The sequence below is a fragment of the Excalfactoria chinensis genome, chromosome 2 (genome assembly GCF_039878825.1).
Source record: "Excalfactoria chinensis isolate bCotChi1 chromosome 2, bCotChi1.hap2, whole genome shotgun sequence".
NCBI lineage: Eukaryota > Metazoa > Chordata > Aves > Galliformes > Phasianidae > Excalfactoria > Excalfactoria chinensis.
The window spans coordinates 57,466,153-57,918,914 of record NC_092826.1 but is presented as its reverse complement, the minus strand read 5'-3'; the positions used below and the strand labels follow the sequence as shown (position 1 = coordinate 57,918,914).

The following is a 452,762-nucleotide window of genomic DNA, read 5'->3' as shown; positions in this document are numbered from 1 at the left end:
ACCTGCCTTATAGCCTTACGTGGGTTATACAGTTTGATTCTGCATATCAATACTCTTATTCCAGATCTCTAGCAAATGCAACCTCCCTCACCAGTCTGGCAGCTTCTCCCTGCTCTTTCATACTCCCCGCTTCCATTTGGTTGTGCATCTTCCTTCTTAAAATTACTGGAGAAAAAAAAGGGAGAGCAGAAATGCTACATGTACCATCAGCAGATTGAAAAACTGCTGTTTGTGTTTGAGAGCTTGCAGAGGATGACAATTTTAGACAATCTGTGGAGCTTTCTCCCTCCGCAAGAGAGCAGTTGGAGGTGAGCAGAAGTTGAATTATTGTATAATTGCAATAAAGTCGTATTCACTTGCCAAAGATGGATGGTACCAAATGCGGCAGAGTTTAGTATGATCGCAAAGAAATACCAGATCTGTCATTTCTATGGTGTGGCATTTCCTCAGCCTGAAATTCGTATTGCAAAAGCAGCTTGTTCAAACTCTTCTAGAGTTCTATAACTTCGGTTGGCAGGAAAGGGTTTCTATTTTTTTAGTGTTTTTTGGGTCTGGGATTTTTTTCTTTTTAAATTTATATATATATATATATATATATATCAGTGAACAGAATAAGAATGAATACCCAGCTGGCACAGTGTGAATTTGCCAATCAAGCGTGACTGTATCACTCACTTAAAGCTGAGCTAAAGAGGCCTCCAGACAGACAGCACAACTCAGGCATGGCTTTTCTAGCTTTTATCCCAGGAGTCCAGGAAAAGAACCACCCAAACCACCAAAAAACCACAAACCTCATGAGATTTACTTACAATCTATGTGGACTTGCTAAAAGCTTTCATGTGATGCCACACAGGGATTGCCTAGTTAAGGTGAAAGAGATGGGGAACTGAAACAAAGCTGCAAATTCAGCTGGGATTTCACTGCAAATGACAACGTGCAGCCCTGGAAGGGGAATGTGTAAACCAGGAAAAGTCTCTATTACTGTTTCGTGAAGTTTGTTCTGCGACCAAGAGTTTTAATTTGCATGGATTTTCATAAGCATGAAAGCCAGCATGCTCTGGGCAGGACTGTCAGGACAAAGGAGATTCAGAACATCTCCTAGATACCAAAGAACCACAGAATCATTAGGGCTGGAAAAACCTCAATGGTCATTAAGCCCAACCACTGACCTGTCCCCACCGTTCCCACTGACCGTGTCCCTCAGTGCCACAGCCACACAATTCTTCAGCATCTCCAGGGACAGTGACTCCATCACCTCCCTAGGCAGCCTTTCTGAGAAGAAATATTTCCTAATATCCAAACTGAACATCTGGTGCAATTTGAGGCATTCTCTCTTGTCCTATCACTACCACCTGGAAGAAGAGGCCAACCCCATCTTGCTACCACCTCCTTTCAGGTCACTGTAGAGAGTGATATGGTCTATCCCGAGCCTCCTCTTCTCCAGACTGAACAATGCCGGTTCTCCCAGCTGCCCCCCATAAGATTTATGTTCCAGACCCCTCACAGCTTCATTGCCCATCTCAGAACATGCTTCCAGGGCCTCCCTGTCTTTCTTGTATTGAGGGGCCTAAAACTGAACACAGTGGTGAGGCGTGGCCTCACCAGAGCTGAAAACAGAGGGATATCGTCTCCCTGCTCCTGCAGGCTGCACTGTTTCTGACACAAGCCAGGATACCATTGGCCCAGCAATCCTGCCTGTCCAGATCCTTCTGTACAGCCTTCCTACCCTCAGGCAGATCAACACTTCCTCCCAGCTTGGTGTCATCTCCAAACTAACTGAGGGTGCACCCAATCCCCTGGACCAGGTTATTAATAAAGATGTTAAACAGAACAGGCCCCATTAGCAACCCCTGGGGAACATCACTTGTGATTGGTCACCAGCTGGATCTAACAAAGTCCACTCATCGCCACTCTCTGGGCCTGGCCCTCCAGAGACTACATCATGTTGGAAACTGGAAGGACAAAAAATGAGATGAAATTCAATAATGGAAAAAATAAGGACGTGCACTTAGACATTTACAAAAAGCATGTTTATTACAGACTGTGAATGACAGGCCGGGAGAAGTGGTTGTCTGTATTAGTTGCTCACAGCATGAGCCCAGAACATTGCTGTCATTTGGGTATGTAGGAAGCATACTACCTGTATGAAGAAAAGGTTGTCTGGGAAGATGTTGGAGAGATTTCATCCATTGCAACAGTTTGTGGGAAAAAAAATGCTATATTTCATGTCAGCTGTGTGTAAGAAAGCTGAATTCAAACTGTATTCAAACTCTTGGTGCCAGAGCTATAGGAGATCAAAAATACTGATAGGACAAGGGGGGATGGTTTTAAACTGAGACAGGGGAAGTTTAGGTTAGATATTAGGAGGAAGTTTTTCACACAGAGGGTGAAACAGGTTGCCCAAGGAGGCTGTGGATGCCCCATCCCTGCAGGCATTCAAGGCCAGGCTGGTTGTGTCTTTGGGCAGCCTGATCTGGTGGTTGGTGACCCTGCACACAGCAGGGGGGTTGAAACTACATGATCATTGTGGTCCTTTTCAACCCAGGCCATTCTATGATTCTATGATAGTAGTGAAGTATCTTATTTAGCTGTGTTTATAGAATGGGACGCATCAAGCATTTGGTCCTGCCATAACAAAGTGCTAGACTCAAAACATGAGTTCTGTGCCTGCCCCACGTCCTAATGATCCAAAGGGTTTGCCCACTTAGCAGAGCAGACTGCAGCACGCAGACATCTGACCAAACCTTAACTAACCTTGCACGGCGCCTGGTGCCAGCAGAGCAGGTTAACGTGCTGCACCTCACTGAGGAGTGGGGCTCTGCTGACATCTGGCATCACAGCAAACAAAGGGAGCGAATAATTACAGAAAAACGTTTACATGGCAGAGGCAGTCGGCACTGAGCTCCGTGTGTGCTGGAAGGAAATCGCTCTTTCAAGTCTTAGTGGTCCAGGACTCAGCTCATTATCACATTTGAGAAGACAACAGCCTGACTTCCTTGCACCCACGGCTGGGTTTGTGGCCTTGATTGGGGCTGCTCTGATGGCAGACTGCTCTCAGGTCCCACCACACAGGACTTGGGGCAAGAAGGCGGCGTGCAGCAGCAGCAGCACCAGAGAGAAATGGGCAGCTCAGCTCTCACAAAGGGATGGTTCGCACAGCAGGCTAAAAAACTTGCACACAATGTAAGTGACAGAGGAAAAAGAAAAAGACAAAACCAAACCCACCTTGTTGAAGACAGAGATATTCTCTGCGCTTTCCCTATGTAAAAAATGGTGACGGTGCTGTCAGTTCACCCTCAACTTTCATCTAGGCGCTGAGCCGGCTCTTGGGATACCCGCCCTGAGCTGCTGACCGCCGAGCATCCCCCTGCAGGTGACCGGGGAAAAAAACAAAACAGGCTGTAAAAGCTCTGTGTTACGACTCCCTGCCCCGACCCCGAGCCATCGGCTCGGCAGGAACGCCCCCGCCAAGCGAGCGAGGCTCCTCAGCCCTGCGTTGCGCCCACGGCTCCCAGCGAAGCGCTCCGGCCGCTCCCCGCGGTGGGACCGCAGCCGTCCTCCCCCCGCCTCCCGCTCAGCCCCTCGCTCCCCTCGGCCGGGGGAGGGGGCTGCCGTCACGTGTGCCGCCCGCTCCTTCCTCCCCCTCCCTCTCCCTTCTCCTCCTCCTCCTCCTCCTCCTCCTCCCCCTGCGCGGCGGCGGCAGCGCACCGCCGGGCTCCGCTCCCTTTGTTGCAGGCGGAGCGGCGGGCGCCGCGCACAAAGGAGCGCGGCCGGGGCAGAGCTCCCGCACCGTGCAGCGCCTCGCCCGGCCCTGCCCGGCCCTGCCCGGCGGCGGCGGCTCCCCGCGGGGATGCTGAAGGTGCGCTCCGGAGCGGCGGAGAAAGGACGGTCCCGCCCGGGTGGCGCCGCGGGCTCCGCTTGAGGCTGCGGGCCCTGCCGCCGCCATCCCGCCGCTCCCCCGCCGCCCCTCGCCATGGTGGCGGAGAGCCCGGCCGCCGCCCGGCCGCCGCCGCGAGCGGGACCCCCGCGGGGGCTGTGCTGCGCCTCGGCCCTGCTGCTGCTCGCCCTCTCGGCGCTACCCGCCGTCCGCGCCTCCCACCCGCTGCCCGCCGGCGAGTGCCAGGGCGGCGGTAAAGGGAAAGGCGGCAACTGCTCAGGTAAAGCCCCGCGCCGCCCTGCCCACGCGTGCACGTGGGGGAGCGGAGCGGCGAGGAGGAAAACAAAGGGGCGCCGCTGCCCCGGGGGCTCCGCTGAGCGCTGCGCGGGGCGAGGGACGGGCGGAGGAGAGAGAGCCGCTGGGATGGGGCCGGTCCGTGGATGGATAGACAGACAGACAGACAGACAGATGGAGAGATGCTGGCGCGGTGCGGTTTCAGCGCGTTGGTTCGGCGTGACAGCAGCGCGTTGTCGTGCATCGTGAGGGATATGGCGTTTGTAAAGCGGGGCAAAGTAAATACCACATGAAGTTTTCATTTCGCAAGCAGGGCTCGTTTCTCCCCTCCGGCCCCGCTCGGTGAGGGCAGGTCGTTCTCTTTCCCCCCCCCTCCGAAGCGCCGCTCCCCACAATGGGCCGGGGCGCCGCGCGGTGCCTTCTCCGAGGTGATGAACGGCTCCGCGCCGCCCGCCCCATTGTGTGCAGCGGGTGCGGAACAGCTCCCAGGCACGGAACAGCTCCCAGGCACGGAGAGCTTCGTCCCCGCCGCACCGGACCGCAGCCGTGACAAAGTGCGGAACAAACCGCACCGCCGCCCGCTGTCGCTGTGCTTATTTAGCCCGAATTCAGCCGGGTTGGCCGTCCGCGTGTTGTACCGCATCGCCGACGCGATGAGGTTGCCCGACTTTTGTATTGTGTTTGCAGGAACGCTGTGGTTGTTCTTACGGAAGGGTTAATAGGTCAATGTGTCGCCGGCATTAGCGGCTCAGCCGGCAGAGACGTGTGGGTCTTTGGAGCGGAGCAGGGGCATAAATCAGTGAGGGCGAGTGTGAAATATCAGTAATAAGGGAGGAAGTTTGTAAGACAGTGTGAGATGCACTGAGACTGCTGCTCAGGGAACCCTGCTGGAAGAGGGCATCCAGAATAACGCCGTCAAGTACAAAAGGCAGAATCAGAGAGAGGTGCCATCTACAAGGTGTATGTCAGGCACCGCTTGTGGTGTCACTGTAAAAACATGGAAGAAATACAGGGCTTAAAAAGGCAGCAGGTTCTGCCATGCAGTGGCTGCTTCACGCGTGATTGAGATGTTTCGGTTTCCCACGTTGATTTTGAAGAGCCTGATATCAACACGTGATGTCTGGATCAGGTTTTCCCCTCGCTTATCCCAATACGGCTTCATTAAGTTTTACCAGGTAGGTCCCTCCCTGCCAGCGATGACTTCCCTGTGTGTACACATGGGGCATCAGCACCGTTCTCAGCGGACTGCCATGGCATGGCTCGCTCTTTGCACAGAGCAGCAAACTCAGAACTCCGTGAAAGCTCTTCCTTCTAAAGTTGGGACTCGCATAATTACTTTCCGTGCTCAGGGAAGGAGAATGCAGACCTTGCCTATTACTTTGTCATTTTGATGTTTGTATCAGGTTGACCAAATGCCCTGGAGCGGTTTCTTGAACTTTTTTGTGTTGGTCCCTGAGGCTGTAGCACTTCCTCATCGCTCCATTATGTAGCTATACCGATAAAGAGTTTGCTGTAGCAAAAGAGCACTGCAAGGTGGACAACGTGGGCAGATAACATAAAAAATTCAGATGTCTTTTCCAACCCTGATTCTGTCCCTTCTGCCGGGCATTACAGTTCCGTCTTTTGTTATATGATGATATAATGGCATCATCACTGGCCAAGGGAGGATCATATAATCAAGCGATTAGAGCGAGAGGCAGAGAATTAGGACATAGCTGCCTTTAATTGATTATGTGATTTGGACTTCTGTGCATTTGACTGTCGGTCCCTACTTTGCTAAGTGAGAAAACTGAAATAGCTTGATTTTAATTAGAATGCTGGATAGAACAGAAGTTGATGGGGTTTGGGTTTTGTTTTGTTTTGTTTTGTTTCTGGAGAAGAGAGAACAGGCACCAAATGTTAGGGTTGATGTGTTAGAGATGTTATCTTACTGCCAGCTTTACTTGTAGTCATCTTGTGCAGCGCTTCTGGTACTCGATGACTGTAAGCAGGATGGGGTGATAGCTGCTTATCTGCTCTGGTTGTGAGTCAGTCTTGTTCTTAATAAAGACTGAGAAAGGAAGTATAAAATAGATTTAGTTTATGAGTTACACTGGGGAATCCCCCTGCTGCATTCTTCAGTCTCAGTCGGGATGGATCCCACATGTGGATTGTTTTGCAGCCACAGGGGTTCATCTTATTGAAACTTCCCGAATGGAGCGCATTGCAGTAAGATTTGCTTCAAATTTGAGCACCCGGGATCTCAGTTAGCAGCAATATGCCTCTGTTGCTAAGTATTTCACCTTTTCCCACCTTTATGTGATCATATATGCTTGTTGGGACGATATTGCACACCTCCTATGAGTCTATGAGGCCATATGCTGCCCTTGGTTTCTTGAAGTCTCTTTGAGAGACTTGTATAAAGATGAAATTGTTTCAAGGTAGGTTACTGAGGACTGGATGAGGCCAAGGAAAAATTAAGGACTCGTGGTCTTCCACAGAATTCCCCTTCTGAGGAGCACTAAAGTCTTTCTTTTGCATAATCGTAACGGCTCTGAAATAGCTTGTAGATGGAAGTAGATGGAAAATGCTGATTAGAGAGAGGGAAGAGCTGGACAAAGGAAGGTATCCATCCTGTGTGCAGGGTGATAGCAGAGAGCATGATGTGCTGTTTATTGAGCATGGAACCATAAGCTGTCAAAAAGCTTATAAACTGTTAGACAGAAGGGCAGAGGAAGCTATAGGGGAGCAATCCTTTATCACATACATGTTACCTTAAGTTTCAGTATGCTTTAGAAATATGGCTTCTACCCTGAAATAATTCACAGAGTAAATTAGACTGAGAATGAGAAAATGGACAAAAGAGTGCGGTGAAGCAGGGAACATCAAGTGGTGAACCATCAGGAGCACAGCAAGCACAAGAAGAATTCGTGCGTATGATATTTTATGATATTTTATGATATTTTATGATATTTTATGATATTTTATGATATTTTAAAATATGGTAGGATGAGAAGGGAAGAATAGGCATCAGAACTGGACTGAAAGCATCGTGATGCTGGGCAACAAGAGGGTCCTGAGAAGGGCTGGGAGTGGAACGTGTTGACCTGTATGTGAGAAGAAGGAAGTGAGGAAGCTGCATGAGAAAAGATAGAAAGCTGAGAACAACTCACAAAGGATAACAAGAATTAGCCACGTTGTATGCACGTTTTCAAAGCGTGTTTGTGCTTGCGTGCTTGCTCCTTATGTGAGCAGAGTTTTAGAGATAGAAGATTTGGGAAGGGCACAGAAGGTGAGCAGGAAGAGCAACGGGAGATGGCAGTCTCAATGCAGATAAGGCAGGAACATCCAGGAACATGATAATAACTCCAAGTAGTATAACTACAAAGGAGAGAAATTACACTAATCGTTGATTTTTGCACACGCTCAAGGAGGGAGCAGTGCATTTAAGATATGTCTTCTGTCATTATTGCTAGAGATGCTTGTAGGAACATAGATAAAAAAGATCTCTTTTTGTTTGGTCCTCTCTGCTTGTCTGCTTTCTACCACTGATGAATCTGCTCTCATTCAGAATCTGAAAGTCTTTGTCCTTGTTGTCTCCTGCTGATATTGTTATTTCCCCATATCCTTGTCTTGCAGCAGAGGTTGTTCAATTAGGCACTCTTCATTTCCATTATTTTGTTAGATGATATCGAGTCTGTTCTCCAGACACCGTAGCAAGGATCGCCAAGATTATCACTGCCGTGCCAGCAGAAGTGGCACAGCACAAACATATTAAGAAAAAAAATACCTGCACAAGTCACCTCTTTGCTACTTTGATGTGGTGCATGTGACGTATTTGTGCATCTGCAGTAATCAAGGACCAGCAGTGAAGAATAACACATCATCTGTCGTGTGTGTGTGGACTGTTAGTGCTGCTGTCTTGTTCAGTGCTTAATAGCTTGTAGGGATCGTAGGAAGTGGTAAAAACAAAGGGCACTGAGGCCAAACCAAAGTAGCGATGCTTGAAATATGTTGCTTTGATAGAAACCGTCTCTCCTTGAGTGTGGCCCTTGCCTTTGCTATGTCTGCTTCCTTCTAAAACTGTTTGATAGTTAAGAGGATGAGACACTGAGAAGCTTAAAAAGTAAGTGCCAAAAACTTAGTAATGAAGAATCTGTTAGAGTTGGGAGCACAAAGTTTGAGCTGCAAACTCAGTGCCTGTGACTGCTCAGTCATCTTTGCAAGGTTTTCAATCTCAGAAGCATCTAGAATACGTCTAGGATAGGATCTCTTTCAAAAATACTGTCTACATATATCGGCTAATTGCAGTTTTAGAGTTCAAACCGGGATAAAATATCACTATTTTCTGATGTGTTATCTATTATGTATGAGCTGTTGCAGTTGAGTACTTCACCTTTTTCCTTAGGATAAGCAGGAGTCTAAAGCTACTCACATTGATAACATCTACTCTGTGAAGTGAAAAGCTGAGCTGAAGAGTGGGTTGGCCAAAATGAGTTGTGTGTGTACTCTTTATCGGTCTAGGCTTTTGCGCTATCTCAAGTTTGGATCCGTTCTGTCCCTACTGTGCAGGGGAAGAACATAAAGCTGTGCCCAGTCCACCTGGTGCACATGAAAGCAATGTGGGATGACATAAAGCTCAGACACTCGCTGTTGCCAGAGCTCACCCTTGTTTGTGCCTGAGCTCTGCATGACTCTGTCAGCCAGAATCTGATGTAGCCTCAAGCCTGGCTTTTATCTGTGCTTAACTGCTGGAACAGGCATACTCTTTTTGCCTTTTCTGTTGTTGCTGTTGTTGTAGTAAAGATTAACTAAGTGGGGTTTTTGGTTCTAGTGTGTCATCCGACGTTATACAAGACCAAATCAATTTGTGTTAATGGTGTGAAACCAGATTGGTAAGAATGGAAAAACGGGATGGTTTGGGGATACAGGTTCAGGTAAATTAGCCTAGCTGTTCTAACAAATACATGTCTTCTTTGTTTGTTTGTTTGTTTGTTTGCATAGACAGGCCTGATCTGAAATGGTATCTGGGACTTGAATAATTGGTTATTTTATCTGAGACTATGACTTATGTTCCCACAGATGAATTACAACAGTCAAGCCAAGTAAACTGTGATATGTGTTTGTGCCAATTGAACTCCTGAAGTAAATGATCTAGACTCAGTCAGGTTACAGATCACTTTGAGAAACTATCATAAGGCATGAATACAAATCAGCTATAAGGAAAAAGTCAGAGCGATTAAAAAGAGAAATTAAAACTCAGAGAATACCACGCACGTATTTGTTTCCCCATAGTGTAATTATTTAGCCATGGAATGTCCTTGCGATGCAGATTCTTATGCTGAATTAAGAGTGAAAAGGTAATTAAAGTGGAATTGAAAGTGTCAGAATAACAGAAAATCATCTCATAACAGGTGTCACTCCATCATTGTCACTAGTGGGAACTGATGCTGCTATGGAGTAAGTGAAGCTTGACTGAAGAGACTGGATGGGATCCAATTTCTTTACTGTTTCTTGAAGTGGGGAAAAGAGCAGCTTTGTTTGTCATGAAAAATGTTGCCAAGAGAACCTTTCTTCTGTACCGAGACCTTCCTGATAACTCCTGTTACAGGGAAAACAAGAACCATCTTTATTAAGAGCTGTCAGGCACTTTTATTGCTGTTTATGTAAGGATAAGCATTTGTACTTAGAGTCTGATGGTTTTGGTTTATTTTTTTAGAATCGACAGTGCACTGGATAAAGGGAAGAGTTAATATTTACTTGGATTTGGAAAAAGGAAAATCTCTGGTCAGAGTCTTTGAGTGAAGGAGGAAGGCAGAGAATAGAACAGACAGATACTGACAGGAGGCTGGATTTTCCTTTTTCCTGTAAGGAGATGATGATTGTGTGCCAGACTTTTTCATCCCAGGGCCAGATTTTGGCGTGTGTCCATATAGGAGGTAGGAGAAGTAGCTTTCAAATCAACTACAGATGTAATTTTGGGGAAGAAAAAAGGGTGAGCACCAGGGATGTTAAGTAAGGATCTGTCTTTCTGACTGTAGATGACAGCTTATCCTTTCTGGTAAGTCCCTATACTTGCTGTGAAACAAAAGTGGTGATAGAGGACATGTGTTTTTGAGGGATAAGCCCGTCCTTTTGTAAGCTGTCTGCAATATCCAATAGAGCTGAAGACCAAGGAAGTTCTATGTTTGTTATTCTTTAAAAAAATAATAATAAAATCATTCTATCACAAAAATAGCTTTAGATAATAACAATTAAAAAAAACAAACAAAACAAAAACAAACACACCAAATAGATAATCTGCTATAGACTAAATAACCCTCTCTACTAATGACTGTAGTTCATTCTTAGCTCATCTTGAACTTTTAACAATTTTGAAATACAGAAAAACAGGGGAAGGAAAAAAAGGAAAAGCATGAGTGTGGAGTTGTATTCTGCAGGTCCTGAGCGTATAGAGAAAAGCATACTGTACGAAAGAAAACCACAGTACATTTTACCATATGAAGCCATTTCTTGACAAAATGGTTCTCCTTTTTGTAATATTTTTCCTCCAGGAAGGATAAAAAGATACAGAAAAAAATTATTTAGGGGCAAGTTCAGCAATCAAAATGTGATCTGATGAAATTAAAATTACCTGAAGAACCTTCTTATCTGCTTCTTTGTCTTGTTGAGCAGCTACAATATGCCTTTAGTTCTAATTTACTTCACAGTTGGCTTCGAGAAGATCTGAGGGCAGAATTCTTTCATCTTTCATTATTAAGTAGATACCCAGTAGCACCATTAGTTATTTAAATGTTGGGGAGTCTTCAATGCATGTATGAAAAGAGGAAAAAAAAGAGTCAGATCTGTTTCTCCTCTTTAAGATTCCTTCCATGGAACATTTGTCTTATGTGAAGTGGGGGACATGACACCAGCAAAGATCTTTGACTACCTAGCAAGGTGACCAGAAGGATTCTTTCTGAGCCCATTATGTCCCCAGGCCCAACTGGGTAGTGCTGGGATGCTGAGCAGGGGTTTGCCTGGGTTTTGCAGAGGTGCGTTCCTCCGTTCCAAAGTCATTATTAAACCATATATTAACCATTATTTCAAGGCTCCAGTTTCTCTGTGACTGCCTTACTAGTCGCAGTGTGGTTTTGTGAGGAGGTGGTGTTTAACTAGCAAATCGGGATTTATTTTGGGATAATTTCAATTCTAATTATAGGCGACAATTTCTAAGGACTGAAAAGACGAGTCTCTTCTGGTAATAGATTATGTGTTACAGCAACAGTGTTTAAAGGATCGGGTTCAAAATAAAATTAAATCCCTGTAATGCCTCTCTTTTGACTTAGTATTATAAAAATAAATTTAGTTGCAATTACAGTCTTGAAACACTCACTTTATATAACAGTGTTCAAGCTGGCAGGATCCTCATCCACGCCTCAGAAATAGCGTTAATTAAGACCAGCAGGAAAACACGTGAAATGAAAGAGGAGAAAATCAAGAACAAGACAGAACTGTCAGTAAGTTTTTCGAAGGGAAATTATCCTTTCCATAGCGACCGCATCCTCCCTTAGCTGACTTCTGCCAGGCTGGGACCTTGCTGCTCATATCAACATGTAAAAAGGAGTGCTTGGCAAGCCAGAGCAAGGACATTCAGGCTGTGGGATGGCTTCTGCAGTCTGCTTTGGAAGCACAGCGTGAGGCTGTGGTGGGCTGCTCTTTCTCAGCACTCAACCTGCTGGCGGGTGGCAGCTGAGCTCCTCCAGGCAAGGCCCCGGGGCCTCCTCCGCCTCACCCGGCCACATGGGACCGGTGTCAGAGCAGATGGAGGCGGCTGGCTGAGCCAGAGAGCTGGCGAGCTCCGGTTAATCTGCCCTTGAGTGCTGTGGTGTGTTTGGGATGAAACGCTTAACCTTCAGAACTCTGCCTCACCCCAGGCCCAGCTCTGCTTATTTCCCAGACCGGCACATTTTGGCCCTATTTCAACAGCCTATTGCAGATGAACAAACCTGCCTCAGACTGCTTGAACTCCTATGACATGGCATCTGATGGTGTGAGGAGCACCCAGCCCACAGTGAGGTCGTGCTGTCACATCTACTCACACATGACTGTGGAAAACCTAAAAACCCCATTCAGCAGCAGGTGAGAAAGTGCCCTGCTGCTTAAATCTGAAGCTAAGGGAGGGGTGTTTGGTGAACCTCACAGGAGTTTGACTTGCTACCCATGGTTGCACGTACAGTTTCACACATAAATACCAAGAATGAGTGATTAGATAAGCATCATTTGCAGAAAGTTGCTGAATTTCCTCTAAAATGTTAGCACAAATACCTTCCCAACTGCAGCATAAAAGCTTGAGATCTAGGCTAACCAAAGGTGTCAGTGCATATGCATTAAAAAAACCTCAAAATGAACCTATACATAAACATACAAAGCTTCTGGAAATAAAAGTTCAAATCATTAAGGTGTCTGTAAGCCTCATGGCTGAGGTGTAAAGTCAGTAGCTGATTGATGAAGACATCTCAAACAGCATTTTCAACAGGCTTTTCCATAGATGGATTGATAAAAATTGGTATGTAGGTACCAGTTTGTTACTTTAAAACTCAGGGAAGCGCTGATCTAATTAAATCTTTACATTTTGCTAATTAGCATTGACTGCTTGTGCGCTGCCTCTCTTTCATCCCTCTGGGAGAGCCAGAGGTCAGTTCATTGTGCTAGGTGGCTTCTCCAGGGCAAAGGGGAGCAGCAAAACATCTTTAGAAGAGCCAACGGGGTCCCACTGAGCAATAATATCAGGTGCAGCGGTGGGCAGATGAGCTGTCACCTTCCTAAAACATGGTGTTTTAGGATAGATTTTCCTTCATCCTCCATTTCTCACATAGCTTTACCTAGATAATTCCACAAGGCAGAGGCCGTTTTTCCTGTCTTGACTGGAATTTCAGGGCTATAAAAGTGAAAATAAAATAGACAGGCTTGAGTTAAGATTATAGAATACCTTTTTTTTTTTTTTCTTGTACAAAAGGAAGGCAGTTTGTTTAATTGTATTTCTCCCGTGGCTATCTGCAAAGGATGTCCTTTTGTTTGCATGTCTACACAGACTACCTTTGTGAAAATATGCATATATGACTGAAATGGTGCAAAGTCAGTACCGAGCTGTAACAATTAGCCTTTCTCACATCAGAATCTCACAGTTGTCATAGGTATGAAGCAACAAATTTGGCTAGAAAATACAGAGAACAGCTGCCTCATTTTCGTTTGTTTTTGTTAAGTGAGAAGAGGTATATCATTATCTCGGTGCTCTTTGTTAAACCCTTGTCTGTAATGTAGAAGAGTTACCCAGGTGAGAGAACACAACCTCCACATTTGCAAGTGATATTCATGCTGCTGGCTGAGCAAATAAAGGAGAACTGTGGAACCAAGCTCAGAATTTGAGCGTTTTGGGTGATTTATCTACCAGATGGTAAATGCAGTCCAACGTAAAAAATTAGTCTGGGAGCAAGGAATCAATCATCCAGCACACTGATCAGGAAAGGGATTTGGGTGTTATAGCAGAAAAATTAATGAGCTGGCAATCCGCAGCAGAGCGGCATTAAAACAAAAAAGATACTATACCGTAATAAAAGGGTCCACATACAGAAGACAAAAGAGATGAATATGATGCTTTGTTAGACACTGGATAAACCTAATCAAAAACACTGTGTTGCCTCAATAAGTAAATAAATCCTGAATTATTCAAACATAATGGTGAAATTGTTTGGTATCAAAACATGGAAATTCAAGTTAATTTACAAATGTGAAGTTTTTTTTACTGCCTTTCACATTTCTTTTTTCCCCAAAAATATACAGTCTGTCGAGTCACAGTAATTACTTATCGGTAGTATATATTTATATGCTATTTACAGACACAGTATAGTGGATTTGGAATTATCTAAACAAGATTATATACAAGGTACCAGTAGTACTCTGTGGAAGAAATATTTCTTTCTATTAAAATCTTGAAAATGTTTCCTTAGCCCCTTTAAGTTACCCAGGGCGGAAACCATTCCTATGGTCAGAATCTCTCCATGACTTTTCTTAGACTTCTCATGGGAAGTCCAGAAAGAGAAGACTAAGAAAAGGTGGCTCCTGTGCTGTTTCCTCTTCTGTTTCTGTTTTTGAATTCTAAGGATCAGACACAGGTTAGTCTATGGTGATAATGTGCGTCGGCAGTAGGACCGAGCCTGGCAGCTGTGGGGCTTCTTGACACAGGTGGAAACCTGGCAATGGATCCCACCTGAAGCTTGAGGCAGCAAATGGACTTCTTTGAGAGCTGGTAGCTGGAATAAGTGGTCTGGAAAGCATCTTTCTTCTACTGCAGAAAACAGCATGAAAGAAGTAGGTTGCAAAGTGGTTATTCCGCTACAGAAAGCTGCCTCAAACTTCTGTGTCCTCTGTGAGTAATGTCTTTTATTGCTGAAAGCAGTCAGAGAGACAGCAAACTGTGATGCCAAACTGTCCTCCAATTTTGTGTCTTATTTGGTTTTTCTTTTCTTGATAGTTTGGGGAACAGCTAGTGAAGCCTTGAGTGTTCCTGTTCATCACGTCAGCCTGCTGACCAAATTCTTTCACTTACTATTTCTGCTTTCTGGTTTGTTTACTTTATTTGATTCTAGATGCTGCCTGGAGAAATATTGCTATAAAGACAAGGGGAAAGGACATGACTGTCTGACCATGTAACCAGAGGAGTAAAACCCACTACTTAAGGAGCTTTTTGAGTGCTAATCACTGCTTGATATCAAGGAGGGGCTACTAGATTATGATTTATCTATGTATAAAACAACAAACAAACAGATCTATCTGAGAGAGTAAGCAGGAGGAGCCCGCAAGTACCAGTTTCTTATGACTATTGGTTAAGACTGTAGAGACACTTGGTTTTCCATAGACTTTTACAGGAGCTGTAGCAAAATCTATAGCAAAGGGTTAGACCTGAATGCCTATGTTTCTCCTAGACAGAAAGACGGTTTTACTTAAAAATTTTGCAGAGCATGTCAGAATATCTTCTGATACTGTGCTGAGTTGTGTTTGCACAGCTCCAGTGCACCAGGCTCAACCTTGGTGTAAATAGCAGCTCTACCTCCATCACCAGTTGTTTACCTTGAGGTTGAAATTGGCCTTTTATTTCCTCTCAGTTGTATGGGTGTGAGATGAAGGGCAAAATTTAACTATGTGGCTGTTTACTTACAGGGGTTTCCCTTGGCTATATTTATAAGTATCGTTCTGTTGTTTTAGAGGGTCACAGCATTGTTAAAGAGGGCTGAAGATGCCCATGGCCCCCCATTCGAGCAGAAGAGATGGGCTGGATTCAGAATGGCGGCAGCATGGGGTCTGTCGGTGCCTTAGAAGTGAGATGATTCAGAACAGATACGGTTGTGTATCTGTGATCCTGGTCATGTGCCCCCTTTCCCTGTGGGCTGATTGGTGGATTTGCAGGAATAAGGGGCTCCCCTCCAAGCACTGCAGGATGCTGACAAAGCCTGTGTGTCCTTTGCTAACTCCAGATGAGGGCAAAATGAGAACCAACCACTTCTCTGCTGTAAAGCAAGTAATAGCAGCTAATTTATGGCAATTAGGAAGCCTCCCTCAAGAGCTGTGAGCTGACACCGGGCGCATTTTGGCACGGGCTGTGCTCGCTTTGCTCCTCAGCCCTGGGAACCTTGGGAAGACAACTTACGAGCTGGCTAATCCGGCATTACATTTGCAGAGGGAATCCCCAGTGGGGAAGAGCGAATAATTTCCACCTGCTTTGTGCTGCATGAGTGACACAACAGGAGCCAATGCGATCGATGAGCATATTTGGAGGAGAGGCTGGCATCTCGGCTATATTTTAGATAATGCATTTCTTTGTCCCGTATGCTGACCATCACAGCATTGGCCACATTGATTCATTCACCTGGACCCTCTTTGTACCTGCAACCCTGATGGCAATGAGGCACAATGTAAGGATCCCACACTGTAGCACAGTGATAAATTTCCAGCCCCTGAAAATCCCTCCGAGGCTGTCAGAGGGGGTTAGCAGAAGCTTCGGGAATCATATTTTCTCCTTGCGTTTCAGGAAGGATAAACGAGCAGGCAGAAAGGAATTATTAACTATAGATTGAGCTGACAAGTCTCTCTCTGGGAGGTAAATGCATTTTGGTAAGCCGAACAAGTCGTCAACAGTGATTTGTTTGTTAAAAGTGTAATGCAGTTGTTGAAGTTTCAGAGCAGCAGAGCTTATGACTCGGCTCTTTGCTGGTCCATAACTTACTGACGCTACCAGAATTCATTAAGTGGCCCAAACGAGCAGCTGGGGGCTTGTTTGTTTGTTTTCTCCCCATGACTTTTATGGTGCTGGTGGTTCTGCTAATTTTCCAGGGTTTTCCTGACTGTTTAATTATGGTTTTCAAAATCAGCCCTAAATACTATAGTGTATGGGTGTTCGGAGGAGAGAGTATATGCGAACCTAATTATCCTTCAGAACTATTCAGAGCGTTATGTTTCATGGATATTACACAAGCGTTAATTTATTTCCTTTCTCTGTGTACAGAATAGGATTCCGTTGCTATTTTTACATAGGCGTGTGTATCACAAGAATGCACGGCAGTAATATTTTAATTTATAGATCTATTAAGGGATTCTAATGAAACGGAACACAAGAGGAAACTGAGATTTATTTTTTTTTGTATTAATTTGAAAAGAGTTGCATTTTAATCTCCTGCATGGACAATACTCTTGTTGGAATTAACTTGAGTGTAATATTTGGGATATAAGAAAAGTACGCCATGTTTCATTTGAAATCAGAGACTTCTTAAGGTGTTTTTTATAAGTTCTTGATTTTTGATGTAGGCTAGAAGAAACCATAGAGATCCAGTGGTAAGATTCCCTCTATCTAGTTCAGTTCTGTAACTCACGCAGAAATAGGCATTTCTTCCCATGCTTATAGATAGCGAGGTAATTTTTCCAGAAAGGAGCTTACCATGCAGGCTGACTGCCTTTGCTGACAGTCTGTTGGCCACATGGCTGGAGAAGATCTCCCATGTCACTGTGGTTGCTGCTCCTGCACTGAAGCCTATTGCTCAGCGTGATCCTCTCAGAACCTGTGTTCAGAAAAGAATCAGTAAATTTTGATGTACTTTCCAAAATGTCTAAATATCACCCATGGACTAGACTAGGCTGAAAACTGCCTTTTGACCTATTGTATAAAATAAAGTTTGGGTATAAACATTAGATGTTAGGAAAAACAAAGTGCTCCTGAACAGCTTCCGCTAGTGTGAGTTATTGCATCCTATATGAGGGGTTGGGGGGGGGGGGTCAGATGATGAGAAATCTCCAGTTGCTGAGTATGTCTGGAAAGTCTGTTTTGAGTAACTTGTCCACGATTGCACAAGGGCATTAGAATTGCGGCAAATAAAATTAGTTTTGCAGTCTTCTTTCTGAGTGCTTGATTTACTCTTTTGTTATGGCTTATCATAACTTCCCTTTATTTAAAGAAAAAAGACTTTCCCTACCAACAGCTGGGGAAAATTCAGAAATCTCACATGGCAGGCTGATTTTTTTTAATAGCTGTGAGAAAGGTTAAAATCATTACGTACTGGCAGAGACTTCTCACTTGAATTAATGGCTTAATGGGTACCATTGAAAATAGTTCTATGTGAAGCAGGCACATGAAAACAGATCATTTTGCTATGTACTGACATAAAAGCAAAGACCCAGCAATCCCTGTCTCTCTGTCAAGGCCTGGGGTCAAGCATATTCCAGCCCCTTTTGGCAGCCTACATTTTGAGGTGAAATGGATGGATTTTGTCATAGGGAGAAACCAGTGGTCTGAGCTTTAGAAAATGTACCTTCAGAACTCCAGCTTGTGCCTCAGCTGTTGTGTAAGGACATGGAACGGCTCAAGTGCCTTTAGTGGTGCAAGTGATGGATAATTGCTCCAAAAAAAACAAACCCAAAACAAAATATGTGCTCTGATTTGATTCTTAAGAACAACATGGCTGGAAATCTTCTGTTTAAAACAACAAGCCTGAGTGCTATAAACAAAACAGGATATTAGGATGGAGGATGTTACACAATGTTAACTAAAGGCATGGTCCCAGCTCTGTGTATTAATTCAGTTCAGGAGTTTGCAAGTTGCGTTCAAGTTGAAGAGCTCTGTATTTGCCCAAGAAAGTATTTAGAAGTTGGGAAATGCCAGCATTCTGGACTGTCCTTGGGTTCTCAAATAGGTGAGAACTGCTTTCTCATCACTTTCTTATCTTTGTGAGAACGTTTATGAAATTCGCTCTCAAAGGAGCTTGCAAAAATATTGTGTGCAGCCTTTTCTTCCTGGCTAGGTAAGCATATGTATATTTAGTTATGGAAATGGAAAAGAAAATAATACGGATGTAACAAACATTAATGCTGTTTCTTTTGTAGAAAAATATCAGCTGAATAATAACACCAGAAAGCACTTCTACAGAGCAGGAAAAGAAAGTTATGGGTTATTTATTGTTGTTATTTTTTAAATGTGAAAGACTGCCCAGATTAGGGTATGGTCTTACCAAGAATTGTCTTTGCCCATGATTTCACCCTCCTGCTGCAGGATGTGCATCCCACCACAGACCTTGGCCCACTTCAGTCCTCAGCAAACCCCACTCTTATCCAAGTTCCCTCTCTAAGACAGAGTGAGCCAGCAATAATAGAAGTATGGAAAAGCCCTTTAAGATAATGAAGTCCAACCCCCAACCCACACAAACCATGTCCCACAGTGCTGCATCCACACGGGTTCTTGAACACTTCCAAGGAGACTCCACCCCCTCCTTGGGAAGCCTGTTCCAGCGTCTCACTATTCTTTCTGGGAGTAAGTTTTTCCTAATATCCAACCTGAACCTCCTCTGATGCAACTTGAGGCCATTCCCTCTCATCCTATTGCTATTACCTGGAGGAAGAGGCCAAGCCCCACCTCACTACAACCTCCTTTCAGGCAGCTGTAGAGGGCAATAAGGTCTTCCCTGAGCCTCCTCTTCTCCAGTTGAAACAATCTCAGTTCCCTCAGCTGCTCTGCATAAGTCTTCTGCTTTAGACTCTTCATCAGCTTCATTGCCCTTCTCTTGGTGTTATTAGCTGTTCCCTGACTGTTGTGATGGGTACCAGAAGTGAGAGTGCCATGAGGTGAAGAGCAGGAAGAGATAAGGACTGCACTGCAGACTAGTTCCCGTCAGCACGTGAGCTGCCTTCCAAACCACATCATCACCACACCTAGAAAAATAGCAATCACTATAGCTGCAAATATGTGCTAGGCCGTAGATTTCCACCACTGCCTTGAAATAGTGGATTTCAGGAGATTTTGGGGAAATTTTTCATCAAGAGAGTGGTGAGGTGCTGGCACAGCTGCCTAGAGAAGCTGTGGTGCCCCATCCCTGGAGGCTCTCAAGTCCAGGTTGGATGGGGCCCTGGGCAGCTGAGCTGCTGGGGGGCAGCCCTGTCCCTGCCTGAGACTTAATGATCCTTGAGGTCCCTTCCAACCCAAGCCATTCTGTAATTCTGAATAATGGTCAGAAATCTCGTGGACTCAAGATGTGATCTGTCTGAAGATGAGGATGCTGTGGGGCGTGCATGGGTTCAGGTTACTAGAGAAATTTCCTGCAGACTTTTGGTGTAACTGTAGATCTTCAGACACAAAAGGTTTATTCCTGTTCTCAGTCTTACATAGCCAGCGTAAAAGCACCGTGTATGATTCATTTTCTTCTTTAATTTGCCTTGTTCTTCATGCTACACTCCACTAAAGATATTTACTTTTATTTCTGCTACTCCACATGGCAGAATTTGTCTGCAAGAAAGGAATTTAAGTGCAAGAAAGCTTTTATAGACAGAGATTGAAGCAGCAAAACATTAGGCAGGAATCAAATGCAAGATGTTAAGCACCGTCTTTCCTGAAATCAAGGAGCAATTAAACTTCTTATTTCACTGACAAACTTGAAACCTGTAAAGTAATACGGTAACATAATGGGAAGCAGCACTTAATGAGCTTATGCAGTTATTGCAAGTTAAAAACAGTTGCATGTTTGGCAAACAAAATACCAAGAATACATTATCATTAAACGGTGGTGATAATGTAGTCAAAACAATAGCAAAGTACATAAGCCTCACAGAGCTATTAAATTTACTGTATCTTCTTTGAGGAGCGAAAACAAGTGAAGAAAGCACAACGCAGCTGTAGGGGGGTGGGGGGAAAGCAGGATTAAATCAGGAAAGCATGCAAGCTAATGAAAAAGAGCAACCAGGTTCACCTTGGATGGCAAAAAACAAAACAACTCTAAACAAAACATAATATAAACCTTTTATCTCAGAGGAATCCTCTTTTTCAGGGTTAGCCTCGCTGGAAACAGGCTCAGTGGGAGACTTTAATCACCTAAACAAACAAGTAATAGAAATGATTAATGATTCCTAACCTGTTCAAACCCAGCATCTCTTGGGGTCTGCTTCATCACCTGAACTTACAAGATCTACATCTGCCAGCTTGGCTTGTGAGTATGAAACCCAGGGCACAAAGCAGGCTATTTCTAAGAATGTTGTGAGCCCTCGCCACTTCAGCAAGGCATCTGATTGGCATCTCGGCTGGAAGCATGTAGCTTTTTCTATTGTTTTTATGGAATTAGCTTTCCCAGGCTACAGGGAAACTGAGGACACAGTGGCCATAGTGCCCTCTGCTATTGCCCTTTCCAGCCCAGCTCCAACAGCCTGTCTGTCCCATCTGTAATTCCTTAGCTTAAAAAAGAGACTGCTGTGAGAGATGATGTCAGAAGTTGGGATGAAGCACTTCACTGCCACCACTCTCCCTTCAGGCCCTTCCTTCATGGAAGAAAGTCAGCTGGGTTGAGCGTGGTCTGCCCTTCAACTGCTGACTGCTTCTACTAGCCTTGTACTTTGTGTCTTTGAAGAGGAACTCTGAGAGGATGTTTTCCAGGGACTGTGGTGAGAATGGCTGACTGCTTGTACTCCAGGTCCTCTTCCCTGACCTCCCTAAAGACGGAACAATGCTAGCCTTTCATGGGTAATTGACACCAGCCTCACAGTCACATCAGTCAGTCCTCTCAGATCCTCCAGTGAAACCCATCTGGCCTGATGGAGCTGAACATACCTGATTTTTCTAAGGAGTCTCAAACCTATTCCTCTGCTGTTGGCTGTCCTTTTTCTGAACGGTGTTGTTACCTGCTGTGATTTGGGAGCAGGCTATGAAGACCTGTAAGACAAAAGAGACACAGTGTGCTTCAGCCTCTTCTTTGATGCCTGCAACCTTTCTCTTCTCCGTCCATCAAGAGATACATTTTTCCTGAACAACTTATTGCATATGGCATTCCCAAAGAATTGTTTGTTTCTAACCTTAATGTCCCTTGCTAACTCTAGCTGGGCTTTTTCTTTCCTGTTTTTGTACCAGAGTGCCCAAGCAATGCTTTTGTTCTTCCTCTTTGTTGCCTGTCTGTGTTTACACTTGTGTGCTCCCTTTCTGTACCCTCAGTTCATTAAGAACCTTCTTCTCAGCCAAGAAGGCATGCTGCCAAAAAGGTGAATGCAAGGCAGGGAACAGTCAGAGCAACATAAAGGTGTGCGTGTGAAAAATACGGTGACTTTTCTGAAGGAGATAGCTAGGCGGATGAGGACAAGGACTGTAAAATAAGATGTAATGGTGTCCTCGTTTGCCCAGGAAGAGGATATTGATAGTAAGGAAATCAGAGTGGGTGAAATGCCAGGTTGTTCACCCTGTTTTTGATGAAGTTTTCACTTTATGCTGAACTTTATAGTACTGCAGACACCTTGGTACTGAGATAGGTGTACGCAGTTGGGTGTGTGAAATCAGGAGCAGAGAGGGCAGCAGTAAAGTAACAGAAGCAAGAGCTTTCTGAGGCAATGGTAATTTTCTGTCCCTCTGTAGGAAGAATCCAGTGAAGATTAGTATCTAAGAGGAGTTATAGAGGGTAATTGGCTGGATGTCAGAAAAGGTGGGGCAAGATGGCAAAGCCAGCTCTGAGGAATGAGAAACCTTATTCATCAGAGAAGAGGAACTCAAAGATTAAAAGATCAGAAAGAAGAGTTCATTACTAAGTCTAGGTCAAATGGATGAGGTAGGGTAAAGGGAGAAAGAAGGGAGAGGTCTTCAGTCAGAAGTCAATGAAGATTGAAATTGCTTGAGTTCAAACGTTAAAGGAAGAGGGAGAGGCAAATAACAGAAGGAATACCTAGAAGGGGATTTTGAGATATGGGCTTGGAAGGAAAGAGGTCTTGCCAGACTTTAGGGAAAAACATGAGATCATAGTGTGAGAGTTGTGGTTCTTCATTGCTGTTGGAGAGCAGAACTGAACTGGGTAGTCTGGGATCATGGCGGTGTTGGACAGCAAGAGGGGCATGGGCAGCACAGCACAGGGGGTGCTGTAGAAGGAACAGGAGAAATGGCCTTGACAGATGGAAAAGTCTTGGATCCAAATGAGGGACTGGTCAGTGAGGGGGAAAGCATCATCAGAGAAAGAGCAATGAGCTGAATGTTCAAGAGAAAAAACTCCGCCACTAAAAGGCAGGAGGGGGGAATTGGTTAATCAAAAGCCGATTTCTTTCTTCCATTTTCTGTCTTCCTTAGAACAAAAAACAACGAGAACAATCCTTCCTCCATTAGCATATCTTTATTTAATTAGTTTTATCAGTCATTGTGGTTTCCAATTAGAAATATATATATGTGTGTGTGTATTTTTTCTGTACTCCTCTGTTTAACAGACCATGAGGAAGATTGACAGATTAAACCCCTAATCCTGAATACATGCACGTGCTTAATTCTGAAGTCATATACTTATGTTATTAACTGTGTTGTTAGACCAGAGCTGTAGCGCTCAGCTGCTTTGATATGGTGAAAATAAAGATGCTTTCAAAAGGATTTAATACTGTTTCAGATTTAGCAGATTTGGATATTAGATCAATAATACTTAAAGGTAAAGAACAAAAACAAACCCCAAACCAACAAAACCTCAAAGACACGTGCTTTCTTATCTTGATCATATTTTCACACAACAGTAAATTCCACAGATTTATCATTCATGAGATCCTCAAAGGTGCACGCCTAAGTTATTTGCTTAATGTTTATTGGTACCTTTGAAATCCTCTCCTAATTTATTTCAGAAAAAGAAATGTCTTCAAATGCAAAATGAAATCAGTGTGATGCTGGACCTAATCTACAATGACTGGATCAGGTCTGAAGTGGTAAAAACAAGTGTTGTCCTGCTTTGGAATTAAAAACGTGGATCATGAATGAGCTGGGTTTAATCTTCACAAAAGAAGAACAGGTTGGCCAGAGAGGTTGTAGAGTCTCTTTCTATGGAGATATTCAAGACCCATCTGGATGCCTACCTGTGTGACCTATTGTAGGGGACCTGCTTTAGCTGGGTGTTGGAACTGATGAACTCCAGAGATCCTTTCCAACCCCTGTGATTCTGAGATTCATCATTCACAGCTAATTCATTCATGACATTTGATTAATAATTGTTAGTTGAGATTTTTCTCTGGAACACTCCATTGTGTTGTCTGGTTGAAAAGAATGAAGCTGTGTTGTCAGGGTTTTCTCAGCATGCTCTGACTTTATTCCTAGACATTGAGACAGAGTGAATAAGGGTGATATTACAAAGGTTTATAAGCTCATTCAGAGATTATTCTGCAGTTGCCCAGTCTTAAGTTTTTATCCTGTAGTTTTTATGGAAAAATGCACAAATGATGTTTTAATTTTGTGTCTGTAACTTTGACAAATAATTTATATTCTTCTATTTTTTTCTTTTTTTCTTTTACTAAGTTACTATCCATCATAAATGTTAGATTATTACATTATTACACCGTCTAAGCCAAGTGTAAACATGCTGGTCTTCATTAACTTTTATCTTGCCAACTACAAGAGATTCTGTGATGAAATGTCGTATCCCGATTTAGGTTTTCAAATCATTACATTTACCAACACTTGGGCTTAGTTGCGTATTTAGAAGTATAACATAGAGTTGAAATATGCAAGCTGTTTTTGAAAGACACAATTCAGGAAGGATGATGATTTTCACAGGATTTTTCAGAGATTTAGTGTTTCTATTAATTAAATGCCATTGGTGTCACTTTGGTTTGGTGACTTAATAAAAACAGTAGATGTTGTTGTGTTAGTGCAGATGTAACAGAGTACAGGTTTGGGGGAAAAAAAGTCTTTGGAGAAAAATGGATTACAGTAAATGTTTCTCAGACCCTTTTGTGAAAGGTGATATTTACAGTTGTATTTGAAAACTATGCATTAAATAGAAGGAGAGGCATGGCTTCTCCTTTGTCCCTCCAGGGAAATACAGCACACTAGTGTGCTGCCCAAGGCACAGCACACACCAGGAATGGATTAATCGGAAAGCCTTCTAGTTGAATATTCCTGCCTTGTGTGCACCTTCCTGCCTCAGTGCAGGGCCTGCTAGTTCTGGGGGACCTTTGCTGACCTGTTTGGGAAGTGGATAGGAAGGCAATGCTGTGATGAGTGTCTGTTTTTCTTGTTATAGCACTGGGTCATCTGGGTCACACTTTGCTTCCATAATTCTTGCTCTGTACTAGGAGGTAGACAAAGCAAATGCTGTGCTGCTGTGCTTATCTTGTACGTGCAGTGATTCTTATGCAAAGGCGTTCCATGACATGATTTCAGTGCTCTGACATTTGGGCAGTGTTTGGGTTTGAATGGATGGATGGATGTAGGAGTCACCGAGGGGTAGGGCTTGATTTGTTTGACAAAAACCCGCTCGGTGATTTCAAGATAATAAAACAGCTGCATTGTCTCCTGTGTGACACCTGAAAAAAATCCCCAGTGATAGCTTTCTGCTGGGATATATTTTGCTATTACTTCACATTATTACGTGCTATATTTACCAATGCAAAATGAGATTAGTTAGCTGGATATGACAGGAAAGGTGTAGGAGCACACTTTCTGTGCAGAACATCTTTCCTACAGGAAGGCAACCAGGTCTCACACAGCTCAGACAGTGAGAAAGGAATGATCTCTGTATGAGCAATGTCTCAAAATCCTTCCCCTAAAACTTGTAAAAAGATATAAATATATATGCATTCATATATGAAAATGCATGAAATCAGTATTAAAGAAGCTGCCAGGCTGGGATTAAGGACAGTGTGGTTCAGATTGTTATGAAAGTGGAAGCAAGTCTTCACCTGCCCCCCTGTTACCCTCTGCCAAGTGTCACTGCGGGGTTTTATGCTTTCGGCTCCTTACACTGAGCTGCTATGACTGCTGCAAGGATCTGATTGACCAAAAGTGACTGGATACAGTGGGTTCGTTCTGGACACAGTGCATATGTGTTATGTATATAGGTTTTGTAAAACTAGATCGCCTCGTGCCTATGAAGGCATTCCATAGAACATGCTGTCCTGTAGAAGCAGTACTAGAGCAACGCCAGTATTGCTATGCTAGCAGAGTTACTGTCCTGTAGAAACAGTGTGTTAACAGCTTCACTCCTTCAGGAACACTGTGTTTTCTTCTGCAAGAATATTTCTGGCAGAAATGGTCTTGCAGCCCTTGGGAAACAGCTCAGAGCTGAATCCAGCAGATATACTGTCCTCTGCAGCCCCCCTGTGCCTGAGAAACAAGCTGGGGTTTCCAGCTTTTCCACAGTGGACACAATCACACTTCAGAAACTTCCTAAACAGTCTGTTGGATTCTTCTCCTTGTCGATCTGTGCTCTTATTTTTTTCATCTCTCTTGCTTTTGATACCCTTTCCTTTTCCAAGATTCTTCCTATGCACAGCATTCTCCTTAGCCTAGTGATACTGTATTATTTCATATCAGGCTTATGGACTGAAAAGATAAAGAGAAACCTTTCATATAATTCTCTTCTGCCAATATGTTGTAACAAGCCCACAGCCACAGTACGTGAGCACCTACCTATAGTGCATTAAGCAGAGCAAGAGCATTTGTCATGTGGGATCCTTTCCTTCTCTCTCTCTGTCCCCTGGGGAAAATTGGATGCTGATTATATTGCTATACTAATGAGTTTATTAGTGGAACAGAATTTGAGAAGTGGGAGAATAGAGACGTTGGTAGAAATATAGGAGCAGCAGGTTTCTCTGTCTCTCAGGTGGTATGCAGCTATCTGGTAGCACCCAGCTCTCCCAGTTCCATGTGCTGGTTCCAGGACATCACAAACACTTGTGTAATCAATGAATATACTGATGTAATAATTAGGAAATATATAAAAGAGTTAAGCTAACAAGTTGTTATGTAAGAGAAGAATGGTTAGATCTTATCCTTATCCTGGGCTCACTGAAAACCTCCACAAAGAGCAATCTCTAAAAGAGATCCTTCCCCAATGGCAGTCAGCTCTTAAATGGCATTGAGGAGAGGTGGAGCCAGGTTCCACCCCTTCCTGTAGCACAGGAGAATTGCCTTCACCTGTGCTCCCAGGGCTGACTTAATGCTCATTTCAGGTCATTAATCAGAGGTTCAGGCTGTGATTCAGTAGTTCCAATACAACACTACGCCAGTGTTTCCCAATGTTTGTGTGCTCAGTAATGCCCTGCATTGGCCAAAAGTCCTGTTGTCATCTTTCTGTATCAAAACTCACATCTTCCAAGAACTCTTTGCATTTTATACTCCTGTATTTCTACATTCTGTTTCTCGTGGTGGCTAAAAGACCAGGAGTTTTCATAAACTACTTGACTAAAGGGCAACTGAGTTTTTTTTTGTGTGCATGTGCTAAATGTTTACTGCAAGTCCCAGCAATCAGGAGAGCACAGGAATTTCAAGCAACCTTTTATTTCCTACTGCTAGGAACAGCAAGGAGAAAGGACACTTGTGCCGTTCTCTGAGCAGAGTCCTTAGTCTAGGATGAACAAAAAAGCAAAGGTTTCCCTGGTTCCATCATTGTTAGCTTCAGCCATTCTGAGTGCCACTTTTAGTCCTGCTCAAGCCATAGTATGAGGTTACATGACCTATCTTTACTGCTGTCCCCTGCATGAAGCTCATGCACTTGCTTGGAGCAGTCAGCAGAAATTGATTGTGATTCTACAGGGGATAGTGTTTGGTCAGATGGGATTTTTTGGAGCCGTTTGTCCAGCACTGCCATACTCAGCTGCTCCCTCCTTAGGCTTGTATGTCCTTCCCTCTGCTACAGAGCTCAGAGAGGTTCAGACCCATTTGACTCACTGTGGTGATTCTATTTGGAAAACATTGGAGTTACCTTGGCTTGGAGATGTGGACTCTTCATTCTGAAGGTGCTCAGGATCCCTGCCACTCAGTTGCGCTTTAGTTCCTGTAAATAATAGGCTCTGCATGGAGTGTTAGGTGAACAGATTTCTTTACATTTCAAGGCTAGTTTCAGCAAAGATTTTAGCAATGAGTTTGGCAGGTTTTCCTACTATTTCTAGCTGAAACTAAAGAGCGCCTGTTCCTGTACTCTGAGCATTCTGTCACTTCTTTAAAAGTACAAAGTCAAAATTTACGTCAGTCTAAACCTTAACTTTGCCAGGTATAGAATAGCGCTGCTACATCCTCAAAGGTGTGAGCGAGCAGACGCACGTACCCTTGAAGGCTGTTTTCTAAGAGGGCTTTTAATGCTTTCACCCAAAACTGTCTGCCTGTCCACTGACCTTTTTCTCACAGACCAGAAACAAAAAATCACAGATCTTCAAATTTGAAATATCATTTATGGGAGGGGATGGGAGCACTGAGATTATTCAAACCAGGTTTGGATTAAAGTACGATGGCATACTTTAAAATAAACACATTTAATATTTTGTGGTGCGATGTGTTTGTTACTGTCTACTTTTATTGTATTTTATTTTTGTAAAGTACTAAAATGGCTTTCTTGTTCTCACATATTTGTATGTGTAGGTAAGGAAAAATGTAAGGCCTAGAGAACTGTGAATTGAGAACTGTGAATAACTGTGAGTGGCAAGTATTCGCAGAGAGCTTGTGTAAATAACAGTGTTGTTTGCTTAATAGGAAATGCAAATGATTTCTTTAGGAAAAAAAAAAAAGGTAATTAAAAAAAAAAAAAAAAAAGGATGTCAAAATGTTTACTAACAGTTTTCAAATATAGGTAGTAAAGCATCTGTTTTCTCTGACTCTTCCTTCTAATGTTATAATTTCATGATGCAATAAATAGCTGGTCTACTAACTACTTCAGGGGGAACATATTTTTGCAGAAACTACATGGCACAGCTGTCCAGTGAGCTTTTATTTATTAGATGATTAACATATAGTTCCAGTTCTTATAAATCCTTGTATCTGGTATATAAGTACTAGATTAATTCAGTTGTCAACAGAATATGTGGAAAGATACTTATTGAATGATATAGCGCAGTTTGTGTTAAATGGATGATTAAAAAATGGAAGTATTGCAAAAGCATCTGATGCTTTTTTATGGCGCACTTGGTTTTCAAATGACCTTGTAAAACTAATTGTTCGTGGGGAAGGACTGCTTTTCTGTCTTTTAAAACTTGCAAATCATTTTATTGCTAATTTATCTATTTAAAGACAAATTCAAAGGGAATAGAAAAGAATTTTGTGTGTTCTACCTTAGTTCTTCACAGAGGGTAATACTTTAAAGCTGGGGTTTTGCAGGTAGGCATTCAAAAATACAGGAAAACAGAAACAGAGCATTATTGCAGAGCAGCAAAACTGTCCTGAAAATAACAGCATTTAGCAGCTCTTATGTAGTGTAATTCAGACTAAGGTTGGATAACAAACATAAGCTATAGTAAAACTCATTTGAAACGTGTGCATATATTACTTTTTTTTGTAAGCCTGGAGGAGTTACATTTTTAAATCATCAAAAAAACGTAAAATGGAGAAAAAACAACCTGAAAATTAATTTTAAGGCCAGAGGGAGCTACTACAGTGATACTTTAAAAGAAAAACATGCACTACTTCAGTATTTACACATGATGAGCATGCTGCCTGATCACCTCATGCACAAGTCCCATAAAAGCCCATCATTTCTGGCTGAGCTACAGCATATTTTTTACAGAGACATTTCTATCTTGATTTTCAAAGACAAGGAAATCCATCAGGTCCTCAGGTTCATTTCCACACTGGTTAACTCTCCTCACTATCAAATCTGCTCTTCAGTGCTGCTTTAAAACTGCTCAAAGTTCCTGCTCCCAGCAGCTGAGCCTTGTTTTCCTTTTGCATCCTACATCAATGTGCTCTCTACTATCGGTAGCCATCTTTCTGTCCAGGTGTTTTATATGCTGTATTCAGCTCAGCTTCTCAGCTGGAATCTCAGAGAGGAAGTTAGCCAGGTCTAATTGGTCCTAAACGTCTGCAGATGTGTTCTAAGTGTTGTCCTGAGCTGCTCATTACAGACTGTCCTGAAGGATGTGGAAGAAGACTGAGAGTAGCTTTTTGCATGTGTGTGCAAAAGCTTTGTTCTAATGCGAGCAGCTGAGGCCCTCAAAAATCCTAAATAAGCTAGAACATTGTTTTCCTGCTCCCAGCACCAGGGCTGCTTGAGGTAAGCCTTCTCAAACTAGGAGGTCACCACTTGCTGTGTTGCTGAAGCTCTGAGGCTTGAGCCTCTGGTGAACAGGGCCTGTTGCTGGGGTGGCTGAGGGGTTCTGAAGGACATGGGCTGCATTGCCTGGGGATGGTGGGGACAAAGCTGGGAACAGGGTGCTTGGGTTCTCTTCTGCTTGAGTGACTCTCCGTCAGGCAATGATGACGCACATGGTCTGGGGAACTGCGTGGCTGAGCGTGCGTGTGGAAAATGTTATTGATGCCATCAAAGAGTCCATGCAAAATAGGTCTGAGATTGTCTCTCATTGAAAACTAAGGGCAATTTCTCAGCCTGAGTTGTCTACTGCAGAAAAGAGCTGCCCTTTGTGGAAGAAAAGCAGCTCCTCACGAAAGCAGTTGCTGGTGAGGCGTGAATAATCATTTTTGTTTCCATGTTATTAATATAAAGAAAGCATAGATCTGATAGTATGGAATATGTTTTCACTAGTGTAAGTGTATTTAAGGTTTTAAAAGGACCAGTTTCAGAAAGCAGGTAATTCTAGTTAAGCTCTGAGGAGAAACTGTTTTTAGTGAGCATTCACATATTCTTTATATTTAAATTCCAAGTATATTTTACCAGATGCTCAAGTATTCTTATCCACCCACGGTATAGTGCTGGGGCAAGAGAAGCAAAAGTTAACAGGTAAATTAAAGCTTCCAATGTATACTTTAAGAAGTCCATTTAAAATTTTTATTTACAAGCATCCATGTGTGGAGTCAAGGAAAATTTATGTTGCAATCCACTTCAAGAACACACCTTATCTATTTACAGTGTGTATATATGTACACATAAAAGGAGCATGATATAAATTCAGTGCTAGGAAGAACAGTGTGTAGATAAGGGAAACAAGAGGACAAATGAGTAGAAATCAATGCCCAGCAGAGGTAAGAACAACACAGACTGTTCCCAATGTACAAGAGGATGAAGAAAACCCCTAACAAAGATAACGTTTCATTACCACACGGAGATGGTAACGGAAATGGTCAGGAAAGTACTCAGAGAAGCATTCGGTAAATATTTCCTTCTAAATTCAAGAAAAGCCAAATGATAAATGCATGTAAAGAAACAATGAAGACATTTTTGGTAGTAACTGGGGAGAATTTTAAGCTGTACCTGATGGTAATTTTCAAATAGGCAGTTAAGGAGCTGTGTCCATCATTGCTGAACCTTAATAATTCTGAAAATGGGAAATTTACGAGACTTCTTTCATCAGTATTTAAAATTGGGGTTCTCTCGTAACAAACTCTACTTAATGAAGATGGGATTACTGTTGTAGCAGTGCACAAGCTGAGGCAGTAGTTCAGGTCACACTGGAAGATCCCATCCAGAAGTTCTTTGTGCCTTTTGATTTAGGAATCAATGCATTGCTAACCAGCTATACTGGGCTCGCTTCAGTAGGGTTTTTGCTTCTCAGATTTCCATCTTACTTCTTGTCCTTTAGTAGACTTCTAACAAGGTTTCACTTTTGGGGGAAGTGGGTAGAAGAGTGTCAATTCCTGTTAGCTACAGATTTCAGACTCGTTTCTGTGACCTCTAAATCCTTTTTTGAGGCAGCTTTACCATGACAAAGCTGCTTGTCTTATAGATGTGAACAACTTCTTTTTTCCTTTCACTTTTCCTTGCCATTGCTACAACTTGGCATTGTGGTATTAAACACAATTCAGGAGTTGAACAAGCCTGCGCTACCAGGCAAAATAGATCACACTGTAGGTCAGGCTGTCTCCTTCATCATTCATTCTTTCATGTGCTATATGACCTGTGAACTTAATTCAGATAAAGACTATATTTTTCTCTCAGATCACTGATAAAAGGATTGAATGGTGTCAGGCCAGAGATAGACATCCGAGCAGCTCATTAAAAATGCCCTTACAGAATTCCCAATTTACAATTACTGTTGAATTAGAAGTCAATAATTGTCATGGATTTCCGTGCGTGATTTTTTGTTAATAATTCTAATTGAAGTGCTTTGCGGAAGTCTATTTTACAATCATAGTTACCCTTCACAAAGGCACAGTAATATCACCAGAGAACAGCATTGAGTTTGCTGCCGGTCATGAAGCTGCTGATGGGCGTTTAAAAAACAATAATTAAGAAAAATAAAAATAAAAGATGAGAGCACGATTACTTTATTTCATTCCTTGTATGCTGTTGTGTGATTTTATTCAAAGTCAACATCATTGGCCTATGTAACCTGAACTGTTTGGAGTGATGATGCAGAATTGTCTGTGTAAGAAGTTGCATCAATTTTGCAGCCTCTCCTGATTAGCTTGCCCTGGCCTTAATTTTCATTCTGCTGGAGAAAAACAAGATTGCTCTCTTGAGCTTTCTCGGCTTCAACAAATTGAGCTGATCCCCCTACTTGCGGGAGGGACCTTATCAGAGGCCAGTGCTTGAATTTTCCCAGTATTAGAATAGTTTTTGTGAAATAACAGCAATAGCACTCGCTCAGCCAGATGCAAAGAGAACAGGCACATCATTTGGATACCTGTCTGTATCTCTGTTGAAGAAGCTAGCACGTGTGCAGTTCTCAAGGGGGCAGAGGCGGAACAAATCCTTGCCATCAAGTCAGTTTCAGCAGACAGAAATCAATATTTCCTGCAGAATTCTTCGAGCTCTATCAGGAAAGTGACAATACAGATATCATCAGTTTAAATGAGAAGAAAGGGGTGATAGTAGAATGTGGAAGAAGTGACTGTATTAAGACACAGTTCAAAGTAACATAACCAGCCAGACAGGCCTAGAGAAAGCCATGCTGTGTGGAAACCCATGTCCTAGGGTATTACTTAGGCTTCCCAGGCAGCAAAGAGAGACTCAAAGACGTCCAGCCTTTCTCTGTGATCAAAGTGAATTGATCTCCAAGCGTGCTAATATATCCCCTAAATTTTATTGGAAAGTTTTCCAGTACTTCCAACAAATGCAAACAACATGCAAGAGCTGGAGGCTTAGTAGCTAGGTGTGATATGGACATTGCATCTAAATTTTAAGGTTTGCACAAGCTTATAACTTCAAGCTATAACTTTAAATAAATAATATTAATAATAATAAAAAAGTAGCCCTGAGGAAAGCCTGGAAAATGAAGTATACGGACCTACAATCACAGAATAAATTAAGCAAAGATACTTTTACCAAGCCCATTTGCTGTAAGCACAGCAGCAGTAATTTCTCCTCAGATGCACTATTAGCCCTTCATGCTCTCAGCTGCTTTTCTGTCGATTAAAAAGGAAATGTTGGCCCAGAGATGCTGACAAGGTTTGAGATAATGAGGTTTTGAAAGGCTCAGGTCTAGAAGTACGTGATCAGAAAAGATGGTCAATAATTGCCAAGAAAGCTTAGGGAATATATGAATCCAAACACAAATGCATGGAACTTTAGTTTTTATCTCTAAACAACATGTCATTATTTTAAGTCCAATATGGAAAGCTTGCCTAAACATTTTTATAAGCTTGACGTTGGCAGTAATGGGTAATGCTACTATTTTTCTTTGCCTTCATCTTTCTTAAGGAAATGTACTTTGCTCTCTAGTGTAACAGTAGCTGGAAATGTGTACTCTTATTTCTGGAAACTGGAGAATATCCGGAATCAGGCAGCTGGAAAAGTGGGCTTCTCTGATCACTTTGTGGCCAGGAAGGTATTAAATACCTCCAGGGCTGGAACGTCAAGTGGATCTTCAGGTTTGAGATGGGGAGAAGAGTAGGGGAGAATCGTTTTACTAAAAGTGACTACAAAAGAAAACAGGACAATTTAATTATGAATTTGTTACTTTTTTCTTTTTTTTACAAAGCAGCTTCTCCACTGAATTCATTTATTTGAGATGAGTAAAGTCTAACAAGGGTCCCCATACTCACAGTTTAGATTTGTATGGAGCTTGGTTCCTTTAAGCTAAGGATGGCTTTTGCTTTTGTAGTTTTTTTTTTTTTTTTTTTTTTTTTCCTTTAGCTTTGATGGTAAATAAATGAACTCCTCAGGGTCTTTTTAGAGCAATTTGAAACTTGTGATGCCAGAAAGTGTTTCAGAAAGGAATAAGACTGTGAAATGAGTACTCTCCATTATACAACTGTCTTCCTCTAAGTAGTAATTATGACTCTCCTAAAAAAAATACTAATACAAAAGCTAGCTGAAATGATGAACCAGACAAGCTCTTCCTTTTTTGCAAATAACGAAAAGTGATTATTAGGCTCATTCCCCACCCTTCCCAGTGTTCTGTATCAATTTACTTTAGCATAACATAGAGTAGAGAGAAATTAGTCTTAAATGAATATTTAGATACTATACAAGAATAAACCTGTCAGGAAAATAAGTTAATTATAAATGTCTCCCCTGTATACAAGTTATAATTTAATTTTCTTTTGCATAATAGGAATAACAATAAAAAGAAAGGCAGCGTGTTCAAATTAGCACTTTAAATTCCACTTTAAAAATGTTTTTGTTCAAAATGTTTTGTTCATAACTGCTCATAACTGTTCACCCTGACTCCTACAAAAAAGCTTGAAGACAGAAGGTTCTTTTCTTTAAAGCCAACAGCTGCCTTTATGGGACTTCTAGTAAAGATGTTTTAAACTATCAATTTAATAAGGAGACTATTCTGGGGAATTTTGATGGTGTGAAAAACTACCTGAGAGCTGCCTGGGCATCTGAGAAGATGGGAGCAGCAATCTTTGTGTCAAATGGGGGAGAATTCACCAGATTTTGCTCTATTCTTTGCAATGCCACTGACTCACAGTGAGACCCTCTCTCATTTGACCAAAACTAGAATATTTCATCAAGATTTCTAATTGATGCTTCATAGCCAGCACTACTGCTGCAATTACTAATGTAGGAAATTCACAAGTGTGTGTTCCAGGTCATTGTTGGCTGATTCTAAGACAAGACATAATGTCTTGCAACGTGCCTGAAAATCCTGGTCTGCACGGGCCATCTGCTGTGCATTTTGCTTATCTATAAATAGGTTTAATAATGTGGCTGACATTCTGAGACTGAAATGTCTACTTTTAAGGGAATGAAATTTTCAAATAGGATGCGCAGTTCTTCCCATGTATGGATTTGATAAGAAGTGGCTGGTGATTGCAGGGGTTGGCTTCTGCAGATGCTGCTGCTCTACCAGTGTAGGCAAGCCGACCATCGGTTGGGCTCCTAGAGAAAACAAAGGAGTTGCTGCCCCTTTCTAGGTTGTATAAATGGGAAAGGTGAGTTTGATTTTGTTTTGGGGAATTTGCCGTATTTCGATAGTCATTTTTATGGAGAATTTTATGGATGTACTAGAAGGAAATTGAGTTGTTCTTGATTTTTTTTTTTTTTTTAATATTTTCCCTCCTTCCCACCTGCTACCATCACCTCACATTAATGACTTGTGTGGTGTTTGCCTCCCTTTAATTTTACCCGCAAATACTTTAATGTCTCTGTATTTCAGATCTTGGCACCTCTCACACCCAGACAAATGGCTTAGACCAGGGAGAGCTTTTCAATAAAACCCTGAAGCTAGGAAAGGTGAGTCCAGCCTATGGAAATGTGTGAAAGGGCAAAACAGAACCGTGAAGTCACTGATCATCATCTTCCCCTTTGTTCAGAGGAATGTGCATCATGGGTGTTATTCTTATTTGTGCTGTGTTATTACTTGCAGGATTGAATGTCTGCATGCTAGTGCTTGTGAATGTAATGGACGTGGCTCAAAAAACTGAGCAACTGTGAGAAAAAGGCCAGAAAGGATTGCCAGACAAATTCAGCATTCAGATCAGAAAAGAGCATTTGTAAAACCATGCTATGAATTTGCAGTCCAAGGTTCTTGCTTTTTACCAGCCAGTATTTAAAGATAAGTTTGAGATTTAACCTTCAAAGCCTCAAAGCAGTTCTAAAATTCAAAAACTGTGAAGAAAACAGCAGATTTGAATGTGTTTCCCGTGTCTTCCTGAAGCTTCTTCTAACAGATGTCTTTCTATCCTCATAGACAGTTTAACCATGGCTTAATCAAGTTACACGTGTTTGAAATGTCACATACATGCCAGCTGAGCTTCCTAGAATCCTCCTGCTCACCCGCCTGCCCTGAGCACATCTCTGCTGAGAGATGGGGACAGATGCCATGCTGAGCTTGTCCTCTGATTGAAACGTGGCAGCGAGCCTCATGGATGCTCTTAGGGGGGGACCACTTGCTCACTTTCCTCATAAAGAAGTCAACCAGGAGGTTATTTGCAGTGTCCAGATTTTACTGTGGTGACAAGAGGTTTTATCGATCCGTCTTCTCTGTGAAAGAAAGGTGCTAGGTGCATAGATACCAAATTTCAAGACAAGCTTTTTATAGAATGCAATGGAAATCTAGCGAGAGCATAAAGCAAACAGCAGTGGAAATCTAGCAAAAGTATAAAGGACACAGCAGTAAATGCTGAGAACACTGAACATGATGAAAGTCCTAAAAAAAATAATTCACTCATTCACACCAAAACTTGAGGACATTCAAAGTGCTTTTAAGGTGGGCTGTTTCAATTTTTTCAACTGTAAGCTTTTTCTTTTCTTTTTTTGTTTTGTTTTTGTTTTTGAGGGATGTTTGTGTGTGTTTTAATACAGCTTCATATTAGGTTGCTGAAAAATTGGGAATGTAAAATGCCTATTTTATCCAGGGAGAATTAAAATAAATCACAGAATCGTAGGGGTTGGAAGGGACCTCCAGAGATCATCGAGTCCGACCCCCCTGCCAAAGCAGGTTCCCTACACCAGATTGCACAGGTAGGCGTCCAGGCGGGTCTTGAATATCTCCAGAGAAGGAGACTCCACAACACTTCTGGGCAGCCTGTTCCAGTGCTCCATCACCCTCACCATAAAGAAGTTCTTGAGTACATTTGTGCAGAACTTCCTATGCTCCAGTTTCTGGCCATAAATGAATATATAAAAATCACCTAAATTGTCAGTCTGCCACACATTTTAATGCTTGTGCTGTTAAGGGTCATGCCCTTTGACATGGGGTCGTGAAGCGCTGAACAAATGACACATTGACACCTTCCTCAGGCTGGGTGGCTGTCTCCCCCAACCCTCTAGCAGCAAAGGTCCCTCTTTCTGACCACTGCCTTCTTTCTCCCCAACCCACTCATCTTCTTCCCACCCGCCTGTCCCCACCTGGCCTTTCTGTGACCTCCCATCCATCAAAAGCCCTGACATCCATCCAGTCACTGTTCCCAGCTCCATCAATTCACATCTTGCCTCATTTCTGCCTGATCTGTCTTTAACTCTGGGCTACCATTTTCCTGTCACAGCACAATTTGCTCAAAGCATCCAAATCTGGATTGTGCCTGAAGGCATCTCAAAACTGCCCTGAGACTCACTGCTGAAAATACTGACCTGCTTTTTCTCCTTTCTTCCGCCACAGCTTGCCTTCTGCAGCCTCTTTCTGCTATCTATCACTTCAGCTTCTTTCAGGATCCAGTTACCCAGCCAGGCTATGTTGCTTTTCAAAGAGTAGGCAGATATTAACCACAGCTGTTTTCTCCCCATGCTTGGTCTCTTTCTGTCTCATTTCTCTTCCCATAAAACTCTTTCCCAGCCACATGACTGATGCTGTAACTAGTTAGGAGCACTTGCTGTTATTTCTGGGTCTCTCTCTCACCTTTGTTGCCCTTTTATTTATTATTTCTCCTCCCTTTTTTTCTTATTGTTTTATTTTCTTTCTCCTTATTCCTTTGTTGTTATACTTGTACGGAACAGGCACTGGTTTCTTCTGTCCTCCAAAAATCCTTCCCCTCCACTCAAGCATTTCCTATGACAGATCCCTTTGGTCTTTGATGCCTTAAAGACCACTTCGGTTTTCCCCTTATTTTGTTCAAATACACTACTTCTCTGTGAATTTCTCAGTAAGGTTTTGAATGATGTGGACAAATAGCCTCAACCGAGCTTTGGACCTGTTATTAATTACTTCATTGTAGTTGCTTGGAATCACTTTAACACACCCCTTTGCTTTAATTAAAAAAACAAAAAGGAGAACAGCTTCCTTCCCCCAACCAAACTTCTCTTTTCTCCTGGTTCTCTTTGTCTTTTAGTTAATTGTCCATCTGTCCATGTGCCCACAGCTGCCTGCATGTGAGTATCACGCTTCAATTTACTCAAGTCAAGCCCTCAGTCACGCAATGTGCTTTATGTTCACTGTGTTTCTTTTCTTTCCCACCAAGTATCCTTACTCTTACCTGAATTTTCCTTCTCATATGGTGTCTTTTCTCCGCTGATCTCCAGCACTTTCTCCTAACAATCTTCCTGAAAATTACATTAGCAGAAAACAGTGCATGGATATAGGGTGCATCAGTCATCTGTAGTGGTTTGTGACTAGGTTTTTCTCTTCCACACTGGAAGCCATCGTGAGCAGTCTGTCGTACCTCAGATATCTGTGTCTCTTCAAGCTTGATGTGGGCGTTGGTCTTAGTTTGCTATTACTGTTTATGTGCAAATGAAACTCACCAAAGCTAATTTCAGGAAGCACAATGGAGCTCTTTCTATCTTCTGCTGGTGTGCTGTATCTGCAGTTCCACATTGTTACAGCCACCTCCGTGACCTACACTTTTAGGGTCTGTTTAAATCCTGATAATTATTTCCTAAAAAAAGATTTACCCCAGCTGGCCTTTTCTTCTTACTTAAACAGAGGAAATAAGATTTATGTGCTGGCTGTTGTTTTTCTTTATGGTAGTCTCTGCTGACACCTGCACCTCCCACGTCAGGCCCTGCGAAAGGCAGCTGTCAGAATCCCTGTCCTTGCCCATCACTGGGACCTTGTTATCTTTCCCTCTCAATCCTTGTGCTGACACCTTTGACTGCCTCTGGTTTAAATTTCTTGTTCTTACGTCTTCAGACCTCCCTAACTCTTCCCCTAGCCAAATGAGCTCCTTTCAGTTTCATCCTACTCCCATCTCTGCTCTGACATCGCTGCTGCTCAGTCTCTCCTTTCCCCTCCTCATCCACTCATCTCACCTTCATCTGGGCTGCAAGGGCCTGGATGTTTGTTGTCATTGATTATATCCATCTGGAAGAAGACTCACTTCTTTTCAGACAGACAAAGGAAGAAAGACTTGTTTTCCTTCCGCACTTCCCCCATGCCATAACTGGAGGCGGCTCACAGGCCTGCCCCTGGTCACCCTGTGTCTTGCTCACCTGCTTCACAGCTCTTCATGGTTACAGCACATGTGGGCTCAGGGAGAGGAGTCTCTTTTCATCTGTGCTTTGAGGCCACTAATAGGCACTCAGGCAATGTGAAAGGAGCTTTAATAATTAATCATGGCAATTCAGATGCACAGATGCCAGGAATTTATTCTGGCTTCAGATATTTGGTTGTCTGTAGGATGAAGCTGATTCCCCTGCTGTCTACACTGAGTTTTGGCCCAGGACACAACTGTTGTGTCTGTATGATGTTTACTGACTTGAAGCCTTTTAGTTCAGTGGTAGATGGCTTTCTGTACGCTCTAAAACATCCAAATCACATTGTATGTTTTGTAATTCTGTCTACGTTAAGAAATCACAGTTCAGTTATTAAAACTCATTATAGTGAACTAAAATTAATGTTCTCATACTCTGTTTTGTTATGCTTTTTGGTCACCATATCTTCTTCTGCGTGGACAGAATTCAGGAGCTTAGGAGCTTCAAGTAATTCCCACTATTTTTGGTCTTCCTTCGATGAATGAATGAAATAAATCAGAGAGCAAGCTTCTGAATTCCTTGAAGTTTTGCTGTTATTCCTCTTCACTAAGAGTCTGTAGTCACCTGCAGTTAAAATGTTTTGCTCTTAGCTCCTTGGATTTTTCTTTTCTGGTCTGAGGCATCATGTAAGATCATACTGTGTTGTATTATCTGCAAATCTGACCAGGAGTCACTGTCAGATTGGCAGAGCTGCTGCAAGCTGGGTGCCCGTTCCTTGGCATGCCTGGCAGGGTTGCTGCCGGTTATCCCAGTCAGCAGCAGGCAGTGTAGGCAATGCATCTGGTCACTGGATGGAGAAATCCAGTATGTGTTTTAGTCTGCCACAGCATCTGGCTGCCAAGTGGCAAACACAAAACGTGCTCAAATCTTGGATTTCAGCTGTGGCATCATGCTGGTAGTCAGGGGGGAGCATTGTCTGAGCTCACTGGGGCAGCAGAATCTGCAACGCTTATTCTGCATGTCTAATATTACATTATCCTGTCTGTACTTTATCAAATGCAAATTTACTCCTCTGGTTTAGTTTTGATCTGTATTAGGAGACTGATTTAAAAGACTTGAATGATATGTTCCACAGGACTCTTGAAAACTAATTGTGTTTTACAACAGTAATGGGATTTGTTGAGACAAGATGACGTTCAGCATTTCCAATTGATGTGTTCCTGTTTTTCTTTATCTATATATATGTACTTTTTCAGTGGTTTCATGGCACTGATAACGGCATCTAAACATAAATTGATCTAAACAAAAACAACATTATTACTTCATGGATGTTGTCCAATTTTGTAGAGCTAAAAAACACCACTCATTGAAAAGGAGTTCCTTGATGAAAATTATCCTAAGTCACTGGCATAAGTGAGGTTTTTTTACATATTTTGTTCATCTGTTGGAAATAAATGTTTACAAGAGTCTACTGATTTCCTAATTGCCTGTACCTCTTAGAAAAACAAGTCTTTATCAATGACTTGGGGCTTTAAAAATAGGCATTGTGGTCAGCCACTTTATAGCAATCTTTTGTATTGTCTTTCCCCTTATTTATTAATAGTCATAATTTCTCACTGGTGTGTCTTTCCCTTCACAGCCACAGTATATTTATAAGAGCACTTTTGTTCTCAGTAATCACGTTAGCTAGCATTAAATCATTCTTCTTTTCTGCTGTCCGTATCTTTTCTTAGCAAGGCTTTAACTGATCAGCTTTTTTTTTCATTTTTCCATCCTTTTCTGCTTTTTTCACACAGAAATTTGTGAGGGATTCCTACACAATCCATATTAGCTACTTCCATCCCATCTTTCCTAAAACTTCTTTTCTGCTCAGGTTTGCCTTTAGAATTTTATAGTCTTCTTCCCTATACCTGGGTATAAACGCTCCTTGCCTCACAAGGGTAATAGCACTTACTATTTTAAAACTGATTTTTATCTTCAGAGTTCTTTGTTAAATAAATAACATATAAATAAATAAAGGGTTCTCTGAGCACATTCTCTTTCTTGAAATCAAATGCTGTGCATTCTGCTGCGAGGAGGTGAAGTAGCTTGCGAAAGCTCAGCATTTTTCTTTGTCAGGCAGATGTGTTCTTAATCCTCAAAGAACTACTATTGAGTTCTGTGTGAAGACTTGTACAAAAATTTACAGAAAGTCAGTTGCTGCTAGGAGAGGGTTTCCCTGGAAAGCTCGGTTTCAAGTTGCTTCTGGAGCCAGAAATTGTTACGAATAACAGAATGAAGTGGAGAGAAACAGTCACATAATTTACCTCCTTCTGTACTTCTTGATTGAGCTTTGAAATAAATGTCTTACGCGTTGATTATTTGGCTTTTTAATGATCTTGTCATGTATTCTGCTTAGAGATGGAAAAATGCTTCTGAATGAGGATATGAATGGACACAAATAGATCCTCTCCAGTCTGAATACCTGCCATTCAGACAGGATGGATTGCTTCTCGAACTTGTGCAGTTCCTCTGATCAGTTTCTATAGTCATGAGCATCTAAGAGTGCCAATAAAACGGTCAAGAGCAAGTCAGCAGCACTGTGTTGGTAATGTTGCAATCCCTTCTGCCTTTTGGAGAGAGCGAGCAGCAGAAGGACCTTCTCCTGCATTTCCTTCTGTGCTAGTTTTGTTTTGGATCTTCTGAAGGAAAGGTCTTAAAATATAACAAAAATTCTGACGATTGGAGAAACAGAGGTAAAATCCCTTGTTTTCACTGCAGCCTAGAGATACTTGTCTTTCTTGTTTTTTCTTCCTCACCATAGATTGCAGCTGGAAAATGTTTATTAACTGAATGAAAACTGTTTACAGGCAGGCCACCATTCAGAGGAGTGCATTTATCTCCTTGGGAAGAGGGAGGGCAGCTAGGGTGACCCAGTGAAGACAGTAACTGACCCTCAGAGAGAGAGGGCATTGGCCAAGGGCATGCCTTTGAAAGTTGGCCTTTGAGTTCAGAAATGTGCTCCTGATCCAGAGGGAACATCCTGGTTGTTCCCACTTTCTGTGTGGAGTGGTCTTGGCAAACAGGAGTGAGACTGATTTCAGAGGCAACTGGACTAACGTGGAGGTGGGGATTGTGGATGCCCTGTCCCTGAAGGTGTTCAAGGCCAGGTTGGATGGGGCCTGGGCTACCACCTGATTTGGTGGTTGGCAACTCTGTGTGTGGCAGGAGGCTTGGAACTAGATGGTCTTTGAGGTCCCTTCCAACCCAGGTCATTCTATGATTGATATCATATTCTATGATATGATTCTATGATGATCCACCATGCTGCAAATGCAAAGTGGCAGTCAGTATGTGGGGCCAGCCAACAGCTAGTCTGAAATGGTGCCTGCCCATGGGATGTATGGTGGGCAGCAAGTCCTAAAGACTAAATGTTTTGTATTGCAGACCCTGCTGTTGTATCCTAGATTGTTGAACCTGTGCGTTTTGCTTCCGGTGAGCTTCTTCATCTGTCTCTGTTGTGTCTCATGTTTGTGTTTTTGAAACAACAAGCTTAATATGAGGAAAGCTGCAGAAAGGTCTGACAGCCCAGACTTGGAAGTAGTGCTATATGTAGATATAACAACAGCTTTTATGCTACCAAGACAATCTGTAAGCTGCAGGTTTGGTGTAATGGCACATTTCGGTTGAGGACAGTAAGTATTTTCTCTGTGATTTCTGCCCTGGGATAGATGTTTTCACTTCTGGCAGGACAGGCAGGGCATTTTCTGTAGCAGGCACTCCAAGACGCAGTGTGGCAGTCACATATACTGTCTGAGATAAGAAGTTCATCCCTCAGCACAAAGCATTTCCAGCATTACTGGGAACAGTTGCCTCTTGCTGGGTCTCCCTGTCAACATAAGGGCTATAAAATTTCAGGACCTCTTGAGTGGTTGTCCGTGACTGGTGGCTGAAACTTGCCTCATGTTTGTTACATATAGAAAATTATGAGAAGTACCTCACGCCAAGGGGCTATTTCACTAGCGGTCATTGCAACATCCCTTCTTGCTACTTACCAGCAAGTATAAGTATCTTGGTATGACAGCAGATAATTTAAATATTTAAGCTTGCTATTTAATCACACACAGTGACATTTCAGGATGCTACCTGCACTTAAGTTGTATCTTTTAGCCCTGTGCAATCTCCTGAATACCCAAAGTGGGCATCAAGGTGACTGTGTTACAAGAGAAAAGGAAAGCGATTTACATAGTGTGTTTTCTTTCTAGCTCTGGTCGCTCATTGCAAGTGGGTCATGCATATCTTGGTAGCAGCAGGATATTCCTGGTATGTACCACTAGCATCAGGATTTTAGGTGAAGTTCATCCCATCTGACTCTGTCAAACAAGCTAAGAGTGTTTCTTGGCTGAAGTGGCAGACGGTGCTTCCTGAAAGGAAACAGAGCAGTAACTTCACCTGCTCGTGGAGACCTGCTGCCTTTGCTGCTCCATCTCATATCTCTGTGGAGGGGAGAGGTCAGTGCTTAGTCTGGGTATTAGAAGGTGTTTAGGACTATTATAGGGGGAAGAAATGCTAAAGACATCCACAGATAGTCATATATCTAAGCAAGCTCTTGGCACAACCTGGTTTAGTGAGCTGTTTCAGAACATCATAGAATCATAGCATATCTAAAGTTGAAAGGGACCCATAAGGACCACTGAGTGCAGCTCTTGGCTCCACACAGGACCACCCAAAATTTAAACCCTATGTCAGGGTGGTGTCCAAATGCTCTTTGAACTCCAACAGCTTGGGCCCTTGCCTTTAGCCCTGGGCAGCCTGTTTTGTGTCTACTGCCTTCTGGTGAAGAACCATTTCCTAATATCCAACAGCTTTGTAAGGTGTCTCTATGGGACATGTGTTGGTGACTGCAAAGTGTGCCTGTTCACACATTCCCGAATATGTCTCCACTGGTCCCAGCAGATGTAGTGAAGATGATAGATATGAAATTCAAGTTGTCTTTTCCACTAAGTAAAAATAAAAAACTTGTTTCAATCACAGTGAAAGATCTTAAAAAGAAAATCTTGTAGAAAGTACTGATTTGGATCTTCTATTTCATTTTGTAGGGGTCTAGGTTTGCACTGGAAAATTACAGTTTTTCTTGCAATTAAATGTACGTGTAACTTTGAATTGTTGCAGGCAAGTACCCAGGCACCCGTGCTCACAAAATAAATCACATTTCAGGGAAAGGAATTCCTCCCAGAACGTGTATAATTCACATTCAACATTAGAAGTTATGTTTCAAGTATCAGCCTACTGCCTCCAGATGTTTCTCCCTTTCCCTGTGTTTCTTTCCATGCATACCTGTGAGAGCCAGTTCTGCCCTTTACAAAGTCATTTCATTGTGGCTTCCAGTTAATCAGCCACTGGGAATATGCAGGCTAGCTAATATTCGTTTTGCCTTACAAGTGGGAGGCAGGGCAAGCTAACTAATAAGGGCACAGTATCAGAGCATGAGGAGGCAAATAAAAATGTAATAAGAGGTATAAAAAATCCTAAGCTGTGGAAAAAATATCATGCGGATGTGATAGAGGAAGAAAGGAAGAGGAAATAAACCAAAACAGACCTTAAAGAAAGGAATTGTGGAGATATATATCTTGATTTGGATTTTCACATTATTAATTTTTTAATTAAAGTGGATCTTGTAAAATATGCAGGATTTACAGTTCTCTTATTAGCAGCATGATCAAGTGACAGCAATTCTTTTCCACTCTTTATACTCTCAGTAGAGCTTAGCATTTCTTATTTTCTCAGTTTAAATGGGTGGGGTTTTTTGCATCTTATCTCAAAGATCAGCTGCAGTCAGTTAAAAATAATTCCTAAGAGAACTTAAAATAAGGATGAAGTGATGAGCATTTACTGAAATTTTCCTGAGAGTGCTCCTTTTAAATGCTGTTTCTCATAGTATTGCTAACATTTCTGAAAGAAAACATTTTACTGCTACGGTGATACCAGTAATATTGTTTGACAGCACATCAGGATTGCAAAAGACCACTGGTAATTTCACCAGGCATGTGAAATGTGCTATAGGACAGTGAAAAGGAAAAAAACAACAGATCAAGGCCAATCGAGATATTTCAAAGTTTAAAGCAACTCCTAACAAAGCTAGTTTTAACAGAAAGAAAGGGGAAATGTTGTGAAGCACGTTTACGTTATTATGGGTACTCTTCCTTGAATGAATGGTGAGGAGGGAGGAAATGAATTTATCAGGCTTATCCCAGTTCAGCAAATCTCTGCAGCTGGTATTTGCCTTCTGAACACATCAGTATTTTACACTCAAGCCCACGAACACATTTATCTGTATGTGCCGAGCCAGGAACATACTTCAGGGTTGAATCTTAAGTTTTGCTACAGAGTGGTGGGACTGTGAATTGTAAGCATGCCTGGAAACCCTGGGGAGCTTGAAAGTGAACCTGGGATGTGTTGTTGGCCATCACAAGGCCACAGAGTGCATCAAACCTGCAGACATAAAGGCAACCAGCAGACTTGTCCATCTCCTGTGTTGGGGCATGCATTGGCTTCAGTTGGGCCAAATGCACTATAAAATGCAAAATTTGAAAAGCATGGATGGTATTACCCTTATCTGATAATGCATTGTCTTTTTGCTTCCTGCCTCATCCTTCTTCCCTTTGGCTCATGGCAAATGAGGTCTGGAAAGGTAGATCCTAAACTAAAATTAGAGGAGAAATTTAGCTTAGATGCTAGGGAAAATATATTTACTCAGAGGGCAGTGAGGCGCTGGCACAGCTACCCAAAGAAGCTGCAGTGCCCCATCCCTGCAGGTGCTCAAGACTAGGTTGGATGGGGCCCAGGGCAGCTGAGCTGCTGGGGGAGAGCCCTGTCCATGGCACAGAGTGGGTCTGGGTGGGCTTTGGGGGCCCTTCCAGCCCAAACCATTCTGTGATTGTGCAAAGAAGGGACAGAATAGCTTGTTTGTTGTTGTGTTTGGGTTTTTTTTGTTTGTTTTTCCTGAATTTAATGTGAACACACAGAGGTTTGTTCCTTTGTTATTTTAAATTTAGGATGCCTACTGAGCCATCCTTATCCATAGACATGATGAGTTTTTCGGAGCCTGTGATTGTTTAATATAATCTGTTTACTAGGAAACATCTGATAGCTATTGTAGAAAATGTCAGATAATTTATGTTCTTGTTTTCCATCATGGGAGAAAAAAAATAAAATACCATTTTATATCAATAAATATTGCAGTGGCTTATACGCAAATGGACAAAATGCAATGTCTTATGCACAGCCCTGAGAAATAGGGACATGAGTGGAATAAAATTCCAGTTGCATTTGCAAATGCCTGATAATTGGCATGATAACACAGATATAGGTATTGTTTGTACTCTAACCCTATTTTGAGTCATTTTTGTGCTGCATAGACTGTTCCAAAAATACTATCCTTTACATTTTTAAGATGGCTTTAATAAAGAAATAGAGATTTGTGAATGGCACTCCAAATTAACACCGAGGAAATGGGCTGGGGGAGGTGGATAAAATGGAGAGTTGAAAACCTATTGCGTTTTCAATCAGATTATAGTAATCTACCCAAGATAAGAAAGAAGCATCTCTTTCACTTTACTATAATTATAATAGGGTAAATTCTACATCATAAAACACAAAGATTTGTTTTGCACTCATGATTATAGCAAAAAATGCTTCCTTTTTTTTTGAAATAAAATGGTAAGCTTTTCCCTTCTAATTAAGAGACACAATGTATAACAGTATAATACTGGAATGGTAGGTTTTTGTTTAAAAACATATTAATGTCTGCAAACCTTTTTATTTACAGACAGACACAAGCAATCCTGATGGATTTCACTTGGGATTTTATAGGCATGTGGTTGTTTTAGTTTAACCCTTCTTTTTGTATTTACAGAACAGTAAACTAAGACCAAACCAAAATATTAGAGCCCTAGATATTTGTGAAAGAAAATAAGTTGCTGTTCACAGACACTTCTTTCAGATGACTCAGTTAAATGTGATTGGAAATGAAAAGCTACAGTTTAAAAAGCATTTTGTGAATTGTACTTTTTGAAAAAGGAAAAAGCCCTCGCTTTTGACAAGGTAATTTGGATGGAGACAGATATTTCGTGGCTTCAGGTATTGTGCTTCAGAAGCAACAAAGAGGCAGTCGGTGTCCTCTTTGTCAGTTCAGCAGCTTCCTGTATCTCAGTGTGTGGCAAAACACTGTCAGTGCTACTCACTAATATTTCATAAGCTGAGAAATACAGACTGAGGTTCAGCTGAAAGGAATTGCTCCTTTTCAAAATCAACGACATTGCGCACAATCAATATGTGCACAAGGAGTGATTTATTATTTGCAAAAAGCTACATTTTTAAGTCATTTATTAAGGATTGCTCTACTCAGATTTGTGTGTTTCTAAGAAACCTTTAACTTTGCTTCGCCAAGTTTCTTGCCTTATACACATGGAAATGTGGAATTCTACAGTGTTTTCACAATGGCTCTTCATACATCATCGGGGAAAACCAAGAGAAGAGCCGCAGTGTTGTAGTCCTGTAGTTCTTTCTGGGCCTGCTCTGGTTGCACCAGGTTATGAACAGGTCCCTTTGTCAAGGTTCGACAACAACAAATCTCCTATTTTCTTTTTCTCTCACCCAACACAACTTATTTTGCACAATTAAGCAAAAAGCGAACAAACAAACAAACAAAACCCAACCAACCAAAACCAAAACCACATTCGTTTAAAAAAGCCTGATATCACAATCTCAGTGAAGTCTTGCCCTTCAAGTAGTGGGGTTTTTATCTTTCTTCATGTTTTATTTACAGATTTTTGGCTGCCCTACTTCTGTTCCCACTGGAAATTCCCTAGGACATGCTTTATAACTCTGCTGATGGAAGAACTGGCAGGCTTCCTCTCTATTAAATGGAACCAATGCAATATTCTCAATTTGAATTTAAGTTTCTTTTGCAAAGGACGATAAGAATAACATTTTGGAAAGCTTTTGCCGCAACAAAGCTAGGCAGTATCAATGCTGCCCATGCAGTCTGCTTTTAGAAGAAACAGGGTAGCAAACTGCAGGCCATCTACTCATTTAAACTCCTTTAGAGCTGTGTCTTTTATGCAGATGGTAATTCATGCCAGCTGCTTGGATTTTGTGTTCGAGTCCTGCACCACCACCTTGCTATTGGTGCTCTCTTCAGGGAGTCCTCTTCAATCCTTCCTTTTGTACCACTGTTTTACCTCAGGCTTCTGTCCTCACCCTCTCTCATTCGTGGCAAGGTAGAGATACCTTCACCCTCACAACTTCTTTGTCTAATCCTCCAAAGTGCATTGTCTTTTAGTCCTTAACCTGTGTATAGGTTAGTAAAATGACGCTCTGTATGTTGAAACAGAGCCTTAAGAGGAGTTTCCTGAGTAACCTGACTTCTATGTAAGCCCCTAACAGCAGTGTTGGATAATTCTTGTTGATAATGTTGGCAGCAGTAACTGTTTTTTCTGTAGTGAGGGTATGCGAAGGGCTAATAGTTTTTCATATTTAAAACTGGAAAAAAGCTGAATTAAATATGGTGTGCCAAAGTACCTCTCGGCTTTATTCCTAAGTGGCAGTGATCAAGTGAAGCTAAATACTGATAATGCTGTAGAAGCTTCTGGTTAACTCGGATGACTTTCATAGAACCATTAGGGTTGGAAAAGACCACTGAGATCATGCAGTCCAACTGTCAGCCCACCCCAACCATTCCCACTGCCCACATCGCTTACTGCCACATCCACACATTCCTTGAACACCTCCAGCGATGGTGACTCCACCACCTCCCTGGGCAGCCTGTTCCACTGCAGCACTGCTCTTTTGGAGATGAAATTGTTCCTAACTTTGTTCTGCTTTGCTAAGATTGAGCAGTACTAAAGCTCAGTAGTTAGATATTAATGGCTCTGGAACCTTAAATCTAAGTTTGACATCTGGACACTTCCTCATTACTTAAACACTCCCTTACTTGAGCATCCGCTTGGTAATTTCCTTACAAAGCATCCACTACTATCATGGTATCTGAGTCCAAAATTAGGAGTAAGCAGAAGCTCTGACTTAGGTGCTTTCAGGAGAATGTCATTCTTTCCTCTGAAGGACATCATCACTGCCTTTAAAGTCTTCAGAGATCTAGACAAGCATCTCATTCTTCAGACAGATATCACTGTTATTTCTAGTCCTGAGCAAATACTACCATTTATGTACTTGTGTATGAGATTTCTGATTTCAGGTGTATACACTGCTTACACAACAGCTTGTAACGAAGGGCTAAATTTCACTGGGGGAGACTAATACATAATCAGAACATAGCTGTACTTTCAGTGGGGAAAAATGCTAAATGCAAACGTATTAATATACTGAAGAACAAGTTTCAATGTTAATTAATTTGGATTTAATACATTTGCAATGGAAGACTGCTCTACATCAGATACAGTGAATATTGAATTATTTAGATGGGGTCAAGTTATAAAGCATTGTGATGATTTGTAATTATTATTTTTTTTAAGTGAGAAGACTTCTTAAGCTTTTGGAGAAGCTTGCAATCCACTTCAGCCTTTTAATAACAATGACCTTTGCTTCTTCAGACTCTTGGGCCTTTGATAAGGGCTAGTTATTTCTTTCTCTTGAATGTTCCCCATGTGGTAAGAGATGAAATTCTTGTTCTTTCTAATTCCTCCTCAGTTTTTGTCTGCCTCTGTTCTCAGTTGTGCAGTGCTAGGCCTGGAAATGAGTGCGGAACGTTCCCCAGAGAAGAATCCCAGTTTTCCAACTGAGGATGTGGAAGAGTGAAGCAGAAGGGAGGAAGTAGAGGTGTTTCCTTTCACTGCATCTGTGAAATCTTGTTCTTGTTTCCACATTTAAGACAGGAGAAAGTAAAAATAGAATTCAAAGCCATACATTTTGGAGCCTTTATAATGCTGCTATTTATTTGTTTGATTTGTATTTGCTTGATTTATATACAAATATATACATGTGGTGAAGGTGGGATGCTCATCCATCTTTAAATGGATTGCTGCACTTTTTGACACTTCTTTCTCAGAGCAGCATATCCAAGATACTCTTTGTATCATCATCATTCCAAATGGAATATTTCTCCAATAGTTTGCCCCAAAAATATAGGCAATGCATTATTTATTTCAGTGCTCTTTGTTGCATTCAGTTGTTTCTGTGCTGACTTTACAGTTCCTGGGAAGCTCCTGCCGTCAGCTTTGCAGTTTCTTCAGAATATCCAAGCAGTGCTTCTCCATTACTCCAAGAGTCTGTTCCCTTGGAGGGAGCTCTGCCTCTTGACTGAGTGCAGTAGGGGAGCACTGTGGGTCCCAGGGGTTGTGAACAGAGGGGAGCCTTCAGCATTTACTTTTGTGTGGCCCAGTGATCTACTGCCATGCTGCTCTTGCTGCTTATGCTGTGCCGCCTTCTAATGATAGCAAAGGGACTTAACCACTGCCAGGCTCACAGAGAGGGAAGGCTCCTCTCAAAACAGGAGGTGAAAAAATAAAGGGTCAATAGCATTGTACTTTTTATCCCCTAACAGAATGTCACATAATTTTAACATCTCTCCAACTCTTCTACCATTATGGTTGAGGAAGCATTATTTGTTTTATTATCCTTGTCATCAGGTGCTTACGAGCATTCAGAAGATTTTCCTCTGGGCTAAAAGTTGTTTATAGCAAAGATTTCAAATGGCTTCATTTAGGATGGGTTTTTATACAAGCAAATCTCATAGGCCCACCTGTTCTCTTGTCAGGTATTCTTTGTCCTACAACTCTCTGTCCTACAATTTTAAATCATATTCCACTCACAATAGTAACCTGCATTGAAAAGTGATGCTGAGAAAGTTTCTTCATCTTTTATGTGATGTAGTTTAGTTTTCAATTACTTGTAATATAATATTGATGACTTTTTTGATGAATCTTTCTCTGTGGAAGCTTTTCTGAGTAGTACCTCAAATAATGAAACTCAGTACAATCACTTGTAATCCTAAGGACTCCGAGCTTCAGACCTCTTTGTTTGTGAATTTCAGCAAAGTATGATCTGAGTGATACTTGCAACTTAGTTTTACCTTTCAGTTCTATGTACAGTAACTGTCTGCTTCTCCTTCAGTCCTTCCCATCATTGTTATTCCCTACCAAATCTTCGGACAGAGTATTCAGCTTTGAATGTAACATGTGGTCCGCATGTGTTATATGATACAGGCAGATGGAAAACACTGAGGGAACCTTGGAAATGTTGAAGAAAACCCAGCTGAATTCCTTCATCCCCACTTCAGAATGGGAGACAAGCCTTATTTTTACTCTTGCTCACATTGTTATGATGCTGGAAGAATATTTTGATCATACTGTGTTTATCTATGGGTAAACAGAATATTCTGCTTTATCATCCTTGCTGCTTGGACTCCATTTTAGAGATGAAATATAGGGAGAACTTTAGGTGTACAGATGCACAGGTGTTTCCTCAAATATATATTTGCCTACTTCTAAAGAGGGCTTCTTCTTCGAACAGGCTTGTGTTTTGAAAGCATTAGACACATACAACACAAGACTGATTATTTTGTCTTAGATTCATAGATCACTGAATGGTTTGGGTTGGGAGGGATTTTCACTCCCATCAGACCAGGTTGCTCAGGGCTTCATCCAGCAAAGCCTTGCATTGTATACTTCCTGGGCCAAGTCATCCACAGCTTCTTTGGGCAACCAGTTCCAGTGCCTCACTATGCTCACACTAAATAATTTCTTGATTATATCAAATCTTAATCTCCCCTCTTCTAGTTTTAAACCATTCTTCTTTGTCTGGTGACTTTTCACTCTGGTCAAAACTCTCTGTGCCAGCTTTGGGAGGTCACACTGACAAGTCGCAGTCAGTACAGCAAGGGAAAATGTGTATGGTTGCTTTTTGCAATGCCCTATCAAGTAGCAGCATATTGGAGGAAGACTGTCTGTCTTCTTGTTGTGAGGACCTGATGCTGAGTTAGAAGAAACCAGAGGAGGTGGAAAACTGGCAAGGGTTGTGTTAGGCTCCTGGTGGGGAAGCTGTTGGAAGATAAGGGTTGTGATGTCTGCTTATCAGCAGACTGGCTGACATAAGTATTTATAAGACATGACTGGCCAAAGCAGTCAATAGCATAAGTAAAAGGATTCAAGATCTGAGCTGCTGATCTGGAGGCTTTGCACCATTAAAGAAGCAGGGTGATGGTGCGCTAACCCTAGGCCTGAGTTTACTATTTTAGTTCCTCTTGGTAGGCAGCCAAAATTCTTCCAAAATTATATCAGGAAGAGACCACAAAGTGACATGGATTATTTCCTTAGAAAGGACTGTTTTTCTGTTTTAAATTCTGTGCCAAGAAAATGCTTTTCTCAGGGTTGTGCTGAGTGATGGCGATGGTCATAGTGGGGCTGTAGGAGTGTGTTTGGTAGAACAAGAATAGAAATAGTGGTTTGGGGTTTGGTCTTTATCTCAGAGGAAAGATGGACTTTTAGAAAATGTGAGACTCTCAGTGGACAAAAACACAAATTGCAAGGGCTAATTTGGAAGATCGTGCCTTCCAGTTTAGTTTGTGACATACAACTCAAATCTTTACAGAACTTTTCTGAAGAGTTTTCCAGTCTCCAATTCAAAGACATTGAATAATGTCATTACCTACGTAGTGATTTTCACCCAATTGTCTGTCACTGCTTTACGGCTGTAAACATCAGGGGTCTCACTGAACAGCAGCTGCAGAAAAAAAAAGTTGACATTTGCTATATATTCAGGAATATCTCAGAAAAGGAAAAAAATCTGTTGCAGAGGAACCGTGTTCCATACTTTTCATCTCTTCTTTGTCCTCTCAGAACTTGTTTCCATTCTACTACGTGCTATTTGTGATAACGGACCAGACAGCACACATTATTAGAAAGGCAGGGTACCTTCTAGATTATATAGTGGCATAGTAGCGTTCTTTGGTTTATTCTTTGTTCTCTTCCTAAAAATCCATAACATACAATTTGTTTTTTGTTTTTTTTTTTTAAATCATTGCTAAGTTTGGAGCTGACATTTTTAAAAATCTGTCTATTACAATGCCAGCATTATATTCTTAAATGGTAATAACAATCTCAGGATCTTTTGTTAATACGTATGTATATAAAAGGGCTGATTTTTCTATATATGTTATTTAACATTTATCTGCATTGAATAACATCAGCCCTTTTATATCCCAGTCACTCAACCTTATGTTTCTCTGCAACATTTCTTTTAGCTGTGCTGTTAATAACCTGATACTACCGTAAAGTCTTTTCACCCTATTGTTGGTATGTCTTTCTATTCATTTATTAATAGACAGAGGAACAGGTGGCTGCACTGGTGACATCTCCTTAGTGTCAAAATCAACTGTCTGTGCCCTGTTGTTTCCTTTGTGTTGGTCAATTATTTCTCTGTGTGATCAGTCCTTTGGTGCATTAAGCTATTTGGAATTTTTGATGAAGGCCTTTATCATACTAGCATTGAGGTATCCACAGCAGAAGGTAACCTGTCTGCAGTCCTGTAATGCTACTTTTGCTGCAGCGATATTAAATATTATTTAAAAATCTTAACACTTTTATCTGTAGTATTCCTCATTGCTTCTGTCATATCCACTGTCCTGGGTGATGTACAGTCTACAGGAGGGAACCTGGCATAAAGGAATTGGTTGGAAGGTCACAGACAGAAGATTGTGGTCAGTGGCTGTATGTCCAGGTGGAAGCTAATGATGAGTGATATCCACAATCCATGGGACTGTTTAACATCCTTTTCAGTGATATAGAAGGCCGACTTCACCCTCAGCAAGTTTGTTAATGACACCAAGCTGAGCAGTGCAGTTGATACATCAGGAGGAAGGGATGCATCCAGAGGGACCTTGATAAATTAGAAAAGTGGGTCCATATAAAACTAAGGAGGTTCAACAAAACAAAATGCAATGTTTTGCACTTGGGTTGGGGTAATCTCAGATATGTATACAGACTGGGAGAAGAAATTCTTGAGAGTAGCTGTGCTGAGAAGTACTTAGAAGTCCTGGTAGATAGTGAGACCATAGTAAGCCATAGTGTATGTGTACAGCCCAAAAGGCCAATGGTATCCTGGGCTGCATCAGAAAAGGGGTAGTTAGCAGGGCAAGGGCGATGATTGTCCCTCTCTACTCTGCCCTTGTGAGATCCCATCTGGAGTATTGCATCCAGGTCTGGGGCTCCCAACATGGGAAAGATGTTGAGCTTTTGGAGATGGACCAGAGTAGGGCCACAAAGATGATCAGAGGGCTGTTGTATTTCTCTAGTGAAGAAAGACTGAGGGAGTTGGGTTTGTTCAGTCTGGAGAAGGCTGTGTAGAAATCTCACTATGGTCTTCCAGTCTTTAAAGGAAGATAAATAGGAGGGAGATCAACTTTTTACATAGCTAGATAGTGACAGGACAAGGGAGAATGGTTTTAAACTGAAGGAGTGGAGATTTAGATTATGTGTCAGAGGGAAGCTTTTCAGTGAGAGGGTGGTTGAGGTGCTGCGACAAGCTGACCAGAGAGGTTGTAGATGCTCTGTCCTTGGAGGTGTTTAAGGCCAAGTTGGATAGGGTGCTGGGCAACCTGATCTAGTACTTGATTTAGTGATTGGCAGGGGCTTTGGAACTTAATAATCCTTGAGGTCCCTTCCGACTCAAGCCATTCTATGATTCTGTTTGGTCCAATGTCCCCTTGCCCCTCCATGCAGCAAGGTGAACCCAGGGCTGTTTTAGTTCATGTACTCAACAGATGAGCTATCTGCTGTCCTTAGAATATCTCGCTTGGACATGGAAAGCAAGACAACCTCAGAGAACTGCAGTAAGTTTTTACATGAGCATCCCAGTGAATGTTATATGATGGCATTCTGCATGAAGCATTTGGCTTTCATCTTAGTGTGCTGGATAATGTCTATTTCTAAAGTCTGTGCATCAACTTGGAGGAAGGTCATGCAAGAAAAAGTGTAAAATTACATGACACGGGTAAAAGATTTTATCAGTCTCATGCTGATCTAAACAGTGAGTGTTTTTAGCCAATTCTTTTACCCCAAACTATCTAATGCATCTATCTCTGAGTCCTTTTAATGAAGATCTAAAGTCTAAATTTAAAATAAAGATGTTACATTTATGTTTTGAAATCAATTTTGAAAACATTACATGGCCACTGATTGATACTGAAAACTCCTGGAATGTGAGGCATCTCAGTGTAATTACTAAAGCCTTCCAAGACTTTTTTTCCCTATTTTTCATAATCTCTGCCATCCTTTTGCTGACTCCTCTTCATTGTCTGTGGTTTTCTCTACTTTGATCTAACTGCATTACAATTTACCTTGGTTTTGAAATATATTTTCATCAGTTTTAAGGTCCCACAGATATCTTCAAAATTACAGAGTACCTATTAATAATGTTTCTGAAGTCCTGCGATGGCAAAATAGCAGATTTATGTGTTTAATATCTTATTGTATCAAGGCCTCAGATGGCCTTACTTAAACAAAAGGCTTTTTTGCCATCACCAAGCCACCAAGAGATTAACCCCCAATGAGCTTTTGTGGGAAATCTTCATGAGGTGAGAGAAATTTATGTAGAGTACAAGGCTGATAAAGTGACTGCATAATTACCCATCAGGATGCCGTATCAGGTTTGATCTGTTTATAAAAGGCATGCACTAAAAATAAAACCTGACCAAGTTTTCTTTCTATTTCTCAGTAGTAATCCTGAAAAGGTCACAGCTGTGGAGACGTGACTTCTCTGTCCCTATACAATCAACCTGGTCTGTTCATAACCATTTTAGCAATTCTTTAGGATGCTCAAAGTGCATCAGTTGCATCTTCATACTGCAAAGCTCATTCTGGAAAACACAGTGCTGCCTGGGGGGCATTACAAACATCTTTGCTGTGTGTGAAAGGGGCTGAGGTGCTTGGGATTTAGACAACCTTGTGGTGTCTTAGGAATCCTCCAGTACTGGAGAAGGGAGATATTTCAGCCTGTTCTTGGGGCTCTTAGAGGTGGTCTGCTTAAAATATGTGCATCTGATGGACCCAGAATCACAAAGCATTTTCTCTCAGAGCATCGTGCAGAGAGAAGCAGAGACTTAGGAAGAACAAGGTGGCCACAGGCTGGTCTCATTGCCTGCTGGAATCCTGTGCCTCAGAACCATCTGCAAGTGTTTTATCTGCTGTGAAAATGTGTTTTATTTTAGTTTAGTTTAGTTACTTTCCATATTGTCAAGTGGAACTTGACCTTTGAAGTAGCTACTTTGTCAGTAGACAGCTCTAGATGTGCTGAGAGACTTTGTTCTTCTTTCCATTTGGTATAGACGAGATAGAATCAAAGTGATGAGTAGCGCATAAGGGATTATAACAATCTATACAATTGAAATTTAATGTTAATATATGCCTCGTTATATATATTATATAATTATATTTTTAATTTTTTATAATTATATAATTAAAATAATTACCCGTAATACGTATGCCTTATTACATATATCCCTTTGTTCATCATCTTCATCAGTGGTTACTCAGCATCTTCATCAGTGATCTGGAGGATGGGATAGAGCCCACCCTCCCCATGTTTGCTGATAATACAAAGCTGGGAGGAGTGGTTGACACATCAGAAGGTTGTATTGCCATTCAGTGGGACCTGGACAGGATGGACACTTAGGGAGAAACCTGATGAGGTTCAACAAAACTAAGTGCAGAGTCCTACACCTAGACTCGATGATCTAGAATCATAGAACTGTTTGAGTTGGAAGAGAACTTTAAAGGTCATCTAGTCCAACTCCCCTGCAATGAACGGGAACATCTACAGCTACATCAGGTTGCCCACAGCCTGGTCCAGCCTGGCTTTGAAAGTCTCCAAGGACAGGGCATCCACCAATTCTCTGGGCAACCTACTGATACAGGCTGAGTATTAATATCATAGCATAAAGCAACTTCGAAAGAGATTCAGGAATTCATTCTTATTTAATACATTCCAGTGTATATCAGCTGCAAGTAAGGAGTAGTCAGGAAGCATATGGCATCTGTTGCGCACCACATCATGCATTTCAGTACCAGGAAAATTACAAAACTAAGGGAGGAGCACAAGTGTGAAGACCTTTGTTTTTCCACCTGTAGCAGATGGTCAGATTTCTAATTTAAAATTTTCTTGGAGTTTTGGCGCACTGCCATCTGCCTCCACAGCTACAACAGCGCAATAACTCTGTCACCTCTCTTAGAAAATGTTTCTTGAGAGTAAATTTAATGCTCAGTGAAGTGTTGAATTTACAGCTGCTGGGAGCAGAATATAGCATGTAAGAGATGGCCAGGAGGCCCTGCTGATTTCCCTCACCTGGTTACAAGTAAGGTTGTGTTTATATGAAACTGTTGTGAGCAGCATTTGGGAGTTGCAGGGAAGATGTTTCCAGTTATTTGTTTTCACAGACCCTTCAGCAATCCGGCATACAAGGAATCAGTCAGCAGCATCAATGAAGATCTTGCTAAAAGAGCTTGACTAGGATTATTTAAAAAGTCCCTAATCGTTATCAGTGCAAGAGGACTGTTTTCTGTAAGATTTTTCTTTGTCTCAGCTCTGTCAGTTTTTATCAATGCTGAAAATATCATTGTAGTCAGGCATTTTAAGTGTTAAATGCATCGCCACTGATGGCGTTACCTCTATCTGCAAATCTATCTGCTTAGATATTAGATTGGAGATGATGGTTGATCTCTTCAGAGCTACCTAAATTGTTTGCAGGAGTAGCACTGTGTGGGTGCTTGAGATGTGGGAAATGCTTTGTTGAATTTCTCTGATGAAGGCAACTCAGCTTCTTCCAGATGGGTTTCAGTCACTGCTAATTTGAATTAAATTTGAAATTTTGTTCTGGGGTGAAGACCTTCCTGTCCTGTGACCACAGCTTTAGTCATCAAATTGGATCTTTATTCTCCATGTTTTTGGTGGCTTATGGGTTTAGGCATTTGCTTAAGAATTTCACATGTATGTTTGTCAGGTTCTTCTTCAGAAATAAGATTTATTATCAGTTTGAAGTCTTGAGGTGTTCTCCAAAAATGTAGTCACATTCAACACCATCAGAAAACAGGCGATTTGTGAGTGTTTTTGGAAAGTGTCAGTTGGACTGTCCCAGTCCAGCAGCTTTCTCCACATGTTCAATCAGCCTTGCGCAATACCAAGAGTGGAGGCTTATGGACATGGCCTCTCTTATAGCTATGTGAAGCCTGGATCCCTTCCTGGAGAACCTCTTGTGGCTGGAAAGACAGAGAGAGAGGAGATGAGATGTTTCCATTAGAATACTGGTACCTGGGAATTATGACCTCTTTCACAGAAAACTGAATGGGCTAGAGCTGTTTCCTTTTGGAAGAAAGGTATTGTTCTTGGTTTGAGCCCAATCTACACTCCCCTTTCCAGTATTATTTTCTCCTCTGTCTTACCCTGGCTGGGGCAAAACACACCCCAAAAGAGTGTTTGGACTCCCCTACCTTCCTATGCACTTCTGCTCAAGAAGCAGTCCCACATGCTGTGTGTTTCCAAATAACCAATAACTTTCCTAGAAGGAATGAAAAACACATTGCTGGTGTGCTCTCTGCATTAAGCTCTGTCACAGCCATACAGCTGGAACACAGCTGGGGATTGGAACAAGATGATTTTTGATATCCCTTCCAACTCAAACCATGATTCTATGACTTTTGAGCAGTGATTACAAGCTACTCGAATAGAGCAGATGAGTCACATGAGCTACATTAATACAATGGTGTAGCTCTTTAGCTTGCATTAGTTGCCTTCACAAGTTAATGTTCATTTTACACCTTAAATCATTTGTATTTAATCCATTTTTGGTGACAACCATCATTTTCTAGTAGTAATACTGGAGGCGTTTTTGTTAAAGGGAGGGTGGTTAAACCCAGTAGCTAAGCAATTGGATGAACTTGATGTGGCATCCTGCCTTGCATTCTGTTGCACTTTTTGATAAATCATTTTATCTTCCTCTACTTTTCTTCCTCATCCAGTGAAATGTGCACGATAATGTCTAATTTGTATTATAGTTTCTATAGCTCTCTGCTTGTGCTGCAAGTCAAGGACTGGCTATTACCCACGCCTTTCAGAAGGGGGATCAGATCCGTGCTGTAGCCTCTAGGTATTGCAGTATTTCACGTTGTTGATGATGATAATGACTGGAAGTAATGAGTAATGTTTAAAATTTAAGCTATTTAGAGGCCATGTTTTAGACTTCTGCTATCGAGTCATCTTGCAGACAGCAGCATTTTCCCCTTAGAGAGTGAATAATTAAGGGCAGATTAATACACTATCTGAAAACTCCTTGTCAAATATTTTCTGCAACTTTTAAAGGAAGATTTCAAATATAAGAAATAAATGGCGACTTAAAATACTCCTCCAGACTATAATTAATTCTACTAATTTGTCTCTAATAGACCAAAGCCCTAATCAAGTTAATTATTATTTGCATAAAAATTAGGTCCTCAAAAGTTCCTTCATCCTACGAGCACTTAAAGACATTCTTAATCTTACACATGATAAGTTCCATTTCATTTATTTAGATCACAGAGATGCTCAAGGTTAACTCTCGGTCCAAGCACTCATAGGACTGAAGCCATAGATTATGTGTGATAAATGGCAAACGTCACTGCAAACAGTATTGTTCCTCACTGAAAGCCGCTCTGTACACTATAGAAAATCAGCCAAAACCACCTGTTTTTTCTTGGCTTTATATCTGATAAATGAAAGAGCTTGGCATTCCAGGTATTTTTCTTTTGTCTTTTTATGCGTAAAGGAAAAAATATTTAGAATAATGGGAAAAAAGAAGGAGAGGAGATCAGCATAGGAGCCAATAGTGAACGCTGAAAATGCAATTACTGAAAAGACCGAGTTTGGAATACATGTATACATTCATTTCGCATTTTTAAAGTATTTCCATTTTTCCCCATGAAGCATTTTTTGCAGTCATTGATAATCTGTGTAATATGCAGAGCCTGCATAATAATCTGATTGAAGCTGTACAATCTTTCTCAGTGTTGTGGCTTGCTTTATCTTCAAAGCTCCATGAAGAAGTGTTGGTTTTTGCTAGTGTTTTCATTATCCTTGGAAATAAGTTATTTAAAAAAAAAGAATTAAAAAATGGGCCCCCAAATGTATTTAAAAGAAAATAAAGAACAGACAGGACCCAAGCAACTTCTGTAATTTTCATTAGAGGAAAGTATAAATCCATATACAGAGCCTGAATTTTTAAGCACCCTTCGTTGTTCCAGAAAGGTTTATGCTTTCGTTTTATGGATGCTTTAGTATTCCAGCTTCGTGTTGGGACTTCCAGGATGCTGAATCAAGCCTGTGTCGATATGAGCTCAAGAGTGAGAAAAACATACAGGACTTGTGGTGAAGGGACACACTTTAGATGTGCTTGAGCTTGCACTGATTCCTGCTCATGTTTCAGCCACAAAGCAGAGGTTTTCAACCTGAGCTGCATATCACCTACAGATCAAAGAATAAATTCTCTGTAATGCATGGAGCATAATTATCTGGTTTGGTGTTGATTTTGACACCATTTTGCTTTGCTTAGGCTTTCAAGATTTCAGGATTTACACTGCTCTAGGTGTAAATGAGAGCTGTGTTGTTTGGGAGCATTTGAATAGGTTGTCCCTGGTCTATATGCTTAGGAAATAACTCTCCAACTTCCTTAATGACTGAAATATTATTCTTCATTTGTAATCAGGCATAGAAAGATTTCTTCAGGAAGAATGAGTAGACAAAGCTGTAACTTCCTAGGAGCAGTGTGCTTGCCTGCTTGGTTCCTGCACTGGGGATGATGCTAGAAAGCAGGCAAAGAGCCCTAGTTTGGGGATCTAGGGAGAAGAGATACAGCAAACCCATAGCTAGGCACTTGGAAATACTTTAGATATATGACCATCTGTAGTGCAGACTGACAGAGAGCAAGTAGGCATTAAGAGAATGAGGACAAATAATATTTTCCCCCTGACCATGTAATAGATGTGCTGCACAACAGTCAGAAGTGAACAGTTTCCTTTATGCAAACAAAAAAAATCATAGGAGTCCTGCTAGTCGAAGAGGGCTGATGAAGTGTAAAAGCACTATTTTTGAACTGACCAGTGTGCATCCATTCGTACAGGCAGTGGTGTTCAGCAACATATCCGTTATCCCATGCATTTCCTTGGTAATCCAAGTAAAACTCTTACCAGCTGTACAATATTGCTTTTCAGATCTTAAAAGTAAGCTGAGAAGTCATATTTGGCATAGGGCAGAGCCACAGCAGGGAACACACTCCCTAGAGATTGGCCACTCTACTAAATTTCAGGACATTTATTTTGTCAGGATATCTGGCAATTTTAGAAAACAAATACTGAAGAAGTCTTATTACAAGCATTCAGCCCCCATGAAAACTACTTTTACAGCTACCATTGGTTGAAATATTCCTGGTTTTACCACCACCTGTGCAGCCCTAGAAAATACATGTGTTTGAACAAGTTTGTATCATTCAGATTTCAATTTCCAAGTCACAAAGGACCATAGAGGCCCTAATGACATCGTTATTAGAGAACAGTGATTGCTTATTTTGTGTGTGTTCTTGGCTTGATCACATGAGCCTTGTTGTGGTATATGTTCTCTCAGCTCCTCCAATTAAGGTAAATTTGGAACCTTCTCCAAGGAGCCACTGAATTTTCATAAACCTGCAGGGAGGTCAGTGTCTCAGGTCTCAACCACTGTCAGATTTGGCCAGAATTGCTCAGTGAGTGCAGCAGTTGTTGGAGGAAACCAACTAAGGCACTCTGGGAAGTCACTGCTCTGCACAGTTATGGTTTCCCTAGAGACTACTATTGGTAATACCTGTTGTAATCTCCCTGTAAATATGCTATAAGGACGTGTTGTGGGTTTTTTTTTCCCCCCTGATATTTTAATTCTATGTAAAAATATGCAGTGACATGCTAATTTCTTTGTAAGAGCCTTGCATAATCACACTCAGTACTTTTTGTAGTAAGACAGATTCTGCTTTGCAGACAAGATTTGAAGGCAGTGTCCCAGGTGGCTGCTAAGAGAAACACACACAAAATCTGTGGCCTGTGCCAGATTGCTGCACCACCTGACCCTGATACCAACAAATACGTTTCCGAGAGAGAAAACCATTTCACCTTCTTTCTGCATCTTTGGCTGTCTCCAAGCAGTTGCACAGCTAGTCAATTTGTACCATTTGCTGAAATGCTCACCTACAGATTATACACAATTTCTGAAATATTGTCAAAGCTTTTAATGTAACAAAAAATGCCTCAACTTTCTCTACAAATCCGTTTTTTTTTTTTTTTCTTTGTATGATGGAAACAGAAATGCACTATGGGCTGGATCCAATATTTTGACAGAACTGTCATCCAAACACTCATCACTCTGACACTTTCCTCACTTTTTTCACACTGAATAGAGTTAGTCTGAGGCATATTGGTAATGCGAATAATTGCAGCGTGGGAGACTCTCAGGTTCAAAGCCAATCTTGTTACCTTGCTGTGTGAGTGCTAGTTAAAATTTGCTGTGGTTTCCTATTGTGTGCAAGAATACTAATTACTTTAGCAGCACCTATGCATTCGTTTTCTCAGTGTTTTAGAAGGAGATTATCGTGACTGGAAATGTAAAAGTATAATCATCCTAGGTAAATTGGACGGCACTTAAGCAATCAAATGTTAATGCAGCTTTGTAAAACTACTTTTAGGGAAATATTTCAAGCTTTATTCGCACAGTTAGCATTCTCAAGAGCCAAAGTACAGCATTTTTTTCTGCACAATTGACTCTTAAATATTGCATCAAGACAACAAAACAGGCTTTACAAGTTCTATAATACTGCTTAAGGTTGTTTCGAAAGCATGAGATTTGCTATCAGCCATCCAAAGCATCCATTCATTGACCAATTAAAAAGAAATGTCTGGGAGGATCTTAATTCCATTAGACTACAGCTGTCTGTGCTTTTTTTTTTAAGGTAAATTCATTCTACGCATTTCTTTTTTTCTTTCTTTCCCTCACATAACCTCTAGTCTATTCCAGTGAATTTTTTTCTCCTAGTGGAAGTGGGAAAGATAACGCGGAGTTTTCTGTTTGTTTGTTTTTTTTTTCCTCATGAATTTGAATAGCTTGTTCAAATGAACAAAATAGTACGCTCCATTGTGTCTTGCTTTGCCTTATCTGCCACAAGCAAGTATTATCTGTCTGGACAAGTAATACTAAGTTTGTCTGAGAGGTCTGACTGCTCCCTTACTCTTCCACTGTAGCCTCAGAACAGAATCTCAGAAGAGATTCAACAGTTACAAACTCTAGTATGCAAATTGCTCTGATTTTTGTATGCCACAGTTATCAAAACTGATGGGAGACAGAAAAAACAGCCTTCTCATTTTGATGCCCGATGCCTGCCTTCAGTAGGTATTTGGACAGTGCCCTCATGAATGTGCTTTAACTTTCACTTAGCCCTGAAGTTGTCAAGTAGTCAAATCTAATGATCTTTGCTGGTCCCTTCCAAATGAACTGCTTAAACTATTCTGGTCTAGTCTAGTTCTAGTCTAAAATGGTATGGATAATCTAATGCAGAGGCTGTTCATCAATTACTAAGTCAGAGACAGGCTGTAGTGGCTGCTCACTCACAGTCTTGTAGGATGAATTGCCTCTCAGTGAAGTGCTTGATGAACACAAGATGGAGGCAAAACAGGAGTAAATACTAGATGTTTTCCTAAAATTGCATCCGTGGCAGATGCCAAAGAACGTGATGCAAAACCTTGCGGCCTTCTTTCCTGTAGAACTGTTTGTATACACATACATATCTGAGTCCTGTGTGCTGACTTGTTTCAAAATAAACCGCCTTCAGCGCACAGGCATAAAGTAAGTGGAACAGCAGTTTACCTTCAGAAGTTTGCATTATTTGGTGAGTTTGGCTCCTGCTTTTGCTTTTTGCTACAGAAACAGAGCACAGGAGTTGAGAAAAGTGATGTCAGCAACGTGCTGGTGAGTGTTGCATACCAATGACTATCGTGTCCACCACAAAAAGAGCCTTTGCTTCCTTTGTCTTGCAAAGAGCCAAGGTGAGACACTGTGTGTCCCTGTTTCACATTTCCTGTACGAATTAGACCTTCAATGTACAGTTTCACTATCTTAAAAGGAGCTACAAAGCCTCCAGGAAAAAAGCTATTCTTAGCAAATCGCATTGTTCCAGTAACAAAATGCGAGTAAAGGCATTCCTACTTCTCAGACACTGCTAGGATGCTATTTTCTAGACACTGCAGTCATATCTGCTTTAGAGTTGTTTTTTTCCTTAAATTTCCTATTTCAATCTGCACAGCAGAAACATGCTTCTTTTTGTTTAGAAAGGTATGTAGAAAAATGCAGTGGATGAGCTGTAAGAACAGGCTGATGGGTGGAAGTGGTGTAGAAGGAGCAGTATCGTAGAATCATAGAATCATTAAGGTTGGAAAAGACCTCTAAGATCACCTAGTCCAATCACCAGCCCATCCCCACCATACCCACTGACCACATCCCTCTGAGCCACATCCACATGATTCTTGAACATCTCCAGGGATGGTGACCCCACCACCTCCCTGGGCAGCGCTGCATCACCACTCTTTATGAGAAGACTTTTTTCCTAATACCCAACCTGAACCTCTTACAGCACAGCTTAAGGCCATTGCCTCTCATTCCAAAGCAGGAACCAGAGAGGAGCTGAAGAGCAACAATGAAATAAATAGAAACAAGTTACTTCACACATGGCTGTAACTTGCATTTAGTGGTAAAATGGGGAATAATGTAATGCTACCTGCATGGGACTGGTGGGGTCTGCGGGTGAGCAGCGCTGCTTTGTTCTAAGCTGGCAGCTGCAGGCATGCAAAGATATCTGTAGGACATCCAAAATCCTGGGGGAATCTTTTTTTGCAGTAATTTTATTTGCTTGTGATGTCTCTCAAAGTCCCCTTTGTGGTTTAAGTGGACAGGCTGTGCACAACAACATCTGAGGCACAAGCTTGACTCTTGAGTGTCAACCTTGGTGTGGGACAAAGGATGTGACTGGCAGGTAAAGCTTTGTTCAAGAGTTAGATTTAAAACCCAGGTTGTTACTGTACTTGTCACATAAACAGCTCACCTTCATAATCCCTAAGAGAAAAGTGTCCTTTTTTGTTTCTTTGGTGGTTTTTTTTTTTTTTTTTTTTTTTTTTTTTTTTTTTTTTTTTTTTTTTCCCATTATGCCCTCTAATCATTCCTAACTATTTTGCCAAAATCACCACCCAGAGAAGCCATTCTAGAGTCATAAGGTGGACTTCAGTGTACCCTCACATAACGTAATTTCTCCTTTGGCCACTCTTTTTTAGGTAAACATTGACCTGCTCCAGCTGTTCTTAGAACTTTGTTTAATCGATGGGGTAACAAAGAGTTTTTTTCCTGCTTCAGCTGAAGTACTCAAAAGGCTGAAGCTGGAAGCACTGCCTGTACCCCCCCCCACCTACACTCACTTCCAAGTGAGAAAGGTGTTTTTTTGTTTCCTTGTATCCATTCACCATCGCCATGTACAGCTGCCAACCCCAGGAGAACCATGAGTTTTGAAAAAACAAATTGCTTATGAAGTTACTGGATTTGCCCATCCTAGATTTTATTTTATTCTCTGGGCATCCAGATGGAAGAAACACATGCGGTGTACTTAAACTACAAATTGGATTTCATCTTCAGGTTCAGAATTTTGACACGTGTAATTTAGCTCGGTGCTAGAGGTTTGTGCCTCAGAGCGATGCACTTTGAGGCCACAGAAAAAAAAGCCATTCTCCAGCTACTTGTATTGAGCTGTATTCTGAGTTCTCTGAAAGGAGACCAAATGGAAAAGGCTTTAGTTATTTTTACTGATGTGTCGCATTATCACACAGTAAATTTCTCTCAAAAGAGGAGGGAAAAAAAAAACAAACCAAAACAACAATAGAAGCAACTAAAACAACCACCAAAAAGACCTGGATGTGGTGCAGCCAGATTCCTGCAGGCTGCTCTGCTCAGGTCCCTCCTCACCCCACCTGGAAGTGTACTGGTTGAACAGATACTTGTAATACCTCATTTCAGGTCTGTGGAGATTAATTTTATCATAAATTTGGAAGCTTGATTTAATTGTGCTAATTTTCTCCTGGGAGCTGATAGATTTCTACTTACAACACTCCTCCTGTATGTAATGAATCATAGTGAGGCTTCCTCTTATTTATACCTGCTAAAAGTCTAGGAAATGAGTTGCAATAGGCATTAAAGAAACATGTCAGAACTAATCTTAGACCATTTGCTGCGTGATCTTTATCCATTTCTAGGTCTATTCTCACATATGATGATAATCATTCCATTCTTCTGGAAATAATCACAGAAACTCCATTTTAATTCTTTCTCTGCGGGGATTCCATTCAAGAGAGAGAGCTTATTTCAGACATGCAAGACATCCACTGCTCCTCTTAACATCCATTCTCATTTGTTCACTTTTGAGCAAAGCGCTATAGATGTGGAAGTCATTATGGCTACCACACTCCTCAGTGCTCGTGATTTTGTCGAATATAATCGTACACATGTCAGAGCTCTGATTTTACTGCTGCTTGAATTTGCTGCTGAATGGAAGCAGGGATTAGATGTCATTCTATGAGAATAAAGTTCATCTGTCACATTCAAGAGCCAATCACCAGAGTATCTTGTCTTTCATATGGTTTCGGAAAATCACTTTGCCTCCAAGTCTCTGAGTGACTTTTCCTGCTAGGCCTTTATTGCTTATGCAAAAAGCTTGTAATGAGTATTTATGATTTATACAGAAAGAAAGGCAGTCCACTCAGAAAATTAAGTGACAGAGTTATAACTGTGTTGTTTCTGTCATCTTAATTCCTCCGCCTGGGGACTTCTTAAAAATTGAAGTCTGTTTCTTGGGGAGGAGGGGAGCTTACAAGGAATGATTCTCCACCACCATCTTTCTATCTCCTAGTTTTATCCTGAAATCATTGCGTGTTCAGTCTTGAGAGGAGGCTCGGGGACATCTCATTCATGTCCATAAATACTTGCAGGGAAGGTGCAAAGAGCTGGGCTCTTTTCAGCAGTGCCCAGTGCCAGAGGTAATGGGCATGAACTGGAATACAGGAGGTTTTGTCTAAACACCTGGGGTAATTCTGTTCTTTGTGGGTGCTGGAGCACTGTCACAGGCTGCCCAGAGGCTGTGGAGTCCCCTTGGAGATCTATAGAAGTCTCCTGGCTGTGGGCCTGGGCACCCTGCTCTTGGTGGCTCTTCTGGAGCTGGGCTGGGACATTCCTGCCTCAGCTGTGCTGTGATTTTGTAACTTATGTTGAGAGAATACAGATACTGGGCCAAGTCTTCAGTAAGCTTCTTGGGCACATGGACAGTGTGTAGATCTTGGGATTTTAAGTACAAGTTGCAGCTGCCAAGTGGCTGCTTCCACTGATAAGGGGTGTTGGAGAGTGCATAGAACCAGAGTAACATGAGCTCATTTAGAAAGGGGAGGAGTTGAGAATTGGGAGCCCCCATCTGTTCAGTGCCCTGAGCTCTTGAGAAGAGGATTTTGAAAGCTGTTCACATTGTAATTTGTTGGCTTGGTTACTCCTTTTATTAATTATGTTCTCTGAAATATGGTATTGCCAAAAAAGTGGGTTCTTCTTTCAGATATGACAATCATTTCCTCTTAATTAATCTTGATAGTTTGTTCATCATCACAGAGCAAGTCTTCACAAGGAGAAAGAAATGCACGTTTCCTTCAGGAGCAAATTATGAACACACTAAATTGAAAAGCTGCAATGTTCTGTCACATTAACTCAGGTCCTACAACATTGCAATCACGCTTGATAAATGGTGACATTAAAGAGAGCACGTGCACAGGGTTGTGATGGCAACGACGATATCTGGCTACTCAGTGTTACACGCCTTGCCCTCATTTATGTCTTTGGGAGGGATGGACATATATGAAAAAAATAAAAAAATCAATAGCTTTTTCACTCTTTTGTTGCAGTTAACAAAACATGGGGATTGCAATTGGGACTTCTGTTGGGCTATAATGTCCCTTTATATATAAAAAAATTATATATACATATAAATATATATATAATGTAGCTTTAGTTCTGTGGAAAAATCTGCTGTTGCACTGTATTAAATATGGAAGGACATAATAAGTTGTAACATCATTTGAGATACATTTTTGTGTAATAGCTGTTTTTTAATATGAATTATGTGGGTGGTGTATAATGCTATACATTCCCTCGGGAACAGTTTTGGATGGTGTCTGTTGCTGCTATACCAAAGTGTTGGCAGCACTGTGAGCAGGAGGGTGACTTCCTATTTCAGACTGCAAGTGGCAGGGAGAATTATTGTCTAATGTTTTTGACCTACCTTTCCTCATTTCTGAATGGCAGGTATTAGTGTTTTATTTAAGCCAGCTCTGTGGATAGAGCTTCCTTATTAAAAGTTACAGGCACTATTTTAAAAACTACTGCTGTCATTGAATCTCTTAGTGGGCTGTGTTACAGTAGAGCATTCAGGTTTCTGACTCAAGCCCAAGCACAGAAGGTCCTTTTGAGGACTGTCATTCAGTGCATTCTTAAACATTTGCAGTGGATTTTCCCAGTGCCTGTGTTACTGTTTACCCCTCTTCGTTGCAATCAAGAGCAATAGCAGCACCACTGCACTGAGACCACGAGGTCATGTTTGCTCTAATGCTGATTGCTTCCATTGTCCCTCCAGTGCCTTCTACTCTTCTTTCTCCTATATATGGTTCAAATCAAATATATATTTCAAAATCATTTGCACTCTAAAAATGTGATGCAGTATAAGCAGCTGTTGTGTTAGGAACTATTACTTATTCAGATGATGTGTCAGCCTCTTTGTCCCCTGTGCACCACAAGCCAGTTTGCTGGTTGTACCTCAGTTACAAGCTTTCTGGGGCAGGAGTTGTATTTTGTGCCGTAGTTTTATGCAGCAGCTAAGACAGAAGGGCTCTGGTTCATTACTCTGCCTCCTACAGTGCAAGCAAATTATAATAGTTTAAACACACTGCGGTGTATTTTTAGGCATCCCTAGCAAAGAGGGTGTGATTCTGGCACTGCTGGGCAGCTCTTCAGGTGGTGAAGCAGAACTGAGCTGTGGCTGCTGACCAATACAATGAAGCTGCCACTGAGGAGGAGGCTACAGTCCTCAAAATTACTCGTGTCTCAATTTCTGTTTCCTTTCTCTACTTTTTTTTTTCCCCACAGAGTTAAATGTAAAAGAATCTGACGTAAAAGTGTGTGATGAATCGTCATGTAAATACGGGGGAGTGTGTAAGGAAGAGGGCGATGGCTTGAAATGTGCCTGTCAGTTCCAGGTAAGGAGTACTCACTTTTTCATTTGCCTTTTGTGTCAGACTCCAGAAAATCCAGAGGCAACTTGATTATTTTTCTTCCCATACTTCCTTCCTGGGGAGATGGTGAGCTTGGCACCATCTCTATAGTCCTCTAATCAACTCAGAGCTGGATTATAGGGGATGCCTCCAGTCACGCTCCCCAAATTTCATTTACTTCTTTTGGTAGTCACAGGCTTTTAATACTTGCGGGCTGAAAATAATAACATCTACATCAATAATAAGAATTAAATTAAATTGTATCCAAACAGGAAAAATGACAAAAGTGTGTAAATGTACTCTGGCACTGAGTGGGCAGTGAAAATTAGACCGTAATAGGATCACCAGCAGTGGTCATAAAGTTTATTGAATGAGAATGGGCTTATTGAGTGAATTATTCCCACTCAGGAAAACAAAAAAGTGTTGAGAATTGATTTTAAAAAACAAACAAACATATGAACTTTAAAAAGTAGTGAATAACAAGTTCAATATGCTTCATTGATTTTTGTGCCTGAAGTTTATACTTTTTGTGACTATCATGGCAATCCTACCCCAAACATTTTAGAGAAAATAACCATGGAATGAATTATAGAATCACAGAACAGCCTGGGCTGGAAAGACCGCTGCCCAGGGCCCTATCCAATCTGGCCTTGAGCACCTCCAGGGATGGGGCACCACAGCTTCTGTGGGTAGCTGTGCCAGCACCTCACCACCTTTTCAGTAAAGAATTTCCCCCTGATATCTAATCTGAATCTTCTCTATTTAGTTTAAAACCATTCTCACTTGTCCTGTTGCTATCAGGCCATGTGAAGAGTCAGATCTCGCTCCTCTTTATACGCTTCTATTAAGTACTGGAAGGCCACAATGAGGTCTGACTGGAATCTTCTCCAGACTGAATAAGCTCTTCGTAGAAGTGCTCTGATCATATTCATGAGATACTTTGAATTCATACTCTATATCCAGGACAAAAGTATCAAATATTGAGACTCCTGATAAAACTACAAGAGTTGTGTTAATATCCAACTCTGGAGTGGGCTATTGTTCAGTGCTTTGAAAATAATTTTGTGTTCGTTTTCCGATAAATAATAAATCAAGGGGAACCAAAATAGCAACAGTGTGTGTGTGTGATCTTACACTGGTTTTGGATTCTGGTCTTTAGGAGCTGGCTTTTGATGTGGTGTCATTCAGGTGGGTACCTACACTGAGGGCATCCTGCAGCTTACATCTCCTAGGAAAAATGAGATCTGATTGCCTTTTAAAGTGAGAAAAAAAATCTTAGGAGAAGAATTTTATTCATCAGCCTTCATTCTTGCTGTAACTGTTATTTATGAAAAACAATAAAATCAAAACTCAATAATGGTTTTAAAAATGGAAAGAAACTCAACCCTAGGCTAAGTAAAGGTTTCATTTATTTTCTGTAGGTGGTACATTTTATAGCTTCCCAATATCCAGGTCAGGAGGAGTAAAATAAGTAACTGTCTTATGTGATAAGCTGATAGTTTTTCTTTAGGAGCTCATTTTTAAAGCCAGTGCTATTTTAAAGCTAATTATAAGTTTACTTGTACTTGAAAAATTTATCCTATATTTAAGGAAAGAAGTCTAATCATGAGGAGAAGGTGTCATATTTTTCAGGCATAGCAGGTTGAATTCTTTGTGTAAATTTCAACCTTGGTTATTCAGCAGAAGCTGGGTCCACCAAAATACCCCAGGCAACCAGTACTCAGCCTAAACTGTTGGTTTCTCTATGTGGAAAGCTGTATAAGGACCAGCTAATTTTATTGCTGATAGCACAAGGCTGTGCAAAGGAATTTTGTACAAAGCTTCATCTAAACCAACATTGGAAGGAAGAAGCAGAGATCTAATCCTGCTCTCAGAATCACAGAATCACCAAGGTTGGAAAAAACCTCCAAGATCATCCAGTCCAAGCATCCACCTACCACCAATATTTGCTTGCTAAACCTTGTCCCTTTTTACCACATCTAAACATTTCCTGAGCATCTCAAGGGATGATGATTCCCCCACCTCTCTGGGCAGCCCTTTCCAGAGCTTGATCGCTCTTTTGGAGAAGAAAGCTTTCCTAATATACAACTTCCAGTGGTGCAACTTGAGGCCATTCCCTCTAGTCCTATTGCTGGTTACACTGGAGAAGAGGTGAACCCCCAAATCCTATGGAGATCATGCCTTGGCAGATGTGTACTTCTGAGGACTTCAGACTACACTTTCAGAGTAATTTGGTGATTGCTGTAGAACATGGGTTTATTTTTCCCCTTTGCCACATGATGAAATGAATCTTGCATCTTAGCATCTTAGAATTCACTAAAGAATTACCAACCTATTAGAAAAAGGTATCACTTTATCTCTCATTTTCTATCCTCAGGACAGAAAGCTGCACATTTAACACAGTAACTTTAAGATTAATAGTGTCTGTAAGCTGCTGTCCCTTTGGAGCAGTTTAGTTTAACTAACATTGTTACATAAAGTGTACTCTCAGTCACTGGCTGAACTTTATCAGTTTGATAATACACTTCACAATTTTTAAGGAATTTGGCAGCTAATCTCTGTCTTTGTTCATTGTTTCTTGGTGTTTTTGTATGTTTGCTGCCTGGAAGTTCTAAAGATGCAGAAGGTATCTAGAATTGTAGTTACCATTGAGGTTCCAATGGGGCAATGTGTTTTCTTCTGCACAGCGAGGTGGGGTTTGGATACCCAGTTCAGTAGGGAGTACGTAGCACTGGTAGGAACTGGCACACCAGCTGTTTTAGTCTGTTTCACAGCATTTCTGTACAAGCTATACATACTAGAGATATATAATCCATTTTTCTTAGAATGTAAGAAAATAGCAAAATACAGGCTGCTCCTGCCATAGCCTTTCCAAATGATCGGTTTTCCTTTCTTCTTTTCTTATAAATTGTACCTATGCTACTGACTTTGAACTCAAAATTTGGCAGTACAGCTATACAAAAGCATTATTATAGTCGTTGACCATGTATAACACTCATGATACTCATGAATTTAATGGTGATTGTCTTCCATTTCCCGTGAAAGATTGTTCTTTTGCTCAAAAAGATCAACAGAGTTCCCCTTGAGTCCCATGCCTTTATCTTTCAAATGATTCTAGATGCTTGTCATATTCCCTTTAGACATTACTGAGATCCATAGTTATTTAGTTATTTTAATCTTTCCTGCTGAATTTCTATGTTCAGCCCGTATGGAGATGGACTATTATTTCAGTGACCTGAAAGGAATATATACAGTGAAACAATTTTCCTTCAGTGATAAGAATTATAATTTGCTGCCTGCAACTCTGTATTTATACACCTCCCTTCCTATACATTAACATGCAATTGAGATGATTCATGTGCTTTTGTATGAGTTACTTTGTAATTTCTTTTTCAGTGTCACACAAACTATATCCCTGTTTGTGGATCAAATGGAGACACTTACCAAAATGAATGCTTCCTCAGGAGAGCTGCTTGCAAGCATCAGAAAGAGATAACAATGGTATCAAGGGGACCTTGTTACTCTGGTATGTAAAACATTCTTTGTCACTAATGAATGATGGTATATGGTCAGCTGTTTTGTTTTTCCCATAAATGTAGAGATTTTCATTTTTCATGCTTTTTGTTGAGTGAAATTACATGCAAACCACAAGTCCTCTTTAACAATGAAATATAGAGAAGAAAGCTGATATACTTTCTGATATCCTAACAGGTTAATAAATGAACACTGAAACTAGAAGTACTTTATCTAGAAAATACTGCTTGAATGCTTCTGATGTATGTACTACGGAACCTTGATATTCATTCAAAAGGCTTACAATGAAATTGAACAGATTCCAGATTAGTCATGTCTTTAGGATGTACATTTTTTTTTATGTACAGGATTAGTGTGACATCCAAAAGGGGTTTCTGATCATCCTGACTACCGCTATACTTGCAAACAAACCATCATCTTTAGTAATTGCACAGTGGTCATGACCTCAAAGATATGCATAACTCATAACAAAATCATTGTACCTCACATTTCTAGTGGGCTGGCATTTCCACTCATGTAAAACAGATTTTCCAACACTTAAAATACACAGGACAAGTTTTCACTGTCCCTGTCTTGAATGTTGCAAAATGCTCTTGGACACAGAAGCTTTAGGTACCAGAGGTCTTCTGAACCCCTGGTAAGATTTCAAAGCCAGTGAGGCCAAATAGATGGCTGGCTGTCCACAATTAAACTATATGCCTTAGCAATATCGACTGCTGCATATGTCCATACATATATAACACAGAAACAAGCTAACAAAAGCTTGTGGGACATCTCTCGTCTTACTAGTAGTGACTAGATTATATGGTAGCACAAAGCTTGGCTATGGATCAGGTGCACCCACCTGCCTAGCTTTGCATTGGCAATTATACTTAGCAGTGACAATTTAGAGGCAGCAGCCTTGAGCTTACTGGAATCTGCAACATCTGTCTGCAAACTAGGGGAGATCTTTGGGCAATTTTCTTAGTCCAAGTTCATTGCTACTGTTCTATTGCTGGTCTTAGAGATGGCTTGTTTAAATGCAGGGTGGCTATGTTTTCATCGGATGCTCTAATGCCTTCATCTGCAGCACAGCCCTATACTGAGATGTGGTTTTATTTACTAAGGTCCAAAATGATCCGCAGAGTCTTGTGCCTGGCTGAGCTGCAGATGAATCTTCCAGCAGACCACAGGAAACTAATGGAATCTTACCTTCTTTCTCAATCTGCCACCTGTAAAGTATCTCCAGAAGACATAGAAATAGCAAAAAAAAAAAAAAAAAAAAAAAAAAAAAAAAAAAAAAAAAAAAAAAAAAAAAAAGAAAAAGAAAAAAGAAAAAGAAAAAAGAAGATCCATTAACATTTTAGAGCATTCCTGTATTCCACTAACAACATCCAGGAACTACGTGGATTTCTTTCTTATTTTATTTCATATACACGCTGCTCTACTTACTGAGAAAGACATTTTGAGATGAAGAAATCTGTTCTTCTCAGCTTCAGGTTGCTGGCAGCTAGTTACAACATTACTCTGCTAATCTGAGATATTTTTTTTAGCCTTTCTCTCCCTTTTTTTTTTCTTATGTCCCACCTCAAGCCCAGGAAATGCAGTGCAATTTTTAGCACTTAGCGTAATACATCAAGATGTGCTGAGACACAATCGAGCGGAAAGTACTGAAAACATTTCTGAAACGAGGGATGCCATTGTACTGCACTTACAGTGGCCCAGTCAGTGCAGCTCTGCCGGCTCCTGGAGTGTCTGGTACACTCTGATTGATCTGAGAAAATGGGATCATAAAAGCCATCCTCTGGAACCAGCCTGGTCCCTGCCGGTGATAATAGGTCATTGTGGAGTCAATGTATTTGTACTCTTGATCTGTAGCACATCTCTCTCCCTCTCTCTTTCTCTCTCTCTCTCTCTCTATATATATATATATGTATATATATATTAGGATAAAATGCCTGAAAAATCCTTCATAGGTTCACATTAATTTTCATATAGTGCCTCAGAATTAGCTGTGAAAATCCTTCTGTTTGGGGATGTCTCTGGGAGCCAAGCAGAGACTGACTGTTTTTCTATCAGAATCTGCTTTTCAAAGCAAAGGCTTGCTTTATCCTGGAGGGATGCACACAAGACAACAGGCAGGAATTCCCCCAGTGGCTATGTAAGAGCTATTTCATTTTAAGTACGTGAGAGCTCTGAAGCTCGTACAAGAATGAAAATCTTCCCATTTGCTGGGGTCTGCTACCTTCTGAGGATACAGCACTGGAACACAGTACACAGAATGATTTAATCAGATGCGTTTCTTGACAGGTAACACTGTGAATAATTTTTCACAGTCACGGGTGATTTAACAGCTTACTTATATATTTATTTCCTTTGTCTAAGAGCCATCGGAGTGGCGAGATCCTAAAATAAGCACCATGAAAAAAAAAGAAAGGAAATGAGCTGTGTTAGGAGTGAATCAAATGCAGGTTTTGACATTAAAATGACATTTTAGAGAATTAGAGGAGAATGTATGACTGGAGCTTTGGGGACTGCATATGGAGGTCTCAACATCTGAAAAGCCCGTTTTTCTGTGTAGGGATGATAAAATATCTGGTTTTATGAAGGTGTTTATATGCCTAACCACCCCTGGCAGAAGCTATGGACGATGAGGGTCCATGGGTTTTAGCCAATACATGTAGACTCACGTTACAAAATACAGAGATTCTGGAAAAATGAGTGAAATGCAGCTTTAGTGCTCTTTTTACTTAATACCTAAATATATCCTAAAGCAGCCTTAAGCTAGCTATAAGTCAAGCAAATTAACCTGCATTCATAAAGAAGGCATTGTCCAGTTGGAGACTAGGTAGAGAGGAGTAGGGCTGTAATGCGAGGGACTTGACAAGGGTACTTCTTGGAGTCACATCCCATCTTCCTCCACTTTTCCTCCTGCTTTGTGGGCCTTCTCCTAGCAAAAGCTGGATGGCTGATTGTGGGATTGTGTTGTGAACTAGAACACAGCACAAGCCCAGCTTTTTCCCTTTTGTTTTTCAGAGAAGCTGTGGTGCCCCATCCCTGAAGGCACTCAAGGCCAGGTTGGATGGGGCCATGAGCAGCTGAGCTGGTGATTCTGTAATTATTTATTTCTATCTGATCAGTTTCCCATCTGCAGTTCAGCCTGCAGACAAATGCAGGGATGGGAGCACCGTGCATGCAGAAGTGGCAAGGCCTATGGACTGCTGCCATCTCAAAGCATGAGTCATCTAGCTGCTGTTGCAAGGTCTCCAGCAGTTCATAGGGGATGGTGTTCCACTGACATCACTTATACCAACTGAGGTTCCTCTACAAGAGGTTATCCCAAACTGGCCTGCAAGAATGGGGTTAAAAGCCAGGAAGAGAAGCAGTCAGGGTGCTCGCAGCACAGAGAAAGACCATCACCTAGACCCTTGATTTCTTCTGCTTCCTTCTGACGGTGAATTTATTGCTTGGTTTAAAATAAATTAATTTAGTGAACACTAAAGGGGGCAAGTCCTGTATAATTTATTCCCAACAATGTGTGTTCCTGTTAGCCCATGCACAAAGCCAGCGTTTTGACTGCTGTCAATTTTACACTGTGTGCACATGAAAATGAAACCACACAATGCAGTCCTTGACATACCACATATGCAGGGTACATATACAGCGTACTGTATGGTTTGGAAGGCACAGTCGATTGCTTTCTATGTTGAGATTTCTAAAGTTAAATATTAAGTTATTTGCAGATATTATGGCTCTGTTACATTTAAGGAGTGATTCTCTTACAAAGTTGCTTCAACTTCACATTCTTCAGTCTGAAGTAATGAAAGTCTTATCCTGAATTTTATTCATTTATTTATTGGTTGTAGGCTTAATATGAAGCATTATTAGACGTACATGTTGTCCTGAAAAGAAATATAATAAGCTCAGTTTAATCCTGAAGATGTGGAAGAAGTTCAGTGCAGCTCACTTCTAGATTCAAAAAATGGGGAAAAAAATGGTGATGCTTTTAAAACAAAGCTGTAACAAACCTGAAAACCTGCTATAAAAACACGAGTGCATTTTGCCAGCTGACTGAGACAGTCCTACCTTCAGTGCCATGCAGGAACTCTCCTCTCCAGCCTGCAAGGAGAGCTGGTGAGAGAACAGCATCACTGTCTGTCATCGGGAAGGAAAAGGTTTGGAAGCAAAGATCAAATGATAGCAAACACTTTTCCCCAGAAGACATCAATATAAACCAGCATTGCCTATGTGCAGGCTGGCAAGGCACAGGTTAACAGCCTCTCTCCAGCAGCTTGGGGTGGGGGGTGCGGGGAGCTTGCAGCTGCTGGCAATTAGACTTGTCAGCATTCCTTCCCAAAAGCTTCTGCTGATCTCAAAACCAGGGGTAATTGCTAGCAGAAGCTCTGCTCCTGGGGATAGAATCCCTGTGGGAGCAAGTCTGAGCTACTGGGTGTGTGGGGTGGCTGAATTGACACCCAGCTCAGCAAGTGTCCCTGTGTGCTTGGTCAGCAGCAGGACCTGGGGGTGGCACTGCGTTGGGATTCACTCCAGCTGGCAGCTTTAAGCAGGCTATGGTGACTTCAGAAGTCGTCTGAAATGCTGGCCCCTGGTTCGCAGCCTGGGCACTTAACTGATCTGCTGCTGCAAGAGCATCCCCTTTGCTTTGGATGGGGATGCTCTTATAATAAGTTCTTGATTTCATGTGCTCTTCACCCAGAGGCACTCCTGTGTAACCAGGGTTAAACTGCAGAAAGCTTGCCCTGTCCCTCCTGAGCTGCTCATCACTCAGATCTATATTGGCCTGCAAAGTGAGACTATACACTGCCAACTAACAGGAAACTGTGGTGGAAAGAGCAGTTGCCCTTTCTCCCTTCTAGTTAGGCTTAATAGGATCAGTAATTGACAGCAGCTGAATAAAATAGTTGATGTTATGTGGGATTTGTGCAATGAAGTTCTGGGAATGCTGGTGTCGAAAGATCAAGATCTGCTTAGTGCAAGGAAGTGGCACATGCTGTTTTTATGCTTAAAAAAAACCAACACATGCCACCACCCTAACACCCAGCTATATCCCAAGAGCTTTAGGGGAAAATCCAGGACTTGGGCATAAAGGGTATAATAACTCCTGAATGCCAAAGTTCAGATGCTGGAAATCCCTTCTCAACAGTCAGTTAATCCTTGCAGTACCCAAATTCCACAAATACATCAGATTTTTGCTTTTTTTTCTTGGAGAATGGCATACAGTTTTACCTCTAATATGTCAAGAGGTATTTAGTTCTGCCCGTGACACAATAGCCACTGACCTGTTTCTTACGCAGATCTTAGAAAAGTGCCACCTTTTGGCACTTTTTTGCATATTCCTATGCAAGCAGGATTTGGTAAGATTACTCTGGAGGCACTGCTAGGCCATGTGGATCAGTGGAACGGTCTGCTTGTTCTAAAGCTGTCAGCAGATCCTTGGTGCTCCTGTTTGGAGCTGTTTGGAGCATGTGCCCCCCAAAAAAAAGGAAGAAACTGGTTCAGTTTTCATGCTAGTTGGAGTTAAAAGCTGCTCCTACTGGGAATCTCTCTCTAACTAATGAGCTGAGGCTGGCGGGATGGTGCTTCTGTCCAGCTTCCTTGCTTGAGTGTCTTTCCTGCCAGGTCCTGCAGCACGGAGACTGTCTTTGGAAACCTGCATTGGTTGAGGGCCTGAATAAGAGCAGGGCTGCCTGTCTGTTTAAGCTTGCAGAAAATGCTACTTTTAAAACCAACAGCTGTGTGGGAAAACCTAGCCAAGGCCCAGGAATACACAGGAACACCAGCTTGCTATAGCACACAGGACACAGGCATGTTAACACAGCACCCAGCTCAGGGAGGAGCAATCAAAACTGATGTCAAATGTTATACAAGATAGCAGTTTTATTTTAATGATATCTTAAGATCTGTGAGGCTGGCAAATCAAGAACGTATCCATCCCTTTCTTAGGATGCTCTTCACAGAGTTACCTGCAGACATCCCGCAGGTCAGCCCAACAACTCTGAGCATCACCTCTGTCATTAATGTGGCTGTCACGGCTCGTTGCCTTTGGCTGGGTGTGTTCTGTGAAGTGAGAGCCAACAACATAAGCATGGAGGAACTCAGGTTCCTCTGAGGCATTTTAGTCTTTGGATTTTGTAAGAATTGCACACTGAGCTTTCTCATGTTTGTAGGTCAGCATCCCCTCCCCTAAAACAGCTCAGGACACAATTTCACCACTTCAAAGAAGCATATATACTGACATTACACAAGTAAATTACACTCCTTCAAGTTTCTTAATGAAGCAATAACACATCATAAAGTGTTTTTCTTTTTCAGCAATTCAATACTTGAATTTTTATATAGGATTGTCTGCTTTGTCAGTAAAGTGGGTCACTATGGGTGGAACAAGAGTCCTTCTGTTTTTGCATTTATTTCTGTAAGGTACTAAGCAAAGTCTGTTAGGCACAGAACAGTGGTAGAGGAGGAAAGAAAGGAGAATTTAGGCTAGGGGAAATAAAAGTCTCTGTTGCTGATACTCGGTGTGACAGGAGATTATTTTTAATGTGCAAAGTGAACCAGTAACGTGGAATTTCTCACTTTCCTCCACGCATTAGAGGGAATTATTCTTAGAAAGATAGCTGCTTAAAGAGGAGGTGAGGGGGGGAACTGAACAAATGGAGCTATGGCTCTTCCTCTGATGTGAGCAATGAGCTCGTAGGTGGGAGTACAGTCCCCCCCAACCTTCCCCTCCTCTTTCTGCTCTCCTTGTTCTTTTGGATTTGTGGAAGTACATTCAGCTACCTCCTCTGCCATCAGACTGGGCATGAAAGGAGAGGGGTGTGGGATGAGCTCTGCATGAGCTCTGCAGCTCTCATCTTCCAGAGAGGCTGAGCTAACCAGGGAGAAGAGCAATTTGCTGGCAGTGATTGCCATCCCAGCCTCTCCTCTCACTTCTCTTAAGCAAAGAAAGACTCCAAAGGGCTTGTCTTCATAGCAGCACCAGCTGAGGACAGTGAGATGCACATCCCTGCGCCCTCACCACAGTACTCCGAAAAGGAGTGAGTTGGCCTGGGCTGGTGAGAAGGTACTCAAACTGCTAATGTAGAGGCAATGCAGCTACGCAAAGTCACTCATCTGATGCTAATCCAGTCAGCCTAATGCCAATTAAATAATTATGCTGTTAGAGCATCCTTACACAGAGTGATTAGCTCACTTGAGAGGAGCTTTTTTATAGATAGATGACCTAAACCAACTTTACCTTGAGGATCAGTTGCTTCTGCAGCACGGTTGTTTACGCATTACTCCTTCGTGTGCCGGTAGGTAAACCTACTTTCCTTCATAAACAGATTCAAAAAATCAGGCTGTATTCTCTTCATCCATTTTAGATTTAACAACTCTGAAGCTATCACGGTTGAAAAAAAAGGCTGAGAAAGCCGTTCAGTACCAAGCATTGCTGTTCTTTGAACAAAAACTGTCCTGACACAATAGGCCATGACCAACCCTACGAGAGGATGCCAGCCTTTATGCAAGATGTTTGTTTTTACAGCTGGCTCATGAAATGTAACACCTGCACGATGTTTTACAGTGACAAGCTGCTAACAAACAGCTGCTCCTGGAGCAATATTTTCATTTGCTTTCTCTTATTCTTTTTCCTCTCCACTTCTGTTTCCTTTTCAGATAACGGCTCTGGGTCAGGAGAAGGAGGTGAGTACCAAACCCTGGTTACATGTGCTTTCGGGCTTTCTTGTTTAGTATACGTGTATCCGTGCCTGCTTTATGTGAGGTGCTGCTGTGCCTCAAGAATTAAGGAAAAGGTATAACAACTTATAAACAAGCCTGCATGCTGTGTTCTGAGCATCTCGGGGCGGTATTTCTGCAGAAATAGTTTGCAGTGTGCATTTGACTAATGTTGTTCTTTCAGTTATGACCTAAATCATTTTTCATTTGTTTCATGAATGCTGAAATGGTATTGCCAGCGATGTAGGGTGCTATTTAGATCTCTACTAAACCGCTGTATTTCACCTTTATTTCACTGTTGAAAATGTCTATTCACAATAAATTTGTTTTCTTGCATTCATTTCCTCAGTGCCTGCAATGTCAATTTCTCACTTTATCCTTGGCAAACACATTGCCAAAGACATATAAAGATTACAGTATGATATGCTTTTAACGAATATTTTAAACGTTCCTGTTCAAAGCTGTGTGTTCAAAGAAGGCAAGTAGCACAGCAGGTACTAATGGAAGCGTACCTGTCTTTGAGCACATATTAACTTTCTTCCAATGATAAAAAAAAAAACAACACCCATGATTTAATTCTATCTCTGATGCTAGTAGAAAGAATACATATAGAATGAAAAATGTGAGATACAGGTACAGACACAGGAAAGCCATTTTGCTTCTGAGTTTTGTTTGTGTGAAGCATTGCAGTGTATACTGATAGAGCATATACAAGTCACTGTGTTTGACACCTTGAATTAAGTGCACATTACCCAAACAAAATATTCCCTCAAACCTCTCAGGGACCTTAGGTTTTTGTATCTACTTCCTAAATGGCCTGTATGATCGCCAAGGGGCTGCACGATGCCTGCTTTCACCACACCGTTTCTGCACAGTCCAAGCACAGGCAGATAGGCAGAACGTGGGGCCAAATCCAAGCCTGGTTGCTTCCATGAGAAATGCATTAAGTGGTGCTCGCTAAGGCTGTCTGAAGAGTTATTTCACCAGCTCATGTGAGGTCCTATCTCCAAGGACGTGATGTTGAGTTGCCTTCACCTTTCTAACACAGCTTGGAGTATTGGGACCAGTTTCTTGCTCAAGTACTGCCTCTTGTTACCTACACTATTGACTCTTCTGATGCTTTTCTGAGCTTGCAACCACACTCCATCCCCAGCCCTGTCTGCTTCCCACTTTGCTACCCAGCTTGTTATTTCCTGCAGCTGCTCCTGCACGCTGAGAGTTGCTTGTCTCTGTACTGCAGTGTGCTTCTTAGAGGAGACAGATTTAGCCCATGTCTGACTTATTTTTGCTACAGTTTTTAGAGATGCTTGAATGCTGTTGGGAATTCTTGTAGTATTTCCCCAATCAGGTACAGAGATCTCAGTTAAAGTCTCTTGTAAATTTTTCTGTGCTGGTCTGGAATAGATGACTGACGGCTGCAGGGATTCTTTGGTAATTTTATGAACAGTCTAAAGAAAAGTAGGGCAGAACATGCTGTCTTTTGTTGGCTAAACTGCTCATGATCAGATGAAGGTTACATGTTCAAATACATTTGTTGCTTGGTTTGGGGCAGGAGACTGAACCCATAGTCTCTTGGTAAGAGAATCCCAAACTGCGTCTCCCTTGGCCCCTGCTGTTGTAGCTGCTCTCAGTTAAAATATTTATTGAGCCTGGGACAAAGGGAGCAGGAAGAAGGAGACAGCCTGGAGGTTGGAAGGATAAGTTCTTCAGAGAGGCTTTGTTAGTCAAGACTTGAATTTTAATTATTTATGCAAAATAGGATGGCATCAGCTGAAGAGATTCAGTGGGCTCTTCAGGCTGCTTTGCAGCAGCGGGCAGTGTCTTGTCTTAGAAGCGAAATATATGGGTTTGATTTCCATCAGGCAGAATGGAATAAATTCAGTCTGAACCCCTTCACCCCATGTGAGTAACTACACTGTCTGGGTGTTCTAAGAAAAAGGGGCAGCATACTCTCTGTAGCTGGAATTGGATCTGAGACCAATACTCTTTAATGCCTTCATCAGTGACATTGACAGTGGGGTTGAGTGAGCTCTCAACAAATTTGCTGATTACACCAAGCTGTGGGATGCAGTCAGCACACCAGAAGGATGGGATGCCATCCAGAGGGACCTAGACAGGCTTGAGCAGTGGGCCCAGGTGAACCTCATAAGGTTCAACAAATCCAAGTGCAAGACCTTGCACCTGGTTGAGGGCAACCCCCATTACCACCAATACAAGCTGGAGGATTAAAGGACTGAGTGCAGCCCTGCTGAAAAAGACCTGGGTGTACAGGTGGATGAAAATGACATGAGTGAGCAATGTGCCCTTGCAGCCCAGAAAGCCAACAGTATCCTGGGCTGCATCAAAAGAAGCGCAACCAGCAGATCAAGGGAGGTGATCCTGCACCTCTGCTCTGCTCTAGTGGGACATCACCTGCAGTACTGCATCCTAATGTGGAATCCTCAGTGCAAGAGAGACATGGATCTGTTGGAGTGTGTCCAGGGAAGGGCCTCAAAAATCATCCATGGAATGGAACACCTCTCCTATGAGGACAGGCAGAGAAAGACAGGGCTGTTCAGCCTGGAGAAGAGAAGGCTGTGAGATGACCTGATAGCAGCCTTTCAGTATCTAAAGGGGAGCTACAGGAAAGAAGGTGGCAGACTCTGTAGCAGGGTCCATTGTGACAGAACGAGGGAAAATGGTTTCAAGCTTAAAAAGGGTAGATTTAGGTTAGATATAAGGAAAAAAAATCTACAGTGAGAGTGGTAAGGCACTGAAACTTGCTGCTTAGTGATGTGGTTGATGCTCTGTCCTTGGAGACTTTCAAGGCGAGGCTGGATACGGCCCTGGGCAACCGGATCTAGCCATGGTGTTGATTGCAGGGGAGTTGGACTAGTTGGCCTTCAGAGGTCCCTTGCAAGTCTAAGGATTCTATGATTCTCTTTATGAACCATTGCTGCCCCAGTCTCCCCTTCTCACTGAATTGGGCATACTGCCTCTACAGAACACTTACTTACCTTGTCTTCAGTGCACTGAGGCATTTTCTGTGTCTGGGAGTAATCCTTCACAGAATGGAACCCACTGTTGTTTTGATTACCGAACTCTGTTCTGGCCAAAAAAAATCAAGATTGTTGTACTCAAAGTGTTTGCATATCTGGAAGTGTTTTTATACCATTATTCAAGTAACTGTAAAAATGTTACAAGGAGATATTAAAAACATCAAAGATGTATTACAAGCTAAGGAAATTTAGAATAGAGACAAACTTTTAAAAGGCTGCTGAACCATTTGAGGTTGAAAGAGTATTGTTTGGGATCCCAGAGAGAGAAAGTCTAGACTGACAGGAGCACAGCACAGCTCCTTCCTGGCACAGCCCTCTCCTTTTTCCTCCAAAGGAAACCAGGGCTTGCTGAGATACAATAATCACCCCATTCTTGCAGTTTCATAGCAGACTCTTGGCTAAGGGTGCCCAAGTAGGGAATAGGAATTTATGTGCCCTTTTGGGTGCAGTTGCTGCTTGTAAGAAGCACTGTAAAAGGAAAAATGCAAGGGTAAGAGCGCAGGATCTTGTGAGTGAGTGAAAATAATGGTTTAGAAGTTTCTGTTCTCTTCATAGAATTTACATTTCCAGATGCTAATCACAGAATCAGTATTAACTGTGTTTCTTAAACACGCAATTAGTGGGATTGCACGTGCACCAGTGATGCTGGCACACATCAAATGGATGAGTGCAGCTGCTTGTGCATGTTCAGGAAGCACTGCCATTAATGTGCAGGAGATGTACCATTTGCTGGTAGATTTTTAAATCTGAAAGAAAGTACTGGGAAAGGATCTATTGCTATAGATCTGCTGGTGACAGTTCTGCACTGCTTAAATTAGCTGTGCCTCCCGTGCAGTTGAGATTTGTGCCAGTGGTTCACGTTGTTCTGTTTCATTTTCCAGATGCACTGCAAGCTCATTAATGATTCTGAAACTTGACTTCATGCAGAATTTCCCTCGTACTCCAAAGCAGAGTAATGTTGAATGCATTCATTTTAATGTCAAAAAAGTGCATTGGAAACTGATTAATAAAAGAAAAAAAAAAGAAAAAGGAAAAAGCCTTCTTCCTCAAAGATTATTTCAGACAAAATCTTGCCTTAGAAGTTGTCATGTGACATAAAAATGCTAAAAATTGTGAAACCACTGATCCACATTCTGTTCCAAATCTTATTTACTGTTGCAAAGACAGGAGATTTCAGCAAAGGAATTAGGAGTGGGAGAATTTCTTAAGTACAATTGAATGAAAGTGAAAGGCTATCACTTCTAAGGGCGACACAATTGTCTAGTTGCCCTCTGACTTTTTCAATAAGTGATTTCCATTTCATATGCTCTGATGGCACGGTATTCATAAAGAATTGCAATTAAAGTCACTCATTTTGCTCAGTCCAGAGGTCTGAACCTTCAATTAGCAGAATAAAAATTATGGTTACAAAACCAAGCTGTTGATTACTTGTAGCAGTGAGTATCCTGATGCCACCTCTAAGAAGAATATGGGTTGTTAATTCAGAAATTAGAGAAATTTCAAAAATCGAATTGTTCTGCCATTATGTTTCACCCCTATAGGAAACAGTGTCAGAGAGGGGGGATTCAGCCTTAAAAATGTTGCTTAATTGATGATGACTGTGATGTGATGACATCCTATGACATGAACTATATCTTGTATTCTGCAGTGCACATTGCCTGAAGAATACACACTCATAACAGTGATTCCTGATCCACTTCCTTAAATGTGTGATTTGTTACTGTTTGAGGCAGAACTGGTGAAAGAGAAGTCACAGTCTCGGATTCATGCTCATCTCTGCCAGTAGTAAATTGTAACTCTATTTGGCCTGTTGGATGTAGTTCTGAAACTGATAGATCAGGGCACAAAAACTGATGAACACAAACTGTCATGCATGCATAAAGGAGATAGATTGCTTGCTCAAATGCCACATTTTCTTTTTACCAACGTGAATTTTCCTTTTAAAAATTTTATTGTTGTTGGAACCTGCCATATTCTCACAGTAAAAAGAACTGTCTTGACCCAGTAAAGCAGCCTACAGAAGATTAACTTGGACAGGTTTCATAGAATCACAGAATGGCTTTGGTTGGAAGAGAATTTAAGACCATTCAGCTCCAGCTTCCTGCCATGGGCCGGGCTGCCTCCACCAGCTCATGCTGTCCATGGCCCCATCCAACCTGGATGGGACATCCACAACCTCTCTGGTTTACCTGTTCCATAACTTCAGTGAAAAACTTCCCTGACATCTAATCTAAGCCTTCCTTTAGTTTGAAACCATTTCCCATTGTCCTATCTCTATCTACCCATGAAAAAAAAACTTCATTTCCCTTCTATTTATGATCTCCCTTTAAATATTAGAAGACCACAATGAAGTCCCCATGCGGCCTTCTCTTCTCCAGACTGAACAAGCCCAACTCGTTCAACCTTCCTTCATAGAAGAGCTGCTTTAATCATTTTTGTGGCCCTCCTCTGGACCCACTCCAGCAGCTCCACATCCTTCCTGTGCTGGGTGTCCCAGACCTGGATGCAGTACTCCAGATGGAGCCTCATGAAGGCAGAGTAGAAGGGGGCAGTCACCTCCCTTGCCCTTCTGGCCACTCTTCTTCTGATGCAGCCCAGAATACGTGAATGTCACTAAGGGTGGGCTTCTCCAGTGTTTCCTTCAAAGTAATATATATATATATATTAATTATATCAATATATATATATTTTTTCCTTAGTTGCACAACTTCATACTAGCCAAGAATATCCATAGAGGAACAGTCATCTTAGTGATTTTCATGCCTGCTCATTATGTGTATTGCTGGCAGCTGGAACTCTTAGCCAGGCAGAAACCCTGTCATTTAGCTGAAGTGACTTCAATGATCAGAAGTCATCAGACTTGTTTCAATTCATTATTCAGTCGATATTCTAAAATCTCACTGCTGCACTGCCCAAGTAGTAGTGAAACAACGGTAAGTTCTACCAGCAACTCTAAATTCTGCTCAGACTTACCTTCACACATTGTCTTTTTAGTAGAAGTGTTGTCCCACTGATTCTGAAAGGAATGCTTTCTGCTTTATGAAGTCAAAGCTGGTTCCTTCTTTTTTTTTCCCCAAGGATATTGGACAAAGATAATCTGCTTTCATCTCGCAGAAGTCCTTATTTGAAAGGCTTTCCTTTGGTAGTACTTTCCATCTGGCACACAGACGTAGTGCAATAACTTTTGAAGGAGACCTTTATTTCTTCTGAGTCCCCAGGTCCTGTCTTTTGCTAAAGGTGAACTTCTGAGCAGTTCCCTCTGTCTCCTCCAAGTAAAGGCTCTTCTTCCTCTTGCTCCATTCCTCCCTTAGTTTCTTGATTTAATAAAGCCAGCAAATGCTGATGGTGATATTCACTTTGTGGTCTAGTTAGGCCTTTACAAGGATGCGCTGAGAACTGTTAGCACATATTATGTATGGCACCATACATTTAACAAATGCCATTGGCTTTCAAGCAAGCCTCTTAGAGGCACATCAGTGTCCTTGAAGAGACAGGTCCTGTTGATTAGTAAGAAACCTTCAAGTGTAGCATGTCTAGCTGTCCTGCTAGGCCTATGACATTCATTTTTTATTCTTGTTGTTCAGAGAATATCTGTAACTAAGCAGAATGTACTTTTGATATATAAAAAAAAGAGAAGATGTAGTAGTGGTTAGACAGATGGCATCTGATAATTTCAGGCTTTTATGCTAAGGAAATAACATGCTTGCAATACATATAGCTAAGTTAATTATTATTAAAATAATTTGTTTTGAATTTCTAATCCCTCTGAAACCTAATAGGGAAAGTATCTTGTGATGAACGTCTAGCAGATTGCATTTAGTAATTAATAAATTGATATACAGTATGTGCTTTTTAGCAGGCTGCCATCTGTTCCTTCTCCTCACTGGGGACAACACTTATCCAATAATTGTCACACAGTCAGGGTGGTATAAACAGACACCATTTAGAACCTCAAATAATTTTTTTTTCTAATTTCTGATAATACTACTGATTTATTTTAATGTATTTTAATACGACTGCAGGAGCTTGATGGTGATTAACACCCTGGATAGGAAGTAGCATCATGTCTTTTAGGCATATTTCTATAATGGGGAGTGATTTAGAGAGATGTAAGTGCTGATTCCATCACATGGTTTGCCACTGAGTATCACTGTTACTTCCAACAGCACTATTTATTTCTGAGGTCCTATATTCAGTAGGTAAAATTAACGCCAAACTAAGACTTCCAAGAATTACCATAATTTCACCACAGGTTCTGCAACACAGAGACAAGGACCTTGCATATCCTGGTGTAGTGTCAGTGAGAACTCGCCCTTGGTAGGGATTTTAGAGGGGCCACTGCTTGTTCACAGTGATGGCTCAGAAGAACAGATTCTTCTTGGATCTTGTGCAGGATGACAGATAAGAAATGAGAGCAGGTTCTTCTTATACGACCTTTTAGGGCTCACAGAACTACATTTGGCATCTTTATGAAATTGCAGGACATCTTCTTTGACATCTAGTGACTTTCCTGTCCTTTCCATTTTCTATCATCTTCCACCTGTGCATAATTTCTCTAGTGTTTATGCCAAAGCTGTCGTGTCTTTGGAAAAACAAGGAGTTTGGCCATATTTGAAGGAAGACAGTGGAGTGAATTGGTGTTTATATTCTATAGCTGGAGGGTCTTGCAGTGGGAGCTGATCCAGCTCTTGCTAGTTTTCCCCACTGTTACCATAGCATCATTATGCACAGAAGTTATCAATGCCAAATGAGTAAAATACCTGAGACATAACAAGGGCAGTGGTGGTAGGGAGTCTTGCAATGCATCACCTTGAGTCATTTGCTTTTGCACATCCTGAAGTTCTGCATGCACTGTCATTATAATAACCACTCAACAAACATTGCCATCGCTGGGCTGTGATTAAGATACCAACTTCAAACTCAACCTCTTCAAGCACCTCACAGATAAATAGTCCAGACATCATTTTATTAAATCTGCATGCCAAAAATGGAATTTCAAAGGCTGGAGTCTTTCCTGGAGCACACTTACAGCTGTGCCATATTGTCTGTATTGCACAGTAAGGTGTAGCTTGGACTACCAAGCCAGGCTTTGCTCTCAATCCAGCTGGCAAATAATGCTTCTGCATAAGAGCCAGCAGCTTGGTCTAGATTGATCAAGAAACTGCTTGCCAGAAATTTGGGATGGCTAAAACTAGTTGTTGCACTTGCTTTAAATGTAAACTTACAGACAAAAGAGTAAGTTTGCAACCTTGTTTTAAATTATGAAAATAACCTCCATTTTAACTAGTCTGTATTATTGCTGCCCTAAGAATTAATGGAAGAGTGGTCAAGTTACTGAACAGTTGAGCGAACTGCCACCCATAGCATGTGATGCTGTGGACTGTAGTTAGAAGAGGAATTTTCAGTGCTAGCCATACCAAGGGGATTAGTATGACTTCAGGAGGTATCTTAAGGGTACAGAGTAGGATTTGCTGTGGCCCTTCCTATTTTTCCAGAATTATTTTGCTTTTAGTTGTCTTCCATGAGGTAACACGTCATTAAATTAAAAAAAAAACAAAAAACAAAAAAAAACCTCCGTATTCCAAATACAGGTAGGAATTGATTTTCAGAGGATCTTCCCCAGACCGGGGAATTGTTGTTGCATAGATAGATAGATACATGGCTATGGAATGGCCACAGCTCTCCATGGGCTCCCTCCATTTCACTGTGAGCAGTGATAAATACATGATAGCAAAGCTCTCTTTCCTGCCCATACCTGGAGGCAGTCCAAACTTCACCTTGACACAAATCAATACTTTTTTTTTTGAACCAGAGGTATTACAATTGTAGGAACACACAAATGAGTTGCCAAGGGAAGCAATTTACTGCTGGCCAGTTCCTCCAGAGCAATTGTCCGTTTGCAGGCTCCTGAGGTAGAGCTGGCCAACTTCTGCAGGGAAATAATGACTCAAGGAGAAGTGTTAGCGGGCAGTGCAGCTCAGACAGACAACTGGGAGTCACAGATCCCATCTTTGCGCCTCATTTCTTTGAAGGACAGAGTATTAATGAGGTGCTGACCTGAAACACTAAAGGAAGCTGAAAAGAGAGGGAAAATGAGCTTTCACTCAACATGAAATTAAGATGTCAAGAGCAGAATTAATCAAGATACCAAAGAAAGTGAGGAGAAGAAATTTTGTAATCATCTATACGTCAACATTAGAAGCCTGCATAATAAACAAGAAGAACTTGAATTGCTCATTTAGGAACATATTTTGACCTAATTGGTATTACTGAAACCTGCTGGGAAGATTTGATTGATTGGAATATTAAAATTAATGGCTTTAACCTATTTAGGTACAATCAAATATGGAGAAGAAAGGAGAAGGGAGAGGCAATCTGTCAAGAGGTTCATTGCCAATCTGGAGACACTCACAACAGAGGAACTATTGCCCTCAAATATTAATGGGTGAACTAACAAGTTGGGTACAGAACGTGTCCACTACCTACTCAGGCTGAAAAGACAGTTATTATTTATTCTGCATTGATGGGAAAAGTTGCATTTTTTTGAAGGACTTCAACTTAAATTATACTCACTGTTTCATGATACTGGAACGTCATGCAGCTAGTAATGAAAGAAGAATTATGGTTTACGATTGCCTAACATGGAAATGTTGCATCAAGATGCATTCATCTGTACTACACTTAATCCTGACAGGTGCAAATTAACAGTATCTGAGGCGCAGGTATTTGTGATTTGCACATATTTATTATGTGCAAACAGGATAAAGTACAGATAAATAACTCTGTATGCATTAGGACCTGCATGTTCTAATCAAGAAAAAAAAAGACCACACTTTTTATACAACAAGCAAAAAATATTAAAGAAGATAGAGAAAGCAGTTTTAGCAGAGGGAGAGAAGTTCACACTGAATAGCATATAGAAATAATTACCTAGTAGTTGTGGATTACTTTCATGATGTTCATTGATGAACAGTGAAATGCTAATAGTGCAGCAAAAGTGCTCTGTAAGGCATTCTATTCTCACTTGTATTTCAAGTGAGGTCAGATAGTTTATATAGAAAACGAAGAAATGATTTCCATCCTAGCAGTACAGCAGAAGGTTACTAAGCACCAAATGTCAAAGGCAGATGTTTTGTAATCTGCAGATCTGTCTGGTTCGCACCTGAAAGCTTCAAAAGTGACTGATAAAGAATTCTGTGGGATACTCATGTCTTTATCTTTTGTCATTAGAACAATGAGAAATAGTGTACAGATATTTTGAGAAAGGATAAATGTGATGATCTGGAGGGCTGTAGCCTCTCATATTGGCATCTGTCAGAAGCAAAGCAATAGAAAAGGAAGCGGAAGAATAAACTGAAAATAGAATTAAGGGGCAAGAGAGACACATATTTTTTTTTTTTAATGACAGTCATCGTGGGTTCCTGGTAAATAAAATCTATCTACCCACTTAATTTTTCAAAAAAGAAATCAGTGTAAAATAGTGGTTTTGAGGTGAACCACCACAATCAAAGGCAGTATCTCACACACAAGTCTTAAGTAAAAGAGGGCAGAAAATCCACACAGTGCACATCTAATGTAAGTCTGTAAATCATTACATGTTAAATAATCTTTATGAAATTATTGTTTTCCTGTGGGCTCTTGACCTTGAAATATACTGTGTGCAAATCAGAACTGATCAGGCTAATGATGTGCCCAAGCAGGCAGGGTTTTAGTGCCCAAGAGTAAGTCCAGGATCTTGACCATCTTTCCTGGATGCCAGCCTCTCTCTCTGCAACAGACTGTTGTCTCTGAAGAGAATTCATCAAGGAATAAAATAAATAATACAGTGAACATGAATAATAACAGTTAATGCAGAAGAACAGTCAAAAAGTAGTATGCTAGGCACACGGTACCTTGAAAGAATTAAAAATTAAATAAGCTGCAACTGTAAAAATAAAAGAAAACTACCTCTATTGCAATTTAGTAAGTCTGGTGATAGAATTCTTACAGTGGTAATTTTGTTTGAGTATGTAATCATCCTTAAAAAATTCACGCCATGCTTCAGACAGAAGTGAGTTTGAGAGAGACTAACTATGTGCTCTGCATATAAGCTCAGCCCACAGGTAGAGGGCAAGATTCCCTTCAAGTAAGATCGAGGAAAATTAGGAAGGACTGTTGTGGATTCCTTTTTTCTATTTAAATATAAAGAGTACAGGAATTTTTTAATTGTTGATGGTTGGCTGATATCCTCTTGCTATAGCACATGAAACTATGAGAAAGGAATCACTTTGTTTAGATCTCTTTTTGACAGCCTTGTGCAGTCAGTCTTATACAAACATACATTAAAGTTTTTTACTCTCTCTGCAGATTTCTGTTTCCTTTTATTCTTTTCAATCTCTCCATTACTGCATTGTTAAAATAACAAATATTAAGAAAATATTGTATTCAAACAATTATAGTATAGTTGTATTTCTTTACTCAACTGAGAGTTTTGATGTCTGTGTCAACAGTGAGATCAGTGCAGCTGTTTTTTGGAATATTTGAGGTATTAGTTTTACTGTTCAGTTGACATAGCATTTGTTACTTTGTCTTCTTAAGATGACTTTCTTCTTTTAGTCATGTACCAATCAAGAAAATATACCACAGCATGTATGAGAGATGAGTACAGTCTGAGGCTGTCATCAGTTATAAAAAGGGGAAAAATATAAGAAGTAACGTAAGAATATCTGTAATTAAATACTGTAAAAGAAAACAGATTTCAAATCCTTCCTACCTAATAGTCAAGAACATTAGAAGGTACAGAGTTTATCTGTTATCAGTGCCAGTTCAGACTGAACATGTCTGGGACACATCAGTGCGTGTCTGGTGAAGCGAGAATAAATACAATGAAATAACAATAAAGGAAGAGACAATCAATGAAGCAGTTGTTTTTTGGGATGCTTTCTTGTCATCGTTACTGTTCTACCAGCCTCCATTTGCTGGATTTTGAAAGATGAAGCACTATTAAGGTTTACAGCTTCAGTGTATGATAACTGTTGACAATATAGTTGAAGATGAATGAATTTAGGTAGGCGAAGTCAGAGCTTAATATAGAAGTCACGCTTTCTGCTAACTGCACCTTGTTTTGTTTAGAGTATGAAGGATCTGGGACAGAAGTTCAGAGGAAACACTCAAAATGTGGAGTTTGCAAATATAGGGCTGAGTGTGATGAAGATGCAGAAAATGTTGGGTAAGTAATAAGTTTTCCTTAACAATGTCAATGAACAAAAGAAAACGTATGGGATTATCCTGACTATGCTTGTTCCTACTAATTAAAGTTTTAATGCTGTCTAACAATAATGTGTTTGATATGTGTCGGTGAAGAGCGAATTATTTTCAGCTGCACGATATAGGGAGAAAACAATGCAAAGACATAATGGAGAATCTTCCTCAAATACTTTTTTTTTCAGTGAAAGAATGTTTATTTGTTTCATTCTGGCAAAAAAAGAAAAAAGAACACAGAACACAAGAATACAAAATAAATACTCATCATTCATCTCTGACTTTTTTTTCTGTATGTCCTGCTTTTCTGTACAGTATTACTGTGGGAAGCATACTTCTTTTATCTTCTAGCTGGGATCTATTTATTTCATGTACAATGTGTTATAAGTTGACAAGATTTTATGAGATATCAGAGTAAGGAAATCTCAGGATGTAAGGCAGTTTAGCACTAATATTTAAGATGTATGCTACAACTTAATCTTGAATATACAAGTGAAAACAAAATGGCAACAGCACACATGAATAGTGGCCCAATACTTCAGGTTTCCTAAAATGACATACCACCGAAGTAGGCTTGCTCTTTTATGGGGAGACAAATGTACTGTAGCCATATTTCATAATAATTATAATTTTCTGCAGTATTGCCTTGGTCTGTTTCATTTATGACCGTCAAGATGGGTATAGATTTGTTTGTTATATGCACTGAGATGCGCTCTTGGCTTTGGAAAATCAATTCTCAAGCATTCAATTTCAGTAAAAGATTGCCTACTCAGGTCTATACAGGTAGAGTTTGCATTTCTGTGTCTTTATAGTATCCATAAGAGAAGATAAAGTTGAAGAAAGTGGAAGATTTTTCCCCAGTGTTCTGCTTAACCTCCCCCTTCTTGATTAAAGTAGAGTGTTTTATTGTGGGTTTTTTTAGTCTTTAAGATTCATTAGTTCTCTTTAAAAATAAAATAAAATTAAATTAAAAAATAGGTAAAATGGAGATATTTAAATAGAAAATAATAAAAAGTTAGGAAATATTCTTATGAGGCTTGCTAACAACCTATCAAATCTGTATTTTTTTCAATTTTGTCATCTTTCCAACCTAAATGACTTCATTTTTTGCCCACTACCTTTGACCAGTATAGCCTTTAGTGATATTCACTGTCAGTTTGGATTCAGACTAAATAGGGCCCTGCTACCTTAGATTATCTACGCAAGGTTCATTTTGACATGTCGCACAGAATGTCACAGGCTTACTTCAGTCAAAGTTAGGAGTTTGGTGCCTTTTATTCCTAAAATCAAAGCAGTTATTCACCTGACAGAAGATGGGATTGAAATCTGTTTGGGAAACTCTAATACAACCTCCTTTCAGAATGCTTTACACATCCGTGTTTTTTAACCCCACGAAACTATATCATCAGATTTAAAATTATTGGCAACACAAACATCTTTAAACAGACTTATTTAAGCACCACTCAGTTCATATTTTTATTTAACTTTCTTAGTATCCTAAGATTTTTTGGGTTGGAAGGTACCTTTATACATAACACAGTTCCAACCCTCTACCAAGGGCAGGGATACCTCCCACTTGCCCAGAGCCCCATCCAGCCTGGCCTTGAGTACTTCCAGGGAGGGGAGAAACATAGAATCATAGAATAATTTTGTGCTGTATTACTATCAGTATTGCTCCAATTCTAGCAACCCATGCAGGCACTCTAATTGAATAAAAATATATTATCTTGATTTTTTTTCCTTTTTAAACCATGAGAGTTACCACTGCAATTTTTGGGCATAATGAAGTAATATCTATGGAATCATAGATAAAAATTCCATTTAGTTCTGTTCTGTAGACTTCTTAAGCCTGGGTAACCCTTGCTTGGACTTTGTGGCATTAAAACACTTAAAATGATTGGTGTGATTACAGAAGGCATGTTAGGAAAATTCTTTTTCATGACAATAACTGAATGAGTTAACTGAACTGTCTCCTACTGTTCAGTAGATAATCTCAAGCCATATTCATGAGATGCAGGCTAATACTTATAGTAAATATAAAATTATGCATTTTGGCATCCTTTTTCCAAACACTGCAATCTAAGATGTTGCAAACATCAGTTCCTTTCTATTCTGAGTGCTCCTGAGATGTGAAATGACATCTGCACCACAATTTCATGAATAAACTAAGTTATGGATAAAATGATTAGCCTGCGGACAGACAGTAAATTAGTGAAAGGGGAGACATCTACACCACAAAGTGTTGAGTGGTTTGAGATAAATGAGCTAGCACTAATGAGAAATCCCCATTCCTGCCAACAGGGCAGCCACAGCAGCCTGGAGTGCAGCATAGGCAGATTTTCTCCTGGTGACAGAACGATTCAGCTAGAGGCAGTTTTATTTCATATGGGCTGTGGTTTGTCTTTTGGACTTCAAAAGATGTGGCAGTCCTATGCAAAAAAATGATAACATCTTTAAGTGAAAACTACAGGATAATTTCTACAGTGGAACAGGAGCAATCCTGTGGTAGCAACTACTTGGCATTTTCTGATAGCTATAGCTAGACTTGCTGATGCCTAAGCAAGTTCTTTCTTCTTGGAGTTGCACAGTGATAGCATAAACATGAAAGATGTGTCAGAGCATGGGAAATTCTAATTTGATGCAGTGGAAAACATTTCTCCCTTAAGATTGTCAGGCTTCAGAAGAAGGTATCTGGTGAGGCTGTGGAGTTCAGACCAGTGGATGTGGTCAGAATCTGAAAGGACACAGCCATGGACACTTTAGTCCAGCTGTACTAGCTTTGAGCAGAATTTTGGAATAGCTGACCTCTGCACATCCCTTCAAGCCAAAATTATTCTGTGATTCATAGAATGGTTTGGGTTAGGAGGGACCTTTAAGATCACCTAGTTCCAACCTCCCTGCTATAGGCAGGGACACCTCCCTCTAGACCAGGTTGCTCAAAACCCCATCCAGCCTGGCCTTCAATGCTTCCAGGAAGGGGACATCCACAGCCTCTCTGGGCAACCTGTTCCAGTGTCTCACCACCCTCACAGTAAAGAATTTCTTCCTGATATCTAGTCTATATCTATTCTCTTCCAGTTTAAAGCTCTTTCTCCTTGTTCTGTCACTATCTGCTCTTACAAAAAGTCCCTCCCCAGCTTTCCTATACGGCCCCTTCAGGTGCTGGAAGGCCACGCTATAAGGTCTCCTTGGAGCTTTCTCTTCTCTAGGCTGAAGAGTCCCAGCTCGCTCAGCCTGTCCTCATAGAGGAGGTGCTCTAGCCCTCTGATTCTGTGTAGTTATCAAATGCCAATGCTTTCTAAAAACAAGTTTAAACAAGTGTAGTTGTATGCAGTTGAGGCGCGTTCCACATTACCAGTCGGTGATTTTATTTTTAGTTGCTCCTTAAACCATCCTTCCTCTTACAGTTACTTTCTGTTTTAGTTTTCAGGCTAAGCATTGAAGCATAGCTGTCTCTGATCAAAATTGCAATATATGCCTCTATTGCACAAGATCATACACAGTCTGAAAAAATTAAAGCTTTGCACAGCGTTTGTGATTTGTATCTTCATTTTGTTTGATTTCTCATAAACGCTGTCTGTACCAGAAGTGGTTACAATGCATGGTAAATTGAATGCAAAAATATGAACAACTTTATCATTTGCACTGTCTTTTCAAAAACTCTGGAAGTTAATTTTAAGTGGACTGAATAAGAAAAAGAAGTGAAGTCTGAGCAGATGGTTGTCATAAACAGCACTCCATACTTAGAAAATTAATGTTCAAGTGTATGCAAATTAGTACATTATATAAGATTTCCTTATATAAATGTGAAAAGGAATCAATTTGAGGAAACATCACAGAAAAATGCTTTCTTCTCATACAACTTAAAAGTATTTCAAAGAATTTTGACTTTATGGATAGACTTCTAAAGAGCATAAACAGTAACTAGTGGATGCACTGGTCTAAAGATGCATAAAGACTTACTACGCCTTATTTGTTCTGTACCTTTCTGTAGGTAGCAACAGCCTACGGACAACAGACTTCACATAGATTAGATATGATTTTTTTCCCCCTTTACCAGTAAAGCTGAATCATGCATTGCATACTTCATGGAGAAGCCATTGTCTGAGACTGATATGTCTGTATTTCACTTTCTGTCCTGTCCATCAAAATGTGTCTCTGGCTAGAACTTAGCTCTGCTGCTTAGAAGGAGCAGCATAATGGCACACAGCTTGCAGTAAGGGAGTGAAAAAGGACACATAAGGTTGATAAATTTAAACTTTTGTGAAAGAATCTGGCCAGCAGCCTAAAGATGTAAGCAGCATGAGGATGGTGTGTGTTTTCTGCCTGGATCTGGAACTGGAAATGACTTCCTGTTGAGAGGTGGAGCTGGAGATGGCAACACACAGCTTGGGGCCACCAAGAGTAGCGCTGATGTGTTGGATGCTAGCGAGCTAACCCTGTAGGGAAGCGACAGAAACATACAGTTTTCTATTGATAGTTTCATCTTGGCACGCACTGGACTTTTCAGCTCTACTGGTCACGTTACAGATCACCCTATCAAGTACATAGTCAGAATATGGTATATTAATAAATATTGAAGCACACATACTAATCCAGTATGAATGTAAAATAAATGCATAAATGTGGTTGTACAATTGTATTAATTAGTGAAGCAGTTAAAGCTTTTTTCAGTGAAAGCAGTATATACCAATATTTATAGCATTGTGGCTGTTAAGGACACTGAGATATATTTTTTCTGAGATAGATTTAATGTAAATATTGTACGAAGCTTCTAAGCCACATGATGCCTTAGTTTACTGTGTGTGATTGAAACAGAATTTTTTCTGGTCCTTTGAGACCTGAATATTATTTTTCCCAAGAGCCACTTGCAGCAATCGTAAAGAAATTGATAGCGTAAATATACTGGTGATTTTTGGGGGGAATGTGGGAGCCCACCTTTCTGTATTCCTTTGGAAGATTTCACTTTTTAAATGATCCCAATTTATGCATTTTTTAAAGGTTTATTGCTATTACCCGAGGCAGGATTTTTTAATATTGATGTTTTAAAATCACAGAATGATAAAACAGTAGAGGTTGGAATAGACCTCTAGAAACCACAGAGTCCAACCCCCTACTACAGCAGGTTTCCTGCAACAGGTCACACAAGAAAGTGTCCAGGTGGGTTTTGAATATCTCCAGAGAAGGAGACTCCACCAACCCTCTAGGCAGCCTGTGCCAGTGCTCTGTTCCAGTCACCCTCACAGTAAATAACCTTCTCCTCATGTTTGCATGGAACTCACTGTGTCCCAGTTTTTGCCCATTGCCCCTTGTTCTCTTGCTGGGCACCACTGAAAAGAGCCTGGTCCTTGTCTTCATTGCCAACCTGCCCTTTAAATGTAACTTCATCTCACATTTTTTCTTCATATGTGAAGCATTTTTTCAAACTAAAAAGTAGTTCTGCTTATCAGAAGTGATATTCCCTCCTATTGCACTCTTGTGTTACATCACACGTCTCTTTTTTTCTCTCATGTCAAAGCATTACTGAATACTTGAATAAAACATTCTGCCAACATCTAGTAAGTATCTCTAGGCATTTTAAAGTATGTTGTAACTTCAGAAAAATACAGAGGAAATATAGAAATGAGATTCTGAGCACATTCAGCCTTTATTTAATAATGAGTGCTATTCTGTCAAAGATCTGTTTTGACTCATAATATGGATTATTTTTTTTTTCCATAAAGATTGACAACTGATTCCCAAGTAAACCTTTTGAGATTAACAGTTTGCAGCATTTACTTTTGGGAGAATAGGCATCTCAGTGCCATACAGATTCAACAGTTATGTGATTTATATAATGTGTGTTTTCACAATGCCCAAAACAGGAATTCAGAAGTATAATTACTGACACTTAGCAATAGCAATACAGACATCTTGGGATCCTGTTTTTTGTCTTCTCTATATAATCTGCCTTCCAGGGAAAGGCTCGATCTGTTTGAAGTTATGGCACACTGGCTCATACTTGCCTCTTTGGACCTCTTTTTCACTCAGTTACCATAGTCAACATTTTATGACCTTTTTAGGGTATGATATCACAGGTATTCATAAGAAATGGTATTTTAATTCTGCGTGCATGAAGTTCTCAGCTTTCTGGGCCAGTGGAAAACAGAAATCGTAAGTCTCTGTGTGGCACAAAACACAGATAAAGGAAATCAAGCTAAACAGGGGATTCATTATTTTTATATGGGACATACACACAATTCACAGTTGTGTTGTGAATTATGTACAGTTGTCCTATGGTAAATTCTGATATGAAAGGAATAGTATAATGATGTCCTCTTTATACTAACTAATAAGAAATTGAATAGGTTCTAGTGGATAATAATTCAGGCTTGTTTTTTTTTTTTTTTAATGTATGTTTTAAAGATCTTTGCAGCAATGCGTGCCAAGTCTTTGAAGATTTATTTTATTTGAGAATGGAGGGAGAGTTAGGCCACTTTAGTGAGAACAAGCATCATTCTCTGTGTGCTGCTAGAAGCTCACTGTGATTAGGGACTTAATTTTTAAAGTGGTCAAAGAAAGACATAAAATTAAAATAGGAGGTGAAGGGATGGCTGTAAAGTAGCTGAGACACAGTATTTAAAGGGTGTGCTGCTTTGTTGGAAGAAGTAAAGACAGAGAGGGTGTTCAAGCAGGCCATCAAGAAGCCTGCAGAATTGAAATCTACTTCACTTGCACTTATCTCCTCAGTGCTAAAAAGGGATTTTAAAAAGAACGCCAAAAAAACCTAATGAATATTCAGCGTTAGTTGAATAGGTAGAGAAATCACTTTGAAACCCAGATTTTCTTAGTTCAAGTTTCATCTGGAGAGAATTGCACACAAGGGAATGAACATCAAACGAAAGGTAATCCTTCATTTGCCTTTATCACCCTTGGTTATCTTCTTAACTGCAATTGCAACACCCCAGCTATTTCTGTTCACCTAAATATATTCCATCAAGCTTACATTTATCCATCTGTGTGCATCTCACACGCTGTTTTATTCTGGTATTTCCATTCTATACTTGTAAACAGACATGTCTATAAATAGGTGAGTAGCTGGGAAAGCTTACTGTTGCATTCCCCTACTGGAAACGAGGGGCAAGCAGTACTTCCCATGATGCCCATCCAAAGGAACATTCTTGGAAAATCCCACATGGGCACAAAGGCCTGCCCTCTACTTGAAGTGGCTGGCCTCTCACAGCAGTCAAGCCTGCTCCACAAATCTGCTTCTCCTCTTTTCTTTGAATCTACTGCAGTTCTTAAGCAGGCAGAATTTCCAAGAAATCGCATGCCCCTTGAAGCCTGAAAAAGAAAAGGAGCCTTCAAATGTGTTGTGATCTCGGGGGATCTAATTAATTTACTGATAACAGCAAGTGCTCTTACAGCCTGAGCTCGTTTCAAATGTGTCGTGTCATTTTACTAGAGAAGTTTTCCTTGTTACACCTAATAACCTCTTCTAAATGAATGGTATGTTCTCATTTCTTATTTATTGAAAGCACCTTTTCTTTTATTGTTGTTTGGTTCAGTTTTATCACCGCCTGATATTCAAATGCTTTTCTGTTTAACTAATGGTGTTAATGAATGATATGTATGCAACTTCCAAAAGCACATTTTCACGAGAAAACTGAACTTTGATTTGATTCTGAAAAGCAAATCAACACCTTCTTTCTTAGGACATCAGCTTTCTGACAACAAGTGACAAAATTTAGTTTCTGTGTGTATACCCTATCACATCATGAAAACATCTGGATATGTCCTGTTGACTTTTCAGGCCTAAGTTGGGAGACACTAAGCAGTAACCATCTCCAGCAAGACATCCACTTGGAGAATTAAGTACCTATTTTAAGCCTCTTGATTGACAACCAATAGGAAGGGTCTTGAAGAAACTCTTGTTGTACTCTGACTCTTTTTATCCCAGTATGAGTTCTGTAGCAAGCTGTTACAGCAAAAACTGATGTACCCGTTCACTTCTTTCTGGTATGAAGCATTAAACACTTTTAAGTTATCCTTAGTGCAAATGTATGTTAAGTGGCTGCTCTTTAAGTGATTAACTTTCTTCTTCTGAAAGCTGCACTGAGCAGCCACACGTCAGGCAGAAGGTACCACTTGGTAGCTTTTCATTTTTCTGATGAGCAAAAAGAGGATCGTGTTTGGCAAACACATACAAAAGCCAACAGCAGAGCAGCAGTTGGGCTTGAACTGTGGAATGTCCAGGTGATGGTGGCAAAACAGCCAGAATTAAAAGTAGGTCAAAAAATTTGCCATTCTCTCAATCTGTGCTGAGATATGATGATCGATTTACTCAACAAGGCACGGTTTTGGCAAGTCTAAAGTAAGACTGATGTTTTGTAAAAAACAACTGGAGGAACAGGAAAGGTCTTTTTTTGCAGAGCATTTTTTTTAATTATTTTTGATGCACACTTTTCTGTGCACTCACTTTTATCAGTTCAGCATCGGTAGTTTATGCTTGGACCACTGCTGGACTTTAGAGAATGGTTCCTGGAAGTTACTTAGGAATAACTGACTAAGAGTTAGGAGAACGATACTCCGGTATTTAAAAGTGCTTTAACATTTTTGCAAGCTTTTGGTATAATAATTTATGAATAATTATTCTTAGTTAAAATTTAGTTAATTAATTAAGAGCCTTCCTGATTCCCTTGTAGGATCTGTTGTGAGGCATAAACATACCTGTCAGCATGGCACTTGCCTGAGAGACAGGACACAAACCTCTCTGCTGCCTGTCTTTGAGGCTTGTCATATGTGACCCCAAGTGTCACCGGCTCTGCTCTGGAGACTGGGAGTTCACTTCAGCCACAGTTGTCCTGTCATTGCATTTGCTGGTTACTTTCAGCATGAAAGCTGTTTTAACATCAGGTTTTCCACACTAGAAGCATATAAGCAAGATATTGTTCTGACGTTATTTATGACTGACCTCCTCGCAGGGCTACTAAGATTAAGCCTGTCATCCAGAATAGGGCCAACCTTTAACGTTCATGGAAATATACCAATGGGTCAAAACAGCAGTGTCAAAGCCGTTATATTTAATTTCACACACAAAGATTGAGTAATTTTCTATTATTACAAAAAGTATTGTGTGATAGGCACTGTTTGGTTGTTTTCTTTTTCTTATAACTTCTGTTTTGGTACGTTGTAATTGCAGTGTGCATCTACTTGCTTACCAGAAGGTACATGCACAAAGCACACCTCATAACTGAGGCTGAGAATGCATCTTGCTCCTATTCTTTTCCATAAAGAATAGAATGAAAATTTTATCTAAAAATCAGTTTAAAATATGAAAAGCTAGAATCAAAGCTGTGATGCTGTCTCAGTGGGTGCAGAGTAGTACTTTAATACATATTTTAGATGAGTAGAAATACAGTGGAAAATTCTGTTTGAAATACCTTTTTTGTTATGCGGGTTAATATCTTAACCTAAACCTCATCAATATAGGCTTTCCAATGCTTCCTGCTTTATAAAATAATGTTCCATTGCAAATCCCTGTAATTTAACTGTACTGTCTAGCATTTCATGGCCAGGATGAGCTCACATAGAATTGTATTCTGTTTTTTATTTTAATTTCAGATGTCCTGGGTAAGGAGGCAGGAGTTTAAGGCATGTATTTTCTCTTACAGCAGCACTGCACTTCTATTTTTCTGGAGAAGGAAGGGTCACATGGTGCACTGCCATTTGGGAGACTGAAAAGCAAAGAAAGCCTCTGCAGCACAAGGTGTTAAAATCAAAAGCAGGAAGCCGCTGCCTGAAGTAACAAAATAAGGGCTGAAATCAACAAGGTGTATAATTTACACCTCCTCATGTGCTGTGTTTAGTTGTCCTAGGCTTTGAGGTCTGCCTGACTTTAGGAGATGGGCCCGTGGTGGTGGTCAGTTCCCCTTAGGCGGTTGGATTTTCTGTCCTTGCTACAGCATCAAGCTACTGTACTGCCCTGTGTAGCTCTCTGGCTTTAGGAAGTAGCGTATTTTCTGTATTTCACAGAAGGCTCATATGGGAATCTTACAATACTTTCCTGAGCTGCTTTTAGGTTTCAGACAGTGGCAGTGAGCCTGTTCTCCCTCAGGAATTCAACTGCCAACTTTGTGGGGTTTTTTGATATACAGCATCAGAGCAGCAATTCATTCTCCCATGGTTTTACCTTCCTTAGCAAACACCGAGCATTTAAAAACATTTTTTGTTTCATGTTTTCTACCAAAAGCGTATTTCAGCTTCACTGGGAAGTTCAGTCCCGTAAGCCAAGTTCATAGAACGGGAGCAAGTGGAGATGTGGGCCTCAGCTTGCCTGCTCACATGTGGCATATTAGCAAAAGGAAGAAGGGCAGCAGATGAGGCAGTACCATGGAGACTAACAGGCTGTGTAAATGTGCCAAACAATTTTTCATTGTGCTCCTACCTCCTTTCTTTTTCTTTTGTTTCCCTTTACACTCAGCTCTCCTGGGCTGAAGCAGGAAGGCATGCAGTCAAATTACTCACCCCTTCCTGATGCCCAGCCCAGAGTCCCCCACATAAACTTTCCTAATGTATGCTCCTGGCTCTCTCCCTGCCATCCTGCTCCATCCACAGAGGTCCTCTTCTCTTCGTGCCATCATGCCCCAGCCAAAGCCTTAACTCATTCAGCCCTCTGAAAGGCTTCAGACTTCTGTTTTTGAGTAATGAAGCACAATAATTTTTGAAGTATGTCATCTCCCTTCGTTATCCGGCAGTATATGTAGTAGATTGCCTGCTTTTACATGCCAGACAGCTCGGTTGAAGCATCTATACAAGTAACTGAACTGCCAGGTGAAGGTCTGAGTTATCATTTGGCAAAGCAGCAGCTAACAGCCTCAGGCAGATAACTGTGTGCATGTGAGTGAATGTCTGAAACTTCTGAACTCTTGAGCAGAAGCTAGCTACTTGCTAACTGCAGCCACCATGGACTGCTTGTAAATTTGGGGTAATACAGGCTAAGTGGAAGTGTCATGTCCTCAGTTCTCCAATTAACAAAGAGACACAAGGCGAGGTCAGCAATTAGGAAGCTGATGAGGCATTTCATTCCTGCAGACAGCCTAGAATGGGAAACCAACAGCTTGGGCTCTGGAGAGAAAGGGGTCCTAAAGGAAGTGTTCTTGGAAAGAAGAAAGAGAGCTTGAAGGAGGATGGGATGATCATGGAAGCAAGGGGCAGATCCTAGACAAGGCATGTCCATGCTGGGAGATGCCCTGGGACCTCTGCTGGATTTGCAAGCAGCTTGACTAGCAATGGTTGGTAATAGCAAAAAGCACCAGGGAAAGAACTACCACCACCATCTGCCCAGCCTCCTCACAAAGGCAGTCAAGACCTACCCAGTGATACTCTGGCACAGCTATCTAGCCAAGGGAAGGGATTCTGCCACTCTGCTCTGTGCTGCGCAGCCTCACCACAAGCATCGTGTGCAAGTCTGGGTGGTACAATATAGGAAGGACATAGAGCTCTTAGCATACAAAGGAGGGCTACAAAGATGGGGAAGGGTCTTTTGAGTGCAAGAGGAACAAGAAGCAGCTGAGGTCCCTGTGTTGGCTCAGCACAGAGCAGAGGAGCTGAGGGGAGGCCTGATGGCGGCTGCAGCTCCTCACAGGGAGCGGAGGGGCAGCGCTGAGCTCTTGCTTTTTTGTTGTGTTTTTTTTTTTTTTCTCTTTTCCTAAATCTAGAATTTTAAATGCTGAAAAGAAATTTTTGTACATTAGCTACATGGTTGGAGTTAAATTCGGGAATGTTTATCAGTAATATGAGAATAAGAAGACAGGAATTCACAACTACCCCCCAGAACAAGCATTTAGCAGTCTGAAGTAAGTATGCATTTAACACTGGGTGTTTAGTCTGAACTAAACAAAGCTTGAAAATTTAAGCAGTTTCCAAGCTGTTTCGACACTAACTTGTAACACAAGAAAGGAAAAATGATTTTCCAAAGTCACCTTGCTTGTCACCGGGAATGATAAGAACTAACATTAATTGTGTTGCTGCAGACTTTGGATGATGACTATAGACAGAAGCGGAGCTGTTTGGGCATAGAAACAGAGATGGAATTTGCCTGGAGGTATAAACAAATGTGACAAGGATGGGCACGCAGGTGCAGAGGAGATTCCTGATGGCTGAGGGAAGATATCAGTAAGCACATAGCCAGTGCCACACAAATGAACACTAGCTCTCTGTTAGTTTGGTTCAATAAATGTACACAACTGCTGAGCTGTTAACCTTTTATTTGCATGTAGTAAATCCTAATAAACCTCTCATTAGGCTTATTGAGCTTTAAGTCATTTGGGAGCATGTAAACAAAATAGTACTTCCTTTCCCAGGTCTAAGGTTTATAACCATGCTGAGTTCCCATTTCTAGTAAGACAAAAAATAATGTAACGTTAATGCCATTGATATTTAGGGGCTTCAAGACAGCTTTGAGGTAGCTCCCTAAGATGTGTAGAGCCTCGTTACTGGGGCAGTTTTTAACTGCCTGTAGGTAGAGATGCTCATTTGTCTGGCAGTAATCTGAAGTTCACAGGTTTGAAATATTACTGGGAACTGCAGTAGCTTTAAAGCCAAAAATAACAAAAGTAACAAAATGTGCCCATGGAAAGAGAGAAGAGAAAAAGCATGGAATTAGGTTCTGCTGCAAGATTTGTTACTGACTTGAGGCACACACACACATTTATTTAATCATTTAATTGTATTTGGAACAGCTGGAAAGAACATAAAAATCCTGACAAGTAGATAGCTTGTGTATTTTTTTCCCACCTCATGTCTTACATGAATGAGTGCAGATTAAGCTAACAGCAGTCAGATAGACCACGTGTCCCTTGTGTGGAGGTTTCTGGTGAGAGGACAGTGCGTCCTCCTTAGAGGATGCAGAGCTCTCACCTCTATCTTGCTCTCACAGCACCACTGCCTCTTCCATCCTGCAGCCACACTCTTGGCTTCTGCGGACCTTGCAGAGTGACATGGAAGCTATTTTAAAAAATAGAAAGTAGTGTATTGACTGTAAGTAAGAGGTTGGAGGTTGGAAAGTTTGAAGCTTTCTAGTGCCATTTACACACCCCAAATTTCAGAACTTTTTTTGGGGGAGCTGCAGAACTGTCTAACTAAAAAAGAAGTAGTCCTAGCTGTAGACAAGTCTTTGTTTCCCCTATGTTTGGGTCAATAGCAGCCTGCTGCATTATAAGTCTTTTTCCTGACTTTTGCTTGTGATCTCTTCTTGCAAATGATATGGAAAATGCTGTGTTTAAAATGACTGAAGTGTTATTTGGATGTAACATGAAATAGTAAGATCACATAATCCTGATTTAAATACAATATAATAAATGCATTGTTAACTTTCAAAGGTATGAAGGAAATTTATTTTTGTTGAAATAACACAGCTGACCAAGTATAGTGATTGCATTCAGCCTCTGAAATACAAAAAGAAATCCTTTAAATGCTTAACTGAAATGAAAATCCTGTTCTTGGTCCTCCAAAAAGTGGAATATTCATCTGCTTTTGAAAAAGCAGAATTCTTGAAAAACAAAACATACTTTTGTTCGTATTGGGAATCTTCCTAGCAATGTGTTATCATTTTTTGGTTGTTAATCAGTGAGACCGTTATAGTAAAACAAGAAACATCAATACTGAGGTATCAGCAAGTTCTTCAACATCCTCATGCCACACACTCTTCTCCTGGGTGAAGGAGGCAGGTATTAACATGTTAACGATTGTTTGCTCAAGACTCAACATTACATTCTCTTTGGTTGCTGGATGTCAGTTGTGTTGTTTCAATTTCCAGGTGTGTATGCAATATAGACTGCAGTGGATACAGTTTTAATCCCGTCTGTGCTTCTGATGGAAGTTCTTATAACAACCCCTGCTTTGTTAGAGAAGCTTCCTGTCTGAGACAAGAGCAGATCGACATCAGGCATCTTGGACATTGCTCAGGTAGGTTTAATTTTACTTCTCCAACAAATATAAATTCTGATATAAATGGGCTTGGCAAAGCTTTTCCATTTTTAATGAGAACTGACTGATTCAGGTGTCAGTGAAATGTATTTCAGTTCTCCTCGCTATCAGTGAACTCACCACCTGTATTTTAGTTTTCCCCACTTAGATGTATGTTTACACTGCATATATATGATACCGGATGCTTCCATTAATTTGTCTTCCTTTGGCTGCTATTACCTGAAACAACAACGAGAGGTTATAGAAGAATGTAAGCAATAGCATTACATGAAGGTACTGTTAGAAGTAGGAAAGAAAAGGGAATAATGGCATGTAGGAAATTCTCGCTGTTGCTACTGGAGGCTGTAAAATGTAATTGCAAGGTGAGTAAAGTTGGGCCTCAATTGCACTGCTATTTATCCATTCCATTTTCCAGTGCTGGAAAGATGCACCAAAACCCTCAGACTACTGCCATGTATGCTGTTGATCATAGAATCATAGAATGGTTTGGGTTGGAAGGGACCTTTAAGATCACCTGGTTCCAACCCTTTGCTATTGGCAGGGATACCTCCCTGTAAACCAGTTTGCTCAGAGCCCCATCCAGCCTAGCCTTCAATGCCTCCAGGGAGGGGGCATCCACAGTTCTGGAGTCTTGGTTTCAGTTATGTCAGAGTGAATTTCATTTAGGACCTTCCCATTGTAATAACAGCTTTCCACCATCCCTTTGATGCTTATGTTTAAATCTGTAATTTGAATGGTTCCAAAAAGAACATATATCTCAACCAAAATAACCTAGGCTTAGACATTGGAAGAGATGTAGGTTCAAAACCTACAACTTGAGGTGTGCCCTGTGTTAGGCTAGAGTCTGGGATTATTGACTCTACATGCTCCTGCCATGGTTGGATGGAAGAAACATTGTGGGACTGTGTGCGCTTGTACTGCACTTTTTTCTTTGACTATTATTCTCTATGACATGTATACAGTGGCTTGGAATTAAGCATTTCCTAATAGCTATCCATGCATGTATTTATCATCTAGAAGCAGATGACACAAACGCGGTTGGAAAGAAAGATGACGGCATGCAGTATCGACCAGAGGCGAAAGGTATCGTGCTGGCTTTGTGTTGTTTGGTTATGGTTTCCCAAGATGAGAAAAGACAGTGTGCCGGTCCTTTCTCATCTGCTTGCAGCTTTGATTTCTGTAGCCAATACAGACCTGTGAACAGCTTCTTTCTTGCAGCTCTGTCATTGTAAGGCTGGCATGAAGTAGATACGCCGGATTTGTGAATTTCACCTTGCTGTATTCTTTTAAGATGCTCAGCTGCTCACTACCCATACTCAACAGTCACAGGATTAGACTCATGCCAAGTGCTGTGAAAATGCCTTTACTGCAAGATGCCAAGCTGCGAGATACCCGATGAAATGACACAACCCCCCTGCAGCCCCCTCTTTTCTGAAAACATCTGCAAAAAAATGCAAATTCTGTGTTTTTTGGTTTTTTTTTTTGGTCATTTTAATATCTTTTATGTAAACCAAAATGCTAAATCACATTGTTTGAAGATATTTCACCTGTGTGAATTAATTCCTTAGTATAAACAAAAGAAGATAGAGTTTCACTTTCTGCTCAGTTATTTTATGTGTCAGCGCCTCATTTTTTCTCAGAACAAATGCACTTCTGCATTTCATGGTTCTTGCTCCAAGTGTTATTGTCCAGGAAAAGCACCTGGCTTTCTCAGGTTATTGCCAGAGAGCAGATCTGCATAGGTGCTAACCTTGCCCCTTCTTCTCACACAAACAATAGCAGTTTTACCTTCTCTGTTAGTGCTGACCTTTAGGTTTTTTACTGTCATTATACTTGTTGTGCATTCCCATGGCCACCCACAATAAAAGCATTCAGCCATGCCTTTAGACATTCCCTTTGTTCTTCTTGAAAACCCATTAATTGCCAAAAAGCCCTGTATTTTTTTTTCCTTTTTCACAGATTCTTTTATTTTCACTCCTTTTAAGTACCAATTGGAAAGATGTAATGTCAATATTCACTTACACTGTGGAGGCATAAAAGGGATGAAGTGCAATATACATCTTATTATGTGATTGATAAAATACCACTTTTGGTTCCTATTTGGAAGAAGTTATAGTCTTTTATTCTTTGCATGTAAATTGTCCTTGAAATCAAGTAAATGGGAAGAGCACTGCATATAGTAATTATGATTAAATATATAGTTTGTGCAGTCTCAAGTTCAGCAAATGAGGTGCATGAAGTATATGTTGTGCTAAAAAAATAGTTCTACTATTTTTTTTTATGTGGTTATCAAGTTTTTTAGACAGCAAAAGACTGAAACGAAGTATTATGAATGATTTTTTTCTCCAGGAGAAGAGAACAGGCAGCACTTCTATCTGTTTGCTTTTACTTTTGAGTCCTGTGCATTACTCTTTTTAAACCCCCTCCTCCGAATGGATAGTATTTCTCAGTCCTTAGAATCACGGCCAGGATGGTCTCTTCTTCCTGCAGTACCCAGAGTATCTACCTAAAGTTAAATCAATCAGAAAGATTTTTACCTGATCACTTTTTCTATACCAGTTAAATCTCTTACTTGGAAGAAGTCTGGCCGGCCTCTCACATTAAGAATTGATTCCCATCAATGGATGGATTAATGTCCATTTTACTTTGCTCAGCCCACATTGTGTCTCTAGCTTGGGCAGTTGTGGCTACCTGGCTACATTCCAGGGGACGCATCTGTCACTGGGCCTCACTTTCTGCATTCATATATACATTAAGAACAGGCACAGCACAGCCATCTGGACAGACAAATGTATGTAACTTATTACTTAGCCCCTGACTGAGACAGATACAACAGTAATTAAGTGCTTGGAGGAGGAGGGAGGCAACAATTTGGGGACGACCGAAATTCCTCCTCTTGGACATACCACTGTGTAGTCAGTTCCAACAGAGTGGTATTGGATGTATTGTCAATATAAGGCAATGTCTTTCACTTGTTTCAAGTCTTCTGTACCGTTGAAGAACAGCCTGAACCAATAGGCTTCCTTACTAGGGAACACAGATGCTTCTGAAACCTCTGATGTTTAGATATTTTTTTCCTTAATATTCCAGAAAATGTTCAAGGGAAACCTGAAACAGCAGCATGCCTTTCTTTCTTTTTTTTTCTCCGTGTATGAATGCATTTTCTTTCTTTTTGGTGTTATTATAAATATCAGTGATTGTGTGAAAGAGTTCTTCACAGTCTGTTTTGCTTTGCACCTGCAGTTCATTGCAATCTTATATTTGTGAAGCTTTAGTCTACTGCCTGGAAATGAACATAATTCTACAATTACAACCACATCTTTTGATCCTGCACTTTAGAGAAGTTCATTACTAAAGACCAACTTTTGTATTTAAAACTTCTCTACAGAACAATTTTTTGGGGGAAATGGTATAAAATGTATGCAGCTTTTGTTAGTGACAGATGCAGAAGGTCTTGGGGCAGAAGAGGACTGCCTTCCTCTGCTGGGCTGCTTTAGCAAGCAGCTAAGCACCCACCAGGTGCTCATTCACCTACTCTTTTCCCTCAGGAGGATAGGAGAGAGAATTGGAAGAGCAAAAGTGTGGGAAAAAAAAAAAAAAACAAAACATTGCTCAAGGTAAATTCAGTTTAATAAAAGAAGGAGAAAAAAAGAATCAAGCAAGTGATACAAAGGCCATCATTCACAATCTCCCACAAGCTGACCAGTGCCACCAGTCTCTGAACAACTAACACCTTGGGAAGGAAGAGCAAAACCCATAGTAATACTGCTGAATATGAAATTGTATGGTACAGAATATCCTTTTGTACACTTTGGGACAGTTGTCCTGTCCCTTCCAAGGCTCTTGAACACCCCCAGGTTGATCAAGGGGAATGGACAAAGAGTAGGACAAAGAGAAAGCCTGTTGGCTCTGCAAGCTTCCTTCAGCAACAGCCAACACTGGCCTGTTATCAACACTATTTCAACAATAAATTCAAAACCCAGAACCAAAGGGGCTGTGGTGATGAAAGAGTTAACTCCATTTCAGCCAGAATCATTACACTTTCCAAAGGAATTGGTATTTTAAGCTCATTGTGGTATTTTGAGGTTCCTACTTTGAAAAGGAATTTCTGTAGGAAGACAGCTGTTGTAATGTGTTTGATTTCAGCTGTAATGATTGGTGATACCAGTCAGAACAGAATTTTCTACCCAGTAAGCATAAAATATGCTTCAGCTTCTTCCCAACCCATCAGGTCTCCTGTTTAGACATGGGAGTGGGCTTTACGTGCCTACATGTCAGCTCTGTGCTACAATGACACTGACAAAACTTCTGATCTTCCCTCACTTGGTTGTTTCTATCAAAAACACTTTTCTCCTTTCAAGAAACCCTGATGTAAGAAGAATGTTAGGATCTCTCTGAGGATCATTTTTCAGTGTGACGCATCCTACCAAATAACAGCAGGTGTTTCTGAAACTTCACCCTGAAGCCTTTGCTTCACTGTTCTGCATTTCTTTACTCACCATCAGTTTTTAAGGGCATTTCTCAGTTATTCTTGCTTGAGATTTTTTTATAAATGCAACACAGCATTTATAATTTTTTATGTATCTTATTTTCTTTTCTCTTTTTTATTTTTAAGATGCCAGTGATCAAAGAGAAGACATTTACATCGGAAACCACATACCTTGTTCAGAAAGCTTTAATGGCTACTGTATACATGGAAAATGTGAATTCATTTATTCCACTCAGAAGGCTTCCTGCCGGTAAGTCCTGAACGCCTCCAAAATATGCTTGAAATTGCCATAAGGCTTAATCAGAATGTTCCCTAGCCATAATTACAGTATGTACCCGTTTGCAGTTATTTAAGCAGTGGCACAGAAGCCACATGCCTGGGCTGTGGGCAGCACACAGCTGCAGTGGTCATGCAGAAGCCAATGTTCAGAGGAGGGGCTCAGGTGCAAGGTGGTTCAGAAGCTGAATCCCTCTGAAGACTCTGGCCTTTGTGTTGGCTCCTTATTTTCAGCTGCTAGATCTTGTCAAGAGAAAAGCAAAACCTAGAAACCACTGTTCCTTGCATGGTTTTTCTGTCTGACTGCAATTGCCCTATTGACCTCTAAATCTGTTCTTGTGCTATCTATACATCTTACTACTCTTGGCATAAATTCTCTGGAGTATCAATGTTATTTTTAATATTTATTGCCTACTTCACAATAATATGTTTTATTTAGAGAGCATAAATTGCAGAACATTCTTTATCTCACATGTTTTGTCCACAGCATTACTTAACAGCTCAGTATTAAGCTACTGTTACCCAAGAAATGTGAATTTTTAGCTATCAAGTGCTTTTTTCTTCTCTAAATGTCACCAAATCCTCAGTCTTGTTCTCTTTAAAAATTAAGAAATCACTTAAAAACATGTTTCAGAAAACAGCTACATCTTAATAAGATGCAGTGCTTTACTTATTTGGAGTTTCCACTCCTGAGTTTTATCTTGCAAATTTGTACTTCCAGAATACTGTGGCTGAAGATGCTGTTACTTTTTGCTGTTTATCCTTAGCTTTGGAAACTTCAGCTATAAATCCATTAGGTCCTATACTTTCTCCCTTGATCTTTATCAAGTGAGATGTTTCACCACTGCCAACATCTAAGGTTTTCCAGGCTCACCAGAGAGCAGGAAGCCCTAAAAGAAGAGCCAATACAGTCATTGGCTTAACCAACTGAAAGCTTGTATTCCTTTACCCACCTGACACACTTCCTTATTTTCAACTCTCTGATAGGTTTGTATTGGTTTTTCTCTTTTCTTTGGCCAGAACCAAGAGAGGATAAAATGCTTCGGTGTCTCTTGGGAATCTGGTTGCGTCCCCAACACTCTCTTGGTGGGCACAGTGCAGCAGTATTTGAGTACAGTGTCCTTTTGATCCAGAGCTGTGTTTATTACAGTTTATTATGGATTTATCTGCAAAATATTCAAGTTAACAGTGTTTCAAAGAAACCATTCTGAATGAACTGACTTCATTAATTTCTCAGAATTTTATTCTGGTTAGCACTATTATAAATAGTCATTTATTTATTTATAATTCAATTATGATTCAGTCGTTTAAATATTTATTGTTAATAGAAAGTACAGATAATTAATGTCTTAATGCTTTTAATTAATGTTCTGCCTCTCTAAATTCTACTTTATAATTACATTTAGTATTACTACCTTCAGTTATTTATTTAAATGGTTGAATATTTAAGCTGAAATAGTCTCAGCACTTGGCACAGCACAACAAACCTCGCAGGGTTCCAGTCAAGAATTTCTGACTGTCAGTTTTCGGCCTGAAGCACCAAATGTCCTTTGGACTTGCTTGGCTATTTAAATACTCCCGGTCCTCATTTCCAAAGAGTGGTGTGTGATATGTACCAGATGACCTACAAAATTGCCTAAAATACCTATTCAGAGCAAATTTGACTCATGCTTTCTCCAAGGACAATGAATCTCCATGCTCACTGTACAGCAGACCTCCAGAACTGCCATCAGGTAGACTGGAGGAAGGCTTTGTAGTAGTAAATTGCACAATATTCAGTTTAGTAGCCTTTGCACAACTGCACATCTGCCTCCTGCCACCTCCTTAATACAGTGCGGTTGTGCCCATGTGGCAGGCTGCATCAGGAAGGCTCAGTTCATCCCCTGCAGATAAATCTGATCTTCATTTCGCGAACTCCATTAATTGACTGATCAGCAGTCTGATGAATTCTTGCTGACCTATGTTTATTGTGCTTTATATTAGTGCAGCAGAATGCCTTAAAATTTGTTCTGCCCATTTACCAGGCAGCTTAAACTATTTCCTGCTACTTCACTCACACTACCAACAGAGTTCTTAACACAAACACTTCTGCTTTGCAGGAATTCAATAGTCCTAAATCTCCATTCAGTATTTCTCAGAAATAATTTCCTGCCACTTCAGTGTTTCAGAGGAAATGTTTATGAATTACTTGTGCTTTCTTTGCTTTGTTTTGCCTCATGCTGTAAAGCAGTTCTCACATTGATCATACTTCTGCTGTTGTTATCTTCTTTAACAAAAATAAAAGCAAAGTCACAAAGAAGAATTCAGTCCTCTTCACTTGCAAGGTGACCACTTTCTTCTTGTCTCTTTTTGCATGTTCAGCAGTATTCCGTCTCCTCTTCCTTCTTTTATGCTATCACATTTCTCCCAATTCTTTTTCAATCCTTAGCCATTACCAAGCTTACTCACAGTATGCTGAGGCTTTTCTTTATTAGCTCTGCTCTTACTGGAACTTATTTCATGTCTGAACATAAGTATCTTACACAGCTGCTCATGGTTGGAGAAACAAACATGAAAACCCCAGCAGTTATCTCTGCATGAAAAGGGAGTTTATGAGTCACCTAAGCAGTTGCAGGAATCACAGAATCATAGAATTCTCAGATTGGAAAAGACCTTAAAGATCATTGGGTCCAACCACAACCCAACCATACTACCCTAACACCCCTCTGCTAAATCATGTCCCTGAGCACCACATCCAAATGGTTTTTAAACACATCCAGGGATGGTGACTCAAACAACAGATATCCAACCTAAACCTCCTCTGACACAACTTGAGGCCATTTCCCATCGTCCTGTCACAAAAGAAAAGAGACCTGCCCTGCTCTCACTGTAAGCACCTTTCAGATACTGGAAGAGAGCAATAAGGTCTCCCCTCAGCCTCCTTCTCCCCAGACTAAACAGCCCCAGCTCCTTCAGTCTCTCCTCACAGGGCATATATTCCAAGCCCTTCAGAAGACTTGTTGCCCTTCTCTGGACCTGGTCCAGCACCTCAGTGTCCTTTCTATACTGAGGTGCCCAAAACTGAACACAGTACTCAAGGTGAGGCCTCACCAATGCCAAGTTCCGGGGCAGGATTATTTCCCTAGTCTTGCTCACCACATCATTCCTATTACAAGCCAGGATGCCATTGGCCTCCTTGGCTACCTGGGCACACTGCTGGCTCATATTCAGCCAACTGTCCATCAGCACACCAAGGTCCCTTTCCATCAGGCAGCTTTCCAGCCACTCCTCCCCAAGCCTGTAGGATTGCCTGGGGTTGTCATGACCAAAATACAGCACCTGACACCTGGCCCTACTGAAACTCATGTCATTAACCTTGGCTCAAAGATCCAGTCTATCAGGGTCCCTCTGTAGTGCCTTTCTACCCTCCAGCAGATCAACACTCCCTCCCAACTTGGTGTCATCTGCAAACTTACTGAGGGTGCACTCAATCTCCTCATCAAGATCATCAATGAAGATGTTAAATGGAAGCCCCAGTACTGAGCCCTGGGGTATCATGACCGGCTGCCAACTGGATTTAACTCCATTGACCACAACTCTTTGGGCTGGCCATCCAGCCAGTGTTTCACCCAGCAGGGCATATGCCCATCCAAACCATCGGCAGTCAGCTTCTCCATGAGAATACTGTGGGGGACAGTGTCAAAAACTTTACTGAAGTCCAGATAGACAACATCAACAGCCTTAAGGAGGGTCTAGGAAATAATAATTTTGTTCCTCCAAACAGAATTAACACCTAACCCTAGCACAGAGCTTTTGTATGCATGAGTCCAAGTCTGTGTTGTATTCAGTTTAGAAAAGGAGTGGTTTTGTGCATGTGGCAGAATTTCTCCAGCTTTCTACCGTAGAGATGGAGGCCAATTGTATCATTCAGTTATTCTAAATGAAGTGCTCACATCAGTTGGTTTTTAAGGATAGCTGTACAAGGAACCTGTTACTTCTGTGCTTGTTAGCTATCCTTTAAAACAAGCACTCATGGATTCGTACTTCAGCCTGAAGGCTGAGGGTTTTCAGGAGTTCTCCCACCAACACTGACAAGAGGAGCAGGAATTAAGATCCCTCACTTAGGGATGTGTGTGTGGTAGCCCTTGTTTCTGCAGGCTCCAGCACTTCCTGGGATAGCTGGGGTAGATTTTTCCTTTCTGTTTTGAGCTTCAGCCTCTCTCCTCTTGCAGCATGAGGTGCTCCTGGGCACACTGTCACTGCCACCTTCACTGTTGGCAGAACTCACTGTCACAGCACACATGCATCACTGATTGGGAGCAGCCTCTGCTGAGTTTCTCACTGAGCTAGCTGTTGGTTTGCTCAGGCAAGAAAGCATTTAGGGCAGCTGCTTCTCTTCTCTGCTGCTATTCATCCCCCCACCTCTGGTCAACTTTCATGGCTTCTTCCACAAAGTCTCACATAAATAGTCATGGGTTATCAGGTTTTCTTCCATTTGTGTCCTGCAAGGGAGCTTAGTTTCCCCCACGGGATTGTGCGAGTCATCTGGGTGAGCTGCCAGCCATGAGTCTCCTTGACTTCTCTGCATAGTCAGCAAGGCAGAGGACCTGACCTCTGTGAAGCACATTTACCCTGAAATTCCTGGTGGTTCAGGGTAGGACGTTGGTAGTGAAGATTGAAATTGGAAAAGTCTGTAGTATGGAGACATGGCAGGCAGGGTCTTGAAGCTGCCCTTGTCCAATAGTTTGTGCAGGATTCCACATCAGTAAGCTGCGGCTTGAAAAGGCATTTTCCTTTTTCCCTGTTTTTTCAAGTTTTTTCTTCCTTCTCTGTACTCCATGCTCTCATATCGGCATTGCTGCCGAGTTCCTTGAGCGTACTGATTTGTGTCTCATCTAGTCTGTTTAGTTGTTTCATCTAGTTGCTTTATTCTTCCTAAAAATTGCCCCAACTTAACAACCACCCCACATACTTCTTTTGCCAAACTAGGTCCTTCACCATCCAGGACAAAAGAGACTACCTTTTGTGCCTCTCCTCTTGTCCCAGAAATCCAAAGCTTTCTCCAACCCAGGCACTACCACACCTCCACCTTCTCCCCATCTCCTTCTCAGCAACTATCCAAACCTCTTCACTCACTTGCAGAACAGGCAGAATCTCAGCTCTTTTGTGTGCGTGTGCTCTCTACATTTCATTTTAGGCTTCAAAAGGTTATTTGTCCTGAGCTGCTGCAGCAGCAGTGATAGCACTGATGAGGGTGTTTCTCTCTTGTTGTCACTGCTGTGAGTACTGGGCTTTTTCATCCCACGTTTTGGACTCCGTCTTTCATCCACAAAATGACTGGACTGCTGTCAAAATACATATTCCATTTAATGTTCCTTTTCTTTTTCAGGTGTGAATCAGGATATACTGGGCAGCACTGTGAAAAGACAGACTTTAGTATTCTTTATGTTGTCCCAAGTAGACAAAAGCTTACGCATGTCCTTATTGCAGCAATAATTGGAGCCGTACAGATTGCCATTATAGTTGCAATTGTCATGTGCATAACAAGGTGGGTAAATGCCAAAGCAGTGAAAAATTACACATTGTACTTTTATACTTTTTCTGTATTTAAGTCTTTTCCTCTTTGGATTTTTATGTGCATTAACAATACTCTCAAATACTCATGTAAAAGATACCTGTTACTGTTTTTGTCACAAAATACACATTCATTTCAATTTGCAAAGCATCTGCATCCTCTCTGAGTCCCCAGAACAGCTACCCATGAGAGGAGATCAGCCTTGAAACATATTCAGAAGATCAGCTATTGTGTTAGACCTTCACGAAGTTATTCAAGCTTTGATGTTATCTTATAGAAGATATGGTTCCCCAATCCCCCCTTTCCCCAGACTGAAATCAGAGAGGTTGACACATTGCTGTTTTCCTGCAGTTCAACTCTAAATACTGTTATATCTTGCATTGCCCGCTCTCTACTGAGCTAAATCCCTTCTTGATCAGAACTGCTGGCTTTTTTATGAATGCTTTCTTAGATGTGTATCCATCCCCAGGAAAGGGATGAGAGGTGGCATCTACCTGGGGAGTTCCAGCAAGCAGCAGAGCACCTGGAGGTCTGGCACTGCTAGGGCCGACTGATCCAGTCTTAACACCCCCTGGATTTTAAGTATGAAGTTATAAAAATTAAAGCCAATACAGCTATTCACCATAATACATGCATTTGTTGATTAAGCTTGAAGGGCATAGCACCTTGCTGGTTTGGTTCTCAAGTTAAGCTGAACTCTCTTCTGAGTGACCAAGTGTCCCACGTAGATCCCCAACCATCAGCCAGGTACCAAACACTGGCAGGAGTGTCCACTCAGCCAGCACAGTTCCTTTGCTGTTGTTAAATCAATTCAGTTTTGCTAGGTTTAAATTTAGATGGTATATATTAAAGCATTTGTCCTTTTTTCTTTCTTTCTCTTTTTTTTTTTTTTTTAACAGAAAATGCCCCAAAAACAATAGAGGACGTCGGCAGAAGCAAAACCTAGGCCATTTTACTTCAGATACATCATCCAGAATGGTTTAACTTAGTGATTTTTATACCTACATTGACCATGTGATGTACATTTTTATTATATCTTTTTTTAAAGAATGGAAATATTTATTTCAGAGGCCTTATTTTTGAACATTTTTAGTGTAACGATGTTGGTCTGTATTCTGAAAGCATCAGCTCTAACAGCTATGGACTGTTTTAGTACCTTTGCTTTTCTGTTTTTGAATACAGTAGTTCATTTTCTGTATCTGTATCACATGGTTATATAATAGACTTGTGCTTTATTCATGGAATGTAATATTTTTGGGAACACAGATTTATTCCACCAATGGTTGTAGATTTAAAAGGGAACAAAAAACAAAAACAAACAACGAAAAGTCCACATTCCCTAGCAAACAAGGCATGAACTAAAGGTAAAAATGTTTACAGCTTACTTTTCTTATGAGAAACTAGAAAACACTGTGTTTAAATACCGTAGATATTTAAATGTTTTTGGAAGTTAGTAACTGATTTTTTAGACACTGCCTATCGCATGAACTGTGAAGCTGTGTGCTGTGTGTAGTTGTAACATATTTATGAAACGTGTGGGCTGGGTCAAAGCACTGCCATCTTCATTAATGATTCCGGCGATTTATTTTTAAAGGGCGAAATTAATGAATTTCTTAATATGGGGAGTTGCCTGGTAGAGCAGATGGCACAGGTCCAAAAGAAGTAGGTCTTGGTAGATTTAGGGGTTGTAAAGATTGGTGTTGAATAATTGGGACACGAATAATTGGAATAAAGCCTACTTTACCACTCTCGAAGCTGTTTTAATACTTCTGAAACTCTTTTTAAAGAAAATACATGTTTTAACACCTACGATGCAGATTGTATAGTGTTTGTGATTCAAATAAATAATGATTAAAAAAAACAAAAAAAAAAAAAACAAAAAAACAAATAAAAGCGAATGAATTACTAGCGCTCTTGTATAGAGTATTTTCAAGAGCTAAGAAAGTCCATCCAAATTAGTCTGCTGGTCATAGTTATATTAATAGACTGTTAGTTGTTGTTCGAGAGATCCAGAGATAACGTGTGAATAGGACGTGTTCAGCTGTTTTAACATGTAGTTTAGGCTTTCAGAATTTTGCATGTAGGATTTAATAATTTGTTCAATTAGAAAAACAACAACAACAACAACAATGCTTTCAACATTTTGAACTGGAAAAGCATGTCACAATACAGCGTTTTCACTATATTGCCTCTGGTTTAGTGTGTTTATTTGTTACCTCACGTGGCAATCGCAGCCAGCTGAAGAGCTGAAGTTTGTTTTGCTCCAAAAAAACAGCCAGTGCTCATTTTCCTGAGTGCTGTTTGAATTCCATCAGTGCAAGCGCTTCAGGAACACGAAAACAACAGTAGATTGTTTAAAATATGCGAGTTTGCTCGCCTGCTTAGTTGGTAAGTTACTTAACTTCCCTGGATTAACACTAATAACTTCATCAGCACAGAAGCGTGACCCTTTAAACGTGTGCTCCTTTCCAGACATTGCTTCCTAATTTTAGAGGTTTCATGTTGCTGAAAGCATCTGAGCCATCGTGTGTGGACATTTGGTGTGCAGAAGTATCTGACCCACCTCCGGGAGCGGCGTTCCACTCCCGCCCTTCAGCATGGCCGAGGCTGCCTGTCACACCGGCTGCTTGCAGTAGTGGTTGCAGGGCATTTGGACAAAAGGCTTCTGCCAAAGAGAGGCAAAATGGAGCGCCGGGAGATCACTCTGGAGGCCGACAGACTCCACCAAAACCGTCTGTCAAGTGTCACCGAGGATGAGGAAGAGCAGGACGCAGCATATACCATCGTGACAGTCCTGGACAAAGTGGCCAACATCGTGGACAGCGTGCAAGCAAGCCAAAAGAGAATAGAGGAGAAGCACAGGGAAATGGAAAATGCCATCAAGACCATACAGATCGATATCTTAAAGCTTGCCCAGGCTCACGGCAACACTGGCTACACGGTGAACAAGCTGCTGGAGAAAACCCACAAGGTCAGCTCCACCATGAAGGAAGTGCGTGCGCGGGTGGAAAGGCAGAGCGCCAATGTGCGGAAGGTGCAGACAAAGCAAGAGGAGATGCTGAGGAAAAACAAATTCCGGGTTGTGATTTATCAGGTAACCATAACCTGTCTGTCATAACCATTGCTGTGCTGTCTTTGTGCCACCTCCTTGGTAGCTGTGGGTAGGCATCACACGGTGAACCAGAAGGTGAGGCCTGTCTACCAGGAGGGTGGTTTTATGCTTTCTTCAACATTCAGCTCCTCTTCTCCATGCCTTTCAGCAGAGCCCATGGGAGGCAGTGCGTGCAGTCTATTATTAGTGTTGGTGGGTTTCAGAGCCAGTAGTGTAAGATTAACTGCAGATCAGCAAGGACTATTTGTTGCCTCTCTGAAAGGTAATATGAGGCAGGCCCTGTAAATCTTGTCATACAAACCATGCCTGACATTCATCTCTCATATTTTTTTCACCATATTAGGTAGAAGTCCAAATAGCAAATTGTTTGTAAGCTCTCTGGGACAGTGTCTTCCTTTTAACATTAACTTTAAAACATATGGTCTATTTAACTGTGCAGTGTAACCCAAGCTTTTGCTTGGAGACGTTCTTCATTGTCTCAGTCTGCAGCAGTGTGTGCATAAACTCAGAACCACAAAGTCTTCCTTGCAGCAAGTAGTCCCTTGCATGCTATCCTTGGCAATGCTTTCCCACAGCACGGCTCTTCCAATCATGTTTGGTGAGTGAATTATACCCTCTTTCATCATTCCTCATTTCAGGATGCTCTTTGTTCTTACAAATGACTGTATTTGAGGAGGAGTCTCATGAAATTGCAGGCTTTTGCTGACACCCATACAGAGAGCTCTTTAATGCAGGCAGTTTATGGGATCTGTCACTGGCCAGCAAGTGCTGTGAAACTCATTTGTTTAATGTCCTGATCCTTCATCTGCTGAAACTTCCCAATTCCTCAAGTCAGAAAGTGCAAATGTTCCGTCTTTTGCCAGAAGCACAGTTTCTCCTTCATACCCGTGAATCCCCAAAACTACTTCCAAAACAAGTTGTATTCATCATTAGGCAGTCTTGAGAATGTCAGCCCTTGTGAGTAACATGATGTGCTCCCCAATGCCTTGTCTTGGACCCCAATTTTCTAACTATTTGTTCATAAATAACATTATTTGCATGAGTGGGTCCTTTTGTTTCAGAGATTATATTCACCAGCATATATAGCTGACAAATTCTTACGCATAGTCCAGCTTTCTTAACTACTTTATTTTCCAGTCCTGGAAAAAAATAGCATTTTTTTTTAAAAAAAAAAAAAGTAAAGCTGAAGGTAGGAAATGTTACTTCTTTAATGTTATGTTAGTAACATATGCAGCCAAATTGTGCCTCCCAGCTTTTCTGACTGAATTACTTACTGTGGTTGCACAGGAGAATTCAGCCAATTATTACAATTATTGCAAGCTGCACCATCGTGATGGAATAGCAAACAGGCACTTTTACTTGCATATCACTTCTCATCTAAAGATAATAAATATCTCTGACTTCCCAGGTTAATGGCAGAGTGCCATTTCATCAATGGCCCTTTACCATAATTATTGCAGTAAAGTTGATGCTTTGAAAATGTTTGTCCTTAAAACAGAATTCATGACATAATGCAATTTTTACCCCTGAAAGACCCACGTTGTCACTAATTCTTTAAGTATAGTAAAATGTTATGGAAATAGACTTACACATAGCTGTAAAGAACAGCTGTTGCTATTCTTAGACCTTTCACATCAAAGGCAGCTCTCACCATGCACACTTTCTGTTATAATCACCTTCAATAGAGTCTCTGGACTCTTTGCTCATTTTGCTGGACAAGAACAACCTACACCGTGTTGCAAACATTTAACCCTCAATTGGAGCTTTTCAGGAATGCAAACAGTATTTAGGATTTCTCTCATTCTAGTTTTCTGCTGCTGTTGTAGTTAAGGACTGGTTGAGAGCACATGAATTACTTCCTCTGTAACTTTCGTCCCTTTCATAACGTGTATTGAAGAAAGCTTTTCCCTCGTGCACAGCAGTGGAGCACTGTATGCTGCTGCCCTCGCAGTCTGACATTTAACACCTTCCTGGAGGAGGAGGACTGTTTTGCTCCACAAAAGCAAGATATTCAAGAGTGTGATGGAGTTTTAATGCCTAGCACACTCCTGAAAGCCTCTTTGACACAAGCATAGTCATTTTCACACTGTTGATTTACACCAGTGTAAGCACACTGTTGGATTGCCAAGACCTGAATGACTGAAGCTTGGCTACCATGAGGGGAAGTCTGCTAATAGCTGGTGAGTCAGTGTGGGGCACCACTCCATTCTCTATATTTCACAAATAGATGGAACCAAGTTGTTTACTTGGTGGTTGTGAGTGACAGCTCTTCTGTAGTGACTTTTTTTTTTGATGAGCCATTTGGGACACTGTGGTGGAGCCAGTGACCCATGTGTAACCACAGTGGAATGCTCCTGTGGGTTTTAGTTTTAACTTCTGCCAGATCATCGGCCTATGAGGAAAAAGGAAGCACCAATTAAATCCTAAAGATTTTCTTTCAAGTGGATGGCTTTGATCACATCATTGATGGAAGGAGCAGGCAGGTTTGCAAAGGATCTTTGGCTGGAGGAGATTGTCCCAAGAGACCTCAGACACGATGAAAAGATTTGGCAACTATCTTCACATTAAAAAGAAATGAAATGATCATCTGTGAGGCTAATGACTGGGGGAAAGTGAGTATTTGTTTTTAAAAGGCCATGCAGTTGAGGAAAAGATTTTTCAGCCGGCAGCTTTCCTGTCCACATTGATGGCACCACTAAAACTGCCGGGTTACGTCAGACTTTCTAGAGATGTCTTTGACTCCAGCATGCCAGCTGCCTTCAGAGTAGAACAAGATACAGAGAGTACATTATAGGTCGTACAGGTCTCTGTTTACCTCTGCTCGGGTTATTCTGAATAACCAGCTGTGAGAGCTGCCATTTCTCTGCAGTCAAAGAGCACCTCATAATTTGATTCATTCTGACTAAACTATTCAGAAATACCTAATTTCTGAATAATTTTAATCCTGAATGAACTTGCTTCATTTGCTTTCTCTCATGTTCTACAAGTTCCTCTCCAAATGTGAATGTGCAGCCACCAGGAAACCCACATTACAGCAGCTGGCCTTCAAAGCAGCATCCCTGGAGGGGACTGCCCCACTGCAGGCATGGTGGGAGGCCAGCAGATGAAGCCTTCTGTAGAACACTCATGTTATACATAAAGAAATTAAAATAGAAGTGGTTTTCCTGGCCTCTGTCCTTTTGCTACATGATTATATGGACATTAAGAATGGTGAACTTGAAATGGGGACAATAATCTGAAAATCTGAAGTGGAAGCACTTCCATATGCAGTTGGGGTGTATCAAGTTCAAGGGGTGAGGCTGCAAACATTGGCTTTGATGGACCTGGTACATAAAAGCACCCTCTGTCAGCACGCGGTTTCAATTATGCCTATACTGAGAAAAACCTGAGGGTCAGCATGGCTTAAAAGGTAGTGAATATAATGCTTCTATTTTAAAAAGACAAAAGAAACAACTGCCATTCATCTGATGTCATTTGGGCATGAGAAGGAAAGGTTTAGGAGTGGCTCGAGGCAGCTGTGTGCAGAACAGAGCCATTAGTGCCATGAGTCTAAATAGCTCACCAAGAACAGATTGTTGTAGGTAACCCATTTGTGATTATTTTTATGTGTTACAGAAACATGGCAGAGCTTATCCTTCCTCCTGCTTTTGTATCTGACATCTTAGCTCTTAGCAGACCATCTAGAAAAAGAACAGCAGTGAAAAAGAATAGCAGTGGACTGTGCTGTGGGAAGTGTGGTTTGTGAAAGGATTCTAGGAGAGTTTGCTTTTCAGACATCGTTGTCAACTGCATGCTACTTTCATAAATGATTTTGGCACAGAATACAATGCAACTGCTAATAAAGTACACTCAAAATGATGAGCTGTCAGTCCAGAGAAAAAGTATAGCAAAGAAAGCGAACTATCTTTAGAGCTAGAGCAGTGGTAGTTCAAGTGCGCACAGTTAGTAACAGTACTTAGCAGAAGCCCTTAGTGATAGTTTGTGTTCGTAGGCCCCATGGTTTGGGAAGGACATAAAAGGATATATTCATTGCTCACAAGATGATTGAGGGTTGGTTGCCATTTATACGGCTGAGGAAACTGGGATTGATCAGTCTAGAGAAAAGGAGGCTTAGGGGAGACCTTAGTGCTCTCTACAGTGAACTGAAATGAGGTTGTGGTGAGGTGGGAGTCAGCCTTTTCTACAGGGTCACAGCACTAGGATGAGAGGGAATGGCCTCAAGTTGAATCAGGGGAGGTTCAGGTTGGATATTAGGAACAAATTTTTCTCCAGAAGAGCGGTGAGGCAGTGGAATGGGCTACACAGGGAGGTGGTGGGGCCACTGCACCTGGGAGTGCTTGGGATCCATGTGGTTGTGGCACTGAGGGTATGTGGTCAGTGGGCATGGCGGGGGTGGATTGGTGGTCAGACTAGATAATCTTAGCGGTCCTTTGCAATCATAATCATTCAGTGATTCTATGCATATGCTGGGACAGGGATGAGGAGTATAGTAAAGAACACTGGCGAAAAGATGTCAAGTGGCTGCAAACTGAATAAGTAGAAACCAGGGATGGACTCTTAGTTGTGGAGACATAAGACTCTGGTCTTCTGCTTGACTCCACAGGGCGAGGGGATGACCTCTGTCTATAACCTCTTGCTATCAAAATGGAGCATTAAAGCTTAATGAACAAGAGATAGCATGGGTTGACTAATTGCACTTGCCAAGCACAGGCCTTAAACATCAAGGCCTCAACACACAGGGCCTTTATTCTAGTCTTGTGTTATATATATAAATATTTTTACAGCTGGAACAGGTAATTGCCTTGGCTGAAATTACAGAGAATAAGAAAAACCCAGCAGTTGTGTCAAAGAGTGTAGCAAGGGTCCTTTGTTTCCAGTGTGGGGTTCAGCCTTTCAGGTCAGAGCTCTGGGCTGCACCATGCTGTGCAGCAAACAGCCAGGCCAGCAAAGCAGAGCTAGTGCTGAAACACTGGGGGCAGCCAGGAAGATCGTAAATTACCTGTGATTTTGAGGGGAAGAAATCAACCATGCTCAACCAGCTAAAGGAACACTGTAGTTCTAGGGATGTGTTCTCAAAGAAAGAGAACAGAGGAAAAAAAAATAAGAAAGACAAAGCAGCTGCTGGGCCATTTCCATGTTCATAAAATGGGAAAGGTTGCTTGTTTCACAGGACCATGTGCTCACAGCACACCTGTCTCCGTACCCCTTGACATGGTGTAAGCAGGGCCTTCAGGCCCATTCCTCTGTGAGGTGCCTAACAAGGAACAGGCAGTCATTCCCCTAAGGGCTGCCACTGATTTTTTTTTTCCACCTATTAAAGTTGAGTGGTGGAAACAGCAGATCTCAATTTACATTCACACTAGATGCTGTGGTTCAGGGCTTTGTGTGGGTTTGGCCAGCAAACCAGTAGGAGTGTGCAGCTACATCATGAGCCTGCTTGCTTCTTCCCCATGCTCCTAGAAGCTGCCTGGAAAGAGGTATAGACATAAAGTTGTATCTGACCACTGAGAACATATCTATTTCAGTGATCGGCCTCATGCCTGAAGAAGTCTAAGAATAAACGGACTTGACCCCGTTAACAACAGTTAGGACTGAAATTCTCAGCACTGCTGACAAGAGCTGGGTCTTGCAATTATTCCTTTAGTACAGGAATAACACTGACCAGAAGTGAGGAATATCTGAAACCATGAACAGGAATTTCAAATTTGGAAAGGGATTCTTTCTGCCAGGTGTTGGACATCAGGAAGGCAGATGTTTGCATGCTTGTCTTGTAGACTCCGTTTGAGAGAATTGAGAGAAATTCACGGAGTCTGATTTGTCTGACTTACTGCAGATATCAGCTTGTCCATGCAGTTTCTGCTTGATAAGTAACTCTTCCCTTCGCTGAGTTGAAAAGGGAGTTCAGAGGCTAATCTGTGGGGAGACATGGTTGCTTGGGCAGACGAGTTCAGCAACTTGTGATGAATTGGCTGGGTTTCTGTGTACTTGACAGCACTGCCCCTCTGCTGTAGCTTGCAAGACAGTCCTGTCGTCAGGGAAGAATGAATGAAAACATTACAAAACATATTTTGTCTCATCACCTTGTGAACACTCCTTCTCATCCACCCACAAAGATTTGGTATGTACAGATAAATTGCAAACCTGCTGACTGTTCTGCAGAACTATTCTCTAGGCCAAAGCCATAAAATAAGAGCAAAGCGTGTGTGAAGCTTTGATTTTCCTCAGGAGCTGCAAGTAGTCCATTTATGCAGCGTGAGGTGGCGTGGAGCCAAGAGCTTCTCCACATGCTGGAGTATAAGTGGGCAGCAACGCACACATAGCCTGGAGCTTTCTGCGCTCAGATGACGAGAGAATGAGCTGGGTCTCTTTACTGTCCTGACAAAATTAATGAATTTCTGTCAGAAATTAAAGAAAAGGGATGCATATCAGGCTTCACGGAAGAGGAAATGAGAGGGATTGTTTGTTCTGGTTAGGCTGCTTTCTCATTATGTAAAAGTAATTCTAAATACAAGCAACAGCACTTGGCTGTAAAGTCCTACGTGATGAAGTGTTTGTTCCCTTTACTTGATAAAATCCCTTCAATGCCTTTTTAAGATTTTTGCCTTGATGGCAGAGATTGTGAAATGACATATTTGCAGGAAAAATGAAGGGATCACTCGAGATGGTACGAAGCTTCGCTTCTTAACTGTTAGAATAGGAATAAAAGTACAGATTGATTTGTAATTGGTTATTCATCAGCAGGTTTCTTATTGATTTAGAGAGCGGTTACAAGGAGATGTTTTAGCAATTTACCTTGGCTACTGGTCTGAATAACAACTCATTCATTTAACATGCAAATTTCCAGGATTTTTTTAATACATTTTCTTGATACAGTTTCCTGCTAATAAACTGCCAGTCATTTGCATCTCAGGTTGTCATAGATACTGCAGCATCTCCAGGCCAGGCAGGGGCTGGCCTTTCACTATTTTGCTGCTCCGTTCACTGGCTCCTTATTGCCAAGTGACCATCAGACCCAGCTGTGCTGGAGCTATACCATAACCGTGCCTGTCACACATCCCAAGGCTGAGTTCTCTTTCCATCACCTTTCCATTGTGCAACAATGACAGCAATTTATGAGGTTTCTGCTGTCTCTTTTCTCTACTTTTGGTGTAAATGGGTTTATTAGGAGCTCTCTGGGAGTTCTATAGGTTCTCTAGGATTCTGAATGTTGATTTTTCTATACATGCATATGTACATGTTTGCACTTTTTAGGGTTATTTTGCGTGTGTGTGATCGTTTCTTTTGTTTGTTTAACTGAAGGTACTATCGTAATTCTTTACCTGGTCATTCTATTCTCTGCTATTATTTCTTTCTATTTTAAAAATATCTGATAAAGTTATAATTGAAACTGAGTAACAGTTGAGTGTTGATGACGGTTCTCTTTATAATTGTTAGAATTCTACTTTGAGGCTCTTTAAAAAGAGTACGTAAAACTATTTTATTTTATTTTTTGGAGTTATTTTTTATTATTATTATTTATTTTATGGAGTTTGTAGCCTATAAGACAATGTCCATTTTTTTCCTTCATACCCACTCTAGAAACTCAGTTTGGGTTTTGAAATATCTGTTTGAAACCCAGGATAAGTGTGATAGACTAGAAGGGAGAAGGGGAGTAAAGCGCCTGAACTGGTCACATCCATTTTAATGCCCTTATATCCCTTTATATTTTTTGGTGGATGGTGAAAAGCATACACAGCAAAAGCCCTGTCAGAAGGACTTGTACTAAGACCTTTCAAAAACCTTCTAGCTGTGAATTAAAGCTCAGGGCTTCCCCCTACCCCACTGATAAGGGGTACAGAGTATGCATAGTGCTTGAGGGATAGAGTGGGAGAGAGTCAAGGAGAAACCTCTCCCATAGCTACTTGGTCACTGTATTTTTATTACAAAACCTCATTAAGATACAGTACTGTTTCACTAACACTTTCCACTTTGTAAACATCTTCTATCCAGAAATCTGGAGAAGAGATGCACGTTCAATCTAATTTGCAGTCTTCCTACATTTGATTTTGCAAGATGTGTGCAGAAACCAAAGGAAAAGGGAACATCAGAGCCTTGGCAAAGCTCACTCTCAGTATCCGCAGCATATGAGAAATGCTACTCAGCTAATCCAGCTGCTGTGTCCAGTCTACAGGGCCTTAGCTCAGATGTTACTGTTTGGAAGTCTTAATTCCAGCACACACCTATGAAAGTTAAAGCACTCTTCCTCAGCTAGCAGATTGCAAGGCTGATTGCTGCAGAGCTCGGGGAAACAGCTGGCCAAAAGTACAGGCACATTCACTCTTCATCTGGAGGAAGACACAGCCCATCTACTGCAGACAAAATACCCTCTCTCCGTCCTCTCTTTTTAACAAGTGTCCTTCATAAGTACAGCGTTCCCCATTCACCGTATTGTATTTATATCTGTACATACTGAAATTTCCAAACAGTCATTATGGAAATATTTTTGTTACCATTTCAGCTGAAGGAGCGAGCTGTAATTTAGAAACTTTGAGGAACTGTTCTCCAGCTGTGTTGTAGTTCATTTTCAGAAAAGAAGGGATTATGTTTATATATAGAAGTCTTTATGTAATTAATGTTAATTTGCACATGCTAATGCAGATGATTATTAGCAAAGTATTGTAGTTTTGTTCCTGCTGATTTTGACAGATGAGTTGAATAACATTCCACTGTAATCAATGCAACACAATTTGTCCCTAATTTTTGTAAGCGTTAACAACTGTTATACTGGAGGGTTTTTAATGAAGCCAAAGCTATCTGCCAAAGAGCTTAATGCATTTTATTTTACGTAGTGCTATTAGCCTGTACAATAACATTAAACATGACTTTCTAATAAGTAGTAAGTCACCGTGAAAAATGACAACTACCGTTTTGGGCAGAAAGTGTTCAGTTCAGTTTCTACTTCCTGAATTAAGACAATAGCAGCAAGGATAGAGCTGACACTGGCAAGCCTCACGAAGCAGCTGAAATGGTTACTGCAAATGCGATACAGCTTGCAGAAGCTTTTGGTAGGTGTTGTACATCTGAATCTGGAGGGCTGCGCCTCCTGGGAGCTCAGGACATGCAAAAACATAGACAGAGCTGGTAGGGAAGGAGAGGCCATGTCTGCCACATGAACCTCCAGCAAGTTGTGGACTTTCCACTCTGTATCCCTCAGCAGCTATGGGAAGAAGTGACACTGACACTGAGCCACACATCTCTGAAGTCTTTACAGACAGCAGGCTTCGTATTGGGGGCCAAATGGGTCTGTTCTCTTGAGAGATTCTCCTGTTCAGATAAACTGGATTATTGGATCTTTTTCATTTCCACGAGATTTGTGGGGTTTTGTTTTTGTTTCTTTATTTGTTTTCCACATCTTTAATTCTTCAGCAATTTTCTGGTAAATTGTTTGGTTACAGATTTTGGAAATTTGTATGCATATCTTTAGCTTTAAGCTTCTACTGGTCTTCCTCTGGAGGGGCTACGTCAGTTCCCAGGGCTAAGTCATCACTTCCAAGCAGGCAGCATATCATATTACTTACCAAATCAACCATGGAAACCAGAGGTACTTGCTGAAAGTTACTCCTGTGTGTGTTCCCAGATGGAGCAGGACAAGTGCTGAGAGAATTGGGTGGAATTGGGTTTACTGAATAACATTCAGTTTTCTCACTGACTTTGACCTCTTGTGTAGCTAACACACATAAACTGTTAGGGTCCTTTCCTTTCTGGGCAGCATCAGAAATGTTCACTGAGCTCTGATTTGTCAAGAGTGTGCAATTGTCTTCATGGTGATAAAGGGCTGCAGCCCTCTCTTCAGGAGGGTACAGCTGGCACAAGAAGACACACCTATTTTGTCTATAGGATATTTACTTTTATTGGTGAGAACTAAGAGAGGCACAGCAGCTTCAAAAACCATGAGGAAGGACAATGAAGCTGTGAACCTTCTGGAGCACAAGTCTTATGAGGAGCAGCTGAGGGAGCTGGGATTGTTCAGTCTGGAGGAGGCTCAGGGATGACCTTATCGCTCTGTACAACTACCTGAAACGAGGTGCTAGCGAGGTGAAGTTAGCTTATTTTCCCAGGTAACAGCAATAGGATGAAAGGGAGTAGCCTCAAGTTGTGCCAGGGAAGGTTCAGGTTGGATATAAGGGATAATTACTTCTCATAGAGTTGTCAGGCAGTGGCAAAGGCTGCCCAGGGAGGTGGTGGTATCACTGTCCCTGGAGGTATTCAATAACTGTATGGATGTGGCACTGAGGGACGTGGGCAGTGGGCACGGTGGGGATGCACTGATGGTTGGACTACATGATCTTACTGGTCCTTTCCAAGCAGAATGATTCTATGAATGGGACACATCTGCTCTGAAAACCATTAGGGACTAGTAAATATGAGGCCATGCATTCGTTATTTTTAGATAGAGTCACTCTGAAAAGAAAATTTTGATCAGGTACAATGTTTTTACAGAATTTGCCAAAGGCTTCTTCCACTATTTGTATCCTGTAAGATTAAAGAGAGGTATGACCCTACCTTATTTTGCTACAAGGTTGTATTTTGGTTAGCAGTAATTTACTACAAGCCAACAAACAGAATGCTTCACTCACAACCCTTTTAAAACAGACTTACTGGAAGATGACTCTGTGCTTTCGTTCACAGGAGGAAACCGAGTGTCCTTCATCTCTCACTGTTATCAAAGAGCATACAGCTGGTGAAACTTTTGAGGATGATTTCCTCCCGCCTGATGATCTGTCTTCTGATGAAGAATATTATATTGAGGAGGGCAAAGCAGCTCAGTTCAAGAAATCAGGCATGAGGCGCATAGATGATATCAAAAAGGCATTTTCAAGGGAAAATATCCAAAAGACGAGGCAAAACTTTGGCAAGAAGGTAAATAGGCTTCGAACTAGAATCGTGACCCCTGAAAGGAGGGAGAGGATCAGGCAGTCAGGAGAGAGACTGAAACAGTCTGGGATAAGGATCAAGAAAACCATCTCACAGGCAGCCCCGACGAAGGAGACATTCAAGATCCACAAAAAAAACAAAGAGCGAACAGTAGCTGAGGGCCAGGAAGGGAGCCAGGAGGCTGGTGTGCACATAGCCACCGAGCTCACGGCCACTGAGCCTTTCACCGAGGAGATCTCCTACACAGAAGTGATCACGAAGGTAAAGAAGGACAAGAACAGCACACCAAGAGGTGCTGCCCAGACAGCCGAAAGAGGAGTGATGACGATCCCAGAAGTGGTGCTTAAGCAGGAAGGAAAAGAAGGAGGAGGTGGAGGTGATGATGTTCCCTTGCTAGACTTGAAGCAATCATTGTAAAGAATTGATGAACAAACACCCCATCCTGTCCTCAGGAACAAGAGAGAAAACAGGCTGTATGCCCTCAGTTTTAGAAAAAAAAAAAAGTGTGAATTTTTGTTGTATCACAAATTGTGTATTGATGTTGTTCTATCATCTACATGGGTATCTGTGGTGTTGTTGTCCTGACAGGAGCAAAGCCACACCAGCTGAACACAGGGGCTGCCCCCAGAGAGTGCCAGCAGACAGCATTAGCCCATACGGAACCTATGAGACATGGCAAAGGGAGACAGAAATCTGCTCTGTTTCCAAGATTGAATTAGCATTCATTTAACAGCCTAATTACTCTCTTCAGTTTTGTGTACAACAGTATAAAAATGACTTCCATAATCTCATACCAATTCTTTGACTCAGAAAATGATAACGAAGCTATTACATCAGATTAGCAGAAGGAGGAGCTATGAAAAATGTCCATTCAGCAGTACAACCCTTTTCATTTTAGGGCCCTCACTGCAGCAGCAGGAGGAAATTCCTGCCTTATCCAGGGTGTGACAAAACATAGGAGGAATAATAGGTTTTTTGAGTAAGCTACATTTCTTCTCCTTGGAAAAGAGAAGATTCTGAAATGTTTAAAGGTTATTTCTAGAGTTCTGGAAGAGGAAGGATTGATGGGATTAAGCAAGGCATTTCCTGCACTTACGGAGTAAGAGTAATAAAGCAGAGGACATTAAATATGACATAGCAGGAGGAAAAGAGAATGAGTTATATTCATACTATGGAAAGGCATGCCTGCAAGAAATGCAAGGGCATGAAAAAGTGAAAGAGGAATAAAGTCATTGTGTAGGTTCTGGATAAACAGAGATTAAAAACTAGAGTTTGTGTTTGTTCCCTCAAGATCTTTATAAGAATTGTTACTCTATCCAGAGGATAATAGGGTTCATGAATGTAGCTGACCAGACAAGAGAATTGTTTTGTTTTCCATGACTGTGTGGTTTTTCTGAGCTTCAATGCAATTCAAATCTATTCTACAAAGCTGCTGAAGTAGAGGGCCGATCCATAATCCAGTTCTTTGTTTCCCACCACCAGTATGGAAAGCCACAGCCTCAGGGATTATGAGATGGACACCCTTTGGAGTATGGAATGCTGTTTATTTGCAACCCTCAGTGCCCTGAAATCAGATATGTTTGTAAACATGGCTACTATGTGGACATGAGTTGCTGGACTGTATTGCTCTCTTCATTCTGAAATGGCATTGCCTTCAAAGCGCTTACCTACAGCAACGTCAGGCCTTATTGTCTGTGCGAAACCTGTATGATAGTGCCAAAAGCTGTATCAATGTGTTTAATATCTCAGATTCATTTTAACAGCAGAGCGTAACTTGATTATCTATATACATTGTTTGAGGACTCCCTGTTGTTAATCTAGAATTTAAATATAATTAGTTTGATTTCAACTCTTCTGCTTTCCATTTCTTTCATTTAGTGTGGCGGACATTTAAAGTGAAAGAGCTTTAGCAATAACTAAGAAACACTGATTGGGAAGGGTTAATGTTATGCCATGTTAATGGCATCACAAAGCAAGTTGAGCTGTCAGATTGAAATGAGTAATGCCACTGCATGGAGAGACAGGATGGGATGAGGGAGGGAAACAGGCAGAGGAAGATACCTCTTTCAACAGTCAGTGGAGCATCTTCACTGCATGGTAAGCACAAGCAGAAAGGAAAAGAGACGTTTTAATGATGGGATACGTTGAAAGTTTTGTTTGTTAACAAGTTTACAGAATTTTCTGGAAGCAACTGGCCGTGGTCTTCTTCCTGTTGGGTACAGAACTGCCCCTGCCTGTAGTGCAGCCCTGTGCCATTGGTCCTGCTGCCCCATGATGTCACCTGCCTTCTGCTCTGCGAGATTTGAGGTCCTCCTGAACTGACAAAGCAGGCATTAGTTGCTGAAGTGAAAGGATCAAAGAAGCTGTCACTATGGGGTTTTTTTCCCTCTGCTTGAGGACACCAGGTGCTAGAACCATGTGCCTGTAGGTTTTCTTCACACAGAGTTTAATTTTTTAGTCTACTTGACAAAGAAAGGAAGTGATACAGTTTCCATGGAACACAGCATATAAGCTCAACTAAGTACATATTTTTTAATGAGTACTTCTAATTTCAGTTATTTGAAGGATTAACTGTTTTCATAACAAGTAGTGAGTACTACAGGTATGCAAAGTAACTTAACGTAGGCTCTTCATTTTAAGCTTTATCAGTGTCACTGACATGAAATTTGCATGCACCAAGAGGTTAAAATTAAGACGATAACTCCTCAAAGAGATAGGAAGTGGGGAGAACCCTACAGATTAAATCCTCATTTTCTATACCATGGCACAGGCATTCCTTATTGGAAGTCTTTCTTACCTTCTTTGTGATTTGCAGGGCAAAGAACTTGAAGCCCAGTCCTTCACCTTTCCCATATGCAGAATTCTCAGTGGAGTAAGCTGACATGCTGACATACAGCCGTGCTGCAGGAGGAGCAGATATTTGGAAAAGGTGGTGTCACTGGATAAGATCATCCTACCTGCACCCCATGTGTTGCAAGTTCTAAAGGAATCCTGCTCCAACTGCTCAGTTTTCCAAGAAGAAACTTGGCCCTTTCTGCTTAGTAGTGGGTAGAATTGCAAATAGCAAACTTCCTCATGGAAAGAGCCCTGTGGCTGCAGAGTGAAGCTGGGGGTGGGGAAAGGTGAACTGCCTTCTCAGATGGTGGCTGAAAAGAACGAGGAGATTGCAAGTGCTTACAAGGAGAAAAAAGAAGTGAGTAATGAAGCACTCACTGCAAGTCTTTCTTTCAGAACATCCAACAGCAATTTATTTTGCTTCAAATTTGTGCTAGGGAAAAAAGCCAAACAAATTTTGGCCAATAGCTGCCTATTATTAAAAGCAGCAATCACCCTTCAATCATAGAGTAAACTGCAGACACGAAAACACACAAAATAACACCAACCTTTTCAGGTGAATCAATTCCCAGAAATGGCTACTGTATTGCCACATCACATCCCGAATCCTTACTAACACCTACAACACTGTATCTTCTACCTTTTAAATATATATATATAAGTATATATATATATTTAACCTATATTTAACCTATACTAATGCAAAATACAACACAAAATGCAGTTGAGAGGTTTGAGGCTGCAGGACTCAAGGCAATGACACCAATGGAGCAAATATTAGTTGGGCCAAAGTGGTGTTCAGGCATACTTACTCTGGGAAGGGTTTCAGAACTTCTCACTAAGAACTGGGTGTGTGCACATCTTCCTTCTAATGGGACATAGGTTTGGCAAAAGCAGTAACTTGTGCAAAGATAAACTCACTTCTATTATCATTTCCATCTACAAGGGACTATTCAAGGAAATAGCGGCATCCATCTGTAAAACCACTCAGCAAGTTTACAAATGCAAAAATCAATTGCACTCACGTATGTGCAGAAAAGGATGAAGTTTTATTATGAGTTTAACTCACTCGTCATTACTGCTTTAATAATGCTATGCATGATAAGTTTTTAACTACAAAGTTGATTTAAAAAAGAATCGTAATGTACTGTAAAGAACACTTACACTAGGAAGAAAAGACAGCAACTACAGAAGAACCACCATAAATGTTAGAGCAGTTATCACTATCATAAGCAGGTTTTCCCTAGCATTTCCTGTATGAGCAAACTAGCCCATGTATTCCTGCTTTACAATAGTGTCTGTACCTGCTTCTCTCTCACATTCCCAGGTTAAATACATTCACATGTATTCACTGTGAAGAGAGTAAACTGATCTATGTATGATTAACACAGTCTCTGTACTTCACTTGCTAATTCCCACACCACTCTGAAAATAACAGCAGGATTCCTACTAGCTGCAGACTTATTTCCTAGGTGGTTATTTCTTTTTTTGGAGCTATTTGTTGGTCTTCATTTTGAACTGCAGAGCAGTGCCACCCCCCGTAAAGTCCAGTGATCGGGATTCTGCGCTGTTTTCAGGTACAAAGAGAAAATGTACGTCAGATCTGTCCTCCGAGGCTTTTTGTAGACTGGACAGGAGTAGTACGCATTGCCTTGTTGCTTCTTTGGGTCTTGTAGTGCTGTCATGCTGACAGCATACACATGGACCACAGGAAGACTTGTGAACAGCACCTGAAAATGTTAAAAGAGACACTGAGCTCAGTATTAGCAGGACAGGGTGTCCAAACTCCAGCATGATGGAATCAGACTCATTGGTGGACTCCAGCAAAAACAGCAGCCCCTCAGCATTAGCACAAAGAAGAATCCAAGCCTTGTGCTCACTACCACACTGACCCCAGCTTGTCTTTAAGCCACTGGCAGCTCAGGGAGAGCAGACTTCAGGAACTTTGGAAGGAACAGAAAGCAAGAGAAACTGGCAAAGCTGCACACGTGGCAAGATGAAAAAATGGCAGCACGGTTCTAGGAGGGAGCAAGACCACTGTTTTTTCCCCATCCTTTTCATCTCCAGCAGGTGTTCCCCATTCTTTTCCCACCTCCTGTTCCTTGAATGGCAGGGCCAGAGCTGCAGAGGCCCCGCTGCATTCAGTAAGCCTCCCTGTTACAACCGTGCTGTTGGCAGTGGAGCTCCAAAGGTCCAGGGCGCCTCCTGGGTTTTATTCAAAGGAGATCCCTCCGGTCTTTGAGCAATAGACAGAACTCATTAGCAAAGGCAGAGAAAGGTCTTAAACCAAAAGCTCTTGCTGATAATACCAGAGAATCTAGGCAAACTGCATACATGTCTTTTCTCAAAGCAGGAAATGAGTACCAGAAGCTGCCCCTAGCAAGATCTGGTTTGGAAAACACTGCCCTCAGCCAGGTACAAAAGTGTTTTACCTACAGAGAGCAATGGCCTCAACTCCACTTCCAGGACAGAACTAAATTTTACCAGCACACACAGTGGCAGCTTTTCCTGTGCACTGCCCAGAGCATGCAATCACTGCTCCTCAACTAGGCTTTAAATGAGCTCAGTTGCCTCAGCAAAATGTAAGTCCATACACAGATAACTGAGCAGAAGCCCAGAACTAATACCAACAATTCAAAAGCACTGCCAGGGGCTTCTAGTCACCTAAACACTGCAATCAGAGCAGGCCTGGACTCTGTGAACAGTGACAGGGCCCACTCTCTCAGTCCAAAGGAGGTTGCTCATGGGTTGCACTCATTCAGATATAGTTCAGTGCCAGAAGCCAAGTAGCCCAGCAACTGGTCTACTCAAGTACAGTGCCTCCCAAACTCATCTTCTGACAGGCTTTTTGGTCTGTTGTGGTGGATAAAAACCCTGTCCTCTTCCCAGTCCTGCTATTACTTTACCCTTTTACAGCCCACTGTGAAACCTTTGCTGCAAGCACTCTGAATACTTTCTAGTTTTCCCTGTACACACCATGTTACACCCCAGTCAGTGGCGCTCCATTGATCTTTACCTTGGGTGTTGACTCGACCAGCTTGCTGTTCCTGCGGTCCCAACCGGCCCCTTCGAGGAGAAGGCCATATATATAGACCCCACCGATGTCAGCAGGAGGTGGGCCAGCCACGTCTTCTTTCATCATCTTGGTCACCTCGTTGTGCAAAACAACATTGTCGAGTGCCCATCCTTTTGCTAAATTTGAGCGTGTTGTCTCCTGCCTCATGGCAGTGAGGAAGCCCTGAGGAGACAATTTAATGCATAGGTCTAACTCATCTCACCTTACACACCTACTTTACAACAAGACCAATGTAGAAGGGTTTACACAGCTAGCAAATAAACGTGATTTGTAAGATTTTAAATGCAGGTAATTGCTAAGGCACCAATAATACCGTGTTTTTGTGTGCTATATTACCTTTCCTTGTAGGAACACTGTAAAAATGCTTTTCAGTCAACAATTCCCAGTGCCTTTACAGACCACAAAGGAAGTACAAACTGGGATCATGTAATTAACTGCTGAAATGCCTCTGTCTGCAGGGCAAAACATAGCTGCTGCTCAGTGCAAAGCTTCCATGCCCTAACACAGCATGCTGCTGCAGACACCAGCAAGATAAACACTCGGCATTTCAGTAACAGACACTGGAATAGGTTGCCCAACCTAGTGAACGCCCCCACCCTGGAAGCACTGAAGGCCAGGCTGGATGAGACTTTGAGCAACCTGGTCTAGTGGGAGGTGTCCCTACTTACAGCAGGGGGGTTGGAACTAGGGGATCTTAAAGGTCCTTCCCAACCCAAACCATTCTATGATTCTAAGAAACTCATTCTCTGTTATGAAGGCACAAGAGGGATTTACTGAGAGGACAACTAGTAAGGTGCTTACAGTGAGAGCGGGGTTGGTTTCTTCACACCGTGGAGGGTTGTTAGCATAGTACGGTTGGGTTATGGTTGGACTTGATGATCTTGAAGGTCTTTTCCAACCTAAGCAATTCTATGATTCTAAGGAATCAGTAGTAATGAGGGAATTTATTAAAATTTTTAATTTACTTTTATTCATCCAGTCATAGTGGAGGCTGAAGGAAAGAAAAAGGAGCTACATACAGTAACAGCAGCATCTTGGTCTTGGTGTAGGGCTAGCATCTGACAGCTGAGCCTGGTGCTTCTGCTGCAGGCCTCAGCAACTCCCAGCAACGAAGCACCCCTTTCATTATGAAGTGACATTCATGAGATCAGATGTTTCAGTTAAATGACATTGTTGGCTTCTCATTAATGCCATTCCAGGAACCCCAGGACAAGTATTGCAAAGAGCTTTCGTGATAGCAAAGATAATTGTAATTGCATTTGAAGTAGTTGAGAACTCTTGCGCACCGCTAAGGGAGACAGGATTAAAGGCCAAGTTCTTCTATCAGAATGGCCATTAAATGAAAGCAGAATTTTTGTAGTTAATTTGGGGAATTTTAATTTGGGGAAGCATGATAGCACCGTTAGTTTAAAATACACAGCATTCACTGCCTGAAGGCCCCACTGGGCCACCAGACCCAAATCTACTGAAATATGAAAGGGAGAAGAGCAGGAAGAGGACAGGACAGAATAGTGACTGCACTAAGGGAATCAGTTCAAAGGCTCTGTGGAAATACGGATATAAAAGTAAGCTCAGATCTGTACGTTGTCTTTAGGGATAAGATTCAGTCAGCAGACTTTTCTTGCAGAGATGACTGAACCTATATGCTCTTTACAGTGGGACTTGTAACATTTATATTCCCATTAGAATGAATCCTAGATGGTGATAAAGCCAGCAGCTGGGACAAGGAGCCCCGGTTTTGATTTCTAGAGTTGAAACTTGTTTTAATTTCTAGTATCTTTTCCCTGTTTGGTTAGTTGCTTTTTCTTTTTGTTGTTTTGTTTTTGGGTTTTGGAGGGTTGCTTTTTGTTTTGTTTTTGGTTGGGTGGGTTTTTTGTTTGTTGTTGTTTTGTTTTTGAGCCGGGAGATGGTTAAAATTTTGATCCGCAGAAAATGATTTCTTCTTTTCCTTGTCTGTCATTTCCTGAACAACTTCCTGGCCTGCTCACTGAAGGCTGCTTAACATTGGCTCCTCTGCCTTCTGACAGCCCATGCATACTAACTCTGAACCTTCCAGAATCAGGCATCTACGGAAGCTATGACATGAAGTAAAGAAACCAATGTTTATTGTGAATAAGATCACATAATCTCTTTTACCTTGCTTGTGGGGCTCCTTGTTTGTCACTTATTTTGTATGTCCTACAATGAGCAAAATATTGCAGGGTTACTATGGAATCAAGCAGGCTCTGAGCAATTGAGCCATTGCGCTTCATCTTCCTATTAGCATTCACATTACTTTGGCATCTCAGGCTCTCAGAAATAGGCTGGGGGTTCATTATGCTGAGCACTCTACAACCAGAAAGACAGTTCTGCCTCACGGGGCTTAAAATCCACATATAGGACAAGTGACAGCAGCTGGATACAGCGATGCAAACAAAGAAGCAATAAAGCAGTATCCAGCACAATAAGGCAATGGGAAGGTAGAAATGGAATGGAAGATGTGTAGTGCTGTGGTTTTGAGGACTAGATCCAGGAGGTACTCTTCGTTTGGCCATTGTCTTGGCCCAGTGCAGACATACAAAGGGAATCAGTTTTTCATCCACATGGAACCCTCAGCTTGCCCTCATTTGTATCACTATAAATAAAAATTAACTTCTGTGCAATCACTGAATTTATCCCAGTATATAACCAGACCAAGGGAAGGCAAAGTCAGGTCTTTTTCTTTCTTTCTTTCTTTCTTTTTTTTTCTTTTTTTTCTTTTTTTTTTCTAATTGCCAGAGTGTTTCATCCTCCCAGTGCTATAAATCTACTTTATCGTCTTCTGTTACCCATGGCATTTATCCATCGACTATAAAGTGCGCAGTGAGATCTATGCAAGTAGGCAAATTACAAATTATTTAGGAGCTGCATTTCCTCTCCCAAATGAAAGGATTTTTTCTGAGTTTCTCGGCTGTTACAAACAAGCCATTAAACCATTAGAAACAGCACTTCATCACCTCAGCTTGCTAGAGAAGATGGGAATCAATTTTCTTAACATGTGAAATAATGGTTTTAAGCACAGCAACGTTATTAACAAAAATAATATTTAGCTAAATAGAAAATGCATCTTTGTTCAGACAGATTTCTTGTAGAACCTTCCCACAGCCTGGGTTACAGAAAACAGATAATACAGAAATAACCATCTGATTATGAACTCTGTGACTGTCAGCACCGATGGTTGTTTAAGTCAGGTAAACACATCTACTTCTGGATTTGTTTTTCTCTGCACAGTCTGTATTTAGGGACTTCTGGAACTATGTGTCATGAAGTGTTTAATTTTAGAATTTCTAGAGGCTTTCTCACTTGCTATGCTCTATTAAATCGTGACTTGTCTGGGGACATTTTACTCTGATTACTTGGCAGCTTCATTGAGGAATCCAGACACATGGATCCGAAAGAAATGCAGAATGCCTCAACTGGGCTGGCCAAAATTCAGGACCGACACAACCCCAAACAACAAAAAGAAAGCCAGCTAAAACAGCCAGTACGAAATCTGTGTCAGCTCTTCCTCATCTGTAGCACAAAAGCAAATAGTAACAAAAGCCAAAGCCCATCAGGGTTGCATCCAACCTGATCACTGCAGCAGTAACTTAGGAATATTTTAGTGTTCTTAACAAATCAAGTACAGAAGCATAACTGTTTCATTAAAACCACTTCTACTCTCTTTCATGCTTCTGCTTGGGAACCCTTTACTCAGGAATTTTATAAGCACACTTCTGTGCTATAAAGTTGTATGGGCAGACAGTTGACAGACAGGCTAGATGATAGATGAGCATTTCCCAGCAGTAGCGCTAGAGAATATTTGCCACTGTTGCTTTCCCTCTTCGAGGCAGCTGTTCCAGCTAGCTTTTGCATTGCTAACAAGTACTGAGATTAAAATACATCTTTAAAATAGCTCTTTGCTAAGGCTCCACAGCAACCTGTTGGCTGGATGCTATCCCAATGACTCACTTCCACAATTCACAGTTCCCATAAACATCTGTGAATCACAAAAAGCTTTAATGAATGTGGTTATCTGTGCAGGGGATCTGCACATCGCTGAAGTATGTGTGCTTCACCTCTTTTAACTCTGCTCTCAGCTGTTCCCTTTTTTTGTTTGTTTTTCACTCTGTATCTGTGTTTTACTTCAGGGTACAGGGCAGGGGCTGTATGTTTTATTTGTCTCTCCAGATCAAGACTGGCACAAGCCTGGGGTGGTATAAATAACAAGCCTTCCATTTCAAGGAACTGATTTACAAGGATTAAGAGTGAAATCCAGATCCCTATGTCAAAGTTTTCAACCATAGCTTGTTTTATCCTGTAAAGAGTATTCACACAATGAATGAACAACATCAGAAGCACAGAATGGTTTGGGTTGGAAGGGATCTCAGAGCCCACCCATCCCCACCCCCTGCCACAGGCAGGGCTTCCCCCCACCAGCTCAGGCGCCCAGGGCCCCATCCAACCTGGCCTTGAGCGCCTCCAGGGACGGGACATTCCATTATTTTATGGTGTTGTTTTTTGCCAAGCAAAACATTTATTAGATTTTGAACTTGATTTGTGTTATATTCAAGATAAAAATGTTTTTAGATTATACCTAGGATAGTCATGATGGAGTTAGCTTGAAGTTCTCTCACTGTGTAATCTATTACATAGCAGTTGTATCTATCTGGCAGACCTACCTGTGGATTAAAGAACCCTGCCATCCAGAACTGATTCGGTCGGCCATCCAGGAGCCAAGTGCTGAACTGCTGGTTTCTTTCAAGAAGCTCAGTAAACCAAAATCCCAAAGTTGTAGACTCCCAAGAAATCCGAAACCATAATTTGGGAATTCTGGCATCATACATACTATCCAATGCATCTCGCAGTTCTTCTGACATAATTATGGTTCCTGGAAGATAAGTAAAACATTCAGAATGAACTTTCCCCAGGCTCACAAAGGCAATTAAAATTTTCAAATGACATCCTGAGTCTAATAAACCTTCTTTTGTTGTCCCTTAATTGCACACCTGTTGCGCCAAAGTCTTATCATTGTGTAGTTAATTTGCACAAACTTATAAGGCTCAATTCAAAGGAAATGTGACAAGATAAAAGATATTTTATCTGTTATTTTGATCAGAAACAAAGACTTTTTAAACAACTCCTTCTCCTTCACATACAATATTTATATTCATTATATTGACACTGCCTTTAGAATGTGATTAATCATTTAAAACTTTTTAATATATTTTAATGGCTCCCAAATACATGATCAGTGATAGAGATATACAGTATAACTCATCTATATCCTTGGCATGTACTGACAGTTATTATATTCATGAAATTCACTGCTATTAATGATAACTTTGTACACTTCCATTATCAAGATTGTCATTAGGAAAAGAGTATGTAGAATAAAGCTAGAGGCGAGATTTATTTGTTTTTATATTTATTTTGGCAGTGTATGCTCATATTATCCATGCATAGTACTTCTGTCTCCATTAAAATATTGGCAAATATGTGATTATTATATGACACTTGCCATTCCGTGTGCCAAAAGTTCTTACATCTTACCAGTCTGTACTCTCAGCAGTACTGACAGAAAGCACATGGCTCATATATGGGATAAGATAGGATAGGATAGGATAGGATAGGATAGGATAGGATAGGATAGGATAGGATAGGATAGGATAGGATAGGGTAGGGTAGGGTAGGGTAGGGTAGGGTAGGGTAGGGTAGGGTAGGGTAGGGTAGGGTAGGGTAGGGTAGGGTAGGGTTGGGTAGGGTAGGGTAGGGTAGGGTAGGGTAGGGTAGGGTACGGTAGGATAGGATAGGATAGGATAGGATAGGATAGGATAGGATAGGATAGGATAGGATAGGATAGGATAGGATAGGATAGGATAGGATAGGATAGGATAGGATAGGATAGGATAGTGTAGGATAGTGTAGGATAGTGTAGGATAGTGTAGGATAGTGTAGGACAGGATAGGACATCTTCTGTATTCCAGCTGAAATATTTTGAACTGAAGAAACTGATCTGATAGCCCCCATTCTGAATATATGTTCCTATAATAGCACTGTTCACTACATCATCATATACACAACTGCTGTTACTGCCAGAAGGGTTATTTCGTGATTGTACAGACAAACTGCACTTGCCTGTCCCAACATATCTGTATGGAAATGAGGCCTGTATTAAGCAGGCTTTCCAAATACCTTTCTTCCATGGGAGGTTCCCAATTGAGGAGAAAGAGGAGAATATCCAGAAACCAAACCCCAGCTTTTAATTTAGATGAATGCAGTAGCTACTCTGAACACCTGTATAATGGTGTGCAAATCTGCTGCTTCATAACTATATATCAGTGTCAAATAGGCTTCATTTTCTTCTAGCAGATAATCATAGAATCATTTAGGTTGGAAAAGGCCTTCAAGATCACTGTGTCCAACTATCTACAATCTATCTACTACCTAACTATTGAATCCCATCACTAAACTATGTGCCTTACTGCCACAAGTGACTTGCTCTCATTTACATGCATTTCTTTCTATGCAGAAAATGCTATGAGAAAAATCACCTCTTACAAAACCCCAGATATTAAAAAGTGCGACAGCAGTACAGACTATAGCAAACACATCAAGCTATTCTGCCTTCTCTGTAATGGCTTCACAAACAGGTTCACATTTGTGTTCTGGGATAAGTAAAAAGTCTTTTATAACACAATTCATAAACACCCTCTTTAGATATAAACCACCTCTAATAGAAAGCTAAGCACAAACACTTAAGGAAGAAGTCACTCTGTGTCATCTCTCCTTTGCATACAAAACTGTAGTATTAAGTTGTACACTTGATTAGCCCTCTGGAGGCAGAAAGAGTGAAAAACAAATCATGCAAAACATGTTGGCTGTAATTTCAGAGTAACCTTAGTGAGAGCAGAAAACAGAGTCCCCTTCTCAGGATCATTGCCATCTGAACTGAGGAATAGTGCTTTCATGTCTGGTTCTTTCTTCTTTAGAACCAGCTTTCTCCTGGGGTTATGAGGGAGCCACATTTTCTTCCCAGTTCTGGGGAAGCCATTCTATGATTCAAACCAAACGTGGTTCAAGAAGGCTAGGCACTTGTTGTTGCGCTTGGATCAGGGCAGTCCCAGACATGAGACTGCAAGAAAAACTGACTGAGAGCAGCCCTATGAAGGATTTTGGGTTCCTGGTGGATGAAAAGCTGGACATGAGCCAGCAGCGTGCACTTGCAGCCTGGAAGGCCAGCTGTGTTCCGGGCTGTGTCAAAAGAAGTGTGGCCAAAAGGAAGAGGGAAATGATCATCTCCCTCTACTCTGCTCCTGTAAGGTTCCATTTGGAGTACTGCATACAGGCCTGGGGCCCCCAGTACGAGAAAAATGCACTGTTGTTGGAGTAAGTCCAGAGGAGGGCCACAAAGATGGTCAGAAGGCTGGTGCACATCTACTACAAAGAAAGACTGAGGAAGCCAGAATTGCCTAGTCTGTAAAAAGAAGGCTCTGGGGATACTTCATAGTGGCCTTCCAGTTCTTGAAGGAAGTCTGTAATCAGCAAGGAGACTGACATTTTTCATGAGCCAATAGTTACAGAATAAGGAGGAATCGTTTCTAACTAAAAGAAGTGAGATGTAGATTAGGTACTGGGAGGAAAATTTTCATTCAGAGGTTTGTGAGGCACTGTAACAGGTTGCCCAGAGAAGCTGTGAATCCTCCATCACTGGAGGCATTCAAAGACAGGCTGGACGGGGCTCTGGGCAGCCTGGTCTACTGGGTGGCAACTGTGTACATGACAGGGTGGTTTGGAATAAGATGATCATTAAGGTCCCTTCTAACTCAAAGTAGTCTGTGATTCTATGAAGAGACTGACTTGATGAATGTTTATTCAACATAGGGGTAGATGACACATAGTTTAAGAGGCCATATGCTTCTCTGTTGGATCCCATCTGCAGATGAGCACAATCGTTTCTAACCCAGAAAGAGGAAGATTTCTAAGAATGCAGATCATCTGCAGTCTTGTTGCAGTGGTATTACCTCTAATTGTTGCTTGGTTCTTTAATTTCCTTGAAGATTACAGGCATATCGAATTTCTACAGGGGGAGTTCTACAGTTTTGAATACATTCTACATATTACTGAGAGCTTCTGAAAAGGATATAGTGTTTAGATATAATGTTGAATATATCTTCTGTTGAACTGATATTTAAAACAAAATAAAACAAAACAAAAACTGAAAAACAAAACAAAACAATAAATATATACACCTATATACACCTAATCTAGGTGTTCCTGCTCTGGCAGGGGGATCGGACTAGGTGATCTTTCGATGTTCCTTCCAATCCCTGACATTATGTGATTCTTGCAGGCAGGCTGGAGCTTTACAAGTATGTACATAAAACCACTCTGCCTCAAAGTGTGGTGCAACCTCTCAGGATGGCTGCCCATAATGACTCAGAGCAGCTGCTGAGAGCGTTAGGCCAAAGAGTTCTTGAGGATGAGGTATGTTCACAGCCCTGGCCTCGGTCATATAGTTGCATAAATATTCCTAGTGAGTGGGTGTTAGCCCTGGCAGTAGGCATACAGTGCTTGAATTTCAGCACTACAGCACACCAAATGACATCTGTGGGTGTCAGGATGCATTCCTGCAGCTATAATGCCCTGATAAAAATAAAAATGTAAGAAATAAAGTAATTGCCAGAAATGAAATTGATAGTAGATGAAAAAAAATAACAGTATCTTTCTGGAGAAGGGTGATAAATGCATTTGGAAAACTGTATTTGATAAACCGAATGAGTAGTGCAACACCATGCACTTCTCACATTTAACTTCTTAGAAGATCAAAGCCCTGGTTACCATATGAAGAGACTGAATGTCCTACGAACTTAATGTGACAGGCTGGAAAGTATTATGAATCACACAAGCCAGCTGTTAGTAACTGGGTTATTTTTGGTTTTACTTTACAGTATTCCCTCTCTTGAATGGAATAAAGCTCATCTGAAATGGCTGACGGAAGGTCAGGTCAGCTGAAGATGTTAGGGCATTTTGATACTCCCAAAACAATACTTACTGTAACCATACGGTCCAGAGTACATGCAGCTTTGGAATTAGAACTTCCTTTTTTCATTGCCATAAGTTTATTAAGTCTTACTTTGAAATCACATCTAAATTTACCTAATTGGTATATAGCAAATGAGTTCAATCAATCTACTCGGTTCTGAGTGTTACTAGTTTTATTGCTAATTAAGTAGTCTGTTCTTTTAAACTCATCTGTATTTAGAGCGACTCATCCAATAGGCATAGTGCTGTTAATGGACTATATCAGGAATTGTATTATTTCACATAGTTGGTCCTTTCCACTGTCACATCTATCTGAAAATGGTGGGATCTGTAAAGTTTGGATCTACATTTTCAGTTTTACATTCAAGAAAATATCTGGATTAGAAAGTGTGAATTTCCCATACAAATGAGTGGATGAAATTAGAAATGAAAGATCTTAAACTCCAGCATGAAGCAAAATAACCCTCAGTTCGCAGACTGATTCTCTTTCCACAGGCACAGATGTGAATCAAAAAAAACAGAATAATTATATATGATATAAATGAGATGAGAAGGAGTTCGCTTTTCCATCAAGTACAATTTGCCAGTGGCTGTCATAATTATAATAGGGTTGGAGACCATCCCTTGAGAACAATACTTCCTAGACAATGAGTCTGGGCAGAGAACTGTCCTGTACAGCCAGCCTTAACAGTACACAGAGGAGAAAACTCAGCAAGAACATCAATTCATTCTTCACTATCACTGTAGCAACTACAGCACATTGGTCTTTTCAGCCTTTAATCCCCACTGAAGCCTACATCCAAAGCATCTGGGTTTGTTAATGTCAGATCATTCTGGATGGACCAGACACTCACTCCTTGCCTCTGTCACCAAGCTGCAACTCCCTCTTTATTGAGTGTGTTGAAGAGAAAATCCCAATTTGTTTGTAATGCTATAAGCCTTCCTCCATTTATGCTTTATGGCATCAGCTGACTTGCTGGTGCTTTCCCCAAAGAATGCGTTATTTATTATTCTACCCAGAGGTACTGCATACACAGAGTAACAGATTAAAAATAATAATAATAATAATAATAATAAAAGCTCATATATATGTTTTCCCATACCACAAATCTGATCTTTTCTTTGCAAGCCATAGTATGTTCCTGTGAGCAGACTGATCACTACTGCTACGCGGAAAGAAATCAATTTCTTTGCTTCAGACAATCTTTCCTATTTCTCTGTTTCTTCACTTGCAGCACTTGGGAACTTCAGCATTCGGAGATGCTTCCCAGGAAGCTCTCAAAGCTCATTTAACTACACTGCGCTGCTTTCATCCTGAGCCACTCAACAATTCAGCACTTCCTTTTGCTTCTGGTCCCCAGAATAGGAAAAGTAAATCAGGCAGGCAATCCCTGCAATGTACAACACTCTCCCTGTTTTTTTTTTACTTTTAGACTATTGTTCTCTCCAGCCTCAGCCAAACCTTTACCTTGTTCTGCTTTCTGTTTGTTTCATACTCTCCTTTTCTGGTAGAGAATCCTCTGATTTAATTCTTCAAACCAGGAAAGATGAAATAAGAAACTTGAGTTGCATGCTTTAAATATATATATACATATATATATATATATAAAATATATATATAAAGATATATATATACAAATACAGAGTTTTCTGCAATAGCAAATTCCTTCAGTCAGTAGGAAGAAAATTTCAAAGCAGCCTCATACAGCCTAGTCTTACAAACTCTTCCGAAAACTTACTCCAGTATCAAATGCACTTGCCTACATCCACTAAAAGACTGAAAATAAATATTTTAAATCAATAAATTGAACACATGCACACCCTAAACAGCAATACAAATCATTACCCTAAGCTAGAGTAATAGAACAGGCAGAGAAACGGCTTTCTGCATTTTCTCTCGAATGTGTTTCTAAACAGTTTTCCTGGCCGGCAAGCATACATGACAGTTATTTAGAGGTCTAGAAATAATATGCCACATTTTGCAAAAGAACACAGGAGGCACTGTGGACGAGAACTAAATAGTGGATAAGAGATGCTGAGCCAAAAGTAACAACACCTTAGGACACATTAGGCTCATCCTTCCCATTCCTCAAATGAACTTCCCAGCATTTATTCCATGAATACCTTCACTGAGTGCTCTTAATGATCTTCAGATAAAATCCTCATTCAAAAGTGGAATACACAGATCCCAACAAGCCTTACACACAAGGACCAGTAAGGCAAGAGCCTGAGATCTTTTAGTCCAGAAGTCTATGACTAGGGTCAACAAGATGACCTAAAACTCTACGTCTAGCAGTTTAAAACCATTGTTAATCTAAATTCAATCTAACTATTTTAATCTCTTCTCATTTTTGCAGCCAGTGGGAAGAAGAAACTCTTTCACTGGAAACTCTTTCTTGTGTGCTCCAGCAAGACTTGTTTCCCAGGCTACTGTTTTTCACCATATAGAGCAGAACAGATTATTGCCTAGTTCTTTTGGAGTTCAGTTACATTCTTATTGTAAGGTACAATGAACAGAAATTTCTTGCAGCATCATGATAAAAACACTGCTGCTGAGATCACAGTATTCTGAGGCTTAAAAATAGTGAACCTACCTCATTATTCCAGGTGCTTAACAAGAGTTTGTGTATGGGATCTAGGAACACCAAGAGATTCCTATTATGTAAGCAGGGCTACGTGTTACCTCATGTCCACATGAAGCCTTTGGTGTTTCAACATATTCTCATTTGAATGACAATAAGGAAATACCTCAAGCAAACACACACTGGCTATCAACAAAGTACAAGGACAGTGAGGAGCTACAAGCAGGTAATTAAATAGTTTTTAATAAGGTAGCAAATTAATGACTGAGATCAAATCAAGCAAATCAAGCCTGGTTGTGCAGGCAACACACTGTGTGCATTATATGTATGAATTTAAGCTAGCTTTGTAACACGGTAAGTGATACAGTGTAGTTGCAGTGGAGAGTTTGCTTAAGGCTGATAGAACATCTACATGACAGATGTTATGGTGACTTTTGAAGTTACTGCTTCTACTGATTCCATCTCCCTTCCTTTCTATGTTGACCTTATAGCTTATGACTCCCATAGCTATTTGTACAATGGTTGCCTTGTGTACCAAGTAAAATGTATGGAATAAAAATCCCAGGCCAGCAAGTCGTGAAAACAGATCCTTACATATTAATAGTAAAAACTTTTAGAGGGTTTTCTGCATTCTCAGGTAAGTGGTTAACATGAAAAGGACTTATCTATCTCTGCAAGCACTGCAAAAATAATAGTGGGAGTTCTGTGATCACAACATATATATATACACATACATATGACACAGAAGTATAACAGTTCTGAAGTTTTGTACATGGCTTCGACTTCTTATGAGGTAGGCTTAGGTAAAGGTTTAGTTTGAATACACCACTGAAAACAAATGCCAAGTGGATGCAGATTTTTGATCAAAGCAGGATCTAGATATACTCATAAATAAATGAGCTAAGCATTTGTTTCTTCCACACTACAGGCTTCTACACAGACTACTAAGCAGGTAAAAACACAGTGAATAAAACATATTAAAAAGCTGGTGTTATTTCCATCGCAAAGGATTCAGTATCTACTTCCAATATTACTACTAGCATTCTCCACTGCCAAGATTCATGGAAGTCGCTCAAGAGGGATTAGGGATGACTGCCACCGAACCTCCCTTCCCACTTCCTGGGCAATCAGTAGTCAAAAACAGAGAACTGGATGGGACATAATTGAGAGTACAAAGTGCAGCTCCAATCTAATTATTACAATATGATCAAAAAGATGTACCTCTCCGGGCAGCAAAGTTCATTGGTGCTATTCAGGCTTGGGCATGGTTGCCAACAAAATGTTGGACACATGCTGAGCATCTTCACCCACTCAAGATGGAGTAGGGATAACTCCCACAGAATCCCTCTGCTTACTTTCTTCAGTGATAGAATACACATATAGCTGCCAGAGATACTTACCAGTGCTACTGCAGTGCATGGAGGTACATGTAGACCTCACTCCTCTCATCTCACTTGAAATCTGCCTGTACTCAAACTGAAATGGGGACTAGGAATAACTGACTAAGCTACTACTGTTCACTTTTATTATTTAAGGACGCTGTCTTCAGTGGCAGAGGTGGCTGAAAGTGCCCAGTCCCTAGTAAACAGTTACAGAGTTAGTATGCCATGCCAGAGGTACATACCCTTCCACAAAAAGAAGGCAAAGCACGTACACAGGAACACTATAGCTTCTATATTGCTCTGCAAAGAATACTGTCATTCTGCCAGGGGCTTAAGATCTGCTTTTCATATCCCATTAGGATCTGGAGTTTTGGTTCAATCCTCATGTCTCACTACTCCCCAGATGAAAAGATGAGAAAACAGCTCTCTTTCCTCATCTCTAAACAGTTGTCCCTGTTTGCAGCACAGTCTCGATTTAGGTCACTTGAGAGAACAATCATCACTGCTGTTTTCTGATTTATGTGAAGCTCTGTATTACACCAACTGTGAAATAAATTCTGGGCAATCAATAAGTAATTAAAACAGAACTATTGGTTGGGACATAACTGAGAGTACAAAGTGCAGCTCCAATCTAATTATTACAATCTGATCCAAAAAAAGTAGCCCTCCAGGCAGCAAAGTTCATTGGTGGTGATGCAGGCTTGGGCATGGTTGCCAACAAACATGTTGGACACATGCTGAGCATCCTCACCGCTCCCAAAAGCTGAACACTGTTAATCTGCCCTCCAGTCAGAGGAACAAAGCTGGCTCTACTAATTCCTTCAGCATCTCTCATGTTCAGCTGCACACAGACTCTCACTGAGGGGGTTTGTATTTCCCCAAATATAACACAGGGAGCAACAAGAAAATGACAAAGTCCATCTATTCACATCCAACCTGCAGAAATAAATAGTGAGACCTCCTTTCACAAAGCCACACGGTACACAAAGACTGAAACTATAATCTGAAACACAATATTTATTTGAAAATTTAGACCTGCTATAAGCAGCTGCTGGGATCTTAGCAGGTTCATGATGCCAGAGCCAGATGCATGACAAAGGCAGATGTCAAAATGCACACAGTCTATTTGAGCATGCTAATCAGTGTAGAGAAAGAGGAGCACAGGAGATGATTTGATGCTCCGGTTGACTAGTTTTGGGAGATCTATTATGAGAGAGCGTTTTTCCCCTTTGCTGAGGCAAGACAGAGAGCCTACATTTTCTTTCCATCCCCTAATTAACGCACCACGGCTTGCACCTGATGCATCATGAATCTGCCAGAAGCCATTAATCGGTATTGTTAACTATACATCCCATTTTGTTTTCAGAGCAATTTCTCACTATATTTAACTTGCCTTTCCCTGAGAAATTATAATGTTTTAGGGGATTGCACAAAAGTTACAGCATTAACTTGATTAAGCACCTGGTAGAGGACTGTGCCCACTGTGCAACTGAATACTAAGTGCAAAGAAATTATGTTACTCATCCACTTGTCTGCATAATATTGTACATTTTGAGACTGTCTCAATCAAAGAAAGATTAATTATTTCTTGGATAGAAATCATTATTTTAATTTACTTGAAGGGGGACTCTATGCACATATACAAAGGAACCTTGAGCTCAATTTTGAAATAGAAGATTTCTTGCTTGGTCTCTGCATAGGTTATTACAGGATATGGAAACTAATTAGCTGTACTGGAAAGTAAAGCAAGACAGATCAGTGCACTGCCATCTGTACCAGAAGGGACTCATTTGAGGCACTTTGACCTTCTCCCTGCAGGGACAGCTTGCTCTCTCAGGTATTTTCTACATCTTTGCCGGAGAACAGGAGAATTGGGTGAGATTTTAACCACAGGAACTGAACCCATCCAGTGTCATTTTGATTACTGCTAATTCTTGCAACATTTAAGCAACACTATAGGATATTTGCTGGATATTTCAGCTCTTACAGAGGAGCAAAATAGGAAGTGGAATCAAAAAGCAGGCAGTAATATCATCCTTCCTTCTTTTCCCTCACTCCTCTTCTGATCAAATTCTCCATCTGCTTCTAGTCACCAGCACACCTGAGTTTAATAAATGCATTCAAGACTGCTGACTTTCAGCCAAAGTCTCCTGTCTCTCAAAGACAGAGCACTGCTGCCTCCTCCTTTGATGGCCAAAAGCAGAACCCTGTCATTCTCTTTTGACTGGCACTCCTACTCACTTCAGATTCCACTTAGAGACATTCTATTTGGTTTGACCAGGTCTGTGAAAATTACAAATCCCATTTTAGATTAGAATCTTTGTCACTTCACCTGACCATTCTGTCTCTCAGTTATTTAGCAGCAATGCCCGTACCTTCTTCAGTATCATCATGCCTCAGCTTAATTTCATAAATGACTCTGGCACATGACCTGATCACACGATTCAACTCCTCTGAGGTCTGCAGAGATGCTAGAGAGAATTACAGAAGTGCAGTAATGCTGCAGAACACATTGAACTGCAATACTGGAGCATGTACAGACTGAATAAATTAAGGTGGAATGCCCTTAGAGATGCAAACAGGAATCTATAAATGCTATACTAGGACAAAGAGAGAGAAAAAGAGAAAGAGGTTGGTGGGGAGAGAAAGAAAACGTGAGAAGTGGGGGGAAAAAAGGGACAAAAAGAGAGAAAAAAGGGAAAAATATTTATTTATTAAAATAGTAAGAACAGCTTTTAGTAATTAGAAAAAATAAATTACAACTTACTTAGTATCATTCTTACCATTGCAACTTACCATCTATAGCCAATTTGAGGTCAGTCAGTGTGGTTCGAACACTTGATATAACTTGTTGCATGCGGTCAATTTCTTGACGGAGAAATATATTCATGGGTTGAATAGCTCCCATCTTTTGAAGCTGGGCTTTCACCTAAACAGGAATAGTGAAATTCTATAAAATTTAATCTCCTGATTTCTATGCAGTAACTTTTGAAAGCAAAAGACGGTTGTTCTTTTTTTCAACTGTTTCCCATAATTCAAGAAAAAATAATCTTTTATGTAACAGATGGCCAGGCAAGGCATGTGCCAGCATTAAGATTTAGCACAACCTGACTCATCAGCTTACCAAAAGGAGATGCTCCATCAGTCTAATGAGGGAAAGTTCCCTCTTTTGGAAGGAACACAGCGGTTCCTTCAGTCTTTGCTAGGCCACAGAGTCTTCAGTCTTAAATCTTTAAAAAAGAAAATCATGTGCAATATAAAGGGATGTTTACTGATAAATCCATATTTCCAGATCGTGCTATAGGTGAACTTTCTCAGCTGTACTTGCCCTGCTGGGTTGAAATAATGCTACAGACTGATAGATAAAAGCAGTGCAGTATGTGCACCATTTTGCAGGTAGAAGCTTCTGGCCTTCTTAGTTTTCAAGGATAATGGTATCACACAGTGTTCAGAGAACATTCTCAAAATTGAATTGTCTATGTCACTTAAAGACACGTCACAGAAAAAGTAGTAAAAGCCAGAAAATCTCAATTAGGACAGGCTGAAAGAACTGGGGCTGTTCAGTCTGGAGGAGAGAAGGCTCCAGAGAGACCTGATAACAGCTTTTCAGCATCTAAAGGGGAGCAACAGGAAAGAAGGGAACAGACTCTTTAGCAGGGTCTGTTGTGGTAGGATACGGGAAAATGGTTTCAAACTAAAAGGGGGGGAGATTTAGATTAGACATAAGGAAGAAGTTTTTTACAAGAAGGGTAGTGAAGTACTGGCACAGCCTGCCTAGAGAGGTAGCAGAAGCCTCATCTTTGGAGACATTCAAAGTCAGGTCCAGGCTCTGAGCACTCTAACCTAGCTGTAGGTGTCCCTCCTCACTGCAGACCCTTCCAACTCAAATGATTCTGTGATTCAATGATTCTAAACCACGTCTTCTACAGCTCACGTAATATAATGTTTTTTAGAGAATTCTTGACTGTAAGACTTTCAAGCATTTTCCTCCCTGTTGTAAGCCATCTTTCAGAAGGCACGGCCTGCTGTCTGGGCTTGCTGAGTTCAAATTGAGCTTACTAACAAAAGATGATGAAGAAAGGAAGTTTATTACTTTGAAAGAACGGAATATCATTGGAATTCTACTGCAGCCAAACAGAAACTACAAAATTTGGTCATAAGTCCTTTGGATTTTGCTTTGTATTTTCTCAGATACAGTCATGTATCTATGTCAAATACTCATAGGAAACACTATTGGAGCGTACCTTATTATTGCACCAAGTAGCAAATCTCTGCAGGATAAATATAATGCAGTAGTTGAGTAGTTATAACTGCTAGTATAAATCAGTAAATGCTTTGACAATTTCCATTCTGCAAGTTTCAACCTTAAGCTGAAGAAAATACATTTTTAACTTTGTAAGCTATTCTCCTTGGGAGACAGTTATCAGCAAGGTTATTCATTATATTTTAATCACAAAGTCCCATGAGTTTGTCAGACAAAATGTCCAAGAAGTAGGTGCCAGCCAATTATGCTAATGCTTTGCAGTCTGACAGTTCATTTTAGTGACTGAGTTAATGTATTTCTTCCTGTAAAAAATTCCTAAAATCAGCTATCGTGAGACTAGAGTAGGGACAATAAATTTTGGGGGGGAATAGTTTATATAACTAGCTTTACCATTTTTTTTTCAGACTAAATTCAGGGAAAGATGCTTCCTGACAACTCCACAGCCAAATGTATCACACACACACACACACACACACAGAAGATCATTTTTTTTCTTCTTTAATACTTAGAAGAACTCTACTGTATGACACTAATAAGAGTGGGATTATACATGGTACATCTTATGCATTCTGTGCTTTAAATAAGAAATAAACTTTTTTTTTTTTTCTAGTCTGCAAAGTATGTGTTCCTTTGGAGCATAATTTAGAATAGGAACTTGTCCTGTCTGAAGAAAAACTGTATGAAACATCTTGTTAAAGGTGTTATTTTCCAAAATGTTGTAATTTAATAAATTACAGAGAGAAGATAAAATAAACATTCTAATATATTACTGCAGTAATCACAGCACAGTTTAACCAATTCATTCTTGGGAGAAAAAAGAAAACAAACAAAAAAACAAACAAAACCCCAGCCATCTGATTCTTTTCATGTACCTATAAAAATACCCGCAACGCTTTGAATAATGGAATGAACCAATAATGCAAAAAAATTTTAATCCACCCTAGATAAATTCACAGCACTCAGCCCGGAGCACTAAGCATAACTAGATATACAAACTGAAATAATGACATACTTACGACCCTGTTGTGTATAGATCAGTCTTGATCTGAGCTGAGATTTACTAGGTGTAAGATAGTGCTTTTCTTGGAAACCTTGCTGGTAAGATTAGTTTTAAATACCAGCTCAGAGGTATGATTGACTGTTTTGTATTAGCATTCTTATCAAGCAATCAGATGAGTTACTGCCAGTGCTGTATTTATTATGACATAAAGAGATGGATCTTGACTGACAGGAAAAAAAAAACTCCAAGACAAAACTCACTAACCAAAATAGCCTTTCTGAGATTAATATACTAATTCCATAAAGCCCACTTACATCTCCTTCTCAACACGAAATCAGCTGTCAGCTAACATAAAACGAGGTGATTTAAAGAAGGAAATAAAATCATAATCTTAATAGCTCTCCCTGTATGATTTTGCAGTGCATATTTCTACTGTATGAGCCTCCTCTATGCACATTTTGTATCTGACCTCAGGTTACCAACTCCTCTGCCACTGCATACTGTCTCAAGTGACCACTGTATCTGATAGGGCTAATAACTAAATCAAAGAGGCCTTAGATCAGATGAGGAACGTTCTGCATTTGTTTTTTTTTGTTGTTGTTTTACCCAAAATACTGCACTTGATAAGTAGACCCCAGGCATACAAACTGGATTGAATTCAAATTAAACTAACCCAAAAGATATGCCTCAGTGAGTCTGATGTAGTTCAGCCACTGATAAGTGCTCAGCCTATAGACCCAGACAAGAGTTGGACCAAAGCAAACTCCAGTAAAACACCTAACGCAGGCCAGGGTCTGCAGATGAACTTCCACTGCCATATAGTAGTTCCTAATGCAGTCTTAGCCTTATTGGAGGATAAGGCAAAATGATGACTGTGAGAACATTTAAGAAGAAAACATTGCTATTGGGGTTAAATGCCAATAAAGTGCAGTATCTCTGGAACGTCTCCATGTCTATTCACTTGTAAGCTGCTTTTCAAGCTACAAGAAAATGCTTTCATTATAAATCTCTGTGTGTGACAGGCTGACATTTACTCTTGCATCCATCTTCACTCACATGGACTGATCAGACCTAATAATTTTACCACTGATCTTTCTAACAAGCAAAATCCAAATGCAAAAATGGTTAAGAAAACAGAAGTTTCATCCTGCCTCTGCTTTTGGAATGAGAAAACTGAAGACTGTTTTAGGTCAGGAGGGAGGTTTATTTTGCTTTAGCTTTACCTGGGTCGTACTGGAGTCTGATAAAGCATGCAAAAGTGACTTGTTTATAGGCTTTTGAGCTGACATTTGGTCAGTTGTATGACTGGGGAGATGAATCATTACAAGAACATAACAAAAGAAACTGCATATGTCATGCACAACAAAGGCTGATACTTGGGAAATGAAAGCCTTTGTGTGGCAGACTGTATTTCACACTGTATCAAGAGAAGGTACGTCCAAGAGCTCTCAGAGTCAGCAGACAATTGGTTTCAGTGCCAGCCACCACTAACCTACGATGTTGGGGCTTTCACTCCAAACAAATGAACTCTTTCTTACTGGAGTCACAAGAACTGGACAAAGATTGCAGAGGCACCTGCCACTTTCCTTGAAGAGAAATTGCTTTTACGTATTTTCATTTGCTTCCTAATTCTTTCATTTCCTCACTTCTTTTCTGTATTGACAGTATATCTATAATGAGATTTTTGAAGACTACCACGTAATGGCCTTTCTGGAACTCAATATTCTGCTAAAAACAAACCAAATGGCACTGTTAGGTCTACCAAATGTTTTTCTTTTGCTGCTCTTATCCAACGAGGCGTGCATAGGAACTCTTTTTGACACATTACCTCAGTCTCTTACCATTTGCTAGACCATTTTTATTTGTTTCAGGATTGTTAAACTGATTTAGTAGGTAGTAATGTCCTGAATGACCAAATGTTGACTTAAACAACAGAATTTGTGTCAATCTCTTTTTTTCAGATATCACAGAAAGAAACTGCATAATTCATTTCACTTTTTGTACTTGTGAGCAGAATTTCACTTTACTCCTTCACTTATCATATTCTAGACTCTGCTAAAATCTGTAGCTTCTTCCCTCAAAGAATATTTGAAATCTCTCCCTTCTCTTCTGCTCTGACTAACAAAATTATTGGCCATATGTTAGAGAACATTCTTTTTTGCTTTTGGTATCCTATTCTATTTGGCATTTTGATATTTTGTTTAGCTTAGAAAAGAGGAGGCACCAGGGAAACCTCACTGCGGCCTTCCAGTACTTGAAGAGAGCATACGTACAGGAGAGGCTGTTAACATGGGTGGATATTGATAGGACAAAGGGGGAATGGTTTTAAACTAAGACACAAGAGGTTTATGTTACATATCAGGAGGAAGTTTTTCACTCAGAGGGTGGTGACACACAGGTTGCCCAAGGAGGTTGTGGATGCCCCATCCCTGGAAGCATTCAAGGCCAGGCTGGATGTGGCTCTGGGCAGCCTACTCTGGTGGGTGGCTACCCTGCATGTGTGGGGGGTGAAACTACACGATCACTGTGGTCCTTTTCAACTCAGATCATTCTATGATTCTAGGATTGATTATCTGATTTTGTATATTCTCTTTTATCAGTTTGTGCAAGCTGACATTTAAAAACGTAGCTTTATTTACAGCTTACTCCCGTCCACTCCACCATTTCTATGAAGTTCCAGAATAACAGAATTTAAACTCAGATGAGAATACTCTGCCACACTGCACCATAAACTAATGCATAAAGGAATGGAACTGAGCACTACTGGGAGAAAAAGCAAATTCCCTTCTGACAAAGAAAGCATTATTGAAGACCCAAGCTAGTTCTGAGACAGAGAGTACGGCAGAAAAGGTAAATCTTTTAGTTAAGGGGAAAAAAAGGAAATTTTGAAGAACCAGCAGGATGTGCAGAGTCTGAGAAAACTAGAAATCACCAGGAAGAGGTAGTATCTATGTTTATTAATAAGATAATAAAACAAAATTGCCCCGTGAGCTCAGAATACCTCTACAAGAAAGACAGAAGGAAAAAATAGATCAAACAGGACATCCTCTAGTATGCTTGTTACAAGAAAGATGAGAAAGGCTTTGGGGACATGATGCTCAAGTATTAGTAACTAATATTGGCTCATCTGATACAATATGAATCTCATGACTTGAATCAAGAGAAAATCTCTCAAGCAAATTGAAGCAAGAGGTTTCCTTGAGGATTAGAGACATCAGAGTAGCAATACAGAAGCTAAGAACTATCTAATTGTGATAATCATTATAGAGATGATTGCTTATGAGAAAATAAAATCTTGTCTGTACGCCTGGCAGATCATGGAAAAAAAGATAATAGCTTGTCATATTATTGAACAAAATGAGACTGATAATAATTAGTGGTTATTTTTTAATACGTTCACATGGGAAAGTATGCTTTGTACCCAGATAGGGTACTAAAATAGAGACAAGTTAAGAGTGAAGGGTTGAACTTCAAAAAAAGACCTTCCACACTCTGTGTCTTTCACTACTGTCCATGACCCCATTGCTGGTTAACTGCAAAGCTAAGATTTGTGAGGAAGTGACAGAAAAGGGAAAGCCAATTCTAAGCACATTTTGTATGGATAACCTGGGTGAATGAAACCAGGTGTTTAATGAGTGTGAATGAGACCGTGATTAAACAGAAGAAACGTGAGACAAAAATAACCATTTGTTCAAACAACTTAGAAGTGAATTTTGGATGAAACAAGTATGGTTCATTTTACAATATTACAACACTCTGCACAAATTTCCCAAGCATAGAATATGAGGGTGAGAATATCCTCTGATCACAATTTAAAGCAAATTATGCATTCTTGACAACTTCTGAAGTATTACAAATTTTTCAAGAGGAACAAAGAAACAAAGAGATCATTATTTAGTGGATTCGGGAAATACCCTGTAAAAAATAGCTTAACATCCACACTAAAAATATTGCAAATCTATATAAGCAACATAAGTATTCAACATTTGATTGCTATTGCAAATTGAGACCAAAATTCTAAGGAACTGAATGAAACTTGACATTATTTCATTGAATCAGCTTAAATCTAATGCAAAGCAGAAGGGAAAAGGACAGAGAACAATCCAAGGTGTAGACTGTAGGTGTAGATCCAAGATGCTAATTATTAGAAGTATTAAATCGATAATCACTAATAACAATTATACACTTATTGGATTTGATTTACTGTTTATCATAGTTGTTTTCTTTTCTGCTGCTAAACAACAATGGGAAAACTAGAAAGCTGACTTCATCCCGAAATAAGTTCTATAAATAAATGATGAGTATACTCCCAATGGGAATCGCTCAATAGGCATGTGAGAGAAGAGGGATGTACAAGCATGAATGGCTTGAAAAATAACTGTATAGGGAAAGCTGCTAGATAAACCCACAAAAGAAAAGTTGTGAATTTAAATATTTTGCCAGGAGGGGGAGGAAAAGAGAAGTTCTGAGCTGAATTATGACAGTTATTTATAGCAGACATATTAAATGTAACATGAATTGTAGAACAGAATACTGGAAATACTGCCAAGGCCCCAAGACTATTGGATGTCCCCTAAGTAAAAGCATTGGTATCTTCCTCTAATCTACTGAGGGGGAAAAGAACTTTCTGATGGCTGTTTTGTGTCAAGGTGGCTCAGTCAGCAGTCTGTGCTATTTGCAATATACGTATCTGATGTAAGAATAATTTAGATGATCAACCCAAACAGTCTTCTAGAATGCTATGAATAAATTTAAGAGCTTTTTAAAACGCTTGACATTTAAATGTACGCAAGAAGCACAATAAAACACATACACAAAACATCTGCATCAAAAGAGCATATACCTCATGGGGGTTGTAATCTGGAGGTAACTTCTCCAGCATCTCATCAGCAAGGCGCTGCACCACTGCTTCTCGGGTTTCCCCTCCTCCAGTGCTGCTGTCTTTGGGCTGGATGCTCACTATTGTATTCAGTGTCTCATTTGCAAGGTTGGTTTGGTAAGTTATATCTGCGTTAGGGTGCAGTCCAAATACCTTAAAGTAAAAGGAGAAAATAAATAAATAAATAAATAAAATGCATTTTTCCTTCTAAGTTTTACCAGTGAAAGAACCCACTGCTACTGATAAACAAGGAAGAAAATCCACAGCCCTATAAAATAATAGAGAATCAGTGGAAGTACATCCATTTAACTAGCCAAGAAGCAAGCACAAATTATACAGAAATATAATATATTAACGTAGGTTACATCTACAACAACATTTTCATTCAGATGATGAGTGGTTTTGAACTATCTATCTGGTTATCACCACATACCAGTGTTTAGATCATGCTGTGCACACACTGATTCCTTTTCACTAGATCAGACTAGAGCTTGCTGGGGATGTGTCACGTGCAGACACTGACCCCTCTCCACTACCTTTTCCCCTCTGCAGATCTACTTTTTGTACCAGGTCAAGTAAATGCCCCTATCAATCAGACCAAGTGCCATTTCTAATGCATTTTGTTTTACACAGACTCTTAGGCTTATAAAGCACAGAGCTCAGAGAATAAAAAACAGCCCACGGTTTAAGGAGCTAGAGATTTTATGACTGGTGATAATATTTAGGATGTTTTATGTTTTGAGCTATTTTTGGTTTAAATCTTCTATTCCTTACTTCTACTTTTGAAATTGAATAATTTTATTTAAGATAGAGCTAGCACAGAATTACTGCAAAGCTGCCCTTTGTTTGAATGATAATGGCTTTCTCAGAAACCTCTGCTGAAATATCAGTAAGTCTGTAATTGTCGGGTTGATTGCAGCTTTTCTCCAGGAGGAATTGGATTGTGACTTATTTCACAAACCCTCATTGAATTATAGCTATTAATTATCTCTAACAAACTGAGCCACTGATCCAGCAATGAGGGAAGCTTGCCCCTAAACCAAGCACCAAAGCCAAGCAACATGGTTCTCATGTTTTGTGTTTTTGTACATAATATTAGAACTAGCATCTTCTAAGAAGACATTCCAGCTGATCAATGTTTACACGCTCTGAGTATGGAAGAAAAAGAGCCACATGCAGTATTTTTGTATTTGGAAATCTAGAAACTCAGAGAGGAGGAATAGAAGTGGCTGCAATAGTGTCAAAGCTAGCAAAGCTGCACTGATTTACACCAGCTGTGGAACTGACCCTTACAGCAGCACAAAGAACACAGTGCAGACTTAATTCTGCCCAAGAGAGAAACTGGGGTCATAACTAGCATGTAATTATTTTCCTGGCAGGATTAAACATGTTTTACAGACAGCAATACCTCAACCTGTATATTTAGAGACACAAAAAGCAAAAATGTCAATACACTTTATTTCACTCATTTTTTTATCAGCATGCGATGATACACACAGTTGAAGATATGCACTTTCCTGCTTCTGCTCTTGCAGAATAAGGCTTTGTTTGGTTGGTTTTGTTCCGGCAGATTTTGTGGCAATGCTGTAGCCCAAGTTAAAAACACAACAAATATCTGTTCTAGTGAATGTAAATTGCTGCAGTGCTAATCCAAAGGCTAATTTCATAATTGGCATAATATTGACAAAGACAGGGGTGTTACATACAAAAAGCCCTTTGGTCCTAGGTGTTCATGACAGTGATATATGAGGTATTAAGAAATCAAAGTAGAGAGTGTTTCTTATTTTCTGTGATCCAAAATCTTGGAATCTTGATTTTAAAAGGGATGCTAGATTGTGCATTTCAATTGGTTGTTTTTTATTTAGCCTGATAAAACCTCAAACCCAATTGCTAATGCTCTACACCCCTCTGAAATCAAAGTCATTTTCAAAGGGATTTCTGAGTTCAATAGACCCCTTCAGAAGTCAGTGTTTATTCTGATCAGAGGTTGAAATTTCATCAAAAGAGCGAAGATGCTGTAATCAGACTTATTCAGTCTTTCTTTCTCAACCAAAAAAGAAAGGGAGGTGAATAAATGACGCACTGCATTTTTTATTGTGCATTGACTAGCACAATATCCTTTGTGGGACAGGAGACCAGGAGCTTAAGAGGTTAAAAGTTTCCATGAGCAATTTTGACAGATTTTGGAATGACTGAAGATAGTCTCATGTTCTTCCTAACCTCTGACAACATGAAAATGTTTGCATTCTTGGACTTGATCCTATTTACATAAAAGTCAATGGTAAAAGGTGCCTCTCTGTCAGCACAGATGCCCTTGCATCTGCTATCACTACCTTCAGCGATTCAAACCTTTTCAAGTTTGTTTTATAAGCATGGATTGTTCTCAGCCTCCTTTCTAGCACATTATCAGTAATAGAAAATCAGTTTTTTCTATTCAATCCTGCCTATTTAATTTTAATAGAACTTACCCATAAAGGCATTTATCAACTTAATAGCAATGAGACAGGAACTCATAACATTCAGTTCCATTTCAATTTTAGCTAACTGCAACACATGTAGCTGTGTTAGAGAGAGCAGGATGTCCCATTTCTGCAATTAATGCGACCACTGCAGTATACACACACGTGGTCGTGTATGTAGGTTGCTCTGAAAGTAAAATCTATTTATTTTCCATGGAAACTACAGCAGATACAAAGAGCACAATAACACTATTTGAAAGAGACACCACTGAAAAGAGTCTGGCTCTGTCTTCTTTATACCCTTTCAATAGGTATTTAAATGTACTGGTAAGATCCCCCATGAGCCTTCTCTTGTCCAAGCTAAAGGGTCCCAGCTCTCTCAACCTTTCCTCATATGAAAGATGCTTCAGTCCATCATCTTTACAGTCCTGTGTTGAACTCACTATCTTGCCCATGAGGATCAGAGCACATGAATGTGAGCTTTTTTTTTCTGAGTGTTTGAAGAAGGCTTTACCTATTTTGGCTTCCTAATTAGCAGACCTATAGTAGACACTCACTACAATAGCACCCATACTGGTCTGCCTGTTAATACTGGCTATACATTCCCGGCTCCACAAAATAATTTCTCTAACAAAAACTCCCTTTAATACTTTAAAATGTTTTACCTCAGGTGTATCAACCACTGGCAATTGCTCTATGTACTGGAGATAGTCTTCAACTGTTTTCCCTTTTGGAATCACGTAATCTTTGTAGAAGCAAAATTTGTCACTGAACATATGCTCTCCGAACCACACTCTCGCAAATGTATTCAGAAGTGCTTTGTCGAGGTCATCGGTTACACGGCCACCGTACTGTACTTCTCCAAGCATATAGCGAACGCAGCTCCAGTTCACTCCGCGCTTAATGTCCATATCATCCAAATGATTCTGAACAAATTGCACACTGGCTGTGAAGTCCGCCTGATTAAATTCATAAGGAATGTTCCAACCCAGTGGACCAAACTTCCTTCTTTCCTGCAAGACAGATAGAGTTAAAGATAAAAGGCTGATTGTAATTTTGGAGAATACGTTGAGTGTAGAAGAATACATAAAATATGCTGGGGCTGTATTCCACTAACTTTAAAAAATGATTCTTCACATAACACACATGAGTTCAAATGCTTGATTAACTACCTAGTACTTAAATGTTTTTCTTCATTTATCATCGCCAGTAGAGACATAAACAAAGAAGAGAATATAAACATTTTCACAGAGAAAAAAGAATCCTCTTTTTAAAGTAGTCAATCTGTGAGTCTAGAACTGTCATTTTTGAATTTCGGAAATGAAGGTACTGTTTTAGGAAACAATGTGCAAATCACATTGGCCATGATAATTCCTTATGGTTCTTTTTCAGTGGGTACGTAAATAACACTGAAGTCCCTGCATGGTGGAGGGGCAGGAAGCAAAAGCTGCTTCTTGTATAATCATTTACAGATGCAGCTAGCAGTGTGTGGATCTCAGGGCAGTGTCTGATATTTACACATTCTAAATTTCCACCAAGAGGATGACTCAAAGTCAAGTACACTTCAGGCTGCCATTTGGACCACAATGTTTGTATTGATTTGCTAACACAGGCCTTACATCTAACTATGTTTTTCATTCTCTAACAGATGCTTTCACAAATGAGCATGGCTTCATGACAGAAGAATATGAAATATGATTTGAAACCTGAACAGTCGTGTGAAGAAATGCTACAGCATATAGTAATGGTTTCCACTGTGGCATGTTGCTCACTTCTAGGTGATCCTGAGTGATAGTAGAATAAGTTCGTTTTAAGCTAGCTTTCACACCTAGAAAATAAGTATAAAAATGCAAAAGATGAGCAAAAAAAAAAGAAGTATGGAACCAATAATTCCAATTTCTGTTAAACAGGATTCACGCCGGCAGTTTTCAGTTTCATTGCACATGTAGTTTTAAATGACCTTTCTGTAGCAATGATCTTTTCGGCTGGTCATGCCAAGCAAACTTCAACTATGTTTTGTTTCAGGTAGAAGACAACGGAGCAAATTATATTAAGTTCTGGCATACAGAAGGAATTACACTCAGCTTATTCTAAATGCTACCAGTAACAACTGAAATACAAACATAACTATTCAGCGACGAACAATAGAATCGTAGAATCACAAGGTTGGAAAGGACCTACAAGATCACCTAGTCCAACCGTCCTCCCATTTCCGTAGCTACAGCAAACCACAAAACCAGATCTCCTAGCTTCTTATCCAGGTACCTCTTGAACACTGCCAGGGATGGCGACTCCACCACCTCCCTGGGCAGCCATTCCAGTGCCTGAAAACTCTCTGAGAAAATGTTCCTTCTTATGTCTAGTCTAAACCTCATCTGGTACAAAGAGAAGAGACACCTAACATGTAAAATGAAATACAGCACTAAACATCCAAGTCTGTTTCAGTATTTACACATAAAACGAGTCTCTCATTAACCATACAACACCAAGTGTGAGTTACTCACTCCTTCTTATGATAATCTCCACCTAACCAGCTTAACAGAAATCTAAAAAGATGGATTTCTAGTGCAGAAAATAGAATACTGAGGTTATAGTACTCCCAATGAGAAAACAAAAGCCCTTATGCTTCTTTCCTACTTCAGAAAGATCTTGAATAACAATATTCAAGCAAACATATTTTCAACATATATCAGAATAAAGCTCCAAAATTAAGAGGAATTCATCAAACTAAGCTTCTTATCACAGCATGCTATGAACATAGTGGGACAGTATCAGAAAACTACAACTGTTTGTATTTCATCCTGACTTAAATTGTTACCCCAGGCATATTTCTGTTATTAAATGCAAGCTGTAAATTGGCAATAGCCTGGATTATAAAACTGCCTCTTGGAGTTATAGGCTGTTATCATTTGAAAGGATTTATGATTTGAATGATAAGGAGGGGTCACAGCACAATCAAAAATATGCTGAGCACTGAATATAAAAGGGTGGAGGAGAAGAGAAAAAGATGAGAAATTTTTATCAAGAGACTGACTAACTGCTCTTGAGAATAAAGTATGTACAGAGAAAGAGGATGCATTTCACTCCAATCAAACGCTTTGGTTAGAAGCCTTACTAATATGCAAAGGATGAATATCGAAATAAGAGTTTTAAATGACTGAGGGATTAAATTTGACCGTGGATACAAATTCTCAGCCCCCACTGACTTCATTAACTGAAATCAGTTCTAACATGCATATAAATGCAGGTCAAGTTAATGCATTACACAGTCAAATATGAGGGAGTTAACAAGACAGTAAGGGTTAGGATTGAGGATGTCATTCTTCTAGAGTTCAAAACATGAGGGCTGCTTCGAAAGTATTGCCTCCTATTTCATTATGTTGGCTCACTATGTCAGGGATGGATGTTGGTGGTATCGCAGTAGAGGCTGAACCTTCCCACAGTATTCCAATGTTGCCACGTGACAGAGGGCAACAGAGAGGCAGTCTGACACAATGGCAACTGACACTCATTGACATTCATCAGCACTTGCTGAATGTTTATGGAGATCAGACAGTGGACATGGTGTGAACACGGTGAAGTAGTGGGGAGTGCATTTCAGTGGTGGTGACAGAGACATGAAAGGCAAGCCACCTTCTGACAGCCATGCAGATTTTTACAACAGCAGCATGCAGACTCTTGTTCATCGCTGTCAAAAATGCATAGCTAATGGTGGTGAATATGTTGAAAAACACTGTTTTATAGGTGAGATTTTGCTCTATTTAATAGTGTTATTGTGCTTCTTTATCTGTTGTAGTTTCCAAAGGAAAAAAAAAAAAAATAGGAGGCAGTACTTTCAAAGTGACCTATGTACAAATACTGTCCTTCCTCATAATACACATTTAGCAGCATGGTAAGTTGCTCCTATAAATATAAAAATGACATCTGCAGATAGCAGTGTGGTTTGAGTAAGAGAGGGGCAGTCAGCAGCAGGACAGTGTCTCACTCCAGTTTATTGGAGGTTGAAGAAATTCTTTGGTATATGGATACCCAGCGTGAGATTAAGAAACAACAGTTTAAATGTTGGTCCAACCAGTTTATAACAAATCTTAATCATGGAGATGGGGAAGGTGAGGATGGATGATTTATGGTGATGGGGAAGGGAAGGCAGGCAATAGAGAAGATAGAAAGAGGCAAGAATTGCGTAAAGCGGGGATAGTCACCACCAGGATCCAGCAGCAGTCCTGTTGCAAGACGTTCTGATGGTCTGAGGCAAAAGTACAGGGGGAGGGAGCAGCAGCAGCATGGCCAGCATTGGGCAGCAAGCGGGTAGCAGTAAGAAGCCACAGGGTAAGTCCAGGAGCAGGCAGCAGGATTCAGGTAGCAGGTCCAGGAGAGTCCATCAGCGAGCAGGACTTTGTAGTGAAGGATCTGATGGCAGACACCTTCTTCTTCAGCATGCAGGTCTCAGGTCATGAGGAATCTGTTGTCAGAAACCTTGTCCTTCTTCAGCATGCAGGCATCACGTTGTGGGGAATCTGATGTCAGAAACCTCTCTTGTTCACATTGTGAGGAATCTGATGTCAGAAAACCTGACTTCATGGTCACTGATCCCCCTTCTATCCTCCTTTTTTTCCTGTCTACATGACATCCCTGGTGCATAGGTAAAAGCCATGCGCAGCACCCCCTGAGATGGCCACATTCTTCCTGGTCATTCATATGCAGCGTGTCTCTCTCTCATTGTCCCTGGCCTTGTCCATCTGTGTCTCTCAGACAAATGATTTCTCAGTCCTTGACCAGGACTTACTTGGACTTGTTCATGTGTCCTTCAGCAAACTTTGAGTCAACGGTATAAAAGAATAATCTCTTACAGGCAGCTATAGGTTAGAGACTAAGAAAAGGTGGATTATCTCCTATCAGACAGAATCACTCTATACAGGTGAGGCTGGAAGGGGTCTCTGGAGGTTACTTTGCCCAGCACTCCTCAAAGCTGGATCAGCTAAAGCTTGTCACTCAGAACCTTGTCCAGGTGGGTCATGAGGAGGAAGCCATTAAAAAATCCAAACAAGCTGTTCCAGTCACACAGAGACCATCTTCACACTTGGTCTTTTTTCTACTGCTATACAGAAATTGTCTGAATTTCCACTTATGTCCATCACTTTTGTTCTTTCATTTGGCACCAATACAAAGCCTTGCTGTTTTCTTTGCTCCCTCCCATCACATGTATGCATGCGTTGATAAGGTCCCTAACCCTTTCCTTCTCAGGATTAAACAATCACAGTTCTCTCAGCCTTTCTTCATACATCAGATGCCATTCAGTATCTTTGTGACCCCTCACTAGTCTTGTTCTAGTATGTCCATGTGTTTTCTGCACTGAGAAGCTCAGACCTGGACAGCGCTGCTTCAGTACAGAAGTATCACCTCACTCAGCCTTTCAGAAATGATCTTCCTAAATGAATACTAGCTGCTGCAGGCCATCTTTGCTCCAAGGCTGCATTGCTGGCTCATGTTCCATTTTATATACATCAGAAGCAAAATGTCCTTTTCTGCAAAGCTGCGTTAGCAGCTGCTCAGACCCGTCATGTATTTGTGTATGGAGTTCTTTCTCTCCAGAGGCAGTGTCTGGCATTTCCCTATGTTGAAGTTCAACAGATTTATGTTATCCCACTTCTCCAGCCTGTCAGCATCCCATTGAACAACAGGACCATCTGGTATATCAATGCTTTCTTACCACTTTGTATCATCTATATATATTTGCTGAGAATCACAGAATCACAGAATGACCTGGGTTGGAAGGGACCTCAAGGATCATGTAGTTCCAAACCCCTGCCTAGTGTCCAGGTCATTAATGAAAATGTAAAATGTTACTGGGTCTAGTATCATTCTCTAGGGTCTGGCTCTCCAGCTGGATTTTTGTGGCTGACCACAACACTTTGAACCTGGCACTTCATACAGTTCAGTCTATCTCACTGTACACTTGTGAAATCTCTACTTCATTAGTGTGTCTCTAAGGATGTTATGGGAGGTAGTGTCAAAAGCCTTTTCATTGCTCTTTGCTGTCCCTCATCAATGGCTTATGGTTTCCTAGCAGCCATGGAAAATCCAAGTACACCAAGAACAGATATTGTTCAATATCTTCTTCAGTTGCTTGAATAAGGATACAAAAGGCAACCTCAACAAATTTGCAGATAATGATAAATTATAAAGAGTGGTTAACATACTGAATGGTGGAGCAGCAATTCAGATGGATCTCCAGAGCCCTGAAGACTTCACAAACAGTACCTGCATGAAGTTCACAAGAAGTGAAAAGTCCTGCATCTCTGTCAGAACAATCCCATGCATTTATACAAGCTAAGATCTGACTGTCTGAGTCCTACTGATAATCATCTCAAGGTTATTGCAGATGCCTGGTCCACTATAGGACTCTCATAGCAAATAAATCAGATAGTGGACAACCTTTAAAGGAGCATAGCCAGCAGACTGAATTAAGTTATCATCAGTTTTTCCTTAGTAATGATCAGGCTTCCCCTCAGAAACAATGCCCACTTTTGACATGCAAAGGAGGTGTGGAGAAACAGAAGAAGCCTATAAATGTGGCACGGAGCAAAGAGTGCATGACCTACAAAAACGGAGATGTAAAAAACAACTTAAACTGTGAATACTGAAAGGCAGCAGTGTGTGCATATATGAGACAGTGCCTGTCCAAAACTGAAAAGTTGAATTCTGAAGCACAAACCTGTCATTTAGTAGCTATGAATGGTACGGGGTCCAAAAATTGAGTGAGTCAGAGTGATCCAAGTCAGAACAATGTAAGTTAGAACTGCCAGTCAGGGAGCTGATCACACACTGTGCTTGTGCATGTGGACTAAGGTTGGAGAAAGTGGCAGAGTAAGGGTGCAGAAAAAATGCAAGATAAATGCATGGATACAAATACCAGTGGATGCCCATAGACCTAGGCCAGTGTTCAAGACGAGTTGTTACATGCAGCTACGCAGCATGAAGCTGACTTGACCTTCTGCTGATTTTCCATCTGAGCATCCTGGACAGTAGTGTTCTCTCAAATGGGAAGGAAAACCAAGGCCAAACAAAAGCATCATGTGAGGGGAACACAAGAAAGTGAAAGTCTAAAACAATCGCATTGCATAAAAGCTCTAACCTCGCTGGCTCTTCAGTAAACCCCTGTATTCAGATCTACCAGAGGTTCATATTTACTCTCTTGTTGGTTACAGAAGATAAAGGGTGATTCAGTAGCAACAAATACTTGAAGGGCAATGACAAAGGTGCTAGGATCAGACTTTTCACAGTAGTGCCAGATGACATAACAAAAAGCAACAAGCCACAGCCACCTACTGCAGTGTGGGACACTGAGGTCAAGTGTTCAGAAGTGTCTTTCAATTTCATTACCCATAAGAGCACAGGATCAGTTTTCCTCTGCATGCTTGGGTGGAGTCATCAGGACGGCAAGAAAAGAGTGGCAGCAGGCACTAAGTTTAAGAAAGCTCCACTGACAAGATCCACAGGGTTTACCCAAACAACAAAACACAATCAATTTCTGTTACAGAACAATGTCAGTTTTTCTCCCCAAAAGATGTATGCTTTACATGTTGCAAGACTGATTTACTAAGAGCCGTATTTAGCACTTTGAGAGAATAAGGACTAAAGCATAGTGTAGATTTCAATGATTCAGAGAGGAAATAAAATCAAGCCTCTTTTTCTATGCTCCCCCAGGAAAAGCATGGTTTCCTACCTTGAGGTGGTTCGTTAGTAAATTTGATAGATGCCTGTAAAAGATTAATAGGAAACTCTGGGTGAGCCTCTGTAGTTATCCAGGTCCTGAAACCTTCACTCATTGATTCTGTCGTTGTGATGGTGTCCATTAATTCATTAAGAAACACTAAGCCAAGGTGGCAGTTCTGTAGAAGGAGCCATCCTCCATCTTGCATGCACTGATTTAACAGGCGCCTTGCATGGACTTCCTGGCCTTGACCCATTGAAATGGCGCGACAGGGAATGTTCTGGAAAGTAAATAAGTTTTTATTTGTAGTTTTTTAAAAATATAATTCTCTGCAATAATTGGCCACATGATTACTGCTTCTGTCAGCCAATATATAGTGACATTGTGCCACAAAGAAAAACACTAACATCAATGGGAGTCGATTATAGCAAAACAGAGAAAACAGAAAAGCATAAGATGAAAAAAGACCTCAGGAAGATATCTAGAAAAGAAAAACTGGCCATATACAACTATAAAGCTGTGTAAATAAAATGCAGGAAAACTCCCTCTTGCTTAAATTTCTTTCTGTCCTTACTTATTAATAAGCGATCCCTAGACTTAGGTTGGCTGCTGTCTCCTAACCAGGAAAATTAGAATCCCCAAATTCAGTTCCGTACATTATTCCACATATATTGTAAATACAAGTGGAGCTGGAGGCAAGAGAATTGATGAAAAGACTTTGTTTCCTGCCCAAGACCTACAGCTGACTATCCCTCATGCCATGAGCAATGAACTTCATAAAGACTTACCAGTCTGGGCCTGTCTTCATCTGGCTAAAAGCTTAATGTTAGATTTTCCTGCTAGGGACTGCCATCGTGAAACAAAAAAAAAGAAGAAAGAAAGTCATCCAGTCCTAAACAGTGTGGATGAGGCTGTAGGAGAGAAAGTTTGACCATATAGATACAGGGTGTGATGGGTCATTTCGCCTTAGGATCAAAGAACAGGTCCTGACCAGGCTTTACTGAATAGCATAAACAGAGCTACTGTATATGATCCTTCACATCCTGGAAAAAGATTTAAGAAGAAAACACCGAAGATTAGAAAGTAATTATATCCTGCTCTCAGATCAGTATAAAAATGGAACTCCAGCCAAAAGCAGGAAAACTAAATAACGTGAAAGAAGTAAAGCTGAATAAGCTGTGAAGCCATGTGTAGAAGGGACAAAAACTTTCTTTTCTACAGAGTATCTGAGTACAGCTAGCAATCCCATAAGTCAGACGCTATCACCATCCCTACAGACTGCATAGATATTCAGCAAGTTCAGTATTCCTTAACAAAGCATCTGCTCATAATTTGCTCCTCTTAGCAATGTTACCTCTCAAATGCACGCTCATTAAAGGTTATAGAAACATCAAGAGAAGGAAAAAATATTTTTTCACCATGGATTGTCCTTCTTTTCTTACTTCTAAAAGAGTTTTATCCCTTCTAAAAGACTTTTATCCAAATATTTGCCTACAGAATGTTTCTGTAAATAGTGAGTCACACCAGTATATCAGTGTCATCTTAATGCTGATGAAATTGCTATAATTTTAGTCATCCCGGTGTCCCTAACAGTTTTGCTAAAGGTTCTATGCATCAATCCCTAAATAAGAAACAAATAGTATAATAATTAAAATATCCAGTTTTAATGAAGTTAAAATGCTAGGCAGTGTGAATTTCATTTTCATTCAGAAGGTTGAATTTTCACTCCAAGTTCAAATGAAATCACTGGAGGCATAAATCCAACTAGTTTTAAAATAGACCTAGCTAGCTTTATAAGGGTGATTATATAGCTCAGGAGTCACAGCTAATGTTTCCATTTCTTTGAGAAGTGGTCATCTGAAGAATAAAATTTTAGAGTGAAAGATAAATTCTGGTTATTAATTTGAACACTTCCAACTGTAGAAAACTGATTTATGTTGCTAATATAATTTTTGGCCTGGCTTATTATTATTCTAGCTATGCTTCCTTAAAACACAAAAACATTTTAAAACTGCCCACTGCAATACACTTTAAAAATGACAAGAAAACCTGCTGTTTTCTTGACAGCCAAAATTAGAGAACACTTTCTATGAGCACTTGCCCCAGACTGACAAAGGCCTTGCTTTGGATTTGATGGAATGGGAGAATGCTTTGTTCCCCCCACTGCTGACTTTAGTGACTCCGACTTAAGTGACCGGCTGACTTCAAGTGACACTGTAGGGAGTTCAGCACACCTCACTCCTTACATGGCCAGTGGGATAGAAAAACTCAGCTCCTGGATGCAAGTCAAAGTTACATTTCAATCATGTGCTCTGAAATGCTTTCACAGGCACCACTCTTCACTGATTACAAAAAAAATAACTCCTATCCAAGAGAGCATAAGTACCTATCTAGGAATCTGATTTGCAGGATATGCACATTGAAGGGCAAATTGGGTGACAGAAAACACCATCACAAAACTGATACTCAAATTGGTATTCATACCATAGGCCATGAAAAAACAATTAACAAACAAACAAACAAAGAACAGACTCCAATTGAAAACAGCTAAAATATAAGGGACTCAAAAGTTGTTCATTTCCAGCCTGTTCTTCCAACACATTTCTTCCACTAAGTCTAAAAATCCTGCTCAACCAACTACCTTGCCTGTGTTGGTACATTGACTGGTTATTTGGTTTAGGGACAAAGGTCTTGTCCTAACATTAAGCACTGATGCAAGAGTTAGATCCTAACTTTAAACATTCAACATAATGATCAGATAAATAAAATAAAAGCAGCCTGGTTTTCAAGGATGAGCACACAAATTTTCTAATTAATAACAGAGATTGTGTACTGTCCTCACTTTTGCAAGTGAATTTTACTTAGTGTGTAAAAAATTCTGCACCTCTAAATGAAGATACATTCTATCAAGGAGGAAAAGTAATGGAGAACAACTGTGAATAACATATTCTCAGGAAAATTATATTTGCATCTATGCTGTGACTTATAAAACACAAAGCATGGAGTGCTGTAAGAAATGTTGAATTTATCCCTGAAGTGAATTGATGGACGGGGTCTCCAAAATCATTCTGTCTATCGCTACATTTTTATATTGTTAATTTATATTTCTGTTCTTCCTGCAACTGTCTTTACTGTGATCTCCTGCAGTGAATGGGGTGGAGCTTACACCGCAAGTAATGCTTTGTTCTTATAGCTAAGTCTTTTCACTAAATAATGGACCATACTAGTCTGCTACACAAAGACAGAGGGCTCATTGGAAAAAAAGACCTGGAAAAATCAGGAAAGTAACATTTTCATTTCCTCAGAATATTCATTTTGGTTACTGATCCAAAATTAACTTGCAGAAGACAATGGTATGAATAAAAAAATCACCACTAGAACAGACATAAAACATGGAAATAACATTTCTAGTTCAAGAGACAGACATTATAAATGTCTTTGTCAGCTCTAGCAAACTCAGTTTAGGATACCTTTGATTTCGCAAGACGTTCTATATTTTCAGTGGGGTCAGACCCCACTGATAAAAAGCATGTCAGAGGTGTTCGACAGTCACTTTCTGACCACATTGCTTCCATTTCAAGTATAAATCCTTCTGCGTATTTCACACCAAGGGATTCTGCAATGTAGTGTCGAGCCTAAAAAGCAAATCAAAACAAAACAAAGCTATCAAAACCATAAATATTTGATTTTTAATTTACCAGGTTGGTAGATAGCCAAGTGAAAGAGTTGCTTGATACCCACCACATTAGCTCCTCTAAGCACATACTGTTGACACTGGATATACAGCATAGCAGACTGGGTAAATCTTTCAACTGACTAAGTTACAGTCTTCCATATATTTGTTGGAAGTGGAAAAAGAAATTCTCCCATCCAGTGGTTACTCAGTTCATGTCTCTTATGCTTACTATCTAATTCTACAAAAAATAAACACAGCTCAGACTACAGTCTTAAAGGTCTCAGCCTTTTCTATGTCTCTATTTTCCTCTTTTCATGGACATTTTCTAAAAGGATTTTTAAGCTGTAAAGGATTTCTAAGGTGTATGAAAGACTTTTTTGAAAGCCATGATTTTCCAACTGTGCAAACAACCAGCTGAGGTGTGCATTATGAAAAGAAACACCCAAGATCAAAGGAGACTGAGCCAGATGCCAGATCCAGAAAAAAACACATCCATCAATAAACCTGCCACTACTGTGACTTTTGTCCTACTGAAAAGAGGTGAAATTTCATAGTGCTTGGAAAGCCAGTAGGGAAAGAAGAGATAAAGATATAATAACAGAAAAGCATCTCCTCTTTCCTCAACAATTAAAATAATTACAGTATTTGAAACAACAATCTTTCTCAAAGGTGGTTGTGCAAGACAAATGTTAGTATTGCTGGATGAGCAGTAGCTAAACAGCAGTCTGTTTAGATTGTAGAAGGTGAAGCTGCCATACTTCTCTCCTTTGTCCACTGAAGTGTAGGAAAGGAAGATAAATATATCATAGTATCATAGTATTGTGCGAGTTGAAAGGGACCTTAGAGATCATCGAGTCCAACTCCCAGGATTCAAGCCTTCTGTGTAGCAGAGCGGCACTTCTACCGCTTGCGCCACAGGGGGATTCGAACCCGGGCCTCTGGTGTTGCAAGCGGCAGTTCTACCACCGTGTGCCACCTAAATACAGAGTGCTATTACAACATACAACATGTAAAGCTGGGATATGGAAGAAAAATCACAGAATCATAGAATCTTAGAATCACAGAATCATAGAAAACCTGGGTTGAAAAGGCCCTCAAAGATCACTTAGTTTCAACCCCCCTGCTGTGTGCAGGACCACCAACCACTAGATTAGAAGTGGTTGCAAAATCAAAATCAGAAGCACTACTTTTCAGTGCAGCTGAAGATTAAAAAAAAAAAAAAAAAAAAAAAAAAAAGAGAGAGAGAGAGAAAAAAAAGAAAAAAAAGAAAAGAAGATATAATCATATTCTCAAACATCTCTTAGAAACTTGTATAGAGAAGAAAATACAAATATCACATACTGTTGAGAAACTGCAATCCCATTGCAATTTCTCTTACAATATGTGCCATGAGGCAGTCATAATTATTACCTCCTCACTGTGGAGGGACAGGTAAGTAAAAAGTTCTGCTATTTTATTGCACCCGTCATCAAAGTGAACTGTTTCCTTTCCACATCTTGTGTGAAGAAATACGGATGCATCTTTTAATTCACTGGATGAATGCAAATGCTTTACAAGTTTCAGGGCTCCACTTACTGAACACCATAAAAAAAAACGGCCAATATTTTTAAAAGTCAAATACAGTGTTATTCAATGCCCTCATGTGTTACATTTGAATCAAACTATTTTTTCCTATATATATTAGTAGGGCTTCAATATCTTTCTCATTTTTCAAAATACTTCACTCTGTGAGAAAACTATGATAAAAAACAAAGTCATGGAACATAAGTTTAGAATCAGTAGTTATAGAGGAGATGCCACATAGCATAAACACCATATGAAAGTATATCTTACTTGGGCAACTGTATGATCAGGGCACCAGCTACGGACAAGGAGAAGTTTACGGAACTGATCCAGTAAGCTGTCGTACCCATCAGGAACAACAGCTTTTTCAGGCGCCTCTGCATCAAACCAAGCTTTCCAGGCCTTTTCATTCCTAACAACTTGTACCAGAAGTTCATTAAAAGGGTGCAAGCTAGACAACTGCACAAGATTGAGCCATGTCATGTCAAGGATCCACTTTTTTGGTTTTGGTTCCACAGAATTTAGATCCAGACTAGCACCTCCTACAAAGCAAAATATTTATATGGAGAAACAAACAGACAAACAAACAAAGCATTGTTAATGCAGAAAATAATAATAATAATAATAACAAGTAATCCAAACTACTGAATTTTGTTATTTGAGGGATAAAAACCTTTGTAAAACAGGACACAGAGACCTAGAATTATGCATAGAAGAGTTATTTAATGAACAATGAATGGTCTCAGTGTCTCCCAGAGGTGATATCCCAGTATTATTTGAGCTTCTTTTCCTCTGTCTGGAGAGGTAAAGCAATACTTACTCTACAATACTTAAACTCAAGTGTTCTGTTCAGATGTAGAAAGGATCTATGGTTAGTCCAGCCCTCCTTCACCTATTCTACAGATTGACAAAGCACATGGTACATTCATTTCCACGACCGCAACTTCAACAGTTCACCCACCATTCCAGCATCATGCCCATTCGTACCTCGAATGCAGCTAAGCCACAGCTGAATATTAAACTGGTGTTCACCAATCAAGCTAAGATATCTGGATGCAAGAACCTGATTGAACTTATCTTCATTTGTGACCATGCTTAGCATATCTCAGAGACAGTGTTTGCCCCCACAAGAACTTCATAAACTATACCAAAGTTTTATTTTGTCATGGTGTCTTAGCAATGACACACTCTGGTAGCATAATGTAGTGAAGACGATACATTGTGATGTTTTACAATGTCCAACACATTTCTACTTTCTTTTTACAATCTTACTTAAATGTGGTACAAAGTACCCATGCCTTACTATGCCTGCTCACCAGCAATCAAGAGAGATTTTGTTGACCGTCATCCAATGCAAGACTGTTAAATAAACTCATTTTAGCATTATTTTGACAACAAATAGTCTACATTGTTTGTTTTGTAGATTTTATATTGTAAACTTCTCTTTTGCAATATGCACGTGTTCACTCACCGGTTAAAAAGCACTGCTCCTAATGGATAGAACAAACTGCTAGTGTAAGCACTGTGAAATCTGAATTTGGCAGTCCACAGACATATGCAAATAGAGAATATTTATGGAAAAATTACCTTTGATCAGTGTCTCAAACTCACTGTGTGAAATTTTCTTGGCCTGCAAGTCAATCTTCAACGCCAGCAGCAAAGTAAACAGGAATCTGTGATTTTCATACAGCCCTCGAACTGTATACTTGAAGACTTCATAGGTGAGATGCTCAATTATATACAGCACCCTTTTTCCTGTGATCTGAGACCTCTGAGATCTTTCCACTGACAGGTCAAAAATGCCAAGAAACTGCCGTAAGGAGGTTTGGTACATGACATTCACCAAGCTCATTTCCACAATTAAAAAATAAAGAATGCTGCCACGACCAGCAACTGGCCGATACTCTTCACGTGCAGTATTGATTTTCACCTCTGTCTCCGCTGCTATGCTTAATTTTTCACTGACCTTAAAATTAATTGAAAAGACAATGCAGATTTAGTCATGTCATTTGTGATTTAGACTGCACAAGCAAAAGGAAAAGGTTTTGATTAAGATCACACTGGTATTTTTAGTCAAGCTTTGTTGGTGTCTCAACAGAGGCAATTGTGTCTTCATGTGCTCAAACACAAAGCACAGCAGGACTTGATTCAAATTAACACTTGCAAGGTACATCTGGAATATAGGAAATTATCCAGGTAATAGTTTAATTTTGCAACATTTTTATAGCGGACAATAATACTATTTCTACTATTTATTAAGAAGGATAATGCTGCATAGAAACTGTAGATTGGAAACAAAAATAGAAAATATATCTTTCCACAGATAATCTTCAAATTACAATTACAAAATGCATCTGCAAGGCACTCAAAATTTACCTCTTCTGCTGTTGTTTTAGTGATTCTTAGGACTTCTATTAGAGACTCATCTTCAACCAAAGAGCCCTCTGTACTCATTAGGCGAAAGAGTAGATTATCTTCAAGCTCCTGCATTTTCCTCCTGTTAGATGTCACTTCCTCCATCAGTTGGACTCTTTCTGCCTCAAGTTCCTGGACTCAGAAAATCAGACATTTTCATTAACTGATTTTTTTTTAAAAAAAAGCTGTAAAACGGCACAGAAAATTTGATTTAATGCATGATAGATTGGAGGGTTTCCTGCTTTTCTATAAAATATGGAATCATTATATGCTAGAGTGATTTATATGTATACCACATTTGTTTGATTAATGTTGCGCACTGAGGAGTGAATATGCATCAGAATTACATGAACAAGCTTCCTCAGAGTAAGATGCACAAAGCACCGAAACTAGCTTCCAATGGGAAATGATAAAAGCTACATTGCATTAAGTACTTAAAATTAAATCAGATGAAGGACTGAAAAATGCATTGTACGGGCTTATTTTACATTGTAGGGAAATTGACTGGGTGGCCTATTCCATTTCTAATTTCTATCATCCTGTGACTTTGCAAGATACACTCCTCCACTGCTTAGAAAACAGAAAATACGACAATTATTATCTATGTGTGTGGAATTTTTGTGCAATTTCTACAAGACAGGCGATGGCAAGTGACAATAACAGAAAAATCAACACAATGCCAAGTGAAATGAGGCATCTGTATTGCACAGTCCTACACAGCTTAGAGACACCTTTGCTAGGTGCTTTATTTAATCAATCAAGTCAACATTCCTGTAAGAAAAAGGCAGTTAATAATACCAGTCTGCCTAAACCTACGGCTCTGGTTTATTTTCATTCTTGTCAAAGTGACAAGTTAGAGAACAAGGAGATGTATGAAGTTATAGAGTACATGGGAAGCTCTCTAGGATTTCAGAGAGGGAGTGACAAATTTCTTCACTCTCACTAACTTCTTATTTGGAAATCTGTTTATAATATATTCTCGGGCCATAAAATGTAGCTGTGTGGAGGCTACAAATAAATGAGCACTAAAAGAAGAGAATGACTTAAGCCTTGGTCATTCAGATTCATTTTCTGCATTATCTCCTCTTTCATTAACACACACAAAAAAGGTCAGAATTACACAATAAGACCAGTTCTGCAGAGTAATTAAATACGCATTTAAGTATGTGCTTATATTCTAAGTATGGCCATGCTTTTTTAAGAACAGGCAGTATATCCATTCTATTTGTAAGACTTTAAAGCGTATCTTTCAAAAAATGAGCAAATATATCAGATGCCAGGCTTTTGCTTGCGAGTGGATTTCACGAGCACAGTTGTAACATTAAGACTAGCTTCTCTGAACCCAAACATTGGCATCAACTTCTTTATCAAAGTAGAAAAAGATGCTGATGATATTTTTTTTTTTCCAAACAGATAGAGGAGCAATCTTTGAAGCAAAATAAATAAATAAATAAATACTTCTTTGATCATGTATTTCATTGATCACTGTAACAATCATTAAGAACGTCTCGGTCCCTTTAATCTATTACTTTAGTTCAGTGATAATAAATTTGTCTTCTTGTTTCTAATAGAAAACCTGCTTTTCAAATTCTCTCTTAATGCTCTGTTTTTTCTTTGAACTAAATTTATCAGAGCTCCCTTGGCTATCCATGGCAAGACATTCATCTCTTACTGAGACGGAATAACTATGATTTCTTCATATCTGCTGAATGGAATGGTTTAATAAATGTGGAGCACCTGCAGTAATGTCCCTGTGCAGTAATTAATGCTAATACTAAATAGTTACCCTTGCAGCTCCCTTCAGCTGCATTGGATTAATATTTTTCAGTAAATAATTTTTAGCTTGTATTACTGTATACATTCAATGTGAATTATGTAACAGCTTTGTCCAGGAAAAGAAAAACTACACCAGACTAGAGGCCACCTGCACCACTTTTTATCTGAGCATTTAAAAGTAGAAGCTTCACTACAAGCCATGAGAAATCACTTTTCTATCTTGAAAAGACATTGAAACCTCCTTCTCTCAACAGAGATCCATAATCACCAAATGCCTGATGAGGAGGAGGAAGTGGATGAGACCTTCTACAAACAGCTGAAAGTAGCTTCATGACCACAGGTACTGGTTCTCATAGGGGACTTCAATCACCCTGAATATTTGCTAGAAAAACAACATGGCCAGGCACACATAGCCCAGGAAGTCCCTTCAACGCACCGAAGATAGCTGTCTGAAGCAGGCAGTGGAGCAGCCAGTGATGAAATGTGTGGTACTGGACCTTGTTCTTATAAAGGACTGCCTGTGAATGTGAAGGCCAGGGTCAGCCCTGGTTGCAGCAACCATAAGATAGCAGAGTTCAGTATCTGACATGGAAATAAAAAGGCAATAAGTAGCAACCCTGGATTGCAACCCTGGATTTTAGGAGAACCAACAATGACTTCTTCAAGGACCTTCCTGAAGGTTTCCCATTCATTAAGCGCTGGAAGGTAAGGGGGCCCAAGAGAGTTGGTTGATATTCAGGCACCACTTTTACCAAGGTCAAGATTGGTGCAGCTTCAAGAGTAAGACATCAGGCAAAGGTGGCAAGAAACAGACATGGATGAGCAAGGAGCTCATGGAAAAAGTCAAATGGAAGAAGGAAGTCTACAGAATGGAGAAAGGGGGTCTGGACACTTGGGAGGAATTTAGAAACGTTGTCAGGGCACGCAAGGATGTGATAAGGAAGGATAAGGCCCACTTCAAATTAAAGTTGGTGAGGGAGGTCAAGAACAACAAAAGGGATTCAAGTTTGACAGTAGCAAAATGAAGACTAGGGAAAATCTGAGTCCTCTGCTGAATAAGGTAGGTGCCCTCTCAGACAATAAAGTACACTGAGAAGGAGGAGTTACTGAACACTTTTTTTTGTTTCAGTTTTTACTACTAAGACTGCCCCTCAGAAATCCCAGACCCTGGAGCTAAGAGAGAGTCTGGAGAAAGGAAAACTTCTCCTTGGTTGACAATAAACTCACCGCAAAGAAATCCATAGGTCCCATTGAGACATACCCATAAGTGCTGAGGGAGCTTTCAGAAGTGATTGCCAAACCACTCCCTACCACCTTTGAAAGGTCATGGAGAATGAGAGAGGTGCCTGAGGACTGCCAACACTGCACCAGTCTTCAACAAGGGTACTAAGGAGTATCCATGGAACTACAGGCCAGTCAGCCTCACCTCCATCCCTGAGAAGGTGACGGAGCAGCTTATTCTAGATGTTGTCTCCATCCAAGTGGAAGAAAAGGAGATTATAAGTAGTTGTCAACATGGGCTCACAAGGGGAAATCATATTCGACCTCTCCGACCATCCTGACTAAGCTGTGTGGTGCAGTCGAAATGCCTGAGAGTTACAATGCTATTCAGAGACTGAGACTCTAGCTGCATCAAAAGAAGTGTGGCCAGCAGGTCAAGGGAGGTAATCCTGCCCCTTTGCTCCGCACTGATGAGATCTCACCTGGTGTATTGCATCCAGATGTGGAGTTTGCAGTACAGGAGAGATTTGGACCTGCTGGAGCATGTCCAGAGGAGGGCCACAAATATGATCCAAGAGTTGGAACAGCTCCCCTATGAGGACAGGCTGAGAAAGCAGTGGCTGTTCAGCCTGGAGAAGAGAAAGCTCTGGGGTGACCTGAAAGTATCTTTCAGTATCTAAAGGGGGGCTATAAGAAAAAAGGGGACAGATTCTTTAGTGTCCTATCTCTATGGTGATAGGACAAGGGGAAATGGTTTCAAACAAAAATAGGGGAGATTTAGATTGGATATAAAAAATAACAGTTTTTTTTACAGTAAGTGAGATGCTGGAACAGGTTGCCCAGAGAAGCAGTGGAAGCTCCATCCTTGGAGACATTCAAAGTTGGGCTGGACAGGACTCTGAGCACCCAGATGTAGCTATAGGTGTCTCTGTTCATCACAGGGGAGTTGAACTAGATGACCCTGAAGTGTCCATTCCAACTCAAAAGATTCCATGATTCTATGGTAATCTTCTATGTCATGACCAGCTGGGTAGATGCAGGGAGAGCAGCAGATGTGTACCTTGACTTCAGCAAGGCTTTTGATGCTGTCTCCTGTAACATCCTCATAGATAAGCTTAGAAAGTGTGGGATCTATGGGTGGACAACAACGTGGATTGAGAACTGGCTGACTAGTAGAACTCAGAGGCTTGTGATCAGCAGCACAGAGATTAGTTGGATGCCTGTAACTAGCAGTGCTCCCCAGGGGTTAGTGCTGTGTCCAGTCTTGTTCATCAACTTCATCAGTGACCTGGATGAAAGGATAGAGTGCACTCTCAGTAAGTGTGCTGATGATGCAGAGCTGGGAGGAGTGGCTGACACACTAGAAAGCTGTGCTGTCATTCAGCGAGACCTGAACAGACTGTAGAGTTGGGAGGAGAGGAATCTGATGAGATTCAACAAGGACAAGTGCAAAGCCCTGCACCAGAGAAGGAATAGTCACAAGCACCAGTACAGATTAGGGGCTGACCTGCTGGAGAGGAGCTCTACAGAGAAGGAACCTGGGTATTCTGGTAGACAACAAGCTGACCACAAGCCAGCAGTATGCCCCTTGTGGCCAAGAAGACCAATGGTATCCAGAGGTGCATTAAAAAGAGCACAGCCAGCATGATGAAGGAAGTTTTCTGCCCTCTCTATTCTGCCCTGGTAAGGCTATAATGGGAGTACTGATTCCAGTACTGGGCTCCTCAGTTCAAGAAAGACAAAAAACTTGTAGAAAGAGTCCAGTGGAGAGATACGAAGATCATTAGAGGCCTGGAGCATCTACCTTATGACTATAGGCTTTTACTCCCAACAGGGCAGGAGTAAAGTTGATGGGGCCAGGTTCTTTTCAGCCTTGCACAGTGACAGAACAAGGGGTGATGGGAAGAAACTGGAATATAGGAAGTTCCACATGAACTTGAGGAAAATTTATTTACTTTGAGGGCTATGGAATGCTGGAACAAGCTGCCCAAAGACAATGTGGAGTCTCAGATATTCAAAACCTACCTGGACATTTTCATGTGTAACCAATCTTACTTTTTTTTTTTAATTTGAAAGCAGCAGCTCTGCTAACTCCAAATTTGTTACCTTTTCTTACAAAAAAATGCAATTATGAAATACTCATTTTGAAACATATAAGACATTCCATTTGCTATGAAATACAACTTCCATGCTTTCATTTTAATGGGAAAAGAAGCAAATATTTCATGTTAGAACAACTGAACAATATAATGTATTTATTGGCTGACTGACGCAGTACAATATAAAATAATAAAAATGAAAAAAACTAACCACAATTCACATTTGTCCCCAGTGTCTATGATGAATTGACTTCCAAGCTTTTGGGTAGTCAGTTCAATTAGATCATATGAAAAAAAAGAGGAATGACTGAAGAACAGGAATTGTTTTGGAGGACATCTCAGATCTTGTATTATGAAATTAAATTTCTGAGAAACACCCATGAGAAAATTCTCTTCCTTATTTTCGTTTCCATGTAATCAATAGAAATTTGATTCTAAGTGGGGTCAGGTCTGTTTTGAGGGCTCCTTAAAAATTTCATATCTTCTTGCACGCTCGAGCTGGCTGGCAAAAGCAGATTGAATTCATAAGCATTTATTCATGTAATTCATATTAAATTTTAAAAAGAATTTAGAAATAAAAGACTTTTTTTTGACCAAAAGAGGAGAATTCGCTATATATGAAGGAATAAAAATGCTTTATGTATGTCATGTATATGCCCATGATGTATTTTTAATGAATAATTTTCTTTTTTCTCTTTCCAAGGCCAGATCTTATAACAAATGTTTAGATTCTTCAATTCAATTAAGGACCAGCTTCATGCTGTCCTTCCAAAAAAGCAAGAAAAATAAACTTACACGTACATTTTTGTTCTTGCATTTTATTTCAGCCAAGACATTCATGGTGCAAATACTGAACAAGTCTTTCCTCTATACAAATATTGCAAATTACTAGATACCTGTTTTTCTGTGAGGATGACACGGCCAAGGAGCTGATCTTCCAACCCTCGCATAGTAACAGTAAAGTCAATCACTGTGGTTCTTGCACTGATTTCTGGAGTATAGGCAGGATTAGCCAACTTTGTTGTCATATAAAGGGTAAACCCTTTCATGAGATCTACCTCCTTGTCACCTACTTTCACCTAAAAATAATAATAAATAAAAACAACTTAGTTTTCAAAAGCTGAAATCAGAAAAACAGTCATTTTATCAATGAAAAACAGATCTTTTTTATTATTATTTCATAAACACTTTCTAAACAAATAAGAAAAGTCATGAGTTCATTGCTTGTCTTTTTAAGCATAGCAAAGGTATGAATCTTCATATCATCCAGATTATCAGATACCCAGCACAAGCCCGATGTGGTTTTTTTTCTTTCATGTTCACAATTCATCTTACTTTGTGTGCTGAACCAGATTTTATGAAATTTTTTTCCAGGATGTTATCTAGAGCAGGATCAAGTTCCTCTCCAATGTTTTCTATTAACAGGGGTCGGCCAAGGGACAGGCTGTCTTCTATATGACTTCTGAAGAACTTGTGGTTCATGGCTGTAACCTAGGAAGATTGGGTCACAACATAGCATGCATTTGTAAGCATACAGAAAACAGTACAAAATGTATTTCAGCTTTCAAAAATCATACTTATCCTGGGATATCGTAGAATCATAGAATGTCTCGAATTGGAAGATGGAAGGAACCATAAAGCTTACCAGAACAGGGGATCACTCTTGTTTGTTTTCTTTACTGTTAACTGTATATGTAGTTATCTCTCTATCTACTATTGATCTATCTATATTGTTACTGTATTTCATTAATACCTTTTAAACATTGGTGGATTATGCTCAAAACACTAGTGTAAAGCAGGTATTTATAGGTTATGGTCATGTACCAATTAGATATTGAATGGCCAATTCAGTTTCCATTTCACAATATCAAGTCTTAAACTTACTGAGAATCATAAATGTAATAAATTTAATGTAAGCCTTTGAGATTAGAACTGAACAGCCTTTCCAAGCATCTGTTATGACATGGTTTGGGGGTGCTTCTTATCAGAAAACAAACTGGGATAGATATGTTTTTCCAAAATTAAGACTTTGTCTTGCAGGCACTACTACTTTTAGAAAAATAATAGAGATTAAAATAATTAAATTAAAATTTTTCAAAAAATTAAAATATCTAGAGGCATATAACACAGGTTTTAAGCCGTTTATTATGTCATATCACACTGCATTGTTAGCTCTGCTATAAAATAGGTATATCCTTTTCAAAAAAATAGTATCTTTTTAGTCCAAGTGAAACTGAGGGGATGAAGCTAGAGTCCCAACAAGACCATATTAAATGAAGCATTTACCTGTAGTCCATTATTCTTTTCTTTATTTTTAATCCAGATCTTTCCTTGACCTTGTGGATCAATCAGCAAAGGATATCTAGATGCTTTAGTGACAATTATGCCATTCTGAATTGAAAGGTCATCATTTGGAAGACCCTGGAGGTTCCATTCACTGACTGTAGCACCGTCAACAAGCATACTGGTGAGGTTCAGGTCCTAATAGAAAACATGTATTGACAAAATTACTACCAGTTGAAGGAATTACATTAAAATATCCAGTGGAAGGGTTGCCTTCTTATTCTGATCACAACGAATGATGGGATGTATTTGGTAGTTATTATCTTTTCTTTCTTCAAGGCCTAAACATTTTAAAGTGGGGCAATAATAAAAGTGAATTCCATTCGAGCTTTAAAGGTCCATTAATTCTTAAATGACGTGAACGGCACCAAAGAAAGAGAGAAATAGTGTTGGAGAAACTCTGAAGACACTTCAGTATCTTATGGCAAACTGATTTTGACCTTGTCAAATTCTTTTCTTGCTACCTCATGTGGGTCATACTGGTCAGAAGAGCTTCCTCCTGACACAAAGTTATGAAGTGCCCTCCAATCATATATATGAGTAATGGATTGCTTATGGAGAAAGACAAAACATATTACAGACCAATAACCATGGGTTATCATTGAAAAATATTGCTGCTACAGTCAAAAATCTTCCCAGCTCATATACTCTCCTAAAGTTTGACTGTATGTAACAACCAACTTGCTTCATTTTATTCACTAGGAACACTGACTGACCTCTCAGAAATATGTATGTGAAGGAAACAGTACTTAAAATCACAAATCAAGCTCCCCAAAATATTTCTTGAGGTATCATGATAATGAGTTTAAAAATAATAAAATCGAATATTTTATATTTGTTTCTTTTATTTTTCACTCAAGAACTTCTATTTTTTAACTTTTCTCTACAAACTCTTCTAAAAAGAAAGAGAAAGCCTGTAAACCTTAAAAAACAAACAAACAAAACAAAACAAAACAAAAAAAAAAACAAAACACATAATTTAGCAGCTGATGTCTAAAACAAGATTTCAGGTGATAATTATAAATTAGTAATACCAGTGGTTGAAAGACTCAGAAAGTTTTTTTTTAACTCTCTGCTCTTTTTTCTACTCTCATTATTGAAGAATCTGAATGAAGCAACAGAAATTGTTCTCAGAAGGCAGAGAAACTTTACAAGTTTGGTTTCCTGTTGTGAAAAGAACATAAGAGAATTTAATGGCCAAAATTTTCAGCAACTGGAACCTAAAGCCATATTTAATATCCTGAGCAGCTGAGTAGCATCCAAACAGCTTTTAGTTTTTGGGTTGTTTAGTTAGTTTAAGCCACTCTGCAACTCTGAAACTTAGCTTATTTAAGTGCCTAGCTACACCAACAGACAGCTAATTTGAAACAGCTCTCTTTAAAATGCTATGCCTAAATGACTCATACACCCACAGCCAGTTAGTCTGTGACAAAGTAAAGCAGATGTCAAGCCTCTTCCTTGAACTACAAAGCGGCTTTTTTTTCCTGTGGTGTGAAGTATCAGGAGAGGCCCATCTGCTGCCTTTTGTGACTACTTAATTTGCTGAAAAAAAAATTATAACACTCTTCCATATACTGTCATTGAAATCATAATTCTGCCTTTAACTGCAGCTATCTAAACAGAATGGTAATTACGGTTTGAAACTCGTGTTAATTATGACATTCTGTGTCTAGCCCGTCCATAGGAAAAAAGCACAAACATGAGCAGCACAAAAATAATCAAAAAGCATTCCTCAAATTTTGAAGGCTGACACTTAATAGCAATGTGGTCAAAACATCTTTACAGAGGCAACATCTTGGTTCCTTCTTTCTTGTCCTCTATGGATATTATAAATCCAAGTTCTTACTGTGAAATGGCAGGAATCTTGACAGATATTCTCCAAGGTAAGCAGCTTTTAAGAACATTTTGTACACTGGGTTTGAGAAAGTCTCCCTGGTGTAAACGTATGTAGGATAAGTCCCATAACACACTGGTGAAGAATCTTGCCTGAGACTGCACTGTGACTGGTACTTTATTAATAAATCCATCCAGGCCTTACGTATTACTTTTCATCTAGAGCTCTCAGAAAGCTTTGCTGGGCAAGTCAGAATCATTAATCTTCATAAGTCATACCATATATTGGACTGGGCTGCGAGGCTTACTCTGCCAGCTCGAAGTCAATCACTGTTATGAGAAGCACTATCCACCATGTTAACCAACTAAATAGAAAAATAAAAATAAAATAAAAAGATTCACAAATAACTTGTATGAGATGAAGAGCCTTGACAAACCTCCTGTGGCTAAGCAGTCCCCCTAATATAGGTTTTAAGTGTCAAATCCCTCAAGAAGCTGACAATAAGATGCAGTAGGGATAGTAATCTACCTTCAGCACACTCACAGTGGTGCAGCCACAGGTGTACACAGGTTGCTCATCATTTCATGGAAAAGAGCCTGTACGGTTGCACCAGCACAGAGGTTGCTCACTTTATTAAAGTGAGTATATGATGTGTTCAGGGGACTGAAGCTGTGTGATGGGTCATTACCTCAGCTGCATTTTAGGCTACCTATATCTGCACAGACTTGGGCCACTTAAGGGGAAGCTGTAATAAACTCACAAAGAACAGCCTTACTGGTGACAAGCCTACATCAGTTTAGCAGTTTAAAGTGAAGCAATCTGAACTGGTGTAAATCCAAGTTTTTAGGAACACAGGGTTGTTTTTAACCTAATCATTTCAACGAGACACATGAAGCTAAACTATATTAAACAGTAAGAGGAAACAGCAGAGGGTGCAACAGGAGGGTATTAATTGCTAATACATGAGGGTGCAGAGGGGATATTTCTGATAAAAAATGTGTAAAAGTCCATCCTATTATTGGGTGTAAGAGTATTTTTATGTTGACCAAAAATTTAGCTACGCGAGGATTAAATGTGGAGTGTGAAGTCTGAAAAAGAAAAAACTGTTTCCATTTTACAGATATTTGGTAGCCAGTTAGATTATTAAAGCATCATACTTTAATAAATCCAAATGAAAATAATGGAACCTTCTCTTCCTTCACTATTTTCTTCTACTCCCAATTTTGCTTATTAAGAACAGTAAGTTAAAGCATGCATGAAGGAATTTGTTAGAAATAGGAAATAGATGAAAAAAAACCAAACCAAAACAAAACAAAAAAAAAAACCAAAAAACAGCCTTTCTTCCAAATTCCTTCTTTATATTTTAGATTCACAGTTCGGAGTGAAAAGTGGATATCTAGAGAAAGAAAAAAAAAATTAATGGCAACACATGAGACTGTAGGTGGTAAAAGTGGAAATAAGGCAAATGTTGGTATTTGATTGGGGCATAATTCCCAGCCAACCCAGAAGCCACAGACTAATCTCTCCATCTTCACTGTTCTGTGGGCCTAACTTGGGAAACTGCCTAAAAAACTCTAGGGGCATCGAAGTTAATCTTTACAACAAGATAACCTATAAAGTTGAGGGAGATGTTTACAATGGGTGTTCTCTTTGACACAGGTATTTCCTACTTTTGGTAAATGCTAGATGTAACTGATTTGCTCTGTGTCTGAAATCACAGATGCAACAAGGTAAATGCAAAAAACATTATTATGGGTGAAAAGTCTGACTACCTGACGGAACCCTTATGTTGCAGTAGATCTGTTCTAAACTTCTAATTTTGACTTCATTTCTATTTTATGGCATTTCCTTCCAGGACAGCAGATCACAGGTAGCCTCACTGACTTAGATTTGCCAGAGCCTTATCTTATGCACTAATATTGCAAAGCATGAAATTATTAAGAGAATTTTTTAGAAGCTTGGTTGTCAACTGTTCAGAATTTTTATTTATTAAAAATATGATGAAACATGACAGCCCATAAATAACTTTCCAATTAAGTATATTTCTGGAATTGATTGTTCTTAACATTACTTCTCTGCAAGGCAATAAATAAAGTTAAAAGAAAGTATGAACACTTACATTACTATATGGAATCTTGCTGTTGTTCATCTCTTTCTTCCACAAATGGAGCAGCAAATTCCTGTACTCCTGATTGAAAGGTCCAGAGTAGGAGAGAAATCCAGTGGCCAGAAGGACATTCCCCACTAAATGAGTAATTTGATTTTGAAAGTTTTTGCTGCTTTCTGTCCAACGAAGCTGTATGTAAAAATATTATAAAGAACTTAGGCTAAACTGACACAGACCTAACCATGAAGATCCAATTTCAGAATCTCTTTCAGTTAGATAACAGCTCTTGAACCACAAACATCTTTTTTCCTTTTTTTTTTTTTTTTTCCTTTAAATCATTCTTTTCCGAAGTAGTTTTACCAGAAGAGATGGCAGCCACCTAAGTGGAGATTACGTATCTCTGCCAACAGGCTGGCCAAACCAGTAGAGGAGGCTTTAAATAAGGAATGGAAAGGGAAGAAGAGGACAAGCAATAGAGCAGAACTGAAGAACCAGGCTGGCAAATAAAATGTGTAGAGTGATGTATACGGTAGAAACCTAACAATCAATAAAACAGGACCAGCTGAAACATATCTACATGAAAAAGGTGTTGCCTACCAGACAGAACCCCAGGATGGTTTTCGTACTGGTTCTGGGAAATCAGCACAGCTGGGCTCCTCTCTGAAATGCTCGTGCACAAATGTGCACAGCACAGAGAACAAACAGAAGGAATTAGAGGTCTGCAAGCAGCTACAGTCATGATCCCATGGGTATCACTGTGACACAGCGGCAAAGTTCCTACAATCGCAGTGCTACAACACGTATGTAGACTTGTTAGGAAGGACAGGCTGGAACGGTGAGGAGCAGTTTCCCTCTATGTGAGAAAGAAGCTGGAATGCATGGAGTTCTGCATCTGAGTCTCTGGGTGGTCAATAGTCTTTGGAAGGTCACTGAAGATTTCTGAGGACAAAGTGAATACAAATATCACTCCTATAAGGATAAAATGAATGACCCTTTGAAAACAGAAGGGAGTGCACTCAGCAAGTTGATACACTTGATAAATGGGCTGCTATCCAGAGCACACTGAACAGGCTGGAGAAATGGACCAACAGGAGTCTCCTCAAATTCAGCAAAGGAAAATGTTGGTACTGTCTCTGAGAAGGAAAAACTCAATGCATCAGGACAGCTAGAGAGCAGTTGGGAAGAAAAAGGCCTGGAAGCCAAGTGGAACATGAGACAGTAACACATCTCATAGCAAAGATGGCCAACAGCAACCTGGGTTACCTTCAGATGACTGCTGGAAACACATCCAGGGAGGTGACTATTCATGCCATCACTGGTGAGATCACTTCTGGAGTATTGTGCTCAGGTCTGAGCTCACCAGATATGGACACATTAGAGAGAGTTAAGCAGAGGATCCAAATGATTATTAAGGATCTGGGGCCTCTGTCATATGAGAACAGTCTTAGTGAGGCTGTTTAGGCTTGAGAGCAGACCCCTGGGGAGAGTTTGGCAATGTGTTAATATGTCATGGGTGACTTCAAAGAAGGTGGTGCCATACTCTTTAGAATGCTACCCAGTGAAAGGACAAGAGGCAGTGGGCAGGAATTCAAATACAGGTCATTTCATTCAAATATACAAAAAGACATTGAGAATGGTCACGGACTGGAATAGTTGCCAAGAGAGGCTGTGGAATCTCTATCTACTCAAACTTCTATTGGATAATGTCCTGAGAAATCAAAAATATGCCAAAGCATCTAATAGTTTTGACTAAACAGTTCGAAGCATATCAGTACAAACACTTGAGATCTGGCCTTAGAGGATTCAATGGTTGAAGGTCAAAGCTCTCATCAGTCTTGATTTTGTGTGATTATAAACAAGGATTTCTCAAAGCAAACAATCAGCCAATTAATGAATAAATAAATAAATAAGACCATCCTGCTTTTTCTGGAAACTGTCAGCTTCTATTATAAGCTGAAGCTATAAAAATCTGCACAGGAGAGTAAAACTTAAAGCTCGGTGCAGAGGATAATGATTAGCCCATAATTCTGTGAAAGGTTTCAGTAGCAATCTGAACTTAAAATATAATTCAGAATATTAGTCAAGCTTCAAATTTCTATTCTTGTATAGTTGGTGAGGAAAAAAAAAAAAAAAAAAAAAAAAAGTAATCCTTCTTATGAATATTTTAGGGCAATTATTTAGGTTAAGCCTAATTCCTCTTCTTACTAAAGTTAAAAGGAATTTGGCTCCTTGGCTTTCATTTTGAATGTTATCCCAATACAAGTCATATGATCACTATACATAAGAATCTGGATAACACAATAAATGGCGTTACTTTGTTAGCTACATTGATTTCAAGAATAAATAAATAAATAAATAAATAAATAATAAAGTCCACATGTGTAACTAAGTGTCACATAATATCAAGACATCACCTTGCCTTGAATTTCTTGAGCACTGCTAATGATTGTTATTGGTTATTCTCAAACCTGAGGACCAACTCTGTGCTAGTACTGTACTCATAATGTGCCAGCACCTTTTCTCCGCCTAAGCCTTCTATCAGAGCAGTGGCATTGTTCATCTTCTTCCTGCAAGCCTCAGCATCATCAAGTAAGGCCTGCTTCTCTTTCATAGCAGCATCATACATGGCTTGTACTTGATCCAGTTCCATCTGCTTCTCATCCAGCTGATTTTGTGCATTATTTAGTTCAGTTTGGGCAGCTGCAAGTCTTCCCTCTTGTAAGGCTAGATTTGCCTAGAAGCATTTCAAAGTAAACAGTCATTAATACTTGTTATTTGGCAAGTCAATGACATTCATTTAGTGCCATATACTGTACTGTATCGAGAACTTCTAAAAATAATACTTACACAAGATAAAAGCTTTTTTTTCCTTTTATTGTTATTCAATGCAATCTTAAAATGTTTTAATAACATTTTCAGAATGATCCATTAATCACACAACAATTAATGGTGTATAAGCACAATACCCCTGAAATAGCTGTATACTAGATATATGAGGCACTGCATACAATATTTCCTGTGTTATCTTCTCAGTGCAAAGGAAAACTGAGATTGTGCCTCATAGACTATAAAATAATAATAATAATAATGGAAGCTAATCTTCTTCTTTCTTTCCTCATCAATTAGTTCTACAATAAAAACGTAACAAACACATTTTTTGCTCCTCTGGAGACTAAAGCTCTAAAGACATTTCATGTGTGTCTATGGAAATTTGAAGAATAAGCTGACATTTTTTAAACTTGGCCTCTTCATTTCTGTAATACTAATAAGAAAGAATATTTCTGTTCTGTGAAACCAGAATTTGTTTCCGAATACTTCACAAATACTTGTTTGTGAAAGATTAGAAATCGACAAAATGCTTATGAAACACTTACAGATACACCTTGTTTCCATTTGCTCTGAATATTTAAAGTACTTCTGTTTTTCCTGCTCTAAGAGGTACAAAGACGGAAACTAAGAATCTGTAAAAATGTTTTATTACAAATATGAAACTTGACTCTCACATCACATCAGAGCAGAGCAAGGAATCTCTGGTATGACTTCTAGTAAACCATATAACCTTGGGCTGCTTTTTGACATTAAATCTTGACTAAAGATATATTTAATTCCTATCAAACGATATTAAAATCAGCAAATTCTTGCACTGGATAGGAATAAATAAATAAATAAATAAAAGAGAGGAACCAAATCCCATTTTGAGATTAGGCATGATAAAATAGTGCAGCATGGAGTCCAGTGGGTTTCAAGATAGGTCTCCCAGCAATTAGAGAAGCTTATCTGCAATAATCACTGAAGCACAAATTTAACACTTCAGTGTTACACTTCCAGAGAACAGCACTATCAGCAAAAACACCATTTACTGTAGTTACTGCATCTGTTGACAAATTCCAGAGATAAACAAATATTTTATAATGGAGATAAGCCAGCAAAATGGCCATTCATAAAATATCCATCGTGTAAAGATGCTGAAATATTTTTATTCTACTCTTATTTATCAAAGTGCACATTAAAGAGCATCTCCTATAGACAGACGCTGTTGAATCAGCAGACCAGGTAGTCTTGATAAGACCCAGCTAAGCAGATTTCAGAATCACAGACACTACTTTTAGTGAATCTTGGACCCTCCAGAAAAGCTTAAACACTACGGGAGTTTTGAGTAGGTGACACAGTGTTCCTCTGCTCAACACCAGGGAAGGCAAAGAAATGGCGCAGGGCCCTTTCTAGACCCCAGTACGAAAGGACTGACAACAGATGTCTTAAGAATAAAATGCCCCAATAAAATAAGCGTAAGAAATGTAGTTAGTGAGTAAATATTAATCCCTTCCAGATGCTGAGCACCCCATGTTCATGCAACATTGGACAGAGCCTAGATGAATTTTCACATGGTGTGCCGTGCAGAACAAATCCTGTTTGTGGAGAAAGACCGCTCTCTTTTGGTCATTAAAGCTATCATATATCCCTCTTTTTGTTCTGTCTTACTAAAGCAATTACCTTATTAAGTCATTTGTTGTTGGATCTTTTACTGAGATCCAGAGAGGACCCTACAGCATCTCTCTGCCACCTAGCCTCCTCCTCCTCTGGTGCAGAACATCATCTTTCATCACTGAATCCATGAGAGGCAAGAATGAGAGTAAAACAAAGTTCTGATGCGTTGCTTCATCACAGCTCACAAATGTTGAGGTGACACAGGGAAAAATGTCACTGGAAAGTTGGGAAGAACAGCCAAGACAAAAACAGGTGGAAGAACAGGGAAATTGCACCTGCTTGTGAGGATTCGTATTTTACTTTGTCATTTACCATTGCAGTACACAGTAAGCCATAGTGAAAAAGAATGCCCAATACATACAAGCAATGGTGCCTTGCAAATATGAAAAAGCTATATCTCCGCACAGCAATAAACTGCACAGAAAAGGTACAAAATATGAATAAAACAGACTTCCTACTTCTTAAAAGCTCCTAAAAGGCTACCAGCCTTGTAGATGTAGGCACAACCAAAATAAATAAATCTCATGAAGAAACACTTCAGATGAGTACAAAGAAAAAAATCTACTGCACTCTAACATGGAAAATCCCCAAATTAGTTAGGCATTACAGGGATCTCTAGCAGAAGACTAGAAGTAAGTAATTTCATTGACAATTTAATAAAGGTTTTCAGCAATGTTTAGGGTAATAAGAAAGTATTAGTCCATTTTGGTATTGGTTTGATGTATAGGATGCTTAATCACATGTGATGGATAATGCTTGTTTGCAAAAGAATGAATGCTAGCATACCTGTGTGACCAACATATGTGACTCCCCAAGGCAGAAACTACTTAGAATCATAGAATCATAGAATTACTCAGGTTGGAAAAGACCTGCAGCCTAACCACAGTACCCTAACTCTAACAACCCTCTGCTAAATCATCTCTCTGAGCACCACATCCAAACGGCTCTCAAACACATCAAGGGATGGTGTTTTAACCACCTCCCTGGGGAGCCTATTCCAGTGTTTAACTACACTTTCTGTAAAGAAGCATTTCCTAATGTCCAACCTAAACTCACCTTGGTGCAACTTGAGGCCATTTCTCCTCGTCCTGTCACCTGTCACCAATGAGAAGAGACCTGCCCTACTCTCACTGTAAGCACCTTTCAGATACTGGAAGAAAGCAACAAAGTCTCCCTTCAGCCTCCTTTTCCCCAGACTAAACAGTGCCAGCCTCTCCTTATAGGGCCGATCCTCCAAGCCCTTCACAAGCCTCGCTGCCCTTCTCTGGAACCACTCCAGTACCTCCATGTCCTTTTTGTACTGAGGTGCCCAAAACTGAACACAGTACTCCAGGTGAGGCCTCACCACTGCTGAGTACAGGGCTTGCTTCAGTTCTCCCTGGAAATCATCACTCTCTGCCTCTCTCTCCGATTCCACATTTCAAAATTACATGGGTACAAACACTGCTTTCATATAGACATCACTAGCAGGTTGGCTGGCAGCTTCCTGCGCAGTTTTGCCATGATAGCAGAAGGAAAGTTTTCCTGCCAAGAAGGCTATCAGAGTTGCAGGAAGCTTCTTATGAAGATTTCCAGCCAATTAACAGAGGGAAGGAAATGTGTCTCCCAACCACAAAGAACCATTGCGGCCTTTCTAATTTTAGTGACATTGCTATGCGAACAAGATTCACACTCTTCGTTTCATCTCTCTGAGTCACGCAGCAAAGCAACGATTCAAAATTTGTTCCAGTTGGATGCGGTGTGAAAGCCTGATAAATGGATTTTACGTGAATGAATCACGAGGATTGAGGACATGGGAACCAGACTGCAAGCTCCTGGATAGGGGGTTTACATGAGAATACTTAAAGGCTTGTGCAAGAGCCATGTCTTCAGCCTTTCCTTGCCAATGGCACTGTGGGGAACCACACAATACCCTCATGTCTGCTATAGCCAGTGCCTCATTTGCTCTTTCTGCATCCTCCATTCTGCATCTGTCAGCATAGGCCAAGCGTCATTAATCAGCACAGACTGAACTGCTACTTTGCCTCATTCCAAGAAGCCATATAAGAGGCCTTTGTAGCAGGTGGTGAGATGATTTTGCCCCTTAGCCTTTTTGCATTCCACATAAAAACAGGAAAAATAAACAATCCACGGCTATGCTATTAAATTAAACAGGCCCAGAAGCTTCCTCTGGCACTGAAATCTGTAAGAGTAAAGCAGCTCATGTAAAACTCTTCCAGCCTCTAAAACATCACACTGTATGCAAACAGACCTGCAGAAAGGGCTCTTTGGCCACGCTAGTTCCTAAGAGGTGCCCAGAGACCACTGAGAAACTGCTGCCTGGCCAAGATCAAGTACACTCTAGGGTCCGTTCTAACAATTTAACTGTGTAGATACTCATTTTCTAGTGTCTAAGGTTCAGTCACACTGTTTAATTTATCAGTATTGCCATAGCCTCAAGTTCCTCACTGATTCACTGTAAACTCAGTTTTGCTAACCACTGAATATAACTGCTCCTGCTCCAGGAAGGCATTTAGATGAAAATAAATAAAAATGTCTTATTTGATAAAAATCTTCACATTGCTAAATGCTATCTCTGCTCACGTATGGAATGCCTAGAACAACCCCAGATCACCACGAAGAGCAGCTGTTGCTCAGTAAATACAGGAAACATTACTAGAAGAGCTTTGTGGATGCGCTGAATGACCACATTGGTCTTCTTTTTTTTCCTTTTTTTTTTTTTTTAATCTTTTGCAGTCATTCCCTGGGACATGGTTCCTGGCTGACATTACTTCATGGAAATGTAATCTCTAGCTGCTCCTGTTGATTTTACGCAAAGACGGTCCATCGCTTTTAGGTCATCCTCATCACAGCCTCAATATCATAAGAAGGTTGGATTCAGAAATAATTTAGGGAGACATTATAAGAAAAACAAGCACATACATAGGTTTTGCAGACATTAAAAAACAAAAACAAAAATCCAAACAAGGCTTTTCTTCATCTCAAAAATCTAATACTCGCACACACACGCATATAGAAATACATTCATGCACGCATATCTAAACATGCAAACATGTCCGTGCAGAATGGCATTAATAAAATCTTGTCCTCTATTTCCTTGCTATCAGTGACCATTTGGGGGAATTAAAACAACCTGTGAAAGGCATGGAGATCCTGCCTCTTATCTGCTTTATGCAGCCTCAATAGCTACTGAAAGACTCTTCCTTTCCAAGTTATATGTCCTGACTAACTTGTTTCACTATAGGTAATATAATCCTCCTTTCCACACTCTCCAAATAAATGACTTCCTTGAATTCATACTTAAATGCTTGTGGTTGCCAACTTGACAAGCATACTCTTATTTAAATGGTTGCCCCCCAAATTTTCACACTGTTCCTCCTAAGATAAAATTCCAATTATTGCCTCCTGTGGGTTTTAGTTCAAGATAGAGACAAGCAAAAGCAGAAAAAGCAATAAAGTTCCATATTTAAAGCTGCATGTGATAGAGACAATTCCCCATATCAAATAGAATTTATAAATTACAAACTTTTCTTGATCATCGTAACAGCCTAAGGAGCGCTTAATTAAAATCACTGGAGACATCTCCAAGGGAAATTATTTCCTTATTTTAATTGGGGTCTAGCACAATCAGAACTAAAGCCAGGGCTTTCTCATTCTACTGCTATTTTCTTCAACTAATGGATAAATAAAAGATAGTGTTTCAGAATTATCGGGTTAATCCAGGAGGCTTGCTGACTGGTTAACAAACTAGAGAGGAACTGCTCATGCTCGTGTTGAGGGTCTACTGAAAAGCAATAAATACATGGTGGCTGCTTTATGATAAACAATCACATTGCACTACATTTGAAGGCCATGTTTGCTTGTACTGTCTGTGTTCAACTCTGAGTAGTGACACTTAGGCTGCAGGCCACATATGCGAATAGTGTAAGTATTCATTTCAAGGGAAAAATTCATTTTTGCACACTTATACACAATAATTACTAAAATATAAGATATTATTAGTCAGTTTTTATACAGTGTCACGTTTAAGATTAAGGAGTCACCGAGTCCCATTTAAGATGCAATTAAAAAATGCATTGGCTGGATTATATAAGTGTTAAAGAGGGGTTGTCTCCTAGAACTGCAGATGGGATAAAGCAATTTGATTCATTCATTCAGTAAGCCTGCTTTTAGCACTGGATGATTTACCCTGTGTTAGTCCTTTATGAAATCTAATTGCACATTTATTTTCAATGATTTTCTTAGTATCACTCTACTGCTTCCCACAATTCTTTAAACCTTTCTTTCCTTTATTATCTCCAATTTTAAAATAATGGAAACTATTGCCATATCTAACAATAGGTATCGGTTTGCCAAGAAATACATGCTTAGCTTTATATCAGTTCCAATGTGGCAAGATGTAAATACATGAAGATAAAGATAAATTTATATGTAACTTTAAGTCATGTATAAAAAAAACTGCACTTCCACAGCTTTTATGGAGTTGTATTTGAGCATTAGTCCAGTATTTCCTCTTTTTTTTGTTTGTTTGTTTGGTTTTTTTTTGTTTGTTTGGTTTTGTTTTTATAGATCTCAAAAAGTGCACATCAGATTCTGTTTTCATTAGTGAACGTCATATTATTTTTAAAAATATAAATCATAAAAATGCAGTCATTGATTACTTGGATCAAAAATATTATGTTTTAATCAATTTGAATTTGATCAATCCAGATAAACTTAAAGCACATGTGAAGGCTTTTGAACATGCAAATGGATCTGAATTACACAAAAGGAGACTGAGCATAAGTACAGTGGAAGCATAACTGATTGGTATGTATTTCTTTCCAAAAAACTACAATAGAATTGCCTATATAAGCAACTATAAATCACTATATAAATATTCAAAGTTATTTTTAATATGCTCATATTTTAAACATTTCCAAGATAATAAAAATATCTTTAGCAGCAAAAAACAATGGCAGCCAATCCCCTTCTACTATAATTTTATAATAATTTCACTGTTCCTAAAGAATTCTGTGCTAGGTGACTACATATTATACAATCACTTGTAGCATCTCAACACTCAGAAATTTTCTTAGGTAATTCAGTTCCAGCTAAATTCACTAAAGAATACTTCTTTATCAAGAAAGGTCTCTCCCAAATTCTACCAGTCCCATGACAAGGCACACTTCTTCCCAAGCCAGTTAAGACAGAGGGGAAATTTTCTTGAAACTACAGTGCCTGGCACCAAGGTCAAGGGCAGACATGGTAATTCTCACTTGCCAATAGCCAAGTTGTATAAAGAATCTGTGCACTGAACACTCCCACTGAAAACTGATTGCATTCACACAACTAACAACTGTACCACAGCGTAGCTGTGAAAGGGGAAAAAGTGGTAGGACTTCACTGACATTTTAGTGTTGGACTTCAAAACCGCGCATGAAGAAATAAGAATCTCTTGTAAATTGCTATCATTTTTAGCCAAAATCCTGCTACATTTTTTGCCTTCAACCATAGTTATCTCTCAGAGAAATGAAATGAATAATATGAAATACCTTAAGAGGAAGGACTTCTTTATTAATACCATAGAAGTAAGCCATTGCTTGTGTCCATGAGCACAGACCTGCTACGTTTCCACACACTTTTTTAGCCGTCTCCAGATTATAATCCTCCATGTCCAAATAAGGCTCTAAAAGCTCCACAGTTTCTCCTGTAATTGAGTCCTAGACAGCAGAAAGGTCAAATTGTGTTTGAGAATGGATGTTAAAATAAAATCTGCTTCACCAAAACACTTTTCTTTTTAAAAACATGACTCTACCACTTCTTACAAGAGAAACGAATTAAATATTTTTCATCAACACAGGCGCTGCTTTCTACTCTTGGAAAGGTCAGATTAGTTGTTGGGGTTGTTGGTTTGGGTGTGGGTTTTTTTGTTTTGTTTTTTTTTTATTTGCTTGTTTTGTGAACTCAGGTAAAAATAGCTTCTACTTCCACTGGAAAAAAAAAACAAAAAAAAAAAAAAACAAACAAACAAAAAAACAAACAAAAAAAACAGCTGACTAGAGTTTAGAGTTTATATTTCATAAATTTATTTGGTCTGTATTATTTAGAGATATTATTCACACGTGTAGCTCCTGACACCCTAAGCTGGTCTAACTACCTCTTATTACAGCTCTCTGCACCTTCTTTCCCTTTCAGCCTCAAGATCCGCTCTTGCCACATCTTTAATGACATCATCAATGCTCTCAGTGAGCTAGTATGGAAGTCAGTATGATAGAAATCCAAGCCAGCACACAGCAGTGTTCTGTTTTCTTCTAGGCAAGTTCCCTGAACCAGCTCACCATGACATCACACAAATCATAGTGTAAATGGAGGGAGTTCAGTGTGAAGCCTGGAAAAGGGAAAAGGTGAAACTTCTCATTTCTGTAGAGAAACCAACACTGACTTCATTGAAACCATCCCTTTTCCTTAACTGCAAATGTGATTTCTTTCAGCTTTTCACCTCATTATTCTAATCTTACATTTTTTTCTCCCTTCTGTTGAGAATATGAAAAGCCAGATCTTTGATGATGGTGGTTAATCTATAATTACACAAGTGTCAGAAGAAAATGGAATTCATCTCCTTAAGAAATGTAGAGAGTAGAACAGATTATACAGGGTAATAATAGTTGCTTAACAACAGAAGCACTAAGAATCTTCCTTTTATTGGCAATGTATTAACATGTTTCTTTCAATGAATCTAAAAATGATCCTCCATTAATAGCATCAAGCAACATACCCTTTTTTTTTGGAGGTACATATCAGAAAGGACAGTCTTATACCTGTCCAATCCCTAGCTACTATAGTAATGACAGAGACATTCATTACATTATTCCTAAAATCATATATTCTGATGTTCTAATTATAAGCATTTGCTAAAATGAAGAGTAATGCTGGACAAACATTTTGACTTTTTTATTCTCCCACTTGAAAATATAAATTAGCAAGCCAGCAAGAGTGCAGCAAAGACCAAACAACAGTGAACTGAAATCCTATTCAAATGTCATTCAGGAACAAATTTTAAATCCAAGGAGTTTTTTCTTCCACTGGTCTTCCTTGCATAACAAAATAAGAAAATATCACAAATCTCACAAAAAGATCAAGCAGTTTGGTATACTCAGAACTCCAGATACGATGGCCTTACTTCTCACATATGGTCCATACTGGAAACAAGAAATAAGGCAAAGGGATGACACAGAAAGTACTTCATCAGGAATACAATCTGGAATTCCTTGTCACATTTCACCAGCATGAGTTCCAGCAGGAACTTAGCCTCACAGAGGCTGTTCAAATTGTCCTGAATAAAGTTAAATGTGTTTAAGTAAGTGCTAAAACTGGAAACCTCACATGCTTGAGTAAGGAGTGTATAATTGGCCCCATTATCTTTAAACTCACTTCCTCTATCTGTTTATAGAAGGCAGCACTTGGAAAAGAGGCCAGATTGACAGCCCCAGATCGAGACTGCAAAGGCAGCGCAAGTTTCTACGTGCTGCCATGTCAATATGGCTCACAGGGAGAAGCAGCTCCTGGGGATAGTGAGAGTAGCAGTTTCAAGCTACGTCTGCACAACAGAAGAACTCTGGTAGCTTAAAGACATCAGCAAAATGCACAGCTGAATCTGTTTTAAGAATCCATGCACAAATGAACAGTTTTCTGCAACACTGCAGAAAACACAGGTTTTGCCAAAACCTGCTTGGCTTTATGGGTTTTATTTTGCCATTCCATAATCCATCCTGGGCCTTCTAGTCTAGCTACATGTCTAGCTATATCTTCTCTTCCCTGCCAAGAAATTCCCCTTGCACCACAGTTTAGAGAATCTTGCTGTAAATGAGGCAGGCCTTTGCCCCTAAAAGAAGTAAAAATCTATTTGTTTTTTTCATTTGGTTGATCATTCTGCACTTTACTACTTCTCTAACAAAATAGTCCCAAAAGTTCCCAGTAGCTCTAATGTGTTTCAGACTACCTATGACCTTCTGTTCTAGTGGATGATATAACACACAAATCTGAGGATGATTTTACCTGACCTCTAAGATAGCTGTGGGAGTAATAATGCCGCTAAAAACCTTCTTACCTTCTGAAAACTAAGCAACATGCCAAGAAATCCAGAGTTATTCATTAGTTTCAGAGCCTCAGCCCATGATGGCTTCACACATGGGCGTTCTTGATCAATTGTTACTGAGTCTATTTTTCTTTGGAATAAAAGTAGCACACAATCCATAATTCGCATTATCAAGTGAGGAGGTTTACCCAGTTTGCGAACAGTTGCGATGTCAGAGGGCTTTATTGTCTGTAAAGAGGAGAAAATAACCAATTTATTTAAGCCATCACTTGATGGTAGAGAAAGATGTTTTGCAGGGGACTGCATATTTAATGCCACTGCTTTATTTTTGCAGGTGACCCAAAAGTAGCACTACAGAAAGGCCAGACTGCTTGTACTTCTAAGTGACTCATTTTATTACCTGACAGTAGAGGAGATACTTCTTATCTTACCACTCCACTACCTCAATTTTCAGTTTTTTTCTACCAGGTCAGTGATAGCCCTTTCATATTATTGTATTTTTTCAACCACAATGTTCCACAAACAGCAATTGCAAAATACATGTATGTTCAGATTATGTTCAATTCTGACCTGCAGGGCTGCCTCTGCTTCTTCCAGAGCAGGTCTCGCAGCTTCAAGCTTCTCTTCTGCTGCTGCTTTATCAATGGCAATGTCATCCACAATGGCCTGAGCTTTGTCTTTTACCTTTTGCACCTGCATTTTCACTTTTTCAGCAGCTTGGGCTTTCATTGTTACTTCCAATAAAACTTCATCAGCTTTTTTTGAAGCTAAAGCCAAATCTTTCTCCTTCATCACCAGCTCTTCGGAAAGCTGATTTACTGAAACCTCAGCTTCCATCAGTTTCGCAAGACCTGTGTAGAATAAATTCCACACAGCAATATGAGTACATGAGAGAAAAACCTCAGTGGAGTGATCTGGATACTGAAAATTAGTCACTCACATCCACATCTAGAAATGCCAGTGAGTGATCCCCACCTAGATGAAGCACAGTTAATATTTAATATTTCATATATTTTTAATTATTATTTTATGGGTAAAAGTCCTCAGAATCTGTCATTGGTCACTTATTTATATTTTTATATGTGAGAGGGATGCTAATAATGCAAATGGTGCAAAATTCACAAGACTACATGAAGTACAAAACTGTTCCTAAGATCCAAAGATTCACAGAACAGAGATGAGGGACCTGATATTCTAAATAATGCAAGTGAAGAAGAGATTAGGCTGAGTTTCTACATTAAAGATATGAAGATCCAGATGAACAGGGATGCTAGATTCTTGAGCAATATTTCAAACATTTCATCAAAGGATGAAAAAATTACATGTATCTATATGTATAAAAATCCTTATTAGTAACTGCATGCATACAAACTCTAAAAAGCACAAATGTTCCTTCCAGCCAGCCAGACACAATCTATTCCTGCAGATGTGTAAACAGCACAGTTCTGAAGTTGGTGGCAGTAGGAAAAAAACTGATTTAAGTTCACGTCCAGCTCTAAACACCAATCAGTTTCAGAAACCATTTGTTAACTGTGTATGACATCATGCAGTGCACGGTTTTAGTATTTCAGCACTTGGTATATAATGTTTATTTCAAAGAATCTTCATAGTGACTGAAACTGAATATTACTTATTTTCCCTCGGATTTAATTTTAGTATGTTTAAATGTGAAAACTAGGAAGCAGTAGCTCCATGGCATACATGCATATAGAAGCTGGAGTTTTAGGTGTTTTAGCTGCTAACTGATGCTATTTTAAAAACTCACTTGCAATATGCAATATTCACAACGTTCCTCAAAACAAAGACTCCATATTTTTTGCAATCTTACACAACAAAGCTGAATATAGGACAGCCTGCTTCCACATGATAGTGAGCTCGTAACTCAAATCCATGTCAAACATGTCAAACTTTCTCGACATGTAAGAATTAAAACTTTAACATTCTTTCATTCTGATTCCTCTCAACTTAAAAAATAAATCTAGATCAAAAAGTACACAACCAGAATTTACAGTACCTGTTCTCATGCGTTCTGACAAACTTCCAACATTGGCAAACTTCTCTTTATAAACAGCTTTGTAGCCTCCAATGAAGGACAGGTAAGATTTTGGAGTCACAAACGTTCGGCGTCTGTATCGTTCAAAGTATTCAACACATTTTTCAGCTACAATATCTTGAAACGTTCCCATGGTGCTAATAACACTTTGTTTCACTTCATCTGTGCACTCTATAGAGTAGGAAACTAAAAAATGTTGTGCAACTGCTACAAGAGCATCTTTAGGCCAGCGCTGGAACCAATCCATGGTACAGCCTGAAATCAGACCTGGAAATTTGAGTGCACGAGTTCTGAACTTTTCCCCAACGGGAGAAAAACAAAGTACCACGTGCAAGTTATTGCGAACTCGAGTAAGAAAGTAATTATAGAGATTTTCACCAGTGGGAGTACGCTTTGGATACTCTTTCCTCATTGCTGGTATCAAATCTTGTGTGATTTCACCAATTTCATCTCGTGCAAAAAGATTTGAGACTTCACCTGAAGACAAAACGTTGTTCAGGTACTCAAGAAAAGATTCATCTCTGATTTCGTTGTCTGTGAATATAAAGACAATGCCCTTTCCTTTTTGCCCAGCAGTGCGATACAAGATTTTCAGATCATCCAAGAGGTTATTGGTGGCATATGTTCTGGGAAAGAAAAGGATTAAAGAAAGAGAGAACAAAAATGATGGATTGATCTGGGAAATACCTTTCATATGGCTCAGTTTACTTAGGTAGGATAAAACTCTACATATGAATTAAATACTGCATGTCTGTAGTTTATGGGCTGGTTTGGCCTGATTCTGTGACTAATAGGACAGGTAGACATAACATGATGGTATGATGCTGAATACTCATAACAAACAACAACAACAAACAAAAAACAGAAAACCACAACACCATATCTCCCTGCTTTCATTTTTCAGATATTTTTTTAATTAAATATTTTCCCAAAGTGAATGGTTGGTTACATAAATCATAGGGGAGGTGAAACCAACAGAATAAGGTGCTAGAAAATAAAATGTAAGAGTAATGCTATCTTTAACATATGCATGATACAGCTGCTCTGCATCCCTGCAGATTGTAGACTTAAGCTCTTTGTTCAAATTGAAGGTATAGCTGGATTAAGTTGTCAAGTAGGTTGCCCATTGCTATTAAACTTAAATATTGATGGATTATCTTTCGAAGATATTAAGAGAAAGTTAAATTAAATCACTAAGAGACAAGAATAAGCACAACTGGGTTTTCTAGTGTTATTTGTATTACTATATTGTCAGTATTTGTAATATTGAATATATTATCACTTGGGCTGATTCATTCATTACACCTCTTACAATTGGTGCATACAAGTATGATTCTGGTCAGTTCCATGCAAATTTCTGATTCAGATTGTGAAATATCAAGAAAAGTAAAGTAAGGTTAATAAAATGCTAGATTTTGTCCATTGTGTCCTTACATTATTAAATGGTGTGAATTAGGAACTTCTGTTCTTTGAAATCAGTTTATTTCCAAGGGCCTTAAGTAATACAAGTAGTACAGACAATGCACTGTTCAGTATTTGCAAACAACACTCTGTTTTGAAATTAAATATACCATACAGAAAGTCTCATAGTGCCCTTGCAGCTACATCTTAACAGTGCTCTACAAATACCTTGAATGAAAGCACTGTAGAACTTGTGCAACAATCTAGCTGCTCAATTTGCTAGTGTGAACTATAATTACTACAGTGATTTGTGGTATTCTTGATAAGAACATACAAATGAAAAATTCTCAACATGTCCTGTAGTTTTCAAAGAGAAATTCACACCGCCAATTGTTAGCATCTACAACAGGGTTCTTAACCCTGTAAATGCTATTTTAAAAGATAATCAGGTAAAGGACAGTCATCACACTCCCAGTTGCTTCAGGAAGATTTAAATGAATAGTCTTCCAGACTACTAAGTGGTAAAAATGACAACTAACTGGAATGATCTCTTCCAGTTCCCTAGTCAGGAATGACAGGGACTATTTCAAAACATCATCTACAGAATAAAGACAGAGGAAACCTTATTTCCTACTCTGTCTCTACTCACCCTCCCCCTGACTCCTCCTACCTCTGAAAAGAAACCAAATAAATGCAACTTAAAATACAGGGCTCTAACAAATAGATTAGATAGATAGATAAAGAGTTCCTTTCTCTTCCCCTCAGTTTTCACAAATTACTAAATTTCAGTACTACCCACGATTAAGTAATAGTAACAGTTATAATACGATCTGGGTCTGTAGCCATCTGTAACAAAAGTTATGATTTCCCCCAACCATCTCTATTTAGCCACTGCACATAATACACCAATAGATTATTCCGTGTTATCTTTGGTCTAAAATGACGTAGAGGGAATTTACAAGCGTGCATTGCAAACTCAAATCCTAAAGGAAAGGAAGACATTGTTAACAGTGTAAAGGCCCCAAAACAAGGATCCAGGGTCAGTCATCTACAGATTGTGTATTTGCACAGGTGCTTTTGGTTGAAAATGTAGCTTACAGTGAGGGATAAAATGTTTGACAGTTTCACATTTCTTTAAGACACATGTTGGCAGTTCATTTCTATAGCGAATGTCTATGTACACTGTGTTGTGTTACCTTGTTAAAGTAATCTGAAAGCTCTCATATCCAGCAATATATGATGCTAGTCTGGTCAGGCTCTGTTTTCCAGATCCACCCACACCGACCAACAATGCATTTCCTTGTGGAGTACGAATAATCCGTGATATTTTAATCAAATGTGTGATTGCATCCTATGCATTGGAAAAAAAAAAAAAAAAAAAAAAAGGGGGGGGGGGGGGGGGGGGGAGGGGGAGCAAGAGATTTTAAGGTATAGAAAATAATACAGTGTATATTTATCTAAAAGCATATAACTGAGCAACTGCCTCACAACAGCTAGAGGCCTTCTTTGAAGCCAGCTGCCGAATAGCCAAATACTCAGTCCTCTACTCAACAAGAGATTTCCCCTTTCTTCAGTGATCAGCAGACCTAGTTCATATGACACGCTGTCAAATGCAATATTTGTACTTTGCAGAATCCAACATATGCCTCCTTAGGGGTCTGGAGGAAAATTAGAAAGGGATTAACACCCTCCTCCAACTCTTTAGGTGAACTACTTACAGTGTCTCAGCTGCCAAAAGTACAAGTACACTATAGGAATCTCTTATTCAACTGTGGTTTTTATCTTAGAGTAACAAATAATCTGAAATGTTCTAAGCATCAACCAAAGCACCCAATCTAAAAATAAAAGAGCACCAAGCATCAAGAGGCCTTTCAGCCAGATGACTATTATGATGTGAACTGTAAAAACATGAGTTGTGCATTATGCAAAACAAGAGAAATTTAAAAAAATAAAAATGCGGAACAATAAAAAGATGGAATAATTTTTGAGAATTAAAGCATTTGGGAGACACAAACGTGGCTTTATGTATCTATAAGGATCAATGGATACGTGTTTTGCCATTTTGAGTTATCTCCAAGAATAATCTGATGGAAGCGTTTAAAACACATGCATCGGTGAAATGCAAAAGACCAGGTGGTTTTGTAGTAACATAACTAGAAGCATGAATACCTTGAAAAATACTAAATCCATCTTTGATCCTCTGATGCTTTCATTGTACTGTTGCATGAACATTTGTAATCTTTCAGCCAAATAATCCAAAGATGGGATAGGCTCATAAATTTTAGGAGCCTTCAATTCTACATCATCAGGTTCATCTCCTGTGGCTTCTGGAGCATCACGCAAAAAATCTGCAAAGTATAATTCTGTAGATCCATCTTCAAATAGATTTTGATCATGTTCTGCAGCAGCAATCTACAACAGTACATTAAGGATCATTTTAGTTGTGAAACGTTTTGCTGGTCCCTTTAGCATAGACTTAAATACTCTTTGCCTACCTTTTTCATCATATCTTCAAACCAGTCTTTATCACTTTGGCTGATGAACCTGTCTGCAATAACACGTCTGCATTCATGCTGGAACAAGGCTACCAAAACACTGATGCTCTGGCAGACTTCAGAAGTAACTGTTAGCATTCCTTGCCAAATACGACTAAGGTCTCGTAAATTAAAGATGTAATGAAATTTAGCAGGAGTTGGTAAGATCTGCAAAAGAACATCATAATCTACATTCAAATAACCACTAAATAGAAATGTTTCCTATCTAGACTTAAATTAATACTGTATATTTTCACAAACTTCAACATCAATATTGCATTATAGCAGAAATGCATGCTTGGCATTTAAAAAGCAAAGATGAAAATGAAGAAATGACAGTAGAAATAACCAGCTCTTTAATTTCACATAAATTTCACACAAGTTTCTTTGAATCTTTCAGGCTCCAGAAATACAGACTGGAGAGTAGCCAGGAAAAGTTAGTTAACAATGACATTAAAGGCCACAGTAAGAACATCAATATTGCTTAAAATGTGGTGTTTTTCCTAATTTCTCTTCCAAATCATTTCTGTCACTCTTTTGAGGAAGATGAGGAAAGAGGATTTGAAGAGGGAAAAAAAAAAAAGGAAAAAAAAAAAAAAAAAAAAAAAAAAAAAAAGAACAGTTTACCAAAACTCATCAGTACTAAGCAGTACTTCTGTTGAATATACTGGTTGATACTTCAAAACTTAAACTAGAACTCGTTATTTCTCTATGTAAGCCAACTTTACATCAATAGATCATGTATCAAACTCATATCTGTCCATACCTTTCCACTACCTTCCTCCATTTTTTCTTTCCACTAAAACAAACAAGCAAACAAACAAAAAGGCAAACATCTCTATTCTGTAATTTTAACTTTCCAGATTTCATTCCATGCATATATGTTACCCTGCTCTCCTATGGTTCAACCACCCAATCAACCATTTCACCTGAGGAAAAAAAGTCAAATGTTTTCCTTGCTGCAACCTCCTTTCAGGTAGCTGTTCAGTAGAGAGTGATGAAGTCTCCCCTCAGTCTTCTCCAAACTAAGCAACCCTAATTTCCTCAGTAACTCTTCGTGACTCTTGATTTCTAGTCCCTTCACCAGCTTTATTGCTCTTCCCTGGACAGGCTCGAGCAATTCAATATTCTTGTAGTAAGGGGTTCACTTGAAGTATAGCCTCACAGTGGACATGTACAAGGGAACAACCACTTCCCTACTCACACTATTTTTGTCCCAAATGACACTGGCCTTCTAGGACACCTGGGCATATTGCTGGCTAGCTGTTGACCAGCACCTTCAAGTCATTTTCTAGTCATGCAACTGGACTCATCCTATGGGTCCAGCCCATCCAGATCCCTCTGCAAAACCTTCCTACCCTCAAGCAGATCAACACTCTCAGCTAATTGGGAAGCTTAGTGAGGGTGTGCTCAATCCCCTCATCCAGGTCACTGATAAAAATGTTAAAAACAAATGGGCCTAATATTAATTCCTGCAAAACACTACTGGTGATCAGCCACCAAATGGATGGAACTCCATTCACTATGACTCTTTGAGCCCAGCCATTCTACCAGTTCTTTACCTAGAGAACAACATACCTACCCAAGCCATGAGCTTGGACATGAGAATACTACAAAAAAACATGTCAAATGCTTTGCTGTAATCCAGGTAAACAACATCCACAGCCTTTCCCTCATCTACTAGGAGGCATCTTGATATAGAAGGTTAGTCAGGCAAGTTAACTGGGAAGGACCTGCCTTTTGTAAACACATGCAGGCTGCTTCTGATCATTCATTTGTCCCATACATGCCATGTGATGACACTCAAGACAATCTGCTCCATGACATTCCCAAGTACCGTTGTCAGATTGACAGGCCTCTAATTCCCTGGATTTGCCTTCATGCTCTTCTTGTAGACTGGGCTACATCTGCCAACCTCTGGTCAACAAGAACCTCCCTGGATAGCTGGGACTGCTGGTAAATTATTGAAATTGGCTATGTCAGATCTTTACAATTCTAAGCATCCTTTTAGAAGATTCCTGTTTAATTTTTAACTTATGGTTCCTTATGGCCTCAAATAAAAGACATCTAAATGCTCAAATCAGCTACGCTCTCTGTATGACGCTCAAATTTTGTTAGTCAAATAGTGAGGTACTTACATTAAAAAATTCAGAATGGGAACTTCAGACAACAGTTATACCTACAGGTATCATGTCAAGTATAAACATACATGGCAGTACAAAAAGTCTGGGTCTCATTATTTTGTCATGGTCAGATGCTTCAAAGACTTCATAATGGACATAAATTTACCTTTGCTTTTGTCATTTGCCATACTTTTCGTGTTGTAGATACTAACGCAGAAGCCATTTTACATATTTCCTCAGAAAAACCTCGTTGCTCACAGAAATAGCCTTCAGCTACTGTTCGAAAAATTTTGTCAATAGATGAACTGGAAGGCAGTGTGCAGTTGTAGATGGTGAACTGGCGTTTCAGGCGTTGTGGGATGTCATTCCGACCTCCCCCAGGGTGAATCATTGCAGCTACAAACTGGATATCAACCACGTTTGTAAATTCACCTGGCTTCTCCAAGTTGTAGAAACCTTTCTGTTCCATCAGCTGTCTTACAATCTCATTGGTGATCTAGATATCCCCCACAAAAAAATTAAATGGAGCAGTTAAGTATTTCAGGATTTTCCACTTGAAGGAAGGAAGGAAGAAAGAAAGAAAGAAAGAAAAGAATAGAAAATCTATAGTATAACAAATCAGTAAACAAAAGGAAACATTTCCCATATTTCTGAATTTTGTGTATTTTGTTAGGCATTTCAGCAATTTATAAAGCTATATAAACTGGTAAGAAGAGCCCCAGTGTAGTAAATTAGCTGCATTAAGCTTTGTGAGCTACATAGTAGTGAACATGAGGTCTGGCATCCAACTCAGTTTCCATAACATCAGTCTAACATCCAATCAATTTCTTCAGATTGACGTAGGCACATAGATGAGTGACATAGAATGGTTAGTTCAGCACAAAATATAATCACATTTTCACCTTTATAGAGGTAGCGAGAGAACAGGATTATGGAGCTGCATAAAAGTGGAGGAATATGACTTTTTCAGCAAGTCTTTTAAAGTCAAAGTTACAGAGTACAGGTCAATAAAGAATTAATTTATTAGTACCTCCAAACAGCTCACTAGACTTGTATGTCAAATATAGCATTAGATTTCACTTAATAATAACCGTACTGTAAAGTCCAGAGTGAATGGAAGGAAAGAATTTCTGTTTGCTACCTGGATTTGTATATATTCTTTCTCAAGACAGTTTATAAATTCTGCAGCCTCAGTATGTAGACAAAAGAAAAGACTTAAAATCTATAATGTCTGTCTTACTTCTGAAACCAGCAGGTCACTATTTACATCAGTAGTAACGGTAAGCCCAGCAGTTCTCAAATGTTAACATTTTCCTTTTACCTGATCACCCCATTCATTAATCACAGGCATGTTGATGTCATCAATAAAGACAGTCATTTTCTTCCCTGCTGGAGGACCATAAGTGGTACCCATTCTTTTATCTACATAACTTTCTATGGTCCTTTGGAACATATTTGGTAGAGTTGCAGAAGAAAAGTTTAGGCGCTTGGACAAGTGAACATCGGGATCATACTTGCTCATGTAATCCTGTAAGATAAACCAATATTAAGCAAATTACACTGGTAACTCCAGGTTATTTCAATTGACAGGAGACACAGATGCCCAGCTGCCCTGCAGAAATGAAACATCTACAAAACCTCAGTCCTGATAGTAACTTTAAGATGTCTAACAGCAGCTTATTTAAAATAAACATACTGTCTCCCACCTAAAATTCAAGCTCCCCATTAATGTTTTCTGTAAAGTTTCTAAGCATTAAAGTTTTAATAACACTTACTAAGAGTCTCAAAAAATGACATATGACAACTCAGGATGCAAATAAATTTTGCATCAGTAATTGCTGAGAGGTTTCTAAACTCAAGCTGTTAATGATCATGTGTTACGGCAGTATTCCAGGAAAAAAGAACAGAAAAACCATTTTTACATTTATACCATACCACAATTCCTTACAACTAAAGCAGAGTAAAGGAAGAGTCATGTAAAATTAAATGCAGATAGATCAAATTTACTGATATTTATCTTCTCTTAATGAAGGACTCCTTGGGTTTTACGAACACATACAATTCCCAAAGCGGCTGCTAATGCCCTAAAACAACAAGAGTTTCATTCTTCTTATTTAGAGTGGTTCTGTAATGGAATTTAAAAAAGAAGGAAAAAAAAAAAAAAAAAAAAGAATCCTGGAACATAAATTGGTAATAAAAATTCCAGATTTCTAAAATTATTTATCTTAAAAGTTCTCCCACCATGATGACAAAGCTGAATGTACTTCACATTCTTATCTTTATAAAGGTGCTGATGAGAGGTGTTTGGTATGTCATAAATGTAAACCTCTATCACTGCTGATTAAGCAGCCAAAGCCAATTCACCACAACCATGAACATATAACCACTCATAACCAGTCTAAATACACACTTCTGCTTTATTCATTACAGCATTTCATATTCTTTACGCGGTAATGGTAACATTCCCCAGCACATAAATGAGAAATATGTTTGAAAAACAAGTTTATTCTATGAGGTTATTTTAGTTAGTTAACTATCAGATTCTGTATGTAATTTTCAATGCTATCACACAAGCTTCAAGTCAAATTCAGTTCTTTTGCAATTCATGGATTAAGAATACAGAGTGCTAAGTAAAGATCTTAAAGAAATATTCAGTTATAAGTTCTTTATTTAATATACTGATGTCTTACTCTAACCTTCAGATTAGTACCTTAAGAGCTCTATACTAAAACTTTTTACTTCTTTATGAAAATAGATGCTTATGTCTAGAAATTTCTTCTTCACAAGGTAGTGAAAAGTAAAATTCTACAGAAGTAGAAAGCAGAAGGGGAACATTTGTAAGGGTAGTTAATTTTCAGTCAACTTTAAATAAGATCAAATATCTGTTGGCACTTTTTGACACTAAACTCCCATGTGTAAGGAACATACTCTGCTCTGTAGAATAGACTTTGGGTAAGCAACACCCAAGAATCAGTTCCAATTATTTTTAGGGACAGGAATGGCAGCTGAAAGATCAAGGTTGCCAGTATCTGGCCAAAATCCAGTATGCAGAATATCGAGACCACCATCCAGACCCCGCCTGTGCACTCTGCTAAAATAGTTCTCCAGCTGGTGCCAAGAACAGAAGTTGACATTACACCGGCATGCATGTTGGCATCAACAGCTGAGCTGAAAAAGTAGTATTAATGGCAACTGGCACTGGTACAATTCACTTTATGTCAGGGCTCAGAAAGCACATCCCTGAAGGACATAAAATGGTTCCAGATTTTATGAAAGCCAAAGGTCAGTTTAGGCCAGTGTTTTTCAAATATTTTTAATTTCCAAGATTCTACAAATCCTCCTGTAGAGGCACAGATGCTTGTTTAATAAATTCAGTTGTCCTAACAGTAGGTTAGGCTTATGCCGCCGTCTTTCATTGACTAAAGAGTATACATATTTCCCTGAAAAACCATAACCTTTTTGTTTTTAGAAAGTGATTTCAAGTCTGATGTGAAATCTGTGTTTGCTCATTCTTTTTCTGTCTTCTGTAGTAAGTTACTAATTGTACATGTGTGTAATTGCTACACATCATTAATACATGCTTTAATTTAATAGTTGTTGTGTTCTTATTTTCTTGCACAGAAAGAGCAGTGCATCTTTTCCACTGAGGGAAATAAAAGAATAAATTTTGTGCACTAAATTTACCCTCTGAAACATTATCCCAAGTAAAGAAGTAAAGTTGCTTAATTCTTTTCAGCATGGCTTGTGATGAAAGTCCAAGCAACAAGGGTGTAAAAAAAAAAAACAAATCAGTTCACATATTTCGCCACTGAGAAAGGGAAATAATAAATAAATAAATAATCATTCACGAATTAATATCTCCTTAGCAAAATCACCAGTTTGACTTCTCCAAAGAAAAGAAAGATAAAAGAGCATTTACAAGTCATACAACCTTGCAATCATGGTTAGCAAAGTTTAAATAAACTCTTTGTACTAAAATACAGATATTTTTGGTTTTTTGATTGTAGACTATGTGAGCATTGGAAAAATGCCTCAGTGGGAGGCATTGATCTTTCACTTCAATTTAACATTTCTGCCAATGTCGATTATTTTTATTGCAATGTTATCATATGAAGATATAACACGTTCTTCCATTCAACCTACCTTAATCATAACTGTTTTTCCTGTTCCCTGTTCCCCAATTAGCAGAACTGCTTTTCCTTGCTTCATGATAGTGTACATTAGAAAGTCTGTTCGAACACTGTCTACATTTGGAACTAGAATGGAAGTATATTCTGGTACTGAATCTTTAGGGTAAATATATTCAGGGACCTGCATAAGAAAGTTGTGAAAAACGTTTGAGATTTTGTACACTGCCTCACAGGCACTCTACATTAGAACACAAAAACAAATGCACTGCATTAGCAAAATCTCTCTGCCTGAAAGCTAAGCACTGATTTATAACCAAGCAGTACCTTGCCAAGCTATTGTAAAAGGATGTTAGTATACTAATGGGATATTTTCATTTCACAATTCTCTATTACATGAAGATAGCTTTTTCTTGCTGGGTGATACTAGTGTGACAGACAGCAGACAAACCTAAGATAACTTTTCTGTTTCTCTTCCAAAGCTATTTCAAATGCATGTTTCTATTCTCCACTAAAGATACTTAGGGAGAAAAGAAAAAAGTCTTTCAAAAAAGAAACTCTTGAGCAGTTCATAGGGTTAATCTTCTTAACTGAATTATGGAGGGTTTAAGTGATAAAATAATATGGCTCTTACCAAATACATCTTTCTTTTATTAAGAAAGCTTAGCATGTCACAGCATACGAACCTTCTTTGACCAGTGCTCCCACTGGCCACTGGTACTAATACCAAATTCAAACATGGTTTCTTCTCCATTCACAGCTGGAAGTTCTTTCACTGCAGAATGCTTTCGTAGGAACAGCTCCATTTTCAGCCTGTCATCCGGTTCCAAAAGAGCTCCTATTGACCACATTACAGCAAAAATGAACAAGCGAGCAATATGTTCCTCACTGAGCTGCTTTTCATTTCGATCTGACAATAAACCCTGCAAAGCAGATGCAATATGTGACAACCACAGTCCTAGGACAACATCCCAGCACAAATAACAGAATGACAGATAGAAAAACCAATGTCTTATCTACCTGTAGAAGGTCAATAGCTTGTTTGATGTACATACATTCTAAAACTGCCATTTTTGGTGTCACAGCAGAGAAAACAAAATTGATCATATCCTGGAAAGGAAAAATATCATTTTAGGAATCTGCTTCCTTGTTTCAAGGGTATGCTTCGTTCTTAGACATGGCCAATTTCTTAAATTCAACAATATTCTCGGCTATGTTCCTAACAAACGTTTTCCCCATTTCTGGAATTACGAATATGTGAACAAACCAGGAAAATTGGTTAGCAATAATATACTCTAAAATACATTTTGATTTATGGCAGTCAGCAGAGTTATTCACATAAGCTGTACAGCAATGTTCTAAGAAGCAATTTGAAGACTGCTTTTCAGTTACATCAAAAATCTGCCATTTGTGCTCTCCACTGGAGATTTTAATCTACCATTGCCATTTGTGTAGTGGGAAGATAGAAGCACACAAACTGCTGCAATGATATGCATGTAATGCATGATCTCACCACTATAAATTTATATCTGATCTGTTCTCATTGAACCATATTGTACCTAACCCTCTTTAAGCTAATACACTATTTCCTGTAGAAGCATGACAGGATCCAAAGGGAATTTTGCAAATAATTTAAATTTAATCCAGACTTTTCCCAGATTATTCCATAGTGATGGCTACTGTGCCTGCCTCAAGTTTTCTCTAAGATTTTCAGCAAAGTTGCAAACTAATGTAAAGTCCACTCTGAGAAGAGCAGAATTGTCCTAAAAATATCAATTGCCGCCTACATGCAAGCAGCGTGGGAGATTCAGTTCTAAAGACCTTAAAAACTTGGACCTAAGCCCCTCTGAGATTCAGCTGCTTCATCTGAATAATAGGATAGCTGTCACACTGAGAACCTCAAATTGCTTAATAATTGGTTTGAGACACTCAGAATAAAGATATTTCATAAGTCAAAGTTCTCTGTACTTTAAGGAGCTCTGTTTTCATCAAAAGCAGTTTCATGCTACTTAAAATTCCAGTGAGGTTTGTGTTATTCTTGTTCCTTGAGTTAATGGAAAAAAAAAGAAAAGCATTAGGTCTATATGCACCAGTATTTCATTATTACTATTTTTAAAACAATATATGACAGATAGTAGAATGCAAGCTCTAGACAGCAATTAGCACAAGTTAGCTACGTATATTTTGTTTGGATGGAAGACTGGAAAAACTAAGTTGGGCCATGATCAATAAAGAAAAATTGCAAACAATTTGGATCAGGAATTTGTTATCTTACAAAAAAAGACTGCAAAATGAAATCACATGGTATAAACTTGTATGAGAAAATATCTCACTGTCACTTTCAGTATAAGTGTAGTAACGGTGGAACTCACTGGACTGTGCAATACAGTTTAGGACAAGATGTTGGTATCATCATAGTATCATAGTATCATAGTATCGTGCGAGTTGGAAGGGACCTTAGAGATCATCGAGTCCAACTCCCGGGTTTCGAGCCCTCTGTGTAGCGAAGTGGCACTTCTACCCCTGCGCCACAGGGGGGATTCGAACCCGGGCCCTCCAGTGCTGCAGGCAGCAGCTTAAACCACTGCGCCACTGGGGTAACATACTCACGGGGTTTTGACAAACACAACTAAATTATGCCAAGTTATTAATACTTGCAATAATAATTTAAGCATCAACATATAAATATTAAAAATAGGAAAGTCTGGATTATGCATTCACCTCTATGCTCCAGAGGTAAAGGCAGCCTTTACCCAGATGTGATTAGGGTGAGATCTAATGTGGAAGGAGAGAGATGGTGTATCTGTCTACTCTGCTATTTTTAGGACTTTAGGAATTCTCTAAAATAGGTCAAAAATGGATCCAGGATAACAGATTTTTAAAATAACTTTAAAAAATATATATATTTACATCATGTAAGATCTGTTGACTACAGATAGCAGCAACATTCACAGATTTAACAAACAATGCTAATAAAGCTTTAAGAGAGCAGAGACGTTGGAATGGGATGGAAGTTAACTTGAAATCACTCTATGATTCTATGGTTCAAATTACTCTCAAGCAGGGAATGTTACTGAGAAGAAAGAACAGAGACTGGGACAATGAATGTCCAACCACACAATCACCCTGTATAAAATATGTCATGGAAGCAGAAAGGGCTCAAGAATAATCTTAACTTACAAGAAGGCTGGAGCTTGGCTTTTTGTTTGTTTGTTTGTTTGTTTGTTTAGTTCTTCACTTTATCCCTGTCTTTTACATGAAAGCTAATATCTTGCAGAATATTCCACTATTCATGAAAAGAATTATACTCTCTCCATTAATTCATAACTATTACTCTCTGGGACTTCCTCCTACATAACTGCTACTTCCTGTACCTTATTAATGATGGTTTTGTCCAGTATATAGGCTTTCAGCAACAAATTCTGTTTTCATTACTAAGTATGATAACTAGAGATTTTTAAAGCAAACTGGAATTACTGAAGTAAGAATCTTACTTCAGTTTTAGTCAATTTTTCCAATTTAGATTGTCTTCACAAGACTCAAGCTGGATGTGGCTCTGGGTAGCCTGGTCTAGTGGTTGGTGACCCTACACATAGCTGGGGTTGAAACTATATGATCATTGTGGTCCTTTTCAACCCAGGCCATTCTATGATTGTATGACCTCCATAGGTATACTTAAAGTCTGACTCTCCTTAGTTACTGTATTTCCATGCACAGCCTAATCTTCATTTTCTTCAAAAAAAAAGGGAAAAAAAAAAAAAGATATTTGAAAGCTGCATACATCTGTGCTTTTCTTAATACTAGCATTAAATTGACTTAGCTCTGTATTTGGGCTTTGATACTACTGTTAAAGCATCTTATTTTACAAATTTTCTTTTAGTATTTAGTTATCCTTTTTTTTTTTTTTTTTTTTTTTTTTTTTTTACATATACATGTGGAGGGAAATATTAACTGTAAAAAGAGCTATCTGAATAGAAAAGTAGTGTCACCCTCATCTGTAAAATCACTGTCACCACTTCTATTATGTGAGCAGCAAAGATAGCTCATTAGGAGTGAAAAAAGCTTACAGCATGACAGCTTTCATTTACATTTCGATAGTTCCAACTACAGCCTTCAGCACAGAACTAACTTCATATTTCGTATTTTCATCTCTCAATCTAATAAAATACATATTTTTTCCGGACTTTATTGCTATTGCTTCAGGCTTGGGTATTTTAAATGTTGTTATTATATTTTTGGAGCAAGTTTCAGCAAAAAAATATAAACAGAATTGTAGCAAAGAAGCAGTAAATTGACCCACATATACATCACTTAGGAAGCATATTTTAAAATTCATTATCAGAATTGATTCTCTTGCTGCTGCAGTAAATACTATGTCATATCATTATGTTTTTGAGGTAGAACAAAATGAATAGCTTGTTAAACATCAGTTATGAAGTAAAAGGGCACTAAAATGAAACATATCTGAGAGAAGACATTTGTTAGCATTCTAGGCATTCCAAAACATAATGCAAAAATAATCTTTCTGAAAATGTCACTCAAAGTTCATTATAAACAGCATTTTTAAAATCCAACAAAGAAGAAAAATATTACAGGAGGAGACTTTGTGAAGACTGACTGAGCTCACAGAGGAAAACTGGAGAAGAGAGAAAATGGGAAGAGAAGGGATGTCAACAAGTTGCATTTGTTACACAGATTTTAAGTGAGGAAATCAAAAGATCACAAAGCTGAAAGATTAAAAAGTAATTATTTCTATAGACCTTTTCAAAGAAAAATAAGTAATTTTTTGTAACTGAAAAAATTATGCTGCTGAGATTGTTCATTAGGACCACTGTCCATCACACTAATGAAAACTTTTAAAATATTCATTATGCCAGGCTAAAACAGAGAGAAAGAATGTTCTGAATTCTCCCTGTGTACCTATTGATTGAGCAGAACTTAGTAAGGAAACGTATCAAAGAGATGCCATCTCAGAACTCTCTTCTGGAACAGATGCACAGATTATGAAATGAGAAGGGATACTGCAGTCACTTCTATTGAAGTTTAGAACATCATACAGCATCAAATCGCCCTCAATTAATTTGAGCTACCACACATCGTTTAAAGATACATAAAAATAAATAAGGGACCAAATGCATTTTTGTTACAACTGAAACTGAGAAAGATTATAATAGCAAGATCTGAAAGAAATTAAGCTTCATTCACGCTATTTCAAATTTAACAAAAACCACAGAAGTTTATCCACTTCCTTTATGTATCCTAACAAGAACTAAAATTGCAGTAACAATTAAAAAGAGAACATTTCTGTTTTGACATCACCATAAAATAATCATGGATTTAACAATTCACTGCCAAATATCCTACATAATCAAAACAAAACATCCAGACTATTCATCTGATATAGTCTCATTTGTACACTAACGTTAGAGATCATTTTCTTTCTTTCTTTTTTTTTTTTTAAAGCCTTCATTCTTATCATATTACATAAACAAACACAAGTAAATCACTGAAACAACATTAGGATTAAACAATGCTATATTAATAAAGAATAAGGAATGTCTAAAATGATTGAGTTAAGTACCTGAAACACAGCACTAAAGCAATTCCAAAGAACATCAGAGTATGTAGCAGGCAGTGTTTGCAGCCAAGCCATTAAAATAGGCTTCCAATCTAACACTGAGGAACTCATGAAGACCATCCCATTACGAGAAACTGTTGCTGGGGAAGCATTGTCAATGTTATGAGGTTCAAAAATAATTTTGCAACTGGGGGACATTGGAATACGATCTCCATTGGCCAAAGTCAGGGTCTTATTATCGTCCAGTACAGAGTTCAGGTTTTCAATCCATATCGCATCAACAGGCCCATCCAAAACTATCCAAATATGCTCACCCTAAAGAAAGAGATACACATGCAACTTCATGTAAACCGACAAAAAAAAAAAAACAAAACATCAAAAATAGACATTTAATCTCAGCGGATGTGCTTTTGGATATAAAATCATGATTTGCTGCTGACTGGCTCAGTATGTTCTGCAGTTTTCATAAACTGCTCAGTGATTGAACCCTTCTTTTATTTAAATTGTGCCACATCAAAAACAAATCTCAAAGAGTTGTGACAAACAAGAGTTTGGATTATTCGAAACATAAGACTCTCCCTCTCTCCTAAAAACAAAACAAAACAAAACAAAAACACATTAGCAAACCCATCGTTCATCAAGGTGAATGAAAACATTTCCAGTTAAATGAAGTCACAGGCAAAGGCACATGCTCCTCATGGGACGCTACTTAGTTTCCTCATACAAGGCTTCCTATTCTATAAACGAGAACTGAATAAAACTAAAACTTCTTAAGATTTGAGTGTAATATTACATAGTGAACCTTCATGTGCAGGTGCGATAAAAGAATTTGGAAATAGAGCAGTAATGACATAAAATCAGACAGGAGAATATTACCTTTCTTGTCATGTCAAAAAATGAGTAGCTCTTGCTTTTGAATTTGAACAGCAGGACTACCTGATTACAGAAGGAAGCAAAACTCTTAAAATATATTCCAATTTAATTCTGGAACCTCTGGAGCTTGGGAAGCACAGTTCTCGCTGGCATATACACATAATTCTGACTTTGGGGTACATTCAGCTGTTCAGATACAAAGCAAAACTAACACTAAATTTTCCCATTTGAATTTATAACAGAAGATTGTTCACATAAATGACAGATAATGAGATTGTATGGATACAACAATAAACACCCTTATTAACTATCACAATAGAATATCCATTACCTTCTTTGCTTTTAAAGTTTTTCTCCATAATGTAGAGAAAATGCCATCTGTCCAATCATTTGTGGCAACATCAAGGGTACCAAACATCTGGGAAGCTGTGATTGCCTTTGGGTTCATTCTCATCTCTTTATGAGGAACACCACAATCTGTCATTGCTTTCATCAAAATATTAATGCATTTGGTCTTTCCTGCACCAGTTGGACCTAGAGTCATCATACCTTAAGAACAATTCAAACAGTTAAAAATGAAATACCATGCTACCATTTAATGATCCTTTCCATTAGCGATCCCTGTTTTATCCAAAAGCCAGTACAAAAAAGATGTTTCTCTATAAATGCCTGGCCTATTATGACAGGCAAGTCTATGTGGGTCTGCATCCTCCCTCAGGCAGTTCTGTTCCTTTTTGTAATTGGTAAACACAACTGCCTTTTGATGTTCACATGCAATGACATTGATACAACTGGTGGTAAACAAAACCAGTAATTTCTAAATGTATTAAATGAGCAGTTCCCAATACATACAAAATCATTCATATCTTTCAGGAACACACAAAACTAAAGTATGCACCTGCATCTATCTATAATGACATTTGAATACATTTTTTCTTATGAAACTAATGACAGTAACTGCACTTTTAATTTCATCAGTGTCTATGCATATTGTCTAAGGAAAATAAAGCATGTCTTCAACAATAAATTGAGCCTACAGCTGATCTTTTTTAGTTTATTTTCTACATTAAGTATTCAAGAGTTCCAGAGTCTGTTCAAAAGCAAATGAACATTCAGAATGAAATTTCCAAAGCCTTCTATGGAAGATAGGTAACTCCTGTTAATCCTAGTGGCAACTGGACAGCACAGACCTTAGCTGGCTCTATAAACATCTTCAATAGAATGAGGGAACATCAAACCCAAGTTCCAGTCATAATCTGGTACAATAGAGTACCTGGCATGCACACATGGATTCTTTATTTGCACACATTGCCTCTACTCCAACCAAGGGGAATCATGTGTTTTATAGATTTTTCTCCATTGCATGAAATCCTATGAGGATCCATAAATCCAAAAGTCTTTTTCCCACCATGAGCAAGACTGTGCAGTAAAAAGCCCTGGCATTCAAGTATTAGGTTACTTGGAGCATGGCCAATGGAATAACAGGCATATATGGAAAAAGACATTTAGACAGAATTCCACAGTGGAGAAAGCCCAGAGATCCTATGGAGCTTCTTGCTCTGGAGCTGTTCTTCAAACAACTTCTTCCAGCAAGAGGTATATCTAATCACAATTTAAATCATAAAAGGTTTTACGATTCCAGTATCAGTGTTATAATTTGATATAGAACACTGAACCCAGCAGCTTGGATGCAAATTATATACACAACCAAGTATTAAAAACTAGTTCCTTCATCTAATCCATAATCTGAAATAACCTTCTGAAGCATTAGCTCTCAGACTATATGTGAATATGTGAGCAAGTATTTCCTTCTATTCATTCCATTTGCTTGAGTTTATTGTTCGCTTACTATCACACTAAAAGAATAAAAAGGATGGCTTCTTCAATATAGATTTACTACTTTATCTTTCCTCCCTCACAGGCTAAAATGCCTAGATTTATAAGAGTCTTGGCAAGCATTTCAAAGGGAGAACATATTTTTTTTCAACTATGAATGGCAAATTTGTTTGTACTAGCATCTTTGGTATTCTTCTTAGGACTGGCTAAGTTTTATTCATCAGCCTCTTGTGGACTATAAACATGGCAGGTATAGAAAGCCTGACATTGGAAGGGACCTGTGGAGGGCATCTCGTCCAAACTCTCTGCTCAAGCAGGTGGAAGTCTTATTTCTCTTCAGACTCACTGGCCAGATTTGAACAAAACTGCACTTGGAATTATAGTGCATGCCTAGTAAAATCTATAAAATAAAAGAGTTGACAGATTATTTTTGCAAGCTCCTCAGTATCACTACTTCACAGTAACATTAACAGGACTGATCACTGAGAGCAAATGTGGCTTTCAGAATACTGAACAAATTCAGATGACTCTGAATTGCAACAAATACTCTATATTTCAACTTATACTATAGAAATTTCAATCATTCTGAAGGCCACCTTCTTATTTCCCATAAAAATGTAATGCTACAAAGCTAAAAATTCACTATGTGTGCATTGCACAGTGATAAAGAATCCTAATACTTTCCTATCCACATAAGCTTTAAAAATGACATCTGTCCAATTTCAAAATACGTTTTTTGTGAAAATAATCTACACTCCGTACAGATAATATAAAAAAACTTGATTGCTTTTATGTAGCCTCACAGCCTCTTCTCTCATACTAACCATGTCGGACTCGTTGAGTTTCATACAGCTGAATGAGTTTAAGAATCCATGGTGGATGATGGATAAGCCCTGCTTCCTCTGCCTGCTTTTGAATGGCTGACTGTAGTTCAGGATACACAGCTTTATCCAGAGTAATTCCAGGGAATAGGTCATTAATGAGACTCATAAATAAAGGTTCATCTTCATCCACCTGTCAAGGATAAAGTAGGGAGGAAATATATTATTTATTCACTGAAATTGTTATTACAGCTGTAAACACTATTCAGGAACACACTGTTTAAAAGACAGTAGTAGAAAAGATAATATTTTCCAAAGTAAATATTACACATCTGATTTATTAAGTGAATTTCATACAATGCAATCACAAGTAGCAATTTCTAAATTAAATACTTGAAGCTTACAAAAATGTTAACTTTGTAATAAAATTTGTATCAATATAATCACAGACGTTTCTCAGTTTGTCATACAAGTCAGCAAGATTTATTAAAATTCTATTTTCCCTCAGATTTCTTATGATCTTTTTCATTCTGTAAATCACTGAAGCATGCCTATAGGTTCGACTGCATGTACCAGTGAGCTGAATAGATTAACATCAGAAACAGTGTAATTGCAAGACTGGTTGCCAATGTGAATACATGGACTCTAGATGCACCGTAACCTTTCGATTACAGCAATAGAAATAAAGGATTAATACTTTAAATAGTGATAATAAGACAGACTACACTATACAAGGAAGTGTTAGCTGCTTCCAGTTACTTCATTCATTGCAATTCTTATAATATTCTAAAAAGACAACTGGCTGCCCAAAAATGTTTAAACTGAAACTCTGGATTAAGTATCTTCAACGACACTATTAAAAAGTAACACAATGGATTTTTCCTTTCTCTCCATAGATGGGGTAGAAAGAAGAAAAAACAAAAGGCAGGAAGAGGTCAGGTCCCCTAGGATATTGGTATTTCTGATTATTTCTCCACCTAATGTTTCTGATGTGTTTTCTTCTCTTTAAGAAATACACTATAATTGTATTTGAATAAAAATAAATACTCAAGTAGAAAAAAAAAATAATGAAATGTATCCAACTGGTGAAGAAAAAGAGCTTTTCAAAGTGCATAATAAATACACTTCACAAAGGCTAATAAAGTACTCTGGGAAAAGACATCAGTTGTACAATACCAGTTTGGAGAGGTTCATGTCCCGCAGAACTCTCATCACTACAGTTTTCTCTGGCTCTTTGGGATTAGATCTTTTCACTGCTCCAAGTGTTCTTAAAACGGACAGGATATTTCTCAGACCAAAGTCATAGTGAACCTTGAAATGATAGATAAGCACAATTGCTACCACAAGTACTAAAGAATTCAAGAAGGGGTTGAAAAATATATTCTCTAAAGAAATCTCAGCTATTGAACTTTTAAATACTACGAATTTCACTGCTTTTCATCTTTTAAACTGAAGCTCCAGCTCTATTGCCATCACATCCTGAAAATATTTTCCAGTGTTTCATGTCAACGTCTGTCAAGTCACTCTTTTGGCTACCACATTCACACATCATTTGTAACAAAGCTGCTGCTTCTATCATTTTCTTAAATTCATAATATGTCGGATGCACAAATAGTAAACCACATGTCTTCAGACTACGCTTTGTTACCTGCCCACATAAGAACTGTTAATATCTTGATATGTGAGGTACTGGGATTGGTAACTAAAAGGGCCCATCTCTTGCTGATATAAAAAGAACGTACTGAAATTATATATGTACAATTTGTTTATATGTGAGCCTATCTTATCCTATACTTATCTCAATTCATGCTCTGATATTTTCATAGCAACTGAGGTATTTCCACAAATAAGATATCTTCTGATCTATATACAGTTATTTGTAACGTATGATTCACTATTGCTATCACTGACAAACTGGAACAACACACTAAGCACTACTCAAAAACTTCAGCAATGAATGGCTAACTGGTTATTACTTGCCAGTTTGTAGGGGATATCAAGATGGTAAACAGTACCATAGCTACAGTTCAAAGTGACTAAGGAAATTCAACAAATGTTCAACATAGGATGAATTTAAATAAAGAAAAGTGAAAAATACTGCAGGGAAGATGATCTCTGACTGCAAAAAAAAAAGTGAGGAACAACTCATCTTTATTGAGATGAAAATCAAGCAGATGCAGAAAGCTTTCTGAAAGAAAGTGCGTGTCATGGGACTCAAACCACAGATTCACCAGTTACATAAATCTACAGCTATACAAGGCAATAATGATGCAAGTGATCTTTTTGGGACAGTTAGAAAGATCCTTCCATTGTAGTTGGCACTTAAATACTGTGCCCAAAAGTTGGATTCCACACTTGAAGTTAAACCCATACTGAAGATATTCTAGAAAGTAAGTAAAGATATCAGCCAACTATAAAACACGGTATATCACAAAGAGTGTGCTATATAAGTAGGGAGCGAAAATATGTAGCACATAGGATGACTTACAGTTCAAGTCTTCAATGTGCAAAAAAAAATCTGCAAAGAGGAAGGCAGAAGGAATAGGCAGGAAAAGCAGCAACGTTACAGCATGGGAGATTCAAGTCAGCTTTACGGAAAACTTTGTGACCATAAGGAAAATCAAACTTTGGAACAGACTGCCTGGGAAAGTGCAGGCTGCCTGTGAATTGAAAATGATAAGAAGAGTCACAAATATTTACAGCAAATTATCTAGCAAAGAAAACAGCCTCGGTGGTGCGAAGTGATAGGATGACAAGCAATAGGCACAAATGGAAATCCAAGAAATTCCTCTTCAATATCAGAAGAGGTTGGTTTTTTTTTCCACTGTGATAGCAGTCAGACACCTCAACAGCTTGACCAGAGAGTTTGTGCTGTCTCTGTCCTTGGAGAAACTCAGAGCTCACCTGGATGAGGTGCTGAGCAACTTGGATTTATTTAAGCCTATTTCAGCATGGATACAGGACTCCTTCCAAACTCACTTCTTCTCTGATTTTATAATTGTACATAACAGATTTATACATGAGCAGGACTGTCCAAAGGGCTGCTGACAGGCACAGGCATGACAAAGTAGCACACTGCCATGGTTTTGTATAAAGCTATGCTTCTTGGCTTCTACTGAAGAGTATGGAATCATGATGCATGAAGTTAACTGCCAGGAGCAAAGATCAGTGTAGCAGGCTTCTCTGGTCATTACTGAAGAAATGTTAGAGGGTCCTGAAGAAACTATAAATTCACTCAGGAGATTGTCTTCCACAGATATACTAGCTGCTAAAATAAGAACTATGCAATTTAAGTTATTAAGTGCGACGAAAGGGTAACATTCAAATATATCATTGTGATGTGGCTGGGTCTCAGAGCTGTGCCTGTGTGCACAACCAGTACACTTGGTAATTATTTCCATTAATTAATAGCAAGGAACTCCCTTGCTAGCATCGAGGTAGATGAGACAAAGGACTGACCTAAGACAAAGCAATTGAACTACATGCCTTCACAGCAAACCATTTGACTAATTGTTAAGGAAGTTTTCCACATAAGCATTTCAATCAGACTCCTTCAGGCAGTTCCCTCTATACCTAGGCTAAATGTGAGGCAGCACTTATATGACTCAGTATGTTGATTAATATGCTGAGTGGAGAATCCAGGGCAGTTTCTACTACAGAAGTAACTGTACACAGAAACTTTCTGCAGATGCAGCAATGGTCACTTAGGAAAAAATATATATATAAACAGACAAGACAGCCAAAGTAAATTTTACATACAGTTAAGACAGTCAGTAGCAAAAGATCATGGATCCAAGCACGGGACCAAATGGGACCAGAAGTCATCTGTTCAGGAGAATTTCATTCATTTCAGCTAAAGTCTTCATTGCAAGGACCCTTACAAGAGAACTTCCTATTGCCATTCAGTGATTCGCTGTGTAAGTGTTATGAAAAGATCCCAATACGTATTTCTGGGTGGCTTGCTTGGTTGGCTGTTTTGGGTTTTTTGTTTATTTGTTTGTTTGGTTTGTTTTTTTGCAGGGGAAGGTTGGTGGTTTCGTTGTTGGTTTTGGAAGGTTTGCTTTTAAGTACTGTCCAGATGTGCCTGTGCAACAGTTCCAATGCATGTGACATCAAGAAACAAGGAATGCACTTTTGCTCAGGTAGATGGTAAAGTCTGTGATGCCTGCACAAATGCCTCATCCACTGAGGAGGAAACAGTCACGCCCAAGACAAAATGAACACAAAAACTGAGACGATGAGAAATTTTAATCCTACTACAACCAAGCTTGAGGGAAAAGAGAGATCCATATTCAACGTGCATGAGAAAACCTACGCTGCTAACTGCTGAAACTGAGTGCTTATACAATTTTTTCTCAACAATGTCCAAAAATTCCACTTGATAGAGGCCTCAGAAAATTATTCTCAGAAACGCACCCTATAAGCCTGATAGCTACTAAATGTATGAACATGGACAGGACTGAGGGAGCAGAATGGCCAGCAACAAATCAACTAACACAAATAGATGCTACAATCAATATGGGGTGATTCAGATTGCCTAAAAACTAATTTGAAGACTAAATGGAAACACCTTGGGCAATATTACAGAGGCAGTAGTGAATATATGATCCTTCAGAAGACAGTCTACAACATAAAGCTGATGAGCCAAACTCTCTCAGATAAAAAAGGAAACCAGAGAGAAATGAAAATGAGAATCTAGTTTGGTTGGCAATATATATTGACACAGTGAAATTACCAAGGGATGGAGAAAGAATGAGAAAATCCAAACCTATACTTCGTTATTTTAACTCTCAAACAATGTGGGCAACGTGATGCTTTGCCATCTTATTCTGGTGTAGCTGAAGATTTCTACACAGAAGACAACGAGGTCTTTAATAAATATGTGGTATAGAAATGGAGTAATATAATGGAGAATATAGTCAGTATGTCCAGGTACACTGGGATTCTGGTGGAGCAGGCTTCTCATCTGAGCTGCAGTTTACCTATTACTCATATTGCCTTTCTTTGAGACCCTCTAGTGGACAGTCAGCATTCAGCATTCAGAAGCAAAAAACTAGTTCTGCTCTTAAATGCAGCTTTGTTCTTTGTTTCTACCAGGCAGTTTTCAGTTATTTAAAATTCATACACTGTCTCTCCAATACATCAAGTCTTTGTAAGTGAAAAGACTGAAAAAACTGTCCTTTACAAAGCTCTTTACAGCTCTGCACACTCTTCCTCCTATCTTTACCATTATCTGCATTCTGTTTAAAAGTCACAAATCAGACTTCCTTTACTACACAAACTAGTTTGAAACCTAAAAATAACCTGATAATTACAAATTCTGTTGCCAGAACTTGAAACTGAAAACCTTAAAAAATGCCTACATTTCTGAGAGTCAAAACAATTATGTATTCCATGAAAGTATATTCTCCACATTCCCTTCCAGTGACAGCTTAGAGTTGGACAAATATTTATTTTACCTGTTTAGATAACTGCTCTTCACAGAGCTTGTAGAGTGTATAAAATTTTCGACTAAGGATTTGGTTGTCTCGGAAACCAGCACTTGCCAGCTTGACTCGCATAATAATGCCACGGTCAGGCACCATCATAGCAACTGTACGAAACTGAATCTTCAGATTTTCCGGAAGCTCCTGTCGTCCTGCATAGCCAGGGTTCTGAGAAATGAAAAAGATAAAATAAAACGTTACTTACTGACAGCAGGATAGGAAGATTCGTCTTTTTTCATCACTATTTTGCAAACACAGGTGCACATGCCAGATCACACCAGATAACTGAAGCATGTTACAATTACACATTACTACTAAGCTGTCCAAATATTGCAGTTCATGAAGTACATGGTATCACATATGGTATTTTGAGATGCCTAAGACACATGGATCAAAATAGGCAATCGCTTACACATTATACTAGAACTGTTTTGAACAGTTAGCTCCTCGGGGTCTTGGTAGCATTGCAGTGCTGAAGGTTATTGTCTTAACTTAAACTGACCCATCTGATCTTTCACTAAAAAAGGCTATGCCATATGAATGACTAGCACACAGGTCAGCTCTGAGAACAGCAGTCTCTGGCTATGAAGTAATAACTCCTTCAATTCTTCCAGCAGTTTTCAAACTTCATTTTCTCTGGACTTGGTATTTCACAAGTTATTCTTTCTTTTTTGTTCATTTGTTCGTTCATTTGTTTGCAAATTAAAAGGACAACATGAACTCCATTTCAGAGATATGAAACCTGAGAATAAGGGAAAATGCTTTAATTTCAAATTGTGCATATGTAGCCTAAGCTAGGAAGAGGGGAGTACAAAGAAACTTTTATGGTATTTTTACACTTTCTGTTTCTTTGCCTCCTGCACTGACAGAAACAATCCACTCCACAGGCACCAAAGATAAATCTCTAGGAGGTCAGTGAATCAGAGTGAAGGTGACTTCCTCCATGCTGTCATAGAGAAGGACTGGAGTTAAAAGTTCTTCATAGATGGTGAAATACTGACTGAAACATCTAGAGTAGTCCCTTCAATAGCCATTTACTTCTGTTCTATTTTGACAGACTTAAACTAAAAATACTAGATGATTGGATTTAATCTCAAACTGTCAAATACTGAACTAAAAAAGTCCTTAAAATATGTAGTTAAGACTGCATAAATCAAGTCCTAAGATCCAGGTAAAAAATATGGGCAAGCAAAAATGTCATTATTGGAGAAAAATATTATTTAAACTCACTATTTTCTAAGAGAGTTCCAATGATTTCATCAGGGATACTTCTATGGATAAAGTTAATAAGAAAGATTTTCCTCACTAACACCATTTACATGCATATACACATACCATAGTCAGAAATATGCCAAATTCTCTGTCCATGTCAACAACATCACCATCAGTGAAGATGAACTGAGGTTTCTTATTTTTCTTACACTGAAGTACAATATATATCTGCTGAGCAGCTACTGATAAAACTGGAAGTTCAATGCGGTTAAATTCATCAAAGCAACCCCATGCACCAGACTGGGCTAAACCTAAGTAAGAAAAAAACAAGGAAAATATTTGATTAAACACAGTATTATCAGATCAAGTGAGAAGAATTTACGTATAAAATGTATTCCATATAACATAATGTAACATGAGAAAAAACAAAGAATATTAACACAGAAGACAATGAGGAATAAAAACTCAAAATAAATTAGGCTTTAATGATACTCAGAAAAAAAGATTAGTCTTTGTAAGAAAGACATGTAAAGCTACTCTCAAATAATCTTCACTTATACAGTAACCATAAGGTGGTAATCATTCAGTAATATTGTACATACAAGGGGTGCTCCAAAAGCAATCCCTCTATTTTATTATGTTGTCCCATGATGTTAGAAACAGATGTTGGTGGTAGGACAGTAGGGGATGAACCTTCCCACCAATATCCCATTACATGTTATTGCCATATGACAGAAGGCAGCACAGGAGCAGTCTGACAGAACGGCATCTGACATGGAAGTGTGGATGAAGCAAAGGCGTGTCATTGAATTCTCCATGTAGAAAAAAATGGCACCCACAGACATTCATCAACATTTGCTGAATGTTTATGGAGACCAAACAGTGGATGTAAAAGATAAGCCACATTCTGGACAGCCATGCACAGCTGTCAAGGAACAAAACGAAGAGTGTCTCCATCAGTTCAGCTGTGCAAGTTGGTGGATTATGACCAGAGAACTATTGACAGAACTGGATTATGGCTTCACAGCATTGGAAATGATGGTGGCAATACTGGCATATCACAAAGGTTGTGCCTAGGTGGCTCCTGCAAATGGTCTCACAGGAACAAAAATAGCATTATATGCAAGTTTTTTAGGACCTATTGAGTCAGGTGTGACAGTTTCCTGCCTCATATCATCACCAGCTACAAGACACCATTACAAGCCAGAATCAAAATGGCAGTCTGTGGAGTGGCAACATATGAATTCCTCCCTGAAGAAAAAGTTCAGGATGCAGATCTCAGTGGCTATGTGATGTGCACTGTCTTTAGGGGTAGGAAAGGGGTGATCCTTCCGGATTTTCGGGAACTCAGACAAGTCATCATGTTGCTGACTACATTGAAGGCTTGAACTTGCAGTCAGGCCAGAGAAGCAGTCAACTTTTCTCTTGCAACACAATAACACTGACTCCCATATCAGTTAGAAGATCAGGAAGCACAGTGCCAATCTTGGCTTGGACTGTCCTACCACATTCACCTTCTGACTTTTATCCATTTGAGCCAATGAAAGATGGACTGCATAGGCAACGTTTTCCTAGCAACAATGCCATCGTGGCAGCTGTAAACAGTGAGTTATCTCCGCTGGTACAGTTTTTTACAAGCACAGCATGCAGGCATCAAAAACATGCACATAGAATGGAACTTCACTTAAGAAGAGGGTAAAATTGTCAAAGAGGAGCTCAGGAGACACCGTTATAAATGAAAAGCACAGGATCAAATTCAGAAAGCATTACTTTTTGACAGCATTACTGTATCTTATTATAACAATTCATAATTAATTATGAATTATCATAATTAACACTTAATTCATAATTAGAAATTAAGAATAACTTTCCACTGCTCAAGAGAAAGGAATGTGAAGTCACACTTTACACAATTACTTGTAAAAGCCTGTGGAGTTCTTCACAGATATTAGTATCCATTAACATGAAATGCATGTCTCCTAGAGGGTCAGATACCCCTTATTTATCATGTTAGCAGGATTGAAACAGGGAAGTCGACAGTAGCAGATCTCCAGAGAAGTAATGAAAAAGCTATCTAATCCCCCAAAATTAATTCCACAGCTACTCTGCAAGACAAAAGTTAGTGAGCCTATGCAGGAACTTTCACTGCAATTGTCTTCCTCAAAACCCACAACTGATCAGTGTTTCTTATCACCTGGATCCAGCAAGGTCCCAAATGAGCACTTTAACCAGTACTACAATTGCAGAGGGACTTTTGATTCACCCCACTGGCCTAGTGAAGCTTGTTTTGGCTTAAAACATTTGAAGATGGTTCTAAACGTTGAGTTAGGAACTATAAATTAATGAAATCTAGTACAGCACAAAACTTCCATCTGTCTTACTGGGTCTTCTGCTCAATTTCATTTTTAATTAAGTGAACCTTCCTACAGAATTTCTCCCATGGAGGCACCACGCTTGTGCAGCTCTCTGATGAAAAGTCCTTGCAGATGTTTTTCAAATGCATTTGGTCCCTTTTGTTAAATGTGTTGCATAACGAAAGAAAGAAAGACAGAAAGACAGAAAGACAGAAAGACAGAAAGACAGAAAGACAGAAAGACAGAAAGACAGAAAGACAGAAAGACAGAAAGACAGAAAGACAGAAAGACAGAAAGACAGAAAGACAGAAAGAAAGAAAGAAAGAAAGAAAGAAAGAAAGAAAGAAAGAAAGAAAGAAAGAAAGAAAGAAAGAAAGAAAGAAAGAAAGAAAGAAAGAACAGTTTTGCTACTTTGTTTATTAAACAGCAGTACCTACTTGGGATGTAACATGGAAAAGACCTAAATATGGACACTCTTTAACAGAGACTCTGTTCCATATCATAACATCTCCTATACTTGCTATCTGCCTATCAAATGCTTTCTGAAACTGCTTTCTCTATAGAATGTTAAGTTCAGTTTTAGACAAGCAATTTTCCTCGGGGAAGGGAAAAAACACTGTAATGCCATCTGCTGTATGGAGCTGGGAAATCTGACTCCCAGACAACATCAATATTAAATAGCTTTGAGTTAATTCATTTCTAGCAAAACTATTCTATTCTGGTGGTGTTTAAATATATATATATACATACATATATATATATGTGTGTGTGTGTGTGTGTATATATGTATATATAAATTAAAAATAAAAATAGAAAGAAAGAATGAATGAAAAAATACATACACACCACCATAAACACTCAAGCAAAAATGACAGCAAGCAAACTGTCAGCTGTAAAACAGCTTAGAGAATTCAGCTTTGTTGTGCACTGTCACATGGGCATTAATTTTCTGTGCACTCAGAGAATATAATGTGCTAATCAAATACGGAAAAGGGGTAAAAGTAGAATATAAAAACCAAGACCAGAAAGATTACTGCCTAAGTTTAAGAATAAAATCAGTACAGATATCCTGGTTCTCAAAGTGGCTCTATGGAACGGCACACCATACCTTCTGTACTCTCAGGATGACTTAAAAATGTGTCTCTGCCATACAGTGTTATGTTCCTTTCCATCTCAGTAGTGCTCTGGTCAGTCACAGCTGGAGAGGGCAATCTCTGAATGCTACAACATAGCTATGTTGCTTAGTACATGGACTATGAATCCACATTCGAGTGCTGCAGCCTGCCACAACCACCCCTGTTCTGACAGACGACCCAACAGGCCAGGTCCTACATGCTGCCTCGTATATCACTCCATCTGCCTAAAAATAGGGTGGTAGTGCAGTCATTAATCATGACAAAGGAACTATAAAATTCTACTCTTAGCTGAAATGGCATTCTTTTAAGAGTGCAGTGATAAAATTTTAAGAGTGCAGGAGTGATAAAATTCAAAGCAAATTCCACTAAAACAGAATCCTGGCTAGCCAAAGCACAGGCCACAGAGCTCTGTGTGAATATATTCGCCTTCTGAAATAAGATGAAGATCAAAACCTACAATAAATATTGCATTAAACATCAAATCACAAAAAGGCACCTCAGGTAAGACAGAAGTTATTTGACTCTATAGAAAACAGAACCTAAGCAAACATGATTTCTATATTCATTCACAGACAACTTCAGAAAGGTCTCCTAAAGTGTATTCACAGACACTTTTCTTCAGTGGTGATGAAGTATGTCTGATTTGCAGTTTCTGGGCAATATTAATATTGAACTTGATACAATATAAAACTTGAAAACTCCTCTTCACTTTTCCCTAGAACAATGTGTTACCTCTGCTCCAGCTCAAATGACAAGTTGTATTAGAACCTATTTATGGTTCAAATTTAAAAAACAATGCTATCAAAGGTAGAAGTCCAGGCCTCAGATAACTCAGCTAGACTATCGTGTTGTGAATAAAGAGAGACAAGAAGACAGAAAAACAGAACTTCATTTCTGAGTCAACGAGGTGATGGAATATAAAGGCTGTCATGGGCACATTTGAGAATTGGGAAGAATTTCTCAGTGTATACTCTTTAAAGTGCAATATATTTCAGAAGAACAGTTTTGTTAGTCTTCATGAAAGAACTTTTACAAACGTGCATTAAAGAATCTTTCTCAAAACTGACCTTTCTCCTCCTATTAACCAAAAAATAGTTCATTTCCTTCCTAGAGATAACATATCTATCCTTCAAGAAATACCAGATATGTTAAAGACATTTCAACACAAACACTGTGATTCCAAGTCAGGCCATTTGAAGCTGCAACCATAAGTCTAAACTAACTGTTGGCATTCAGAAATGATTTCATAAAATCATAAAAACATCTAGGTTGGAAAAGATCTTTAAGATCAGCAAGTCCAACCATCCCCCTCACCTATCAAGATCTATCATTAAACCATGTCTCTTATTGCCTTGTCCACACATCTCTTAAATAAGTATTGGATGATGACTCCACCACTTCCCTGGGCAATCTGCACCAATACTTGACCACACCCTCTGTGTCAAAATTCTTCCTGATATCCACTCTAAACATCTTCTGGCACAACCTGAGACCACTTCCTTACAGTCTATCACTGATCATCTGAGAAAAGTGGCTGATACCTTCCCTGCCGCACCTCCTTTCCAGTAGCTGTAGAGAGCTATAAGGTCTTCACCCAGTCTCCTCTTCTCTAGACTAAACAATCCCCTCAGTTACTCCTCATAAGCCTAGTCCCTTCCCCAGATTCTTTGTTCTTCCCTGCACTCAAGCAACTCAATATCCTTTTTGTAGTGAGGAAGCCCAAAACACACAGTATTCAAAGTGCAGTCTCACAATTGTTACATACAACAGGGCAACCATTTCCCTAGTTCTGCTGGCCATGCTGTTTCTGGTATAAGCCAGGATGCCACTGGCCTTCTTGGCCACCTGAGCACACTGATGGCTCATGTTCAGTTGGCTGTTGACCAGCTCCACCCAGATTCTTTTCTGCCACGCAGCTTTCCAGCCTCTCTTCTCCAAGCCTATTCCATTGGATCAGCTTGTTCTGACCCAAGTAGGAACAGTCTCATTTTTTTCCTCAGACACCCTACAGCCTGATGAATGCTGAGAAGCTCACTCTGTTCAGCTAGATCCTTCATCACATTTCTAGTCAATTTCCCTGAGAAGTATGCCGACATACCACTAACAAATTGACTGAGGCACTCTAGGCTGCATTAAAAAAGGGGTGGCCAGCAGGGAGGGAGAGGTGATTGTCCCCATCTACTCAGCTCTTGTGAGGCCCCATCTGGAGGCCTGGGACCCCCAGTATAGGAAAGATGTGGAGCTCTTGGAGCAGGTCCAGCGGAGGGCCACTAAGATGATCAAAGGCCTGGAGCACCTCTCCTGTGAGGAAAGGTTGAGGGAATCGGGCATGTTTCGTTTGGAAAAGAGAAGACTCTGGGGAGATCCTCATTGTGGCCTTCCAGTACTTGAAGGGAGCCTATAAACAGGAGGGGGAAGAGTTGTTTGCAAGGGTGGACAGTGATAGGACAAGGGGGAATGGTTTTAAATTGAGACAGGGAAAGTTTAGGTTAGATATTAGGAGGAAGTGTTTCTAAGCAGAAGACGGACATGCATTGGAACAGGTTGCCCAAGGAGGCTGTGGATGCCCCATCCCCGGAGGCATTCAAGGCCAGGCTGGATGTGGCTCTGGGCAGCCTAGTCCAGTGGTTGGCAAACCTGCACGCAGCAGGGGGTTGAAACTAGATGACGTTTGAGGTCCTTTTCAACCCAGGCCATTCTATGATATGATACGATTCTATGATACGATTCTGTGATACTCAAAGGCATCATGGTCATCTAACCACCTATTTGTTGATTTCTTGTAAATCATATTTAACATTGGCGTGCCATTCAATGAGACAGCCAAATTAACAAGGACACCTCACACAACATTACTTAGCTTAATAATATTACGTGGAAAATTAGCAGGTCAGAGAAAAACAGCAAATGAGGGAAGTTGAGCCCTAAACTCTGCTCATTTTCTTAAACATAAAAATTGTGTCTGGTTTTACCTAAGTGACAATGAAAAGCTATCATTGTCACTATTGCCTCACACAGAACTCAGAGAGGATAAACTACCAAACTGCTTAGGATAAGAAGGCAGAAACAACAAAGTGACACAGAGGTTACATTGCTGAGTGTAGAGAGATCAGTTATAGCTTAATCAACAAGGAACTGGGAAAAAAGATGGAAGCATAAGAAGATAAATTCCCAAAAAAACAGCAGAATGGAAAAAGACAACAGATATCAAAGCTAAACTCACTTCAAGAAGAAACAAAGGCTGACATTCCTTCTGACTGACAGCTGCAGGTACAGCATCGATCTCCAGGTTATACACTAACCTTCAGGAGACATCACAGAACTGAAAATTATTTTTACGATACCTTGTGTTTTTGGTTTAACTCTCACCTACAGAAAATGATGGTGTTCTGCGGTCCATATAAACCATTGCAACCACATACAGTAAAGCAGACATAATGGAGTTCACAAACATTGGATCATTCAATCACTGTTTGCAAACCTGACTTTGAAGATCTGTTTAACATGAAAACTTATCACACTGGCTGCTGTCTCATTTTCCCAGCTTCAAAAAATTTCTTGAGTTTGAAATAAAACAGTACACTACTATGTCTGCCTGCGTTGTACAATGTCACTGAACTGCAGATTCATTCTCTTGTTTGACATGAATAGGGCAATGGAGGGCTGAATACACTCCCTTAGGGTGGTTGGAATTTAAAAAAAAAAAAAAAAAAGTGTATATATGCATCTAGAAATAACAGGAAACAGAGAAGGAAATATTTGACTGATCACTTCTAAGTCACTAGTGAGGAGATGGAAACATATGAATACAAAATAAACAAGTCATAATATTTCTTACCTTTATAGATACGGCCCAATCCTCTGTAGTCCATTTGGTCTGAACAATTGAAAACAACAACATACTTTCCCAGGCATTTGCCCATATCTTTAGTTGTCTCTGTTTTCCCTGTCCCTGCAGGTCCTGCAGGTGCACCACCCATACTCATGCCTAGGGCCTGTGCCAGAGTGATGTAACATCTAGAAAAAGAGTAGAGACTTCTGTTAATCCATTTCTCCTCTTAATTACTTGAAGTCCTTTAATGTAACCACAAAACCTGTATTATGTAGGGCTGGGGAACAGTGGCATAAATGAGTGTGCCTCCCTGCAGTAAATCCTGGGTTGACATCTCCAGGCTTAGATCTCAGCCTCCCCAAACAGTATGGAGACTTCTAAAGTGGGAAATATGACCACTGTTCTAACCTATAGCTCTAAAATCCCAGTAAGCCTGTGTTCAATGATGTTAGCAGTGTGATACTCAATAGCTTTATGATAAATCTGGGAAGAGAAAATGGGCACTGTAAAACAAACAAATGGTACCAGTATAATTTCCTATAAAATAATACAGTACTCATTCTAACATAATAGCGGTAATAATGCTTTATCACCTCATTAGCCAGTAAACAGTTAACAGACGCTCAGTTAATACAGAAAAAAATATCATTCCTAACTGTTCTGCTACTGAGACTGTGGTAAGTCCATGAATAGTACAAGTCCTAAGAAAGTGCACTTGCATTTCTTTTTTGCAATTGCCACGGTATGGGCTGTATCTGACATGATGTTTAGGAGCACTCTATTTCAATCCACTGCAAGATAGCAAATGTATATTTATCATGTGATTCAGGAATGATTCTGAACACAAGATCATTAGCTACACAGCGCTTGATCCCAGGGTGACTAGTGCAAAGCTTAAATGTTACTACCTAAAAATTATCATAAACTCATATAAGTCCACATAGTGGTATTAAAGTGGAAAAGTTTATAAGGGGAATAAATTCTGTTCTCAAAGAACACGTAAATATGTTTCCCATAACAACACTAGAAAATACCCCTGCTTCAAACACTCTTTCAGTGTATGGCAGTAGATAGCTACCAATCTCAGCAGCTCTTGCTTGGATCTTGCAGGTAACCTCGGACAACTCTGGGATTTGGTTATTATAGCTTAAGCTCTCTTGAAAGACTCTTTTCTCTTCAGAAATAAAGTGAATTTTTAGTGTATAGGTAGCCTAAGCAAACGCTCAAATGAAAAGTCAGGTTGTCTCTATGGAGTGCCTGACTTCTCTAAATTTATACATATATATATGTACATATAAAAGCACTGGCCTCTGCTGTTCAGCATCAGTACTGCAGCACTGTATTGCAAATCAGACTAAGAATTCCAACTTGCATGAAAGTTAAAGGAAACAAGGCTCCAAGTACTACGCACTGTAATCTTTTTATAATAACCTGTCAGTTAAAGGAGTTATAACGAGCCTGTCTGTACATCCTAAGTACTCATTGCAGTAGGTGAACTCCACATCTGTGATTTGGATAACACATTTATCCAAGTCTTCAAGAAAATAAAACCGAGATTGCTTTTGCCATTCAAAATCAGATGGAGATTTAATGTTCATACGGACCTATGATGCAAGAGAAACAACATTAATACAGAAGTCAAACAACATAACAAATTCATCTGAAATTCTGTTCCCCATACAGAAGAAACTTCTGCTATGCATACATTTAAGAGGTGAAAGAATGAGTACAGAAATAGTCAGGATTCAAGATACACGCTGTTCTTTTCAAACCTCTTTATAACTTAGTTTGATCATTTCTGATCCCTTCAACCACTTTGATTTTCTTTTGAATTGTGTTTAGAAATTATTAACTGTGTCTTAAAAAGACCTCGAAGACCAATGACAGGTAGCCTGGTCTGGTGGTTGGCAACCATGCACTTAGCAGAGGGTTGAAACTACATGATCATTGTGGTTCTTTTCAACCCAGGCCATCCTATGATTATTTTTGACACATGATCCCAAACCACTAACCTCCAGAGGTATATGTGGTCCTGGTTATAGGGACTTAAGATAGACTTTAAGATAAAGAAAAGGTTCTAAATTCTCAACCACTTTGTTTGCTTTGCCTCAGTCACAAAGGGAAAACAAACAAAAAACAACATGTATCACAGTATCACAGTATCGTCCAACTCGTACTGTGGTACTGTGTGGTATTGTGATACTGGGATGCTTAGCAGGAAATAAAATGTTTTGATAAGAGGGGACAATATGAGATGAATTGGTCCTTTCCCCAGTTCTGGACTTGTCCCTAATTTTTTTTTATTTTATACACACAGATGCTTGAAAATTATCCCATTTTCTGTTATTTAATTTCATCGTAATGTGGCATTAAACTAATTAATAATGATATGTCCAATTAAGAAAATAATTATTAAAATGCAACAAAATTATGATCAGAAGATAAAACTCTACACTTAAATTAGAAGATGGCAGTTTACTTTCTAACTTATTCTTTTCAAAGTTATTTTCTTTTCAAAAGTTGTTTTACTCCCATTTTTATGACTGTAGTTTCATATTTTCAGAAAACTTATCTAAAGAGATTCTCATGCAATTCAGTTATAAAACAAAACAAAAACCATGAACATATCCATTCTGGGTATTGTTGCTGTCTTTTTCAAGCATGCAGAGCCTCACTGCTTTAATCTTTTAATAACTGTTACTTTAGATAAACACAGAGCTCAGGTTGGAAATCACACGATTGATAGCAATGCTAAGGGCATGCTTTTTCTTCTTACATTTCATTTTAATAATTTATTACATTTTCAATTTAAGAGAATGTCTTAATTTAAAAAGTATTGATCCCCACAATGAATCTGTGCACGAGTATCAACAACCACTTAAAAACCTGAAGAGCGCTAAGTCTTAATCCATGAACTTAGCTATTTACACTTCATCCTTATCTTTGTATAACCTACCTATGAAATGTAACTAAGTAGAATAGATATGCTATATCACAGCACTAATGTCAGAGCTACTCACAAATAACACATTGTAAGATTTGTGTATCAACCGTATGTGCAAAAGCTTGTATACAGGAAGTCTCTCAAGGGTTTCAGAAACTTACCAAATCATCAAAGATATCCTTCTGGTGTACATGAATTGTAATTAAAGTTTCATATTTTGTGCGTTCCATTCTTGTCAGATTGTGTGTAGTCATGTCAATCAAATCATTTAGAAGTTCCAAAAACTTCTGATTTGTTGCGTGCATTACCTTACACAGCAAGAACAGTCACATTAATGTAAACACAATTTGCTTTCCCAATGTTTAGGAAAAAAACAAACATCTGCAAACACCCTGGCCCTATGAAATCTCTGTTTTGCTTTGTACTTATTAGGTTTCAAATCCCAAATCTGGATATGTGGGCTGCCCTCCACGTATACAGTCATAGCCCAATGAAGTTCAATAAGGTTATGCCTCTGGGTGAACATGTCACATACAATCTGATTCCAAGATTGGACACATCTTCAGCTGATTGCACCCCTGTATATTTTCAGAACCATCAACCTTTTGTTGTGGATATTGCATATCCACTCAAACAGTTTCTTCAGAGGTGAACAGGAACCTAAAGATCTATCCCATTTTCTATCCAGAGAAGATAAAAAATGTACTGAAATCTTTGATGCTAATGCAGAAATAATAATTTCTTATGCAGCACCAGATTCTGTCACAAAATCCAAAAAAATACAAAATAACTATGTAACAGTGACTTAGGTAAAAAGCATCAGTTTCTCTCCGTGGCTTTCCTCATACACAAAAAAAATCACAGTGTTAAGGTCTCAGAAAGAGCAGCTCATACATATTCCTGTTACAAATATGTGGCAGAAGGATCACGCTAGCTTACTGTGAATATATTCAAACCCTAAAGTTCTCCCCATTTTCTGAGAATAAACTGTTAAAACCATGGAACTGAACAACCTCCTTGCCCTCCAAACACACACAGAGGTTGTCCCAGACAACAAATATTGTTTTCTAGGAAATGAAAAAGAATCTGAGTCTAGTTAGCATATGAACTGGAGTGGACTAAAAGCAGGTCTGTGTCCTTTCTAAATTTCATACAAGAAAAGGCAGCACTAAATGATCATCTCCACAATCTTGAGCCTTTGTTTTAATTATCTATGAAAGTACAGCATTACACATTTCTCCTCGGGTTTTTTTTAACTGTAGGATGTTGCTTCTAATTCTCAGGCCCACTTCATTGTGTATTCCTGATTAACAGTAATTTCCAACTGTTTTCATTCATATCCCTTTCTTTCCATACTTCATAGATTCAGTGTTATTAAATTAATAACCTCTTGGTGTTAATAGTAGCTTCTCTGAGCATTTGAGATTAAATCAGCACCTCTTAAACCAGCTTCCATTCTTTCCTTTCCCTGTAAAAAAAACACTCACAAACTGAAAATTCTAAGTCACTTTACAGTAGACAAAAGCTGATGAAGTACAATTATTTCTCCAAATACGGGAAGCTCTTATTTCTTTCCACATCTGTTCTGGGGAAAGTAATAGCATGGGATTGACCATATTCCCTAATAATCGCTACTCAACGTGACTGTGCTGACAGAACAATAGAGAAAACCACAAAATTAGAACCAATTTTAAGGCATATACTGGACAATTTGTGAGGAGGTATGACCTTGTAACACACTTTATCATTTGCTTTCCTGTTAATCTATTTGTTATTCTGGTTGCCTTATCAGACTTGTCACTTTTCACAATACGTACTGATCCAAATAACAATTTTTAATTAATCCCCAGAGATTCATTAAATGGTACCTTTTTGTCTGTTTTGCTACTGTTCAATGCATTCTCTGCATCTCTGGTCCAGATCATTTGAATTCCCAGAAGTCCTATTTGAGCAGGAAACACTGCCTGAAAGTCATACAGCTTAAATCCTGAGTCGTTAATGGCCACTGATGCCTCTCTAATGATAGTGTGAATTGTTTTCCGAATCCCATTCAGCAGCTGACCCAACCAGAATTCCACGTTGCCCTGAAATAATAAACAAGAAAGTATTTTTAAAGAATTGGCTTATGAATAATTCACAAGGAAGAAAAGACCTGTGTGGCTTTTCTTTCCCCTCCCCCCCCCCCTCCCCCCCCCCCTTCCCCCAGTCCTTCAAACTCTTATTTCCCTCTTTGCCATTCTCTTTGTTATTTTTTGGTATTCACTAATCTAAATGATTTCTCTTCTCCTGCTCCACTGCTTTTCTGCATGCTCTTATGTGTGATGGATTTGGTACTTCCTATCAGTGTTGCTGAAAAAACAGCTGAAGTAATTGTTACAGAATGACACAAATGTCCTGTCCTTTTTGCCCTTGATCATGCTGTTCACATTGGAAGGTTTTCATTCAGCTAGGCAAATAGTAACATGATGCATCACTGTTTGTCATTGCAACATAAATCTATTTTAAATCAAGTCATGAAAAAGTGCAATATACACTGTCATTACCTGAGCTATAACTGGTTCAATAATATTGACCCGTTCTCCTTCTTGAGATTCAAACAATAAAATCTGGTCATAGTTTTTTTCATGAAATCCAACCCGGTTAACGTTGTCAAACAAACTTAATAAATGTGCCTGCAATAGAACCAGAAAATAAAAAGCTCCACAAACTGATCTGATATGGCATCCTTATTCTGCCTTTAAATTACGTATTAGAAGGTTTTGCAGCTTTTCTATAGGTGAATTAAAAAAAAAAAAATCACTTGACTAAATAAGAAAATCACCACTAAAATAACAAAAGTCACCAGTTACTAATATTGACCATAAGAGCATTACTGCTTTATTACTTGTACCTGAATAGTGTGGGAATCAGATGCTTGACCAAGGATTTCCAGAAGAGCTGGATCAGACACAAAAAAAAATCTTGGAAATTTTAACCTCTTTTTCTCCAAGTAACCAGTCAGTGATTTCTGACAGATTTCCAATTGCTCCAGCAAATGTGGCAATAGCTGTGCCAAAGTCTCATCTCCAACACAGCACTGTATTATGTTTGATGTTTCATGAGCTTTCTGCATAATTTTCTGCCACGATTTATCGATGTTTTGGAATCTTCTGGCTTCCTGAAGTACAAAACAAAAAACACCCCAAAACCACCATGTATTATCTCTCCCTCATATCTGTCAAGTTCTAAAACTTAAAGAATTTCTCTCCTGGAAGAAGTCAGAGCACTTCCTAAATCTTTCTCATCTATCATCATGGGAAGACATAACAGTCCTTTGTAGAGACAGCAACAGTTCAGAGAGATCACCATACATACAGCTGCCCAAGACTCACAGGAGTGAGACTCTCTTTGTGGGACTTAGTTAGGAACCGAGTCCTAGATGCACAGAACTCATACAGAAAAGCAGCCATTGCTTTATCATGTAACTTAGAGCCTACAAACATCTGCAGACCCAAAGAAGTCAAACTTACATATATGAAAGACAGGATAAATTAGTTTTGCATTCAGTAGTACTGAACCCTTTACAATCACGTGATTCACCAATACTGGAAGTTGACAAGGAGAGCTGAACCTGAATTATAAACAACTGTGTTCCTGTAGGCACCACTGAATTCTATGCAGATCAACCAGACAGACCTCAGTCTGGCAAAATTTCTACTAAACTGCCTGTGCACAACACACAAACCTTTATTATCAGACACATTTGTAAGTAAACTGTAATGTGGATAATCCCTTATTACAACCTACTTCCTTTCATTTATAGTTATCATAAATCTTAGTTAACTTATCATACCTGAGGTAGTTGCTTTGCAATGTCTCCACCAACAAACACAGCTTCAAGGTAAATCCAGAGGTTTTGTACAGCAATCCAGTTTTCAATTATTTCTGCTGTATTGCCTAACTTCTGGACCCATTGTTGTATAGTGGACTTAAATGGTGTGTTGTACCTGCACAAACAAGAGTTTTAAAAAATAAAAAAAATTTAAAAAAAGTCAAATATTATCATTGTTTACTTTTGGTTTTGATTAGATTTAAACCATATGTGCATATATTAACTTTTGTACCTGTTGCTCATGAGTGAGCCCAATATCATGAGGCTGTCTTCTATCAAAGCTATTTTCTCTAATGTATCCGATCCTTTCAGAAGGAGTTCTCCTCGTGTTTTGAATTGGCCAAAACTGAAAACATGGGTACTCCATTCACTGATGACGTGCTTCAATTTTGCTTCGATATCCTTTTCTTTAACAGCACCAATGCAGATATCCTATGTAAGATTAAAATAGTAAATTGCATTCCTCTAAGAATAATACAATATACAACTGTAAAGGCAATTAAAATTTATTAGCTAGATCCTGACTTCAGTGTGAGCTTTAGCTAATGAAAATATACCCAGGAAAAACCCCAAATAATTAAGTTACATTGTATGGGATATACTCCATTATCACTGACACAAAGTCACCTTACACTTCTGAGGGTAGATACCCTCAGTAGAAACAGCCCAAGAGCAGAGTGTATTGGGTACAGCTGAAGTTTGATTTTATGTTTTTCTCTTACAATTGGAACAATCAGGTCACTACTACAGAGACCACAGGTTTAGAAAGCAGATTCACAATAAAAATGAAGTTTGAAACAGTTGGGGTTTTCCTTCTTTATTTTTAGCTGTAATTTATCCTTGCAAAAGATGACAATGCCATAAAATGAATGTGGCAGTATCTTTGTGTACATTACACAAACCTTCTTATCCCTCTGTTCTCTTGAGAAGAATGTTTGAAATACAAATGAACCTTGTCTCCCTTTAATTCTATCTATCCTACTTCTACCACGTTCCAAGGATTTCAAGCATTTAGCAGGATTGGGATTACAGCCACTTTCTCTCTCTGATGGGACATTTAAAAGGAATTGAAAAAAATATAAGAAAACAGATCTTAAAACAAAAGCATGAATGAATCACCTACTTTCAAAACAACAGAATTCCTTCTATGGTGAGGCTAGAGTAATACCATCCATTCATTTCATCCTTCTCCAGGATAAAAGGAAATAAATTAGTCATCACAGCTACCAAACACCATGCTACAAAAGATATCTCCAACTGAAGCCAAATTTGTTTAGGTTACGAAGCTGACTAGATAACAGGACAGAAAAGTAAACATACCTCAATATCTTCTTTATGTTTTAATAAGGAGGCATCCATTATGTTTTTCAAAGAGAAATTTTCAGAGTCAACTTCAAAGTGATGTCCAGTTACTTGTGCAATTTTTTCCCAGTGTCGAGACATCATTGCCTAGAAAAGTCCATAGGGATTAGGAAAGGTTTTTAAAAACAATTATTTCAGGACTAGAATGATCACATATTTTTTTCATTGTATCAGTTAAACAAACAGATCTTTATTTCCATTCCACTGCAAGCATTAATGGTTTTTCTCATCTCATTACAGAGCTTTTTGTTTTACTTTTCTGTGACCAATCCCAGCTAGATTTTTGTCATAAAGCTGCTTTAATCTATAACAAAGAATTACAGAAAGCATCTTACAGTCCGACAGTACAGTCATAAATAGAGTTTTTCAAATTAATGTTATCTCCAAATCATTATGCTGAACATGCCTTGTTTGCCATCATTTCAAGCAGGGGACAGCATTCGGTGAAGTCATCGATTTTCTTTTTTAGGTCTCGAAATGCTTGCCATTCCTTCAGAGCTTTTGGTAGCTTACGAATTCTTTAAAGAGAAGAAAAAAGAAAAAATATTTGATTCCCCATAACCACAATTATACAGTTAATAGTACAATATATTCTCATTTTCTGACCAGTTTAAAAAAACAAAAACAAAACAAGATCCAGCTACAAGCTTGAAGCATAAAATATAGCTGATTATTTCTGACTGCAGGCATGAAACACTGCTAGAGACAGGAAAAACTCACATTAGATTAGGCTGGTTTCCATTTCAGTTGAACTGAAGAATGATAAGTTTACCTGCAAACTCATGCCTGAACTTAAGCCTTTACAGTACTGCCATTTTATTTGAAAACTGAAAATACACTCTGTTTTATGAAGGGGAAAATGATTAAAAAACATACATTTTTTCAAGCAAAATAAAGTGCACCTTAAAACAAAACTGATCTTTCTGTAGGCAGAAATCAAATAAATCCTATTATATCACTAGTTTGTATGAAAGACGTTTAAACAACAGTCTTCCTCTATGAATGATTTCAATATGAAAAATAAATGAAAACGAAGAACGTCAAGCACTGTGAATTGTCACTGCTCCATTTACCTCTAACAGGTTACGATAATTTTCATCTGACAAAGATATGGAGCAAAGACTGACAGCAGTTCTTTTATAGTTCAGCAGCATAAAGGAGAAACAGCATGAACACAAGTCATAGCCAAAAAAGATCCTTCAAAGACGCTTTTCATTTTTCACAGCCCAAAATCAGACAGATGTGTCACACTACTGGAGCACATGTGAATCCTTCACTGCCTGCTACTACGAGGTAGATAAACATATGCGTACTGTCATAGCACTGCAATTTTCTCTGTACTCTTTCATCTTGAATCCAACAATAGACAATATCAAATGTACCAAAGAATAAGTATTGCAGATAGATAGAAAATTATATACAGATATGTGGATAAAGCTTTGTGAGACAGTGCATAGCTACTCCGATGTTGAGGCACAACAACAAACTTTCTTACAATGGTTTTCTTAGGCTAGCAATTGGACAAGGAATCCCTTCATTTCACAAAGAAAAGTGATGATAAAAACATTTTCCTTTGTTTTGATCTCAGTAATAACTTCCAACAAGAAGTTCCCGGTGGTGCACGGTGTTAGAACCGCCGCTTGCAACACCAGAGGGCCCAGGTTCGAATCCCCCTTGTGGCGCAAGGGGTAAAACTGCCGCTCTGCTACACTAGAGGGCTCGAATCCCGGGAGTTGGACTCGATGATCTCTAAGGTCCCTTCCAACTCGCACGATACTATGATACTATGATACTATGATATGATACTATGATATGTACTACATTAACAAACTACTGCATTAATCGGGTTTAAATTACATTCTTAGGTTTACTAGACATTCTCTTTAAGTTATACCAAGGTTAAAGATATAGGGAAATTTTCATATAGTTGTTAATTATAAATTTCAGTAGTGTTTCTTACCACATTCCTTTTCAAATTGTTTCCTTTTTATATTAAAGCATTTATTATTTATTATTATTTAAGATGGAATTATTTGTACCTACAGTCAACTTCAAGATTCTTCTTTTCATGGTAATTTTTTTTTCTACTGTACTATCTTTCTAAAAGGATTAGCAGTGGATAATCATGCCACTCCATGAAAAATAAGTAACTGTGGAAAAGAAGATGATGTAGATTGCAGAATTGTACTGAAACAAAATCAAGTCTTCTAGGTACTACTGAAACGCAGAAGTATATCTATTGTAAATACATACATCTTTACTATTATTAAAAAAAAAATAATAATAAATAAAAATGAGTTGGTTTTGCCCCAAAACTGAAAAGCAGTTCACTCCAAAAACAGAAAAAAATCTCCACCCCACCCCTTCAACATCTACACAAGTGGCCCTTGATAAAAGGGTGACATGCTCAAAATACTATGCAACTAAAAAGCCTGAGGACAAAAAAAAAGTTTCCATGCTTTTCAAAGACTTGGGATGAGATAAAAAGCACAGATTTGATCTCTTGAATAATACGCCTGAAGTTACTCAAGTGTCTCTCAGGTCAAATTTTGAACACAAAATCAAAAGCTGATCTGAACTGTGCATGTTCCAGAAGAAAGGATCTGCAGAAGAGAAGGGTCCTCATCTTGAGTATGAACTTGTCTTGACAGAATTCACTGAGAAAGTGATCAGAGACGCTTTGTAAAAAGATAAAGAAAAGGCTTCTACAAACCTAACAAAAGAACGAAAACAGTTAGTCTATTTTCCACTAGAAGAAAACCATAACATCTTTTTTTTCCCCACTAGATGAATGTGATAAAAATATTGCATAATTGTTTTCAACATATTTCTTTCTGATGTACAGTTTGTAATTCCCATTAAGAGCAAAAGAGAGACTGTTCTCAGGGAATGGATGCTGAAGGACTTCACGACTATTCTCTACTTTTGTATGTAACAAAAATCTTTTCTTTTTTTCTAGCAACTCTGTACATGCTCTAGGGACAGAAATCAGAATACAAAGGAAGCTGTCAGAGGGAAAATAAGCCAAATCCTGTTGGTTCACAAGTCTTTGCCTCTGTACGAACAGGGGAGCAATGAGTTGGATCAAGGACATCTTGCAGACCCAGCCAGGGCTGTTCAGAATCGAATGTATCTTCACCAGTGTAGTAGGAAAAAAAAACAAAAACTTTTGTGCTGAGCACTTAAGCAACTCTGAGTTTTATATAAATCAAAATAGTTCTTCTACCCAGAATAATTTTGACAAGATAGTTAACATGAAAAAACTGATAAATAAAAACGGTACATACGTCACCAAATAGCAACTTACTTGTTTTGAAAATCCAGAAGCTCATTGTTAATTTTTTCAATATTCAGATCACTCCAAAGTATTTCACTGTATCCATTGATACTAGCAATAACTGAATTATAAAGACTGTAAAGTTTCTGAAGCAATGAAAGCTCACGTTTAATTTTGTGCAGTTCAGGATACTCTGAAATTTTAAAAGATGAAAATTGTTAATGTTAAGTAAATACAACCAAATACATGAATGTAAAAACCCACATATTTCTAAAATGGATACTTAATTGTTCTATGAAATCAGATTTGCAGTTTTTAGTGCCTAATAAGGCAAACTTTTCGTGGTTGCATTACAGAAGGACACCAGATTTCAAAGCACAACAATTATTTATTTATTTATTTATTTTAATAAATATTCCTTACTACAGTATAATTCCATCTTACAAGGGTGAAGGAGACAATATTGAAAAAGGAGATGAAAAGGTAAAATAATATATTGTGGTTTTATACAAGAACTAAAATATTCCTTATCTCAGTTTATACAATGCAGAGATTGAAGATGGGTGGGGGAGAGGAATTAATTTCAATACAGAAACTTGATATACGTTAAGCAAACAATAAAAGACAATAAAAGCATTTTAAAAGATCCCCTCAGATGAAACATTTTGCTTAGTTTCTATCATACCTGTGGGGCTGTCTAGTTACATATATCATGCCTATGTCTTCAGACACAAAAATACTGAATTCAGTATTTACAAACTGAAGTACTTATCACACTTTAATTCATACGGTAGCATCCAAAACTAGAGGTGTGCCTGATTAAGAATCATAAGAATATTACAAATTGCACAATCCTAGTGAATCAATTATATATCTAGCTCAGGGACTATATATATATATATATGTATATATAGATATAATATAATAATTATATAATAATATAATTTTTATATATCTATATAAAAAAATAGCCCATTGGGCCAAGTATCTATATTCTCTGAGAACGTACCTGTAATGGGAAGACCAAATAATTCTTCTCCACCAGAAAGAGAGATATACTTTGTCCACAGTTCATCAAATTTAGCTTGAAAGAGCTGTAACCTCTCACTTGCTTCATGGGGAGGAACATTTTCTTCACTGGGGCCCCTGCAAAAATAAAAAAATAAGAATTTGCGATTCAGTACAAATATCAGCCATGCAGGTTTCATGAAGCACAACAGAACACACTTAATGGATAGTATTTAAGATTTTCTAATGTTTTGGGTTGTTTTTTTCTTAGGACTTTTTACAATAATTACCAGAAGAGAAATTCAGAACAGGAATCTCTGCTAACTTCCAAGGCACTACCTATTTATTTAAATATATGCCTTAGTGCTTTGTTGCATTTGGAACACCACAAAAATCTGGATCTGTACTGATTATCAAGTCTAGCACTGAAATTGTACAAGCTGATCTGTGGCTGTAAGAATACCTTATATTATTCTGAAATCTGGCTTTTTTTAATCAGTTCTCATATCAGCATTGATGCTGTGTTAACTCTTTAAATGCACCTCTTTGAACAATCACTAATTAAGCTTAATTTTACTGTACCACAGTTCACCTACTTTTCATTATAGTCTTTGCAAAATTCTGCAGTATCAGTCTGGAATCTCTGAACACCTCTCAGCAAATCTGTTTTCATGCCTGGCTGTACCTTCAGTAGCATATGCTCAACCTGCAGAGCCTAAATGCAGACAAAGAGAAATAACAGGCATAAAAGAAAGAAAGAAAGAAAGAAAAAAAAAAAAAACAAAAAACAGAATTTTTAGAAAAAAATTGTTTTGTTCCACTGTTTCAACATAAATTGTCTAGAAATAACTGCTGTAGCTGTCATTTGAGAAACAAACAATACACCAATGATACCTGTGTGTTTAGGTTCTTCCAGGCATAAGCCAACCCATCAACTCTTTCCATGTTTCCATCCTGAAAGAGCAGATTGTATCTCTGAAGCACAGAATAAGATTCTTCAATAGGTCCAACAGTCATGTCAATTTTAACTTCATTCTCTCGAATTTCCTTTAGAGCTTCCATTGCTCCCCGTACATCATCAAGGTCATAGATAGGCCTGCTTAATTTCTTGCTAAGATTTGCAATGAATGAGTAAATTTCATCCATGTCTGTGGCAGACCTTTCATTCAAAGCTAATCCAAACATTCTTTGTCTTGAGTGGCATTCCTGAATGAGGGCTATTTTCAATGACTCTGTTGCAATATGCACTGATGCCAGAACAAAGTGGTTTGGCAGTTCTCTGATTTGCAGTTCTAATTGCTACGGAAAACACAAGTGATCAACTTTTAATTTCACGACAATTTTTTGAACAGTTCCTTCTTATTAAAGACATAATACTTACAGAAAAGTATCCAATTTGAGTTTGGAACTCAGCTATTGTTGGTTTAGTCTCTATGAATTCCTTCACTTTTTCCTCTGGATCCTACAGAAAAGTTTATTTTAATTATTACTTAGCATTGGTATTGCAATAGTCTATCCAGGACTCAGCTGTCTGATGTACTGTGCAAACACAAATAATCCCTCTTAACAAAGTTCAAATTAAAAGCATTAAGCTCCAACTGTGTCACTTGATCTGCTTTTCCTGATTCTCATTCTTTTTACAGAACTTGTTATGAAAGCATTTGAAATCTACCTATAATTCAAATGCAGACACCAATGAGGATATCTATTAGTCTCTGCAGAGGTAAAGGCTTCACTGCCATCTGGGTCTCGATAAATGGGCTAAACAAAGGGTTCAATTACAGAAAAAATAATCTTCATCCAGCTCAGTGACATTCACCTACAGTAAGCACAAGTAATGCTTCCCAAAGAGCACAGTCTCCTTACAATACCCTCAAGAGTATTTAGAAGATTTCACAATACAGACACATATTTCATTAAATACACATCTAACCTTATTCCAGATGCCTGAAAATTCAGAAAAGCTGTTCAGAAGATCCAATGCTCTAGATTTTAGAGACAAAATAACTGTATTTAGTTGAATCACCACTTTGTTTACATCCTTATGCTCGATGATCTGCTTGTCTAAAGGCTTCAGTGCCAACATCCTGGTGAATTTGTTCTCATCACCTAGTTCTATGGCGGCAGATTGTTCAGCCTGGCATAAATTAAATGAAAATGAACATATATACATTAGTTTAATTTAACATTATTTAATGCACAATAAGACACATACAGTGGGTACTTCTATGAGTAAATAGAAAAGTGCAAAGGAAGAATCCACAAGGAGACTCCCTGCTTGCTCCTAGCATTCATTTTTACAAAGCTATAGTTCTAGTGCTAATGATAATTTTAAAAAATTAAATGCCATGTGGAGTTCTTTGTTAATCATCTTCAAATGACTTCAGTAAAATATCTGGTACATGGAAGTACAGGTGTGCCAATTCCACCTCCTATACAATTGCTCAGGTCTTCCTTTCTTTGGCAGAGAACTACAAAGAAAAGGAGGCTCTGGGGGAAACTTATAGCAGCCTTCCAGAACCTGAAGAGAGCCTACAGGAAAGCTGGGACATTTTATAAGTTCATGTAGGGACAAGATGAGAAGAAATGGTTTTAAACTGGAAGAGGGGAGATCTAGACTAGATATCAGGAAGAAATTCTTTGCTGTGACAGTGGTGAGACAGTGGAACAGGTTGCCCAGTGAGGCTGAGAATGCCCTCTCCCTGTATGCATTGAAGGCCAGGCTGGATGGAGCTTTGAGCAACCTGGTCTAGAGGGAGGTGCCCCTGCCTATAGCAGGGGGTTTGATCTAGATGGTCTTAAAGGTCCCTTCCAACCCAAACCACTCTATGATTCTGAGATCCCTATTCTTGGCCAAAAAAAAGCATGGAAGTTAATCTAGGGTTGGCTACCTAGAAATAAGCAAACAATTCTTGGAAGAACTTGTGTCAACTTGCTCTCTCCTATTTGCTTTTTATCATTTACAGAACTCAAATGGTTCTTCTTATGCTAATGAGCTGAACTGTATTTGTTTATAATGTCATTGATAAAACATATATACAGCATTTACATTAACACTGTAGCTGTTTTATGTAGCCTGAAAGTTTAACTCACAATATTTGGCTGGGAAGACTAGTAAGTTGTGTTAGTAGCACACATGGATAATGCTGGTTTTCATACATCATCCACAATGTCATCATACCTTAACAGTATTTTTAAAATATTTTTATTAAAGCTATTTTTTATTTTAACAATGAAAAACTTCAAAACATTATTTTTATGAATGTTAATCTTTGCTCTTCTGTTCAATTACTTGATCTGAAGACTAAGAACGGCTTAAAGTAGTAAAGAAGCCTTCCAGATTACAAATCGAAGTATTATTATAGAACACATTCATAAGAAATTGAGAAATGTTCACCAAAATATTGAAATTTTAAAACAATCAAAATAAAACACTCACCTGCTGCTGCTTATGATGTAAGTAAGCAAAATTCCAGAGAGGGATATCTTTAGCTATTGATAACATTATATTTACTGCTTTGTTTACAGCACTCTGAAAAGAGTAAAACATCTACTTTGAGCACACAGAGAGATCAGAACAAGTAAGAGGTGGGGAGGGGGGAAGGAAAAAAGGAATGAAGGAAAAAAATGGATCTCTGTCTTTATCAGAACTGTTCTAATACGCATGCAGTAGAATCATGCAGAACAGATTTTGTTAGGGGAAAGAGTAGCCCACAGAGCTTTGTCATTCAGACATTCTACTTTCATGTGTTCTTCAAACAAGAATGTAGGAGAGAAAGAGAGATCTATAAATATTAATAATGAGCCACTGAGGAATCATAAATTAAGTACTATTTCACTTTACATTGGTTATAAACATAGCTCTTTCTATATATATAAATATATAATATAAAATAATATGAATACTATATTTCACATTCACATCAGAATGTCTGAATAAACTTGTCTGAATTTGTGATGATGGATTTTGCAATTTATACAGGCAGCGATATAAATTATTATATAAATTTTCTACCTATGGTATTTAAAAATTACACTTTGTGGTCTGATTTACTGACAACATCAAAAGGCTGCAAATGAAATCCTCAGGAAGAATTCAAACACTGATTTTGATGGCAACAATTCCAGCTGAAAAATCTTCAAGTTAACCACATAAACAACTAATACTTTCCAAAGACCTTCAGAGATCATAGCAGACTGTAAATACAAACATAAGTATTTTGCTGAACTAGTGCAGGTAAGTTTAAATATTTCTTTAAACTCTTCCACAGTTCAGGGCTCCAGACTTGTAATATTTCTCTTTATATTTAACTACAGCATTATTCTGAATATTTCAAAATGATAATGTCTTTTTAAACTCTGAAAGTGTTTAAGGAGACAAGGAACTCAAACCAGTGTAAGAAGGGAATTAATTTATTTATTTTTTTCCTTGCACTTGCTTTGAAAACATTTTTAATGGGCTGTGAACAGGACTTGATCAGTTGGTTGATTCTACTGCATAACAAACCTAATTGGTGGTTTTGTTCTTAGCATCCAGTGATGTCATATGAACTCAAGTAACTTTTAATCTTTTCTTCCACTCCCTTTATTGCTAATACAAGATTAAACTGGCAAATCTTATTTTAAAATAATGCATTAATCCATCTTTTTAACAAAAACAACTGAGATGTGCTTTTTAACAAAAACAACTGAGATTCAGATACCTGAATATCTTCAAGACTTGGTCGAAAGACAACATTAGGAATAGCCAGCTGAAATTCAGTTTTGAACATAGGAACCCTATTGGTCTCCACAGACCTTGTCATCTGATATCTAGAGTCAACAACATGCAGTCGATGTCTCAAAGTCTCCAAGGAAATCTTCATGCCTAAATAAGTACAATATTTAAGTTATATTTTTTACCACATTAAGCCAGGGGAAAAAAATCTTCAAGTGATATTAAAAAACTAAACAGATGTGAAAACAAAAGACTCACATCTGACTAAAGAATCAGTATTCTTCTGACAAAGCTGTCCCATGAGATAATAGCAACAACAAGACATGCATTCTTGGCAGCGTGTTTTCTGTTTTGCGTCAAGATGTGTACAGGAATACAAATCCTGAAGAGTTAAAGGGAAACTCTTAGACAACAATATTATCCACTGTATAAATGAAATATCAAATATATAACTAGATGATAGAAGGTTATTTTTAATACTGTAGAGACCTTACCTCTGGGGTTCTTCCAGCATCTGCTTTCAGCCTGTGCTTAAGAGTGTCTACCAGTTCACATGCAGCACATTCTACCTGCTGACTCTGTCTGCAAAAACAACCTTACAGTCATCCACATCATGTCAAACGTAAGGAATAATCTTTAACCTCTTTATAGACGCACATCCTCAGCACCACTGCATTCTAAAGCACTGTATATGCAGGGAGAAACCCTTCAACTTTTCCCTTTATTTCTACTGCTTATTCAAACACAGAATGGAAGGCATTAAGATATGTAGATCATCAGGAAACCCATTCATCAGACTCCATTATATCTTATTCAACTTGTCTTCATAATAATTAAAGAAAAATAAGTTCTTTTCTGGCTGAAGTTTAAAAAAGAAAAGCAGACTTATCAAGACAATTCAGTAAGAGTTAACTCCAGTAAGAAGTAACTTTAGCTATCTTTTTGATGTATTTTCTGACTCTGAAATCAGAAATAGTAAAGAAATAAATACAAAATGACTATCCTGTTTTGCAAAATGTACATAGACATGTTCTTTGGAGAAGAACAGAACAATTACTCTTCCATGTCCTGGAAAACAAGCACAAACTAAAAGATTTGCAGCCTGGGTAAATGAGAAGTCTTACATGTCTGAGCTAGCATTAAAAATCAAGCAGTTAGCAATGAGATGACTGTTCAAGTTTTATCCAGTTCTATTTTCCTTGCCCTTCAGTAGAATGCCATAAGAAGAAAAACACAAAATACTAAATGCTATAAATGTAATTTTGTATACTGTATTCAAGTTACTTGGAAGTTCTGAGGCTATCATTTTGCTTTAAACTAGCAGTCAGTAAGAATAAAGTTTTTAAAAGTACATTCTCTATGCATAAATAGTAACACATAAATATTTACTCCCAAATCAAGCCTTCAAATCTACACAATAATACACCTACTGAGAAAGTTTGCGAGCCGTAGAGACAGCAAGATTTTCTGTCTGTTCCAAGAATGTAGATACATCTATAGGTTCGTCTTCTGGCAAAATGATCAGAGCAGTGTTTGACATATCATCTAGAACTCTTTCAATTCTGCACTCCAGGGTATCAGCAGCTTCTTTGACTATAAAGTCCACCTCCCTCATGGTACTATAAACATTCTCAATAACTAAGCAAAGAAAACAAAATTAAAACAAATAATGTGAAATACATACCTCTTAAATCTCCCCAACCTACCCCAAATTATTACAATGAAATGAGGATTTAACAACAATGGAATAAGGAATTAAGGCCTGAAACCAAAGCATGATGGACTCACTGTACTTTGGAGTCTTTAAGAGAAACCATTTTTCAATAAATAACACAAGAACCTTCAAAATATTTCTTCTGTATTAATACTGGAATGAAGAGGATTAACAAAAATCACTGGGGAAAAAAAAAGGAGGACGCAAACATACAAAAAATATTCTGGTTCTTCTAAAGACCTACAGAGGGAAAGTTGTCGTTGTAGATTCAGTGGCTGAAATTCCTCAAGGCTACATACAGGTTAAGCCAATAGATTTTTTCTTTAACGTGTATGAACTAATTTAACTTAGAAAGTGACAAAGTGAATTCCTTAGCAGACGTGTTTACTAAACTGAGTAAAAATGATTGTTTCTGAAAAGAGTGGATAAATTCTTTTGTTGTCTTTTATACTTAATGTAAAAGGAAAGAAATAACTCATTGGGCACATTTTGGTTATTAGCAGACAGTATAATCTGAATGATCAGTACTTCGTCTTACTGTAAGTAGAATTAAATCTAAAATGGTGCAGTGCTACAGTTGTCTCTAACAGCTGAATGTTTAAAATAGAAAATACCATTTATTGCTGTTAGAAAGTTAATGATTGAATCTTGTCTTTTTTATTGACTAGAATGAACAAATGATCCAGCTAATTCCTTAGACACTTTTCCTTTTTCAATGCATATAAATTAGGTATTTTTAAAACCATTTATTTCTCATTTTCCAAGTTTTAGTCTAGAAGGCTGCCACAGGCTCCCATGCTTTCAAACAGAGGGAAACCTTGTCTTTTTGATGTTGTTGTTGTTGTTGTTGTTGTTGTCTGGTCAGATGAAGATCAAGTAAATGGCTAAAAGGTAGCCAGCTCTGCCTTAAGCAATGGCCAGAGCCCTTTGCACTAGTGTCACATGGCGCAGTCACAAATGTTGCACAAACCCACACCTGCATCTGTTCTGGTTTTTCTTGCTGCTCTTCATTTTGAAGAGAAAAGTGAAAGCCCAGCATCAGTTTGCTTCAAGTGAGAACTGATTTACAAGCAAGAGCTATTGTTTTCTCACAGAATCAAACTACAAAAGTCTTGCTAAGAGCTTTATGTATGTCCATTTCAATGACAGTAGTATAGAGTTAATTTTATGCTGTACTTGATGAGGATGATATTCTTTTTTAATAGCTGTGTTGGAAAAATTCAGTGAGCAGTTGAGAATTTTAAAAGTTTTCTTAGAATGAATAGAATTTGGACAGAAATCTCTCCCTTACTATTTTCATCTTTAAATTTAGTCAAGTCTACTTCAGGATGTTCACCACCAGTTAAAAAGACCTCTCTATAGAAAAGATAAGAGTCATTATTACAGCACCAAATATTTGTTCTCTTGTCTCCCACTCTTGCATCAATCAGGCTACAGTTATCTACCTAAAGCAAAGAGGTCAGTCCAGAAACCATTTTTTCACAGAGAAATAAAAACAGAATGCAGGCATAAGAAGAAATCTAGATTTTTTTTCCTTGTGTGGACTTACTTACTTGGAAATAGATCAGAGAAATACTGATAGGGAAAAAAGAAAAATGCACAATAATTTGAGAGGTTTGATGTGACAGTTTAAATTAAGTGAATGAGAAGGTATGTGATTCAGAGACACAATGCAACACAAGCCCTAATCATATGATGTAATGTTACTCACTCAAGTTTGCAAGACAGCTAAAGAGCTGAGGCTTTACAGACCCCCACATCAATACATTTCCACCAAACAATATCATCTACAGCTTACCAATACTTCTCTTCCTACATACATTTATTGATATTTGAAGAAGTCCAGGACAGCTGTGTCATGCCTGGAGCAAGGGCATCCTCAACTTGCCCTATGAATGGCTTCATTAATGGTTTCAGCACAACAGGAATTCCATTCAGATGCTCTTTGTAATTGATCAATAGATTCTGGAGACTGTAAGACACGGTCGTGTGTAGAATGTGCTTATTTCAGATATACAAAACACACAAAAATCCAGTCACATTTTCTGTTAGTAAGAGTTGCACGTCCTGATCCCATGTTAAAATTAAAGTCCCTCCCAGTTCTAACTAGGTCTCTTTTTCCTTTCAAACACTGGAACCAGTCTGGAGAAATATTTGTTTCCAGGAAGCTACTTAGGGCAACTTTCTTCCAAAAGCTCCACAACAGAGCTCCATTAACAAGAATTAGAAGTCAGTGCAGCTCAGAAGTCAAAGATACACAACAGGTTATTAACAGGAGCTGCTGCAGAAAAATGGTAACTGTGTTCTATGCCAGATTAAAACCATAACACTAAATATTGTAACAAACAGTGTAGTGAGAGAGTCTATTCACAGAATGCAGAGTATTTTTGCAATGTTGGTTAAGGCAAAATTAGAGTCTGAATATTCACATCCAGAAAGTGTTCACTCACTCCATCTGATGTCTTTTAATCTGTTCTTCATCAGCACACAATCCAAGGACAACATCTGGAACTTTAAAATTCATTTTTTTCAGGTACTTAGTTTCATAAAGTACTTCCAGGACCACTGGATCCAAGTTTACGAGCAATTCCTTCATATAGTGGTAGTGTGGGGGGGAGGCAGGGAGAGAAAATAATAAAACAATATTTTAGTAGTTCAGTGATTGCATGCAGTTTGTTACATGTGGAAGATATGACAAGATACAGAGGACTGGACAGCATTTTTTAATTTGATCCCCATGTTGCAATTTCTACAAAGATCTCCAGGCTTCTGTGCAAGTGTATTTCCAGATTTTCCACAATAGTAATCATCCAATAGCTTCCACTGATTTCATTTTCCTGTGATTCCTTCACTGGGCCCTAAACACTTGGCTGCTGTGACTTCCCAAGTCTGACTCTAGTTCTCCGTGGAAGCTAATTTGCCTTCTCATCTCACTTTCTCCATCTGTAGACTGAGGAGATATGTTGTGTCTCTGTTTATTCTCTGTACATTTCTTAGGGCATAAAATGCTAATAACGTGATGAATGAAGTTGAAAATCAGGTTTTAGCTTTCCATTATGGAATCAGTCATTTAAAAAATGTCCATTTTAACTGTAATTTCTCTGCATTGCAGCAGAGTAAGTCGACTGTCTCAGCAAGCAATACTGAAAGCAAATTAGTGACTGCAATATAGGCAACACAGTGATGCTGCACATTATAGAAAAGCCTACAATCTATTTAAAAACTCCTTATTTGACTAATATTTTGGTTAACAAAGAAAAAAAATACATGAAACAATACATAAAAAGATGTAGATAAATCTATATTGGACATGCATTTGCTGGGCACTGCCTCTTATATGTCCTGAATGAGGCAAGGGGCTTATGAAGAAGGGAGAAGGTTATGATGTTATTATCATAACATAAAAAGGTAAAAATACGCAGTTTCATCAATTAAAGTAGTTCATTTTCTATCCTTATTAATTTAATGCTGTGTTTGTCTTTGCATGATATGAGTGAAGTATCATAGGTAATACTAAACAGTGCAGCAGTAATACAAAATAAATCCTACTTACCTTGGTTTCTGGGTGCCTGACAAGTAAGAAAGCATACAAAGCATTTCTAGCCTGGTCAGCAAACCTGCACCAGGCTCTATAATAAATAAGTTCAAACTCCAAAAGAACTGCAGCCATTTTATTGTAGCTCTTAGCAACCTTTTTCATTTCCAATGTCTGCAAATAAAATAAAATATAGAAAATAATAATAATAATTTAAAAAAAAAAAAAAGTAGAAAAGCAGACACCATTTAATCATTTTGATGAGCCTAACATAATAGAAATGTCCTCCAATAAGGTTTTCCTCACTACTGTTAGGAAAACAAAACAAAAGTTCCATGTTACGCTATTTAAGAGATAGGGTAAAACAAAGAACAAGAGAACACTCATCTAGAATACTGCATCCACATGTGGAGTCCACAGCATAGGAGAAATATGAACCTGTTGGAGCACATCCAGAGCAGGGCCACATAAATGATCCAAGGGATAGAATACCTCCCTAGAAGGAAGGGCTGAGAGAGCTGGGGCTGTTCAGTCTGGAGAAGATAAGGCGCTGGGGAGACCTGAGAGCAGCTTTACAGTATCTAAAGGGGGCTGTAAGAAGGAAGGGGACAGACTCTTTAGCACACTCTGTTGTGATAGGACAAGGGGAAATGGTTTCACACTAAATAAGGGAAGATTTAGAATGGGTATAAGGAAGACATTTTTTACAGTAAGGGTGGTGAGGTACTGGCACAGTTTGCCCAGCGAGGTGGTAGAAGTCTCATCCCTGCAGACAATCAAGGTCGGGCTGAACCAGGCTCTAAGCAGTCTGATTGAGCTGCAGGTGTCACTGCACCTAAAGCAGGACTAGATGACTTCTAGAGGTCTCAGAGTTCAAGCAGCATTTAGATAGTGCTCTCAGACATAAGATTTGAATTTGAGGTGGTCCTGTGGGGAGCCAGGAGTTGGGTTTAGTAATCCTTGAGGGTCTCATTCTGCTCAGGAATGGCTATGGCTACATGAAGCATTTGAAGTTTAATATCTCAGTCCTCTACATCATAAAGTATTGCAGTGAGAAGGCTCTAAACATAGGTCCATGGACAACAATGCAGTGATTAGGAATAACAGAAGTCCCAGAAGGGACAAAAGAATTTGCTGAAGTCATCAGCTTAAAATCTCTAGAGAAGTAACTGTTCGAAGCCACAGAATAATCATGTTGCAAAAAGAAACTGAGATCCTGGAGCAACTAATAATAATATCCCGTTAGATAAGCTTGAGTAGAATTGTTAGAAAAGTGAACTCAGGAAAATAATTTCTGCCTGCTAATAATTTGAATTCGAATTTAGCATAAGCCATTCCCTGCTCATTTCCAACCTTCAGAAGTGTAGTTTTCTTTTTAAAGAATCTCATTGGATGGTCAATTTTTCTGTACAACTGCTGAGCCCACATGATCTTCCCTGCTACCTAAAATACAAAAGATACGAAGTTATATTTCCATTAACTTAAAAAGCCAAGACAAAATGACCTTTCTCTCTCTCATTTATTTCATTCTTACTGGTGGTATATTACGTGGTATAGGTGGATTTTCTTTTTGCTCCTGGTAGAGTTTTTGCACAAAGTCTAAGTCTTGACTGTATTGCTGAAGGACAATGATATACTTCTCATTAAGATCAATTTGATTATCTCCTATTTGTTCGAGCTTCATCAGAAGTCTCAGCATCTGTTCAGTCTAAAAAGGAAGATGGAACGTTTACAGCAAAAAATGTTCATAGTTCAGATAGTCATTGTTCATAAAGCCTGGTTATTTCTATTTATAACATAAGTTATACAAATTTGTAAGTAGTTTTCTAAGAAGCACAGAAAATGCTTCCAGTGTTTTGTGCCATCTAAAATATACTTACCATAGCCTTAATGAAGAAGCTTCCACTACCACAGAATGCTGGAACATTTATTTTGTTCTGACCCTCTAATCCATACTCTTTTTTTCTGTAAACAGCTGTAGTAGAATACCTAGTTTTCCTCGGGGCCTCAATCAATGAACAGTACTGACTAATTCACTACTCCTGCCAGTCTATCAGGAATAACTTCGAAGTGAAACAGGAAGCATCTTAAATATGCTCTGGTACAATAAAATTTAAAATCTGAGTGTGGCATCTTTTACTTTCACAATAATTAAACTTAATTGCATTTGTTTAAAATTCTCATTCTCCATTTTCCCTTTAGATCATCCTATCCTTTGAATAACCGAATTTGAATTCAGTTTTTGTGATAGTTACAGATATCTTCCCATTATTAGTTTGTTTGTTTGTTTCTATCAGGAATCACATAATTGCTTTTTCATGTAGAAGACAAAAGCTAACTAGCTGATGAATCTGCACTATTTTCCAGTAAGTGAACACCTAGGAGTTTAAGAAACAGAATTCCGTGTTGAACTTCACTGTTCTGACTAGTTATATGTTTGCATATATAAATATGGGCAACCTACGAAACACCTTCCAGCTTGAAGTCTTGCATCTGATGAGGCAATGAACTGAAGTCTTCCCTCTGCACTTTCAACTTCTCCTTCATTTCTATACTGACATAGAACAAAAAAGGATCAGTAGCTTGGCTTTACCTCTTTGACTTTTACAACAGTAGGAGAATGGGCTGCAGTAGAGCTGTTGAACTCTACCCTCAGACTGCATGTACTGTTTAATTATCTACAACAGTCCTATAACAAAGCTTGGAACTTCTGTCAAACATGAGTTGTTTCCTTTCACTGGGCTCAAAAAAATTATGTTGTGTGTCCCTACAACAGCTTTAACTTGGTTTTGCTTTTTTTTTTCTTTGTTAAAGAAAAAAAGGAGGTACCTAATCTTTGAGAGAAAAGATAGGGAAATCACCACAGAAATTAACATTACTTATGGACTTCTGCAAGTGAGTATACAGAACACAGGACAGGGAACACTGCAAGAGAGCAGAGTAAGAAATAAACAGCAAATCAACCCAAAGGCATTGGAAGAAGACAGAGCCACATAAATATGACAGTCCAAAACACAGTGAGAGAAAAGAGGACTATCATACAGTGTCAATATCAACAGCAGGGTCGAAGACAGATAGAGAATATTAGGCTGAGAAAAGAAGATAAACCAGAAAAATAAAAATAGGGCTATATAAAGTTAGTAAGGAAAGATGGTACGTGCCACTAGCAGTAATCGTCAATGAATGATGATGACTTTCAGCACTTGTACACATATTCTGACAGTAGTTTCTTGTAGGCTTGATGTCCTCCTACCTTATCTCAGGCAGCCCTAGCATAGCATAAAACAACACCAGTAATGACGGATTACAAGAGGAGCTTGCATTTGTGAAATTACTTACAGTTAGAGCCTTCTCGAAACAGGAATCCACAAATTCTTGTATGGACTCATACAATGTTGCAATTTGGTTCTTAAATTCCAGGTAATCTTTATCAAACTAGAAAATTGTAAAAGGAAAAAAATAATAATTTGTACTGCTGCTTTCACTTCATGCAATTTTATTTTTTTTCCCATAAGGTTTCTGGTTAATTTGCTTTATCTGCTTAGTATGTACGTTAAAGAGAACAGAGACAAGACCAGTAACGAAGGCATGAATAGTCTAAGCAAAGCAAACAAAAAAACTAAGAATTATTAGGCTATATAATTATAGCCCCATTGTTATGAACACAATGGACTGCAGGGGAACAAGGACAGGCAAAGTAAGCTAATAACCTCATCAGAGAGAACATGGTACACTTAATCAGCTCCTCCCAGCACTGACACAGGAGAGCACTCAGCTCACTGCAAAGGTATGAAACTCACCAAGATTACCAAACCGGGTGGCCTCTCTAGGGCACTTTACAGACTATGGAGGGTTATTACTATAAGAAAGCCAAAGGTCCTCTGTACTTAAACGACTTAAGCACACTTGCAAGCAATAGTTCAGGAAGCCAGGAGAGCAAAACATTTCTAGCACTTCCATTGAGAGACTGTCAATCCAATAAGGCAAGCTAGCTACATTTCCTAAAAGTAGCCCAATTCTAGGACATGCAGTATGTATTTAAATCTGAATTTGAGTCTGAAGCTCTTCAAAAATCACATCCATGTGATGCAGTATTGGAGGTGACGTAATTCATTTCTCCCTCTGAAATGCTCATGAAATGGTATGATGGTATTGATACTGCCTTTATTATTCCTATAGAGTAACACTGAGTAACTCTTGCACTTACTAAACTGAATTTAATGCACTGACTTGTCTAAATCACTCTTCAGTCTGCAGTTCAAAATAAATGCATCTCAAAAACAAACAAGCTTAGGAAATGTAGTTTGTACTTACCAAGTTTATCAAAAAATAACAGAAGTACATGAAATAAAAAGCGAAATACACCCAAATTACTTCAAACTATTGAACTGTGGAAAAATATTGTTACTGCAACAAAATGCTATATTCATAGTTATAAAATTTGGTCTTCTCAGCATATCTTTAATGAATAACACAGGATTAAGGGATTGATTGTCAGACAAATGCTGAGTGCATGTACCTCTTTTTTCCTGTGATCCAGAACATCATACATTTTAGATTTGGTATTTGTAGCAATGACCTGGAAGTGAGTATTGATCTCTTCAATTCCTTCTATTTTTATGTGCTGGAGCTCTAGTAGGCTTTCCATAATATTGCTCATATCTGAGATTTTCTTCAAACGTTTACAGAATGTGTCAAATTTTCCAAAAATATAGTTTTCACTGATGATAAAAAGCAACAGGATTATTATGTATATCTATTTGTATCATTTTTTCCTGTTCCTATTTCCTATATTCTTCCAGAACTATTATCAACTTCACCATTAAAGCACTGATGTTGCAATAACTACAAATCAAGTAAAAACCATTTTAAAATAACAAATACAACACAGAAAATGCTTAATTTTTATATCTGTCAAACAAAATTTTTTCTATATTTCACAGGGGTTATTCTTGAAAGAAATACACATGAAGAGAGATCAGAATGTGAATGTAAAATACACTAAGACATGATTTATGCTTGAAATACCAATGCAGGTAAAGCTCCTCTTTGGCACTGTGACTGACAACCCAGACCAGTGCTGACTAAATATAACAGAAGTCCTTTCATTTGAATTCATCACTCAATTTTTTGAACTTTAGACTACATCAAACATATGCATTAATCCAACACATGCATAAATTCCCTAAATTCCCTTGGACATCTGTTAAATCAACAAGAAACTGGCAAAAACATGTCATTGTTTACTTCTTGAAGGAAAAAAAAGAAAAGAAAAAAAAAAAAAACAACCACCAAAACCTCTGCAAGTTTTGTTCTGATTATAACAAATATTACATTTTAATTGAGCATTTAACTTCTCAGGAAGCTGGGAGATATTATGACACTTCATTTATAAATCTTATAAGTGCAATTCAGTGTTAAAGCAAATTGTGTACCTGAAATCAAACTGCCTGTCACTTGGATTTTCCTTTAGCTTCTCCCTAATTCTCTGAAAGGATGTTTGGTACTGTTCTTTGAGGAAAATGCATTGCTGTATCCTCTTCAGCAATTCTTCCCTGGGCAAAAAAAGCACGGAAGACAAAATCATCATGAAGGAGCTGTACAGGAACATAAACTAAAACAGAATATTTAAGTACAGTGGCAAAATAAGGATAAAAAATTATTTATAATTGATTGTAGGCAATTTCTGAAAACAGCCATTTACCCACAATAAAACACAGAAGGAATCCAAATTTTTTTTCCGTCAGATTTACTTTTTTGTCTCCCAACCAATTAACTTAGTGTCATCTTTGACTTGGTTACACAGATACACATATCTTGACTACCTATGCATTGATGAAGTTTGTAATGTCTTTTTTTCTTCACTTCAGTAACCACAATCTTGATTGAGTTTTCAAGAGATAGCTTTAATCATTTCTTTTCTAGTGGCTAACTTGAGATGTCATGATCATTTTCACCCTTCTCTGCGGTTCAACATATGCTTAATATTTGCTCTAATACAGTGGCTCTTGCTATACTAATAGTTCTACCAATCACAACAGAAAGGAAGTACAAAATTAGTCTCAAAACATATCTAAGTAGCAAACTTATTGTACATCTATCTTTTTAACTTTAAGGTGCCCCTTTGGCAACATTAATCCTCTTCACGTCCTCCCCATATAGCACTATATGGTAAATATAGTAAATACAAGTCTGAATGACATTCTGTCATCCACATACCACACTCCAGAGTACAGCTGAATTGTAATTATGATCCTGGTATATATCATCCCCTTTCTCAAACTGACTTTACTGTTCTCTGAAGGCAAAACATAAATTCAAATGGAACTTTGCCAGTCTGTCCTTGGAGTTTATTTCTGAAGAATCTTAGCTCCAAGTTCTAACAGCTAAAGTATGTTTTGGTCCAAAAAGGCCACTGGGACAACATATTGAGTATTGTATACTGATATATGTTACGTGCATTTCAGCAACAGGTTTTTCACAATACACAGTATGTATGATTTGGCAGAATACTTAATTCTACATAAAATGAGTAGTCACAAGCTTAAAATTAACATGGGAATGGGGGCCTGGTAGGAGAACCAGTGGCAATTAAATTACCTTTTAGTAATTTTGATGCCTTTAGTTGTTAAAACTTCTAGTTTTAACAAAAGAAGATGAAATTATTAAAATTGTCACCTGTCCATATCCCAGATTTTAGAAACGCCTTCACGTAGATACGCCTTGCATATGTTAATCATTTGATTAGTGATTTTAAGAAGAAGAGATGTCATGCACTCTGACGTGTTGTAGTATGGTGATGTACAGTAGATCATACAGACTGCATTCATTAAACTGGGTATGTGTTCCACCACTGTAACCTACATTAGAAAAAAAAGGGAAAGTCAGTAATTCATATTTCCTAAAAACATAACGTAAAATGTCATTACTCTTGGAATATGTATATCAGTAGATAAAGATATTTTTGATTATAACATCTTGTTTTTGTAGACATCAAAACGAACTGAAACATCTAATTCACACATGGAAACCTAATGCACTCTATCTGACAGAAAAGAGCGAGGAATTGGCTAAGTTTAAATGAATAGGGTTTTTCCAGAGCTGGATTTTCCAGAGGAAGAACAGAGGCTTCTGCATTCTTTTTGACCATGATTTTCATTATGTATAAGGCACTGTAATCTGATTTGCAAAGAAATATGCTACCTGAGAAAAAAAAAGTGTATGCTGGTAGAAAAAACAGTTAGCTTGCTGAAGGAAGTACAAGAAAGCTGGTATTTGCTCATTTTGCCTACATCTGTACAGAAAAGAAATTTGGAAGGGGAAAAAAAGGCAATGGTAATTTGTGTTTTACTAAGGATACAGGACCACAGAGTTCTCTGTCCCATAGAAAATTGGAAGTCAGATATATTAAGAACCCATCACAAGAGACAGTGACTGCCCTAAAACAGGATAAAAGAGTACTGCATCTAAAAGTAAAGTCTAATATGGCAGAAGAGTGACTATTTGCAGAATAAAAGTGGTAGAAAACATGAACTATTGCTTATTTTCCCACACCTTTCAATTATTTTCTGGAATAACAACAATTTCCTCACAAAACAAACAAACAAACAAACCCAAACTAATATTATCTCTGGCTTATTCAAAATCTGTGAAGTTAATTCACAAATGCCATAGAAGTTAAGTCCTCTACTAGCCATTAACCATAGGAGTTAAATACTGAATGAAAAAAAAATATCTTTCTTTCATCAGCAAAAACCTTTTCTTGTCTAAATTTCACAATAACTGCTTTTATTTAGTGTACCACTTACAGGAGAATCTTTGGTCAGTAGAGCAAAAAATTTATCCAGTGTATACAGATATCTCACATTGTCTTTAGCTTCATTGGCAGCAATCGTTATACAGCCATCCTGAAGGGGAAAAAAAGAAGAAGAAAATGATTAATACAGTTAAAATTTACAGAAGAGGTTCTTGTGCTTTTACAATTCATGCTGCAATTCCAAAACTTGATGGAGGCACAATAGCACAGTTTTGATAATCCAATTTAATTTCCAGTATTGTTTAGAATGATTTTAATGTGGTACTACTGTTTTTCAAATTACTGGTTCTACAAAACTAAGAACTGACAAGTTCCCTAAAATACACCAGGGCACTTCCATCTCAAGCATCTCTTTTTAACAAGCACTGGTTAGGTGATGACTTGAGATATGACTACTTTCCTAAACTATTTCCAAAATAGGAAAATACCTTTATAATGGTAGAAGATTTACATTTTGGCATTTTCACGTGTCAAACTGCCTGTATACTGCTTACAGTTTGTTTTCTGACCTGTCTACAATTTTGACTGCTAATTTTAGGTAACAGATATCCACTCCTCTGAAGACACAATTATGCTACAAGAAGCAGCCAGTTTTCAATAATTCTAGCAACAGTTTGATAAACTTTCAGATATCACAACTGTTGGACTATATAGGGTACATCTGAAGAGACGAAATACTGCTGTATTTCTGTGTTGTGTTACTTTTGCACCATTCCACTCAATATCTTTAAGACTGACTTCCTTTCAAGTTATCTATTTAACTTCAGGATCACTGGTGTTAATGTGTTTCAACAAGATGAGTATAAACCACAGTATAAAAAGAGCATAAACACCAGAACTATTCTTAGCATTGCATGCTCACTTCTGTATGTATAACAAATGCAGTACTGCATTACTTAAAAAAAAACAAACAAACAAACAAACAAAGAACACATAGTAATTACCAACTCTTTCCACTGCTTTAATGTCTTCGACCTTGCAGCCTGAAGAATACTTATAATTTTCTTTACTCTTGAACTCTTGATGTCATCTAAAAGGCTTTGAAGAAAGAAACACATTTAACTTTCTCTTGGAATCAGAGTTCACATTTATTCATAATAAAAAAAAAAAATAAATAAAAAACAAAGCTTCTTTCTTAACCTGTTAAATAATGACATTCTTGACTTCCAATGTTCCAGCTCTGCAGATGGACCAATGTCATCAGCTTCTCTTCTCATTTGCTCACTCTCCACTAACACCTGTCTGATCTGCTTGATCCAAATCATTAATACCTCTTCAAGTTTTTCTGTGATCTCTGTGTTACTGCCTTCAAAAATCAAAAAAGAGAACAGTCTCATGAGTAACAAAAAATCTTAAACTTCTTTTTTAACTACAGAGATGAAACGTTCTTGGCAAATTTATACTAAGACTCCACGTAAACCAAGTATATTCAAATCACTGACCAGCAACAAGAACAGATAAAGATTATAACAAGATGCACATGTATATGTCTTATGTCTACCTCATCTTCAGAGTCATCAGTTCTTTTCAGGAAGTTGGAAGTTGGTCTACATAGGCTAATACAGGGCAGAGAGTGATGGCAGAAGTACTGAGTGGTTTGGTATGACTTCACTTTGAAATTCCTTGCAGTGATAAGAAATGGTGGAAAGCTACTGTTCAAAGAGATATAACCATCTATTTTCTTACATATTTATATATACGTGTGTGTGTGTGTGTGTGTCTTTTTTTGAGTCACAGTCTTTGCATTTAATATTGGATAAGATTTCTCCAGCATCAAAGAAAGCAAAGAATATACACAACAGTGCATGGCTTAACTTGACAATTACTTAGCCAGCAAACCGGGAGGAACAGAGGCCAGTGTCTACATGATCTGGGAAGGAACTTCCTAATTAAGACAGATGAACTACAGTACAGAATTGATGACTTTATGATTAGACAGTTTTAAATCTGACAAGAGTCAACAGAAAAAATGTATACGGGTCACAGAAGATGAATTAATTCTTCAAAATAAATTTTTACTAATGACATAACATTTATTTTCTTGTGAATAGCATCACTGTTGTGATTGCTTTGCTGTAGGAATTACTTACCTGCTGTTATGTAGTCAGATGGATTCTGCAAATTGCTGACGTAAGTATCAATATCCACTTTCGCAAGCTGAATTCTATCTTCCAGATTCTGTCTTGATGACGACAAGGTTTCCACAAATCTATCGACTGAATACAGAAAATCTTGTATCTGGCTGTTCTTCAGACCTTCTTTCACAGCTCCCCATTGCTAGTTATTTAACAATTAATGAAAGAAAAGAAAAAGAAAAATAAAGAGTAACATAAGGATCATGACATTCTTATGTTCTTACAGTTACTTATTTATTAGAAAGCTATTTCTTATTTATGGCAGTATATTAAGGCTTATCAGTAAACCTCTCTAAATATGCTCATCAGTACTATGGCATAAACACTTCAAAGTGTGCACTGATTTGATTATTCTGTTAGATAATGTCTTAACTAGGATGGAATCATTTACTTCAGAGTGCCTGATATGGTTCTGTTTTGGTTTTAGGAGAAAAGCAACGTTGATAACACACTGATGTTTATAGTTTCTGTTTAGTAGTGTCGCATAGAGGCAAGACCACCCACAGTGAAGCACCCATGGAGCTCAGAGGGAGCAGAATTGGGACAACTGACTCTAATTGGCCAAAGGGATAGTCCGTACCACATGACACCACGTGAAAGCAGTTTTGAACAGGGTGAGAGTACATTTTGGTCTCTTCAAAAATAAAAGACATCTCCATGTTCTCATAACTCAATTTTCTTTATTGTTTTTTCCCCACTCTGATTTGGCAACTTCCAAACAGAGAAAATAGATTCTAATCAACCTTATTACTCCAGGCTTTGAGAAAATGGGAGCATAAATTAAAAGGATTTGACACCACCATTCTCAAAAGACACTGAGTTTTATTACAGTTTTTACTTCTGAACATGTACTTCTAGAAGAAACAGAACCAACTGTGATGCTTTCAAGCTCCATAAAACAAGTACAACTAAACGATGCTGGATAACCTGGCTGCGACAGTGCCTCCTGTTTACACTCTAGAATAAAACTATGGACAGATCTTTTGCTCTACCAGAAGGACTTGGTACTTCTTTCAATCCAAGCTTTATGTAGTTAGAATTAAATGATCACAGTTTTGCCTTAGAAAGGAGTGGCTGTTATGCCACTGCCATGAGCATTGCGACTACTGCTATTACTTGAAAATAAGCAATAACTGTATGAATTTCAAACACTTAAATACCAACTGCATGACTCTCATAAAGGTCTATATTAGACCTGCATTTTTTTAGCTCCAGCTTTTTGTTCATCAGATGCACAACGTAGAGCAGTCACTAACCTTAATTCCAAAAGTTCTTGAGCAAAACAAGAAACCTACCTGCTGGGATTTAAGTGCTGGTATCATGATCTGGGACAAGAACAATTCCAGACCCTGAAGAATATTTCCATTAGAACAATCGAAGATGCCAAAATTCACTTCCTTTGGGATGAAACAAAAGCTAATAAAATGTATGTAAACTATTACATTATACAATTCCAGCAAAATTCAGCACAAATATCCTTCATAACTTCCTACATTCCATGAGAACACTGTCCCCTGATACAGAATTTGGTTTGGTGACCACAAGAAAATCAGAGGGAAGGCACCAAGGCAGTTAACTGAGTTCAAACAACCATCTGGACAGGTACCCAACTAAGCAGCACTGACAGGGCAGGAGAACAGGAACCTTATAAACTACTACAGTGCTTCTGGATCAAGTATTTGTAAGACCACTGCTGTAAAGCACACGACTGACAGGAACTGAGGTACTAATTTGCATGACTGTAAGTGAAGAACTTTTGTTACTACTTTTTCCTGCTCAAATAGAATGCATTAGCCTATTAGTGAAGAACCAAAAGAAAATACCTGTATTACTAAAAAGAGAGCATGAATATTTTTGAAAAGATAATTTCAGGCTTATTACATTTTCCTCTGTCATGTCTACTTTTTAGAATCATAGAGTGGCCTGGGTTGAAAAGGACCACAATGATCATGTAGTTTCAACCCCTCCTTGCTGTGTGCAGGGTCGCCAACCAGCAGACCAGGCTGCCCAGAGCCACATCCAGCCTGGCCTTGAATGCCTCCAGGGATGGGGCATCCACAACCTCCCTGGGCAACAAGGATGGACTTCCTTCATGAAAAACTACAGCAAGTATTTCCCATGCAAACATGGGTATCTCTGAAAACTAGAAAGGTTGTTCTGGTATTTTTCTTATGCCCTAATAAAGATTTTGGGGCAAAAAACCTTGCTTTAATTTCAAAGATGAAATTAAATATCTAAATATTTTAGAAGACAGAGGTTTTTAAATACAGCATGTCCAAAATTCGGTTTCATTCATTATCAGAAAATCTCTGCATCAAGGACTCTACTCCTTGCCTCTACTAAATTTATTTTTCATGGTACATTAGTAATGAATTTTTATTACTTATTTTTTTTTTGTTTTTAATAATATTGCACATAGTTACGTTTGTCATAATTAGAACATTATTAAACCACAAATACCTTTTTGATGCAAAGAAACTTTTGTTAAAGACACAACTAAACATTTTCATGAAAACACTCCCCACTTCCTTTTCTGATTCCATTAGACCTAGTTGAGTGAGTAAAGGTTTAACAATTTTAAGTGCACTGCAGACACTGCAAGATTTTTGACTGACCTGGGAAACATTTGATGTCGTTATAACTTTATCTGACGTCCTCAGGAAAAACGCACAGATTCCTGTGAAGTTCTGTGAAAAGCACATAAAGATAAAAAGAATACTGGACTGAGCAGTTCAGTATCACATCTCTGATGTGAAAATGCAGTTCAGGGAAAGCCTGTGAGCAAGGCTTCTTCCGATGCTCCATTCCCTCACATTCACACACCACCTGCAACACCTGAGAGTGCAACACCTAAATATACACTCAGCTTTCAAACATTTAGAATTCGTTTCATATATACTTAGCCCAGAAGGAATCATCTTAAAATGGTGTCTTTCTTTTTCTTTAATGAACTGAAAAATTAATCCAAACTTCTGATTCGAGTATTTTAAATGCAAATTTTCATCCTTTTTATGGACTGCAGTAATGTAAGTTTCAAATCAGTTCCACAAACCATGTTAATTTTTGATATATTAAATAAAATGACTAAAAAAAAAAAAATCAAAAAGCCCTTTCAATTGACTTGGCTCACAAACTGTTTAAAAGAACAAAGAATCCTGTTTACAGCAAATACAATTCAATTATACAACTTAATGTTATTCTCTGTTACACATTGAGCTGATTTTACACTATAGCACTGTGCTGGGCAATATGTGCATGTGCTAACAAAACATCAAATGCTTTCTACTGGAAAAAGAGAACTCATGAAAATATAATTTTGTGCAGAAAAATATCAACTTTGGTCAAATATTCTATTTTTCAGTAAGAAATCTCAAATAGAGATTCAGTGACACAGAAGTTTAAAATCTTGTTGTTTTCAATCTATTCAGGAATTGAAAAGAAACAAGCCATTTCTCATTATCTTTGTTTATTATTTTTATTCTCATTTTAAGGGTTAACCAATGAAAACGCTCCAGGTTCCCAGAGTGCAGTACTGACATAGTTCTCGTGATGATAGGTTGCTTCAAAAATAGAAAAATTCATCCACATCACATGATTATTCTTTTATTCTTCACTTCCTGTGAAAAATGGTGAAGAAGCCCTCACATGGCAATACCAGAGAGTTATGCTTTCACACTTTCCCATTCTTCAGACAGTTTCCTCACTAATCCTCTGAAAGCAGGAAAGAATTCTGCAGCTTTTATAACAAACACATTAACGATGTTAATGTAAGCACAATAGGAAAACAAAACCAAAAAATCACCTCACTGTCTTATCCAAAGAAAACTGTAGATGGTACACCTAATTGCTCCCAGAAGAAATCCATGGAAAGAAAACAAATTAGAAATCCTAATGACACTCTTGAATAATACTTCAACATTACATAAGGATGCAGGTATAAGAACTAGAATTAAATAGCTAATAAACATATTTTGGGGGTAATGTGCAGTATTATTATGTTCTATTAAGACAAAGGAATAGCACCATTGTCAGAGAGAACCACTACTGTAGCACAAATACAAGGAAATACAAAACCACTGAAAAAGTGGGATGCCACATTAGGCACACCAACAAAAATGTTGAGACTTGTAATTTTTAACACGGTTTTATTTGATTTTCTCTCTTACAAGACAGCAAAATCCGTCCATCCCACTTCTTTCCAGATCAGGTTCACTAAATTCCAATCTCAGTTCAAGAAATGTGGGGAGAACGTGGACTAAGTTCTTGAATACCAAATGTGAGTTATAAAAGGTTGCTTTAACACTGCAGAGCTATTACAGTACTCTTCCCCCTCCCACCCCCCATTTTCCTTTGCAAATGTCAACTAAGGAATTTTTCAACCATACCTCTGTAGAACCCATGGTAAGAAATAACTTCTTCTGAAGGAAACTGTTGGTTGACCCATCTGACCTCAATGAAGCATGTGATGCTTGCTAGCAATTGAATTATAAATACAAGGTTAATACAATAAAAACTACCCTTATAGACATATATTATCATATTTGAATGTGTGAATAATAACTAAGCTTATTGTGAATCAGTGTTACCCAGGTAGAAACTGTGAAGTTGGATTTATTTGGGGAATAAGCCTTGCATTAATTTGACTGCACACAGTAAACAGTTTCCCCATCTTGTTATTTCAGAAAAAAACTATATCAAATAATAGAGGAAAAAAAAAAAAATCAGAAAATATATAATGAAAGCAAATATGAAGTGCTTAATGGAGCAGAAAGAGTAATGTGACTAGTCTGCAAAGTCTAACTGTGAGCAAGATTTTAGAGGAACTCCATCAATTGGATCCTGCCAATCACATGGGTAAATTTTGTTTTATGCCTGTATCTCTAATCATGTATCACACTGAAACTTTCTTTCAGAGAAGTCTTGCCTCTCATGTTTTGTTGGCCATTTCTATGCCACAGGGCATTCTCCTACTTCCATACAAGTCAAGATGGCAGCATCTAAAGAATGAGGTTCAGGTTCTTTTCCATTTTCTTTGGCATAAAGAGAAAAAAAAAAAAAAAAAAAAAAAAAAAAAAAAAAAAAAAGCCTCTACTAAGATAATTATGCCACAGTTATATAATAAAAATAAATAAATAAATGCTATTTTTGCAGAAGTTATAATAGAAACATACCTGCAAAACTTCTTGGTAAAAGAACAGTAACTTTTTAAGTCCGTTAGGAGCAAAGAATTGTTCTATAAGTTGAAACTAAAAAGAAAATTACAACAGCATTTATTGTGGAGCAGTTTCAAAGAACTGGAAAATTTGGCAAGGTACTTAATACCAATAATTTAATGATAATAAATATTTACCTTGTCATCAGAAATAATGGCCTCCTCCACTTGCTGCTCACTTAAGTCTATTCCATCTGATAACCTTGATATCAAATACTTGTGTCTTTCATCTATCTGAGCTCTTCTCTCCTCTTTGGTGACTTTCGCTTGCTTAGCTAGCTCTTTCCTAGTTTCACTGGAAAGTACTATACTTTTCTTAGCAGTTGTCTAGAAAACAAAAGTTTGTTACAGAGTTTTCCCCACAGTTATTTTATATTGCATTCAAGGATAGTGTTTTTTATTGTTAATCTTTAAGCTGTATTCTTAATGACTTCAAGCAGGATCAGTAAAAGATTATGTCAAAGGAAGAGGAAGCAAAAATAAAAATCACTATTACTTATTAAAAATCACTAATAATTAACTTGTAAGTTCAAAAGTACTTCCCAGCGTACAGCTGTTACCACAGAAACTTCAGAACAGGCCCTCAGAATCAAATATGGATCCTGACACTGTAATGGCTCTACTTCAAATTGCAGCTTTATGAATCTAGCTTCCAAACTTCTAAACGTCCATACTCCAGGTCTGAGAACAGATCCACTTCTACCCTCTCAGCATTTTAACATACAGTATCAAGTTATTATCTCAGAAAGGAAAATAAAATCAATGCAATATAGAATCAGTCAACACCGGAACAAATAAACAATTGACATTTAATGTACAAGTTATATATAGCTAGTAGAAAAGTGGTAAAGAAGAAAATTTATGCAGACAAAAGGTTTTTTTAAAGTCTTCATAACAGCGTGAACAGACTAAATATGCTAACTAATATTTTTAAGACAACAGTTAATCTTCAGAAGCTGTACAGAGAAGAAAAGATTTGGGTCAAAGTGTCACTATGCTAAGCATTCCTCTTTGCACATAGCTCCCAGTAATGCGAGTGCCTGGAATGCCTAGTGTGTTCTTGTAACTCACAGTCTTTAATGGAGAAAAACAATGACAAATTACTTCAACTTTCCAGTACTCTCAATTGGGAACTGCAGTTGAACAATCCTCTTCATAGAACAGAACTGTTTATAATCAATCAAACAAACAAACCCAACAAAAAAATCCCAGCACCCAAACATCAATCACTGTTGGTCAGTACCATTCTGATGTTTCTATAAGCCCACCATTTCTGACTCAGTTCCTTCTCCTCTACAGATTCCTGTCATTTGTGTCAGTCCCTTATCATCTCTGGGCCCCATGCTAACAGCTGGATCTCTTGTGTTTGGCTTTCTTAAGGCAGTATCCAGTTTCTCTTTCCCCCAGGTCACATGTAATTCAGCAAAAGCCAAAAAATTCCCACATTACACAACATAAAACTACTAGAGATAACAAAGATATACATGCTTATTGTTGTTAAATCTCTAAAAGCATTACAGCAATACAGCTTTTACTCTCTCTGGGGGCAATTTCTTTCTTATTTATGTCTTAGTTAGGATACTAGAAGCCAAATACTAAATGTAATTTATTCTATGCTGTTTCACCAAGAATATTATATGACCAAACATAATTTAATGAATGCCACCTTGATGTCTGGGGTGGAGGAGCACAAGGGAAGGAAAATAAATACAGTGTTCAGACAGTGTTGCAGGGGGGGAAATATAGAAAAAAAAAAAAAGAAAAGAAAAACAAACAAACAAACAAAAAAACTACCACTTTTTAGAATATAGTTTACCTCTGATTCACAGCTTAGGGGAGTGTAAGGGAAACAGTTGATCACAGCCTGAACCTCTGATTAACCATCTGAGGCAAGCAATGAGTGAGTCAGCTGTGGGAGCACAGGTGAAGGTAATTCAGCTGTGCTCCCGGAAGGGGTGGAGCTTGACTCCTCCTCTCCCAGATCCCTTTTAAGGGCTGACCACCACTAAGGTAGCATCTCTTTCTGGAGATTGTGGATCTGTGGGGGTCCTTGTGGTGAGCACCTATCTTGAGGGCCTCAGAGTTGGTGAGTCCTTTTCTTTAGTTACCCTCTGGCCATATTTGTACTATTCCAACTGTACTTGTATTATTTCCATTGTATTATTTCCATTGGGGAGACACACATTCTGATGCAGCATAAAATAAACTAACATTTGTGCTAGACCTTGACTGGATCCAGAAAGAATTAATACAATCTGAATTATTTTAGTTAAGTAAGCCTGCTCAGAGCTATGGATGAAAAGGACTTGACTCCCTCCACAAATTAAGCCAGCTCATTTAAAATAACATGAGATAACTGAGATGCTACTGATATGACATTATTCAAGTATTCTTAACTAATATAAATCTTCATCTTGGCAAAGAAAAGAGATGATGAAAAATTATACACAACAAAAGCACAATAACACATACAGAGCATAGAAAATAAATGGCCTACCACTATATGCTTTTGAGTGTTTCTAATTCCTTAAAGTCAATAGGTAAAGTGAGCTCCAGTATTAGGCCAAACTTTGTTTGACTTTGTCAATGACAATTTCAGAAGCAACTTGTACAGGAGAAAATTTAACAAGCAAAAGGCAGCTGAGTCACCACCTCTATTAGAATGAATACACTTGCCAGAGGAACAGAAGTCCAAGATGATCCTGTGACAGTAGATTCTAGCTCAGTGTTCCTTGTCTTTAGGACCCCTCCAAGTCTACGGTATTTACTTTTTGTGCCTAGGGAAAAAGAAGTGATGTAGAATATATGAGCTTTAGTAGAAACCTTTAGAAACTGTTGGGGGAATATCTTTAAATGGCTTTTATCAATTGCAAAGTAAACCTAGAATACCTACTGATAGGGTACAGGGATATAACAAACAAGCCCAATAATTTAAGGTACTAGCTTGAAGAAATCTATTTCAGAAAAAATCCCAAATTTAAATATTATCACTTTTCACACCTGCTATTCTCATCCAGTTATTCCTCCTTTATCTAAATTCAGATCATCAGGCTCATGTGTGACAAACTTGCTAACTGCAGATACTCAATGGTTTGTGCCTTTCTTGCAGTGAGAGGCCCAAAACTGCATGCAGTACTCCAGGTGTGGCCTCACCAGAGCTGAGTACAGGGGGACAATCACTTCCCTGTTCCTGCTGGCAACACTGTTTCTGATGCAAGCCAGGATGCCATTGGCCTTCTTGGCCACCTGAGCACACTGGTTTGCTTAAGTATTCCCTGTCTGGAAGAAGAGGATAAAGCTGGAGAGTTCTTAAGCAAAATGGACCTAAGACCATGGGTTACAGCCAGGAATACTGAAGAGATGGTAATGTCCTTGAGAAGCCGTGATCAATAATCTTTGAGCTATTCAATCTATTATCGCTGTTAATATTTTTGTGAAAGGAGATCTCATGCTATATGCCATACTGTATACTATGCTACAGTGCACTACTAATTTTAATTCCAGAAAAATTGTTCTAATCACAATACTATGATTCAACATTAGGAACTGTGTTAAGGGATTGGAGTTAGCACTATATTTGGCCCTATGAATATAAAAATATGCATATGCATGCACTTAAATTTACTTATTCATAAAGCTGGATAGTGCATGCTGTGGTCTCTATACTGAGACATTCGTAAGTGCATGTATCCACTCAGCCTATGTAAATAACTGATATACATTTATGATATTCCATTAAATAATCAGTTGCTCACGTTGTTCCTTGATTTCTTTTTCCTATGATACAGGAAGTATCATAGAATCACAGAATGGCCTGGGTTGAAAAGGACCACAATGATCATGTAGTTTCAACCCCCTGCTGTGTGCAGGGTCGCCAACCACCAGCCCAGGCTGCCCAGAGCCACATCCAGCCTGGCCTTGAATGCCTGCAGGGATGGGGCATCCACAACCTCCTTGGGCAACCTGTTCCAGTGTATCACCACCCTCTGAGTGAAAAACTTCCTCCTACTGTCTAACCTAAACCTCCCTTGTCTCACTTTAAAACCATTCCCTCTGTTTCTATCACTGTCCACCCTCATAAACAGTTGTTCTCCCTCCTGTTTATACGCTCCTTTCAAATACTGGAAGGACATAATGAGGTCGTCCCTGTGCCATCTCCAAGGTACTTACCATTACTCTCTCTCTTACCTGTTTTTAGAGCAACGAGAGGTGGGCAGAGTTCAGTGTCAGTTTTGGATGAGAGCCGTAATCTCCCCTCTTGCTTTGACTCCTGCTGCACAGGGAGATCAGGAGAGGAGCGCGGCTCATCTCTCCCCCTGAACTCAGCCTCATCTCCCACAGCCTCCTCCATCTCCACCGCCACTCAAAAAACAACCTAAATCAGCAAAACAGAAAATGACCGCATAACGCTGCCGACAAGCAATCGCACTGGCAGTACGTGCATCCCTGTTGTGCCATCAATCACAGAACCGCCGAGTCATTAAGGCTTGGAAAAGCCCTCGAAGATCATGCAGCCCAACCGTGCCCGCTGCCCGCGTCCCTCAGCGCCACATCCACACGGTTCCGAGCACCTGGAGGGACAGTGACCCCCCCCACACACCTCCCTGTGCAGCCCGTACCGCTGCAGCACCGCTCTTCCACCCGCTCGGTCCCGGGGCTCGCGGACTGCCCGGCACAGCCCGCAGCTGCTATGGCAACCCCTACACAAACGCAGCTGCCAGCCTGGGACGCGATCGCACCTCGTTTGTTCCCCGTTTCCCACCCAACGAGCTGCTGATTTTCACTCCTCTCCTACGTGTTTTTTAACGGGTTTATGTGTCACAGAGTTGCAGACCCTAGCGCAGCACAAGCGAAAACAGCCGTGCACAAAAGGAAAGCGACTCGTCCTATCGGCTTTTGCATTTCATTTATTGAAGTGATGTGAAAGCCGAGGGCGCCGCAAGACGCCTTCATGACCGCTCCCCAAGAACCAGCGCACGGCGCCACCGCCGCTCCCAACTGCAACTGAGGACAGCGCGCATGCGCGGGTGAGGCGACGCAAGACGCACGCGTGCCTCCCGAAGAGCGAGGAAGCCGAGGGCTTCCCCTGCGCATGCGTAGTTGGTCGTGACGCCAGGGGTCTGCGTTGGGCGCATGCGCGCTGCCCGACTGTCACCGCCGTCCCGAGGGGCGGGCTGCCGCAGCCCGTCAGCGGTACCGCGGATCCCCGGCCCTGGTGAGCGCTCCGTCGGTAGCGGCGGTCGGGGGCCCGGCAACGGGAAGCAGGAGGGGACCGATCCGAGGAGCCGCTGGGATGGCGGGGCCGAAGGGGTGCCCAGGGCCCCTCCGGGCCGATGTGGCGCAGGCGGTCGGGGCTCTCGGCGGGAGGCGGCTGCGGGCTCGCCGGGGCGGGGCTCCGGCCTCCGGGCACCTGCCGGGCTGCGGCGGCTGAGGGGAGCCGGGGTTCGCTGCGCTTCCTGCCGCCTTGGTTTTGAGGAGCTGGGGCTGCGTCCTGCCCAGCCCGCGGCCTGGCCCTACCCGCTGTGTAGGTGCTGGGGCGGAGGGCTCGCGTCTGCTCGTTGGTCTGTGGAAGTTTTCCTAAAGAGCCTGGCTTGCTTTTGTTGGCTTGTGGTGATGGCTGACAGCCTCTGTGAAGTTGGCACGGGGTCCTGAAGTTTGCTCTTCCTGTGTGAGCGGTTGGTGGTTGTGATACGGCCCGGTCATTTCAGCCGTGTAATCAGAAGGTTGCGGCATGCTGTACTTCCCTCCGTGAGGTGTGTGCCGGCTGCCCGAGTGCTGGCTGGGTGTGTTAAAGCTGTCGTAACTCTGCTCATACTGTTTACTCAGAGGGCGGTGAGGCGCTGGCACAGCTGCCCAGAGAAGCTGTGGTGCCTCATCCCTGGAGGCGCTCAAGGCCAGGTTGGATGGGGCCCTGGGCAGCTGAGCTGGTGGGGGGCAGCCCTGCCCATGGCACGGGGTGGGGATGGGTGGGCTTTGGGGTCCCTTCTGACCCAAACCATGGTCTGATTCTGTCAGCCCATTCTGACAGGAGGTGTTGGATCAGGCCTTCCAGATGGTCGTTCCTTCCCATTTGGAAGGAATCAGGAATTCCAGGTGCATTTCTTATGATGCCGTGTTCTTCTGTCTTTGGTCATTGGGATCCTTTTCTGTCCACTGCTGATACCAGATTTGAGTTACTGTGTGGGGATTATAGACGTTTCACTTCCAACAGGTTTAAGTTCTGGGAGAGTTTGTGCTTTGAGCAGCTACAGGGTTCCTATATGCATCTCACATTCCCCTTTTAATAAGCAAACGTACCCTAGGTTACATAATGTTTTATAAATGAATATTTGCTGTTGTTCTTTTGTTATCTTTATCATTTTTTGACACCTGCTTCCACAGAGCAAGGTAAATGCAAAATGCTTATCAGAGAACATTTCAGGTAATGAAACAGAGCTAAGTGGCTTCAAACGTGATTCCTGTGTAATCCCAGTTCCTATTGCTTGTAGCGCTTTCTAATGATGCTTCTGTCAAGTTGCGTCTTTATTGCTAATGTTTCCTCTCTACTTAAGTTTGAAAAGATGGAGAGCCATCGAGTGAAAGTGTATGTTCTAAATCAGTTATGTTTCTTTTCAGCGCTGTTGAATTATGAAGGCATTTTGAGGTCCTAATCAGCCATGGAGGAAACGGATAGGGAAGCGGTTGCAACTGCTGTTCAGAGGGTGGCTGGAATGCTTCAGCGTCCTGATCAGCTGGATAAAGTGGAGCAGTATCGCAGGAGGGAAGCTCGTAAGAAGGCTTCAGTGGAAGCTCGACTCAAGGTACACAGAATGGAATGAGCTTTCCTTTTTTCTTTTCCTTCTATGTTTTCATTCAGATAGCTTTAGAACGTGGGCTTGAATTTTTGGTCTGACTGCGAAAACTAACGTGAGCAAATGTTTTATATCCTGTTGAAATGTTGCTCAAGCATTTCAGATGTTCTTATGACCTGTAGCTTGTACAGTTTATTCACAGACAAGTTCCCTCCTGCAGTGTAGCCTGTCAGCCTGCAAATGTTGTAACCATCAGTTAGAAGCAGTTATATTCAGGGTACCAGCAGGTTTCCTAGATGAAGAATAGCTGCAAAAGTAACTCTTCTGTATCCGTCTGAGGATTAAAAACTTAAAACCTCACTGAAAGGAGCATGAGAGGAACTGAAAACTTACAAACAAGAAAGGACAGTGGATCCTGAACTAGAGGGGGGGGGAGGCAGGTAGACCAAATGTTTTAAGAATCCAGTTTAAGTGAAGATTGTTGACTCACTGCATGTTAATGAATCACCGAAGTTATTAATCTTCTGGCTGTTTCACCAGACAATAAATGTCTGAACACAACTTTCTGAGTTTTGTAAATGCTGAAATCCTCCTTATAGTAGATTACAGCTCCGTGGAGCTCGAAGGAGACCAGTCTGCAAGGATCCCAGCTGTGTGGCTGAATGCTGAGGGCTTGTTCCAATTGTTCCAAATGGTTTTGTTTGGGTTTTATCCAAGTGATGGTCAGTCTAAGGTGAACATGTGTTGTAGGAGGAAAAGCTTGCATGCTGTACTCCCCCTTTTCCCAGCATCCCCCATTGACTGTTGAAAGGCAAACTGAACATCTGGGTGGGTGTCTGTTGCTTGAAATTTCTTCGGCTGTTTGAGTCAGTGACGACAATTAGTTGATGGTTGTTGTTTGACATAAGTTTCTATGGAAGTTAAACTTGGAAGATCTGCCTCAGGATAAACTGAAAAACTGCATCAGATGGGCTGAATGTTAAATCATCACATGATTTGTAAACTGCAGCCAGCTTTAGAAACGTGTGTCTTCCCTTGCTGTTGAAGTACCACTTTGCATTTCAGTACCCCAGATACCTCAGTTACTGTAGAGGTTAATTTGTTAATGTAACGGTGCTGTAGGCAGATGGTGTATAAAAATGCCATATCGATGCTTGACTGTGCTGAGTTTGACAGAAAGATACGTTTTTATCAGTAAAATCAGTGTATGGTAATTCAAAATACATAAACAAATGTGGCTTAAGATCAACCATATTTTCCTGGGATGTTCCCCTTACGTTTAAAACACAGTAAATGTTGCTCATAGCTACCAGGATTTCCTCTTTGGCTTCTCATAACAGGCAAAAACAAACCCGTGACACCTCAGGCATTTTGACCTTACATGTACAGCAAAAGTTATGGCCAGTGCCGAGCTAAACTGTGTGTGTCTCATTTCTTTACAGTTTGCTTCAAGTCCTTGAGTTCAGCAAAGCAATTTTCACTGATGCCTTTGGTTTTGGCTTGTCTTTTGAACTCTGTTATTTCAAGTTTCATTTTCTCTTGTCCGATTTCATCTTAGTTGCATATTCTTTTAGAAGACAGCTATCTAAAACATGGATGTGCTCTGATTTCTTTCATGAAGATATGCTTTATAACGCATGTTAGTAATGTGTCAAGACTTCAAAACGATATTCAGGAGTAATGGCCCATTTGAAGAGTCAAGTACTACCTGTCACAAGAGAGAGCCACATCAACAGTCTTGCTGTATGCCATAACAATCTAGTCGTTGCCTTGTCAATCTGCTTTACATGGACCAAACATTATTTAGGTTTGTTTTTTAATCTGGCAATACTAGATACTGCTATCTAGATGAAACTTTTGGAGAAATATTGAAAATGCAGAACTTACAATGCATTAATGTGAGAGTTCTTTCTTTTTGTTTGCATTTAAGGCAGCAATCCAGTCACAGCTGGATGGAGTACGGACGGGTTTAAGTCAACTGCACAATGCACTGAATGATGTAAAGGACATCCAGCAGTCTTTGATAGATGTCAATAAAGACTGGAGACAGAGCATCAACACCATTGAAAACCTCAAGGACGTTAAGGATGCTGTAGTGCAGCATAGCCAGCTGGCAGCTGCTGTGGAAAATCTCAAAAACATATTTTCAGGTAGTCTGCTATTCTTTATATAATCCATCGCAGTCTTAAAGCATTTCAAAGGGGTACAAACCAAAGGGTTATTGACTGACGTGGGAAACTTTAAACCTTGCTGGGAATGAAGAATGAAGGAGAAATCACCTAAGTGTTGTGTTCAGCAAAGTCATTTTTAACTGTTAAGTAAACATTTCATCTGAATTTCTCTGTAAGAGCTTCCAATTTGGATCATTTTCATCTTCATCAAACAGAAGTCACAAAGAAGCTTCTTGTTTGTAATCAGTAGCTGGCATCATATCTTTAACATAGAAATCTGTATTGTGCAAGCAGCACTTACAAGAAGTTCAGATGGATGCGGAGTGTGCTGGGTACCTTAAGCAGGACTTGGGTAACGTTATTCCCAGGTGATCTTCAGAGGCAAATAAGTTTGCAAGCAAAATCAGAATGTCCAGCAGCAATATCTCCAGTCAGAAGATTCCCTAGCAGTCTTTATCACACAGCAGTTAAGAACCTCGAGGATGATTTGAGTTTCTACTTGAAATAACATCCAGCAAAGGGCAATGAATGTTTGTATGTTCCAGTGCTAATTTGTTTCAAGCATGTTGTTATAGTTTACTGCCGCAAATGCAGTTGAAATGTGAATGCAGCCTTTGTTTTCTAGTATCCTGCCAGGCTTTGGGTGTGAAGCGCTTCCCTGAGATTGTTACAAAGTAGAGTTGATGGTAACTTCCCACTCAGGGAACCAAATGTTTTTTTTTACTACAAGTCAAATGATTTTCACCATAATTAATGATTGTAATTGTCTTAGTGAGCCTTTTTTTAAATTGGATTGCCAGTATTTAGCACTGTCTGTCATTCTTGTAGTGACATTCTTGCAAGTATTTTTTGTTCTTCTTGCCACTGAATCCTAATCCAATTCTGTATCGTTCCTTAAATACCGAATGTAGTTTTCCCATTTGTTTCTGAGTGTCTTGAGTTTATCTTTGGAATTTTGATCTATTTAACCCTTTTTTTTCCTTTTTGCCTTTGTTGCAGTTCCAGAGATAGTGAGGGAGACTCAAGATCTGATTGAGCGAGGGGAACTTCTGCAAGCTCATCGAAAGCTGATGGATTTGGAGTGTTCTCGTGATAACCTGATGTATGAGCAGTATCGCATGGACAGCAAAAACACACATGACATGAACCTCATCCATACGTACTTTGGGGATATGCAGAAACTTTCTGAGGAGCTGGCCAAGCAGTTGTGGATGGTGGTTCAGAGATCTCTCGTTACGGTCCGTCGAGATCCGACCTTGCTTGTTTCTGTTGTCAGGATAATCGAAAGGGAAGAAAAAATCGACAGGCGCATGTTAGACCGTAAAAAACAGACTGGGTTCATACCTCCTGGCAGGCCAAAGAAATGGAAGGAAAAAATGTTTGACATTTTGGAAAGAACTGTGAGCATACGAATCGAAGGCACTCAAGCAGATACTAGAGAATCTGACAAAATGTGGCTTGTGCGCCATCTAGAAATCATACGGAAATACGTCCTCGATGACCTTCTGGTGGCTAAAACCCTGCTGGATCAATGCTTTCCCCCACATTATGACATTTTCAAAAGATTGCTAAGCATGTACCATCAGGCTTTGTCCACCCGCATGCAGGAGCTTGCTGCAGAGGATCTGGAAGCAAATGAGATTGTTAGCCTTCTAACTTGGGTTTTAAATACTTACAAAAGGTAAAGTCCCACTTGTCTTTCTGTGAGAAAAGTTGAGGATAAGCGTATACCACACAGTCTGTGTACTAATAATTGCGTGTCTGTTAACAGCATAGAAGATAAAGGAGATACAGCTGTTTATATATAAAAAAAGAAGAGGAATAATAGTAAAGGACCGTTGAGATTTGTTAATGCCTTTTACTTTCTTGAGGCTTCTCAAGACTTATCCAGGTTTTCTAGTACGTGGTTTTAAGTTGTATTATAAGCTTGAGGCTTTAATGCAGTTCTAGACCACTGTGGAGCTGCTGTCAGCCTCAGACAATGTGTTTGTGCATCACTTGGTGAAGAACTGGGGAGAGCAGAGGAGATGGAAAGCTTGTGTGTGTGTGTGAAGCAAAATGTTTTTCATTGGGCATAGCCCCAGTAAATTAGTGTGATTGTTTACTTTCTATTGTTCTCCTTTGCGGAGCGTGGGACTGTTGAAGTATTGCTTCATGACTGTTAAATGGAAAGAATGTAGTTACTTCCTCCAGATTTTATCTTGGAACCACACAACGGTTTATTTCTTTAGAAGAATTTCTGCCCATAGGTTCTCTCCTGTGATACTGTCAAACTCTTAGTGTCTTTTGAGTGCTGTGACACATTGAAGTAATGTAAGGATTGGGTCGGTCCCGTTGTTCTCCTGATAGAACAGCTCAAAAGGCAGCGTTGTAATTTCAGCTGACACATAGTTACTAGGCAACTGATTTATTTGGGAAAAAGTGCTGCTAGCTTTTTGTGCTTTATGACTAACCTTCTTCTCAATAGCTGGCGGTGACCCAGAATCTGCACCGTGTGTGGTTTTTTGCCGTCTTCAGTTGTTTGATCTCACTGTTTCAACAGATGGAGCTCTTGGTAGGTTTAGAGTATAGCACCATTCAGCAGATAGGTTGGAGCTACTGGAACTACTGTTCCAGGGCATTTTGATAACCTGTTTTAAGATGTGTTTTGGCTTACTCTGCTTTGCTTCATGCTGTGACATTCTTCTGCTTTTCTTCCCTATAGAGAACACCCAGGAGCAGCCCCTAATGCATGTTTAATATATGGGCAGGAGGGTATACTTAAGACGCAGTTGATAAGATAAAGGAGCTGAGTTCACTGGCCTTCTCTTCATTATTACTAGAAGGCCAGAGGAATGAAGCAATGAACGCAAATCAGAAACGTGTGACTCCCTCTTCCTGCTCCCAGGTTTTTCATTTACAGCCTTGGGCTGATGTTCCATTGAGACAGTTCTTAGTCTAAAAACTGTCTACAAGGAAAAACGTCAGGAAAAGTTGAAAGCCTTAAAGATTATCAAGTCCAATCGCAGCCTCACCACAGTACCCCAAATCCAACAACCCTCTGCTAAATCATATCTCCAAGCACCAGTCTGATCTGTGCTTTAGGAGGAGCCTCGGTTGTGTAAGATTCTGATGATGCCTGTATTCATGATATCATTTTTATTAGATACCACAGTAAAGTGTTGATAAAACTGCTGAGAAGAGAGTTCAGCAGCATTGCTGCAGTTAGTGTCAGTGATCTTCATACTAATGGATGGGAAGCGTGGTGCTGTATATCTGGATCACATCCTCGGACTGACTACCTTTCTTACAAGATGCAGCAGAGTTGGCATCAAGCCTCCTGCGTAAGGCAGAATAGAAGTTCTCCTGTGTTAGTTTCCAGGGAATACAGTTCTGGCTGGAACTTCAACTTAATTATGAATGTTCTGTGATGGGAAGTAACCCTTTCCAGTGGTTAGAAGCCTCCTGGCGAGGGTTGTGTTATTGCTTCCTTTGCAACAATTGGGAAAGGAGTATTTTATCGAAAGTCTTTGAGGACTGGAGATAAGGGTCTGTGTTCTTTGTTCTATGGCTTCAGTTGGTGTGCCTCAAGAAAAGTTTGATGTTTCTGTGGCCTCCTGAAGTAGGGAAAATGGTGGTTAATGAGATTAGAAATACTTTCTAATACAGCATAATGCCATAACTAGCTTCTAGTTTACCCCTAATGACTCTAGAACAGGTCCTGCCATTACCTGTGTTCCTTATGTGAACAGTGACGGAGTGGGATTCAGCTTTCTGAGAACCTTGAGCCCCTTAATATCTACAGTCTCCTTTCCTGCTCCTCAGGATGACATTACAAATGGAAAGGGCTCAGTTGCACTGGATTCTATGCCTTCACAAACAAACGTTTGTATTGTTTTCTTAATGATTAGCGGTAGTACATTTGTAGGGCTGCAATGGTTTTAGTGATGTGGAAGCACTGCTGTGCTGACGCACTGCATATCCCCAAAGGACAACGATACACTTGGAGAGATTAACCTTTTTTTTCCCTTACCCTCACTGAATATATTTGCATCGATTGTTTTTGCCTTATTTATTCTTTTTTAAGCTCAAAACATGAAGGATTCTTGCTATTTTATGCTTTGACATAGGACTTGGGTAAGCAACTTATAGGAATCTTAGTTAGAGGAAGTATTGTGGAGTATTAATTTTCCATAATCCTTTTAAAAATGTTCTTGAGGGTTGCTCTAGTTTTTCTAATCCTACGCAATCAAGCAAGTACAGCCAGTAGTGCTGTTACGGTACTGGGCCCATGATGTACCCTTTGGATTTAGCTTGTAAGATGCCTTCTTCTCTTGTAGCAATTGTTTTCTCTAGCAGTGCAAGAAGCAGTGCTTGGTTTTGTTTGAGTGTATTTTAGTTCTAATGGGGAAGTAAAGTAGCGCAGCAGAAGGTCTTTGAGAAGCTCTGCTCAAAACTTGAAAGGGTTAACATTCAAATGTTTTAAATTAAATATTTTATAATTAAATATTAAATATTTAAAATAAAATAGCTCTTCTTAAGAACATTTGCTGGGCTAGGGCGCCTTAGATCCTATTCTCTCATCTAGTTTTATGTCCATTCCAGAAAGTTCTTAATAGTGGCAATAAGTACATTTACAAAGAATGTGAAAATTCTCCCCCTACTGTGATCATATCAAAAAAGTGACATAGTTTTTTTAACTTTCATCTCATGTTCCTTTGCTGATCTGAAATGTTGTGGCGTGTCTTGTTTTGTTTTTAAACTCAGTACAGAGATGATGGGGAATTCAGAGCTGTCTCCTGAAGTGGATGTAAATTCTCTGAATCTTCTGCTTTCACAAAACGTGGTAGATCAGCTTCTCAGCAAGTACATGTCGACGCTTACTGTAAGTAGTAGTAATTCCAAGATTCCTTCATACAAATGTATAGCCACACAGGTGCCTTAGTACTCAAAGTGCTGTACTTCCTTCGGAAGAAAATACAGTGACAAACGTGATCTCGGTGCCTTTACTTTTATAAGTCTTCATATATTACATTTGATACCGATATGGTTTTCTCAAGATAATCAGGGTGCTCATGGGACATATTTGCCGGTCTTCTTCACTTAGTGCTTGTCAGCTGCCTAAGCAGAGCATTTCCTTTTGCACGTGCCTTTTCAAGTGCATTTTAAATACAAAAGCGCTGCGTCTTGTTTGCAACAGGTGGCACTTCATCTTTTTAAAACTACAAGTCACCAAAAATTGGCCAGCTACACGGCAAAGGAATCAGTCTGTGGTTGCCAGGCTTTTAAATGAATTTTGCTTTGGAGATACAGTGTTGTTTGCTTCTTAGACTGGCTATTGCGGTATGTGAAACTTTGAACTGGCTGTTCTTGTATTGCTCAGTTGTATTCCTAAGTCTGGGAGCTTTGCCAAGCAGAGGAGGGAGGTCTTTAGCTGCTTTAATTTGTTAGATACTAAAACATGCCTAGCAACCGCTACCAGTTGGACCTGATGTCCATCATATCTTGTTATCTGTTACTGCACTTCTCTATGACTGTTATTCTGAATATTGCAGTATTTTATTTTCCTTTAATTGTAGTGCTGGATTAAATAATCTCTGCTTTCTTTTGGTTGCTTTTTTTTGATGTAGTCTAACATCATTGGCTGGCTAAGGAAAGCACTGGAGACAGATAAAAAAGACTGGGTAAAAGAAACTGAGCCAGAAGCAGATCAAGATGGGTACTATCAGACCACGCTCCCAGCTATTGTCTTTCAGGTATAAGAAAACTTGTTTATTCTAAGGAAAAAAACAAACCTGTAGGAGGAGTTTTTGTTTGGTTGGTTGTTTAAATAAAATTGGTGCCAGTGACCATTCTCTTTTACTTGCCACTGAGGCAGGCCTGCCTTTACAACTAAACTTTTTCTCTTAATGTAGATGTTTGAGCAGAATCTTCAGGTAGCTGCACAGATAAGTGAAGATTTGAAAACAAAGGTACTCCTCCTATGTCTTCAACAAATGAATTCTTTTCTAACCAGGTAAAACAATTTTAAAACTATAAATCCTTTATCTTACCTCCAGTTGTCTTCGTTGCTTGGTTTTCCTGTTGATGTTTCTTTATTTCATTGTCTGTTTGTGCCAACAAAGCTTTTCTTTTGTTTTCTTTTCTTCCTTCCTTCACCAGAGCAGCTTTGTGTTGGTGAGTGGCACTATGAGTTCCTCTTTGGCTCTAGTTTTTGGAGTCAGTTCCCTTTCAAGCTGGTAATTCTTTCTCGTTACGAAAAGAAAAACAGAAATGAAGTACCACATGAGCAACAAGCCCTTGAAAATACTTGCAGATAAATGTCAGGTCCTGATGTAGCATTTGATTCTATGGTGTGTAGTTATTACACATTCTGTGTCTGATTAACGTTATTCTTTTGTATATGTCGCAGATACAAAGAGGAAGCGCAGTTTTACAAAGAAGAACATCTTAAAAATCGCCAGTATCCTCAATGCTACGTTCAGTACATGATTGCAGTCATCAACAACTGTCAAACTTTTAAGTAAGTCTGTATTTTCTTGCTAGATTTAATTTGTGATACTACGCGTTCCCAAGACTTCGTTGGATTTTTGTATACAAAGAGGGTTTTAGGTGAGATAGTTTAGCTGACCACAGAAAGCCAATAGGTTTAAATGTATTTAACGTTTTAGGAAGCAAACCTTGTTACTCCTGTTGGCAAACCAAATCACATTCACCCGTGAAAAGCCACTCTGCTTTCAGAATTACAGATATCATTGGTCCCAGACAAAATGAAACAGATCTTTTCTTACATTTGTTCTCTCACAGTCCACCTTCAAGCGCTGTGATCAAGGTGGATGAAATGGAGGACATTAAGGGTATAGTTGTTACAGTTTAACAACAAAACCATGACAATATTGACTTTATTTAGAATATCAAAGCAGGAGAAAGAAATCCTCATTGCTCACGTTTCAAAACAAGTCCTTCATACATTTCAGAGTTCAGCAATCCAGTCTCGTTCATCTCTTTCTGCTGCCATACTCGAGTCTACAGATGAACAGTAGTTTTTATGTTTTTTAACCAGCATACAAGTAACTTAGTGTGGTCACTGGAAAATCATGCTGAGGAGTCACTTAAGGCTTCCAAAGCAAGCAGAAAACATTGTTTCACCTTGCAAAAATAAGACTGGTATGTCTGTTTCTGTTCGTGCACTTGGAACATTTAGTAGCAATGCATCTTCTTCAGTGGATGATGAAAGGCCTTGTTATTTGTCACAGAGAATCTATTATCAGTCTGAAAAGAAAATACTTGAAAGTTGAAATGGAAGAGACATTATCGAGCAGTCATGCAAGCATGGATGCGATTTTAGACATCATTGCCAAGGAAGGATGCTGTAGCCTGCTAGATGAAGTCTTCATGGATTTAGAGGTTGGAACTTTTTTCCTCAAAAAACCAAAACAAAACAGAAATGCAAAAAGCATTAATTCCTAGGAAAAATAATTCAGGAATGATGTCGGTATGAAACGTCCTGGTTGCTGAACGTGTGCTAGCAAAACTCAAGGAAACCTTGTTGGTACAGTTTGGGTGTCAGAGTCTGAAAGGATTTTTGATTGTATTTCACAGGATCCTTTCAGACAGGTGCTTTGTAATAGTGAATATATGTGTAGTTTAGGAGAGTGGAGTCGGTCAAGTAGTTGCACAGCTGCATTGTAACAATTGTTTGCTACTGATGATAAGCTGCTATCTTTGTACAGGTGCCGTAAGGAAGCCCTTACTGTTCTGATTGACAGTAAAGATTGTCAGTTGCTGACTGATAAATTCGGTTTAGGAATTCTGGCTTCTGATAGAATCCCCCTAAAAAAAGGGGGAATAAAGCCATAACAAAAAAAGAGGGCTGTGTATAGTTAAGAGAAATTGGAATGTGGGAAGGAAGAGGGAGAAATGAGAGAGATGTGGAAGGAAAACAGATGTTCTGAGTATTTTGGTTGTGAATAACGTGTTGAAATGATTCACAGTAAGCAAGATGTGGGAGCACTTTATATTCTAAACCCGGAACTCTTCAGCAAGACCTTTATGTTCTGTTAACTGTGTTAGTTGATTAAAAAGAGGCACTCAACCCAGCGCTCTTTGAATTATTTATCCTGAAGCTTTGTTGTCTCCATTGGCATTTGTACAACGCTTCAGAACACAGAGTGTTTTCACTGGGAGGAGGAAACAAGATAGCTGTGTAGGTGTGGAGAATACTGGAGTTGCATGTTACAGAGTTGTGGGAAAGGCATAGAGAACGTAGGCCACCAGGCTTGGTACAGACACAAGGATGTTGTAGCACCATGGACAGGAACACCTGAATACCCAGTAGCAGCTCAAGGGAACCAGCACCAAATCTCATTCTTGCAACAGTTGAAAGGTGCGTTGCGTTAAACTGGAATTGCCTTCCTGAGGCAATTTTGTTCTTGGACCTTATTTTTTTTTATTCAGCATAGATGTTTAAATAGAGAAAATCCAAAAGGATTTTGGAGAATTCCTGTGAAATAAATGCTTAGGTTAGTGCAGTTGGTTTACATGCATAACTGGTGTGTAGGTCAAGGTAGCACTCTATGGCAGCTGTAATTCTGACAGCCCCTTCACACTGTTTTCCTGTGTTAGCTGTTCTGTTGAAGGAATGTAATTCAGCAATGCGTAACGCTTGGAATTGTTTCCTTACCTTTCTTAATTGCACTGAGCTGATGAAAAGCGTCAAAACCTTCATCTCATCAATTCTAACTGTTATCTTCTCAGCCCCATCTGAATGAGCTGATGACGAAGAAGTGGTTGTTGGGGTCTAATGCTGTGGGAACTATTTGTGTCACTGTAGAGGATTACTTTAATGACTTTGCCAAAATAAAAAAGCCTTATAAAAAGGTAGGTGCAAAATATTCTACGGTGCCTTGCTAATATACTCTGAATGTCCTTTTGGTTTGGTTTTTAAGGCTACTACATGGAATGGAGAATTGGAACACAGGCATTGAAATTGTGAGTTGATGTTCTGGCACTCAGTAGGACGTACTTGTCTTTCCCTGAAGTTAAAACATTCTCGATTAACCCACTTCTGAAAGTTCAGGTTTTACAAGCCATGTGAACAGAACAGATTTTCACTTCTGTTAGCATCGTGAAAATCTGAAGCCATTCCAAGTATATTATATTAGTGAAAACCATATATATGGGTGATAAAGCACAAAAACATATTTCAAAGCTTAATCATTGCACAGAATGGGGACTTCGGCAGTTCTCACTGGCATAAGCCACCACTTCTTTCTTTCAGACAATGACTATGGAGGCTCATCGAAGGGTGGTTGTGGAGTACATCAGGGCCATCATGTTAAAACGCATCTCTTTCAAGAATGCAGAAGAGAGAAAAGAGGGTGCGGAAAAAATGATCAAAGAAGCAGAACAGTTCAGATTTCTGTTTAAGAAACTTACATCTGTAAGTATTTGTTTCAACAACGATGTTAATTTGGTAATCTATAATAGCTTAGAATAAAAGGCACACATTGCTTGGGAGAAACAGCTAGAGTTAGATCTCCTTATCTCCAACATGTGGGTGAATGGCAAGTAAGAAGAATGCCATCTGGCGGCACGGACAGAGTTTCTGAACAAACACAAGCCCAACTGCTAAAGCAGGATCTGAATGGCCTCACAGTGGGCCGTTTTTACATAAACTTTAAGGGGAGACCTGGCTTTCACATCAGTTATTCCTAATGTTTGTGTTGAGGATTAGTAACCGTTATAGACCAGAATGTGTGGATAAACAGGACAAGTTGTTTGTCAGACGTGGCTTCCTTTGCTGATACTCTGGAGATGATGTCTGTGGGTGGGAAGGAATAGCAAAATGCGGAAGAGAAGAGCCTTAATGGGATGGTTTGCGAAGGGTTTTGTCTTAATGGCTAAAGTTTCCACCGTTTATGGAATTGAACAGCATCGTCATTATTAGTTTTATTACTATTTTCCAGGGGTCTGGAGAGGACACCGAAGGACTTTGTGATATCATTGAAGCTATTGCAGAGGTTATCAAACTAACCGACCCCTCCCTGCTCTATCTGGAAGTTTCAACTTTAGTCAGTAAATACCCAGATATCAGGTAATTCTCTTTGCCTTCCAAGTCAAAAATAGATAATACAGTTTCTTGTTAACAGTGGGATAATTTGAAACCAATGTGTTTCATATTGATCATATTTGGAAGTGTAGCTGCTCTTTCCAAATAATGTTAATAGCAAACATACGTGTCTTGGACTAGGAGGTAAATGCGTTTAAGTACTCACTGGTATGGCAAAGGAATAATGGGAATATTCCCGTTGTGTTTCGGGAGGATGAAACGCATCTTAGATTCCTAAGTGTAGTCAAGAATAGCGCCTTGTAGGTAGTTGGAAACACCAGTTCTTTGTGACTTGAGATCTGATTATGAATTAGAGTCAGTGAAAGGATGATGTGTGATATTTCTGACGCACTGTTACTTCCGCAAGAACTAATGCCAGCCTTACCTTTGCATTTTGGCAGGGATGACCACATTGCAGCTTTGCTGACGGTGAGGGGAGATGCCAGCAGAGATATGAAGCAGACTATCATCGAGACTTTGGATCAAGGGCCAAGCCAACCCAATCCAAACTACGTGCCAATTTTTAAAGAAATTACAGTTCCTACTCTAACTGTGCCAAAACTCCTTAAGTAACGGACAGCTCTGGGCATGTGTTGTTACTGGCGTGGGATTGATGGGTGTGAAGCGTTAGAGGGCAAGTTTGGCAGTGCTATTTCAAGTAACGTTCAATGCACACTAGATCTGTTTCTTTCTGAAGGTGTGGAATATTACGAGATTTCTACAGGTGCTGACGCTGCTGTCAGCAAATATGTTTTGAGTCGTGAAATGTGGCATTGCAAATGTATAAAGATACTTACAGTGAAAATAACACAGCTGTGGCAATGCTGGGTGTATATTGCTCTCCCAGAGCCTTCGTCCCATGGCACAGCATTGGGTGTACATTAACGTCCCCATTCCACTCCCACATTAAACTTGGTGTATGTAATTACTTGGGTGTAAAATAGTTTATGGCAAAAACCTTAATTATGGAGCCAGCTTCCTGGCCACGGGACTGTAGAGGGAATAAATAAATAGCTAAAAAGAGCGTGAGGTACAATATGTCTTCTTTGTGGATTCCCTAAAGAGAGCACACGAATCATCACTTGTTCAATAAAATGCTGGACCATGGCCACGTTCTGCTGTGTGTGCTGTGTTGTGGCTGAGGGGGGAATGAACTGTAGATGGTGAGGGGTCTGGAGCACACGTCCTATAAGAGGAGCGGCTCAGGGAGGTGAGGTTGTTTAGCCTGGAGAAGAGGAGGCTCAGGGGAGACCTCATTGCACTCTACAACTTCCTGAAAGGAGGTTGTGATGAGGAGGGGCTTGGCCTTTCCTGCCAGGCAACAAACAGGACCCGAGGAAATGGCCGCAAGTTGTACCAGAGGAGGTTTAGATTAGACATAAGAAGGAACGTTTTCTCTCATAGAGTGGTCAGGCACTGGAATGGCTGCCCAGGGAGGGGGTGCAGTCGCCGTCCCTGGCAGTGTTCAAGAGGCGTCTGGACAGGGAGCTACACGATCTCGTTCAGTGTTTTGCTGTAGCAATGATAATGGGAGGACGGTTGGACTAGATGATCTTGTAGGTCCTTTCCAACCTTATGATTCTATGTAAAAGCTAATTGTACACAGAGAGGCCAGGGAAGCCGCGGGTTCCAGGCCGGGCCCGCACCGCCTTAGGAAACGCCGGCTTCTTGTCGCCATGGCGACGGGCGTCACGCGCCTTTCCTCGTGCTTCCCCGCGTGGGCGCGGCCTACTGACGTCACTCCGCGCCCCGTTCGTCCCGCCCCCGGAAGCGGAAGAAGGCTCGCGCTGTCGGGGTGGGGTGGCCGTTATGGCGGCGCCTCACGGGATGGGACTTCCCGATCCCTCCTTCTTGTGGAACGTCTTCCAGAGGTGAGGCCGCGCAGGGCTCGGGGCTGCCCGCCGAGCTGCTGCAGGGAGCGATCGGGAGTTGGGAGGAGAAGCTGTGGTGCCCCAGCCCTGGAGGCGCTCAAGGCCAGGTTGGGTGGAGCCCTGAGCAGCTGAGCTGGTGGGGGGCAGCCCTGCCCATGGCACGGGGTGGGGATGGGTGGGCTCTGAGGGCCCTTCCAACCTAAACCATGCGAGGTTTGGATCAGCAGTGAGTGCCCGGCATAACAGGGGTGACTCAGAGAGGTGACGTTTGTCCACCACCCTTGTGTCTAAGCACTGCAGCTGGGAACTTGAAGGAAATACGTGTGATGCCGTTTCCCAGTTTCAGCTGGTCCTGAAGGAAGCAGGTGGACGTTCTGCCTTCTCCACCAGGCAGGCCAGTAGAACTGCTCTAAATAACACAGGGTAGTTGAATGGGTCTTGCTAGAAGTATTCCTATCTACCACAATATAGGTGTTGGGCTATATTGACGGGGGATTGCTTATTGATATGGATAAGGTTGCTACAGTTGGTGTGGTCCAGGTAGTTTCCAAAGAGGCTTTCAAACATAAGCATCAAGGAGCTTCAGAGAAATCTGACAGGCACAGAATGAAAGTCCTCCAGCAGGTAAATAACTGGCTGAGAGGGAAATTCTGTCACACTGATAGATGCAGCAGTTCTGGGATCTTCATTCAATATGTTCAACAGCATCTATGGGAACAGAGGGTGAATGATCAGCTGAAGCACGAGCTTCAGCTTCTGGTTGCTTAACGTTTGGGCATTTATAAGGCATCTGTTTCTTTTTCTACTAACAAAGCACAAATGTGCACTCCAGGTGTCATGGCGGATTCTTGCAGCAAGAGCTCAGCCTGTGTAGGCTTGGCAGGAGCACCTTGCTGTACTGAGTGACCGGGCCATGTCACCTTCACGGTCTGATCCTGATTGCTGTATCACGGGTAGATGAATTCCAGAATAGATACCTGATGGCTGTGAGGAAGATTAGTGTCATTTTGTGTATCAAATGAATGTGCTCCGTGCTGACTGATGGTCAGAAGCAAGATAAGAAGCAGATTGTAACTATGCTAGGACTATGTGGCAAGGTTTGGTAGCAGAGGCTGGGGTGGCTCTGTGAGCAGAGCCCTGTGCTGCCCATGTCAGCTCAGAGCCAGCCCTGGCTGCCCCAAAGGCAGTGCCTCTGAGTGACTGACTAAACAGTGATTTACTGATTGATTTTTGTTTTAAAGATGAGCCCTATTTGCATTCTGTTTGGTAGGGACAGAAATGCTGAGGGTTGTAGCTAAATTCTGTTAACTTCAGCACCTTAAAGCATGCCATTTCTTCTCCCCTCCTCCAGGGTTGATAAAGACAGGAGTGGAGTGATCTCAGACACAGAGCTGCAGCAGGCACTATCCAATGGTAAGTGAGTCTGTGAAGGGGGAAGGAGGCCCCTTGTGAACTTCGTGCTTCATGCCAGTCAGGCTACTCGACTCTTCTGCTCTTGACTTTTTACTCCCTGCTCACCTTTGCTGCAACGTTCCTTTGGAAGCAGAGCAAAGGTCAGACGTTTACAGCCAGCCTTTTTCCTGCATGTAAGAGCCCTTCGTTCAGTACAGCGCAGGAAGTGCAGGTGGTAATTTCTTATTTTTAAATGAGGCATTTTGTTTTCCACTTTCTTTTCCTAACCAAATAGAAAGATGTACTTCAGACCTGGCTTGGGTCGTAACTGGGGCGTGGTCAAATAGCTCAGGGTTAGCCAAATGAAAGCACAAGACTTCTTTCCGGTAGTCACATTTTCCTTCCTGCTGGTGATTCGGGGTGGTGGAGTTGGTTTTTTCTTCCAGAATACGTCCTCTGTGGGTGGTTGTGTGTCACAGTCCAACGTGGGTCAAAAGAACGTAACGTGTTTATTTTGAGAACACTATGAAAGTATTCACTGTTCTCTCTGTATATTGAAGCCCAATGCGTTCTTGACGATCAGCTTTTCGACGTGTCAAATTTACGCCCGTAGTAGCACACGTATCTGGGAAGGATGGGAAAGCCACACAGTAGAGTTGTTTGCACAGTAAAATCCTTTGCTGCCTTCTTGCCTTTTATTTCTTTTTTCTCTCCTGTGCTGACATGCTGAGGTATTTGTCGTGTCAGGGAGGAGGAGGTAGGCGGCTGCTGGCTATCAGAACAAGCTGAAATCAGTACAGCTCTTCAGCACCGGAGTTGCTGTGGTTTCTCTGTATGGAATCTGTATTAGTCTGTTGTCATGTCTATCTTTGACATGAAATAATGTCACTAACTCTGCTCCTTAGAACTCTGGGGTGATTCTAACCCAGTGTAAACTGGTCCAAAGCAAGGAGCCTTTCCACGTTCAGTAGCAGCTATTGACAGAAGCCCAAAGCTCCTCTACACACGGCTGTGCTCAGGCCTGCCTAAGCAGTAACATTTCTTGGCCTGAAAACACACTGATCTAAACAATGCTTTTAATTCAGCACAGAGAGGGGATTTATACAAAACTCAACTTGAAATCGCATTGTGTGCCTCTTGTGATGTTAAGAACCTGTTCTTTTCACTCAGTGTCCTGGAGTAACCCATCTGTAGAACAGGGAATAGTCAGATTTTTAGTTTTATTAACGAGAAATGGGCAAAAGACTCCTGACAACCTGGGAAGAAAACACTTATTCTTGGTTCTTCTAAGGCTTTGGTTCTCGGCTGGATTTTAGTTTATGTTTTGGGGTGTTTTTTTATGCAGACTGAAAAATGTTGGGTTTCTATGCAATATTATTAAAGCATCGGTGAGAAGTCATCAAGACCACAGTTACTTCAAAGCAGCTTTGTTCAATGAGGAGGTAGCTTACTTAGCTCTGAATTCACTATTTTTGGTTCTTATGGCTTTTTCTTTGCTTGCTGTTCAGTTGCCTGTTTTCAGTGCTGCCTCGAGGAACTGAGTAATTCTTTCTGTTTCAGGCACGTGGACTCCATTCAATCCAGCGACAGTCAGGTCAATTCTCGGTGAGTACGGCTGTGTGCTGTGCAGTAGGCAAAGACCCTGTTGGTTTTTCAGCTCCAGTCTGAGAAAGCAGTCACTGCGGAATCGTGTCAGAGAAACAAACATGTACAGTTATCACAATACGTGTACAAGGTGTTTTTCTACTGTAAAGTTGAATGCATATTTAAAGGTCTGGTTGTGATGTTAGTGAGCTGGTCTGTGACTGTAAAGATGCCGTGGTTTTCTAAGTCTTGTTCTTTTTTTCAGTAGTTGGAAGTTATCAACTGAAGCATTGACCCTTTTGAACTATAAATGAATGCCCTGTGTTTAAAACTTGCTTAGCAGCAGTCAGCATCCCATCCCTGTGCAATGTGCTACCTCCATAAAGGGGATGGGATCTGTCAGCCAAAAGCTGATCGATGTTCCAGCGCTTCTGGCAGTTCGTAGACATCATAGGCTTTCTCACAAGTCCTTAGAGAAGGGCAAACCTCTCTTTCTCATTCTGTCACTGGATTATTTGTCAAACCCTTTGAAACTGGAAATGAAAACCCAGGAAAAATAAATATATTCTGTGACTCGCTCTCATTTTCTTGCTCGATTCTTTCCTCCTTTGGCAGATGACTTAAATATCACTTGTATTTTAGTAATTCCTCGCCTGTTGTCAGTACTCCCTAAGGCATCTCACTTCTGTCTTAAAACACAAGCACATCTTCCCGAGGACTTGGCAGAGCTGAGGTTTTTATATGGCCTTCTTGTTTTTATTTCAGGCATGTTCGACAGAGAAAACAAAGGTGGAGTGAATTTCAATGAATTCACGGGAGTCTGGAAGTACATCACAGATTGGCAGAACGTCTTCCGAACGTACGACAGGGACAATTCTGGGATGATTGACAAAAGTGAACTAAAGCAAGCACTAACAGGTTTTGGTAATTCATTCGTAATTACAGTTCTTATGACACTGCATTATGTGACCTCAGTATTGTCAGGGCTGCTGCTGGGACGCATGGCTAGAAATAGAAATGAGACGAGAGAAAGGCAGTAGGATGAGGAACCTCTTAGAGGCGCCCTGCCACGGTTGCAACCCTGTTGCAACTGTTGGCTTGCTTTTTAGAAGTGTTTCCGTATATGAAGGAAATGAAAGCATACATGCTGGTACATGTGTGTGAAGTGCTTTTTCCATTCTGCTTGTAAACCAATAGTCACTTCAGTCCATAACGATGTTTACTGTACTGTGTGTAACTTGTTGTTGACCGTGGTTTCTATTGCATGCCTTCTGTTTGTACACCTGTGTTGTTCAGTAGACGTACGTAGCAGGAAAAAACAAAGCTCTCGTAACTTGTGTTTTCTGCTTCTGTTGCCCATGCCTGCCAAACAACCTAGCAGAAAGACCGTAGTAATTGAATCATCCTAAAGGATTTCTCTTGTCCAAGGTTACCGGCTGTCTGATCAGTTCTACGATACCCTTATTCGGAAGTTTGACAGACAAGGAAAAGGCCAAGTTGCTTTTGATGACTTTATTCAGTGCTGTGTTGTTTTACAGGTAAGAAAGGAGATGTACTTTTAATGTCAATTGAAAAAAAAAAACACCTGTCTTTCCTCAAACTTTTATGGTTCTCGCTTTATAATATTGAAACTAGAACTTGCTTATGAAAAACCATACACTTGAATAAAGCATACAGGAGATGCCAGAAACATCTCCAAGGGTACATCTTCACTTGTTATCCATTTGCATCCCATACAAGTAAATCTTGAAGCCCTTTTTGACCTCTTAAGTATTTTTAATGGGATGCTCTTTTCATTAGCTCTGATATACAGTCTCTTTTGGATCTAGGATGCATTCAAGCTGGAGCGTGTTATGTCCTGCGTTGCCCTCTTGAGCGTACTCCAAAAAGGTGTTCTTGCAATCCAAGTTGTGAGGATTTCCTATCTCTGCCTAAGGCTCTGATTTACAACATTTCAGAGCTATCAGCTGAATTATTTGATCTTTTGTCTCTGCTGTTGCTTCAGGGGCAGTGGTAGTAAAAGACATTCTAAACAAAACGAAACAAAAGCCAAACCAAACGGCAACAGAAAACCAACACACCCTTTCAGTTATAGGAATGTTTATGGGGAGCAAGAGAGAAGGGAGAGAAAAAGACTCTCCCTCCGCACGTACACGCTTCTGTTAAGAAATAAATCACCCAATGGTTTCTCTAAGTGGCTGTAGGCTTCATGAAACATAGGCAAGACTTTGAGGGAAAGCTGGGAAACTTCAGCAATGGGCACGCTCAATTTTAGTATGCTGGATGAAGAATTTTTCCTTTTTTTTCCTTAGCACAGCTAGTGTTTCCATGGTACCTTAGCTAGCTTCCGCCATGTAATAATAAAGAAATAAGGCTCCAGGGTTGGACTTAGAGGCTATCTCCAGAGGTCCCCTCCAGCCCCTACAACTCTGCTTCTGTCTAACTGGTATCCTCATCATCTGCCTAAGCGCTTTGTTCTTTAGTTTTATGTTTGCAGCCTGAAGTCAAATGCTGCCGCTGAAGCACGTACTGCTTTTATATGCACTTGCAGTATGAGCCAATTTTGATTTGCTATGAGGTTAAATTCTAGTGAAGAGGGCTTTGCCATTGCCGATCATTCATGTGCTGTCAGTGAAACCACAGCGGTAGCTGTTCTGCTCCACTGCCAGCACTGCCCGTCCTCTGGGGGATTGCTGAGAGACAGCTGAGGTATTAGTGATGCACTGAACAGACTGGGCTAGAAGACAAATAGTACTCTTTGGATCCTGCCTACCGCTGACTCTGAAAGGTATCCAGAGTTTTGCTTTGTTCCCACCTCCTGAAGAGCCAGCTATAAAAAGCGCTCCGGCTTATAAACAAGTGCTTAGGATAGGCTTAGGTGTGTCCTGAGATAGATAGGTAACAAAATCAGATCCACTACACAGCTCAAGCATGAGACAGAGCAGAAAGCTCCCTCTGTGTGCCTGGCCCTGTGTCGTGTCTACAGAGGGCACAAAGAAGCAGCATTCATACATGGAAGTGTGGCAGCCCAATCTTTCCCTGTGTACAAAAATGTTTCTTCTTTCTGTATGTTTTTAGAGGCTGACTGATGTATTCCGACGGTACGATACTGATCAGGATGGCTGGATTCAGGTGTCCTACGAGCAGTACCTCTGTATGGTCTTCAGCATTGTATGACATCAGCACCTAGAAATCCCACACTGGCATTACACAGACTGGAGTTGCCAAATCATCATGTACTGACTAAGATTATCGATGTATTGTAACGGATATAATTTCGTAGTGGTAAATTTTGTACGTACGTCAGTCATTGCTTTCAGAATCGATGTTTGTTTTTGTGTTCTACAACTCTACGATCAGCCATATCATGCTTCCTGTAGCACAGAAAGCACAGAGTCTAGACGTAACTGGTGCCGTGTCAAACCTAACTTAACTTTCTTCCGCATATCCTGCATGGGGACAGAGGGCACTTTAGAAACGCCAAATTCAATTAACGCTTGTTAGTTTGCAAGAGGCAAAACCTCAAAAGTTGCACAACATGTTTTGCATGTGCCTTACTTTTATAAGAGTCTGATGTATTAATTTTTAATACAGAACTTAAAATTAAGTAAAAATGTGAGACCAACGCGTACGGTCTGTGTTTGTACAGTTTGTTGTAGGCTGGTGGCTGTGTTCCCATGTTGCTGGTTTTGGTCTTGTTTCTTTACAGTTCAGTGTCCTTCCTATTTAACAGGGCTGGCCTTTTCTTCTCTGCTTTGTCTTTACTTTCTAGCTGCCTCTCTTTCAGGGTATCCTTAGGCCATTTGCAAAGGTAACATCTTCCCATTAACTTCCACCACTGCATCTTCTTCAGTTGATTCCCTACAACCTTTTATATCCTCTGGGTATCATAGAATACGATTCCCTCTTAATGCAAATAATCCTTTTTGGGTTCAGAATAATCCATTCTGAAGCAGCCTTGATGGTCAAGCATTCTCAAAACCTTGCTTTCAATCTCAACATTTACAAATGGAAAACAAGCAAAGATCTATTGAAAGCAATTATTTAAGGTTCCTTTTTCTGCAGTCACTTTCAAGAAGCAACTTGGAGGAAGTGAAAGTTAACAAGCTCCCTGGGATTACCCTAAAAGAAAACCTCCTCTACCCAAAGCTGTTATTCTTCAAGATGTATTTACAAAGTTATCGTATCTGGCAGCTGTGGGGCAGAGAAACTAAACTACCACCAGTTGTCCAGTAATGACAGACCAGTATCGGAGACCACTTGAAGAGCTTCCCCATTGAGATGCTCCACTAGAAAGAGCTTCCCGCTCCCTTCCTGCAAAGGAATGGTGAACCAAATGAAAGCCAGTACACACCTAGGATCACTCATTGGTCCACAGCTGCAAAGCTAAAACCAAAAAAGATGGCATCAGAGGAATTTCCTGGGTTGTGGCCTGTCAAGGAAGTCAAGTCATTTTTTTTTCAGCCAGCATTATCAGATTGGACTGCTGTAGAACTTTAGGAGCTGTACTGGTGTGGAAAATTCATCAGTGACCAACTGGAACGCCTCATCTCAGGGGAAGAGCTGCTGCTGAAGGTGGGAAAGCAAGTAACTATACCAAGAACCTGGCTGGGAAATGCACAAGTTACCCCTCAAAGCATGCTTGATCCTGGATTTTTATCACTGGTGTTTTAAGGAAAAGTAAAATTGGTTCAGAAGGCTCTGGTACAGCCTCAGAAATGCTGCCTTGGTGCCAAAGGGCGTGGTGTAGCTGCACTGCTGCTGTTGGATGGCAAACATTTACAGTGCGGTCTGCAGCCTATCAATGCCTACCCTGTAAAGCTTGCTTCCTAAAGAAGGCCCAGTGCCCAGAGAAACAGGAACACACACAGCACTCATTCTGTTTCAGCGCTCTACTACATGGGAGCAAGACAGGGCACAGGGGTTTCTTGGGAGCAAGCAGCCAGAAGCTGACACAAGGAAACTGGCCAGCACAGGGAAACAGAAACAGGAGGAGGTCTTCTCTTATATAATACTATTGGAGGAGCAACTGAAGGGATGACACAACTTCCCTCCCCCTGGGACATCACTCATCCTGTGCAACACGCAGGAACCAAAACCTGTTCCCCAGAACAAAAAATAAGGGAATGTGGAGGAACAAAGAGCATCTTCTTGGGGAAGACATTCAGCCACTGTGTGCCGCTGGGATATACAGTGCGTGCAGTAACATCCCACAAGGGGGCCAAAGTAGAAAAAAATAAACCAACTATGGAGACCCCAGCTGAAAACACCTTAACTCTGATTCAGTTTTTCTGTGTTTCCAGAAACTTACTTACTTGCACTACACTTCCTGGAGGAAAGGAGGCAGTGAAGAAAAAGGAAAGCAGATGTATTCTGCTGCACGGGTCAAACAAGAATAGAAGAATTTTAGTGAATCAAGTGTATATGCCCTATCATCGACTGCTTTGTTGCTTCTGTGTTATAAGTTTATGTGACGAGGCCCAAAAAGTTATTTTTTGTGAATGCAAAAAGATATTAGCATAGCTTATGAAGACTAACCTGAGTTCAGCACAAGTATTTAATGTGCAGAGACAAAAATACTCCAGCTATGGTTAAAATGAAAGATGACGGCCCATAACAGAGCAGTGAAAAGCAGAACAGAGTACTGGGAGTAAACTGTCTCACACTAGTCCTTTTCTTTAGCCCCACGTTAGCTATATATGATCATATACAGCAGACATCTAAAGGTAAGCACTGGTGAGCTTTACAGCTCAGATGTGCAGAGAAGAAATGTAAGTACGGACCACTGGTAAACATGGTGAACTGGTGCTCATTTCTGTTTAGATTATTTAGTTTCCCCTATTTTATCTAATTGCTGTATGAGTTCTACTATTTCTCGATATGCTTTTGTCAGCACAAAGTATAGATCCATTTATCAATTGAATTTTTAAGTCGGTTCACAACAGTTCCATTCCCAACAGGATATAAAAGTGCAGATGTTGTACGTCTCTGTTCTGCAAAAATAAAACGAAATAACACCACGCTCTCCTCTCCTTCCATTCAACAGAGATGTAGTGTATCTACTTCTCCAAACATCCCACCTAGAAAGCCTTACATTAACTAAACTGGCCTGAACTCTGTGTGAAGAGCAGCAGCACATCTGGATTTTCAAACCCCAGATCTGTATTTTCAGTGAGCTGCTTCTTCCCCCCACAATTAACATAAAAGCAAACTTTTCTTTTTTTCTGAGTGGGGAAAGGATGTTAAAAGGGTGCCCAGCTTTTTGCCGACAGAATAACATTCACACCCTCCTCCAAAAAATAACACCAGGTTTTTCTGCAATACACTAAGATGTAACAAATACATTGAAAAAGCCTAAAGAAAAAAAAAATAGTATTCACCTCCATTATGTGCAAGTTTGTGTTCCAGCTACATTTAATATGTTAAAAAGGTGACACTCTACCTCCCTTTCCCCTTCCAAAAACACACTCTTAAACGCAGTCTCTTTCCTGAGATCCAAGATACGGAGATTCTTGGTTCTGTTCATCTGCTTCCAGTTCAGCTGTTGTCTCTCCTTCATCTTTTCCTCTAGTTCCTATAAGCACACTGGCTGGTGTCTGAATACTTAGTTCTAGAAAGGGGAGATGATTAAAAAAACCAGTTACTTCTCTTTCACGTTATTTCACATAATACATCAGATAGCAGTAAACCTTTCATTTAAACTAACTGACTTTCCAGGTTCTTGTGCATAAGCACGGCTTGCAATTGTCCAGACTCACATCCAAAGGCAGCTGTACGACAACACGTGCCCGATGGCCTGGAAATATTTTACAATCTATTTCCAAAGCAGAAACTTTTCTAACATAAAGGAGTATTCTTCCAAATGGAAAAAAAATCAGATAACAAACCAGCTTTGTTAACATTTTTGTTATTTCAATGCATTTGATCCATTTTGCATACTTTCAACAATTCCACCCAAGTTTGGTTCTGCACATATTCCTATATGTATATATTTTACATCTATTCCAATGTATCCCCTCCCCACAGCTGCCTCCCCAGTAGAACAAACTCTGGGTCGCGTGACGACCCAGAACAAAACTATCAATTCAGGAAACTTTACCTCACTATTCACAGTCTCACAAGTGCTGGGTAGGATGAAGCCAGCTGTCTGAGCACCCCAGTCATCACAGGTATATCCTTTCCTTCCAGTCTGTTCAAAACGTCGGGAGCAGGACCAGCAGCATCTTCACCAAACATCTTATCTGAGCTTCTGAATTGCTCACTATCTCTGTATGACCCGCTGCCAGAGAAAGAATAGTGACGTGAACCCCAATCGTTTTTGTAGCCTGACTTCTCATGCCTATATTCTTGACACCTTGATTCCCAGTTCCAGTTAGATTCCTTGTTCCAGCTAGAGCCCTGCTTCCAGTTAGAGTCCTGCTTCCAGCTAGAGCCCTGCTTCCAGTTAGAATCCTGGTTCCAGCTACAGCCCTGGTTCCAGTTAGAGTCCTGCTTCCAGTTAGAGTCCTGCTTCCAGCTACAGCCCTGGTTCCACCTGGAGTTCTGGTTCCACCTGGAGCCACCCCTTCTTGAAAAAGCAGAATTTGTAGAAAATGTACAAGAATTCACAGACCCATCACCCTTGTAAGAGAAACAGCTTTGCGAAGGATAGTTTGTTGAGTATCTTCCAGATGAAGAATATGAAGAATTGGAATAAGGTAATCTCTGATCACTTATACCCCTTGCTTTGCTACGCGTCTGTTGATTCCTCCAACTGGTACCTTCCCTGCCATACGACATTCTGTTGCCAGGGAGCTCGTCTCCTTGCACATCTTTGGACATACGCTCTGCTGAGTACTCATTCACTGAACCCGTTGCATAAGAAGAGGCTCCAAGGGCTGGACTATTGTTCGAAGCAGACTGGTTGAACTGCCTCAGCCATTCACTGATACCACCAGCAGAACTTCCAGTCTGGAGAGCAAGAGAGTCCCTGAGTGCTGACATCACTGCAGAGTCAGCAGGTCTTAGTCCATAGGAAGATGATCCATCATCAGCTTGGTAACTGTGCGAGTTGGCAGGAGCAAAAGAATTATCTGCAGCACACTGCTCATGCTGAGAGAAAAAACCTTGATTCCAGTTAAAATTTCCTAAATAAAGAAATAAATACGTAAGGTAAGGAAGGGCACCGGAGGTCAAGTAAAATATTAAAATGCCAACCAAAAAGACAACTTCTCTGAGGTTTCATAAAGTGCTTTTTGCCTGTTTCCACATTGCCCACCTTTGTACCTTACCTGAGCCCTTCCACCTTTCAACACAATGCTTAATGCTAAATAGGGTACAAAGTTTTCACTACCACTTCCTTTTGAGCAGTGTTCACGCTGAACCACATGGCATTGATTGAACATAACCAGAATAGTTTGGGTGGCTCTCTTGTTTTATTTTTCTTCTAATTCATTAAATACAGCTGGGACAATTGTTTGCAAAATATAAGTTGAATTCATTATAAGCCCCTTTTTGTCTGACTATTTACTGGGTTAGAAAACATCAGCTTTTGTGCTACAAAGCTCAACAAAGAATAAATGAAGGGAAATAACTGACTCAGTCCAACTGATTACGTAATAAGTAATCTTAATTCAACCATATTTTGCTTTACTGTCAAAGCATGATAAAAATCAACCAGTGGGTTTACCATACAAAGGCCTCTCAAGTAAGCTGTATCTAGGAGAGATCGAAGAGATTGGGAAACATTAACTTTGTGTAAGAATAATTATAAATAATGAGCCAACGTGTATCAATGCTTTTGACTTTAGCACACGTGCTCTTCAGCCACTGTGGGTATGAAATAAAATGGGTTAGCTTAAATCACATCATTTCCTCCCAACCTTTGTTTTCTTCTTAAATGTATCAGTTCCGCAGTTAAGAGAAAAACAAAGACTTACAAAAGTTAAAGTCTCTCTATCCTCTAAAAACACAGTCAAATAAGAATTTGCCAAAGCTCTACTTTTGCAGCTTACCCTTATATCGTTTCTTACTCAATTTCTGTGCACTCCAAGATTTGTGGGAAATAGACTGGGGCAACGCACCATCAAACAATTAGAAGGCCAGTAGCCAAAAGAAACAAGCTAGAAAACTCTTTCATTGCATCCCCTAGCAGTATCAGCAGAGGTATTCAATGGAGGAATGGGAAATACCTCCTTGAATATACCTTGACATGCCAGCCTTCACAGTGAGCTACGCAGATGCTACTGCTTGGATTTCCAGCAACGTCTAATTTCTGTAATATTATGCAGAGAGACAGAGTGTTCCCAGACAGACAGGGCTGAAGTCATGAAGGCATCAGAAAATGATAGCCTGAACTGACTAAGAGGCCAAAGACACATGGCACTCTAGTAAAAAAGCACTATGGCAGATGTACACACTAGTAGAACAAAGAGTCTGCATTACCTTTGTATTTTCCGTATGGCTTGTATGGTTTTGAGAAGTTTTTTCTTGCAGCAAACCCACCTCGAGACATTGGCATCAATGGCCTCAGTCTGTTCGTATAATTCACCTAGATTAAGCAAAAGTCCAGAATGACTGTTTTTAAACTGAAATCCTCAGTATTCAAAAAAACAAATCAAAACAATTTCCTCATAGAAAGTTGGCAGAGTACAGTTTTAGGTGGCAGTGAACTCCATATGAATGATGCTTTTCTCTGTTGGTCTCAATTACCACACTGAACTACAATTAGAAAACACTTCATATAAGAGGTGTGAATCTGGAGAGCAGAAAGAGGTGTCTGGGGACAACAATACCACCTGTTCCAAATTTCTTCACTGCCCCACAGCCCTCAACATCACCTGGCTAAAATATAAAACTGGTGTACATGCAAATCCTGTCTCTAGCTAGGGAATGCAGAACAGAAGGCTCAGCTACCGCCTGAGATTAAATGACAGTTTTTAGCCAGCTCATGAGAACGACTTTTTACTCACACGCCAAAATGTGGCATACATGGGAAGTAGGAAAATGAAATACTGCAAAGACCACATGTCAGACACTGTTAACTCACAGTATCACAGTACCATAGGAGTTGGAAGGGACCTTAGAGATCATCGAGTCCAACTCCCGGGTTTTGAGCCCTCTGTGTAGCGAAGCGGCACTTCTACTCCCTGCACCACAGGGGGGATTCGAACCCCGGGCCACCAGTGTTGCAAGCAGCAATTCTACCACTGCGCCACCGGGGCACACTACAAACTCAAGCTGGTTTCAGACCCATCCTCCAGCCCCTTCCTCTTTGAGAATGTTTTTGAAGGCCCTCACCTATTTTCAATGCCAACAGAATTCTCAGGCTTTATACAATTTCAAGAGAATCCAGATTGGACACTTTCGTGCTTCCTTTGCTGTTTTCAAAATAGATCAGCCTGTATTTTAAATAAGAAAGGTCTTTATCTTGTCCAGAAACATTTTGTACTTTTCAGTAAATGCTGTAACAGGAACAGCAAGAATATTTTTCCTATAAGAATCAACTTCTAACTGTCCATCCCCTAGCAGGAAACTGGAAATGGTAACCTTCAAGCTGATGTAACCCAGCATGTAAGCAGACTCCTGACTTGCTGTTTTTTTTACTGAGCAGCAAATGCACGACAGTTTCAAAGTGTAGCTCTCCGAAAGGTAGTGAAATATGTTGGAGAAGAAAGCATAAAGAGAGCTACCATCACTCAGCTGATATAGAGCATATTGTTAACACTGAAGAATCCATTCTGAAATCTCTTTCAGAAAGACACATGCTAAATTTCATGGATCAGTAGCTGCCAGAGGTGGTTAGTCATTTTTGTACAGATTCCGGTTCATCTTCACACTCTTATTCTTTTTAATGTGGGTATTCAGTTTTCATGCAAAGAAGCCGTGAAAGTTTTTAAGGGTGTCCAAAAAAGGCAGAACATCTCACTTGCCTTCATCTTAAGAGATTAAAGATCTCAACTGGGAGCAGAGTAAAACATTTACCCAAACGCTCATGAAAGAGTGACGCATCTGGGTAACCGATAAATGCTTAATTAATCACAGAAGAAAAACTATCAAGCAAGGGACCAAATGTAAAGTAAGGATGACAACCAGACATCGTCATGGAAAACGGAGCACAAATCAAGGCAGGAAACACACCAAAATGGAAAGAAAACAGATGGAACAGGATGAAGAACTAAAAGAAACGTGCTAAGCAATTAATGAATTTGATACCTTAAAAATTGTAAAATAGTTTAAATATATTTAAATGGGGAGGCCTATGTCTGAACTGTGACAGTTGGGCAGGGCATTAACATAATTAGTTCAACCACCTCTTGCCTCCCACTGGTAACATCACTACAACTCTGGTCAAGATGAAGTCACTTACTGCTGCTTTCTTTTCACAAAAGGACTTTAAAGCTTCCGTGAGTTCCTGTGTAACACGAACAACACGTGTTGCTTCTGAGTCTGAGGTGATGTGAAAAGTCTCCTGTTAAGAAACGCAGCAAGAATTACTAGCTCGTTGGGACACCTAAGAGTCACATACACAGATAGATCAATTATACTTTCATTTCGGTATAACCACTGTTAGCTCATTCACCTACACATAAGAAATATAGAATACACATGTAAATACATACACAGGCACATATTTGAAAATATATAAATGTAAATATAGTTATATCCTGCCAAGAGGCACAACATAACCCTTGATGTCTGCAGCAATCCCATACTGACAATAATGAACATTCTGTTGCAGACTTAAGGGTTAAATTTATGCTTTTTGTCAAAAACTCAATAAAAAGTAAACTTCGGCAACTTTATCAAATGCCTCGGATACTGTCACTTTGCTAACAGAAAGAGGAAAGCTTCTACCATCATTTTCCTATGTATACTTTTGGAATGCAGAGTTATAAGAGAGACGGATGTAACTATATAAAGTACAGAAAAGTTACGTGTGTCTGTCTTAATATTAAATCACAATAGTAAGAAAGTGTGCAAACATATAAATGACTGCAGAGAATTAAAAGAATAGAAATAGCCTGAAGCTACATGGAATATTAGATATGTCAACAACTACCAAGCTTTTCTGGTAGTTTACTGATTATCTCCAGATTTGGTTTTTTTTTTCCTATAACTCTTCCTGAAGTCATAAATAGCAGTAGACTAAAAGAGTCAAAAACACTTCAGATGGTAACAAAGCACACCTCTCAGATCAGCTGACTTGTGATTTCAGAGCAGAAACAAGCAATTCAGACTTAAATGAAATGATATAATGCTTAGTGTAGGGTATTTAACAATGCAAGACTTTCACTGAGAAAAATGGCAAAGGCAAACAGTTAGACGTCCTGGCTTATATTAGAAATAGTGCAGCCGGGAGGAACAGGGAAGTGATTGTCCCCCTGTACTCAGCTCTGGTGAGTCCACAGCTCAGTACTGTGTTCAGTTTTGGGCCCCTCACTGCAAGGAGTGTGGTTTAGTGGGGAAATGGTAGGTGACTGGTTGGAGTAGATGACCTTGGAGATCTTTTCCATCTTAGTGATTCTATGATTCTGTGATTCCAACGACAAAGCAAGGCTCACTATGCCACTGCTAACAGCAACTGAACAGACAGAACTTCTCCACTCCAACATCGTTATCAGCTGCTAAAGCTGCTTGTTAGGGTGGCTCCTCAGCAGAGAGAAGAATGGTCCAGTAAGTAGTGAGACCATGCACACTGAAGCCAACACGCTGTTCTGAGCTTCTCAAAGAGCAAAGTCCATAAAAATGTACCTTAGAAATTAATGTTGGGGTCAAATGAATTTGAACAGTAATCAAAGGCTCCTTTACAGCACTCAGTGATTCACACTGGTGAAGCTCCATGACTGCTAAGACTTACCAAATTCTTATCACAATTATTGACGTACGTACCAAGAACTCCAAAGCTTTCTGTTTCCAAAAAGGATCATTCTGTGGGATTGGGGAAAAAAAATTAAAAGAATGAATACACAGTATTTGTAACACCTTCCCGCACAAAACATGACTGTTTAATCTTTTATCCAACAACAAAAGTCAACACAAACAAAATATAGTGGTTTTATACCACAGCTGTAACATTAGACTCCAAATAGGCCTCCTCACAGGCCAGATGCAGAGATCATTTAGGATTTCACTTTTGAATTAGGAAAAAAAGGATGATAAATCTTTGTATTTATTTTAAGATTTAAACCAAGCCTCCGGAATAGAACATCTCTAATCTAAAGAGTGGCAAGACAGAGGAAACTGTAGTATAATTTGGGATGCTTGGCCTGCAGACACAGGCCAGAATCACAGTGATTCTAAACAGAAATCATGTGAACTGAATGGGTAAATATCCTGGCATACGGTATTAATTTCCCTTGTGGTGTGATGAACATAAAACTCGGGTCACTAAGTCAGTTACTTTGTTTCTGGAATAGTATCAATAAAATGGGAAATGAAGCTCAAAAGCAGAAGTTTTCAGGGGGGGGGAAAAAGAAGCAAAGCAAGCATAAGGAAACTGCTAGAACTTAAGGCATTTGCAGAATTATTACTTCTACGTACCTCATGCTTATGATCATCTTCCCACCTTAAAAAGAAAGAGAAATACTAAGACACATCTAAAAGATCACTAAAATGTCAGGTTGACTTTTGATGTCTAGGATCAAATATTTCAATTTCCAAACGTATGTAACTTAACAATACTTTCTATACCTAAACTACTGTATTTTCTTAAAAGTATTTACTCTGATGCTCAAAAAACAACAACGGTTCTACTGATGAACTCACCAAGGTGGTAAGTAAAGTAATGGAAGCTTTTTTCCTTCCTACATGAACATAGGTGCCTTTTCTACAGCTTAAGCAATGGCATCCCAAAGAAAGTGGTAATACCCTGTGTAAGGCAAACTCTTGATCACAGCCTGAACCTCTGATTAACCATGTGGGGCAAGTGACAGAGCAGCTGCAGGAGCACAGGTGAAGGTAATTCAGCTGTGCTACTGGAAGGGGTGGAGCTTGGCTGCTCCTCTCCTAGATCCCATTTAAGGGCTGACCACCACCAAGGTAGCATCTCTTTCTGGAGATCATTCCCGTGTGGTGACACTTGACATTGTTGAGCATTCATCTTGCATGAAGGCCTCAGATTTGGTGAGTCTTTTCCTTAGATACCGTCCAGCTATCTATTTCCAATTATACTTGCATTATTCCAACTGTACACCCTGACATTTGAATAGCAATCTTTGTGCAGGAGTACATAAGACTGCTATTGAATTGTGTAAACCACATAACATTTCAAAAATCATCACTATGTATGAACTGAATATCAAATTTTATTTCAGATTTTTTTCCTCTCAGGCAGAAAGCAACAATTTATACAAGATGAAGTATAAGGGAAAGACAATACGTTTTCCCTGTATGTGATATTTGTTACAGAAAAAATGTACTTAAGTAAAGTGATTTCATTAAAAATCTCTTTTGATTTCCTATCAAAGTTATGTTCTCACCTTGCTTTCTTCTTTGATGGGGCTAGAAAATTAAAAAGAATGATTAACACCATCATAGGGTTTCCATCATATAACTGCAACAGAAGCATTACACAAACCAATCTGAAACTGGCTCTGGACTGCTAATCTCTCCAGCCAGTACAATCTGTACGAATTAGAAAGGAGGAAAAGCTCAGTAAAACAACATTATCTATAAGACAGTAGCTGTGCTTCAGACAGTGAGCTACTACATCATACATAACTTAGCATTTCTTAATGTGTTTCAGGAAAGCAGCAGGACAAGTATTGATTCTCAAGACAAACGACATATTTGTTCCTACAAATATGATGCTAAAATACTCATTCCTACTTTTTTTTTTCTTTATCTATCTACCTGACGTTGAACAAATGCAGATAAGTTGCAACAAGAAGTTGCACTGTACATCCGAGTTTTCTGCATGTCAGAGAAGACATCCTATGAGGAATCACAGAAGCAGGATGGGAAGGATCTCTGCATACGAACATTCAGATCAGAAAGGATCCAAGGGGGATGTCTAGTCCAGATTCAGGGGCAAGAGAAAAGTACCATAGAGGCACTAATTAGAACACTCAATAAAAAGCGATTATTTGAAAGATGAGGACAAGGAACATTAGAATTGTTTTCCTTGATTTACTCAATTTGTGCTGTTTTAACAGTTAAGTCCTCCCTATCTGAAAAGAAGATGAAGACAAGAGGCTAGAAACTCTGCACTACTTAAACTAACAATTGAGATTCTTCTAACTTCAATAGACTGTCCTCAAAATTAGATCAGGCTGCTCAGGCCCAAGTCCAATTGAATTTTAGAAGTCAATAAGAAAGGCAATTTCCTACCTCTTCAGGCAGGCAGTTTCAGTGCTTGACCTCTCAACAGTGTAGAACTTTCTACTGTTCAATCAGTATCGCCTTCACTACAATTTGTGCTAACACACGTTCCTTCCCTTTGCACCTTCAAGAAGTCTGGCTCCTTCTCCATAGACCTATCTTAGGTAATTAGATCACACTCTTAGCTGCTGCCTTAATCAAACCCAGTTCCCTGAAGCTGTCCTCCACACTGTATAAGCCAGTTCCCTCATGATCTTTATAGCTGACAAGCGTTCTACTCACACTTTCACCAGAATTCCTTGTGTATGCAAGCCATTGTTCCAGAAGCAATTAAATGAGTACCAAGAATTAACTTCCCTCAACCTGCTGGCTACACTCTTACTAATGCAGACCAGGCAGTCAACCTTCATTACATCCGAAGTGTACTGATGATACATGCTTGTATTGTGGTACATCAAAATGTGTAGGCTCCTATCCAAACAGTATTCAGTTTGTAGCCAGCACAGTGGTGCTCCACCCCAGATGTAAGAATTCATATTTACTTCTGCGAGAATTGAGGAGGTTTCTGACACTGCATTTCTCTACCTTCCCAAGATCTCTCTCAATGGCAACTTTGTTTTACCACATACCAAGCATTCTTCCGAAGTTTGATGTCATCTGCAAACTTGACAATGCTGTATTATATTCCATTATCCAAATTGCTAATGAACGCGTTAAACAGTGCTGGCACCAAGATCAGCCACTGAGGAATGCCACTAGCAAACCAGGCAGTACACTTCAAATCACTGACAGCTGTTCTTTGAATCTAAATGTTTTCCTCGGCTACCTTCTACTCAACCTGTATACTTACAGTATCTCCTCAGTTTGGCTACAACCATACTGAGTGAGACTATGCTGAAAGCTTTCCTGAAGTTAAAACAACCAATATTCCAAGTCTACAATGCCAGCCCATGCCATTGCAAAAGGCAATCAGGTTAGTCAAGCCCAGTTTCTTCTTAGTAAATCTACAGTTCGTTCACAGTCATAATCTTGGTGTTTACACACCAATAAATAACCTCTATAAGGACTTGTCCTATAATTTTTATAAGGTCTGGTCTACCCTGTAGCCACATGCTTTACTTTTCAAAATAAGTAGATTTGGCTTTTTTCAGGTAATCATGGAACTGATCATGACCTTTCAAAGACCCCAGAGAGCAAGCAGTTCCCCCAACACCAGACGTTTCCCATTTTTCTCCTATGGACTTGCACATGCTCAGTTTGCCAGTTGCTAAACTAACTCTTCTCTACTGTGACTCCACAACTATGTACGACATCCTGAAAGCAGACCTTTTCAGTAAAGTCTAAAGTGAAGAAAGTAACAAGTATTTCAGCTCTTTCCATGTCCTTTATTGCTAAGTTACTTGCTCTGCTCATCAGTGCGTCATCTCTTTTGCTGCTGTCCAGCAGAAGCCTCTCTTTTGACCTTCTCCAACAAGTCTTTTTAACTCCACTCCAAATATACCTGAAATGCCTACATATTTCTTGCTGACAGCCTGCCACTGAGTCTGTATGTTTCCTTTTAAGCACTGAAGATTTGTTGGGTGTTCTCTCTTCAAACTCACTAGCCACCTGCTATGCCTGTCCATACTCTTGCATAGCAGAATGGATCATTTCTGCTCTTTGAGAGTTCTTGAAGACTGATCATCTCTTTTGGGTTTCTTATCCTTTGAAGGCAGTCTCTCAAGGGATATTGGCTGCCAGTTTTCTAAGGATGATGAAGGCAGTTCACCCAGGGACCAGGGTCTTGACATCCCCATTCCCCCTGAGGACTTTAAATTATATAATTATAGAATGGTTTTCATTGAAAGGCACCTTAAGGTCATCTAGTTCCAATTCCCCTGCAACTGGCAGAGACACCTCCCTCTAGATGAGGCTGCTCAGAGCCCCATCCAGCCTGGCCTTCAATGCTTCCAGGGAGGGAGCATCCACAGCCTCACTGGGCAGCCTGCTCCAGTGTCTCACCACCCTCACAGTAAAGAGCTTCTTCCTGATATCTAGTCTAAATCTGCCATCTCCAGTTTAAAACCATTTTCCCTTGTCCTGTCAGTATCTGCCCTTATAAAAAGTCCCTTCTCAGCTTTCCTGGAGGCTCCCTTCAGGCACTGGAAGGCCGCTATAAGGTCTCCTTGGAGCCTTCTCTTCTCAAGGCTGAAGAGCCCCAGCTCTCTCAGTCTGCCCTTGTGGGATAGGCGCCCCAGCCCTCTGATCATCTTTGTGGCCCTTCTCTGGACCTGCTCCAACAACTCCATGTCCTTCTTGTGTTGGAGGCTCCAGAACTGAACACAGTACTCTAGGTCAGGTCTCACAAGAGCAGAGCAGAGGGGCACAATCACTTCCCTCGACCTGTTGGTAACTCGTCTCTTAACGTAACCCAGGATGCAGTTGGCCTTCTGGGCTGCAACTGCACACTGCCAACTCATGCTGAATCTTTCATCAATCGACACTCCCAAATCCTTCTCCTCAGACCCACTCTCACGCCATCCTCTGCCCAACCTATGTCTGTGCCTGAGAGTGGCCCAACTCAGATGCAGGACCTCGCACTTAGCCTTACTGAACTTCATGAGGTTGGCTTGGGGCTTGTGGCTTGCACTCAATCCCACTGTGCATGTTGCCTACAGAGACGTTAAATAACACCAGTCCCTGGGGAATGCCAGTCATCACCAGTCTCCACATGGACACTGAGCTGCTGACTACAACTCTCCTGAGTGTGGCCATCCAGTCCATTCCTTCTCCAGTGAGTGGTCCACCCATCAAATCCATTTTTCTCCAGATTGGTGACCAGGAACGTCATGATCATTATCTCATGATCATCTCAACTAAGACTGCTACTGATCATCACATTCCTCAGTCTTCTCCTTTCCTTGCAGGTAAAGTGTATAAAACCCTTTCCCCCTTGACCTATTCAACACCTGCAAAAAAACCTGCCTGACTTCAATTTTGGATTGTTTGTAACTTTGATAAGAAGCTTCTATCTACCCATATCAGCACTCTAGTCATACAGGCTACTGTATTACACTTTTGCAGTTCTGATGATGTTATAGCTGTCTGATCATACAGAGATTTCCAGTTTCACCATCTAGCCCAACCTGCCACTTCAAGGAAGATTACTGCCAGATTATAGCCAGGTCTTGAAAAGCTCTGAAGACAAAGAATTCATTACCAATGGATAATCTGTTCCAGTGCTGTTCTGTCCTCTAGGAAATAAGTTTTTCCTGAGTTCAGCCTCTCAAGTCACACTGTATTTATATACACTCTCAGACTTCATAAAAATGTCACAGGGCCTTCAAGCTCATTAGCTCTCTAATTTTGAGCAAGTAATTACTGGAACTACCTTAATAAGGTAGTATCCTTCATTTGAAGCTCAAGACAAACAACAGATGCTCTTCCTTTATTCTCTAAAGAAATAATTTAATTTTTCCTTAGAGGAAAGCAACAAATCAATCCTTCAAAAGCTTCTCAGGTGTACGTAAAGATACATAATCATGTTGATTTTGCATGTGATCTCTGCAGTAGCCAAAACCTAAGTGTCAATGTCTTGTTTTCTCTCTTGCCCAGATGACGTTTCTTAATGACATCCTCAAATTCATTCTTGCTGTCAGAAGGGAGCTCTGAAGATGAAACCCACATAGCTGTTCAGCCACTAAGCATGAATTCCTTCTAAATAAGGAGAGTGTTTTTATTTTTGAATAAACCTTATGTTGTACTGCTGTGCTTACCACCTCATCAGAGCAGAACACCACAACACTCCTGTCTGTTCCTTCCAGTTCTTCGTAGCCCATGGAACTGCACGGGAAGTTTTTTATTTTTTTTTTTAATGTTCTGAGTCAATACCTGAGTACGTCTTTCAGTCCTATAGAAGTCAGTAAGCACTGAAGTCAAATACTATCATGTCCATACAACTTCCCTCATGTTAGCATCATACAACATTGCCTACCTGAAAGTTGATTATCAGCTATTTTGTCCCTCACTTACTAGCAATCTGGATCATCATTTCTCTGAAATACTTTAAATATTTTAGATTCTTCTAGAAGATGAGCTTTCAGTATTATATCCTCTACGTTACAAAGAATAGGCAGTGGTTTCCAAAAGATTCCCATAGGAAGAAGAAATGTTAACAACATCCATTCAGATTTATAAAGAGCAAGGTACAAGGTCTAACTTGCTAAAAACCTCTGTGGCAAGATTCTTATCAACAGTTCAGACTGTGGTGATTAGAACACACAAATAGTTCTGGAGTTTTTAGAACTCGTTCACGAAGTTCATTCTGAACTGAGGATTACAAGACCAGGCTAATGGGTCACATTCCATCTCCTTCACAAAAGAGACAAAGCTCCAAAAGGGTCTCTGCTACTTTGTTTGGCAGACCAACATAAGTAGGTACAAGACAAAAGCTATCAGTGATCAGTTCAAATAAATCACTGCTGTGGTAGGCACTACCAGCAGGATTCATACTGACATACGCTAAGCAACATGCACCCATTCCAATAAACCTACTGATACTAGTACTAAAGTCAAAAGGTAGCAAGTACACATTGCTTCAGGTTGGAATTATTAAGCCCCACAGCCAATCTGCAGCAACAAATGATATAACTCAAATATACTGTATGGAGGGAGGATGTTGTTTCTACGTTGGAAGGCTTTGTTTCCATTGCTCATACAAATAAATTTGCTTAAAAAGATAACTTCCACTTTTAGCAGCAATTCAGCACTGACTTGTGTGCCTTTTGATGACTGAAATGAGGTGGAAAATGTTTTATCAGCTTTTTCAGAGAAATCCATCAAAAGCTGTATCTTTGCACTTCTTCACTTTTCTCGATTAGAAAGTTACAGTGGTTATCTTAAATATCTCCAGAACTAAGCAGCTAAAGAAGTCTCTCTTTCTTCAGTTCTGTCATGGTTTTGCAATGTTGTAATTTTGCTATCAGTATTCCACATCATAACATCATGTTAAGCATAGATAATTTTGACGAATCTGCTGCTCACAGAAAGAAGACTACATGTCCCAGGGAGCACCACGGTCAGTCATATGACCAGGACTATATAATCTCACTTCAGTGCTGGACTCGCTCTCTTGGATCCTGCCAGCCATGGGGGAGAGCCGTGTGGGAGCGTTCCAGCCGTTTCGCCTAGAGTTACAGTAGGCCTCTCGGTTTCGGGACTCACTCTCTCTTATTTTACTCGATTCGTTAGCTTTAATTCCAATTATATTGTATTATATTGTGTTATTATTCCGATATAGTATTTAGTAAATAAGTGTGCCTCCTTAGATCGCTGCCGCTGTATTTATTTCCTTTTCCCTGTTTTCTTTTCCTTTTGGGATAGCGGCCCTGCAGGCCGTCTATACCCCTGTCATGGGTGCCGGTAGATTTTAGGGTAACCTGTGACATAATTGGTGGAGAATGCGGGCAGATTGCCAAGAAATTTGGGCAAAAAGGGGCAAAAGTGGGGAAGAACTGCAAAAGCTGCTGTTTTCCCTGCTGTTCCTTTAGCTTTTACAGAGCTACGAGTTTTTTTTTCGTTAAGGAGCTATCTAAAGTTTACGTTTCTGCACCTGGGAGCTTGACCTTGAAAGTCCAGGCGGACGGCCAATACCCCGGAATATTTTGTAAACTTTTAGCTCTGCTATCTCATTATTGTAGAGAGGAAAAAAAATGTGTGCTCTGTTAAAACTGCTAGTAAAACTGCTTTTCAGGGTGCTGTATGCTCCTCGTCCCTTCCCTGAATCCTTAATGCAGTTTTTGAATGCCCATTTGACCACACTGTTAATTTCCCTGAACATACTGTTGGTTATTTTATTAATCTCACTCAGTATCTGGATTTATAACATTCTGAGGAAATCTTCCCCAGAACCAGAGAATACTGAGTGGCAGGGAGTGTGGAGAGGCTTTGAGGAGACTTTAAAAAGGCAGACATCTTCAGCGTCATGGAGCTTTACTCCTGAACACTTGAAGAATCCTGAGAGCTTGATTGCATATTTGAGGCAGGAATGTTGCGGCACAGGCAGATCTCAGGAGGCACAAATGATTTGGGGCCTGGCTAATGCCTATTGGGCCTTATTCAATTTTGAAGCTGAGAGAGAGAGTCTCAGAGCTGAAAAGGCAGAGAGGGAAAAAGTTTCTGAAGCTGAGATAGAGAGTCTCAGAACTGAGATGGAGAGTCTCAGAGCTGAGAGAAATGACCTCCTATATCAGCGTGACACCCTCCGGTCCGAACTTGATGCCCTCTGGTCCAGGCAAGACACACCCCAGTCTGAGCGAGACGCCCTTCGGTCTGAGCGAGATGCCCTTCGGTCCGAGCGTGACACTCTCCAGTCCGAGCGTGACACTCTCCAGTCCGAGCGTGACACTCTCCAGTCCGAGCGCAACGCCCTCCAGTCTGAGCACGACGCCCTCCAGTCTGAGTGTAACAACCTCCGGTCTGAGTGTAACAACCTCCGATCAGAGCAAGGCTCCTTCCCGAGCCCAGGCGAGGCAGCCTGTAGCGGAGCAGCGCAACCCCAAGCGGACGTCACCGGTCTCAGCTCTCCCGGTGGGTCTGTTCCATATCTGGAAGGGGTTGGTGCGCTTCCAGGCTGAGCAGGCGCCCACCGCTATGGCCATGGGGCAGGAGAACTGCACTGCCCCCATCCAGCCCACTGGAGGCCCGGCTGTCCGGCATGAGGGGTGGCCTTAGATGTGGCTGAACGGGAGAGGTGGCCAATGCTTCATCTTTATACTGACTCATGGATGGTGGAAAATGCCTTATGGGGGTGGTTGCAGCAGTGGGAACAAAACAACTGGCAACGACAAAGAGGTAAACCTATTTGGGCTGCTGAACTGTGGAAAAACATTGCTGCCCAAATAAGAAACATTGTTGTAAAGGTGCGCCATGTAGATGCTCACGTGCCTAAGAGTAAGGCTACTGAAGAACATCAAAATAACCATCAGGTTGATCGAGCTGCCAAAATTGAGGTGGCTCAAATAGACTTGGACTGGCAGAACAAGACTGAATTATTCCTAGCTCGATGGGCCCATGAGACCTTGGGCCATCAAGCAAGAGATGCAACATATAAGTGGTCCAGTGACCGAGGGGTGGACTTAACTATGCATGCTATTGCTAGGTCATTCATGACTGTGAAATATGCACCATAATTAAACAAGCCAAGAGGATGAAAACTTTTTGGGGGGAAGGGCAATGGCAAAAATATAAATATGGGGAGGCATGGTAGGTTGATTATATCACCTTGCCATGATCTCGCAATGGTAAGCGTTATGTGCTCACCATGGTGGAGGCAACCACTGGGTGGCTTGAAACATACGCAGTACCCCATGCTATCACCCGAAATACCATATTAGGGCTGGAGAAGCAAGTTCTATGGAGGCATGGTACTCCAGACACTGCCCCAGCAGTTCCACTCCTATCCCTGTCACCTGGGCAAGAAGTAGGAGCCCATGGTGAGGATGGTGTGGATGTGCCAAGTGAGCCACCCTGCAGTGAGGGGGGTCATCCTGCAGCCACGAGGCCTGAGTTCGCTGTTCCCCTACGAGGGTTTGGAGCTGAACTCTCCAGGCCAGGATGTGAGGCTGCTGGCACAATCGTGTGCCCCGGTGGCGCGGTGATAGAAGTGCCGCTTGCAACACCGGAGGCCTGGGTTCGAATCCCCGCTGTGGCACAAGTGGTAGAAGTGCCGCTCTGCTACACAGAGGGCTCGAATCCCGGGAGTTGGACTCGATGACCTCTAAGGTCCCTTCCAACTCGCACAATACTGTGATACTGTGATCACCTGCTGGGGAGTTTCTTGCTGAGCCTCTCCTTGATGCTTCTGTTCCACTGAAGGGAATGGATGACTTGGAGGATGGCCATACCACCAGCAGTGATGCTGGTCTGCTTCTCCCCTCTGCTTATGCTCTGGGCTCCTGCCCTGACATCCAGTGATGGAGACAGAGGAGGACAGTCCCAAGAAGTCCTCTGTGCAGTGGCCCTGTAGCTTAGGGAAAGGATGAGTGCACCTTGACGTGGGGGACGCCCTGCTAGTGCTGCCTTTCTCCCTTTCTTCCCTCCACCGTTATCATGTTCCTCTTTCTGGCAGTTTTGCCATTTCCTCGACTTAGCAAATAATAGTGTGTTAAGTTACGGAGTTTTATTTTCAGCCTAAAGATTTGCATGAAAATAGATATAAATTGTTAAGAAAATAAGGTTGCTGATTGCTCACGACTATATATGTGTGTGTGTGTGTGTGTGTAATAAGCATAATGTAATGATGTAGAATAAGGGGTGGAATGTCATGGTTTTGCAATGTTGTAATTTTGCTATCAGTATTCCACATCATAACATCATGTTAAGCATAGATAATTTTGACGAATCTGCTGCTCACAGAAAGAAGACTACATGTCCCAGGGAGCACCACGGTCAGTCATATGACCAGGACTATATAATCTCACTTCAGTGCTGGACTCGCTCTCTTGGATCCTGCCAGCCATGGGGGAGAGCCGTGTGGGAGCGTTCCAGCCGTTTCGCCTAGAGTTACAGTAGGCCTCTCGGTTTCGGGACTCACTCTCTCTTATTTTACTCGATTCGTTAGCTTTAATTCCAATTATATTGTATTATATTGTGTTATTCTGTATTCCGATATAGTATTTAGTAAATAAGTGTGCCTCCTTAGATCGCTGCCGCTGTATTTATTTCCTTTTCCCTGTTTTCTTTTCCTTTTGGGATAGCGGCCCTGCAGGCCGTCTATACCCCTGTCATGGGTGCCGGTAGATTTTAGGGTAACCTGTGACAAGTTCAAATTCACAAAAACTGGAAAAATCTTTGAAAACATTCTGTAATATTACTTACAATTTTAACATTTTAAAACAGTCAAACCCTTCAAAGTTCAAGCAGTAATTCAAACTAAGCTGGTTCTGGCTGCCAAAAGTGTTATATTCAAATAATACACAAACTTACGTGAGGTACTTGGTCTTACGTAACCTTCAATCTAGGAAACAAACGTAGTTTTATATTAGATTTCTCAGATTAAAAGTTCATTACAATAATCCCTACTGCAACTGTCTGTAGAGGCAGAACAAGTACTTCTATTTCTCCTAACATACTCTAGCTGACAGTTTTACAGGCTATATATAACCAGTACAACTTAAATTTGAGAGGAAATTTGCATACGTTTGAGAAAAGTTAAATTGTCTAAGTTAAGAATCACTGAATTAAAGCACTAAAATCTCCAACTGGACATTTTCGAACTATAAAGAAATTAACTTCTTCAACAACATCATTTTTTTCCACAGGAACTTCAAGACTATTGTTCCTTTCCCCACGTTTTGGGGCGACTTAAGTCTTGGTTCTACTCAGCACTACACTTCCTAGTCACACAAAAGAATTTAACACAGTTTGTCAGTGGTTCTTTTATCACTTAGTAGGTCAAACATAAATGCACTGATTAAAGACACATTATTGTATATTTAGCAGTTACTTATAGTTACCTTATACATTTTTAACCCTTCAGTCTTCTCTAGCTCTCCTGCTATTCTTTTGAGAAATGAGACTTTGCATTCTTTTACATCTGTTGCCTTTCTCTTCATTTTGTCTGGAAATTCTTTAGACTGTTGACAAGAAGAGTTTTAGATGAGCATCATCAAAATTCATATATTAAAAAACAGGCACATTTCATTTCTTAGACTAGCTTCTAAGGACTAGTAAACATAGTTTTGAATATGAGTAGGTAGTTCTCCCCCGTAACACAACTAGTTAAATGTTAATGTTGAAAATTGATAGGCAGTCTTCACAACAGAATTTGGATACTACATGAAGTTTGCAATTGAAAGGTAACATGCTCTATACAGTATCCAACAATACTACATGCATGCTGAGGAATGAGAGAGAACTAAGGCCTGAGAACTTGACCTCAGATGAGATTAAAATACTTAATAACAGACACTGAGTAGATGCAGGCATGCACCTCTGGACCACATTTTCTCAATAGCTCACAGCTTTATAGCTATTCATGTTGATCTAACCAATCAATGCTCAATCAAGTAATTATTAGTGACATTATATGGGGGGTTTAAACTTCACACTTGATGTAGATATTCATGGGGAAAAAAAAGATAATATCCTGTAATCAAAATTACTCACTATGTATGCTCTTCTGTGTTTATATCCACTAAGATGTTCTATCATGGGTGCCATTTCTGTATTAAACCCACATAGCTTGCATTCATAATGCGGCTCTCTTCTTCCTTCAAATCTGATTTCAACCACATGCTCTAAGCCTGTAAAAGCACAAATTACAAACACCTATATTTAAAACAGGCTATTATAAACGGAAGTATTTTCTTCAAAGATGCTCACTAAAAGTTAAAACTAACAAAGAAAAGTATTCCATTTTCAGAATTTCAACACTTGTTCAGGATCACGAAGGTCAGGTTTACTACCCATATCAATTAAAATTCTTTTCTTTACAATGTTTTATTCAGGAGGAAAAAAGAATTGCTATGGAAGATTTGCAGACTCAGTAAAACAAATATATAGCTACTCTCTTGCTCAGGATTTAAGGAACTAAAGAAGAACATTCCCTTCAATACAGCCATGTAAGATAATTAATGGGGACATGTCATTCAATCAGGTCAAGCAGACCTCTCCATCTCCCACACAAAGACAATGAAGGAATATAAATACCTCTCACATGAGGAAAGGCTGACAGAGCTGAGACTGTTCAGCTTGGAATAGAGAAGGTGGGAGCCTCAGTGTGTACAGATACACATGAAAGGAAAGTGCAAAGAAGATAGGTACTGGCTCTTCTCAGTGGTGTGCAGTAACAGAACAAGAGGCAATGGGTTAAAACAGAAGCACAGGAGATGACTTCTGAACACAAAGAAACACTTTTTCACTGTGAAAACGACTGGTTATCTGCAGAAGTTATGGAGTCTCCATCTCCAGGCATATATTCTAAAGATACCTAGATACAATCAACCTGCTCGGTGATAAGTGCTTGATCAAGGGAGTTGAAGACGACGACCTCCAGATGGTCTTTGCAACCTCAATCTTTTTGTTTTCTATGAAAAGAATCCTTACTGAGATTTAAGGAGTTTTCCTCCTTAAATCATTGCTGTTGCTCTGTTCGTTTCCTTGGGTCTAGCTCCCATCTCCCTACCCCTTTCATGCTCATAGAAGAGTCACAGAATGGCCTGGGTTGAAAAGGACCACAATGATCATGTAATTTCAACCCCCCCGCCATATGTAGGGCCACCAACCACTAGACCAGGCTGCTCAGAGCCACATCCAGCCAGGCCTTGAATGCCTCCAGGGATGGGGCATCCACAACCTCCCTGGGCAACCTGTTCCTTTCCCTTTTTCTCTTCCCATTTTTGTGGGCCGGAGGGACTGCCCCCCTGTCACAGACAAAGAATTACCTAGATAACTCCATGACAAATACAAAGACACAGCACTTAGAAAACAAACAAAGAAAAAAAAAGCAACATACCAACGAGAGGTTCTTCTCTTTTGGGATCATTAATAAAATCCTTCAGACATGTTATATCCTTTGTGAGTCCTCTTTTCACTGAGGTAAAAAAAAAAAATACACAAATAAATATTACAGTAAAATGAACAAGTACATTAGACTGCTTGCATTCAATTTCTATGCTGTTACAGGAGTTTTTAATTGAGACTTAAGGGGAACAAAGCTAATTTTCATGATGACATGTGAAAGAGAAATGGATAGAATCTCAATCACAAGATGACTCCAGCGCTACGCTTTCAATAACGTTTTTACACACAAGGAATTAATCACAAGAGATCCAAAAAACAAACAAACAAACAAAAAGAACAAAAAAAAAGATCTAACAGAATCCAGTTTACTGACAAAACATTCAAGGTCACAATTATAGCCTGTCCCAGACCATTTCAGTTGTTATTAAAAAAAAGGATTTAAAGAAACTAACCAATTCACCTGCCTCTCATTTCTGCTAAGACTCTAACACTCATCTTGCACCCTTCATACTACTTGCTTGGAATCTGGAGTTTGAGAGTCGTATTGCCTTAAGTCTAACAAAGAGACATAACTTCAGTAACATGGCACTAACTGAAACTCCCTGTGTTGGGTTGCAGTTGGACTTGATGATCTTTAAGGTCTTTTCCAACCTGAGCAATTCTATGATTCTATGACTTTAAGTGTACTTCAACCTATTGCATTTCCTGAGAGGAGTCATAACCACTGACAGTTTCTTCAAATCCAAGCAAACAGAAATAGAACTTCAAGCACTGAACAATGTGTCACTGTTGTTTTTCGTCCTCCTAGGATACCAGGTTACATTTAAAGAACATTATCAGGACAGTGAATTCCATGTTTACTTTTACATATTCACTGTATTAAGAGTATGTTTTTGCTGCCATCAAGCCAAGCGTCAGGGCTGAATATATAAAAAAAGTACTTCACAAAATGCCAGCACTTAATGTATATGCACTATCTGTTGCAACTTAAGTGTGGTAGAAGATACCTGACAGGACAACTCCCACCATAGGACAGTGAGGCCAAATCCAGCAAAATTTTACAGGTCATTTTAGTTTTATTTATTTGGAAATGCATCTTTTTTTACATCCTTCTGTTAATCTTTCACTGCAATGTATTTGTACATACATGCATCCTACAAAATGCTCAGTTGAAAACCTCACGATCTAAAAATTATATTGGATAATCAGGAAGAAAAAATAACCAACTATGATGCCTCAGGTATTGAATTCTTTTACTGAAAATAGTCATCTAAGAACTTTCCTTAAATAAAACAACCAGTGCACAAAAGAAACGTTTGGGAACTTCCATTACTTCTTAATACATCAATGAACAAAAGCTTTGATAGTTTTATTTTAACGATGCCCAAAGTTGTATTTAAAAAGGAGGTTAGCTCGTTTATATTCAGATACCTGCTCTCTGCATTTCATAGCTCATCGTGGTTCGGAAGGGAGCTGGAGGACCTAGGATGACAGTTTGACAGTCAGACCAGTTCTTCTCACGTGATCTTAAGTACACAGTAGATCATCCAACATATTAAAGACCTGAACAGTTATCTACATTATGCTGGTTTAATACAGGCTCAGTTTACAACAGTATTTCATCTTGGTACACTTTTCTTCTATAACTTAACTTTTCCAAATATGAAAAAGTCTTCATTTCTGCTCACCTTCCTCACTTATACAATATACCAAACACATAGATAAGTACCATAAAAACACAGCGTATCCAATTACTTCGTTGTTTTATTTATTTATTAATTGTTTTCCATACTATCTAATTATTTATTTTAGCTGTTTGGTATTCTATATGAAAGCAGATCCAGCAGTATTGGTGCCTAATAGACAAACTCTTACCTAAATACTTAGAACCCAGATAGTCCCAAGTCATTAAATGGCATGAAGAACAGTACTTTTATGCAGGCACCTGTACATATCTTTAACCAATTTCAGATTGAATGTCTAAATGAGCTTTTTTAAACATGACCCCTTCATTGGGAACCTCTTTCCCTTGCTCCATTCACCCTTAAATCCATACACACAGATATACCCAGGTGAACTTTAATGATGCTCTCAGCATTTTGGAAATTGTTACAACCAAGAATAAATGAAAACTGATGTACAGATCACACAATTTGGATCATACAAATCTGAGTTATGTTTACTTATGTTTCACTTGCTCATGCAATTCTTATTTTTGAAGAGATTTTCCATGCTCATAGCGAATACTGTATGTTGCATATAGCACAAGTTTCCTCCTTCTTCTGCACAAGATCAGCAGTGAAGAGATGCGTATCAGAACCGTAGATCAAAGCTGCAAATATTCTGCAAGCAACTACACTATCAACATAAGAGAGGGGTGTAAGTAATTGTGAGAAATCAAGATGGACATATGTTACACAGCTTTTTCAGTAAAAAGCATCAAAGTTCACAGTAGCATAAACAAAAGAGGCTCTCCAGATACTTTGCAAGTGTGAAAACCACTTCATTCCAGAGCTGTTCTCTGAGGCTGCATGCAGCCTGAGTTGGATATCAGGTCCAGCAGGCCCTGACAGCACGGTGATAAACTAAATAACATCAATAGGCACCTGCAGAGTACTATTCTTCTATTCTAGTTTGCTGCAACACGGTTGAGGTTTACACATACAGTCAAGCCTAAAAAGAAAAAAACAAACAAAAAACACAACAACAACCCAATTGCATCTTGTCATAGTTTTGTGGTGCTGCTGTCAATATTCCACATCATAACATCATGTGCAGTATAGATCATCCATACTCCAGTTCCGTAGAATAGTAGCATCCCAGGTGCTCAGCTCTCGGAGAAGAACTACATATCGCAGAGGACGCCGCGGCCAGAGATAAGTCACGGGAGGAGGACATCTATAATCTCACTCTCAGGCTGGAACTCTCTCTCTCTCTCTCGGACTCTCAGGGAGTGAGAAGCATTCCTGCCGTGTCGCCTAGATTTCACAGTAGGCCTCTCGGTTTTTCGGGGACTCTCTCTCTCTGTTTTGTTCAATTTATTAGCCTCAATCATTGTATTCCGATATCATATTTAGTAAATTAAGTTTTCCTCCTTAGATTGCTGCTACTGTTTCATTTTCCCTTCCTTTCCGGGGCCCCGGGAGGGGAGGCCCTACGGGGCGGCTGCCCTGTCACAGATACAGGTAAATCTAGATAATCTGTGACAGATTATTGGTGGAGGATGCGGGCATAGGTGGGCAAAAGTGGGCAAAAGTGGGCAAAAGTGGGCAGAAGCTGCTGTTTTTCTGCTTTTCCTTTTGGCTTTTACAGAGCTACGAGTTTTTTTTTTCCTTTAAGGAGCTATCTAAAGTTTACGTTTCTGTGCCTGGGAGCTTGACCTTGAAATTCCAGGCGAACTGTCAACATTCAGGAGTAGCTGTACACTCTGAGCATTGCTATCTTGCTTTCGTGAAGAAAGCAAAGAGATTCTCTTGCTCTCTCAGAGCACAGCTAGCTGGCTCTGACTTTCACAGTGTCTGCTAATTACTACCAGCTATGAATCTACTCTCCATTCCAGCTGCTCTGTTTAAGGGATTGAAAGCAATTATGATCTTCTCAACGTATTGGCCATTTGTCCATCCCATGATTTTTTGTTGTGGTATTATGTATATATATAACCTAATAAGGGCACTGATGGAGACACCTGCCTGGTATTTATATGTGATATGGTATAATTTGAATGTTGGCACTTACATCCCAGATGGAATGGTCAATTTTTCAAGCACTTGCTTCCCAGATGGAATAGACAATTTTACAGACACCAAAATTCTCAATCCAGTGTACAGGCTGTACTCTCAGATTGCCGCACATTTTTCAATAGCCGAGTTAGTGCCCATACTTGTGGCCATGTTATCAATTTACTACCAAAGACACCCAGAGGTGATTTTTTCTTTCCTTGTTTTCAAACATTTGCAGATAGCTCTAACAGTCACTGCTAACAGCTTCACAGAAGTTATTATCCAATAAGACACTATCCCATGCACTGAAGCTAGTTTTGCATGCTAGCACTTAAGCTTGACATTTATGAGCCCCGTGGCTTTGTAGTTAGTCTACTAATAATGTTAAATAGCATTTCATAAGTATCTTAAAACCAGAGCAGTAGTATTTTCCCTTAAAGCCTATCAGACTGATAAATGAGATGGAAAAAAAAAAATAATCAGCTGCACTTCCACACCCCAAGAGGTATGAGTAGCAATCCAGACTCTTACTGGTGTTCAGCAAACAGGACCCATTGCAATTAACCTCTTCATCAGTAATCGGACTGAGGATTCACAGAACACCATCAGCAAACTCACAGCAGGAATACAACCGATGTCAAAGCTTTAGTTGAGCAGGACCATGGGAATGCTTAGCATTAAAGAAACGTTATGTAACATAAGAACTATAGAGTTCTACAGCTGAACTAATGTCATTTATGAGCACAAGCTGAGCAGCTGCACAGTTACTAAGAACCTGACAGTACTGACAGATGCTAAATTGAACACCAGCCAAAAGCAATTGTCTGCAAACAAGGTAAACCCCCTTCTGAGGGTCAGCACAGACAACTGAGATTGTTTACTGTGGTAAAGTAGAGGTTAAGAGGAGATTTAATCGCATCAATACTCAAGCAGCAGTCACAAAGACAAGTCAAACCCTTTCAAGAGGTGGCAAAAGCATAAGAAAGAAAAAACAGATTGCTACTTAGGAGGTGCAGATTTACTTTGTTAAAACGAACTTAAGGCAGGGCAGCAAGTCCGGATTGATTAAATGGAGGTAGGGGACTCTGTCCTTGGAGATGTACACCGCTCCAAAAACCAAGGCATGATCCAACTTTGGCAGCAGTCCTAATTCAAGCAGGAAATGAGATAGCCTCAGAAAATCCCTTCTGAATAGCAACTTTATTTAGTATGGAATATTTTCCAGACACTAGCAATCTATACTAACAAAACAACCAAAACTCCTCTCCTTTCAATATTCAGTGACACTGTCCTGAACATACTTTTTTCCTCCTTCCATATCTACACCTGTATTTGTAGTGCACACTGTCAGATATCACCGATTCAGCTGCTCCACAACAGCAGTGTACTGAACTCAACAGAGCAGACAGATACCCAGTTCCGCCTACCACAAAACTAACCTGCTGATAGTTTTGCCTGTGTGGAAACATTAACAGTATCCACAAGTCTTTCTTACAGAAAGCTGTATTCCTCCTAACACAGTCATCTGTAACCAGACCTATTTCCCGGCTTGACTTTAAAGACAACAGGACTGCATAGTTAAACAGTCAGGTTTGTCACGCTCACCACTGCTAGAAACACTCAGCATCCAAACCATGGTGGGAAATGGTCATTTTGGTTTATGAATGACAGCTGTATTGGTGGTGTTCTCCCCACTGACAAAGTAATGTATTATCACTCCTTTTAGTGATAAAAGGAAGACAACACTGATGGCAATTTAAAACATATTAAATGTACAACTTCATATTCTCAAGTACTCATTCTTCAGATAGCGCACATTTCCGATACCCATCAGGTTTTGTCCCAGGTGATTTCCAAGAAAACTAATCCTTCGCTTTGACAACATCCATACATGTTTGCTCCTGGTTCTTCAAACTCCACTGTGAACCTGCTGCCATGTTTCACTCTCACTGGAGTACTTGATGGTTATCACTAGAACAGCACACAGTAGCAGTAAGAGCATCCCAGGAAATTATATCCTCAAATGACAATGAACTCATACTTTACATAATGGATGTTAAGAATAACCACACTTATCACCAGGTAACCCACAAATACTCTGTCTACAATGTGTTCATTCCCGCTGCATGTCTGCAAACTGTACAATTCATCAGCTATTTAAAATAAAAAGCCAACCATATTCAGACTTCATCCTTATACCTCAGTGATGGAGCACATCAATGAACCTTCCTAGAGCTTCAGACTCTCAAGGTAAAATGTAACTCGTAACATGAAGAGTTGAAGAGTTTGAGAAATTCTGTATCTGCTTTAAATTAACAGCTCTATATTTCACTCCTCCCCACCCCTCAAAAAAAAAAGAAAGAAAGAAAAACACCAAAAGCAAACAGGAAACCATGTGCACCCCTAAGACAAACAGTAATCTCAGCAGGTTGATTTTTGGCCTTCTCTGGACAAGACAACTAAAACAATAGCTTACAAAGTTGGCTTTCCACATGCAGGTCTTCAGTGAAGTACAGGTCAAGACAGACAAAGAAGAATAAAGGAGACATCAGTAGTATGACCACTCATTCCACATTAGAATGTGGAAAACAGATGCTTATTGCTTCAACATGGATTACTGTGGTTCAGGATTTGCTGGACTAAACAAAGCACACCTTATAAAGCTTCTGCCTTGCGGTATCCTGTGATGCTGTTACTACTCCAAAAGTCGGCTCCGGTTTGTTTCCTAGAGTTGCATATGCAAGATTACTTCCCTTAACAAGCAGGGACTTATCCGTTTCCATAAGATATATCTCAGCTGAAAAACTTTAACATATGATACGTCAGATGCTGTGGCTGAAACAACCGTATGTTCTTACCTCAAACCTTCATGGAATGCTGAGCTCACAGTACATTAAGTAGTATCATTTTCCAGAAGCACAGGTCTTTGCAACAGACACACCTGCATCCCACCGCTCCTGCTGTCACACTTCCTTCTGTCCTCTTCACCAAGATCCAATTTTCGTGCTATGCAATTTTTTTGCATTACTTCTCCAAAACAAGACTTTACATTCTTAAAGCAGAATCCTCTTCAGTAATCAAGCTTACAAGATCACATTCATCAGCAGCACTATTCTTAATGATCTTTTCCAATATGAAATCAAAGAATGGTATAGAAACCCATTTTCCTCTAAAAATATTCCACCCATGGCCAAAGAAATCTGTTGTTACTGAGATATCAATAACATTCTATACAGCTGAAAACCCACGGGACACTGCAGAGACACATGTATCTTCAGAACTCTTGCAGAATTTCTGTCAAGAAGCAGCATTACCAGTATTTCTACAAACAGCGCCACATACAGATCTTACATCTACTGATGCAGAACATCTCAGAGTTGTTCACACACTTGAATGATGTGCCTTACACTGACGTTCTGTTTTCAGCCTGAAACCACCAATGCAGATAATGAAGGCCAGCCTCTTAAAAACAGACTCCGAACAGCGCTTTTGCTGGACTTTTCTCTTATGCTGATTCTTCAGAGTGCAGTAAGAGGTGAGCTCAGCCTGCAGCGCTTCCCTCAGTGTAGGGCTGACATCACATTTTTCTGTGCAGATACATACTGGGAATCCATTTTGACTAATCTGGTTCTAAAGATGCTGGAGAACAGACATCAAAGCCAAAATGTGTTTCCATAAGCCTAGCTTCTCAGGAGAACATGCTAAAAGGATGAACTAGAAATGAAAGGCTTATTTCTTCTGATGACCATGTGTCCATTCCACTTTATGATCTTCACACTGGTTTTAATCACTGCTTCCATATATGCCAGTGTTCTCTGCTTGTAGTACTTTAAAATCTTGTACATCCATGCTTTTACCGCGAACCATTTTGAAACAAGTCATATCCCAGATTCTGAGTCTTTTACCACTTACTGTCATTTTCTTGGCACATGTCAGTCTGGATCCATATTCTCACTTTATGGGGAAGACATTCCCCAACAACTCAGTATACATTGAGTGGGTCTTTGCTACTCCAAGTCCACACTACAACGAAGAAAGGCATAACATTCCAGTGATGCAGCTAGGCAAGTTCAGCAGCACAGGTAAAGCAGCATCTGCAGCAGTGCTGTTATCCTACTTGTATTGATACTTAGTATACTGCCTGAAGCTTAGCAATAAGAGCATGAAGCTGACAACACGCAGAAGATAGTTTAGCTTAGAAAGGTAAGAAACTAACATACAACCTACCTATTCCTCTATTAAACAGATATATAGGTACTTAGAAGTAGAAAGGCAAAATTAAGACTTCGCACTAGTAAGTATTTATTAGCTCAACAGTTTGTTAAATAATTACCTCAAAAAATGTTCAGCACATAAAGAGAACCATAGTTACAGGTGTACAGATCTGACAAATGCAAATACACAAACTACTAGAAAAGCAACAAATACCAACCCCCCCAAGCAGTATCTACACTAAGAAGCTGGAAAGATAAAAGCATTATACTTACTATAGACAGTCTTGAACCTCAGTGCTTCTTCTTTCTTTAGTAACGAAGATGCAAGTCATCCCAAAATAAAATAAGAAAAAGAAATTAATGTGCTGTGCCATTTGAAAGAAAAACCCCGTACTTCCTGAATGAAGCCTTTGCAGACAAATTACAATACAGGCCAAAGTTTCCATTATCAAATAGGAAAAAATGAGCCTTTATGATTATCTGCAAAAGCTCGAAGTATTGGCAAAGGCCTACTTCCAGTTAACATAAGGTATATTTCAAGAAAGCCCTGGTACGAATGACATTTTAAGATGCCAGACAAAACTTTGGTTTCCACATGACTGCAGCCCCCAAAGTTCCAAAAGCTGTAGCTCCATCAAGAAAAACAAAAACCTCACAAAGAAAAAGAATAACAAGCTAACAAAAAAATAGCTTCCCCAACATATTGGGTGGGTTTGTATAAAATTCCAGGGTAACCAAGTTTCCTGAAGGTTTATTCTGTTACGAAGAACAGGAAAAGTGGCTTTCATCAGCTGAATCCAGAACAGATCACTTTTTGGAAGCAGCTGAGAAAAAGAGTAACTTAAATTTCCATTTTAAAACATGGCTAAAACAAATATTGACTCATTTTGAGCCTTTTCTTAGCAAATATGCACAAACTTGCCACCAAAAAAAAAAAAAAAAAAAAAGAAAGAAAAGAAGCATCATCATTTGCAGCAAGACAGCTGTTCAGTCAAGAGCACTCCATGGAGTTCAGTGCTCTATTTTCAGTACTTAGTGCCATGGAAGAGATGTTGCACGTCAGTGCAACAGCTCAATAAGAATCAAGACTGACACAACAGTTTTGTTTCTTTTCAAGAAGACAAACAGTTCATTTTTCACAGTAGCTAAAAACAAAATAGGGGAAAAAAAAAAGGAAGTCACTTAACCCCGGTATCACCACAAATAGCGAGCGGGTGGTGCTGTATGAACTCAGCGGGATTTTGTAAGCTTGGAACACAGGGCCTTCCTTCCAGTTATCCTGCCACAAGTGCTTCTGTTACGCATAAAACCACTTGTCATTTCACACCAGTTTTACAATAAACAGCTGTTAATACCTAACATTTCAGAGAAGCATTGAAAAATATGAGCAATCATGAGCTGCTGTTGAAAGAGTTTCTTCCTGACCACTTTTGGACAATCAGTTTCAACTGCATTTGGATTACTGCCTTAACACTAAACATGTTGTTCCACAGCTGAGACTGGTGGGTCACAAGTAAAATGGAACTTCTCTAGTGTTTCAAGAAGAAAACAAAAAGAACAAAACAACTCTGAGAATGAATATTCTCACCTATTAAGAAACTTCTTCTCTGTCCTCGTCCTCATGTCACAAGCAAAGTGCAACAACTGTTTTTGAGCTAAGACTGTGAAAATTTAGAGTAACTTTTAACAAAGTGTCTAACTAGCAGAAGTCAGAACTCAAAAACTGCTGTCTTTTAGGGTTCCAATTTCCTAGAGGCACTTTGAAATTAACTTACACACATTTCAAGGTCAAGGGTTATCTAACAAGACACCGTTCACAAGTGGTTATATTATGTAAGCGTCATTTAATTCTTCCTAAATACATACACCCTTGAAATCACATAAGCTATGTTAGCAGTGAATTAACAGAAACTCAATTTATTCACAGAACAGCTTAGGTTGGAAAGGACCTCAAAGCCCACCCAGCCCCACCCCGTGCCATGGGCAGGACTGCCCCCTACCAGCTCAGCTGCCCAGGGCCCCATCCAACCTGGCCTTGAGCGCCTCCAGGGATGGGGCTTCTCTGGACAGCTGTGCTAGCGCCTCACGGCCCTCTAAGGAGAGAATTTCCTCCAAACATCTAACCTACATCTCCTCTCTTTTAGTCTAAAGCCATTTCCCCCCACCATTTCACTACACAACTGGACAGGTGCTCCAGCCCTCTGATCATCTCCACCGTCCTCCTATGGCCCCACTCCAACAGCTCCAATACCTTTCTTGTGGTGACGGTCCCAGGCCTGGATGCAGTACTTCAGATGCAGCCTCACAAGGGCAGAGTAGAAGAGGACAATCAATTCTCCCACCCTGCTGGTCACTCCTCTTGATGCAGCCCAGGAAACATTTGGCCTTCCCGGAAGCATGAGCATGCAGCTGGCTCACTGTTAAGCTTTTTGTCCATCAGGTTCCCCATGTCCCTCTCTGCAGGACTACATTCAGTGAGTTCTTCTCCCAGTTTGTACATGTATCTGTAATTGCTCTGACCCAAGTGCAACATCACGCACTTGGTCTCGCTGAACCTCAGAAAATACCCACTTTTCAAGCCTGTCCAGTTCCCTCTCATGGCATTCCTCCCTTCTATTGTGTCAAATGCAACACTCAGCTTGGTATCGTCTACAAACTTGCTGAGGATATGCTCAATTCCACTGCCTACACCACATATAAATACATTGAAGAGCACTGGTTCCAAGACTGATCCTTGGGGGACATCACTCATCACCAGTCTCCACTTGTATGTAGATCCATTGTCCACAACACTCTGGCTGCAACCAGCCAACCAAATCTATATCTACCACCTTTGTCCAGCCTTCAAATCCTTATCTCCCTAACTGATAGATAAGGAGGTATTACAGGATCACGTTATAGGCCTTGCACGAGTCCATACAAATGACATCAGTTGCCCTCTTTTGTCCATTGGTGCCATCATTCCATCATAGAGGTTGGTCAGGCATGATTTGCCTTTGCTGAAATTATGCTGGCTGTCTCATACCACCTCTTCATCTCACACATGCCTTCACATAGCTTCCAAGAGGATCTGCTCCTCGATCTTCCCAGGCACAGATGTGAGGCTCACCAGCCTGTAGATCCACAGTTCTTCCTTTCTCCCTTTCTTAAAGATGGGAGTGACATTTCCCTTTATTCAGTCACAGAGCTCTTTGACTGACAGCCGCAGCTTTTCAAGTACGATGGATAATAACTTGGCAATCACATCAGCCAGTTCCTTCAGGATCCTGGGATGCACGTCACCCGGACCCTTTCATGTGTACATACACAGCCTCATGAGCTGTTCTCAGACTTGCTCCGCTCTTACAGTGGGACAGATTCTGCATCCCCCAAAACTCACTCAGAGGACACAGTAACACAATAGGTTCAGGAAGACTGATCACCAGCCAAGACCAAGGCAGAGAACGTGCTGAATACTTCAGCCTTCTTACATCCATTGTAGCCAGTTCTCCCTTCTCATTTATCAGAGGGGGTATACTCTCTTCAGCCTGTCCCTTCTGATCAATATACCTGTACAATTCCTTCTTTTTCACACCCTCACCAAGTTCCATCTGCGCCCTAGCTGGACATCTGTGTCCAGATTCATCCCCGTATTCTACCCAGGCCACCCAACCCTGCTGCCTGTGCTGTTCCTTCTTTTCCCTTCAATAAGTCCTTACTCAGCCACACCAGTTTCCTTCCTCCTTCACAGGATTTCCTGTGCTGGGGGTTGAAGAATTCTCGTGTTCTCACAAAGGTGCCTTAAAGAGTTGTCAGCTCTGCTTCTTTGCCCCCAAGCTTTCCAGGAGATCACATCCTATAATTCCTTAAACATCCTGAAGTTCACCTTCACAAAGTTCAGGGTCTTGACTTTGCTTTTGACCAGGCCCATATACATAGAGATCAATAACTCGACCAAGGCATGACCGCTACAGCCCAGACTGCCTCCAATCTTAACCTCTTTAACAATCTCCTCCACACTGGCAAGTACCAGATTGAGTAACACTTCTCCTCTAGTTGGTCTGTTCAACACCTGGACAAGGAAGCTATCTTCAACAGACTCCGGGAGCCTCCTGGATTGCTTGCAATGTGAGGTTGACACAAACATATTTTTATGTAGGAAAAGCTCTACAGTTTAAAGCAGTTTGAACCACAAAGATGCTGCAGAGGGTTAACACTGTACTAAGCACTCCAAAGACAGAACAAACACTGTAATGTCAAGGCAAGTTTCCAGTATCTGAAACCTACGTTACAAACTGAAGTATTTAAATATATGTTTTTTCCAAGCACAGTTGATTTTATTACCAGGCCAAAGGACAAGTAAATTGCCTGTACTTTGGATATTCTCAATCATCAGTTCTGATGCACGACAACCAGTGGCAAAAGATAGAGCAGAATCAAGAATACATAAATGGTGAAGAAAAAAGCCTAACCATTTCTCATTTCTAATGAGGTTGCAAAGTTCTGAATCCAGATTCTTCTCTTGAATTTGAGCACTCCAGCAATACATCCTCCCAACATAGGATGGGAAGACAGGAAGTGGGAATCCTTGATATCATCAGGACAATCTTCATCTGTGCTCCAAAGACAGCTAATAGAAGAGGCAAAGCTTACCCTACTTGGATCACCCATACAAAGAGCTGCTCAAAATGCAGGGGGAAAAAGACACTCTGCTCCAGGATTTCCTCTCTAGCACAATATCCCTGCAGCTCTTGGTACAATAAAGAGTAGTACTGAACTCACATAAAACTATCTCTTCTAACCAGTTTACAATAAACATTTGACTGTTTTCAAAGTACATAATACAAGCCAATTCCAGTTTCCTAAGAGCTAAGAACTTTATGAAAGATACATGAATATTACTCTAATCCTTGCTCCCACCAATATTCAACGCAACTATACAAAGGTAGTAAGGCACTCAAAACGTAAGATATACATAGCCTTGCACTGCAACCATCCCTATTTCAATCTTTTTACACCAGTACTTTTGACAGATTTAGGCCTCGTGAATTATCAGCACTAGATACGCATTCTGCTTGTTACTCCTGCATAAGGACTGGAAGCATCATCTTCATCAATACAGAAATCAGTGAAAAAAGACCAAACTCTTGACACAACAACATAGATCAGCTCTCAGGAACAGAGACTGCAAGAACTCTGAAAATGTACACTACATGATTAACACAGTGCCTAATATTTTGTAAATTAAGCACTCGAAGACATGAGAACTTGCATGTTTAACTCTCAAATCACATAACGCAAATAGAAATCAATTGAGCTAACCAGAAAGATCAAGTATCTATTATTCAATTAGGCAATTAGTCAGACCTGGTAGGGAAAAGAAGCCAAATCTTCATATTAATATACAAATAGAAAAGGCTCCAAATAAGCAAACTCTAATCTAGTAGCAAACTAAGAAAAAACCTCAATAACCTCAATTTTGAAGAATCATCTTCATTGAGGAATATAAACAAAGCGCTACTCATTATCAATACGTGTCTTCAAAAGAATATAAGCTTAGCACTTCTGTGGCGACCTCATGCTTGGCAGTATTGAGACTTCTTGTGGTATCTCAATGAATTTTGATCTTCTGCCATCTCTTAATTAAAAGCAAGGCATTAAAAGTACTTGAAAACATTGACAGCATGCCCTTGTAAACTTATTCCTATAGAAATGTAGCCATGTGATGTACCAGGACTCCATAGTAACACTAACATTCAACCCCTAATAACCATCCAGTTTCCAAAACTTCTGATGCTTGCTCACTATCAGTTCGTAGCTCAATAAATTTCGAAGAATGCAGCCTAGGATAGAGTGATTTACTCAAATGGAAGAGGAGGAAAGCAATTTGTGGATCTGCTGGGAGAATCAGCACTGTTTTTTCCACTTTAGAAGGGAAAAACGGCAGTAATTCAACCACTATGAGGGTTAGTTACGAAATAAAAGGAAGCAACCACAAAACCAAAAGAACTTGAATCAGCAAGAACATTGGACAGGACATGAAAAATACTACAGTACTGCACATTTCTGTTGGTTCAACAAAGAACACTATGACCAAATCCCCGGAGAAAGCATTTGGAGAGCCACAGCCCCAATAAGGATCATAAGGATCACACTACTGAAATGACCAGCTAGCAGGTTATGAAATACTACTGAACAGCTTCGAAAGCCAAACTGTGAGAGACCCCCTTCCTATGCAAACACTTGAGAAAAAAGGCACTGCGGTTAGCCTTGTGTCCTGGGAACAATAAAAGATCATCAGGAAAACATCACAGCAGATACTTTTAAGTGCCACAACACACGATCTGATAACGGCCATCTTCTGTAACAGGGGAAAGAATGGACAGATGAGCACGACCCAGCTTTACTGATTTTAACATCTTTCTTCTCAGTCTAAGATAACTATCAGTCATATAGTTAAAAGTTCAGTCAAACAGCATTTGGAGAAGTCTTTTCTCAACAGGTCCTCGCAGAATACCAGCTTGGAATTTAAGTAAAACACAAGTAGTAAAATATGAAGCTGCCTTTTGAGATGCTCCAAACAAACGGAGCCAATTCCTGTAGGAAATCTGAACTGGCGTTACCACGTATAAACAAAGTTCATGCTCCAAGCAAGCTGGTTTTCTTCAAAGTACAAGCAAGTTATGCAGTCTTGGAAAACAGCAGTGCATTCGTTAACTACACCATCGGTGACTTCTGTGCAACTCAAAACACAATTCCACACTTAATACACATTTACCTTCAGAGAAGATACTGATGCTGCAAGTTACAAGCTAGACAGAGTTGAGTCTCCCAGCTCAAAGTCTTGTTCTTGGGATTTTATCAAGCAAACAGCTGTTACAAATCTACTAATGGGTTAGATAAGCACTGGAATACCTGTGAAATCAAATACTGACTATTACGGGAATCCCAGGTTTAAGACTAAATTAGCATAAACACGTTATATGGAAAAAAATTACCTTTCTATGCTTCATACCACGATAGTGTGACTGAAGACTTATAGAACTCATACACGGAACTTTACAGACCTAAAACGATAAATTGAAAGCACATCTTCAGTTATGCTGTGGATATTTTATAGTTGGCAAGGCGTAAGAACTGGAAATACAAACAATTTTACAATAAGATGCTGGAAGTCTTTTATGACTTAAACAGAGCAGTTTATATCACATCAGAAACATGCCACTAAAGTGACCAGAAACAGTGTGCAAACCTGTTCAGATAATACTTCAATATACATGTAAGTATACTGGGCGGCAGGAATCTTTGAGAAGCCTAAGCTTTCCCTCCTACCTCCAATTACCGGATTCTTAGTTCTACAAAATTCTCCAGCCAATAACTGATGATCATATGGTGATTAGGAAGGAATGGAGACAAAAAAGTATATCCCAGAATAACTGGAACTCCATTCATCTTTTTACCAAAGGGATCAGAAAGACAGTGTAGGAAGCCAGCTGTGTTAGGACCCACAGAACATCAGAACAATTGCAGGATATAGCTTTACAATTATTTCCTTCAATCGTAAACGATAAAAAGCAATGACTAATATATGATAGTACTGCCTATTATCGTGACATTCTGCTGTATACCTTCTATGTGCCAGAAAAAAAGCCACTGGAACAATATGTGATACACAGAAACTTAACACGCCCTGATCCAGAGCGGCATGCTTTAAGACAGAAGAGGCTTTCAGAGGGTCTATATGAATAACAAACAGAAATCTGAAAGACAGCATTTAAGGGCCACTATACTATATCTGTCAGTACCCAAGAACAAACCAAATTCACTAAACCAGGAGCTCTTCCAAAGGCCAGCCAAATTATCCTCCAACATTAACAGCTTCTCCCACCAGCTTGCCACACTGCAGCTCAATGAAACTTCCACGGTTTTAAGTACCTTAAGCCTGTTTTCTGGCACGTATTCCAAAAAGCCATTAAAAGAAAGGCACTCACTTCACAATAGTATATTTTTTTTTCCGATTCTGGTTTGGCATCTTCTGGCTTAGCATCTTCCGCAACGGCGCTCATCCTGCACAGCTGCTTCAGGGCACACGGTTAAGAAAAAGAAACCCACGATAAAAAATAATAATAATAATAATAATAATAGCGTTTCTGTTCACACACAACCCTTTAGCGAACAACCGTGGGGAGGGAGCGCAGCATCAATCGGGTAATTCCTTTTTACAGCGCGTTTCTAGAGCCAAACCGCGTCTTTCACCCCCAGGACATCGTTGCAGCCTCAAGCCGTCCGTTAGGGCACCTCCCCGTTTAGCTTCACAGAGAATAAAAACACACCGACCCTGGGCTGCCCACTCCTCTTCCTCCCCCCTCTTTCACCCCCGCCTTCCCGCCGCACACACACACACCCCCCCGGCCCGCGCCCGTCCCCTCACGGCGCTGAAGAGACGGCGGTACCTCAGAGCCGCTCCCGCCCCCGGCGCTGAGCTCAGCCCCAGCTCCGCACGCCGCCGGCACGTCCCCAGGCGGCTCGGTAACGACAGCAACCGCCGCCAGCCTTCTCGCGGCGCGCCCGGCGGCACCGTCACTTCCGCTTCCTGCTGGCGGGGAGAGCACCGCGACGCCGCGCGGCCGGCAGGCGGCCCTTGCCGTTAGACGGGCGCGGTCCGTGAGGCGCGAGGCCGCGCGGTTGAGGCCCCGTCAGAGGCGAGAGGGAAAAGGCAGCAGGCCGCGGCTTGTTTAAATGCAAATATTTTATTACTTCTTCTTTTAAAATGTCTTAACTTTACATTTCGGGGCTGGTAATAAATGTCAAATATAATTTAAGAAATACACTCGGAAGTTCCCTCTAAAAGCAGACTGAGAAAACAGTACAAAAAACAAAAAACAACAAAAAAAAAAAAAACAACCCCACAAAACAGAAAAGTGCACCTGTTACAATAAAAACCCAAAGTCCAAAATGCACGTGTTACCGCCTGCTTTCGTTAACCCGCTCCCCATACGCCTTGGGGTCTATTACAGTTGTATAGGAAGCAGCAGAGTTGATACTGGTTGTGTTACATGTTAGCAGAGGATCCCGGCTCACCGCTTTGCTGCTGCATGTCCCCGCCATACCATGAGGGCATCAGCCTTGCACCTGCTCCGTGCACACACTGTTGTGTGCTTACATGGTGCTCAGCGGGGCGCTTGGTCCTTCCAGAGCTGTGCCCATAACACTGGGCTCGAGTAATACCCATCTGATGGGGTGAAGCAGTCAGGCCAAGTGTTGCTCGGTCTCTGCTTTTTTGATTTAGTCTTGTCCTCCACCTTTTGGCCTTAGGAGGAACAAGAATGGCACTTTTAATCACTTTATATATATATATATATATAGTTAACAGCAGATTTTGATACCATACTATGTTATTTCTACGTCTCTGTAACAGTTACAGGCCTTAAGATGGGGTCACGTTAAAGCCCTCAATCGCAGTTCTGATCCCAAAACCTAAAATGGACTAATAGGAAACACTGCTCTGTACACTCTAAACAATACTTCCATACTCCTCTTTTAGAAGATTACATATTGAAAGTGCAACTGCACAGTGAAAGGATGAACACGTGTAGGGGAAAAAAATGAAGAATCCAAAGAGGAGAAAGTGGGCTCCTTCATTTCTTTAAAGAGAGGGTGGGTCTGGACACAAAAGGGTTTGGCAGTATATACTTGCAGAATCAAACTCCTGGTGGCAGCTCAAGTGTTTCTTGGCAATACAGCTGCCTTAATAGGGTAAGACTCCCCAGCAATGGGACTCTTTTCTGTTTTATGAGCTGTAATGACTCCAAGACTTCAGTACCTCTGTCATGTTCAAAGGGGACAGGGAAGGAAACGGGGCATTGCACTTCTGCATAACGTTGTTCTTTTGGCAAAGCTTTTCAAGTGTGCCTGAAGTAGTTAATAAAGTTACGGAGGCATGAAACAGAAAGGGTGGAGGCTGCAAAGTACCATCCTAAGAGATCACAAAGGTAGAAAAGTTGGAGGGAGAAAAAAAGGAGAAGTTTTTCAATAGATACAGATACCTTTAAGGAAGAAAGTGTTCTTTGGTCTTGTTAGGAACCTGGGAAGAGATGAAGGAGTGGAGAAGAGCCCTTTCAGAAGAGGGAACGCTGCTAGTCATATAGAGGAAGAATCCTCCAGAGTATCCAACCCTGCCTGCATCAGGGAGGTTGGAACTGGATGATCATTAAGGTCCCTTCCAACCCAAGTCTTTCTATGACTCTCTGACTTTGATGAGAGTAGAGCAAAAAAATATACACTACACGGTGTTGCTGCTCTCATTGCCTCAGGTTTTAAGTAAACACGGGAAGAACATGGTGCAAAAGTTAAAAAGAAGAAAGAAAAGAGGTTCAGAAGCGACAGTAACGGGATAAGGAAGGGAGAGACCAAGGTGTGACCTAAAAAGAGGCAGAACAGTGGTGACACACCTGTGACACTCTCCTGTGCAAAATGGAGAGTTCTAGACCAGAACCTCATCTGACTTTTTTAACATAACCTTTTAGGTAATTGACTGAAGTTACTGAGATTAGCGATGCAGCTGATGCTCTTCGCATTGCCTTCTGCCACGCTGTTTATATTTTCCTCACACTCAGGCACTAGAAAACCATAATTCTACCCCTACAGTTGCGAAAAGGAAGTTCTGAATGTTGTAGAGCTGTCGCTGCAACCCTGTCACAACATGTGAATTCTGAGATTCCAATTCAGGCTGCACAGCCAGAGCACCAGGCTCAGTGGCAATGACCAGCTGCAAGGGTGTTAATGCAGACCTTGAATTATCACAGTTTCCATGCAAGGAAGAGGAGCACTGCATGCCTCCTAGGACTGATGCTTTCAATCTGATGGAGAAACACAGCCTAGCACTGAATGACCTCAACCCGTGTTTTCAAGGAGCAAGGAATTGCTGGCAATGTGTAGAGAATTAATGCTGTAGTCACAAAACAACCCTGAAAGCAGCATGTTACTCAAGTTGATCATTCTTCACCCTTAGATTTGTCTCAGTAATAATGTTTTACTCTTGGTATGTTTCCGGGGCGGGGGGGAGAAGTAGTTATGATAGTATTATAGGGACATGTGTGAATATGTGCCACTTGTATTCACAGGTGTACTTGTCAGGATGAACATCTATGAACATAAGCTACTGGTAGCCTTCGTCTGTGAGTCTTGTTCGGCTAAATGAGAGCCTTGTGGCTAAACCCTGAGCGTGGCCACCTGCAGAACCTCTAATCTTGCTGCACGTGTTACAGAAGTCTGCTTCAGCTACAACACGAGATTTCATAGAGGATTTGACAAGACTTAATAGAGGGAGAAAATGAGGGGCAAGAAACTTATTTTCTAGTGAGTGAACAGAGGGAAAAGACAAGAAACAAAGGCCCAAAGCTCTAATACATCTATCACTGAGCTGCGGTCTTAGTTACATGACACTGCAATGAAAGGAAATGAGTAAGGGTCTATTTTGTGACTACCTGAGGCAATATATGTATTTATAGATAGAAGAAATTATATATTTTTATTATTTCAATTAAAATATCCTTTTTTTTTTCTTTTTTTCTTTTTTTCTTTTTGAGATAAATTAATGGCTTTTATGAAATAACTACCCTGGGTGAGGTTGTCCTACTTAAGTTCCAATATGGCTTCCACAGAAAGAGTTAAGCAGGGCTTCCAGGCAGCAGAAGCTGATTCTATCCCACAGCCTATTCCTTGCCTCAAGTTGGATGCTTCCCACCTAAGTACTTTAAGCACTGGGAATTTCCAGGGGAATTGCACATGCCCTGTCAATGTTAATACTATATCAAGGATCGTCACAATGAGTTTTTCTGAACTGGCTGACGCACAAATGGCAGACCTTCCTAAGCCATCCAGAGGAGACTGAGACTCAGTTCAAAGGACTTCAAGAATATATCAGTGTCTTCTAATCAAGGGCAATGAAACATTAACACATTATAATCAAGCACTAGGAAGTCAGTCTGTCCTACGAAGAATATTGGTATAGCTGTTTGCTCTTGTTTCACTGGTTAAATCTCAAGACTGTGGACCAGCTGAAGCCAGGTCATGCCAGTGCACACATTGCTCTATCTTCAGATTCTCAAAGTTCTATTTTGGTATCCAAAGAGTCTGGATTAAATATAAATTATTGATAGTGTTACCTACAGTGAAGGTCTGCCCAGTTTGAGCCACTGGTCTTTACTGCATCCTGGCAAACCTTAGAAGAACTGAAAAGTTTCACTCTATGGTACATGCTTACCCTTAGCTCAAATCACTCTGGTTTTTAGGTTAAAACAGGGGCTTCAATTGGACCAGCATTTGCAGGGTTCTGTGCAGCTGTCCACTAACAGCTAAATCAGGCCAAATTCACAGCGAAGGCAACAGCTTTAGCACTGATGATAATCTCTGGTGTCTGTGGGCTAAGTGACATCTCAGAGGCAGATACACTCTCAAACAACTACAAAACACACACACACACAAATCCAAGAAAACAAATCACCAAACCTCTGAATACCAGAATTAAGAAGTTTGTTCTGCCTCTGACTCTGAAGAATTTACAGCTGAGGAAGTTTGAATGCTATTATCAGTCAGGTCTTAGAAAGCATCATGTCCACACTGGAAAAAGAAATGTATTTCTTTCAGCCTGAATACTCCATGTTTGTAGCACACAAGCATTTCACCAGGCATTTCTTCTATGAGAGAAATTAAAACACATCTTAGGGCTGTGCTTAGAGGATATAAATACTAAGGATAAAAGCCAAACATCACTGACTGGAAGCATCTTAAACTCTTCTAAGCGGTAGTTTTAAAAATAGTACCAATAATACCAAAACAGCGACCACTACAAAGAGAAAGTAACAATTTAAAGCAACTGCCCTGTCTTCTTCCTCTGTCATGGGATCATTAATGCCTGGATACAAAAAGGTTTTACAGCATTAAATCACTGGTAATTTAACAGGATACAATGCAATGTCAGATTTTGGTCCAGAGGGGATGAAGGACAGATACCTGTTCTTTAAAAACAGATATGAAGAGATTGGTTTTCAGCATTTACTTTCCCAAATAGTGCAATATGCAAAGTTCTTACACAAAAATGACCTTTTTTTTTTCTATCAATGGTGGCCAGCAGTTATCTAAAAGTATAAGTTGCCCATCTCTTAATAAGTGCATTTCATATGAGACCGCTGCATATGTGATAACTTCTCCCAGCACAGAGCCCACTGACAACACTTTTTTTTTCATGTGAGACCTGCAGTAACACAAGCTAAGTGGCTAAAATCAAACGTGATACATGGCCTAAGTGTAAATTACCGGGTAGTTTTAATGGATTTAGACTTTATGTATCAATAAGGAAGGAAATCTGTTCCCATCTACACCAGGAGGAGTTGGGAGCTGACATCTCATTTGATGGAACACTTTAGTTCATCCTCTCAGAAGAAGGCCATTCTTGTAGCAGGTTAGATTTTCCTACATGCAGAAGTTTAAGCAATTCTTACAGTATCTATCAAGATGAGTAAAATATGACTGAATTTGTTGGGAGCCTGAGAAAAGTCATCTCTGCTCAAATAGACCAGAATAGCCTTAGAGTAAGATAAGTCAACAAAACAGACATTCTGTATCAGAAGAACTTTAGAGAACTTCTGTTGGGATGGTATAATTCTACCTCTGTAGTCATGCCATGAAATATTTGTAAGTACACACGAGGCACTTGGAGGCACAGTGCTTTACAACATTGCACCTGCTGTGACCATTTACATCTGTGCAAAATGGCATCAGCATCTCCAGACGTGGATAGTAGTGTTTTATGGTCAAACTGCACTAATCCAAATGACAAGAGAACGTGTAAAGTAGTGCTAAACCAGACAGGCCTGGGTAGTCTCATTTGGAGGAGTATCACAGTGAGTCCAAGAGTGGAGTTAAACAAACAGATTTCTGGCACTCATGCCAACACGTCCTCCACTTGCTCCACATCGCCCTATCTCTACAGTACCCCATTTCTGCTTTTGTTTTTGTAGACAGTGAATCAGTGGGGCAGGCTCTGTGCAGCTCTGCTGATTTCTCACAGTCTCACTCGAAAACCAAGATCAGTTTGCCCGATTGGGCTTAGCTTTTTGTAAGATGAACAACGATGTACTAGGTGGTGGTCAGTTCTACCATTACAATTTCATCTCTGAATGCGGTCTGATGTTGCATTGTACCCACTGGTGAAAGTGTTAAGGCAAGGATATCAAGACTGCCTCAAGTAAGAGACAGAATGTAGTCATCAGGGAACTGATATATCTCAGATACAAGAAAAACAATAATAAAAAGATGAGATGTTCTCTTGGCTTGAGTTAAGTCAGCTGAACTATGGCAGAATTAACTTGAGCTGCAGAAAGACATTATTGCCCTTCTTATCCGCTCTTGCCTTTCTACGGGGAACACGTCCTTATGCAGAACAATCATCAGAAGTTTCATTTCTGTGTAAAGTGCAGCATTTCAGATCAAACCATTGTTCATAAGCTGAACTGACATGCAGGGGATGCATGTATTTACTTCTGCCAACTCTAATGTGCAGGCAGTAACTTCTACCAGAGTTGGAGAAGAGCGGCCTCCCAGGTACCACTCCCTGTGCAAAACTATTCTCCTACCTGAAAACTGCACTTCAACCACTTATAGCATTAGGGAGGAGTTTATGCCACTTTGCTGGCATGTGTACAGCCATGCCCACAATGGCTAGAAGGAATGAAGACATCGGAATTATTTATAACATTTTGAAAAAGAAAACATTCGCTCTAGGGCTTCTTTACAAAAAGCACATAGATATCTAGTTGTTTGTGGGTTTGTTTTTTTTAATGGTATGGGTTTGCTATAGTTGAAGGTGATATAAAATTGAAATAGTGCAATTGTAAAACAAAATTAGTGCAGGAGTCAAACTACAACAACCAAAACTGAAGTTGTAGATTGTTCTTTAAAGTGGAAATACGTGACTATCCGGCTTCAAAAGAAAGCATGTGGATCTGCTTTCAAAAGCACAGAAATGCACCAAAGTGCTTTTGAAAGTCATAAATCCAGTTGTCTCTCAGTGAGATTAAGATTTTCTTTAGGAGATGAAATGAAGATGCTCTTTAAAAAACATGTTTCTAATCTCAGTGTGGGATCTGAGTTCCGCTGTCAGGTGACAGTGACTAACAGGCTGCTGTCAGTCAAAGAGATATCATCACATCTAAAAGTGCATTTCTTTTGTTCACGTTACAAGTAAGAGCAAGGAAGATAACTGGTGAAATATTTCCTTCTAGTGTACATTTAAAAGCCTTTTGTAACTCATTTAAAGAAGTGGATAACATCCTATGGTTCAGCCTTTCAAACAGCAACATGAAAGGTTAACGGCTTTAAAACGGAAAATACACATTATTATTCTCTAGAAAACATGGGGGAAAACTTAGTTTGAAGCGCAATGATTTCTAATGCATTTTGTGAATGTTATTTGTTTTAAATTAATGCTGTCCTTTTAAATCAAGAATACTCTGTGTGTTTGGGAAGGCCTTGCCTGTTGTCGGTAACTCAATGTTGAGATAAAGGAATAGCTGATACTTACTGGAGTGGTTAAAAGTAAAAATGAGTTAACTCCAAAGTTAAACTCCTGGCCACACTGAACACCATGAACATTTTGTCTTTTCACAGAGGCATCACATTAGCTTGAGGAAAAAAAGAGCAAAGGCAAAAACCAGAAATAGCTATAACTTGTTACAGAACTGCAGACATGAGAGGAAAAAGGATGAAGACACATTAGCAGGTACACCTGTGCAATAAATACTGATTATTTTTCTGTATCTGAGGTTTTGTCTTTCTTTTTTTCCAAAGATCACCAAGAGAATGGCTGTGTTTAAAGGGCAGGTATGGGGGTGAGTGTGCATCTGTGTCTGTTTTGTTCCACACACAGAAGTACACGCACACACACAATTAACATCTTTCCACTGTTTTTTAATTGTAGTAACTCATTTAACCCAACTGGAAGTGAAGCTACAATTTCTTCTTCCTTTCAACATTATAAATAATCCCAATGCTATAAAATCTACTGTAAGAATGTACATTCGGTGGCTTTATGAGGCACAGGACCCGCTATTGTATTTTCATGAAAGCTCATGTGTGCTCTGTTCTGTCCACTGTTGGACAACGGTGGGGAATCCAGGGGCTCACGCTTGATTGCTTGAACCAAGCAAGGGCTTTTAAATTCACACGGCATTTTAAACACCTCATTATTTTGCTCCTTCTCCCCTGGAGCAGGGCTGTAGAACTGGCCGTAGCCCTCGGTGTGTGGCAGGTCGGGCAGGCTTTCCAAGCAGGCGGAGGAGTTCTGGGAGCAAAACGGGGCCACCTCTCTGTTACGCAAACCCTTGCAAGGTCTGTTCAGATTGAGGTTGCTGGGATGATTTGCTACAATGCATTGCCAATTATGTGGCGTGTAAAGGCAGTGCCTTGGCTTCTGGCAAGGTGAAGCTTGCTGACAGAGGTCCGGTTCTGCTTTAAGGTGCACCCTATTGGGATAGCTGAACAACTGCTTCCTCATGGTGCCGTTCTCATCCAGCCAGGCTCGGTTTTGTGGCATCAGGTAATTATCAGCAATGTTTTCAGAATCAGAATCATATTCTGTCTTGATAGGCATATCCAAGGGAAACGCTGCATCATAGAGAGACTCCGAGGATATTAGCGATCTTTGCAGTTTTAGGTGGTCTGCAGTATAGTTCTCCACGGCGCGCTGTTGTAAGCCTGAGTAAGACTGACAATTTTCTGCACTACCCCAGTGAGAAGGACAAGTTGATGCTAAATTTAAGAAACTCTGGTCTCTGTTGTAGAATGATCCAGCTCTTCTGTTTGAACACGCATTCATTCGCTGATTTATAGAACAAGAGCCTGAGTTTCTGAAAGTCCAGCTACTGTTTGTGGTGCAGTTGTTTTGAATGCCTAAAACTGGTGTGTTAGAAGTGAGCGATTCCTCCTGCATGAAACACTCACCATTTGTATGAGGCTCAAACTTCACTTTCACGTTATCTTGCTCATTTTTAACTGCTGCCCAGTTGAGATGCTTCAGTTGGCCCAAGGTTTCAATGGCACTGTTGTAGGAAAGTCCCTCCAGGTTTCCCTTCAAACCAGCAAAACTGTTTGGTAGCTTCAGTTGTTCATCTTCTTCCCTTTCAGTAACAGTAGGAAAAAAGAAAACAGCATTCAAGAACAGGTTTCTAAATGGACCTTTTCTGTGATACAAATGGAGTACTTTGATATATATTGCAAGCTTTTTTTTTTTCCTTAGTTTAGTACCTCATACTCATACAAACTTTGTAGACAGAAGAAAGGAATCTAGACAACATTCTTGTGCAAATAAATAAATAAATAAATAAAGTCTAGAGATAGATAGGGTGCAAATAGCACATTAAATGAGATGCATTTTGTTAGCAAGGAGTTATTAAAATATCTAAGAACTTTCTCACCAAAGCAATTTGATTATGAAACATGCCTGAGCATTTTCATACTCAATGCAGCAGTTTTTTTAACTCTAAATCTCCAGGATCAGAATTTGCTGGAATTTGCAAATGTGCTGTTTTGTAATCATGCAGAGTCTGTGCTATGAACCTGCACCCTCCTTGTCAGAATGAGAGGTGGACATCGCAATAAGGAGCTGGGCATGAAAAACTGGAGAGACTTTCAGAAGACTTTTTTTCTTGACTCGCTATTAGAAACATTTTCCTTGGGTATGGACTTAATACACAAGTATAGGAATTTCCAGTAGGGGGAGTTCATGCCATTATAAAGAGAGAACTTCCCCACAGTAACGAACATACAGCCAAGAACACAGCATTTTCTTTCATTTTCTTTTTAAGTACTCTAGGATGCAAGTTCGCTGCAGAATTACCTCTTGGGAAACGGTCTAATTGGGAACATAGATTGAACAACATGCAAATAGTAATAAATGTTTACATCACCAAATCAAGAATTTTACAGTGAAAATGTGAATTTTCTCAAAAGAATATGTGCTTCCAGGATGGCATGCATTCTAACAACAAAAAAAACCAACAGGTGGAAGCTATTGCACAATAGCAGGAGGACAGAACTGAGTATCATCTGTGAGGCCAACTCTAGTAACGCTTCAGCTTGTAGAAATTATTAAACAAAAAAAGGTGGATTTAAATGGCTCAGAGTGTAAAAATGTAACTAAATAAGCATAAAAGAGCATGCTTCATTGCACAGAAAACAATATAAAATGGAGACGAGTACAAGGAACAGCCACACTTAATCTGTTTTTTAGAAGTTCATTACTTTGCATGGCAAGATAACGTTTGGGCCATCCCAATAAAAGTAAAGAGGTGAGAGGTTTTCTGCTATTCAAAAGATCCTGGAATGTGTGCTGCCTGCATGGAGTATCTATTCTAGAGGTTCAAAGACTTTTTTTTTCACTTATTTTTCCACCTGCAAGGCATCCAAAAGGAAAAGAGTAGAGATATTGGTCACGTTTTCCTCAGGACCAGGTGGTGGCTATGTGCATCTCCTGTCTCTGCTCTTCCCTCAGACAGGTGTCAATTGGGGCTGTCCCATGGAGGAAGGAGGAAAAGGAGGAGGAAAGGGGAAAACCCAATGGAGAATTCCTCTCTGAATGCACATCTGTTGGTTATAGTTTCCACTCCGAGGCTGAGCCTACAGCCAGCCAGCAATGTATATGATCTTCAAACATGCAATGAGTACGAGCATTCCTGTTTCGATTATGTTGAACATCCACAACTAAAAACATAAGCTCAACTGTCATCCACAAAGACAAAAAAAAAAACAACAAAACAAAACACCAGAAAAGAAAAAGGTAGCTTAACATTACCAAATACTAGGAAAAGCCAGGGCACCACATCAACAAAGAGTTTCAGCTGTAATGTAAAACCAAGCCCCAAAATACATTTTTGTGCAAGAAAGCCAAAACATATTAAAAATGAAGCAGTCTGAGATACTTTTTAATACGTATGTACACTCAACTTCAGAAGAAAGAAGACTGAAGAATGCAAACATATTGTTTAGAATTATAACAGCCTTTTCATGTGGTCTGGGACATAAATGGATTTTTTCTTGTTAAATAAACAAGGTCCTTCTTATACACATACTTTCTTAGGATGATGCTACATGCATTTTAAAGATCTCAGACATTAGGAATAAGGTCATTTTTCTAAAATATGGACTTTTTTTAGTATTGGAAAATATACTTACTTCAGCATTTGCTGTTGGGCAACAACATATTCTGAACAACCACTTCGATACAGAAGTTGAGCATTAGCTTGAACCCAGACCCAGTGATCTTCATTTGTTTGTACTTTGACTAGTGAAATGCCATTTTCTCCATTATTCTTCGCTATGCAATTTAAAAGAAAGTATATTTTAATCCAAGCAGTTCTTAGCATTTTTTTCTTAGCTTTTAACAGTTGTTATTATTTTTTACTGGTGAATGTTAACCGGTTTGTTTGCTGCCTTGGAATCATCAGCAGAGGAAAGTACATGCTAAAATATGTCACAGAACTAGGAAAACTACATGAAGAATGAAATTTGAGAAGTCTAAGGTGGTGACTAGGAACACTTAAGCTGTAATGAAAGATATTTCAGTATTATTATTTCATTACCGTTTTCCCCCTCTCAATAGCATTCCTATATCGATGATAAAATATTAATGAAAAATGGGGCTATACCAATGGTTTTAAAGAAGTTACAGGCTTCCGTAGGTACAGCTGAAGGCTGGGTACAATTCTACGGAAGAAGTTGCCCTTCGGAGAAGATTCACCACTAGAATTCTATCCATTGCAAAAATCTGAAATAGATTCTCATAGTATTGCCACACCCGAGCACTGGAAAAGCATGAGTCAAAGTCACAAGCAAATCATGAGTTTACAAGACAATATGTTTTAATTTTCCCTCTATTTTCTGATCTCTCGGGGAAGCTAGCATCAATAATATATTTTCTAGTTTTCTTCACGGAGGAGTAGATATGATTGTTATAAAGAAAAGGGAAAGGAAAAAAAAAGAAAGCAAGGGGACCAAAATCTGGAAAGCCTAACAGGTGAAAAGGCAAGATTCTTTCTCCACAGGCTGTATATAAACTAAAAGTACTTAGCATATATACCTTTGAACTGGTTTTCGGTAATCTGTAATACATTAGCGAAAGCTGCACCTTCATGATGACTAGTTCTTCCATATAATTCTGCTGCTTCACACAGACCTGAATTACCTTTGGAACTGGAGCTGTAAGGGTCAGAAAATGGGGAAAATTCCTTATCAGTGAACAACAACAAAGCAAAATTACAAACTCTGAAATATATGATTTTCAAGCTGTAGACCATTCTCAAAGATTGATGCTTTAAATATATAATAACCAACACTAAATAATTATCTATGTTTCATCGCGCGGTTGCTCAAACTGGAGTATGACTGGAATTCTGCATCCAATTAAAAGGAATATTTATGAGTATTTTGCTCATGGCTTACTGTATCTGGAATAGTAAGTTCCAGCTTGAATTGAGACAAATGTCACGTACATTCTGCTCTGCCTGTTGTTCAAGGTACTTACTCACCAGCAATACACTTAAAGATTACCATGACTTCAATCTGCAGCAATCGGGTGATTTTAATGGATTTCTTCCAATCTTCAGTTCAAAATATGAATCAGAGTTTATAAATTCTGTAACAATCCTTTCCAAACCTTTTCCTTCATTAAGACCATCAGACTAGAAATAGCTATCTACATTTTCCTACCACCCTTGGACAGCATGCTTTAAACCTGAACCAAATAAAACACTGCAGTGTTTTTTTGTTTGTTTTCTAAAATAAATTTCCAAAGATTAGGAAGGAGAATCCAGATAAATTATGCACAATTACTTTCTGAGGAAGAGTTAATGTAGAGAGAGTTATTTAGCATCACATGTACATTTAACAAACTGGAAGTTCACAGTATATTTTACTAAATGCTATACGATTAATTTTGAAGATACTTTGTATTCACTGCTGCATCATCAGCTTTGTGCTTTGCTTTCACAAGTAGGCTTTTCATCTTCATCTCTGTCACAGAAGGGAGAAGAAGTGGTACCACTATGCAGAATAAGGACAGCTGAGGTGGTAATACTGCTCCTGATGAGGACTTCTTCCTTTGTCCAAAAAGAAACTTGAGTTTGCCTTGAAACTGCATTGTCTGTTGTATAAAAACACAACAGAATTATCTTAAGCATTTCATATAGGGATATTTTTAAAATGCTAATGAGAGCTATGCCACTTTTGATGAAGTAACAACAAAACAAGTTTTGAAACAGGGAGAAATATATATATATATATATATAATTTTCATAAGGTTTAAACCATGCAATTTTAGAGGCATGGTGAGTCAATTTTACTCTATAGAGAGTAAAATGAGATATTTGAGCCTGTTGGTCTTTTCATCTCCAGTGTACTTAAAGCAGAAGTTCTGCATTATGTTCTGTTCTCCAAGAGTGGCAGCTTTTGATGGTGCAAACAGCTATTTCCTGCATGCCTGGATCTCTATTTTTTCCAGGCTCTGTTCAGACCCATAATCTTCCTGCAAATGAGCATCTGAGACAGAGGTTTTATTTTTCTATCTCTCACTATTCCTCACTTTCTTTGCACATCTCTCTTTGTTAGAAGACAAAAGAGGATTGGTCTTTACTAAGCAAAAGTGATTTATAGAATTTGCCACTCTTAGCAAGAATATTAAATGTGCAAAAGACTTTTTGTTGGTTTTATTATTAAAGCACCCTTTGGAAAAGTGAAAAGGGAGTCAGTTTTATTCCTGTTCCTTTAAGTAACACTTCATGAATAAATGCTAACAGCTGGAACTTAGTTTTGCCACCCTTGTGCTACGGTCAGTACAAACAGCGGACAGATATTGTCCAAGAGAGCTTAAAACATAAACATTTATCAGTTCTTTCAATTTGAAATATTACAGCCTTTTCTTCCACCATGTATTAATAAATGTCTTCAGTTGTTTCTTGTTTGAGTACAAGTGAGAAGCATATTCTATCCATGGCTGCAAGCTATCTATGCATGTTCCAGTATTTTTCATATGAAGTAATTTAAATCTAGTGCATCGTGACTACCGTTCTCTAAGTAAGATTATACTTACAAGGAAGCCAGAAGTGCTGTCCAACAAGCAGCGAACTCGACAGATGAAACAACGAGTTAAGAAGGAAGAATAATCTGTTGTTGTGCTGTCATTCTCTTGTGCTTTAAACAATTTACTGAGAATATATTCTTCTCCTGTCAACAACAATATATATCAGATCACACTAGGAAAGAATGAAGGTGTTCTGTACCTAGCTGAAAAGGAAATTGCTGAACACTGTTTTATACAGGGATGAATATTTAACTGCATCGTGTGTAGGCATATCAGGAGGTGCTCTACTAAAAGAAAAAAGAAGGACTTTACAAAGGGATTCAGGTGAGTCTCTTCAGAAACTTTGCTTTACTTCCTGAATTCTTGTGGGTTGTAATGGTGCAGAGTAGGGTAGCAGATGTTACAGATTTTAATACCACAGACTGGAGATTGTACATTAGAAAAAGGAACAAAATCAGGAAAAAAATGCTAATGCGGGAAAAAGAAAAACAAAAATAAAACAAATGAACAGTGGCTGATTAGCTAATGTTCAGCTGTTGCCTTCTTGATTTTTAATGAAGCACTTGCCATTTTTGGACTACAGGTGCGCAGCTTTTGAAACATTTATTTCCCAAAAGACACACACAAGTATTTGTACAGAAGAACAAACTCAGGAATTAAGATCCTCTACTGCGTATACTCAGCGCAAAAAAGAAAAAGAATTCAAATGTTTCTAACTTTTATAGTTTGAAATACTCATGCACATTGTTCCATTTGTTTTCTTCACACTGCATATAAAATACTGCAAAATTCTTGTGATCTTTAAGTTTCCTGCAAAATACATTCTATCCAACTTTGGAATTCTATGAAGGTTCATGACTCTGTTCCTAAAGAGAGACGTCATAAAAGTTCCTGAAGGATTTCTTCCACTCATCTGGAAAACTATTTCCTTATCTTCAGGTGAAATGCATTGGGACCCATTCATTGGGACCCATTCATAAAGTTAACAATTTCAACCCCATTTTCTGTAGTTGTGATTTATGGTTTACTCATCATGTAGGAGAAACCCTGAGCATACGTGTCCACTTCTCATTCTAGGCAAATACAGCCTCAGAGCAAAAAACATATTGCCAAACCTAACTGTTCTTCCAAAGACTCTGATTTATATAACTTTGCATGGGAAAACAAATGGGAGGAAGTCATGTAGCCACTGTGGTACTGCACAGAACGATTTTGCACGTTGTTTATCTTTTCTTGTTATTGAGAGAAATACTCATGTCCTGATTAGTAGGAAGAAAAGAGTGGTAGGATGAACACTGATGTTGTTTGTTCCGTCTGGATAAGAATATTCATAAGCACATTAGTCAGAGAAAAATAAAGGAAACATCAACATTCTAGCTTCAACAGTACACACTGGCATGAAAAATCCAGAATTGTGGAGAAATATCATTTTGGAGATATTAACACTATAAATGGTCACTAAGCAGCTTTGCAGTGAAGAATCGCACTTGACAAATAACAGGGGATAGGTGGAGGGCAGTTCTAATTGTACAGATACGTGAATATTTCCAATTAACACTATATAGTCCTACCTGTTTCTGTCTGTAGTTGCTGCCCAGACATCTGAGGTGGATTCATGGCCCAGTGCAGTTGTCTACAGAAATCCTGGCGATCGTCAACGTGAATGTAATCATATATGTTTTGGTGCATTACATCAGTCTGAAACAATTACAACAAACAACATTTAATCTGCAGGTTTAATGGGGCAGACTCTTGTATTTAGATTCATAGAATACTTGGGGTCAGGAGGGACCTTAAACACCACCTAATTCTAACTCCCCTACTATGGGAAGTGACAACTTCTACTGGACCAGGTTGCTTAATGTCCCATACAACCTAGACTCAAACACCTCCAGGTATGGGGCATCCACAGCTTCTCTGAACATCCTCATCATCTTCACAGTAAAGAATTTGGGTTTATAACATCCAAAAAATAATGACTGATGTAGGAAATTTTGAAAGCAAAGACTCACTGAGGAAAATTACTTCAGAGGCCCCTGTTTTTCACATCTGCTTTTTGACTTAATATCCTCATAAGATTATTTTTAATAGCGTATTGCAAATATGAATCATAAAAGTCCAACTGGCAGCCAACCAGTAGTGTCCCCCAGGGATTAATGCTGGGTCCAGCAATGTTTAATTTCTCGACAAATGGGTGATGGGATAGAGCACAGCCTCAGAAGGCCTGTTAAAGGTACCAATCAGGGAGAGCTGGACAGACCTTGACAGGCTGTAAAAATGGGCTGGCAGGAACCTCAGGAAGTTCAACAAAGGCAAAATCCTCTCTAATTTTGGGTTCTCCGGGAAAAGAAACTGAGGCTTGATAAAAGTGAAACAAAAAATTGCAGTAAGGGTGGTAAAGGGTAAAGTGAAAAAGAATTGCAGTAAGGGTAGAACAGAGGGGCTGTAGGATCTCAAAACTTGGCTAGATGAGTCCTGGAGCAACCCGATCCAACTGGACCAGCTCTGAGCAGGAGGTTGGGGCAGAAAAACTATGGAGGGCCTTTCCAACTGCATGATTATGTTTACTCTGTGCAAGCAACCAGTCTAGAATTAGCAGCACCTTATACAAAAGGATGGATTTGATTTTACTAGTAAATCCTGTTTCTGTCAACAAAAGCTTTACAAAAGGAAATTGTCTCCTATGACATTACAAAGAATTCACCTTCAACTCAATCAAACAAAAAAAGTCTAAAATGGCACAGTAAAATACTAATACCGTATATCTAATCAGAAGTAGAAGAATAGGGCAAAACAACAGTGTTCTACATTTTAGAAAGCCAGTTAGCAGGAATGACTGCAGGAAAGTCATTAGAAAGACTGTAATAATAAGCATCCTAAATATTTGCTAATGTAGTTACCTGATGAAACCCTAGGTAGTCCACAATGGTTGATGATGCATAAAATATCATTCCATCTGCACTCACCACCAATGCAAAACCGTTCAGTGACTAAAGAAAGGAAAATAAAGTAATGATCATCAGAAAATAAAGAGAAAAATGGGTGTAATAATTTAAATAACATTCTACTTTAGTCTCCCTTTGATTTCAAATATGAACAAACACGAACATACAGTCTTTGTGATTGTAAAACTACAGAATATTACAATTTAAGTGCAGAAGAAAAATAATAGCATAAATGTTTTTCATTATTTTTTGTTTGTTTCATTTGGTTTCAGGGTTTGGGGTTGTTTTTAGGGTGTTTTGTTTTTTTGCAGTTCAGAGTAAAATTTCTGGGATTTAGACGGTGGAAACACTTTCAGTTTCATAGGTTCATATACATTTTGCCCGAAAAGCATGGCCAGACTAGGCTGTGCCAAAATCTACCCAATCCCAGCATCCCGACTCCAGCAGCAATAGTGCAACTGCATCCTAGAGCAGTCTTTCAGCCACCCACAACTCAAGTGCTTCCCTTGTCTTCAATAACTTTTGAAATAACCTTTGAATATTCCCTTCACAGCCCTAACTATTTGAATAAATCTTGATGGCTTTGTTCAACTGCATTCTGAAACCATATGAACTTTTTTAATGCCCCTATGCTGTTGCAACAGAGGTCCACAGCTCAGTTTAAGGCAGAAAAACTTGAAAGTGAAGAATTATCTATCTCATTTTGTTTCACTGAGCCTGCTACTTTCTGCTGCTGTCTTACACCCTCTGGCTGTCTCACAGGAAGGGGCAGTGAAAAATTATTTCCCCTTTACCTTTTCAATATGGAATAGATATGAAAAAAATTAGTCTGTAAGGAAGTCGGACACCACATTTTCTGTAGGCAGATAGGGATTTTGTGTGAATTTAGTAAAGTAAGGTCCTTCAATCAAAAGTTTAACAGTTGTGTGCTATATATCGACTAACATTTTCAAGTTTTTATCATATGTGACATCCATTTTCAAGATTCTATCTGAATTGTTGCTCAGTTAAACAGAATCAGATGTTGGACTTCTGAGAATATAAACCTACTGAATATTACCTTTCAAATGACAAACCAAAAGAGCAAACAAATACAGTATATGCCAAATCTTTTTATAAGTCTGATAATATGACAAAGTTCTAATCCAATGTGTTGTACCAGAAGTATTATTGATTGCCTAATCAGATACTTATTGATTGCTATTCTTAATATAATGAATGCTAGGAAACCGTTTGGTTCCTTACAAACATTGCTTTAGTTTCCATGCGTCTGCTGAAAGATTTCCCTAAAACGAAATAATAAATAACAACTTGGAACATGCTTTTTACAAAAGTTAGCAGGGTTAATTGCAGTATATCTACAATATTACATCACAATACTATTAGCTATTTTGAATTTGAAACTGACATTAATTCACATGATTAAGAGTTCAATAACATCTGTCAAATACTTCTCTTTGGTTTTGATTTGTTTTATTTAAAACATTCCATTCCATGATGATTTGCATTTATATGCATTGGAATATACAGATAATGTAATAATTTCCAACGAGAAAATTAAACACATGTGTTCTTGTAGTTATGGCCTAAAGATTTGATGTGCATTTTGAAGTATGATTATTTTCTTGAGCTTTTCTAAAAACAAAAACACAGAAAAACTGCAAAAAATGCAATCATTATTAAAATCGGGCAACAAATATTTCATTAATAGAGAACAATATTTAGTCTGGAAGAATGCTAAATTAATTAATTTGGTGATGTAAGGAAAGCAAGAAGAAAAAAATCACAGTTAAATGTAAGAATGAAATGAAATACATGACATGAACATTAACAATCATCATGCTGCCTGAGGTCTGACTAATTTTGCCTCTTCTCCCTTGACGAAGATTCACTGACATATCTTCATTCAAGCAGGTTCACATTCCAAGGCAGATGAGATGATCCTATCCTGTGATGGTTTTCAGGTCTTTTGAGATTACAGTTCAAACAGCTGCTCATGAAATACTGCTCTGTTTTTATTATCCTTACTTCACTTTTCTCTCAATTTACTGTGATGTGTATCTTAATCCCGAGCTAATCCTGAAGCCTGAAGCACAATGGGAGCAAATTTTCAACTGCTCGGTTACTAGATACACTGACATGTTTTTTGAGAGTTTGGTTCTCTTTTGAGTTCCTAAATAAGGACCAGATTTCCAAGACTGCTTAAAGCCTGTTCCCACTATGACAATGGTGGGCAGGATTTCAAGAGTTCAGCATACAATAGGCTGACCTCCTCAGAAGATTTGACCCCAAACATAAATGTGGAGCACCTTTGGAAACTTGGCCCAGTGGAGCTACATGTGGCCAGGAGCTCTGGGCCTTGAAAAAGCTGTGAAATGGTGACTGGAAAAAGCTAATGGCGAGGCTGCAATGGCTTACCTACATTTGGAAAAAGCAGTAACAGCATCTCTTTTGATCAAATGGATGTCAAGTATGAGTCAGCTGTAAGAACAGCCAAGGGCAAATCGTGCTCATCTCCAGGGCTGCTCCATCAATCTAGATCCCTTTCAGAATAAGCAATATCTTTGGCTAGTAGAATCACAAGTTATCCGTGTCTACTCTTCAACCACAAGCTCTTGCTGAGTTGGTGCTATTTTCTGCTTTTAAAAAAGTGTCCAAATTCTTCCCAGGACCTCACCAAACAGAAGACAGTATGCCAAGATTTCTATATATTCACATCTGTGCCTTTCAGTGTACTGAGAGAAGACTCCAAAGACGGTATCTGTCATACCCATTTCCAATATCAAGTGGAAACAAGAAAGCATTTTTGGCATCTTGTCTCTTTGGACTCATCTTCACAGCAATGAAACCATCAGTGATGTGATGTTAGGAATTTTATTACATTTTGAACATCTGGCAGGCCTTTTAATTTGGGCAGACTAAAAATTTCCATAAAGATAACCATAGGACAATTAAGGGACCTCCTTTGTGCAGATGCCTGTAGCTGTTACCACGCGCTTTCCAGAAGACCTCCAGTTTAGCCTGCACAGCTAGAAATGAAGAACACATAGAATGTATGCATAACTTACGTACCCTAAGAGACTTGCTTTAAAATGTAAAGCTTGTTTCCCTCCAGTGGAATGTGGGCAGCTTATTCTTTTCACAAGTCTTTCTTTCATTAAGCCAGAATTAGGCTGGACCAGGTTTGTAAATATGGTAATGGGAAATGGGATCGTGTATTTCTAAGGGTTCAGAACAGTGGAGTGGGAACTGCATCTGGAGAGGTATTAAGGAAGGGTGGGAAGGAGTAAAAGGAAAGAAGTGGAAGAAAGGTTCAAGGAGCCATGTATCAAGGTTAAGTCAGAAATGAGTATGGATTTGAGGAGGGATGCAAATTAAGAAAGTCATAGATTTTCCCCTCGTTGTTTTCGTTTTTCTTCTCAAAATGCTTATGTCTTTTTCTGAGTTAAGATCTCTCAACTACGCATCTCCTGGTTTCTGGTTTAAATGGCCCAGACACAGACATCAGATGCTCTGCCTCGCAGGCAGGAAAAGCATAACCCATTCTGGTGCAACAACAACTTTTATGAAGCCACATGAAGCTATTGAGGATTAACACAAATTCCATGTGTCTAAACCTCATTTTAGCTGGGAAACCTGCTGCTTCAACCACACAAACACACACACACATACACACAAAGCTGGACATGGAGTAGAACTTCACATCCAGTGAGTTAACCACAACTCCAAATGTTTTCTTAGTATTACCTTGAAGTGCTGTTCAGTGTGAAATCTGGCATCTGTAGCACAGACAGACCAGAACAGAATGAGAATCAGGCTGAGATTTATACTTTTCTTACCTATTGGCTGTAGCTGTGAAAAAGGAGGAGGGCATTTGCTAATGCAGGTCTACCCAGACGTAGGTCATAATGATTGAAAATTAGTAGGAAAAGACCTGTTCCAATGTCTCAAAGAAATCTCTTAGGTATCGTACAAAAGTTCGTATTCAAGCCCTTTACAGGAACACCACATGGAGATTTTGCATTATTCTGGACAGAATGCTAATGGTTTGTTGAACTGACTACAAGACATAGACAGCTTCAACCCAGGATAACGAACAGAAATCATTCATAGCTTTTTGGGTGTGAATTATCCAGTCTTGTAAGTAACAAGACAATGAAATGTACAGCTCTGTTCATGACTTTAAACATTCTCAGTTTCTGAAGTTCTGGGCGCTGGCAATAGCTTTTCCTCATACCTACTGCATGGGAGACTGCACTGTGTTAAAAACACAGCAGATATGTACCTGAATTATCAGTAACCTGGAAGGAGAAAAGGGATGGAAAGAGGACTTGGACTAGCCTCACACTGCAGCTCGCTCTGCCTAACATGCGATGACCTGGCCAGGTAGCCAGAAGTCTGCCTACTGATGTGCTCCTTAATGCTCTGTGAAGAGTATCCACCTGCCCAAAACGCAGACAGGACAGTACAGAGAAGTCAAAAGCAGCTCTCCCCACCTTGGTTCATTCCTTTGAGCATAAATAATGTAAAATCTAGAGTACACCTCATGGATTTTAGGGGAGAAAATAACCTAACTCCCTAGCTCAATGTCGATGTTATTTTCATTGCGTGCAACTGGTGTGTTATAATTAATAAGGTTCACTTGCATCCAACAATAATTGGTAGCCATTTGCATATATTTGTGTGCACGAAGACAAGCATGCACGCACACACAAAGATATTAGTGCGGACAGTGGAACTCCTGCAACAGAAACCAACTAACTTCTAATCTGCAAAAAGGCATGGCTGTAAGCTGCCATTTGGTAAACCATATGGATCCAATGATAGATGGAATTTCTAATCCAGGATAATAGCTGAAACATGTGAGACAGACTTAAATATGCATTGTGAACATTTGTTTGTTTGTATTTGGCTTTTTAAATACACTTACACGAGTTTTCTACATTGTACTTAAAAATGAAATCACTCCTTTTTTTTTTTTTTCCAAGTGGGGGGAAAAAAAAGAGAGCTTGGCACCAGACAGAGGGCTGTGTTCCTTTGAAAAACATGTACATCCAATTATGTACTCACGAAAAGCCGCACCTGCTACTGAAACAAAAAAAACAATGAATCTGTCAGTTCAAAGAAAGTACAACATTATTCTGCTGCCCTCGGTAGCTGTGAGATGAAAGTTATCAGTTCCTTCCATTAAGAAGTTTTAGGAACATTGTAAGTAAAGAGGTTCTCTTTGGGAATGAAGGCAAATATTTTGAGGAAGATAGGACTTCCTTTGGCAACAGCCTTTATATATCCTGATTTTTTTTTTTTCTGGTCCCATAGCAGAAAATCAGCCAGTAAATACTTCAAAGATATTTTGGTCAAGGTCATGGCATAGTAAAAATAAGGAAAAAAAAAAAAAAAAAAAAAAAAAAAGAAGAAGAAGAAGAAGTTCCAAGCCACATTTCTCTTATTACTCTTCCTTGAAATAAAGGAAAACTCACTAGCATTCGGTCTCCAGAGACTGTGTTGCTATGGTTACTAAAGTACAACAGTCAAGGCCTGCAGCCATGCCTTGCTTTGAACAGATTTTCAAGTCACGCAACTTGGGTACTAAATTTCCAGGGTCAGTTGGCTTGCAGTTTATCTGGAACGGTTTCATTTAATAGTGTGTTGCTGGGTTTTGTGTCCTATGCAGGATGGGGCCATTTTGTGATGATCTAAATAAGGAGCTATTTGAAAACTCTGGAAATGATATACTCACCCTTGTCTTTCATGCTGAAGTCTTAATGAGTATTAGGAAGAAAATGCAGACAGTTAACGTGTCTTTAGCCATATTGTTTAATGAATCGGTATTTCTTTCCCCTGGTGTCTCTAAGATGCACTATTAGTCTTTTAAAAATCACAAAAGAATCCCTAAGCTTCTCTTGATAAACTGAAGAGAAAGGAACACTTACAGACTCCTGCAGTAAAACCCAGCATAAAAGACTATTCAGAAGTACTGTATCTGATGACATCAGAAGATGGCCTTTGCTCGGTATGTACAATATGTCCAAGCCCTTGGGATTCTTATGTATTTCCTTGTATCTACAAAGCAACTTCAAAAGGAGTATTTGGGTGACTAAGCACTAGTCAATGCAAAGGGGGAGTGGCAGAATTGTTTTTAGCATTCAGTTTTGATCAAAGACTTGCATGTACTGGTTAGTTTTCAGGCTAACGAAACAGAACAGAATATAAATTTCCATCATTGGAGCCAAGGGAGGAAACAGATCCCACAGGCTGAAACCTACAGCTCTGGGTTTAAATGGGAAACATTTCAGAGGGGCTGCTGGGTCTGACTGGTTTTCATGGACAGATGTGTGCATGACAGTGGAACCAAGTGAAAATATTCAAGAGCGAATCTGCAACATAAATGTTTCTTCTCAAATACGAAGAAATACACACATACAATCGATTATACTCCTTTCGTTCTTCTTGTCTTCCCACATAAAACCACATTCAAATTCCTTCCTACCTCCTTGAGCCCGGATATCACTTCAGGCTACTTAAAGACAGAATGGAAATTCAACATCTAGTGTTGCACTGCTCAAAGCAGAGCTCAGCCAAAGTTTCAGAGATCTTCCACATGAGCCCTTGAGCCCTGGACCTCATGTTTACTGTTGTGTGGACTACCCCAGCCATCCAAAATGCACAGGCAAATGATTCATTCAGTGTAAGTTCTCGTTATGCCATTTTACACTATCATATCACCTCCACCAAAGAATTAGGTCAACCTTGGAGATACTTGTTTACGTATGTGCCTTCAGTCTAAAGAGGGAGCTGGAATGCTGCAGCTTGTCAGGAGGCAGCAGACAGAACTGGACTGCTGGAAATCAGTTAGGAAAATGTAAGTCATTGGGCTGTGGCAATTGTGAGCTATAAACTTTCATTAAAAAAACACAGTAGTTCTCTGGAGAGTGAGACTGTAATGTGTGCACACATGTAAACGTGCTTTTAACCATGGTGATAATGTTTTTGATATGCTCGATGCGTAACAAGTATTGCACACAACCAAAAACAACTTTGCCTTTAAAGTTGTTTTGATTACATGACGTAGAAATTCAAACTTAGCTTTTCCTTCTTTATACTTTGTTTCCAAGCTAAGCTTTTGCAACAATGCTTGTAAAGCCTGTGTCAAGCCGTTGGGGTAGAGACTCCCTTTGTTCCTATAGGCATAAGCTGCTGGCCTCTGCTGAGCACAGGGCCTCAAAACGAGCCACTCTGCCAAAGACAGTATTGAGAAACAAGAGCTATATGCAGGCCGAACTGAAGCATCATTTGATTTTGTATTTGCAAAAAGTTAATACGGTGCTCTCTAGAAAAGAGATGCATGCCAGCTGAATCCAACTCTTTTCACAAGAATTAATGACTGCACGTTAGAATGGAAGTTGTGCTACAGGCTTCTAGAGTTGAACAGTGCTAATAAGAAATAGCTTGAATACAGATTAGGGAAAGTTTTCTCTGAAAAAGTGAATTGAAGGGTGACACCAAGTACTTCAGTACAGATTTGTTACACGGCATATTTGTTTAGAAGCACCAACAGTGCTTACTATTGATGTCAAAGTTTGATCAGTTTTTCATGCCTAATTGTAAACAACACCAATTCTTTTCTTTGCATTAACAATGAAGATTTCAAATGAGAAGCAAGTCTACAAAGTATGTGAATACCACCAGAGATTGTATAATTAATGGGGACTACAGGTAAGGATCTAAAGAAGAAGAATATTCATACGTATGAATTCTAGGACTGTCGGGAAAAACAATCATTTATTAATACATACAAGTTTTTACCTTGATTAGTAGATATGCTAACAAGTACCTGGGTGAGTAATATGACATTTACATGGGCAGTAATCATGAAAGGATACTGAAGTTTGACATAATCTTGCTATCGTTTTCTTTACCCTCCCCATGAATCATGGATGTTGAATTAAAAACTATTTCTTACCAGTAATGGAACCCTACTGTCAATGCTCTTTCATAAACAATGTGCCCTGGACTAAACTTGGAAATAGAAACAGTCTTTACAGTGATTTATGCAGTTTCTCATTCCATTTTCTCAAAACCAGATGTTCTATTCACAGATGGAAGTAAAGATGGGGCAACATCGTATCTTCAGTGCAAGTTCAGCCCATCATTCTTTCTAAGTCCTGCAGCTGCTCTGGGCTTTTCAGCCTTCTCTTCAACAATTTCAGTATAGAAAATGCCAGTCTGATTAATTCTATTTGAGAAGACTCAAAATGAAGCATTGATTGCTCACTACTCTGCACTTCTAATAACAAATTTAGTTAGGTAGCCTTTGCAATAACAAGTGTTGTAAGATTACCCATTATCTTCCACAGAAATAAGTTACTGAAAAGAGTCTTGAGTAATATTTATCCAACACATTGGACAATTAGACATATTTAAGTACTAAATGTCTGGATTTTTTGTTCAGTGTTATTTATATGTAACTGTATCAAGTCTTGAAGAGAAGAAGCCATCATAATATTCCATCCACAGCTGACTTTTATTCACACTTGCAAGTTGCTAACTGGCATGAAGAGCAGACATCTCTTACTGCAAGAAATCAAAACCTAAAAGAGACGATGCTGACGCCAATGCACTGAGCACTGAATGCAATGTCCTAATTTCAGAGTATAACTTTTCTGTGCATTTAGCACTATATATTACATTTTCTAATTCAGAAATACTTTTGAAAGGGGGAAGGAAAAAAAAGAAAAAAAAGAAAAAAGAAAATAACTGTACTTCACATTCTTTACAGAAATAGATGCTAAAACAGCATTTTAAAGCAGCATTTCAGGTCAGCAAAGTTTTTAAGGGAGCGTGATGCTTCAGAATTTGTCTTTGGGAAGAGTCTTGTTGCAGTACTTATCACCATACACATGTTTTGTAGCCTGTAAAAAACCCTGTATAAATGTAAGAGGTCCCCCACTGGCAGCAGACACCGATTCTGCTACAATCATCTGGAATATGGTGGAGACAGAAAATTACAAGAGACAGCTCCTCTAAGCAGCAGAAAAGAGTGCAAATCTTAAGTTGAAGTTTAGACCAGGTGAAGACCTTGCCCAGGACTTTCTGTGCATCTCTGGTTTAGTGTGAATAAACAGAATAAACATTGCTTTTCTCATGGTTTAAAAAAAAAAAGCACAGTCTCAGTTACTGGAGAATCCTGAGGACTCTGTAGTATTGGGAGGAGGGTTTGAAAAGCATTGGAGAAAATGTCTCTTTGTTGGGCATCGTCAGCTTTTGCATTTAGGAATTTTTGTAAGAACTTGAATTATAACAACATATAAAAAATATTGTTTTTTTTTCTTTTTTCTACTCATAACATGTGAAGGACAGCTAAAATCAAACTGATGGCCACGCCACTTCTCATGAAGTTCCTATAAAGGCAACAGGACTATTGGAAGTGTCATTCTCTGTTCTCCTTTATCCTTAAAAGTACCATATCCTCAATAACGGAAAACAACATATTTAATGGTCAACAGCATACTTTGCATCATCAAAAGTATCAAAAAGTATTAAACTTTTATTAAATAAGTTTTTTGGGGGAAAAAAAGGCACTATTTCTGGTAAAGCATCTGTTTTGTCTTTTGAAAACAACACAAACACAGACACAAAGAAATACATCCCATTTGCAAAAATTCTCAAGACAACACACATTCTTGCCTAGATCTGCTTTCTGGATTGTAATTTCACCTTCCTGGGAAGATACCTAGTCTGAAGCTCATTACCTTCTCTGACTTGAGAATGAGGAATAGACTGGAAGCAAGTGTCAGCTGCAAATACAGATTGGTTTATCATTTTTCTAGCTCAAGACCAGCTAAAGAATGTAAAATTGTGAAAGTTTAATCTATGAACACAAGAGCTATTTAAGGTGGTTACTATTTCTCATTTTCTTTCCTTAAACAATACATGACTTTGCCATCTTCAGAAAATGGACACTTCCCCAGAAGCAAACACTCATAAAGAAACATGTAAGGACACAACAGTGTGTTATGACTTCCTTAGATACCTGGATGTGAGTAGTCCAATTCCAGCAACAGACTAAATCCCAGCACATGGATACGACACAGTGCTTTCATACAGACACTGAACCTACTGATTGGTAAGAACAGTTGCCAATGATTAGTTCTGGAGTCGGGGAGAGAAAAAACCTAATTGAGTTGAAACAAGAGAATATGTTTTGTTGTGAAGGAAGTCACGTGGCCATGGGACTGCCTCCAGAGGCACCAAAATAGCCTGAGCAGAAACAGAGGAAGTGGTTGTGAAAAGTGAGCTTGGGTGGAGTTTGCTGTGATGAGCAGCTTGGAGACAGCAGTAAGGGATCTTAAATCCAGATTCACATCTGGTCTGTGTCCAAAGCTGATGGACAGCTTCTCTGCTCACCAGTACAGATACAATTTCTTTTACCACATCTGAAACACTGCAGCATGTTTGCTCTGCCCTGACACATGACTCTTCTGATGCCGATGCAAACTGACACGATGCTGCCTTCCCCATACCGGTGCTGGCTGTTGACTCCTCCTTCTCTATCACATTAAATATCAGCTGCTTGACCTGATTTTGAAATCAGCGCACAGCTTACTACCTCTAGGTCTGTAATCTTCCCTTCCATGTTGGAGAATTGAAATGAGAAATGTCACCATTCCAATACGCTCTCTCTCATGCATGGGCAAGAATTGAAAACCAGCACTTACTGGTGTCTCCTCTGCTGCTACAAGGTTCCACACAAGCATCTGCAAAGATGCTTTCTCCTTTAAATTAGTCAAAAGTCAGGACTTTCGCAGTCCAATCTGCTTGTACGCAATAATGCCTGGCTTTTATGGTTACAGTTTTGCTGCATTCTTGTCTTGTTGTCCGTTGGGAAGCACCTGTCATCTCTTCTCTCACATTTAGATCGTAAATCTGAAGGGAAGGGTTCACATCTTTTTCTTCAGTTCCAGCAGCCTGTCAAGTTGAACGATGCTGCAGCCTATATTTCAGCACCTGAAACACTATGGTAGTATAGCAACTGCTACAATAGTAACAGTAACACTAAGAACTGGAGTAGAGATCTAAGGGTATTCAGAAGTCACAGGCTTTTCAGTCCAGGCTTGCTTGGGGGGAGGGTGGGGAAAGAAAGAAAGAAGTGAGAACATTAGTTGTTTGTTTAAAGGGCAACAGAAAGGCTATTTTTTGCAGAATGTTGTTTTGGTGCCAAATTTCAAGCCTGGATTTTAGAAATATGCCTATTTGTAAAGAAAGAAAAAAAGAAAAAGAGAAAAAAAGAGGGACCAAGAACTCTGAAATGTTCCTTTGTGTTCCGCCTGTGCCTGCCAAGCAGAAAGTGAATGTACGCATGTGATAAAGATGGCAAGTTACTCCTGACCCCATTTATGGCTCTTTTTTTCACAGATATATTCTCTGCTAATCATCCCAAGAGACTAATGTCAGCTTAAATCATGTCATCTGAATTTCTGGGAGAAGGTTCATGTTTGAAAACAAAGAAAAGCAAAAGGGTTATTTGGGTAACTTGTAAAACTTATTAACAGAGAAGGAAAATGCACCAAGACCAAGAGTGCTTTGTGAGAACTTCCTATTTTGGTGGCTTCATTTTAAGCCTGCAAATTAAAAGGTGAAGCTGCGTATCGTAACCTAACAGCTTTGTTTTAGAAGGACTGTGGTAAGAAAGAGAGCGCCGTCAAAAGCTGGAAAGGAATTCAAGAGCAGAATAAATCAAAAAGTTTCTCTTTACCAGCTTCCGACTTCTGAAGTCTGTACCTTGGTCACAGCCCTGTGGAAGAGCCATGCACTTTTGTCTGACTCCCAATCTTCCTTTTCAAGTTTAAAGTAAAAAATAACAGGAAGAGTAAAATCTTTTGCTCTCAGACTGAAATTCAACCCAATGTACCTTTTTTAAGAGCATAGTTTTCTCAAGTGCTGATTACATAAATCAGTTTGGGAGGAGGAAGTGGAATTACACTAACAAGTTTAAAAAAAATTACAGGAAACCAAGTGGGAAAAGGTTTCCTATGTTATTTCCTCAAGCAGGGTGAAGAACAGCACCAATAGGATGTTTCCTAATGTATCATTTTCCAACTCCCTTGGAATGAAACTTGAACTCCAGTTCAAACTGTCAGTGGAGGCCACCTGGAAATACCTTTCCGTGCCAAATGTGTACATACACCTCTCTGCTGAAAGTAACTCCCAGAAATCTTACAATTTGCAGCCACTTCTGCTATAACTACAGATCATTAAATAATAGGCCTCCATTGCATAAAATCCCGAATCCTCTACTTAGATAAAATCTCCAACTGGCTTTCATAGGTTTTGGTCAAAACTGCAGCTCTACACCTGACTGTGCTTTTGGTTTTGCACCAACAGCCCATTGCAAGCACAAATGGTGCTGGTTACAAAACAAGACACTCCGTTTGCCCCACTAGCTGTGTTAACTGCAACTCAAGTCAGCAAAATTCATCTGCCAGATGCTGAAACAAAAGCATACCAACGGAACACGAAAACTCCATTTGCCATACAGTCTTTGCTATTTAATGTACAAAATGTTAACAATTTGTTTTTTCTGCCACTGGTGAAAACTGAGAGGTCTTTTTTGAGTTTGAGCAGAACAATGGAATCTCTCTTACAGGCATAATGACATCTAAGAAGTGACAGGGGTCTCCTGAGCTTACTGTCCCAACAAGCTAGAATGAATAAAGAACAAAGTTGTTACTCATCACCAGCTGCTCCAAAATGACAGAGGGGGCTGCAGGAAGGTGAAGATGGTTCAACTGAAAGAGCAGGTGATTTTTGGCATCAGTGGATGCCAGGCGGGCTTTTGTAAGGGAGCCTGTTATCACTCTGTGTAGAGAAAAATAGGCTATGGGCTCTTTCTCTTCAGCACACAGAAGAGAAAAAAAGAGTTAAAACTGCAGCCACCCTTCCAGGATGAAATTCAAATTATGACCAAAAGACCTTTGCATTTCTTGCTCCCACAGTAGGGTTTTATGGCAAAACAGCAATCACATTCACTCCTTTCTTAATCACCCTATGTCATAATTTGTTTTTAGCAGGGAAGTGGTAACTGAGGTATACATAGCTAACTATCTCTGTTCAACACGGGTAAATGTATGAAATCACTGAATAAGAAATACTGTGAGAGTATGATGACTGGCCTCTTTGGTACAGCTGTAAACCGGAACATGAGACAAAATGACTGAAAATTGATTTCTGTACTCAGAAGGCTTAAAAGTTGAGGATTCATGGTGGAAATCAAAATAGGCCTTCCCTAAAAGGGCAGAAGTTGCCGGTGAACACTGAAATGGCTAAACAGGACAGCTCTGGCCTTTATCAGTATTCATCAGTGAGATAAGGCATGACAGACCCAGGCAGTCTTATTCCATTAACATCTACTTAGGAGCTGGACAGATCATCCAGATTTCATTTTAATACTCGTGATGTTTTGGACATAAAGCACTATTTTCACACCTGTAAGGAATTATGTCCATATGTCTGGAGACAGAGACACCATAAATCCTAAGCTGCAGAAGGAAGCACCGCAAAGATTGCTCCCTCAGTAGCAAATACTTTTATAACGAGCATGAACACTGCAGAAGCAGCACTGAGGTGGTCCATAAAAGCAAAGTAACAACTTTCATTAGGGGCTGCTCAGTAGATAAGTGATGTTTAAGCAAGAAGCAGTACTGGTGGTGACGAGGGGGCCACTGCCTGACTGCATGATGGAGAAAGAAAGTCCAGAGAGGGCCATCCTCTCTACAGTGGGTGTTTAGTTCCTTAGATAGGATAGTACATAATACATGGAAATTACAGATATGCTTGGGATGAGATACTACCTACACGACAGCCTAAACTCTGAGCCTGGACTTGACAGCAGCATAGCTGGGGGGAAGAGTAGGAGGTGGCCAACAGCCACAGGCTGAGTACTGCAATCAAGGCTAGTGCCTGAATAACTACTGGTGATTCATTTTCATTTTTCCAAGCAAACATTTGACTGCGTTTCTCCACCCCATCACCGCACCCTGTAAATTCTATCCGCATTTACTGACTGGCAATACAATTTATTCTCTCACTTTTCTAGTTACAGGTTTGGCCCAGTGTTCTTTAAGCATTCAGTAATGGGCTTTGGAAATGGCATGCAGCCTTTTTCTCAAGAAGGCATGTGGAGCAAGGGCTGCAATACCACCTGTCTTGGAAAACATTACAAAAGTGCAAAATTAATAATCATTGCAGTAGTCAAAAAGATGGTGTCTAGAGTCTCCAAGAAGAGCAAAGATTGCAAGAATGGAATATACTGAGAAAGACCATTAATAAAAATGGATTTTGGTCATTACGGCTTTCTTTGTCTTCTTTCAAATGAAAACAAAAACATGGCAAAAAGGACTCTCTTACTCAGAAGAACTGAGCTTTAAACTTAAAACTCTGGAAGAAATTATTTATTTAGATACCTGCTGTGCTCCACTAAAATGTCTTTGATAAACTGGTATCATTGTTTATTCCATTATTGCTGATGAAAGCTATTTCATTTTAGCTGTAAAAGTATCTCTATAAAATCTTAAATAAAAACACATGTTGTGGCACAGGCCTTTAGAAATAAAAAGCATTTTAAACATACTTTGAAGACAGCCTAATTTCATTGTTTTCTTTTAAGCTGAAAGGGGAAGTACTGTGTTGTTCCAAGGCTGGAGAGGCACAGATAAATTATGTACCAGTAATTAGCGTTCTTGTTCTTCCATATTTCTACCTATACACAGAGCAGCGTGATCCTACACAACAGAAAAAAAGTGCAATTACTTCCATTTCTCCATTATTATTTCAGCTAGGAGCAGTATTATTCACATGTATTTTGGTGATTCGGATTATTCTGGTTTATTCAAATAAAGCATCGAGGAGAGGTTGCACAGTGTGAGGTGGTGTCATGAAAGGAAAGCGGCATTTGACAGCAGCAAAGCATCTTGTGAGAGCAAGTAAAGTGGCCAGATTCACAAGTCAGTGCATAAAACATAGCAACCACCAGCAAGGCTGTTTGCTTCTTTTCAGAAGGAATCACAAATGCAACCATTTAGTGAACAGTGTACAGACCCTAATAACTGACATAGGAAATCTGATGAAACAGCACAAACCCACTCATCGTCACATTCCATGGCATCTGACTGAGTGAAACTCAGGCCCCGGAGAACATTCTCAGCAAGTCCCAAGGAAAACTCACCCTTTTATTCTAGGTCAAACATGCCCATAAACAAAGCCTGGCAAATATATTCATATCAACATGCACTTAATCACCAAGATAGTGATCCATATTAAGTATGATCTAGGATGAAAATCTCCCATGTATTCAAATGGAGTGTGACTCATATACCCTATAGAAATCAGGCCATAAGCACAGTCAGTAATATTTGGCACTAAGTGAAATTACTGTCAGTGTTCTCTCCATGGGTTTGAAAATCCTTAATCATTATAAACTGTAGGTATGTAATATATACAAAACGAAGCGTAGTCTAAAGATAGGAGAGCATCATTAAAAATCATATACTCACCATATTTATCATTCATTGTTTGCCTTGTACTTCCTACTCTTAAAGAATGGAAATTGTTGCAAATACCTGACAGCCAAATACCTCATTTTGGCATTCACGCTAATTAATCAAATGCCTCTTTGCTACTTGCTTTGAAATGCAAAATAAATTCTTCTAAAGTATAAACAGGAAAAAAAGCAGTGTGCCAGTTTTGATTCCACAGACTTGTACAAGTTATCACGCTGGCTCCCATGCTGAAAAGGTTTTCTCTTTTTTTTCTCTAATAGTACGCAGCATCCATCTGCTGAAAGTTATTATATAATCTACATTTAAATGTATCTCAAGGCTGTCATCAAAACATGATTTTTATTCCATTAATATTATCCTATCCAATGCAACTATACATATGTAATCTTAATCAAAATGGAATTTCCAGGGACCCTAAGTGTGTAAAGGGCACAATTACATCATATGTTTAAAATGCAGAACTATCTGTGATGAACTACTGGTTCAGTAGTTCCGGGCAGTATTAATTCTTCATCCAGATTAATGGATCCAATTCTCAGTAGCAGTATGGCCCCTTCATACCACCCTGCCAATACAAAGTCATCTTAAATAAATATATACAAAAAATAACTTCTATACACACTGCTTCCTCCAGAGCACTGAGTTCTGGAATGAGAACAAATTAAAACATCCCATAATAATCATAGGTCAGATCAGAAACCTGGCAAGCTCTTGTTGGCACCCTCAAAATGTGTGTCAGCTACAATACATCTTGACTCTCACCCCAAGTGATCAACAACTGTGAACTGGCCCATAGGACTCCAGGGACAGCCCAGAAGATGGAGGGCTGCGAATGCCCAGCAGATTGAGCAAGACGACCACAAATGCCAGCATCACTCCCGCAAGAAGCTCTCACAAGTGTGATTGATTCCTCTGTGATTCACTCCAAGACAGATGTTTTGTTCACAGAATTGTAGAGATGATTTCACAGAATCACAGAATTGTAGGGGTTGGAAGGGACCTCTAGAGATCATCGAGTCCAAGCCCAACTTTTGTTCCAAAAAGCCACAAGAGATTAACTCGCAGAGTCTACAAAACAGCAAAAATTACTTAGAGTCCAAAGAGATGGCATTTGTCACTCACCTCTAGTAGAAGTCCGCCTTCTTGGACAGCAGTCTTGTTAGATACATTGTCTTCTTTTATTGACTGACCAACTTGCTTCTTAAAGTGCTTTTCTTGAATGGCTGTTGGAAAGAGTTACTATGAGTTCAGAGATCATACAGACTAGGGCCACTAGACTGAAAATCTTATTTGGGCACTTAGCAAGCATTGGACTAATTGGGAGCTACTGTCTTCATGGTCCAGATCTCAGTTACTGACAACTTGCTTTTGTTGCGAGGGAGATAGATAGATGCATACATATTCGGCAGTCCAGATGTTTTTTATATGAATGAAGTATCTATCACACTTTTTATTGAACATATTTTTTCCATTACCGTACTCCACATAAAGCAATAGCAAAAACCCACAGAAAAGAAACAAAGGATAGTTAGTAAGTTGTTTTGTTTATATGTATCATGAAAATGTAAAGAAATGCGTATGTAGCTCAGAAGACGAGGGACTGAAGTACATTTCTTGTTTTCAGTGCCGCCTTCCTTGCCACCATATTATTTTCAGTCTCACCATACCCTATGCTATTCCATGAGTCTGAGACTGGTTGCTAGATTCACGGGAATCTTCTTAAGCTATTTCGTTTCCAAAGAGAAGTTTAAAGTTTGATTTATGCAGGTCTGTTATTACATGAAATTCATGAGAGTCGCTCACCGTAGATTGCAATCACATATATTTGTCCTAATAATAATGAAAACCTTCATGGGAATCAAAACGCCTGGTGGCTGCTTTTCCTGCACGTGGGTTACCACTACTTGATCTGAAATATCTTTGAATACTCAGATTGTAGTTTTCAATTCAACTCAGAAAAATTCCGGAAATACAATCTCATTTTTGAGGATAATGAGAGCATTTCTGAGAACTCTGATATCACTTAACATATTGGGGTTTTGCATCCTCTAGGGAGTATGGTTATCATTTGTTTAGTAAAAAATAAGGAATCGACTTTGTGCTTATGGCCCCATTACAGTGACACAACTGTCCCAGGCCATAAGTACTGATTCAGTTTTAAGGTGGCTTATTTTTTTAGTTCTTACACAAAGAGTGAGAGGAGAAAACAGAGCAGTGAGATTAGCTGGAACATCCAATGCATACAGTCTATTCCTGCTAGAAGAAAGCTAGAGGTGGTTAATAATCCCAAAAATGGTCGAGGCAAACAGAAGTCATTGTTATAAAATCAGAGTAAGAAGGAAAGACAGCCAGCAAGGCTCAGGCTGTACAACAGCTATTCTGTCAGACTGCCCCTCTGCTGCCATCTTTCACAAGGCAACCAAATGTAATGGGATATTGGTGGGAAGGTTTAACCTCTACTGCCATACCACCAGCATCCACATCCGATGTCATGGACCAATATAAGAAATTAGGAGGCATCACTTTTGGAGCAGCCCTCATAACTGCCAAAGATCACTTTCTTTGTCCTGCTCAGCCAAGCCTTCTGCTACATCTACCCATAAGAACAGACCAACAGTTGCCACAGCAGAGTGTTAGGCACATGTGGCAGTCATTTTCAAAAGCACAACCCCTGTTCCAATGGTCTCTTCCAGAATTTCCTCCCTCAGAAAAGATGTTTTTGTAGCTACTTCCACAGTGGTTTTCCATCTTTGCGAAGGTTAAATGACAGTCAGGGAGGGGTGAGAGGAAACCGAGGTTTATTTTTTTGATCAGTTCTTTTGGCTTTGTGAAAGCTTTACCAGTTCTAGCTTCATCGTTAGTGGAAACTATTATTGTACCTAACTGAGCAGGCCAGAGCTCCCTGCCTGTTTGTTAGCCTTCAGGCTCACACAAACATAGCAGCAGAAGCACAAGAGATGTTTGTTCCGCTGCTTGTCCAGCTAGTATAAATTCCATCTCCAAATGGAAAGTATTTTAATGTTATTTTGCCGGCTAGAGTTACCCGTATGTTAGGCCACACACATCCGTTTCATAACATACGCTACTCACTGGCCTCCACTCCGAAGAGACCTATTGCAACATCAAAAGCATCCAAGAAGCTCCTGCTTCTTGGCCATTTGCACATCTCCCTCGTGCACCTGAGCCCTTGATCACTAGTCGTTCTCCTTCTGCCTCCCTGTACTGGAAATACACTGCTAGCCCACTCACTGCGGAAGCAGGGCTTGGCTAGTCCAGAAGCAACTGCTCAGAAGAAACTCTGGTAGAACATCACCTGGGGAGGGCAAAGAGAGAAAGGCAGAGCACCATGCAGATCTCCAGTATGAAAGAGAAGGAGGAAAGGCAAAATACGGCATGGTGAGAAAGAAAACTGCAAGACGTTATCTCACTAAGCAGAAAATCGGGGGAAAGAAAGCAGAGCAGCCTCATGATGTCCCTGTCAGCAACAAGTCTGACACTGGAGAACTGAAGGAATGTATTGGTTACGACTGGTAGTAGGTGTGACCAGGATGAAATAGGACATAAAGTTGCAGGCCCCTTGAGCAAAAATTAAGCCCACTCTGATGAAAACAAACAACAACAAAAAACCCAGAGAACGAAGAACTACTGCCTCCAGTAGGCAGGGAGGAGCAAGTTGTGGAAAATTAAAAGCAAAAACATAACCCAGAAACAGCTAATGATGACTCAGTGACCTGAGGGGAAATCTTCTGGCTTATGGAGTCCCATATATCAAGAATGGGGCAAGAAAACACTGATATTGCAGGCAGTCAGATGAACGCTGCTGGCTGTAAAAAATAATGGAAAGTTTTAGCTTAACAGAGCTTTGGCCCGTTTTCTGTGGCAGAGGTAACATTTTGGGCCGGGCTGCCAGCAGTTAACACAGAGAGCTTATCTACCAGGTTCAAAAGCAGCAAACAGAATGGGTAGGAAGCAGGAGTGCGAGAGACCTTTTTCTGAGCACAAATTATCTAGCCTGCATTTCCAGAATATAAAATAAAACAGAAGATGGAGCTGTTCTGCCAAAGAAGATGAATGAGTGTATTGATACCATAAGGGTGATAAACACAAGATGCACAAGAACTGGGGCTGTCAGTATTGCGAGGTCATGCAATTGTGAGCATGGTGCTATCGCAGGCAACATTAAAAAGCCAAAAGTTTGGAAATGCTGGGTCCTACAGAAGGATAACACTGTGGAAATGTACCAGACAGAGGAGCAGGTGGGAGGCTAGGAGGAGGAAGAGAAAGAAGGGAAATGGCCAGAGCAGTTTTTTTGAAGATCAGGTCAAAGACCTGAGGATTTTGTTCCAATTCCCGCGTGATTAAGGAGTGAAAACTGAAATGGAGTTAGAACTTATAGCTAATTAACTAGGGGGGAGGGAGGGGGAGTCACAAAATCACAGGAAGGATGATAAGTTTGAGTAAGTGGAGTACCGGACTGTCTTAGATGGTGCTGCTGAGCCATTCACAGCCACACTATCTCACTGTAAAACCTAAGTCTTTTCTGAGCACCCAGTTCTGACTATAATGCTATTTGCATTTATCAAGCAGTTGACTTCAACACTGCAATACTATAAAAAAAAAAAAAAAAAAGACAGAAAAGCTGCCTGACACTTTCAAGTGTAAGAAAGCACCATGAAACCAGCCGTCCCCTTTACCCCAGAAATAAGAGAACATATACTCGTGGAATATGCTTTCCTTAGGAGGAGGGATGGAAATTCCAGGACTCTCATAAAACCTTACTTTTTAAACCAACAGGAATACGTTCTCTGAAGTGTTTCTGCTTCCTGCACAAGCACAGCCTTCTTACTTCAAAAAAATCATCAGAGAACTACCTGCCAAGCTAAGGCTTGTAACAACATCAGGTGTGCTCAAGCTGCACCACAGCCACCCCACGGCTCCCAGTGCTGAGGCTGCCTGCATCCCACAGCTGCACAGGAAGGGCAGTGGAGGAGTGCTGTGTCTGATCTGAGCACCATGCCTGGGTTCATCTGAGGTGGGAGAAGGGGACAGTGCCTTTTAGGCTCAGAAGGGTGCAGGTGCATCAGCTTCAATTCTATCTATGAGGAGTACCTGTGAGATCACTGATGTCAGGGATACATTATTTCTTTTTAATGGGTAGCTCTAAATACTTCAAAAAGCTACTACTAAAGCCTTCAGTTTCAGCTTTACCAACTCACATCTTACTTGCACTGTTACTCGAAAGGAAGTGAAAACCGGGTCTTTCTTCCTGGATCGCAGAGATGCAGGAAGAATTAGCTATGCATGCTACCCTAAATGCTAAGAAAACAAAACAAAACACCACAACTAGGAAACACTCCGTCTGAGAAACTTTGTTAAGCAAACCTACAGACACGAACCAAAACCGTCTGTTTCCTCTTGCTGCGCTGCAGAGGAGACTGAGTGACAGTAAGGACACACTGAAATTAAATAATGCCTAATGTAGAGAAGGTTTCTGATGCATTGCTGAGACATATGAGAGGGACATTGCATTCTGCAGCACTGCAGGCTGCATACATGCATCAGGAGGGGATGTGGCAGCAAACTGCCCCTTCTGAATGCGGTGCTCAGTCCCAGTGCACCAGAGCACCAGATGCAATCGCACTACCAACAATGCAAAGTTTCTCTTCCCAACTCGGTGGTTTTCTCAGTCTGCTTCTTCTTAAGAGATGCTTTGAAATCCAACTGCCCTTTGAAGTTTCTCAAGTACAGCATGACATTTATTTAAGGTACAACCCAAACTGTTTTCTTTCCAGATCCCATCCCCTCACTCTTCTCTCGTTTTCCTGCAAGCACTGCACGACTCCCACGCTCGGGGAGCACCAAAACGGGCCCCCCCCCTCCGGGCTGCCCGGCCACAGCCTTGCGTGACGGGAGCCCGCGGCACGTGGGCGTCCGCCGGGCAGGCCGCCACGGCAGCAGGCTGACACCCCAGCCCGGCCGGAGGATCCCGTTTGAAGGGGAGGCACGAAGCTGAGGGGGGGGGGAGAGAAGGCCCTGGCGCGGAGGCCAGCTGCTGACTAACCCGGCCGCGCTCTCACGCAACCCCGCTGCCTGTCAATCTCCCCTCGCCTCTGACAGAGGCCTGGCGCCCGTTCAAACCCTTGCGTGCAAGCAGGCGGGCCGCCTTACCCTGTGAAGTATTTCATAATAACAACAGCTGTTAAATATTGATGACTCCTGGCAGGCTCTGAATGCTTTTCGTGAAGGTTAAGCCTTCGTGTAATGGAACCTAATTCCTCATTATGCACTGTATCGGATATCTGGAAGTTGACTAAAAAAAGCAAGAGGGCTTAAAGTGCAGAATCAGAACGTAACTTGCCAGCATCAGGGAGCGGGGCAAAAAACAGCCTTGTGAAAGGCGAGGAGAGAGTTTCTGTGAAGAAAGATCCTTTCACAAACAGCACAAAACGCTACAGGAGCAGCGACTGGAGCAGTGGATTTAGCTGTATTCCCCTGGGTCGTTTTGTGTGTCTATAAATAGCTGCAGATGAAATAAACTTCATAAGGCGGCAATCTGACTGTCACTGCAGTCTATATACAAAAGTATACACATGGTCATTATTTTTACATAAAATAAGAAGGAGAAAACTGGCAATCCCATAGCCTCTTCTCCAGCATCGGCCCAGAGAAGGATTTGTGGCCATCAGGCTCTGAGATGTTGCCCTGGAGATGCTCAAGGCTGGGCTGGATGGGGCCCTGGGCAGTGGGAGGTGGCAGGGGGCAGCACTGCCCATGGCAACTTCAGAAATGCTGAGAGCTGTTAGGTGGTTGTCAAGAAAAGTGTGTGCATATGGAGAGCACATAGAGTATTAGCTAGTCTTGCATAATGCAAGCAACAAACTCAAAATACCTTGTCTAGAAAGCACATCTCCTTTCTGTGGCTCACTGTTGCAACCTTCGTATGACTCAAGAGATTCTCACCAAGAGAAAACCCCACACTATGCATTGGTAAAGATGTTTTTTATATAGCTGTTTGCATCGCCCTAAGTAAATATTTGATTAATCATCTGATCTGGTAAACTATACCGGATATAAGACTGCAAAAGAGATGCACTCCTCCTAGGTTATCCCCTAGTATAAGACTTATTCCAAGCAACTTTTTCCCATTTCATCCTTGTAATTCCATTTGATCATCTACTGCTTTAAATCTGATAAACTGACGATGGGAGAAACCTGTTGATTTATAGATTCAGTCCTGGGGCCTTGAATTAATCCCTTTATTATTTCATTCTTAGCATGATTAAGCTGTAATACATTACCTTGTCCTAGTGTGTATTTGCTTGCACACCCTTTTACATACACACAAGGTAAATACAACTGGATTATTCTGTTAAATTACAAAACGGGTCACAAGCCTGAGTCTTAGGCAATCTTAGGTAAGAAATCTGCAGTCCATGTGCATAACTTTCATATTAACAGATGCAACCTTAATTTTTATAAAGATGGTTCCAACATATTATTTGTCCTTTAAGGCTCACGCTTGTCAATTACTTGTTCATTAATCTGATTCAAGTTGTGAAGTGTAAGTTTAATGTAGAAAAAAATAAACAAATTTAAGAGAATTCTGATGTACTTAGAGAAGATGCTTACTAATTAGTTCCAGTGGGAATGGCCTTAGAATGTACAAACAATGTAATCTTATATTTGTTTTTCTTTAGTCTCAATTTTCCTCCATACTGCACTATGAAACACTGCACATTAAGCCAATGTAGAGCAGTTCACAGTTTAGCAAACTCAAGTGGGCTGCAGTGCGTTCTGACCTGCCACATTGTGACGGTTTGAGAAGGATCCCAGCAAATCTTACCGATCATGACATACATGCGTACTCAGAGGTACAGTACTTCAGGACACATTTATTCTATTATCTATGGAGCAGACAGTCTACCAAAACAACTTGCAAAGTTTCCCAATTTTTCTTATTGTCTTTAATAAGAGTTTTGTTGAATAGCTGTTCATCTTTTTCTTTGTCTGCATATTAAAATAAATAAATAAATAAAAGCTTTTCTATATTCTTTGAATCGCTTTCTGTCTTTACAGTGCAATAACTCTTTTTGCATGGATCATATTATTTCATAAAATCAAGGTCATTTTTTTTTACCTGCTTGATCCTTCCAATTAAAATAATTATGTGATGGACACTGGGGTACACAGCAGAGACAGCTCCTTTTGAGGTGAGACTTAAATGCCTACAACTGCTTACTGAGCAAGACTAATTATTGCATTAAACAAACAAACAAAGAAAAAATAAGCCTTTTTTAATGGGAAATAATTTGTTGAAATAAGTTTGAGTCTGAAGTATATTTTGGAATTATGAGACCAGAATTCTTTTCTTTGTCTGTCCCCTGGAAAGGCTGCTAAAAGAAAAGTTATAGGTGGTAAGAAGTAAGCAAGTACAATCTACTGGAATCTTCTCCACTTTAAAAAATGGAGACTCTTAAGTGTTGCATCTTTTGGAAGAAATGCAATAAAGTCCTCGTAAAATATTTATCTTGAGAATATCGAAACATTTTTAGTCTTTCTCAGCTGCAGAAGATGTGCACCAGTTTACCCTCTTCAATTTAGGTCTACGGTTCAGAACATTTAGTAAATCAGTCCCTGAAGAACGAAATCAAATCAAAGGCCAAGCATGAAAATAAACGCAACTAGGAAAGTGTATGAGAAAGTCTCTCTCACCCTTCCTGATTAAATCAATCTGACAATGACTGACTTATGTGAAATTTACATTATCTTTGCTTTCCTTTTTGGATGTGATAACCTCCTTCCAGCCCTGTGTTTCAAACAGGCTATCTCCTGAGCTTTCACTCCTCAATTTGTGCTGCTTTTATAACATTCTTGTCCCTTTATAATTTCATTTGCACCACTCTGCATGGAAAGGCACAGTCTAAATTCATACCTGCTCTCTCCAAGAGGGAATTTAAGTCAGTATCTCTTAGAAGAGAGTTGAAAGAGCATATGTCAGTAGGCCAGTATATCACCCAAGAGACTGTTTAAAAATAGCCAAAGCACAAGATCTGGAGAGGATAAAGGAAACCTTTAAGATGAAATAAACATTGCATCTAAAATATTCACGCTGAGACCTTAGTGCACAGGATGTGCATATGTTACCCAGAAAACCAAATCTGGCTTCATCAGATTCAGAGCTAGAAGTATCATAAGAGCAATTCCTATCTGCTTTACACAGCAGCCATGCTGCATCCAGTATTAAAGACAAAGGCATGGGCACATTTGCTTTCCAGCAGACTTTAAATAAGCAATCACACTTGAGAATCTCCACCTTTAAATCAGATGGAGACTGCAGGACTCTGCTGCACAAACACTGATAAATACATATCACAGAATATGGCACTCCCTTTCTAAAGCAGAGCTGCTTTGCTTTGGGTTTGGTGTTTATTTTGCTGTCTTTTGAGACAGCCATGATGAGACTGATTGTAATGAAGAGCTGCTTTGAGAGGTTAAGTAGACCTAACAGGTGGAAAAAATATGGCTGAGTGGGGCTCCTCAACCTCTGGCTTTTCTCCTCAAAGATGTAATAGAAGGTGCTGAGACAAGATAAAGGCAAAAAAAATATCAGGAACAGCATCTGAAAGTTTTAGAAATTATTTGAGAATCAATTTTCAGGATAGCTTTCAAACACTGAGGAATATCCCAGGAGTTTTTAGAATCCTGAAAAAAGAAAAAGCAAAAAGCTTGTAACATGACAATCTCACCTAAAAGTTAAGAATGAAGTAGATGTCAAGAACTGAAGCCAAAAATTGAAGTGCCAGATGACTAAATTGGTAATGCTACAATCCCTGGATAAGCTTAATGTGTTTTTATACACATTAATATTTTAAGGCAGGCATTTGAAGTCTAGTCCTGTAAAGCTATCCAAACAGATGGACCTTGCTCCCAACTGGAATCACTTGCAAGTCAGAGGGACTGTAGGGAAAGCAGATTGCTTTGCAGAACAGGAACCTTCTGCAGAAGTAGAGAATACATGTGCATCATGTGTTTGATTACTACAAGAACCTTCATTTTTCACTTCCTCATCACCGTTTTTCTGTGTCTCATTTCACAGGCAGGTTTCATGCTCAGAAAGAAGATCCTGGGCAGACTCTGAAGACCTGAAGCAGGCAAGGAATGGGCTGACATGTTCTCTGTGTTAACACTAGAGAAATTAAATAAGTGAAAAGCCACAGTCCCTAAATCAATGGCCAAAATGAGATCCTTCAGCATTTCGAAAGTATAATGAAAATTAATACCTTCAAAAAAGACAGAAGGGGCAAGATTTGAGAGCTCTAGAAATGTAAAATGTAGCCCTGTTTTGATTTGCTATTTTATTTTTAAAAGCAGAATTCTCAGATATAGAGATAAAATTAAAATGCAGCCACTCAGTTCTTATCAGACCTGTCCCAGAGAAGACAAGGAACAGCCAAACAATGTTCTGTTTTTCAGAAACAAAGTTTCTAGCTAATAAAATATAACCCTTTCTCCAGTTTCAACTCTTCTGCTTGTTTGTCAATGACTTGATCAGGCAAGTCGGAGTCCCGTGAAGGTATCTGCTGCCTCAACTCACAGCAAGAAACAGAAGAAATAATAACATTTCCTTACAGGAGTAAGGAAACTTGTGCTCCTCTCATGAAATATAAGAGACTGTGACCTCAAGTTTCAAGAAAATGATATTTAAATACAACTTTCACCAAGGAATCAATGATAGATGAATAATATAAAGAGAATTATGATACATATGTTACTTCTCATCTTCCTTCTTCTTATTCTGTCAAAGTCTTCTGAACGAAATTGGTAATATCCTACATACTGACTCATCAGATCTGTTTTACACACATTATCTAACACAAAGATCTCCTCATACCAGATTTCATCAGTTACAATGTGATTTCCACAGGATGTACATGGACTCTACCAGAATCAGACCAATAACTCTGAGAAATAACTTATCAGCATTATGCTGAAGAAAATATGAAAAGGTTAAGGCAGAAAACAAATGCTGCAAATTGCAAAGAGCAAAATCAAAGATGCTTTTGCACATATTCCTTATTGCTGTGAAAATTAAATGAATCTGTACTCTAGACCCAAATTTGTTCTTTGAGGTGCATAGTTTTAAGAGAGATTGTGTGAAAGTCTAGGTGTCTGAACGCTGCATCTCAAAGAGACTCTCTCCTCCTTTTTCCTCCTGCCAGGGCAGAGCTGCAGGGAGGAGGCTCATTTGTGCATTGCCGGTCTCACAGGCAGCAGAGCTCTATTCCTCTGATCAAGAGATCACTTTCATAACCACTTTTCTGAGGTCACAAATGAGTCTGCTGCAGTCACGCAATCCCTTGCCTACCAGAGTTTACTATAACAATACAGGTTCATGAAAACCTTTTAAAGAGGCAGCACATCCTTTTTACCAACGCAAATGTACGGCGCACACATGGTATCATATGGGCTGAACCAAAACACGTTGTGGGGCTGTTATATTTCACTTCAAGCAGGGGGGAAAAAATGTACGTTTTAGAGTTTTACCTGGGTGGAACAGTGTCCCTTAGGTAAAATTAAAGAAAAAAAACCAAACCCCATAAATGAAGATAAATAGTTCTAGAATTCTTTTGAAGTACATGGGTGCCTTTTTCAAATATTTATTCAGCCCGTTCCTTTTTTATTATCTTAAAGGTCCATGTCTGCCAACCATGTGCTACTGTGAATTATGCTAATTAAGATATTTTAAAGCCATGGTAAACAGTGAAACAAACATTACATTAAATAAACAACAGATATGATTGCTCTGAATTAAACATTTGCTGCTGCAGAGTTAGAAGCAGCAATGGCACATAAACGTACCATCAGGAAATGGGCTTACTATCAAAAATTTGTTCAGAAGAAATACTATGAGAATACAACGAGTACTAGTTAGAGCTTGTTTCTAGGACAAAAAGCCTACTTTATACTTTGACTGGGAGTGTCCCACAAATGACCAACATCCTAATCTGCTTTATGGAAAAGCCACGTAGCTGTTAGTCGGAATGGTCTTTGGCAATGGTGGGGGGGGGGACATAAATCTAAAAAGTTAAAACTCTTTTTCCTGCTATGGTAAGTCATTTCTACCCAGTGAATGGGGGTTGGCCTATTTTCACAACCAGTTAGCACTACGGAAACAACAGTTGTTCCATCATGAAATATTTCCATTGATGTACTCCATCTAACTGAAATAAAGTTTTCTAAAGCTTCTAAATTACTTCGGAGCCTGTGATAGAAGAAATGAAGTTGGACGTATCTCTTACTGACTTCTGTGAGGATTAGTATACGTACACATTTCATCTACAGATAGCACGGGCTTGCCCAAACCAGCTTTGTAATCCAGCTTAAATAAGTAACAATAGCAATGAGGGCACGGCGCTGAGCCCACGAGGAACTCATGTATGGGCTGGGATGAGTCGTGTGCACGCTGCACTACAAGCTCATTGCTATAATTAGCCACGTCAGATTAAAGCCTGTTCAGATATACGTACGAGTTCTACAGCTTCAGGGACTGTAGAGATGGGCTGGTGTATGGACCTTTGCTTCTCCCAGAGAGATTCAGGCTTGACCCTGATATGCATCTTCATTCAGCACTGGGAGAAGTTCCCTCCCATCGGCACTAGAGTTTGCAGATTACATAAATGATGACCTTATGGTGTGGCTTTGATATGCCTCCTCAAAATCATCTTCACCTCTGCTCCAGGCCTTGCCTATGCTTACAGGTAGAAATTAGGCTGGAAACTGGTCAGGGAACAGTGGGACTGCTGCTTCTGGACCCTACTGTCAAGAGGATGGGGCACTCCATGAGAGGAAAGTCAGGGTGTGAGGTAGGCTCAGGTGTGTGTCATCACAGCTTCTAGGCTTGGACAAAGTGCTGCTGAAGGTGGTGAGATCTATAAATGCAGGGTGTTGACAGCCTCAAGAGTGACCTCAAGGGTAACAGGATCGGTGCAGACAATGCTGAAGGCATTTCTGAAGACAGACTATGGCTTCAAAACTTTCTGAAACTTTTGAAGAGGTTGCCCTAAATCTTGTGTTACTGATTCGTTCTAATTCAGTATTACAGTTTCCCATGGAAAGGAAAATCATATGAGGTGAACTTACACCTAAAGAAAGAGATGTGACTTTGTCCCTCTTTGTAAAATCTGGCTAAACCACAAGTTAATGCAAGATGAAATAGCCCTGGATAATAATATTAAGTATCTAAGTAACACAGCAATTTTTCATTTGTAGCTATGGAAAGAGATACATGAGAATACTGCTGTTTTACTTTACCTTTACAAACAAATTATACTGTTCTTTTGGAGGCAGATGGCAAAGAAATCCTTCACAAAAGCAGCAGTGAGCATCTGTACGGGTATTTCAGGGAAAACAGCTACTAGAATTCTTGCTGCTTAGTGCCGCACTGTATGGCAACCTGCTGCAGAGCTGATACCAAACAGTTTTGTGCTATTGACAGTTCTTTTATGATTCCTCACTGTATGAAAATAAAATATTTTCAATCTTTTTTCAAGAACATGACCTCTCACGTTCAATTGCAGAGTGGAAATTGCTCTAATTTCCAAGGAGATGTAAGAAGGAATCTAATGCATGTCCCCAAATTTAATTGGATCTATGATTCTAGAGAAGGAACTGGTCAGTAATTTAGTGCAGTAAAATCAGGAGAAACAACAACCTCTGTTACGTCAATTTTCAAATATTTACTGCAACCTTCCCTTGTTTCCTTTGTAGCTCTGAAAAGTTGCATCCAACAGCCAAAGATCTGTACATCACCTCTACACATAAGAGAACATGAAGACAGTGTCTTGAAATACCTGCAAATCTGTCTTTAAATTCCCCTTTTTTAGTTCTTTTCTGAAATTTATTTCATTCAAAAATTATCCAGAGAAATGTAATCCAACTCCCTTAAACTTCAGCTAATAAACTAAAATCGAACGATTTCAGATTAGTGTAATACAAATCATTTTTTAATACATAAATTGACTTTAAATGGATACTAAGAGATATTCTTTCATTAGAAATAAGTTTAAGCACTGTGAGAAATTACAGTAATTACAATCAAGGTTCAGGGATTTCTGAGTAACTCAGTTACCAGAATTACATCAAGCATGCTCAGGAGAGAGCTGCTACACTTGCCCCCCTCCTGCAGCCGTGATATCCTATACATATATGGTGCACAGCTACCTTTCTCCCATAGCCCGGTGCTTTTCAGACATCTGTTTTTTCTAACTGTGGAGATAAAGGTGTTCTTCTGTGACAACATAAATGAAGTTCTACCTTAGATAGGACTGCTGAAAAGTATACTCAGTATCCCAGTAGTAGGCATATTCAAGAGGGCAACAAATTGTGCAGCTGCTGAAAGAAATTTAAGGCAAGTTAGGACTTTGCTGCGATTGAGTCTTTTGCACATGGCTGGGCATACACTGTGTCTTAGCACTGCACAGCCTTTGCTTGGTGCATAAAACAGGAGAAGAAGCTGGAGTGACTGACTGTAGTGCTTTGCAACTGTCAAGGAGACACAGATGGGAGTCGGTGGAGTCAAGGCTGGATTGGGGGGCAGGCTGGGAACAGGACAGCTGGCGCATTCTTACGTCTAGTGTATTTTCCACCACCCAGATGTTCCACAATTGCCACTAATGATGAGACACTGAATGCGACAGTCCCTGAGGGCATTTAAACCCCTGGGAAGCACTAAGGAGGCCCAGGCCTGTCCAGCATCAAGGAGGCACAAAGGTATTTGGGGGCGCTGATCATCTCTTCCCCCATGCAGTTGCTCTGCTAAGTTTAGCTGTGGTGCAGGAATTCAGCTGTGGTGCAAGATTCATTATGTACTTTAACCCAATGAGCCAAAATACCATCTGAGACCAACATGTAGTTAATTGCTCTGAGAACAAAACTTTGAATTTCCTGACCTATTCAAAGTTTGAATTTCCCATTAATTCCGCGTTCCCATCCTAACAGATGGCGTACAGGACATAGTTTCAGAACTCCCTGAATTGGAGTGTATGCAAAGAGAATGAGATGAACTGAACTGTGCAGCCCTGGAAACCTGCTCTTTAGTCACAGAACGGTAAGCTTCCAAACAAACCGATTGGCGTGCCCCTGCAACCCCCCTTTCATGCAGCTAATCCTTCTGATGGAAACTCTTGCACCAAAGCTATCGCTGCATGGGGCGCTGGAAAAGCACTGGTTAGCAGAGCTGACTCATCAGCTGACTAGCCCACAACATGAGCCACAAAGGACCAAGAATGCTCGTGGTGGCATGAAGCGTGTGGGTGGGAGCAAGGAATAAGCAATCATCTGGCAGCCTAATGTAGTAGGGAGGGTTGACAACAATCATTATTTATTCCCCCCTCCCGCCCTAAGGCTTCGTCCCTTTGCTGCAGTGATTCTCGTCATCTTGACGCTGTGGTAGGGCTCTATGCAGGGGAGGGAATGAAAGGTGCATCCCCTGTAGCCTATGAGATGAAAGCATGAGCTGGCTATCTGAGCTCACCACACCAGGACCATATACAGCAAGAGGCCCTCATGAGGAAGAATGGGAAAGAGGTTTGCCTGGTCCTTCTTTCACCCAACAGAAGATGAGAACAATGTATTACTAGCAAAAGAAAAGAGCACTGCTTTCCCAATAAAGTCAAGTCTGTCAGTTGAGAGAATAGATGGAGATCTAATGTTGGAATGGCAGAGGGCAGATGTAAGAAACAGAGCTTAGAGAAGCAAGGAAAACGGAGAAGGAAAATGCTGTAGCAATTATAGGAAAAGGGGGAAAGAAAACTATGGAGGAAACAAAAATCTACAGGTGAGGAAGATACAAAAAAGAAACATTTAAAAAGAGGTGTGATGATTTATGTCTAGGAAAGGATACTACGTTTAAATAGGTGGAAAATACTTCTTGAAGATTTCAGAAGAAAACAAACTGCAGACAGTGAAACAGGGAAGGAAAGTCACCAAGGTAAGCAATAAAACCTAACACAGGAAAGATAAAATAGGCCATTTTAATTAAAAGCTTGATATGAAAATACACTGATAAAATCCTCCGAAATTGACCACATGTATCCTATTACTTCTGCGTTAATCTGAGATCACTTTTCAGAGTTCTTCCCCTCCAGCAGCTTGCCAACCTAGCAGCAGTATGGCTAGCTTGTGCCCAATTTGACTAGCAAAAAACCTTCTCCAGCTGAATTACTGAAGTTGTGAAGGTAGGAGCTCGCTCACCTCTTTAATGCCTCACTGTTCTCAGTGACCCTTTGATTTGCAAAAATACATCTAAATTCCAGCAATGCATTTTCAAAACACCAAGCCAGATTCTGAAGGCCTGAACTGCGTCATCCACTAACGGCAATCGGGTAAAAAACCAAAGAATTAAAGACTTGACCAACTGTCTTTATGTTTCCTTCCCAGACAAACCTTTTGTTTTCTGTGAATCAGCTTTTTGCCCAAATTTTGTCTACAGCTGGACTTTCCCAGCAGATTGCCTCAATGGGAAGGAGGTTATGGGCTTTCTCACTGTCTTCTTCATCCTTGGAAAAATTCTGTTCCATTTCCCAGTCTCCATCTCAGGCATTTCAGGATAGATGAGAATATAGCTTAAATATCTTCCTCAATATGTTTCTGACTTGCTGCTGTACCTACACCATTTATCAAGGAAGCAATGGAGACTTCCCATTCCACCTTGCTTCCTGAAGTGAAATTAAGCTGGTTGAATATTTTGTTTGGAGATTCAGAAGCTGAAATATTCGCTGAAACTAGAATATTTCAAGTGAGCACATCAACCCCAGTCTGGACATGGTGACTTGACCTGATTAGAGAGAAAAAATAGAGAAACAACAAAGCAACCTCTTTACCCAGTGACTTCCTGAAATTTAGCGCCACTGAAGTTCTAATCTCCCCCCTAGCCTCATTCTGCCAGAGATGACTATCTGAGTCACACTACTGCTGTTAAAGACATTATCAATTACCACTGTGATACTTAAAAGGTGAGATTGCAAATCAAACCTTTGAATTGACATTACCTCTGTTTTCCAAGCCATAGGTTTTCAGGAATGAATGTAGGATTGCTGTCCCCAAAACAAAATGGTACTTATTACCAAATTTATTAAATATTTCTGAAATGCCTGTTAGCATCAATAAGAATGAAGACTGAATATCACATTGTGCAATACCTTCATATTCTCTGCCATCTCATTAAGCATATATTTGACTGACAAGAAAGATCTCTTCCTTGGAAATGATATATAGAGCTATATTGCTAATGTTTATTATAATATATTATTATGATGATGGTTCCAAGGAAGTGTTGAAAACATCCAGTTCCTGCTGAACAGTTATTTTAAAGCACTTTGCATGACTGAGCCTTTGATAACTATTAGAGTAATTCCCATAATTTTAAACATCTTTGATTTCCTCAAACAAATCTATTTTTTTTTTTCAGATATACAAGCTTTTTCTACATGGAGCAATGTTTATTAAGACATAAAAAGAAGAAACGTAGGTTCATTTTTTTTCCACAATAGTCTTAGCCATCATCGCAACATATTGGCATATTTTCCACATAAATCCTTACATTCATCAGTTCAAGATCTATCTACGTTAGATTGCCTGTCCCCTGAAGAAATGTTTTCATAAGATATTATTTATTGGGCTGTTTCCCCTTACAAGGTTTATAGGGGCCATCTGATGGCAAAGTATCATTTTAAAAAATTATATGGAACAAAATACTGAGTCTTTGTGACAAGCTTTCAGTAACACTGATATGCAACATAATGCTGACACGTGGAAGATAACATTTCTGGTACAGATACTGAAACCTTGGGGAATATTTAAGGTTAATATAAGTGCCATATATGTTCCGCAGGTATACAATTAGTAAAGTGATTATGAAGTCATGAATGGATCAGAAAAAGAAAAACTAAAATATATTGGGGTTTGATTTAGATCGGATCTTTCCTTGCTTTCAGTCCTCTTCTCTCAGCTTTTTTCATCTGTTTCCAATATGTAAGCAGCCAATTCACTGCAGGTTCAGCAGTAAATGGGAATAGCTGAAACCTTATTTATTATAACAAAAGCTCCAGCCAGAGATTTACTTCCAATACATACTTTCAATTTTATATGTTCCACAGATTTAAAAAGGGAATGCATTGAGGATATTTCAATGGAATCTTAGGGACGCAGTAAGTCCATGTGATCCACTTTCGGTAAGACTGTTATGTAGCATCAAACCTTCATGAAAGAAATTACGAGCTTCTTTGAAGGAAGTTCTAAAGTCTATTTGCATCTTCTCTTAGGAAACATTTAATTCAGTTTACTGATGTGCATTCTGCTTCCACTTCTACAGGTGTAAAGATTTTTAAATCATCATCACTTGTCTTCCCTACATGATTGTACTAAAATTCTAATCAAATTAATACTGTATTTATAAAGGAAAATCTGCTATGCCTTATCTAAAAAGTATTTATTTTAATGGTGGTGAATGTTCAGAGCACAAATATGTTACTGCTACATTTGTTTTCTTTCAAAAACATAGAAAATTCTTTGTCCAAACCAGGCCCCATCCAATGTTTTAAGATTTCCAAGCACCTAGATAAGATATAGTCACAGCCTGGAAAGACAGCTGTCTTACACAGAAACAGCCATATAAACCATGTGATAAAATATTAACTTTGGGGTTTGACTAAACTATTAATTTATTTATTTACTTTCATACATCTATAAATCTACCAGCCATCTGCAGCTTTGCTTATAGCAAGACTGCTGTGCTGTAAGAACTAGTGAGTAATCCAGGCATTATTTCAGCAAGGGTATTTCATCCTTAAAGGGCAACACAAAGAAGGTAAAGGATGGCTGTCGGAGACAGAATCAAAAACACAAAAAGAGGACAGATGGTTGTTTGGTAGGCATGGCTAATTACAATTACATGTAATAGGCAAGGATTATTACATAGTGAGAAATGATTATGACAAATACCTGGTCTTGATGGGAAAAAGCTGGACACAGAGACGCCCACAAAGGCAGAAGAGCATGTTGTTCATTAGAAAAATGGGCAAGAAAGAGAAGTTACAAGCTATGATTTCTGTGGAGCACCAATGACATCAGGAAGACCTGTAATACAAGGGTACAAACCAAATAGAACACAAGATTTGGGCAAGACTCTCTGCTGTGTTCAGAAATGAAGTGACGGTCAGAGATGGTCGAGGGGGGCAAGATGTCTATAAGGTATGGAGTCAAGATGGAGAGAAGGCAATGAAAAGGTGCTGCAGGGGCCCTCAGCATGCCCCCTGGAGGCTGGACTTGAGCTCCAGTCCTCACCACCTCTCAGCAGTGCTTGGGCCCAGTCATGGGTACCACTGACCCCTGGGTTCTGACCTGTGGGCTAATGTCCTAGCCTAAGCCCATCCTCAAGGAGGTGGCTGGTGCCTGTGGCTGTGGCTGGCTGCCCTCCTCCTGGCTGCTCTGCTCCTGTCTGGACTGGTGGACACTGAGTAGCTGACAGTCCCTGTCCTGATTGGTCTCATGGACACTCTCATTGCTTTGGGAGCAGCCAGCTCAGGGGTTTCTGACAGCAGGTGTTTGACCAGTCATAGTGCCAGCCACCATATGGACAGAGATTTAGTAAAAAAGAAAGGAAGAACCAAACTTGCCCATGGGAAGCCCTCAAAGATATAGCAGAGTGTTTTGGAAATCATACGAAGAAGACTGAAAGGCGTGAACTGATGAAACTGGAGTCATCTCCAAGACTAGTGGAGACTAGTAAGAATGTACAAAATCAATTTCTAAGGTAATCCTGAGAAAAACAGCCTTCCTTCCATGTCAACACTGAGCAAATGTCTCAAACTGCTAGTCAGAGACAACACCACTGAGCATTACATGACATTAGAGTTGTCAGTCATTGACACACATGTTCTAAAGTAGTAATTGGGTTAACCAGGGCTATCTACCTAAATTCTGGTGAGGTGTTTTGCTTATTGCTAGTGCTAAATTTAATCTCATTTGCTCATTTTAAACTCCAAGCACAGAATACAAATAAAAACATATACCCTTATTACCTTCAAAAAAGTCAATAAAATACTATCGGTTAACAAAACTTAAATTGAATTTATCAGAGACTAAATAAAATCTTGAAAAGACAGAATTTATTACCAAAAGAAAAAAAAAAGAAAAAACAAAGAAAAAATAAAACAAACAAACAAACAAAAAAACTACTAAGAGCACTTAGCCTTTCTTTCTTCCATGTCTTGGTACCCTCTTGTCTTTGGCTTGAGTCAGTCCAGTAGATGGAAATACATTTAGCACCACAGAATAAAAAGCCATTCACTCACTGACAAAGCATGCACCTACCTCGTGTAAGTCAGAAAACAGCAGATACAGACAACAACAACAAAAACCCAAAGGGAAAATACTGATGTACATGACAGACAATGTCTCAAATCTTCAACAGCCTAAGAACTATCAGGATTTGGGGGAGCAGAAAAAGAAAGAAGTTTCTTTAAATAAAGCTCTTGGAAGTAGGTCATAAGACATATCTGTGTGTGGTTAAGGGGGAGATGCAACGTAGCATTTATTTGAAAACCTAATAAGTAGAAGATGGAAGCCAGTTAAGGAATTAGCTATTAATCTTTGTCTTATTCCCTCTTGCCAAAGCTCTACCTTCCTTATCTCCCTAACCTCCCAAGTTTAAGACCATCAGTAAATGTCTCTTCACATATAACTTGTTCTTTATTAGGTATGAAGTCCAGCTGAAAAGATAGGGAAAAGTGTTGATAAGTACAGCTTAAAGCTACCCTTTTGTCTACTCTTGACATATTATGCATCCTCCACATTTTCTCTGCTACTATGCCTACCTCTACATACTGAGATTGCACCTCATGAACTCCTCAGGGTCTCAGCAATCAGCCACCATGAATTGCTAGTGAGACATATAAGACAACATTTAGAACTGACTGTTTAAAGGGATTAAAAAGTCAAGAAACTGAATGACAATTTTGAAATGCAATATTTTTTTAAAAGTCTGAGGAAGGAAACACTGTTTCACATCTACATTCGAGTGGCAGGATCGTAATTCAAGATATTCATGGATTTGCCTTCTCAGAAGTCTCATTAGAAATAATTTCTGAATATACTTTATGCTACTTTTGAAGAGTGGTCTCCAAAGCAGTTATGACAATAGCCGAGACACAGTTCTCACCCACCTTTATCCACAAATATCTAGCAAATGGTCTTATGACAGTTCACTGTATTTTGCTTAATAATGTGATAAATGACAAGGAATACTAAAGCAGAGAGAGAACCTATATGCAGTGGAACGTGAATTCTAGCTTGGTCTGAGCATACGCTTCCAGCTTTTCATTTGCATGCATCACAGGTGTCATCTTGAACTCTGTCTTGGCATAGCCAATATATCTATACAGACACAAAAGAGTGAAGTTATCTGATCAGGCAAGAACCAGAGAGAATATATCTGCACCAGACATGCACAGAGTGTAGCACAAGGATCTGTAAGCTAGATTTAAGGGTGTGGGCACACAGCATTTGAAAAAAGTGTAGCTATGGGATGGTAACGCAGGTATTGGGAGTAAGCTGTACCTGTCAGGAAAGTTAATTCATGTGCATGTATCTCCAAAGCCACTCTGCTTCTTGCTGAAGGACCAGCTCTGACATCTGTATTATTTCAGAGTTTTCTGCAGAGAGCTTCACCTTGTACTATAAGCCAAAAGTGATGCAGTAGCAGTGTGAGGAGAAAAACCAGGAAGGCAGTCTTCCACACTGTTCTCTAGCCTAAAACTATTTGTCCTATTCATCTTCAAAGCTTTTTGCAATTATATTATGCCAAGATGAATTCCACATTCAGTTGGACAAGAGGTATTGTCTTTCCTTTAAAACATTAAAATTAGAAACAAAGTAAATCATTTTCTTGACAGTAAAGAAACACGTTTCCTCTCAGAAACAGTAATCACTCATGAAACTGAGAACAAGCGTAAAGCAAGCCAAAGTTCGTGCCCAAGGGAATGCTTTCCTACCTCCCATCCACTGCAGCACCAATGAGGGCAAAATTATTGTTACCTTCTACCACTGCAATTGCTAGCACCTTCTGGACTGAAAGTACCCTCTTTTAATAAAGCCCAATCTTGTTTCCAAAAGATTGGAAGAATCCAATTGAAAGAAAACCCGGGCTTCAGTAGAACTGAACTTACACTAAGTTCTTAGTCTTCAAAACACAATTTAACTGAAGAAAATGAGGTGACAGGAAGTCCATTCATTATAGTGTAGGATAAAAGAATTTGATCCACAGGATGCTAAAAGTGTATTTCAATGGCTGGTTCCAGGCTGGGCCAAGGAAGCTCTTAACTGCAGAGACCAGATTAAGCAAGAACAGTGCTCAAGCAAGATCAAATTTCTGAATACAATACACATATATCGGTCTACTGGTTTAGATGTGCCCATTTTTATCCCGGTCATATGCATGCATTTATTTATACCAATGCTATGTGAGATTCATAGTGTGAACTAACCAAATGGAACCAAGCATAAAAGCCTATCACCTCAGAGTGATTAAAAATGACTAACCAAGCTGGAGGAAGATAAAGACCTGTGCTTAACAGCTCAATACCTGGGGGATTTCCCCTCACAATGGGCCAATATAGCAGCTGTGGTTTGTGGGAACACCTATAAAACCAGCTACTCTGTGCTTCAGTGACCATGTTGTCTTGTTCCAAGTGTACTTCCTCTACTGCTAGAAACAGTGGAACTGTTCTAGTGCCAAATACCCTTAAGCTAAATCTCACAGTCAAAGATGCCTCTCCTGTCACTTTTCATTTCCAGTTTCCTGGTTTTATCATTAGTCTTACCAGTATCAGCAGATAAACTGAGGCTCACTGCAATATCCACTTGAATGGCATTCAGCAGTAGAAAGGTGGTAGATATAGATCCAGAACTGCTAAAGGAAGTTCTACACAAGCAACCTTGTTGTATTTCCTAAAGATAGCATGATGTCTATAAAGTCCAGCCCTGTTTGCGAGATGATTAACACAGCCCAACAGCTCTGAGCTTCAGACGTTTGACAATATAGAAAATCTACAACACATGACACACAGACACCAAAGGAGCACCAGAAAAGATCTTACAATTATTTATTAACAATGTTCTTTACTTGCCATTATACTAAAAAATAGGTATGTAATTTAGAGTTAGCCTGAGAACGTGACTTTTAACATGCTGTTGCACTAACTCGTCACTTGACCTTCAAAGGTGATAGGAATTCAAGCAGCTTAAAGAGTCCTCTTGTTCTTCCTGAACATAGGCTTATTCCAAATTAAATCCTGCTTAAACAATCCACTCTGTTCTCCTCCAAAACCTATCTCATTTGCAGGAAATTAAAGAGAAAGCCAACTAGCAAGAAGAGGTATTAAAACCTTCAGACTCTTAAAAACAACGGCAAAAAGATGAGATAAAGTCCTCTTCCAAAAGTAAGCAAAGGGTCTTCCAAGGGTCAGAGAGGTCTTCTTCAGGTTATCTAAGAACACATGTACAGGAATGTATACGCAGCCAGCCTTCTTAGTGTCTTGACACTTCTACTAAGATTTCACCAAGGTAGCATTTTAGCTATCGATTGGACGACTTTCAGAAGTAGGTCTTCCTTCAAAGATTTACTTATGCACCACTTACGCAGCAGAATACTCTTTCCTTATTTCAATTCCTATCTCATTATGAAAATGGTAAAATTCTAGAGCAGAAGAGAGTGGGAAATGCCTTTCTTTCATCAGACATCCCTTTCTGCTGAAATATTCTGAATCTATTGGTCATTTGAATATGATGATTGAGTACTACAGTCACCAGAATAACCTTATCAGTTACCATCCTTGGCCAGGGAGGCTCTTTTTCAGTGCAAGAAGTTAGATGTGCTGCCAAAAATAACCTATACAACTTAAATATTACAGATAATCTAATAAGATAGGTCTTTGGACTACAGCAACAGACATCCTAAGGATATTTTGAATGTGTTCAAAAAGTTAAGTCCTCGCAGTAAAGAAATCATTCAGGAATTCAGTTTCAGAGGACAGCGCTGTAAGTGCTTTAAATCAGTAGAGTGTGTCTTTAAAAAACAAACTTGTAAATGTTAAACTATACAAATATTTTGGAGACCTCTTGACACATGGTATCACATTCATCCCTAGCTAAGCAGAGAACCATAACTGAAATCCTAGACTTGCAACTCAAAGTATAAGTTTTGTCAAAAACTAAAGGCTTAACGATAATCCGAAAGCCTCTCGTTAATTCTGGAATTTAACATGAATCATAATAGGAAAAGACTGGTGGGAGTGAAGAGACGGAGTCAAGAAGGCATGATTCCACAAATGCTGGTGTAGGGCATTTTATCCTGTCCTCAACATGGAATCTTTTATTACATTTATCTAAATTTCACCTCTTTTATTCTTTTACTGCATCTGTTCTAAATATATTCAGTACAAAAGACCAGAAAAGTCCAGTGAATGGCCACAGTCCAGAGACTGGGGCATCACTTGTATGATAAAAGGCTGAGAGAGATGGAATTCTTTGGTCTAGAGAAGAGGCTCATGAGGGATCTTAGCATCATGTATATAAACCTGCAGGGAGGGTGAAAAGACAGTGGACTGCACTCTTCAGCAGTGCCCAGTGTCAGGAACAGAGGCAATGGACACAAACTGGAACATGGGAGATTCCATCTGAACACTAGGAAGCACTTCTGAGCCATATGGATGACCAAGTACTGTCAAAGGCTGCCCAGAAACTGCCAAGTTTCCTCCTTGGAGAGCTCCAAAAGCCACCTGAACATGAGCTTGGGCATCCTGCTTCAACTGGCTCTGCTGGAGCAGAGGACCAGATAGTTCCAGAGGGCCCTGCCAGCTGCAGCCATGCTGTGATTCCGAGATTCACTAAGGCTATGATTTAAGAGAAGGCTTCAGGCTACTCCAGCTAGCTAATAAAGAAAGAAGATTTTTTTCCATAAGAAATGTATTCAGTAGAGGCAATAATTTTAGCAATACACTCAAACTTATGAGCTGAGCTTCAAAACCATTTAAATCTTGTTACAGGAAAATCTTCCTTGGTGATACAAAATAAAATCTAAAAAACATACCAAATGAATAAAGCTTGGCAATCCAGACCAGAAATAAATCTTTAGCTGAGAGATTTTGGGAAGGGAAAGAATAAAAAAAAGAAACCACCTCTAGGATAAACAGAAACATTAAGGAGGGACAATGGGAAGAAACTGGAAGCCTGATAATCTCTCTCCTTGCTTAGCAGTGGATCGTCAGAAGAGGAGCTTTTCTTCAGCCAAGCAGCACTCATAAAGTAGTGCTGAATAGTATTACTATGTGGATAATGCACTGAAAGCCAGATCATTCTTTGCTTCCCTACCCATCTCAAGTTTTACTTTTATAACTTTCTGAGTGTTCCTGGAGTCACATCTCATCAGAAGTAATCTGCCAGCAATGGATTGAGGACTGTTGCACTAAGTACTACACTAACATAAAGACTTAAGGTCTGCTCTTAGGACAGCCTGATGTAAAGAATCTAATTAGTAAACCTAAGGAATCCAAATAAATGTAGTAAGAAGTAGACACATACTGGAGGAAGAGATGAAAGCTGGAACAGATTGCAAGTAATTGAGGATACTAAAAATCAGGCCAGCTGGGAGGAATCCTTTGTTGCTTTCTTCTTAAAAGAAATAAATCCAATTTCCATTAGAGATAAACATCATTGGGAATTGGATCACACCAAACACATAAATGAGTAAAAGGAAATGACCTGGTAATATAATGTTAAGTCAGAAGAAAGACAGAAACCACACAGAATGTGCCAGAACTGGAAAAATGAATGAATAAATAAATAAATAAACTCTTTAAAAAAGATTTAATTGAAAGAGAGAAACAGGTAAGAAGGTGAAAGGTGAAAGGGACTAGGAAATCCTAGACCCAAGACTCTTGCAGCAGCAGAAATCCAAAGAACCACAAAATCAAGACACCAGCTCTGGAGCAGAAACACTTAGGTATACCTGGAGAAATGGAAGGTAGAATCTCATAGATCAGATACCTAAGAAAAGTAAGTTAGAAGGTCTTTCAGCAAACTAAAATGTAAGGAATAAGTATGAAGTATCTCCATGTTAGTGAAGAGTAGGAAATACAGTAAAAGACCATACTAAAATCCTGAGTTCTTTAAGGACTAGGGGCTCATAAAATGTATTTTGAAATGAATAAAATAGAGCATGATCACACAGAAAGAAAAACAGAAAAGCCAATGCCTGAAAGACCAAAAAGATGAGGTTATAAAATGCATGTTGGAAGTTCTTAAATGATACAAAAAGACTGGGAAGTGGTTTCCGCTACTCAGAACTAGAAATTCAGACAATTGCTCACTAGTAGATAATACACAAAAATGTTTTATGTGTTTACTGCCTGTCCTGCTTCCACCATTAAAGGTCAAGCAGATACTGCTAGTATTAGCAGCAAGGTTAGCACCTTGATGGATGAACTGAGTGCTTGCAAGTTGATCATGTCTTGCAAAATTCATTGCAGCACGTTCTGTAAGTGAGCAGAGCATTCTCAGAACTGTTAGCTGTAAATTTATGAGAAATCATGATAAGAAGGGAAAAACACAAAGAAAGCAGCAAATTCTGGAAGAAAATAAACACAGAAAGTAAAAATAATGCCACGAGGGAGATGTTTGTTGAGATGCCACTATCTTTGTCTGTGTGTGCACATTTATCTTTCAGCATATGAGCGTGTGTGTGTATCAACAGGCAAAACACATGCATAAGATGTTCAGATGGGCAAAATAAGGTAAACTATTGGATTTAATTACTCTTTATCTAAATTATGCAGCAAACTATTTAAAATGTCCTCACCTCTTGAATACCCGAAGAATCACCCCTATAAAGGTCCATCCATACTAAGACTGCACTCGGTAACATTAGCTACCATTTGTTAGAAATGCTTATGATTAGAAGTATTAACACTAAGAAAGAAGTTTCTTACAATAAGGGTGATGAGGTACTGGCACAGGTGGCCCAGAGAGGTGGTGGATACCTCAACCTTGAAGATACTCAAGGTCAGATACTCATGCTGGATGGGGCTCTGAGCAATGTGATTGAGCTGTAGGTGTCCCTGGTTCATTGCAGGGGAGTGGGACTAGGTGGCCATTAAAAGTCCCTTCCAACTCCAGCAGTTCTATGATTCTGTTGAATGGCATGCTGAAGGAAAGTCTGAATGAAATACCAATACTAGATTGATTACACTAAGAACTGAAAAAAAATAGAAAATTTAAATTCCAGTTCTAATTCATAGAAACATAGAATGATTCTACTTGTATTCTTATTTTGCCTATTGGTCTACGTACACTGTATTTTCTTTACTCATAAGCTTAACTGCCTCTTAGAACAGACTTGAGATGCTAAAAGAACAAGGTGCTATTCTTTTTATATTGATTTGCAAAATTAAAAGCTGTATTAGAAAGAAACAATTTCAACACAAAAGAGATCAAGACTTAAAGTGGAACAAGACCACCATTTTTCCACCACGGTAAAATTTGAGAAGTAACAGCTACTGAAGGGTTTATCATCAAGAGTGGTAAAGGAAGGCAGAATACATTGAACCAGGATGGAATATGTCCAAGTCAGAGGTCCAGAGAGCTCAAGTGATTGCAGACATTAAGTGCCACTCCATTCCCACAGCAGCCCCAGCCAAGACAAATTTTTGTCAGGCCAATGACCAGCACAGCTTCCTGTAGCTGCTGATGCCTCTCAGTCTAAGCACCGGTTCAGATCTGCGCTGCCTTATACAAGAGATCTGGTGAGATTTTAAGGTTATGGCTTCAGGCCATTTTGAAGTGCTTATCAGGAAGATGCAAAATGACTAAATGCACATAGCTTGGGGGAGTGGGACTATTAATAGTGCCACTGCCGACTGATTACAGAGATCTGAGTATTGCAAGCCAAGAAGACAGAGGAATTGTTCTCAAGCCAAATGAAAATGTTTCTAAGAATGAGAGAGGGAATCCACCACAGTGACTGTTAAATTGACTACTAGGAAAATCTGTGCTAAGAACCAGATCTAAATTTCGGAAAGGAGCCAGAATTTTCACTGGCATAACTTAACTGAAATGAACTGGCTTCAAGTTATTAACCTGTAATGGTCACCAAGAAGAGAGCAGGTGACTTGTGAATATTCGCTATCTCCTAATTTCTAATTCTTTGAAAGGCAAAATCAATATGGTGAGGTCACTCCATGACCCCTGATTGGCTGTTATTGATCTCCATAAATTGTACCATTTACGCTGCACAGGGTGGATTCCAGCATAGCTACTGAAAGGACACCTAGTGGCAAGTCAATGAGTACGTGTGGAAACTGCTGGGACTGCTGAAGGTCTGCAATAATAATTGTCAGAGGAATCGCTGAACTGTTATAGGTTGAACATGCAATGTTCTATGTGAAGTTTTGTGTCAAATAGCTCAAATGTTAGGTTATGTTGCTGTTGTTTTGTGTGTTGGTTTTTTTAACTGTAAACACCATTCTTATAAACACTTTAAAAACATGGAATTTAAGATTCACTTCCTTCAAATTCAAAGAGAAGCATTCTAAATAAGGGATGAACATGCCCATGTTGTGACAACAATTTTGAATGTCCTGAATCTCCACCACGCTGATTTCAGGAATACTGGATAGCTGAACAGAACTTGTCACTGGTATGTTTTACTTGATACTCGAGCCAAATTTCTACACGCTCATCATCATTTCTCAGGTCTTTCATTGTACCACTCTAAAATGCCCTAACCAATTCCTTCTCTTCTTACAGCCACCCTTCTCCCCCTTGAAGATAAACAGCCACGGGATATAAACTGTGGGCATTCAAGCTAACTTTACTCTTTTTTTCTGTCCATCCAGCTTTTCAGTCACTACTTGCCTGTGTTTATTCCAAACCCCTTTATGTGTACTAATGCCCATGTGACCAGGAGATGCCCACAATAAAAAGCTGTATTCCAGATGGAGTCATGCTGGTCTCATGCAGAGAGGGATTATAACCTTCCTGTTTAGCGACATGCTGCCTGTGGGCAAACAGACCAAAATCCACACTTGGCTTTCTTGTTTATGTCAACATATCATATTACAAGCATGGAACAATTTGCTGACCACTATCCTTCCTCAATTATTGTTTTTATGTTCTATTTTCCAGGTTACTCTCTTGTGCCAAACACCAGTTCTTTTGGATTAATTATCCCTGAGTGAATTAGTACAGATTTTCTAGGCCCATTTTTCCAGAGATATACATATATGTATTTATCCAATGTTATAATATCTCTGCATACCATCAATCTGTTCTCTATCCTCACAGCATTTATAACAACTCTCAACTCAGTACCATCCTTAGATTTTAAAAGCCACAAATAAACCATTCCTGCTCCTCTACGCTTTTGCATCACAATAAAGATCCAAGCACCAAAGATAATATTTCTTTGCTTTTTCAGATGACCTCTTAGCAAAGGTTTGGTTAAAAAATCCTGTTCTACCCTGTTTCTCTACAACACAACCATGAAAAAGTAGATCATGATGTAACACTGAGCCAAGGCCACAGCTCCTGCTCTTAGCAGATATTAGCACCCATTTCTTTCCCAGCTCTGTTTCAGGAGCTCACCTCTCCTTCACTCCTGAACCTCCAGCCTGCTCTCTGTCTTAAAATGGCATGTAGTTTCCTTCCTTTACTATAAACAATGCTTTCTGTAACCTTAGTTTCACGATGTAAACATTTAAAAATAAGAATGAAAGGAACACAAACTATGTGTCCAATTAGTTAATTTTAAACAAAATCTCTTGAAACATGGAACACTGCAAAGCAATGAAGTCTTGCTTTACTTGTCTTACTTTTATCCCATCACTTCAAAAAGAAAAGGGGGACAATCTGTCTTAGAAACTCAGGCAGAAGAGCAGTAAAAGCAGCTGAAGACAGCCTCTTCCTTGTGAATCCATGGGAAATGAAACCATGGTTCAGAGGAAGGGGCAGTGACACCCAGGTATGTGTTCAGAGGGAAAGAGAGGCTCTCTGTAAACTCCTGGATGACGAAGGCTGGGCAGCCAGCTGCCACCGTTGACATGGGAGGTTCCTGCTATCACCAACATCACCATCTGTAACATGATGTCAGCTTGCAAGATATCATGCAATCTGGCATTATTTTTATATTAAAATGTAAAAAGAGCAAGAGGCCACCAAATACATAACATTCTGCATAACAGAATATATCCCTGCATAACAGGGATACCTCGTATACATGGTATATAATAAGGAATAGATAAGGAAGGAGTAGGAAAGAGTAGCAAATGAAAATAACATTAAAAATACTGCTGTTCATCTCTGCAGTCCGTCTTTAAGTTTTGGTGGATTATACTCCACCAAAAAGGCTTTTGCTTTTCTTTTACTTAACAATTTTGAGAGGATTTTCACTGCTGTATCCCTAATCCAGGTTTTGCTCTTGTGAACACTACAGTAACGGAAGAAATGAAAACTGTCTGCAGATATGGAAGAATTCTTATTACATACATCTGAACATGCACATTTGGCTTTCATTGTATGGTGTGCCAGACAGCTACAAAAACAAAGCGTAGCCTATTATAGCTTTAGTCAACACTTAAAACTTCAGATCACACGTATCCCAAACGAAAGCGATCCCTTTGACCTTTCAAGCAAGCCTATTTCCTGTTGGGCTTACAGTAAATACAGGTGGTACAGTAGTTGCTTTACTTTCACGTTGTGTTTAAACAGACACTGCAAACATGAACAATAATAGCTTTGAAAAGAGAGCACAACATAACTACAGGTATTACAACTTTACATTTCCCCCAAGCCTCTTTGCAGGTTTAAGTATTTTAGGTTATGTTTTCCTGTTTCCTACAGTGCATTGAGGTTTGGTAAAAACTACACAAAGAGCATACAAGGAAATGCAGAACATTTCCAAATCAATATCTCATGTGCAAAAGAAGTGTGTTCAATAATAGAGGTTAGACATTTCTTTTCTTACTTCACCAATGTAACACCACATGTCACATTTACTCACAACTTGTAGAAAGCAGTCATAAGTAAGAGGGAGAATTTTAAAGAGATACTTCTATCTTAAAGAGACCTACCTTGAAAGAAACTTTTGACTCGCAGGTAGCTGACACTGAGGCGCAGCACAGACAGCTTGTCCAGCTTGGATATTATGTCGGGTGGGAAAGGCAGGAGGCTGGCCAGATGGTCTAGCTCTGCATTTAGGCGGTCCCTGTGCCTCTTTGAAGGATTTGATTTTTCATTTCCAGCTGCAGGCCTTCTGTGGTGGAGAAGAGAATGACATTTTCGATTACCTGTTTTACCTCCAGGTAGTGCAACCACAGACTGAGATGCTTTTTGCCATCAGTTGATAGCAGGCGTAGTCCATCAAGTTCCTGTGCAAATTTGTTAAGGCTTTACCCCCTGCTTAGAAGATATTCTGAAATTTACCATTTTGCATTGCACAGAGACATAGACATTGGCCTCTCTTCTCATATCTGCCCAATGGAAAACGAATGAAGAGATGGCATCTCTTAGTTAGGGCCTTCCAACCTTAGAGGAATGGATGCTATCATTGTGTCTTAGAGAACACCAGGAAAAATGCTTCTTCATCTGTGATGCATGAATTAGTGTCAGAACAGTACAGGAAAATTGCCATGAGTAATGCATGAACCCATTCAATACCCAGTGTATTCATTCAAAGCATCTCAGTGCCCTCCATTTTATGACTCGGAATTAACCTGTAGGTCAGGAGATAATTAAGAAAAGAGCCTTTCTTCAGACATGATTAAAAGAACATGGGAAGGAACATGAAGACACATTATTTTGCCACACTCAAAGATCTTGTGAACATCCTCAAATTCACTTTTCCGTATCACTAATAACAAAGGTAAAGTTTTGGTTTCTCTCTTAAGAACACTGATACTCCTCTCAAAACATATAGAATGGTGTTATTCACATTTCAAAACCGAACACTCCTACTCCTACTCCTGCACCCCAGTGTGGACCAGATTCCACAGAAAACCTACTGCAAAAATGTGCAAGGTGAAATCTATCAACAGTGAGAAAGGAGGCAGATTAAAGTTGTACAGGCAAAATAGTGAATCATCATACAATCACGGAATAGTGGAACCATGGAATCACAGAATCATAGAATATTTGGGGTTGGAAGGGACCTTACAGTTGACCCAGCTCCACTCCCTGCCATTGGCAGGGCTGCCCCCCACCAGCTCAGTCTGTCCATAGCCCCATCCAGCCCAACCTTGAGTGTCTCCAGGGATGGAGCATCACAGCTTCTCTAAGCAGCCTCTTCTGTGCTTATCTCACAACCTTTTTGGGGTGACCAGCACAACAATAAGGAATGTTCCACACCAAAGCATCAAGGCATTTGTGGCAAGGTTGAGAAAGTTGATATCCACAGCAGACAGCCATTGCTGGGCCCAGCAGTGGTCAAGTGCTTTATCCAAAAATAAGCCACTGAAGATGTAAACTGGACAAACCCATGATCTGATGGTGTACAGCAGCCCAGGGCTGCAGCTGAACTGGATTTGACCAGGGCACTCAGTACTGTGTTTGCTGGTATCCATCTCACTCTCATAACACCAGTTCACACCGTGAAATGAGGGGGAAAATTATATCAAGTTTGGGAAATGATAGACAAGGAAAATATGTGTGTTTTAGTGGTTTTAACTTCTACCAAACTAAATGCAAGGATCGTAATTTTATCTAGCTTCAATAGTGCTCCAGTGGAGAATCAGAGTACATCAGGTCACTTGTAGCTCTTTTCTGCTGCATTTTCACACTCTGTTCATTGGCTACATTTTTCAATTGCAATCTTAATTTTGAACATTAGTATTTCACATGGTGCTCGAAGGGTTAAATTACAACATAATTTGAGTGTTCTCTTTTTATAAATGCAATCTTAATTTAGCGCTGTGAATAGTTCAAAAATAAACATTATGTTTAGGAATTAGTCAAAAAAGATTGATGTCTTATGCACGTGATTACTGACCTTGCTGCCAAGCAAAAACCTCTTAAATCAAATCAGATTTGGAAAAAAAAAAAAAAAATGCTACCTTTGCAAGCCTTCACTTCAATTTAACATGACAACATCAACAGACAGAATGAAAGAAAAAATGTTCAAGGCATGTGCCAATGGAAATGTAATTCTCACTTTTTCATTCAAAATTATACAGATTTGTACGTGGCCTCTCAGCAACACAAGTACTTTCAGAGACATGGGGGAGATTTTGGTGACTGGGGATCAATAAATGACTTTTCTCTATGAGAAAGAGCACACATCCAACAAACAATACAATCAACAATAAAGGAATACTCTTTGTACATAATGAGTTCTCTTTTTTTTTGGAGTAAATCTCTCCACTCAGCCATTCTCACAACACCAAAAGGATGTTCAACCACTGGAAAGCAACGACTCTAGTTAAGTAGAAGTTTAGGAGCATAGGATATTATTACTTGCCCTTTACATCTGACAAACCAGCCAAAGTAAGGAAACAATCTAGTACAGAAAAAATAAAAAACAATTAAAAAGAAAGAAGAATTCCAGTAAGGAAAATTAGACTGAGGAGCTCATAATGTAAAAATGCTCAAGACTGATATGGAATAGAAATCATTAAACCCCATTTGTCACATAAACTCACAACTGGTCTATATCAGAGCAGTATGGCAAATGCATGGGCTGCATCTGTACCGAACAAAGTATCCTTTTGCTGGAAGTTACAGGGAATGATGTAAAAAGACTGCAACAGAATGGAGTCTTCCTGAAAACTCAAGGAAATGATTCAGTAAGTGAGTAAAACCAAACAAATGTGAGTTTGATGCAAATGGTAATTAGGTGCCAAGCGGATAGGATTTAAAACAATGCAAGTTCCATGGAAAAGCTCACTTAGCTCTCCTTCAAGGAAAACATCAGGCAGGAAGATTCTTCAAGGAGTTGTTTTGAGGCAAATGGAAATTCTAACCCTTACTTTAAGCTGAAAGTAGCCATGCTTGTTGTGCTTGCGTAAAAGCTGATTTTCAAACTACATAAATCAGGTCTCAATAGAGACACAGCATTCACGCCATACGTTTTTTACTTTGCTTTTCATACAATCCTATTACAATAAAGTGGCACTTGTACCTAAAGCCGTAAAGCCAGCATTTCTTTCTTTGCTTCCTGAACAAAACCAACCAAATTCTGCTCTGCAGTAACAAGGATGAATTGTTGCACGGGACCATACAACCAGTCCCTGGAAGTGAGTGTGGGAGCTGGCACAGAGAGCAGTTTCTATGTTGCTGGCACATAAGACATTGAGCTGTTTGTGCTTCAGTTTGCCCAAGACCCACAGGTTGCCACTACTGTAAACCAGTTTGATGAGCTTGCAGGGGAATTTCCTGCACCATAGCTTTATCCACTGAGTGCTGTGTCTTCTCCTCTCCAAGCCATACCCGCTGCCCACTGAGGCAGTCCACATCTTCTAACAAAAAGTTCATTCCAAAGAAGTTGTCCAAGTATGCTGAACTGTGAAACAAACTGACGATCTCAGCTGAGAAAATCTAACCATCTAATAGGACAAGAAGCTTTCAGTAAGAAGAGAAAGGGAAGAGAGACTGTGACATTGAGCACAAAGCAAATGGTTATCACCAGCACATTGACCAGCACCCACAGTGACTGAGAACAGCACAAGTGTGTCCTGGCAGAGCTGAGCCACAGTGCCAATCACACACGTGCAGATGCTGACCATCTCTGTGAATGAAAAGAACTGAGAAGAAGCTGTTGGGAGGAAGAGGTACCCTTTCAATGATATGCCTCTGCTAAGCCTTTGCAGCAAGGAGAGGAGAAAGCAGAACTTGTGGTCATGAAGACATCACACCAACAAAGAAGATGAGAGGTTGGATAATGTGATACCAAGTAAGAGGAAAGGCTATGCCACAGAGAGCCCTGAATTGAGAACTAAGGAGAGAGCTGCTCCTAAGATCTCTGTTTACCCTGGCACTTAGACAGTTCTGGCTGAACTGGGCATTTTGAAGCAGTTAAAGATACACTCAGAGCGAAGGCAGCTGAATTTGCCTTTAAAGAGCTGTAAAACATTACAAGAAATGTTTTGTGGAAGGAGAAAGTTTTACAAGTTGCCAGGGTTTGAGATGAAGTCTCAAACAGTAACTGTCCTGAAGCACTGCCCAAGTATTGCTAGTATGGGTATTAAATTCAGTGCAATGCTTTTAGTCTGAGTTTAAAAACAAGATCACCTTATTTTTCAGATGCTTGAATTACTAGCAAAATATTAGATTTCCACAGGAAGCAAACACTTAGTAGAAAATATTTCCTTTGCTCAAAACTTCAGTTTTCTGGATGAAAAACATATCTGATGGAAAATTTTCAGTCACCCCAACCTCTAGGTGTTTGATCTGATTCCATAAATGCCAAAATCCTTTAGTGCAGACTACATATAATGGGGCTTGTTTGCAAGCTTTCTGTGGCCAAATGAGAACAGCTAAGATTTGTTATATATTTGTATGCGCAAAGGTAAAACGTAAACCTGATACACTGTCTGAAGAATGGCAATCTAGCAAAGATGGTCTCTCCCACATCTGGGTGTAGAAGAAGACAAAATACACTAAATTTTCTACTTATTTCTTCATAGTCAAATGGCTGTCTTCATTCTCCCATGGAGCTTCTTCATGTATTTTCCTCATTGTTTTGTAAAGTTACTTCAGAATGCAATTTCCAGTGTCCTATGCCTACAAAAATGGGCAGTCATTCTGTGATATCTCCAATTAAAAGCAGGATCATCAGCTGGTTTGATAGCCTGATCACAAACTGTTAACAAAGGAGCAGAGAGTGGGCTTCCGGGGACGCACATACATTGGGAAGACATTAAAGTCCCAGCTGTTCTGCAGAGGAGAAGGCTGAACCTCTGTTTCTTGAATTCTGGCCTTTAAAAGGCCACAAATCCCTAGAGAAATCCACGTAACCTGTTCAGATGAGCACTTATCTCACTTCACAGAATCACAGAATTATCAGAGTTGGAAGGAACCTCTGGGGGTCGTGTCTAACTCCCTTCTCAACTGGGTTCCCTACAGCAGGTTGCAAAGGTAGGCATCCAGGCCTTCAGGGAAGAAGTCTCCTAATCTGTCTGGGCAGCCTGTACCAATGCTCTGTCACCCTCACAGTAGAGAAGTTCTTCCTTGGATTAGCATGGAACTTCCTGCACTAGTTTCTGCTCAGTGCCCCTTGTTCTATTGCTGCACCCCACTGAAAAGAACCTGGCCCCATCCATTTGACTCACGCACTTTAGATATTTATAAAAAGTGATGAGATCCTCTCTCAGCCTTCCCTTCCCCAGACGAAAGGGCCCTGGGTCTCTTAGCCTTTCCTTGTACAGATTAAGAGTTCCAGGCTCTTAATCATCTTTGCTGTCCCACTGGACTCTGTCCATGACATCCCTGTCTTTTTTGAACCAGAGAGCCCAGAACTGTCAAGAGAAAGTTAAATTTCTAGAGGACGATAGGATGATAAAGAGACAAATAATAGTTTGGACTGGACAAAGAATTCCCATCAACTTATTCTCTCTGAAAAATAAGGTATTCAGGCTGAACAAATACCTTTCCCAGAACAGGTGGCTGTATCTACTGTGATTCATTATCAGAACAAAAGGAAGAAAAGTAGAACAAGGTCATAGAGGAAAATGTCTTATGCTATCAAACAAGACAAAAAAAAATGTCATAATAATAAAAAAACAGCACAACGTGGATTAAAATTGTGGTTGAATGTACTGTATGCCTTTCCAAATACAAGATAAATAATTTAAGGCTACATAACAGAAAGGATATCTCATAGTCCTGAAACATCAGTAAGATCTGTTAGGACTGAAGGACACAGACCCTGAAAGGAACCCTGGACTCTGTAAAGTTAATCATGGGCAATCAGAGCCTCTCTAGAGCAATGTTAGGAAGTCTGTGAATGAGGAAAGGCTTACCAGAGACCAAGCCCACACACAGATATGGTTTGAGGAAGAGACCAGTGTTGCTAGGAAGTGAGAAATCATCCTCAGCAAGCAAGAAGTAATTATCCACAGAAAATAGAGGGTAGTTTCCAGCCTGGGAGCTAAGTATTCTGGAAACTCAAAGCATTTGATTCCCTTTATTTTAACCAAAAACAAATTTCTTCAACAAAATTATCTATGTCTGAGTGGAGAGGCATGTTCAGGTACCTGCGCCACAATATTAGAGCAGAGCTATTTTCAAGGTACTTGCTACTTTGACATTTTTGAAGGCAAAATTTCCTAGCAGGCTCCTGAGGACATTTCCATCCTTAGACAGCAAGTGGCTTTCTTAGCTACTGATTTATCTAGAAGACATCTCAGAGCAAAGAAGCTCTTCCAGCTAACATACATACTACAAACATGAAGTTAACATTTCTCAAAGCAACTGCAACTCTCACTCCTTCCTCACAAAAGTTATGACACACAACCAGGTCTGCACAGAGGTAATTTTGTGTACTGGAGCAGTTTCATAGCTCATGTAGGAATAAAGAAGCCGTGTGCATACTTGAACAATAGTGCAAAAATGTCACGTACATTTTGGATCTAATACTCGGGCACTGCAGAAAGAATGCTCTTCTTTTTTCATTGTCTTTGTCTATTGAAATCATCACCTGTGATACATTTTACATTAAATATAGATATATACCTTTTTAAGTGGCAACAAGTGGTTCATGTGCAAATACTCTCCAAAATCCAAACAAAATGAACAGATTTCACCCAAACTTTCAGAGAAATTCCCTTTTGACTTCAGACCAAAATATACAATTTTAAGCCAAGCGAGTTATTTTTGGAGCTCTGAGAAAATGCAAATAGAGAAATCTGTTTTAATTAACTTTTCATCCTTAAATTGCAAAGACCGTTAGCGCTAGTTCATAATTTTTACACGCTACGAATGTGTTTCATAACTATGTAATCAAATATAACACAGAAGATGTCAGATAATTATATCAAAAAACTTTGTTTTCAAGTGGTTTATGACAAAATCATTTTGCATTTGAGTGATAACAACCTTTTTTTCCCTGCATTTCAAGTATCTTTTTCTTCCTCTTGTGGCTTTTGTTTCTGCTTTGCCTTCACACATACAATTCTTCTCACATTTTTCTTTGAATAAAAGTGATTCTGTGGTAAATAGTGGCTCAAAATGATGCGCTCTTTATGTAAAATATGAGTCACCAATCTGCTTTTTCAGTTGGCTGAACTGACCCACTTTCCAGACTTACATCTACTGGATGTAGTGATGCCCCAAGCCAGGCTAAGCCAAGAAAGGGGGAAGGGGGGACATACCAGCACACTGGTGCCACTCAGCACACAGCTTCCCCAGAGGCTCCTTGAGCAAGAGGCAGGGAACACAGACACATAGAGGTAGAAGCCACTCCCTCCAGACAATTGCCCAGCTGACAATTAATCCATCAATATCTATCAATATCTTCTGCCTACAAATGACAGCTGCCCCTGTCACTCCTCACAGCTCTGTGGTATGCTGTGGTGTGCACCATAGCCACGAGACTCCTTCTGGGACATGAACTAGCAGTGGGTAGGGACAGTCTGACCCATGTGCAGCATCCTCTCTGGAGTATAAGAATCATAGAATACATTGAGTTGGAAGGGACCATTAGGATCACTAAATCCAACTTCTGGCTCCGGATAGGACCACCCAGAAATCAGACCATATGACTGAGAGCATTGTGGCATAATAACGATTCTGCACAATCTTTGGAATAAGAGCAATGGTACAAGATGCAGAATGGAGCCAGCCTGCAGCCTGGGTTTCTCACCATGGCAAAAGATCTTAGGTCTTTCCTGGATCGTCAGAGTATGGGAGAACTGGATTCCTCCTACCTCATTTCTAGGAGATGCATTTGGAGGGAAGTGCAAGTGTCTCCTGATCAATGTGATACTTAACTGTTTCTGAATGGGTTTCCTCCTTTTCCTCCCAGCATAGAGGCATTCCCCCGGAGGAATCATTGTTTTGATGCTGAAAAAGAAAAGGAATAGGTGTCTTAGTTCAGAAGTTTCTGCGTTTCGTACCACTGTACAGAATGACAGCACCAAGAAAGTTCAGCTGAGAAAAATGTTTGTTGCCTGAGTGTGGCATTCGACAACACTAAAAAGAACAGTGGCATTAGTTAAGATAGAAGCTTAGGGCTTATTCCAATTTCCTACCTTAATGTTATTAGAATATTGATGTTTATATTCAATTTTCATTTTTTCAAATTAAGCTTACTATACATGGTATAAAAATACATCCTGTTTACTCGATATGCAAAAATATGGGTTTTTTTTTCCTTCTAGGCTCATTTTTAAATTCAGCTAAGCAAATAAGAATGAATAATACTACTCATCATCTTTTGCAGGGAGGATTTCACAGCTTTTTAAATACACAGGAATATTGTCTTCTATTACTGAAACTGTGGCAACTAGGAAACAATTATTCAAATTAGCATTTGTCCAGGTCCTCACACCCTCGTTTTTAAAGACTGAGAGCATATGTGTTGGCAGCTCAAGAAGCGGCACACAGCGCTGTGGTTAGCGCTAGGACCATATCCCAGCGCTGATGGAGGTGACAACTTTTAGACAAAACCGTTGCTCTGTTTGGGGATGACAGGCATTGCAAGGCCTAAAACAAGCCTTTGTGTTCAGTCTGCTCAAATCTTCTGGAGTTTAGCCGAATGGCAAAGCCTCTTGGTTTTTCTGTCTGAAGGAGTAGCTTAGTCTCACTGTACGCTGTTCAACAATGGCTGTGCACTGCCTGAGAGATTGATATATCTCAAGAGTATTTGCTGCTTTGTGCAAGATGAGAAATCAAGGGGATCTCCCATACACTGATTCAAATTCCACGCTATTGAAGATAGCTACGTCATACAAAGCAAATCATAGGCAAACTGAACTTCATTTTAGAAACTGCTTAGAGGAGTTTTCTCTTTCATTGAAAGACAACTTTCTGATAACTAAAAACCTTTTGCTTTCCAGTTTAAATTTGTTCACGGCCGTTTTATGCCCATTTGTTCTTCTGCCAACATTGTCATTTGGTTTAAATAGCTCTTCCTCTTCCATTGTGTTTACTCATTGGCGTATTTTTAAATATCAGTCATGTCTTCAGCCAGCCTTCATTTTTCTATTCTAGGACAACCCAGACTGTTTCATTCCCCTCTCATGTTGCAAACTCCTTATTCTTGCCATCATCTTAGAATCCTTTTTCTTTACCATTTCAATTAATCTATCCAAGACAGGAATGAACAGAAACATGTACAGCATATTAATTAAGCCTACCTGTATTTTGTACATATCTATAACACATATATCCATGTAAATATTAACAAACAACTAGATTTTTATAGGAACTATCTCATTTGATATTAGTTTGACAGCATTCTACTTTTTCATAGACATTATTGAACTTGCAGCTCGCAGTCACACTATGGTCACCTGACATGCACAGTTCTCTGCCTTCATGCATAACTTCCATCAAATTCATGTACAGTTTGTGAAGGAAATCTAAGTTTCAGTCTGCAAGTGCCTGGCCATCTCATTCATACAATTAATCTGCAATTGGTTTTTATTACATGAGAATAGTATACACTTCTGTATTGACAGTGCAAGCAACTAAGGTTACTATTACCCTCCTGATTTTATATGAAATCCTTTAGTAAAGGAGATTGTCTACAAACATATAGTTGAGGAACAATGCTGGTAGCTTCCCTCCTGCTCAGACATCTTTCTTTCAGTCTGTGTTGTTGATTCAGTTCCTTCCACCAGCCCTTTCAGTTCTTGTACTAGTCTTCAGCAGCACAGCATCCTTCACTAACGTCAGATAAATTAGCTCTACTGTATTTTCCTCATCTGAAAATTCAGCTGTTTTATTAGCAGAAGACTACCAAAACACTTTGACGACACTGTCCAAATCTACATTTCATTTTTACTTCACTACACAACTAACTCGGGACATTAATTGCTCTTTCCTCTGGAATTTCTTCTAAAATACTGCAAAATAGAGATGATAGCAAACAAATGGGTCAGTAGCTTCCCTCTCCTAATTACAGCTGATGATGGTAACACCAGTTATTCTCCACTTGGTGCAGAATCAGGTATAGAATTCTCCCAAAACACAGAAAACTGCTACAAGAAGTTCATCTAAAATCAGATATGTGAACAGCCTCAAAAGGTCTATTAAAGACCAGATGAAGTGCAATAACTACTGCTGCAAGTTAGGAAACTAAGTTTATCCAGTGGGCTTTGCTTATAAAACATTTTAATCACCTCCAAAGACCTAGTTAGCTTAGGCTTGTTCAAACTCCTATCTTCTGCAACAATCTGCCAGTTGTAATGAACTTGTCTACACTGGTGGGCTTTCTACTCCAGTGGGAAGCTGAAACAGTGCAAAGATGCTGAGAGGATTGCTATAGTTTCTTATGAGACCTTACATTAAAAGATACTTTCTTTATATTGTAATATTATTGTCTTTCAAGCCCTTCCCGTTCATAATATGAATCTATGACTCATAGTCTATGTTTCAAAACAGTGTCACATGCTAGACTTCCCTTCCCTTGCATTTATGAGTAAAATTAAAAGGAGGAGGAAGACTTGGACACCATAATTCAACTGAAAACTGAAAGTTAATACTTTATTCGATTTTCCCAAAGGACAATTGTGTTTTAAAACCCACTCTAGTCAGTTGGTAATATCTGACAGCAACTAGAAACAAATTAAAATGACCTCAAATACATAAACAACTGAAAAACAGGAAATAAATAGCAAACAGTGTAAACTAGAATTCATAAAGTGTAAAGCATTGGTTGAGAAAAATAAAGGTCTAAAGGAAAATTCACAAGTTACAAGGCTAAAAAGAAAAGATAACACAAGTTTTTTGATAAATGTTATGAACAGAACTGTGCACGGTACTTACTAGATGGAGGAAAGTGAAATATAGGTATATCTCTACTCTCTACTTTCTGAAAACATGGGAGAATCAAATAAGAATAAACTATGTGTTCTTCAGGCTTTCCATAGGAAATTTCTCCAGAATTAGGACAAGGGGTTACCACAGCAACATAGCATGAAGCACTGCCTCAGCAACTGAGCACCATCGTCCCAGATATGTACACACCACTGATAATAACAGTGGTATGCAGATGAGTTTTAGAATGAATGCACTGGAATAAAGACCAGCTCCAAAGTTTTGTGGCTGAGTCCTAAAAATCCTAGGATCATATGATTTTATGGCTGAATACAGCTGAGAACAGCACTTGGAAGTTGCTGAGCTGCAGTCATAGACTAGTTTCTTCTAAAAACAGAGGAAGAGCACATATTCAGTCCTGCCTGGACTGTGTCCTCTTCTGCTGGGTTTAGTACTCTTCCCTCCACCACTGGAGCATCACACCACATCTCCACTGCTCCTTCTCCAGAGCAAAGCAACCTCAAAGCGAGAAACAGGAGAAGTCTGGGGGGGGCAACACTTCGCTGCTCAGCAAAGACATGTTCTTTCCTTTCTCCTCCTTTCCTCTTTCTGTCTTTACAACACTTAAGAGCCCTCACGTGCTCCAGCCCTGTCTGAGAGGAAGAAGGAGAAGCCACAGCTCCAACTTTCTGCTCCACAGCAACAGGAGAGGAACTTGCACAACTGAGGAACTCCAGGAGCAAATAGCTAGGCTGGGAAAGAGTACATGTGGGCCATGACCACTCACTTGCTTACATCAGATGCTTTTAATCAGTGATCTCATTAAGTTGTAATCAATCCCTGAACACCGAGGAATCCAAAGGACTGAAAGACAGATGCTATACAACAGCATTAGAGAAAGGAAACATCCAGGTGGTGAGACTGACATTTATCCCAAGCAAAAAAGAAAAAGATCTGAAAAGATGATGAGAAAGACAAATAACATCACTGAGTAGAGTTCTACAGAATATCAGGCTCTTTGGAGGGAAACGTACTGAGAAGTAACCGAATCTGTCTTATGAAGGAATTTACTTGTACCGATACATTATTTAACTTAGCAACATGGTACTTTGATTTTGAAAAGCCACAATTTACTATTGTGGAGCACAGTATAAGTAGACAAAGAATTCATTAAATGGCAGATACAGAATAGAGTAATCATTGACAAACCACTGCTAAACAAAAAAGGTTTTTATAAAGACCTTACAAGCATGAAGGTTCAATAGAAAACCATCAGTGATAAAAATTCAGAAGAGTGGTCTTAAGCATTAAATAATACTTAAGACAGGACCTAAGTAGTCTGTTTCTGTGTATCTCCAATGCTTTTTAAGACAGCCAAACACATCTCAGAACTAGGAGTGCAAGTCATTGCTGCTGAGTGGGGACTGCATCCTGAAATGGCAATGACTCTTGAAAGGAATTAGAGATCAAGGTAGAAATAAAAATGAATACAGTCTATATGCTCTGAACTCTCAGGAAAGAGCTGCCGCAAGGGCAGCTAATGCAGTGGCTGACCCAAGTGAAGTGATTTTACCTCTGCTTACAGATACGATGAGACTGTTGCTGGAACAGCGCGTACAGTTCCCATGGAAGTGTTTTTCAAATACTGTTAAAAATGGGAAAGGGCAAGGAAAGAAGCTACAAAATATACTCACAGGCTGAAGAAACTGCCTTGCACAGAACAAGTTCAGCCTGCGTACGTAACAAAAAGAATTTAGTGACTTGAATAAAGTGAAGTACTTTTTTTCCTGGGGAAGCCATCAGTGCTGAATTATTTTAATTTAGAATATAGCAAGCACTTATGAATAAAAGCTGAAGCCAGATATATCCAAATAAGAAATAAGGCAATAGTCTGTAACCTCGTATTTAAATACTGGAGCAAGGTACAAATGATTTAATGGATTCTTCATCCCCTGCTGCCTTGAAATCACCACTAGATGCCTTCCTACGACAAACAGTTCACCCTAATGGAAGTTATCTTTTTAAATGAAATATGAGTATGTGGGCTGTATACAGGCATACTCAGGGAAAAAAATAAATAAAATAAAAAATAAAATAAAAGGTAGCTATGGGAGGTCAAATTACATTATCCAGTGGCCTCTCCTTTCATTAGATGCTATGAATCATTTCCTGGTCTGAATGCGGTCCCATACTATGTAGTCAATGTTACAAAGTATATGAAAGGGCTACACAGACCACAAGGCAGAAGCGCACGTTTGGAAGAGAGAGCCTGGGAACAGGGAAGTTGTGCTTATCCCTGTTTCACCACACAACCACAGAGGGGCTTCAAGAGCCAAGAGGGAACAGCAGCTGCTTCAGGTCCTTGAGCTCATCCACAGTGCCTCATGCTCATCCACAGGACCTCCTGCTACCTGGGAGCAGCAGCTCTGCCTTAAGACTTTCACCCACAACAGCTCAAGAGTACAGCAGCCACTGTGGCAACTACAGACCTGCCGATATATGATTGAGTGGCTACTAAATCCCAGTAGATGAGCAGGCAAAAGATTAGGCAGGTTGGAGATGGAAACCTGCCTGGGGGGCAAGGTTTTGAAACCCGTATAACAGGCAGAGTAGACCTGTCGCTAAATTAATTGTGATTAGCACATTTCTGCCAAATGCACTGCTTCTGACTAACCGTCACATGTTACGAGACAATGATATAACGCCTTTGGATATATTATCTGTGCAAATAGCACACAATACAGTGTCCAATTGAAGCATCCATACTTTAAGAGAAACGGAGAGAAGAGACATAAAAATGACTGAACACTGAGAAAAGAGCCCTGCAGTCCGAGTCTGGGAGCAAACACTGCTTGAGTTGTCACGAAGAACAGCAATAGACAACTTCCTCACAGTAAGCAAATAGATTACGTAAGAAACAAACATTTCGTGACAGAGATCAAGCTAATTCTAGCAAGATCCAATTTTCAGAATTTGAGGCTAATTAAATTCAAATTATAAATAAATGTGGATAACTATTAAAATAATTTACCCAGGGCTGTAGAGAGCTCTCCATCCCCAAGCAATTTTTTTCATCGAGTGGTTTTTTTTTTCCTTAAGAAACCCATTAGCCCTGTTTGGTGAAGTGTTTGTTTAAAGATGTCTGATGGTCTGTATAGGACAGGAGACTGAAACAGCTGATCATGGTGGCTCTTTCTGACCCTAAAATCTACTCTTCTGCCTCAGTCTCTTTCCTAGTGAAAGAGGAAGAAGGTTAATTCGCAAATCTGAGGAGCTGTTAAAAATAATAGTTGACTAATAAAAAGCTATATTAACACCTGAGAGTGCTGTGCACATACTACAGAGTATATGTTGGGCTTACAGCACAGCAAATGTTGTCTGACGTAGTATACATAAAATCTCTTTTCAATTTCCTTCAAAGAAGATACATACATACTTGACTGCAAGCTTCTGAAGACAAATAGTTCGTGTGCACTTGAGAGACATCTTGCAGTCTGACAGTTATCTATAGGTCCTGTCTGAGCCCAGCACATGTCACCCCCATCATTCCTCCTACAGTCATCCCCATCCTCATGCTCTTTACATGTGTCCCCTTGGCACAGCACAGGCAGAGCCAGGCTTTCCCACTCACTGTTCCTCCCTTCCCAGTGTGCTCCTGCAGCCCAGAGACAAGCACTGAAAATATCTCAAGTGCACGTGAACAAGGAGGGCATCACCAGCACACAAAGCAGACCCCTGCCCCACACAGCACAAATGGGCAGGGTATGCTGTCTGCCCCATGCTGGGCACATGACTAAACCCAATTGTGGCAGAGGTGTCGATCCTCATTTTCTGGAAGCCATAGTCGCATATCTAAAAGCAGTGAGCACTCAGTGCTGCAGCTGAAGGCACTGAAGATTGTGCTCTGAGCAAAAGAACACAAAAGACTGTGTTTTCTGAAAAATCAGGTCCTCAAGGCCTGGACTTGAGTAAATGGATATACATCTTTCAGATTTATCTGCTAATAAGACCATATGTTTTGGCATTATTACAGATTGCAATCCAGTGCTTTTGATGTACTTATCTATCTTAGTTACAACTATCACAGGAAAGGCTGTGACAGAATTAACAGCACTGAGTTCAGAACAGGATTTGAATGACATCTACTATGGAGCTGGGACCACGAGGTGAATGAGGACAGTAAAAGCAAAATATTGAACTTCTACCCCACCAAGCAACGCTCATCACAGAGGTAGGTGTCCTGCAAAAGAAATGACTGGAGATCATAAGCCAGTCTGAGGTTAAGTGTACTATGTGCCCACTTCATAGTGGGCATACACCTCCTTTAACTCTCATGTTTCCTAATTTGCCTTTTTTGAGATTTGAGGATGTAAAAAAAAATAACTTTTTTTAAAAAGCTTTGATGCACTTTTTTTTGTTTGTTTGTTTGTTTGTTTTAAAAATTACGCTGTTTTTAGACCTTCAAATAATGAATTCTGCTACTTCAGGAAGGATACGGGCCATAATGCACTTTAAAATGCACTTTAAAATCATACTGTGTATATGCCTGGTACAGTAATCCTACACAGTTAGCGGAGTGTCACCTCTTTCCATCAGGTTCTCCATTTGTCCTTGCCACAGGACATCAGAGGAGTATACTGGGTTGCCACAGGAGCTGAAATACCCTTGGCATAATAAGGTATGAGCAGCAATTAACAATTTTGTTACAGCTGGGGCATTTAGGATCCATACAGATTATTTCACGATTAACAGCACACTCAGTCTCATGTTGCAGTCTTGCCCCTACTAGGAATATTAATGTACCATGTTTTACCTCTAAACTCCCGGGAATACAATATCTTTGAAACCTCCATCCCTCAGTTACATCTGGTGGAGAATGAAATCAGACACAGTGGAAGCATAACTATCATTTCCAGAGAAAATTTGACCAAGATCAGTAAGGTAGGTCAATGAAATATTTCTGACATGAATGTGTTGTGCAACAGAACCTCAGTTTAGCTGTCTTTAAACTAGGGCTAGTTCAGGTTCTCAGGGTAGCGTTAGACTGACAACACAGAGCTCCATACAAGCTAACAACAGCATCACTTTGAATGGGACCCATCACAACAGGTACACGTGGCCCTTAGTTGGCTGCTTTTTGCATTGTGTTTCCTGATGCCCAGCTCCACTATTCACCCATAAGGTGGTACATGTTCCAGCACCAACATGCCACCATGCTGGAGTCAATGAGACACATTAGTTTGAACATCCCAGTAGACCTACTAGGACGTATCACTGCCTATAGCAGGGGGGTTGAAACTAGATGACCTTAAAGGTCCCTTCCAACCCAAATGATTCTATGATTCCATGCTGAACTAATCACAGGTTGCAAGACATGAACTCTTAACCTATGCCAGTCCACCAAACTCTCCTGTAAGTTTATCAGTTTTCCTGGTGTTCCTTTCTCAGACACCCATTTTAACCCCTTGCTTGTCATTCTGTCAGACTCTTTTAGCTTGGGATTTAGGGTTCTCTTTGAAATAGATGAAAAATTATCTTTTATAAGGCTATTTATATTGTGCAGTCTGGCCTTCCTAGCAGCATGGTGCAATTTGGGAGCAAATACTAACAGTAGGATGGGAAACACTGAGTTATAGAAAGGAAAGCTACATATAGACTGACTACTGGACTGACCAGGTGAAACAAGGAGCAACGCTGGGAACTATTTTTAGGAATTTCCTACTGTAAAGCCAAAATTGCACTGTTTTAAATGGTGTTTTAATTGGGAAAGGACTGCTTCTCAAAATCAGGGATTCAAAAAGTAGCCAAAAACCTGGTGATCTTTCCTGCTCGTGGGCCAAGATCTATTTCAAGAAAAATGCCATGCACCATAATGATGCCCTCATTTCTCTGACTCCTCCCTTCATTTCCACAAAGGACTCCTTAGAGGCTTTAGTTGCACTCTAGCACAGCACACAAGTCAGAATACAGAACAGCTCAAAACCTGGAAACCAGCAGATTTGACTGTCGGCAGAGAAACAACATAGAAGGAGAAAGGAGCATCCCAGACTCAGAATAGAGCACTGCCCAAACTCAAGGAAGCTCCTGTGACACAGAAAGAAAAAGCTTAGTGGGAGGTCCCCAGGAGAAGAAGCAGAAGTAGACTGGACCTAACGCTGACAAAATGTGACATCTTTATCATTATAAAGGTATTATGAAATGTTCGTGAGTAGGAGCGTGAGAGCAGGGAGAAAGATGACTTATAAACCTAGATGTAACATCAGCATGTTGGGGAGATTCAAACCCATTCTTTTCCTGGATTTGCCGTTCTTTGTTCCTCCTTCTCAGTCATTCAGTCTAACAAAAGGAGAAGCAGAGGATGAAGTGCCAAGCACCATGTAACAGAGGTTCAAAAGAGCTTAGATACACGAAGATTTGTAGGAAAGAAAAAAAGCCTTGAACTTTCAGGAAGAAAAAAGAAAGTGTTTTTATCAAACCTTTATACAGAAAATGGGAGCGCAGAGAAAAGTTGAAATGAAACACGTGGTATTTTCTCCTGGAACTGAGTGAACTGTATTAGCTTGATGCTTAAACTGGCATCACTACTACTGTTACGGTTGCAATTCAGTCTTCTAAAACGCTTTTGCTAAGTGTTAGAAACAGTGCAGCGTCTGAAAGAAGCAGGTCAGAGTTTAGACATACACACCGATAGCCAGGCTGGCATTTGAGTCATCAAGATTGTGCTCAGTTCTGCCTTTTGTTTACTGAAGTACACGAAAATCAGAATGAAAACTCAGAAGTTCCAGTTCTTTCAGATATAAATTCTGAAGACAAAAGTCAAAATAAAAACGGATGTAGCTGTTACTTTTTTGAGATTATAAAAGTAGCTAAACAAGTTATACTGGTTGAAAGGCTTGCTAGTTTGGTCTGCTACAGCAAGAGAGCAGTAGGCACCACGGTCCAGATACATACTCAGATTTACTGCAGGTCCTTAACTACGGATATATGTGTATGATTTCCTCCCCAGGAACATGTGTTTCTCTTTTATCAGCAGCATAACATATCTGCTCTTATTCTCTTTCACACATCTCTGAATATTACCTGCCTGCCTTTGTTAGATTGCTGGTACTCTGTGGCACTTTCTGTTGCAAATACTTGTCCTGTTTTAGACACACAAATTCACATGGGAAAAAGAAGTATGCTTAAACACATTCTGAAGTTCTCTGCAGTACAACTTCATCCTCTAATGCTAATTATATCTGTTACTACTTTCAAGTAATCAATATAGACAAACTGACTCTCATTAATATCTCCAGCAGTAGTATCTTCTAAGTGCTCGTTAATTTATTGTAATATATGTTTAGATATTTTTAAAGGCGTAAATTTAATTCCGGCAACCAATTAATGATTGCAACTAGTTCCTTTTATATAATTTTCCCCTCTTGCCTTCCAAATGCCCAGACTTTTTTTTTTCCAAAATAAAAAGGAAAGCATATTGTGGATATGTACTACTGTAACACAATGTGTCATAAAGCACTTGCTACAATTGAGAACCACCTAACAACTAATAAGATGGCTACTTTCATTTTTATCAGTTCTCATCCACTCTTGAAAAGTAGTAAGTGGGAATTTTCCTTTAACTCAGAATTCTAAGGAATCTCTCAGTCTGTACAGCAGAGGAGAGCTCTTGTATCTGCTATTAGAGCACACTTCCCCTCCCCAGCCCCTGAACGTTGATCTACCCCAAGATAGAAATATTTTGTTAATCATTACATCTTTGCAAATGGGCCTGAAAGGACCTCGAGAGATCCTGCAGAACCGCCTTCCTTGTTTTACACAGAATCAGCTGTTCCAAAGCCATTCCGAAGTTTCAGATCTGAGAAAGAGCTTGTGAGCACGAAAGCCTGCTCTGTTTTTACTCCAGTTAAATCAATTGAGGAAAAAAAGTGTTACATCTTTCTCTGTCTTCTCTATTCTTGCAACACAATTGCTAAACCCCTCTCAAGAGCTGCCTAGGCTTAAGAAACGTTGCTAAGAACCCCAGAGATTAGCTATTACTAAAATCACATTTTTTCCCTAAGCATATGCACCTAAACTTCCCTCACTGTAAGGGATCGTCATTTCTTGTCCTAGTTGACACACATCTAACAGTTTAAGTTCAAATAACTTTGCAACCAACTCTATATTTATAAAGATCTCTTATGTTTTCTAGTTAACCAATCATTTCTGTTGCTCTCCTCTGGACTCTTAATTCGGTCTGCATCTGTCTTCAAGTACCATGAACCCAAGCAAACGTAACATTCCAGCTAAGGTACCACCCTGAATAAGGGTAAGGATTTTTCATGGATCTATAAAAACACTCTTGTTTTCAAATTCCATTGTTCCATCTAGTATTTTCACAACAGTGCAGTGTTACTGATTCATGTCTAGTTTGGGATCCACCAAACTTCCACATTCTTTTCTCCTTAGTACATGTTGCCTTGTCAGCCATTCTCCATACTGCACTCGAGTAAATGATTATCCTTGACTTCACAGCATTCCACCCTGCTTGGTTTTCTGGAGGTTGTTACTTAGTCAAAATCACTCCAAATGTGAGTATTGTCAAAAACAAGGTGCTCCAAACCCATTTCAACCTGGTGACGCCTGCAGGCTAAACAGCCTGGAGAAGGAACAGCTCTGAGCTTCAAAGAGTTCCCTGTAGAATCTCAACCACTATGACTTGCTGCTCAGACACTTTGGTCTGACCCTGAATGACCACCTCTCTTCAAACACAGAACAAGCTTATCTAGAAAAGGTCTGAAACAAGAAAAAAACACTGTGAAAGATTCCTCAACGCAGCTGCAGGGATGAAGACTCAAACTGCCCAGGAATTCTCAGACACCAGAAAAACACATGTTGGAGGAGCAAATCCTTATGAAAGACAATGAAAGCAAGAACAGCTCACTTTACAAACGAGGCTGCCACAGCTATGAGGTGAGAATATAATATTTGGAGTTTCCACAAAGGGAACAGTTTAAGAGACTCCTTGGGATCACGGCTCCCAGGGATCAGCATACTACAAAATGCAGCAAGCTACTCCCAGGAAAGCAAGACAACGACCCCAAAACTGCCACATATTCAACTTCAAGCTACCTCAGCTCCAGTGTTACAAAGGAAGAAATCTGCTACCAATGGATTTTTACAGTCCTAATGAGTGACAAAATTTGATGTTATGTTAGCACACATTTTCAGCAAGTTAAACCTATCGAAATGACCACCATTTGGCATCAATACAAATAAAGTTTAAGAGTAAGGAATAAACATTTTGTGTCCTTAATGCATGCACAGATATTTCGGTAGAATACAGAGCAATACCTCCGGTGCACCAGGTACCACTGCAGTCACAGGACAACTAAAACACAGCAACTTCAAATTATGTGTTTTGCAGCCTCAGCTGTAATAGGCTGCATCGTACTAATTATTTACTTGTTGCCTGCAAATGCAGCCTTGATTCAAAACTATAGACAGCCCTGTCCAGTCCAAAGCAATCTCATAATCTGACAAGAACCTGCCTGCATGCTAGATGGTTTGCTCCTACACACACATGTAAAAGGTTTCCTACTGACACACATGGCTAAGGACTATTGTCTGGCAGAATTATGCACTGCCATCTCTCACTTGCCCTGCTGCTGCATCTACCAGAGAGAAAGACCCAGAATGCGGTTGGAAAAGAATAGTAAAAGAGGTATACTGTATTTCTTGCTATTGTAGCTGCACACCTGTGCACCTAATGGTTGTAACTGAGTCAGGAGACACTACACTGCCTACACTGAATTGCATATCTCACATATTGGCACCAAGCCCCTCATAGGTTCATAAGCATCTGTGGGGCACTTAGTTGCCGTTACATTTGCCGCACATTCATTTTGTCCATCCCACCTGCACAATCCTTTAAGTCTATCTACTGAAGTTCTGCAGTTACCCATGCAGTATTCCCCGTGTCCATGTGATTCACTAGCTGCTATAAACACCTCAACAATCACAGCTCAGAAGGCAAGTTGAACAAAATCCAAAGCAACTGCCAGCAGCTTGGTAGGACTTCTGGTGCAACAGAGCAACACAAATATGCTCCTGAAGTACGAGTTTCTGGGGCAAAGACAATCCTTACTTTTCTCATCTGCATGCAGTGCTGCCCCATCCTGAGTGCCTGTGAGTGCTGCGAGTTCTTCCCTTTGCTGTGTGCTGTGGTGGGGATGGTGAAGACCACAGACACAGCAGTTGTGTGGGGGCATCCAGTCGCTCATCTCATAGCCAGCAAGCCCACAGTGTTATCACTCTGCCAGCACAAGGCAGAAGCCCAGAGCTCATGCCATGCAGGTAGCCCCATGTATCAAGAGCCGGACCACGCTGTGCTGCTCAGGCAGATCGAGTTAGCAGCTGATGAATTGTGGTTATCTGAGCTATATAGCTTATTCCTCATGGGTAAGGCAACTCAAATTGAAAACATCACCACTCTTCAGCAACGAGTTTGTGTGTGTGGACATGAGTCAAACTAGAAGCAATGTTTGAGTTGGGACTCTAGTTATTCCATAGTGAAGACAACCCCTTGTTATCCAAATTCATCCCCTCCCAGGGACTCAACTTTATTGGTTATTCAAACATACTGTAAAAAATAAAAAATAAAATAAAATAAAAAAATCTTGGCTGACACTTCCTACCCAAACTTGGCTTTTCCTTCAATTTTCTTCCAAAATCTGCTTTGTCCTAGCTGTCTCTGGGCACAAAGGGACACTCCCACATCCTTTACATTCCAATTGGGGCTAATTGAACTCACATGTCAGCATGAGTCAGCAGTAATTACCAGGAATATTAAGGAAAGATTTGGCACTGGACTTTGGTTATTCAACAGCAGAGCCCCCATATTTTGCGGGGTCTCAGCTTAAACAGAACCCTATAAAAACACTACGGAAAAAGCTGTACCGAGTCCTTGCTCTGGTTCAACTCCATATGCGCAGTTCCTGATACTGGAACAGCTCTTACTGCATTTGAGATACACCTACAGAAAGGTAAACCTAATGGAAAAATCATTTCTGACTACTAAATCCTCCCCGGTAGAGTTCAAATCTGTTTATACACTGAACCCGATGAATCAATATCAGAACGGCTGGCTGCTTTCTGCAAGCATCCCCACTGCACACAGGGCCTAGCAATGCATTTCCTCATCACGTCTCCTGGGCAGAAATCTGAATCGATGGAAAGCCGAGGTAATGAAGAACCTCTCCCTTCCATGGCTTGTTTGGACTAAAAATACCAAACCCGGGTTTTCCACGTACAGGCATTCGTTCCTTCCCTCGATGCCCTATCGGCATGCATCTCCACAGCAAGCTCAGGCTGAGAGTGAGGGGTTTCCATGCTGTCCCAAGACAGCCTCCAGAAGCCAGTCCTCTTCTCCAGCCCAGAGAGCACCCAAACACACTCCTACAGCCGGCTACCAAACACACTGCACAGCCACCAGCCCAAAATCACAGAGACACAGACAGAGAGCAGCGAGGGCTGTCAGCCTCACCAACACCGAGAAAGTCATGAACATCAACCAGCAATTCCTTCTCTTTCTCTATATCCATGGTATTTAGGTACTTTATTAATTTTTTTTATTTATTTTTTTCAAGGAAATACATTCTTTCTCCTGGTTGCAAATTAACAGAGTGTCCTGCAAGTGGGTCTGATCTCGTCGGTCGCTACATGCCTTGCCTAAGCGCAACGCTGTAAGCCTTAGCCCCAAATAGCAGCGCTCCACAGTTCCTAAAGGAGAACTGTTTTATTTTAGCTAGTGCAAACAGATGTGCATCAACACACTTCTCGACAGACGACTCCTGAGCCCAAACAGATCAGTTTTATTTAAATCCTGTCCCGCTCGTCTTTCGGAAGCCTCCAACTACCAAACAGAGTCAAGCATTTCCACGGGTTTTTCACTTGCGTTGTTTTTTTGGTCTTCAGTCCATCTCCTAAAAGCTCACCGAATGACGCACAAACACTGTTTGCGCCCATCTTCAGAAAGAACAAGTGTTTGATGTGCTATCACTTGGTTTTATGATACCTCTGCTTTTTCTCCAACAAATACACCAAGCTACAAACTCACCCGAAGACGCACAAAATTCTCGCTTACCGAACAAACTAACACAAAGTCAGAAAAAGCCCCGGAGATCGTACACAAGCTTCATCATTCCCACACCACTTTCGTACGTCAAACCGAAACACCGAGGGAACCTTTAGCTCTTCATCTGTACGCAACCGAAACGACACATTTTTAGCTCCGCGCCAGGTGAGAGGAGCTGGGGCTCGGGGCGGCCCGGGGAAACTTTCCTTCTCTTGCCCTCCCCCGAACCGCTCTCGAAGCACCGGCTCAAGGAACGAAGGAGCCGGGACCGACCCCGAGTTTCAGCGCTCGGGACGCCGACGCGGCGCCCGGGGCATCCCCGCCGCGGGGCCGCGAGCAGCGGGGCACCTCCCGGGGCGTCGGCGTGGGAGGTGCGCGGCCGCACGGCACTCGCTAGGGAAGGAACAGCCGCGAGCGTCCCGCGGGGAGCACCGGCACCCCGGGACGGGGACGGGGAACGCTCGTCGCCCCAGAGCCCCGCGAAGCCTCGCCCGCCCCACGCGAGCCGCCCGGCCGCCGTCACTTACCCCGCGTCCCCGCCGCCGGTCGGGGTGCAAAGTTTCGCCGGAGCGGTGCGGCGCGGAGCGGTCGAGGAGCGGCGGCGGTGCCGGGGCGGAGGTGCGGCGCCGCGGCGGGGCCGGAGGGCGCCGGGGGTGGGGAGGATGCTCGGCCGCCGCACGCCTCGTGATCCAGGTGGCGGGCTGGCGGCGGAGTGACACGGCGAGCCGACGGCTCCGCGCTCGCACGCGATCCCCAGCCCGCCGCCTCGCGGCCCTACGGCGGCAGAGGGCGCTGCGGCGGCACCGGAGGAGGGCGGCTGGTCGGGGCCGCGCGTCGGGACGGGTCTGCCGCGCCGGCCGCTGCTGCGCTCGGCCGGCCCTCGCCTCCCCTGCTGCGTCCCCGGCAGGCCTCTGGGACCGGCAGCGGCTCCCATCCCTGCACTGCTGGGGAGGCAGGCGCCGCGAGGCACCACCATCTTCATCGGCGCTGCCCTGCACTGATCACCACATGATGGTAGCATGATGATCATACAGGCCCCCCACTTGGCTGAGATCTACATCCCCAGCAGTCCTGCTGGAGAATTCCCATTGTAAAAATACAGGTGGCATGAATAGGAAAGCAGCAAACTCCACTTTTGCAAATCCGTGTTTCACCCATGAGAAGCTTTGCTTCTTTTCACTTCTTGACTTCCCATGCAAATGCATTGCCCAGGCAGAAGGAAGGAAGGGAGAGAACCCAGAACCCGAGCCTGTGGCAGCAATGCAAGGCTGCAGCTGCGTGGCTCCCAGCTTCCCCAGCAGTGCAGGCCTTAACATAATGCCCCATGGCTCGCCATCGCTGCTAAGGTTTTGCCTCGGACACTGTTTTGTGGTTAGCAGGAAGATCTCACTTAGGCAAATGTCTCCGCATACAATGTCTCCAGTCCTCTTTACCCATGTCCTTCAATTTGAGGGGAGGCCCAGACCCCAGCCCTCGTGTCCTGCGTGTGGAGATTGAGCAGCACAGCTTGCAGGGAAACTATTGTTCCAGCAAAATAGAACCAGTCAGCGCTGTTGATTGCTCCGTTACATCTTCCCAGACAGAGCCTTGGCTATAAAAATAGATGCAATAATCCACATGGACAGTCGCAATTGTAAACGGCATTCAGAAAGCAAAAAACGGAATTCATAGTGTGACACAGACATATCCCCAATCCGTCAGGATGTGACACATTGGCAACACGTCTGTGCCAAACTATGAATTCCATTATTTACTTTTCTTCTGGACGCTATTTATGATTGTAACCTTCACAGTAAATTAGCGTATCTATTTTATATCAGGCATTTTCTGAGAGGCTTTTGTGTTGTCTGCACTTATTATGCTCACAGAATTGATGGAAGTTGTACCAATTCAGGCCACCATAAATCTTCGGGGACTGCAGCCCGTACTTATGTGAGGAGTGTTTGCCAGCATAACTCTACCAGCAAAATCCTATCTGGCAGAGATGAGGCCTGTGTTTGGAAAGAGAAATCAAAGGCCATCATCACTGAATAGCTCTCCACTAGATGGAACAATGGTGCTTCTGCTGCCAGGCCATGGACGCTAAATGATTTACCCAGCAGAGAATTGGGGTGGAGGTGGAGCCCAGAAGGCACTGGGCAATGATGACGCCATCATGTGACAACTATTGTTCACAGCTTCTCCTCCTCGACACAGGGACATGGAGGAGAGCCTTGGAGATAGGAAGCAGCATACTGGTGGACATGTGAAGGCACACGAAGACACATCCTGAGCTCTGACTGCATGTAAACCAACTCTGCCTCAGGAGTGATGTCACCAAGCACAGTTCCGGGTGCCACAGTGTAAGGTGTAAAACTATTAGAAAGCATTTAAAGGAGGGCTACAGACATAGGGAACGGTCTGGAGAGCGAGAGTATGATGAGAGGCTGAGGTCCCTGTGTCGACTCAGCGCAGAGCAGAGGAGCTGAGGGGAGGCCTGATGGCGGCTGCAGCTCCTCACAGGGAGCGGAGGGGCAGCGCTGAGCAGCTCTGTGTGACAGCGACAGGGCCCGAGGGAACGGCATGGAGCTGTGCCAGGGGAGGGGCAGATGGGGGTCAGGGACAGGGGCTGCACCAGAGGGTGGTGGGCATGGAACGGGATGCACAGGACTGTGGGCATGGCCCTGAGTGCCAGAGTTCAAGGAGCGTTTGGACACAAGGTTTGAATTTGGGTGGTGCTGTGTGGGGCCAGGAGTTGGACTCAGTGGTCCTTGTGGGTCCCTTCCAGCTGAGGATATTCTACAATGTACTGGTTTTGTGGCGCTCAGGCCACTCTGCCAAATCCCTTTATAAGTTTGTTGGGCTGGGAATGGCACTGAGCTCACATGCATCCAGCTGGAAATCAGATTCTATCGCACCTGTCTGCATCGATATGTCTGAAGTTGACATTTTGGATATTTTATGGGAGCTTTTCCACACACAGATGGATGGCCCAGCCCACGGAAAGAATATTCCTACTGTGTTCCATTTGCTCCCTGATTTTTAAATTTTGTTAAAAGTAATTACATTTGCCAGGCAAGAATTGTTTTTCACAATTTGACTGTTTATACTTATACCAGTTATGTGCAGATCTTTTTTATACAAGTTAAGTGTACTGAACAACTGCCAGATAGTTCTGCTTTTCTTCTTGAATTTTAATTGCTTACTTGACCAGTGTCTAGTTTTAAAATGGAGCTGTAAATGGAGCAGCAAGTTCCATCACTCACTGTGGAGGCAGGGGGTCAGCATCCTTCTTGCCCCCCCTCCACTCACTCCTGCAGGGAACCAGTATGGTTCTGAGCCTGGGCTGTCACAGCATCATTATTTAAATTTCAGCATGCATCAAGATGCTTTGCAGGACTGGAAGTGAATCTCAGAATTTTATTGGACTGACACCAGGGTTATCAGGATATACTGATGTTCCATTATCTGTGTGGTCATTAATTCCTCTGCACAGATGTGAATGTATAAGATAGACAAAGAAACTGCACTTGCTGAAGAGGCTGGGCGGCTGAACTGAATCCTGAGGATAGGAACCCAAAGGCTGCAGAGTGCTGATGGATGGCTTTCAAATCCTGCATCCCCTTGGCAAATCTTTGCCCATGCGCACACACAGACACATTAAAAGCAGACAATTTGAAAGGTCTTTCTCCTCAAACTCCCTTGACTTAGTGGAAGATACAACCATGCACCCTGGAAGTGTTCAAGGCCAGGCTGAATGGGGCTCTGAGCAACCTGGTCTAGAAGGAGGTGTCCCTGCCTACAGCAAGGGAGTTGGGACAAGATGATCTTAAGGGTCCCTTCCAACTCATTCTATGATTCTATGTTCATTCAAAGTGCTGGTCTGAGTACTGAGACTGGATTCTTCTCCACACCTTCATTTTCAGCACCGTATGGTATCAATTTCTCACACAACCCAACTTCACTTCTGGAAAATAATTACAGACCCTAGCCTTAATCTGTTTTTATATGGACATCATTATTTCAAGCCCCTACACCCTCGGAACATTCATTTTATCTCTAGCATTATTGCTTTTCAAATGTAATTTGCTTCTGAACAGTATCCTTATGCTCATTTTTTAGTACTTTCCATTATTTTTAGACTACCGGGAAGGGAGGTGATCTTGTGCAGGAGACTAGCAGGGAGCTGGAAGCCAATATAATTTTCTTCTTGATGCTTTAAATGACAAACACTATTGGAAAAAAAGAGACAGACATTCTTAATATTCTCATAAACACAAGCATTTCCTTGCGAAGCCACACTGGTTGTTTCTTATTCTTTCCATACTGCTTTCATAAACTCTTAAAGTACAGCGTGATTGAAATACAGTAGGTCTCCAGATTTACAGATCAAGCAATTTCAAATGACCTTATTTTCTTTGAACAGAGCATTTCAGACCTATCGTATTCTACTTAAAAAAGAAAAAAAAATTGTTAAACTGCAAGCAGTCCTACTCCATATTTAGTCTTCAGTTTAATCAGCTGTCTGTAAGAAATGCAGAAGTCAAATCACAGCTCAGAGGAGCATCTTGATGATGAGTTGGTAGTTTTTCTAATTTTTAACAGTGTGCTTAATTGATCTGAGATAGCTCTTTGCATACTTCTAAGGGCTGTTTCTGTTAACCTCATACAACTGTCTGATAACAGCAGCTGAAATTTCATCGTCTGAGAGCTGCTTTTGCTTCCATTTTCCCTCTCCTTGGAGCTGTAGGTGGGTAGGGCTGATGAGCTGGTGGTTTTTGGTAAAGGCTTCTGAATGCTGCAGAAAAGGAAAGAGGAACTGAGGCTGCTGCACTGCTGCTGCCCGCATGTGAGGATTGCTGCTTGCTGGATGGGAAGCTAGTCCAGAAATTGCCTCTGCAGAGGGGCAAAGGTAAAGTAAGATGCATCAGCTGGGCAATGGCACTTCAGCAGTGGCAGCAACCTCAGTGCTGAAACTCCATCACTTTTGTCTAAAAGCTCACAAGAAGAATGAGCGCTTATACTAAGACGCTTTTTCCATTCTTCTGTGATGCTTTTTGCACACTGCTGTGTGTTCTGATTCTGTTTTTAGCAATTCCTCAGGCCTTTCTTATCTAGAATTAAATATGAACTTGTGAATTATGGCAAAAAGCAAGGAGTGTTTATCATACTTAGAGAGGGACTGGGAAAAAAGGAAAAAGGAAGAAAAGATGTTTAGAAATCAAAGTCCTAACGGCATTTTCCCAACCTAAGTAATCAGACAGAAATTATTAGAGAAATATATTTTAAACAGCATATTATAAAATACCACATATGATTTGTTGTCTTATTCACGTCTTGTTCAAAGTCATACAGACAGCTAAACAGGACTGGTTTCTGTAAGTATTTACAGAGGGGGATAAAGCAACAGGGAAATGGCAGAACAAAGCCCTTACAGGTCATTAAAGTCTTTAAAAATCAATAATTAACTACGTAATGTCAGTGAATGTTCAAGTCAGTTCACTCCATATGGTCCATCTTCTCTCAGACAAGTCAGCTGCTAAAAACAAGCAGTAAGTCATCCCCATTCTTTTAATACTGTAAAAAAGTATTTGTTTTTATAACCAAATTGATTTAAGACTTCGTGCAGCCACAAAACATTCTAAACAGATGTGTAACTTGAAAGACTCTAGCATACTTTCTTACTCCATAGTTATGGAAATTCGAGGTGCATGGAACCTGAAAATTCAACTTTTAAGCCCAAAGGAAAATGTATACATGTACATTAAAAAACACATATGTTATAATAAATATATTTTTGTAATAACAGTTGACTTCAGTGAATAGAAAACATGCTCATTACACAGATCTGTAACTGGATTAAAAGCTGTACGAACAGAAAAGTTGTTGCATTACTTACAATTTATGTGGGAGGAAATATCACTGTATGAATATCTGGATTTCTATTTACAGCTATAGATGGCATGGAAAAGGGAAAGACACTGCACTAACAGTAAAAGTTCAAATTAAGGAAATGGGAAAATATGAGATAATAGCTTGAATACAAGGAAGCCAAAGCTGGGAGTAGACAGCCTTCCTCAGAGATGCTGCAAGATGCAGTCTAACCTACTGGCACTTCGCTCCACTAATCAGGAAAGAACTGAGACAGGTGAGCCTTGGGAGCTGGTAGTGGTTTAATCACTGACGTGCTAATAGAAATAAGGTTTGTCAGCTCTTTGACTTCTCTGTCAATAAAAGAAGATTTTTGGCAGAGCCTGCCCTCACAGTCTTCAGCTGTTCACCTTCACAACCTGCCTTCACGCTTCTCTATCATCTGGCATTTCTACCAGCTGTGTCCCATTCAGCCACCTCAGGTGCCCCTTCTGTACTCAGGCAAGTTCAGCGCTTTCAGTTTGCTCTGCTGTCATTCTTAGCCTTTCATTCTTTATGTCTTCCTTTGTCTTTTCCTTGCCTTAGAGACACCTTGGACAAACACCACTGTTTGTCAAAGAGGCCTCATTTTCTCACAAATAAATGAGAAGTTTGGTCTTCTTTTAAACTCAGCCGAACAGTAAATTTCAGGCAGTCACAAAGGTGTAGTTCTCAGTACAAAGCACAGTGGAGAATATGTGGCCAAAGCATTGCTTCATCGTGTCTTCCCTGTGATTTACAAAGATTTGAGATAGTGCTTGGTAACTTTGCTATTAAAGAAAATGCTCTGCCAAGATGCGTACTGAAAATTCACAGTGTTTTTCTGAATTAATTTTCTTTGTCATCAAAACCTAATATGTACTTTGCAGGCTAATGCTTAGCCATGTGCTGCTCTGTTCTGAAATGTTTCTGTGATGAGTCTTGGGATGCAGTCAAGGTGGCCTAGGAAAGCCAGGTACACAGCACTGGGAGAGAAGAAACGGAAAGCTAAAACAGGAAAGATACAGAACTGCAGGAATCGACTTGACTGAGTTCAAGGAGCGAAGGGGAGTAGGATGGATTTTTGCTTTAAATATTGAATACTTCAAGATTTTATGGCTAACTGCAAAACACATTAAATATGTTTAATTAAGGAATTCTTTTAATTCCTTGATAGACACTTTAGATATTTTAGCCAAATTTTAGCACCTTTTGCTGATCTCCTGTTTGATATCTTGAGATTCTTATGTTAAAAACTATGAAGCTTTAGGGTAAATATAATGAGTCAGCTGAACTGGGTGGATGAACTTGTTTCTCTAACTGATCGCCTTGTCCCTTGATTTCCCAGGTACTCGGTTTGAGCTGGAGTGCATTGCTATCCTTGCTTTAAGCTCATAAGAAGTAGAAAATTAACTACAGGGGGGGAAAAAAAGGTAAGAAAGAAACCAAACTGAGATGATATATGTAGCAGGCTGGGCAAGAGCTTGCATACAGTTATTTTCACCAGTGTGTTGATCTAATGTGATATTTCAACAAAAACAAACAAAAAGAAACCCACTGTCTCTTGAGCGCAAGTAGGAACATCAAGCCTTTCCCTATGGGAATCCTTGAGACTTTTCTGGAACTTAAATTCAGCATACCAACCTCAGGCAAAGAGCAATTTTGCCATCTTCTCCGAAGCATTGCTGACAGAGCAAGTGTTCTCAAGGGAAGGAGGCTGGATGGTGGTGAGCCAGAGGAAGGGGTGCCATTTCTGCGGCCTTTTCAGGCTTTGGTTCTCTGGTGTACTTTCTCAGGAGGAGTCATCAATCTTGTTTCTTTGGAACTTGTCCTCTGTCATCAACCTCTCCTCTGCTGGCCATGCCTAACTAAATGTGTGGGTCTGAATGAGTGTACCAAGCCAAGAACCCTGTCCAATTTAAGATCTGGGAGACACAACAGGAGCCTTGCCAAGAGTGCTGTTTGCCTCCAATGCTGTTGTTGGCCACTTTCAAATCCTTGATCTTTATTCCATGCTAGATGGTGTCACATCTTCAGCCCTGCCCAGACTCCTGCAGTGGCTGTACTGCCAAGGGTATCAGCTTCCACCTCAAGATAGGACATCTTCACTTCACCACAGAGGCAGGCATCAGTTGAAGCATGACAGCCAATGCTGAAAAAATGTCATCTATCTTTGTGAGGTTGTGTCTGCTGAGTGCTAGAGCATGCAGGTACAACAAGCAAAGCTTAGCTCCACCAGAAAAAGTTAGCAAGCATCTGCTCACTTTTACCTCAGAAGCAGTATTGTCCTTCACATTTCTCACATCACCTCCCATTCGCAGCAACAACAGGCACTGTCCTGAAGTAAAAGGCATTTGCAGAAACAGCCCTTTCCAAACTGGTGAGCCAGAACTTAAGGTTAGGTTTGCATTTCACTCTGAGGCAGAAAATCACCCTGATCAGCAGGTGGACTCCAATTCTGGATGCGTAGGCAGGGGCACAATCAGAGAGAGACTGTAGCTGGCTCCCTCTGTCTTTCATAGCCATTGGAGAATTACATTAGAACTTACCAGCAGCACTGGAGTGTAAGAAACTCATCTACTATTCACCAAGACTTTCCTAGTTAAAATTTTCTTGCCCCAACTCCTCAGGTGTTCTCTTTGTGTCACTTTTTGCAAGTAGAAAGTCTTCCTGAGTGCTCAGATGCGCAGATAAATTTTCCTAGTTCTAGGATAGGGGAGATCAAGGCATCTCTCTGAAGCGTTTTAGCATCCATGCCTGGAAATTGAATCCAGTTCCTTTTACACTTAATCAGTGCCTGGTAAAAAGGTTTATATAAAAAGCTGGTCGGTGATGCAGATTTTAATATTGCGGTCATGGATTTATACCACTGGCGAGAAGCATGCAGTAATGCAATTTTTCACAAACTAAATCATTAGTTTGCAACTTTTCAGACTTATATTGTTCTACTGCCTGCACTCTAAAGACATTCATCCTGTAGGTTTAAGGACAGAAAAAGACATATGCAGTCTCTGGTTTTGTTTTAGGCTCTTAGGCTCTTAGACTACTATTAGAAGATCACGCTAAGTGGTTACAGTACTGTCATAGTGACTTATGCTTCTCACATATTCTAGGCAACAGAACCAAGAGAAACAGATTTCTCACTAATGGGTAAAATGATATAGTGTGTCCCATTTTGCTCTTCCCACCCCATTCCAACATAGTCTGCTGATGTTATTCACATTCTTGTAACTTTTGGGCACAGATATAGTTAGTGAGGGATAGCAAATAATGTTGTTTTTCATCTTTCTTTCTAGTGTCATCTAGTGTATTTTTTTCTTTCTTTTTTCTTTTTTTGTCTTCTAAAGTCACTATTAAAGACTATTAGGATTAAAGAAGTGCAAGCTTGGAGTAGAGTAAGGAAGTATGTGGTGGAAAGAAAGCAATCACAGCTCTTTAGAAGACAAGTGATCAGAACTGTTTTGTTTTAGAGCCATCCTTCATTGCTTTATTTGGCTGGGCTTATCAACTCTATGCAGGTGAGGTGCAGGGTCTAATGAGATTATTTTGTTTAGGTCTGATTCTGTCGCTTGTGGGGATGAGCAAGGAGATGACGAGAAAACTCAGAATAAAGAAGTTTACTGGATATGGAAAGGGGAACAAGACACTTGGAACGAATGTAGGAATGTTGTCAGGGTATGCATGGATGTGATAAGAAAGGCTAAGACCCATTTGGAATTCATCTGGCAAGGGGTGTAAAGGACAATATGAAAGACTTTTTCAAATAAATCAGGAGTAAAAAGAAGACTAGAAAAAATGTGGGGCTACTGAGTGGGGCTGGGTCCTGCATCTGGCAAGGAATAACCCCAGGCACCAGTACAGGATGTGGGCTGACCTACCAGAAAGCAAACCTTCAGAGAAGGACCTAGGAGTCCTTATAGATAGCTGGCTGAGCATGAGCCAGCAGTATGTCCTTTGTGGCCAAGACCAGTGATATACTAGGCTGCATTAGGAAGAGTTTTGCCAGTGCGTTTAGGGAGGATCTTCTCCTCAGCCCTGGTTAAGCCACATCTGGAGTACTGTATGCAGTTCTGGGCTCAGCAGTACAAGAAAGACAGGGAAGGGAGCTCCTAGAGTGAGCCCAGCAAAGGGCTACAAAGATGCTTAAGGGGCTGAAACTTCTCTCCTAAGAGGAAAGTCTGAAGGAGCTGGGCCTGTTAAACATGAAGAAGACTGAGAGGGTATCTTATTGTGTACAAATATCTTAAGGGAGAAGGTATCAATAGAATGAGGTCAAGCTGTTTTCTGTGGTATATGGCAAAGGATGAGGTAACAAACTGAAACACAGGAAATTTTATCTGCATATGAGGAAAAGACTTTTATATTTTGAGAGTGACTGAATACCAGAACAGGCTGCCCAGAGAGATTGTGGAGTTTCCTTCTCTGGAGATATTCAAAACCCACATGGACATGATCCAAGTACTCCAGGTGACTGCTTGAAGCAAGGTTGGATCATTGTTCTATGATTCTATGAGTAGATGATCCCAAGTGGTCCTTTCCAACCCCACCCAATTGTGATAGATAAATACCAGAACAACACTGAACTGATGAATAAAGGGCACCCTGTCAGATTCCAGAAATTCCATGGCTATACTGTTCAAATGTTTCAATAACCTATTAAAAACTTTTCCACTATTACTTTCTACAAAACAGCTCATTTTTTTCTCATCCTTTTCCCAGCAGAGGCTAGTAATGATTACACCATACAATTCTAATTTGTAGGATTTAACAAGCTTCTAAAAGAGAGGAAAACTGAAAAAATAATCATTTCCTTCTTTAATTTGCCAGACATCATTGTTTTTAAAACCCTGGTCACTCTTATTGCCCTACACGGATTTGCTTTTTGGGTGTCTTTTTACTTGAAGTATTGTGTTTTAAAACTAAGTGCTGCTTGATTTCTATAGTTATTGTAGCTTCTTCTTTAAAACCTATGTGGCAAAATGGGCAGGATGATGTTTGTCCATCAGTTCTTCAGTGGAAATGTAGATAAAGAAGGAACAACAAAGCAGTTGATTATCATTCCCTGGAGGAAATGTGAACTGTGGAACATGAATATTCAAAAAATCTAATCAACTCATAAATTAATGATTCAGTTGTACATTGAATAAAGCAATATGAAGTTATCCAGTCGGTACTTTGCAGCTTCCTAAAGTATCCAGTTCAACCACACTAAAATCTTTGGAAGGAGGGCAGCGTATGTGTTTATGCCAAACCAGCTTAACTTTGTGTGCCATTACTCTCCCTTCAAAGGTTATAGAAGTTTTCCAGACTAGTTTAAACACTACTTTTTTTTTTCCATAAAAAGACTGCAGACTAAGATAAGGCACCCTTATTTTTATTGCACAGCCCTGATCCGCTCACTGCACTGTACAATTCCTGTTGGTTCACTGTACACCGAAGAGTGGTAAGATTAATTAAAGCAACCTGGCTGCCTAGGGGAGCTGCATGAGAATATCCTGAGCCATATTTCAAGTGAAGACTTATGCACATTTTGTCAGTGGCGGCCATCATGGTCAGGAAATTTTCCTGCCTGAACAGTGCCAGCCTTATGCAATAGCCCTCCCCATAGCTTTAAGGATGACAAGTCTCAGCAGGAAGAAAAAAATGAAGCAACGCTGATTTCTAGTGATGTTCTGCCATGATTTGGAAACTTTCCACCTTCAAGCCTTCATTTCCTTGTGTGGAGAAAGACCATGGCCGGAACTTGCACCGGTGCCACTGGTAATCTTGCCTTTATTAAACAGTTTTGGGAAATGGGAAGGAGGGGGGTGATGCATTTGCAGTGCACTGCAAAAGATGGACCTGCAAAACTTCTATTTTCTCATCCCCTGTTTTCAAAATGTAGCTACACCATGAGATCTGTCTCTGGGCATTCCAGAAACACGTGTTAATCACTTACTGACACCTGCAGACTTCTACCAGCATCTCTAAGTGCTGTTCCTCTACTTGGCTCTAACTCCTTCAGGTATTTTTCTTCCACAGCACCTGCAGTGGCTTCCTAACCTCTTCACAAATGCTTATGCCATACAGAAGCAGAAGTCTTGCATGGCAAAGATCTCTCTCCCTTTCCAGCAGCTGACTCCTTTCTTGTGAGCATCTGTGTCAGTCCCAGCACAGGTCTCCTCCCACTGCAGTAAGACAAAAAAAGAAGAGGAATCATCTTCAGCGCTCCCTCTTGCATGCTAACTGGAAAACTGTTGTTTCTGAGTCACTGCTGGGACTTTGAGTACTCTCTTCATATGTCTCTTATGTACTAGTCCTACTCTGACAGACCGTGTGGGAAGGATATAAGTGTTACCATTCCAGGAGTCATTCCCTGCTGTCTTCAAAGCCAAAGGAGAGGGACTGAGGCAAGACAGCACTGCTGTTCATTCCTGCTGGATCATCTTAGTTGCAGACTTCAGGCTCATCTCGCAGGGGCACAGGGATTTCCTGTGAAGCAGGAAGTGCAAAGCATCTGCCTTAAGCTTCTTGTCAGCAGAACTTTAATGCACCAAAGATTCCTTTGCTTACAGATTTTTTGGGGCAGCCCAAAAATAACCCTTTCATGCTGATAAAATATTTAGGATTAATCTGCACTGCTGAAATTCCCAAGCATGTTTCTTTAGAAAAAAAATGCAGGTGTTTGTAAATGTATCTCTTTGCTCAGTTAATTCATTCTGCTCCTTCCTTTTATTAGCAATTGGAGGGAGCTTGTCAAAATTATTATACCCCTGGAATGGAAAAGCTTTTCTTTGCTTTAAGAAGGTGAAAGACTGCAGCAATGATGTTCCAAACAAATTGGATGTCTGTATTTAGAAATGTGACTTGGCAAGTGGAAAACTGTAGCTGACACACGATTGATTGATTGCACGTTGTGATATTATGTTCTGATTTCTTCATACGCTGACTTCAAGTGGCTTGTGGTCACTGATTACAAGTTTCACTATTCCATTCACCTTCTGATTATTCCTCATTATTCTTTTCCAATATGTGAGTCACAGACAAATATTTCAATATACCAAATGTGATGTCGTCACAGATATCACGCCATTAAGAAATGGTGTAATCTTTTAACACCTATTCATATGTGCCTGTGGACTCAGTGAAGTTAGATTCTCCTAGCTTTTCAATTTAGTGCTGACTATGCTTAGATAATATTGAGTATCTTATATGGAAAGGGAATTAAGACATATGGAAAAGACAAGGTAAACATTCTTTTGAAGTTGGAATACTGATTCTGTCTGCATAAGTTAACTGTTTCTGACAGAACAACACGGTATATGCAGAATCATAGTTTGAAAGCGTGTTTTTATTTTAGTTAAGAATCATTTTGCATTCCTTTGTTTTGCTAACTAGCAGTTAGGTAGTAATCACTAACTTCCAGTCTAAATGCAGATTTAAAACCCATTTTCTACTCAGGCTGTCTCGATCTTCCTCAGTCACCCAGAACTACGCTGCATGAGAAGGAGCAAACAAGTTCTTTAAGAAATCAGCTGGTTTATTCCTCTGTCCAAGTTCAAAGTCAGTGAAGCCCGGCTTTCTTAGCAGTCAGAATGAATAGAGAGGAAGAGACAGATACATAAGGTGTTCCTTTGATGAGCATGTCAGTCTTTCCTTTAGTAGATTTCTCCTGTGGTTTTTGTGGTGTACAGTATGATATACACCACGTGCATTACCGAGTGCATTCGCTTCATACGATGACTGATGTCCATCTCTTGTTTATTATTGCACTGTTGACACGCTGCATAAAACTAAAAGCAAGGAATTTGTCCTTTTGAAAACATAGGTATCAGCAACAGCAGTGCTCAGTGAGTCAAATATCCCTGGTGGCTTTCTTACTTATGGTTTTTTGGGTATGTCAAAAAAAGTGAGAGTTGAGCCAGGCAATACTCCAGCGTTGAGTCCCTCACAGTGTCTCCTGCAGGAATCACCCTAAGCTGCCAGTGCAGTGTAGCCCCTTAGCTGTCTATAGATACCATCTAGCAGGTCTCTCAGGTGTGGAAATCGTATTCATGCTTTTATAAAGCGTGGAGCTCAGACCCACAGATCCTGCAGGACTTTTTTGCATCTGTGCCCTGCACATTCACAGCCATGTTTTAGATTGGCAGGGGTAGATGCATATGTGTGGTAGAGCATCTTTTACCTTTCTTATCTCTGTTACTGATCATGATGTTGCCAAAACTTCCCTTATCTTGCTATAACAATAACCCCAAAGCAGCTCAGGTGCTGCAGCTGACTACCTGACCAGGCAGTGCAGCCAATAAACCTTCCCAGATTTCAGAGCATCAGATATTGGCATAAGACTTTCACAGAGAACTGAGACTGCCCAAGACTGACCTGGGCTTGTTGATGTTTCCCAGAGTACTTAATGCAGCCCAAAAACAATTTGGATATTCTGCTGACCAGCACAATGCAAAATCTGTGGAAAACAGTGACATTAGGACCTAGCAGAAGTGCTCCAGATTCACCCAGACAGGCAGTGTTCCTTAGTTTCTTGTTTACATTCTACCTCTTTAGTAATACAATAAATATCAAGTGACTCTTCTGAAACTTGAGATAGGGATCTGTAGCATTTTTCAGTCTTGGCACAAATTGTCATTATTAAAAACAAAAATCAGCATGAGGGAATGGGAGATGAGACCAGACGACTTCCCATAGATGATCCTTCTGGTGAAGTGCAGGAAACTGATAATATCTGTACATTTGGCTTCACTGTCAAATGACAGTGCTCTCGTGCAAGAGCCCAGATAGCAGCAGTCCACAGGTTCCTCTTTTCTGCCCACTGAGTCTTAAGGTTTTCCCCAAACTGAACAGAATCAGAGAAAAGAGAACATTTGGCTTATTTTACTACACAGTGCGTGGTTTACTATTTACTCCCTGAAGAATCTCACTCATGCTTGGAAAATTCCTAGATGTTTTTGTATACTACAAATGCATTGGCAAATAACAAAAGCTACTTCTATGCTTAGCTTATGTCCTCCAGGTGTTTGCTTATTTAATTTACAATGAGATCCCAGACCATGGGACTGGTGGTGGTGGGTGAAGGGACAAGTCCCTCTTGGCAGGATGGACTTTGTAAGAAGCTGGCCAGAGTGGCATGCATTGCTTTTGAATGCTTTCTTGCAACTTTTTAAAGCTATGTGTCATGGTTTTGTGCTGTCAATATTCAATATCCATTAAAGCAAATCTCTAGTGGTGACGGGTTATATTTGTATGTAGTGACAGAGGGCTGAGAGAAGGGTTTTTGATATTTGATGATGGAGGAGCCCCTGGCAAGGAAAGAAAAGCCCTTGGTTGTAGACGTGGATCCCATTCAGCATTCATTTGTCTGCTAAGAAAATAAGATTTGCGGTGTCCTCAAGTAGTTATGTGCCAAAAGCATCATAAGGGTGGCCAAGGACTATGAGGGCACATGGGAGGAGCACAGCTGGCTAATCTGCCAGCCATGGCTCCAGGCTGCTTGGAGCAGGAGCACTGCCAAGACCAAAACAGCAAGCCCAACAGCCATAGGACATAGCCAAGCCAGAGTGGTGAGCAGGGTACAACTGCTAATAGGGCAGTGTGGCTATCTGGTCAACCCCACAGCACTGGGAGGAAGGACTGCGTCAGGACAACTGCCAGCAGCTGATGGCTGTTTCTCCTATTAGTTAAGCAGGTTTTCCAAGTTTATATGTTGTTGTAGTATTTTCTTTTCCCTGGCCTCTCTCCTCGGGTCAAGAAAATGTGTAGTCTGGAGTCCTTTTGTTTAGCTCTCAGCTTGGGAGTGGGAAAAAGTTACTCATTGCTGAGCTCTCGGGGTAATTTAATTTCCTGGGTCTCCAGGCTGGTGATTTATACTGGTGTCACTTAATGGTTTAAGAGCACCTAGGAGCTGAATTGGCAGAAATGATGTGACAAGGTACAGGTAAGTATTCTTCGAAAAAAGGAAACTAACGTAAACGTTACCAAGAATGTCAAAACAGAGAAGGAGCTTCCGTTAGTTTGTGTGTACTTCAGTGTTATCTGCGCTCATCAGCCTCCCCTCTCTTTGGCTGTCTTTGTTTTCATTTTCACATGAACACAATGATGGGGTTTCCAGACTGAGGTATTTCAGGCACTACGTCTTACGCAACTTGCTCTTAAGCAGCTGAGACATGGGTGCCTATCTGTGTATGACAAGGATTAGTTTATTGCTTATTTAATAGGGATCTTGAAAACTTGTTTATAACTGTTTACATGCAATTTTTTCAACAATTCTGATTGCCTAAGGCTACAGCATGTTCACTGTGCTTATGCGCAGCGTATAACCCCCACGTGGCCTCAGGCAAATGGAGTGGTTAAAAGATTTATGCACTGTGTGGATAAATAAAATCTGGGAGAATTTGCCTGAGGCTTCCCCTGGATTGGCGAAATGGTGTGATTTTAAAACGTGAGAATTAGTACCTGGCATTTCTCATAAAGGCTGATTTGATGAGGAAAAACCTGTGTCGGAGAGCTGGTTTTAAAGGAAACCCCATTGAGGTGTGGGACGTGCAAAGCGCAGTTTCGCCATATAAAAACAACCCTCTTTCCTGGATTTAACTTAAGAAATGCCTTCAAGATTGTCAAGAATTTCCCCATCCGAGCAGTGCAAAGAACAGAGATGAGAATTTGGGGAATTTCTTTTTCTGATGGAGGAAACGAACACAAGGACTGCCAAAAAGCCCGCCAGGTTCTGAGCCTGTCCTCAGCTTCGTGAAGGATTTCCTGGAGCTCAGAATCACAGGGAAGGCTTCCACAGAGGTGGGGATTCTACCTGCAGCGTGTCCCACAAAACTCTAGTCAGGGAGAGGGGAAGAAAAGTATGCAGAGGGTTTGGAAAGCCTTGCACACATACGAGGGGTCCTATATAATTCTGAGAGGAGAGTGACTGATCTGCTTCCAGTATAAATCACAGAATCACAGGGGTCGGAATGGGACTTCTGGAGATCATCGAGTCCAACCCCATCCTAAAGCAGGTTCCCTACAGCAGGTCGCACAGGAAAGCGTTCAGACGGGTCTTGAATACCTTCAGGGAAGGAAGCTCTGACTGGCTCAGCCTGAAGCGACCTAAAGATGTCGGCTCGGCTTTGAACGCAGCACAGCAGGTAACCCCTACACACTCGCTGCGCCGGCGGCGGGACTGTGCCCGTGACCGCGCTCGGCCCGCGGCTCGCGGCTGCCGCCCGCCGGATGGAGCGGGCTTCGCAGGGAGGCGGTGGCCGGAGCCGGGGCCCGGGCCTGGGCCGTGGGTGGGCCTCGCGGCCGGCTCCTCCTCCGTGGGGCTGCGGGAGCTGTCCGGGTGCGCTGCCCGGGGCCGGGTCTGCTCCTTGTGGCAGTTGCTACCTATCTGTGGAGTCTGTCGTTGGATTCCTCAGTGTTATGAATGGAGATGTCCCTTCCACCTCTTGCTGCCGTCCCTTGTTGTCACAGAGTATCCCAAGTTGGAAGGTACCCGCCAGGATCATCCAGTCCAACTCCTGGCTCCACACAGGACCACCTAAATCCAGTTATATTTCCCTACCGCTGTCGTTACAGAAGCGTGCCCTCATTTTTGCACCCAAACCAGCGAGTGGTCAGGGGCCCTGCTGGCCAGGTGGTTTTCCACATGTAGGCATCTATTCTAAATCCATTACTGTGTGTTTCTCTGCTTTGAGACTTCTGTGAATTAGCTCACCTCACAGAATAAGCCAGACCAGGGCTGTCTTGCTTTATTATTGCCATTTTGGCAAGTTTGGAGCTGACTGTAAACAAGAAGGATGACTTGTAAATTTCCTGCAAGATTGTTCCTACTGCCAATGCCTGTTGAATGTCTCTGGAAAAAAGCTTTGACCAACAACTGCTTTTCAAGTATCTTTATGTCTGTCAGTTAATCAATTATTAGGTTATTTTATTTGGAGCCATTAAGGCATGCAGCTTGTCAATGTCCATGTGTCTTTCATCATTACCTCTTTTTATTTCATTGCTTCTTTTATCACACTTAGGACTTTGTCTAAGAACTAAAACAGATTCATTTTATCCAATGTACCTTTTCTTTTCTTTTCTTTTCTTTTCTTTTCTTTTCTTTTCTTTTCTTTTCTTTTCTTTTCTTTTCTTTTCTTTTCTTTTCTTTTCTTTTCTTTTCTTTTCTTTTCTTTTCTTTTCTCTTCTTTTCCTCTCCTCTCCTCTCCTCTCCTCTCCTCTCCTCTCCTCTCCTCTCCTCTCCTCTCCTCTCCTCTCCTCTCCTCTCCTCTCCTCTCCTCTCCTCTCCTCTCCTCTCCTCTCCTCTCCTCTCCTCTCCTCTCCTCTCCTCTCCTCTCCTCTCCTCTCCTCTCCTCTCCTCTCCTCTCCTCTCCTCTCCTCTCCTCTCCTCTTCTCTTCTTCACCTCAAAGACTCTTCACTTCAGCTTCATATTCTTTGCTCTGCTGGTTAAACCTTCTTTCCTTACTGTGATTAACGTTATTTATCACTGATAAACTTCTTTAGCTTTTAGTTCATATTTATTACCATTCATTTTTGTTTCCTTCTCATTATTAATCAATACCTTTATTGCCAATGGCTACATTTGTTTCCCCTTTGAGGTAGACTCCACTTGTGTTGTTCTCTTCATTTCTCTCCCAAGAGGCACCCTGTGTTCAGGAATCAGCAGTGGCAAGAAAAAGGCTGTATATAGAAGTTAGGTCTTCTACTGCATCTGAAGGTTTAGATTAAATAAATAGATAAGCTAACAAGCCTTCAGGTGCACAAACCTATCTTCAGGTGCCCTGTGTTCACATTCTATACATTTTCAGAACCTTGAAGAACACACTGATGGACAAAAGTAATCACCTACAGGGACTGTTTAACTCACTTCTGATTGAAAATGAGTTAAGAAGAAGAAGGAGAAATCTTATTTTGATGTTAGGGGTGACTCTGAAGTGTGCGAAAAAGATGTATCACTCCTACTTTTACACGTGATTGTGTTACCTTTTCCTTCTTCTTTTGAATTTTGTGAAAGTCCTTGTTGATTTCTGATTTGCTCTTTCTTTTCTGTATGGAGCTGTGGAATATGGCCCAGGCCTGCTGAACAAGAGTCAGTTGCATGAAGTCAGCAGACAAGGTGAGGTTTAGGTCCAGTAGCCATCCTCTGGTCAAGAACTGCTCCTCACAGTGCAGGTCAGATAAGGCTGTAGTTATGTTCTCTCACTTCCAGCTGCCTCTGCTAATCTTATCTATGCCTAATCACATGTAGTCTAGTACTCATGTCAGACTCCTGAGTTATGACCAGAAGTTAACTAGGAAAAGTGCCACCTCTGCCAAAAACATGGCAACCACAAAACCCATGCAATAATTAACCTATGAACAATCCTTCATGTTCTGGGGAACTGAAACTGAGGTCTTAAGGAGCCAACAGAAGTTGCACTGTTTTTCTGCAAAGTTGTGTTTTTTCATACCCCCGTCTATATCTCAGCTTGCATAACCTCCTCGCTATTATGACAAAGCACATGTAAAAGGGGTTTAAAGTCAGGATGCTGGAGAACATTGGAGTTCCCCTCAGATTACAAGCCCCCTCCTCCCCGCAACACCTGTTGTGTGAAGTACCCCATCCTGTGACAGATGTGCTACCTATTCAGGTCATATAATTTTTCCTGCCTTAATTTACCTTTCCTAGAATTCATATAACCTTACTCTGAGTTTCTAACTCAAGGTTCTACATGGGAAGGTAGGTCACAAGCCAAGATAAGGGAAGCTGGGTTTAGAGCAAATAAATATTTGTGCACTTTACATATAGTCCAGCTGTGGAATGGTTACTGATAGCTTGCGGAAGTTCAATAAGATGTTTTACAAGATTTTTCAAGGACCCATAGAAAGCTATTAAATACAAAGATACCAATTCTATCTCATGAAGTATTCATCTCACAGGTCAATGTGTACTCTGAAAGCATTGTACACTTACTCTGAATAATGCTTTTTGCTTGGCATATGCTGCTGGTCATCCCACTAGGTCGGATGATGGATTTGGTGGAGCTGTATTGTGATCCAGAACAACTTCTACATGGTCACGTGCACTTGGATCCATCTGTCTCTCAGGTCCTGTCCTGGCAAGACATCTGCCCATACCACAGCAGGTACAGCTGATGCCACACTGCCACTTGGCTGCCTGTGCTTTTGTAGACTTCCTACTGACATCCTTGAGGTTCTCTTAGTAGGAATCCAGTTATTTTTATTGCCAATCTATCACTAACAAAGACTGCCCATAAAAATGTGCTCATCCTTATGCTTAGGTTCAAACATGAGCTACTCAGTAAATGTATAGGATGAACATTTCAGAGAAGCTTGTAACCATATCAGTATTTGCCCAATGAAAATACCAAATTCTGTGGAGAATATATAAAAAGGGCTTCACAAACAGCACTTTCTCCATCGAGTCTGAGAATGTGACTCAGAAACAGTTTCTCTCTTCCACACAACTGAGCAGAGTTCAGTTTAAGACAGAAATAGCACAGCCATGGGTAAATTCAGTGACGCTATTTGAAAACAAGAGAAAGGAGAGCAGGGAGACTGAAAATCTCTTTCAATTAATACTTAACAATAATTGAGGATTTATTGACTTTTCTGTGAATATACAGTTCCTAGTGGCAATATTTAGATACGTTTTCTCAGAAACTCTTCACAGTTTGTGTTTAGTAATTTATGATTCAACATTTTACAAGAAACAAGGCACTAAAATGTACAGTTAGTCATCCTTATTACGTACTCTGGGTTTCAGACATACAGCAGATTCCTCTCACTTGGACAAATACTGACTATCTTCTTCCAGTGTGACACTTTATTGCATTTCTTACGTCTCCACCATTAGAAATTATACATTTTAGAGCCCTACTTTTGTGTCCTTTCAGTTGCTGTTTCTGTAGGAATAGCAAAGAATTTACTATGAAATAGTAAATAGCTACCAAATAAAGATCCTTCACATTTCTAAGGACATAGATATATACCAACTGCAAGCTTCTTGAGATTCAGACCTTAACATGGGCATTATTTATCCAGTTTATCTATCAGTTATAAAACAAATCAACACAAATTGTTGCTGGAAGGTGCAGTGGCAGAAGCTACTTCTGTGCAGGGCAGGAACAGCACTGATGATGTCTGAGGCACTAAAATACTAGTCTAATACTTTATGGTGGGTGAGATGGCTGAGGCTGACACTATGCTAGACAAATCAGATTCACCTCATGGGTTAACCAGGGCTGAGGCTGAAATAATGTATAGTTTTTGGTGTAACTAAAAAGCAACACACAGAAACTTGCTAATAAAAGGCAAAGACCACAAGAGATACCATCTAATACTCTATTAAAATATTTAACACCAGAGGGAGTGTGCACATTTTCAAGTATCTTAGGACAAATTGCTCAGGTCTTAAGTGCTAGTTCTCTTTTACGATGGCTGCTCCAAAAGTAATGCCTCCTGTTTTACTATATTGGCCCATGGCATCAGAGGCAGATGTTGGTGGGATGACAGTAGTGGTTGTACCTTCCCACCAATATTGTGTTACATATTGTTGCCATGTGTCAAATGGCAGCAAAGGAGCAGACTGACCAAATGGTGCCTGACATGGACGTACATATGAAGCAAAAGTGAGGAAGTTAATTCCTCCATGCAGAAAAATTTGTACCTGTTGATAGTCACTGAAATTTGCTGAACATTTATGGAGGCCAAAGAGTGGATATGAACACTTTGAGGCAGTGGGTGGTGCATCCGATTAGAGGCAGTGGGTCACCTCTGCTGGAGCAGAGTTTTACAAGCACAGGATTCAGGCTCTTGTTCATTGCTAGTGAAAATGCATAGCTAATGGTGGTTACTTTGTTGAAAAATAGTGTTTTGTATAGTATTTGCTCTATAAATAGTGTTAATGTGCTCTTCGAATCTGTTGTAGTCTCCGAGGAAATAAACAGGAGGCATTACTTTACTTTTAGAATTGCCTCTGTAGATGCTCACTGACAATAAGCACAAACACCATACAATGCAGTTACACATATTGCTAAAATATGGAAGAAACTAATGGTACATAAGTAAGTCCAACACAGTGCAAAGAATGGTTTCCTAATCAGTTGACCACTTACACAAGAATGACGAAGAGGAGCACCTAGACTCAAGTTTCTTCTTGAGATTGCTGAGCTTTAGGGCTGGTTTACGGATCAGATTTCCAGTTCCTTTGTGTTTGGATCATAGCAATATTGAGCACTCTGCACACACGTGGAAAGATTTGTTTTGATTTTGAGAAGATCCTCACAGTCCCCATGTCCAAGGGAATTCAGGTGCATGTGGAATGTACAAGCAAAATAGGGGAAATCTCTGTAAGATTAAAAAATTGCTGAGGAAGTAGAACTGCTTGTACCAACCTTGAATAACAACACCCTGAGTCACTGCCAAATGAAAACAAAAGTTGTGTTTTCCACTTGGAAAAATAAGACATCTTCAAACCTGGCCAACATGTTGTACAATCATGTACACTGTACAGATGACAATAATGCATCTAGAAATGAATTCTCTCTTTAAAGCCTTTTCGCGTCTCAAGAACTGTAAAATATACTTCTGTAAACTGCATACATTTTTGTAAATGAGGTTCTTATGTAGCAACAAGAGACTCTGGAGGAGAAAAAACGTTAAAGAAAAACACTGTGATTGCTCCTGTTAAGCAATATATCTAGCATCCAACACTGGTACTGCTGGGAGCCAGCTGTATGCATTACGACTGAAGTCCAGAAATGCAGCCACAAAGAGAACAATCTGAGGGCTGTGCCTTCTGGTTCTATGGAACCTATTCAAGTACTGGACTAAAATATCAGGACATCTTATGTCTAGAACCTAATGATCAGAGCTCTCGTCATTTAACCTTAGACACTTCAGGGGGAAAGAAAAAAAAAAACAAAGAGAGAAGTATAAATAAACACAAAAGACCACAAACAGAGGAAAACGTGAAATATTTAGAAAAATATTAAACCTATTTTTCATTTTGTTGAACTTACATATATCCATGTAGCGATTCATTAACAAGTTATGTTTATTTTTTTTTAAGGAACGTGAGGTAATGATGGAAGTAGCAAAGATTTTACATGAAAGTGGTGAGCGTGTCTGTATGATGTATCTCCTGTACCAGTTAACCAATTCCTAACAGAAAACGGAGTCCATCAGACTGAAGCTGTGGTAATTTATTGCTCTTGGTAGTTGAATATTTGACATGGTATAATTTTAGCCTGTTCCATGATTTGGAAGATGTCAGCGTATAATCTATATATTTTTTTTAATTGCTGACCATTTTTACAGATCACCAAAACCACCCACTGCAGTTACTACACATACACATTGTACGTTGCGAGAGTTTGCAGATCAAGTTTGCTGCACCACTGGGCTTTGGTCATTTAACCCCAAATTGTATAGGGGAAGGACTCAGGCCTCAGCCACTCTTTTCTCACATCTGACTTCCCCAGCCCTGCTCCCTGTCAGTGTGTTTGTGTCAGATTACACACGCAGCTGTGACTTTTGGACCAGCACAAAAGTTGAGATTTAGACTTCTCTATCAAATCCAAAGCAACCTACAGAAATCTGTTGGCTTGAGAGCGAATGTGTTAATGTTCAGTGGAAGCAAACAACTAATTGATCGGTCTATGAGAGGAGTAAAAGCAAGATTTAACCCATAAGGATTTGCTGCAATTGGCTGAGACAGATATACAAGTACTGCTATGCTAATTTACTTATCATACTTCAACTTGCTACCTTTTTGGTACAATGAGGCATCTCAGCAATACAATTAGCAAAAATTCCTGCTGTTCCTGCTGACCTCTCATTTGCACACAAATTCATCCACCATAGTCAGTTTGGTAATTGGAAAAGAGGCAGGCATTCGGTGCCAGGCAACTTGAGAACCCATGGTCCCATCAGCATCACCACATCACACTGTGTACAGTGGGATGAAAGAATTGCAGTCAAGAGAAGTGGAACAAAATCAGTTTGAGAAGCATTCTCAAAATGCTATCAGCCAACAACAGTGTTCACCATAAAGCCCAGCCTTAGAGCCCTTGGGCAAGGCAGTACTTGAAATCAAACCAAATCAAAACAAATGCATTTTGGAAACTACCGTTGCTTTATTTGGCAAGAATTTCTCATTACACCTCATTTTAGATAGAAAGTTTGAGGTAAGGCAATATTTGGATTGGACATCATTGTTCTTGCAGTCAAGAGGTCAAACCTCTGTATTAGGTCAGCAGTGATAACTCCTGGCCTGCCAAAATTTCAGTGCTGGCTTAAATACCAAATCCATCACATCACCTCCCTAGTCTGCATCTGAAGTTTCAGTATGTGACAGTATATACAAGGTTTCTTTTTCAGATAAATGGAATTTGTCATGTATGTGTCAATTCAGTCCATAGGTTTGGTATTTAGAAGCTATAAAGCCAAGAGTTTCATTGAGTTAAAGGACAGTTCTCTAGGAATACAAAGGTGTCTATTAGCAGAAAGCAATTTTAAGCAAAATTCATTGAGGATAACAGGCCAACATTTTCAGAGTCCAAAACCAAACAGAAGTCAGATTTTGCCTGCATGTTACACTGTGGCACAGAATATGTAGCAGGCATTCATACAGGAGAAGCATCAGGTCTGTTTGTTGCTCAGTACAACATTCCATGGTGTAACTAAATGGAAAGATATGGGTTTTGTGCGTGACAAAATAATAGGCAGAGCATGAAGAGCTTATATGTCACCTCATT

At 40.0% G+C, this 452,762-nt stretch overlaps 7 protein-coding genes across 8 annotated transcripts; 4 read left to right on the top strand and 3 right to left on the bottom strand.

Annotated features, from left to right (window-relative positions):
* The first annotated feature begins 3,665 nt into the window (after positions 1–3,665).
* TMEFF1 (transmembrane protein with EGF like and two follistatin like domains 1) lies at positions 3,666–118,845 on the top strand. Its single transcript, XM_072329732.1, has 10 exons — positions 3,666–4,157; positions 69,025–69,134; positions 72,546–72,675; positions 80,337–80,363; positions 92,546–92,642; positions 106,473–106,621; positions 107,660–107,725; positions 111,258–111,381; positions 116,776–116,934; positions 117,861–118,845. The coding sequence occupies exons 1-10, from the start codon at positions 3,974–3,976 to the stop codon at positions 117,943–117,945; spliced, it is 1,131 nt and encodes a 376-aa protein (XP_072185833.1). The 5' UTR covers positions 3,666–3,973; the 3' UTR covers positions 117,946–118,845.
* A 139-nt stretch (positions 118,846–118,984) lies between these two features.
* CAVIN4 (caveolae associated protein 4) lies at positions 118,985–132,836 on the top strand. Its single transcript, XM_072329733.1, has 2 exons — positions 118,985–120,055; positions 130,742–132,836. The coding sequence occupies exons 1-2, from the start codon at positions 119,645–119,647 to the stop codon at positions 131,402–131,404; spliced, it is 1,074 nt and encodes a 357-aa protein (XP_072185834.1). The 5' UTR covers positions 118,985–119,644; the 3' UTR covers positions 131,405–132,836.
* A 2,015-nt stretch (positions 132,837–134,851) lies between these two features.
* LOC140248793 (dynein axonemal heavy chain 5-like) lies at positions 134,852–279,444 on the bottom strand. The gene is made up of 77 exons (XM_072329829.1): positions 279,374–279,444; positions 278,962–279,148; positions 277,450–277,550; positions 274,912–275,100; positions 274,733–274,807; positions 273,947–274,033; positions 272,177–272,248; positions 270,857–270,958; positions 269,517–269,703; positions 268,567–268,732; positions 268,371–268,464; positions 267,419–267,517; positions 266,289–266,470; positions 265,046–265,165; positions 264,130–264,331; positions 262,950–263,045; positions 261,145–261,318; positions 260,964–261,053; positions 259,629–259,784; positions 258,526–258,665; positions 257,896–258,047; positions 255,792–255,999; positions 254,856–254,943; positions 254,620–254,743; positions 254,348–254,511; positions 253,084–253,176; positions 251,578–251,781; positions 251,026–251,106; positions 250,539–250,943; positions 250,241–250,359; positions 249,646–249,782; positions 248,667–248,829; positions 245,766–245,877; positions 245,318–245,446; positions 244,230–244,429; positions 243,959–244,112; positions 243,017–243,283; positions 242,670–242,798; positions 241,995–242,210; positions 240,288–240,434; positions 238,614–238,786; positions 237,189–237,367; positions 229,984–230,171; positions 228,622–228,816; positions 224,339–224,473; positions 223,166–223,355; positions 220,837–221,054; positions 219,636–219,947; positions 215,075–215,164; positions 214,741–214,977; positions 214,071–214,238; positions 211,249–211,455; positions 210,094–210,423; positions 207,766–207,972; positions 207,440–207,682; positions 206,467–206,621; positions 203,831–204,495; positions 202,387–202,667; positions 201,829–202,044; positions 199,274–199,441; positions 191,770–191,988; positions 189,267–189,443; positions 185,257–185,451; positions 184,306–184,461; positions 183,867–184,049; positions 177,836–178,006; positions 177,047–177,425; positions 175,730–176,001; positions 173,691–173,855; positions 170,233–170,500; positions 164,213–164,334; positions 163,172–163,519; positions 160,012–160,200; positions 152,701–152,833; positions 141,578–141,786; positions 136,839–137,060; positions 134,852–135,552 (listed from the first exon to the last, which is right to left on the bottom strand). Exons 2-77 carry the CDS (start codon positions 279,122–279,124, stop codon positions 135,331–135,333), a joined length of 13,974 nt encoding a protein of 4,657 aa, XP_072185930.1. The 5' UTR covers positions 279,125–279,148; positions 279,374–279,444; the 3' UTR covers positions 134,852–135,330.
* A 413-nt stretch (positions 279,445–279,857) lies between these two features.
* Positions 279,858–294,941, top strand: EXOC3 (exocyst complex component 3). The gene is made up of 13 exons (XM_072329881.1): positions 279,858–279,988; positions 281,389–281,573; positions 283,495–283,714; positions 284,735–285,416; positions 288,482–288,599; positions 289,345–289,470; positions 289,630–289,730; positions 290,127–290,237; positions 290,971–291,121; positions 292,472–292,594; positions 292,995–293,156; positions 293,683–293,810; positions 294,227–294,941. The coding sequence occupies exons 2-13, from the start codon at positions 281,430–281,432 to the stop codon at positions 294,396–294,398; spliced, it is 2,238 nt and encodes a 745-aa protein (XP_072185982.1). The 5' UTR covers positions 279,858–279,988; positions 281,389–281,429; the 3' UTR covers positions 294,399–294,941.
* A 638-nt stretch (positions 294,942–295,579) lies between these two features.
* On the top strand, positions 295,580–302,303 carry PDCD6 (programmed cell death 6). Of its 2 annotated transcripts, none has more exons than XM_072327786.1 (6): positions 295,580–295,696; positions 297,048–297,109; positions 298,649–298,693; positions 299,438–299,590; positions 300,101–300,210; positions 301,751–302,303. In XM_072327786.1, exons 1-6 carry the CDS (start codon positions 295,635–295,637, stop codon positions 301,847–301,849), a joined length of 531 nt encoding a protein of 176 aa, XP_072183887.1. In that variant the 5' UTR covers positions 295,580–295,634; the 3' UTR covers positions 301,850–302,303. The 2 variants fall into 2 exon arrangements, with proteins under 2 accessions (XP_072183887.1, XP_072183885.1); XM_072327784.1 differs by having other exon boundaries at positions 299,438–299,596.
* Positions 302,304–304,685: 2,382 nt separating this feature from the next.
* LOC140247875 (uncharacterized) lies at positions 304,686–342,494 on the bottom strand. The gene is made up of 17 exons (XM_072328079.1): positions 342,355–342,494; positions 341,840–342,026; positions 341,378–341,461; positions 340,385–340,453; positions 333,681–333,714; positions 326,906–326,956; positions 325,467–325,544; positions 324,119–324,255; positions 323,467–323,586; positions 322,937–322,967; positions 313,132–313,153; positions 312,194–312,218; positions 311,543–311,581; positions 310,020–310,121; positions 308,096–308,201; positions 305,772–306,798; positions 304,686–305,282 (listed from the first exon to the last, which is right to left on the bottom strand). Exons 1-16 carry the CDS (start codon positions 342,492–342,494, stop codon positions 305,780–305,782), a joined length of 2,244 nt encoding a protein of 747 aa, XP_072184180.1. The 3' UTR covers positions 304,686–305,282; positions 305,772–305,779.
* Positions 342,495–349,446: 6,952 nt separating this feature from the next.
* Positions 349,447–428,966, bottom strand: AHRR (aryl hydrocarbon receptor repressor). The gene is made up of 11 exons (XM_072329751.1): positions 428,681–428,966; positions 413,048–413,119; positions 405,199–405,380; positions 375,143–375,243; positions 358,419–358,508; positions 357,090–357,216; positions 355,528–355,661; positions 354,386–354,582; positions 353,521–353,639; positions 352,617–352,758; positions 349,447–350,563 (listed from the first exon to the last, which is right to left on the bottom strand). Exons 2-11 carry the CDS (start codon positions 413,107–413,109, stop codon positions 349,447–349,449), a joined length of 2,271 nt encoding a protein of 756 aa, XP_072185852.1. The 5' UTR covers positions 413,110–413,119; positions 428,681–428,966.
* Positions 428,967–452,762: the final 23,796 nt, after the last annotated feature.

What these genes read in the sequence shown, in the direction of transcription:
- AHRR (XM_072329751.1), bottom strand. Translation starts at nt 413,109, where the DNA reads ATGATTCCTCCGGGGGAATGCCTCTATGCTGGGAGGAAAAGGAGGAAA. An exon ending in GCAACTACAGACAGAAACAG is followed by an intron (nt 355,662 to 357,089) that starts GTAGGACTATAT and finishes TGTTGTTGACAG; the next exon opens with GAGAAGAATATATTCTCAGT. An exon ending in TACCGAAAACCAGTTCAAAG is followed by an intron (nt 352,759 to 353,520) that starts GTATATATGCTA and finishes TAAATTGCATAG; the next exon opens with CGAAGAATAATGGAGAAAAT.
- TMEFF1 (XM_072329732.1), top strand. Translation starts at nt 3,974, where the DNA reads ATGGTGGCGGAGAGCCCGGCCGCCGCCCGGCCGCCGCCGCGAGCGGGA. An exon ending in AAGGGGACCTTGTTACTCTG is followed by an intron (nt 72,676 to 80,336) that starts GTATGTAAAACA and finishes TTTCCTTTTCAG; the next exon opens with ATAACGGCTCTGGGTCAGGA. An exon ending in CTCTGGGTCAGGAGAAGGAG is followed by an intron (nt 80,364 to 92,545) that starts GTGAGTACCAAA and finishes TGTTTTGTTTAG; the next exon opens with AGTATGAAGGATCTGGGACA.
- PDCD6 (XM_072327784.1), top strand. Translation starts at nt 295,635, where the DNA reads ATGGCGGCGCCTCACGGGATGGGACTTCCCGATCCCTCCTTCTTGTGG. An exon ending in GACAGTCAGGTCAATTCTCG is followed by an intron (nt 298,694 to 299,437) that starts GTGAGTACGGCT and finishes TTTTTATTTCAG; the next exon opens with GCATGTTCGACAGAGAAAAC. An exon ending in GCAAGCACTAACAGGTTTTG is followed by an intron (nt 299,597 to 300,100) that starts GTAATTCATTCG and finishes CTCTTGTCCAAG; the next exon opens with GTTACCGGCTGTCTGATCAG.
- LOC140247875 (XM_072328079.1), bottom strand. Translation starts at nt 342,494, where the DNA reads ATGGCGGGGACATGCAGCAGCAAAGCGGTGAGCCGGGATCCTCTGCTA. An exon ending in CCATCAAAGAAGAAAGCAAG is followed by an intron (nt 312,219 to 313,131) that starts GTGAGAACATAA and finishes TTTCTTTTTAAG; the next exon opens with GTGGGAAGATGATCATAAGC. An exon ending in AAGATGATCATAAGCATGAG is followed by an intron (nt 311,582 to 312,193) that starts GTACGTAGAAGT and finishes CCAATCCCACAG; the next exon opens with AATGATCCTTTTTGGAAACA.
- CAVIN4 (XM_072329733.1), top strand. Translation starts at nt 119,645, where the DNA reads ATGGAGCGCCGGGAGATCACTCTGGAGGCCGACAGACTCCACCAAAAC. An exon ending in TCCGGGTTGTGATTTATCAG is followed by an intron (nt 120,056 to 130,741) that starts GTAACCATAACC and finishes TTTCGTTCACAG; the next exon opens with GAGGAAACCGAGTGTCCTTC.
- EXOC3 (XM_072329881.1), top strand. Translation starts at nt 281,430, where the DNA reads ATGGAGGAAACGGATAGGGAAGCGGTTGCAACTGCTGTTCAGAGGGTG. An exon ending in TCCCAGCTATTGTCTTTCAG is followed by an intron (nt 289,471 to 289,629) that starts GTATAAGAAAAC and finishes CTCTTAATGTAG; the next exon opens with ATGTTTGAGCAGAATCTTCA. An exon ending in AAGTCTTCATGGATTTAGAG is followed by an intron (nt 291,122 to 292,471) that starts GTTGGAACTTTT and finishes TTATCTTCTCAG; the next exon opens with CCCCATCTGAATGAGCTGAT.
- LOC140248793 (XM_072329829.1), bottom strand. Translation starts at nt 279,124, where the DNA reads ATGGAGGAGGCTGTGGGAGATGAGGCTGAGTTCAGGGGGAGAGATGAG. An exon ending in GGCAAATGACAAAAGCAAAG is followed by an intron (nt 207,973 to 210,093) that starts GTAAATTTATGT and finishes GTTCTTTTGCAG; the next exon opens with ATCTTACCAACTCCTGCTAA. An exon ending in TTTCAGATTACTTTAACAAG is followed by an intron (nt 204,496 to 206,466) that starts GTAACACAACAC and finishes TTTCTTTCCCAG; the next exon opens with AACATATGCCACCAATAACC.